Source organism: Gobius niger (assembly GCF_951799975.1).
Source record: "Gobius niger genome assembly, chromosome: 3".
Taxonomy (NCBI): domain Eukaryota; kingdom Metazoa; phylum Chordata; class Actinopteri; order Gobiiformes; family Gobiidae; genus Gobius; species Gobius niger.
In genome coordinates this window covers 24,087,313-24,557,489 of record NC_136854.1, presented here as the reverse complement: position 1 = coordinate 24,557,489, position 470,177 = coordinate 24,087,313, and the positions used below count along the sequence as shown (strand labels likewise).

General features: G+C 41.6%; 11 protein-coding genes and 2 long non-coding RNA genes across 32 annotated transcripts; 10 read left to right on the top strand and 3 right to left on the bottom strand.

The window, feature by feature from the left end:
• Nucleotides 1–126,826: 126,826 nt before the first annotated feature.
• Nucleotides 126,827–133,596, top strand: LOC306961057 (TBC1 domain family member 24-like; the record flags this gene model as incomplete). Its single annotated transcript, XM_079553669.1, has 11 exons — nt 126,827–126,960; nt 127,288–127,500; nt 127,581–127,832; nt 130,872–130,991; nt 131,077–131,493; nt 132,005–132,244; nt 132,311–132,466; nt 132,693–132,756; nt 132,873–132,971; nt 133,038–133,341; nt 133,415–133,596. The coding sequence occupies 11 exons, from the start codon at nt 126,827–126,829 to the stop codon at nt 133,594–133,596; spliced, it is 2,181 nt and encodes a 726-aa protein (XP_079409795.1).
• A 1,122-nt stretch (nt 133,597–134,718) lies between these two features.
• LOC306960346 (uncharacterized protein) lies at nt 134,719–136,131 on the top strand. The gene is made up of 2 exons (XM_079552775.1): nt 134,719–134,848; nt 134,949–136,131. The coding sequence occupies exons 1-2, from the start codon at nt 134,809–134,811 to the stop codon at nt 136,019–136,021; spliced, it is 1,113 nt and encodes a 370-aa protein (XP_079408901.1). The 5' UTR covers nt 134,719–134,808; the 3' UTR covers nt 136,022–136,131.
• A 1,799-nt stretch (nt 136,132–137,930) lies between these two features.
• Nucleotides 137,931–142,025, top strand: cfap52 (cilia and flagella associated protein 52). Its single transcript, XM_079552774.1, has 14 exons — nt 137,931–138,132; nt 138,347–138,546; nt 138,623–138,759; nt 138,841–138,969; nt 139,068–139,167; nt 139,255–139,371; nt 139,434–139,534; nt 139,618–139,788; nt 139,878–140,026; nt 140,100–140,245; nt 140,460–140,611; nt 141,017–141,119; nt 141,520–141,631; nt 141,778–142,025. The coding sequence occupies exons 1-14, from the start codon at nt 138,078–138,080 to the stop codon at nt 141,957–141,959; spliced, it is 1,854 nt and encodes a 617-aa protein (XP_079408900.1). The 5' UTR covers nt 137,931–138,077; the 3' UTR covers nt 141,960–142,025.
• Nucleotides 142,026–167,601: 25,576 nt separating this feature from the next.
• usp43a (ubiquitin specific peptidase 43a) lies at nt 167,602–234,943 on the top strand. Its single transcript, XM_079554320.1, has 16 exons — nt 167,602–168,536; nt 177,549–177,707; nt 201,467–201,552; nt 206,199–206,291; nt 209,676–209,811; nt 210,873–211,017; nt 214,923–215,088; nt 216,234–216,345; nt 218,230–218,333; nt 220,970–221,047; nt 222,400–222,529; nt 226,636–226,755; nt 227,071–227,308; nt 230,372–230,530; nt 233,033–233,194; nt 233,491–234,943. Exons 1-16 carry the CDS (start codon nt 167,907–167,909, stop codon nt 234,624–234,626), a joined length of 3,654 nt encoding a protein of 1,217 aa, XP_079410446.1. The 5' UTR covers nt 167,602–167,906; the 3' UTR covers nt 234,627–234,943.
• A 10,150-nt stretch (nt 234,944–245,093) lies between these two features.
• On the bottom strand, nt 245,094–253,642 carry mchr1a (melanin-concentrating hormone receptor 1a). Of its 2 annotated transcripts, none has more exons than XM_079553072.1 (2): nt 253,070–253,642; nt 245,094–246,144 (listed from the first exon to the last, which is right to left on the bottom strand). In XM_079553072.1, exon 2 carries the CDS (start codon nt 246,071–246,073, stop codon nt 245,123–245,125), a length of 951 nt encoding a protein of 316 aa, XP_079409198.1. In that variant the 5' UTR covers nt 246,074–246,144; nt 253,070–253,642; the 3' UTR covers nt 245,094–245,122. The 2 variants fall into 2 exon arrangements, with proteins under 2 accessions (XP_079409198.1, XP_079409197.1); XM_079553071.1 differs by lacking the exon at nt 253,070–253,642 and adding an exon at nt 246,376–246,716.
• Nucleotides 249,016–252,438, top strand: sumo2a (small ubiquitin like modifier 2a). 2 transcript variants are annotated; one of them, XM_079553076.1, is made up of 5 exons: nt 249,016–249,103; nt 249,565–249,696; nt 249,763–249,834; nt 250,566–250,761; nt 252,244–252,438. In XM_079553076.1, exons 1-4 carry the CDS (start codon nt 249,083–249,085, stop codon nt 250,629–250,631), a joined length of 291 nt encoding a protein of 96 aa, XP_079409202.1. In that variant the 5' UTR covers nt 249,016–249,082; the 3' UTR covers nt 250,632–250,761; nt 252,244–252,438. The 2 variants fall into 2 exon arrangements, with proteins under 2 accessions (XP_079409202.1, XP_079409201.1); XM_079553075.1 differs by having other exon boundaries at nt 249,565–249,834.
• On the top strand, nt 252,817–256,407 carry jpt1a (Jupiter microtubule associated homolog 1a). Its single transcript, XM_079553074.1, has 5 exons — nt 252,817–252,993; nt 253,673–253,812; nt 254,891–254,982; nt 255,205–255,232; nt 255,341–256,407. Exons 1-5 carry the CDS (start codon nt 252,938–252,940, stop codon nt 255,454–255,456), a joined length of 432 nt encoding a protein of 143 aa, XP_079409200.1. The 5' UTR covers nt 252,817–252,937; the 3' UTR covers nt 255,457–256,407.
• A 334-nt stretch (nt 256,408–256,741) lies between these two features.
• LOC306961562 lies at nt 256,742–268,182 on the top strand. Its single transcript, XR_013792781.1, has 6 exons — nt 256,742–256,841; nt 258,877–258,949; nt 259,023–259,358; nt 259,675–260,595; nt 267,856–267,882; nt 268,086–268,182. It is a non-coding gene; the product is annotated as an uncharacterized lncRNA (long non-coding RNA).
• Nucleotides 268,183–275,457: 7,275 nt separating this feature from the next.
• Nucleotides 275,458–277,772, top strand: LOC306960718. The gene is made up of 3 exons (XR_013792696.1): nt 275,458–275,508; nt 275,732–275,868; nt 277,254–277,772. It is a non-coding gene; the product is annotated as an uncharacterized lncRNA (long non-coding RNA).
• Nucleotides 277,773–279,058: 1,286 nt separating this feature from the next.
• septin9b (septin 9b) lies at nt 279,059–342,822 on the top strand. Of its 6 annotated transcripts, none has more exons than XM_079554334.1 (11): nt 279,059–279,234; nt 312,548–313,204; nt 330,409–330,579; nt 333,122–333,250; nt 333,360–333,441; nt 333,583–333,720; nt 336,381–336,498; nt 338,812–338,907; nt 338,989–339,085; nt 341,188–341,239; nt 341,475–342,821. In XM_079554334.1, the coding sequence occupies exons 1-11, from the start codon at nt 279,213–279,215 to the stop codon at nt 341,692–341,694; spliced, it is 1,782 nt and encodes a 593-aa protein (XP_079410460.1). In that variant the 5' UTR covers nt 279,059–279,212; the 3' UTR covers nt 341,695–342,821. The 6 variants fall into 6 exon arrangements, with proteins under 6 accessions (XP_079410460.1, XP_079410461.1, XP_079410459.1 ...); XM_079554335.1 differs by lacking the exon at nt 279,059–279,234 and adding an exon at nt 289,627–289,702; XM_079554333.1 differs by lacking the exon at nt 279,059–279,234 and adding an exon at nt 296,670–296,826.
• A 1,908-nt stretch (nt 342,823–344,730) lies between these two features.
• tnrc6c2 (trinucleotide repeat containing adaptor 6C2) lies at nt 344,731–448,694 on the top strand. 8 transcript variants are annotated; one of them, XM_079554313.1, is made up of 24 exons: nt 344,731–344,889; nt 367,748–367,880; nt 425,644–425,744; nt 425,966–425,987; nt 431,895–432,242; nt 437,797–440,202; nt 440,585–440,779; nt 441,389–441,543; nt 441,627–441,704; nt 441,791–441,848; nt 442,075–442,217; nt 442,294–442,437; nt 442,551–442,697; nt 442,825–442,944; nt 443,042–443,125; nt 443,478–443,757; nt 443,836–444,000; nt 444,161–444,349; nt 444,441–444,590; nt 444,699–444,806; nt 445,223–445,396; nt 446,241–446,314; nt 446,401–446,540; nt 448,061–448,694. In XM_079554313.1, exons 3-24 carry the CDS (start codon nt 425,682–425,684, stop codon nt 448,419–448,421), a joined length of 5,604 nt encoding a protein of 1,867 aa, XP_079410439.1. In that variant the 5' UTR covers nt 344,731–344,889; nt 367,748–367,880; nt 425,644–425,681; the 3' UTR covers nt 448,422–448,694. The 8 variants fall into 8 exon arrangements, with proteins under 8 accessions (XP_079410439.1, XP_079410438.1, XP_079410444.1 ...); XM_079554314.1 differs by lacking the exon at nt 344,731–344,889 and adding an exon at nt 367,392–367,427; XM_079554312.1 differs by lacking the exon at nt 367,748–367,880.
• A 7,563-nt stretch (nt 448,695–456,257) lies between these two features.
• cd7al (cd7 antigen-like) lies at nt 456,258–466,518 on the bottom strand. Of its 5 annotated transcripts, XM_079554208.1 has the most exons (6): nt 466,411–466,518; nt 465,520–465,582; nt 458,847–459,206; nt 457,766–458,119; nt 456,939–457,042; nt 456,258–456,573 (listed from the first exon to the last, which is right to left on the bottom strand). In XM_079554208.1, the coding sequence occupies exons 1-6, from the start codon at nt 466,433–466,435 to the stop codon at nt 456,370–456,372; spliced, it is 1,110 nt and encodes a 369-aa protein (XP_079410334.1). In that variant the 5' UTR covers nt 466,436–466,518; the 3' UTR covers nt 456,258–456,369. The 5 variants fall into 5 exon arrangements, with proteins under 5 accessions (XP_079410334.1, XP_079410337.1, XP_079410338.1 ...); XM_079554211.1 differs by lacking the exon at nt 466,411–466,518 and having other exon boundaries at nt 465,534–465,830; XM_079554212.1 differs by lacking the exon at nt 466,411–466,518 and having other exon boundaries at nt 458,847–459,203; nt 465,534–465,830.
• znf207b (zinc finger protein 207, b) lies at nt 466,182–469,927 on the bottom strand. 2 transcript variants are annotated; one of them, XM_079554206.1, is made up of 11 exons: nt 469,746–469,927; nt 469,348–469,474; nt 469,125–469,263; nt 468,883–469,050; nt 468,652–468,727; nt 468,512–468,573; nt 468,292–468,425; nt 468,052–468,126; nt 467,354–467,593; nt 466,932–467,082; nt 466,182–466,860 (listed from the first exon to the last, which is right to left on the bottom strand). In XM_079554206.1, the coding sequence occupies exons 1-11, from the start codon at nt 469,784–469,786 to the stop codon at nt 466,712–466,714; spliced, it is 1,362 nt and encodes a 453-aa protein (XP_079410332.1). In that variant the 5' UTR covers nt 469,787–469,927; the 3' UTR covers nt 466,182–466,711. The 2 variants fall into 2 exon arrangements, with proteins under 2 accessions (XP_079410332.1, XP_079410333.1); XM_079554207.1 differs by lacking the exon at nt 468,052–468,126 and having other exon boundaries at nt 466,452–466,860; nt 469,746–469,926.
• Nucleotides 469,928–470,177: the final 250 nt, after the last annotated feature.

Sequence of the window (470,177 nt, the reverse complement as noted above, 5' to 3'; positions counted from 1 at the left end):
ATGGCAACACGGTGGGAAAATAGGCGTGGCCATAATTTACTTTTTGATTGGGGTCACGTGACAGATGTGTGTGCCAAATTTTTTTTGTCTACGACAAAGTTTACTTTTTTTCCCCATTAATTTTTATTCGGGGCTCTGCAGGGGGCGCTATTGCGCCCATTTTCAAAATTCCTATATCAAAACATCCGGGGCCGAGGACTCGACCAACGACTCAAGTTACAGTAAAATCGGCCAAAGTATGTGCGAGTTATGACTCTTCGAAAGTGACGGCGAACGCCGAAAACGAACGCCAAATTCATGGCGTTGCCATGACGAAACCGGAAATCCTATTAGAAAGTTTTTAATAACTTTTAATGCCCCACATGTGTAGATGATCTGGAGCGACCGGGGAGTCGCTGCGTTCAACGCCCTAGGACGAGTTCGTTCAAATGCGAGGGCACGAAAAGGCGCCTTCGGCGCCACGTCGCTCTTCTGGCCAATATGGCCGCCGTATAGTTGGTTGCCTAGCAACCGCGTAATATGTTATTTTTTTTGGCTTCATGTGACCAATCACTGTGCCGAATTTTTTTCGTCTGCGACGAACTAAAATTTTCGGGGTTTTCGGGATTTTGGGGGGTCTGGCCATTGGCCGCAATGTTAACGTCGTTTTTCCAGGGGGCGCTGACGCGCCATTTTTTTGAATTTTTGCATTTTGGAGATGTGAAAGATTTTTTTTTCACCTAATTGAATTTTGGGCCAAAATTCAGGACTTTTCGTCGGTGGGAAAGTGGCCGAAACGGCCTTCGGGGGGGAGAGGAAAAATAATAATAATTAAAGCCGCAAGCGGCATTTAGAGGCCCTCGCGAGCAGCGTTGGCCGGTTGGCGCACGCCGTCGCACGCCACCGCAATAACCGGGGGGCGCTGCCGCGCCGTACGTGGCTATGCTGTTGCTGCCACCCTCGGTCGAGTTTATAAAAGAGCAAAGGCAAGAAACGGCGCCTTCGGCGCCAGATCACGCGATATTTCCCAAAATGGCCGACTTTGTGTGGGTTGCCTAGCAACCACGTAATGTACTTTTTCGTTCGGAACGTCACGACGAAGGTGTGTACCAATTTTGGTTTGGCTACGCCAAACTTTGTTTCGGGTCGTTGCCATGGCAACACGGTGGTAAAATGGGCGTGGCCATAATTTACTTTTTGATCGGGATCACGTGACGGATGTGTGTGCCAATTTTTTTTTGTCTACGACAAAGTTTACTTTTTTTCCCTATTCATTTTTATTCGATGCTCTGCAGGGGGCGCTATCGCGCCCATTTTCAAAATTCCTATATCAAAACATCCGGGGCCGACGACTCGACCAACGATTCAAGTTACAGTAAAATCGGCCACAGTTTGTGCGAGTTATGACTCTTCGAAGGCGACGGCGAACGCCGAAAACGAACGCCAAATTCATGGCGTTGCCATGACAAAACCGGAAATCCTATTAGAAAGTTTTTAATAACTTTTAATGCCCCACATGTGTAGATGATCTGGAGCGACCGGGGAGTCGCTGCGTTCAACGCCCTAGGACGAGTTCGTTCAAATGCGAGGGCACGAAAAGGCGCCTTCGGCGCCAGGTCGCTCTTCTGGCCAAGATGGCCGCCGTACTGTTGGTTGCCTAGCAACCGCGTAATATCTTTTTTTTTTTGGTTCCATGTGACCAATCACTGTGCCGAATTTTTTTCGTCTACGACGAACTAAAATTTTCGGGGTTTTCGGGATTTTGGGGGGTCTGGCCATAGGCCGCAATGTTAACGTCGTTTTTCCAGGGGGCGCTGACGCGCCATTTTTTCGAATTTTTTAAATTTGGAGATGTGGAGGTTTTTTTTTTCACCTAATTGAATTTTGGGCAAAAATTCAGGACTTTTCGTCGGTGGGAAGTGGCCGAAACGGCCTCCGGAGGGGGAGAGGAAAAATAATAATAATTAAAGCCGCAAGCGGCATTTAGAGGCCCTCGCGAGCAGCGTTGGCCGGTTGGCGCACGCTGTCGCACGCCACCGCAATAACCGGGGGGCGCTGCCGCGCCGTACGTTGTTATGCCGTCCCTGCCACCCTCGGTTGAGTTTATAAAAGAGCAAAGGCAAGAAATGCGCCTTCGGCGCCAGATCACGCAATATTTCCCAAAATGGCCGACCTCCTGTTGGTTTCCTAGCAACCACGTAATGTACCTTTTTGTTCGGACGGTCATGACGAAGGTGTGTACCAATTTTGGTTTGGCTATGCCAAACTTTATTTCGGGTCGTTGCCATGGCAACACGATGGGAAAATGGGCGTGGCCATAATTTACTTTTTGATCGGGGTCACGTGACGGATGTGTGTGCCAAATTTTTTTTGTCTACGACAAAGTTTAATTTTTTTCCCCATTCCTTTTTATTCGGTGCTCTGCAGGGGGCGCTGTCGCGGCCATTTTCAAAATTCCCATATCAAAACATCCGGGGCCGACGACTCGACCAACGATTCAAGTTACAGTAAAATCGGCCAAAGTATGTGCGAGTTATGACTCTTCGAAGGCGACGGCGAGCGCCGAAAACGAACGCCAAATTCATGGCGTTGCCACGACAAAACCGGAAATCCTATTAGAAAGTTTTTAATAACTTTTAATGCCCCACATGTGTAGATGATCTGGAGCGACCGGGGAGTCGCTGCGTTCAACGCCCTAGGACGAGTTCGTTCAAATGCGAGGGCACGAAAAGGCGCCTTCGGCGCCAGGTCGCTCTTCTGGCCAAGATGGCTGCCATATGGTTGGTTGCCTAGCAACCGCGTAATATGTTTTTTTGTTTGGTTCCATGTGACCAATCACTGTGCCGAATTTTTTTCGTCTACGACGAACTAAAATTTTTGGCGTTTTCGGGATTTTGGGGGGTCTGGCCATAGGCCGCAATGTTAACGTCGTTTTTCCAGGGGGCGCTGACGCGCCATTTTTTTGAATTTTTGAAATTTGGAGATGTGAAAGTTTTTTTTTTCACCTAATTGAATTTTGGGCAAAAATTCAGGACTTTTCATCAGTGGGAAGTGGCCGAAACGGCCTCCGGGGGGGGAGAAGAAAAAAAATAATAATAATAATAAGAAAAACCCTTACAATAACAATATAGCGCCGCCTCCGGCGGCCCATATTTATATCGTCGGAAAGGTCTCACGTCCAGTAACCCACCCGTAAGGTTCATTGTCAAATACGAGCGCGTTGCGCTCGTATTTTACCACTTCTTTGTCAATATTTCTTAATGCGTTTTTTTTTCAGATTTTTGTGCGAGCAACAACAAATATGCCGCTTTCGCGGCAAACACCTATATCATTGGATAGGCCTCGATGCCCTGAGTCACTCTAGTAGTGTTTTGGGCATTGGGAAGTGGCCATCATCGACTACTTTCTTGTCAATGTTGCGCCTTCACTGGATTTTTCACCTTTTTTCACACGAGCAGTTACAAATGTGCCGCTTTCGCGGCACACGCCTATTTCACCGAACAGGGCGTGGTGCCGGGAGTCCCCCCATTACTGTCTAATGCATGGGGAGCGCTCCGCGCTCTGTTTCTTGAGCGCTGCGCGCTCTTTTCGGGACGTGCGCTACGCGCACGTCTTTCTTCAGTGCGCTCCGCGCACTGCCGTACAATTACAATAGGCCCGAGCCCTGCCAGGCCGCTCGGGCCTAATAATTAAAGCCGCAAGCGGCATTTAGAGGCCCTCGCGAGCAGCGTTGGCCGGTTGGCGCACGCCGTCGCACGCCACCGCAATAACCGGGGGGCGCTGCCGCGCCGTACGTTGTTATGCCGTCCCTGCCACCCTCGGTCGAGTTTATAAAAGAGCAAAGGCAAGAAATGCGCCTTTGGCGCCAGATTATGCGATTTTTCCCAAAATGGCCGACTTTGTGTGGGTTGCCTAGCAACCGCGCAATGTACTTTTTTGTTCGGAACGTCACGACGAAGGTGTGTACCAATTTTGGTTTGGCTACGCCAAACTTTATTTCGGGTCGTTGCCATGGCAACACGGTGGGAAAATGGGCGTGGCCATAATTTACTTTTTGATCGAGGTCACGTGACGGATGTGTGCGCCAAATTTTTTTTGTCTACGACAAAGTTTACTTTTTTTCTCCATTAATTTTTATTCGGTGCTCTGCAGGGGGCGCTATAGCGCCCATTTTCAAAATTCCCATATCAAAACATCCGGGGCCGACGACTCGACCAACGATTCAAGTTTCACTCAAATCGGCCAAAGTATGTGCGAGTTATGAGTCTTCGAAAGTGACGGCGAACGCCGAAAACAAACGCCAAATTCATGGCGTTGCCATGACAAAACCGGAAGTCCTATTAGAAAGTTTTTAATAACTTTTAATGCCCCACATGTGTAGATGATCTGGAGCGACCGGGGAGTCGCTGCGTTCAACGCCCTAGGACGAGTTCGTTCAAATGCGAGGGCACGAAAAGGCGCCTTCGGCGCCAGGTCGCTCTTCTGGCCAAGATGGCCGCCATACAGATGGTTGCCTAGCAACCGCGCAATATGTTTTTTTTTTTGGCTTCATGCGACCAATCACTGTGCCGAATTTTTTTCGTCTACGACGAACTAAAATTTTTTGGGTTTTCGGGATTTTGGGGGGTCTGGCCATTGGCCGCAATGTTAACGCCGTTTTTCCAGGGGGCGCTGACGCGCCATTTTTTCGAATTTTTGAAATTTGGAGATGTGAAAGTTTTTTTTTTCACCTAATTGAATTTTGGGCAAAAATTCAGGACTTTTCGTCGGTGGGAAGTGGCCGAAACGGCCTCCGGGGGGGAGAGGAAAAATAATAAGAATTAAAGCCGCAAGCGGCATTTAGAGGCCCTCGCGAGCAGCGTTGGCCGGTTGGCGCACGCCGTCGCACGCCACCGCAATAACCGGGGGGCGCTGCCGCGCCGTACGTCGTTATGCCGTCCCTGCCACCCTCGGTTGAGTTTATAAAAGAGCAAAGGCAAGAAATGCGCCTTCGGCGCCAGATCACGCAATATTTCCCAAAATGGCCGACTTTGTGTGGGTTGCCTAGCAACCATGTAATGTACTTTTTTGTTCGGAAAGCCATGACGAAGGTGTGTACCAATTTTGGTTTGGCTACGCCAAACTTTATTTCGAGTCGTTGCCATGGCAACACGGTGGAAAAATGGGCGTGGCCATAATTTACTTTTTGATCGGGGTCACGTGACGGATGTCTGTGCCAAATTTTGTTTGTCTACGACAAAGTTTACTTTTTTTCTCCATTAATTTTTATTCGGTGCTCTGCAGGGGACGCTATCGCGCCCATTTTCCAAAATTCCTATATCAAAACATCTGGGGTTGGGGACTGTAGCAACTAATAATTCAAGTTAACTTTTTGCTTTTGCTTTTTGCCCACTGAACTTCTGATCAAAGCAAGTACAAAACAGATCTTGTGCAAATGTGTCGCTAATAAAATAAAACTTCTTGGAGTTTTATGCCCCTTTTTTATTTTTAGTCCTAATGCCACTGTTTTTTCCCAGCTTGATGGCATTTCCGTTTCAAACCATTCACTCATAGACCCAGAGTTACAGAAAGTAACTGAGCACATGCATCAGGGCCAGAGGCCACACACATTTATTTTTGTGTAAAGTCAGATATTTGCTCCACTGACACTAAGTCTTTCTGTGAAAGTGACTCTGCAGTCTGTGCAGTGAAATGCAGCTTTGAACTCACCCCTGTGAAGAATCAGGATGCTACAAATATGTTATGTGTTTAATATGTTATTAAATATGAACCACATATAGTGGCCTCCTCTTCCATTATTATTATCAAAAATATTGGGTACTGTGGCTTTAAGGCACCGCGGCGTAAACAAGGAGACCACGAGGTGGAGCGTCACGAACAGAGCTCTGCACGCGGAGAGAGAGGGAGAGAGAGAGAGAGAGAGAGAGAGAATCAAGCATGATTACGTATGTTTTTATATGGTTTGACCTTTCAGCCTATCAGCACTATGAAACGTGAGTGACGTCACGCGTTGGACCGGTATATAAACTCCGCGGACCCGCCCCTCTTTGGAAGTTTTCAGTTCTTCAAGAGCCGATAACTTTCTCCCTCTGCGTCTCTGAGCCTAATCCTTTTTGGACCAAGCCCCGAGAAGCCCCTTTTCCAGCCCTTTTCAGCCTTTCCTCTTGGATTACTTTGCTGTTTCTGAGTTGATTCTTTTTTGGATTCTTCTCTGAAAACGTCTTAAGGTAAGAACTGTTTTTCTTCTCTGTAGTAGCTCTGGTTTAAGCTAAACGCTGCATTAAAGCAGTAGCCACACATGTATGCTCTGCCCGGGGCTGTAATAAGTATATTTTCTGTATATTCGAGCGTTATTAAGCGTACATATTGAGCTCTATCGTGGTGACTGAGGGGAAAGCTTGGTTTTGTGCGCTGCTGCCACAGCCAGGCTGATGTAATGTCTGAAATGGTGGAAATTAAATGGTTTCTTTAAGCTGCTCGTGTTATTTAAGTCCGTGGCTTGAGAGCATGTGTTTAGATGTGTGTGCCTGTGGTGTTTTTAGTCACATAAGGTGATTATTAGTTTCATTTGAATTGTTTTTTATTGGTATAAAGAAAGCTAAATACTGAAAAGTCCCGGAGAGTGTGTGCGGGAGATGGTGCCGCGCGCTCATTGGCTGTGTGTGCGCGGGAAGCTTGGGGGACAGCCAATGAGTGGCTCCGTTGCTATGCCGTTGCTATGCCGTTGCTATGCCGTTGCCATGCTGTTGCTCAGAGCAGGGGGAGAGACTCAGAGGAGCAGGTATACTGTGTAAGGCAGGACTTTTCTGTTGGAGTTCTGGGTTAGACCAAGTCTTTCACTGTTAGACCTCATGTAGTCCTGGTTTGGTTCTGGTTCTAACTTGTTAAAGCTAATGATGACATGTTTCTGGTAGAAGTGGCCATTGCATGTGCAGCACAGTTAGTGTAGAGTGAGAGCTTAGAGCCAATCAGAGAGGAGCTGAGGGTGGAGTCAGCCAATGAAGTTCCTCTGTCCAGCAGCCACATTTGAAGTTCTGTTGCCGTGGTGACGAGTATAGACTGTAGGAGCAGGAAAAATATTTGAAAAATGCACCTGAGGAGGCGTTTCCTAGAGGAGCTGGGACAGGCGGGGGAGGGGGGTGTTTATGTGTATGAGGCTGACATCACAGCAGAGCCAATGATTCCAAATTAAAACGTATATTTAAAAAGTATATTTAAAAGTATATTTTTAACCATAAGAGAGAGTTTCAGGTTAAGACAAATACTCACTGAAGTGCCAAAATAATGACTCATTGTACACAGTACTGTTAAACACTCATTGTACACAGTACTATTAAACACTCATTGTACACAGTACTATGACACACTCATTGTACACAGTACTATTAAACACTCATTTATACAGTACTATTAAACACTCATTTATACAGTTTATGAGCCCAAAAACATTGATTTGGTCATTTACATAGATTATATCTTTGCTTACATTTTTCTACAAGTAAAACATGTTAAATGTTTTATGTTAAATGTTTTCTCATATTTCAGATGCCTCGTGGAAAGTCTTTCCGTCGTTCCCAGGCAGCTAGGGAGAGGTTGGCAGAGCGGCCCCCCGCTCCTGTGCAGCCTCCCACAGCTGATGATGCGGAACTTTACCGTAAGTGTTACTCATTTGTGTCACTATCTTAAGTGTAAACTGTACAGTCATATAAAATAAATACATGTACAATATAAAGATTAATAATTGAATTATTTGTTTCTTTTCTTATTAGCGAAAGGAACAGGATTCCGTCACAAAGTCCGCCGATGGCCAATGTCCAAGCTGACGGGAAAGCAGCACAAATTGGCCATCCCTCCTCCGAGCCCCAGCAAGAAGGTTTGCCTTTTTTTATTATTAAAGAAAACATTACAATAATCCTTATGAACTGAAATGACTGTGCATTGTGATATTATAGGTCCAAATGATTTTCCTCTATTTTAAGTGTAAACAATTGTACTCAATTGGCAGATGATTTTATCTATCTACTCAAATCTATGTTACATCGTGTTATTTAAAGAAAATTGGACTTGGTTTAGTAACTTTTCATGTTATTAACTGCCATTATTGTGCTGTGTTTTTCCAGTTTGTTCTGATTGTTGGGGCCAGCCATCTGCGCCACTTCGTAGATGGCTATGTCAAGATACCTGGCAACAAGGTATCGTTTGGCATCAGCTGCACCCCTGGAGCGAGCGCCGCGCAGCTCGAGGTCGAGCTCGCGAACGACAGCCGCCATCCATCGCTTGTGGATCGCAGGCCATCGCTCGTGGTCGTGACCGCTCCCTCCAACAACCTCAAGTCCAGCCGTACCATCTCTGAGGCTGGTGTGGACTTTGCCCACTACCTGGCATCCGTCTGCAGCCACTGGCCTGAGGTCTGTGTCCTGGACTTTCCACCTCGCGGTGATAGTCCAGTCTATCTCCAAGAGCACCTGCGGCAGGAGTACCACCGTGTTGCAGCACGCATGGGTGAGTATTATAGGGATACATTTAACTATAGAGTCTGATCACCATATATGTTTAATTTTATTTGAGCTTTCATAGACATTAATACTATGTTTGTATTTTTATGTTCAAGGTATCAAGTTCTACCCTGCTGCTGAGTACTTCCCGCTGAAAGAACAGCACTTGCGGTGCCATGATGGTGTAAGTTCTCTGATATAGTTTGAATCAGATGCAAGTTCATCTGCATTACAAGTCTAGTAGAAATAATGTACTCAGTAAAATGGTGCCCAGAATAACTGTTTTTGTCCCATATCTTTCACAGGTCCATCTGAGCGACACTGATGGGGGGATGAAGTTGTACGCTGACCTGCTGTTCCAAGTGTCCTACATCCACATGGAGACACATCCCAGTCCACCCCCTGTGTCTCCACCCCCCCCCCCACCAGTCATCAGTGATCCAACGCCGGATCCTGATGCCTTTACCCTGGTGGAAAGGAGACGGAGGAACAAGGTGAGACTTGCCCCTACTTTCAAAGCTTCAGCTTCATCAGTGCATGTTATTAAGACTGTGGATACTGTCCTTACAGAGGAGCCAGCTGGGGAGCCCCGCGCACTCCCAAAGGGGTCCCAAGAGGCGGCTGGTTCAGCAGGAGGTTTGTAATATTTCTAAACCATTTGGCATCTTTGTATTATTGAATTGTTATATATTAATGATTGTGTTTATTTTTATTCTTTTAAGGTGGAGTCTGTTTTCTCCATCCCGCTTTCCCCCGTTCTCTTCAGCAGAGCCATGCTAAAGAAGATGGACAAGCTTGTCCCTTCTGGCTCTGTGGAGTGCAAGGTGAGCTCTTGTGCTTTGCAACACAATGTTGAAATAATTGAAGTAAAAGTGGATGATTTGCCTTGTATACAAATATGAAGTATTTATGTTTTTTTTGTTTGTTCTTTAATTATTAGGCGTCACGTGCGAGACGTCAGAAAGCTGCTGCCTCAAAGCCAAGCCAACCCCAGCGGAAGGTTTGTACCTTTTTCTGCTTGATATATTGTATATTTAACCTCTTAACCCTCACCTTGACTGAGCACATTTATTCCAGTGCACCTTTACCCAAATCTAAAAGCTTCTTGGCCAGTGTAACAGCTCATTTAAAAGCTAAGATCTGCAAAAGTGATCATAACTTTTTTGTCACATTTTTACCCCGTTTTTTTAAGCGCTTTTGCTGTGTTTTCATTGTGTTTTTATGCTTTTTCACCGCTTTTTGTCATTTTCATTGTATTTTTGTGGCTTCTTTGTTTCATTGTCATGACTCTTGAGTCGCCTTTTCAGGCCTTTTTTATTGTGTTACTGTTGCTTTTCCGGCATGTTTTTTCCAGTCTTTTGCAGTTTTTTTGAACACTTTTTTTTGGTTACGTTTTCATTCTCATTTTTATCTCCATTTTGACACTTTGGTCAAGAAGCTTTTAGATTTGGGTAAATGTGCTCAGTTCAGGTGGGGGTAAAGAGATTAAAGACTGAATATTTAAATACATTTCAGGTGAAGGCAGCAAAGGCAGTGAAGGTGAAAGCCAGTTCACCTCCCACTCCTACAGCACCTGCGGTGCCAGACCTGGTAAGTGTTTTAGAATGTAAACAATGTGCATGTTATTATTATAAAGCCTTTCAGACGTGAACCACAACATTCTTTTCATTTTGTCATTTCTTAAGCGGCCCCCCGCCGAGGTCGTGGTGGTGACACCTGCTCCGTCACCCACCGGTGCTGCGAAGATCCTGGACTTGAAGCTGAAGGACGGGGTAGGTGTCTTTAGTGTGGGCTTACATTATTAGTATATAAGTATTTGTCTCATCGTATTTTATTTACTGTCCAGGCGGTGCCAGCTGTGGAGGTGACGCCTGGAAGGTCATCTACCAGTGCTGATGTGACCGCCGTTTCCCCTGCTGTGATGGAGAAGGACCAGGTTGGTGTCTTTAGTGTGAACTTATTTTATTACTACCTAATACTGATGCGCGGGTCGACCCGACACCCGCAGTGTTTTGTTGAACGTTTAGTTTTATGGGGTAAATGTATCATTAGCGTTTTTGTTTAGATGTCACCTGGCCTATCACTTCTGTATAACTTTGATCACCACTACAAATGCGGCACATTAGCAGTGCCCAAGCACATATGGGAAACACACATGTGATTAAAATAATGCATCAACAAGACACAAGGTTAAACTAAAATAAAAAAGACACAGCATCTTGTTAACCTGAGGAGAGCAACACCTTGTAGCGTCAGGTAAAGGCTGCTCCACTTTAGTTCAAACTTTGTTTAGTTTGACGGAAAGAGATGTTCATAACGTGATAGAAGTAAAGCCTCATGATAGTTTCTGCTCCTTGTTTCATGATAAGCGATTTCAAAGGTTCCTCAGCGGTGCAGTAGCAAAACAAAGCATCAAGTGTTAATTCTCCACTGACGCGCTCCTGTTTAAAGGAATAGGCCACCGTTTTTACATACTGAGATATGTTCTTACCTTAGCTTTGACGAGTTCTTTAGGACCTGTCTGGTCTTCACCCGTGCCTTCAGTCACGTTAACACAGCTCTGACGGCGTTAGCATTTAGCCTCTCTCCCCCTCTCCTCTATAGCTCCAAAACTGGTCAAGATAGAAGCTGCCAAGTTCCCAAGGGGAACTATATTGTAAGGCGTAATAATACCAGGAGTAGTTTGGCATCCGCGCAGTAAAGTGAGGATTACTGCGCGGATTTCGAACTACTCCTGGTATTATTACGCCTTACAATATAGTTCCCCCTTTTATCCGCTTAGAAAATCCACATTGTTTAATTTTGTGTAATTATACTTTGTAGTGTAACACTTCACGTAACCATAATTAAATAGGGAAAACGTGGAAGAGCTTGGTAGCTTCTATCTTGACCTGTTTTGGAGCTGTAGAGGAGAGAGGGAGAGGCTAAATGCTAACGCCGTCTGTGCTGTGTTTACGTGACTGAAGGCACGGGTGAAGATCAGACGGGTCCTAAAGAACTCGTCAAAGCTCAAGTAAGAACATATCTCAGTATGTAAAAACGGTGGCCTGTTCCTTTAAAGGGGGGGTATTATGCAAAATCGACTTTTTCAAGCTTTACATCATGTTATTAAGTCATTCCCTCATTAAAACCATGCCTGAAGTGTTGCCTTGGCACATTCACGTATTTTCGAGTAATCTGTAAAAACTCTGATGGCGGCCATTTTAGAGATAAAACGCCTGATTCCTTCAGGAAACGCCCTCGACCTCCAGGATACGCCTCCGACCTTTCGTCACCAGCCGAGTAACCAACCACTACCCCTCAGCAGAACCCCATCCCCGCAGTGCCCAGCCCTAAGACGTAAACAGAGTCATCATGGAGGATTAGCTTCATGTGTTGTGAAACGGAGCCACAGCAGACTTTACAAAGACACACATCAGTGTTTCTGTTACCGAAACACCCAGGATTAAAACCGGTGACAAGAACGCTTATTTCAGCGGCTGGTTCTGCGCTGGGAATATAGGGCCTTGATGATGCACAGAGCCTCCGGAGAAAGCTAATGCAAAGCTAAACCTCGAGTCATCACGTGAAAACGAGAGATATGCACACATAAAGTCAATAAAACCACCACACACATAAAGAACCGTTTAACAATGATCACACACGGAGCCAGGCTTGTTGATTTGGACGTTTATTGCTCACATTTCATCTACAATGGGTCATAGCCGAGTGGCTTTCTCCCGGAGCTAACAAGCTAGCCGCGATAAGCTAACGGGAAAATTCACTGAATACAAGCAGCATATTATGCATTGAAAACGTCACTAAAACAGGCAACTGCTTGAAGCAGCCTTTATGGTGATCACACACTGAGCCGGGCTTGTTGATTTTGTAGTTTATTGCTCACATTTCATCTACAGTGAGTCGTAGCCGAGTGGTTTTCTCCCGGAGCTAAGGCACTATTAGCCGCGACAAGCTAACAACCTTCACCTTCACAACATTCATTGAAAACAGGCAGCATATTATGCACAAATAATGTCAATAAAGCAGCAACTACTCGAAGCAGCCTTTACGATGATCACACAATGAGCCTGGCTTTACACATTTGTGGTTTATTGCAGACTTTTTATCAACAATGAGCTGTAGTCGATTATAACAAGCTAACGGGGTAACCTCGAAAAACCACTGTCCACCTGCACAGATAATGTCCGTCTTTGAATCGTATGGGCTCCTGCAGATCCTGGTGTCGTCCATGGGGGTATAGTTAGAGATCCATAGGGCATGGCAGATGCAAAGAGATAGCCTCCAAACAGCAGTTATTTTTCAGGCAAGAGCCCCTTCCAAGCGTCCGGTGTGGAAGGTTCGTCTCCAAATAATATCCTGTGTGGCCATTGTTCACAAAGTGATAAACAATAGCTCCTTTCCAACAATAAAAATTAAAATGCACCGATCGTAGTTTCAATACTGTTGAGACGACGAGCGCAGTGTTGTTGTGATGCCACAGACAGCGTGTGGAGGGGGCGTGTCAGAAAGGGTCAGAGGTTCTTAAAGAGACAGAGGCCTATTTCAAGTCATTTGCTAACGCCATTTTGAAAGAGCAATTTTATATAAGGCAGTTATTCTAATTTACTGCATTTACAGACCAACAGAAGGTTTTGTCATCATTGTAGTGTGCTATAGACTGGTGCTATGTGGCTGAAAAAAGCATAATACCCCCTCTTTAAGTCAGAGCAGCTGCAACGTGACTCATGTTGCAGTTTTTCAATGTGTGTGGGTTCGGGGGTTCGGGTTGGGTTGGCAAACTTTTTTTTTCGGGTCGGGTGGGTCAGGTTTGATTTACAGTGGGTCAGGAAAGAAAACGACCCGTACTATCTAAATATTTGTCTCATTGTGTTTTATTCATTTACTGTCCAGGCGGTGCCAGCTGTGGAGGTGACACCCGGAGCGTCATCTACCAGTGCTGATGTGGGCGCCGTTTCTCCTGATGCGATGAAGGACCAGGTTAGTGTCTCCAGCATGACCTTTATCCTCTTAACCCCTGCATTAACCGGGCACATTCTCTCCAGTTCAACTTTACCCAAATGTAAAAGCTTCTTGAAAAAAACATATCTTAATAGTGACAAAAACACAGCATAACAGGTGACAAAAAAGTCACGGGTTATGTCCACAACACAGCGGCGGTTGTGTCCACATTGTGAACATTTTAGAGCAGTTTTGTAGGTCTTTGCTTTCAAATGAGGCATTACACTGGCCTACAGGCTGTGAACGCTCCAATCAAGAAGCTTTTAGATTTGGGTAAAGCTGAACTGGAAAAAATGTGCTTGGTTAAAGGAATAGGCCACCGTTTTTCCACACTGAGATATCTTCTTACCTGAGCTTAGGAGTTCTTTTGTAGCTGTCTGGTCTTTATGTGCACTCAGTCACGTAAACAGAGCACAGATGGCATTAGCATTTAGCCTCTTCTACGGGACCAAACAGGAGTGAAGTTAGAAGCGACCAAAATCTTCCAGGTTTCCCCTTATTTACATACGGTTACATGAGCCTTTACACAATCCAAGTATAGTTACACAAAATTAAACATGACGATTTTGTAAGCGAATAAAAAGGGAACTATATTGCAAGGCGTGGTGATATTACTACGCCTTGCAATATAGTTTATATATCTTTTTATCCGCTCAGAATATGCACATGTTTAATTTTGTGTAACTATACTTGGATTGTGTAAAGGCTCATGTAACCGTTTGTAAATAGGGGAAACGTGGAAGAGCTTGGTCGCTTCTAACTTGACCTTCTTTGGAGCTATAGAGGAGAGGGGGAGAGGCTAAATGCTAACGCCGTCCGTGCTCTGTGAAGCACCTGCACCTGTGAGGACCAGACAGCTACAAAAGAACTCCTAAGCTCAGGTATGAAGATATCTCAGTATGGAAAAACGGTGGCCTATTCCTTTAAGCTTATGCTTGCCTATATTATGGTAAAAATCTGTTTTCATTAACAAAACTTCCAGCATCTGTACATGCAATGTGATTTAACCTCTTAACCCCCAACATAACCGAGCACATTTTCTCCAGTTCGGCTTTACCTAAATCTAAGCTTCTGTACTGTAGAGCAACAGTGTTACGCCTCATTTGAAAGCCAAGGCCTACAAAACTGATCCTGTTTTTGTTGTGTTATCGTTGCATTTTTGTTACGCTCTTTTGTCATGTTTTTGTTGCATTATTGTTTCTTTTCTGGCACTTTTTCTCACTTATTTGCTGAGCTTTTGTCACTTTTTCATGGTCTTTCTTTTTTGTTGGTCCTTTTTCTTATGTTTTCATCGCTCTTTTGTCACATTTTCATCCTCGTTTTTGTTGCTATAACTTTTGCCAAAAGCTTTTAGATTTGGGTAAAGCTGGAGAAAATGTGCTCAGTTCAGGTGGGGGTTAAGAGGTTAAAGCCTGATGTACTAAACTGAAATCTAAAGTCTGTCTGTTACATTTGTTTATCAGATTTGCACAAGTAATATAAAAAGGTTTCTACTGATGAATAGCTTGTACCATTCTGTGAAATGTGCCTGTTTCAGTTTGAAGTAGTGCTTGCTATTAACCTCCTGCATTAGTAAATCATCTTTTGTATTAGTAGAGGTTAATTCACTGTTAATACAGAATTAGTTATTTTGTAGTATATTCTCAACCAAACATAAACTTTCAGGCCTTTGCCATGAAGGAAGCCTGGTTCCCCCCTCAAGTTTTTCCCACAGCATTATGAATAAACCAAGTATTGTTTTTTCCCTATTACACATTGCTGTATCATATGCTTTGTCTCTTTTATAGGGCAGGAAGAAGAGGAGGAAGGGTCACAACCGCGGTCCAAGGAAACTCCTTGTTAGGACCAAGAGTGACCAGTCACCCACTGATGACCTGAAGATCCTGGACTCGTTGCTGGAGGACCTGGTCGGTGTCTTTGGCGTGAATGTATTTTATTACTGTATAATAATACTTAACTCATTGTGTTTTATTCATTTACTGTCCAGGCGGTGCCAGCTGTGAAGGTGACCCCTGGAGCATCACCTGCCAGTGCTGATGTGGGCGGTGTTTCTCCTGATGTGATGGAGAAGGACCAGGTTGGTGTCTTTAACTTTAAAAGCATACTTTATATGCATAACCTGCCTGTGTTCCCAAGTCTGTTCAAAGCAAATATAGGCTTTACTGATGACTATTGTGATATTATTTACAATTACAAAAACAAAAACACAGTTGAAGCTCAGTGAGTGAATTCTGGAGGTTATTGTTTTGGTTAATTATATTACTTTATTTACCACACAGACGGAGCCCGGAGCTGGGCCACTTGGAACACCGCCTGCCAACGACGCTGATGTTCTGGTGAAAGGCCAGGTTGGTATTGGAGTGTTCATTTGAGTATTATCATTATAGGTATTATCTAAGTCAAAAAGTGTTATTCATGATGAACGTAAAAAGAGGCTGTATAGCAGGGGTCACCAACGTGGTGCCCGTGGGCACCCAGGGGCCCTTTGGGGCATGTCCAGTAGCCCTTGGGACTTTTTCTAAATTGTAAAACACTTCATTTTCTTGAATCTAATTCTTAAAATTACAGTTATTGCGGTTCTTGTGACTCGGTATGAGTTTAAAATAAAGCTATTTTAATATAATATGGGGTCAATATCCTATAAGTGAACAGTGTACGTTTAAGTCTTTAGGATTTGTTTTTAACTGGTAGCCCTCGAACAACTTAATGCTCTTAAAGTAGCCCTCAGCTGAAATAAGGTTGGTGACCCCTGCTGTATAGTGTGAATGTTCTGTGACTTTACCTGATAGCCAAGTGCATTTTCTACAGTTTGACTTTACCCAATTATAAAAGCATCTGTACTGGAGAGCAACAGTGTTACACTTCATTTGAAAGCTAAGACCTACAAAACTGATCCCAACTGCTTTGTCGTATAGCCGCATTTTTTTACACTCTTTTCACTTTTTGTGTTATTGTTGCTTTTCTGGCATGTTGTTGTTGCTCTTTTATTGCTTCTTTGTCTCTTTTTTGGCACATATTTGCTTCATTTTTGTCTTTGTGTGGCCTTTTATTTGTAGCTTTTTAGTTTCTGCTTTTTGCTGTCGCATTTGTTATATTTTTGTGAACGTTTTATCATTTTTTCGTTGTATTTCTGTCACTTTTTTGTCATGTTATTGTCGCTCTTCTGTAACATTTTTGTTCCATTTTCATCCACTTTTTTGTTCTATTTTGACACCTTTTCCAAAAAGCTTTTAGATTTGGGTAAAGTCAAACTGGAGAAATGTGCTCAGTTCAGGTGGGGGTTAAGAGGTTAAAGCCTGATGTACTAAACTGAAATCTAAAGTTCAGGTGCCGTTGTCTGTCACACTCGTTTATCAGATTTGTGCAATTATTAATATAAAACAGTTTGTAATGAGAAATCACTTCAAACTTACTATAAAATGACATGTTCTAGATTTAGTTTGAAGTAGTGCTTTACCACCTTTATTTGGGGGTAATTCCCTGTTAAAACAGAATTAGTTATTTTTACTATATTCTCAGCCCAACAAACTTTCAGGCCTTTGCGATGAAGGAAACCTGGTTCCCCCACGCTATTTTCTCATAGCTTTATCAATATAAATCAAGTATTGATTTTTTCTTTGTATTATACATTGCTCAAGCATATTTATTTTTCTTTTTACAGAAGAGGAAGAAGAACAGGAAGCGTCACATCCGCAGTCCAAGGAAAGCCGATGGAAGGACCAAGAAGACCCGGAGTGATGTTGTTGTAGATGATGGTGATGTTGTTGAGATTGTTGGTTTTGGTCTTGATGCACCGGTTAAAGCAGGTTGTAGAAGAGAAGAAGACGGCCCCGGTGTTGCTGAGGTAAGTCAAGGTGAGTCGGTGCCGGTCACTCTTCCACGGAACATCCGTGGCTCCTTTCACCAGGGGAGTAATCGGTTCGCGTTTGCTGGCTCTCAGTGTATGGGGATTGCACTGATGAGTCTTGCTAAGCACACTGTGGGTCGTGTGTCGTTGTGGCAGAAGCAGGACTTGGACCGGACTCTTCTTTTGGGTGATGAGTTGTATAGATACTGCAAAGTTAGTGGCAGGATTGCTCCCGGGTCAAGTATGTTGTTGGTCCCAGAGCTCCCACATGAGTGGGACATTGAGGGACAAAAGGTTTGTTTTGAGTTTACTGAAGGTCTTCCCGGTGTAGTTGGTGTTGACAGTGGGGAGTTTATTGATAACATGATCATTGTTAGCCTGCGCAGTGGTTTAGAAAGAATGTTGGCACTGTATGACACCTGCCTGTTCACCATGTGTGGCAGCACTTGTGCCATCATTCATGATAACGGTGTGTACGCTGTGGTCGACTCTCACTCTCGGAGTGTGACTGGGATGGTCGATGCTTATGGCAAAAGTGTTGTGGTGTTCTTTAGGTCTATTGAAGATCTGTATGGGCACTTTTGTCGTTTAGCCCGTTGTTACCGTGCGGAGAAAGAGTTTGAGTTGACTGGTGTTGTTGTAACTGTTGCATCTGAGGATGTTGCCATCGTTGAGGATGTTGCCATCGTCGAGGATGTTCCCATCAGCGAGGATGTTGGCATCGTCGAGGATGTTGGCATCAGCGAGGATGTTGCCATCGTCGAGGATGTTGCCATCGTCGAGGATGTTGCCATCGTCGAGGATGTTGCCATCGTCGAGGATGTTGCCATCGTCGAGGATGTTGCCATCGTCGAGGATGTTGCCATCGTCGAGGATGTTAACATTAGCGAGCAGATGCATTCAGTTGGTTATAGTGTGCCTAAGGTTGAAGCAAAGCCTCTAAACTCCAAAGGCATTCACAGATCAAAAAAATCTAAAACAATCCTCTCTAAAAAGGTTGATGCTGGTTTAGAGTTCATTAGCCACACTCAGAGAACTAGATATTTCACCCCCATAGATAATGATATTTGCCAGTCTTTGTGTAGGAAGTTAGAAATACAGTTTGAACATATAAATATACCACAAACTACCACTAGTAGATCATTAGGCGCCCCATGTAAAAATGAGTCCATTGTTGCTGATGGGAATTGTTTTTTCCGTGCAATCTCCCTCGCAGTAAGTGGAACACAAAAGAATCATAGAAGAATTAGGATTTCGGTTGTAAAAGAACTAGAAAAGAATCCTTTAAAATATAAGAGTTTATGGTGTCCCTATTCCCCATCAGTTTATGAGTATATCCAAACAAAAAGAATGAAGTATGTAGGTAGTTGGGCCACCGAGGTGGAGATACAGGTAACGGCTGACATTTTAGGGGTAGGCATATTTACATTCATTGATGGGAATTGGCTTGAATACACATGTAAGGGTAGAGCACAGTCAAGTCGATCTATTTACTTAGAAAACTGCAATAGAAATCATTATGAGGTAGTTATATGTGTTAAAGATTCTGGGGGGCAGGGTTGTTGTGGTGTTTGCCAAATCAATGGTAATAAAACGGGGTACAGCCTTAGATTTCTCAAGGACTCTCCAGCAAACATTTCACAGGTGAGTAATAAGTCAAGCACTGTACTGAAATCTCAAGAGAAAGAGAGAGAAAAATTTAGGAAACGTTATACACAGGTTATATTTAAAGAAAAAGTTAAGGAACTACGCAGAGTAACATACAGACAGAACACTGCTCATAGACAGAAAATTCGTCAATTGAACAGGCAGAAGTATTGGCAACAACTTTCGTCAAGGAACAAGTTAAAAAAGAGAAGTATTCAGTTGTATAAAGAAAACATGTTGCACAGGGATAAAGTTAAGGCTCTGAGCATTCTTAAATATAGAAATGATAAGTCCCACCAGGAAAATGTTAAAGCTTATAGCAAAGAAAAATATAGTAGGGATATGCTGCACCAAGAAGGCGTTAAAGCTTACAGCAAAGTAAAATATAGTACAGATAAGTTACATAGAGATAAAAAGAAAGAACTTATTAAAGAAAAGTACAGGGGAAGTTTATCACATCGTGAGAATTTAAAAGCAGCAAGTAAACGCAAGTATGAAAATCCCATTCATAGGGAGGATAAAATAATAAGCAGTAAAACCAGATACCATAATAGTGAAAATAAAAAGCATATTAAAAAGACTTCAAAAAAACAGCATAAACTGAAATTGAAGGACTTTGATTATGTAGCGCAATGTTTCTTGGCGAAAGTTGAAAAGGGGCCAGAATTCATCTGTTCTGTTTGCCATAGATTATTCTTTGAAAAATCTGTAAAACCATGTAGCTTAAATAACTACAGAAAGAATGACAGAGTTTTAGATGTAGCTAATAAGTGTATTAAAGACACATACTTACATAAATGTAGCAAAGCCTGTGCCCGCCCATGTGCAGTAAAGAAAACGGCCAGAGGTAAGTTGTGGATTTGTTTCACGTGTCATCGTAAGATATTAAGGGGTTGCATTCCACCGGAAAGTTCTTTTAACAACCTGGAACTTGATCCCATCCCAGAAGAATTGGCATTTTTAAACGATGTGGAGGAACTTTTGGTCTCGCCTAATGTAGCTTTGATGAAGATGGTAGCTTTACCTAAGGGAGGCCAAAAGGGAATTCACGGGCCAGTCACCTGTGTCCCTTCAAATATAGCAGAAACAGCCAAGTTATTGCCCCGTTCAGATTTGGGTGGAGTTGTGTTGCCAATTAAACTGAAGCGTAAGCTCACGTATAAAGGCCATTATAAATATAGGTTTGTCAACACAATGCGTATAAAGTTAGCTATTCAGCGTTTAAAAAGCATTAATAGGTATTTTTCTGATATTAATTTTGATGAAACGTGGATTAATGAATTTTCTAGAGAAGATAAGGATGAATCTCTTCCGGACATTGAAGAAATGGATGTTTCTTTAGATGAAGGTAAGGACAAGTCATCAAATGCACATCAAGAGGATGGAAAACCTCCTGATGTGAACCTTGATGACGAAGTCCTGCATGACCAACAGCGATACTGCATCTTTCAGGATACTTGTTCTTTGCCTGTGAATCTAGGCCAACACATTTTAGATCAGTACTTGGACGGCGTCTTAAATCTAGCACCTACTGAGGGTAACAACCCTATCAAATTACTTTCAGATAAGGGAAATGAAGCCAAATGCTTTCCTTGTTTGTTTCCACAAGGCCGCGGTACATTTCTTGACAAAAGACTAATTCGTATAACTTTATATCGTTATTTAAACAATCGTATAATGCATGCCGATGGACGATTCGCGCGGTGTTTATTGTTCATTTTTTATGCATATTACTTATCCGTTCTTCAGCAAGTGGTCTCTAGTGTATCCATCGCACTTCGAAAGGGTGATACTAATCCTAACCGACCCAACGATCGCGGCAGCAATGATTCGGATCTAAAAGAATCACTTAAGAAGATGGTAGAGCGCGATTGTGGCTATCGTTTTCTTAAGCCGATTAGAGGCTCTCCACCATATTGGGGCGGTGGTAAGAGACACATGATGGCATTGCTGCACAAGCGCGAAAACCCGACCTGGTTCTGTTCTTTTTCCAGCGCAGATATGCGCTGGAAAAACTTAATTAACACTGTACTTAGACAGGATGGCCGTGATCAAACTCTAGAGGACTTAGAGTGGGCAGAGCGTTGTGAACTCTTGCAGCGTAATCCGGCTACCGCGGCTAGGATGTTTGATTATCGCTGGCGTATATTTCTCAAGGAAGTTTTAATGTCCCCAGCACATCCTGTAGGAGAAATAGATGACTATTTTTACCGCGTTGAGTTCCAACAGCGAGGCTCCCCACATGTCCATATACTTCTGTGGGTTCGAGGAGCACCGAAATTAGATGTTAACACAGATGAAGAGGTGATCGCATTTATAGATAAATACGTCACCTGTGAGCTGCCACCAGAGGACGATGCGTTACACGAAATCGTCACCTCTGTGCAGAAACATTCAGAGAACCACTCCAAATCATGTAGGAAAAACAAAACTGTTTGTCGTTTTAATTTCCCCCGTCCCCCTTCTGCGCGCACTTTTATAAAACGATCAAGCAAACCCAAATGCCCCAAGTGTCACAAAGATAATAAAGATAACCCCCAGGATGAAGCCCGAGAAGTGCCATGTATATGCCATAGGACCATAAATGCTGAACGAGCTGCAGCGCTTGTGGCTGCCGTCAAAAAAGCTAGTTCTGCCAAAGATTGCGCATATGTCCTCCCCGAAGATCTGTTTGATTCTCTGGGGTTTAATCAGGAAGTTTTTGAAATAGCTTATTGTTCTTTGGGTGGTCGTACACATATTGTTTTGATGAGGAAAGTCAACGCGATTTGGATTAATAATTTTAGTAGGGGGATCGCCAAATTGTGGAATGCAAATTTTGATATTCAATATGTTTGCAATCCCTATGCTTGCATTGTGTACGTAATATCATATATGGGCAAATCGGAACGGGAGATAGGATTATTATTAGCTAACTCTCAAAAGGAAGCACAGAAAGGGAATCTAGACGCCAAGGAGGCATTGAAAAAAGTGGGTACAGTTTTCCTCCATAATAGAGAAGTATCTGCTCAGGAGGCCATTTATTTATTAACGGGGATGCATTTGATGGAGTCTTCCAGGAAGCTCGTTTTTATTCCAACGGGAGAAAACATAGTTAGAATGAGCAAACCGTTAAGCACCATTGAGGAGACAGATCGAGAGGAGGACATATGGATGCTAAACATTGTGGACCGGTATAAGAACCGTCCCGACGATGGCTTGTTTAATGATATGTGTATTGCGACGTTTGCGTCAGAGTATCGCGTCCTTTCAAACAGCCAAAGATCTAAGAAGTCCATTCAACTTCAAAATGATTGTGGATATATTGTTAAACGAACGAGATCTGAAGCCGCCGTAATCGATCACATGCGTCCTTCAAAAACCAAAAATCCAGAACTGTACTATAGGGTCCTGATTGAACTGTTTGTGCCCTATCGTACAGAATTGAAACCAGATACTTGCGAGACGTTTTTGCTGTTTTATAAAAATGGCAGGATTGAGTTCTCCGACGGTTCAATACATAGTGTACGTTCAATAGTTAAATTGAATAGAAGCAAATTTGATGTCATAAAAGAAGACATCGAAAAGCTCCAGGAGGAAATCGTTTGTGACGAAGTCCTGGAGAGCGGATGGGCTTCGTTGTGTCCCGAGCAGGAATCTGAACGTTTAGACTGCATCGAGGAAATAGAACAGCAACGAGCCCAATACCCTGAGGAAGAGGAGCCTCTTCCCATTCCTGAGTTGGCCGTACGCCACGAGGAAATAGCCCATATAGAAAGACAAAATAATATCCTTAGTAGGCAAGAGGGTTTAGCTTTAGTCCGTTCATTAAATGAACAGCAATTGGCCATTTTTTACAAAATCCGGGCATGGTGTTTGAACAAAGTAGCGGGTAACAAACCAGAGCCATTTCATGTATTTATTACGGGTGGGGCGGGAACCGGGAAGAGTCACTTGATTAGAGCAATACAGTATGAAGCTACCAGGTTGCTGGCACCTTTGTGCCGGGATCCTGATGGCATCAGCATCCTCCTTACCGCACCAACAGGGGTAGCAGCGTACAATTTAAAGGCAGCTACTATCCATAATACTTTTCACATCCCAGTCCCCCCAACAAAGCCAGTCAAAACATTATTAGAAGACAAGGCAAATAGCGCCCGTGTCAGATTTAGGGATTTACAGATTTTGATTATTGATGAGATTTCCATGGTCGGCCATAATTTAATGCTATATATTGACAGTAGACTGACACAAATCAAACAATCAGGTGACTCTTCCCGGTTTGGTAATATTTGTGTAATAGCTGTAGGGGATTTTTATCAGTTAAGGCCAATTAAAGATACAGCCCTGTATAGAGATGGAGACAGTTCAGACAGGTGGGCAAAATTCTCATTTGTGGAATTGACGACGATCATGCGTCAGAAAGATGAGGATTTTGCCCAATTGCTGAACCGTTTAAGAACACGATCTAGAACTACATCCCTGCTAAATTCAGATATTGAATTATTAAAACTTTGTGAAACCGGGGAAGAGTCTGATGCTTTGCATATTTATTCCAGAAATAGGCAAGTTGACGACTTTAATCACCAGAAACTTTGTGAAACCTGCCCGGATTTTGTAAAGATCGTTGCAAAAGATTATAGTCGAAATAAGAAAACAGGGAAATTGGAGGAAAGAATGACCCCTCTGTTAAATACCGAGCATACATGCTTGCCAGAGGAGGTATTTTTGGGTAACGGAGCACGCATTATGCTATGTAAAAATATAGATGTTAATGATGGCCTTGTTAATGGCATATGCGGTACAATTACAGACATTATTTGGTCAGGTAGAACATTCCCAGTAGCAGTTTACATTTTATTTGATGATAGCGTTGCTGGTTCTCAAAAAAGGCAACGTTATAGACACCCGTCCCCTGATCTAGCTGGATGTACACGTATTGAACCGGAGGAGGAACGTGCAAACAATCAAGGTGGCATTCGGCGTCAGTTTCCGCTTAGACTTGCGTGGGCCTGTACTGTTCATAAGGTCCAAGGCATTTCTGTTGATAACGCAGTTGTGTCTCTTGATAAGATAGATTCTGCTGGTCAAGCATATGTAGCTTTGAGTAGAGTAAGAACCCTGTCTGGTCTCATCATCCAAGACTTCAAAGAAAAAGCCATTTATTGCAATGATCAGGTTAAATTTGCTCTACATTTTATGCCTCCCTTCTTGACAGAAAGTGTGTCTCGGCCCATCTACAATGAACCCTGTTTTGTGTTGTTTTTGATGAATGTTCAAGGTTTAAGTAGGCATGTGTCTGATTTGACACAGTGCACACAGTTTTGGCGGCCTAACTGCATTGCTGTAACAGAGACATGGCTAAGTGCTGACTCGTGTTTAGACACGGTGCAAATTGATAATTTCCTATTTCATAGTCGGTCCCGTAGTGATAGTTACAATAGTAGCACCAATCCAGCACTTGTAGAGTTATGTGGCCAACAACATGGGGGAGTTGGCGTGTACTGTGATGTAAATGGGGCTTATGATGTCACGGTACCTCATTTTGATTTGGAATGTATAGCATATAATAATCAGGCTTTCAATATTTTAGTTGTTGTGATTTATCGTCCCCCATCTTATGCCATGTCTTTGTTCATCAAAAACCTGAAGAGGCTATTTAATTGGCTACAGGCTAAGAGCGGAACCATTGTTATTGTAGGAGACTTTAATGAGGACATACTGAAATCTTCCAAATTGTCCAAATTGATGCTTGATAGAGGCTATATTCAGTATGTTGACTCTCCTACAACCGAGAGAGGGACCCTGATTGACCATATATATGTCAAAACAACACAGTTTGAAGTTCACTCTGTAGTGGTGCCCACATATTTCTCTGATCACGAAGGGATTGCCTGTTCTTTTAAGCATTTGACTGACTAGATTATGTGTTGCTGTTGGTCATGCAAGATCATGTTTGAGTTGTACATATTGATTACATAATCATGTTTATTATCATGTTTATATATTATCATGCAAGATCATGTTTGAGTTGCAGTTACTGATTACATAATCATGTTTATTCATAATCATGTTTATTCATTATCATGTTTATACATTATCATGTTTGAATTGTATGCACTGTCTAAAAGCTCATTCATACTTCACAAGACGCAAGAACTTTTTCTTGCACTCTGAGCTGCAGAACAAAATGAAGTCACTTTTGCCTTGCAACCATGGAAGCGTTTTCTAACTGAGGACAGTTCCATGGCAACAAGGCAATAATGACTTCATTTTGTTCTGCAACTCGGGGTGCAAGAACAAGAAGTTCTTGCGTCTTGTGAAGTATGAATGAGGCTTTATACATTATCATGTTTTTACATTATCATGTTTATATATCATCATGCACGATCATCTTTGAGTAGTAGTTACTGATTACATTATCATGTTTATTTATTATCATGTTTATACATTATCATGCATGATCATGTTAGAGTAGTAGATACTGATACATTATCATGTAAAGGCTCATTCATACTTCACAAGACGCAAGAACTTCTTGTTCTTGCACTCTGAGCTGCAGAACAAAATGAAGTCACTTTTGCCTTGCAACCATGGAAACGTTTTCTAACCGAGGACAGTTCCATGGTTATGGCATTAATGACTTCATTTTGTTCTGCAGCTTAGGGTGCAAGAACAAGAAGTTCTTGAATCTTAAGTATCAATGAGTCTTAATACATTATCTTGTTTATATATTATCATGCATGATCATGTTTGAGTAGTAGATAGTGATTACATTATGTTCATAATTATCATGTTTAAACAATCATCATTTTTATACCTTATCATGTGAATGCCTTTGGAGTTTGGTGCTTTGAAGGTGAAGTTCTCTAGATTTTGTCGATTATGGACAATTTTTATTATGATCATGATTATGATTATGATTATGGTTGGTTTGATTTGATCAGGGTTAGACTAGTTTTGGTTGCTCGTAGTGGTCTGCTGTTGTGTTCTGCTTCTGGTCCGGTGTAGTGCTTCTTTTGGTCTGGTGTGGTGCTTTCATAGTCTGGTGTTGTGCTTCTTTTTGGTCTGGTGTTGTGCTTTTATAGGCTGGTGTTGTGCTTCTTTTGGTCTGGTGTTGTGCTTCTTTTGGTCTGGTGTGGTGCTTTTATAGTCTGGTGTTGTGCTTCTTTTTGGTCTGGTGTGGTGCTTTTATAGTCTGCTGTTGTGCTTCTTTTTGGTCTGGTGTGGTGCTTTTATAGTCTGCTGTTGTGCTTCTTTTTGGTCTGGTGTTGTGCTTTTATAGTCTGGTGTTGTGCTTCTTTTTGGTCTGGTGTGGTGCTTTTATAGTCTGCTGTGGTGCTTCTTTTGGTCTGGTGTGGTGCTTTTATAGTCTGCTGTGGTGCTTCTTTTTGGTCTGGTGTTGTGCTTCTTTTTGGTCTGGTTTTTGTTTTGGTCTGGTGCTTGTCTGGTGTAGTGCTTCTTTTATTCTGGTGTAGTGCTTCTTTTGGTTTGGCGCGGTGTTTTTGTTAGTCAGGTGTGGTGTTTTTGTTAGTCAGGTGTGGTGCTTTTATTAGTCAGGTGTGGTGCTTTTGTTAGTCAGGTGTGGTGCTTTTGTTAGTTTGGTGTAGTGCCTGTTTTGGTTTGGTGTGGTGCTTTTGTTAGTTTGGTGTGGTGGTTGTGTTAGTTTTGGTGTGGTGCTTGTTTTGGTTTGGTGATTGTGTTAGTCAGGTGTGGTGATTTTGTCAGTCAGGTGTGGTGCTTTTGCTAGTCAGGTGCTTGTGTTGGTTTGGCCTGGTGCTTGTGTTTGTCAGGTGTGGTGCTTGTGTTGGTTTTAGATCTATTTATTTCCTCTTTAGTGTGGTCCTATTTAGACTCTTTGGTCTGGATGGGTCTGGCTTTGACCCTTTGGTCTGATGTTTGTTTGTTTGTTCCTGATTCAATGTTGTCCTTTCTTCTTTTTCTGGCCCTATTTTGACTCTTTTGTCTTCTTCAGTCCTTTCTCTGTTTCCTTTCTTTTATGTGGACCTCCTTTGGTCCAGCTTTAGACCCTTTGGTCTCTCCTTGGTCGAGACAGACGACCCACCTTGAGCCGGGGTCTGTCCGAGGTTTCTGGCCGTTAAAGGGAGTTTTTCCTCGCCACTGTTGCTCAAGGTTAGCTTAGAGAGGGATACATTAGTTCAATCAAACATTTAGGTTAATCCATAATATTAAATATTAACAGTAACATGTAAATAATAATAATAATAGTCATAATAATTGTAATCACAGTATTTTTAATAAGGAATATTATTAATAATAGTAGTTGTAAATAGTAGTTCTAACATAATTCTTATTGCAATAATTCTTATTTATCACATTAATTGTAATCTACTGTTCAAAAATACTTTTTCATACATTTTAAATAAATATATTTAAATATGGTTTTGTAAAATTGTTTAATTGATTACTATTAATGTCTAGTTCTCTTTAGTATTTTACTTATCTTGTTTTTTCCAACTTAACATAGATTTACAATTTAGATGTATATAGTTCATGTTTGGATGATTAATTTTGTAAAAGCCAAAATTAAAATTTATTTTCAAATAATGTATCTTCAGTTTCCTTGTTTTCTTATTACCTTTTTATTGAATAAAATTTTGCTGTGAAAACTATATGAATGTATGTCCCTTTTTTTCATGTGTTGCATTTAAATTCACTACCTAAATGAAAAGTAAATAAACCTGCTAAAAGATATGTGTGTGTGTGTGCATTTTTCCCTCTTTTTGCATTGTATTGTTGTTGAATGTGTAAAGCTAAATGAACATTAATAGATATATACATTAAGCCAGGGGTCCTGAATTAAATTTGACTGTGGTCCAAATACATTTTTTTTTTTTTTTAGCAAAGGTTGATTCATTGAATCCTGATTTGTTTTTTGTTCGAAATATATATTTTGGCCCCTATATCAGAAGCATATTGTCTATGTACACAATGTGCCAATGCACATTTCTTCTCAACATGAGCCCTGTTTCGTCCAGGTTTAATCCACTCCTGGTTTAGTCCAGTTGTAGTTTTGGTTTAGTCCAAGTTTAGTCCATGTTTAATCTTTGTGTAGTACTTGTTTTGTCCAGGTTCAGACCAGCTTCCTGCTCTTATGTTAAACAAGTGGGAAACATCTGAGCTATTTGCACTTATGAATACACAAGCATATTTAATTATATGATTAGGTTGGGTTGAGCCATATTTCAATCATTTCGGGTCTGGCGGGGTGGCGTGTGTTTAGTGAGCAACTATAAGTCAATGTATGTATTAAAGACAATTTATACTGAACTATACATTTGGACAAGTCTAGGAATTATATCGTGTACACACAGATATCTACTTTATGAAATCCATTGCATTACTGAGGGCTAGACAGGAAAATCATCAAGTATTGATGGACATCAACCCACGTGATGTAGCAATCCTGAAATGATACATGCTGACAACTGAACCCTGGAGAAGAAGGTAACATTCTGCTTTGATATCCTGATCCTCATACAACAACAAATAGTTCACTGGTTTTGTGAATTTTCAAAGGTGAAGGTCAAATTTATTTTTGAAGCACATTTACAAAACAGTCATCACTGCCCTCAAGTGCTGTACAGGTACAGAGTGCAAAAAAAAAGAAAGACGATGTAACCTAAGGTGAGGACAGAATTATGACATGGTTTACTCCTTGATGATTGTCATTGCATCCATATGGTTAGAGTTTGATTAGATTTACAGTGCAACACTATTAAAAACCAGCATCTTCAATTATTTGAATCAATTGATATCAGCACATTTTCATGTAATGTGTTTTTATTACTATAATGTAATGATTCCAAATTATGACGAATTGTATTTGAACAATCTGGTAAACAATACAACACATTGCCTTGTGGTGCTGAACTGGACAGCTCTAACTTTTGTTGCCGAATAAATGGCTGAGCATTCAGCACCATGGACAGTTCCCGAAGCATTACAGGACAGCAGAAATCAGGGTAAATCAAATGACAGGATAATTCTGAAATAATTTGTGCGCATGTGTATTGGCCTCCTAAATGTACTTTAGATTGAGTTTGCTATGATGCTCGTATGCACATAATTTGGTTTGGGTGCAACAAAGTTATGTTCAGGAAAACATACTGACAACCTTTTGCATCTGCACAAAATGGCATTGAATGGCTCTTGCCCGTTAGCCAGTTGCCACCACAATAACCGAGGGCGTTGTCACACCCTACCCGCCCATTTTCCAATTATACTTTGCATAGATGATGTGGAGTGGTTACAATGTCGCTGCCACTCTCGGTGGAGTTTATAAAAGAGCAAAGAAATGGCGCCTTCGGCACGAGGTCACTCGATTTATCCAAAATGGCCAACTTTCTGTTGGTTGCCTAGCAACTAGGGTTGGGCGATGTCCCCTTAATTGGCCGTTGACGATGTTTACAGTGAACCATCGTGATGGACGATGATATCGTCCATTTTTCATTATAAAGACATTTACATAGCCTATATATATGCTGCATATTACTATGTATGTTAGGAAAATGTGAGATTGCAGGATAAATGGATCTAAACTAAACATGATTTGAACAGAGTCACGGAACACGTCTTTTGCAAAAGAAATGTGTTAAAACTCGTGCGTAAAGTCTGAGAGGAGAACGACTTATTCAGCGCGTCAACTCCAAGGCTCTTATCAAACTAATACAAATGTAAATCGGAGCTTATTATTTGCAGTTGCTTAGTTTTAACGTAATGTTTAAGAAACAGTGGGTGAACGGGACAATATTTAGAAGTTTGCGTCGTAGCCTACGTTTTTGAAGCCGCTCCACGTGCCGCCCGGTCCGTGAGCTCGTAACCTCGTAACTCCTGCACCGCCTTTCTCTCTCCTCTCTCTTTCCTCTCCTCGTTCTTCGTGAGAATAATCCGCGCGCTCATCTAGCTCCGATGTGAGAGCCATCTCGTTTTAAAACGGTTTAAGTTTCAATACGCAGCAAAGCAAAGCAAAACCACGCGCTGTTAAACTCTGAGCTGCAGAGAGAGAGAGCCCCGCGCGTAACATACAGAGCAGCTGCGTCTTTACATTAATAATTACAGCTAACACATCGTGGCTTCTGGCAGGTACTGACACTAGCATATTAGTTACATCCATGATTTAATTTACAGTGCAATCCCTGCACAGTTTGTAGGTTTACAAGGCCCACAGAAGATCAGTGCGTGTTTCTGACAGGAGGGGGCGTGGCATCACGATGGTGACTCTCCATCGTGATGTTGCTCAACCCTACTAGCAACCCTGTAATGTACTTTTTTATTCCGACAGTCATGACACATGTGTGTACCAATTGTGGTTTGACACACCAAAGTTTACACAGGGTCGTTGCCATGGCAACACAGTGGGATACGGGGTGTGGCCGTCTTTGAATTTTTTGATTGGGGTCATGTGACGGATGTCTGTGCCAATTTTTTTAAATCTACGACAAAGTTCACTTTTTTTCTTCATTCATTTTTATTTGGTGCTCTGCAGGGGGCGCTGCAACAACTTTCAATGTCCCACTTGTGTAGATGATCTGGAGTGACCGGGGTGTCGCTGCATTCAACGCCCTAGTTAGTTCAAATTTGAGGGCATGAAATTGAGATCACTCAATTTACCGAAAATGGCCGACTTCCTGTTGGTTGCCTAGCAACCATGTAATGTACTTTTTTGTTTGGACAGTCATGACGCATATGTGTGCCAATTTTGGTTTGGCTGCACCTAAGTTGACTTTGGGTTGTTGCCATGGCAACGCGGTGGGGAAAGGGGCGTGGCCATTATTGACTTTTTTGATCGGGGTCACGTGACAGATGTCTGTGCCAAATTTTATTTGTCTACGACAAAGTTCACTTTTATTCTTCATTCATTTTTATTTGGTGCTCTGTAGGGGGAGCTATCGCGCCCATTTTCAAATTCCCTTTATCACAACATTCGGGGCCGACGACTCGACCAATGGTTGAAGTTATGCGGAAATTGGCCACAGTATGTGCGAGTTATGACTCTTCGAAGGTGACGGCGAGCGCCGAAAACGTACGCCAAATTCATGGCGTTGCCATGACAAAACCGGAAATCCTATTAGAAAGTTTTTAATAACTTTTAATGCCCCACGTGTGTAGATGATCTGGAGCGACCGAGGAGTCGCTGCGTTCAACGCCCTAGGACGAGTTCGTTCAAATGCGAGGGCATGAAATGACGCCTTTGGTGCCAGATCACTCGATGTTTCCCAAAATGGCCGACTTCCTGTTGGTTGCCTAGCAACCACGTAATGTACTTTTTTGTTTGGACAGTCATGACGCACGTGTGTACCAATTTTGGTTTGGCTACGCCAAACTTGATATCAGGTCGTTGCCATGGCAACATGGTGGGAAAATGGGCGTGGCCATCATTGACTTTTTTGATCGGGGTCACGTGACGGATGTCTGTGCCAAATTTTATTTGTCTACGACAAAGTTCACTTTTATTTTTCAATTCATTTTTATTCGGTGCTCTGCAGGGGGCGCTATCGCGCCCATTTTCAAAATTCCTATATCAAAACATCTGTGGCCGACGACTCGACCAATGATTCAAGTTACGCTAAAATCGGCCACAGTATGTGCGAGTTATGACTCTTCGAAGGTGACGGCGAGCGACGAAAAGGAACGCCAAATTCATGGCGTTGCCATGACAAAACCGGAAATCCTATTAGAAAGTTTTTAATAACTTTTAATGCCCCACATGTGTAGATGATCTGGAGCGACCGAGGAGTCGCTGCGTTCAACGCCCTAGGACAAGTTCGTTCAAATGCGAGGGCATGAAAAGGCGCCTTCGGCGCCAGGTCGCTCTTCTGGCCAATATGGCCGCCTTATAGTTGGTTGCCTAGCAACCGCGTAATATGTTTTTTTTTTTGGCTTCACTCGACCAATCACTGTGCCGAATTTTTTTCGTCTACGACGAACTAAAATTTTCGGGGTTTTCGGGATTTTGGGGGGTCTGGCCATAGGCCGCAATGTTAACGCCGTTTTTCCAGGGGGCGCTGACGCGCCATTTTTTTGAATTTTTGAATTTTGGAGATGTGAAGGTTTTTTTTTTCACCTAATTGAATTTTGGGCAAAAATTCAGGACTTTTCATCAGTGGGAAGTGGCCGAAACGGCCTCCGGGGGGGGAGAAGAAAAATAATAATAAGAATTAAAGCCGCAAGCGGCATTTAGAGGCCCTCGCGAGCAGCGTTGGCCGGTTGGCGCACGCCGTCGCACGCCACCGCAACAACCGGGGGGCGCTGCCGCGCCGTACGTCGTTATGCCGTCCCTGCCACCCTCGGTTGAGTTTATAAAAGAGCAAAGGCAAGAAATGCGCCTCTGGCGCCAGATCACGCGATATTTCCCAAAATGGCCGACTTTGTGTGGGTTGCCTAGCAACCACGTAATGTACTTTTTTGTTCAGACAGTCATGACGAAGGTGTGTACCAATTTTGGTTTGGCTACGCCAAACTTTATTTCGGGACGTTGCCATGGCAACACGGTGGGAAAATGGGCGTGGCCATAATTTACTTTTTGATCGGGGTCACGTGACGGATGTGTGTGCCAAATTTTTTTTGTCTACGACAAAGTTTACTTTTTTTCCCCATTCATTTTTATTTGGTGCTCTGCAGGGGGCGCTATGGCGCCCATTTTCAAAATTCCTATATCAAAACATCCGGGGCCGAGGACTCGACCAACGATTCAAGTTTCAGTAAAATCGGCCAAAGTATGTGCGAGTTATGACTCTTCGAAGGTGACGGCGAGCGCCGAAAACGTACGCCAAATTCATGGCGTTGCCATGACAAAACCGGAAATCCTATTAGAAAGTTTTTAATAACTTTTAATGCCCCACATGTGTAGATGATCTGGAGCGACCGGGGGGTCGCTGCGTTCAACGCCCTAGGACGAGTTCGTTCAAATGCGAGGGCACGAAAAGGCGCCTTCGGCGCCAGGTCGCTCTTCTGGCCAATATGGCCGCCGTATAGTTGGTTGCCTAGCAACCGCGTAATATGTTTTTTTTTTTGGTTCCATGTGACCAATCACTGTGCCGAATTTTTTTCGTCTGCGACGAACTAAAATTTTCGGGGTTTTCGGGATTTTGGGGGGTCTGGCCATAGGCCGCAATGTTAACGCCGTTTTTCCAGGGGGCGCTGACGCGCAATTTTTTTGAATTTTTGAAATTTGGAGATGTGAAAGTTTTTTTTTTCACCTAATTGAATTTTGGGCAAAAATTCAGGACTTTTCGTCGGTGGGAAAGTGGCCGAAACGGCCTTCGGGGGGGAGAGGAAAAATAATAAGAATTAAAGCCGCAAGCGGCATTTAGAGGCCCTCGCGAGCAGCGTTGGCCGGTTGGCGCACGCCGTCGCACGCCACCGCAATAACCGGGGGGCGCTGCCGCGCCGTACGAGGTTATGCCGTCCCTGCCACCCTCGGTTGAGTTTATAAAAGAGCAAAGGCAAGAAATGCGCCTTCGGCGCCAGATCACGCGATATTTCCCAAAATGGCCGACTTTGTGTGGGTTGCCCAGCAACCACGTAATGTACTTTTTTTTCCGGACAGTCATGACGAACGTGTGTACCAATTTTGGTTTGGCTACGCCAAACTTTATTTTGGGTCGTTGCCATGGCAACACGGTGGGAAAATGGGCGTGGCCATAATTTACTTTTTGATCGAGGTCACGTGACGGATGTCTGTGCTAAATTTTATTTGTCTACGACAAAGTTTACTTTTTTTCTCCATTAATTTTTATTCGGCGCTCTGCAGGGGGCGCTATCGCGCCCATTTTCAAAATTCCCATATCAAAACATCCGGGGCCGAGGACTCGACCAACGATTCAAGTTTCACTAAAATCGGCCAAAGTATGTGCGAGTTATGACTCTTCGAAGGTGACGGCGAACGCCGAAAACGAACGCCAAATTCATGGCGTTGCCATGACAAAACCGGAAATCCTATTAGAAAGTTTTTAATAACTTTTAATGCCCCACATGTGTAGATGATCTGGAGCGACCGGGGAGTCGCTGCGTTCAACGCCCTAGGACGAGTTCGTTCAAATGCGAGGGCACGAAAAGGCGCCTTCGGCGCCACGTCGCTCTTCTGGCCAATATGGCCGCCATACAGTTGGTTGCCTAGCAACCGCGTAATATCTTTTTTTTCTTGGCTTCATGTGACCAATCACTGTGCCGAATTTTTTTCGTCTACGACGAACAAAAATTTTCGGGGTTTTCGGGATTTTGGGGGGTCTGGCCATAGGCCGCAATGTTAACGTGTTTTTTCCAGGGGGCGCTGACGCGCCATTTTTTTGAATTTTTGAATTTTGGAGATGTGAAGTTTTTTGTATTCACCAAATTGAATTTTGGGCAAAAATTCAGGACTTTTCGTCGGTGGGAAAGTGGATTTCTGGGGGAGAGGAAAAATAATAAGAATAATAATAAGAAAAACTCTTACAATAACAATATAGCGCCGCCTGCGGCGGCCCATATTTATATCGTCGGAAAGGTCTCACGTCCAGTAACCCACCCGTAAGGTTCATTGTCAAATACGAGCGCGTTGCGCTCGTATTTTACCACTTCTTTGTCATTATTTCTTAATGCGTTTTTTTTTCAGATTTTTGTGCGAGCAACAACAAATATGCCGCTTTCGCGGCAAACACCTATATCATTGGATAGGCCTTAATGCCCTGAGTCACTCTAGTACTGTTTTGGGCATTGGGAAGTGGCCATGGTCGATGACGAGCGCGTTGCGCTCGTCATCGACTACTTTCTTGTCAATGTTGCGCCTTCACTGGATTTTTCACCTTTTTTCAAACGAGCAGTTACAAATGTGCCGCTTTCGCGGCACACGCCAATTTCACCGGACAGGGCGTGGTGCCGGGAGTCCCCCCATTACTGTCTAATGCATGGGGAGCGCTCCGCGCTCTGTTTCTTGAGCGCTGCGCGCTCTTTTCGGGACGTGCGCTACGCGCACGTCTTTCTTCAGTGCGCTCCGCGCACTGCCGTACAATTACAATAGGCCCGAGCCCTGCCAGGCCGCTCGGGCCTAATAAGAAAAACCCTTACAATAACAATATAGCGCCGCCTGCGGCGGCCCATATTTATATCGTCGGAAAGGTCTCACGTCCAGTAACCCACCCGTGAGGTTCATTGTCAAATACGAGCGCGTTGCGCTCGTATTTTACCACTTCTTTGTCAATATTTCTTAATGCGTTAATTTTTCAGATTTTTGTGCGAGCAACAACAAATATGCCGCTTTCGCGGCAAACACCTATATCATTGGATAGGCCTTGATGCCCTGAGTCACTCTAGTAGTGTTTTGGGCATTGGAAAGTGGCCATGGTCGATGACGAGCGCGTTGCGCTCGTCATCGACTACTTTCTTGTCAATGTTGCGCCTTCACTGGATTTGTCACCTTTTTTCACACGAGCAGTTACAAATGTGCCGCTTTCGCGGCACACGCCTATTTCACCGGACAGGGCGTGGTGCCGGGATTCCCCCCATTACTGTCTAATGCATGGGGAGCGCTCCGCGCTCTGTTTCTTGAGCGCTGCGCGCTCTTTTCGGGACGTGCGCTACGCGCACGTCTTTCATCAGTGCGCTCTGCGCACTGCCGTACAATTACAATAGGCCCGAGCCCTGCCAGGCCGCTCGGGCCTAATAAGAATTAAAGCCGCAAGCGGCATCGAACGGCCCTCGCGGGCCGTGCCTCCTTTAGCGCCTCTATCTATCCGTGCCACAACCCTACCAAGGGCGCCAGCGTTGCCACACTGCATTTTATTGTCCTGATGTGTCATTAATCTTGTCATTAGACATCAAAACAAAATTTTTAGCCTCTCCATGTGAATAATGGCTCCAGCCTGCAGAGGGCGCTAGCGCGCCCATAAACTTTCTAATTTAACAAGTAGCATCAGACGGCCCTAACGGGCCGTACTTCCATGTCCACTGTCCACAATCTCTTTTTTCCCATAATGCAATTTTTCTTCTGCACCTATAGGGGGCGCTATCGCGCCGAATGGCACTTTTTCACATTTGCTGTGTCCAGGGGTGAAAGGTCCATAAAATGTATATTTCCGATTTTTAATCGGAGTTTGTTTGCGCAAATTGGAGCAATTTTTAGTTTCTGATGAATCGCAAAATACTTCGTAAAGATTGCGGCTTCGCCGCAAACAAACCGTAAAACTTAGCCAAAAAATTTGGATAACTTTTGATGCCCCACATCTCGAGATGAACTGGAGCAATTTTGAGCTCATTTGGTGAAACGCCCTAGGAGGAGTTCGTTAAAATGCGATGTCAGCGAAAACGCTGACTCAGCATTTTCCAGACTTCTTGTCAAAATGGCAGACTTCCGGTTTGTCACGGGGCATGGCCACAATAATATTTTTTGTATGTCGTCACGTGACGAATATCTGTACCGAATCTCGTCGCTCTACGACAAAGTTGACGTTGGCTCCGGTTGGTCCCGCCTCCATCGACGCAATGTATTTTGATTCACCATGGCAACACCATACAAAATACGATATGGGTCTCATTGGCTTTTTGGATCGGGATGCCATCAACTATTTTTGTACCGAATTTCATCCATTTCCGACAAACTAATTTTTTTCCCATAATGCATTTTTTCTTCTGCACCTGGAGGGGGCGCTATCGCGCCCAATGTCACTTTTTCACATTTGCTGAGTCCAGGAGTGAAAGGTCAATAAAATGTATATTTCCGATTTTTAATCGGAGTTTGTTTGTGCGAATGGGAGCGATTTTCAGTTTTTGATGAATCGCAAAATACTTCGTAAAGATTGCGGCTTCGCCGCACACAAACCGTAAAACATATGCAAAAAAATTGGATAACTTTTGATGCCCCACATCTCGAGATGAGCTGGAGCGATTCTGAGCTCATTTGGTCAAACGCCCTAGGAGGAGTTCGTTAAAATGCGACGTCAGCGAAAACGCTGACTCAGCATTCTCTGGACTTCCTGTCAAAATGGCGCACTTCCGGTTTGTCAGGGGGCGTGGCCACAATAATATTTTTTTTTTGTCGTCACATGACGAATATCTGTACCGAATCTCGTCGCTCTACGACAAAGTTTACTTCGGCCCCTCCCCCATTGGCGTAATGTATTTCGATTTTTGTAGGTGGCGCTGTCGCGCCATTTTTTTTTTCCCCAATATGAAACACACATTTTAATTAATTTTTCGCCGGACCTGAATTTTGGGCAAAGTTTGGTGAGTTTTCGACAATGTTCAGGGGGTCAAATTCCTGCTCAAAGAGCAGAAGAAGAAGAAAGAAAGAAAGAAAGAAAGAAAGAATTAAAGCCGCAAGCGGCATCGAACGGCCCTCGCGGGCCGTGCCTCCTTTAGCGCCTCTGTTGCCACAACCCTACCAAGGGCGCCAGCGTTGCCACACTGCATTTTATTGCCCCGATGTGCCATTAATCTTTGTCAGTAAACATCAAAACTACATTTTTAGCCTCTCCATGTGAATAATGGCTCCAGCCTGCAGAGGGCGCTAGCGCGTAATCTTTTTAATTTCACAATTAGCGTCAGACGGCCCTGACGGGCCGTACTTCCATGACCACTGTCCACAAGCTCCTGACAGGGAGCGCTAAAGCGCTGTACTGTTGCATGATGTGAGATTTAAGTGTGTCAGCCCCATTAGAATTACATGGGGGCCCCCGGGCATCACCATGGTAACACCGTACAAAATACGATATGGGTCTCATTGGCTTTTTGGATCGGGACGCCATCAACTATTTTTGTGCCGAATGTCATCCATTTCCGACAAACTAATTTTTTTCCCAGAATGCAATTTTTCTTCTGCACCTGGAGGGGGCGCTATCGCGCCCAGTGTCACTTTTTCACATTTTTTGCGTCCAGGCGTGAAAGGTTAAAAAAATGTATATTTCCGATTTTTAATCGGAGTTTGTTTGTGCGAATGGGAGCAATTTTTAGTTTACGATGAATCGCAAATTTCTTCGGAAAAATTGCGGCTTCGCCGCAAACAAACCGTAAAACGTAGCAAAAAAAAATTGATAACTTTTGATGCCCCACATCTCGACATGAGCTGGAGCGATTTTGAGCTCATTTGGTGAAACGCCCAAGGAGGAGTTCGTTAAAATGCGATGTCAGCGAAAACAATGACTCAGCATTCTCCGGACTTCCTGTCAAAATGGCGGACTTCCGGTTTGTCAGGGGGCGTGGCCACAATAATATTTTTTGTTTGTCGTCACATGACGAATATCTGTACCGAATCTCGTTGCTCTACGATAAAGTTGACGTTGGCCCCGGTTGGTCCCGCCTCCTTACACGCAATGTATTTTGATTCACCATGGCAACACCGTAAAAAATACGATATGGGTCTCATTGGCTTTTTGGATCGGAACGCCATAAACTATTTTTGTACCGAATTTCATCCATTTCCGACAAACTAATTTTTTTCCCATAATGCATTTTTTCGTCTGCACCTGGAGGGGGCGCTATCGCGCCAAATGGCACTTTTTCACATTTGCTGTGTCCAGGGGTGAAAGGTCAATAAAATGTATATTTCCGATTTTTAATCGGAGCTTGTTTATGCGAATGGGAGCGATTTTTAGTTTACGATGAATCGCAAAATACTTCGGAAAGATTGCGGCTTCGCCGCAAACAAACCGTACCACATAGCCAAAAAATTTGGATAACTTTTGATGCCCCACATCTCGAGATGAGCTGGAGCGATTTTGAGCTCATTTGGTGAAACGCCCTAGGAGGAGTTCGTTAAAATGCGAAGTCAGCGAAAACGCTGACTCAGCAATCTCCGGGCTTCCTGTCAATATGGCGGACTTCCGGTTTTTCAGGGGGCGTGGCCACAATAATATTTTTTTTTTGTCGTCACATGACGAATATCTGTACCGAATCTCGTCGCTCTACGACAATGTTTACGTCGGCCCCTCCCCCATTGGCGTAATGTATTTTGACTTTTGTAGGTGGCGCTGTCGCGCCATTTTTTTTTCCCCCAATATGAAACACACATTTTAATTAATTTTTCGCCGGACCTGAATTTTGGGCAAAGTTTGGTGAGTTTTCGACTATGTTCAGGGGGTCAAATTCCTGCTCAAAGAGCAGAAGAAGAAAGAAAGAAAGAAAGAAAGAATAATAATATTTCCGAGAAAAACAATATCGTCGCTTTCGCGACGATATCATATTATACATTTTTGGAAAGCTTTCAATGATCCGCACGCATCCGTGGGGTTCCTGGGTGGATGACGAGCGCTTCGCGCTCGTCATCCACTATATACCCCCATTCACACTATATACCCCCAGTCATTTTAATGCAATAATAAGTAGAAAGGCCCCACACCTTCGGTGTGGGCTGTCACTGTTTTACACGGTGAGTTTACGGTTGACATGGGGACAGCGCTTCGCGCTGTTTTTGTGCGCTCCGCGCACTTAGGTTCAGTGCGCTGCGCGCACTGCGCTGTGATTGCGATTACAATAGGCCCTTGCGACGGCAGGCCGCTCGGGCCTAATTAAAGCCGCAAGCGGCATCGAACGGCCCTCGCGGGCCGTGCCTCCTTTAGCGCCTCTATGTAGCCGTGTCTATGTAACCATACCGAGGGCGCCAGCGTGGCCTCACCGCATTTTATTGCCCTTGTGTGCCATTAATCTTTGTGAGTAAACATCAAAACTACATTTTTAGCCTCTCCATGTGAATAATGGCTCCAGCCTGCAGAGGGCGCTAGCGCGCCCGTAATCTTTTTAATTTCACAATTAGCATCAGACGGCCCTAACGGGCCGTATTTCCATGTCCACTGTCCACAAGCTCCTGACAGGGGGCGCTAACGCGCTGTAATGTTATATAATGTGACATTTATGTGTCAGCCCCATTACAATAACATGGGGGGCCCCGGACGTCACCATGGCAACACCGTACAAAGTACGATAGGCGTCTCATTGGCTTTTTGGATCGGGATGCCGTCAACTATTTTTGTACCGAATTTCATCCATTTCCGACAAACTAATTTTTTTCCCATAATGCAATTTTTCTTCTGCACCTGGAGGGGGCGCTATCGCGCCCAGTGTCACTTTTTCACACTTGCTGTGTCCAGGGGTGAAAGGTCAATAAAATGTGTATTTCCGATTTTTAATCGGAGTTTGTTTGTGCGAATGGGAGCGATTTTTAGTTTTTGATGAATCGCAAAATACTTCGGAAAGATTGCGGCTTCGCCGCAAACAAACCGTAAAACGTAGCCAAAAAATTTGGATAACTTTTGATGCCCCACATCTCGAGATGAGCTGGAGCGATTTTGAGCTCATTTTGTCAAACGCCCTAGGAGGAGTTCGTTAATATGCGACGTCAGCGAAAACCATGACTCAGCATTCTCCAGGTTTCCAGTCAAAATGGCGGACTTCCAGTTTGTCAGGGGGCGTGGCCACAATAATATTTTTTGTTTGTCGTCAAATGACGAATATCTGTACCGAATCTCGTCGCTCTATGACAAAGTTGACGTTGGCCCCGGTTGGTCCCGCCTCCAGAGACGCAATGTATTTTGATTCACCATGGCAACACCGTACAAAATACGATATGGGTCTCATTGGCTTTTTGGATCGGGATGCCATCAACTTTTTCTGTGCCGAATTTCATCCATTTCCGACAAACTAATTTTTTTCCCATAATGCATTTTTTCTTCTGCACCTGGAGGGGGCGCTATCGCGCCCAATGTCACTTTGTTGCATTTGTTTTGTCCAGGGGTGAAAGGTCAATAAAATGTATATTTCCGATTTTTAATCAGAGTTTGTTTGTGCGAATGGGAGCGATTTGTAGTTTTTGATGAATCGCAAAATACTTCGGAAAGATTGCGGCTTCGCCGCAAACAAACCGTAAAACTTAGCCAAAAAATGTGGATAACTTTTGATGCCCCACATCTCGAGATGAGCTGGAGCGATTTTGAGCTCATTTGGTGAAACGCTCTAGGAGGAGTTCGTTAAAATGCGACATCAGCGAAAACGCTGACTCAGCATTTTCCAGACTTCCTGTCAAAATGGCGGACTTCCGGTTTGTCAGGGGACGTGGCCACAATAATATTTTTTGTTTGTCGTCACATGAGGAATATCTGTACCGAATCTCGTCGCTCTACGACAAAGTTGACGTTGGCCCAGATTGGTCCCGCCTCCATAGACGCAATGTATTTTGATTCACCATGGCAACACCGTACAAAATACGATATGGGTCTCATTGGCTTTTTGGATCGGGACACCATCAACTATTTTTGTACGGAATTTCATCCATTTCCGACAAACTAATTTTTTTCACATAATGCATTTTTTCTTCTGCACCTGGAGGGGGCGCTATCGCGCCCAATGTTACTTTTACACATTTGTTGTGTCCAGGGGTGAAAGGTCAATAAAATGTATATTTCCGATTTTTAATTGGAGTTTGATTGTGCGAATGGGAGCGATTTTTAGTTTTTGATGAATCGCAAAATACTTCGGAAAGATTGCGGCTTCGCCGCAAACAAACCGTAAAACATAGCCAAAAAATTTGGATAACTTTTGATGCCCCACATCTCGAGATGAGCTGGAGCGATTTTGAGCTCATTTGGTGAAACGCCCTAGGAGGAGTTCGTTAAAATGCGACGTCAGCGAAAACGCTGACTCAGCATTCTCCGGGCTTCCTGCCAATATGGCGGACTTCCGGTTTGTCAGGGGGCGTGGCCACAATAATATTTTTTTTTTGTCGTCACATGACGAACGTCTGTACCGAATCTTGTCGCTCTACGACAAAGTTTACTTCAGCCCCTCCCCCATTGGCGTAATGTATTTTCACTTTTGTAGGTGGCGCTGTCGCGCCATTTTTTTTTCCCCCAATATGAAACACACATTTAAATTAATTTTTCGCCGGACCTGAATTTTGGGCAAAGTTTGGTGAGTTTTCGACTATGTTCAGGGGGTCAAATTCCTGCTCAAAGAGCAGAAGAAAGAAGAAAGAAGAAAGAATTAAAGCCGCAAGCGGCATCGAACGGCCCTCGCGGGCCGTGCCTCCTTTAGCGCCTCTATCTATCCGTGCCACAACCCTACCAAGGGCGCCACACTTTATTTTATTGCCCTGATGTGCCATTGATTTTTGTCAGTAAACATCTAAGCTACATTTTTAGCCACTCCATGTGAACAATGGCTCCAGCCTGCAGAGGGCGCTAGCGCGCCCGTAGTCTTTTTAATTGCACAATTAGCATCAGACGGCCCTAACGGGCCGTACTTCCATGGCCACTGTCCACAAGCTCCTGACAGAGGGCGCTAACGCGCTGTAATGTTGTATAATGTGAGTTTCATGTGTCAGCCCCATTAGATTTACTTGGGGGGCCTCGGGCGTCACCATGGCAACACCGTACAAAGTACGATATGGGTCTCATTGGCTTTTTGGATCAGGACGCCATCAACTATTTTTGTGCCAAATTTCATCCATTTCCGAGAAACTAATTTTTTTCCCATAATGCAAATTTTATTTTGCACCTGGAGGGGGCGCTATCACGCCCAATGGCACTTTTTCAAATTTGCTGTGTCCAGGGGTGAAAGGACAATAAAATGTATATTTCCGATTTTTAATCGGAGTTTGTTTGCGCAAATTGGAGCAATTTTTAGTTTCTGATGAATCGCAAAATTCTTCGTAAAGATTGCGGCTTCGCCGCAAACAAACCGTAAAACTTAGCCAAAAAATTTGGATAACTTTTGATGCCCCACATCTGGAGATGAGCTGGAGCGATTTTGAGCTCATTTGGTCAAACGCCCTAGGAGGAGTTCGTTAAAATGCGATGTCAGCGAAAACGCTGACTCAGCATTCTCCGGACTTCCTTTCAAAATGGCGGACTTCCGGTTTGTCAAGGGGCGTGGCCACAATAATATTTTTTTGTTGTTGTCACATGACGAATATCTGTACCGAATCTCGTCGCTCTACGACAAAGTTGACGTTGGCCCAGATTGGTCCCGCCTCCAGAGACGCAATGTATTTTGATTCACCATGGCAACACCGTACAAAATACGACATGGGTCTCATTGGCTTTTTGGATCGGGACGCCATCAACTATTTTTGTACCGAATTTCATCCATTTCAGACAAACTATTTTTTTTCCCATAATGCATTTTTTCTTCTGCACCTGAAGGGGGCGCTATCGCGCCCAATGTCACTTTTTCACATTTGCTGCGTCCAGGGTTGAAAGGTCAATAAAATGTATATTTCCGATTTTTAATCGGAGTTTGTTTGTGCGAATGGGAGCGATTTTTAGTTTTTGATGAATCGCAAAATACTTCGGAAAGATTGCGGCTTCGCCGCAAACAAACCGTACCACATAGCCAAAAAATTTGGATAACTTTTGATGCCCCACATCTCGAGATGAGCTGGAGCGATTTTGAGCTCATTTGGTGAAACGCCCTCGAAGGAGTTCGTTAAAATGCGACGTCAGCGAAAACGCTGACTCAGCATTCTCCAGACTTCCTGTCAAAATGGCGGACTTCCGGTTTGTCAGGGGGCGTGGCCACAATAATATTTTTTGTTTGTCGTCACATGACGGATATCTGTACCGAATCTCGTCGCTCTACGACAAAGTTGACGTTGGTCCCGCCTCCATGGACGCGATGTATTTTGATTCACCATGGCAACACCGTGCAAAATACGATATGGGTCTCATTGGCTTTTTGGATCGGGACGCCATCAACTATTTTTGTACCGAATTTCATCCATTTCCGACAAACTAATTTTTTTCCCATAATGCATTTTTTCTTCTGCACCTGGAGGGGGCGCTATCGCGCCCAATGTCACTTTTTCACATTTGTTGTGTCCAGGGGTGAAAGGTCAATAAAATGTATATTTCCGATTTATAATCGGAGTTTCTTTGTGCGAATGGGAGCGATTTTTAGTTTTTGATGAATCGCAAAATACTTCGGAAAGATTGCGGCTTCGCCGCAAACAAACCGTAAAACTTAGCCAAAAAATTTGGATAACTTTTGATGCCCCACATCTCGAGATGAGCTGGAGCGATTTTGAGCTCATTTGGTGAAACGCCCTAGGAGGAGTTCGTTAAAATGCGACGTCAGCGAAAACGCTGACTCAGCATTCTCCGGGCTTCCTGTCAATATGGCGGACTTCCGGTTTGTCAGGGGGCGTGGCCACAATAATATTTTTTTTTTGTCGTCACATGACGAACGTCTGTACCGAATCTCGTCGCTCTACGACAAAGTTTACTTCGGCCCCTCCCCCATTGGCGCAATGTATTTTGATTTTTGTAGGTGGCGCTGTCGCGCCATTTTTTTTTTCCCCAATATGAAACACACATTTTAATTAATTTTTCGCCGGACCTGAATTTTGGGCAAAGTTTGGTGAGTTTTCGACTATGTTCAGGGGGTCAAATTCCTGCTCAAAGAGCAGAAGAAGAAGAAGAAGAAGAAGAAAGAATAATAATATTTCCGAGAAAAACAATATCGTCGCTTTCGCGACGATATCATATTATACATTTTTGGAAAGCTTTCAACGATCCGCACGCATCCGTGGGGGTCCTGGGTGGATGACGAGCGCTTCGCGCTCGTCATCCACTATATACCCCCATTCACACTATATACCCCCGTTCATTTTAATGCAATAATAAGTATAAAGGGCCCACACCTTTGGTGTGGGCTTCACTGTTTTACATGGTGAGTTTACGGTTGACATGGGGACAGCGCTTCGCGCTGTTTTTGTGCGCTCCGCGCACTTAGGTTCAGTGCGCTGCGCGCACTGCGCTGTGATTGCGATTACAATAGGCCCTTGCGACGGCAGGCCGCTCGGGCCTAATAATAATATTTTTTACAAAAACAATATCGTCGCTTTCGCGACGATATCATAATATACATTTTTGGAAAGCTTTCAACGAACCGCACGCACCCGTGGGGGTCCTGGGTGGATGACGAGCGCTTCGCGCTCGTCATCCACTATATACCCCCATTCACACTATATACCCCCATTCATTTTAATGCAATAATAAGTATAAAGGGCCCACACCTCCGGTGTGGGCTGTCACTGTTTTACACGGTGAGTTTACGGTTGACATGGGGACAGCGCTTCGCGCTGTTTTTGTGCGCTCCGCGCACTTAGGTTCAGTGCGCTGCGCGCACTGCGCTGTGATTACGATTACAATAGGCCCTTGCGACGGCAGGCCGCTCGGGCCTAATTAAAGCCGCAAGCGGCATCGAACGGCCCTCGCGGGCCGTGCCTCCTTTAGCGCCTCTATATAACCGTGCCACAACCCTAGCAAGGGCGCCAGCGTTGCCACACAACATTTTATTGCCCTGATGTGCCATTAATCTTTGTCAGTAAATGTCAAAACTACATTTTTAGCCTCTCCATGTGAATAATGGCTCCAGCCTGCAGAGGGCGCTAGCGCGCCCATAAACTTTTTAATTTAACAAGTAGCATCAGACAGCCCTAATGGGCCGTACTTCCATGTCCACTGTCCACAAGCTCCTGACAGGGGGCGCTAACGCGCTGTAATGTTGCATAATGTGAGATTCATGTATCAGCCCCATTAGAATTACATGGGGGGCCCCGGGCGTCACCATGGCAATACCGTACAAAGTACGATATGGGTGTCATTGGCTTTTTGGATCGGGACGCCATCAACTATTTTTCTGCCGAATTTCATTAATTTCCGACAAACTAATTTTTTTCCCATAATGCATTTTTTCTTCTGCACCTGGAGGGGGCGCTATCGCGCCCAATGTCACTTTTTCACATTTGTTGTGTCCAGGGGTGAAAGGTCAATAAAATGTATATTTCCGATTTTTAATCGGAGTTTGTTTGTGCGAATGGGAGCGATTTTTCGTTTTTGATGAATCGCAAAATACTTCGGAAAGATTGCGGCTTCGCCGCAAACAAACCGTAAAACATAGACAAAAAATTTGGATAACTTTTGATGCCCCACATCTCGAGATGAGCTGGAGCGATTTTGAGCTCATTTGGTCAAACGCCCAAGGAGGAGTTCGTTAAAATGCGATGTCAGCGAAAACGCTGACTCAACATTCTCCGGGCTTCCTGTCAAAATGGCGGACTTCCGGTTTGTCAGGGGACGTGGCCACAATAATATTTTTTTTTTGTCGTCACATGACGAATATCTGTACCGAATCTCAACGCTCTACGACAAAGTTTACTTCGGCCCCTCCCCCATTGGCGTAATGTATTTTGACTTTTGTAGGTGGCGCTGTCGCGCAATTTTTTTTTCCCCCAATATGAAACACACATTTTTATCAATTTTTCACCGAACCTGAATTTTGGGCAAAGTTTGGTGAGTTTTCGACAATGTTCAGGGGGTCAAATTCCTGCTCAAAGAGCAGAAGAAGAAGAAAGAAGAAGAAGAAAGAAAGAAAGAATAATTAAAGCCGCAAGCGGCATCGAACGGCCCTCGCGGGCCGTGCCTCCTTTAGCGCCTCTATTGCCGTGCCATAACCATACCAAGGGTGCCACACTGCATTTTATTGCCCTGATGTGCCATTAATCGTTGTCAGTAAACATCAAAACAACATTTTTAGCCTCTCAATGTGAATAATGGCTCCAGCCTGCAGAGGGCGCTAGCGCGCCCATAAACTTTTTAATTTCACAATTAGCATCAGACGGCCCTGACGGGCCGTATTTCAATGACCACTGTCCACACGCTCCTGACAGGGGGCGCTAACGCGCTGTAATGTTGCATAATGTGAGATTCATGTGTCAGCCCCATTACAATAACATGGGGAGCCCCGGGCGTCACCATGGCAACACCGTACAAAATACGATATGGGTCTCATTGGCTTTTTGGATCGGGACGCCATCAACTATTTTTGTGCCAAATTTCATCCATTTCCGAGAAACTAATTTTTTTCCCATAATGCATTTTTTCTTCTGCACCTGGAGGGGGCGCTATCGCGCCCAATGTCACTTTGTTGCATTTGTTTTGTCCAGGGGTGAAAGGTCAATAAAATGTATATTTCCGATTTTTAATCAGAGTTTGTTTGTGCGAATGGGAGCGATTTTTAGTTTTTGATGAATCGCAAAATACTTCGGAAAGATTGCGGCTTCGCCGCAAACAAACCGTAAAACTTAGCCAAAAAATTTGGATAACTTTTGATGCCCCACATCTCGAGATGAGCTGGAGCGATTTTGAGCTCATTTGGTGAAACGCCCTAGGAGGAGTTCGTTAAAATGCGAAGTAAGCAAAAACGCTGACTCAGCATTCCCCGGACTTCCTGTCAAAATGGCGGACTTCCGGTTTGTCAGGGGGCGTGGCCACAATAATGTTTTTTTTTTGTCGTCACATGACGAATATCTGTACCGAATCTCGTCGCTCTACGACAAAGTTTACGTCGGCCCCTCCCCCATTGGCGTAATGTATTTCGATTTTTGTAGGTGGCGCTGTCGCGCCATTTTTTTTTTCCCCAATATTAAACACACATTTTAATTAATTTTTCGCCGGACCTGAATTTTGGGCAAAGTTTGGTGAGTTTTCGACTATGTTCAGGGGGTCAAATTCCTGCTCAAAGAGCAGAAGAAAGAAAGAAAGAAGAAAGAAAGAAAGAATAATTAAAGCCGCAAGCGGCATCGAACGGCCCTCGCGGGCCGTGCCTCCTTTTGCGCCTCTATATAACCGTACCAAGGGTGCCAGGGTGGCCGAACTGCATTTTATTGTCCTGATGTGCCATTAATTTTTGTCAGTAAACATCTAAGCTACATTTTTAGCCTCTCCATGTGAACAATGGCTCCAGCCTGCAGAGGGCGCTAGCGCGCCCGTAGTCTTTTTAAGTTCACAATTAGCATCAGACGGCCCTGACAGGCCGTACTTCCATGACCAATGTCCACAAGCTCCTGACAGGGGGCGCTAACGCGCTGTAATGTTGTATAATGTGAGATTCATGTGTCAGCCCCATTACAATAACATGGGGGGCCCCGGGCGTCACCATGGCAACACCGTACAAAATACGATATGGGTGTCATTGGCTTTTTGGATCGGGATGCCATGAACTATTTTTGTACCGAATTTCATCCATTTCCGAGAAACTAATTTTTTCCCCATAATGCAATTTTTCTTCTGCACCTGGAGGGGGCGCTATTGCGCCCAATGTCACTTTTTCACATTTGTTGTGTCCAGGGGTGAAAGGTCAACAAAATGTATATTTTCGATTTTTAATCGGAGTTTGTTTGTGCGAATGGGAGCGATTTTTAATTTATGATGAATCGCAAAATACTTCGGAAAGATTGCGGCTTCGCCGCGAACAAACCGTAAAACATAGCCAAAAAATTTGGATAACTTTTGATGCCCCACATCTGGAGATGAGCTGGAGCGATTCTGAGCTCATTTGGTGAAACGCCCTAGGAGGAGTTTGTTAAAATGCGACGTCAGCGAAAACCATGACTCAGCATACTCCAGGCTTCCAGTCAAAATGGCGGACTTCCGGTTTGTCAGGGGGCGTGGCCACAGTAATATTTTTTGTTTGTCGTCACATGACGAATATCTGTACCGAATCTCGTTGCTCTACGACAAAGTTGACGTTGGCCCCGGTTGGTCCCGCCTCCATAGACGCAATGTATTTTGATTCACCATGGCAACACCGTACAAAATACGATATGGGTCTCATTGGCTTTTTGGATCGGGACGCCATCACCTATTTTTGTACCGAATTTCATCCATTTCCGACAAACTAATTTTTTTCCCATAATGCATTTTTTCTTCTGCACCTGGAGGGGGCGCTATCGCGCCCAATGTTACTAATTCGCATTTGCTGCGTCCAGGGGTGAAAGGTCAATAAAATGTATATTTCCGATTTTTAATCGGAGTTTGTTTGCGCGAATGGGAGCAATTTTTAGTTTTCGATGAATCGCAAAATACTTCGGAAAGATTGCGGCTTCGCCGCAAACAAACCGTAAAACATAGCCAAAAAATTTGGATAACTTTTGATGCCCCACATCTCGAGATGAGCTGGAGTGATTTTGAGCTTATTTGGTCAAACGCCCTAGGAGGAGTTCGTAAAAATGCGACGTCAGCGAAAACGCTGACTCAGCATTCTCCGGGCTTCCTGCCAATATGGCGGACTTCCGGTTTCTCAGGGGGCGTGGCCACAATAATATTTTTTTTTTGTCGTCACATGACGAACGTCTGTACCGAATCTTGTCGCTCTACGACAAAGTTTACTTCGGCCCCTCCCCCATTGGCGTAATGTATTTTCACTTTTATAGGTGGCGCTGTCGCGCCATTTTTTTTTTCCCCAACATGAAACACACATTTTAATTAATTTTTCGCCGGACCTGAATTTTGGGCAAAGTTTGGTGAGTTTTCGACTATGTTCAGGGGGTCAAATTCCTGCTCAAAGAGCAGAAGAAAGAAGAAGAAGAAGAAAGAAGAAAGAATAATAATATTTCCGAGAAAAACAATATAGTCGCTTTCGCGACGATATCATATTATACATTTTTGGAAAGCTTTCAACGATCCGCACGCACCCGTGGGGTTCCTGGGTGGATGACGAGCGCTTCGCGCTCGTCATCCACTATATACCCCCATTCACACTATATACCCCCATTCGCTTTAATGCAATAATAAGTATAAAGGCCCCACACCTCCGGTGTGGGCTTCACTGTTTTACATGGTGAGTTTACGGTTGACATGGGGACAGCGCTCCGCGCTGTTTTTGTGCGCTCCGCGCACTTAGGTTCAGTGCGCTGCGCGCACTGCGCTGTGATTACGATTACAATAGGCCCTTGCGACGGCAGGCCGCTCGGGCCTAATAATATTTCCGAGAAAAACAATATAGTCGCTTTCGCGACAATGTTATATTATACATTTTTGGAAAGCTTTCAACGATCCGCACGCACCCGTGAGGTTCCTGGGTGGATGACGAGCGCTTCGCGCTCGTCATCCACTATATACCCCCATTCACACTATATACACCCATTCATTTTAATGCAATAATAAGTATAAAGGGCCCACACCTCCGGTGTGGGCTTCACTCTTTTACATGGTGGTTTAAGGTTGACATGGGGACAGCGCTTCGCGCTGTTTTTGTGCGCTCCGCGCACTTAGGTTCAGTGCGCTGCGCGCACTGCGCTGTGATTGCGATTACAATAGGCCCTTGCGACGGCAGGCCGCTCGGGCCTAATAATAATATTTCCGAGAAAAACAATATCGTCGCTTTCGCGACGATATCATATTATACATTTTTGGAAAGCTTTCAACGATCCGCACGCACCCGTGGGGTTCCTGGGTGGATGACGAGCGCTTCGCGCTCGTCATCCACTATATACCCCCATTCACACTATATACCCCCATTCATTTTAATGCAATAATAAGTATAAAGGCCCACACCTCCGGTGTGGGCATTCACTGTTTTACACGGTGAGTTTACGGTTGACATGGGGACAGCGCTTCGCGCTGTTTTTGTGCGCTCCGCGCACTTAGGTTCAGTGCGCTGCGCGCACTGCGCTGTGATTACGATTACAATAGGCCCTTGCGACGGCAGGCCGCTCGGGCCTAATTAAAGCCGCAAGCGGCATCGAACGGCCCTCGCGGGCCGTGCCTCCTTTAGCGCCTCTATATATCCGTGCCACAACCCACCCAAGGGCGCCACACTGCATTTGATTTCCCTGATGTGCCATTAATCGTTGTCAGTAAACATCAAAACAACATTTTTAGCCTCTCCATGTGAATAATGGCTCCAGCCTGCAGAGGGCGCTAGCGCGGCCATAATCTTTTTAATTTAACAAGTAGCATCAGACGGCCTTAATGTGCCGTACTTCCATGACCACTGTCCACAAGCTCCTGACAGGTGGCGCTAACGCGCTGTAATGTTGCATAAGGTGATATTTATGTGTCAGCCCATTACAGTAACATGGGGGGCCCCGGACGTCACCATGGCAACACCGTACAAAGTACGATAAGCGTCTCTTTGGCTTTTTGGATCAGGATGCCATCAACTATTTTTGTACCGAATTTCATCCATTTCCGACAAACTAATTTTTTTCCCATAATGCATTTTTTCTTCTGCACCTGGAGGGGGCGCTATCGCGCCCAGTGTAATTTTTTCACATTTGTTGTGTCCAGGGGTGAAAGGTCAAAAAAATGTATATTTCCGATTTTTAATCGGAGTTTGTTTGTGCAAATGGGAGTGATTTTTAGTTTTCGATGAATCGCAAAATACTTCGTAAAGATTGCGGCTTCGCCGCAAACAAACCGTAACACTTAGCCAAAAAATTTGGATAACTTTTGATGCCCCACATCTCGACATGAGCTGGAGCGATTCTGAGCTCATTTGGTGAAACGCCCTAGGAGGAGTTTGTTAAAATGCGACGTCAGCGAAAACCATGACTCAGCATTCTCGAGGCTTCCAGTCAAAATGGAGGACTTCCGGTTTGTCAGGGGGCGTGGCCACAATAATATTTTTTTTTTGTCGTCACATGACGAATACCTGTACCGAATCTCGTCGCTCTACGACAAAGTTGACGTTGGCCCCGGTTGGTCCCGCCTCCATAGACGCAATGTATTTTGATTCACCATGGCAACACCGTACAAAATACGATTTGGGTCTCATTGGCTTTTTGGATCGGGACGCCATCAACTATTTCTCCACCGAATTTTATCCATTTCCGACAAACTAATTTTTTTCCCACAATGCATTTTTTCTTCTGCACCTGGAGGGGGCGCTAACGCGCCCAGTGTCACTTTTTCACACATGTTGTGTCCAGGGGTGAAAGGTCAATAAAATGTATATTTCCGATTTTTAATCGGAGTTTGTTTGTGCCAATGGGAGCAATTTTTAGTCTTTGATGAATCGCAAAATACTTCGGAAAGATTGCGGCTTCGCCGCAAACAAACCGTAAAACATAACCAAAAAATTTGGATAACTTTTGATGCCCCACATCTCGAGATGAGCTGGAGCGATTTTGAGCTCATTTGGTGAAACGCCCTAAGAGGAGTTCGTTAAAATGCGAAGTCAGCGAAAACGCTGACTCAGCATTCTCCGGACTTCCTGTCAAAATGGCGGACTTCCGGTTTGTCAGGGGGCGTGGCCACAATAATTTTTTTTTTTTGTCGTCACATGACGAATATCTGTACCGAATCTCGACGCTCTACGACAAACTTTACTTCGGCCCCTCCCCCATTGGCGTAATGTATTTCGATTTTTGTAGGTGGCGCTGTCGCGCCATTTTTTTTTCCCCCAATATGAAACACACATTTTAATTAATTTTTCGCCGAACCTGAATTTTGGGCAAAGTTTGGTGAGTTTTCGACAATGTTCAGGGGGTCAAATTCCTGCTCAAAGAGCAGAAGAAGAAAGAAAGAAAGAAGAAAGAAAGAAAGAATTAAAGCCGCAAGCGGCATCGAACGGCCCTCGCGGGCCGTGCCTCCTTTAGCGCCTCTATATAACCGTACCTAAGGCGCCAGCGTGAACGAACTGCATTTTATTGTCCTGATGTGCCATTAATCTTTGTGCGTAAACATCTCAGCTACATTTTTGGCCTCTCCATGTGAACAATGGCTCCAGCCTGCAGAGGGCGCTAGCGCGCCCGTAATCTTTTTAATTTCACAAGTGGCATCAGACGGCCCTGACGGGCCGTACTTCCATGACCACTGTCCACAAGCTCCTGACAGGTGGCGCTAACGCGCTGTAATGTTGCATAAGGTGACCTTTATGTGTCAGCCCCATTACAATAACATGGGGGGCCCCGGACGTCACCATGGCAACACCGTACAAAGTATGATAGGCGTCTCATTGGCTTTTTGGATCGGGACGCCATCAACTATTTTTGTACCGAATTTTATCCATTTCTGAGAAACTAATTTTTTTCCCATAATGCATTTTTTCTTCTGCACCTGGAGGGGGCGCTATCGCGCCCAATGTCACTTTTTCACATTTGTTGTGTCCAGGGGTGAAAGGTCAATAAAATGTATATTTCCGATTTTTAATCGGAGTTTGTTTGTGCGAATGGGAGCAATTTTTAGTTTTTGATGAATAGCAAAAATCTTCGTAAAGATTGCGGCTTCGCCGCAAACAAACCGTAAAACATAGGCAAATGATTTGAATAACTTTTGATGCCCCACATCTGGAGATGAGCTGGAGCGATTTTGAGCTCATTTGGTGAAACGCCCTAGGAGGAGTTCGTTAAAATGCGACGTCAGCGAAAACGCTGACTCAGCATTCTCCGGCCTTCCTGTCAAAATGGCGGACTTCCGGTTTGTCAGGGGGCGTGGCCACAATAATGTTTTTTTTTTGTCGTCACATGACGAATATCTGTACCGAATCTCGTCGCTCTACGACAAAGTTTACCTCGGCCCCTCCCCCATTGGCGTAATGTATTTTCACTTTTGTAGGTGGCGCTGTCGCGCCATTTTTTTTTTCCCCAATATGAAACACACATTTTAATTAATTTTTCGCCGGACCTGAATTTTGGGCAAAGTTTGGTGAGTTTTCGACAATGTTCAGGGGGTCAAATTCCTGCTCAAAGAGCAGAAGAAAGAAGAAAGAAGAAGAAGAAAGAAGAAAGAATTAAAGCCGCAAGCGGCATCGAACGGCCCTCGCGGGCCGTGCCTCCTTTAGCGCCTCTGTAACACCACTACATTTTATTGCCCTGATGTACCATTAATCCGTCAGTAAACACAGACGAAAAGTTGCATTTTAGCCTGTCCTTGTGAATAATGGCACCCACCTGAAGAGGGCGCTGGCGCGCCCACTATATTTTATTGCCCTTGAGTGCCATTCATCTTTGTCAGTAAACATGAAAACGGCATTTTTTGCCTCCATGTGAATAATGGCTCCAACATGCAGAGGGCGCTAGCGCGCCCATAATCTATTTAATTTCACAAGCAGCATCGGGCTCTATTTCACTGACCACCGTCTGTGCCTCGATTGTTGCATCTCCATTGCCCTACCCTACCGAGGGCGCTAACGCGCCAACTACATTTTATTGCCCTGATGTGCCATTAATCTTTGTCAAAACTAAATATTTAGCCTGTCCATGCGAATAATGGCTCCAACCTGTAGTGGGCGCTAGCGCGCCCCAAATCTTTTTTGTTTCACAAGCAGCGTTGTACGGCCGTACTTCAATGACCACTGGCCACAAGCTCCTTATAGAGGGCGCTAACGCGCTGTAATGTTGTATAATGTGAGATCTATGTGTCTGTCCCGTCAGAAAAACATGGTGGGCCTCAGTCGTCTCCATGGCAACACCGTACAAAACACCGTGTGGTTCCTATTAGCTTATTTTATCAGGATGCCATCAACTATTATTCTGCCAAATTACATACATTTCCTACAAACAAATTGTTTGACTACCAATGCATTTTTTCTTCTCAAACTAGAGGGGGCGCTATCGCGCCCACTGTCATTGGTTTACATTTGTTGTGTCCAGGGGTGAAGGGTCAACATACTGTTTATCTTTTTTTCATGGGAGTATTTTCACTTTTGTAGGTGGCGCTGTCGCGCCTTTTTTATTTCCCACAAATGGAACACATGTTTAAAAAAAATAAAAATCATTTTAACATTGGGTAAAACTTTGTGACTACACATACAGAAGGCACCAGCGTGCCTGGCATTTCTGACTTTACTTACATTAAGTGTGATTAAATCATGTGAGCGATCAGGCAAACACAGGATCTCATTATGCATCTCCACCTGTCATCAATGAACCACTATTCCACAGATTTAGCTTCTGTGTTGATTTATTTGAGTAAACCCAATAAAAACGACTTACATGTTCAATAAATGTCATGCTATTGTTGCAAATGCAAATATGCATTCTCTGGCCACTTTCTGTCCTTTCTTTAAGAGCAAATATTTTCCATCAGTATAATACATGTCTTATTTAATTATTGTAAATCACGTCATCACAGGAGTAAAAGTATATCTGTATAATATCTGTATATAAAGTACAAAGAACTCCCAGTTTAGAAACTACATCTCTCAAACTCCAGTCTGAGTGATTAACCATTGAGCCAAAGAGAAACAGAAATCTACTAAGAATTGTGATAAAATAACTCTCCCCTGATCACACAGCTCTTGTGCAGATATAAGTATCTCAGAAACAAATAATCTCTCCTGTCCTGGTTTATATTTGTAGTCCTGAAACTCACTAAACTAATCATGTCCAAACGGAGGCTGTTTCTGTGTCTGTTTCTGCTCCGCACAGGGCACGTCTCCTCAGCCCCTCCCATCCCTGTGTATTTTCTGCCCAGTAACAGCGCCCCTCCCCTCCCCCACGAGCCCCACCCTCCCCTCCCTCCGCTCTGATTGGTGGAGAGACGGTGCTATCTGTGACTCACTGGAGTCTATAAATAGAAGGGGGAGAGGACAGAACGTTCCAGACTTCGGGTGAAGTCACTAGTGGTTGAACCAGAATTGTCTTCTCAAACCTTGGCTTGCCTTTGCGATCATCGGATCATTGGATTACTGTTTTTTGGTTGTTAGTCTTTTGTAGTCTTTTGTGAGTTTTATCGTCTTTTGTGTGGACTTTTTTTTTTGATTGAGGACATCTTCTTCGGCTGGAGAAAGGACCGTCTGATCGTCTGTGACTTTCAGCAAAGAGCCACTTTCCCAGGAGAAGGTAAGAAAAAAAAAAGTTTTACTCTCTTTATTGCTGTTTATTTCAAATGTGGGGTAAAGTGCTAGCTTTTTTGTGATTAAGTTTAGTTTAGTTTGTTAGCCTATTGTTCTCAGATGCTAATGTTGCTAGCAGGTGGTGTTTGAAGACCTCGTGCATTAAGGCTGGCTTTTGTGTGATTTAATTTACTTCTGCTGGATGCTTATTGTTGGCTAAATGTCTATCACACTGTTGTAGGTTGACAGAGTTCATTAATGTTGGCTTTAGTTTGATTTTCGTTTAGTTGTGGATGGAGGCCTCATGTTTTCTTCATATTCTAATGCAGCTAGCAGGCTTTTTTTCTGTCCCTGTGCCCTGTGCCACATGTTCAGTGATCACATAATAGAGCTAAAATAATGGCATAAAGATGCTAAATGTGCTATCACGCTGTTGTAGGTTTAGTTGTGGATGGAGGCCTCATGTTTTCTTCATATGCTAATGCGGCTAGTAGGCTTTTTTCACTGTGCCTTTGAAGTTGCGTCTTGTGCTCCGGCGGCCATTACATCTCTTCCATGTGCTATTATCTGCATAACACGGGCGGCCATTTTGTGTCTCATGTGTAACAGGGCTCTGTTTTATTGATCCATGTTAACTTTACTGTCGTGTTCTGACCTGGCTCATGGTCCAGTCTCAGTGTGGTACTGGTTCAGACCTAATGTTCCTCCTCGTGAGGGGTGTCTGTGTGATGGAGAGCTGCCATTTTGATTCAGGGACTGTGTTTGCATTAGACCTGCTGGTTCATCTTTTTTCATTCGTCATGTTGTAAATATGTTTTGGAACAGTTTTATAGTGTCACTTAACACCTAATGTTTCTTAAACAAAATAGCATGTTTTTTTAAAAACTGATTTTATGGAGATTAAGTTGGCTTTTCTATCCTTTTCAAATCACTATCTTATTGAAGTTGAATTGTTTTGTTAGTGAGGAACACTCTTATTTCTTGTTTGCATTAGGTGAAATGGTCCAGTTATTAACAGTTAGATCCTCTGTGGTGATGTGTTTTTTGTGTGTTTCTCTGCTGTGAGAGCGTGTGTGATGAGGCTGTTTTATTGTGTGATGTGAAGGTAATGTAATGTAATTGTGTAATGTTCTGACTAAGGTTATGGTTCAGACCTGCTGTGAGGGGGAGGATGCTGCTCCTCTGTTTGTTATTGCAGCCAATGCTGTCGACCTGTTGGTTCATGACTTGTCGTCTTTCATGATGTGGAACATTCAGATTTATTGCACATGTTCTCTATGAAGATTTCTGCTTTAGTTCTGATGTTCTAGGTTAAGATTGAGTTGGTGTTTTGTGTTTTAAGTTGCATCGTGCATTTCTGATTAGTCCGCTTTTTGCAATTGCTTATCTGATCTGTTTGTGAATGTTTGAAATTGGCAATAGTTTTCAGTTGCTCATATAATCTGGAATGTTCCCGCTGTGTGGCTTTAAAGTGATGGTCTGTACATTTCAGGCTAGTTTCTCGTTCTGTTAATGTCCTTGTGTCTTACTTAAAGCTTCATTGTGTAACTTTTAGGAGTGTTTTAAAGACCACTGTGATGGAAAGTAAAGGTGCCATGTTGACCACTCATATACAGCCGCTGGGTCACTACAAGGTCAAATGCACACATTTGATCTGTTTTTACTGTGACACCTCACAAGTAAATTATCATTTAAAACTGTTGTGAAGAAGTCTTTGTTCTTGGTTTTGCCTGTTTGCATTGGGTGAAATTTGGAGCACAGTTAGCCTCTGTGTGGTGGTGTTTTTTGCTGACTCTCTGCTGTGGTAGCGTGTGTGATGTACAGGTGTTTATATTATAATATCTGAAGTGCAGTGCTGTGGGCAGCCATTTCGTCTTTGTAAAAGGTTCATACTGTCTTGTTAGGTTAAGTCTATTACAGTTTTGTTATTTTAGTAATACAGAAGGTTTAGTTTACCTGCTTCACTAGTTTCAATCACTTCCTGTGATCTTCCTCTGGAAGGAGGGAGATGAAGAAGATCACAGGAAGCGATCGAAACTAGTGAAGGAGGTAAACTAAACCTTCTGTGTTACTAAAGGAACAAAACTGTAATAGGCAGCCATTTTGTGTCTTGTAGGACAGTTGCTCAGGCGGTTTTATTGTATGTGAATATACATGGGTAACACTTTATTTTACATTACCCTTGATTACTTTGTACCTGCCACATTTAGTACAATGTAATGTTCTATGTAACCATAACACATGGTTACAGAGCAGATTACACTGTACTAAATGTGGCAGGTACAATGTATCAGTGTAGTGTAAAATAAAGTGTTACCTATAAATGTAATGTATTGATTCATGTCAACATTACTGTAGTGTTCTGGTACTGGTTCAGACCTGATGTAGGGTTTGTACTTGTGAGAGGAGGGACGATGTTCTGTGTGTTTAAGGACAGCCGCCATTTTGTGTCAGATATGATACTGCTAATGTGTTTTCATTAGACTTGTTGGCTCGACTGTGACACTTCACAAATAAATCATCATTTAAAACTATTTGTTCTAGTAGCTTAGCTGTTTGTGGGGAACAAGTCTTTGTTGGTGTAGCCTGTAGTGTTGTGTGAAAATGTCCAGTTTTGACACAGTTGGCACCTATTTGTTTGCTTTTTTCTGGTTCTCTGTTGTGAGATTGCATGTGATGAACTCTCTGAAGTGCAGTGCTTTGGTAAAGCAGCGTAAGGCTTGTTTCTCGTTCTGTTTGTTAATGTCCTTGTGTCTTAGTTAAAGCTGCATTATGTAACTCTCATGTGGAAAAAAAAGTTTATTTTTGTGGGTATTTGACTTGGTAGTAACCTGGTTCTCTCTTGTGAGATTGCATGTGATGAACAGGAGTACATATTCTCTGAAGCGCAGTGCTCTGGGTGTTCATTGTGTGCATTGCAGGTCATTTGTCCTTGTTTGAACACGTCTGTGCTGAGCTGTGTTTGCATTAGATGTTTTAGTTCATGATTTAAACATCTTAAATGTTGTGCAGCTGCTGTTTTACCAAGTCATGTGAATGTTCATGCAGTGATGATGAGGCTTGTTGAAGACTTGGTTTAGTTCTGTGTTTTGTGGATCATTTTAATATGGCAGGTCTTCTATTCACAATGAAGTCTGACCCTGGTGGGTCTTATTGTTTGTGTAGGCCTTGCAGAGTTCTGGTTCTTGTTTAGTCCTGTAGTGTCACGTTTTTACTGTACAGTTTTGTGCAACAGTTAAGTTGATCTGTTTGTGTATGTTTTACAGTGACAATAGTTTTTAGTTGCTCATATAATCTGAAATGTTCCCACTGTGTGGCTTTAAAGTGATGGTCTGTCCATCTTTGCCTGTTTACCTTATCTGCATTTAATTAAAATCTGTCTATGACCACTTTTAGACAGTTAGCCTCAGTATAGTTCTGGTCCATGCTTAGTGCGGATGTTGTTTCAGTGTAAGGTTTGTTAATGTCCTTGTGTCTTACTTAAAAGTGCATTGTTCATATTTTAGATTTAATCTAAATGAGTTCTGTTCTTGGGAGGACTCTGTTTACATGGTTTGTTTGTAGTTTGTTGAGTTCTGGTCCATGCTTAGTGCGGATGTTGTTTCAGTGTAAGGTTTGTTAATGTCCTTGTGTCTTAAAGCTGCATTATGTAACTTTCATGTGGAAAAATAGTTTATATTTGTGGGTATTTGACCTTGTAACCCAGTGGGTGTATGAGTGGTCAGCATGGTGCCTTTACTTTCCATCACAGTGGTCTCTAGGACGCTCCAGGATCAATTGTTTGGAAGGTTTTCACTGCTGACTGAGCCTCTCACCAGAAAACCTCCAAAACAATTGTGTATATATTATAATATCTGAAGTGCAGTGCTGTGGGCAGCCATTTCGTCTATGTAAAAGGTTCGTACTGTCTTGTTAGGTTAAGTCTATTACAGTTTTGTTCCTTTAGTAATACAGAAGGTTTAGTTTACCTGCTTCACTAGTTTCAATCACTTCCTGTGATCTTCCTCTGGAAGGAGGAAGATGAGGAAGATCACAGGAAGCGATCGAAACTAGTGAAGGAGGTAAACTAAACCTTCTGTCTAACTAAAGGAACAAAACTGTAATAGGCAGCCATTTTGTGTCTTGTAGGACAGTTGCTCAGGCGGTTTTATTGCGATGTGAATATACATGGGTAACACTTTATTTTACATTACCCTTGATTACTTTTTACCTGCCACATTTAGTACAAGGTAATGTTCTATGTAACCATAACACATGGTTACAGAGCAGATTACACTGTACTAAATGTGGCAGGTACAATGTATCAGTGGTATTGTAAAATAAAGTGTTACCTATAAATGTACTGTTATAGTGATTCATGTCAACATTACTGTAGTGTTCTGGTACTGGTTCAGACCTGATGTAGGGTTTGTACTTGTGAGAGGAGGGACGATGTTCTGTGTGTTTAAGGACAGCCGCCATTTTGTGTCAGATATGATACTGCTAATGTGTTTGCATTAGACTTCTTGGCTCGACTGTGACACTTCACAAATAAATCATCATTTAAAACTATTTGTTCTAGTAGCTTAACTGTTTGTGGGGAACAAGTCTTTGTTGGTGTAGCCTGTAGTGTTGTGTGAAAATGTCCAGTTTTGACACAGTTGGCATCTATTTGTTTGCATTTTTCTGGTTCTCTGTTGTGAGATTGCATGTGATGAACAGGAGTACATATTCTCTGAAGCGCAGTGCTCTGGGTGGTCATTGTGTGTATTGCAGGTCATTTGCTCAGCCTGTTTTATTGTGTGACGTGAGGATAAATGCTATGAGAGCGTGTGTGATATAAATGTAATGTTCTGACTAAGGTTATGTTTCACACGTGTTTGTCCTTGTTTGAAGAACACGTCTGTGCTGAGCTGTGTTTGCATTAGACGTTTCAGTTCATGATTTAAACATCTTTAATGTTGTGGACAGTTTTATCAAGTCATGTGAATGTTCATGCAGTGATGATGACAGTCTTGTTGAAGACTTGGTTTAGTTCTGTGTTTTGGGGATCATTTTAATATGGCAGGTCTTCTATTCACAATAAAGTCTGACCCTGGCTCATGGTCCAGTCTCAGTGTGGTACTGGTTCAGACCTAATGTTCCTCCTCGTGAGAGGTGTCTGTGTGATGGAGAGCCGCCATTTTGATTCTGGGACTGTGTTTGCATTAGACCTGCTGGTTCATCTTTTTTTATTCGTCATGTTGTAAATATGTTTTGGAACAGTTTTATAGTGTCACTTAACACCTAATGTTTCTTAAACAAAATAGCATGTTTTTTTAAAAACTGATTTTATGGAGATTAAGTTGGCTTTTCTATCCTTTTCAAATCACTATCTTATTGAAGTTGTTTTGTTAGTGAGGAACACTCTTATTTCTTGTTTGCATTAGGTGAAATGGTCCAGTTATTAACAGTTAGATCCTCTGTGGTGATGTGTTTTTTTGTGTTTCTCTGCTGTGAGAGCGTGTGTGATGAGGCTGTTTTATTGTGTGATGTGAAGGTAATGTAATGTAATTGTGTAATGTTCTGACTAAGGTTATGGTTCAGACCTGCTGTGAGGGGGAGGATGCTGCTCCTCTGTTTGTTATTGCAGCCAATGCTGTCGACCTGTTGGTTCATGACTTGTCGTCTTTCATGATGTGGAACATTCAGATTTATTGCACATGTTCTCTATGAAGATTTCTGCTTTAGTTCTGATGTTCTAGGTTAAGATTGAGTTGGTGTTTTGTGTTTTAAGTTGCATCGTGTATTTCTGATTAGTCCGCTTTTTGCAATTGCTCATCTGATCTGTTTGTGAATGTTTGAAATTGGCAATAGTTTTCAGTTGCTCATATAATCTGGAATGTTCCCACTGTGTGGCTTTAAAGTGATGGTCTGTACATTTCAGGCTAGTTTCTCGTTCTGTTAATGTCCTTGTGTCTTACTTAAAGCTTCATTGTGTAACTTTTAGGAGTGTTTTAAAGACCACTGTGATGGAAAGTAAAGGTGCCATGTTGACCACTCATATACAGCCGCTGGGTCACTACAAGGTCAAATACACACATTTGATCTGTTTTTACTCTGACACCTCACAAGTAAATCATCATTTAAAACTGTTGTGAAGAAGTCTTTGTTCTTGGTTTTGCCTGTTTGCATTGGGTGAAATTTGGAGCACAGTTAGCCTCTGTGTGGTGGTGTTTTTTGCTGACTCTCTGCTGTGGTAGCGTGTGTGATGTACAGGTGTTTATATTATAATATCTGAAGTGCAGTGCTGTGGGCAGCCATTTCGTCTTTGTAAAAGGTTCATACTGTCTTGTTAGGTTAAGTCTATTCCAGTTTTGTTCTTTTAGTAATACAGAAGGTTTAGTTTACCTGCTTCACTAGTTTCAATCACTTCCTGTGATCTTCCTCTGGAAGGAGGGAGATGAAGAAGATCACAGGAAGCGATCGAAACTAGTGAAGGAGGTAAACTAAACCTTCTGTGTTACTAAAGGAACAAAACTGTAATAGGCAGCCATTTTGTGTCTGCAGGACAGTTGCTCAGGCGGTTTTATTGCAATGTGAATATACATGGGTAACACTTTATTTTACATTACCCTTGATTACTTTGTACCTGCCACATTTAGTACAATGTAATGTTCTATGTAACCATAACACATGGTTACAGAGCAGATTACACTGTACTAAATGTGGCAGGTACAATGTATCAGTGGTAGTGTAAAATAAAGTGTTACCTATAAATGTACTGTTATAGTGATTCATGTCAACATTACTGTAGTGTTCTGGTACTGGTTCAGACCTGATGTAGGGTTTGTACTTGTGAGAGGAGGTTCTATGTGTTTAAGGACAGCCGCCATTTTGTGTCAGATATGATACTGCTAATGTGTTTGCATTAGACTTGTTGGCTCGATTGTGACACTTCACAAATAAATCATCATTTAAAACTATTTTGTTCTAGTAGCTTAACTGTTTGTGGGGAACAAGTCTTTGTTGGTGTAGCCTGTAGTGTTGTGTGAAAATGTCCAGTTTTGACACAGTTGGCATCTATTTGTTTGCTTTTTTTCTGGTTCTCTGTTGTGAGATTGCATGTGATGAACAGGAGTACATATTCTCTGAAGCGCAGTGCTCTGGGTGGTCATTGTGTGTATTGCAGGTCATTTGCTCAGCCTGTTTTATTGTGTGACGTGAGGATAAATGCTATGAGAGCGTGTGTGATATAAATGTAATGTTCTGACTAGGGTTATGTTTCACACGTGTTTGTCCTTGTTTGAAGAACACGTCTGTGCTGAGCTGTGTTTGCATTAGACGTTTCAGTTCATGATTTAAACATCTTTAATGTTGTGGACAGTTTTATCAAGTCATGTGAATGTTCATGCAGTGATGATGACAGTCCTGTTGAAGACTTTGTTTAGTTCTGTGTTTTGTGGATCATTTTAATATGGCAGGTCTTCTATTTACAATAAAGTCTGACCCTGGTGGGTCTTATTGTTTGTGTAGGCCATGCAGAGTTCTGGTTCTTGTTTAGTCCTGTAGTGTCACGTTTTTACTGTACAGTTTTGTGCAACAGTTAAGTTGATCTGTTTGTGTATGTTTTACAGTGACAATAGGTTTTAGTTGCTCATATAATCTGGAATGTTTCCACTGTGTGGCTTTAAAGTGATGGTCTGTCCATCTTTGCTGTCGCTGTTACGACACAACTGAACACTCAGTCGTTCACCAGGATAGGGAGGAGCAGCTGCTCAGAGAACAGGATTCAGGAGGATTACTGAGAGCTGCGTGAATGAAGCCAGACGACTCTGGGGTGTTTTTGATAAGGAAATAGCATAACAACATGGCTAAAAGCTCCAAAAAGTCAATTTTGCATGATATAGGACCTTTAAGTTGATCTGTTTGTGTATGTTTTAAAGTGACAATAGTTTTTAGTTGCTTGTATAATCTGAAATGTTTCCACTGTGTGGCTTTAAAGTGATGGTCTGTCCATCTTTGCCTGTTTACCTTATCTGCATTTAATTATAATCTGTCTATGACCACTTTTAGACACAGTTAGCCTCAGTATAGTATTTTGCTCTGGTTCTCTGTGTGAGATTGTGTGTGATGAACAGGAGTAGTTCAAAGGCTTTGTATTTTAAAAAGGCATTATGTTTACTCTTGTTGTTTCTGTGGTGCTGTGGCCATGTTGTGACTCACAGGACAGTGGTTCTGTTATATTGATTCATGTGAACTTTCCTGTAGTGTTCTGGTTCACAGGTACTGGTTCAGACATGATGTAGTGTTCTGGTACTTGTGAGAGCGTGTCATGTAAGAGGGTGTAATGTTTGGTTCTCTTTCTGTTTGTTAATGTCCTTGTGTCTTACTTAAAAGTGCATTGTTCATATTTTAGATTTAATCTAAATGAGTTCTGTTGTTGGGAGGACTCTGTTTACATGGTTTGTTTGTAGTTTGTTGAGTTCTGGTCCAAGCTTAGTGCGGATGTTGTTTCAGTGTAAGGTTTGTTAATGTCCTTGTGTCTTAAAGCTGCATTATGTAACTTTTATGTGGAAAAATAGTTTATATTTGTGGGTATTTGACCTTGTAGTAACCCAGTGGGTGTATGAGTGGTCAACATGGTGCCTTTACTTTCCATCACAGTGGTCTCTATGACGCTCCAGGATCAATTGTTTTAAAAGGTTTTCACTGCTGACTGAGCCTCATCAGAAAACGAAAGTTACGTATGTAACTACGGTTCTATGAATCCCGGATGACCGCCAGAGCTTCTCTGTCAGTGCTTACAGCACCGCCTCTGGCGGTCAGGAGGGAACCTACTTAACAATTGATCCAGGAGTGTTTTAAAGACCACTGTGGTGGAAAGTAAAGGTGCCATGTTGACCACTCATATACAGCCGCTGGGTCACTACAAGGTCAAATACACACATTTGATCTGTTTTTACTCTGACACCTCACAAGTAAACCATCATTTAAAACTGTTGTGAAGAAGTCTTTGTGCTTGGTTTTGCCTGTTCGCATTGGATGAAATGTCCAGTTTTGAACAGTTAGCACCTATTTGTTTGCTTTTTCTGGTTCTCTGTTGTGAGATTGCTTGTGATGAACAGGAGTACATATTCTCTGAAGTGCAGTGCTCTGGGTGGCCATTGTGTGTATTGCAGGTCATTCTGTTTTATTGTGTGATGTTTGGATTGATGCTGTGAGAGCGTGTGTTAAGAACAGGAGCGTTGGCATGACTGAAGGTTCAGCCTCAGTATGGTGCTCGTTCAGACCTGATGTAGTGTTTATCGTTGTGACAGCACATCTGTGTGATAGAGAGCGGCCATTTTGTCTCAGATGTTTTGGTTCATGATTTCTCATCTTTCATGTTGTGGAACAGTTTCATTGTGTCGCGTATTCATGTTTGTTTTGGTGCAGACTTGGTTTGGTTCTGTGTCTTGTTGATTTGATTAATTGTTTTCATTTTAAGCTAATTTTAACTTGATAGATGCCTCTAAGATTTAATCTTAATGATTTCTGTTCCTGGTGGAACTGTCTACATGTTTTGTATAGTTTGCATTCTGGTCCAAGCTTGGTGCAGATGTTTCAGTTTAAGGTTTGTTTCTCGTTCTGTTTGTTAATGTCCTTGTGTCTTACAAGCTGCGTAATGCAACTTTTATGTGGAGAAAAGAGTTGATATTTGTGGGTATTTGACCTTGTATTTGACAGTGGCTCTGTTTTCTTGATTCATGTGATCTTTACTGTCGTGTTCTGACCTGGCTCATGGTCCAGTCTTAGTGTGGTACTGGTTCAGACCTAATGTTCCTCCTCGTGAGGGGTGTCTGTGTGATGGAGAGCCGCCATTTTGATTCTGGGACTGTGTTTGCATTAGACCTGCTGGTTCATCTTTTTTCATTCGTCATGTTGTAAATATGTTTTGGAACAGTTTTATAGTGTCACTTAACACCTAATGTTTCTTAAACAAAATAGCATGTTTTTTTAAAAACTGATTTTATGGAGATTAAGTTGGCTTTTCTATCCTTTTCAAATCACTATCTTATTGAAGTTGAATTGTTTTGTTAGTGAGGAACACTCTTATTTCTTGTTTGCATTAGGTGAAATGGTCCAGTTATTAACAGTTAGATCCTCTGTGGTGATGTGTTTTTTTTGTGTTTCTCTGCTGTGAGAGCGTGTGTGATGAGGCTGTTTTATTGTGTGAGGGGAAGATAATGTAATGTAATTGTGTAATGTTCTGACTAAGGTTATGGTTCAGACCTGCTGTGAGGGGGAGGATGCTGCTCCTCTGTTTGTTATTGCAGCCAATGCTGTCGACCTGTTGGTTCATGACTTGTCGTCTTTCATGATGTGGAACATTCAGATTTATTGCACATGTTCTCTATGAAGATTTCTGCTTTAGTTATGATGTTCTAGGTTAAGATTGAGTTGGTGTTTTGTGTTTTAAGTTGCATCGTGTATTTCTGATTAGTCCGCTTTTTGCAATTGCTTATCTGATCTGTTTGTGAATGTTTGAAATTGGCAATAGTTTTCAGTTGCTCATATAATCTGGAATGTTCCCACTGTGTGGCTTTAAAGTGATGGTCTGTACATTTCAGGCTAGTTTCTCGTTCTGTTAATGTCCTTGTGTTTTACTTAGAGCTTCATTGTGTAACTTTTAGGAGTGTTTTAAAGACCACTGTGATGGAAAGTAAAGGTGCCATGTTGACCACTCATATACAACCGCTGGGTCACCACAAGGTCAAATACACACATTTGATCTGTTTTTACTGTGACACCTCACAAGTAAATCATCATTTAAAACTGTTGTGAAGAAGTCTTTGTTCTTGGTTTTGCCTGTTTGCATTGGGTGAAATTTGGAGCACAGTTAGCCTCTGTGTGGTGGTGTTTTTTGCTGACTCTCTGCTGTGGTAGCGTGTGTGATGTACAGGTGTTTATATTATAATATCTGAAGTGCAGTGCTGTGGGCAGCCATTTCGTCTTTGTAAAAGGTTCATACTGTCTTGTTAGGTTAAGTCTATTCCAGTTTTGTTCTTTTAGTAATACAGAAGGTTTAGTTTACCTGCTTCACTAGTTTCAATCACTTCCTGTGATCTTCCTCTGGAAGGAGGGAGATGAAGAAGATCACAGGAAGCGATCGAAACTAGTGAAGGAGGTAAACTAAACCTTCTGTGTTACTAAAGGAACAAAACTGTAATAGGCAGCCATTTTGTGTCTGCAGGACAGTTGCTCAGGCGGTTTTATTGCAATGTGAATATACATGGGTAACACTTTATTTTACATTACCCTTGATTACTTTGTACCTGCCACATTTAGTACAATGTAATGTTCTATGTAACCATAACACATGGTTACAGAGCAGATTACACTGTACTAAATGTGGCAGGTACAATGTATCAGTGGTAGTGTAAAATAAAGTGTTACCTATAAATGTACTGTTATAGTGATTCATGTCAACATTACTGTAGTGTTCTGGTACTGGTTCAGACCTGATGTAGGGTTTGTACTTGTGAGAGGAGGGACGATGTTCTGTGTGTTTAAGGACAGCCGCCATTTTGTGTCAGATATGATACTGCTAATGTGTTTGCATTAGACTTGTCGGCTCGATTGTGATACTTCACAAATAAATCATCATTTAAAACTATTTTGTTCTAGTAGCTTAGCTGTTTGTGGGGAACAAGTCTTTGTTGGTGTAGCCTGTAGTGTTGTGTGAAAATGTCCAGTTTTGACACAGTTGGCATCTATTTGTTTGCTTTTTTTCTGGTTCTCTGTTGTGAGATTGCATGTGATGAACAGGAGTACATATTCTCTGAAGCGCAGTGCTCTGGGTGGTCATTGTGTGTATTGCAGGTCATTCTGTTTTATTGTGTGAAGTGAGGATAAATGCTGTGACAGCGTGTGTGATGATATAAATGTAATGTTCTGACTAAGGTTAGGTTTCACACGTGTTCATGTTTGAACACGTCTGTGCTGAGCTGTGTTTGCATTAGATGTTTTAGTTCATGATTTAAACATCTTAAATGTTGTGCAGCTGCTGTTTTACCAAGTCATGTGACTATTCATGCAGTGATGATGACAGTCTTGTTGAAGACTTGGTTTAGTTCTGTGTTTTGGGGATCATTTTAATATGGCAGGTCTTCTATTCACAATAATGTCTGACCCTGGTGGGTCTTATTGTTTGTGTAGGCCATGCAGAGTTCTGGTTCTTGTTTAGTCCTGTAGTGTCACGTTTTTACTGTACAGTTTTGTGCAACAGTTAAGTTGATCTGTTTGTGTATGTTTTGGTTCTCTGTGTGAGATTGTGTGTGATGAACAGGAGTAGTTCTAAGGCTTTGTATTTTAAAAAGGCATTATGTTTACTCTTGTTGTTTCTGTGGTGCTGTGGCCATGTTGTGACTCACAGGACAGTGGTTTTGTTGTATTGATTCATGTGAACTTTCCTGTAGTGTTCTGGTACTTGTGAAAGCGTGTAAGAGGATATAATGTTTGGTTCTCTTTCTGTTTGTTTATGTCCTTGTGTCTTAAAAGTGCATTGTTCATATTTTAGATTTAATCTAAATGAGTTCTGTTGTTGGGAGGACTCTGTTTACATGGTTTGTTTGTAGTTTGTTGAGTTCTGGTCCAAGCTTAGTGCGGATGTTGTTTCAGTGTAAGGTTTGTTAATGTCCTTGTGTCTTAAAGCTGCATTATGTAACTTTTATGTGGAAAAATAGTTTATATTTGTGGGTATTTGACCTTGTAGTAACCCAGTGGGTGTATGAGTGGTCAGCATGGTGCCTTTACTTTCCATCACAGTGGTCTCTAGGACGCTCTAGGATCAATTGTTTAAAAGGTTTTCACTGCTGACTGAGCCTCATCAGAAAACGAAAGTTACGTATGTAACTACGGTTCTATGAATCCCGGATGACCGCCAGAGCTTCTCTGTCAGTGCTTACAGCACCGCCTCTGGCGGTCAGGAGGGAACCTACTTAACAATTGATCCAGGAGTGTTTTAAAGACCACTGTGGTGGAAAGTAAAGGTGCCATGTTGACCACTCATATACAGCCGCTGGGTCACTACAAGGTCAAATACACACATTTGATCTGTTTTTACTCTGACACCTCACAAGTAAACCATCATTTAAAACTGTTGTGAAGAAGTCTTTGTGCTTGGTTTTGCCTGTTCGCATTGGATGAAATGTCCAGTTTTGAACAGTTAGCACCTATTTGTTTGCTTTTTTCTGGTTCTCTGTTGTGAGATTGCTTGTGATGAACAGGAGTACATATTCTCTGAAGTGCAGTGCTCTGGGTGGCCATTGTGTGTATTGCAGGTCATTCTGTTTTATTGTGTGATGTTTGGATTGATGCTGTGAGAGCGTGTGTTAAGAACAGGAGTGTTGGCATGGCTGAAGGTTCAGCCTCAGTATGGTGCTCGTTCAGACCTGATGTAGTGTTTATCGTTGTGACAGCACATCTGTGTGATAGAGAGCGGCCATTTTGTCTCAGATGTTTTGGTTCATGATTTCTCATCTTTCATGTTGTGGAACAGTTTCATTGTGTCGTGTATTCATGTTTGTTTTTGGTGCAGACTTGGTTTTGTTCTGTGTCTTGTTGATTTGATTTATTTGTTTTCATTTTAAGCTAACTTGATAGATTCCTCTAAGATTTAATCTTAATGATTTCTGTTCCTGGTGGGACTGTTTACATGTTTTGTATAGTTTGCATTCTGGTCCAAGCTTGGTGCGGATGTTTCAGTTTAAGGTTTGTTTCTCGTTCTGTTTGTTAATGTCCTTGTGTCTCACTTAAAGCTGCATTATGCAACTTTTATGTGGAGAAAATAGTTGATATTTGTGGGTATTTGACCTTGACCCTGAAGTGCAGTGCTGTGGGTGGCCATTTTGTCTTTGTAAAAGGTTCATACTGTCTTGTTAGGTTAAGTCTATTACAGTTTTGTTATTTTAGTAAGACAGAAGGTTTAGATTACCTGCTTCACTAGTTTTGATCACTTCCTGTGATCTTCCTCTGGAAGGAGGAAGATGAGGAAGATCACAGGAAGCGATCAAAACTAGTGAAGCAGATCAGCTAAACCGTCTGTCTTGCTAAAAGAACAAAACTGTAATAGGCAGCCATTTTGTGTCTTGCAGGACAGTTGCTCAGGCGGTTTTATTGTATGATGTGAATATAAATGGGTGTGTAATAACACATGGTTACATAGAACACATGGTTACAGAGCAGATTACACTGTACTAAATGTGGCAGGTACAATGTATCAGTGGTAGTGTGAAATAAAGTGCTACCTATAAATGTAATGTTATATTGATTCATGTCAACATTACTGTAGTGTTCTGGTACTGGTTCATTCCTGATGTAGGGTTTGTACTTGTGAGAGGAGGGACGATGTTCTGTGTGTTTAAGGACAGCCGCCATTTTGTGTCAGATATGATACTGCTAATGTGTTTGCATTAGACTTGTTGGCTCGACTGTGACACTTCACAAATAAATCATCATTTAAAACTATTTTGTTCTAGTAGCTTAACTGTTTGTGGGGAACAAGTCTTGTTGGTGTAGCCTGTAGTGTTGTGTGAAAATGTCCAGTTTTGATACAGTTGGCACCTATTTGTTTGCTTTTTTCTGGTTCTCTGTTGTGAGATTGCTTGTGATGAACAGGAGTACATATTCTCTGAAGTGCCGTGCTCTGGGTGGTCATTGTGTGTATTGCAGGTCATTCTGTTTTATTGTGTGATGTTTGGATTGATGCTGTGAGAGCGTGTGTTAAGAACAGGAGTGTTGGCATGACTGAAGGTTCAGCCTCAGTATGGTGCTCGTTCAGACCTGATGTAGTGTGTATCGTTGTGACAGCACGTCTGTGTGATAGAGAGCGGCCATTTTGTCTCTGATGTTTTGGATCATGATTTCTCATCTTTTATGTTGAACAGTTTCATTGTGTCGTGTATTCATGTTTGTTTTGGTGCAGACTTGGTTTGGTTCTGTGTCTTGTTGATTTGATTTATTTGTTTTCATTTCAAGCTAACTTGATAGATTCCTCTAAGAATTTAATCTAAATGAGTTCTGTTCCTGGTGGGACTGTTTACATGTTTTGTGTAGAGTTTGTAGATATCTGGTCCAAGCTTGGTGCGGATGTTGTTTCAGTTTAAGGTTTGTTTCTCGTTCTGTTTGTTATTGTCCCTGTGTCTTACTTAAAGCAGTACTAAGTAACGTGTTTACCTTAATAAATCCTTTTCGTAGTCCCTGTGCGGGTAATAGAAGTGTTTATGGGATGATTGGAGGGTCTTTCATCCCCCCCTGGTGTCTCTGGACAGAAAACCATGTTTGCAACTTGACTGCCACCGGTGCGGAGAAAGCAATACACACTAATAAAATCACGAAGAAGAAGCTAACATGCTAACGGGCAAAGCTAACTGCGGGCTAACGTCACTTTAAACAGTATTTACAGCAAAGTTTGAGTGAAAAAAAATATTTCCATTGTATAATTGGATGCACTGTAACCCTCTCTCCCTTCGCCTTTCCTGTTGGCGTAGTATTTACTCTCCAAGACAATTAATAAGTAAAAAAATCGTAACTTTCTACTACACCTGCAGTTGCGCTTATGGCCTCTAGGGGGAAGAGTTACTTAGTACTGCTTTAAAGCTGCATTATGTAACTTTTATGTGGAAAGAGTTGATATTTGTAGATATTTGACCTTGTATTTGACAGTGGCTCTGTTTTCTTGTGTCATTTGAACTTTACTGTAGTGCTGTAGTACGCAGGTTCTGGTTCAGACCTGATGTCGTGTTCTGGTACATGTGAGAGCGTGTCATGTAAGAGGATGTAATGTTTGGTTCTTTCTCTTTGTTAATGTCCTTGTGTCTTACTTAAAAGTGCATTGTTCATATTTTAGATTTAATCTAAATGAGTTCTGTTCTTGGGAGGACTCTGTTTACATGGTTTGTTTGTAGTTTGTGGAGTTCTGGTCCAAGCTTAGTGCGGATTTTGTTTCAGTGTAAGGTTTGTTAATGTCCTTGTGTCTTAAAGCTGCATTATGTAACTTTCATGTGGAAAAAGAGTTTATATTTGTGTGTATTTGACCTTGACCCTGAAGTGCAGTGCTCTGGGTGGCCATTGTGTGTATTGCAGGTCATTCTGTTTTATTGTGTGATGTTTGGATAGATGCTGTGAGAGCGTGTGTTAAGAACAGGAGTGTTGGCATGGCTGAAGGTTCAGCCTCAGTATGGTGCTCATTCAGACCTGATGTAGTGTTTATTGTTGTGACAGCACATCTGTGTGATAGAGAGCGGCCATTTTGTCTCAGATGTTTTGGTTCATGATTTCTCATCTTTCATGTTGTGGAACAGTTTCATTGTGTCGCGTATTCATGTTTGTTTTGGTGCAGACTTGGTTTGGTTCTGTGTCTTGTTGATTTGATTTATTTGTTTTCATTTTAAGCTAATTTTAACTTGATAGATTCCTCTAAGATTTAATCTAAATGAGTTCTGTTCCTGGTGGAACTGTCTACATGTTTTGTATAGAGTTTGCATTCTGGTCCAAGCTTGGTGCGGATGTTTCAGTTTAAGGTTTGTTTCTCGTTCTGTTTGTTAATGTCCTTGTGTCTCACTTAAAGCTGCATTATGCAACTTTTATGTGGAGAAAAGAGTTGATATTTGTGGGTATTTGACCTTGTGTTTGACAGCGGCTGTTTTCTTGATTCATGTGAACTTTACTGTAGTGTTCTGGTCTGGCTTAGGGTTCAGCCTCAGAGTGGTACTGTTTCAGACCTGATGCAGGGTTTGTATTTGTGACATGTCTGTGGTAGGAGGAGGAGCTGCCCTGTGTTTAAAGGCCCTATGTGACTTTGTTGATTGCAAACACAGAAAAGGAAATCACTAAATTAAAATGTTGCTTGTAGGCCAAACTCATTCCTAACTTTCGGAACATATTTGTAGCATCCAAAATTGTCAGTTTAAAGGCAATATATTAGACCTGTTGGTTCTTTCTTGTTGTGGAGCAGCGTCATGTTTTAATGTAGTGATGATTACACTGTTGGTGCAGACTTGGTGTGGCTCTGTGTCTTGTGTACGTCTTTTTGGTTTATTGCCTTATACCTGATGGGTCCCACTAATGATGAATTCTACAGTTCAGATGAATTCTACAGTTTAGATCATTTGACTGTTTTGAGTTAATAGTTTTTAGTTGCTTATGTTATGTGGAATGTTTTGATGAAACGGGCCGTAAATGACTGTCTTCTTGGTACAACTGAGATAGTGGCTTAGTACTGCTTGGGATAAGGTCTTTCTTTTGTTACTCTTTGGTGAAAATTTGGGAAGTGGAGCGTTTTCTGTTGTCAGATTTGGAAATGTATTGTCTGTGTCTGGCAGGTTGACTAAATCTCACTTTAGGCTATATTTGGTGTTAAACTAGATACATCTAGGATCATGTGGTTTTGGTTTTGCTGGTTCTGGCTTGGTCCATGTCTGGTCCTGTCTGTGAGGACACTGAGGACAGAAGTTGTTTCACATTAAACCTGAATTAAATCTTTAGCTGTTGACAGTGTGGACTGAGTCATACCAGTCCATGCTGTGGTCGTCTCTGCCTCAGTCCATTGATGCCAGAATGAGGTCAGTACCTTCTACAGCACCATCACAAGACTGAGGCTAGGATGATATGAAGTGTTGTTTCTCTATGCGTCTGACTTTAGTTTAAGACATGGCTACTTCGGTTTGATTGTTTGACCATTGTGTTGTTTACTCATTCCACTTTTGTATTTCAGATGCCGCGCGGCAAGGGGTCCAGGCGATCCCTTGCGGCCAAGAGGAGGAGGGAGAAGCAGCTCGCGGGGCAGTGCGCTGTTCCTGAGGAGGAGCTCGCGGGGCAGTCTTCTGTTCCCGTCGAGCTGCTCCCGGGGCAGTGCGCTGTACCTGACGAGCTGCTTGCGGGGCAGTCCGCTCTTCCCGAGGAGGAGCTCGCGGGGCAGTCTCCTGTTCCCGTCGAGCTGCTCCTGGGGGAGTCGTCTGGTCCCGTCGAGCTGCTCCCGGGGCAGTCGGCTGTTCACGAGGAGGAGCTCGCGGGGCAGTCCGCTGTTCCCGTCGAGCTGCTCCCGGGGCAGTCAGCTGTTCCTGAGGAGGAGCTCGATCCCTCTCCTCTTTGGCCCCCCGTCGAGGAACGTAAGTGGATTTCAGAATACTTCCACCTCCTTTTTAATTCTTTTTGATATTACAATGATTTCTCTTGTCTTTGAAGCCCGTGGACCCGGCTACCGACACCGTCCCCAGGTTTGGCCCACTGGAGTGTCCGGGAAGCAGCACCGGCTGGTGCTCCCGCAGGAGTCTCCCGACAAGAAGGCAAGTTCACGAGTTTGAGAAGGAAATAAATGTGTGACTTTTGATGTGCTGACAATCACTAAATACAGATTGTTTCTTTTTTGGTCTTAGTTCATTCTGCTTGTCGGGAACTCCCATCTGCGAGCCATCGTGGACCAGCACGTGCCGATGCAGGAGGGGCACTATTCCTTCGGCTTCAGCGCGACGCCTGGTGGTGGACCCTCGCACATCCACAGGGAGCTGGCTGGGACCACCCTGCCCCGAGGTGGGTACAGTTGTACTAGCAACATTTTAGACTTTTTAAAAAAAAAAAAAAATTTTTTTTTTTCTTTTTTTTTTTTTACATTTTTGTTCAGCATGTTTGACCTCTGACCCTTCTCTTGTTGTCAGAGCCAGCTCTTGTGGTTCTCATGGCACCCTGCAACGGACTGTCAACGTGCCGGACGTTGGACCAGGCTGCGAGGGAGTTCGGCCAGCTCCTGGCCTACGTCTGTGGACGCTGGCCCAAGGTGTGTACTTCACTTCTATGAGGTCTGAAAGTACTTCATTATTGTATTTAACATGTCTTAATTGTAATTTTGTGTTTGTAGGTGTGTGTCGTGGATTTTCCACCTCGGCTTAGCGCTGGGGTGGAGATTCAGACCCTCCTTCGGCAGGCGTACCACCGCATCGCTGTCAGCATGGGTATGTATAAAAAATGCAACTGTCATCACTATTTTCCTTAGAGTGGCGCATACTTTAACATGTTCTTTTTGTTGCTAACATCTGTTTTAGGGATCCGCTACTTCCGTGTAGCACACAAGTTTCCCCGGAGCGAAGGGCATCTGTGGGCCAGGGATGGTGTAAGTACAGTCTCTCTCTTTAAAGTTGACCATTTTAATGACTGTTGTTTTATTTAACGTGGGTGAATGATGTGTTTCAGACTCACCTGAGCGACGACTTTGGCATGCCCATCCTCGTCCAGCTGCTGTGGCAGGCGTGCTACATGCAGCTGGAGCTGGATGACGCTGCCGCTGTTGCGCCGGTGTCTCCTCCCCCGCCCCGACCGGTCACCAGGAGGGTTTCCCCAAGAGTGGAGGTGCCCGAGCCGCCGCCCGTGCCACCTCCACCCCCTCCTGAGTGGACCGAGGTTCGACGGGGCAGCAAGGTGAGAAACTGTTCCTGTTTTGTTAAAGCATTGTTAACTGAAGTTGCATTTTACTGACTGCTTTGTGTTTATCTCTGTCACTCAGCCTGGGGTCTCCCCCGTGAGCCCCAAGGGACTGCTGCAGGCGCAGGAGGTTAGTGTTCTACTCTATAAAGCTATGGTTAGATTGTGAGTGCTGTGACTAAACTGTCTGTTTCCTTTGTTTTGAGGTGGAGACCGTGTTCTCCTTTCCCCTGTCGCCTTGCCTGTTCAGCCCTGCCATGCTGGTGGAGATGGAGCGCTTCTCTCCATCTCACGGCGGCTGTGGCCAGGGCATCGGCTCCTTTCCTTCGGGAAAGAAGGTAAGTATCAAACACTTCACCCACATTGCCCCCAGTGTCTGCGTACATTGGTGTATGAATGAGAGTATGAATGGGTGAGTGGATCCTTGCTGTAAAGCGCTTTGAGTGCCTAATGTAGGTGGAAAAGCGCTATATAAGTTGAGACCATTTACCATTTACCATGTGTGAAATGTTGTTGTTTAATCATGATTTCTGAGCTGGTGAAATAACGTGTCTTTTTTTTTGCAGACGTCTCGGACGAGGCGTCGCAAGCGTGCTGCCCCAAAGAGACGCCGGCCCACGCGGCAGGTAGGTGTTTTTAAGGCTGTGCTCTTTATACATTCTAAAGAAATTAATGCATATTTGTTATTTTGTTTATTGTAGGCGCGGGCAGCACAAGAGGTTGTGGCGGTGAGACCCGGCTCATCTGCCAGCTCCGTGTCTACTATGGAGGAGTACCAGGTCAGTGTCGTTTAAAGTGGCTGAATAAGTTTATACATTGTAACTTCTTTGATTATTAACAAATGTTGTCCTCTAGGTGGCGGCAGCTGTCGTGGAGGTGACACCAGGAACGTCACCTACCAGCGTGGTCATCCTGGACGGCTTCCTGGAGGAGGAGGTGTGTGTACTTTTTATTAATTGACATTCTATGATCTGTCATGAAGTAGTATCTAACACGTTATTCTTTTTGCAGCTGGAGTTCGTGGATGTGGGGGTGATTCCAGGAGCATCACTCACCAGTTCCCCCGACGCCCCAGTGGTCTTCGTGGACCAGGTGAGATGATGATTTTTATGTATCATTTTCAAAAGCAGCTACACTGAACAGAGTGAGATCCGCTTTAGTTTGAGAGATGTCTAATGGTTATGTGTTTTCTTTGTGACTTGTAGATGAAGAGGACCAGCCCCCTTTCAGCCAGTCAGCCGTCTCCACGCCGCAGCATTCCACCAGCTGTCCACGGGGAGAGCGCTTCTGACGCCAGGGACCAAGATAAGTCTTGCATTTGTTGTGCACAGTCTGACATAGATGTTAGTGATAGTGAAAGCCTTATCACGTTTGGTAGTAGCGATGTAGAGATGGAGGTTGATAGTCCTGTAGCTTGTGCTGATATAGTTATGGAGGATAGCGTTCCTGTTGGTATTCCGAGTTGCGTTAGGGGTAGTTTTCATCAGGCTGATGACAGGTTCCCGTATGGAGGGGCTCAGTGTGCAGCCATAGCTCTGGTGGCATTAGCTAGGCACACTGTGTCCAGTGTGTTTACATGGCAGCAAAAGGATTTAGACAAGACTTTAGTGATTGGTGATGCTGTTTACACAGAGCTTAGGGATAACGACCTGACTCATGGGCACGAGCTCTTACTAGCTTCTGACTTGCCCAAAGAGTCAGTTATTGATGGTCAACCGTTTGAGTTTGAGTTCAGTCAGCCGGTCGCTGGGGCTGCAAATGTACTAGAGAGTGAGCTTATTGTTTCCGGTACCTGTGTGACCTTAGATGGTGGTTTAAGAGAGATGTTGGCACACTATGATGCATGTCTACTGACGATGTGTGGCAGCACTTGTGCAGTCATTAAAGACAGCGGTAGATACGCGGTGGTGGACTCACACAGTCGTAGTGCGACTGGGATGGTTGACCCTGATGGTAAAAGCGTTGTACTTTACTTTAGCAGCCTGGATGATTTATATGCTCATTTTTGCGCGTTAGCTGACTGTTATGAAGTTGAATATAAGTTGTTTGAGATTACAGGAGTTGTTGTTGTGGTTGTTGGTTTGAAGTGTGAAGCGTCTGAGGTCATTTTGCCTCAGACGCCTGACACTTCTGACCAAAGGCCAAAGCGTAAAAGGTCAGTTAAAGCTAAGTCGTCTGTTCCCAAACGCACACTCACAAGTAAGAGGGTGAAACGTGAACGTGAATGTGACGATTTGGATGTTGTGTGTGCTGATATAGTTATGGAGGATAGTGTTCCAGTTGATAGTCCTGTTGTAGCGTGTTCTGATATAGTTATGGAGGATAGCGTTCCCGTTGATATTCCGAGTTGTGTTAGGGGTAGTTTTCATCAGGCTGATAGCAGGTTCCCGTATGGAGGGGTGCAGTGTGCAGCCATAGCTCTGGTGGCATTAGCTAGGCACACTGTGTCCAGTGTGTTTACATGGCAGCAAAAGGATTTAGACAGGACTTTAGAGATTGGTGATGCTATTTTCACAGAGCTTAGGGGTAACGACCTGACTAATGGGAATGATAACTTGCTACCTTCTGACTTGCCCAAAGAGTCAGTTATTGATGGTCAACCGTTTGAGTTTGAGTTCAGTTGGCCGGTTGCTGGGGCTGCAAATGTAGTGGAGCATGAGTTTATTGTTTCTGGTTCTTGGGTCACCTTAGATGGTGGTTTAGGAGAGATGTTGGCACACTATGATGCATGTCTACTGACGATGTGTGGCAACACTTGTGCAGTCATTAAAGACAGCGGTAGATACGCGGTGGTGGACTCACACAGTCGTAGTGCGACTGGGATGGTTGACCCTGATGGTAAAAGTGTTGTAGTTTACTTTAGCAGCCTGGATGAAGTGTATGTTCATTTTTGCGCGTTAGCTGAGTGTTATGGACTTGAGTATAAGTTGTTTGAGATCACGGGTGTTGTTGTCGTGGTGGTTGGTTTGAAGTGTGAAGCGTCTGAGGTCATTTCCTCTCCGAAGCTTGACACTTCTGACCAAAAACCAAAGCATAAACGGTCAGTTAAAGCAAAGTCGTCTGTTCCCAAACACACACACGCACCTAAAAAGACAAAACATGATCGTGAATGTGATGTTGATTGGGATGTTGTTTGTACCGGTGCCACAGATGATGCTCTTGATTTTATTCCTCTTCAGGAGAACGTGTGTAGGGCACTGTGTAAAAACCTTAACATTGACTATGAGAGACTCGCTGTAGCAGAACCAGAAACAACAGATCCTTTGAGATCATTAAAGTTAGATGTGCCTTGTACAAATGATAAAATTGTTGCCGACGGTAACTGTTTCTTTCGCTCGATCTCGCAGGCTGTTAGTGGCACACAAAAACATCATAGGAAACTTAGACTTGCGGTCGTTAAACATCTTAAAAGTAATGCATCAAAATACAATAGTCTTTTGCGCGATGGCTGCACTTCTGTGGCCCAGTATATTAACGATAGTAATATGCATAGAGTTAACACGTGGGCCACTGAGATAGAGATCCAAGCAACAGCAGATCTTTTATGTGTAGATATATATACGTTTTTGAGTGGACGTTGGCTTAAATATGGTTGTACTACCAGGCCCTTGTCAACCAGCGGCATCTACTTAGAAAATATTAACAATATTCATTATGAAAATGTAACTTGCGTTAAAAACCCTGTGACCCATAGTTGTTACGGAAGCTGCCAAATTAATAGTTCTATTCTTATGGGTTACAACACTAGGTCTAGACAGGTAGATGCCCAATCAGTGGTTAGTCCAGACACTGAAACGAATGTACAACACAGTAAATTATCCAAGTACATTCAAAACAAAAAGCATAGACATTTAAAAAGCAAATATGCCACAATTAAAGATAGACTGCGTGAAACATTGAGAAGTAGATATAGGGAAAATGTAGATTATAGAGAGGGAAAGAAGACTGCAAATAGAGCTGCAGTCAACCTTAAATATAGAGATGATGTAGATTATAGACAGGGAAAGAAGACTGCAGACAAAGTTAAATATAGAGAAGATGTAGATTATAGACAGGGAAAGAAGGCTGCAGACAAAGTTAAATATAGAGAAGATGTAGATTTTAGAGAGGGAAAGAAGGCTACAGACCAACTTAAATATAGAGAAAATTTAGATTATAGACAGGCAAAGAAGGCTGCAGTCAGTCTTAAATATAGAGACAATGTAGATTATAGAGAACAAAAAAAGGCTGCAAGCAGTGCTGCAGTCAATCTTAAATATAGAGAGAATGTATTTTATAAAGAGGAAAAGAAGGCTGCAGTCAATCTTAAATATAGCGACAATGTAGATTATAGAGAGAAAAAGAAAGTGGCAATCAAGGCAGCAAATAAACATAAATATTGTGCCAATACAGAGTATAGACAAAAGAAAAAGGCAGCTAGCATTAAAAAGTATGAAGATAACTTAAAGCACAAACACGATGTCAGGGCCGCCAGTAAACAGAAGTACAAAGATAGTCCCAAACATAGGCAGAAAGTAAAAACCTATAGTAAAGTGAAATACCACAAAGATGAGCAATACAAAGCTCAAACTCGTGTTGCTTACAGAAATCGTAAAAGGCAAATTAAGCAACAATTGGCCGATAATTTTGATTTGGTTAAGGAACGCTTTTGGCGGGAAGTTGAACACGGTCCTGAACACATTTGTTGCGTGTGCTTTAAATTATTATTTATCAACCAGGTCTTACCTTGTAGAAAGGATGATTTTATGGCTGATCCTAAATGTGCTGCTGTTGCTGAGGCCTGTATCTCAGATGCCTATTTACATACGTGCAGTAAGAGTTGTCCGTCACCCTGTCCGCTGTCTGATTGTAGAGGGAGTTTGTGGATCTGCTACACTTGTAACTCCAAACTTAAAAAGGGTCAAATGCCGGCTGAATGCTCAATAAACAATTTACAATTAGATGAATTTCCTCCTGAACTCGCGTGTTTGAACACAGTCGAACAGCATTTAGTGGCGCTCAATATAGTGTTTATGCAGATGTACGCTCTGCCAAAGGGGGGTCAAGGGGGGACTCATGGTCCGGCCACATGTGTGCCGTCCAATATTATTGACACCACTAAGCTGTTACCGCGTCGTAGCATGGACGGATGGTTATTACCTGTGAAGTTAAAGCGGAAACTTACTTACAAAGGCCATTATGAATATCAATACGTCGACACGGGTCGGATTAAGAGCGCGATAGCATTTCTCAAAGCAAACAACCAGCATTATTTAGACATAGAGTTTGATGAAGAGTGGGTTAATGAGTTTGTGAGGCAGGAAGAGGAAGCTACGGATACGGGAGCGACACCAATGGAACAGGGTCAGGCGGCGCAGGGACAGGCGGGGCAGGCGGCGCAGGGACAGGCGGCGCAGGGACAGATGGGGGCTGCACAGGGACAGGAGGCGCGGGGACAGGAGGCGCGGGGACAGGAGGCGCGGGGACAGGAGGCGCGGGGACAGGAGGGGCAGGGACAGGAAGCACAGGGACAGGAAGCACAGGGACAGGAAGCACAGGGACAGGAAGCACAGGGACAGGAAGCACAGGGAAAGGAAGCACAGGGACAGGGGGCGAAGGGACGCGCAGGGAAGGGACGCGCAGGGAAGGGACGCGCAGGGAAGGGACGCGCAGCGAAGGGACGCGCAGCGAAGGGACAGGGACAGAAGGGACAGGGAGCACAGGGACAGGGAGCACAGGGACAGGCAGCACAGGGACAGGCAGCACAGGGACAGGCAGCACAGGGACAGGCAGCACAGGGACAGGATGAAGATTTAGATGATGAGCATCTCCATGACCGTCAGCGTCATTGTATGTTTCAGGACACCTTCTTTATGCCTGCAGATATGGCTCAAGAGGCTCTTGACCACTACTTCCAGGGTGTACTGAATTTGGCTCCGGCGGAGGGGAACAGTCCAGTTAGTTTGCTCACTGATAAGGAAAATGAGGCAAAATGCTTCCCAAAAGAGTTCCCCTTTGGGCGTAATACGTTTCACACCCGTAGGCCTGTACGTATTACTTTGTGCCGGTATTTCATTAACAGGCTATTGCACGCGGACGGTCGTTTTGCGCGTAATCTTAAATTTCTATTCATGGCTCTGTACATGTTGGAAGTAGAGCAGGTCGTATCGAAGGTCTCCATAGCTTTACGAAAGGGACATGCGTGTCAGGGTTCGGGTAATGCTGCTGCAGATGAAGAATCTTTGGAAAATTTATTACAGTTTGATAGTGGTTATCGTTTTTTAAAGCCTATTAGAGGCACGCCCCCATACTGGCAATCCACACTCAAAGACTTAATCGCGATGGTGCGCCAGCTGGGTATTCCAACATGGTTCTGTTCATTTAGTTCGGCAGATATGCGTTGGCCAGAAGTCCTCGAGGCCCTGTTAAAAATAGAGGGTAGTACCAGGAGTGTAGAGGACTTAAATTGGGCAGACAGATGTGATCTTTTGCGTCGCCACCCCACAACTGTCGCCCGTATGTTTGATCAGCGGTGGCATAGATTTCAAAATACCGTCCTGAAGTCCCCGGCTCACCCGATAGGCGAAATTATAGATTCCTTTTATCGTGTAGAGTTTCAGCAGCGCGGAAGCCCTCATGTACATTGTTTATATTGGGTTAGAGACGCCCCCAAGCTAGGAGTTAATACAGACGAGGAGGTAATTGACTTTATTGATAAGTACATTAGTTGTGAATTACCCTCTGATCCAAAATTATTGGAAAAAGTTACTTCAGTGCAGCAGCATTCAAAGCGTCACTCAAAAACGTGTAAAAAGGGAAAAAAGAAGTGTCGCTTTAATTTCCCACGTCCTCCGTCCATGCGTACATTTATTAAAAAAGTAGACCCGGAACAGGAACCGATTATGCCTAAAGAGGAAGCTGTGGCGTTTATGACTGCACTTAAAGATGCTATTGTAGATGAGAATGTTCCCATTGATAGTGTGCAGTCATTGTTTGCAGCTGCCGGTTTAACACAGGACTCGTTTGAAATGGTGTACCAGGCTTTAGGCGGTCACACTCATGTAGTTTTAAAGCGGGGGATTAAGGAAGTCTGGATTAATAATTATAACGCAAAATTGTTGGATGCTTGGGATGCGAATATGGATATTCAGTTTGTTGTAGATGCGTGGGCGTGCATAGTTTATATAATTTCATATATTTCTAAGGCAGAGAGGGAGATGGGTTTGCTCTTGGGCGCTGCCCAAAAAGAAGCTTCCAAAGATAATGTTAGTGCAAAAGAGGCATTGAAAAAGTTAGGACGCGTTTATCTTCATAATCGTGATGTCTCTGCGCAGGAAGCTGTTTATCGCGTTACAAACATGCACCTTAAGGAATTCTCACGTAAAGTGGAATTCATTCCGACGGGGAACAACATTGTTAGATTGAGCAAACCCATCAGTCAGTTAGATGGTGATTCGGCTGCGGACGATATTTGGATGACCAACATTATAGATCGCTTTAAGAGTAGGCCAAACGATAGCACTTTTAATGATATGTGTATTGCTTCTTTTGTATCTGAATACCGTGTACTTAGTCAAACAGATACTTGTCAAAAGGCTATTCCTTTACAAAATTCTTTAGGTGCTGTCGCTAAACGGCAGAACACCAAGCCTGCAATTGTTAGGTATGCACGGTTTTCAGAGACAAAAGATTCAGAGTTATTCCATCTTAGCATCCTTCAATTGTTTTTACCGTATCGCGATGAAGCCGACCTTAAGCCGGCTCCATATGAAACATATAAGGACTTCTATGAAAATGGGGAAGTGCGCTATAGTGACGGGTCTGTGCATTCGGTGAAGGCGATCGTTGATGCGAATAGGTGTCGCTTTGAAGTGGAGGCTGAGGATCTGGATGAGATCCAAGAGGCAATGAACTCTGATGAGCTTTTGGAAGAGGCATGGGCCGATCTCTGCCCAGAGCTGGAAGTTGAAAGGTTGGAGTCGAAGGAGGAGTTTAGGGAGATGTTGCAGGAGGTCCTCTCTGAGCATGAGCAAGAGCCCATCCCTGACTTAGCTGTAAGGAACGAGGACATTTGTCATTTGGAGAGGACAAATGTTATGAGTCGTCCAGAGGGTCTTGCACTTGTGCGAAGCCTGAATGAGCAACAGCTGTCCATTTTTTACAAAATACGGCAATGGTGCTTAGACAAGGTTGCCGGTAACAACCCTGAGCCATTGCACGTATTTATATCAGGTGGAGCTGGCACCGGGAAGAGTCACCTGATTAGGGCTATTCAGTACGAAGCGTCGCGGGTATTGGCTCCTATTTGTCATAGTCCGGATAACATTAGCGTTTTATTAACGGCTCCGACCGGGATAGCAGCGTATAACTTAGAGGCGGCGACAATCCATACGACGTTTTCTATCCCTGCGAATCCTCCAGCAAAGTATGGTAAGCTTGGAGAGGAAAAGTTAAGTACACTGCGCGCTAGATACATCGATGTTGAAATTGTTGTAATCGACGAAATATCGATGGTTGACAAAAGGATTTTAGAGTGGATTGACGGTCGTTTGGGTCAAATTAAACAGACGGATGAGGAGATTAAATTTGGAAACGTTTGCGTTATTGCAGTTGGGGATTTTTATCAGTTAGCTCCTGTTGGGGGGGAGGTTCTGTATAAAGAAAATGTAGGCGTCGATTTTTTCAACGATTTGTTTAAAGTAGCGGAATTAAAAACTGTTGTTAGACAACAGGATAGTACTTTCGCGGACCTCTTAAACCGGCTAAGAGTGCGCACGAGAGGGACACCCATGCTCCAAAGCGACATAGACATATTGAAGCGTCGTGAAACAGGCGAAGAGCCCGACGTATTGCATATTTTCGCGAGGAGGGTTCATGTTGGGGAATATAACTTAAGAAAGCTTAGTAGCGTTTGTTCAGAGGTGATGACCATAGAGGCGCGGGATTTTGGGATCGATAAGGGCTCCGGTAAAATTAAGGAACTCCATGGTCATCTGTGTTTCCATAAGTCCAAAAAAAAACAACCTAGTTTGGCGGAGGCACTGCATATCGGCGTCAATGCACGCGTTATGCTTTGTAAAAACATAGATCTTTCTGACGGTCTAGTAAATGGGGTATGTGGCATTGTAACTTATATAGTCGAAGATCCCCAGAACAAGAAGTTTCCTTTAGCTATTTATGTGAAATTCGATGACGATAGAGTGGGCGCGAAGACAAGGAAACAGACCCGTACCCCTGCAGACCTGACTGGTTCTACCCGCATAGGACCAGCTGAAGAACAGGTGAATAAACGCAACGAGAGGCGTAGACAGTTTCCGCTTAAACTCGCGTGGGCCTGTACAGTACACAAAGTACAAGGGGTAACTGTAGATGAAGCTGTGGTGTCCCTGAAGAAAATATTTACCGCGGGTCAGGCGTATGTGGCCTTAAGTCGCGTCCGGAGTTTAGAGGGTCTTGTAATTCAAGACTTTTCGGAAAAGGCCATTTACTGCAAGGACAACATTAGAGCCGCGTTAGAGAACCTGCCTCCCTTCGTGGTCGACAGTTTGCCCTGGCACAGACAAGAGGCACATGTTTTGACAGTATTTTTTATGAATGTACAGGGATTAGCCCGACATGTGTCTGACTTAGCTTCACGCACACAGCTTTTGCAGCCTAACTGTATCGCTGTGGTAGAGACATGGTTATCTGTAGACTCATCTTTTGATAGTTGTCAAATTGAAGGTTATACCTTCCATAGTCGTCCCCGTAGTATCTCCTACCAGCGCAGTAACCACACAGCGTTGGTTAGTTTACGTGGCCAACAGTACGGTGGAGTTGGCATGTACTGTGAGGAAAACCTTAACTATGAAATCACAGTACGAGATTTCGATTTGGAGTGTTTAGTTAACTATTTTGCAGAGCACCAAATCATCATAGCAGTAATTTACAGGCCACCGTCTTATCCCATGTCTCTATTCAAGTATAACTTTGACAGGTTATTGAATTGGCTGAGCTCACATTGTGCCACTGTGGCTGTGATGGGAGATTTTAATGACGATGTATTGAAATCTACAAGTCTCTGCAATTTTATGGTAGAAAGAGGTTATGTTCAATACGTCACATCTCCCACAACTGAGAGAGGGACATTAATTGATCATTTCTATCTAAAGTCTAGTGAGTATGATATTGATTGTTCAGTCGTGCCAACATACTTTAGCGACCATGAAGGGATCGTCTGTTCTTTTAGGGGGAAGTGCGTTGAAACGCCGCGTTTAGATTAGACTTACTTTATAGTTTAAATGGACAGCTGTTGTTTATTGTGTCGGCTCATCACATTGCTCCTTATATATGACTTGTCTTGTGTCTCTTACAACTTTGTCCACCCATGCCCTTTCATCATGCCCTAAGCAGTTCATTCCTCTCTTGATTATTGAGCATTCAGGGTTTGACTCTTTGTCAAAATTGTAAATAACATTTTTTATAATTGGCAGCAATCATGTATTTTGACTTATGTGTGTGTTTGTCTTTGGAAACATTTTGAGTGTTGTATATATTTATGTGTTGGTTTGTTTTGATGATAGCTTTAGATGTTGGATCATGGAATCAGTGATGGAGTATTTTCAAATATTTATTGGCAGAGGTTTTCTCTTTGCTGACAGGTTTTTTGTGAATCATGCATTACAATATTGGTCTTCCTCCTGTCGTCCTCTTTATTAGGTGAAGCTGTGCTCAGTCTTGTAGTTTTCTAATGTCATTTTGTCAGACTGGGGAAACTTATCTGTGACCATGCAGTTAACGTTTTCCCATTTTGTCTGACGAAAGTACATTATTAGACTACAAGCCTTTACACAGTGACATCATGTGAAGAGGGAGGTTTCTGGAAAACCAAACTTGTAAAGCAGGTGAACAAACAAACCTGTCTGTGAAGAGACTGCTTTGCTATGGATCATGTGTTTGCAGATTTAGGCGTTGAAGTTTTAGGGCTTTTGGTTGTAGCTGTTAATATTGATTTAGTTTTGGCTTTATTGTGTGTTGTACCTTTACAGTGATGCGTGCACACATACTGTAAGGTTTGTTGTCTCTGGTCTCGAACCATTCTGACTGGTTCAAAGGGTCCCTCGAATAATAAATTAATTATGTAATGTATGTATATATGCCAAATAATAATGTATGTATTGTATTTATATTGTATATTTTTATGTAATGTTATGTATTTTATAATGTATTATTGATGTAAATCATGTATTCGATTGTAATGACACTAATAATGTTAATAAATTTTCCTCTCCTTGAACCACCACCTTATCGTGGTGGAGAGGTTTGAGCGCCTGAAGGATCCTAGGAGCTATGTTGTGAGGGGCTTTATGCCTCTGTAGGGACTCCCAGGGCAAACAGGTTCTAGGTGACAGGCCAGACCAAGAGTGGTTCAGATCATATTAAATTAAACTACAATGAAGTTTTCACTTATTTATCATTTTTTGTTGTTGTGTATGATGTAAATGGGTTTGAATGTATTCACAAGCTTTTTTTAAAAGTATTCATGTTGTAATAATGTGACAGAAATTGAAAATGTTTTGTGTTGTCAATGTCAATTTAAAGACTTATTCAACTCAATAAATGTTTTGTTACACTTGCTTACATTCAAGGCTTGGTCATTTTTCTGGTGTAGAAATTATGACAAATTACAAAGGCAGCAGATGAAAGAATTCACAGACATAAAGAGCAGATTAGGTGTTTCAGATACATGACACATGGTTATCTTAAATGGTCAAATACTGGCAGGTCTTTTATAATGTTTCCTGCCATTTTAGCTGCAACTTCTGAACACAAAGAAAACAAAAAAAAGGTCACAATTGATTTTGGGAGAGTGAGAAAACACCTCACAGTGGTCTGTGGACTGATGGGGTGGAGGTGGAGAGGGTCTCAGACTTCAGGTTCTTGGGTGTGCAGATCAGTGAGGACCTGACATGGAGGGTAAACGCCTGCATTATTAAAGTCCCTATATTTGATATTTTTATTTCAAATAATCGGCACTTTTCACAACTTGCTGGGTCACTTTTCAGGATCACTTTCACCTATCATTTTACCATAGAAAGCATACTGCTCACATACATACTACTGCACAGCATGGTGCACGAGCTGCTGCTGAGAAGGACCTGCAGCGCGTGATAAGGACAGCAGACAGGATCTTGGGCTCCTCTCTGCCAAACCTGGACGACATCTACGCCACTCGACTGCTCACACGTGCAACCAACATGCTGCAGCATCCCACTCACCCAGGAAACTGCCTCTTCACCACTCTCTCCTCAGGCAGACTCCAAACTTCCAGGGCACGCACAAATAGGCTGCAGAACAGGTTTACCCACGATCAGTGGAAACATGGCCCAAAGTGAAATAACAGTTGTGTTTGTAATCCTTTTTCAACTGAAGGTGTACTTTTAAAATAAACTCATGTTTATGATTATTTCTTATGGTATTGGGATAAACGGGGTAGAGACTGAGTGCACTTTAGTGAGCTCCATCAGTGTTCTGGTCTATGGTTCCATTGTATAAAGATCTGTCTTATCTTTTCTACTTCTAAAAAAAAATTGGCATCATTAGGTTTTCTCATGTCATAAAAAACAGCTCACAATTTAAAATCAAGTTGACAGTTACAAATTTTATTGTGGTAAACATGATTACTATTGGTTTATGGCTGGACATGTCCATATGAAAGGAAACTTGTCCCAAGGTCCAGCGTCCTCTCTCAGCACATGAACTAACGTCACATGACTTTCTCATGAAGGCATCCAAAAGTGCTGATATTTTTCATTTGTCTTGATTTCTGGCTAAAATCTGTCACAATGTTCAGGATTTTCTGTCAACATGTATGAAACTAGGTCTATATATTTTCCCTTAAATGTTCAAAGAAGATTATTGTAAAAAAAAAAATGAGCTCAACGTGACTGTGAGTGGCACTTTCCAGCAATAACGGTATGTTTGGTCACTGTTTGAGACGATGAGATAACGTATGAATGGGGGACAGTGCATTTTACCTTTCTCAGGTAAAATTTTAGCCTCCATGTGAGAAACAGCTCCAACCCACAGAGGGCGCTAGCATGCCCAAAATCTTTTTCATTTCACAAGGGAATGGCTGTTTCCCAATTGCCAGGATCCTCGGAGTCTCGACCACTTCGGACGTCATTCGCGTCATCACAGCGCCGCCAAGTGGTGTTCCATTTCACTTGGACCACTCGCCCCCTCGCAGCTCGACTCCTCCGTTTGGCTCATTTACGAAGGATACAGCAGTGGATCCTCCGCTGCCTCGGAGAGCTGAAATTACCCATGATGCACTGCAACATAGTTTCTTTTTTCTTTTCTCGCAAAACTTTATTAGTTTGAACTCACTTTAAAAAAAGTTTTGTTCCACATAAACAGTTTCCAGGCCTCTGTTATTCATAAAACAGTTGTTTTAATGAGCATAGATTGACACGTGACCTGACGCATCCACTCGCTCCGGAGGCCGTTCCATTTGAGCTCAAAGGCGGCGGGGAGAGGACACTCCGCTCCGTTTTGTAGGAGCCACCACCGAGGACATCAACGAAGTGGCCAAACGGAGGACGGATCCTTGCAATTGAGAAACAGCCACAGTGTACCTCCATGTCCTCTGTCCAAACACACCTAACAGAGGGGTCCCATTGGCTTTCTTGATCGGGATGCCATCAACTATTTTTGTGCCGAATTTCATCCATTTCCAAAAAACTATTTTTTTTCCCATGATGCATTTTTTCTTCTGCACGTGGAGGGGGCGCTATCGCGCCCAATGTCACTTTTTTATATTTGTTGTGTCCAGGGGTGAAAGGTCAATAAAATGTATATTTTTGATTTTTAATCGGAGTTTGTTTGAACAAATGGGAGCAATTTTTAATTTACAATGAATTGCAAAATTCTTCGTAAAGATTGCGGCTTCGCCGCAAACAAGCCGTAAAACATAGGCAAAAAAATTGGATAACTTTTGATGGCCCACATCTCGAGATGAGCTGGAGCAATTTTGAGCTCATTTGGTGAAACGCTCTAGGAGGAGTTCGCTAAAATGCGACATCAGCGAAAACGCTGACTCAGCATTCTCCGGACTTCTTGTGAAAATGGCGGACTTCCGGTTTGTCAGGTGGCGCGGCCACGATCATATTTTTTGTCTGTCGTCACATGACGAATGTCTGTACCGAATCCCGTCGCTCTACGACAAAGTTGACGTTGACCCCGCCCCCATAGGTGCTATGTGTTTTTTCCCTCTCCATGTGAATAATGGTTCCAAACTCCAGAGGGCGCTAGCGCGCCCATGATCTTTTTTAATTCAGAAGCAGCATTGGACACTTACTTCAATTACTACTGTCCACACGCTGCTGACAGAGGGCGCCAACGCGCCGTGATGGTGTATAATGTGAGATTTATGTGTCCATCCCATTGGAATAATATGGGGGTTCCCGGTCGTTCCCATGGCAAAACCGTACAAATTACGGTATGGGTCCCATTGGCTTTCTTGATCGGGATACCATCAACTATATTTGTACTGAATTTCATCCATTTCCGAGAATCTAATTTTTTTCCCATAATGCATTTTTTGTTCTGCACCTGGAGGGGGCGCTATCGCGCCCAATGTCACTTTTTCATATTTGTTGTGTCCAGGGGTGAAAGGTTAACAAAATGTATATTTCCGATTTTTAATCAGAGTTTGTTTGAACGAATGGGAGCAATTTTTACTTTACATTGAATTGCAAAATTGTTCGTAAAGATTGCGGCTTTGCCGCAAACAAACCGTAAAACGTAGCCAAAAAATTTGGATAACTTTTGATGCCCCACATCTCGAGATGAGCTGGAGCGATTTTGAGCTCATTTGGTGAAACGCCCTAGGAGGAGTTCGTTAAAATGCGAAGTCAGCGAAAACGCTGACTCAGCATTCTCCGGTCTTCCTTTCAAAATGGCGGACTTCCGGTTTGTCAAGGGGCGTGGCCACAATAATATTTTTTGTTTGTCGTCACATGACGAATATCTGTACCGAATCTCGTCGCTCTACGACAAAGTTGACGTTGGCCCCGGTTGGTCCCGCCTCCATAGACGCAATGTATTTTGATTCACCATGGCAACACCGTACAAAATACGATATGGGTCTCTTTGGCTTTTTGGATCGGGATGCCATCAACTATTTTTGTACCGAATTTCATCCATTTCCGACAAACTAATTTTTTTCCCATAATGCATTTTTTCTTCTGCACCTGGAGGGGGCGCTATCGCGCCCAATGTTACTAATTCGCATTTGCTGCGTCCAGGGGGGAAAGGTCAATAAAATGTATATTTCCGATTTTTAATCGGAGTTTGTTTGCGCGAATGGGAGCGATTTTTAGTTTTTGATGAATCGCAAAATACTTCGGAAAGATTGCGGCTTCGCCGCAAACAAACCGTAAAACTTAGCCAAAAAATTTGGATAACTTTTGATGCCCCACATCTCGAGATGAGCTGGAGCGATTTTGAGCTCATTTGGTGAAACGCCCTAGGAGGAGTTCGTTAAAATGCGAAGTCAGCGAAAACGCTGACTCAGCATTCTCCGGTCTTCCTTTCAAAATGGCGGACTTCCGGTTTGTCAGGGGGCGTGGCCACAATAATATTTTTTTTTGGGCGTCACATGACGAATGTCTGTACCAAATCTCGTCGCTCTACGACAAAGTTTACTTCGGCCCCTCCCCCATTGGCGTAATGTATTTTCACTTTTGTAGGTGGCGCTGTCGCGCCATTTTTTTTTTCCCCAATATGAAACACACATTTTAATTAATTTTTCACCGAACCTGAATTTTGGGCAAAGTTTGGTGAGTTTTCGACTATGTTCAGGGGGTCAAATTCCTGCTCAAAGAGCAGAAGAAAGAAGACGGAAGAAGAAAGAAGAAAGAATTAAAGCCGCAAGCGGCATCGAACGGCCCTCGCGGGCCGTGCCTCCTTTAGCGCCTCTATCTATCCGTGCCACAACCCTACCAAGGGCGCCACACTTTATTTTATTGCCCTGATGTGCCATTGATTTTTGTCAGTAAACATCTAAGCTACATTTTTAGCCACTCCATGTGAACAATGGCTCCAGCCTGCAGAGGGCGCTAGCGCGCCCGTAGTCTTTTTAATTGCACAATTAGCATCAGACGGCCCTAACGGGCCGTACTTCCATGGCCACTGTCCACAAGCTCCTGACAGAGGGCGCTAACGCGCTGTAATGTTGTATAATGTGAGTTTCATGTGTCAGCCCCATTAGATTTACTTGGGGGGCCTCGGGCGTCACCATGGCAACACCGTACAAAGTACGATATGGGTCTCATTGGCTTTTTGGATCAGGACGCCATCAACTATTTTTGTGCCAAATTTCATCCATTTCCGAGAAACTAATTTTTTTCCCATAATGCAAATTTTATTTTGCACCTGGAGGGGGCGCTATCACGCCCAATGGCACTTTTTCAAATTTGCTGTGTCCAGGGGTGAAAGGACAATAAAATGTATATTTCCGATTTTTAATCGGAGTTTGTTTGCGCAAATTGGAGCAATTTTTAGTTTCTGATGAATCGCAAAATTCTTCGTAAAGATTGCGGCTTCGCCGCAAACAAACCGTAAAACTTAGCCAAAAAATTTGGATAACTTTTGATGCCCCACATCTGGAGATGAGCTGGAGCGATTTTGAGCTCATTTGGTCAAACGCCCTAGGAGGAGTTCGTTAAAATGCGATGTCAGCGAAAACGCTGACTCAGCATTCTCCGGACTTCCTTTCAAAATGGCGGACTTCCGGTTTGTCAAGGGGCGTGGCCACAATAATATTTTTTTGTTGTTGTCACATGACGAATATCTGTACCGAATCTCGTCGCTCTACGACAAAGTTGACGTTGGCCCAGATTGGTCCCGCCTCCAGAGACGCAATGTATTTTGATTCACCATGGCAACACCGTACAAAATACGACATGGGTCTCATTGGCTTTTTGGATCGGGACGCCATCAACTATTTTTGTACCGAATTTCATCCATTTCAGACAAACTATTTTTTTTCCCATAATGCATTTTTTCTTCTGCACCTGAAGGGGGCGCTATCGCGCCCAATGTCACTTTTTCACATTTGCTGCGTCCAGGGTTGAAAGGTCAATAAAATGTATATTTCCGATTTTTAATCGGAGTTTGTTTGTGCGAATGGGAGCGATTTTTAGTTTTTGATGAATCGCAAAATACTTCGGAAAGATTGCGGCTTCGCCGCAAACAAACCGTACCACATAGCCAAAAAATTTGGATAACTTTTGATGCCCCACATCTCGAGATGAGCTGGAGCGATTTTGAGCTCATTTGGTGAAACGCCCTCGAAGGAGTTCGTTAAAATGCGACGTCAGCGAAAACGCTGACTCAGCATTCTCCAGACTTCCTGTCAAAATGGCGGACTTCCGGTTTGTCAGGGGGCGTGGCCACAATAATATTTTTTGTTTGTCGTCACATGACGGATATCTGTACCGAATCTCGTCGCTCTACGACAAAGTTGACGTTGGTCCCGCCTCCATGGACGCGATGTATTTTGATTCACCATGGCAACACCGTGCAAAATACGATATGGGTCTCATTGGCTTTTTGGATCGGGACGCCATCAACTATTTTTGTACCGAATTTCATCCATTTCCGACAAACTAATTTTTTTCCCATAATGCATTTTTTCTTCTGCACCTGGAGGGGGCGCTATCGCGCCCAATGTCACTTTTTCACATTTGTTGTGTCCAGGGGTGAAAGGTCAATAAAATGTATATTTCCGATTTATAATCGGAGTTTCTTTGTGCGAATGGGAGCGATTTTTAGTTTTTGATGAATCGCAAAATACTTCGGAAAGATTGCGGCTTCGCCGCAAACAAACCGTAAAACTTAGCCAAAAAATTTGGATAACTTTTGATGCCCCACATCTCGAGATGAGCTGGAGCGATTTTGAGCTCATTTGGTGAAACGCCCTAGGAGGAGTTCGTTAAAATGCGACGTCAGCGAAAACGCTGACTCAGCATTCTCCGGGCTTCCTGTCAATATGGCGGACTTCCGGTTTGTCAGGGGGCGTGGCCACAATAATATTTTTTTTTTGTCGTCACATGACGAACGTCTGTACCGAATCTCGTCGCTCTACGACAAAGTTTACTTCGGCCCCTCCCCCATTGGCGCAATGTATTTTGATTTTTGTAGGTGGCGCTGTCGCGCCATTTTTTTTTTCCCCAATATGAAACACACATTTTAATTAATTTTTCGCCGGACCTGAATTTTGGGCAAAGTTTGGTGAGTTTTCGACTATGTTCAGGGGGTCAAATTCCTGCTCAAAGAGCAGAAGAAGAAGAAGAAGAAGAAGAAAGAATAATAATATTTCCGAGAAAAACAATATCGTCGCTTTCGCGACGATATCATATTATACATTTTTGGAAAGCTTTCAACGATCCGCACGCATCCGTGGGGGTCCTGGGTGGATGACGAGCGCTTCGCGCTCGTCATCCACTATATACCCCCATTCACACTATATACCCCCGTTCATTTTAATGCAATAATAAGTATAAAGGGCCCACACCTTTGGTGTGGGCTTCACTGTTTTACATGGTGAGTTTACGGTTGACATGGGGACAGCGCTTCGCGCTGTTTTTGTGCGCTCCGCGCACTTAGGTTCAGTGCGCTGCGCGCACTGCGCTGTGATTGCGATTACAATAGGCCCTTGCGACGGCAGGCCGCTCGGGCCTAATAATAATATTTTTTACAAAAACAATATCGTCGCTTTCGCGACGATATCATAATATACATTTTTGGAAAGCTTTCAACGAACCGCACGCACCCGTGGGGGTCCTGGGTGGATGACGAGCGCTTCGCGCTCGTCATCCACTATATACCCCCATTCACACTATATACCCCCATTCATTTTAATGCAATAATAAGTATAAAGGGCCCACACCTCCGGTGTGGGCTGTCACTGTTTTACACGGTGAGTTTACGGTTGACATGGGGACAGCGCTTCGCGCTGTTTTTGTGCGCTCCGCGCACTTAGGTTCAGTGCGCTGCGCGCACTGCGCTGTGATTACGATTACAATAGGCCCTTGCGACGGCAGGCCGCTCGGGCCTAATTAAAGCCGCAAGCGGCATCGAACGGCCCTCGCGGGCCGTGCCTCCTTTAGCGCCTCTATATAACCGTGCCACAACCCTAGCAAGGGCGCCAGCGTTGCCACACAACATTTTATTGCCCTGATGTGCCATTAATCTTTGTCAGTAAATGTCAAAACTACATTTTTAGCCTCTCCATGTGAATAATGGCTCCAGCCTGCAGAGGGCGCTAGCGCGCCCATAAACTTTTTAATTTAACAAGTAGCATCAGACAGCCCTAATGGGCCGTACTTCCATGTCCACTGTCCACAAGCTCCTGACAGGGGGCGCTAACGCGCTGTAATGTTGCATAATGTGAGATTCATGTATCAGCCCCATTAGAATTACATGGGGGGCCCCGGGCGTCACCATGGCAATACCGTACAAAGTACGATATGGGTGTCATTGGCTTTTTGGATCGGGACGCCATCAACTATTTTTCTGCCGAATTTCATTAATTTCCGACAAACTAATTTTTTTCCCATAATGCATTTTTTCTTCTGCACCTGGAGGGGGCGCTATCGCGCCCAATGTCACTTTTTCACATTTGTTGTGTCCAGGGGTGAAAGGTCAATAAAATGTATATTTCCGATTTTTAATCGGAGTTTGTTTGTGCGAATGGGAGCGATTTTTCGTTTTTGATGAATCGCAAAATACTTCGGAAAGATTGCGGCTTCGCCGCAAACAAACCGTAAAACATAGACAAAAAATTTGGATAACTTTTGATGCCCCACATCTCGAGATGAGCTGGAGCGATTTTGAGCTCATTTGGTCAAACGCCCAAGGAGGAGTTCGTTAAAATGCGATGTCAGCGAAAACGCTGACTCAACATTCTCCGGGCTTCCTGTCAAAATGGCGGACTTCCGGTTTGTCAGGGGACGTGGCCACAATAATATTTTTTTTTTGTCGTCACATGACGAATATCTGTACCGAATCTCAACGCTCTACGACAAAGTTTACTTCGGCCCCTCCCCCATTGGCGTAATGTATTTTGACTTTTGTAGGTGGCGCTGTCGCGCAATTTTTTTTTCCCCCAATATGAAACACACATTTTTATCAATTTTTCACCGAACCTGAATTTTGGGCAAAGTTTGGTGAGTTTTCGACAATGTTCAGGGGGTCAAATTCCTGCTCAAAGAGCAGAAGAAGAAGAAAGAAGAAGAAGAAAGAAAGAAAGAATAATAATATTTCCGAGAAAAACAATATAGTCGCTTTCGCGACAATGTTATATTATACATTTTTGGAAAGCTTTCAACGATCCGCACGCACCCGTGAGGTTCCTGGGTGGATGACGAGCGCTTCGCGCTCGTCATCCACTATATACCCCCATTCACACTATATACACCCATTCATTTTAATGCAATAATAAGTATAAAGGGCCCACACCTCCGGTGTGGGCTTCACTCTTTTACATGGTGGTTTAAGGTTGACATGGGGACAGCGCTTCGCGCTGTTTTTGTGCGCTCCGCGCACTTAGGTTCAGTGCGCTGCGCGCACTGCGCTGTGATTGCGATTACAATAGGCCCTTGCGACGGCAGGCCGCTCGGGCCTAATAATAATATTTCCGAGAAAAACAATATCGTCGCTTTCGCGACGATATCATATTATACATTTTTGGAAAGCTTTCATCGATCCGCACGCACCCGTGGGGTTCCTGGGTGGATGACGAGCGCTTTGCGCTCGTCATCCACTATATACCCCCATTCACACTATATACCCCCATTCATTTTAAAGCAATAATAAGTATAAAGGGCCCACACCTCCGGTGTGGGCTTCACTGTTTTACATGGTGAGTTTACGGTTGACATGGGGACAGCGCTTCGCGCTGTTTTTGTGCGCTCCGCGCACTTAGGTTCAGTGCGCTGCGCGCACTGCGCTGTGATTGCGATTACAATAGGCCCTTGCGACGGCAGGCCGCTCGGGCCTAATTAAAGCCGCAAGCGGCATCGAACGGCCCTCGCGGGCCGTGCCTCCTTTAGCGCCTCTGTTGCCACAACCCTACCAAGGGCGCCAGCGTTGCCACACTGCATTTTATTACCCCAATGTGCCATTAGTCTGTCAGTAACATTTTTAGCCTCTCCATGTGAATGATGGCTCCAACCTGCAGAGGGCGCTAGCGCGCCCGTAATCTTTTTAATTTCACAAGTAACATCAGACGGCCCTGACGGGCCGTACTTCCATGACCACTGTCCACAAGCTCCTGACAGAGGGCGCTAACGCGCTGTAATGTTGTATAATGTGAGATTTATGTGTCAGCCCCATTACAATAACATGGGGGGCCCTGGGCGTCACCATGGCAACACCGTACAAAATACGATATGGGTCTCATTGGCTTTTTGGATCAGGACCCCATCAACTATTTATGTGCCAAATTTCATCCATTTCCGAGAAACTAATTTTTTTCCCATAATGCATTTTTTCTTCTGCACCTGGAGGGGGCGCTATCGCGCCCAATGGCACTTTTTCACATTTGTTGCATCCAGGGGTAAAAGGTCAATAAAATGTATATTTCCGATTTTTAATCGGAGTTTGTTTGTGCAAATGCGAGCGATTTTCAGTTTTTGATGAATCGCAAAATTCTGCGTAAAGATTGTGGCTTCGCCGCAAACAAACCGTAAAACTTAGCAAAAAAATTTGGATAACTTTTGATGCCCCACATCTGGAGATGAGCTGGAGCAATTTTGAGCTCATTTGGTGAAACGCCCTAGGAGAAGTTCGTTAAAATGCGACGTCAGCGAAAACGCTGACTCAGCATTTTCCAGACTTCCTGTCAAAATGGCGGACTTCCGGTTTGTCAGGGGGCGTAGCCACAATAATATTTTTTGTTTGTCGTCACATGACAAATATCTGTACCGAATCTCGTCGCTCTACGACAAAGTTTACGTCGGCCCAGATTGGTCCCGCCTCCATAGACGCAATGTATTTTGATTCACCATGGCAACACCGTACAAAATACGATATGGGTCTCATTGGCTTTTTGGATCGGAACGCCATCAACTATTTTTGTACCGAATTTCATCCATTTCCGAAAAACTATTTTTTTTCCCATAATGCATTTTTTCTTCTGCACCTGGAGGGGGCGCTATCGCGCCCAATGTCACTTTTTCACATTTGCTGTGTCCAGGGGTGAAAGGTCAAAAAAATGTATATCTCCGATTTTTAATCGGAGTTTGTTTGTGCGAATGGGAGCGATTTTTAGTTTTTGATGAATCGCAAAATACTTCGGAAAGATTGCGGCTTCGCCGCAAACAAACCGTAAAACTTAGCAAAAAAATTTGGATAACTTTTGATGACCCACATCTCGAGATGAGCTGGAGCGATTTTGAGCTCATTTGGTGAAACGCCCTAGGAGGAGTTCGTTAAAATGCGATGTCAGCGAAAACGCTGACTCAGCATTCTCCAGACTTCCTGTCAAAATGGCGGACTTCCGGTTTGTCAGGGGGCGTGGCCACAATAATATTTTTTTTTTGTCGTCACATGACGAATATCTGTACCGAATCTCGTCGCTCTACGACAAAGTTTACTTCGGCCCCTCCCCCATTGGCGTAATGTATTTTGACTTTTGTAGGTGGCGCTGTCGCGCCATTTTTTTTTTCCCCAATATGAAACACACATTTTAATTAATTTTTCACCAAAACTGAATTTTGGGCAAAGTTTGGTGAGTTTTCGACTATGTTCAGGGGGTCAAATTCCTGCTCAAAGAGCAGAAGAAGAAGAAGAAGAAGAAGAAGAAAGTAGAAAGAATTAAAGCCGCAAGCGGCATCGAACGGCCCTCGCGGGCCGTGCCTCCTTTAGCGCCTCTATCTATCCGTGCCACAACCCTACCAAGGGCGCCACACTTTATTTTATTGCCCTGATGTGCCATTGATTTTTGTCAGTAAACATCTAAGCTACATTTTTAGCCACTCCATGTGAACAATGGCTCCAGCCTGCAGAGGGCGCTAGCGCGCCCGTAGTCTTTTTAATTGCACAATTAGCATCAGACGGCCCTAACGGGCCGTACTTCCATGGCCACTGTCCACAAGCTCCTGACAGAGGGCGCTAACGCGCTGTAATGTTGTATAATGTGAGTTTCATGTGTCAGCCCCATTAGATTTACTTGGGGGGCCTCGGGCGTCACCATGGCAACACCGTACAAAGTACGATATGGGTCTCATTGGCTTTTTGGATCAGGACGCCATCAACTATTTTTGTGCCAAATTTCATCCATTTCCGAGAAACTAATTTTTTTCCCATAATGCAAATTTTATTTTGCACCTGGAGGGGGCGCTATCACGCCCAATGGCACTTTTTCAAATTTGCTGTGTCCAGGGGTGAAAGGACAATAAAATGTATATTTCCGATTTTTAATCGGAGTTTGTTTGCGCAAATTGGAGCAATTTTTAGTTTCTGATGAATCGCAAAATTCTTCGTAAAGATTGCGGCTTCGCCGCAAACAAACCGTAAAACTTAGCCAAAAAATTTGGATAACTTTTGATGCCCCACATCTGGAGATGAGCTGGAGCGATTTTGAGCTCATTTGGTCAAACGCCCTAGGAGGAGTTCGTTAAAATGCGATGTCAGCGAAAACGCTGACTCAGCATTCTCCGGACTTCCTTTCAAAATGGCGGACTTCCGGTTTGTCAAGGGGCGTGGCCACAATAATATTTTTTTGTTGTTGTCACATGACGAATATCTGTACCGAATCTCGTCGCTCTACGACAAAGTTGACGTTGGCCCAGATTGGTCCCGCCTCCAGAGACGCAATGTATTTTGATTCACCATGGCAACACCGTACAAAATACGACATGGGTCTCATTGGCTTTTTGGATCGGGACGCCATCAACTATTTTTGTACCGAATTTCATCCATTTCAGACAAACTATTTTTTTTCCCATAATGCATTTTTTCTTCTGCACCTGAAGGGGGCGCTATCGCGCCCAATGTCACTTTTTCACATTTGCTGCGTCCAGGGTTGAAAGGTCAATAAAATGTATATTTCCGATTTTTAATCGGAGTTTGTTTGTGCGAATGGGAGCGATTTTTAGTTTTTGATGAATCGCAAAATACTTCGGAAAGATTGCGGCTTCGCCGCAAACAAACCGTACCACATAGCCAAAAAATTTGGATAACTTTTGATGCCCCACATCTCGAGATGAGCTGGAGCGATTTTGAGCTCATTTGGTGAAACGCCCTCGAAGGAGTTCGTTAAAATGCGACGTCAGCGAAAACGCTGACTCAGCATTCTCCAGACTTCCTGTCAAAATGGCGGACTTCCGGTTTGTCAGGGGGCGTGGCCACAATAATATTTTTTGTTTGTCGTCACATGACGGATATCTGTACCGAATCTCGTCGCTCTACGACAAAGTTGACGTTGGTCCCGCCTCCATGGACGCGATGTATTTTGATTCACCATGGCAACACCGTGCAAAATACGATATGGGTCTCATTGGCTTTTTGGATCGGGACGCCATCAACTATTTTTGTACCGAATTTCATCCATTTCCGACAAACTAATTTTTTTCCCATAATGCATTTTTTCTTCTGCACCTGGAGGGGGCGCTATCGCGCCCAATGTCACTTTTTCACATTTGTTGTGTCCAGGGGTGAAAGGTCAATAAAATGTATATTTCCGATTTATAATCGGAGTTTCTTTGTGCGAATGGGAGCGATTTTTAGTTTTTGATGAATCGCAAAATACTTCGGAAAGATTGCGGCTTCGCCGCAAACAAACCGTAAAACTTAGCCAAAAAATTTGGATAACTTTTGATGCCCCACATCTCGAGATGAGCTGGAGCGATTTTGAGCTCATTTGGTGAAACGCCCTAGGAGGAGTTCGTTAAAATGCGACGTCAGCGAAAACGCTGACTCAGCATTCTCCGGGCTTCCTGTCAATATGGCGGACTTCCGGTTTGTCAGGGGGCGTGGCCACAATAATATTTTTTTTTTGTCGTCACATGACGAACGTCTGTACCGAATCTCGTCGCTCTACGACAAAGTTTACTTCGGCCCCTCCCCCATTGGCGCAATGTATTTTGATTTTTGTAGGTGGCGCTGTCGCGCCATTTTTTTTTTCCCCAATATGAAACACACATTTTAATTAATTTTTCGCCGGACCTGAATTTTGGGCAAAGTTTGGTGAGTTTTCGACTATGTTCAGGGGGTCAAATTCCTGCTCAAAGAGCAGAAGAAGAAGAAGAAGAAGAAGAAAGAATAATAATATTTCCGAGAAAAACAATATCGTCGCTTTCGCGACGATATCATATTATACATTTTTGGAAAGCTTTCAACGATCCGCACGCATCCGTGGGGGTCCTGGGTGGATGACGAGCGCTTCGCGCTCGTCATCCACTATATACCCCCATTCACACTATATACCCCCGTTCATTTTAATGCAATAATAAGTATAAAGGGCCCACACCTTTGGTGTGGGCTTCACTGTTTTACATGGTGAGTTTACGGTTGACATGGGGACAGCGCTTCGCGCTGTTTTTGTGCGCTCCGCGCACTTAGGTTCAGTGCGCTGCGCGCACTGCGCTGTGATTGCGATTACAATAGGCCCTTGCGACGGCAGGCCGCTCGGGCCTAATAATAATATTTTCGACAAAAACAATATCGTCGCTTTCGCGACTATATCATATTATACATTTTTGGAAAGCTTTCAACAATCCCCACGCACCCGTGGGGTCCCTGGGTGGATGACGAGCGCTTCGCGCTCGTCATCCACTATATACCCCCATTCACACTATATACCCCCATTCATTTTAATGCAATAATAAGTATAAAGGGCCCACACCTTTGGTGTGGGCTGTCACTGTTTTACATGGTGAGTTTACGGTTGACATGGGGACAGCGCTTCGCGCTGTTTTTGTGCGCTCCGCGCACTTAGGTTCAGTGCGCTGCGCGCACTGCGCTGTGATTGCGATTACAATAGGCCCTTGCGACGGCAGGCCGCTCGGGCCTAATAATAATATTTCCGAGAAAAACAATATCGTCGCTTTCGCGACGATGTCATATTATACATTTTTGGAAAGCTTTCAACGATCCGCACGCATCCGTGGGGGTCCTGGGTGGATGACGAGCGCTTCGCGCTCGTCATCCACTATATACCCCCATTCACACTATATACCCCCATTCATTTTAATACAATAATAAGTATAAAGGGCCCACACCTCCGGTGTGGGCTTCACTGTTTTACATGGTGAGTTTACGGTTGACATGGGGACAGCGCTTCGCGCTGTTTTTGTGCTCCGCGCACTTAGGTTCAGTGCGCTGCGCGCACTGCGCTGTGATTGCGATTACAATAGGCCCTTGCGACGGCAGGCCGCTCGGGCCTAATTAAAGCCGCAAGCGTCATCGAACGGCCCTCGCGGGCCGTGCCTCCTTTAGCGCCTCTATTGCCGCGTCTATGTAACCGTACCAAGGGCGTCAGCGTGGCCACACTGCATTTTATTGCCCCAATGTGCCATTAATCTTGGTCAGTAAACATCAAAACAACATTTTTAGCCTCTCCATGTGAATAATGGCTCCAGCCTGCAGAGGGCGCTAGCGCGCCCGTAATCTTTTTAATTCAACAAGTAACATCAGACGGCCCTAATGGGCCGTACTTCCATGACCACTGTCCACAAGCTCCTGACAGAGGGCGCTAACGCGCTATAATTTTGTATAACGTGAGATTCATGTGTCAGTCCCAATACGATAACATGGGGGGCCCCGGGCGTCACCATAGCAACACCGTAAAAAATACGATATGGGTCTCATTGGCTTTTTGGATCGGGATGCCATCAACTATTTTGTTGCCGAATTTCATCCATTTCCGACAAACTAATTTTTTTCCCATAATGCATTTTTTCTTCTGCACCTGGAGGGGGCGCTATCGCGCCCAATGTCACTTTTTCACATTTGCTGTGTCCAGGGGTGAAAGGTCAATAAAATGTATATTTCCGATTTTTAATCGGAGTTTGTTTGAACGAATGGGAGCAATTTTTAGTTTACAATTAATCGCAAAATTGTTCGTAAAGATTGCGGCTTCGCCGCAAACAAACCGTAAAACATAAACAAAAAATTTGGATAACTTTTTATGCCCCACATCTCGAGATGAGCTGGAGCAATTTTGAGCTCATTTGGTCAAACGCCCTAGGAGGAGTTCGTTAAAATGCGATGTCAGCGAAAACAATGACTCAGCATTCTCCGGACTTCCTGTCAAAATGGCGGACTTCCGGTTTGTCAGGGGGCGTGGCCACAATAATATTTTTTGTTTGTCGTCACATGACGAATATCTGTACCGAATCTCGTTGCTCTGCGACAAAGTTGACGTTGGCCCCGGTTGGTCCCGCCTCCTTAGACGCAATGTATTTTGATTCACCATGGCAACACCGTGCAAAATACAATATGGGTCTCATTGGCTTTTTGGATCGGGATGCCATCAACTATTTTTGTGCCGAATTTCATCCATTTCCGACAAACAAATTTTTTTCCCACAATGCATTTTTTCTTCTGTACCTGGAGGGGGCGCTATCGTGCCCAGTGTAATTTTTTCACATTTGTTGTGTCCAGGGGTGAAAGGTCAAAAAAATGTATATTTCCGATTTTTAATTGGAGTTTGTTTGTGCAAATGGGAGCGATTTTTAGTTTTTGATGAATCGCAAAATACTTCGGAAAGATTGCGGCTTCGCCGCAAACAAACCGTAAAACATAGCCAAAAAATTTGGATAACTTTTGATGCCCCACATCTCGAGATGAGCTGGAGCGATTTTGAGCTCATTTGGTGAAACGCCCTAGGAGGAGTTCGTTAAAATGCGACGTCAGCGAAAACGCTGACTCAGCAATCTCCGGGCTTCCTGTCAATATGGCGGACTTCCGGTTTGTCAGGGGGCGTGGCCACAATAATATTTTTTTTTTGTCGTCACATGACGAATATCTGTACCGAATCCCGTCGCTCTACGACAAAGTTTACTTCGGCCCCTCCCCCATTGGCGTAATGTATTTTCACTTTTGTAGGTGGCGCTGTCGCGCCATTTTTTTTTCCCCCAATATGAAACACACATTTTAATTAATTTTTCACCGGACCTGAATTTTGGGCAAAGTTTGGTGAGTTTTCGACAATGTTCAGGGGGTCAAATTCCTGCTCAAAGAGCAGAAGAAAGAAAGAAGAAAGAAAGAAAGAATAATTAAAGCCGCAAGCGGCATCGAACGGCCCTCGCGGGCCGTGCCTCCTTTAGCGCCTCTATTGCCGCGTCTATGTAACCCTACCGAGGGCGCCAGCGTTGCCACACTGCATTTTATTGCCCTGATGTGCCATTAATCGTTGTCAGTAAACATCAAAACAACATTTTTAGCCTCTCCATGTGAATAATGGCTCCAGCCTGCAGAGGGCGCTAACGCGCCTATAATCTTTTTAATTTCACAATTAGCATCAGACGGCCCTAACGGGCCGTACTTCCATGACCACTGTCCACAAGCTCCTGACAGGGGGCGCTAACGCGCTGTAATGTTGTATAATGTGAGATTCATGTGTCAGCCCCATTAGATTAACATGGGAGGCCCTGGGCGTCACCATGGCAACACCGTACAAAATACGATATGGGTCTCATTGGCTTTTTGGATCGGGACGCCATCAACTATTTTATTACCGAATTTCATCCATTTCCGACAAACTAATTTTTTCCCCATAATGCATTTTTGCTTCTGCACCTGGAGGGGGCGCTATCGCGCCCAATGTCACTTTTTCACATTTGTTGCGTCCAGGGATGAAAGGTCAACAAAATGTATATTTCCGATTTTTAATCGGAGTTTGTTTGTGCGAATGGGAGCGATTTTTCGTTTTTGATGAATCGCAAAATACTTCGGAAAGATTGCGGCTTCGCCGCAAACAAACCGTAAAACATAGACAAAAAATTTGGATAACTTTTGATGCCCCACATCTCGAGATGAGCTGGAGCGATTTTGAGCTCATTTGGTCAAACGCCCTAGGAGGAGTTCGTTAAAATGCGACGTCAGCGAAAACGCTGACTCAGCATTCTCCGGGCTTCCTGTCAATATGGCGGACTTCCGGTTTGTCAGGGGGCGTGGCCACAATATTTTTTTTTTTTTGTCGTCACATGACGAACGTCTGTACCGAATCTCGTCACTCTATGACAAAGTTGACGTTGGCCCCGGTTGGTCCCGCCTCCATAGACGCAATGTATTTTGATTCACCATGGCAACACCGTACAAAATACGATATGGGTCTCATTGGCTTTTTGGATCGGGACACCATCAACTATTTTTGTACCGAATTTCATCCATTTCCGACAAACTAATTTTTTTCCCATAATGCATTTTTTCGTCTGCACCTGGAGGGGGCGCTATCGCGCCCAATGTCACTTTTTCACATTTGCTGTGTCCAGGGGTGAAAGGTCAATAAAATGTATATTTCCGATTTTTAATCAGAGTTTGTTTGTGCGAATGGGAGCGATTTTTAGTTTTTGATGAATCGCAAAATACTTCGGAAAGATTGCGGCTTCGCCGCAAACAAACCGTAAAACATAGACAAAAAATTTGGATAACTTTTGATGCCCCACATCTTGAGATGAGCTGGAGCGATTTTGAGCTCATTTGGTGAAACGCCCTAGGAGGAGTTCGTTAAAATGCGACGTCAGCGAAAACGCTGACTCAGCATTCTCCGGGCTTCCTGTCAATATGGCGGACTTCCGGTTTGTCAGGGGGCGTGGCCACAATTTTTTTTTTTTTTTGTCGTCACATGACGAACGTCTGTACCGAATCTCGTCGCTCTACGACAAAGTTTACTTCGGCCCCTCCCCCATTGGCGCAATGTATTTTGACTTTTGTAGGTGGCGCTGTCGCGCCATTTTTTTTTCCCACAACATGAAACACACATTTTTATTAATTTTTCACCGGACCTGAATTTTGGGCAAAGTTTGGTGAGTTTTCGACTATGTTCAGGGGGTCAAATTCCTGCTCAAAGAGCAGAAGAAGAAAGAAGAAAAAAGAATTAAAGCCGCAAGCGGCATCGAACGGCCCTCGCGGGCCGTGCCTCCTTTAGCGCCTCTATTGCCGTGTCTATGTAACCGTACCAAGGGCGCCACACTGCATTTTATTGCCCCGATGAGCCATTAATCTTTGTCAGTAAACATCAAAACTACATTTTAGCCTCTCCATGTGAATAATGGCTCCAGCCTGCAGAGGGCGCTGGCGCGCATAAACTTTTTAATTTCACAATTAGCATCAGACGGCCCTAACGGGCCGTATTTCAATGACCACTGTCCACACGCTCCTGACAGGGGGCGCTAACGCGCTGTAATGTTGCATAATGTGAGATTCATGTGTCAGCCCCATTATGATAACATGGGGGCCCCCGGGCATTACCATGGCAACACCGTACAAAATACGGTATGGGTCCCATTGGCTTTTTGGATTGGGACGCCATCATCTATTTTTGTACCGAATTTAATCCATTTCCGACAAACTAATTTTTTTCCCATAATGCATTTTTTCTTCTGGACCTGGAGGGGGCGCTATCGCACCCAATGTCACTTTTTCACATTTGTTGCGTCCAGGGGTGACAGGTCAACAAAATGTATATTTCCAATTTTAAATCGGAGTTTGTTTGTGCGAATGGGAGCGATTTTTAGTTGTTGATGAATCGCAAAATACTTCGGAAAAATTGCGGCTTCGCCGCAAACAAACCGAAAAATTTAGCCAAAAAATTTGGATAACTTTTGATGCCCCACATCTCGAGATGAGCTGGAGCGATTTTGAGCTCATTTGGTCAAACGCCCTAGGAGGAGTTCGTTAAAATGCGACGTCAGCGAAAACCGTGACTCAGCATTTTCCAGATTTCCTGTCAAAATGGCGGACTTCCGGTTTGTAAGGGGGCGTGGCCACAATAATATTTTTTGTTTGTCGTCACATGATGAATATCTGTACCGAATCTCGTCGCTCTACGACAAAGTTGACGTTGGTCCCGCCTCCATGGACGCAATGTATTTTTATTCACCATGGCAACACCGTGCAAAATACGATATGGGTCTCATTGGCTTTTTGGATCGGGATGCCATCAACTATTTTTGTACCGAATTTCATCCATTTCCGACAAACTAATTTTTTTCCCATAATGCATTTTTTATTTTGCACCTGGAGGGGGCGCTATCGCGCCCAGTGTCACTTTTTCACACGTGCTGTGTCCAGGGGTGAAAGGTCAATAAAATGTATATTTCCGATTTTTAATCGGAGTTTCTTTGTGCGAATGGGAGTAATTTTTAGTTTTTGATTAATCGCAAAATCCTTCGTAAAGATTGCGGCTTCGCCGCAAACAAACCGAAGAACTTAGCCAAAAAATTTGGATAACTTTTGATGCCCCACATCTCGACATGAGCTGGAGCGATTTTGAGCTCATTTGGTGAAACGCCCTAGGAGGAGTTCGTTAAAATGCGACGTCAGCGAAAACGCTGACTCAGCATTCTCCGGGCTTCCTGCCAATATGGCGGACTTCCGGTTTGTCAGGGGGCGTGGCCACAATAATATTTTTTTTTTGTCGTCACATGACGAACGTCTGTACCGAATCTCGTCGCTCTACGACAAAGTTTACTTCGGCCCCTCCCCCATTGGCGCAATGTATTTTGACTTTTGTAGGTGGCGCTGTCGCGCCATTTTTCCCCCCCCCAACATGAAACACACATTTTAATTAATTTTTCACCGGACCTGAATTTTGGGCAAAGTTTGGTGAGTTTTCGACTATGTTCAGGGGGTCAAATTCCTGCTCAAAGAGCAGAAGAAGAAAGAAGAAAAAAGAATAATAATATTTTTTACAAAAACAATATCGTCGCTTTCGCGACGATGTCATATTTTACATTTTTGGAAAGCTTTCAACGATCCGCACGCATCCGTGGGGCTCCTGGGGCTCCTGGGTGGATGACGAGCGCTTCGCGCTCGTCATCCACTATATACCCCCATTCACACAATATACCCCCATTCATTTTAATGCAATAATAAGTATAAAGGCCCCACACCTTCGGTGTGGGCTGTCACTGTTTTACATGGTGACTTTACGGTTGACATGGGGACAGCGCTTCGCGCTGTTTTTGTGCGCTCCGCGCACTTAGGTTCAGTGCGCTGCGCGCACTGCGCTGTGATTGCGATTACAATAGGCCCTTGCGACGGCAGGCCGCTCGGGCCTAATAATAATATTTTTTACAAAAACAATATCGTCGCTTTCGCGACGATGTCATATTATACATTTTTGGAAAGCTTTCAACGATCCGCACGCATCCGTGGGGCTCCTGGGGCTCCTGGGTGGATGACGAGCGCTTCGCGCTCGTCATCCACTATATACCCCCATTCACACTATATACCCCCATTCATTTTAATGCAATAATAAGTATAAAGGGCCCACACCTCCGGTGTGGGCTTCACAGTTTTACATGGTGAGTTTACGGTTGACATGGGGACAGCGCTTCGCGCTGTTTTTGTGCGCTCCGCGCACTTAGGTTCAGTGCGCTGCGCGCACTGCGCTGTGATTGCGATTACAATAGGCCCTTGCGACGGCAGGCCGCTCGGGCCTAATTAAAGCCGCAAGCGGCATCGAACGGCCCTCGCGGGCCGTGCCTCCTTTAGCGCCTCTATTGCCGCGTCTATGTAACCGTACCAAGGGCGCCAGCGTGGCCACACTGCATTTTATTGCCCTGATGTGCCATTAATCGTTGTCAGTAAACATCAAAACAACATTTTTAGCCTCTCAATGTGAATAATGGCTCCAGCCTGCAGAGGGCGCTAGCGCGCCCATAAACTTTCTAATTTCACAATTAGCATCAGACGGCCCTGACGGGCCGTATTTCAATGACCACTGTCCACACGCTCCTGACAGGGGGCGCTAACGCGCTGTAATGTTGCATAATGTGAGATTCATGTGTCAGCCCCATTACAATAACATGGGGAGCCCCGGGCGTCACCATGGCAACACCGTACAAAATACGATATGGGTCTCATTGGCTTTTTGGATCGGGACGCCATCAACTATTTTTGTGCCAAATTTCATCCATTTCCGAGAAACTAAGTTTTTTCCCATAATGCATTTTTGCTTCTGCACCTGGAGGGGGCGCTATCGCGCCCAATGTCACTTTGTTGCATTTGTTTTGTCCAGGGGTGAAAGGTCAATAAAATGTATATTTCCGATTTTTAATCAGAGTTTGTTTGTGCGAATGGGAGCGATTTTTAGTTTTTGATGAATCGCAAAATACTTCGGAAAGATTGCGGCTTCGCCGCAAACAAACCGTAAAACTTAGCCAAAAAATTTGGATAACTTTTGATGTCCCACATCTCGAGATGAACTGGAGCGATTTTGAGCTCATTTGGTGAAACGCCCTAGGAGGAGTTCGTTAAAATGCGACGTCAGCGAAAACGCTGACTCAGCAATCTCCGGGCTTCCTGTCAATATGGCGGACTTCCGGTTTGTCAGGGGGCGTGGCCACAATAATATTTTTTTTTTTTCGTCACATGACGAATATCTGTACCGAATCTCGTCGCTCTACGACAAAGTTTACTTCGGCCCCTCCCCCATTGGCGCAATGTATTTTGATTTTTGTAGGTGGCGCTGTCGCGCCATTTTTTTTCCCCCCCATATGAAACACACATTTTAATTAATTTTTCACCGGACCTGAATTTTGGGCAAAGTTTGGTGAGTTTTCGACTATGTTCAGGGGGTCAAATTCCTGCTCAAAGAGCAGAAGAAAGAAGAAGAAGAAGAAAGAATTAAAGCCGCAAGCGGCATCGAACGGCCCTCGCGGGCCGTGCCTCCTTTAGCGCCTCTATCTATCCACGCCATAGCCCTACCGAGAAAGCCAGCGTGGCCACACTGCTTTTTATTGCCCTCATATGCCATTAATCGTTGTGAGTAAACATCTAAGCTACATTTTTAGCCTCTCCATGTAAGCAATGGCTCCAGCCTGCAGAGGGCGCTAGCGCGCCCGTAATCTTTTTAATTTCCCAATTAGCATCAGACGGCCCTAACGGGCCGTACTTCCATGACCACTGTCTACAAGCTCCTGACAGGGGGCGCTAACGCGCTGTAATGTTAATGTGTTGTTAATGTGACATTTATGTGTCAGCCCCATTAGATAACATGGGGGGCCCAGGGCGTCACCATGGCAACACCGTACAAAATACGATATGGGTGTCATTGGCTTTTTGGATCGGGACGCCATCAACTATTTTTGTGCCGAATTTCATCCATTTCCGAGAAACTAATTTTTTTCCCATAATGCAATTTTTCTTCTGCACCTGGAGGGGGCGCTATCGCGCCCAATGTCACTTTTCCACACTTGCTGTGTCCAGGGGTGAAAGGTCAATAAAATGTATATTTCCGATTTTTAATCGGAGTTTGTTTGTGCGAATGGGAGCGATTTTTAGTTTTTGATGAATCGCAAAATACTTCGGAAAGATTGCGGCTTCGCCGCAAACAAACCGTAAAACTTAGCCAAAAAATTTGGATAACTTTTGATGCCCCACATCTCGAGATGAGCTGGAGCGATTTTGAGCACATTTGGTGAAACGCCCTAGGAGGAGTTCGTTAAAATGCGACGTCAGCGAAAACGCTGACTCAGCATTCTCCGGCCTTCCTGTCAAAATGGCGGACTTCCGGTTTGTCAGGGGGCGTGGCCACCATAATATTTTTTTTTTGTCGTCACACGACGAACGTCTGTACCGAATCTCATCGCTCTACGACAAAGTTTACTTCGGCCCCTCCCCCATTGGCGTAATGTATTTTGACTTTTGTAGGTGGCGCTGTCGCGCCATTTTTTTTTTCCCCAATATGAAACACACATTTTAATTAATTTTTCGCCGGACCTGAATTTTGGGCAAAGTTTGGTGAGTTTTCGACTATGTTCAGGGGGTCAAATTCCTGCTCAAAGAGCAGAAGAAAGAAGAAAGAAGAAAGAAAGAAAGAATAATTAAAGCCGCAAGCGGCATCGAACGGCCCTCGCGGGCCGTGCCTCCTTTAGCGCCTCTATCTATCCACGCCATAGCCCTACCGAGAAAGCCAGCGTGGCCACACTGCTTTTTATTGCCCTCATATGCCATTAATCGTTGTGAGTAAACATCTAAGCATTTTTAGCCCCTCCATGTAAGCAATGGCTCCAGCCTGCAGAGGGCGCTAGCGCGCCAATACACTTTTTAATTTCACAATCAGCATCAGACGGCCCTAACGGGCCGTACTTCCATGACCACTGTCCACAAGCTCCTGACAGGGGGCGCTAACGCGCTGTAATGTTGCATAATGTGAGATTCACGTGTCAGCCCCATTATAATAACATGGGGGGCCCTGGGCGTCACCATGGCAACACCGTGCAAAATACGATATGGGTCCCATTGGCTTTTTGGATCGGGACGCCATCAACTATTTTTGTGCCGAATTTCATCCATTTCCGACCAACTAATTTTTTTCCCATAATGCAATTTTTATTTTGCACCTGGAGGGGGCGCTATCGCGCCCAGTGTCACTTTTTCACACGTGCTGTGTCCAGGGGTGAAAGGTTAACAAAATGTATATTTCCGATTTTTAATCGGAGTTTCTTTGTGCGAATGGGAGTGATTTTTAGTTTCCGATAAATCGTAAAATCCTTGGTAAAGATTGCGGCTTCGCCGCAAACAAACCGTAAAACTTAGCCAAAAAATTTGGATAACTTTTGATGCCCCACATCTTGAGATGAGCTGGAGCGATTTTGAGCTCATTTGGTGAAACGCCCTAGGAGGAGTTCGTTAAAATGCGATGTCAGCGAAAACGCTGACTCAGCATTCTCCGGGCTTCCTGTCAAAATGGCGGACTTCCGGTTTGTCAGGGGGCGTGGCCAAAATAATATTTTTTTTTTGTCGTCACATGACGAATATCTGTACCGAATCTCGTCGCTCTACGACAAAGTTTACGTCGGCCCCTCCCCCATTGGCGTAATGTATTTTCACTTTTGTAGGTGGCGCTGTCGCGCCATTTTTTTTTTCCCCAACATGGAACACACATTTTAATTAATTTTTCGCCGGACCTGAATTTTGGGCAAAGTTTGGTGAGTTTTCGACTATGTTCAGGGGGTCAAATTCCTGCTCAAAGAGCAGAAGAAAGAAGAAAGAAGAAAGAAGAAAGAATAATAATATTTCCGAGAAAAACAATATAGTCGCTTTCGCGACAATGTTATATTATACATTTTTGGAAAGCTTTCAACGATCCGCACGCACCCGTGGGGTTCCTGGGTGGATGACGAGCGCTTCGCGCTCGTCATCCACTATATACCCCCATTCACACTATATACCCCCATTCACACTATATACCCCCATTCATTTTAATGCAATAATAAGTATAAATCGCTCACTGTTTTACATGGTGAGTTTACGGTTGACATGGGGACAGCGCTTCGCGCTGTTTTTGTGCGCTCCGCGCACTTTGGTTCAGTGCGCTGCGCGCACTGCGCTGCGATCGCGATTGCGATTACAATAGGCCCTTGCGACGGCAGGCCGCTCGGGCCTAATTAAAGCCGCAAGCGGCATCGAACGGCCCTCGCGGGCCGTGCCTCCTTTAGCGCCTCTATTGCCGTGCCATAACCATACCAAGGGTGCCACACTGCATTTTATTGCCCTGATGTGCCATTAATCGTTGTCAGTAAACATCAAAACAACATTTTTAGCCTCTCAATGTGAATAATGGCTCCAGCCTGCAGAGGGCGCTAGCGCGCCCATAAACTTTTTAATTTCACAATTAGCATCAGACGGCCCTGACGGGCCGTATTTCAATGACCACTGTCCACACGCTCCTGACAGGGGGCGCTAACGCGCTGTAATGTTGCATAATGTGAGATTCATGTGTCAGCCCCATTACAATAACATGGGGAGCCCCGGGCGTCACCATGGCAACACCGTACAAAATACGATATGGGTCTCATTGGCTTTTTGGATCGGGACGCCATCAACTATTTTTGTGCCAAATTTCATCCATTTCCGAGAAACTAATTTTTTTCCCATAATGCATTTTTTCTTCTGCACCTGGAGGGGGCGCTATCGCGCCCAATGTCACTTTGTTGCATTTGTTTTGTCCAGGGGTGAAAGGTCAATAAAATGTATATTTCCGATTTTTAATCAGAGTTTGTTTGTGCGAATGGGAGCGATTTTTAGTTTTTGATGAATCGCAAAATACTTCGGAAAGATTGCGGCTTCGCCGCAAACAAACCGTAAAACTTAGCCAAAAAATTTGGATAACTTTTGATGCCCCACATCTCGAGATGAGCTGGAGCGATTTTGAGCTCATTTGGTGAAACGCCCTAGGAGGAGTTCGTTAAAATGCGAAGTAAGCAAAAACGCTGACTCAGCATTCCCCGGACTTCCTGTCAAAATGGCGGACTTCCGGTTTGTCAGGGGGCGTGGCCACAATAATGTTTTTTTTTTGTCGTCACATGACGAATATCTGTACCGAATCTCGTCGCTCTACGACAAAGTTTACGTCGGCCCCTCCCCCATTGGCGTAATGTATTTCGATTTTTGTAGGTGGCGCTGTCGCGCCATTTTTTTTTTCCCCAATATTAAACACACATTTTAATTAATTTTTCGCCGGACCTGAATTTTGGGCAAAGTTTGGTGAGTTTTCGACTATGTTCAGGGGGTCAAATTCCTGCTCAAAGAGCAGAAGAAAGAAAGAAAGAAGAAAGAAAGAAAGAATAATTAAAGCCGCAAGCGGCATCGAACGGCCCTCGCGGGCCGTGCCTCCTTTTGCGCCTCTATATAACCGTACCAAGGGTGCCAGGGTGGCCGAACTGCATTTTATTGTCCTGATGTGCCATTAATTTTTGTCAGTAAACATCTAAGCTACATTTTTAGCCTCTCCATGTGAACAATGGCTCCAGCCTGCAGAGGGCGCTAGCGCGCCCGTAGTCTTTTTAAGTTCACAATTAGCATCAGACGGCCCTGACAGGCCGTACTTCCATGACCAATGTCCACAAGCTCCTGACAGGGGGCGCTAACGCGCTGTAATGTTGTATAATGTGAGATTCATGTGTCAGCCCCATTACAATAACATGGGGGGCCCCGGGCGTCACCATGGCAACACCGTACAAAATACGATATGGGTGTCATTGGCTTTTTGGATCGGGATGCCATGAACTATTTTTGTACCGAATTTCATCCATTTCCGAGAAACTAATTTTTTCCCCATAATGCAATTTTTCTTCTGCACCTGGAGGGGGCGCTATTGCGCCCAATGTCACTTTTTCACATTTGTTGTGTCCAGGGGTGAAAGGTCAACAAAATGTATATTTTCGATTTTTAATCGGAGTTTGTTTGTGCGAATGGGAGCGATTTTTAATTTATGATGAATCGCAAAATACTTCGGAAAGATTGCGGCTTCGCCGCGAACAAACCGTAAAACATAGCCAAAAAATTTGGATAACTTTTGATGCCCCACATCTGGAGATGAGCTGGAGCGATTCTGAGCTCATTTGGTGAAACGCCCTAGGAGGAGTTTGTTAAAATGCGACGTCAGCGAAAACCATGACTCAGCATACTCCAGGCTTCCAGTCAAAATGGCGGACTTCCGGTTTGTCAGGGGGCGTGGCCACAGTAATATTTTTTGTTTGTCGTCACATGACGAATATCTGTACCGAATCTCGTTGCTCTACGACAAAGTTGACGTTGGCCCCGGTTGGTCCCGCCTCCATAGACGCAATGTATTTTGATTCACCATGGCAACACCGTACAAAATACGATATGGGTCTCATTGGCTTTTTGGATCGGGACGCCATCACCTATTTTTGTACCGAATTTCATCCATTTCCGACAAACTAATTTTTTTCCCATAATGCATTTTTTCTTCTGCACCTGGAGGGGGCGCTATCGCGCCCAATGTTACTAATTCGCATTTGCTGCGTCCAGGGGTGAAAGGTCAATAAAATGTATATTTCCGATTTTTAATCGGAGTTTGTTTGCGCGAATGGGAGCAATTTTTAGTTTTCGATGAATCGCAAAATACTTCGGAAAGATTGCGGCTTCGCCGCAAACAAACCGTAAAACATAGCCAAAAAATTTGGATAACTTTTGATGCCCCACATCTCGAGATGAGCTGGAGTGATTTTGAGCTTATTTGGTCAAACGCCCTAGGAGGAGTTCGTAAAAATGCGACGTCAGCGAAAACGCTGACTCAGCATTCTCCGGGCTTCCTGCCAATATGGCGGACTTCCGGTTTCTCAGGGGGCGTGGCCACAATAATATTTTTTTTTTGTCGTCACATGACGAACGTCTGTACCGAATCTTGTCGCTCTACGACAAAGTTTACTTCGGCCCCTCCCCCATTGGCGTAATGTATTTTCACTTTTATAGGTGGCGCTGTCGCGCCATTTTTTTTTTCCCCAACATGAAACACACATTTTAATTAATTTTTCGCCGGACCTGAATTTTGGGCAAAGTTTGGTGAGTTTTCGACTATGTTCAGGGGGTCAAATTCCTGCTCAAAGAGCAGAAGAAAGAAGAAGAAGAAGAAAGAAGAAAGAATAATTAAAGCCGCAAGCGGCATCGAACGGCCCTCGCGGGCCGTGCCTCCTTTAGCGCCTCTATATATCCGTGCCACAACCCTACCAAGGGCGCCAGCGTGGCCACACTGCATTTTTTTGTCCTGATGTGCCATTAATCTTTGTCAGTAAACGTCAAAACTGCATTTTTAGCCTCTCCATGTGAATAATGGCTCCAGCCTGCAGAGGGCGCTGGCGCGCCCATAAACTTTTTAATTTCACAATTAGCATCAGACGGCCCTAACGGGCCGTATTTCAATGACCACTGTCCACAAGCTCCTGACAGAGGGCGCTAACGCGCTGTAATGTTGTATAATGTGAGATTCATGTGTCAGCCCCATTAGAATTACATGGGGGGCCCTGGGCGTCACCATAGCAACACCGTACAAAATACGATATGGGTCTCATTGGCTTTTTGGATCGGGACGCCATCAACTATTTTTGTGCCGAATTTCATCCATTTCCGACAAACAAATTTTTTTCCCATAATGCAATTTTTCTTCTGCACCTGGAGGGGGCGCTATCGCGCCCAATGTCACTTTTTCACATTTGCTGTGTCCAGGGGTGAAAGGTCAATAAAATGTATATTTCCGATTTTTAATCGGAGTTTGTTTGTGCGAATGGGAGCGATTTTTAGTTTTTGATGAATCGCAAAATACTTCGGAAAGATTGCGGCTTCGCCGCAAACAAACCGTAAAACTTAGCCAAAAAATTTGGATAACTTTTGATGCCCCACATCTCGAGATGAACTGGAGCGATTTTTAGCTCATTTGGTCAAACGCCCTAGGAGGAGTTCGTTAAAATGTGACGTCAGCGTAAACGCTGACTCGGCATTCTCCGGACTTCCTGTCAAAATAGCGGACTTCCGGTTTGTCAGGGGGCGTGGCCACAATAATATTTTTTTTTTGTCGTCACATGACGAATATCTGTACCGAATCTCGTCGCTCTACGACACAGTTGACGTTGGTCCCGCCTCCATGGACGCAATGTATTTTGATTCACCATGGCAACACCGTGCAAAATACGATATGGGTCTCATTGGCTTTTTGGATCGGGACGCCGTCAACTATTTTTGTAGCGAATTTCATCCATTTCCGACAAACTAATTTTTTTCCCATAATGCATTTTTTCTTCTGCACCTGGAGGGGGCGCTATCGCGCCCAATGTCACTTTTTCACATTTGTTGTGTCCAGGGGTGAAAGGTCAATAAAATGTATATTTCCGATTTATAATCGGAGTTTCTTTGTGCGAATGGGAGCGATTTTTAGTTTTTGATGAATCGCAAAATACTTCGGAAAGATTGCGGCTTCGCCGCAAACAAACCGTAAAACTTAGCCAAAAAATTTGGATAACTTTTGATGCCCCACATCTCGAGATGAACTTGAGCGATTTTGAGCTCATTTGGTGAAACGCCCTAGGAGGAGTTCGTTAAAATGCGACGTCAGCGAAAACGCTGACTCAGCATTCTCCGGGCTTCCTGTCAATATGGCGGACTTCCGGTTTGTCAGGGGGCGTGGCCACAATAATATATTTTTTTTGTCGTCACATGACGAACGTCTGTACCGAATCTCGTCGCTCTACGACAAAGTTTACTTCGGCCCCTCCCCCATTGGCGCAATGTATTTTGATTTTTGTAGGTGGCGCTGTCGCGCCATTTTTTTTTTCCCCAATATGAAACACACATTTTAATTAATTTTTCGCCGGACCTGAATTTTGGGCAAAGTTTGGTGAGTTTTCGACTATGTTCAGGGGGTCAAATTCCTGCTCAAAGAGCAGAAGAAGAAAGAAGAAAGAAGAAAGAATAATAATATTTCCGAGAAAAACAATATCGTCGCTTTCGCGACGATATCATATTATACATTTTTGGAAAGCTTTCAACGATCCGCACGCATCCGTGGGGGTCCTGGGGCTCCTGGGTGGATGACGAGCGCTTCGCGCTCGTCATCCACTATATACCCCCATTCACACTATATACCCCCATTCATTTTAATGCAATAATAAGTATAAAGGCCCCACACCTTCGGTGTGGGCTGTCACTGTTTTACATGGTGAGTTTACGGTTGACATGGGGACAGCGCTTCGCGCTGTTTTTGTGCGCTCCGCGCACTTAGGTTCAGTGCGCTGCGCGCACTGCGCTGTGATTGCGATTACAATAGGCCCTTGCGACGGCAGGCCGCTCGGGCCTAATAATATTTCCGAGAAAAACAATATAGTCGCTTTCGCGACGATATCATATTATACATTTTTGGAAAGCTTTCAACGATCCGCACGCACCCGTGGGGTTCCTGGGTGGATGACGAGCGCTTCGCGCTCGTCATCCACTATATACCCCCATTCACACTATATACCCCCATTCGCTTTAATGCAATAATAAGTATAAAGGCCCCACACCTCCGGTGTGGGCTTCACTGTTTTACATGGTGAGTTTACGGTTGACATGGGGACAGCGCTCCGCGCTGTTTTTGTGCGCTCCGCGCACTTAGGTTCAGTGCGCTGCGCGCACTGCGCTGTGATTACGATTACAATAGGCCCTTGCGACGGCAGGCCGCTCGGGCCTAATTAAAGCCGCAAGCGGCATCGAACGGCCCTCGCGGGCCGTGCCTCCTTTAGCGCCTCTGTTGCCACAACCCTACCAAGGGCGCCAGCGTTGCCACAGTGCATTTTATTGCCCTGATGTGCCATTAATCGTTGTCAGTAAACATCAAAACAACATTTTTAGCCTCTCCATGTGAATAATAGCTCCAGCCTGCAGAGGGCGCTAGCGCGCCCGTAATCTTTTTAATTTCACAATTAGCATCAGACGCCCCTGACGGGCCGTACTTCCATGTCCACTGTCCACAAGCTCCTGACAGAGGGCGCTAACGCGCTGTAATGTTATATAATGTGACATTTATGTGTCAGCCCCATTACAATAACATGGGGGGCCCCGGACGTCACCATGGCAACACCGTACAAAGTACGATAGGCGTCTCATTGGCTTTTTGGATCGGGATGCCGTCAACTATTTTTGTACCGAATTTCATCCATTTCCGACAAACTAATTTTTGTCGGCAAGTGTGTCACTTTTTCACACTTGCTGTGTCCAGGGGTGAAAGGTCAATAAAATGTGTATTTCCGATTTTTAATCGGAGTTTGTTTGTGCGAATGGGAGCGATTTTTAGTTTTTGATGAATCGCAAAATACTTCGGAAAGATTGCGGCTTCGCCGCAAACAAACCGTAAAACGTAGCCAAAAAATTTGGATAACTTTTGATGCCCCACATCTCGAGATGAGCTGGAGCGATTTTGAGCTCATTTTGTCAAACGCCCTAGGAGGAGTTCGTTAAAATGCGACGTCAGCGAAAACCATGACTCAGCATTCTCCAGGTTTCCAGTCAAAATGGCGGACTTCCAGTTTGTCAGGGGGCGTGGCCACAATAATATTTTTTGTTTGTCGTCAAATGACGAATATCTGTACCGAATCTCGTCGCTCTATGACAAAGTTGACGTTGGCCCCGGTTGGTCCCGCCTCCAGAGACGCAATGTATTTTGATTCACCATGGCAACACCGTACAAAATACGATATGGGTCTCATTGGCTTTTTGGATCGGGATGCCATCAACTTTTTCTGTGCCGAATTTCATCCATTTCCGACAAACTAATTTTTTTCCCATAATGCAATTTTCTTCTGCACCTGGAGGGGGCGCTATCGCGCCCAGTGTAACTTTTTCACATTTGTTGTGTCCAGGGGTGAAAGGTCAAAAAAATGTATATTTCCGATGTTTAATCGGAGTTTGTTTGTGCGAATGGGAGCGATTTTTAGTTTTTGATCAATCTCAAAATACTTCGGAAAGATTGCGGCTTCGCCGCAAACAAACCGTAAAAGTTAGCCAAAAAATTTGGATAACTTTTGATGCCCCACATCTCGAGATGAGCTGGAGCGATTTTGAGCTCATTTGGTGAAACGCCCTAGGAGGAGTTCGTTAAAATGCGACGTCAGCGAAAACGCTGACTCAGCATTCTCCGGACTTCCTGTCAAAATGGCGGACTTCCGGTTTGTCAGGGGGCGTGGCCACAATAATATTTTTTTTTTGTCGTCACATGACGAATATCTGTACCGAATCTCGTAGCTCTACGACAAAGTTTACTTCGGCCCCTCCCCCATTGGCGTAATGTATTTTCACTTTTGTAGGTGGCGCTGTCGCACCATTTTTTTCCCCCCCAATATGAAACACACATTTTAATTAATTTTTCACCGGACCTGAATTTTGGGCAAAGTTTGGTGAGTTTTCGACAATGTTCAGGGGGTCAAATTCTTGCTCAAAGAGCAGAAGAAGAAAGAAGAAAGAAGAAAGAAGAAGAAAGAAAGAAAGAATAATAATATTTTCGACAAAAACAATATCGTCGCTTTCGCGACGATATCATATTATACATTTTTGGAAAGCTTTCAACGATCCGCACGCACCCGTGGGGTTCCTGGGTGGATGACGAGCGCTTCGCGCTCGTCATCCACTATATACCCCCATTCACACTATATACCCCCATTCATTTTAATGCAATAATAAGTATAAAGGGCCCACACCTTCGGTGTGGGCTTCACTGTTTTACATGGTGAGTTTACGGTTGACATGGGGACAGCGCTTCGCGCTGTTTTTGTGCGCTCCGCGCACTTAGGTTCAGTGCGCTGCGCGCACTGCGCTGTGATTACGATTACAATAGGCCCTTGCGACGGCAGGCCGCTCGGGCCTAATAATATTTCCGAGAAAAACAATATCGTCGCTTTCGCGACGATATCATATTATACATTTTTGGAAAGCTCTAAGCGATCCGCACGCACCCGTGTGGTTCCTGGGTGGATGACGAGCGCTTCGCGCTCGTCATCCACTATATACCCCCATTCACACTATATACCCCCATTCATTTTAATGCAATAATAAGTATAAAGGGCCCACACCTCCGGTGTGGGCTTTACTGTTTTACATGGTGAGTTTACGGTTGACATGGGGACAGCGCTTCGCGCTGTTTTTGTGCGCTCCGCGCACTTAGGTTCAGTGCGCTGCGCGCACTGCGCTGTGATTGCGATTACAATAGGCCCTTGCGACGGCAGGCCGCTCGGGCCTAATTAAAGCCGCAAGCGGCATCGAACGGCCCTCGCGGGCCGTGCCTCCTTTAGCGCCTCTGTTGCCACAACCCTACCGAGGGCGCCAGCGTTGCCACACTGCATTTTATTGCCTTGATGTGCCATTAATCGTTGTCAGTAAACATCAAAACAACATTTTTAGCCTCTCCATGTGAATAATGGCTCCAGCCTGCAGAGGGCGCTAGCGCGCCCGTAATCTTTTTAATTTCACAATTAGCGTCAGACGGCCCTAACGGGCCGTACTTCCATGACCACTGTCCACAAGCTCCTGACAGGGGGCGCTAACGCGCTGTAATGTTGTATAATGTGAAATTTATGTGTCAGCCCCATTGGATAACATGGGGGGCCCCGGGCGTCACCATGGCAACACCGTACAAAATACGATATGGGTCTCATTGGCTTTTTGGATCGGGACGCCATCAACTATTTTTGTACCGAATTTTATCCATTTCTGAGAAACTAATTTTTTTCCCATAATGCATTTTTTCTTCTGCACCTGGAGGGGGCGCTATCGCGCCCAATGTCACTTTTTCACATTTGTTGTGTCCAGGGGTGAAAGGTCAATAAAATGTATATTTCCGATTTTTAATCGGAGTTTGTTTGTGCGAATGGGAGCGATTTTTAGTTTTTGATGAATCGCAAAATTCTTCGTAAAGATTGCGGCTTCGCCGCAAACAAACCGTAAGACATAGCCAAAAAATTTGGATAACTTTTGATGCCCCACATCTCGAGATGAGCTGGAGCGATTTTGAGCTCATTTGGTCAAACGCCCTAGGAGGAGTTCGTTAAAATGCGATGTCAGCGAAAACGCTGACTCAGCATTCTCCGGGCTTCCTGTCAAAATGGCGGACTTCCGGTTTGTCAGGGGGCGTGGCCACAATAATGTTTTTTTTTTGGCGTCACATGACGAACGTCTGTACCGAATCTTGCCGCTCTACGACAAAGTTTACTCCGGCCCCTCCCCCATTGGCGTAATGTATTTTGACTTTTGTAGGTGGCGCTGTCGCGCCATTTTTTTCCCCCCCAATATGAAACACACATTTTAATTAATTTTTCACCGAACCTGAATTTTGGGCAAAATTTGGTGAGTTTTTGAAAATGTTCAGGGGGTCAAATTCCTGCTCAAAGAGCAGAAGAAAGAAGAAAGAAGAAAGAAAGAAAGAAAGAAAGAAAGCGAGAAAGAATAATAATATTTCCGAGAAAAACAATATCGTCGCTTTCGCGACGATGTCATATTATACATTTTTGGAAAGCTTTCAACGATCCGCACGCATCTGTGGGGGTCCTGGGTGGATGACGAGCGCTTCGCGCTCGTCATCCACTATATACCCCCATTCACACTATATACCCCCATTCATTTTAAAGCAATAAGAAGTATTGCAGTGAAGCCCACACCTCCGGTGTGGGCTTCACTGTTTTACATGGTGAGTTTACGGTTGACATGGGGACAGCGCTTCGCGCTGTTTTTGTGCGCTCCGCGCACTTAGGTTCAGTGCGCTGCGCGCACTGCGCTGTGATTGCGATTACAATAGGCCCTTGCGACGGCAGGCCGCTCGGGCCTAATAATATTTCCGAGAAAAACAATATCGTCGCTTTCGCGACGATATCATATTATACATTTTTGGAAAGCTTTCAACGATCCGCACGCATCCGTGGGGTTCCTGGGTGGATGACGAGCGCTTCGCGCTCGTCATCCACTATATACCCCCATTCACACTATATACCCCCAGTCATTTTAATGCAATAATAAGTATAAAGGGCCCACACCTCCGGTGTGGGCTTCACAGTTTTACACGGTGAGTTTACGGTTGACATGGGGACAGCGCTTCGCGCTGTTTTTGTGCGCTCCGCGCACTTAGGTTCAGTGCGCTGCGATCGCGATTGCGATTACAATAGGCCCTTGCGACGGCAGGCCGCTCGGGCCTAATAATATTTCCGAGAAAAACAATATCGTCGCTTTCGCGACGATGTCATATTATACATTTTTGGAAAGCTTTCAACGTTCCGCACGCATCCGTGGGGGTCCTGGGTGGATGACGAGCGCTTCGCGCTCGTCATCCACTATATACCCCCATTCACACTATATACCCCCATTCACACTATATACCCCCATTCATTTTAATACAATAATAAGTATAAAGGGCCCACACCTCCGGTGTGGGCTTCACTGTTTTACATGGTGAGTTGACGGTTGACATGGGGACAGCGCTTCGCGCTGTTTTTGTGCGCTCCGCGCACTTAGGTTCAGTGCGCTGCGCGCACTGCACTGTGATTGCGATTACAATAGGCCCTTGCGACGGCAGGCCGCTCGGGCCTAATAATATTTCCGAGAAAAACAATATAGTCGCTTTCGCGACAATGTTATATTATACATTTTTGGAAAGCTTTCAACGATCCGCACGCACCCGTGGGGTTCCTGGGTGGATGACGAGCGCTTCGCGCTCGTCATCCACTATATACCCCCATTCACACTATATACCCCCATTCATTTTAATGCAATAATAAGTATAAAGGGCCCACACCTCCGGTGTGGGCTTCACTGTTTTACATGGTGAGTTTACGGTTGACATGGGGACAGCGCTTCGCGCTGTTTTTGTGCGCTCCGCGCACTTAGGTTCAGTGCGCTGCGCGCACTGCGCTGTGATTGCGATTACAATAGGCCCTTGCGACGGCAGGCCGCTCGGGCCTAATAAGAAAAACCCTTACAATAACAATATAGCGCCGCCTCCGGCGGCCCATATTTATATCGTCGGAAAGGTCTCACGTCCAGTAACCCACCCGTGAGGTTCATTGTCAAATACGAGCGCGTTGCGCTCGTATTTTACCACTTCTTTGTCAATATTTCTTAATGCGTTTTTTTTTCAGATTTTTTTGCGAGCAACAACAAATATGCCGCTTTCGCGGCAAACACCTATATCATTGGATAGGCCTTAATGCCCTGAGTCACTATAGTAGTGTTTTGGGCTTTGGGGAAGAGGCCATGGTCGATGACGAGCGCGTTGCGCTCGTCATCGACTACTTTCTTGTCAATGTTGCGCCTTCACTGGATTTTTCACCTTTTTTCACACGAGCAGTTACAAATGTGCCGCTTTCGCGGCACACGCCTATTTCACCGGACAGGGCGTGGTGCTGGGAGTCCCCCCATTACTGTCTAATGCATGGGGAGCGCTCCGCGCTCTGTTTCTTGAGCGCTGCGCGCTCTTTTCGGGACGTGCGCTACGCGCACGTCTTTCTTCAGTGCGCTCCGCGCACTGCCGTACAATTACAATAGGCCCGAGCCCTGCCAGGCCGCTCGGGCCTAATAATAAGAAAAACCCTTACAATAACAATATAGCGCCGCCTCCGGCGGCCCATATTTATATCGTCGGAAAGGTCTCACGTCCAGTAACCCACCCGTGAGGTTCATTGTCAAATACGAGCGCGTTGCGCTCGTATTTTACCACTTCTTTGTCAATATTTCTTAATGCGTTTTTTTTTCAGATTTTTGTGCGAGCAACAACAAATATGCCGCTTTCGCGGCAAACACCTATATCATTGGATAGGCCTCGATGCCCTGAGTCACTCTAGTAGTGTTTTGGGGAGTGGGGAGTGGCCATGGTCGATGACGAGCGCGTTGCGCTCGTCATCGACTGCTTTCTTGTCAATGTTGCGCCTTCACTGGATTTTTCACCTTTTTTCACACGAGCAGTTACAAATGTGCCGCTTTCGCGGCACACGCCTATTTCACCGGACAGGGCGTGGTGCCGGGAGTCCCCCCATTACTGTCTTATACATGGGGAGCGCTCCGCGCTCTGTTTCTTGAGCGCTGCGCGCTCTTTTCGGGACGTGCGCTATGCGCACGTCTTTCTTCAGTGCGCTCCGCGCACTGCCGTACAATTACAATAGGCCCGAGCCCTGCCAGGCCGCTCGGGCCTAATAATAATAATAATAAGAAAAACCCTTACAATAACAATATAGCGCCGCCTGCGGCGGCCCATATTTATATCGTCGGAAAGGTCTCACGTCCAGTAACCCACCCGTGAGGTTCATTGTCAAATACGAGCGCGTTGCGCTCGTATTTTACCACTTCTTTGTCAATATTTCTTAATGCGTTTTTTTTTCAGATTTTTGTGCGAGCAACTACAAATATGCCGCTTTCGCGGCAAACACCTATATCATTGGATAGGCCTCAATGCCCTGAGTCACTCTAGTAGTGTTTTGGGCATTGGGGAGTGGCCATGGTCGATGACGAGCGCGTTGCGCTCGTCATCGACTACTTTCTTGTCAATGTTGCGGCTTGCCTGGATTTTTCACCTTTTTTCACACGAGCAGTTACAAATGTGCCGCTTTCGCGGCACACGCCTATTTCACCGGACAGGGCGTGGTGCCGGGAGTCCCCCCATTACTGTCTAATGCATGGGGAGCGCTCCGCGCTCTGTTTCTTGAGCGCTGCGCGCTCTTTTCGGGACGTGCGCTACGCGCACGTCTTTCTTCAGTGCGCTCCGCGCACTGCCGTACAATTACAATAGGCCCGAGCCCTGCCAGGCCGCTCGGGCCTAATAATAAGAATAAGAATAAGAAAAACCCTTACAATAACAATATAGCGCCGCCTCCGGCGGCCCATATTTATATCGTCGGAAAGGTCTCACGTCCAGTAACCCACCCGTAAGGTTCATTGTCAAATACGAGCGCGTTGCGCTCGTATTTTACCACTTCTTTGTCAATATTTCTTAATGCGTTTTTTTTTCAGATTTTTTTGCGAGCAACAACAAATATGCCGCTTTCGCGGCAAACACCTATATCATTGGATAGGCCTCGATGCCCTGAGTCACTCTAGTAGTGTTTTGGGCATTGGGAAGTGGCCATGGTCGATGACGAGCGCGTTGCGCTCGTCATCGACTACTTTCTTGTCAATGTTGCGCCTTCACTGGATTTTTCACCTTTTTTCACACGAGCAGTTACAAATGTGCCGCTTTCGCGGCACACGCCTATTTCACCGGACAGGGCGTGGTGCCGGGAGTCCCCCTATTACTGTCTAATGCATGGGGAGCGCTCCGCGCTCTGTTTCTTGAGCGCTGCGCGCTCTTTTCGGGACGTGCGCTACGCGCACGTCTTTCTTCAGTGCGCTCCGCGCACTGCCGTACAATTACAATAGGCCCGAGCCCTGCAGGCCGCTCGGGCCTAATAATAATAATAATAATAATAATAAAGGATAAAGGTAAACCCCGTTTCGTCCCCTTTTCGGTTGACCATACACAACATCAACAAATCATAAAATATCGCAAACTTCAGGCATCAGGTAGTTTCCCCCCCACTACTTTTACAGGTATAGCCAACATTTGTTTATTTTCATTTATTTATTTATTTAAGGCATTCCACAGTGGAGCACAAGAGAGACAAATTCTACACAATGAGCTTCACTGTTACATTAAAGTTACTCTGACTGTGACTTCCACCATGCAGAGACATGTGCACTCAAAAGTGCACAGTGGCCAAAAGTGACACTTTGGCCATTTCACATGCAGGTGTCAGGGTTGAAAAGTTCAGGATTCAAACCTTACCAACCTTTTTAAAGATGTCAACTCATTGAATGCAGTGAGGTTAATGGGCGTGTTAGGTTCACACACATTTACACACCTAAATCACTACTTTAATTCTTATTATTACGGGTTTACAAATTATGTTTTCATGCTCGCTGCTCATATAAGATGCTGACATTAAATCTAGAAACTAATGTGTTTTAGTCTTTACAGTTTTTCAAAACATAGTGACGTCACTAGATTTTCAAATCTCGTCACAAATATGTTTCAGTTGTAGTGAGTTTTATGAAATAAAGGTCTGGTTTAGTGAAAACAGGGGCAGATGAAAGAGGCACATACAGGCCAGGCCAACTTTCTCTCTCCACAGAGAGGCCTGGCAGCCCCTCCTCCCAGCTTCCTCTAACAAAATGACAGTGTGGAGTGATCAAAGCAGAGTTTTAAACACTTGTGAGACTCCAATGGGAGGATCGATCACAGTTTGAGATATGCTGGTTGAATTAGAAAACACACATTTTATCACAAAGACCAAATAATGTAGGAAATATTGTCTAACTCACAGTCACACAGGTTTTTCAACTTTTCAACTATGGCATTTCCTACACACTTCATGGAAATCGCCATGGATGATACAATACATGACCATAATAGTAAATGTCTTTCCTTAAACAGTCAGACATTGTTGTGCTGCACTGTTGCATGTGGAGCCCCTATATGAGGTAGGTACCTGCCAAGGTTTTATGTTTCATTACAAAACAATGTCTGTGATTGTTAAAAACATGCAACTGTTTAGCAAAATAATAAGCTTTTCGTGGAATAGACCTAGGTTGCCATTTTGATAAGACACATGGGAATAGATAGACTTTGTTTGTTATTCAATGTACAAAGAACACACAACATTTTGTTGAAAATTATTTACACATCATGTGAACACACTTGTGAACGCCAAGCCTTTAGTTAAAAAAAACAAAAAAAAAACATCATGATGATACATAATTAAAGTCAAAAAATTGTGTTAAAAAGTATTGACATGATAGAGCATACTGTACTGGCTGAACACCTCGAGTCAAGAGGAACACAATCACTGGAGTTATATTTAAGATTCATTCATTTCCTAGCATCTATGACATTTTGTCAAATATGCATGGTGCTCAGAGAACAGTTAATAAGTAAATAATTGTTTTCTCTATGACACATTTTTGTATTTGTTTTTTTTATTACTATTAAACTTGTAATTAACATTTATATTTGATTAATTGTGTATATAAACAAAAAGAGTGAAATAGTATCTTCATGTGTAACATATTTAAGATGATTTTGCCTCTGCTTTTACCTTGAATCTTAAATCAATGTCCCACTAAATTCTTTGGAGATATTTTTAGGTTTTTGATGTTGTATTATCACAGTCATGCCGATGGTGCTGCATCTGATGGATTACTCATTAACTATCTATGTTGTTCCAGAGCTGAAACAGTGGAACTTTTCAGTGGATGACAAGACAACACCACAACAAACGTCTCTCACATGACCATACCCACAAGCACGTGTCTATAAAGGCAGGCACTCAGGACATGCTGTAAGTAACGGACGACCAGAGCCTTAAAAGCCTTAATAATTCTGTGTGGAGTAGGAGAGTACCAGCATTCTCAGATTATGGAAGCGAGTTCAGTCCCAATGAAGGCATCTTCTGAACAAGATCTGCACAGTAGGGGAAGACAGAGATCTCACTCCTACTATAACTCAGAGGAAAACAAAAAATGTGGTTTGCAATCCCAAAAGAAAGAAACCGACTTGAGACCAAGATCAAGGTAAAGTAAATGTTAAAGAACAGTTACATTTATTAATACAATGTTAGCCTAATTGCCTAAATCCTTTTGTGTTGTTACAATATCAATAAAGAATAGCAATGTGTTTTCTAAAAATGTATTCTTTTTCTTGTTTTGTTCTTGTTTTCCAAACAATTAAATCTGATTTTGGCAATTATGCTATGAGGCCAACGACATGTCAATGTTCTTTTAATAACCTGAATCAAATTAATAACTTCAAGCACAATTTGTAACGTGTGTTCAAAAAGATGTCCATGATTTGCTGTAACTAAAATGATTTATTATTGGTAAATATTCTCTTATTTACAGGTCATTTTACAGCTATGAAACATCTGAGTTGTATTCTGACTTTGACATTGGAAATTTTGATCAATCCAGTCCTCTGAGACAGAGAGCTAGTTCATTGCAGGTCATTGTAAAAAACAGAAATGATAAAAAAGAAAATAATGGAAGCAGTGCACATGGTAAACCCAAGAAGATCAAACCTAAAGAGAACAAGTCAGTAAAAGAGATCACAAGTAAGTATTTTTGAATTAAAAAAAATATAAATATGATATTTAGGACCTTATTTATAATGCTAATGTTGGTTTTTGGGTAGGCAGCAAAAGTAAGACAGAGTGCATGATGACAATATCTGAGGCCGACAAATGGGAGATTTGCTCCAGCTCGGGGATGAAGTATGGACAGTTTGTGGATTGGGAGAAGATAGATCCCGAAGCAGCAGAGAAATATCAGCAGGTCATCCAGTGTGACCACCAACAGCTGAAGGCCATGGGCAGACACGGCTACTGGGCCATGCCACACACACTGCGGGCCAAAGCATATTACCACATTATACACAGCATCAACTCCAGGTCAGTACTAGATATTATAATATAGCATCCGAGAACAAGTCTAATGTGTGTGTGTGTGTGTGTGTGTGTGTGTGTGTGTGTGTGTGTGTGTGTGTGTGTGTGTGTGTGTGTGTGTGTGTGTGTGTGTGTGTGTGTGTGTGTGTGTGTGTGTGTGTGTGAATGTAGAGTATGCATGTGTGTGAGAGTGAAGCAAATCTAAAAGTGGAGTACACCAATGTCTTGTACGCCGTCATTTAGTTAGTTTGCTGGTCAGATTTGAATTGATATTAAATTAATACTCTCTAACAAACAGTATGTGTATGCGAAAAATTCTCCAGTACGGATAAATGTGGGGGGAAAAAACTAAACAAAAAAGAGAGTACAATTCAAAAATGCTTCTGACAATAGCACTAAATGCAGATGAATGTGTTTTTCCTCTGCATTCTTATATGGGGTCTTACACATTCAGCAAAATTCTTAACATTTTTGTTTTCCCTCCCATTTTTCATGAGTTGATCAAAGAAAAAAAAACTTTTTTCTATATACGCAATAGACCCATTTCACTCAAATATTGTTGACAAATAGGCCTATGTTAATCTGTGTTAGGGAGCATCTCTCCTTTGCCGAGACAATCCATCCCACCTCACAGGTCTGGCATATCTGGCTCCTGGCCTGATTAGACCGCATGGATGTTGCACATGTGTGCCTATTAAGCTGTCTACAATAAAAGGACACTGAAATGTTCAGTTTTACACACCGCACCGGTGCTGTTGATTTCTTTATCAGAAGCCATCTCAGAAGGTGTTTCAGAGAGTTTGTCATTACATCCAACCAGAACATCGTCTGAGACCAGTCACCTGGACTGCTGCTGCTTTGGCAAGACCAAAGAATTTCTAAACGGTCAGGAACTGTTTCTCGGCCAGACAGAGATTCATTCACCGATTTGAGTGGGAAAAGGCTCACATTTAAGGTTAAGGTTAACTTAACTGTCCCGGTAAGGAAATTCGTCCTCCGCATTTGACCCATCCTTCAATGCCACTGGGGGACCCCTATGGAGCAGTGGGTGACTGCAGTGCAGCGCTCAGGGAATGATGCCCTCTGGCATATTGGAAAAGAGTTCTCTTCATGGATGAATACTGAAATGAATGCTGAAAGCTCCTTGGTGGCAAGGCTCCGGGGGTGGATGAGATTCGTCCTGAGTACCATAAGTCTCTGGATGTTGTAGGACTGTCTTGGCTGACACGTCTCTGCAACATCGCATGGCGGTCGGGGACAGTGCCCCTGGATTGGCAGACCGGGGTGGTGGTCCCTCTCTTTAAGAAGGGGGACCACAGAGACTACAGAGGGATCACCCTCCTCAGCCTCCCCGGTAAGGTCTACTCCAGGGTGCTGGAGAGGAGGATCCGGCCGATAGTTGAACCTTGGATCCAGGAGGAACAATGCGGTTTTCGTCCTGGTCGTGGCACAATGGACCAGCTCTATACCCTCCGTCGGGTGCTCGAGGGTTCATGGGAGTTCGCCCAACCAGTCCACATGTGTTTTGTGGATCTGGAGAAGGTGTTCGACCGCGTCCCTCGTGGTGCCCTGTGGGGGGTGCTCCGGGAGTATGGGGTCCGTGGCCCTCTGCTAAGGGCTGTCCGTTCCCTGTATGACCGCAGCAGGAGCTTGGTTCGCATTGCCGGCTGTAAGTCAGACCTGTTCCCGGTGCGTGTTAGTCTCCGCCAGGGCTGCCCTTTGTCACCGGTTCTGTTCATTACTTTTATGGACAGAATTTCTAGGCGCAGCCAGGGGCCGGAGGGTTTCCGGTTTGGGAGCCTCAGGATCTCATCTCTGCTGTTTGTGGACGATGTTGTTCTGTTGGCTTCAACGAACCAGGACCTTCAGCGCGCACTGGGACGGTTTGCAGCCGAGTGTGTAGCGGCCGGGATGGGGATCAGCACCTCCAAATCTGAGGCCATGGTTCTCCACCGGAAAAAGGTGGTTTCCCCTCTACAGGTCGGTGGGGAGTCCTTACCTCAAGTGGAGGAGTTCAAGTATCTCGGGGTCTTGTTCACGAGTGAGGGACGGATGGAGCGTGAGATCGATAGACGGATCGGTGCAGCGTCAGCAGTGATGCGGTCGCTGTATCGGTCTGTCGTTGTGAAGAGGGAGCTGAGTCGGGGGCAAAGCTCTCGATTTACAGATCGATCTACGTTCCTACTCTCACCTATGGTCATGAGATTTGGGTAATGACCGAAAGGACAAGATCGCAAATACAAGCGGCCGAAATGAGTTTCCTTCGCAGGGTGGCTGGGCGCACCCTTCGAGATCGGGTGAGGAGCTCAGTTACCCGGGAGGAGCTCGGAGTAGAGTCGCTGCTCCTTCACGTCGAAAGGAGCCAGCTGAGGTGGCTAGGGCATCTGTTCCGGATGCCTCCTGGTCGCCTCCCGCGGGAGGTGTTCCAGGAGGTGTGTGTGGATCGGGAAGTTCACAACAATGAATGACACAACAATGGAACTCAGTGACAAGATCCTGAGGCCCATGTTGCAGCATTATAATGCACGGCCCTATGATGATCCGTACACAATTGAGCATGTTTGGGATGCTCTGGATCGGCATATATGACTAGTTCATGCCAATATCCAGGAGTGGACCAACATTCCACAGGTCACAATCAACAACCTGATCAACTCTATGTGAAGGAGATGTGTTACACTGCGTGAGGGAAATGGTGGGTGGTCAGGGTTAGGGTTAGATTGGATTGGATTAGTTCAAGAAAGCGTTGCCTTGTGGAGGTGATGTTATTTCCCTTCCGGAAGTGTGGATCACATCCATCAGCTGCATTTAGGCGTTCTCGATTTCTGACCAATATTTGAGAGATATGGGTGTTTTGTGTAATTTATATAGAAAATGTTTTAGGTCTTTGAGTTCAGCTCTGGAAAAAAAAAAAAGGATGTGTTGCTCAGTGTAGGTCTTACAACACTCATCAAAAAATATGGCAGCATGGTGACTAGTGCTCTTCTCTTACATCAAGACGGGCTTCAAATACTGATGATTTACAAAACCTTTTCTGTGTTTTAGTATAAAGACAGTGCACCCAGAAAGAGAGATCTACTATGAATTGTGTACTAAACTTTTTGGAGATCACAAACTGAGCTTCCATCCTGCTCCTGAGTATATGGAGGCTGCAGAAATACCCAGGTGAATAAATATTTAAACCAAACTCTTCTGTATTTTGAAATGCAACTGCCTTACAAACCTACATTATGCTCATTCTCTTCTCCAGATACTGTCTAAACAAATATGGCCTCAACTCTGTCAAAAAGATTCTCCTTTGTCTTGGCAAGTACTTCCTAGACATGAACTACTGCCCCATACTGCCTGCATTAGTCTCCCTCATTCTGCACTTCAGTATGGATGAAGCTGAGTGCTTCTACAGTGTGGCCCGCCTCATCTGCTACACTGACCCCAACAAACGATACATAGACCAGACATTCTTAACGTACCGAGCCTCCTGTATGACCTTTGGAGACCTTGCCAACAAATGCTGTCGGGGCATTCGTAAACTGATCGCCAGTTCACATCAAAACCTGTTTGAGTTTTATTCTGACTGGATTATGTGGATATTTGCGGACCTACCATTCACTTATGCCATCCGAGTTCTTGATGCTTACTTGCTGGAGGGATACAAAGTCCTTTACAGGTTTGTTTTGTGTGTTTACTCAATGCCTGACTGTGAAATCTTGTCATCTTGTCAACAAGTGGTAAAGTACTTGTTAAAGTGATAGTCTGTAAGTTTAAAGGTGCATTATGCAACTTTTTATGTGGAAAAAAAAGTTGATATTTTACCTTGTAGTAACCCAGTGGCTGTGTGAGTGGTCAGCATGGCGACTTTACCTTCCATCACAGTGGTCTCTACAACGCTCCAGGATCAATTGTTTTGTAGATTTTGTGGCGAGAGGTTCTGCCAGCCAACTATCAACTCTTTTTTTTCCACATAAAAAGTTGCATAATGCACCTTTAAACTTACAAACTATAACTTTAACAAGTTTACTATTTGTCATAGTAACTCCAGGGAAAAGTAGAAGGTTCATGTGCTAATCCCACACGATTCAAAGCTGGTACTTCCACTGATATGTTTTTTTTATTTACCCCACACAAGCATTATTCTGCAGTAAGAAATATAAATGAATGGCACTTATCTTTCATTTTAGGGTGGCTTTGACTCTTCTTGGTCTCTACAAAGCGTCTGTCTCATCCCGGGTTGCAGATGTGGAAGACTTCAGGACCGACATGAAGAGGTTTGTGCAGAACGTTGCTCGTCACTGCTCCGTTGAGACATTTCTAGAAAAAGCCTTCCAGATCCAGATGGCCACACGCAGGGAACTGAACCTCCTGTTCAATGCCAACAAGGACTCTCTCATGCAGAAAGGTGTCAGCTCCCACCAGAAGAGGTATTCTGCAATACAGTTAAAAGCAATAATGTGGCAGAAAGGTACAAATGTTTTATGTTTCCAAAGGCAATCTGTGGAGAGTGTGGACTTTACTAACTTCAGCTCGAGCGTTGTGACTGGGACGGAGATGCAAGTGGTATGGGCCTGGATTCCTGAACGCTTTGCTCTGTTCAGTCCTATTCGCCTCTATAGCACTGTGGAGCACAACAGAAGTCTGGCGTCGTAAGTGACACATGCTGATCAGTTAAAATACTGGTGTTTTTTCTTAGAAGGCAGGGTTGGAAAAAAATGTGCTTGCTTAAGAGAAAAAGTGAGGAGCCAAGTTTGAACCAATAAACAACTTCAAGCTTGTTTTATTTTTGGAAACTTTGTAGATACTGTACAATTAAAAGCACTACTGTATATATGCATGACGTTTACACACACACAAACTTATCCCTTTTAACAGATTCTATTCCCATATGGAGGGTCATGAGCCTGCAGTTCTACTGATCAAAACAGTGGATGAAGAGGTATTTATGGTGGAAGGGTGCCAGAAAAGGCACTGTGATTTATTTACTTGATTTATTGTGTGTTAAAATAATTAATTAAATTCAAAGACACTTTAATAGTTTTTCTTTTCTTTCAGGTGTTTGGTGCTTTTCTGTCCACAGATGTGATAGAAAGACGGAAACATGACACAGAGACCCTAACATTTTTTGGAACTGGAGAATGTTTTGTCTTCACGGTAGGATATATTGTATTTGATACCTTTAACCATCAATGTATTATTTATCGTTAACTGCCTTTTTAGCTGCGCCCCAGGATGGAGCGCTACCAGCAGGCAGTGAACAACATAATGACCAGAGGTGTTTCTGGGCAGCAGAATGGGCCATCTTTCTGTGCACCCATGCAGCTGTCCCTCAGCAGCAGTGCCAGCACCATTAAAGGCATTACTAAACTAACCTGTCCCGTGGGAACCCCTCAGGACCCAAGCTACCTCACTGTCCCCTTCACTGCCCCATCAGACAAACCTCTGTTTGCTAAAGAGCCGAAAAGAGCCAAGGGACAAGAGGCCTCCATGTTCATTGCAGGAAGTGAGAGGCTGCTGGTGATCGGTATGTTGCAGAGTTGTTGTTGCTGTTTGTGTTTTGCAGCCAATGAAATAATACACAGCGCTTTGTTCCTCAGGAGGGGATGGAGGCCATGCACTATGTCTACAGGAAGACCTGCAGGGGGGTTACTCCGAAGTTTGTGAAACATTCAAGAATGTGCCGCTGTGCAAAGGGCCTTTTAAGATTCAATCTCTGGAAGTATGGGGTATTCAAAACTCCATCTCATGTTTTCACCTTTTCAATACAATTATAAAATAAGAACAATCAAATTAATTACATTTTGCACATGTATTTGTAGCCTATTTGTGTAGCTATGTCTTTTTTTTTCTCCATTAAAATAAATGATGTAGGCTATTGCACTCTGTGACAATTCTTTCAGTAATAATCAGGCTAATGATCGGCTACTTTTCCTGGAGCCATAGTTTAAGCAGACGCAATGTCAAATGATATATAAGGTAACAAAAACAGCCCATAGATGCAACCCATAGATATAATATAATAATGCAACCCCAATGAGAACCAATCAATTCAAGTTTGCATAGGACAACCATTGATATGGCGAATACACACAAGGTGGCAGTAGAGCAGAGTTGAGTGAACTGTGGAGAAGAAGACGCCAAAGTGGGACAGCGAGCAGCAACGTCAACCCATTACGGAAAATCTTTATGTGCAATAACAACATGTCATTCAGGCGCGACTCTGTGACGCTCCTGCATCGATTCTGAGCTGACATAGAAACTGTTCATTTTGCACGTAGCTCAAGTGGTACATGGTGAGTAAACGCTTGCATATTCGCAAATGTTAGCAACCGAGCTATTTTGTGCATGTCCATACCATTGACAGCCAATCACCAATGGTGCATACCAACCAAATAAGAGCGGTGTAAAAAAAATGTTTGAGTTTTGACTCAACATTAACACAAGTTTTTATCTTTTTGTTACGGATGTGTTTGAGGCGCTGCTACAGTGGTGATTTTTCTTTCTTTTTTTATTGATCCATTTTTAGCCCTCAAATCAAAATAGTATGACCCACTTTTTTTTTTAGTGAACAAGGGCAGCCATATTTCAATCCTCAAAATTGGGGCACTGTAATTTTACTGCAAATGTAAGGCAGCATGGAATGCATACAAATCAGATTGGATATTGTCACAGTAGGACAATGCACTATGTCTGTCTTTCCTCAAGGCAGAAAAGGTATTGGACAGTTGCAAATATTGCATGGAGGTTTTTGGAGAATTGGGTCTTTTGAATAATGTGTGTAACGTCTTGTTTCCATAGCACCATTTTCATACTTTGAATGACAAATATATTCCTATTTTTCTCTCTCTCCTAATTCAGCGTTTATGAAAGGCCACAAAATCAAGCAACACATCAAATCAAGTCCCCCATGCCTTGATTTTTTTTTACACAATTTGACATAAGCAAGGATATTTTAATTAGATTTGGACTTTTTTGTAATTTGAAAGTTGTCATGGGTCCTGAAACGGCATCTGCCTCAACAGAGAAAGATGGTAAGTAGCCTATTGGCTTCCGTTATTTTATATTGTATTATAATTTCCATTTTGTTTAAACCTTTTGTACATAGTTCATTTGTACTTCTTTATCTACCAGGTTTGTGCGAAGTGTCTAATCCCATCAAGACAGAAGTTAAAACAGAAAAAAATGATGACCCCGAACTACCTGTGGATTATGCTTCAAACACTGGTCACCCTAGTTCGGACTGTGGCAAAAATTTGAGAAGACCAACAAGGCTACAGCGACTTAAACCTCTTCATATAAAAAAGCCTAAAGGTGTTTTTAAGTGTCAGCAATGTGATAAATGTTTTACTCAAGAGGAAGCACTTATTAGGCACCAAAACAGGCAACACCGACCAAGCAAGCATCCTTGTCCAGACTGTGAAAAAGTCTTCAACCGTCCGTCAAGGTTAGAAAGACACAGAAGAACACACAGCAAAACACCAAAGCTGTTTGAGTGTTCATTCTGTCAGAAACTTTTCAATAAGCGTAACAAGCTTGTTCGACATGAACGGGTGCACACAGGGGAGAGACCATTCACCTGCTCTTTCTGTGGCAAAGGCTTCACTGACCTGAGTCGTTGTAAATCACATGAAAAAACACATGACGACAACCCAGAAAAACCATTTGAGTGTTCGATTTGTGGGATGGGTTTTATTCAAGCTTCCAGATTAAATCGCCATTTCCGCTCCCACACTGGCGAAAAACCTTATCAGTGTCTTCTGTGCGAAAGCAGCTTCTCTCGCTCTGAAGGACTTAAGAGACACATAAGGAGCCACACGGGTGAGAGACCATTCAAGTGCGAAGCTTGTGAAAAGGGATTTTATTCAAGACATGAACTAAACAATCACATGTTGACACACTCAGGAGAAAAGCCGCACAGGTGTCCTATATGTGGCAAAGGGTTTGCCCAGGTTGGCAATATGAGGGTACATGAGCAAACTGTCCACTCTAAAAAAGATTGCCAATATATCTGTAATGAATGCGGAGCTACGTTTTCACAATACAAGTCATTACAAAAGCATCAGCAAATTCACACAGGAGTAAAACCATATGCCTGCCTAACATGTGGAGTAAGCTTTTCCTGGAGCCATGGTTTAAGCAGACACAAGAGGTCGCACTCTCATAAAAGATTGTTGTCTGAGGCACTTACTATGGAACTCAATTAAACATTTTCTCTTTCTAAAACATTTCTAAAACAATGTTTTCTGTAACATTTTCATGTGCACTTTATTTAATCTAATTATGTTTGTATTATGTTGTTGCTGTTGTGAATATAATAACATTGAATAATGAATCCATATTACAATACCCAAGTTTCATTTCATTTTTTCCCCCATTCATATATCAGGCAAATGGCATTTCACAGTGAAACAGAAGGAAGACAAAACATTACATGTTATACCAACAGCAAAATACTATTCAACATGCAAACAAAAAGTAAGGAACTATTGGAAACCATTTCAGGGAACTATCTTATGAAGCTCAATGAGAAAAGGGTGGAAATTTGGAAGAATTTAAAATAAGAAACAATGCGAAGGCTCCTGGATTTGTCCCCATTTCAGAGCGTGGTGTCCCGCACTGGTCAGTTCCTCCACCTCCTCCTTCCTAAGAGCGTAGCATACGAATATAATCTGTCATATTCATCAGTGAACGTACATTAGTCAGAACAATTGTAGGGATAGAAGATTTGTGTGGCTTAGCAGGGGGGCCTTGGTGCCCCTTAAGTGTTTCAGAAGAAGACATTTGTAGGTCTCAAATGTCTTAAACTCATAGGTTTCGCTCATAAGCCATGAAGAAGAAGTGCTTTAAACTAATAATATATGATTAGAATTGTCAGGCAGTAATTGACAAATTTGGAGCAATACCACAACATTATAAGAATTGAAAAAACGGTCCCAGCTAAATATCCACTGCCAATAAACAATTTACAACAAAGTAGGCAGTTTTTGGTAGACGACTAGAAAAGTCAAAAGCATCTGAAGTACAAGAGCATATTCTGATGTAATACGTGGTACATTGGAGTGTCACTGCTGCCCATGAATATATTAAAATAAATAATAGTTCCATGCTGCTGCCCCACCATGGAACTAACCCGCGAGGTTCCATTTTCCATGAGTGGCCTGGCTGCTGGTGGCGCCCCTGGTTATTGGTGGGTGTTTTAAAGGGGGGGTATTATGCAAAATCAACTTTTTCAAGCTTTACAGCCATTTTAGGGATAGGTTTGCCTGAGTCCTCCTACCTCCCCCACCTCCTGGAGACGCCCCCGAGCTTTCGTCAACAGCCGAGTAACCAACCACTGCTCCTCAGCAGAACCCCCTCCCCACTGATGCCACAGACAGCGTGTGGAGGGGGCGTGTCTTAAAGAGACAGAGGCCTATTTCAAGACATACACTACAGCCATTTTGAGAGAGCAATTTTATACAAGGCAGTTATTCTAATTTACTGCATTTACAGACCAACAGAAGGTTGCGTCATCATTGCAGTGTGCTATAGACTGGTGCTATGTGATTGAAAAAAGCATAATACCCCCTCTTTAAGAATATTTTAATGTGGCGAAGATTGGTACGTGGCAGTGTACAAGTTTTGATTATGTTTTATGGTAGGACCGTACGAAACACATGTAGTCAATTGTAATTACTAATTACCAGAGGTGGGTAGTACTCAGTTACATTTACATGTACATGTAGTAACTTTTTGAAGTAATTGCATTTTGCAAGTATTTTTTTTACATCTACTTAAGTAATATTAAATTGACGTAGGTCATGCATCTGTGAGTAAATCTTTATCTCAATTTTGACAGGTAAAAATAATTTTCTTGTTTTGTTTACTTAATTCTTCATAATTATTGCTTTTAATGTTATATAATATTTCATTCGATAATATTACAATTTGTACATTATTTTATGTTTTGTTTCTCATAATTTATGTCACTACTGAAACTTAAATCAGTGTGTTACGCTCATCTGTACTCAAGTAATTTTTTCTCAAATTACTTTTTCCTCTTACTTGAGTAATTAATTTTACTTCTATTTGAGTAAAATAATTTTAAAGTAAACCTACCCACCTCTGCTCTGCTACATTCCCAGTGTGTACGTGAAGGCAGCGCTAGAGCGACGTGCACCTGTTGCTAGGTAACGCATGTTTGGTCTCAAACGGTATCGCGCATGTCTGCAGAAAAGACTGTTTTATCTCCGGTGAAAGTTTCATTTATTTTCTACCGTCATGGCTCAAGAAATTCATAGCTCACTTGAACTGGAGTCAGTTATTGGATTCAATGGTAAGCGGTAATGAAAATTAGTGATTGTTTTTTGTCCTACCCTATGTGCATTTGCCAATGGTGTAACAGTTAACAAGACAAGAAATGTTAAAACGCTGGCATCATGTGTTTTGTTTAGTAGCAAATGTAAATTTGCACTTTGCTAACGTAATTTATAAAATAATGTAACTTACTTTTCCAAGAGGTGATACATTCTTATAGCCTTTATCTGCAGGACATGTGGTTTCTGGCTTGAGAGTCCATCCAGACAAAAAACATCTGATCTATCCTCTGGGGTGGACGGTTATTATAAAAAGAATTAAAGATGGCAAACAGGAATTCTTGCATGGACATACCAATAATGTTTCCTGCATTGCTGTGTCCAAGAATGGACAGTATGTTGCCTCCGGACAAGTCAACTTTATGAGCTTTAAGGTTAGTTGTTCACTGCTAGAATCACATAGTTAACTAGATCATGTTTGTAATTGTTTGTTTATACCTTTGTTCTTAGGCTGATGTAATCCTCTGGGACTTTGAGCAGCGAAGCATCTACGCTCAGCTTTCACTACACAAGACAAAAGTTGAGGCGTTGTCGTTTTCTCCCAACAACAAATATCTTGTGTCTCTTGGTGGTGTAGATGATGGAAGGTTAAAGTTTATTTTTACAGCCTAAAAACGTCCACATAATTCTATGTTAATAAAATTAAGAGTGTTTTTGTGATATTTCAGCATTGTGGTGTGGAACATTGAGACTAAGCAGGCCATCTGTGGGAGCCCTGCCACATCTCATAGTGCCGGCCACTGTCTAACAGTCAAGTACTCAAATAATAATGACCACATCTTTGTATCTGCTGGGAGGTATGTGAATAACCAGTGATACAAATACAAAACAAAATAATAAAATAAGCTAAATATTTTGTGTCTATTGTAATTAACTTTATACTTTTTGTGTGCAGTGGAACATTACGTGTTTGGGAGCTGGATGTCTCAAACAGGAAGATTCGACCTTTGGAATGTCAGACTGGTAAATTGAAAAGGGTTGTTAAATGCATTGAGGTAAGTAGACTTGCGATCTTACTTTTTTAGCTTTTGTACTTAAAAAATACTGTCAATGAGTGCCATCTGTTTTACATCTTTACCTAGATTGCAGAAGACGATACATTTATTCTCTGTGGCACCACCAGTGGAGACATAATGAAAGTGATCATGAAAACAGGCCTTCTCTCTGAATGTGGTCCTGTTAAAACCAAATACAGTTTGGTAAGTCATAGCACATTTCTTTTACTAAGTTTTTCTAATTTAATACTGCTTTGTCATCACAGGGTGTAACTGCTTTAACACTTTTGAACTCTGGACTTCTACTTGTTGGTTCTGGATCTGGCGATTTCACTCTTTGTTCCAGCAGTAATTTCAAAATTTTAAAGTAAGTTATTGCTAGATTCATGTGCTACATTATTCATTATTTGGGAATTGGGAATTTTTGTTTACTCTCTTCTCTCGCACTAGAAAAGTGGAGCTGGAGAAAGGGGTCACATCTATTGCTTTAAGAGGAGAGGGCCAACAGTTCTTTGTTGGGACAGAGTCTGCACAGGTTTATCGTTTCTCATATGAAGACTTTAAGGAAGAGCTCATTTCAACTGGTCACAACAGTGCTGTTAAAGATGTAGCGATACCATAGTAAGTGAGAAACCTGCAAATGGTACTGTATGTGCATTCATGCAGCAAAATGCAGTACAATTACGTAACTCAGTTTGACCGTTGACTAGTGGGACATCAGAACTGTTTGCAACTTGTTCTCAAGAAGACATCCGAGTATGGCACACGGATAAACCCAAAGAACTACTCCGCATCACTGTTCCCAACATGACATGTAACTCCATTGATTTCATGACTGATGGACATAGCATCATCAGTGGTAAGGGAGAGTGAGACAATGTGGATTGTTGTATTGAATATGCCTGTTGATGGTACAGTCATTGCTATTTCAGGATGGAATGATGGAAGGATCAGAGTTTTTGCGCCAGTCAGTGGCAAACTCCTGTTGACCATTTACAATGCTCACCAAATGGGAGTAACAGCTATTGCTGGTACCAAAGACTGCAAAAGGATTGTCAGTGGTGGAGGGGAGGGACAGGTGGGTAGAGATATACGTACATGTATATAATAAAAAAACACATATACATATATAATATAATGTATGTATGTATGTATGTATGTATGTATGTATGTATGTATGTATGTATGTATGTATGTATGTATGTATGTATGTATGAATGTATACTGTATATATAAATATATATTATTAATTTTTGCTGAAAATAATCAAATATATTTGGATTCTGATATAGGTGAGAGTTTGGGAACTGAAGCTAAACAGCCACCAAATGCTGGGATCTATGAAAGAGCACAAAGACATCATCACCTGTCTTAAAATTAAGAACGATGACAAAGAGTGTGTGAGTGCCAGCTCCGATGGGGCATGCATAATCTGGGACTTAGAGTGAGTATGGTGTAGCACAGGGCTATTCAGACATTCGGTTCACAGAACACAACCATGTATTGCTCGAACATTTTCTTATTGAAGCACACATACGGTAATATCCGCCACATCTAGTTCAATAATAGATCAAAAACAGCCCCTACCTTGTGCTTGGTGTGAAAAAACAGGATCAAGATAATAAAGATGATTGGTTAATTTATGGACTTAAGTTTTTTTAAATCTAAATCTGTCTAAATAAGCAACCAATACTGTATGTGCATTCAGTTATTAGTATTTTTCAACAAATTGTTTTAACATTTGTACCTATATTTTAGACTTAGTCATCTCTATGCAATACCAATGCATGTTGTGTGTGTGTTGAATTCCCCAAGTCACTGAAACTACTTTATTTTTTTTGTTCTCCAGACGTTTTGTGAGCCTTCAGACTGTGATTGCCAACACTTTTTTCCAAACAGTGTGCTACCATCCAGAAGAATACCAGATGCTTACCTGTGGGACTGATAGAAAGGTATGGCTTCTTCAGGCCAGAGATTCCCAACTTTATTTGTATTTATATTTTTAAAGCTAAAATACTCCCAACCCATTACATCATAATATATTTCAAATAGCTTTCCTTAATAAAATAATATTCATACTATTCAGTTTCACCGTCTTTTTAAATCCAAAATCATTTTAAGAACCCTATGTTAAGTAATTGTGTACAGGGACCCCCAGGGATACCTAAGAAACACTACTTTAGGCCACAATCTTTATATGGAAGATTACTGTACTAATTTGTTACGTTTGACAGAAGTTAAAGTTATTAAATTGTATACATTCAGAAGCACTTCTGAGATTTTTACCTCAAAGTAGATTAAAGTCACATTGTCGGTCAAATGTCAGTATTTTTTCTTGGCATCTCTCTGTAGGTTACATATTGGCATGTGTATGATGGCTCGCCTATCAGAGAACTTGAAGGATCACAATCAGGCACCATAAATGGACTCCACATTACTCAGGATGGCAAATATTTTGTTACAGGTAAGGATCATTTACAGGCATTCGTTGTTGGTGTCTTTAAATTGCCATCATCCACCTTTTTGACTTGGTAACAATACTTTCCCAATGTCACTAGTAACGTTGACCTTGTGTGTACATATGAACCTGTCATAGTGTTACTTTTACAGGTGGCGATGATAAGTTAGTAAAAGTGTGGGACTATATGGAGGGTGTTGTAACCCACATTGGCACAGCACACGGAGGCAGCATTACTAGCCTCAAAATCTGCAGTAACAGCCGCATTTTGGTCAGCACTAGCGCAGATGGAGCGATAATGCGCTGGAAGTTCCCTCATGCTTCTTCTTCCTGATTACACATATATAATAACATATGTTATGCCTTTAAATATGTGAGCATTAAATGTGATTTCAGCCTTGGGTGAATCACAAAATTGTGCTTTGGCTTTTTGTTGTTGCATCATACATTTTAACTTTTATAATATGACAATACAATTGTGTGTGCGTTAAAAAGCATTTAGCCATGAAATTAATTTTGCGGAAAAATTAAGACCTTAAATGAATCATAATCATAATGATCATAATGATAATTGAATCTGTCAAAATGACCCCGATCAAAAATTTCCTAGTTCTTCACCCCTGAACACAAGGGGGCAGTATAATAAAATATGCTTACTGCACACGCAGTAAACAACAGAAGAAGTTAAAGCATTTTTTTTCAGCACCTCCGACGCCAATCCGAGATAACATACATTTTGTTAGTTTTTAACCCGATAACCTTTTCCAACGTACCAAGTGCTACACTGGCAGAATGTGTTAGACCATTTTCAGTCACATATTTGAGCTCTTTGTGTCCAAAATGAAACTCAAGGCCTGACAACAGGCTAGTGCTTGATGTTAGCTAGGCTAGCCCGTTATCGTGGACATATTTTACAGCCATGGGTCCTGACAGTGATGCGGACTCAACATGCAAACGGGAGTCTCCAGAGGAATGTGAGTACACTTATGCAACGTACACAAATACAAATAATACCCGACATAAATAAATGACAAATGATCCAATTGCATACTATAGAAGTAGTCATTGTTTTTGCATTGTTGTTGATGATGCCAATAGATTAGTGAGAAACATTTCTTTTTTGATACAGATGTTGAAGAAGATGTTTCTAGTGAGAGTGAGGTTTCAACCGATACTGAGCATGAGCCCTCCATACCTTCATCAAGCAAATGTGTTGTCAAAGAAGAGAAAGAAGAAGAGGATTTCCCTATTCAACACACAAGCGCAGACAACAGTGTTGACAAGCATCCTTGCCCTGACTGTATTAAAGTGTTTGGCCCGTCTTCAGATTTGATCTGGCACAGGACTAAGCCAACTTGTGCCAAGAAACTCTGTCCTCCTCATCAGTGTTCCTTTTGCAGCAAACCTTTTTACAGGCACAGCCACCTTGTGCGACATGAACGAGTGCACACCGGGGAGAAACCATTCACCTGCTCTGTCTGTGGCAAATGTTTTGCCCAGCTAAGAAGTTGCAATGCACATGAGAAATCACACACGGCAATCCATGAAGAACGTGAAAAACCACACAAATGTGACCTCTGTGACAGAGCTTTCACAGAAGCAAAAATTCTGCGACGCCATTTTCGTTGCCACACAGGAGAGAAGCCATATGAATGCAGCGAGTGTGCAAAATGCTTTTCTCGGGCTGAAGGACTTAAAAGACACATGAGAAGCCACACAGGCGAGCGACCGTTCACTTGTACAATTTGCCAAAAGGCATTTTATTCAAGAACTGACCTGAACATCCACATGTTGACGCACACAGGAGAGAAACCACATGTGTGTTCAGTGTGTGGGAAAAGTTTTGCTCAGGCGGGCAATATGAGAATACATGAACAGACTGTTCACTCAGAAAATCGTCAGTATAGCTGCAATGAATGTGGATCAACATTTAAAGAGTACAGGACAATGAAAATGCATCAAAGACTACATACAGGAGAAAAGCTATATGCATGCTTACCATGTGGTGTTAGTTTTTTTTGGAGCCACGCTTTAAGCAGACACAAACGGTCAGATGCACATAAGAAGAGGTTATCTGAGACTGGGGATTTGGAAACTATGTAAAATTTGTGGGTGATTGTGTAATATTGAATTATCTGTATAAAATGATAATGTGGTTCACTTTATAACCATATATCCTAAGTAAAATTTCAGAAATCTTACTCTTGCTTCTTTCTACTGGAAATTGCAGCCACAAAGGGGAAAAGTCCTCACAAGGAGGCAGTAATAAATCCAATGTATCAGATAAATTATGGTTGAGGAAAAAACTGAACAAGGGAATAATAATAATAGCAATGTGTTAGTTAGTATAGTGCTTTTCTTGACACTCAAAGACACTTAACAATGCATTATTCATTCACTCCTTACTTGGTGGTCGTAGATGATGGAATCTGCGCCATGGCCCCTCCAACCACCGCCAACCACTCTCTCACACACTACATTTGCCCTGGTTTCCTGGTGTTCCCAAACGGTCTGCCATGCAAGTACCAAACAGGCCCTTCCTCGCTTAGCTCCCAAGATCTGACGGGATGTGAATTGGGAAACCATTTTGACCATCATAATCATAATCCAAGATTATATACATGGCAAATGGTGGACTGAAATTCATGGGAGCAGTGTGAGAATAATCGTTCAGTAGGTGGCGGTAATGTGTTTTTGCAGAGCTGTACTAGCGCCATTATCTGAAAGAAGAAGCACAAGAACACAATAAACCTCCAACAGAAAACATGGATGGCTGACGTGAGACGCGATTTGACAATAACAAACACTGTTGCATAGCACAGCATGTTTTCACCAAACCGGCGGACCCAGTTGGTTTTATTCGTGCAACGAAGTCTGCTCTGTTGCATCCACCACTAAAAGCGTCCTGCAGCAATGGATCGTGACACTCTGCAAAAAGAAGTGTAAAGAGTGTGAATAATTTTTTACAGATGAAATATGTTATTAAAACAATAATAAAAACACATGAAACAAAATAGCTCAAGCTGCCTAGGCAGTGTCGGGGACTGTAGTAGGCTACCCCCAAACTAATGGCATTATGTTCATTTGCAAATTAAGCTTTTATTGATTTTATCAAAACTATGTTTTTTTTTTTTTAATGTTGGCGAAACGAAAAGGCGGGAACAATAACAACCTTGTTCTTTCAAACTGTATTTATAATGTATATGCTGTATTTGTTAATAACCACCTCCCCCCCATAGATCTAGAAGAAGAGGTTCACTTCATTGAGGTTTCACTAAATGATGAATCAGCACCTTCCACAACATGAAGTAGCACACACAAAGAAAAAAAATGTCTGTTACAATGCCAAAATTGTGATAGATCTTTCAAAGAACTGGACATGCTCCAGCGACATGAAATCATCCACACCAGGACTAAAATACACCCCTGTCCAGGTTGCACTAAAGTGTTTTCCCGGCCTTCACAGCTGGAGAGGCACAGGAAAACTCACCTTAAGAAACCAAAGACGCCTCATCAGTGCCCTTTCTGCAGCAAGACATTTGACAAACCGAGCAAACTTTTACGACACAAACTTGTGCACACAGGGGAGAGGCCGTTCACCTGCTCGGTCTGTGGAAAAGGTTTCCCGGATCTTAGTAAATTTAAAAATCATGAAAAGACGCATAGGGCAAATCCAGAAAAACCTCACAAATGTGCATTCTGTAGCATGGCTTTCACAGAGGCAGTCTACCTACGACGTCATTTTTGTTGCCATACCGGACAGAAGCCTTATGAATGCAATGAGTGTGGAAAATGCTTCTCTCGGGTAGAAGTACTGAAAAGACACATGAAGAGCCACACGGGAGAGCGACGATTCAGATGTAAGAACTTTTATTCAAGAACAGACCTGAACATCCACATGTTGACACACTCAGGAGAGAAACCACCATCTGTTCAGTTTGTGGTAAAAGTTTTGCTCAGGCGGGTTATAAGAAAATACATGAAAGTACTGTCCACTCTGAAAGTTGCAAGTATAGCTGCAATGAATGTGGAGCAATATTTAAATGGTTCAGGACACTGAAAATGCATCAAAGAATACACAGTGGACAAAAGCCAGATGCATACTTACCCTGCAAAGTTAGAGACAGGAGGTCAGATGCTCATAAAGTGTTACCTGAGCCTGAAGATATGGGAAGTACATCTGCATGTAATACTAATCTGTAAGAAAGTCAGCTTACTGTGTTAAGACTGCAGAAAGTGAGCAGTTAAAACTGTTACATGAAAAACCTTGTTTAACAAGGGAGGAGACTGGGAAATGCACGGCCAGGTCCAGTCGACTGAAGAACAGTTTTATCTATCAGGCTTTTAGGAAGCTGAGCTCCCTCCCTTCCCTGCCCTCCAGCCAGGTGATTCTGACCAACAGCCTGGCTCCACATCATGGAGATGGGCCCCCGGGCACGGCACTGCCGTCGACCACTGCTCCTTACGGGTTGCCTCAGTGGCATCGAAGGATGGGTTAAATGCAGAGGACACATTTCTCTACGGGGACAATAAAGTATACAAAACAAACAAAAAACAAAACTGCGCTTCCACCCCTCACTCCCCAGTCCCCACCCCCCGCTCCACACCAAGGCCTTGAGAGAATGGACATTTCGATTCATATCAATGAATTGACAATAAAATCTTTGAATCATGAAAAAATGAACGAGAGTGTGTGAGTGGTTGGTTGTGGTCGGCGGGGCTGATTTTGCAAATTGGCAGCCTTCTTCCGTCAGTCTACCCCATGGGCGGCTGTGGCTATAATAGTAGCTTACCACCACCGAGTATGAAGTGAACACTCAGTAACATTTACTCAAGCACCTACCTTCAGGTACACAAGCACTTAGTTAGCATGGGTTACTTGGAAAGATTTCAGATGTAAAAAGTCTGAATCTGAATACTCTATATAATTAGCAGTTTGAATGATATTGAATGATATTTTGCAATAAAATATGGATACCAGAGTCTTGCAGCTGTCTTTTGTACATAACACATTTTTGCAAAAAATCTTAAATTTGATTGATCATTTCTAAATAATTGGCAGCAATGTCGAAATTGTGTCATCATCAGGTTTGTTGGGTAGGGGGGCCTTTGGTTTTTATTTTAATACAATCTGATTTGCAAATATTTGAAAAAGTTAAGTCTTGTTCATGATTGATTGATTGATTGATTGATTGATTGAAAGGCACACTACTCCGACACACTAGGGGGCGCATGCTCATTACCATTTTTATTTCTTCGACAGTCCGCCGCTGCGGTCCACCCATAGAAATATATACACCCGCCACCTTAAAAAAAAAAAAGAAGCTAACTTGTAACAGCAAAGCAGCACAGAAACGTGCATTGTTATTTTGGACTCACTCGACAAAGTGTATTACCAGGTTGAGTAGCACAGCAATAAGTAAAACCTGGGGAGGCGGTTACGGCACAATAAAACAAGACTGCCAGCGCGATAGCCGTAGCGCGTTAGCTTGGAAATGACTACAACAATAGCCAACGAGCCAGTCATGGATCCTGAACAAATAAAAAAGGAGTCTTCTGATGAATGTAAGTTAGTTTCTCCCCTCTACACATGACTCATGATTTGTTTAATCCAGTAACTATAAAATGCAGGCCACACATGTTGATAATCTATGCTTTGATATCATTCTTCCTCCCATAGGTGAAGCTGAAGAAGTCCATTCTACTGTTTCAATCGGCACAGAACCGGGGCCTTCTAATCCCACAGCAACCAAATGCTTTCCTTGCACCGTTTGTGGCAAGTTATTTGACAGACCTTCAAAACTTGCCAGGCATGAAGCTGTGCACACGAAGGAACCAAAAATACTCTTCCAGTGTTTATCTTGTGTTAAATCTTTCAGTGAACTGGGCAAGCTCAAGCAACATGAGAGTATCCACACCAGGACTAACATACACCCTTGTCCATGTTGTGCAAAAGTGTTTTACCGACCGTCCAAATTGGAGAGGCACAAGAAGACTCACCTCAACAAACCAAAGACACCTTACCAGTGTTCTTTCTGCAGTAAAACATTTGGTAAACTCAACAAACTTGTGCGACATGAACGTGTGCACACAGGAGAGAGGCCATTCACTTGTTCTGTCTGTAACAAAGGCTTCATTGAGTCGGGTAAATGCAAAAGTCACGAAAAGACACACGAGTCAAAGCCAGAAAAATGTTACAAATGTGAAGTCTGTGACTGGGCATTTGCAGAAGCAAAAGATCTGCGGCGTCATTTTAGTTGCCACACAGGAGACAAGCCTTTTGAATGTGTTGAGTGTGAAAAATGCTTTGCTCGGGCAGAAGGACTGAAGAGACACGTGAGGAGTCACACTGGCGAACGACCATTTACTTGTACAGTTTGTGAAAAAGGACTGGGAACACGTCGTGACTTACGAGACCACATGTTGACACACACAGGAGAGAAGCCACATGTGTGCTCAGTGTGTGGTAAAGGTTTTGCTCAGGCGGGAAATATGAGAATACATGAACGGACTGTCCACTCCGATAATCGTCAGTATAGTTGCAACGAATGTGGATCAACGTTTAAAGAGTTCAGGACAATGAAAATGCATCAGAGGTTACACACGGGAGAAAAACCATATGCATGCTCACCATGTGGTGTTAGTTTTTACTGGAGCCACAATTTGAGCAGGCACAATCGGTCAGATGCACATAAGAAAAAAATATCTGAGATTGGTGGTTTGTAAAGTGAATAAAAAATGTGTGGCCCTCACCCCTCCCATTTTTTATTATTTATTTTGTATTGGGTTGGGATGTGTTTGTTTATCTTCACATGTTTGTAGTTGTATGATGTGAATATCCTGTCTCTTATTTTTAGGGGCAATTCTTTATACAGTCATCATTATTATTGATCATAATAAACTGTCTGACCTGTCTAAAATAAGAAATGTAATTTTCCTGATGACCTGAATAAAGGCGTTGGTCAGCTATCAATGAATAGTGTGAAAAAACAAAATATAAACTAAAAAAAATAGGCTTTAGTTTGCACACTATGACTGGGAAGACTTACAGGCGTACAGTAAATGTCCTTAGTAAAACATATCTTATCTCACGTAAATCTCTCCACGGTCGTTGCGAACGAACAGCTGAAGGTGGCGGTAATGCACCTTCAGCGCACACAATTCCGCTGTTGAAAGTCCAGAAGAAGAACCGCGAGGTTAGAAGCATTTAGCATAGAAGTGCAAATAAAATGGAGCTGTGATTAAATATAACAAAACACGGCCTACCTCTGTACCGTTTCAGTAAACCAGCGAAACGAGTTGATCCTTTTTCCCCATCTGATCACCGAGTGCGGCTTTTAGAGCTGCAGCAGAACAGTCAGCATCTGCAGCCATGGACTTCCATAGCACAGTATGTAAACAGGAGTCTTCTGATGAATGTAAGTATGGCTTTGTCTATATCGCCATATTGTGATTATAATAAAGTTTAACATAAATGCTTTAAAACCTAATATTCGTATGCATGCCCCAAAGCCTTATAGTTTAAAGTTTATAGCTTATTTTTTATCTGAACTCTGTGTTATATGTTTTTATGTTTAATGTTGCACCTCTCACCCAGAAAAAAAATCCTTGTTTGTGAACCTGTTTACAAACAATGGGAATAAAAACTATTCTGATTCTGAACTAGGGATTCTGCCTCTGTGTGCTAAATATCACAATTAAAAAAAGAAAAAACAGAGGCCAGATTAGTGCACATTTTCGACAGTTCAGCTTTACCCAAATCTAAAAGCTTCTCGACTCCTTTGAAAGCTAAGACCTACAAAGCTGATCAGTTTTCTTGCATTGTTGACTTTTTTTGTCGTATTTTTTGTGCTATTTTGACGCTTTTTTCCCCCCAAAGAAGCTTTTAGATTTGGGCAAAGTCGAACTGGAGAAAATGTGCTTGGTTCAGGCCATGGTTAAGAGGTTAATCAAATGGACTAGCAATCACTGTAGTGTCCCATTAGCCCTGATACATTGTTTCATGAATCTTTTCTTTTTTTCCGCCTCCAATAGGGGATCCTGAAGAATTCCATTCTATTGAGGTTTCACTAGATCCTGAGCCGGAGTCCCGCAAACCCATCAAATGTCATCCTTGTACTATTTGCGGCAAGCTATTTGACAAACCATCAAGGCTGGCCAGACATGGGAGCGTGCACACAAAGAAACCAAAAATAACTATGCCATTATTCCAATGCAAAAACTGTGATAAATCTTTTAAAAAACCGGACAAGCTCCAGCGGCATGAGATTCAACACACCAGGACTAAAATACACCCTTGTCCAGTGTGTGAAAAAGTGTTTGACCGGGCTTCTAAGCTAGAAAGGCATAGTAAATCTCACTTGAGGAAACCAAAGATGCCCCATCAGTGTTCTTACTGTAGTAAAACATTTGGTAAACTTTTCAAACTTTTGCGACATGAATATACGCACACTGGTGAGAGGCCCTTCACTTGCTCTGTCTGTGGCAAAGGCTTCATTGAATTAAGTAAATGCAATGTTCATGAAAGGACGCATGAGACAGGTCTGGAAAAACGCTACAAATGTGAAATCTGTGACCGGGCTTTCACAGGAGCCAAAGAGCTCCGACGCCATTTTTACTGCCACACAGGAGAGAAGCCTTATAAATGCAGCCAGTGTGAAAAATGCTTCTCTCGGACAGATGAACTGAAAAAACACAGGATGATTCACACAGGCGAGCGACCCTACGCATGCACTATCTGCAACAAAGGATTTCGCACCTGTAGAGAGTTAAAACAGCATAGGTTGACACACTCTGGAGAAAAACCACATGTGTGTTCAGTGTGTGATAAAACCTTTTCTCAGCTGAGTAATCTGAGAACACATTTAAAGACCGTTCATTCCGAAGATCGACTGTATAGCTGCGACGAATGTGGATCAACATTCAAACAGCACAGTATAATGAAAGACCATCAAATAATACACACCGGAGAAAAGCCATATGCATGCTTCATATGTGGTGTAAGATTTTTTAGGAGCCAAGCTTTGAGGAGACACGAGAGGTCAGTTGCACATAAGAAAAAGTTGTCTGAGACTGGGAATTTGGATGGTACATGTGCACAAGACACATAAAGATCCAGCATTATAACAGAATCCTGACAGAAGCCAAAAGAGTGTCACCTTTCAGTTATTACCGGTTTGCAGTAAGACTCAGCCCAGAATTTAGATGGTTCTGTTAAGAATGAAAAAAAAAAAAAACACGAGCATGTCCTTTAAGCCTATTATACAGTATTTTCTGATCCTTAGAAACGGGGAGACATGTATGAATTTGCAGACACTTCCGTATATCAAAACTATGGTGTTTTTTTTCTGTGTGTGTCTCAATGTTCTGGGGATTTTACTATGGTGTTTTGCCACATGTTTGTGGACTGTAGAGCACCTGTGTTGGCTGAACTGTATTTTGGACAGTAAACAAGGCGTTGATGAGACGCTATGGGAATCGATCTGCTCCTGATCTCAACAACTACAAGGTGTGACAGGAAATCAAGGAGAGTAAACCGTGGAGATATCTAAGCCAGACCAGCGACTAATCCACACAACTTCTCTATTCCTACTATGTTCTGGGGACAGCTTCTTTGAATATCAAGCCAGCTATACAATTCTCAGTGAACTGTGCAAGTCTGTTGTGTTTTGGCTCAACATGAATCATCGGGACAGGGCCTGTTCGACTAGTTTTCCTGAAGCAGAGCGGAGAGGTTTATTTATATATACTGTATATCCCATATTGCTGTACATTGCCTGTGCTTTACATGTATAAACTATAACGGTCAATAAAGATTATTGAACAGAACAAAATTACCTGGTCTGTTGTATCAGAAGCGTTTGAAGCTATTTGTGCTTGCAATGCAAATTTCTGTAGCAGCTTACATCATCAGTGACATCAGCTGGAGGCAGGAAGTGATCAAGACAAATAAGATTAAACGAATATTAATAGACCCTCAAGGGGGCCGCTTGACAGGACGACAGCGATGCTCCCCTGTCTTTAAATTGAGAATTCGCAATAAGACAACAAAATGAGACTGTGACCTGATAATACTGAAAATGTAAGTGACGAAATCTCTTTGGAACATTTTTTTGGTCCAAAGTTTCACTTGAGGTGAGGAAAACTGACTTTTAATTGAGACGCGGGAAAAAGTCAAGAAGCTAGCTTTAGGTTTTTCCCGGCTCAACCAAGACGGCAAAATGGAACGAAACTGTGAAGTACAGAAGTCAGCGGTGGAGGTATCCACAGAAGAAATGGAAACCAGTGAGAATACAGCTCAGGGGGTTGTAAATGTCAACGAGAATACACCTGTTAACGCAGCTGTGAAACCTGTCCACAAAAGGAAAAAGTGCGATAGCAACGGGAATGGCACTAATAACGAGGTAATTAGCCTTGCTGATGTGATAGCGTCACTGAAGGAGCTGTCCAGAAAACAAGATGAAACTTTTCAGAAGGTTTCAGCCATTGAAGCAACAACGGAAAATACATCCAAACAAATGGCAAATCTGACAGCTACGGTGGCCCGGGTTGTGGTGGATGTTGACCGTCACGGGAAGAATATAAAGGATGCGCAGTCTGAGATTGAGAAGCTGAAGGAGGAGAACCGGCTTCTTAAAACAGCGGTGGCAGAGTGCAAGCGGTACAGTTGGAGATGGTCGCTAAAACTACATGGGCTCAAAGAAAATGAGCATGAAGATGTGAGGAAAGAAGTTATCAGCGTCCTAGGAAAAGTTGCTCCAGGTTTGCAAGTTTACCTGGAGGATGGCGTGGATATCGCTCATCGTCTTGGCCCAAAGAGATCGGATGGATCCAACAGACCAGTCATCATCCTGTTTGCTCTTCGCCGTATCCTTGATGCTGTTTGGAAGTGTGCCAAAGGTTGCAAGTTTCTCCGCGACAACAGGCTTCGTCTCACTCAAGCGCTGTCTCCCGAAGACAGACTTGCAAGAGAGAAACTCTGGCCCCTGGTGGACAAAGCCAGGAAAGAAGGGAAGAAAGCCACCCTCGTCGGCCCTTTCGCGCTGATCGATGGGATGAAGATTAACCACTGGGATGTGAAGTAATGTCTTTGGTGTACAAAACGTATGCCTTATTCCACTCTCCAGCATCCTAATGCCTTTGGCAACTCTGAAATAATATTATAGGTGCATGTTCTTTTGCCTCAACTTATTATTTCATATAATATTTCAGTACTCTGCCTATTAACATACAAGCAAATATCCTGACATAATTTTAATGCAATTGTTATTGTATTGTATTGTATTATTTGAAAGTTCATGCTTGGTCACAAAATGATACAATTTTTCTATGGTTGTCTTGCTGCATTCTCGTTCTTCGAACTAAAGCAAGCCTAAGTTCTAACTACTGTTTCAGAGAGAGCTCTTTTTGTGTGTGTGTGTTCTTTTATGGTTCAACTATCATCTTTAAATGTAACTTCATTGAATGTCAGGGGTATTCGTGATGCAACTAAAAGGAAAGCATTGTTTTTATTTCTTAAAAGAAGTGATGCTGAGTTTATACTGCTTCAAGAAACTCATTCAAATGAAGCTGATGTGAAGTTCTGGAAGAGTCAGTGGGGTAATAATATTTACTTCAGTCATGGCTCAAATCATTCTGCGGGAGTAGCCATTTTGATACATAAATTTAAAGGAGATGTCATTGAAGTATTTACAGCAGATACAGGTAGATGGATTATTATTACAATCAAACAGGATAACTTAATTTTTATTATTTGTAACATATATGGTCATAATATACATTCTCATAACAGCACACTCTTCTCCGAAATTACATCCAAACTAAATGAGTTGTTACAAAAATATGCAAACTCTCAGATCATTTTATGTGGTGATTTTAATGAATGTCCAGATGAAACAAAAGATAGATTTCCCCCAAAAACTGTTCAAGTACTTCAGAGGAATAACATGGCAAAACTATGTTTTGATTTATCACTCACTGATGCCTGGCGCTTCTTATACCCTGATAAAAATGATTTTACTTGGTCTAATAGAAGTTTATCTTTAAGATCAAGAATTGACTTGTTTTTGATTTCATCAGCTAGCCTTTATCTTCTCAAAGAGGTTTCTCATTCTTCTGCTCCTTTATCAGATCATATGCAAATTACACTTGAACTATGTGGTGAATTGCACCAGCCCAAACTAAGAGGCTATTGGAAATTCAATAATACCCTTCTGCAGGATGAGGAGTTCAATGATAAGGTTAAAAGGCTAATAAGTGAAATATTTTTAGACATTGAAAGTGGTAAGCACAAGCAAAAGTGGGAATATTTTAAATATAAGCTGAGAACAGTTGCAATACAAAGAAGTAAAAATCTTAAAAGACTAAAAAAACAAAAAGAGATGGAATTAATTGAGAGAATAAATGATCTCCTTTCCAGGAACTCTATATCTGAACTGGAACAGGTTGAATTAAAAGAAATACAAACAAATCTGGATCAGTTTTATTTAGATTTAGCAAAAGGTGCATATATTCGGTCCAGAGCTAGATGGATCGAGGAAGGGGAGACCAACTCCTCTTACTTTTTTGCCCTTGAAAAAAGAAATGGAAAACATAAATCTTTGACTGCTCTTAAGGTTAATGATACATTAACCACAGATGCAAAAGTGATCTCTAATCACGTGGCCTCATTTTATAGTAAATTGTACACTTCTGAATTTGATTCAAAAGTTTGCGTAGAGTTTATTAGTAAAATAAGACAATATTGTCCAGTAATAGGTGATAGTTTTAAAGAATTGTGTGATTCAGATTTGACACTAAATGACATTAAAGAAGCTCTGTTTTCAATGAAAAAGAGAAAAACTCCAGGAATTGATGGTCTGCCAGTTGAATTCTTTTTGCACTTTTGGGATACTCTTAAAGAACCTCTATTTTATATGTACAAACAGTGCATAGATGAAGGAGAAATGACTCCAACAATGAAACAGGGTGTTATTTCACTCATCCCAAAAGCGGATAAAGATACTTTATTGATAGAAAATTGGAGGCCCATCACTCTCTTAACAACAGACTACAAAATATTATCCCTTGTGTATGCCAATAGACTGAAAAAATATCTAAACAAAATTATAGCAGAAACCCAGTGTGGTTTTATCAAAGGTCGCCACATTAGTAATAATATTCGCTTAGTATTGGATTTATTGGATTATTCTGACCATGTGCATTCAGACGCATTTATCTTGTTTGTGGATTTCTACAAAGCTTTTGATACCATTGAACACAGATTTATTCGAGAATGTCTTCAGTTATTTCAATTTGGAAACTCTTTTACACATATGGTCGATATGTTATACAATGGTATCAATAGCTCTGTTATTGTTAATTACAACACTACTAAAAGGTTTGATATAACACGTGGTGTAAGACAAGGATGTCCGATAAGTCCTTTCATTTTTGTTTTGGTTGTTGAATTGTTATCTATAAATATTGTCAGTAGTCCGGAATTGAAGGGTATTTCGATTTTCAATAGAGAAATACGAATTTCACAACTTGCTGATGACACAGCTCTTTTTCTGAAAGATAAAAATCAGTTGCAGAATGCTATTTCATTAATTGAAGAATTCACTAAGGCCTCAGGCTTGAAACTCAATGTATCCAAATGTGAGCTGATGCCAATTCATAGTTGTGAAGATCTATTTCTAGAAAATATTCCAGTCAAACAGTCTGTTAAATATTTGGGTATTCAAATTACAAGAAACAAGGCAACTAGACAACAATTAAATTTTCATCATAGAATTGTTAAAACCAAAAGTATATTTAACCTCTGGCTTCAGAGAGATTTAACTTTGTATGGCAGAGTTCTTCTGTCCAAGGCAGAGGGTCTGTCTCGCTTTGTTTATCCTTTATTGTCATTATATGTAGATGAACGCATATCCAAGGAAATTAACACTCTTTTTTTAAACTTCATTTGGAAAAATAAACCGCATAAGCTCAAAAAGGCTGTACTCTCGAATGCAAAAGTGGAAGGAGGGCTAGAAGTTTTAGAGTTTTCCGATACTGTAAATACATTCCGAATTAACTGGTTAAAAAGATGCCTTGCAAATTCAGATTCTATCTGGTACTTTATCCCCAATTATATTTTTGAGTCAGTTGGTGGACTTTCCTTTCTTTTAACATGTAATTACGCGCCCACAAAACTTCCTGTTGCATTGGCTAATTTTCACCAGCAATGTCTGCTTGCTTGGAAATTGTGCTTTAATCATAATTTCTCTCCACATAAATATTCCTTGTGGAACAATGAACACATTACAATAAGAAATCGGTCTTTGTTTTTTCCCAAATGGTTCCAAAAAAATATTAATAAGATTGTATCACTATTGGATGAACATGGTTCTTTTTTACCTTATGAATACTTTATGGTGAAGTATGAATTCCCTATTCCATTTAGAGAATACAACTCTGTGATCAAAGCCATCCCTCCAGAGTTACTCCATCTTATAAAATGCCATTTATCCTTTTACAACATCAACAACATTGGTGATAGCTCTATTGTGCTCACCTTAAATGGCATTAATTTACTTGATAGAAAATGCAATAATCACCATATCCGTAAAATTTTTCAAAATTCAAATAAAATCACCCCTAGAGGTAAATTTTTTTGGAACCCCTTGATAGAGGAAATAGATTGGAAGAGGACCTGGCTATTGCCTTATAAATACTGTATAACAAACAAAATGAAGGAAGTTCATTTTAAGATCATTCACAAAATCTATCCTGTCAACTTAGTGGTCTCAAGGTATGCAGATGTTGATAAATTCTGTACTTTCTGTCAAACACAGGAAGAGACGCTTGAGCACTTGTTTTTCTTTTGTAAAATTGTTCAAACATTTTGGGCTGAATTGAGTAACTATATTTTCAAGAATTGTCAAAAGAGTCATTGTTTTACATTAAAAGATATTATTTGCTATTTTGAAGACAACACAACCACGAAATCATTTCAATATGTAGTTAATTTTTTCATTCTGTTTGGTAAATTTTTTATTCACAAACAAAAGTTTTTGAAGTCACGATTGTATCTCTCCCTGTTTTTAAGTGATGTAAAAAAATGTATGAACTCAATGTTGTATGTAATGAATAAGAAAAGCTCACGACTCCAAGACTGTTACAAAGACCTCTTCAATGAAATCCCCTGAAGTGAACTAAATGAACTTTCTGTTTTTCATTTATTTTCTTATTATATTGTAATTATTTGTGTTTTGTTGTTTTGACATGAGCTCTCTTTTTCAATTTTCAGATGTCTCGTCTTTGACGATTGTTGTAAATTGACTTTAATAATAAAATAAATAAATAAATAAAAATAAAAAAAAATAAAAAAAACTTTCAAAAAAGGAAAAAAAACAAAAACAAAAAAAAAACAAATAAGATTAAACTAAAACTAGCAATTATAAGAGTAAAACTACAACTAAAAAATGCGGTCCTGTTGTGGCTTAAGGTGCAAGAACAAGAGCAAAGAATTTGAGACGATAAAATAAGGTTTATCTGATATTTCCAACAACAGTTGTTTATCGTTACTATGACAACAGCTAAAATGGGAAATAGGAATCTAGCTTCTTGCCTCCAGCTAAGCCCAGAAAGTTTACAAACAATTAAAGGGTCAATTCCTCGCTTTCATAACGCTTCTGCGCTCTCGCATTCAGTTGTAGTTGTTAGTGTTTGTGTTGGTGTTTGTTTGTGTTTTTTTTACTCGGATGGAGTAATTCGTCCGGTAGGTGGCGGTAATGCACTCTTTCAGCTTGCGATCCGACGTTAAACACCAAAGAAAGAGAAGGCACACTGGGCAGCGGCAGGGGGCAGTGAAAAAAGAGGTTTTTGATAACGTTAATGAAGTAGTAGAAGAAGAAGAAGAGCTGGTGGTGTAGCTTTGGGCTTTGAGCAAACGTGTACGGCATGTTAGGTGTTAATTACCATTACTGAGAGCGTATTTATCACCAAACGAAACTCGGCATCGTGTTTAGTATAACTTGGTGGTGAGGAGCAGGAGTGGGACAATAAGACTGCTTGTGCGTTCGCTTGGAAGGTACTACAGCCAGCTAACCATGGGCCCTGACGCAATAAAACAAGAGTCAGCTGATGAATGTAAGTCAGTTTTTTCTCCTAGCAAAGACTCAAAATAACAATACCGATAGTTGAGTTGCAAGAGTAGTTTTTACCTTGATTTTCTGCATTGTACATTGCTTGCCTTTGTTGCTTGACTATATGACTATAACAATGTTTTTCTCCCCCAACAGATGATGCTCAAGAAGTTCATTCTGCTGATGCTTCATCTGAGCCAGGGCCTTCTAAGCCCATATCAACCAAATGGCACTCTTGCACTGTCTGTGGCAAGTTATTCGACAGACCTTCAAAGCTGGCCAGACATGGAGCTGTGCACACGAAGAAGCCAAAAATACTCTTCCAATGCCAATATTGTGATAAATCTTTCAAAGAGCAGGACATGCTCAAACGACATGAGATCAGACACACCAGGACTAACATACATCCCTGTCCAGACTGCGCAAAAGTTTTTTACAGGCCTTCAAAACTGGAAAGGCACAGGAAAATTCACCTTAAGAAACCAAAGGCACCTCATCAGTGTTCTTTCTGCAGTAAGACATTTGGTAAACTCCACAAACTTGTGAGACATGAACATGTGCACACTGGGGAGAGGCCATTCACTTGCTCCATCTGTGGCAAAGGCTTCACTGAGTCCGGCAAATGCAAAAATCATGAAAGGACACATGAAAGAAAGCCAGAAAAACGTTACAAATGTGAAGTATGTGACTGGGCTTTTGTAGAAGCCAAAGATCTGCGTCGTCATTTTCGTTCCCACACAGGCGAGAAGCCTTATGAATGCATTGAGTGCGAAAAGTGTTTTTCTCGGGCAGATTTACTTAAAACACATTTGAGAGTCCACACAGGTGACCGTACGCATTCATTATCTGTTAAAAAAGGTTTCAACTCCCATGTACCGCTAGAGCAGACCCACATGGTGACACAGGAAGAGACAGCCACCCATGTGTCCTGAATGCACATTATTCGCTCAAGTACGTCTCAGTTGTCTGTCCATTTAAGTGATGAGCACAGTCTGTGACAGGAAGTGTGGGACCAGGTCCATATGCCAAAATATCGATCAATAAACTATTTTTTTATGCTGATGATGCGTATTATCTCTTGTACAGTTTTTAATGTTTTTCTGTTTGTTTTTTTAAGCTAAAAGCAATGCCCTCTCTCTGAGTGTGCGACATCGCCCCCCTTTTAATCTAGAATCTTAAAAAGGCTACTGTTTCAAAAGTGTTTCTCCTGGCAAGTAAGAACACTTATAAGATTGGTGAATAAACAATATTTTCAGGCCAGTTTAATCAGTGTTTAATCTTTGTGTAGTGTTGATGGTACCTGGAAAGCTAATTTATTAAAAAAGGTACTACACTGTGAAACGTTTCAGGACCAGTTGCATTCCAGCCCGGAAGGGGGCAGTGAAACATGCTTTTTGTTATGAAGCCAAAGTAAACAGAAGAAGGCCAACATTCAGTCAGTGTTGGAGGTATTAACATCTACAGTGCTGACTAGTAATAGTAAGCGTGTTTAATGTCCACTTAACGCAGAGTTGAGCACTGTATACTTTGCAAACCGAGTGCGACATGAGCACAACGATTATTGATTGCTAACGCGTTAGCTCGTTAGCTTGGCAACACTCTCTGTAGCCAGTCATGGGTCCTCCTGACACAAGTCACACAACAAAACAAGGGTCTTCTGATGAATGTAAGTCACACAGCATTTTATTAACTTAACTACTCTAAAACAACTAACATTGTTAGGGATTATTTAGTGTGGGGATGTGCAGATATTCCATCATGGCAATGATTTCATGTAACAGCTTCCTTGAGAAAAAATAATGTTAAACTTCTGCCAATATTTGTGTATCTTATTATTGTTATAAATTATTTTTCCTTTTTTAAATTATATTTTTTTCTTGGGTATTCTATGGGACTATCTTGATTTTTACATGTTATTTTATGTTTTATTTGATTTCCTATTGGGTCAATTCCAAAATATAAGTCAGATTTATGGTTAAATTCTCACTCAGTAATATTTTCATCAAGTATTATTATTATTATTATTGTTATTATTTTTGCTTGAGTAATGCTACTTTTTAGTGTACTTGAGTAAATTCTGTATTTAGTAGTAGTAATTAATAAGTAACTCTATATAAGGGTGACTATATGATTGTATGTGATTATATTTTGGCTTCTCTACCTTCCAGTGATCGACTATGCATAATTTGTATGTGGTAATAACCAAGATGTTTTACTATTTTTACTCCCATAGCTGACAATGAAGATGTTCATTCTATTGAGGTTTCAATAGACACTGATCCGGGACCTTCTAAGCCCATATCAACCAAATGTCATCCTTGCACTGTTTGTGGCAAGTTATTTGACCGACCGTCAAGGCTCGCCCGACATGAACCTGTGCACATGAAGAAACCAAAAACACTCTTGCAATGCCAATATTGTGATAAATCTTTCAAAGAGCAGGATAAACTCAAACAACATGAGATCAGACACACCAGGACTAACGTACACCCTTGTCCAGACTGCACAAAGGTGTTTTACAGGCCTTCAAAGTTGGAGAGACACAGGAAAAGTCACCTTAAGAAACCAAAGACACCTCATCAGTGTTCTTTCTGCAGCAAGACATTTCGTAAACTCCACCAACTTGTGCGGCACGAACGCGTGCACACCGGAGAGAGGCCGTTCACCTGCGCCGTCTGTGGCAAAGGTTTCATTGAACTAAGTGGGTGCAAAAATCATGAAAGGACGCATCAGCAGAATCCCGAAAAACCTCACAAATGCGCACTCTGTGACATGGCATTCACTGAAGCTAAAGAGCTGCGTCGCCATTTTCGTTCCCACACAGGGGAGAAACCTTATGAATGCAACGAGTGTGGAAAATGTTTCTCTCGAGCAGAAGGACTCAAAAGACACACATTGAGTCACACAGGCGAGCGACCGTTCACATGTACAATCTGTGAAAAAGGATTTTACTCTCGTCGTGATTTAAACGTTCACAAGTTGATCCACTCTGGAGAGAAGCCTCACATCTGTCCTGTGTGTGGGAAATGTTTTTCACAGCTGGGTAATATGAGAGAGCATGAACAGAATGTGCACATTCAGACTCCCAAATACAGCTGTAGCAAGTGTGAGGAGGTGTTCACACGATATAAGACGTTCAGAAGGCACCAGCTCAGACATTCAGCTGATGGAGAATTTCTCTGTATCCTTTGTAAATGCAGGTTTGGTGAAAGTGATTCTCTAAGAAAACACATGAGGGCGCTTCACCGAGGACAATTACCAATAGAGTCGTCTGAGGTCTTGCTGTCCCCTGAAGGATCCTCTAACATTCTATGTCAATGAAGTTTCATACAAGTTTTCTGCATTTGGCTTTTGTCTGACAGTCAGAAAGTGAGTTTGCCTACAAATAAGGGGCATTTAAATATTAATTTATTTAAAGTAATTCATTTAAGTCATGTAATATAGATGTGTATATTTTTTTTATTTATAATGAATGGCACTTTCAAAATGGATCTTTGATATTTGTGGAAAATTAAAATGCCGTCCCCCCATTTAGATGCAGTTATGTTTTCTTAAAACCTCTCTTAACAATGTGTCATGAATTGTGCATATCTTCTGTGTCTGGATGTGGAATTTGTGAAAGTGCTGTAATACTGCATATGTAGTAAATAAAAAGATAATTAACGAAAGAGTTAAAAAAAAAAAAAAAAATCTTTGTTTTTGTTTTTTTATAAAGATGGCAAAATGTAATCTAAATTTCCTTACAGCCTGTTTTAGGAGTGAATGCGGAAAATTGCTACTATACAGCCGGAGGGGCCTTTCTGTGTGGAGTTTGCATGTTTTCCCCGTGTCTGCATAGGCTTCCTCTGGGTACTGCGATTTCCCCTACCACTAAAAACATGTGCAATAGGTCAAAATGAATGTAGTTTATTTGTGGTCGGTGGTGGTCGGAGGGGCCGATGGTGCAGACTGGTCGCCTCGCTTCCGTTAGTCCCCAGGGCAGCTGTGGCTACTATAGTAGCTTACCACCACCGCGTAAGGCGTGAATGAATAATGACTATGTGTAGCGCTTTGAGAAACGTACATTTGTACAGCACAATACAAGTGTATTATAATTATCATCATCATTATTGTTATCTGCTGCTCTAATATGACACAGGCAGTGGAATCTATCCAGGTTGGTCCAGGCAGACTCATCAAAATAAAAATTGTATTAAAGGTGGTTGACGGTAGTTTCAATAACAACCTTATGTGGAGGGAAAATGTCAATGGGATGAAACACTTAAGTTCAGTGATAGATTATTGTGTCCAATCATCTCGACTATCACTGAAGGTGAAGGTCAAGATGATTGGATGGCGTAGCCTATCACCTTCAGTGATGATATTACATCATAGGTACAGGTTCTCAGACTGTATAGGAACCTGTACATGTTCTGAGCCATTAATAAGTCACAATTAGAGAGGTATCTGCAGGCTCCACTTGCTCCCTCTTGCACAATACAGTCATATGTTAGTTCATCACATGAAGAAAATGTGCTAACTAGTTTTGCTAAAGTCATCATGTATGTGTGATTATGATTATGTCTATTGTCTATAACCACAAAATATTAACTTTGGTAACTTTATTTTTCACTACCCTTGATACGTTGGAACCTAGTTCAATTTAGCACATTGTAATGTGCTCTGTAACAATGTTACACAGTGAGTGGTGAAACAAACACTAGTGATTAGAACTGCTCTGAATTACGGGTGGCAGGCAGGGAGGCAATGAGAAGGAGGGATTGAGAGTGGAAGAAAAATGGTGCCTTCCTGCGGATGTAGCCATGCCACCCCAGTGCCAGCCAGAACGACCATCTGCCAGTCCAGCACACAGGCACACTCTGTCTGCAGGGACAAATAGTAACACTCTAACTCTCTCCTCTGTTTGTCCTATCACAGAATGCCTTTATGGAGTCCTTCGCCCTGGTACTATGGACAGAAAATGCTGCAAAGACAAATAGTATTGGGGTCAGGCAGAGGTTGTCTGCAAAAGATATCATCACTGGGCTTCATCTCAACCTCTAAAAACAAGAGTGACTTTTAATTTTGACTTATAAGGTGAGGATACATGGTAGCCTCCCGATATACACAGATGGGTGAAGACAACTCACACAGGTGGGAGTCTCTAATAACAAGCATGAGTGATATGAGACAGAAGGGGAGGCTGTGACTGTGTGTTCAAAGGAGAACGAATATAGTATTGAAGGGCTGATACGCAATTAGGTTAGAACAATTTTCTACTGCACATTATTCCAGTTCCAGGTGACTAGAGACTTTATTAGAAACTTTGGACATTGGACTGGGTCTACATGCAGAGACACAGAGACCATTTCAACAAATGTTTAACTGTTAATTATTTTCACAGTGAATAAGTTTACCTTTGCTCCTAGCTTTCAGTGACCTGCATACCTTTCTTTTTTATACCTCCAATTACCTCTTGCAGCCTTTTGCATGCAAATGCATTTCCTCATAAGAATGTTACACCACCATGCAGATATGTGATATCCAGGTTCAGTGTTATTCTCATTACAGTAAATACATTTATAATAATCATAATTATTATTATTATAAATTGGTTTATTTTTACACTCAAAGACACTGTACATCGCATTATTTATTCTCTCCATTCTCTGTGCTGATAAGCTATTGAAGCCCCTGCTGCCCTGTGGTAGACTAACATTCGACCACTGCCAACCACTCACTCTCTCATTACGTTTATACATAGGCCAAGTGGGTGACTTGTGATGTTAAAGGACCCAACAACTGTACCAGTGGTAGCCAGGATTTGAACTGCCAACTTTCCAGTTATGAAACAAGCCACTGTTACCCCACTACTTATATTACCTTTGTTGTTATGGATTACAGGCACCATACAGTGCAATACAATAAACTTAAAAAAATAAATAATAATAGCATACATAAATGTCCCTTTATAAGGCTGACCAGCTTCTCAAATTGCTACAGTGGTAAATTGTTCATGTAGCTACTGCCTCATCTGCACCAATGGCCTCTCTGACCACCAATCGCACCTAAACACCATCTGTATACGAACACTTGACCCCTGCTCACTATATAACTAAAACAAAGCAGCGGCTGATTAATGCACTCAGGAGTGACTCCTCTTAAAACGTCTGTCTTAGCACCATGGTGTCAGATCATCAGTGGGATTCTCTGGAGTCAGAAGACAGCAGGAACTTGGTTTAAGTCATAAGTAAACCTTTGAACATAACTCAAAACACAATTACATAAAATATATTTGCATGTGCTTACCAACGGGGCTAAGGAATCATTAACAAAATGACAAACTGAAAGTTCTTACAATCTATTTCAATAAATCAGCACATCTGCTCCACTAAATTTCATCTTCAATACTGCTGAGCTGTGAAATTAAACTGGAGACAATTATAGTGTGCATATAATAGGGGAGACCGGGTTTGGTTGTAACATGGGGAGAGTTGTAACACCACCAATTCCACCACTCAGGGATAAAATAGGAGTCAAATGATCATATCAGTGTCTACCCACTTCCTCCCTGATCCCCCATGGTGGTTGTTAAGGTTGTAAACAGGTTCATGCAGATTCTATAGAGACAAAAAAAAGATTTTTAGGCAAGAAAGTACATTTTTTGACTATATGTTTTGTTTAGTGCTGATACTATTGCACATAAAACCATTATGACTTACATTAGATTTAATTGTAGTTTCTCAGGCAAAATGTGATGCACATTTCCCCTGCTGATTTCAATTTGGGGTGGGTTGTAACACAACCCTCCCCTCACATACAACTAATTACACTTTGTTGATTGTAATACTTTTACAGAATGCCTAGGTAGTGGAAATGAAAGACTGACAGAGGTGTGCCTTAAAATTTTGTAAAAAAGCATCTGATGAGGTCTCAAATAAGGGTAAGTCAGTCAGATCAGTTACAAAGGCACATGGGATCTGCCATGTAAAACTGAGCAGATACTGCAAAACACAGCAGACGCTGAGAGAAAAGGGGTCCAGTGATCATCCCAGTGTAGGTTATTGAAGCATAAAACAAATCATCAAGTTTTCTCTGAGGTGCAGGAGGAAGTGTTGGCTGACTATTTGACTCAGAAAGTAGACATGTATTATGGACTGACTAAACCTGAGGTGAAGCATATGACAGGGAGAGAGAGAGAGAGAGAGAGAGAGAGAGAGAGAGAGAGAGAGAGAGAGAGAGAGAGAGAGAGAGAGAGAGAGATTGTTCTGCATAGTTCTTTTATTCCAATAAACCTCTTTTTGAAGCTTATCACATGACGTGGTCTCTGTTTTTGTGTCTTTTGCTTAACTGTTACAACATACCCCATCATGCGTTACAACCTACCCCGGTGGGTCAGGTTGTAAGGACCACCATGTGTTTCACATTACCTCACGAGGTCTGTGATATTCTTGCCGAGGTGTGAATTGGTGCCATTTGTAGTGAACAAATGGGTACTTTGTATGAAAATTTGAGAACTGTAGCTGACAAGTTACAGGTGCTGAAGAAAAAAGTGTTACAACCATACTCTGTCTCCCTTACAGAAGGGGCCAAATCCATTTAATGAACAGTTGGGTTGTAAAACACATCTTAATGGCAAAGATTGCTACAAGAGACAGCTTATTTATTTGCAATACAGTTTTAGACACTATCAATCAATCAAACTTTATTTATAAAGCGCTTTTCATACCTTTTCATAAGTCCTTTACAGATTACAACATTTAAAACAATACGCCTGGCACAACCTCCCATATATATATTTTATATATTAGGATTAAATAAATAGATTAGTCAGTTTAAGCTAAAAAAGGTGGGTTTTGAGCCTGCTCTTAAAAACATGAACGTTCTCTGCAGCCCTGAGCTCCTCCGGCAGGTCGTTCCAGAGGCGAGGGTCGCAATATTGGAAAGACGCCTCACCATGAGTCTTTTTGTTGACTTTAGGAATAACTAGGAGACCCCTGCCGGAGGAGCGAAGGGGCCGTGAAGGTTTGTTAGGTAAAAGCAGTTCTGAAAGATAAGAAGGACCAAGACCATTAAGACATTTAAAAAACATTAAAAGAACTTTAAAATCGATCCTGAAACACACGGGGAGCCAATGCATCGATTGTAAAACCAGTGTAATGTGGTCCCGCCTCCTGGTCTTCGTCAGGACACGAGCTGCTGAATTTTGTAAAAGTTGTAAACCTGAGATCCTCTTTTTGGGAAGACCAGAAAGCAGGGCATTACAGTAATCGACACGACTGGTGATAAAAGCATGCATTAGCGTCTCTGTATTGCATGTTTTATTAGATTAGATAGATTTGCATCAGTGGGCAGTATCCCAAAAACTGATGACTTTAAAAAGCCCATAGTGAAAAAATATGTATGTATTGACACACTGAATGGGGGAAAGAAGATTGCTATGCATTTCAGTAAATGCGTAAAACCTATCGGCCAATGGTTCTTTACACAAAGAACCTCCTCATAAAATGCAAACTTCACCTTCCAAGTGCCACGTCAAAATATCTGACCTGTCTTTGACCTTCTAAAATAGATCAAACTAGATTCCATTAAAGGGACTGTATCTGATTTTTTTCTTGCAGTGGAACATAGTTTGTTTTGTCTCCCTTGACATATTGCAAACTCAGACATTTGTTGGAAAAATGCATCAAATCATATTCCATTTGTATCAATTCCATGACCTTGCAGGCTAGTTTTCCAGCATTTCTGTTAAAGGGACCCACAGAAGTGACCCTGAACGTTGCGATATGTGCCTATGAACAATTGGGCGGCTGCAAATATATTAGTAAAGTCTGGAATGAGTTTGGAGCCACTTTTTCATTTAGTGGCTTCCTTTTTCATTGCTGCATTCATTGCTAAAAACAAACAAACAAACAAACAAACAAACAAACACACAAACAAACAAACAAACAAACAAACAAACAAACATACCGCCTATGCTATGCCCAATCCCGTCAGACCTTGGAAGCTAAGCAGGGAAGGGCCTGGTCGGTACTTGGATGGGAGACTGTTTGGTAACACCAGGAAGCCTAGCGAATGTAGTGAGTGAGTGAGTGAGTGAGTGGTTGGTGGTGGTCGGAGGGGCCGATGGCGCAGACTGGTTGCCTCGCTTCCGTCAGTCTACCCCAGGGCAGCTGTGGCTACAACAGTAGCTTACCACCACCGAGTATGGAGTGAATGAATAGTGCAATGTAAAGCGTCTTTGAGTGTCCAGAAAAGCGCTATATAAAACCAATGCATTATTATTATTATTATTATAAACAAACAAACAGACAAACAAACAAACAAACAAACAAACAAACAAACAAACAAACAAACAAATAAATAAATAAATAAATAAATAAATAAATAAATAAATAAATAAATAAATAAATAAATAAATAAATAAATAAACAAACAAACAAACAATAGGTATAGTGCCTTTAAAATAGATTAAATTAGGCCTATGTCTAAACTGGGTGTAAACCACCAGTGGTACAGGTTGGGAACTGCTGCACGTAGCAGTGTCACAGAAACCAAAACAAAACAGCCTATAATAAAAGTTCTGTTTGCTGTAGTAAAAGTTGGGTGAGTTGAGTTGAGTACAATGTTTTGAACCGTAGTCCATTTCAGGAGTGTGTGATGTGCTTCATTGGCCCTACAGGGGGCAGTTTGATGTGGGATACAACTTTACGCAGCTACAACTTCTTTCACTTTTGGGTTGGAAGAAATGATGATTGATTTGTCTCTTCCTTAAGGGTGCTGTAACCCTAAAGTGTTCCAGATTGATTTACTGAAAGAGGTAGTCAGCTGTCAAACTTGCTATCCACTCTCCCATGTGCACGAGGAGGAGGAGGAGGAGGGAGGGGACAGTGGCGGCGCGGGGAGGCAGACATACCCCACACAAACAGCGCGCTATTACAGCTATGAGGAAGTACCGCTGACTGTAACAGCATCTCAACCGGGGTAGAAAGAGGGAGAGCCGAATGAAACCAAGGCTGTGGACTGAACATTTGAAAGGAAGTGTTGTTAATATGTGCCTTACGGAGTCGCGTACTCGCAGCGGTTATGGAGCGAAAAGCTGATGAGAAAAGGGAAGAGGAGGCAGGCTAGACAGTCTGGCGGACAGGTGCAACTCCGCTGTCGCTCTCAATCCGGCAAACCAACGCAGAGCCATGGATTCGCGAAAAGAAAACAAGGTACGGACGCAACCGATGAAGCCCAAGAAGCGCAAGGAGAAGAAGCAAAAAACTGGGAGATTTATACGAAGGAAATCTCTGCGCTCGTTGAGCAATTTCATGGGAAGGATCCTTAAAACTTTGGGCACTCTAGCGCACTTTGGCGATCACGCTGGCACGCAGGAGTCTGAGGATGACGACGGTGGTTTCGGACAAAGCGGGACGGCGGGGTTCAAGGACCCGCATGCCGCTTCCAGGGATTGTAATCATTTGGCGAAGAATAAAAGCAGCACAGCCCTGTCCTCGACCACCTCTCAGGGCTCCGTTAAAGAGCGCCTCTCGCTGTGCTACGGCGATAAGACCCCCGGAGTGCTGGGGCTCAAGAACCACGGCAACACCTGCTTTATGAACGCCGTGGTCCAGTGCCTTAGCAACACCGACCTGCTGGCGGAGTACCTCGGGCTGGAGCAGTACAGGACGGACGTGGGGAGCCAGAGGAGAGTGAACGGGGAGGAGGACCAGTGGAGCGCACGGGACGCGCGGGGAGAGGTGACCGAGCAGCTGGCCTCTCTGGTCCGGGCGCTGTGGACGCTGGAGTACACCCCACAGTTGTCAGTGGAGTTCAAGGTGAGGGGGGTGTTGCTTGGATTGGGGGCTATATTGCATCACATAGCCCGTTGAAATTATCTATTGTTGTCTGGACAAGCCAGCCGCTGTGGTTCATCAGAAGCCTTTTGTTTGCATCAAATTAAAAAGTCATGGAGAGATAGAAGTTTTACACCCCTCTGTCCGCAGTAGGATTTCTGACACTTGGGTCACCTTTGTTTAACCCTTACAGTATCTCACTGTTCTTGAATCTATTTTTACTTACATGTTCTATGTTACAGCTGAAAGTTTTTTTTGTTTTTTTTACAAAATCCAAATTGCTCGTTATTACAGCCCATACAAAAGTTAATTTGCCTTTTCAATTTGGCATAAGGTAGATGAAAAATGTATTTGGGGTAAGGCTGTTTTTTTTATAATATCTTGTTAAAAATGTAAAACTGTGAGTGTCTGATCAAGAAGTGTTTAGAAACTTCAGCTATAACTAAACTTGCTTTAGTGAGAAGTTTCAGCTCTGTTTGGTTACTGATTACATTCAGGCTGGTGTGACTCATCTGTCCAACAGTGCAGCACTTTATGGTCCCGTGTTTGTCTTCACTGTAATGGCCTATATATTAGAGTCTCATAGCAGCATTTTTGAAATCAACAAGTGGTCACACTTACTCATCTCAGTCATGCATGTTGTGTTGGCTTTTACTGTGGGCCTCTAGTCCTCCCTGTGGGCTGTTTGGATGACAGTCAAGCCATCGGCTCAGTAGCCTATACCTGCTCCACTCCATCAATAGCCTGGAGGAGGTTTGGAGCCAGAGACACATGGGCAGAGCAACTCACAACTACTGGTGTGGTGTGCACTCTGCAGATACAGTGCAGTGGGTTAAGTTTTTAGACCTCTGTTCATTATTTCAATTTTATTAGTAGATGTCTGAAGTCTACACTAATACTAATAAAAATGTAAAAAGTGTTTACAGTAACAATTTTACAGTGACAAGTGTTTTTAACAACAGAAGACTTGTTTATTGTTGTGCCATTTTAAATATTCATAAAAGTTTTGGTTTGTGATAAACTTAATTTAGTCAAGAATGATTCCTGAATCCACTGCACAGTATATTCACTAAAGCATAATGATTGTCTGAGCTGGAAAATGGTGCTATGATTCATAGTTGATGTTATTTTATACATTACTTTGTTTCTTGTTTGCCATTTGTCCTTCAATGCTCCTTGTTCCGTCATACCCAGTTGCACTGATACAATATTCTCCACTCATCCCGGGGTAAAAGCAGCAGAGAGGGGAGTGGATGCTTACTGTAGCAAGTGCTTTTAGCCCACAATAGAGAGGACCCCTGCTGTGGAGCCAATGACACTGAGCACTGAGGCAGAGTGCAGACGAAAGAAACACAGGGAGAGGAGGACACATTATCTGTATCACACCACACTATCCCCCCTATAATTGTTATAGTCCTATCAACACCACTCTACATTGTTTACAGGCCTACATATGTCTTCTGGATCCAAATATTTGTGTAATTCTGTATAGAAATAGATACAAAGTATTTAAAAAATGAGAATAAGAATAAGCTTAGCAACCTGTCAGCAAGTTGGAGCAACCTCGAGCTTTTTAACTAAACAAATATGCACAGTAGAGTTAGAACTACATTGCTGTTTGACAAATATTTATTAACTTTATGTAGGCGTTCTGCATTTCTTTCTTGTTTAGAATTAGCAGTGAACTGAACATCCACGCTTGGATGCTTCTATTACAATGAATGGTGGAAGTTACTAAATGTTCTGAGGTTTCACTCTTTGAGCTCAGTACAAGAATTAAAACATTTGCTATATATGTAAAAAAGAAAGAAATATTTTTTTTTGACATACAATACGTAAATCTTGCCATTTAAAATAAGTCAATAAATGCTTGGATTATAGAGCTGTGTATATGATTATGAGCGTCAGTGGACAAAGAGGAGGGTTCAATGATGCTGAAAATATTTTGCAGTCAAAATGATTGTCGATATAGAGTGTACTTTCTTGAATTCATAAGGTTATCATGATGTCTTCTGAAAACTACGGTTTGTAATTTAATGTTAAGGATTGTAGATGAGCAAATAGTGCTTTCAATCGGTCGATCAATCAATTAGTCACTTCAACTTTATTTATATAGCACCTTTCATACATTCACAATTCAGAGTGCGCCATATCAAAGCATTATATTGAAAATGAAATTAGAATGAAAAACTCTCAAAGCTGTCCAAAAATGTATTACAAATAAATAAATTAAAGCATACACAAGGAAACATGATGAAACCAAACAAATAATGAAAAGCAAAATAGATTTTAAAAAAAATTAACTAAAAGCTGCATTAAAAATATCTGTTTTAAGTTTACTCTTAAATATATGAACACTCACAGCAGACCTTCATAACCTCAGGTTGTGAAAAGTTTGTTACTCTTTGCTTAAGGTGTTCACTTGATAAGTCACTAAATTCTATATTGCCCCATTTTCTCAGCCTAGATTGTATCATAGAACTTCTCACTGTAAGGCAATGCAATCTTTATGTGTATTTCAGTCATTTTATTTCAAAAGACAACTCAATGTGCCTCACAGCAAAACTAAAAAATAATGTTTAAAATGCACAATGGAAAATCAATTTTTAAAAATCATAAAAAATAAAAAAAATAAACAAACAAGAAACAAATGGAATCCATGTATCTATCTTAATCATTGAACACTTGCTCCTGTCTCGCGTATTCATGCTCTGTTCCAGACTTTGGGTGCGTAAAACTGGAATGTAGCCTCGCCAAGTTTAGGCTAATGATACAGAAATGTTCTTTGGTGCTAGGACATGAAGATGACTTGTAAACAAGCAGAGCTATTTAAAGTTTATTCTGTGAGCGACAGGAACCTGCACTGAGACCTGGGCACTGGATTAATGTGGTTGTATTTCCCTGGTCATGCCTTGAGCAGCAGCGTTCTAGAGTCTTACGAACCGTGAGCAGCCCACTGTAGTAGTCTAACCCGCTGGAAACAAAGGCCTGGTTTAGATACTATATATATGGCTGCTAATGTTATTGATTTAATGTGAATGTTGAAATTAAAGTCCGTTATTGCCCCGATATTTTGAACCAGATTTTTTTTGTTTTAGAGAGCGGACCTCAAGGTAGCTACTTTCTCTTGGTTTCAGTGTGCCAAAAACATGTTTCTGTTTTATCTGTGCTAAGTTGCAGGAAGTTATTTTACACCCATAAACTAATCTGTTCAAAGCAGTAACACAGTGAATGTTCACCTGCCACCAGTGACACATAGAGATCTGAGCGTCATCTGCATAGTTGGTGCTTATTAGTTGACACAATTTACAGATTGAAAAAGATCTGATCAATCCCTGGGGTTTGTTTCCATTCTGCCCTCAAGGTAAGACACGGACCACTTGAGGGCCTTACCAGTTCAGTAGACCTAACACTGTGACTTTGATCTTTAAGCAATTATCATTAGTCACCTTTGTCAGTGCAATGAGGTTGGCCTAAAGCCTGACTGAAAAATGTCATAGACATCATTTGCCAAAAAGAAATCAGTAAATTGTTGGTAAATTTCTTTTTCTTGGACTACCTAGAACGGCAAACAAACAAACAAACAAACAAACAAACAAACAATATACCCAGTCCTCATTGTCAATAAAAAAAAAGGGGAAAAAAGAAATACATAATATTATAGATGGCCTATGGACATTTCATTAGTCACAATCTTAAATAAAACTAGCAATGACAAAAACAGTATGCCAAACTTAATACGTGATCACAAAATAGATCGGCTATCAAGCAATTTTTTAAAGCTGTTTTTAAAAGCAGAAAATTAAGGTAACAAACTGGTCAGCACACACTTTAGAAATGTAGTAGGCGTAGCATCAAGACAGCATGTACATGAACTAAAGCCTGAGATAAGCTGCTCAACTGTCTTGTCAGTTTTCGATTTAGGTTGACAACAGAGTGAGCTTCCTCTTTACTACCTTGACTTGGAGGATTTAACAAACGCAGTGACTACTTCATCACTTCTTTTTTCTTACACGCTTGGCCGGACACGTCTCTGGGACCAGTGCAGCTCTGTGCTGTGGGAGGACGAAGCCTAGGGTGTTAAGTAGTCCTGCTTGTTTGGAGTGAGGGGAGTGAGTACAGAGATGGATGCTTCGTTTGTCTCTGTCTGTCTTAAAGAAACGCTCAGGGTCACACTTGGAGATGTGAAGAAGTATACATTGTGCATACAAGAGAGATTGGGCTGTTTTATGATAAGCCCCACCTGGGCTGTGGATGGTGAATGTGCATAGTTTCTAATCGTCTGTGAGTGAGAAAAAGCCCCATAGAGACAAAGCATACTGAATCAAAGCTAATTACTGGATAAAAATCTCAATCTCTTTTCAGTGTTGGATATTTAGAAAGGAATATATTTATAAGACAAACATGGCATATTTAATACTAGAAAAAAACGTAATGCAACATTTAAACAGCATTCACACAACATTTTCTAAAATGTAAATGATCAAAATTTCGATATTTTAGTCAGTATTTTATTATACCCTCAAAGGACACAGTGACCAATTTAGTCACTTTTGAGTCATGCTGACGCTGACATATTTATGACCACAGATGTGAATCCTTTCCCCAGTGTCTCATCTTTTTTTCTTACTCATGTCAACCACCTCATGCTGATTTTTGGACAGTTTACTTGGTTGGGGACATTTGCAGCATATATTTTTCCTAAAATGTGTCGCATTGCTCTTGCTCAGTTATTGCTTGTCTTTTTTTTCTTCTTTTTTTTAAATTGAATGATAGGTAATACACAGGTATAAAGTGATGGGTATATAAGATATGAAGTGCATATTTACACAAGTGAGAAGGACACAAATGGGGTACATATGAGGAGGGAGGATTGCGTGATAGGATGGATAAGTAAAGCAGAACTAAATGAAAGGGGTATGATCATATGTGATCATATGTGATCATATGTTGTCATTACATTGACACTCCGAGCCCCGAGCTCCTCCCCCTTGCTTGTCTATCATTGAATACAGGAAGTGTATGTGGGCATTGCGCATTTTGGATTCAGCATAAGCACCAATATACAAAAACAATAATGATAAGGAATACAGCCGCAGGCGGCGATTACTGGCCCTCGTCGACTGCCCTGCCCAGTCGACGAGGGCCAGGGGGTGGTATTTTACACACTCTTAGATTACGGTATTATTGCTACTGGCTTTATGTATAATTTATTTTCAGAGTTGTTTTCTTTTTTTCTTAGTTTTTGGATTTTGGAATGCAATAAGATGATATGGCCGATTGAATAGAGTTATTCCTTTTTGTAGCTAACTGACACAGTGCAAGGATGCTTTTTGACAATGCTGAGCCTCAGTTTTAGTTGAAGTTATGCAGAAAAAAGATTGTATGAATTTGACGTGGGTACGTGAGTAGGTGCACGATCCAAGTATAGTCACACAAAATGAAACATGTTGATTTTCTAAGCGTAACCGTATTTAAATAGGGGAAATGTGGAAGAGCTTGGTCGCTTCTAACTTCACCCCTTTTGGCCCCATAGAGGAGAGGCTAAATGCTAGCAACATCTTTGGTCTTTTTGCGTGACTGAGTGCACACGTAAAGACCAGACAGGTACATATCTCGTCTCAGCTCAGGTAAGAACATATCTCAGTATGGAAAAACGGTGGCCTAAGCCTTTAAAATGTTACTGAAGTTTGCCGCACAAAATCCATTACAGTTTTCATAATTATTTGGATCCCGATAAAGCCCACTCATACAGAATAACCCACATGACCAGGGACACTAGGGACCTTCTTGCTGTCAGGGAAGAGTGCTAACCACTCAAGTACTATACTGCCAAGAATACCAAGACCAGATTAACGCAAACTGAAATGGTGGTGTCTGGTTTCTGAATTGTTTGGTCGGCTGTTGAAAAATGCGTGGCCAAATGCAGCAGCCCACAGTTACAGAGTGTCTCCGATGCCATTCTGCCACACCAGTAGTAATGAGTATAGTCTTTGTGTGTACCTTGAAGTCATACCCTGTCATCATTTGTCAGTATCAGTCCTATGTCCACAACTGCGAAATGCACCCGAGCCTGTTTGTCGAGCCAGGGATGGAGAACAAAGTGTTGTAAATAGGACTTCTGTGACAGAGAGTGAGAGAGAGAGGCTGTGGTTTTTGTGTGTTTATAGTAAATTCCTGACCGAGCTGCCCTTAGAGCCATCCCTGTTTACAGAGAGGCACTATGACTGTGATGGCTGAAGGTACAGAGAGTGTGAGAGCATGGTGAAGGCCCTGACCTGTGAATAAACCCATTTGAGACTCCAAGTTTACTTATTCTTTTACTTGTTTTTAGCACTTGATTTGAACCACGTTATAATAGCTCATTCTATGTAAAAACAAATCAAAGACAGTCCAGTGAATGTGCCAAGGCAACACTTCAGGCATGTTTTTAATGAGGGAATGACACAATAACATGATGTAAAGCTTGAAAAAGTCGATTTGGCATGATACCCCCCCTTTAAGAATATTCTCAGTTGACTAATTGGGCATTTAAGATAATAAATAATACTGTATTGTATCCTTAATGCTGGTCCCACTTTAAATGTAAAAGCACGCTCCACAAAGCTTTGTTTGATAGAATTCATTATGGTGCTAGTTCGAGACACAACAGACAAGTTCTCCTTGAGAGCACCCACATAATGTCAGTAACAATGCACTTAAGTCTGGAAATCACATCCTCGGCAGTCTAGACTGATCAATAACGTCTACCTAAAGCAGTGCTCCCTCCATTTGAACCCTGACGCCCACCTCATCCCTCTGCTTGAGCTCTGAGTGTTTGTTCAACAAGCTCTCAAAAGCCTACTGAGGAGTCAAGGTCGGAAACAATATTTACTAGAAAGTTTAACATCTCCGACATCTGGTCTCTGTTCTATTCCTACATACTGTTGTCTGTTTGCTATCATTTCAAATACGTTATATTGCAATGACAACAGTGGACAAAACCTTTACGGCTTTCATTTCTTTTTGTTAGCAAATGTGGTTCTGTAGCATAGGTGTGATTTTCTTTTTCTTTTTCTTCTTCTTCTTCTTTTTTTTTTTTTTTTTACCAAAACCAGCATTCGCAATAAATAAATGAAAATCAGGGTCAGCATGAAATGACATCCAACTTAGACCCACCTCAATGTAAATACCTTGTTGAAATTACCCTCTTTTGTTTACCCAATACCCAATAACTTTAATTCAAGATAGAGACCAAAACTATAGAGATAGTGATTTGATTCAGATTAGTGTTGCCTAAAAAGTTGCCCCATTTTTCTTATTTGAAGTTACTCTATATCCTTGTGTCCTCTTTTGCAGCTCCCCACAAATACAAGGCATATTCAAGTTCCCCCTGAGACAAAACAGTCATTTTGATGCTTTTCTATGTCCAGATCCACTTGCTGCACTGTTATTTTAGTCTTTCTCTCCATGCACGGCTATGTCACATTCAGTTTTGAAATCTGTCACTTGCTTGGAGCCACTTCCTCACTTCACATTTTATGGGACAACTTTATGGTCTATTACCACTCCCCATCTGTCCGTCATCCTGTTCCCTTGTTGTCCGTGCTTTGTGGATTCTATGATGTTGATTAGGTTTTGCCTGTTTTTTTGTAAAACATAGAGCAGCTCCATGTAGTGTTGTGACGTTAATGGCCGACTCTGATCTTTTGATCAGCTCTTTACCATCATGAACTGTTTGAACAGATTTCAATTGTGAAAAGAGCTGTTATTATGCTAATAGACTGTTAGCATAATGACAGACCAGTAAAACCTTTTTGTGCAAAACATTATTTGTGCCTGTATGAGCCTGTTTTGTTTAATTGAGGTACACATTTATTCACAAAGACATTTAAAAAACAGTCTTGCAGTAAGCTTGGTTGATTTCAAAACTAACCTCTCTCAGCAATTAGTTCTCAGAATAGCAGCTTAAAAAAATAAAAATAAACAATATTAAAATCAGCCAGTTTTGAACAGATCTTTAAAACGAGTGGATCCCAAACATTTGGCTCCCCATTACAACTACAGCAAGTACTGAAGTGCGTGTAATGTGCTGCTTTTTAATGAGCTGGATCCTGTCAAGTCACACAGTGATGGAGCGAGCCAAACAGGAAGGTAGACATCCACTGTACTAGTGTGAGTTTTCTTTTCATTTTGTCCATCTGACTCATTGGTGCTGCACTGTTTTAGATTGATTCTTGTCGCACCTGGCACTCTCTGCAGATATTTTGAATGAGTCTTTGTTGTTAGAGACTGGGGAGAGAAATCACATCTGAAAATAGACAGGATTTTATCATCGATGTGTCACAAACTTGTTGATGCTTCCACTGTGAAAAGTGCTATTAATGGTGAATTAATCGGTTAAGTGACTTCAAAACATATCTTTATGTATTATTGAGTAACTAGATGTAGTATTTTTTCTTTTCTCCACTGAGTGTACAACCTCATTTCGCCTAGTTGCTCACTAGTTAGAGCGTTCACCCACAAACCTAGAAATTGGTGGTGCGAATCATCTCCCATAAGTACTGCCTCTGTGTCTTTGGGAAAGACACGTCCCGACCTTGTGTGAATGTGGTGTATGAGTAATTGGTGGTGATCTGAGGGGCCATGAGCATGGGCAACTATGGCTACAGCACTAGCTTATCAGCAATGAGTATGGAGAGTTAATAATCCATGATGTTGTAAAGCAAATGAGCACCATAAACAGTGCTATTTGAGGAAAATGCGTTATTTTTCATAATGGTTATTTTCAGAAGGCCCATCTTGGGTGAACTCTCCCTTCTTTTTTTCTCCAGTATTTATTTATTGACATTTTCATTTTTAAAAGGCATATAGCTATATCAGAAATATACTGAGCCGGATGGCTATTAGTTGGCCTTGCATAGAAGCAAAAAAGAAGTTTGTCTGCTTTTAAAAATGTATATTTTCTTAATATGAACAAAAATACCTATATTTTTCTGTCCTCTTCTTTACTAGAGCATAGTGGCGAAGTACGGCTCACAGTTCCGGGGGAATTCTCAGCACGACGCACTGGAGTTCCTGCTCTGGCTCCTGGACAGAGTTCACGAGGACGCTAATCCCAGCCACAACAATAACAACAGCAGCGGCAGCAGCAGTATCAAGGCCAAAAACAAGGTAAGCTGTGTTTATGTCTGCCCGTTTGTTTCAGTTCGAAACTGTGCCTACATATTTTTTTGTTGTTGTTGAAATTATTAAAAAGAAAAGGGGGTGGGGGGGTGGGGGGGGGGGGGGGGGGGGGGGGGGGGTGATGATGCAATGCTGACTATCCAGAGTGTTTGGACTGATAAATAAGTCCACCTGTAAGGTTATAATTATATTAGTGGTGGGACTCGATTCAATTTTGTATCGAGTGAATTATGGCCTTTGTAATGAATTAATCACAATTAATATTAATTCATTAATTAATTAATTATTAATATGGGGGCAGACATTATAAGTTTTCACTTCTTTCTGCTCCTTTTCATTAATGTTAAATGCTGTTGTTGCATTTGTTTTTAAATGAATGAAATAAATAATAAAATGACAAAAAAAGGAAAGAAAAATAATCTGCATTTATTTATTTAAAGGTATATTTTAGATGCTTCTTGTGGAGACGTGAGGCCTGTGTGATCATTTCTAACACTTGGAGAATTAGCTTTTTAAATAAATTTAAATAAGTTCAACTGTGAACAAACAAGATTGACAGCCAAATTGTTTTTGGATTTTTACCTAAGCAACATCTCGCAGGAAAATGTAAACTGAAAAAGTGTCTGTGAGACTGTGCCGCTCAAGTAAAGAGTGATTAATATTTTTAATCGCACTAAACCTTATGTAAATAATTAATCTGAATTAATCGAACAAAGTCCCAGCCCTAAATTATATGTTTAACATGAGAATCTATGAAGCGCTCTCTCTTTCCTAATATAAATCAGTTTGTGCCATGGTTAACACAAATGCATGCTTGAGGTAATAATTAGATTGTTATGTGTTCCTTCCTTCAGGTAGATTTTCACCATTAGTAATGTTAGATCACACAGTAATGTTATGGTTAAAGGCACGGTGTACAATAGATTTTCCAAAGTAAAGTGAAACTCTGTCAGAAATGCAGATTTTTTTGCCTTATTAGTAATTGGTAGACTACTAAAACTAATATTGTACATGATTTGCTATTGCATGTACTTGTCATGTAAAATGGGTTTGAAATTTGAATAGATATTATGTGAACATCATATCTGGGGTACAAGTAATGTTAATGAAAGTGATAATTATAGCAGCGTATAAGTAATCTTTATTATACTGCGTAGACTTCGTGACCTTGTCGGGTACGGATACATATTGAAGCAGATGGAGGTGAAATATGCACTCATCTACTGCCTGCGTGTGAGAAGTGAGATGATCTTCTCTATCATAACCTTGTTTCTGGACTGAAGCCAGATCTGGATGTGAACAGAGAGGGAGGCAGTGAAGGGCAGACGCGTCATGAGTGAACTGATGACTTTTATCACTGCGAGAGTTTGACATCAACGCCCACACACTGACACGGACTGTAAAATAGGCTTTTGATAGATGCACTTACTACATCAGCACGGAAAGCTGTGAAGTGTGAAGCGCAGGATAGATTTGCGAGATGAGCATGACCTATAATGAAATTACTGGAAATATTTAGAAATGAGCCATGAAAGTTTATTTTTACTATTGCAAGTTAAGTTCACCTTACCTAAACCGCTCTGCTTTTGTATTTGTTCATATTTGCCTTAAGCTCACTTGTTCGAGTCAGACGGAAACAACTACACAATGCACTTCCATCTAAACTTGCTGACTTTTTCCCCCGCAAAACCCAAGGCATAATTGCACAAATCTGCTGAGGTTGTTTGAGTTGAGGATAAATGCTCTTTTCTTTAAGCCTCCAATGTGCTGTGCTTAAATACGTGGGGTTCACAAGTATTAGTAAGAGCAATCATTTGGAACTTTTGCTGATTGGTTTTGCTTGTTTTAAAAGGACAGGTTTCTGCTAGTAATTAGATTTAAAGATGCAGGTTTATTGTATTACTAATTCATTCCTCACAGCATGGGCGTAAAATGTAAAATGTAAAATATTCAAGCCTAACTAATGCAACCTATTAGACCCCCTGAAAAAATTTGCCTCTCGACACCCCCAATATTTTACGTTACACCCTTGCCTCACAGTACGATAGCTATTAAAGGTCTACTTCTTCTTGGTACTAGGGCTGGGAAAAATTGCTTGACAGAAAAGACAAAGGGAGAGAGGGATATTGTACATCCAATTACACAATGAAGTACAATTTTTTCGCTCAAACGTGGCTGTAAATACTGTTTAAGTGACGCTAGCCCGCAGTTAGCTTTGCCCGTTAGCCTGTTAGCTTCCTCTTCATGATTCCATTAGTGTGTATTGGTGACTCCGACCCGGTGCAGGAAAAGTTGCAAGTCTTTTGTCCAGAGACGCCAGGGGGAGATGAAAAAAAAAACAATCATCCCATCAACACTTGTATTGCCTCCAGAGGGACTGTGAAAAGGATTTATTAAGGTAAACAAGTTACTTAGTACTGCTTTAACCAGGAAAGTCCCACTGAGATTAGGAATCTCTTTTTCAGGGAGTCCTGGCCCCATGTACAATAGGTTCCCCTATTGTACATATTTGTTGTGTGTAGGGGAAACCGGAGGAAACCTACGCAGACACGGGGAGAACATGCAAACTCCACACAGAAAGGCCCTTCTAGCTGTGAGGCATGAGCGCTAACCTCTGCATCACCGCCCGCTTCCTCACCGCTCTCTGATATAAGTGCTTATCTGCCGCGTTAAGTCACAGCGTGTCCTCACAATATCTCGTAGTGAGACGATAATTAAAGTCTCACCGAAGGGCAGAGGGACAGGCGGCTGAGAGCAGATTTGAAATCTGAGCTGCGTAGTGTTTGGAGCTGCGCTGAACAGGAAAGTGACTTTGATTGCTCTGTCTGTCACTGGGCTGTGCTGAGCCCACAGAAACACCACGACGTCAATGCTGCTCCTGTCGATCTGACAGTCAGAGATCTTGGCCTCCTCTAAGCTAAAGTTGTATTAAGTTGTGAACAAGTTCCTTATCGTTCTATGTATTTTCACTAGTGCTTTTATTGTTATTTTAAACAGTTTCTCTCCCCTTTGTGGCAGCTGATTTGTTTGCGCAGAAATGAGGACTGAATCACCTGTATTTGCTCAGATAAACATTATGGTAAGAGAGAGATAAAACATAAAGAAACAAATACGATAAGGTATGGGACAGAAACATTTTTGTTACATTCACTTTGGTGCAAATGGTTAGCTAAAACGAAATTTGCAATCTTTTGAGGTCGAGTCTGCGCACCAGAGTGTGGTAGCCTACCTAAAACCAAACAACCCTGTTCCTCAGTTTGTTACTTTTGTCTTAACTTCATACGAGCTTTGTCTAACATTGTTTTCCTTTCGACATGTTCACTTTGCCTTTCCCCCCGCGTGGTGCTATAGAGTCCTATAGACTTGAGGCTGGTATAATACGTTATCTCTGAGCTGGCTTTAGGCTCTTAGTGAAGGCACCCCAGTATAACAACAACAACAACAACAACAACAACAACAACAACAACAACAACGCAGCTCTTTTTACACAGAACAAACAAGTTCACAAGTTAAACAGTCAGTCCACTATAACAACTTCTCTCAATAACGACATGCTGCTTGTAAGAGTAGCTTCTTACATTCTGTGTACATTGACAGATCTGACAACCTCCTGACGCTGTGCATTGTTTGCTCTTTGCTTATTTATTCATGGTTTGTTCTGTACATTGTGCTCAAGGATAAACAGTGTTTGTTGGTTGTAAAACATATGTTGGATTGTTTAGTGAGATTATGTTGCAATTATTGCCTGTTTAACTCGTGCTTTAAAGTACACCTCAACGTGTGGTACTCCGGCATTAAATTAATAAGTAATAATTGGTTTCTATGGCACCTGTCAGCGGGTGATGAAGATTAGGCCGTGAGGTTGGATTCATGATTCAGTTTAAAAAATGCATGTTATTGTTAGAGATCATCTGTATAGATCTTATTATTGGACGGCCTCCTGCGTTAACAGGGTTTACATTTAAATTATTCAATCAATCAAACAATCAAGTTATTCATTTAAAATACACTTGTGGAAACACTTTGAGGATTTATGGCTTGTTCTTTGTTGAGCTTTTTTTTGTATGTTTTATTTCGCTTTGTTGTCAATTCTACCATATGTACAGCACATTCAAGGGATCAAAACTGCATTATACTCAAACCACTGGTGAAAACAACATCAGTTACTATATACTGGACATTATCAAATGTAGTTCGGCTTCACGAGAGCTTAGTGGATGAAGTTGTTGTTCAATCACTTGGACCTGGCCCAGATCGAGTTTTCTCCCTGATGCCAGGACTGAGGGCTTGAACTTCAACTTACATTTTTCACCTCCATCTTTAGGAGCTATAATACAATCAAGTACTACAATCCAATCTGTACTACATCATACAAAGATCAAATGTCTCAGTGCAAGCGCATTGGCTGGCTCAGGCTGGCCTGTAAGGCAGTGAGGAATGCAGTCATCTCCGTACCACAGCGCACCAGTGTAACCAGTCGGCTGACTTTCCTCTAAGAGTGGTGACGTAACAGTGGACATTGTGAACACACATAAAGCACCTCAGTTATGCTAATCCTGACCACACTAGGAGCTGCACGACTCACTGGGCGAACTTCTCGCTCCAGTGGCGTCCCATCGGCGGCATTCCTCTGCCCTTACCATGGGACCAACCATGGCTTTGTACAGTGGTTCTCAACTGGTGGGTCAGGACCCAATGGTGGGTCACGGGACCATTTTCAGTGGGTCACAAGAGTACATTCCTTTCAATATTTATCTTCTATAAAAGTGAAACATCTGAATCTGTTGTTTTGGTCATAATTTCCGCTTTATCAGATTTATTTTACTTTTATTCAACATTCATTTGAACTTTCTTCTCTCCTTCTATTGTTCTGGCTAATGTTCGCTCACTGGAGAATAAAACAAATTAACTGATTAGCACTTCCCAGAAGATGGTGAAGGACTGTTGTGGAGCAGAGGGAGCTGCGCTGGAGGAAGATTAAGGAGGAGGTGGAGCTGGCCAGTGCAGGACACCACGCTATGAAACAGGAACAAACCCAGGAAGCGGGGCCTCGAGGATCATAGGCGCACTGAAGGCAGCCTACCGGTTTCCTCCGGGTGCTACAGTTCCCCCAATCCCCTGCTGGTCAGGTTGACCCACAATGGCAGCACGGCTCAGTCGCAGCGGCTTAGGACTAACACCTGAACACAACTGAACAGTTGAGAACCACTGGCTTAGTGCACAATTACACGTGCTGTTGTCCTTTAGTGGTACAGTGATGCAATGTTAAACACTTGGACAAGGACAAGATTTTCAGATGAAAGATGAAAAAGATGGATACGCTTTAAAGCCATGCTGCGTCATCGACAGAAAACAGACTGAATAAAATACAAGCATCGCCACAACAAACATTGATTTGCCGCAGGTTTGATAGATGATTACTACCATTTGTGTTACGATCAGCGTTTTGACGACCTGGAATGCTCCGCAGTGTGGTAGTGATAGTGATTCTTTATGATCATCGCAAAGGCAAAGGTAATAATAAGATAAGATAAGATAAGATAATCCTTTATTGATCTCACAAAGGAGAAATTCACTTGTTACAGTTGACGTTCAAGAAGATCACTCAGAGTTAATAAAGTGCAGCTGATACATAGATTATTTCACATGTTACTTTACAGTCTTATTGTACAGTCTGACAGCAGTGGGGATGAAGGCTTTGCGGTAGCGCTCCGTCCTGCACTGAGGGTGTCTCAGTCTGCCACTGAGAGAGCTGCACAGCTCTTCTGCAGTCCCGTGCAGTGGGTGGGAGGTGTTGTCCATGATGGAGGTGAGCTTGGCTAACACCCTCCTGTCACTCACCTCCTCCACAAAGTCCAGGGGGCAGCCCAGGACGGAGCTGGCCCTCCTGACCAGCTTGTTCAGTCTGTTCTTGTCCCGCTCTGTGCTGCCCGGGGCCCAGCACACGGCAGCGTAGTGGAGAGCAGAGGCTACCAGAGTCATAAAAAGTCCTGGGCAGAGGCCTGCTCACTCCGAAGGACCTCAGTCTCCTCAGAAGGTGGAGGCGACTTTGGCCCTTCTTGTACACGGAGTTGGTGTTGTGGGACCAGTCCAGTTTATTGTTGAGGTGAACACCCAGGTACTTGAAACTGTCCACCTCCTCAATGTCCTCCCCCTGGATGTTCAGCGGTGTGTGCGGTAGTGGCTTCCTCGTGAAGTCGATCACCATCTCCTTCGTCTTACTGGTGTTCAAGCACAAGTGGTTGCGCTCACACCAGTCCACAAAGTCTATGATGACTGACCGGTACTCCAGGTCGTTCCCCTTAGACACACAGCCCACGATGGCGGAGTCGTCGGAGAACTTCTGGAGATGACAGCTGTCCGTGTTGTATGTGAAGTCCGATGTGTAGATGGTGAAGAGAAACGGTGAGAGGACGGTGCCCTGAGGGGCCCCGGTGCGTTGCCCTGCGCCAGCTTCTGCTCCAGCTTCTCACCATAGTCCTTCTTGGCCTTCCTGATCCTCCACTGGAGTTCATGCTGGACTCTCCTCTGCTCCTCTCTGTCCCCTGAGTTGCCCTTTTCTTTTGGTTCAGGAGGGCTTTAAGTTCAGGGGTCACCCAGGGGTGGTTGTTGGAGAAACACCGTACCTTCCGGGTTGGTACAGTGTTTTCCACACAGAAGTTGATGTAGTCTGTGATGCAGTGGGTCAGGCCGTCGATGTCATCTCCATGAGAGCTGCAGATCATGTTCCAGTCTGTAGTCTGGAAACAGTCCCTAAGTCTCTCTTCAGCCTCTTCACTCCACACTTTTACAGACCTCTTCTGTGCTGGCTCCCTTCGCACCTTGGGTGTGTAATCCGGCCGCAGTAGGACGAGATTGTGGTCTGAGCGTCCGAGCGGGGGGAGGGGGGCAGAGGTGTAAGCGCCCTTCACGTTAGCATACAGAAGGTCCAGGGTCTTATTGTTCCTTGTGTGACACTTAACATACTGCGTGAGTGTGGGGATAGTGGCGGAAAGAGAGGCGTGATTAGAGTCACCGGTGATGAGCAGCAGGGCGCGGGGATGACGCATCTGGGTCTGGGTCACGGTACTGTGGATGCGCTCACAGGCTGCGGCGGCGTCAGCCGAGGGGGGGATATACAAGCACAACACGACCATGTGTGAAAACTCCCTCGGTAGATACCTAGGCCTCATGCTGACGACGATCATCTCCAGGTCCCGGGTGCATATCTGTTCTTTCACGTGCGCGTGGCCGGGGTGGCACCATCTCTCATTCACAAACACAGCTACTCCCCCGCCTTTCTTCTTTCTGCTCCCCTCCACACACAGGTCTGCGCGTGAAAGTTTAAATCTGTCCAGGGAAACCACAGAGTCCGGTATATTCTCGTTCAGCCACGTCTCCGTAAAGCACATCAGTCCGCATTCCCGATAAGCCCTCTGATGTCGGGTTAGTGCGTCCAGATCCTCGGTCTTGTTCGAGATGGAGCGCACATTACCCAGGATGATGGAGGGTAGCCATCTTCTCCTCTTGCGTCCACCTCTACAACCTCTGCGTTTCCTGCGTATCTCGTTGGGGATCACCGGCCTCTCCACATGCATGAGAGCTGAGTCCTTGAGTCCAAAGAGCTGCTCCCAGGGATAAACAAAGGGACCGCGTGTGTCACCGTCGCAACAAGAACAACAAGAAGGAAGTCCTCTTAGAGACTCGGATCCCAAAAGTGCCGAAGACATCACAAATAAAAGGGAAAAGTGCAACAAAAGCAGCTTCCCATGTGCACAAATGCACAATGTATAGTCTACTTAAGATTTTTTTTTTAAAACACGTCTATAAATAAAGATAAGAGCAAAAAGTAGGAAAGAGGTAACTGAGCCGAAGTAACTAGCAGCCAGCAGGGGCTGGCGCCATAGCAACAATTTGCTCTTTCTGAAATTCTGAAATAATGGAATAATGGAAAATATACCAATAAAAATCCCATAATCCACAGCTTTACTTCCAGTGACCCTAGAGCTGTTGTTAACTCTCCAACTTTCAACATTTTTGCTATTGAGGATTTCTTTCATTCAGTCACTGCTTCCACGTCATTTCAAATACCGGTAATTGGCTTTATGATTGGCTTTTTTTCCTTGATGGCTTTTGTCACAAGTCAGTCTCAGATAATATAGACCCACATTTTCAATTCTTTGTGTCACAGTCCAGTCATGTATTGCTCGGCTTCTCCCACTACATATTCATCAAACTTGTAGCACTTGCTCACATTCCAAGTCACAATCCTTAGACATTTGTAATCCTTCCCAACAACTGCTTTGTTTCATTTTGTGATGTGCTCATCAGCAAAGGCGACTTGTGATGATTTTGCTTTCACCTGTGCTGAGTGATGTGGTTATTTTATCAACATTTGGACACAGTGGATTGGGTCAGCTAATCCCACAGAGCTACGCGCTTCACTCTAATAGGATTTACTCAGGTGGGGGCTGGAGAAAGTGTGGACAAAAACCTCAACATATATCCTCAGTATTCACACTCTTTCCTGTCATGATTCATGGATAATACTCTTAAGCTTGTTGGAATGCCTTTTAAAACTCCCCAACCTGACGTAATGCCTCCATCTGTCAACATTGAATATTTTCATTCACTCCACCACTTCTACGCTAAATCAACCTCATTTACATCCCATTCACCTGTAAATGATATTAATGCAATATATACCTTTTCACTCCATAAAGGTGTGCACTGTGGCCTTGGTCGACTTCGGTAGGCAGACAGAGTGAAGCATATTTTAAAGAGGGGGTATTATGCTTTTTTCAATCACATAGCACCAGTCTATAGCACACTACAATGATGGCGCAACCTTCTGTTGCTCTGTAAATGCAGTAAATTAAAATAACTGCCTTGTATAAAATTGCTCTCTCAAAATGGCTGTAGTGAATGTCTTGAAATAGGCCTCTGTCTCTTTAAGAACCTCTGACCCTTTCCGACACGCCCCCTCCACACGCTGTCTGTGGCATCAGTGGGGAGGGGGTTCTGCTGAGGAGCAGTGGTTGGTTACTCGGCTGGTGACGAAAGCTCGGAGGCGTCTCCAGGAGGTGGAGGCATGTTTTTAATGAGGGAATGACATAATAACATGATGTAAAGCTTGAAAAAGTCGATTTTGCATAATAAACCCCCTTTAATAATGCAATTCAATTAATCAAACTGAAAAATGAAACTCAAATGACTTATTGAGGCATGCTTGTGTTATTTTCCAATGAGAAATTAACAGTGTCTTGTACAAATGAATTAATATTTCAAATTAACACTGCAGAGACTGATGGACAGTCACAGATTTGTTAAAACATTACGCTGGATGTGAATGCTCTACCAGAGAAAATGTCTGTGTTCGTTAGGATAGTAGTTTTTGTTTTTACTTACTTTGGTCGGGACAGTGCATGTTTATGAACACACATGGGACTCATGCATTAGGGCTGAAACGACGACTAATTGATTATTGAAATAGTCGACAACTATATTAGTAATCGATTAATCGTTTTCTGGCTCACACAGAGAATGGAGAAAATTTACATTAAAAATGAAGCATTTTTGTGGAAAACCTACTTTCTTTAGGGTCTGTAGTGTTTTTTACATTGTAAATTTCATGAATAGAGCCTCCAACAAACATTTCCCTTTAGTTTACTCCATCAACACATCCTCAAGCAGCGCCACTTAAGCTATATGTGAAAAAAAAAAAAAATGTAAATACAATTTTCCTTCACCATTCACAGCCAACCGATTAATCGTAAAAATAATCCACAGATTAATCGACTGCAAAATAATCGTTAGTTGCAGCCCTATCATACATGTAAACATGCCTCGCTGGATTAAAGCTAATTTCCATTTGTTGTCACATATTCTCACACGCAAACACACTTTCTTTCTTTCTGGCCTGATACACACAGGATACCTACGCAGAATATATGCAAACTCCACACAGAAAGGTTCCGTCCAGACCAGGGATCAAACAGGGGACCCTCAACTGTGAAGCACGAGCGCTAAACGCTGCTTCACCGCGGCGCCCAATCGGAGAGGAAGACCAGCGGCCGTTAGAAAAGTCCCGTTGAAGGTCACGCGCTGCTTATTGCCCACACAAGATACTGTTATGGTATTTTCTTATACCAGTACCATACATAGTTTACCATACTATAGTTTATACAGTTCCATCCTGGGCAGAGGTGGGCGATGTTTTTGTAAACCATCAGAAATAGGCAAAGAAGTCCTGATAAACATCTCAATTTAGATTGCTTTGTCGCTCAAAAACATATTTTGCTTGAACAAACTATTTAAAAAAACGTGACGGGTCAGGCAAAGAGTGGTTCAGAAGCCCCTTTTGAGAGACCAACAGGCCCGTCTAATCGTGAGGCCATCCTCCCATGGACCCACCACTTGCAGGAGAAGCCGTAAGGGGCTGGTGCAATGTGATTCGGGCAGCTCCAACAGAAGAAGATTTGCATGTTGCCTAAAGTTCAGTCTTAACAGCATCGCCATTGCTCAGAGTGCAGCCATCTTGCAGTGAGTTACCAGAAACCGGGTCAAGTGCTGGACCTCTCTAAGCCTCTTCCTGACAGGAGTGGAGTTGTGAGAGCTGAGAGAGTGGGCAGTCAGTATGGGATCATGAAAAATTGAAGATGTTCACTTCAGGAACAAAAACAGTCAGTCACAGAGAGATAGATGGGCAGTAGATGACTAGATGACCCATGTATGTTTACAGGATTAGCTCAGTGGTAACATGCCATTTGCTATTGATTGACACTCTTAGAGATCGTCTGCCATGCTAACTATTTAATATGACTACTCAATGACTGCTAAGTATTTAATAATGTGCTTTTAAGTGCTTTTGCATATCTCACTGAGTTAAGAGTGCTGGCTTTTTCCACGATCCACTCTCTGTTTCTACTGACTCTTCCTGTAAACACGAGTTTGCCGCAAATAGGCCAAAGCAGCCCACAGGTGGACATCCACTGTAAGTTGCTTTTATGGATCCACAACATGTATCAAATATTCAAGTCGTTTCTTCTCAACCATTTAATTAGATTCATGAATATTTCAAATGATGTCCCTCCTAAAAAAAAAGCCACGAAACGGTTGAAAGATACTTTTATAGAGAACAGAGAGGGTTTTCTCACTGATGGATATCTCGGTGAATGAGGACAACTGAAAGAAAATAGAAGCTACATGTAGTTAATAAATGCTGTACAAGGCACTTTTTACAACTTGAACTTTAAACAAGCTCTATTCAAAAGAAAGTGTGAGAAATTTTGATTTAAATGACCTTGACGTCCTATAATTTAATTCCTTTTCATCATAAAGTGGTGGACGCAATTTCTCGTCTCACAGGGAATTAAAGGTGTCTTTTTTTTTTTTGAGCATACCAGAAAGGGAAGTCATCCATGAAAAATCACTTTGGCTCTTTCTCTAGTTCAGATAATACAAGTATTTAATGGTGATGAAGGATGGGTTTGGTGACTGGTTCATCAGTATGTAATGAATTAATAGTATTTGTTCTCATGAATGTTGATATGGTCTTTGAGAATTCGATATTTGACCTGTTAAATCATAATTACAGAAAGTACAGAACAGTAGTTAACACATCTTTAATATCATCACATTGTCATAATATTTTGAATACTAACAAGCTAACTTTTGGCAGCAGCTAAGTTTTGTCTTGAACATTTTCTTCTGCTTATCCATTGCCAGTGCAGTGATTTAAGATGCTCTGCTTTAGGCCCGTATGGCTCTGCCCTCAGATGAGTCCACATGAGGGAGGCCTTGTTGGTCTCTCATAATGAGCTTCTGAAATGCTCTTCATCAACTAATGAGGACCTGTTTGCCAGGAGCATGAAGCCACTGACAACATAGCTCCTAAGTTCATTCAGGTACCTAACCCCTCCACCACATGAAAATGTGCAGGAGAAAGCACCAAAACGTGAAAAGTGGCTCAAACACAGTCCTTGGTGATCATCCAAAGTGATCCAGGAAGAGGAATGGTGATGCTAACCGTTTTTCTATCAGGGATTTTATTTGATGGTCATAGTATTATCAAAGTAATGTTACTTATTAATGCATGTCTAGACCTCTTTTGCTGTTTGACATTACTATTATTAATTAGCCTTATTCATATATACAGTACATAAAATATATAGTGAATATGACAAAAGAATAAGGACCTTCTTGACCCTTTGTACCCTCAGCAGATCGTAAATGATTGTATTGAGCTGTAAATGCATGAGCTCCAAGTTACTAGCTGCAGTCTGGCAGTGTGCCCCTCCTGCAACATACTTTTACAGTAATTTAATATTGTTGATGAAAGCATAATACATCAGAGGCAGTGCTGTGCTGAGTGATCACACCTCATTTTTAGACCATTAGACACGCTGATCAAATGCAATGATTAAAATCTGGAAAGCTTTGTGAGTTCAATGAAGAACAACATGATCACGGATAAACTAAAAATCCTTGTTACATGTTTTGTGTTTTTGTTGCCACTGTGGGCTAAGTTTGGCAGCAGGCAGAGAGATTTTCACACTTATTACCATCTGTTGTCTCCGATGGGAACACAGCCTTAAAAACAGGTCTTGTTGGTGCACATGAAAACTGAGCCATGATTTTGTGTTCCCCACATAAACAAACCAGAGCTGTCATTGTTCAGTGCCACTTTCACCACACCCACCCCAAAGAGCCTTTCTCCTTATATGGGCGTATGTTCCGGTCTCTTACAAACCAGTGGAACATGACCAGTGGCAGTGATGCAGTTGGACCAGTTTCTGTCACCTGTTCCTCATTGTTTGCACAATCTTATGTTTCTGAGAATGTCTTCACCTTCCCAGTTATACTGTTTGTGTATTTTAAAGCAGTAGGTTTTATGTCAGTGTCAGAATTACACTAAGTGTTGTCACAAATTTTTAACTTGATTTCATTACTCGAAATTACTCATTACAGGTCATTACTTGAGTAATTAAAATTATGGAACATTTAGTTTAGATCACCTCCTATATTCAGTCAATTGAGCTATGAATGTTTGACACTAATTACAATTGGTGTTTATATTGCACAAAACAAAAGAGAAAGCAACTTTCAATTTAGTTGATTTTACATTGATATCACATTGGAATAGTCAGTGGTTAGACCCACACCAAATTGCTGACTTAACTTTCCTGAAATAAAAGTTAAAAAAATAAATGCCTAATAGTTGCAGGTTATGGAACAATCGTATAAATTCAAATCACGGCTGCAATTATTTAGTTATTTAGTTGTTAAGTAGTCAATTTTAATTTTTTTCTTTTTTTTTGACAGCTCGACAGTTTGACCTCTACAAACAACAACATTTCAGTCTTCCCTCAATGCTTCTGAACATGCTTAAAATGGAAGCCTTGAACCAAATCTGGATTAATAAACCATATATCACAAATCCAATAATTAAGAATTACAATTAGATGTTTTTCCAATGTCCGGCAGCCCATAATCTGGGTTCACATAATCCTTTCTGTAGTCCCTCTAAGGGTAATACAAGTGTTAATGGGATGATTGGGGGGGTCTTTCATCTCCCCCTGGGTTCTCTCTGGCCAGACCTTGCAACTTTCCCTGCCTCCGAGCCGGTGGCACTAATACACACTGAAGAACAGGCTAACAGGCAAAGCTAACTGCGGGCTAGCACCTCTTAAACAGCATTTACAGCCAAGTTTCAGTGAACATTTTTAATCTCCATTGGGTAATTGGATGTACAATATCCCTCTCTCCCTTTGTCTTTTCTGTCAGCGTAGTATTTACTCTCATGGACAATTAATGAGTAAAAAGCTGCAACATGTTACTGCAGTGGTGCTCATGGCCTCTAGGGGCATGAGTTACTTAGTTCTGCTTTAAGGCTTTGCACTCAGACCATTGCTATTAAAATAATATATCAGCGCTTGGTAGAACAGATAATGTTTAGCCCGTTGAGACTTCTCTCATAACTAATATATTAATACATACATGCACAGCACAATTTTAAAGTGTTGGTTTAATCCCATAATGTCACTCTCATTTATTCCAGAAAATAACTGTTTTTTTCTTTTTTTTTCTTCTCACATTGGAGAAATGCGTTGGTTGCTGCTAGGCCAGTTTCCAGTTCTGTCAAGACCTGTTCTTTTTGAAGATTATTTTCTGCACACTGCCTTTGTTTTTTGGCACTGCTGGCATCTCCATAGTAACAGCTAAAGAGTGGCATGCGGCGTAACTTGAAAGATGTGGGTACATCCAGTGGTCCTCCAAAATCCTCTTCAAAAAAAAAAGAACTCACAGAACACTCTCAATCCTAAATGGCAAGTGAATGTCCACTTGATCTCACTATGGTGCTGTGACCGCAGGGGAGACTTTGAAAAGAGAGTATAGCGGGAATTAGCGCAGTCGAGGGAGACAAGAGGAAGAGGGGGGTTAGCATGCCTGCGCGCTCCAATGTTATCTCCCAGACTGCCTTGTTACCCATAAGCCAGAGTTGAATGGACAGAATTAGTGGTCGTAGTCAGGAGATTTAAAGGATGGGGTGAGTCAGCCGCTTTACTGCATCACCAGCATTTGTGGACCACACTGACCAACTCTGTTTACTTTATGAGAGTATGTCTTATGCTGTGCAAACACGAGAATGTATCATTCAGGTATCGGTACTGTAAACCAAGAATTGTTAAAGTACTGGTATCGGGGGGGGGGGGGAAATACATAACAGTTTTCCTCATATTGATCAATCTCGATTTTCGATTCAATTTAAAAATTAAGAAATGTAGCTAGTTCATAAACTTAGACCTTCTATACAACACTCAGATTAAACAAGAACAAATGCTTTCGTCCAGTTTCATTTAAATCAGAACTAAGTAACTCATGCCGCTAGAGGCCATAAGCGGCACTGCAAGTCTCATAGCATGTTGGGTTCTTTTTTACTCATTAATTGTTCGTGAGAGTAAATACTACACTGACAGAAAAGACAAAGGGACAGAGGGACATTGTACCACAACCCTATTACACAATGGAGACTTTTTTTTTTCACAGAAATGTGACTGTAAACTCTGCTAAAGTGCCGCTAGCCCACAGTTAGCTTTGCCCGTTAGCCTGTTAGCTTCTTCTTCATAATTCTATTAGTGTGTATTGGTGACTCCGACCCAGTGCAGGAAAAGTTGCAAGGGTGGTTTTCTAACCAGAGACACCAGGGGGAGATGAAAGACCCCCCCAATCATCCCATTAACACTTGTAATACTCTCAGAGGGACTACGAAAAGGATTTATTTAGGTAAACAAGTTACTTTGCTCTTATTATTATCATTATTTATTGAAACAGGGACAATGTACAGAACCATTAGTCTTTACAAGAGGAGATGGTTTGTACCAGATTTAGCTCAGCAGCTATTTTCCATCCGCAGTCCCTGGAAGTCCCTTCTTCTTTCACACTCAAAAAAACTTCCAAAATACCCCTGCTAGAGTACCTGTTATAAATATTTGAAATGATAAAACATATATACTGTATATTCATTTGTTTTAAGATTGGACAATTTTGAATTTCCATATAATGACTTCCCAATGTGTCACTATTCACAAAAAAATTCCTTTCATAATAATTTTACTGGTTTGGAGTTTCTTTTGGCCCATAGGTTTTATTGAACAGGACAGTTCAGGGTGAAAGGGGAGTAGGGACACAAACCCACAACGCTAAGGAAAGAAACGTGACCCGCCATACGCGCTGAAGCCTTAACCACTAGACCATCAGCTGTACAAATCGCATAACAGCTTTAACCAAGAAAAACATTTGTGTTGGTGTAAGAATAAGGTTGATGGGATTGGAAATTTTCATGCACCATATGCATCCTTAGCTGCCCTGCCTTCTGTCATAATATTGCACCTATTTTTGTCACTGTTTCCTTTCTTTCCCATGTCGCCCCTTGACCACCTGCTTCTGTTGATTGTGTTCGCTCACCACCACGCTGTCTGTTAATCAGAGTGAGATTAAAGACTTCCAGTGCAGCCCGGTTTGTTGTCTTTGTCTCCTGTCAGCCTTATGCGTGGCCAAACACCGCGCGACACCTTCTAGCTTGTCACATTCATGCTCAGTGGGATATGGCAGCTCTTCCATCGAGTAGCAAAAACTATGAGATGACAACAAGAGTTTCTTCAATTGCCCCCTGCCACGGGTTGGGGGTTGGACCAAATTACATGTTTTGGATATGTTGTCATGAAACAGAAGGAATGATCATTTTAGATAGCAGGCCTGTCGTCTCGTGAGAGCGGCTGTGGCCAAGACAATACTTAACACTGACTGGAATCCAATAAATATGGTTGTACCGGTATTGATTTTTTTGTTTTTAATTCATGACTAGTGTTAACCACCCATAATCACAAGATGACAACCAATGTAAGTGTAATTACAACAAATGGACAATGGACAAATACAACTAAAAAATGTCTTTTGTTAACATTAGTGAACGGACCTGTAGTGGTTTTTCAATCTTAAAAATAGCCTTAATAAAACAAATTCCCTCAATGAGATAATCATTCCAATACATTATAAAAGATATGTAGGTAAAATAGACTATTTTACCTGTATGTATGATTTTTTATGTCATGTTTTTGTGTTGCGCATAATCCTAAAGTCAAAGCTAAGAGCTTACATTGCAGAAGTGCTGTGCAATTAATCAAAATGTATTATGATTTAGATTATTACACGATTACAAAATAGCATAATTGAAATACATACAACAGGCGTGTCCCTCCTAATAAAGGACTTTTATCCTTATCAGAGTGCCTCAGATTTTTTGCCACACGCACCTCACTATCTAAGGCAAGTCTATTCCTCAACACAAAATACTCTAGGCAATAGTCTTGACAGACATCACAGCCCTTCAGCACAATGCTTTCCAAAAAGAAAAAGAAAAAAAATAGCATAGTAGTAGCTTTAGTAAATGTTTGGTTGATGATGAGCATGTTCATCCTTTAAACTATGGGCTACATGCACAGTGACCCCACGTGATTTCCGTCTGGACAGTAAACCAGATGCTGTCCTTCCCCTCCGTTATCTCTTCCCTTTAAAAATTAGCAGGTCCCACAGAAATGAAGCGATAGCTCAAGATTTGGTAAAGGACAGCGAGTAAAAGTTCGGATGTGGCTGGAGCAGGTTAAAAAATACTACGTGAGACGTAACGACTTCACTGGAGGAAACCTCCGTGTTCATAACGGTGGATGTTTTCGTCTTGAGGCTAACGCAGCTAACAAAATAAAAATTAAAACTAGCGCAAAGTTTTGAACGAAAAAGAATCGTCCTGTTAGTAGTTTAAATAATATTTAGTTGTTTACATGTTATATTATCATTGTTTAACACTAGCCTTTAGCTCCAAGATAAAAGCTCCTACTTTACGAACGCTGGTGTTTCCTTTGGGGCAGGATTCACAGTGAATATGATGTTTGTAATACGTTGCTGTGACTGTCCATCAGTAACTCGTTGTCCTTAACCAGATCCTGAGCTCTCTCTTTATTCGTGTGGGAACCTGCTAATTGTGAAAGTAAACGATCACCGACAGGAAGTACAGCGTCTGGCTTACTGTCGAGGAAGACGTCACGTGGAGAAACTGTGCATATAGCCCATTAAGGATGCCCTCCCGCTTGTCCATCCGAGCGATATTATTATTATCAATCAGGGACCTCTGTAATGTGCTACATCATGATCATATTATCACAGTATATTTTGTAATATTGTCAAAGATCTACTTTTCCTTCACCATTTCACTATGTGCATTATTCATATTGAGTGCAATTGCTTACTGTCCTTTGGGTTTGTGTGGCCTGTCCTGGCAGTCAGATGCCTCAGACATTTTTCCCAAACTTCTCTCCTCTCACATATTTGCAGCACCAGCCTGTTCCTCTATCAAAGATATCTCCTGTCAGATTCATCTCCACTGGCCCAGGGTCGCAGGCCATTTAATTAAAGCTTTTGTGAGAAATAGACATTGTTTTGACTGACATTTGGGCTTGAGTGATTGTATAAGTGTGGATGAGTCAGACTTCCTGCTGGCAGCTAAGGTGAGTGTGTTAAGCCCCTGGAGAGGGACAGTTGATTAGAAATGTGCTTTGAGACGATAACTGAATCTGCATCTTTTCTGCAGCCAGGGACACTTTATTTTTAGACTCAGAAATGCTTTAATGCTTTACTCCCCCTGTTTAGGTCATTTAAGGTGATATACAGAAACTCATACCTCTCACTGCAAAGGCATTATAGATACAAAAATAAGTAGATTTCATGGTATCTTGTTCATGCTGTGAGCAATTTTAATCAAGCAGTGATGACATGGTTGAAGCCTTGAGGACAAGAGATGAGCAACTTGTTTCACTAATATACGGCACATCCTCTGACCGACTTGAGCTCATTATTAAAGTTTTAGTAGTTCTCACCTTTTAATCAAGGAACAACTGGAAATGAGACAATGGGCAAGGTTGGTGAGCTTAATTTTAGGGGTTACAGTAACCAAAAATTCTCCTTCATTTACGGAATATTCTTTGGAACATTTTGAAGGCCGGCTGAAGGCTATAATTTTAACGGTTTGTAAATCGTGCCGTAATTAAAGTTCAAATGCAGCACAGCTCTGTCTCTGAGAGCGGCCTCTGGGCTCTCCCTAAAGCAGCCACATCACTGTGGAACACGGTTTCGCATTGCATTTCGTACAGAAAATAAACAGCCATTTATTGCCGCGATGGCCAATATGATGCACACTGACTTTGGAGCTGAGAGCGCATTGACTTGGACAAATACGCGATAGGCCGAGAGAGGAGAGGTGCTCCACAAAGGTAGGACACGGCATGTGTAGAGCAGGCTTCATAATTGAGAAAATGCAAATAATAAGTTCCAATTTGCATTTCTAATAGTGAAATATGAGCCTTAATATATACGAGCAGCTGAATAAGTCGTCCTCCTTTGAGAGTTTTACGCAAGAGTCTGAACACATTTTAGTTGCAAAATGTGTGCTTCATGTTTCTGTTTAGTTTAGCTCCATTTTTCCTACTATCTTACATTGTTTCTTAACATAAATAGGAATAGGTAACCTATTTATCAGTGTTGTTTTTGGCAGCCCTTTTAGTTTTAGTCTTAGTTTTTGAATGAAAAGGCTTTTAGTTTTAGTCACATTTTTGTCAGACGAAAACTCAAAGGTTTTTTGTCAAGTTTTAGTCAGTTTGAGTATAAAAAGTAATAATTTCGCTAAGTATTGAAAATTGGGATAAATAATAATAATCTCTTGGCTTCATATAGACACCACGAGGCGCTGGCAGCAGTGTCATTGTGAACAGGACTTTTCGGCCACTCTCCTCGTCCTCTGATCATCGATTTGAGATTTTGTTTTTACCAACAGCGCCTTCGTCTGCGCATTCGTTCTTCCTCAACCTGTGACATCACTGTCAGACATGCTCCAAGGAGGACGGATTGATATCAAAGGGGCTAGATGCAAGTTGGTGATTATATACTCACTACTGCCACCTCAGGTCTTGCACGTAACTGCAGGTTCTATATTAAGCTCGTGCATGACGGCACTTCAGACCCGAATTAACACCTTTTTGAGTGACAGTGCAGGATTTTAGAGGCAGTTGTGGTGAATAGGTCTGGGCTCATTCTACACATTAGGACAAGGCTGTAACATGTAGGGGGAGGAAAATAAATAATTTAACATTGTTAAACTCCATATAGTCCCTTTTAAAGTACATATTTTGTTATGTACTTATTTCACTGTGTAACTTGAAATTATTGATGTCCTACTTTGGGAATCAAACTGCCAAACGTTTAAATAGAAAAAAAGATGTAGGCTGCCTAATGGAAGAAAGAAATTCAGAGGCACTCAGATGTAAAATTAAAAAGCTTTTATTGTGGGCCATTGTCAGGGTACTGCCAGCCATTTATCTGTTGTTACTCAGGCACAGTCACTGATGTAAAAACATGAAGTATCATGTGGAGTGATGTGATTAGTCTTGTACCCGCACCATTCCTTACCCACTCTTTCACATTGCAGTGGAGATGTCAAAATCTTTGCAGAGTGATGTCAAAACCTGCAGTGGCAGTGGCACCCATCAGGACAAACTCCCCCTCTCTCCTTTTACATTGGTGGTTGGTTGTTTCACATGGAAGCACCCTTGATGAATCAGTGGGTCTTTGATTACCACACATGTTGTTATGCTTTGATCGGAGTGTGAAGATATCTGAGAAGAAGTTTCCTCTCCGTATGCTCAAAGACACATGTGGTGAAGGAGATACGGTTCTTGCTTTTGGGAGACGTGGGCACCACATGAAGGATGCTGGGAGGGCAGGACACTCCATTTCAGATCTTTGATACTCAACAGCAATTGTAAAGTTTCTTGCAAAACACTGTACATCACCTATTATTATGGAAAAAGTCAATATGATGTAGAGCTAAACGGTAATTAGTGATTAGGGATTAGTTGTGTGAATAAATTTTTATCATGGTGCTCTCTCTCTCAGGATCAGTATGATGTTGATAATTTGTCATCTCACTAACTCCATTCCAGTGGTCAGTATATAGATTTCTTATTTCAGCTAAACTAGGATTATAGAATCAGATTTGGTTTGGCGACTATTGGCGACAGAGTTTAACTCACAGTGGGACAAATAAAGTTTGTTACTTGTCTTAGTAGTGTCCTCACCGTTTGAGCCTGTCTGCAGGGCTTTACATTTTTTTCAAGCTACCAACTCAGCCTCCGTGTCAAATACAACAAGGTGTTTGCAAGTTTTAGCAATGCGACTATTAATTGTAGCATAGTGACTTGTAAAGCAACATAAAGCATGTGGAAAAGCGCTATGTAAAGAAAGTGAGTAGCATGTAGACGGCATCTCTGGAATCGCCCATATATGGTCATGTCATGGAGAGGAGCAAAGTGGTTCAACAGCCCATAAATACATACCAAAAACAGAATGCTAACATGATGCTACATGTTGGCTTCGTGCTAATGCTAACGCTAGCTAGCGCTTGCTATGACTGCTGTATTATCGCTTCTACTGAACAATCTGCTGTGAATAAACATCCATATTCACCCAATTTAGACTTGACTTTATTTGTATGTGATAAATGAGTTTATATTTCGCCCTAAAATGGCTAAAAAGAGTGAAAAAGTTTGTTTCCCAGAAGATTCTATTTTCCGCATTGGCAAGGCCACGCCCCCTTCTATGACGAGATGCCCTCTGTATCTATGTTGAGAATGTATTTTGTTTATGCAAAATTGAAGCTCCCCTTTCATGTTTTTGCAACCAAATGACGCCAAATGAAACCTCAGCTAATTTTGAAGATATGACAGATTTACACCTGTCTGTGCACCTCTGAACACAACCAAATGCATTAAACAGTTTTTGAGTGTGCTTAAAGAGCCAATCACAAGCCTCTAAATGTCTCCCCTAATCTTCTCCACTCCACTCGCTGCACCTGTCACTTTTCAAAAACTCTCTCCACTTGTGCCGAGAGCATCTCTGGCGGAGTCATTAAGAGAACAAGGCGGCCATTACCGCTGCATCACACTGAGCTGAGAGGCAGCGTGGCTCGTATGTAAATCTTCGAAGCCAATTAGACAGCCAGGATTAGGGGGGGCAAATGTGTAAGCACAAGCAACAATACAGAGCTGGGCAAACATTACAACACGGTATTACAACAATGGCTTTTTGACATTTGTATGTGTTGTTGTCCAGTGTGTGAAGTATACTTTTGCCCAGAGCCTGATGTTGTTTGTATTCTCTTCTTATTGTATTGGTTAGCCCTGGGTCTATTTTGGGCAAATGATAGCAGAGTTGAAAAAAAAAAAAGTGTTGTGGTGGTATTCATTATTCCCTGGACACTAAACAAAAAGCCTTGTGCACTTAGTTCTACCTCTGCCTGCCTTTCGGACTGTGTGCGCTAAAATAATACTCACTGCCGTAAATAGGATTGTGTTGAGTTCACTCTCCCTCTGAAATTCCTCTGCTCCGCCGAGGTCAGTCAGCCTAAGAGGTGGTTGACCTGGTTTTAGAATTGCAGTTTCCCCTCAAGAGGCTATTGAAAAGCTTTTTGTATTTGTTGCACTGCAGACCAAATCAAACCGCAGACTCTATTTTTACATTTTTCCAACTTCAGTAGTGGAAAGTTACAGGCCACTCAATCAATAATCAAGAGTACTTATTTTAAGGCAAATATGTAACATTTAAGCTCTCAGTCATCCAGTATTTTCCCATCATAGTAGAGTTTAAAAATATCTTTCGTGTCTCACTTCAGTTGAAGGTTTAGCCCTCGTTATCAACATAAATCGTTAAACTCAACAAAAGGATTAGTTTGCGCCAATATTGTTACCTTCAGTTCAAAGTTGACATAGTTTTGCTGTTCCTTTAGTGCTTTGGTTGTATTTTATTGCATTAGAAACCACAGTGTTGCCTCAAATGCAATAGTTTACTTGGTGGTTATGTGCGTTGGTATCTCTGCAGACCTTTATTCTGCCAGTGGCTCTAACACTAAAGAATTGGTCATGGTCTGTGAATGAAGGATCTGCAGCCCTTTGTCTTTATTTAGGCCAAAAGTGACTGAATTTGTCAATTCCCACATGTTGATTTGGGAGGCCCGGCCAGCGTTGCCATGGTGACGGTGTAACCTGGTCCGTCTCCGAGGGACTGAGACTCGGTCCTCATTGTCTTCCAGCAAAAAAGAGAGAGAGAGAGAGAGAGAGACATCACATAGTAGCAGAAAGGTACAAACAGTAGCAGTCCAATAGAAACAGTATCAATCATCTCATTAAAACAACTTTAAGAGTTGAAAAAAATGAAACTGTTTCACATTTGTGTTCCCAAGTGAGTGAATCTTGGTGATTTTGCGATATATTGTGGCTTCTTGTGACAGGAATATTGCGTCACCTAATGCTGAATTAGAATAGAGATAATGTGGCGTTTATTGTGCAGTGCTACTACACATCACTGATGGAAAATAGCGGCCATGTCTCAGTCTGTCAGCCCCAGGGCAGCTGTGGCCTTATCTTTCCTGAATGGGCATGGGCACAAAGGAGATCCCTGGCTTAAGAAATGCTCTTGACAGCTTCCCCTCGTCATATTTTTGTTCCTCTTACCACACCATGGCTGTGTGGATTTATCTTTGAAGTCTTCTCCTCTCCCACTGACTGCTCCGCTGCATGTTGGGGTTCACAGCAGGACGCCTCAAATGTTTCTCAAACATGTCCCTGCTGGATGGATCTATTTAACACTTCTCCCTCATTGACAAACAGATGGCATCTGTTCACTTATTTTCTATTTAGCAAACCACTTATGTATTTATTAATTATATACTGACAATAATTTGATGACTACTAAATAAAACAGGAAAACAAATCTTGCATATAAGTTGCAAGGGAAAAAAAAAAGGTTTTTTTTGCAATATTATTTTGTTTTTTTTACTGTTTAATATGTTTTATGGTTAGCAACAGGATGGGATCGACCTTTGGCATGCATGTAGTGACTGTATATTGATTTTAAAATGACCCGCCTTTAGTTTTGTAGCACTGTTAACTTATTATGGATTTTACAGCAGATATCCTTCCTGTTGCACTCATTCATCCAGGCTCAAAAAACAACCTCTAACCTGCTACCAACTTATGGAAGGATTACCTAACACTTGTGTTACATATCCGCATCTCTTTGTGTTTGCTGCAGCAACAGAGTCCTACTAAACTGTGTTTTCTTATATATAGTATAAGTAATGTATTGACTTTGCTTGTTCACTGCAGGGATCCAGTTCATTGGAAGATTCGCTCCCGCAGCAGCCGAGAGGACGCCACAGCTTTGTCAAAGAACACTTCCAGGCACAGTACAGGTACATTTGATTGTTACGTTTGTTTTTAATCTTATAAACAAATAAAATGAATGGAAGATGGATGGATGGATGGATGGATGGATGGATGGATGGATGGATGGATGGATGGATGGATGGATGGATGGATGGATGGATGGATGGATGGATGTGCTAGAAGTATAGTGATTTGTTGTCACATTTTGTAAATTGTAAATTGTAAACTGTGTATGTGTTGCCTGCCTAGGGACTACAGATGGAAATTAGCATCCCTGCTATAATCTGGCATATTTACAGTGCTCATGTGCAACTGTTCATTAATATACATTGTCCCTATAAAAAAAAGAAAAAGTTTCAAAAATAAACATCAACACTTTCTTCTCCAGTGGGTGGGACAGTGCACGACTGTTACTGAACACACATGAGACATGGATGTGAACACGCCACGCCGGATTGTGCTAACTTATATCTGTTGTCTCATAGTCACAAACACACTAATTGATCCTGGCTATTGTACATGTTTCATGTTTTTATTGGGGAAAGCCAATGAGGAAAGTTATGCAGGCACGTTGAGAACATGCAAACTCCACAAAGAAAGGACTGCCCTGGGTTCACAAATTTAAGAAACTGCAAAGTGTCACCACAGGCACCCGTTATACATGCTGTCCTGGGTTTAGCCTGTCTCTGCGCTATTTCTCATGCCCTGAGGTTGTGTAGAGCAGATACAGTGCGGGACATAGCATTAGCACCTGTGGGGTTGCGGTTAAGGTGAGAATGCAGTTTCTCTCCTGTGGATAAGAATCAGGGGATGTAGAAAGTAGGTCAGACGGACATGTGGGGGGTTTAAGGGGACTTTTCTTGAGGTACTGCCTTTCGGATGGCTCTGTCCCATTTATAGCCAGCCACTCACAAAGGGGCAGCCAGTTTAATAAAACGTAATCTGGAATTAGCTTTGGACCTCGGATTAAGTTAGTGGAGTTAGAGAAAAGTGTTGGAAAATGCTACACAATTCTTTATTAAATTATTATATTTCAATTCATTGAACAATTCATCAAGGTTTGGTAGAAACTCCAGATGAAACACAAGAAGTAGAAATATTTGCAGTGTAATGTTATGTGTAATGTTTAGAATGCAGTATTTATGAAAAGAGATGAGAGGTTTAGTGTAAAGTAATTTATTTGGGGCAATATGACTTGATGATTGATCAAAAAAGTTACAGGAAATGTTGAGATAGATAGATATTTTTGCCACTATGACTTTCTCATTTTAATTTAATATAAAAATCTACATTGCCTGATTCAAATATTTTGTTCTTGAACTTTGCAAGTATCTGTTTTTTTTTTTGTAGGTTTATATTGACAACAGGACATTTTATTATCCGCTTTTGTGAGAGTACACAGGAAACATATCTCCACAATTTTGTTTAGATTTGATATTGACTAATCCTCAGATTTAAGAGCTGTGGTATTATTATTCTATAATTGTTTTCCCGTGATTAACTCTCGCTGACTTTTGGCATATAATTAGCAGCATGCTGGGAAAATGCCTGAAAATCTGTCTGTAAGCATCTTTTACACTTGTAATTTTGAACAACCTTTACTTTAGTATTTGTTGTTATTTTTCCACACCCATGGCCCGTATTCTGATCCAACGCGATACCCCCTTTCTCTCTTCTTTCTGCTCTTTGTGTGCTGAACAATCGGCTATATTTAGATGGGAGTTCCTCGTGTGCTGCCAGTGTTACTGTGATGCTGGAGACTTGCATAAGGTTCTTTATGGTGGCGGTGTAAAGAGCAATACATGCATGTGTAAGGCTGATAACAGTCAAGTGGGCGCTTTTTGTCCCGAACTGTGTTGTAGCAATTAATTGCAGTGGGCGTGTGCTTGTGGGACGGCAGTGACATTTGGTATGGCAACTACCAGTGGTTCTCCGACAGAGAGAACCACTGATCAAGGATGATAACCGGGTCTTTTATGCTCCCATGTGGGTTTAATAATAGTAATATAAAACTTAGCTAAAGCAGCATATCCAGATTAAATGTATAATTATATTTTTGAGCTTTACTTATAGAGAAAGTCCCATTGAGATTTTCAAGTCACTTTATCTCGGAAGTCCTGGACCCAGAGGGAAGCAAATATATTTTTAGTAGCGGGGAAAACCAGAGCACCTGGTGGACACATATCAAAGAAGGACCTGCTTGCTGTGTGGCATCAACGCTAGCTAACCTTGCTTGTTGCTATTGGTCTTGAATGGCTCATTTACCCTTGTCCATAAGTTTGCCCCGGTGTTAAATCTGGGCTGTGTTGGTCTCAGATCCAGGTGCCATTGATATTTTTTATCAAGGCTGTTTTTTTTATAACACAGCCGAATTGATTGATTAACTGGTTGTTTATGCTACTGCCAGTTTCAGAATCGGTTCTGAAACTGGCACAAGCTCAGACCTGGCACCAGCAGCAGCGTGTTGGAAAAGAGGATCCATCAAATTAGATTTTTTAATAATTCCATGTGTCCAGTGTCACTGTGTTACATTTTCTTTTCATTGTGTTGTGTTCGTATTTTTTCTTATGCCACAGAGACATAAACAAGTAGTCCAGTTGATCTAGATTAAAATATATACAGTAGTTTACTAAAATTACTAAATCGTTAGCATATGGGTTTTTTAATACTTATCTTTTCCACTTTACCATCATGGTTTGTAGCCACAGCTGTCCTGGGGTCGGCTGACAGAAGCGTGGCGGCCAATCTGCACCATCGGCCCCTCCGACCAGCACCAACCACTCACTCACAGATTATATTCACCCAGGCTTCATTGTATTCTCTTGCAGTCTCCCATCGAGGTACTAACCGGGCACTATCCTGTTTAGCTTTTGAGATTTTATCGGACATAGCAAAGGTGGTATGGCCCAAATATTGCAATACAATATACGATATCTCTGGCTTGGCTGACCATCTGTATCAGCTCCAGTCTTCCTCTCCCTATCAATGGCTGTGACCACTTCCTCTGCCATCGTATGGCGTTTCTTCTCAGAGGCGTAGTGCGAGAGTTGTGTCAGATGTGAATAAATGTTGTGATTAGTGTGGTATGTGTAATGGTATGTGTGATGTTTAAAATTGATTTTGTGCAGTGGAAACATCACCACGTCTTCCTCAGTCTGACACTTCAAGTCTTTTTAAACTTTATTGTGAATTTGAATTGAACTACAGCTTACTATGGCTTCTTATTTCAACACATTAGATTGACAAATGTGTCGTTTTCTGTTGTGAAACGTTATGGAAGCACCAGTACATGTGTCTATACATTAGGATATGGAAGATGAAGTTGCAACATTTTACTCCCTTGCACACTCCTATCAAACAGTTTCGACATAGAGGAGACTGCGGAGTCTTCGGGCTCGACCGCAATGACTTCATTCACAAAGCTTCCTGACCTCCTCCTCCTGTATTCATAGTCCTGCATGACTCATCAAGGACACTGACCTCTTTAAATAAATACAAAACTGCCCTTTTAATTATTATGTGCATCTTGATTTCATCATAACCTTTTGAAATGTTATACATACAGAGGGTGTTGTTTAACACCTATGTATATTCAACTTTCCTTTACCTTTTATCTTTACTCTCATATTTGAGAGTAAAACTTTCTCACTTCTTCAAAGGTGCTGAGCGGCCCCCCCTTGCCTCCCCTCAGATGAACAGACCCAGGTTTGGGATCTGCTGGAGCCCCTTGTTGGTCATACCACACTGCTTTCCTGAGTGGCTGTTAGAAATATGTCCAGACTGTGACCTCTTTTACTTTGATTTGGGTGCTTTCAACCACCCACTGTGCAGTCTCCAGGGCCAGCACCCACTCCCTCAGCAGCCGGCTGCACTTTGAAGTGGGTGCTAGCCAGTTTGTGCGGGCCATTATCAAGCCCAAGCACTTCTTTGATCTCTTTTCCTTTTTGTTTTGCAATACAAAAGTTGTAACCACAAACTGTAGTTTCTCTGTACAAGGCAATGCACATAGTTGTGTGTTCTTATCGAAAATAAATGTTTTCTATCTTTTTGACGATGCTTTACTGTTTCAGAACCTTCCAGAAGAGAATACTTACTTAACTTAAAAAAAAAAAAAAGATAATAAGGTAATGCAATGTTATTTATAGGATGATGTCTTTGATAGTTACTGTTTCATTAAGTCTGTTACATAAAAAATCTTGAACTCTAAGTTGAACAAAGGTCACATTTTTTAGTTTAAAATAACCCAGAGGGCAGGCTCTAATTTCTCACTTTCAGAGATGTTATGAAGACTTGACAGAGCTAAACACACAACACTGCACACACTTTGTTTGACTCACTTAGCATTCTGAATAATTGTTCACAGTGGATTGCAGATGGGGATGTGGTGTTCATCCAGGCACTACTTCCTGGACCAGGTGCTGTTGCTGCGCTGTAGAATCCCTCTAAACTCTCATCTTTTTCTCTATCAAACTAGAAACACAGCGAGCATTGTAGGAGTCCTGTTTTGATGGATGTCACAGATTGGAGTGTAGTGAAGTTTTGGTGCTTTTTGTGGTTTGTCAGGCTGCAACTGAACATGCAAAATGACAGACTCAACAAAAACAAGCACGAGCATTTTATTATGTTCTAACTCTGTGTTCATGTTCACTCATGTGTCCCTGTTTGTCTCCAGGTCCTCGCTGACGTGCCCTCATTGCCTTAAACAGAGTAACACCTTCGACCCGTTCCTCTGTATCTCTCTGCCCATCCCACTGCGCCAGACCAGGTGAGCTCTCCAACAAACACATCAATCACAACTCTTAAGAATACTGTAATAAACATTGGGATAGGGCTGGGCAATAGTATACCATTTACTATTATACTACTTATTATGATTCATGAACATACTTAATATTGCTGTATATTTTATAAGGAAAATCAATGGATGAGATTGAGAGATTTGCTCTATTTAATATTAGCAATAATAATGAATGCTTTCTAAATTAGTAGAAATAATTATTTTTAGTGGAGAACAGATGCAGCGCTGAAACAAATGTCTTTCGCAGCATCACACTTCAGCAGACACATTGGACTTGCTAATTGTTATCAGCAGCACTTGTACGTTAGTGATAAATGCTGGTCAACAGATAGGCCCTGTCCAGACAGTTTAATTTCCAAATGTATTCAAAGCACGTGTCCTGTGTATGACTCTGACAAAGGAGGCAGTTAGCTTTTATGTACTGTGAGGGAAAAAATATAGGAACAAATGTGATACAAGTGAATGGTGTATTAATTATGTGGGTTTATCGCCCCTCCATCAGGATAAGAAAAAACAACTAATGAGGGGTTACAGTGACAGCACACAGGGTCAGATAAGGACAATCCCATCCTTCAGCTTCATAGCAGGTGGAGCAGAAGGCCTGATAAGTGGAAGACGCTCAAAGACACAACAGCTTTACCTGGAAGTGCTGAATCAAAGAATCTGGTGCTTCAGTTATTGCCAGCATGTGGAGCACTGCCAAATGTATCTCCCTGGTTTCGTCTGTTTGATTAGAAACATGAAGAATCTATGCTTGGTGAGAGATCAGCTACACAAGCGTGTAAAAATGAGTACTGCAAATTCGCTAGTAGCACATGGCGTTACAGTAATAGCGGGGTAATAGGATTTAATAGTGTGGTATCTAAAACGTAATGACATCATCATTTTGTCACTTACATAGAGGCAGGACACACAATTTTATCTCTGTTAAATCATGAACCTAAAAAGTCATAAAAGCAGCGTCGCACACTCAGGTAGCTGATGTCTAAGATATTTTTATTCAATAACGTTTCGGCAGAACCTTCTTCAGTTATTTTTTTTTTAACCACAGTGCAGGCCAATTATACACCTCACCCAGTATGAAGACAAGGCTTGTATTTTGTTGGTAATAGTATGGAAACGGAGCTGCAAAACACTTGTCCTTGTTATCTCCACTTTCGATTCTATTCCCTCTCTGTTTTCATGTAATTACTGTGCTGTAAAGTAAAGTGTGACCATTTTACCTAACCAGTGTTGGGCTAGTTAAAATTTTCATATATTCTATATTAGTGATAACAGCTTTAAAATGTAATATGTTTTGTATTACATAATACTGTTTCAAAAATGTAGTTACACTACTTTGAGTAACTTTTGCGTTACTTTTGGCACAATATAAACTGAAAATAGTAATAATGCCACCGAGCAAAAGTGCAGTCAGAGATTCCCTTTTCCTTCGACTTCCCTGTTCTCTCGTGTTTTGTTTTGATGACGTTAACTACAGACGGCAGATCTGGACACCATTGTCCAACTTGATCTGGTACTGCATTTTATTTGGTGGGAGTTTAACGTTTTTTTGTTCATACATTTAAATGCACTTTCAAGTTACTTGAAATGTATTGACTAATATATTCCCGTATTTTGTTTCAGTAATGTGTTATATTCCTTAGTTACTGAAAAAAGTTATATATTTGTGTTGTTACTTTTGTAATACTTTACCCCCAACACTGTGACCCACTCGAAACAATTTTTAGTCAGCAGCAAATGCCTGTTTGTAAATACAGTTTGACATAATCTCTCTGGCTCTATAGGCAGGACCGTTTTTTGTGAAAAAACATGAGCTTTATGTTGAAGATAAACTGACATGCTCCCAAGCAACACCTGGAGGAAATATGCTTTTTGAAGATGTCATTGCTATTTCCTTTTCCACTTCAGTGTCATCCAGCGTGCCTCATATCCCCGTCTCATCTTAGGGCATCTAACACAACATGAAACGCTGCTGCTCAGAACAGGAACTGTGTGCCCTGTCACCACTGCTCACACATTACTAACCTGAATTATGCATGACAGAACATACTGTTGAGCTATCAGGGCTGAGACTGTGCTTTAGTTTACATGCACAGCCTTGACCCTGCACTCTGTACCTACAATGATGGATTGGTCTCCGCATGTCACTATCCCCTGTGCGATTGTCTCATTCATGTCAACGCTGTTAGATGTGGAGATGACGTGAGGTGTAGCTTAAACCAGTTTGGAAATGCCTTGCCTGTTTTATGAAGTACAAGTACAAGTGAAACTCAGAAAATTAGAATTTCTGTAATTCAGTTTAAACTGTGAAATTAATATATGCAAAGTGAGATATGTATAGCCTTTATTTGTTTTTGTCATTTTGGTTATTAATTAAAAATCTCCTAAAATTAGAATATTTGTTATCATCAAAATGATAACAAATAAAGGCTTGACATATCTCACTTTGCATGTAATGAGTCTATATCATATATTAGTTTCACATTTTAAGTTAAATTACAGAAATAAATGAACTTTTGAGCAATATTAAAATTTTCCGAGTTTCTCCTGTACATTGAGTGCAAAAAGTTATTTCCCAAGTGCTCTGTAAACTGAATCTAAAAGCATGAATCGCAAATCTTATAACAATTGCAATTAAGTTTTATTTTCAAAATCGTGCAACCCTTAACTGTTAAACTAATTCTAATACAACTCTACTACTCAAATAACTGTAAAACTTTCCTGAGATGTGGTATGTCACAACACATAACTTTGAGACCACCTCATATTAATGTCACTTCAGTCTGCTGTCAAGACTCTGGCATAATGCGCCTTAAGGGAGACAAAACAATATCATTATTATAATCATGTGACTGTTAGATTCAACAAATAAAATCTGTTTATGCCCATCAAATTAGATTTCATTGCCTTCGCATTGTCAGAGGACTAGCTCCACATTATTAGGCGTCACATCACTAAGCTCAGCGCTGGATCTCAGTCTCATCTTACCAAATCCATTTTGATACTTTATCCACAATCAGTTGAACCGCACTTGCTTGTATACAATTAAATACTCCATTACTAGTCTAATACTTATACTACTACTACATTCCAAGCCAATATGTAAAGCCCTGTCTTAGCAGCTATGCTAACTTTGGGCAATGCACGAAGGTGAACAGTCGGTGTGACTCAGGCCTCCCCCTGAGAGATCCAGATTCACAGAGAATACAATATGAGTAATTGCTTTCTGAAGACTCCAAAGAATGAGAGATAGAGATGTGGCAAGCCCAGTGAATGAGCAAACAGTCTTCCGTTTCCATGTCGTTGCTTACCTTAAATGACCTCCTGACTCTGTATTATCCCTCTTAGGCCACTGTGTGTCACCCTGGTCTTCAACACAAAAGGTCAGCGGTACGTGCGGGTGGGGCTGGCCGTGCCTTTGTTCGGGTCACTGTCCTGCCTGAGGAGTATGGTGGCCGAGGAGGGCAACATCTCACCGGATCAGGTATGAAAACACGCGCACCGGATTAAATTATAAACTTTGTTGGAAAAAAGCTTGTAAATCCACTGATAATATAATAACAGGGCGACATGAACAGTATGAGCATTACATTGTTCACTGGAACACGGTACAGAGGTCTGGCTCAGACACATTTCCAATTTCAAATGCATATATGCGCACTATTACAGAAGAACTAACTTGTTAAGCTCAATAAGTACTTAAAAAAAACTTTACCCAAAAAAAAAACAATTTCAACTTTCCCTGCACCAGGTCAGAGGCCCCAATACACACTAATAGAATCACGAAGAAGAAACTAACAGGCTAATGGGCAAAGCTAACGGCGGGCTAGCACCACTTAAACAGTATTTACAGCCCAGTTTGAGTGAAAAAAAATGTATCTCCATTGTGTAATTGGATGTACAACATCCCTCTCTTCCTTTGTCTTTTCTGTCAGCATAGTATTTACTCTCACAGATAGTTAGTGAGTAAAAAACAGTAACGTGCTATGGCACCTGCAGTGGCGCTTATGGCCTCTAGGGGCATGAGTTACGTAGTTCTGCTTTAAAGTATTTTATTTCAAATTAATTGATGAAATATCGAACTTTCTAAGCCTAGATCAAGATCAAATCAGGATTAAACTGGTCTAAAGATAGATAAATCTGAAATGTCGATTGTAGGTGTAATTTTTAAACCAGAACAATATCCTATCTTAAATGCATCAGTAAAGCATACATTACGTTATCACTTATCAAAATCAGTAAAGTCTAAAACTGGAGAAATCGGGACACATACCACACATGAGAACCACTAATGTACTGTTATTGTGGTGTGTTAACAAATGAGATGGTCTGCTGTTATTAAGGCTCTGCATGTGCCAATTGTTTCATGTGTTTATGTCTCATTTAAAGATCATTTGTTACCTGTACAAAACACATTTTCTGGCTCTGACTCCAGTTGTTGAAATATTACAAGAGTGTTACATTTTTAAAGTAAACCAAAGTTGTTTGTCCACTTTTGTGCCGTTTGTTTGTTGCCGTTTCATTTGTGACTTCTTTGTTTCGCAGGTGATCCTGGCTGAGCTGTACTCTACTGGGTTCCAGCGCTCCTTCTCTGACGACGACGACCTGACGGCCATCGCTGATAGTGACGTGGTGTACGCCTTCCAGGCTCCAACCATTTATAACCGCTCTGGATCCACGTCAGTCTCAGGTATCCTTAGCTGCATAGTACCAGTTTTAAATATCTACACTCTTTTGATACGTGAACTTGGCTCAAACCTTTGCGGTTACTATACGGCTACTCAGTTTCGGGGGAAAATAAATAAACTTTAATTCTCTGTAATTCTCAGATTTTAACATGTTCAGGAGCATAAACATTTGAGATAAGACTGAAATATAAAATGCATTTCCTGTTTTTGCAGTTGTCTAAATTACATCTGGACACCGGATATATTGTTGCTCTCTTAAAAGTTCTCAAAGTTTATAATTGCAACTAAACTGCAGCTGTGTCTTCTCGGATAAGTATTTCTTGACTAAAATTCATGCCTCACACAGTCATTATGAAAGTTGTTATGACCACCGTGCCTAAGTAAAGCCATGGTCAGTTTTTATCCCAGAGCAATCTGTTAACGAAGCTGCTACTGTCATCTTCTGCCCCTCTAGTGACATTAATAATTCATATTTGTGCACAAAGAATCTCATAAATAATAAAGCTCACTTTCTCAACACAAGGATCTTTTTGTCACTTCAAAGACGTAAAACGATCCAGTTGCGCTTTGTATGTTCACAGCACAATTAGATAAAACACACACCTACCGACAACTAGGTAATTCATGCATTAGAATAACACAGGAATGTCCAGTTAGTGCAAAGCCTTCTTGGAAAGTCTTGCAAATAGAGAAAGAGAGAGAGAGTCATGGACTTTACATGGAAATGTAATGAATCACACTTAAGCGGTGGCTGACAAATGCGGCTCGCTTTATGTGAACGATCTGGTACAAATGATTAATGGCCTCACTTCAGAATAATTTGCGGATTAGAGCGAGGAGATCATAACTTCATTCTCAGGGATTTATGTCAAGTTTTATGGCACCCAGCGTGAATTTACACACTGCAGCAGCAACAGCAGGGAAATGATGGATGGGGGACAGTAGTATTTGCAACATAACCTGTTTTTAATAGATTTAAAAGGACCGCGAGGCTGTTTGTAACACAAATCTATAGAGCTATGTAATAACTGAGTTGTTACTGTTACTTACTGTCATTGTGTCCTTTGGCAAGACGCCTCATCCATGCTGTATGAAAGTGGTGAGTGAGTGTTTTGTTGGCGCGGGGGGCATTGGCACAGACTGGCAGTGTTATCCTCTGTCAGCCCCAAGGTAACAGACTGTGGCTACAAAAAGTAACCCGCCGCCTTGAAAGTGATCTGTTCAATACTAATAATAATGACTTACACTTGTATTGTACTTCACAAGCACTGTAGTCATTATTCATTCACTCCATACTCGGTGGTGGTAAGGCAAGGCAGTGCAAATTTATTTATACAGCACATTTCATGCACAAGGCAACTCAATGTGCCTCACAGCAACACCAAAAACACATAAACACAATAAAAGCACAATAAAACAACTCAATCGATACAGCTCATAAGAATATCTAAAAATACAAATATGTCTATGTTAAAATTAGTTAATATACAATCAATTACTATAGGCAGCAGTAAATAAGGAGGCTGTTCCACACTTTTGCTGCATTAAACTGAAACGCAGCCTCACCGTGTTTAGTCGTGACTCTGGGAACCACTAGGAGACCCCTCCCTGAGGATCACACGGCCCAAGGTGGTTCATACGGCTGTAACATGTCAGCTTTATACTTTGTTACCCGACCATGAAGAGACTTGTAAACAAGCAGAGCTATTTTGAAATCTATTCTCTGAGCGACAGGAAGCCAGAGCAAAGACCGGAGCACTGGACTAATGTGGACCGTATTTCCTGGTTCTGGTCAGGACTCGAGCAGCAGCATTTTGGATTTTTTACTGCAGCTGTTGTCGCCCTTGGGGTAGACTGACGGAAGCGAGGCTCTCAGTCTGTGTCAGCGGCTGCTCCATCAATAGACCACTCTGGCCTATTGTACGGTTGGACCATCCGTTTCTTTAATTGAATAATCAATAATTTTACCAAGCAATTCACTGTTAACCACTGGGTTTATGTCATGATGCATTTTTTCCATCACCAAACAACCTTTCAAATTGGTCCTTAAGAGTTTAGTTAGTTTTCAGATTAGACAAGAAATGAATGGTTGCTTTTTTTTAACCAATTAAGCCATGATGAGGCTGATTAATCATGACTTTGAACACTGAGAAAAGGGCTACATAAGACTGATGTAGTATTATTGTAAAATTGCAAGGACAGACTCTTTACTTTTGATCTTAGCAACATCTGAGTCCTCGAAGTGAAAATTGCAAGAAGCTGCTGATACTTCTCATTACCACCTGGCATCAAGCTTGGTTTCTAAAGTCTTTTTTTCTTCTTGTATCAATTTTTTGTGGTAAAATGTATGTACCGTTCGCACCTTTCAGTCTAAGTCTATATTTACACCCGATAACCGGTGACGGCGACGGTAATGAATCCCAGTGTCAAATCTGTTTACCGTGATGTGTGTGCGATACAAGATTGAAATGAAGCAATGAATAATAAGCAGTCATTTGTTTATCGAATTGATGAGGTGTAAACATAAAGCAGATTGTCAAGTGCTATAATGGTATACTATAGACACTTGGGTTTGTTTGTGCAATTAGTGCACAGTAATGAGCCAATTGAAATGTGATAGACAGATCCCCTGGTTGGAGGTGGTTTCCTATTGCTTTGTATCCTTGCTGTTGTTCTATCCTCAGGCCAGTTACATAAATATGGTTTGTTGTCAGACATAGGGCAAGATTATCAAGGAAACAAATTCACTTTTAAAGTTGGTTTGGACTAAAAAGAGGTTGCATTCTTGAGTGTGAGGGCAGAAAAAAGTGCATATAATGATCAATATATGCAATATTTTCCTCCTAAACCAGTAGAAATGAATGAAACACTCCTTGAAAATACTGTGTAGCTGCATTGTCACTAGACTCACTGCGCATTTTACCTTAACTTTCTGTCGTCGAGCTGAATCACTCTAAGATATTGCAGCATAAGTATGTGCTCTATGTGGGGCGTTTTAATTATCCTCTAAAATTTCAGTGAGTCAAGCAAACCTTCATGTGCCAAAGTGGTTATTTATTTTTACGACAACTAGTTCATCTGCAGACACTGGGCTCAGAACTCATTAAAATTCTGACCATGAGCGAGACAAATAGCAGAGGACTACGAGGCTCCGATGAATTTTGGGAAACATTATAGAAGAAAGGAGAAGGAAATCCTACTGGAGCAGCGTGTTGTTTTTGGTACTCAAAGCCTTAGCATCAGGTGTGTCCCTCCTCTCCAGTCGTTTAACTAATCTGTGTCTCTGAGCTTTTGGCAGGAAGCTCAGGTGCTCGGGCCATGTCTGGGGCTTTTGTTCTTCTATTTTTTCCATCCATTTGCTGCTTAGACCTTGGTCGTTTTCCCAATGCCTCCTGGGTATTTTTAGTCAGGTGGCTGCTTGGCGCTGACAGGGGTCACTCGTTTGATATGGGCCACAGAGGGTTTGTTGTTCCTGATCAGTATGTAGACGGCTTCCTCTCTGCCCTGTTAAATTTACGCACGGCTTGCTCTTTTTTTATGCATTAATAATAGGCAAACAGTAAATGACCACTTTTTTCCCCCCTCAGTGCAAATAAGTATCCACACTGCAGTACACCGCTCAGATCGGTCAAAAACACAAAAACTATGGTCGAAAACAAATTCAACTTTCAGATTGAATTTAGAATTTTACACACTTTTTAGCTCAGTTTGATTGAATAATTGCGAATGTAATTAAACATGCCAAGACCATAAATTAGTACTTAGGCACTAAGATGGCATTAAAAAGCATTAAATGTGATTTGCTGCCATTTGTAGAAAAGATAAGATAGATAGAAAGCCATTGATAAATATTTTGATGCTTTTTGTTGCTTTAGTATACTGATTATTTTTCTCGTGGTTTCTCCAGGGTACCACCACAGCCTCCCCTCCTCTCCTTACACCTCCTCCGGTTCCGATGTACAGCGAATGCCGTCTTCTGGAGCGGTGTCCTCTGAATACCTAAACCACAGCTCCTCCAGTAAAGTCCTTCTGCTGATCTGTAACACAGCTGGATCTGGACAGCAGGCTGTCAGGTGAGCTCACACGTCTCTGTGCGCTGCAGTGACTTCTGTCTGTCTCGCCTCCAAACGTCTGGCACATGTTCTTTCGTCTCGGGCAGTTTTTTTTTATGAGGCCTCGTACAGGCTTTGCTTTGAGTTGCCTTTGTAGAAACTGATCACATCAGGTTTGAAATACATTTGCATTTTATTCAAAATGAGTAATGCTTGTGAAATTACAACTTGAGACATGCAAAGCTTTGAGGTTTTCAAGACAACAATGCAAATCAGTGCAGCCAAATAAAACAGTATTCTGTTTACATGCAGGATACAATTATTCCAGTTTTACCCAGGCCATGCAGTGGTTGTGTCATTGGGCAAGACACTTCATGGAGCACACCAGAAACTGTGGAAACAGAAGTAGCTTAACTCATTTGAGTGTGAATAATGGTTTTCTGAAAAGCCCTTTGAAGAAGACGAAGAAGCATGTCAAGCAATATGAATCTGTGGGCATTATTCATTGATGAGTTTGCAAAAGGATTTATATTCTTATTTCAAAACTATTCATCCACCTGAGGGGTCGGGTCAGTTGCAGTTTTGGGATTGTCAAACAAATACAAAATCACAAATAGGCTAATGTGCATATAAACAACAACAACAACAATACAGCAGCAAATTGTAGTGGTCATTCTCAGCTCTGTTCTAAGCTTTGGCCCCCGGGCCTATGTCGGCCTCCACTGAACTGGACCCTGTCATTATTTCACAAAGGGTCCGACGTAGACGACACTTGTTTGAAGCGTCAATGTGTTCATTATACAGTGGCTGAGAGTTGACCATAGTGGAAAAAGTGTTGTTTTGAATGTCACAGTTTGACATTTACAACTCATGGAGCTGCGTGCCTCAGGATAACAACAAACATGAGAGCGTCTCCACAGGTGTCCCTCCCTGAGCCTCAGCAAAAAATAACTCCCTTAAGATCCGACATTACCCCAATACCCCACACTTGATCCGTCAGTCAGTTTGATCTGGTCATTATAGCGTAACTTACAATAACGCCATGATTTCAGTGTTTGGGTGCAGGCGTGTTAAAGCTAAAGCAAATAAAACCAGAATGCAGGTTCCTAGTTTTTGGAATGTCTTTTCTGCTCCAATACCTTTATGTGTGGTGATCTTTCCCACAGGTTCGGCCCTCCGTTCCTTATGCGGGAGGACAGAGGCATCTCGTGGGAGCAGCTGCAGCAGAGCATCCTGAGCAAGCTCTATTATCTGATGCTGAACGGATCGCAGGCGCAGGTAATGCCAGCACCCACCAGGACCCTCCAAAATGTCACCCACTTTATCCACCTCCCCAGACGCTTCCTGCTCTTTAGATCAGGGCGCCACGGTGACATAGCAGAAGACAGCAAAGATAAATCTAAAGTAAAAATGGGTCACTTACATTCAGCTGGTGTTATGAGGTTTAATTAAATATTTAGTGTGCGTGAAACTCTTCTTCAAAGGCAAGCTGTGGAAAATTAGTCCACAACATTTGTTTAATTTATGACTTTTTAGGGTTTAAAATTGCACTCTATGGACTTTGTAATCAAGGGGGACGCTGTCTTTGTTTTTGATTGTCTTTTGCAAACAAAAACGTCTTAAAAAAAAACTTTTAAAAAAAGTCTTAAAAACCCTCATGGCTCTAACAGTTTAACTTTAGACCTCAACAAACATGTTCTGAATCTCTGAGTTCATATTTCAGTCTTCTCACTTGTGCCTAAAGGACCAAAGCATTATTTTAAACTGTTGTTTGTCATTTAATCTGTCCTCAATACTTTCATATATATATAAAACACATTTATAGAGCGATTTTCGTCTATTGGCCACAGTGAAGTTGATGGAGTTATAATCCTAATAAAAACATAATAAAAAAACATGATTGCACAGACAGCTTCTTCTCATAACATTCAACAGGTGCCATCTTTCCCCCTCCATTCTGAACATTTAAGTGCTGAGAGCAACACACAATTGTTACTTCCATATTTGAGGGGTCCTCATCTTGCCTCTTGAGTGTTTTAATTTGTTATGATTTAGTTGCCCTAATTGATCGATAATATATAAGAGCATTATCAGAATACTGTTCAGATGCCCAGAAACTAAATACAAGGATCCATATTTGGCCATTTGTGTCTCGCTATGGTCATTTGTTACTTTTATTAAAGCATAGCTATAAACTCACGCATGCCAAGAAACACACGATCGCCATCGTGTGGTTATTTCAGCTCACTACAAATTTCATCATCAAGAGATTATGTGACTGCAGGCTTTCTAATAAAACAAATAGTAGGCCTACTGTGTGTGTCTGTCACGGAAGAACCTTTACAGATGTACTTTTTGAGTGGTACTTAATCAAGTACCCTAAGTGGAAACTGTAACTGTACTTCTTGTTGCCAGTGCTTGTGTTTTTATTGTTACTATGTCACTTAAACTGACTCGCATGAAACAATTTTTTTTTTCTTTAAAACTTGATGCTTCCAGCGCACCTGGACTGAAGATGAAGCTAGTTTGCCGTTAACTAATATCAATCTCACCAGCAGGGGGCGCCAGGCGATTTGTCTACATAAATCGTAAATTGTCAGAGTGTAAGGGTTCAATCAAGGCTGAAGGATATACTGAGTATAATAAATGATTGCATGGTTTGAATTCTCCAATTGGTAAGGGTGAAATACATCAAGTATCAATAAATCTGATCAGAGTTAGTTTTTTTTAAAAACACAAAGCACATTTAATTGTTTTCCTGATTGGCTTAGTAATATAATATAATAATTATAATATTATAATTATAATAAAAATTTTGCCATGCCTCCAAAATTTAGTCAATACATTTCTTGTTACCCATCATGTGTCCTTCAGAAAGGTGGAGTGTCACATAGAGGGTTTTGTCCATGGTCACAATGACCGTTTGTTCACTGGTCTGAATGAGAATCAAACCGCCAAACTCCAGGTCTGTGGGCAACAGTTTGGCCACTGAGATATTGGTTACTGCTCATAATTATTTTAATAATAGAATTTCATAGTATCGTAATCATTTTTGTTTTGTTCTTCTTTTGTGTTGACGTGTATTTACTGTGAGGTGTTGAGTGGACCTTTGACTCTTTCTACAGGAAGCAGTTTTTGCTCTGACGCTCTTTTATTTTGCAGAATGCTGGGGTCCTGTTTAAGATCAGAGTTGTGGGTGGATCTGCATCGTATAGCTACCTTTCACCGCAGGACAACAAGCCACTGTTCCATCCAGCCATTGACAGGTAGCACTTAAACAAAGTACATGAGTTTGATTAAAAGCAAATGAACTTCATGTCAAGGGAAGGTTTTTGTCTATTGATAAAAGAAGCATAGCTGAGGTGAAGTGGTCATGATTTCAATTAATTTTATATAAACACATCCATTTTGTCTTGTTCAGGAAAGTGACTTCCACCTCACTTTTATGCTGAATCTTTTTATTTGACTCCTCAATGTTGATTCTTGTTTTTACTTTTTTTTTTTTTCCTCTTACACAACATCTTGTTTTTACCTTTTTTCCACCCTCTTTATTGCTCTGGACCTTTGCGCTGACCATAAGTGCTTCACAATCTTCACTCTGACAACTCTGGTATCTGCTATATTTTCCTGTGTCTTTTTACTTGTTTGTCTACATGCTGCTCTTTACACACTTGGGACCGGATCTTCAGAGTCCCAGTGAGGGCGTCGCTGTTAGTCCAGTGATTAGAGCATACTCTCTAGACTAGACTCTAATCCAAGCACTTTATGGGTGTGTTGGTTTAAATACAGTGATCCTAAAGGTCAATAAAATCAATATTCACTATCTTCATTGCATTTGGAGATCATTGCAATATGAGACTGACAATCCATGTACTATGTAAAAAAATAAAACTTAACTGTTATTGAACTCAAGCCGTTGAGTGAGATGGGTCCAATAATCAGTCATACAAGTTAATGATGCAGGAAAATGTTTTGTACTTCAATATAAAAATGAAAGAAACTCCATCTTGAACCTTTTTTTCTGTACCTATGAACACATGAGCATTTGGAACAAGGCAATTGCTTTCTTTTTTCACAGTAAATGATGCATTAACTTTTGATAATCTCATAGATATGTAGAATACGTCTTCCTACTGCCCCAGGCTCTCTGTCATTGGCGACTTTAAGTGTCACTTTGTTGTGTTTTAATCTGTTTTAAGATTCACCAAGTGTCCACACAGTGTAATGTATTCCACACACACTGAGGTAGTGGCGGCCTCATGTTAATCTGGAAAGATCAGCGAGGAATTCATTTCAGCTTTTGTCCTGTGTGTCTTGCATTAAGTGTGAAGGTGGTAGCACAAGGCTGTGGTAAACTTTTGTAAATTTACTTCAGTTTTAGAAAATATCCCAAGGACCCCTGATTGTCCTCCACTTCCTATTAATATAACATTACAATGAAAACAGGCATTAAAAACTCTGAGTAAAACCACATCAAAGTGAGGGTTTATTGCTTCTGTGTTCTCCTGATAGACATAGTTATTTCCATCAACAACATCAAGACAAATTTGTATTATACATATATTCATTAGTTTTGAACGTGGGTTAAAATATGCCTGCATGGGTCTTGCTACTAATCAGTGTGTTGTGTAAGCAGTTAGGTATTTGCTCAGGATGACTATCATTGTTTGACCCAAATAACAAAGCTTCCCAAACTTAAAGGGACTAGATGGAAGTTGACATTGTTATACTCACTACTGCCACCTCAGGTCTTACGCGTATCTGTTTCTATAATAAGCTCGTGCATGACGGCATTTCGGACCCGAATTAACATCTTTTTGAGTGACAGTGCAAGATTTTAGAGGCAGTTGTGGTTAATAGGTCTGCAGTGAATAGGTCTCCGACAAATATCTGTCATCACACTGATCCGTCTTGCTCACTGGAACAACCTACTTTTAGCTTTCACACAAAGGCAGATGCTTTGGCTCAAAATCATTCATTTATTCATTTGTTTATTAAATAGGGACAGTGCATATTGAATACAATAACAATGTAAATATGCTAAGTTATAGCAAATCAGGCTTATTTCCATCTGTTGTCGCTTGGCAGGTAACACCGAAAGTGAACACAAAACATTACAACAGTGCATCAGTACAGAGCAAGTAAAAGCCATATACTAAAGTAAACATATTATGATTATATTATTATCATCCCTCATAAATGCATTTTATTTTAGAAGGATGAATAAAGGTACAAATACAAAAAATGTATGAGTTCTTTGTTCTTAATCAATCAATCAATCAATCAATCAATCAATCAATCACCTAAACAGAGTTTATTTCTACGGCAACAACATGTGGCAGGCCGAAGTCCTTTCCATGAAAACATTAGAGAAAAACATCAACATTAAATGACATAAAATATAAAAGCACAGGCAAAACAAAATAGAGCAGTACTAGGCGTTCTGAAAGGCCTGCTTCTATAAGTGAGTCTAATAAGTCTTTAGTGTGGACTTAGACAGAGGCAGGTCAGTGATGAGTCGCAGCTCGACTGTGAGCGAGGTTCACAGTGTTGGCCCTGCCACGGCAAAAGCACCATCGCCCACTGCCTGGACCGAGACCTGGGTGCACATCCAAAGCCATCTGAGAGGAGGAGTGCAGGGCTCTGCAGGGGCGGTGGATGGACTGAAGCTCGGACAGATATGGTCCATGAAGAGCTGTGTTAAAAACAAATTACATCATTTCAAATACGATTTGGAAAGGGACCAGGGGCCAGTGGAGGGAGGAGTGCTGTTTGTGATGCGTTGTTTGCAATAGGTTTACAAAAGATAGAACTGCACAATTCTATGGAAATATAACATTATATAAACTCCATTATAGCTATTACTCCGAAATGCAAAAGTAATGTGCCTTTTTTCTCTCAGACCTCTGAAGTTGTGTGGCCCCGGTGGACCTCCTCATGTGAAACTCGTCATTGAATGGGATCACAAGACTAAAGAATGGTGAGATCTGTTTACGCTTCATTGCTTTCTGTTCGTCCAGAACGCTACCGCCTTTTGGATTATATTGCCATTGAAAACATTCACACTATGGCCTGATCTTGTGTTTCTGAATGCAGACTAAATTATAGCGTAACATTTTGCGCTTAGTCTGAAGATCTTGTCACTTCAGACTTAGCGCATTTAAGTGGGAAGCATGTGGGGCAGAGAAACACCCATGGCCAGTGGCGATGTTATGTACAACAGCCTTTTTCCTCCAACCAGACTCGCAGCGAGGGGGAGGGAGAGGGGTTTACAGATGGGATAAAGGAGCGGGACATTGTTTTGTGCTGGGCGATGGTTTATGGCAGTGGTTGGTTCCCAACATTTTTTGTCTTGTGGACACCTCTGACCCTTCAGTGGTACTCTGTGTACCCTCTACCTCAAGAAGTCTCACAGGTTCTTTTGAAAGTAATCAAACCTAAAATGCTCCTATACCTATACATTTTATTCAAAACATATATTTTTTCTTCTTAGTCTTCCAGTGCCAGTACCCCTGGTTGGGAAACATGGGATGGTTTCTGATCAAATTACTGGAAGCCTTAAAGGAACCGGCAATAGTTTTTATGTTGATGCGTAGCTGTCTGGTCTCAGTCATCCAAACAGAGCGCAGATGGCGTTAGCATTTAGCCTCTTCTCCTCTCCTCTATGGATCCAAATGGAGGTGAAGTTAGAAGCGACCAAGCTCTTCTACATTTTCCCTATTTAAATACAGTTATGAGCTTTTACACGATCCAAGTATAGTCACACAAGATTAAAACATGTCCATTTTCTAAGTGTTATTGTTGTGTTATTGTGTTATTGTTATTACAGTGTTATTAAGAGAAACTTATAACAAATCGCATGAATTTAATGTTTGTTTAGGTCTTAATAGTTTAGAGAGACCGACTTTCTTATATAACATAATCAAAATGCTATTTCCCTGATTTTTGTTCTTTCAAATCATTTTTTTTGTCAGTGTACTTGTTATAGGGACCCCCCTGTAGTGCCTCTGAGGCTCATGTTCCCAATATTTTTAATTACTTATAATAAAAAAGGTTTGGAAAAATAATAGTTCTCTATTTGATTTGTAGCAAACCCTGAAAACTGAAGGAAGGTAAAAGTCTCCTACTAATTGCATACTTAGCTTTGTGGTCTTTTAGTTGTGGCAATTTTTCTAAAAGCGATTTCCAAATAATTAGATGTCATATACTTTCAACAGCTACTGGGTTTCCGTGACAATGTACTGCTGTGAAACCTATGAATTGGGCATTATCATTACAGGATGCAAGAAAATAACCTATTCACTATAATTGTGTGTGTTTTTGTGTGTGCAGTTTGTTTGGGAGTATTCAGGAGGAGGTGGTGAAGGATGCGGAGAGTGTGAGGAGCCAACAGCAGCAGCATCTGCAGCAGCACATTTGTACCCTGGACGAATGCTTTCAGCTCTACACCAAAGAAGAGCAGGTGGGAGGGATAAAAACACACAAAAAACCTTTAAAAGTATAGAAATCTTATCCAGCCACTTGTATGCTATTATTTTCAACACACCAGCCGTCCACCTTTGATAGCAGTACATATAGGCACTTCCACAGATGCCACTGTAGTTAAGATGGATGTCCTGTTCAAGGCCATTACACATTTATGACTAGGTATGCATTTATTATCCTTTCGCATACTGCATTAGGCTACTGTATACAATAGCATTCTGTCTACTTACCACACTTAGCCTGAATGAATTGTGTGGCTTGGTTGACCAGAGTTTGAGAAGCTGTACACCAAACATTATCAACTAAGAATTCAATGCTGAATTTTGTATATCTTGAACATGAAAAATCTTCAAAATGAATTTTTTTGTTGCAGCTGTTAATGCTCATCCACACCCTTGTTGTTAGTGTCTGGATTTGTGCGGAGAATGTTCTCTTTGTGTTTCTGCTCAAAGCAAATGAATTTCCTCACAAGGACATTATGTAATTATCGACCTCGAGTGCAACACAGCAACATTAGTCAAAACTCACGCAGAACAACTCTGTTAGCTGCAGGTTCACATCTGGTAAATATTGTACATCAACACATTTTACTCTGAGAGTAATTCAGTTTGAAGTCCAAATATTGCACATTTGAAAATGTCAATTGCTTTAAAGTGGCCCAATATTTTGAGAGCAGTATCCTAATCTCAATTACGTCTGTAGAATCAAAGTGTATTTAGCGCAAACAGTACGGCTTATAATGTTATAAAAACTCCTACTCAAAAGCATAATGTTACACCCAATGCTCTAATCTTAATTGGAGCACACCTGAACTGAATGTTTTGTTGTATCTGAGTACAAGCCTGTTGAGTCACTCCTGCATTCTATCTCAGACCCTATGGGATTTAGGCCTGCAATCAAAACAGCTCTATCCATGATCATTTTCACACCTTCCGGGAGCCTAAAGGGGCCGACCAGCTCTCTCCCCATGATTCTGGCCCACAACATGACTCTGCCGCCTCCTTATTGACGTCACAGCCTTGTTGGGACATTGTGGCCATTCACCAACCATCCACTACTCCATCGATCTTGTCATCAAGGGTTACACAGGACTCATCAGTGAACAAGACTGTTCATCAATTAGTCATCATGTATTTCTGGGTCCACTGCAGCCGTTTCTGTTCATGAGCTTCAATTAACAGTTTAGGGGAGGCGGAATAGAAGGTTTATGCACAAATGCAGCCTTTGAAGGGTCCTACACCGTGATGTTCAGGAGACTCCAGAGTCACCAGCAGCTTCAAATACCTGTCTGCTGCTTTGCAGCATCTGTTCTCTTAATCTGATGTTTTTGTCTGGCAGAAACCGTCCTCATTGTGCCTTTATGTGCACAAACCTGTGTGTGCTCTGAATAAGTCACAAATCTCTTAACAGTACAATGATTAAGCTTAATCTTTCATGAAATATCGAATGTTTTCATACCTAGACCAAGGCATTCAACTATTTCACGCTTTACATCACCTTTTTCTTTCCCATATTGCTTGAAAATGTCGTTTTTCCCTTGACTGGGCTTAACCTGACAGCTAATCATCCCAGGCGTCTGAGATTGATGTCAGTGATTCAAAGAGCCCTGAGACACAACACTATCCATGAGTTTCATTGAAAACATTTTTTTTTTTACCTTTTCGACACTGAAATACAATTTGCATAATAATTTGAAACGCAGTGTATACACCAATGTAAGAGTTTATTATCCTCTGCCACACCATGGAAACTGCTCGTTCAGCACCCTTTGCATAACATTGCCTCACAGAAGCCTTAAGCTATGCACTTACTGTACCAATATGCCTTGGCCGAGTCTCATACAAGCCTTACTCGCATTCTTTGCTCTCGAAGTTGATGCCAATCCTAGGACAAATTTAAAAACCTCCTGTAGTTTCTCCTGTGTTTATTGTTCAGGTCTCCAGGTCCCATACTGATGGTAAAATAAACTTCTCCTGCATTAGACATTTAGGCCCCTATCTTCCACCTGGTGCAACAACTCAAGATGAAGTTGGAATCTCGCGTACAAAAAACTGTGCGCCAATGCTTTCACCAGTAGCCTGAGAAGCCACATAAACATGATCAAAACACTGGCACGTTCGCACCCCCTCAGCCACCAAACCCCCTCCCCCACAGTAGTGGAAACCATTCCAGTATAGTACAGTCTGTAGGAGGCAAAGCTTGGGCAGGGTCACTGCTGTGCATAACATCGTTTAGTCTACAGTTACAGTTACAGTTACAGTTACAAACGCAAGATCTGGCCCATAGTCTTTTATCTCTCTTTATATTTGTAGGACACAGACCCCCTCAACATTCGTCTAAGACCCTCTTCTTAACAATAGAATTGCTTCCTAGAATCAATGTTAACATTTTTTTTCAATCCTCCCATACAATACCATGTTGTCAGACTGCAAAGTTTATAATGGCGTGCTAAGTGTGGATAATTTTTAAAGTGGTACTCTTTTCTTTGCTGAAGCGAAAGCTTTTCAAAGAACTAACTACTAGGATTAAGTTGTCAATTTGGCAAGAGTGCAAGAGAAAGTACGATTCCTACTTTTTCTAATTTGTTTTGTTTGTCACCTCAGTATTATAGTTTTTATTTTCATTATCGAATAGCATTCTTTTCTGTCTCTCTTGTGACAGTGCAGATTAAAACAATGTATTGATCTCAGATATTTATTTTATTTTGTTTTGTCTGATGCACAAGAAAAGTTCCTTGACAACTAAAAAAAGCACTGCTTCTTGGCCACTGATGGAAGGTGATTCATCTTTTGTTGTGGTTTTTGCAAGACTCTGGATTACCAAGGCGACACCGTAGCGCAGTGGTTAGCGTTTGTGCTTCACAGCAAGAAGATTCCCACCTGGACGGGGTCTTTCTGTGTGGAGTTTGCGTGTTCTCCCCATGTCTGCGTAGGTTTCCTCCGGGTACTCCGGTTTCCCCTACCACTACAAATATGTACAATAGGTGAATCCTCCAGCCAGGTGATTCTGACTCTACATCTGGAGATGGGTCCCCGAGTGCACTCATGATGGTACTACTTTTTGTAGCCACACTCCTTGGGCTGACTGTTACTCTGCCAACTTTTCCTTTATAGGAGTGAAATGATAGGACCTGATTCAAACAAGGAAAAGCTCTCATGAAGATGTCATCAGAATATTGTTATGTATTGTACAGCAATCTGTTCCGTTCACTCTCACTTGTCAAGAGCCATACTCATGTATTCCTTGAAAAAAATGCCTGCATTATTTGAGCATAAAGGCGCATTGAGTTGCCTTGTGTATGAAATGCGTGGTATAAACATGCCTTGCCTTGGCATAAATTGTTTGTTTTTTTGTTTTGTTTGTAAAATGCCAGGTTCAATATGCTGTGACTCATTCATTGTTAAATATACAGGCAGCTTCAAATTATCCCTTTAATTAGAGCAAGTGGCACTTGTAATGACATAACTAAATTACAGTGCACTTTTCATTCATATTTCCAATAAATCTAGTTTTATTAAACACTCCTTAAATACAGCTCATTAGACCAAACTGTTACATCAACATAAAATAATAAACACAGCCATGTGTAAAGAGTAAAATACATTATAGCATATAGCTTTTACGGAAACTCAGAGAGCAATGGATGCCATCTGCAATCTTCATTCCCCTCATTTTGCCAGAAAAATATGCACTGTTTGAGTGATGTGGTAAAAAAGGGGAAGACATGTTTTTGCTGAGGAAATTGTTTTGGTCTTCTGCTTTTTATTGCTCATGAGGAAAGTAATGAATAAACAAAAACAATATTTTAAAAGAAACTTCTCTGATTGCTTCTCTGCTCATGAACAATGAAACTATTGTGTCGGTCACCCTGACACAATAAGCTGAGCCACAATGTCTGCATTAACATTTTGTATTACTAACATTTATATGCCAGGCTTGGCAATGCAACAAATAGAGAACCCATCTGTGCAGGCTGCAATGTTATCAGCCTTATTTCTTTGTATTGATATAACACGTGCATCAATTTGCAGCAACTTTAAGGGGATCAAATGGAGTATTTTACCTTGTATCTCTGTGTGACAGCTTGCTCCAGATGATGCGTGGAAGTGCCCGCATTGTAAGCAGCTGCAGCAGGGCATGGTGAAGATGAGCCTGTGGACACTTCCAGACATCCTCATCCTTCATCTCAAACGCTTCCGGCAGGTGAGGAAGCCAAAATCAGTCTCTGCTGAAACCGTTTGTTTACACTGAGACTACCTGGAGACAGGCCTTATCTCCAGGAGACGTCTTGGAGACATCTCCGTGACCAGCGGCAACTCAAGTCCAACTAGTCTCTAACTAATCTCCAGGCCAGTGAGATAGGCCCTTAGGTGGGACTCCATGGTCATGCAGGCTGCGGACAATTTCTGAACGTCAAAAACAGACAAATCAACACATTACTGATTTTTAAAGGTTGAATGGGGGTTGTTAATCTTATACATATCCAGATTCATTTAAAAGTCCAGATATTTTCATCAGGTGGGAGAGAGGAGGAACAAGCTGACCACCCAGGTGCACTTCCCCCTCACTGGGCTGGACATGGCGCCTCATGTGGTCAAGAGGAGCCAGAGCATGAAGAACCTGAACAATGGACCCTGGCCTCCATCGTGGAGACAGAGCCAGCTGTCCAGCGACCTAACCCTGCCCCTCGACTACCATTACGACCTTTACGCAGTGTGCAACCACCACGGGGGCATGCACGGGGGACATTACACAGGTAACAGAGCACATTCTTTAGTTGGAAAGACTGTTTTTGGTTGCATGGTTTTCGCACACTAAGAACATGGCAATATGGAGATAGAATGGTAGCAAGGAGTAACATTGGATAATGCGCTTTGCTGCCTCCGAATTTATTCAAGAAAATACTGACCGTGTGTCGTGTTGATTCACATTCTTTGTTCTGGGTTAGGGTTACCTACCACCCAAGAATTAAATGAGGTTCATTCTTTTTCCGTGCAGCTACCATATACCATGCCTTTAAACTTTAAAGCACCATGCTATTTGCATCGTATTGCCATGCTATTATTGTGATGTAAAGCCGTGGTTCTCAACTGTGTGACGTGTGAGCCCAGCACCATCACCCTGTGACCACAAACTGTGACCCAAATAACAATATTTCCCGTAAATAAAGTAAAATCCTGTTCAGTTTGAATGTGTTAAAAATGAATGCTGTATTTTCCCACAGATTATTGCTGATTTAACCATTGAATAAAACCACAAAGCTGAAATCACGATAAAAACACAATTTTAACAGATTCTGATAGTGTCTCAGGGAAAGACTATTACTCCAGTATTTCAGTTTTAGGTATTACTCTGTGTGACAAGTTCCTCAGTGCAACTTTATTTCAAAATGTAGTGCCTAAATTGGGAGCTGATGACCTGCCCTGTGTATTTTATTTATTACCCATTTTTAGTGGAGCAGGCTGAACACATGCCTAATAAGATTGTGTGGATTAAAAGGATTTGTAATTTTGTATCAGGAGATCATCTGGAATTATCCAGTGAATAATTAAACAAAGGTTCAGCGTTCCTTTTTTTTTTAGTTTACAAATAAGCATAAATTAACACACAAGTGATGCATTATATATTTTCTAATAATCATATCAATGTGATTATTCAAAGCCTGTTTAGAAATTCATTATCTAAATATCTTTCATTTTGATAACGAAAGTTGTTTTGGTAACATCACATTTTGTAAAAAGTCATATTAGGCCTAAATAGGACCTTTGAGTGTCTTAAATTGACTGCCATTTGAATGCCAACCTACTTGCATTTGGCGCACGTTTGTTTAATTTTTATTTATGTGGTTAATTCTCAATGGCTTTGACTAGATGGGTTTTACACAGAAAACAGTTCCAAAAACACACCATAAAAAACAAAGTGCAAACACAGTTTAAGCACATCAAAGGTCAGTAATGGTCACGAGTCTGTTCTCTGTTTGTTCTCTATGTTTGAAAAGGACCCAGTTTGACTCTCCCTTCAGTTCAGTGGGTAAAGAGTTTCAGTTTTTAGTGCCTTATGCAGTGAAGGCTGACGTTTTATGCCTTGGGACTTGACAGTTCCCGCTCTGAGCTCCTCTGGTCCTTGAGCCAACAGCCCTGAGAGGAACTAAGCACTCACCTGTACCTGTAGGGAACTTGTTACCTTAATAAATCCTTTCCGTAGTCCCTCTGGAGGTATTGCAAGTGTTAATGGGATGATTTGGGGTCTTTCATCTCCCCCTGGTGTCTCTGGCCAGAAAACCACAATTGTAACTAGAAATGCGCCATTGCGATTGACTGCGGAAATGCGGGAAGCAAATGCAGAAAATTGCATAAACTCTTCAAATTGCATAATCTATTTTGCATAAACTGGTAAAATGCATAAAATGTCATGTTGCATAAACTGTTTAAACTGCATAAAGTGGTAAAATGCATGAATGGGTTAATTTGCATAAATTATGTAAATTGCATAAGCTCTTTAAAATTCATAAATCCTAAATGGCATAAACTCTTAAGTTGCATAAACGCTTTAAAATGCATAAACTGGTTAAATCCCATAAAGTGGTTACTTTGCATAAATTGTTAATATTGCATAAACTTTTATATTCCACATACTGGTCAAACTGTTGAAATGGCCTCAGTGCTTGATTGGCAGAAGCTGCACAAATGGCTGAAAGGCCTGGAGTCTCCCCATTGGCTGGATTCCCCCATACACACCAATGCAAAAATTTCAAACTCTCGTATAAAAAAACTGTAAAACTGCAGAAGGCCAATTTTTTCTCAAAACCCACAAGTTGCATAAGCTGAACATGCACAAAGTGCAGAAATTGCATAAAATGCAGAAAAAAGTGCAGAAAAGCATGGATTTGCGGCAGCCCCATTATAAGTCAATGGGAAAAATCTCCGACATTTTGGCCGATTGCGGAAAAACCATAAGTTGCAGAAGTCCCAAAAGTAATAGCACCCTTCTCCTCAACATGCGGAACATTTTGATGCATAACTTGCATAAATTGCACAAAGCATGAAGGTGCTGAAAGCTCTAGAAAATCGGGAAAAAGATGGATCCGCATTCTTCCGCATTGACTGCGGAAGAATTCCGCAGTCAATCAATGAAGCTAACTTAAACTTGAACAGTATTTACAGCCAAGTTTCTGATGGAGTTCTTATCAATTTTCAGAGAATCTTCTAAATCATTTGTTGTTTGAATATAAATTTCTTTTGGCAAGTGATGATGATTGATTAAATGATGTAGATGTAAAAAAAAATTAAAACACTTGTGTGGCCATTTAATCAAGTTAATTGGTTTGACATTACAGACAAGGTACTTACAGGCTGATAATGCCTTGTCTGGTGTTCTGACCCAAAGATTGCCACAATCTAACTCTTGCCTATTTCCAAGGTGACAAGCTCACTTTGAAGTAACAAATCGATCAAGTATGTGTCAGAGGCCTTACAAAATTGTTTTGTATTTTAATGAGCCAAAATATGTTGTTTAACTTGTTGAAGCATTATTTCCTGCAGACCAGGTGCTCTGCTGTAGTCTGCCGGAGACCAATGTGAGCAATATAGAGTAGTGTCATGTGATTCATTCTATTTATTCAAAAATTGGTTGACTCTAATTTATCTCATCGCCAAAATCTTTCAACTTCCTAATTGTATTGTATAAAATAAATTGATGGAAACAATAACTTCCATATTCAAGGTTATACCATTTTTCTAAAACATTTTTATACAGTATACGCATTGGGTGTTTTTCTGTGTCGAATACTTACACAGATTTGACTTGATTTGACTTGCAGCATATTGTCGAAACTCGGTGGACGCACAGTGGTACAGCTATGACGACAGCAGCGTGGATCTGGTCCCTGAAGACGAAGTTTGCACCAGAGGGGCCTATATTCTGTTCTACCAGAGGAGAAACACTATCCCCCCATGGTCTGCCAGTAGCTCTTTTAGAGGTAAATTATGCAGCTTCTCACTTTTATTTTTTCTATTCATATTTGAGGTCACTTGTGGCATTTATCATCTAAAAAGATTGTTGTCACATTGCATGGTGTACAACCAGGAGCAGACTTCATGCTCTTGAGGCTGTGTTTTTAACTGTGATCTATGACAGCTGCCTATCGATTTCAGAGCACCATTCTCACTGCTTCACTGTGGCCCTGCTGGTGCTAAAGCATGTGTGAAGCCGACGCTTGCACCACATCATTGGGTCTACCCAATTAGCATGTTGGAAAGCTTGAAAAGTTATTTTTTTTGCTTTATGACCATTTCAAAGGGAGATGATGTACGTGACGGGAAAATAGTTAATAAGTGCCTTAGAATCTGATGTTTTTGAAAGTTGTAAGTGCCCTGTCGGTCAAACACAAGCGGTTTGTTTTCATGTTGCGGCCGAAAGAAGATTGGGAAAAATCTTCTTTCGGACTGAGGGAATGTTCCTGCTACAGAACTATAAAGTAAACACTAATCAAATCTGCGACTGGTCAGAGGCGTAGTACCTTATCCAGCTCATTTAATACACCTGTGGTTTAGCTTAGGCTACCTCTGCCAGCAGTTGTTAAAGTGAAAGGACAAGGCAAATGTTTGTCCAAGATTGATCATTGCTGTAGAAAGAAGCTGACTCGTATTCAGGGTATATCAGATATATTTGATAATATCAGACATATTGTCAAAACAAAGTATCACGTTTCCCTTCTTTTTTTTTAAGTTTGTCTGGACTCAACCACTGCTCTCCTGGAATTATTTTTGAAGAACCACTAAAAAGACTCCCGACTTCCACAAAAAAAAAAGTTGACATATAGTTGAACCAATTCAACATTTTACTGTTATTAAAGCTATCCGACCATAAAAAAAGAACACATGCATGTTTTTAATCACAAAAAAGCTACTGTATGTGGACATATAAACTGAAAAATTAGATTTTGCTTTGCCACTCATGTGAAAGTTTAGGTTGTTCTGACACATCTCTATGATCGTATGAGTGCTTCTGGCAAGCCCATAATCTTTTTGCTGAGAGGCAGAAGCGTTAAATAATCCCACTGTGCATGGTGCTAAAAGTAAATTTTTTATTGTAGTTAGGCCAGGATGTGTGTAGGTCGTGCATGTTCAGCTGAGGTTAAAACACAAAGATTTGAGCAATAGATTAATTTAATTGAGACTACTACCAGAACAAATTTTGTGTTTATTTTTGCATCTTACTTATGAGATTACTTCTTGATGGAACTTTTTATTTTATGCAGGCATGAGACCAGAAACATTTTGCTTTTTACTTTTGGTAACGCTTAATATTAAGGTGTGCTTGTTAAGTATTAATAAGTTACTAATAAGCGTTAATAATATGCTTGTAAAGTATTAACACACTGCTTATGCTTTGAAATGTTAACATACTAATAGGCCATTAATAATGCGTGTATTCATAGCCAATCCTAAACCTAACCCTGACCTTAACCCTTACCCTAAAATGATTACTAATGCTTATTAATGAGCACACCTTTATCTAAAGCGATACCTTACTTTTTTACTTAATTACTTTTTACCATAAACTCGCCTATGTTTTTGCAGTACGCCACTGATTGTAATCAAATGAGTAAATGAATACTCTCGCTTTCCTTCCTCATTTAATTTATCTTTAGCTCAAACTAAGGTGACACATTGCGGCATCTGTTCCTTCACTGTTGATTCTGCTATTGATTTTAAGGTGAATAATTATATGTGATGTAACATTACAATCGCTTGTAAATTTAAAGGTCAGTGTCTTTTGCTGCACATACATTACATCTATATAGGCAATACCTCAATATCTTCCATTCTGTAAATGTCACAGTGTCTCAAGTCGACATATAGAGACCTTCTAACCCAGTGTCCTGCTCAAGGCAAATGCTGTATTTAAACCAGTCACAGCCACCAATCCTTGAAACAATACCATTTAACAATAGCAAGAGTCCTGTATGTATTAGGAATTACAGGAACATCAGAAACAATGCCACAAATTTAAAAAAAAACCTGTAAATGGTAACTACTGTTAGTTTTACAGGTTATTCCTCTAAGATGAATAACAGACTAAGTTTGACATGTCGCAAATAAATTAAAGCATTATTCGATCCTAGCTGATATTTCTGCCCTCTTAAACTTTGCTTTATCCCTATTACCATCTCAAAGCAGCTCCTTGAGGATTATTCTGGGCTTTTCCCACTGCAACGTACCACAGTTGAAATACTGCAGTAAAGGAGTCTCTCAACCCATATCAATTACGGTGTACGCACTAGAAAAAGTTGCAGAGTACTTAATAATTCAATAAGTTAAAATGCAGCAGGTCGGTAAGGCTTGGAATATTATTGATTCATTCATAAAGCATCAAGATTACTTTTGATATTACCATCACATCTGTGCAGTTGATTGGTTTGCAGCCTGATTTTACTTTAGTTGGTTCTATTTTTTTTCTTTGTGCCGTTTCATTATAGGCTCTACTAGTTCCTCCATGTCAGATCACTGGCTGATCCGTCTTAATGGGGACAGTAAGAGAGGAAGTCTAGTGTCCCGATCTTCTACTGCCTGTCCATCTTCTTTACCAGATTCTCCCGAGTCTCCAGTCTTCTGTGACAGTGACTCCAAGGAGGAAAGAGGTATTCAACACATTCTACTTCAGGTTTTACAGTGGAAGGGTAACACACGATGGGCCTCGCCTCAACCAACGCTGTCCTTGTGCCAGGCGGAAGATCAGGCTGATGACGAATAAGTATTTTAAAAATATTATCGCTGACTCCGGTTGCAATCTGAATATGCGATGCAATCTTGTGTATTAAAATACATGCGCACATTAAAGAATAGGTGGAATTTAGTATAGATAAGAATATGCCAAGCAATATATGTTATACGTAGTTTAGAATTTCCTACAGCTGACATCCATCACATTTTGCAGGTGGATTCGAGAGCAGGCCAAATGTCCGCGGTCTCCACGGTCGCAGCGTGAGCATGAGAGCTCCGAGCAAAACCAAGGACACACTGAGCAAAGTTCTTCCTCTGCGATGGTCCCTGGGCTCCAAAGATCGGCGTAAACCTGAACCAGCACCTCCTCCAGTCCAGGAGCCTGCGTCTGCCGAGCTGGTTCAGTATCTAGAATCTGGAAGACGCCCCAGATGCACAAAAGACCCCATTGAGTCCCTCATGACTGGACAATCCAGTACAAGAGAAGGTGCCCAAGGCCAGGCTGCAGCGAGTGGCCGATCTTCCAGCGCAGCTAGCATGAGCTGTTTGACTAAATCCAGAGATGATTTAGCGTTTGAATCTCCACGTGTGCCACAGGGTCAGCAGCGGCCATCTCAAAAAACAGGAAGTTTAAGACGCTCCAAGAAAGATCCACCAAGAGATGAGTCAACCACTATTAGCAGTAGCTATAGTAGCAACACATTAACCAGAAGGAAGGACTCCAAGAAGCAGATCTCCTCCAAAGACAACGAGACTAGGCGAAGCAGTGCAGTGCAGCCAAGCTACAGCACCCCCAGTTTAAATGACGGGACTCTGGGGAGAGTTAAAAGTGAAACGGGGAACAGGGAAAAGCTCAGTTCTAAAGAAGGACACTCAAAATCAAAAGGAGACACACCCAAGAACCAAGAAGGGCTATTGTCATTCCTCAAGGGTAACTTCTTAATAAAGAAAGATTCCAAAAAGTCCAAAGATGATGATTCAGGGAAAGTGGAGGAAGGCAGCAGAAGGGCATTATCTAGACAGTCTTTGTCCAATGGAGCGCCCGGCGGCGGAACAGTAGACAAAGGCAGACATAGCACTTCCAGAGCGTTGGGAGATGAACTCGCAAATGGGAAAGCAGGGAGGACGTCGGACATCAAACGCTCCCAAAGCTCATCCAACATCCCCACGAAAGCGGAGCAGAGTGTACGGCGAACAGCGTCACTACACCGTAACGGGATGACAGCTGGCGACGCCCCCACACGAAGCCAGATAACGGACCACAAGTCTTCATACGGGACGCTTCAGAGGACTCGGTACAGCACAACCTCCCTGGGAAGAAAGAGGACAGTCCCGGAGTCCAGTTTTTAATAACTAACCATTGACCACATATATAGTAGCCTTTAACTCATCTCGTCGACAGATGAAAGCAATAGTGCGTAGTGGTGCACCTTTTTCACAAGTTTGTCAGACTTTTGAAGATTTATTGGACTGTAAGAAGCCTACTGACTTAATGTGAGTGGTGAGTCCATCTCATTTGTTTTATTACTAAAACTGAATTATCCCACAAAGTGCCTGATAAAAACATATATGCATTTTTGAGCAATGACTTTTTGCTTAATTAGCACAAAAACAACAAAAAATATTATGTGCTCTGACAGAGACTACCAGACTTTCTAGAATACTTTGTGTGTCTAAAATATCCACTTGAAATCTACCAATTAACAATTACCTAGAAACTCTACTACATTCTTAGTGTAATGGTTGTGAATAGCATCAGTGTAAAATGTCCCCTTTTTTTTTTTAAATGATCAACGTACGCCTACGGCAACAAAGCACAGTATATTGTTGCATGTATTACGATAAAAATACAGAAATTATTGTCGGTTTCCCTTAAAAGTTATACCTACTGTAAACTTTACAGTATACAGCGTTGAGTACAGCACTAGAAAGTTGTACTTTAGTCAGGGCCAGTGTGAATGTTGGCTGGAGAAGGGACAACTTTTAATTCAAAGCCTTAATGAGAGCTTTAATGAATACAATATTTCCAACACTATCATGACATGAATGTTCACTTTTTATTCATGCTTTTGTCCAGTTTGTTTTATGAGAAAGAATGTGTGATGTTGACTCCAATTGTAAAAATGTCTATCTGTTAAACATTTTTTTCTAACAATCGGAGGACATTTTTGTTCTTAAAGGTGACATTACACTATACTGCATTTATATGATAATTGAACTAATTTAGTGTTCTTTCCTCTTCAAAAACTCTTGTTTACCACTGTTTGAGAAAGTTAGATCATCTGTTAAATGTGCTGTGCAATTCGGCTCACATGTTGCCACCATACAATCTTCTTTAAGTGTTTTAAGTGAGTGAGGAGCTCTAATAATTTTGTCCACTACAGGGCAATGCCTGCGATGCTTTCATACTACAGATAATTAATGATGTAATGTCCTATTTGGGTCGTCATACTCAAGAGAATGCAGACAAAGAATGCAGACAAAGACAAACGAGACACACTACACACTGCAAATATTATTCTTAGATGTAAAACTGACAAGAGATGCACTGAAAATATATTTAAGGATGTAATATACATAGTTGTAAGTAATTTGAAATTATTTATTACCCATTCCTGTGAACACCGCGGCCGTGTAAACGCCTGTGCCGTAATGGTTGGCTCGTGGATTTTCTCACATTGAAATGTCTCTGAATAACTACATTCAACGATAATTAGTTTGTACAGCAGTCTGACTGTTGGCACAACCTCTGTCATAGAAAACAGCATTCATGTTTCCGTCCGTACTCCTCTGTTTGTGTCACTGGAGACCTCGCAATAAGGCTATTATGTAGCAGACTAAATTCATTCTGACTGTCATTATAATTAGATTGCTGTTTACAAAGGGAGACAGGAGGTTAATTAAGATAATAACACCTTCAGTTTCAATAGGCAAATTACGGGCATGACAGAGGGCCATAGAAAACCCACCCTTACATTTTCTTTACCCACCTTTATTTAAAGTTTAGCCACCAAAATTCAGAGGATTCGTACAAATCTTGGCTGAGACTAAATTCTTTTTTGTTTTCAGTTTAACATTTGGAATAGAGTCGGGTTTACTCACTTTGCATATTTTGCCCAGAGCCACTTTGCACAACAGCTGTCAAACAAAAATAATTCAAAGGCACTTCAAAGGTGACTTTATAGTCCTCCAAACAGGGGAAGAATCAGCAGAGTGGGGGGGGGGGTTGCGATACGGGACCCGGAGATAGACAAATGCACTGTACTAGTCTCTCTATTAAAGTCTGGTGATCCTTCCACTTAAAGAGGTAGAAGTTATTTTGATCATTATTGTGCATCATAGAAAAGCCTTTCTTTTGATTTTGAATTGGTAATGTTTTTTCACCTTTTGTATTTCATTTCTGTGTTGAATGATGTAAGTTTATCTGATGAGTGAAATGTTTTTAACATTGACAGGTGTGAACATGACCTCTCCAAACAGAGTCCCCAAAACATGTAGGACAGGGGTGGCGAACACGCGGCTCTCGAGCCGCATGCGGCTCTTGGCCAATCAGAGTGCGGCTCTTTGCATGATTGGATATGTTTAATACAATGCGGCTCTTTATATTTCCCATAAACTGTAACAGTCTTTGACCAAAAATCCAACCATACATACATACAGACCCTGTTTCCATCTCTACACATGAATGAGAGACCGTATATCTCTCTCCCTTTCGAGGCGGCGTGTCGAAGGTGCCCGGCGGGATGTGGGTTAAACAACAGGCAGATCGTGGCTCTGGGATCACCTGTGCTTTTCAGGTTTCTGATCAGCTACTCTTTATTTGATGAAATTTGGCCCCATATTCACAGAAAAAGGTCAAAATTAGGAAATGGAAAATGTGTGGGCAGGGCCCCACATAAAAACACACCCCAGAATTAAAATAAATAAATAAAAAATCTAATTCTGTCTCAGTCAGAGCAGAACAGCACAAAATGTCAGTTAATATACATGTATTTCAATCTTGGTGAGGAGTACAACCATTAAATCTAACACAATTATTGAACAAAAAAAAAAGAAAAAGGCCAGGCATAAAGTTATAGTTTATTGTGAATAAATATAACGGTCACATTCTATTTAATCACAATAAACTACCGCCCCAGGATCTCGCGAATGGTCGGTGCCTTTGTGGCTCTTCACAGGATCAAGGTTGAAGATTTCGGCTCTTGGTCTCTGACTAGTTGGCCACCCCTGATGTAGGAAGTCTTTGTGGTGAAAGACCTTTTATTTGCCATTGTCATTAATGAGGCAGTGCCAGTGGGGATCGGAATGTCACTTAAGAGAAAAATAATAATAATCTTTCTCATTTTAGCGAAAAGCAATGGCATCAACAACTTTCACAAGTGTCCTTAAATGTAATCAATTAAATGGTGCGCAGGTATTTTGTGAGTACACAGTGACTTTTAAATCACAGTCTCTCGACTTTGGGACTTGTCATCCGATTGTCTTTTGAGGGTTTTTTGTGTGAATCCCAAAGCACTATTATAACATTGTTGAAAAGAAAGCTGCTGCAGTGGGCTCCTCTCAGCCGTCACTGATAGCTTTTTCCTAAGTTGAAAAGACTTTTGTTCTTATTTCACCAGTTTAAAGATTGCACCTTGGAGATACAGACTTGCTTTCAACTTATACATTCTGCTTTGTTGCAGTGCATATTACTTACTTTTACCAGACTTTCCTTTGTAAACACTGAGCTGTTAGGACTCGCCGCACCCATTTGGGGAGTAGATGTATAAAACATGTTGAATCATGATAAACAATTCGTGTGATGAAAGTTCGCTTATTCAAAACTATCTAGATAAACATGTTGAATTATTTATGAGATGCAGGATTATTTAAATTAGCATTTTGTGTGGCCTTGCTTTGTGCCGTCCTTGTTGGATTTCCTTAGTCTACATCTGTTCTGCCAAAACTTAAATTGATGTAACATTAAGGCGCTCCCAGACTGATGCAGCAAAGAGTCTGACGTAGCCAGGCCAGCATTTTACATCAACTTAGTATTGAAAAATGTTTAAGCAATCTGTCTGTTCCAGATCTATCGGCACATTGACCCACCTGTCACTCGCAACATTTGTGTGGGTAAAAAAAAAATATTTTTATAATGTTTTTGTACATTTAACACATGGGTACTTTGCACATAACAGTATATGTTGAAGGATGAGCTAACAAGTTGTTAATGTAATGAAGTAAGCATTACTGCCTGATTCATCTAATGTAAATGAGGGTATATTTTGCTCTATTTTTCTGTAATAAACGATAAACGGTGTAATTTATCTTGATTTGCCTCTGTGTTTTGTTTTGATTACTTCCCATCTGTCCGTGAGCCCTATACACCATCATCATACACAGCTTATGTAATCTTTTTCCAACATCATCGGGTTCAGGCCAGTTCTTTTTTAGGCTTTAAGTTACTAGCGACAGGAAGTTACTAGGTTACCGCTTGAATTGTATAGAGATTACGCAGATTCTATTTAAATACAAATGGAACCTCAAATGAAAAATCCATAGCATAATATTCATCAATTCTAAAGAATAACTAAAGATTATTATTGTAGACATAGCCACTCAATGTTCTCTTGCTATGTTATGACATCACATGCATACGCTCAATTCAAAATTGACATTGAAATTTATTTTATGGAAACTGCGCTAGTCCATTTTACTTTACTTCATGGTTATGAAGAAGATACTGGATGAAGTTGCATAGTTTCATTCATTCCTGATGTCCATTGACAACTGAATGGAAGAACATTACACAAATGCCTCAGAATAGAATTAAATGCAGTTAGTGGAGTTATGGATTATTTTTTTGGTTTTCCCTTTGTTCTTGTAAACAACAGCCAGTTTCACATTTATAGGTTGGTGAAAGTTTTCAAAACACACGTATTTTGATTATTATGCATTTTTACTGCATATTTGAGGCTCAAGACATTTAACCAGCCACTAAAGACCCCATTATATAACACCGTAATCTACTCCATGTCTTGGGTATGTGCATTGATTAAATTCAAGAGTTTTGCTTTGATATGTATTGATGAAGACATACTTTTTACATACAAAATGTGTCCACAGCGGCAGCCTAAGATGGTGCCAGCTCCAGAACCGACTGACTAAGGCTCCGTCAAAGAGATCCTAATTATTTAAGTTAATGCCACTAAAACTGAGAGTGTAATCATTTTAAAATGAGGATGCAATGCACTCTTTTGCACGCCTGTAGATCTGGGTCTGGCTTCAGAATATCATGAAGAATTTTTTTTTTTGCGTCAACTCACTCTACAAAGCTTCATGCGTTTAAACACAAGAGAGTTGCAAACTATTCTCTTATTGTGAGCCCTGAGCAGATTGGGTAGACTTAATTAACGGAGATGTTAGAAATGTGTTAGGATTGACTTTGGACCACAATTGACGATTTAGAAATAAACACACTATTATTATCTTCAGCTGAACATGGACAAAGAGCATAGGACATAGGAACAAAGAACAGTTGATTGGGTTTTGAAGTGGGTTGTCAAATTGCCTACTGAGCAATGAAAGCACACTCTCATTACTGTGTCAGTCTCCTGGAAAATTACAGGAAAAGGTATTGCACACTACAGTATTAAAGAATTGAAAACAAGGAAAATCAATTTTAAGAGCAGACACTTTACTAAAAATTAACTTATAACATGACAATGAATAAGTTTGTAACTTATGACCAGTGGGTTACTGCAGCTCAATGTATTGTAAGACATTATAACTGAATAAATACCTGAAAAATACCTGAAGGAAGGAAGACAAGTAAATAAATAAAAAGTACTGATGCACCATTCATAAGTGAGTTTAAAAGAAAACAACACATTTCTATCATAATCTGCCTCACCTGCCAGATAGACTGTACTACATGTCCCAGGCTTCACGCTTCACATAACCTGATCTGTCACCTGGTAATCCCTCTTCTTTTTTAGTTAGACCACTGCAGACTGTAGAGAGAAGTGCATTTTTTGAGTTTTCCGAGTGCAAACACTCACACTTTCTGCTTCAAACTAGGAGACAACAGAGTTTAATCCATCCTCACAAACATACACAATATTATTTACTTCAAGTATTATTTACTTTTTTGTATTAAAAAGGTTAAAGCCTGAGGTGGTAGCCTGCAGCACTGGACCCCTCACGACACCGTCCTTCACATACACAGCTTTCCAAATTATTATGCAAATGACATTTTTCTAAGATTTTCTAAATTGTCAACTCAAAAGAGAGTCAGCATAATTTTCAAGTCTTTAACTGGTAGAGGATCATTTAAATGTGGTTGAAAAAATCTCCCAGTGATAACAGTATTTTTTTTTCAAAAATAAATGTAGTAAAAACCTCAAAATCCACTGTTCCAAATTATTATGCAACTCATCGTTTCAATACATTTTAAAGCTTGTAATTAACTGAAAATGGTCATTTGTTGAATTTGTAGCATTAGGAGGTCATATTTACTAAAATCAAAAGCTATTTCAATCAAAAAAGTATTAACAGGTCAAGTTATATTTTACCAAAGGAGCCCTTGTGTGATAGCAGCTTAAAAATTCTTAAATCCATTAAACTTGTGAGTTTTTGGACAGTTTCTGCTTGGATTTCTTTGCAGGATGTTAAATTAGCCTCCCAGAGCTGCCGTTTGGATGAAAACTGCCTCCCACCCTAAATAGATGTTTTTTTTGTTGAGGCTCCAACGGTTCTCAACAGGGTTGAGGTCAGCAAAGGAGGGGGTCCACATCATGAGTTTCTCTCCTTTTATGCCCATGGCAGCCAGTGATGCAGAGCTATTCTTTACAGTATGACATGGTGCATTGTCAGGCATGAAGAGGATTTTGTTAGGGAAAGCACGGCTCTTCTTTTTGTACCATAGAAGACAGTTGTCAGTCAGAAACTCAGAAACATATTTTTCAAAGGTAATTTTCACACCTTCACGGAGCCTAAAAGGGCCTAAAGGGGCCGACCAGCTCTCTCCCCATGATTCTGGCCCCAAACATGACTCCGCCACCTCCTTACTGACGTCACACCCTTGTCAGGACATTGTGGCCATTCACCGACTATCCACTACTCCATTGACTTGACCATCCAGGGTTACAGGCACTCATCAGTGAACAAGACGGAAAATGAGTCCTCATGTATTTCATCAGCATTCAATTAACAGCTTAGGGGAGGCCCGGATAGAAGGTTTATGCACAACTGCAGCCTCTGGAGGGTCCTACACCTTGGTGTTCGGGATACTCCAGAGGCACCAGCAGCTTCAAATACCTGTATGCTGCTTTGCAGCATCTGTTCTCTTAATCTGATGTGTTTGTCTGGTAGAAAACGTCCTCATTGTGCCTTTATCTGCACAAACACGAGTGTGTTCTGAATCATCCACAAATCTCTTATCAGTATGATGATTACGCTTAATCTTTCATGAAATATCGAATGTTTTCATACCTATTGCTTGAAAATGATGATCTGCTTAATAAAGTGGAACACCCTTTTTCAGTAGTTTTTTCCCTTAACTGAGCTTAACCTGAAAACTAATCATCCCAGGTCTCTGAGATTAATGTCAGTGATTCATAGAGCCCCGAGACACAATACCATCCATGAGTTTCATAATTTATTTTATTTGTTTTACCTTTTTGACACAAAAATACAATTTGCATAATAATTTGGAACGCAGTGTATAACACGGAGAGCTGTCATCTGCTGAAGTTCTCCAATGGCATAGCCAATGGCCGATAGCCATTGGGTCTGAGGGGAATGACCTGGAGTGCCAGTCAGTCATCATGGACTTTGTGGACAGGTGTGAGCTCAACTACCCGCACACTAGTAAGATGAAGGAGATGGTGATAGGCTTCTGCATCCAGGGGGAGGACATTGAGTTGGTGGACAGCTTCAAGTACCAGGGTGTTCACCTAAGGTGAACAGGATGCCAAGCGCTCATCCATCATGTACAACCACATCACCCACTGCATGGGATTGTAGAGGAGCTGAGCAGCTCCTTCTGTGGCAGACTCAGACATCCTCAATACAAGATGGAGCGCCACCGCGTGTACAACCCAGCTGTAAAGTTACTCATGTGCAATAAGTTCTATGCAAAACCATGTGCAATAACCTCTAAGTGTCACTTTATCACCTGCACTGTGACTGTAAACTTTGCACTGCCAACGTTGACATTTTATATTCTGTTCTAATTTTCATAATAAGCCCGAGCGGCCTGCCCTTGCAAGGGCCTATTGTAATCGCAGCGCAGTGCCCGAAGCACACTGTACCTACCCTACTTTATTTAGCTAAAATATAACTTTATTTAGCTAAAATTTTACTTTTAATCTGTGTTTACTCACACAGATTAATTGTACATCAGGGCAATAAAATGTAGTAGGCGCGTTTGTGCCCTCAGTAGGGTTATAGAGGAGGCATGGCCTCCTCTATAACCCGAAAGCAGCGAGGGCTGCTTTCGGTTTTAATTTATATTCTTTTGCCCCTTTTTGAATTTTTTTTAATCATTATTCATTATACATAAGATACTTGTTTGCACATTATCCTGACTATTTGCATCCCCTGAATGTTCTTGAGAGCTGATGTAGTGCAATCTTATCTTAAATGTCTATATAACATTATTATCAAATAGAAATTATTAAATATCATATAATTGTATGTTTATCCTTCAAAGAGTAGCTGTCCATTTGGAGACAGCTAATGGGTATCCAAATTAATAAATAAGCAAATACATATGTTCCTCAAAAATAACAGCAAAAGCAGATGGCTGAATTTTATTTTGACATTAATTCCATTCAGACAGGCAACAATATATGCAATCCAGACATATTTACAAATCTAACAATGCAAGGGACATCTCAGCGAGTGCAGTGAAGGCTTATTTACATGTATTACCATAATAACAGTGACATCATATACTGTACATTTGTGCTTGTGAAACAATTTATAGATTAATTGATTTTCAACGTCACAAGGTGAAGCATAATATAAGTCTGTGTCGGAACAAATATTAGGACAATAACATCATAGAGTTTATGTAAATTGTGCCACCATAGCCACGAGTGTCACATGGAGTTACGAAAATTGTTGTTTGTATTGACACTGAACTCAGATAGTTCAGGCAAATAAACCTGTATGTAAACAACACACCTCATGGTAACGTTATAAGAACGTTTCTTCACACCAGAAGTCATAAATGCTATATAACGTTGTATTGGAAGCCGTGACCACAAAGGTTTACATTAATAACGTGAAGGTTAAAGGTGCAGCATTATGTAACTTTATAATGCGGGGAAAAAGTTGATGTGTGCATATGTGACCTTTCAGTGAGCTGTATGGGTGGTTAGCATGGTGCTTTTTCTATCCATCCCAGTGGCCTGTAAGGACCAATTGTTTTTTAGGGTTTCTGCTAAGTTTTCACTGCTGATTGATCTGCGTCCATGGTTACACACATCCCATCTACCTTCTCTTAACCTTAGAAAACTTACCTGAAACCAAAACAAAAAAAATGAATTAAAATTGGGCCTGGAGCATCCTAGAGGCACCAAGCACCCACACAGCCACTGGCTCACTGAAAGATATAATATAATATCAACTTTTTTTCTGCATTAAAAAGTTACATAATGCTGCACCTTTAACCTCTGCGTCAGTGATGTAACTGTGTTTATCATTCAGGCACACACTGCCATTGTTGCATTCTGAAGACCGGCCCATCATCTCCGAGATTACAAGTTGTAATTACGAGTTTGAGAAGCATTTTTCCAAGTTGGAGGTGGGGAATTTACCAGTTGTCTCGGAGTGAGGCCAAATCATCGACTGGACTGAGTTTGATAGAGTTGAGGATGTTTCACTTCTATCCGAAACGTCCTCAGTCGACGATTTACGATTCACTACAATGAATACTTTCTGGACGAATGTGAGCCTTCACAAACAAATTTACCAGTTGCCTGTAACGCAGCATCAGTTCAGAACGTGGAGGGTTTTGTTTGGAATAAATGGCAATGATTACAATAACCAATGATTGCTTGATTGACTGATTATATGACTACAGATTTCATTGAGGAAAAAGATTTGTCTGAAAATAAACCATCAGAGCACACAAATCATCAGCTTACAGAATATGATTGTCAAGGTTGCAGAGCGTATTAGCTTTTCAACATTATGCAGCTGTATTGAGAGTAGCTGCCACAAAGGAAAACAGTTAGTATTTGAAAAGTTTGTCAAAACCTAAAGAGAAATATTTTACACAAATAGGCTTCTCATCTTATCTTTGGGTTTAATGTTGTCGTGTTTTTTTGGTATGTTTTTTAAGTAGCGCCAGCAACAAATGGAGGAAAACATTGTAAGACATATAGCAGTTTAGAAATGTGCTGTTTGGCAGAAGCAGATGCACACGTGTAGAACATCTTTCAGACTAATTTGCATTGAAATGTAATCACATTTCTGTTTACAAATTAATTTACTTATTAAGTTAATTATTAAATTCTTAAAGGCCTTATACCTTTTGTTTACAAGTAATGAAAGAGGGAATGAATTGAAGGGTTAGTTGTGACCAAACTCACTTCTATGATCCAATGCCTTCACAGGGGAGAGTTTATTTGCGTCCAGTGCTACTTTTCAGCTTTGACAGAAACGCTAACAGAAACTACCCTGCAGGTTTGTGAAACTGATACAAAAGCTTCATAATTTGACGCACAATATCGTTCCACAAATGTCTGAGTTTACGATGTACTGAAGGAGGACAAAACAAATGTCATTCTACCACAAGAACGCATCAGGTATAGGCTCTGCTTGAAAAGTGCTTCCGATACTTTGTCATCGTGTCTTCATTGGGGGACAGGATTAAGGGGGTTGAGCTCTCCAGATGCGGGCTCCTGCTGTGCTCCTTCGGGGATCATTCTTACACTCACGCTGCCTCCATCTGTGGTGCTGGGGTTGACTCTAAATTTCCTGTTGATTGGAAACACCGCACGAAGGACCTGCCTTTTGAACGCTTCACTCAGGATTATGTAGAGGAAAGGATTGATGCAGCTGTTTGTGTAGCCCATGCTGATCGCGATGTTATAGGCGTAGGAGAAAGCGGCGCTGGGCTTGTGAACGCCCAGGTGGACCAGCTGTAAAATATAGTAGGGAGCCCAGCAGATAAAGAAAGCCAGGCAGATAGCCACGGCCATGCGGGTCACCTTCCTGGTCCGCACCCTGAGACTGCGAGGAGGGAGAGGGGCCACACTCGTCGACATGTGCTGCAGGATCTTGAAGAACACCACACAGATAATGGCCAGAGGGATGGCAAAGGCAAGAAAGAACTGGTATAAAGTAAACCAGTATGTGTCGGTGACTGGGTCTGGCAGCAGTAGAGCACAGGCGACCTGTCCGTCCGAGAGGGGCATGAGTCGGGCGTACATCCACACGGGCAATATAGTCAACAGAGACAGTCCCCACACCAGTACAATGACTAGAGTGGCCACACACTGAGTACGTACATAGTTAAAGCGCATGGGGTGCACTGTCGCTAAGTAGCGGTCGAAAGTCATGGCAGTGAGGATGTAAGTGCTGACGATCTGGCTGTTTGAGTCCAGCGCAGTGATTACTGTACACATGGCTCCTCCGAAGTGCCATGTGCCATTGCCGAGCAACTGGTGGATCAGGAAAGGCATCCCGAGCAGGAACAGGAGGTCAACAATGGACAGATTTAAAATAAAAATGTCAGGCACTGTCTGCTTAGCGCGACACTTTGTCTTCTTCATGATGGTGTAGATGACAATGCAGTTCCCCATGATGCCCAGGAAGCAGATGATGCCGAAGATGACGGGCAGGATGGCACTGGAGTGAAGATATCCGTGTGTGCCTGGATGTACACAAGAAAAAAGGCACATTAGGGAAATCCTTAAAATACTGGGATTGTCAGACATTATTCAAATACAATTACAATATAATCAAAAAGAATAAAACACATAGATAAAAAATTTACTGTTTCCTAATGCAGGTGAAGGTGCAGCTTGTTGAAAATGTGTTAGGCTAGTTTAAACACATTTCACTCTATGACAAAATACAATAAATGGACCGGTGGACCACTCACCTGTTGTGGATGAGTTGGTGTATTTATAGGAAATATTCCCAGAATATGACGCGCTGGACTCGTTTAAGAAATCCATGTGTTACATCAAAAGTCAAAAGTTGATTGAAAAATACTGGATGACCCAACTTAAGATAATAAACACATTTTAAACTCCCGAAGACTTCTGAGCCGCAATGTCAATTCTCCGTCTCTGAATGCGTCTTCGCACTTGGCACACTCCGGTACGTGCGCTCTTCTCTTCTCCCGTTGCGAGACTGAGGTGCAGGCGAGCGCATAACAAGTTCGGACTCCGGTCTCTCGTGATGCAGGTATCACTGAGTCAGCAAATTGATCGACATCAGCTACTCTTTTTTTTTTGTCTTAACTTGGTAGGTTAAACGCGAAGGAAAACGGATCGATTCAAGGGCATTACATTTATAAAAACGGGAAATGCTTTAAAAGGTCAACCTGAACTGACCTTATTATTTTAAACATTTATTGTGTGCCCGCTTGCTTAGCTTAGGTAGAAATGAGGTACATCAACTTCAGCACGCATGGAGAGGACAGCTCCACAACACGCGCTCCTAATACACCGCTAGAGGGCTTTAGCTACCGTGCCGTCACTCTGAATTTGAAGTCAATTCACGTCTACTTGTTGCCTGAGGAGAATGGACCGTGGTCATAATCTGGCTCTGCTGTATAAGTATGCAATAGCCTAGTCTATATAGTCTGTTAGGTACCGGGATGTTTATTGCTCATTATCACACTAAAAATGTTTTAGCCATGACATAGGCTACTTATGATTCTTATGATTCCATGTGTCGAGGCATTTTTCTTCTCTTGCAACTATATTTTTCAAGGATTTTGAAATGTTTATAGCTTTTCTCAAACTTTCAATATAATCAGAGCTTGCCTTTTTATTAGTGTCACAAACATAAGACACTTTTTTTTTCTTTAAAGCCAGAAACTTTGATTGGAATGGGTGCAGATTGAGATTAACCATACGGTCACCAGATTTGCGGTCAGGAAAGAATGACACATTTTACACTTTGTAAATGCTGTAACTGTAGCGAGGAGAACATTTTTAACCAAATGAAAGTAGTTTTAGGTAGCCTATTCCGATGAATATGTAGGCTATGTGATGAAAATCCTGTGTTTACAGACTTAGGTAGGCCTATGATCTCTCTCCCCTTGATGTTGAATGGGGCGAATGTTTTTTTTTGAATGATCCAACAACATAAATTTCACTGAACAACATCTCAGTAGGATCTTTTGAAATGTATTTTCTGTGAAAATCGCAAACATGTCCAATAGTAGGCCTATATTTCAAATTTTGTATTGTGTTGCAGGCAATTGTGCATTCTAACAAGTAGACCTATTTTAAGGCTTAAAAGCATTTATGATGGCTTTTTTGGATTATTCATCTAAATGATATTCAGACTGGGGCAGGTTGTCATCTGAATTCCCTGACATGTTTGTTTTTGTTTTAAATGTGAAATGACCTCATGTCCAAAGCTGGAAGTAGAAGGATTAATATAGCCTAGCTGTTTTATGTGGCCCAGAACGTCCCAATTTAATATGGTAAAAAAAAAAAATGCTGGGTTGCAGGTGACATCACAGCATTCTAAAGGCCTATACTATTATATAGAGGATTTTTTTTTTTTTAGGACATTTTTGGTCTTGTACAGAGAGATCATGGACCCAGTGAGTGATATTAATGATCATTTTTTTGAATTCATACATTTTCTTTTTAGCTACGACTTGTGAAAGTGTAATGCTGTTAATAGAAATGTCTCCTGCCCCCTGCTGGGTCCAGTGACATCATCATATTCTAGAACCTGCAACCCAGCAATTGTAGGACAAGTCTGCATCTGCATAAACAGCTCGGTGGTGGTTATTATACAGGAAGAAAATTAGACAAGATGCAAAATAACATTTGATGGAAATGGCAACAGTAAGGGTGGATGCCTCTCTTGAGTCCTGATTGTGGAACATCAGGGCGTACTGCACCTTTTCACTGCAGGGAATAACTTTGTGTTTTGATGTCTTGAAATCGATAAGATGATGGAAGATTCAGGTTAGACATGTAGACTTCAACTGACCCAATCTGCGTAGGTTTCCATACTGGCCTGGGAAAAGGATAGCCTATTTTTCCTGATAGCATTCATTAACAGATCAATTGGCTGTTAAAAGTGAAACCTCTTTTTGAATCGCTACTTTTCACCCTTCCGTCATGGACGAGATTGATACAAATGTATGATTTTCATTATGATTCATTAGGCCTATGGCATCCCAGTCAACTAAGGAGATCTGTTTGTAGTTAGATCCCAATGCTCAATCAACAATTTTGTAACGTACACGTATGAACTAACTGGTCCTGAATGCAGATAACTGCACGACTGACCAGGGATACATTTGTTTAACCTTCTGCTAATTTGCCATGAATATAAATAAAGAGCATTGAGTTTGCCTGCAAGGTGCCATCATTTGTTTACGTTACACTGATGACACCTAGTGGTGGTAACATTGTACTATTTGTAACCACGTGTGGTTGTCTCTCAATATGTTGCATATATCATAAGACGCCGGAGAGGTTTGCATCAAAGAAAAACACAACACATACAGCAACATAAAAAGAAGAAAAATAGAGGGGGGACAGCTAGGCGCAATCAGGCGCGTTGAAACCATTTGCGCATGCGCAGAAGTGTATTCAGTTACAGTCGCTACCATGGCAGATGAAAAACCAAAGGTTAGATTTATTTTCTGTTCCCTGGTTAAATTATTTGTTACTGTTTGTTTTTTCATTTACATAAGGCACTACAAAATAGTTAGTTAAAGAGTTGCCTGGTAGCTGCTACAGCATCTACGTTACGTTAGCTAGCTACCATTCCTGTTGTAAAGATAGCACAGTGTTAGCTATAAAGCTAACTCTCATATTGCCTAAAACTTACGTTGGAGTTCTAATTAAATATCGCATTGTAAGGATGTGTATATCTCCGCTATAATACCATCATATTGGCCATTTGCACCTTTTGTTCACAATAGTCTCTAGAGACACAGTTATTAAGGGGCACCGATTACAACAGGCGGGCAATGTGTGTACCTCTAGTGGGGAATGGAGGAATGTGGAGATGGCTGTAATGAATCCGTTTGTATGTTTCAAAGACTCTAATTCATGTTATTAACCTGTAACATTCTGTCTTATGTTAGGAGGGTGTCAAGACAGAAAACAATGAGCACATAAACCTGAAAGTGGCGGGCCAGGATGGGTCTGTGGTGCAGTTCAAAATCAAGAGACACACTCCCCTCAGCAAACTCATGAAAGCTTATTGTGAACGACAGGTAATGTTAGCAGTCATGAGAACTACAATTCAAACTTGTAATACTCTTGTGGCTTTGTTCATACAGGGATTGTCTATGAGACAAATAAGGTTTAGATTTGATGGACAGCCCATCAATGAAACGGATACCCCTTCTCAGGTAAGTTTAATATTGACCATAGCTATATCTAAATTTCTTAAGCTTAACTCTAGTTAGACGTTCAGATTATTTTCTGTTTGTGGAGTAAATCCTTCTTGTCTGTGAGAGTCTATTATAAAAACAATAATTTGTAAAAAACAAAACAACAAAAAATGGATATGCACCTTTTCCCTCAGATTTAGGCGTAGAAAAACGGGCATGACAGAAAGAAATGTGTACAGGGCCTTTAATAAATACTAGTAGATATCACTTAACATCTAAACAAGTATTGCATTTTGACCATTATAAATTACAGATGTTTTGTTGTTGCTATAATTCTATATTATATATGAATGCAAATTCATTAGATAAAGTGTTTTGAACCAAACCACCAACCAAAACCAACCATCTTTAATGATAGAAACATACTTTTTTTCTTGTGGGTGTTACGAGACATTGGAGGGCTCATTTATTTGGCAGAATCCGCACACATTTTATTAGAAAGTTGATTTTGCACAAATAGTCTTAAATGGATTTTGTAACCATTACATATTCTAAAGAATGATTAATGTAGCATCATAGGTGTAACAATAGAATATTGTTGAGATGTTACTGATACTGACTAACAGTACAGTGTACTGAAGGCCACTTTACACACCCAGCTCTGGTTTTGATTATGCATGCATTATCGTAATTGATTTGATAGCATTTTATCTAAAAACTTTTAATTGAAAAATATGTTTTTCTTACAGCTTGAAATGGAGGATGAGGACACTATTGATGTTTTCCAACAGCAGACAGGGGGCTCTTTATTGTAAAGACAAAATCCTTCTTGCCTTTTCTACCTCCTCTGATCATCAGCTCATCTCTTCGCTATTAGACATCTGGGATTTTATACCAACACCATGGCACAAAGAGGGAAATTACATTGCTTTCGGTTGTTTTTCAGTTTATACACTGCTCACAAAAACTTAGGGCACACTCAAAAAACACAATGTAACTCCAAGTCAGTCACATTTCTGGGATATCAGACTGTCCAGTTAGGAAGCCACGCTTATTGTGAATCAATTTCACTTGGTGTTGTGGAAATGAAACAGACAACAGGTGGAAATGAGAGGCAATTAGCAAGATCACTCCAAAAGAGGAATGGTTTTGCAGGTGGAGACCACAGACCATTTCCCTGTCTTCATCCTTTGTACTGTATTTTTGGAACACTTTTGTATTTGTCCAGTGTTCTCACCACTAGAGGTATCATGAGGAGGCATCTACAACCCACAGAAGCTGCTCAGGGACTGATGTTCATCCAAAATGGCAGGTCCATTCGTGCTGTGGCAAGAAGGTTTGCTGTGTCTCCCAGCGCAGTGTCCAGAGCATGGAGGAGATACCAGGAGACAGGCCAGTACACCAGGAGACCAGGGGGTGGCCGACCGAGGTCAACAACCCAGCAGCAGGACCGCTATCTGCTCATTTGTGCACGGAGAAACAGGAGAAGCACTGCCCGAGCCCTACAAAATGACCTCCAGAGGGCCACAAATGTGCATGTCGGTCAGAAACCGACTCCATGAGGGCGTTGGGCCTTACTGCCCAACACCGTGCAGCCCGACTGGCATTTGCCCGAGAACACAGCGATTGGCAGATTGGCCAATGGTGCCCTGTGCTCTTCACGGATGAGAGCAGGTTCACCCTGAGCACATGTGACAGACGTGACAGCATCCAGCATGACCGGTTTGGTGGTGGGTCAGTGATGGTCTGGGGAGGCATTTCATTGGAGGGCCGCACAGCCCTCCATGTGCAAGCCAGAGGTTCCCTGACTGGCATTGGGTACCGGGATGAGATCCTCAGACCTATTGTAAGACCATAAGCTGGTGCTGTGGGCCCTGGGTTCCTTCTGATACCTGATAATGCCAGGCCACATGTGGCAAGAGTGTGTCAGCAGTTCCTGCATGATGAAGGTATTGATGTTATGGACTGGCCTGCCCGTTCCCCAGACTTAAATCCAATAGAGCACATCTGGAACATCATGTCTCGGTCCATCCATCAACGCCACGTCGCACCACAGACTGTCCAGGAGCTGACTGATGCTCTAATCCAGGTCTGGGAGGAGATCCCTCAGGAGGACATCCGTGGTCTCATCAGGAGCATGCCCAGGCGTTGTAGGGAGTGCATTCAGGCACGTGGAGGCCACACACACACTACTAAGTTTTAAGGAATTTCTACAGAATTTGGATCAACCAGTGACCTGATTTGTCACTTTGATTTTGACTATACTTTTGGATCCAGACCTCCAGGGGCTGAGAATTTGATTTCCATTTATCATTCTTATGTTATTTTGTTCTCAACACATTGCCCTACGCTATGAATAAAGATTTTCGAATCAAATTGATTGACATCTAGGATGTGTTTTTTGAGTGTGCCCTAAGTTTTTGTGAGCAGTGTATGTAGCTTTGATGTTGACTTGAGTTCATGTAAAGCTACAGTTTTAGTGTTTGTTTGTTTGTTGGGGTTTTTGGTTGTTTGTAGGTTTTCAATTCATATTTGCCATTTGTTGATACAGTTGCCAGAGCTATTCTTGTTGAGTAATTCTTTTCTTTTTCAAATGTATGAGCTTGTTTAGTAAAAAATAAATCACCGACGGCTCATTTTACTGAGGTGAGACAGTTAGCCCAGATAAACGATACAATAAGAACATTGAAGCTTTTTGATTGGAAACACAATATTCTTTAGCACAATTGGAGACATTCACGTCACACTGTCTTTGAGAATTACTTGACCTTGTTAAATGCAGAATGGTATGATCCTATTTCTTCAGTTTTGTGAGTGCTGTCCATGCCCAATTGTATACAACTTTATTCAATAAGCTGTGCGATGTTTGTTTTGTATTGATCATCTTTTTGGTTAAACTTTCTCATACAAGGAGGAAGTTATTGCAATAAAGGCGTTTTACAGTTTTATGTACTCATGTTGGACTGTGTTTATTATGAAAGGGGCTCCCCGGATATGTGGTATTGGCTCACTTCCGGCACGTCCATTCACCGGCGGACACAGTTTTTTGTGACAGTAGAAGTGTTGCAGGAGCATCAATATCCATATAGCGACAATATAGCTTCGATATCGGTGCAAAAAAATGACGACAACGACAACATTTGAAGGGATGGAGCCAGGCGCAAAAAAGAGCTCCAGGTAACTGCGTAGCTTTTGTTCCCCTTTTCATTAAACAATCATTTGTCTCAACGAGTGAAGCATCAGTATCTTTCACCTTTGTTGCAAGTGTCCAAATGCCTTGATACAAGCCGATGGACACGCTACATGAGCATCGCCCTCGCCTCGATCACATGGACGACTCAATGCGTTCACACACTGTCGCCCAGCGCGTTGCCTTTCTTCCTTTTGTATTATCCAGTCTGTTGTCTGTGGATCACATCGACGCCTACACAGCGTGTGAAAAATGTGCTAATACTCGTGTTTCACTGTTGTAAATGTTTAGCGAGTGCATGCGCTGACTATGTGAAAGATGTACAGTAGCCTACCTCCTTGGGTGGGGCCTAATAACGTGCAAGTGCAATCTGTTGTTTATCAAGCACACAGTGTCTCGTGATCTTGCATCAAATAGGCCACTACGGTCTAGTTTCTCTAGATAAATGCTTTCAGAACATTAATCACTTTACTCTTACATACATCACATGAAAAGCCTACATTTAAAAAAACGAAACATAAATCTGAAGTATGAAGGGGAAAAGGCTGACCCATAAAGGTCTGACTGGCATCTAGCACTTTACATGGTGACCACTGATGCCTTGCTCTTTGAAACGTTTTAATAGGATATACATTGAGGCACTAATAGTCTGACTTTTTACCTCAGAGTTCTTCGCCCTCCTGGTGGTGCATCTAACATATCTTTTGGGACTGAAGAGGAGAAGCCTGTTCGGGTAAATAAGATGGCCTCCAGTGTATTTGCTGAACCAGAGGATCCCTATGCTAATCGCAGGAATAACCCTCCAGGTACAGTTTTTCATACAGTGTTTCTTATTAATCAAGAAGACTGTATGGTGGCCCTCCATAGACTAATTTTTCCTTCCCATGGTGTAAAAATAAATTGCTGAAAGCCTGTACGGATACACTTGGTAAGATTGTATCTCTTTATGATACTCCCATAATGATGTCCCTGGGTTGTAACGGTAGACTAACAATAAAAGCAAAACTATTTATTCAAAGTACCACAGTCTATTATACATGTCCAATGAAAGTGAAAGATAGAAATTTCCCAAGCCCACGAGAAACATTCCAGAAACAGAGGAAGCATGGGTGAGTCTGTTGTTTACGTTGAGTAATCCGGTTTAAATGGGCTATTGTGTTAGAGAAATATCTTAATCTGTTCAGTCTGGTTTCAGTTACATCATGTCATTAACACAATGTTCATCTCAGGCCTGTATAATCTTGAGTGTAGTTTGTAACGTTATGTGGACCAGGCCTGCACAATATATTGCAAACAATGTTGTATCGTGATATTCGGTGAAGCAGTATCTGTATCGCAAGAAGCCATAATATATTGCAACATCACTAAAGTCTTCATCTGACTGAGATCAATACATTTTTTTGCAAACCCAGCCAAAAACAAACACTGAACGTATACATGTGTAAAAGTTCAGTTTTAGTAAAACATTTGCTAACTTAGTTCAGTTTTGGTCCTGATGTCTTCTTGAAGTCTTCTCTTGTCACAATTTGCTGAAAAACTAGTTACTTACGATATGGAAGATATCATGTTGAAATGGTTTTGTGAAATATCGCAATAATATTGTTATTGCAATATTGCACAGCCGTGTTGCATATTGCAAGTTATTTCAATATCGTTCAGCCCTATAAATAATTTTGCGATCAGGGAAAATGTTGCTGTGTGCCCAAAGATTTGTGTGGGTGCTTGAGCCTCGCTGCACCCACAGCATGATGTGGCGATTTTTTTTTTTTCAGATTATCTAGAAATAAAATGTTGCTTTTTGTGATTTAATTTAATTTAAATTAATTTTAATCTCTCTCGCTCTCTTGCACTCACTCTCCCGCTCGCCCATTAATCTTTTTTTAGGTGGGAAGCCCACTGGTGTGCTTTGTGGGGAGTCGTCAGCTCCACTGAGAAGAAGAGACCAGTCCTCCAACAACTCCGCTCAAGACAGTGCTGTGAGCATAATATAATATTTATCAAATCCTTATGGTTTTATAAATGTAGAAAAATATATATGAAGAAATATCCACAAAATACATTACAATACATTAAACACACAGTGTAAAATGTTAATATTTTGCACATTTACGAATCCCACGCCTATTTAGACTTATCCACAAGTGATGAGATGTTTCTATTGGTTTCTACAATCTTAATAATTTCTAACTATTTTCTAGGGAGATGTACAAACAGGTGCTGAAACTGGTAAGTGTCTCTTCAAATCCACCTTGCCACCAAATACTACTATTACACCACTACTATTTTTCTACTGCATTTTAGTTTTTGTTCAAAGCCTCTTTTCTATGTTATCAGTGAATGGCACTGATGCTGAGCTGAGCCCTGAGCCGCAGGGAGAGGATCCTGCAGCAGGCATCCCATCCGGTCGCAGAAACCCTCCAGGGGGCAAGTCCAGCCTTATTTTGGGATGAAAACCTAACAGCCATTGGTTACCTCCGTCCTCATGTGTCCTTTTTCCCTGTTCTGTTCAGTGTCTGTAGTTAAGTGCTCCGAGGTCCTGGAATAGTGATAACCTTGTTTACATCCTAAAGTGCATTATTCAATACCTCTTTTAAGATGGGAGTTTTTTTCTACTGTTTTATTGTCTTATTTGCTCCAACAGCACTTTATGTGTGTCTTTGTATGTTGTTCAGAGTCACCTGTGCCAAACCAGGGAAGGTCCTGTGCTATTAATTTTTTACACATGCTCTAAATTTGGTGGAAGAGCACAAGCTGTAGGTGATCAGAATTAAATTGAATTGCTTTGGGCTTTTTAAGCTTTGCTAAACGTTGCATGCAATCTGGTACGTATCGTGAGAAAGTGAGAAAACTGTGGACATAATTTACAACGTTGATGCTCGCTGTTGAAATGCATGAATTGATTCTGGAATTTTTTTTTTTTTTTTTTTACTGTTTGCCATGAATACAAAACATACTGAGACAGTATTTCCTCTTATTTTTTGTCACCCACCTTTACAGAGATAATGGTCAAATGGATCATAATAAAGAGGGACCTTTATCAACCCTGAAAGTATCTTATGTGTATCTTCCGGAAAACAAAAATACTGCAGTTCAATGCCATATTTGGTATATTACATTGTGAGTGCAGCACTACCATTGACACATAATTGCAAAGACATGGTGGTCAGTCTTATTTCACGTTTCAGTTTCTTGCCTGTGTTGATTTTTTAAATGAATGCCTTGCTCCTGAGGCCATTCATCTTAAATTATAAGTGACCTTATAACAGCTCAGTCTTTCCGGAAGACACTCGGAAATACAGTTCAATCCTTACCTGCCTGTGTCCTCCAGGTGTCCTCCAGGTGTCACTGTTGTACCACGCTGTTTTATGGCATTTTCAATAATAAATTTCTCAACAACGTAATCATGTGTATTTTCTGTTTGTGTACTTGTGAGAACAACCGAACAGTGTGTGGGCATACACTTTAGGTTGGGTTATTGCCATGCCCTCCTCGTCGGGATCAATGATAAGAACCTGTTGCAAGCGCCAGCATTATTCTGCAGCCTTATCTTGACCTAGAAGCGCAAATTTGACCACATCACCCCTGTCCTCTGGTCTCTTCATCGGCTGCCCATCCACTGCAGATTCCCCTGTAAACTCTGCTTCCTCCCATACTGTTTTTATTATCTTCATATCTTGGTGAACATTGTAGACCGGTTGTGTGGGCGTCACAAAGACTAGGCCACTCATTTCGAAAGTGAAAGTATACTCTGATATCGCCGGATCCGTTTGAGCGAAGGCAAAAGTCTGGATAAGACACGGAGACGTCGTGGATGTAGTCAAGAGGAGCGTGTATGGTCAGTACCAACATAACGCAAAGTTTTAGCCTGCTGTCAGCACAAATAGACCTCCATTTCGTTTGCTGTAAAGTTGTAGGGTTTATTTAGCGAAAGGAGTCTATGATTTACGGCTGTTTGTTTGATTGACTATTTCAAGCGTGTTAAGACTTTGTAAAGCATTATGGCAGAGTGTGTGTATTACAGTATTGTGTGGCTTTATTGTTTTTGACTCTAATATGCTACTTATAGCTTCTGTTGACTTTGACCGAAGGATTGCCACATGAGAAGTTGGTGTGTGTGTGTGTGTGCGTGTGTGTGCGTCAGTGCTTGGTTTTAGTCAGAGTGACCGTTGGCGCAGATGTGTGGCGTCACAACAGGGTGAAGTGTCCCCCAGGGGAAACTGTCACTCACCGAGTATGGAGTGAATGTGTTTTCAAACCTTTCACACCACTGGAATATGCCCTTTCAAGTACCACCAGATCAAGATCAGATCAGGATTAAATCAGGGCTAAACTTAACTAAATGTCATGTGGCAAAATGAACCTGGTGTAAAAAAAAGAATCGATTATATGATTCTAATCATAATCGTAGCCTCACTGCTGTGTTGAACGCATGTTTTTTTTTGTTTAAGCTGGATTTTATATATCTTGTCAACATTCATGAACATGGTTGTAAAAGCTATATTTGTTTTTAATATTAGAATGTGACATTTCATCTAAAATTCATTGAAATTATTTTATTTGTTCATATATTTTTGTCATTGTCGGCCAGCCCTGCTCAAAAGAAGGCCTGGCTTTCCTGTTCTGTAAGAAAGTCAATCCATTACAATCCATGACTAACAGAGTCAATGTTTAATTGAGAAAATTACAGGTTTTAAAGCACTGGTCTTCTCTCCGTACATTTTCCCTTCGATCCCTTGATAATGAATCTGAATTTATCTCTGTAATCATTTGAAACTCTGCCAGACATTGAAATCCCTGGTCCATATCTGGTCATTTCCTCTCCGCAGATGTTAGACATTATTGAGACATTAACAGGAAGTTGCCTCTTTATGACAGTTTTGAGACGACACAGCCACATTTCTACTAAACACTGACCCTAGAAAGGCTTTTGTTGTCAGTCACACTCTTCGCAAAGCACTGACGCACTTCACTTGACCTTTGGAATAGTTGGAATTATGGAGAATTATGGAAAATCACGTGGGAAATCTAGCCCTGTTCACATTTGAGGCACAACATTATGTCCAAAGTTGAAGAAATCTGAGAGTTTCTTCTTTTTTTTTAACTGAAATATTTAGCAAAACATTTGTGGAATGTCTCTTGAAACATGGATTCAGTATTGCACTTGTCTGCTATGACTACATGAGTTTCAGATTTTGCAACATTTGATAGAGAAATTGTATTTAGATTTATTTATATTAAACTGCCTTTAGTTTTCCATTGCAAAACTGACCTCGAGTCACACTGTGGCGTTAATGTCTGTGAACTTTCTCTTTCAGAATGACTACTCTAATATTTGCATTAGTGCCAAACTCACTGAAGCACTCCGCAAACGAAAGAAAATCCTATAAAATCTCACACACTTGTCAAACAAGTTTCTGTAAAGCATTATAGTGCACTTTAGAGATTACTTGATCAACAGCGGATTACTCTTTAAGTCATAGATACAGGACTTAACACATCTCCTGTCTGTACTTCACATCTGTGATCCCCTATTCTCATGGCTAGTCATAGTATAATTAAACGTGCATGTCTGTGCATGAGCCGTGTGCAACTGTGTCCGGCTGCTACTGCGCTTGAACAAAAAGTAATATCAGAATGTTTTCACCACTGCCATGACTAGAGTATTCATTCACAGCCTACTACTTTGCATACTTCTTGTTTCGTACTTTGAATATGAGATCAAGTATTTTGTAAGGGAAATACATTTGAATGTGACCCTTCGATGCCAGGTTTAGTCTCAAATTCTTTTCTGTAATGTTCTTATTGTGTCAATCTGCAGTTACATTTCACACTTACATACACTTATGATTTTATCTTCTTTTTTCCTGAAGTTCGACATGGCCTCTTTTGGAATCATTGTCTCATGTCTCGTCAGTTCTCTAATTCTTGAAGCCAAAAGTGAAAGTAAGTTTGTTTCCATTTAAGTAAAATATTAAGTAAATGAAGCTTGTCTTGATTATTATGTTTCTCTCCACAGAGTTTGTGACTGTACATTGTCAAAAGTCTGAAATTGTGGCTCAGTACGGCACAAGCACGATCCTGGAATGTGTTGTACAAGACCACAAGAGCGATGCCCCAGTGATTGAGTTTGTCAGTTGGAACTTGAATAATAAAAACGTACTTACTTTTGATGACGAGGCAACTGAACCTACCCCTGGCTTTCAATTTGCTGTGGGGAGAACTTGGAATCGCTCAAACGTGAATGTATCTCTCCTCATCACCGACACTAATTTGTCCCACGCTGGAGATTACAGCTGCTATGTAATGACCGACAGTGGCAATGACAAATCAAACATGCATCTGACAGTCAAATGTAAGGGTGAAAAAATGGACACTGATCAGGCATAACGCTACATACAAATAATAGAATTATAAAATAAGCTTCACCCCAAGTTTACAATACACTTGTGATTGGAAAACTTGATCAAAGCATCTGCAAAACCAAAAGCGCTACCTTTTGGAGTGCTCCTACACTTCACTCAGTATGTATGAACACAAACTTGTGACCAGCAGCCCTAAACAGAATGTGATAATGTTATGCCTGACTGGTGTACATGTTTTATACTTCAATTTCTTGTGACAGATAAGTTCAATGTCCAGTATTTAAAGTTGTTTACTTTTATGTGCAGCTAACTACAGTAAACCAGTGATTGGCAAGGATCCAGAGGAAATTAAACCTGATAAGGATTTCACGCTGACATGCAGGGCTCACGGTGGCTTCCCAAAAGGTTATATTCGTTGGGTGGTGAATGATGTGGAATGGATAAAGCAACCTGTCGTGGTGGCCTCAGAGACCTCCAATGGCCTCTACAATTTGACGAGCAAACTGTCTATTGGACCCAACTCGCAATTCTCAAAATTTGTCTGTGAAGTGTACACTGCCGCTGGAGTAAAACAAGGCCAAGAGACATTTGACTTCGTACACTTGGGTCAAATAATAGGTATGTCTATTTCAACTGTTTTGGTTTGTCACACCTTATCTGTAAAATGAGAATCAGTTGCGTAACCACCAACTTTTTGTACTTCCTTCATTGCATAAAAGGTGCTCGCTTCTGGCTTCTTCCACAATGCATTACTTGAACAAGGGCTTTTCATGAATTCAGGGAAGAGGGAATCTTGGCTGACATCTCTGTTTTCTTTTTTCCCACAATAAAACCAAATATCTGTATGTAAATGGGTTTAGTTGACCGTGGGATTCATGTGGGATAATGAAGAGCAAGTTATTCCTTGGTTACGACCCAACATGCTTTTATCTGCACTGTTGACCTCACACACACTTTTACTTTTCACTTTCACAAAGACAAAACCTTCATGCAGCTGTTCTAAGCTGAGACAAAGGGGGCAGGGCCTGGTCTGGGAATATGACTGAAACCAATTGATTTGTGCAGAGTTCTGAATATATATTAGATATTTTTCTTTTCTTTTTTTAGATTCTGAAGAAGCAAAAGGAAAGTCAGTGGCCAAGATAGTGGCACCAGTGGTGGTCATTGGGTCACTGATTGTTGGATTGCTTGTTGCAGTACTCCTGATGTGTCGACGGAAACAACAGAGTGAGTAACGCAACACACTGAAATAAACCCGTGATGTGTCAGTCAGACCATTTCAAACACTGACACCAAACAATTGTGTCAGTAGAATAACTGGTCGGCCCGCCTTAGCCGGCAGTTGGCTGGTTGCCAAGTCGTGTGTGGTGGGAAAGTACAAGAACTGGATTAATCAGTTGGCCACTCTTCAACAATTCATTTACTCGAAACCTGTAAAGTTTCCAGTAAATTATGTCTATTACAATAGAGCCACATGTGAATATGAGAACACAGTATTTGTGTGAATGGATTTGTATATTAAAGCCAAAACAATTCAGTATTTCTAGCAATCAAGTGACAAAAATCTGACCTTTTTGGTTGTACAGCTATTTTAATGAATTATGTGATTTTACTTTAGTGAAATTAACTCCAAATAATAGTAATATGATATTTTATTGAGGTCCTATTGTATTTTGATTTAACTGCAATTGTGCTCAAAAGTTTACATACCCTGGCAGAATTGTTCTGTTTTTCTAAGAATATGAAAGGTAACACAAAAAGTTTTTTTTCACTCATAGTTCGTGGTTGTGTGAAGCCATTTATGGTGAAACAACTGAATTTGCTCTTTTTAAATCATAATGAAAAAAGAAACTACCAAAATGACCCTGATCAAAAGTTTACATACCCTGGTGATCTTCGCCTGATCAACTGCACACAGGTTGACACAAACAGGTTTGCTAAAGGTAAGCATCCTCACCTTGTGACCTGTGTTTGTAATCATTGTGTCTGTATAAAAGGTCAGTGAGTTTTGTTTCTTTTTGGACAGACCATTGCATCTTTCATCCAGAGCCATTTCTGAGTCATGGGGAAAGCAAAAGATTGTCAAAAGATCTGCGAGGTAGTTCAGCTGTATAAAATAGGAACGGGATATAAAAAGATATAGATTGGAAACCAAAATGGGATTTTTTTGGCCATAACCATAAATGCTGCATTTGGAGAGGTCAACAAGGCCTGTGATGTTGCTTGGCCTGCCTTCTTTCTGTTCAAAAGAAGAACCGTCTGGGCGGCTGGTCGCAGCCTATCATTTCACGATTTTACCCACATCGGTTCAATCACGCACCGAGAGACTTAAGCCGTCACCTGTTACCACCACGCACTCTTCCAAAACATTAAAGATGGCGGCGCGGCGACCGATACACTGTTTTCTTCTGCTCTTTCGTCTGTTTTGAATCAGTCGGAAAATATAAAATCACTACCCGGAGCAAGAAACAGCGTTCGAAGCGTTGCTCTAATTGGTTGATGCTGTCTGTCAATCACGCCCACCGGGAAATTGTTGAGATCACACTACATGTCTGAAATATCTATGAAAAAGCATGTAGTTTGGCAGGCCAGGCAACCTGTGATGAACGGTGCACCATTTGCGTAGCCGGGTGGATAGTCCTTTGAAGCATTGGTGGGCCCCCAATCTTCAGAATTGACTCAAGGATAATGCCGTTTACCCAAAATTATGTAGCAGCATAATAAAACATTAACAAGACTAAACCAATACCATGTACTACTTAAAAAAAACAATAACTGAAGTACATGAAATACTATTGCCATTAGCTCTATTGCACACAAGCTGAATACTTTGAAGTGCAAAGTGTAAAGTGCTTTAACTGTTACTCATTTAGCAGGTAAGTAAAGTGCATGTTACTACTGCATTACCACTAGTAAAAAAAAGGATGTTGATTGGCTGAGGTGTTGAAGAAGCAATCTCAGATCCTCGCTGGTATGGACACACCGACAGGACAGTTCTGCAGTTCTTGGACCGTGGGGTCACCAAGGTGGTAATAGGTGTAGATGTGCCTGGGCTGTTTGGCCCTGACAGGTCTTGCAGGGCGGGGCACTGGAGCTTCCTCCGAGGAGTCAGAGGAGAATGCTTCTCGCTCGGATGAATCTGCTGCCTGTACTGGCTCAAGGTCAACCTCTGGGATCACAACTTCAGCTCTCTCCACAAGTACGGCCCTCTACTCAAGCTGTTTTGGAGTGGGGGCTCTCGGTTGGAAATCTTTCGTAGTAGGGTTGAGTGGCAATGGCGAGATAGTAGTCTTCATCACTAGAGTTCTGTGTATCTGCAGGCTTGTTCCTCTTTCTGTTCCAGACAGAGGAACAAGTGCTTATCACCTGTTCCTCTTTCTGGTGACGCTCTGGCTCTTCTGCTTCCCCTTTTAGGGTTGGGAACAACAGGAGCGGGTTTAACCAGATAAAGGCTAATAAGATAATGGCTAAAACATCTGAACCGTAGTCGTCTCGGCAGCAACGGCATATTTCTGCTGTTTCTGAGTTCACTACAGACATTTAACACGTGGCTGGGAAGAACAAGTTGGTTGCTAACTGCCTCCCTCGTGCACCGGTCGCTGCTGTGCATTTGGGAGTAGATTACGCGGAGATGGCTACGGATCAGCCGACGGATTTGGAAGTGCAGGGACTGTGCACTGCTGACACCAGTTTGATGTTGGAGGGTGTTAATTTTCAGCACAGCAGAGTGGCCCTCCTTTGTGACGTCTCTATGGACAGGCCACGCCCTTTGGTCCCTGCTGCCTGGCACTGTCTCGTTTTTGATGCTGTGCACTCCCTGTCGCACCCTGGATTTAAAACTTCCGTCAAGTGCCAAGTTCGTGTGGCCCGATCTCAGGAATGTCATTAAGACTAAGGTGCAGCATCACGTTAAAGCTCCTTTAGGGCCTTTTCCCATTCCTGTTTTGAACATGTTCACGTGGATCTTGTCGGTCCTCTTCCCCCGTCCAGTGGTTTTACGCACCTATTGACCATGGCGGACAGAACCGTGTGCCCTCAGAGCTGTGAAATTCGGTTGCTGGAAGTTTGGGGGTTAAACTTCACCGGACCACTGCTTACAACCCTTAGACCAATGGACTGTGCGAGCAGTTCGATCGCACTATGAAAGCCGCCCTCCGTGCGTCTCTGTTGGACATGTGGCTGGACAGACTGCCGTGGGTTTTGTTGGGTCTGCTTGCCACCTCAAAGAAGGACCTGCACTCCTCCTCTGCTCAGTTAGTTCTGGGTCAATCTTTGAGAGTGCCGGGGGAGTTCCTGCCTAGTGCCCTGGGTTTGGGTCCTGGTGTTGTCGGGTGGTTTGGTCTCCAGGAGGAGGCTTTGTTTTTCTCTCAGCCGAGTCTGTTTTTATCCGACACGTGTGGAGCGAGCTCGCACTTCTCGCCGCGGCCACCTGCCCAATCCGGCTCCGGACATTGACCCTTTGCCGGTTGCGAGCCCACCCCTGGAGGTTGTCAGAGGGGTGGAGCAGTCAGATACGCGGTATCAGTGAGGTTTGCATTATCGTTTTTGTGCGTTCTGGGGGGGGCTGTGTGGTGCCACTACTCCTGTATCACACACAACGTTATTATGTGAAGGGCTGGTTTCCATGAAGAACGGATGTTGAGACTGGCACAAAGGTCCAGCTTTGACTGGTTTGGAGGGAAAATAAACTTTGCGGAGACTCCAGATGTTCTCGTCTCTTTCATCCTCCACATCATCTTCTGGCCCAGTAGCAAACAAACAGTGAGTGAGCCACAACTTTTGGAATAGACACTTGGTTTGAATTACGTTGACAAACAAGTATAGAAATATGTTATTTAGAAAGCCATCATACTGCAGTTTGTCATTGTTCATTGATCGCTAAAAACTGCAAAATAGTCTACAACAAAAAGTGAATTTGTCTGTATTAAATGATCCTGCCCGCCCGGGACACACTGACGTCAAGAACCAACAAACCATAGTCATGTGGTACATCGTTGTAAGAGTGGTTGCCTAGTTACCAAGCTACTTTTCGCTAATGTGTGGATCTGTCCCCAAAAGTTATTTTCTGCTGGTGAGTAATTATTATTATTTTCTTAAGATTTTTTGTCAGACTGACATTAGTGTATTTGTGAACATGTTTTTGAGTTACCGTTGTGTTCTGCCATAGGCTATATATGTAAACATTATTTAATTTTCTGTGATGCTAAAGCTAGATAGCCTGTGGCTAATTGTTTCCCAGCTAGCAAATTTGCATTGTATTGTAAACAGATGTGCCATCACAGATTGCTAATAAAGATCAACAGATTTAACAAAATAGAGAGGTATAGTAGCATAAATGACATTTTATTTACTATGTTTCCTTTTTCTGTTTATACACCCAAGATTCATGCACCACTTAGTTATTAGTAGGCTAAGTAAACATTTTCTTTAGGTTATGAAATTTTATTATTTGTTTCATAAAAAAAAATCAAGTCATGTCACCAGATTTTAGGTGAACATGTTCAAATCAATCAAATGCACCTATTGTTTTACTAATAACCATTGGCTTACTTACCATTACAAAAACACTACTACATATAGGCTTCACGCAGCCTCCATTAGGGTATGCCCTGGTTTATAAAGCCCTTGAGCAGAGTAAAACAGCCAACAACTCAGAATCTTTGTAAAGTTGTCACCTTTTTGCATTACAGTTTTCTTTATCCAATAATTTTATATATAAATATAGCAAGTTATTTGTTTGAATTTCATCAATACAGGTGAATCACCAGGGACCCTACGTACCCATCACACAGTCTCTTCAAGGTAATACCTTCAGGGAGGAGACTGCGGAATCCATGGGCCAACTGAGGTCGACTGAAGAACAGTTTCATACACCAGACTGAACTCCCTGTGCTTCCACCCCTGACTCCCCACCCCCTGCTCCAAACCAAGACACGAGAGAAAGAACCATTTTGAGTCATTGTGAAATTAATTGACAAATAAAATCTTTGAACCTTTGAATCTACATGTGTGGCTAATGACCAGATTAGAGGGAGACTGAGCAAGCCAACATCTGATTTTTATTATTTATTTATTTTTATGAGTGGTTATAAAAAAAAAATCATCCTTCTTTTTGTGGTAACTCTAAACCCAACTCACTTCAAGAGAATTAAGAGATCTTAATATCTGAACACTGGGAAAAGGATTCACCATTAAGGGGAAACATTTTTATAATGACACTGTCATTTATGTTTCCTAAGCCAGAGCTTTTGTAACAGCCTTAAGTCATATACAGAATACTCATGCTGTGACAAATGCATTTAGACAGTGGTTTGGATGAATAATTGCCTTAACCTCTGATGAACAGCCTTAAGGGAACCGATTCATGTTTTAGGCATTCTTTATTATGTGGCATCAGGGACCTTTTAGCACATGACCAAACCTGTTCCTGACATGTTGGTTTTATAGTTTGGGGCTCTTTGAAAACAATGCAATTCAATCAAAAGCTTGAATCATATTTTTATACTTTCTCTCGTGTTTTGTTTTTTTGTTTAGCAGTCAATGAAAATGTCAGAATGTGGTAAAGTAATTCTTTATTGACTGTTTTTTATTTGAGCTTAAGTCAGCAAAAATATTACTATGACAAAATAGCAAATTACTTGTACTGAGATTAGGACAGAAGGATGAAATGTATGAATCAGCTCATAAAATGCATTGTAATTTGTAAATATTGATTTTTTTAATTATTTTTGCATATTATTATTAAATTGCATTTTGGTGGAGAATAAACTTTGTTTTCAGAGCACATATCCTTGTTTTGTTCTGTTTTGCAAATGTCTGAATGGAAAAATCTTTTATGATTGGACAAATAAAACTTACTTGTAGGCCTGTTGGTTGGTTTGTAAACATCATTAGATTTGAAGTGTATGAACCAGTATTGGGCCAGAAGAGAACTCTCACTAATTATGCCTTTACGGAGCGTCTGGCCCACTAGAGCGCCAGCAGCTGTTTATCGATCAGACACACAGACCATGGCTGGACTAGCCAGATGTCAGCAAGAAGAAACGTAAGGTTGTAGGCCGGTTCTGGCCCAAGAGAGATTTGCTGGGATTAAGGTACAGTATATATAGGCCCCCTGTGAACAAGCTCCAGTTCAATACTAAAAAGGGCAGTGTATTTAACATTAGCAAATATATTTACAAATATTGTTATTTACAGTGAACCATAACCAAACATTACATAACAAATGTTAAAAAAGAAAGCGAAGTACACAAAATAGGATGGCAACACCCCTCTGTGGAGATCTCAAATGTGCAGTTCATGCAGGAGTCCAAGAATTTACAAGAACTGGAGGCTTTCTACCAAAAAGAATGGCCAGTTTTACCATCCAGGGAAATAAAGAGGCCCATCCACAAGTACCACAAAACAATCCAAGCTGTTATTGATGTTAAAGGATTAATACATAGTATTAAGGACCTAAGAGTCAGGGTATGTAAACTTTTGATCAGGATCATTTTGGTTGTTTCTTTTATAATTTTTATTAAAAAAGAGTAAACTCAGTTGTTTGACCATAAATGGCTTTGCACAACCACTGACTATGAGTGAAAAAAAGGTTTTTGTGTTATCATTCATATTCTCTGAAAAGAAAAGAAAAATCAGGGTAGGGTATGTAAACTTTTGAGCACAACTGCATATCATATCATAAACAGTAATTTCATTCTGCTGTTAATGATTCATGATTTGGTTCTTTTAAAGTAAAAGCAAAAAAGTGCCTATACACACACACATACACTCTCTGAAGGTCTTACTGACTGTTGTGTGTTATATTGTTAACAGACGCCCGAAGGCTCTCTGAAGCGCCTCTTTTGAGTATGTTCTATTTTTACAAGTGGGATCAATTTTCTGTTTTGGACCAAGTGTCTATTTATGTCTTTTTAAAAGTGTTTTAACCTCTTAACTTGCGCCTTAACCTAGCACATTTTCTCCAGTTCAGCATAACCCAAAACTAAAAGCTTCTTGACTCTAGGCCTGTGTAGCGCCTCATTTAAAAGCTACAAAATTGATCTACACGAATCTTTGATTGTTGTTGGCTCATTTGCTGTCACTTTTTTTATTTTTTACTTTTTTAATCATCATTTTTTTTGTCATTTTCTAGTTGTGTTTTTGTCACGTTTTTTTCACCTTTTCATCGCTTTTTTTATTGCGTTTTCGTCTTGTTTTTGTCGCATTTTTTTAAGAGACTTAGATTTGATTCAAGCTGAACTGGAGAAAATGTGATTGGTTCAGATGTGGGGTAAGAGGTTAAAGAGGTTAAAACAACATCTGTTTTGATTGGGGATCCTTCATTATAATAATGAAATTCAGTGTCTGTTCTGTCAATCAATGTATGTGGGCATAGGCACGATTCTCAAGATATGACTTTGTTATGGTTGGGCTACTAACTACTGACTTCTTTGACCTACTGACCCTAAGCAAACTAAGTCTCATTACGATATCTCTTTTTTGTAGATGTCCCGCCGGTACATTCTGAGGAAAGTAAGTCTGTACATCTTTTTTCTCAATACTAATATAAAGCCTTGCACATATTACTTTAATGGCTTCTACATCTCAACAAAATTGACTCAGACATTTTTTAAATATATTTATATAAAATGTGTATTTGCCCCCATAAGACTGCATCTACTTTACAGTTAATGTGTATTTTGTTTCGTTACAACTAAATGTGTTTTTGTTTTCAGTTGTTCGGATGGTGTAAAGGTGACCCTTGACTTGCATGAGGTATTATCATAACACACCTTTTACATAACATCACGCTAGTTTCATCTTCATTCCAGAAAGATTACCTCAATAATGTAAATTCCTCACACTCTTGCTTTTTTCTTACCAGGAAATCAACTGCAGCATTAACTGCTTTTCGAAGCTAACACTTCCTTGTTTGACGACATGCTTCATGAGGTGTATAAAAGTGTGGGTCTAAAAGGTCGCCACCCTGGGGTCAATTCACACTCGAGAGATGATTGTGATGACAATGTTTGTAATCCTGTACTCAGATATACATGATATTGTAATAGGCACCAAGGTAATGACATCTCTTCTTCACTGATTTCTTAAACAATCACATGAATAATCTTGTGGAGAAAATAAGTTTTCTCGAAATGGGGCACACTGTGTTTTCTATTCTAAGTAAAGCACTTCGGATGCTTTTACTGCTGTATCGCCCAGGGATCTTACTGTACCGAAAAAGGCCTTTTGGTTGTTTCTCTTTTTAAACCTATTGCTTTTGACTGAAAATTACTGTATTTACAGATTGCAGCTAAGCTATTTTTGTTTTGCAAGCAGGTTTCAGGTTTGATCTCTGGGAAGGGTGAGGCCTTTCTATGTGGAGTGTGCAAATATGAAGTTTGGGACAGGACTACCCAAATAATGTGATTCTGAAATCTCAGTGGCGCTTTCTTTGTTTGAAAAGGGTTTTAAGCCCATATAGACTTCAGCCTGCCAAATGTCTCCCCCAGGATGCTTTACTTGGCCATTTTATGTATTTCTTAACATAAATATGCCATTCAAAGCTTATCTAAAATGTTGGCACAGCACTGTATGTGAAGAAAGCAGAAATATTTTTCTTTTAAAACTGATGAGCAGTTTTGTACAATAAGGACAATTAACCGGAACACAGTTAAAAAACATTTGACCAGAACATTCCTTTGGACACCACAGGACACTGTCATAGGACTTTTATCTCATTGTGAAACTCACACTCATCACTTTCCTGTTCCTCCTTTTCATTCCTGTTGAAAGTAATACAACTTTATGTAACTTTTCCAAACATAGCCATATTCAGACTGGAGGCATTCGGTTTCATTTTCTTGAGTGAACAATGAGAGGTGATACTATTTACTGTGTGCATGTGGACAATCATTCACATGGCTCTTGTACAGTTAGACATATAATTGTATTTATATTTGTGATAGCAGTTGTATGTGTGTGAATCTCTAATCATCTTTTTTTATTTTTAATAAAAAATTCTGCAAACTATCTCACTACATTGTTGTTATTCCACCTAAAAAACAACTCAGAGGTTCCCAATCTTAGATATGTCGACACCAACACCAACCTCTCCAACTTGACCAGCTACTGCAAATGTAAAATAGTTTCAGTGATTACAATATTTAACAATAGTTCACATAAAACGCATCAGTAACTAACCTTTTGTGAAGGTTTGTCCAAGGTTGGAAAAAACAGCTCAACGATAAGAAAAATAAACATTAGATCAGGTTGGTTAACATTTCGTTGTGTTTCTGTCAGTAGTAATAGTCACAACATAGACACATGTTTACTATTTTTGGGCTGATAGAAATTTTACGTATGTAATCGCTTCAAATGTTACAACTGCTACAATCATCTACTGCTGCTTTACATATGATTTATGTTTAACCTCTGATGTAACTTTTAAATGATCATTGAATCTATTTATACATAAAAAATATAAAGTAAGTACATGAATTTAACTTGAGAATGTTGTTAACTTACTTGACTTATCTGAGCTTTTAATGACTGTCTCCCCCTCAAAGACTCCCAACAGCTTCAAATGACACATTACCATTTCAGTGCTCATCGGTGGTGGAAGAAGTACAGATGCAGGACCAAAAATGTACTTAAGAAAAAGTAAAAGTATCTGATAAAATGTTCACTGAAGTAAAAGTATAAAAAATACATTGGAAAATATACTTTATAAGTAAAAAGTAAAAGTATTGAAGAGCATAATGTACAGGATTTTTCTCTTTTTTTTAAAAATCAAACCAGGTCTAAAAGAGTAAACCACAAACTCTAAACACGGATTAAATCAGTTCTAAACCCGGACTAAGCTTGGTCTAAACCAGGTCTTAACCAGATCTAAACAAGGTCTAAAGGAGTGAACCACTAAACCAAGTCTAAACTGAGACTAAACCAGTTCATGGTAGAGAGCTCACTTTGAAAATAAAATACTTTTACTTTTAACCCAATTTAAAAATGTAGTGGAGTACAGATGCAAGTATTCATCATAACATGTACCTAAGTAATGTAAAAGTACCTATAGTTTGTGCTTTGTACTTGTACTTTTTACTACCACTGGTGCTCTCTTTGCCCTCACTGCTCTCCATTGTATTTAAAGGGGCTAGAATAGATGCAAGTTCGTCATTTTATACTCACTACTGCCACCTCAGGTCTTACAAGTAACTGCAGCTTCTACATTAAGCTCGTGCATGGCGGCACGTCAGACCCGAATTAACAACTTTTTGAGTGACAGTGCAGGATTTTAGAGGCAGTTGGGATGAACAGGTCTGGGCTCATTCTACACATTAGGACATTGCTGGAACATGTAGGGGGAGGAAAATACACTCTGTAGAGTCCCTTTAACTTTATTTGAAATTCTTAACTTCTCTCGTGCCAGATCCTGGTATTATTTTCACCGCTTGAAAATATTCACTGTTAAGATGTCCAAACGTACTTTTATACTGATTAATCCTTTCATCAAAGCAAGTTCATAAAAGCAGTGAATAAAGCCTTTTTTATCTGTAGGCTGTAACATTGTATTTTGTTGAGCAGGTTTGAACATAACATTTTGTTTTTGTGTTATTGTGTTGGTGGCTGCTGTTTTTGGAACAACTGATAAGAGCAGCTGTAAAAACAAGTTTGATGATCTCTGGGTCAAGACAAAGATCTCATGGCGTGCCGTAAAGGAGAGCAATATAAAAGTGCATTCATCCAGATTAGCCTGCTTTATGACATTTCATTTCAGTTCAATTCATTTAAAAACAAAACAATTAAAAAGCGCACACAGACCAGCAAATTCCCAAACACACAGACGAACACAGACATATCCATCAATAAAAATAAAAAAAAAGTTAGATCAGGTGCCCTACATCAGGTAGCCACAAGAGGGCAGGCTTCCCTGACCTTACTACTCCTTCAGGAGATTTACAGCCTTAGGGACAAAGGTTGCCCTTCTCCTCTCGGAACTGCAAGCCAGGCAGCGGAGCCTGCGTCCTGACAGTGAGAGCTGTCCCTCAGAATCATTTGACCATGAACATCCGCTAGAGGGCCAAACCTTTGACTCAAATCATCTTGTGGACTTCATTAGTTTATTGATTGCCTGTTCAGAATGATCATTTATCATGACTTAGTTTATTGATATTTGTTGCATACTTGGTATAAAGTTCCTTCACCGAGCAAATGCTAAGTTTTTGATATGATGGAGATAATGTCTAGTTGCGGTGGTGCAGCGGTTAGCGCTCACACCTCACAGCAAGAAGGTCCTGGGTTCCATTCCCACCTGGACGGGGCCTTTCTGTGTGGAGTTTCCATGTTCTCCCCGTGTCTGTGTAGGTTTCCTCCAGGTACTCCGGTTTCCCCCACCACTAAAAATATGTACAATAGGTAAACCTCTCTTTATTTCTCTGTTATTCTCCAGACAGAGCATCATCAGTGTAGAGGTCCCGCACACAAAGGGAAATAATGTCACATTTGTCAAAGGACCCTTTTGTGTTGATCTCATATTGAGCCATACTAAGCTAATATTGTCATCAGCAGCGGCTATATATTGGCTATACCCATATATATAATGTGTATTTGCCTCCATAAGACTTCACCCATTTTACAGTTAAAGTGTATTTTGTTTTGTTTCAACTAAATGTATTTTTGTTTTCCAGATGGTGTAAAGGCCTTGACTATTATCACAACACACCTTTTACATAACATCACGTTTCGTCTGACTTCCACAGAAAAATACTTTTGCAATCAACAACTGCACTATAACTGCTTATCCGGAGCTAACACTTCCTTGTTTGACGACATGCTTCATGAGGTCTATAAAAGTGTGGCTCTAAAAGGTCTCCATCCTGGGGTCAATTCACGCTCGAGAGATGATTGTTAAGACAATGTTTGTAATACTGTACTGTACACAGATGGAGTAATTGGCACCAAGGTCATGACACCCCATTTTCACTGGTTTCATAAACAATCATATGAATAATGTTTTGGAGAAAATAGAGTACTATATAACGCAGGTTGGTTAACATTTCGCTGTGTTTCTGTCAGTAGCAATAGTCGCAATTTAGACATGCTTACTATTGTTGGGCTGATAGAAGTCCTATCCGATCACTTCAAATTTAACCTCTGATGTAATTTTTTAAAGATCATAAAACTATTTATATCAAAATCTATGAAGTAAGTACATGAATGATTTTGAGAATGTTGTTAATCTGACTTTTCTGAGCTTTTAACAACTGTCTCCCCTCAAAGGCTCCCAAAAGCTGACGTCATGAAGTGGTGAAGTGCTCTCCTGATTGTAAAATCCAGACAGCTTCAAATGACACATTACCATTTCAGTGCTCATATTGCCCTCACTGCTCTTCACTGTATTTAACGTTAAGTTTCTTAACTTTTCTCGTGCCAGATCCCGGTATTATTTTTACCGCTTGAAAATTAGGACTGTTCAGACGTCCAAAGGTACTTTTATAGTGATTTTTTTTTTAAATCTTCAGCTTACATCACTGTGTTTTGTTGTTAAGCAGGTGTGAACACAAATTATTGTGTTGGTGGCTGCTGTTTTTGGTACAGCAGATAAGAGCAGCTCATAAAACTAAACAAGTTTTATATGGCACTCCTTTAAGGTGTGCCATGAGATCCTTATCTTGACCCAGGGACAATCAAAGTACATTCATCCCGATTAGCCTGCTTCAGGAGACAACACATCTTACCATGAACACCCGCTAGAGGGCACTGCATTCAGTCGTTTCCACGTTTACAGTTTCTAATAGCATTTAAATGGTTTGATTTTGTCCGACATCATTTTCAAATCATCTTGTAGACTTCATTATTTAAAAAGTTTTTCTGTACACGTCCAAACCTCCCTTTATTTCCCTGTGATTCTCCAGAGCATCATCAATGTATAATATTTTAATCACATGCTTAAAGTAAAAATGCTGTGAACTGTATTTTTTTATTTATATATATTTTTTTGTTATTTCTATTGTGATTATCAAGTTTGGCTCTTGTTTGGCTCTTTTTGCTGTTAGTTATCATAAACTCTCCATACTCATTCCATTACATCCATACCATTAGTTTTGTGCCACGATGTCGAAAAGAAAATTGCACTTGTTTCTTTTTGCACAGGGGAAGATGTAGTGTCAGTCTCTGTCTGGTATGATAACAATGAACTTGACGTTTCTCAACAAAATAATTGCTGAAGTAGGAAGGAGATTTACCTTGTCTTATCATCTGGGCAAATGTACAGATTTGATCAATATTAATATAATAAATCTTTAACAACTGTAAATTGTAAAATATTGCTACGCGAACAAAAGCCCTTAGCAAGAGTAGAATATTTTGAAGGTAACTTGGAAAAGTACTTGCCCAGACAATATTACACTTGGAAAGGTATGGGTATATTAGAGTATAATACTCAGACCTGAACTTAAACAGCCACATCAAAGCAAAAACATCAGCAGCTTTTTACCATCTGAAAACCATTGCTAAGATCAGAGGAATAGTGTCAAAACCAGACTTAGAGAGACTTATCCATGCATTTGTCTCCAGCAGGTTAGACTACTGTAACGGCCTGCTCACTGGCCTCTCTAAACAAGCTGTTAGAGCTGCAGTACATCCAGAACACTGCTGCTCGAGTCCTGACAAGAACCAGGAAATACGACCATATTAGTCCAGTGCTCCGGTCTCTGCACTGGCTTCCCGTCACTCAGAAAATAGAATTTAAAACAGCTCTGCTTGTCTACAAGTCTTTTCATGGTTTAGCACCAAGTAGATCTCTGACATGTTAGAGCCATATGAACCATCTCGGGCCCTGAGAACTTGAGGGAGGGGTCTCCTGGTGGTTCCCAGAGTCAGGACTAAACACGGTGAGTCTGCGTTTCAGTTTCATGCAGCCAAAATCTGGAACAGTCTTCATGAAGATTTGAGACAGGCCTTCAAGTCCAGGCTGAAAACAGTTCTTTTTTCCCATGCACATGACTGAAAGTATTTTATCTGCACTCTTGCCTTTTACTGTAATTGATAAATGTTATGTTGATGTTTTTATTGATTCTACTTGTTTTCTTGTATTTATGCAACTGTGAAGCACTTTGAATTGCCTTGTGTATAAATTGTGCTCTACAAATAAACTTGCCTTGCCTTAATATAATGTTAACATTACAGAATTGTGAACGTAACTTCTAATTTTTCTTAGTATACCAATTGATTTTGTAATTTTATTGCAGACCACATCAATTTGCTTTCATCAAAGGAGTTTTTCATCAAGCTGAATATCCAAAAAGCGGACTGATGAAACGAGCGGAATTTCCTCATTTTTATATTTCTTGTATCCTGCAAATACATGCATAAAACTTTTTTTTTTTTTTAATATTCAGAGATAACTTATTGGCTTGAAACCATGCCGAGTACTTCAATAAATCTTCATTTAGTTTTTCAGTCATAGTGCTCAGATCTTTGTGGAAAATTATTAGGCTGGTGTCGTCTGCAAATGAAAGAGGAACAGTAAATTTTGTAACATTTATAACAATTTCCTGTTTATCTTTTTCAGCTAGAAATGCTTGGTTTTGATTCACTATCTCCCTTGTACAGGAAATGCTGGCTGTGGTCTGGTCTCTTGTTTATAAGTCGTGAACGCTGAGCAGGCTGCCACTCAGAAGATGTTGTCGGTTTGGGGTTTGTTACTGACATGTGCTTCCGCCTCTGTCTCTGCAGGTAAGTCAACTTTGTAGATAAAACTTCATAATGAATTAAGCCTGCAGATTTTAACAGATGTTTTCTCTTTGGGTTTTTCAGACAGTGTGCACCTCGAGGCTAGAGAAAACCTCACCATCAAGTGCTCAACTGTAGATTGTGAAGTAAAAGAATTTTATGGGGGGATGTATCTTTACCGAGACGATGAGAAAGTGACTTACTTTGACTATAAAACCGAAGATCCAAGCACGGGTCAATTTTCTGCTAATTCAGAAAATAATAACCAAAGAATAGTGAAAACAGGATCTTTTGATGAACACTTTATTACAATCATCAATGTTACTGTCAATGATTCTGGTTTCTACCGCTGCGTTGCCATGTACACTAAACCCCTAAAGTTTAGGGCATCATGCAACGTGTACAGAGTGAACATAGTTGGAGACACAGGTATGTATGAACGGCACAAATGGCACCAAAAATCTTTGATCAGCATTTTTTAGTACAGTTTATGTTTATAAATCAAATTGTCGGGGGAAGTGAGCGTAAAAAAGTAGGGGGAAAAAATTCCAGCATTTGGCCAGTTGGGTCAAGTGTTACTCTTTCAATCCATGCTCATTATAAGAGATGGTGTAAGTAATTTCTATAACTGTGCAACATTTTCTTTTAACAGATCGAGAGGTGTGCACTCCTTCATCTCCTGTTGTGCCAGAGTGTCCTCCAGCTGCCCAGCCATTCCTGGTCATTATTATCACCGCAACCGCCAGCATTCTCATCACCATGATTTTCACCCTCTGTTTGATCCCAAAGGTAAGCTGACACATGCTCAGTTCATTCCACTGACCGATTCACACACACAATAATGCCCTTTAGCGGTGCCTTTAAAACTTATGGAATACTGATACTAAAGAGTGTTTAATGTTGTCAGTTGTATTCTATTGTCTGCTCTTGTGGGGGTTTAAATTCAACGCAAAGACCTCTGTTTTTCTGTGGTGCAGGACAGATTCATTTGTTGTCCTGGACCTAAATCCAAATACTATGGTAAAAAAAATATAGTTTCTGAGATTGGTTTATTTTATTTTTTTGCCCTAGAAAGTCAATTTCTATGGTAAGAAAAAAGTTGAGGCATTGTAAGACACTTCTATAATTCAGTGGTGGAAGAAGGACTCAATATTATTAAGTAAAAGTACAGATACAGAACCAAAAATGCACTTTTAAGTAAAAGTATAAAAGTATGCATTGTAAAATGTACTTTATGAGTAAAAAGTGAAAGCATTTAAGAGTTTAATGTGCAGGATTTTTTTTTTTGTCAAATCATTTGAATCAAACCAGGCCTTAAACCACTAACAAACAGGAACTCTTAACCAGCCACAAGGTCTAAAGGAGTAAACCACTAAATCGAGTCTAGAGAGGCCACTTTCAAAATGAAATACTTTTACTTTTAACCCAATTTTAAAATGTAGTGGAGTAGAACGTACAGATACAGGCTTTAAAACACATGTTAAATACAAGGCCCTCGGGCCAGATGAAGTAAGTCTCTACCCATTCTAGGCCACAGTCCTTTACAATATATGTGTCCAGCGACCTGCCATGGGGGCTGAATTTCGGCCCACGACCCAAACGACTTTGACACCCATGTTCTAAAATGTAGTGAAGTAAAGTAAGATTACCTATAATTTGTACTATTTACTTGTACTTTTTACTTTGTTGCTTTCCACCACTGCTACATTGGTATCACTTTATTTTACACTACCTTGATATATTGAACCTAACTAAATTTAGTACAATGTAATGCACTCTGTAACAACCTGTAATAACTTGTACCTATGTAGTACGTACACAATGGAATAAATTATATCAGTACTTTGTAAGTACATCATGTAATAGGATACGAGACCTTTAGGGTTAGTGATTAAGATTAGAGTTACAATTATGTCTCATTACATGATGTACCTACAAACTAAACATATTATTCCATTGTGTATCTAACCCATAGTTATAACTTATTACAGATTGCTACAAAGTCCATTACATTGTACTAAATTTTGTTAGGTATAGTATATCAAGGGTAGTGTAAAAATAAAGTCTAGTAGCATAAATCGCCGCATAAAACACAGAGCAGCAAATTCCCAGACACACAGACGAAAACAGACATAGAGATGAATAAGTACATGTGCTCTGTTTTACATTAACAGATAAAGCACTGGAGTCGCAGCAGAGATTCAAGAGATATTCAAGTGCCTTCAAATGATTTTGTTTATGAAGTTATGACAAGAGACGGCTTCAGACCAGGCACGGAGCAACCTCATCGACCAACTGCACAGGGAGGGCGAAGATGATGCAATGAGGAAAATGGTCAAGTGCCCTCCATTAAAGCTGCTGGAGCCCCTGACATTTCAGATACATTACTTTCTGAACCTTTGCCTTGCTTTACATTTGTCATTGTTTTAACGTTAAGACAAAACAGACAAAACAAACAGATTTTGATAGAACACTGCCATTTACCTTGTGATCACTAATGCCAACATCTCGTTATTGATATACAAAACAACAGTACAATCCAAATCAGAGTTTGTTTCAATCTTGTAAATCTCAATTCATGACTCCAGCAGTGATAAGTCAAAATCAACCTCTCTACTGTAGATCATAGGCTCTGATTTCTTGCCTGTTCACTAAAAGCTCAAGTTATATTTCTTTCTTTGAATTGAGTTTTTTTTTTTTTTTTACCTTCCATGCCAAGTGCAATTTTCAGTTTTTTCTCTCAATTTATCCTCAAGTAATGTGTGTTATTTGTAATGTGTGTTATTTGTCACTGTATGTTGAAATTGTGGTGGAAAAATAAAAGGGCTTGTATCTGTCAGATTAGGTACTCGCTTTTTGATTCTGCAGAAGCGTTATCTGTGTAACTGTGGCGAGGTGAGTCAAACGGGTGCAGGAAATGCTTATCATAGTATCTCTCCAAATAGGACGAGTGTGAATAATAACTGCTGTGTCAATGTGTTCTACAAATTCTACACTATACAAATGCTAGTGTTGTACATGTTACTTGGTCTAAATGGATGTCTACTTTAATAGACCTTTGATGTCTGATTTGTGTAATAAAATCATCTTGAGGGCACGTTTTGTTGTCCTTGTCTACCCATTGTCTAGTGTGACTTTTTATATCTTTCAACATTAACATTGATTGACCTTTTCTCCATGACTTCAAACCAGTTCAAAACCACTTAAGATTTCCTGTGTTTAGTTTCGAAAACAAACACGTGCTAAGAAATGAGGACGACCACCACTCCACTTTAAACCACAACACACGTCAAGCCATTGCTGAATGTCAGCCACACTGGCGTTTTCCATAACTGCTGTTTTGACTTCATGCGCAATTCGTCGTCGGACCGCTAGAGAGCAGCAGTGCGCGCGTTGACCTCGTTTGGCCCTAGTCCTCTCATCTGTGGTCATTTGAAGGTTGGACAGCGTGCAGCCTAAGTGAAAATGTACAAATATCCTCTCTAAAAATCAAATCCACTTTTTTTTTTTATAGCTTATATCAGATTTGAACAAATATAGTAGTTTCCAAGGAGGAGCTGCATAGAGAACATATAAAACAGAATAGGGAATATACGATAGCCCAATAAATGCACCAATTTCCTTTAGGCTACATCAGTAAAACCACAAAAGCAAATAAAAGCAATATATAGAAAAAGCTAATAAAAGCAATAGCTCAACATAAAATAGCAACACAATAAAGTCACTGAGAACCACACAGCCCACACTGTTTGAAGCCAAAGAAAAAATAAAATAAAATACGTTCTTAAGCAAGAGTAAAAGCAAATAAGGGTTTCGTTTGGTATTCATTCATTGGAGTTTAATTGGCAGTTGTTCCTGCAATAATAATCCACGCAAAATGTGGGACACGCCCCCTCTCCTTCTCTTGAACTAGTTTACGCACGGGATCTCGGGAGTCGTGGATGCGTCCCGTTTAGTCTTTATCATAGCAGAGCGACTCACGGCACAGCTCCATCTGCAGTGGTGTCTTTTGTGCCAACCACTGGCGCCAACACGCACGATCCTCTAAAGGCGCACAGGAGAGGGAAAGTCAAGTCAAATTAAATATACCATTTTTGTTGTGTTAAGTATTGAAGAATCGTCACTGTCAGAGCATGAAGAAAACCGCCAATACAGGTAAGTTCATTCATCTGCAATTGGCTCGTAATCGTCCACGTCAACTGTGATGAAGTTAAAATCTATCAAAAGTTCATGAACGTGGAACTTATGGTTAGGCTATATTTTTATGTTATCAAATCAAACAATGAAATGATCACTCGTTACAGATAGTATTTTTTAATATTGTTAATTAATTAATGAATTGTTAAACTGTTTTGCACTTTGATGCTGCTTACATCGTGTGATATGTTCCTGTAGCTACTTGTCTTGCGATACAATCCAGTCATGTTTCTAATTTTTAATGCCATCAGATCACTTTACTTTGTTGTTTTCCCATCTGTTGTTTTTTTTGGTTTACTTTTTGTTGTTACTTGTTAATGCTTGAAAGAGCAGCACCCAAGGGAGCCTGAGGGGGCCCCTCTGGGTTCCCCCTGACTGTTTTGAAGCGCATCAACATGATTTTCTCTGTCTGGTCTTCATGGTTCATCTGGCCCCTCTTGGCTGTGCTCTCCCTGAACTTACTGTTGGTGCCTTCCTCCAACGTCCTTGACTGACAGTTGGGCATATTTTGGCAAGAATCAATCAGTTGTGTGTTATTGGTTGTTTGTTTGGCTGTGTGTGGACCCATCTGCACGCTCCCCTCTTGTCAGAGAACACAGACCAGACTCAGGGGAGATGATGCGCTCTAGATAAAAGCGACAGAAAAGTGGCACAAGTTGAGGCTACTGTGATAATAACCTTGAGGGAAAATAGTTATCAATGTGCCAGTACAAACCAAAGTCTTCTATTGTTCTTCACTCTTCCATGCTCCAACGTGTGACCTAAAGATTAGAAATGTGACATTTGTCTTGGGGGCCTTAGCTTGTCACTCTCTTGTCAATCTTGTCTCTTCCTGACAGAGTTATCACTGCACTTCCTCTCGCTTGACCACTCTGACTATCTTAACTGAGTTAGTAGTGCTTCAGATTGTTCACAATAGTATGGCTGTAACCAGAAAATAACTTTACTATCTGCTATAGTCATTTCCATTTCCCATGGGCTGTCTGGAACTCTAAATACAAGAGTTATACAAAACACAGCAATCTACATTATGAGGCTCATTGGTTCACATTGCTTTCAATTTCTTTTTGAGATTACAATTATCAGTGACATACATATATGTTTTCAGATTCCAATACATATTCAATCCTTAATGAATGGATAGGTTTTGGTTCAAACATGTACACAAAGGATGAGTATATAGAAGAGGTCCTCCATAGGAAATGAGAACTCGTCACCAGTCAAAATGGTGAAAGAAAATGGTGCTCATAAGAGAAGAAAGTAATGTAACTGAAAACCATCTATAAGTAGTCATGTTATATTATATTATATATAACAGCTGGTAGTAATCCTCTGCACCAACTAAAATGTTCAGTCACTAAGAGTGCATTTTACTCATCAAGCCTCTATTTAAGCAGTAATGTGACCCATAATAAACAGAATAACCAACAGAAGAGGATGCACTGTGCCTCCTCCTCTTTTCTCTTTACATTGTCTACGCATGAGAGGTCCCAGTCAGTTGCGCTATATTCATCACAGCTCCTTTCATCAGCTCACGACTCATCCTCAGCTCCCTGATGCTCTGTACAGGACCACCGCTGGGGGATATTTGCATAGATTTCATGGATTTCTTATAATCGTAGAGTAGATGTAAAGCCCGATTACATACATACATATGCTATACTGAATTAGTGCAGAACACACTTACACTTCTAAAATACTTTAAGCGTGAATATTATCACAGAAGCTCCAATGTACACACCAATAGTCACAAGCGGTTTGTGGTAGTCTCAATGCTCAACTGAAAAAGAGAAGGAACAAAGTAGTAAAATAGAGTCCCATCTTAAATAAATAATCAAATAAAATTAAATATTACGCTATTTCTGAATTGGAAAAGCAGACTACACCGTAATACATTGCTTATACAAAAAGAGTTGTAGACTATTTTCACATGAATAGGTAATGCAGGTCCGTCAGCCTTTATAAATAACCTGTTGATTTTACATAGGTCCTTCCGTACTCCAGCCTGTGATACCTGCTGTGAGGTGATTTATTGACATTTAGTTAGTCATTTAGACACAACACTGACCTCAACACACTTCCTTCCAACATGGCCTTTCTCAAAAGCCATGACGCTGCAGCATCCATCATGTGGTTCATCCTCCCACAGACCCCCCCAGTGTAAGTCCCTGAAGCTGCACAAGAGGAGACTCAATACTTGTCTTTATTTCACTTTAACAATGGCCCCTCAGTGACACCAGATCTGGATTCCCTTCTGTCTGACTCATGCACTGGCAGCCACCTCTCTCGGATAGTCCTTGTGCTAGTAGAGCAATCTTTGATTAACTCAGAGAAGCAAGAGTTGAAATAATCCTCGTTAAAATACTGCAGATAATTTACATTTTTACCGTAAGGCTTTAAACATGAAGGTTTCTCAAATTACTTCACCTTTTCCTGTTAAGCTTTCCAGTGCAGAGCGTGATCTTTCATTTATACCCACTTTCCTTGATGAACTGATTGGTCTTCGAAGAGAAAGTATTTGCAGTTAGAAAGTTGCAAAGGCTGTAATTATTCAGATAACAAAAACGTTAACCACATACTTTAGACCGCTAACTCGCATGTTCAGAAATGCATGATTCTTGTATTAGTTTAGCAGTTAATTGCTGTTTTTCAATGCGCGGTTGTGACCATTTATCCCTTTACCCAGAAATCTAGTTTTGATATGGAATCCGATGGTTAACTCTGCTGGTCAAGTTTCTTTATAGAACGTGGGATTCCGGACTATGCTTAGAATATGAAGTATTTGTCATGGTTTTCCAGACTAACTTGGGCAGCGGACAATAACGATCCATCTGAAACAATAGAAGCACAGACTGGAGACAGCTCTACATTTGTTCCATTCCCTTATTATTCTATAGTGCATGTGTTGAGGCATGACATCACCCGGCAGTCGGAGGTGTGCTGAAAATAGCCGTGGTGATGATGACGTGTGCTCAGTGAAGCCAGCGGGCCGGGGCACTGCTGTGTACACTGACGAGCAGGCGGCCAGTCGTGAATGATTCGCTGTGTGTTCGTTAAACAAACACCTGATGTTACATGTTCCACTGGGACTTTTCTGCTGTTTATAATGAGCTGTTAGCATGAAGCTGTTTACAGACCACGGTGTTATTGATCCTTCCATAGTTATGAGTGCACTCAATCTTTGTCATCTGCAAGTTGGAAAATGTTGAATACAAGCTCGTTGGTTGTTTACAAAGTTGTAGTTAAAGGGATATTTCAGGATTTTTAAACTATAATAATAATTCTAAAAATAATTCTAAAATATTTAGGTTGGTTGTATGTGAACAACCAGTGTACACGACCACCAACCATTTGACCTTTGCATACAGAAAAGCAATATATATAATAACCAATGTCTTTCTAAAAAACATGCTGCCTGGCTTTCAATGGAGGGAAACAATTAAAAAGAAAACCTCCATAAAGGCAACGCCAACACTGTTAAGTCTGAGTGTCAGTGTCAGCTGAGCTTAGAGATATCCAACTGAAAAAAGTGGTTTATTATACCCAGCTTTAATCACATTGGGCTAATATTAGGCTAATCTGTCTTTATTCACCATAATATGGTAAGGATTTCAAAGCCACACTGCATAACATTTCAGCCAATGGAAAAAAACAAAACATTTATTTTATTCTAAATATTTTTTATCGTCAATAAATGCCTAAAAAATGACCAACCAAACGTGTTTTTGTTGTTAGCACCTCACGTCTCCTAAAACCTGACCTTTAACTTTATTGGGAGGGGGGACGTCTCCAGCTCGTGTCCATGGAGGTGTTGACTAAAGACAGCCAAATGTTTGATTTAAAGCAACTATTCCACATAGCGCCACGATCTATGTGCACTTATCGACTCTACCCAGGACACGCTTTTGTTTCCACTACACGACACAACCGCAGTTGTTGTGGGCAGCGCCCCCACAGAGGAGCACACTGTACAGATTGTCATAAAAGTTTTGTAAGCCGCGATGAGAACAAATGTGGAAAAATGCTGCCTTCTGGTGAGGGTCATGGAATCATTCAGAGGTGCCAAGGCTAATAAAACAGAAAAGAAACCGCCAAAATACGAACTATGAAGGTAAGCTACATGCTAATGTTATGCTAACACCAGCTAAAGTTGCGCTAACAGCGGCCAAATGCTAATGTCGGCAAAATCCCCTTTTAGATTTTTTTTATGAGGTGAAATATTAAATCCGTATGACCTGCATGAGGGTTGTGATTGCTGTCCACTCTCTCGTTTGCCAGTCAGAGCCCAGCAGTCTGTTTCATGTCACATCAGTCACGGATTAGCGTGCTATGGTCACAGCCAGAGGTTGGTCCCACAACGTATACACCCGGTCAGACCGGTTTGGCACTGGCCTCTGCTATGGAAAAGCTCGCCAAACCAGGTTGACCATGCATTGGGCTGAGTTGCGCCTGCCTGTGGAAAAGAGACTTTTGTAGATTAAGGCGGCATCCAAATCCATTCTCTGATTACCCACTGCAAAAATAGCATTAAAGAGGGGGTATTATGCAAAATCGACTTTTTCAAGCTTTACATCATGTTATTATGTCATTCCCTCATTAAAAACATGCCTGAAGTGTTGCCTTGGCACATTCACGTATTTTTGGGTAATCTGTAAAAACTCTGATGGCAGCCATTTTAAGGATAGCTTTGCCTGAGTCCTCCTAGGAACGCCTCCACCTCCTGGAGACGCCTCCGAGCTTTTGTCACCAGCCGAGTAACCAATCACTGCCTCTCAGCAGAACCCCCTCCCCACTGATGCCACAGACAGCGTGTGGAGGGGGCGTGTCTGAAAGAGCCAGAGGTTCTTAAAGAGACAGAGGCCTATTTCAAGACATTCGCTACAGCCATTTTGAGAGAGCAATTTTATACAAGGCAGTTATTCTAATTTACTGCATTTACAGACCAACAGGAGGTTTCGTCATCATTGTAGTGTGCTATAGACTGGTGCTATGTGACTGAAAAAAGCATAATGCCCCCTCTTTAACTGTGTCGAGCTGGTCTTTAGGATCATGCTTTGTATTGCGGGCAACAGTATAATCTAAAATGTTACACAGTGTGCCATTAACTATTCAAACCACAACTAGATATAATGTGCATTCACTTATTATAAATTACATATATACAGTATTAGTGTCTGGACTGCTCAGTGTAGTGCATGTGGTATCTATGTGCAGTGTGTATTCCTGGTCCGTGCAGAGTTTTTAAACATCAGGAGTTTGGCATGCTGATTGCAGAGGTCTAAACCACACTGCACCACAGGAACTCTCTGTCTCCCTCTCTACTATTCCACTTGTGCCATCACTCCATAGGCTGGGCCTAATTTGCAGAGGTGAACTCAGCAGGCTTCCAGGCTTATGGCCCTGTGATAATCAGGCCAATCACATAGCTGGGCTCCTCTCATCCATGTCTACCTTTGACTCTATGACTTAATGCGCAGTTAAGCACGCAGGATATTAAAACAGTTGAGCTCAGTGAGATCCATTACTCACACATATAACAGTGGACACAGAGCAGCACTCATTTGACAATTTGCCAGTTGTGGGGTATTCTTTTAGTGATTCTGTTGGAGGTCAGTCAAAGAACATCCTTAGCTCTACTTCTTTACTGTTGTGACATTTGGCATTGTGACCGTAGTAGCAGAACTAACAGATAATCCTAAACCGGTTTGTGGCACATTTTCGGGTTGACTGAAACATAGACTGTGGATGTTTGGACCAATGTTTGCACAGTAGAAATGTTTTTGCTCAGAAAAGCTGAAAAAGCTGCGACATTTATTAAATAGAAATGTTTTCAAATATGTGGTATTTAGCAAAAAACATAAACACCTCTCCTTTAAAGAGGTGCAGCCCACTTAAATTCTTACCAAAAGACCCCTATTTTGTGCCAGGCATCTGTAACTCAAAGGATATCCCATATTACATAGCATTCCAGCAGCTGCCTCACGTCTAATGGGTACCTTATGGTCATCAGGGCAGAGCCAGCTGAGCTACCACAGCCGGGCGGGACGGACAGACCTGCAGACTGCCTCACCAGCACTTTTACAGCCTTCACATAGTCTACATGACCCCAGAGAGGAATTACTATAGTCTGGGAATAAGAAAATATATACTGTAGTGACTTTGAAGACTGGGCAAGGAAATGTGTGTTTTATTTGAATTGTGCTGTTTCTGGGTTATCCATAATTGAAAATTGGATTTTGATAATGATTTAGAGGTAAGGATTTGGTGCCTAATTTCAAAATAAATATATAATTACATGTAAGCACATGTCTCTTTCTGCGGGTGGGGAAGTTTAAATTTCTTTTTACATCATCTTTCTTTGGACCAGCCTTTGGTATCTTCAAAACCGTGTTCCCCCGTGCATTTGGATATGGCCATTGGAAGTGGTTCTAAATTTGTCTCGTGTAAATGGGAGATGTGAGGAGTTGTGTCATTTGCCTCTGCCCCGGGATGTCGTGGTTGTGGGACTTGCTCAGAGAGGACAGTGCCTCTACTCCTCGACCCCTGTTTGGTGCATGTGTGTTGTAGTTTTTAATGGTGATGTGAGGAGCGCTATGAGCTCAATAGTGATGTCATCTCTGTGGCCGGCAGAGCTGCACGTACACATCCCCATTTCCCCCATCTACACTTTATCCACTGTGCGGTCTGATCAGATCGCTTCCGTTTTTATGGGCTTATTTGGCTTATTTTTGGTTTAGTCACCCATTGCTTCAAGCCAAGCAGAGAGTTTCAATAGAAGTGACACCGGTGGATGTTGAGTAAACTGCAGTTGGTTGCAATAATTAAGCAGAGCCACAATTTAATATCAGCTTTGGTCCTACATGTTGGTCTATCTCTAATCTAGGTATTGTTGTATAAATTAGTAAAAAGTTTTAAGATGATCTAAAATCAACATATTGTTTGCTTACATAATTTATAGTAAGTACTATACAGTAAGAGACCTCTACACTAATGGGGCTTTATAGTCTCTATATGTAGATTACCACTCTTTACAATACATGACCTATATTCCCATACAAGCAAATTACCATCACCCCTCATTTGCTTCCACATCACAACCTTATCTCTCGTCTCTCTCCTGCCCCATCTTCCGCTTTTATCTTTGATTTTCTACTCCTTCATTGTGCACTGCTGGCCTTTAGGCTTTCTTTTACGATTGGCTGGCATGCTGGTGACTTTTTTCACTATTTGCTGGACTCTTATATAACAAAATATAGCATGTCTGAGTCACGCGATTGGCCTGAGGTCACGCTTTAAAGTGACGGCTTACATTAGTGAGCACCCTCAGGCCCTGTGTCCTCTCTTAGTCAGTGTTCGGGATCAACTGGGTCTTTTTTAGGTCCAAGTTTGCCCCGCATGAGTGAACGGGTGCACGTGGCTGTTTGTGCCTCATGACCATCTGCCTCATCAGCTGCAAATATAGGCTTTATACTGGTTGTATGGATATGTATGTCAGCAGAAGTAGCATGCACATGTCTTAGATGTACTGTTGTTATGGAGGAATTTGGCTCATAGAATATGCTTGGTTTGAATTTTGAAAGAGTGCATAAAATGTTACAAAATATGACATTATTTCACATGCAAATTGGAAATGCTATAAATTATGTTTTTTTGTGTGGAGTAGCCACCAGTGCTACTCATTGCACCTAAAGCTTGAACCAAAGCAACTGGAAGTCCATAATCACTATCCTTTTAGAGAACAGTATCTTTGATTAGTGTGAATTAGCACGTCAGTAGTGCTGTGAGGGGAGGGGAGGGGCTTGGATCTCACATTGCTATGATGGAGTGCAGAGTTGTTGAAAGGTATGAACAGGGAGGGCCTCGTGCTCTGGTTTTGGACTTCAATTTAGTCAAAAAGTTTTCTTTTACTCGTGTACAATGACTACTTTTACTTTTTTTTAACCTGTTATGTGCATATTGTTCAAACAAGTTGTGGCATACAGTTGCAAAATGTAAGAAAAACAAATAAGCAGAATGCAGTGTTCGACGATGTCATCAAACCAGCATCTGGTATTTATTTATAAACAATGTAATAAATGGTTTTAAAAAATGTTATTGTATAATGATAACATTTAGAAGCTTCTCTGTTCTGTGTAATTGTGATTTATCAAAAAAGATTTAAGCAAGACTCACTAAAGGTCATAGTCACATTGAATCAAGCTTTGAAGCTTTGAAGCGAGGAACCTTTTAACATTAACCTTTATTACATAAGATTATTCACTAAGATTAACATAAATTATAGTGCTTCAAATGTTAGAATCTAAGCCTTGTGGTTGATCTTTATTTTAGATTTTGCATTTTACACCACAGGCTAATAATAATAATATCTCTCTCTATCTCTTGGATTTAAAAAAGCGCTTTACTGTAAGTTATTAACCATAGTAGTTAGAACAAGGTAGTAGCAAAAAGCATCATGTGAAGAGGGTCTGCCTCCCGGACGATGTGTGTTCTGCCCTTTCAACTCAACAATGCCCTTCGCACAGGCTCAGCCTCAGCCAGAAGCATTTTTTGTGATCATGTTCTCTTTATTCCAATATGCATATATTTGCATATCTGTTATTTTCACAGGCCTTTCCTGATATAACCAAACCTATACAGCTTCTCACCTCTTGTGGCCACATGTTGTCAGAGTGATTCCTTTGTCACTTTCTGAACTTGAAAGTCCAAACAATTTGAGAGACAAAAGACAATCAACTCATATCGTTGTTTTATCCAAATCCTATAGCCTCGCCCAAGTGGTTCCTGCTTTCTTAAACTCTGCCGGACCTCTGTGTCACTGCTCTCCTGGCACTGTGTGTGATATATAGACTGTAAGGGCTGTGGCTTAGAAGAAGGAAGAGGAAACGGCTTGTCTTGATCTGCCTTCTGTTCATCTGTGTGACGTAAAAATAACACAGGCTTGCAGTAGATTTTCTGAGCATTTGACTCAACGTGTGGCGCACAACCGCTGTGTCCGCTCCAGTCAGCCAGATTTTACATAGGTCAAAGAAAACTCCAGTAAAGGTGTCCATAATGGTTTGTGTCTTTTTGTACATTGTCTTGGTGCTTTGATAAAGTTGCACAATTAATTACGATCAAATCAAAATCGTAGTTTGGTGACAGTCAAGGATTCAGTTCAATGTCCTGCGCCAACAAAACCCAAAAAACGGGTCTCAGTGTAAAACCTTTGACCCTTGTAGTTTAGACATATCCAACATGTTTGATTCTTCTCCTCGTTTCGCTGTTCATATTTCAGTCTTATCTTAAATGTTAACCCACCAGGATGTTTAGAAAACTGCAAGTGCATTACTGGAAGAAGAAATCAAATAACAATGAGATATTTGTTTTATTTCCCCAACTTTTCTTAGCAAACACTGATGGGTGAATGTATTACATTGAATGTTTCTGTATTACAAAACCTTTATTTCCTGCTGGTGTTTGGGCTCTGACAGAAAGCATTTTTTCTGTAGTGATGTTGACTCTCAGATACACAGGAGCAGGAGGTTGGTCCTACATACTTCTGTCCTGTTAAAAACACACAACATAGTAGGGCTGCAACTAACAATTATTTTGGTAATCAATTAATCGACTGATTATTTTTACGATTAATCGGTTGGCTGTGAAAGGTGCATGGAAATTTTTTTTTTGTCTTTCTTCTACCGCAAAAAAGCTAAAGTGGCATCGCTTGAGAACATAGTAATACAGTGTGAAAACCATTTCATACCTCCACAATAATCTTGTCTTATCCCAACACATTATACTCTTTGACAATTCACACATTTTCCCTCCATATCTTAAAATGTAAACGGGAGATCAGATCAACTCCTGAAGGAATAATGCTTAAGCACCTATATACCGTACATACTATTGCAGAATCGCTGTTAGTTCCTCACTTCTGCTTATAAATGCTCACAAATTGTTTTGTAGTTAGATTTCTAGCATCGTTTTTGTTAAATTGTATGAACTATCAGCGCCAGTAAGATCAGCGACAAATCCTGTTGCCTAGTAACAATATACTTTATCAGGCAATCGATCAAACAGTATTATGATTATTGACATTTTCTACTTATGGAAAATACATTCAAATAAAAACAATATGACTCTGTTACAACAATATTGTCTATGTAATATGGCAGAATATGTAGAATAGCAGAGTGTATCTCCACATGAGGAGCACATGGCCTCAGACCCCCTTGTTATCCTGACACACTGAAGACATTAAAAGTTGGAGGAAGTGCGCGCGAAGGAGGCAGAGGGAGGGAGCGAGGGAGGTCTGCAGAAGGGGAATTGGACCGACTGACTCAGAAGAAAAGGGGAAGTCTCTGAGAAAAACGGGAGGGAATGAACCGAGACACAAACGTTGCATGTGGAGGCTCGGGCTGAGGTATGGAGCGAGACAGGATCGCCGGTAAGTCCACCCGAATTTCAACTTTTCTTTCGTTTTTTTATGGAAGGAAAAGTTGCACTAAAACCAATTCCCTCTTGATGCAGTTAAAAGGAAGTCAGATTTTGGCTTTGAGGTTATGTAGAGCGACACTCAATAAATCTCATGTGATGCGCTGTCAGACTTCTTCCAGGAATAGAAGCGCAAAATGCAAAGTAGCCGCAGCGCAGTAATTGGCAGCCGTCTGTAAGTTCAGAGCCGGACTCACTTAAGACTGGTTATATATGCTCTCTGTCTGTCACACGAAAGGACTTAGAACCGAATTGTCAGATTAACATCGAACGACATAGATGGGTTACTTTAAATATAGCAGAATGGGAATTAAGCTTATATGCCCCTATGTATTTGGAGGGTGCATGGATTTTGGGTGTCACTGTCAAGATTAGTAGAAGTGAAGGTGAAACAGCGGCCAGTGGGTAACTTATTTTTCAATCTTGTAGCAATGAAGTATAGAAGTCAACGAAATGGGCTATAAATCTACTGCCCAGTCTACTCTTTGTAGAACATTTGACATACGAATCTTCATAGTACAGTCTTTGTAGTGGAAGTAGTGGCCTGGAGGAAAGGATTTTGCTATCGGTGCACTTTTTTTTCTATTATGATGACAATCCTCCAGCAGTATCTTGTCAATTTGGGGCAATTTTTGTGATTTCAGTTTTTCAATCTGATCTTAATCACTGAAATGTGACTTTGTGTAGTTTAAGACTTTTCATTTTATTATGACAGATATGAGCTTTGCTACTGTTTGTCTTGTATGTTGATAGATTTATTCTCATAGTCTCTTTGCCAACTGCTTTTGTACTATTCTTCCGATTATGATTTTGATAGACCCACTTGGTGGCAGTGTTGCGATGTCATCTTCTGGTCCAGACCGTTTGTAAAATTGTGTAAAATGTTGGGTTATTAATTCATACAGACTGTCTTTGTGGAAGCGAAAGGAATTTAAAAGTGGACGCTGCTGAAGGTGAGAAATGAGAAGAGAAGTGCTGCTGAGGCAATATTTTTCCTTCAGTTGTGCATTACTTCCCTGCGCATGATTCATGTGGAGGAAGTCCAGGGCCGAGCGGCTTCCTTTGCTTTTGTTTGGGCCCATTTCCATGACAGCCGGCTATACTTCATATACAGTGCTCCCTGGTCATGAAGACTTTCTTTCAAGAAAAAGTTAAGAAAAATATGCTTTAGCTTGATTTTGACTACAGTGTGTTCATTCTTCTCAAAAATAACAACAACCTACTAAAAATATTGAAGATTCCAAATCATATGTTGATTTGGATCTACTTTTTAACAAATTATAAAATGTTCGTTAAAAAAGTACAAAGAAATGACAACTCAGTTTGATTGAAATAGACCCGAGTGTCAGATATTTATTCTTTTTGCTCCGACAGATATCGTAATACTGACAATAAACAGTGTTGTGCAGACCTAGCCCTTTATTAAAAATATGTGGTGATTGTCATAAACCTGTGACTTGTGACACATACATTTGATTTGTTTTGTGTGTGAAGAGAAAATCAACCTTCAATCTTCTCAGAAAATTAGATGCATCTGTATCTACTCGATCTATCAGTCATCAAAATTCAGTTTTCTCCACAACATACATCTGTGCAGTTTTACAGGCATTTCTCGCATCTGCCTATGGATCTAAAGTCATTTTGAATGCTCCTGTATATGCTAAACTGTAGCAGCACATGTGGAAATGTTAAAGCATAACAAAATACCGTTAATTAATATAAACCAAGCACATTTCCAATTTTATCTCTACTGTATTACGACACTATGACCTGGTTTTAATGATAGACCCATTTTAGACTTTAGACCCATTTATGTTATCTCCTTCCATTATTACCTTGATTGCTGTGAAATAATGCATACTGTTGTTGTTCTTGACTATCTCTCATTTGAAATGCTTTACGGATATACATTCTTTATGCCAGGAGAGCCTTTGAAAATCCTCTGTGACATTCAACAGTTGCTGGAATACTGTTGTTTTAGTGTAGTTTATCATCTTCAGCCCAAGTGAAAAGTAATCGTGCTTTTACATACATACGTTTTAATTAACTATATTTTTAATAAGTTGAGTCACATTCAAAAGATGACAGTATTCAATATGAATCTCTGCCTGTAAAATTATTAACAGGACTGACTGTAAAATGTGTGTGTAAAGGTTAGGCTAGTATCTAAAGTAGCCTTAAATGCACTTATACACAAATGTTAGATGTATTCCTGGAAATGTCAAATTCAGGCCAGGAACGTGTCCCACAGAAAACCTGTACAGGATTTCCCCCTGCAGTGAACGCCTCGTGTTATCTCACCTCATATTGTTGAATGTAGTAATCTTTATAAGGGACAGAGAGAAGTGGACATGCACAGGAAACCACACCTATGGACCCACCAAGGAGACATCCTAAAGGTGACATTACTCAGCATCATGGAAAAGTCACGGTGCAATGACTTTGGTGGCACTCACTGCAAAGGATGTATTTATGTTAGGATTAGAAAGTCCATCCCCAACATTCACTGAAACAGAGTCAAACCAACGTTAAAAGGTGTCATTTAGATAAACACAGAAACCGCAGCATTAGCTCGGCTGGATAAATATATGTGACTCTTAAATAGAGACGTTGGTTTGTGCTACTTCCTGCCAATAAATGTTTGTGGTCTGCTCTGTGCTTGTTTGGCTTGCCCAAACAGCATGGCTTTTTTCCTAAAAAACACCAAATGTTGATTTAAAACATAGTCTATCTGTCTTGTCTATAACAAAACAAATTATTACATAAATACGTTTGTTACCATACAACAGTATATTATTTTATTGAATACTTTTATGTTTTTGTTGAGTGCTGTGATTGATAAACTGACTCTGATTTCAATCAGACTCAAGACTCACTGAAACAGTGGCGTTAGGAGCGTTTTGGTCGTTGGACATGAATCATGATTGGGGCTCAGACCCCGGCCTAAGACTAAATTAACAATATGAAATACAAGGCAATGATGAATGATTGACTGAGTCTCCCCCCGGAGTCTGGACACTGGTGGTAGTATAGGATGAGATGCAGGGCGGCCAGTTGACAACGACGAGCAGGGCCGAGGAGAGGCGGAGGAGGGGCGCAGCCCAGCTGGGAAACGGCCGAGCGATGGCCGAGGAAGCTTAAGAAGGGGATCCTGGGCGATAAATGGCTGTAGCAGGAATGAGCAGCTGCAGTGATTGGCTGTCGCGACGGTGTGGATTGAGATGGGGCTGTGATTCAATGATTGTGAGGAGCTGCCGGCGATGAGGCAATGAATGAGGGCTGCTGGTAGGTCTTCCAGGCGGAATTTGCGCAGAAGCTTCATAAGGCTTTTTGCAAAAGTGAGATTGGATAAGTACTTTCTATGTCACAGTAGTCATTAGTAGTAGCTATTTTTTGTACTACTAATTATTATGGTCATTGCGGTAAAGTCATTGTGGAAATTGTTGTCAGTGGGACAGTAGTACAGTATAAGGTATTGCAGTATACCAGGACATACTTAATACTAAACTTTCATTCAATTGTCAGGCATTGTCATGCCTGACAAATGTAATTCCATGTTTTTTAAAGAGGTCATGTGGTGGACTGATTTATACTGCATTTTGTTTTTTGCATTCTGCTATTTTCTGTTACTCCTCCTGTGTCTTGACGCTATGATTCCTTTTAACTGTTCTTTTGACAGTGCGCTGGTGTTTTCGCCATGCTATTTCAGGGACTCACTTGGACACACCAACATCACACTCACAGTCACTAACCACACTTGTATGCTCTTAAATACACATACTTTCACTCCTCCAGATGTTGTTGTTTTGAGCACTCTGTCTAACAGTGCTGTGCCGGTCCTGTAGAACTGTTTCCATGTTTAGATAAACACACACTGCTTATGGGACACTATGGGAGGTGTGTGTCACTCCGTATGTTTTGGTTTAATTGAATACTGCACAGTCCTGTGGCATATGGTTTCAAGTGCAACTCTCAGTGTAGCATTCGAACTGAGGGCCCACACACTGGTCCCACTTAGAGTTATCCAATCATGTATACAAATATATTGCAAACATTCTGTTTTAATTTTTTCCATTACGGTAAAGTCTCGGCAAATCACCTTATGCATATTCATACAGTTTAGTGCTGGATGCCCCTGCTCATTTTAGAGTGCTTTGTGTGTATTTGTAGACTGTAGAATTGTGTTTACTGCATAGATCAGGGTCAAGGTAACTTTATTTGTACCAAAAGGCAAAGAGCGAGACAGCGCCACACACACAGACAGACCTACAGACCAACATACAGTAGAACAGACAGAGGTGACATCTGTGCACTGCTAAAAGGGCTAGAAGCCAGATATAAAAAGCAAGAGCATTTCAAGCACATCCACTAAAGGCAATATGTAAAATACAGTAATAGAACAACAATAGTCAAATACACAGATTAGTTTTGCCGACTGGGATTTTGAACCCTTAAATATATGGGTTCAAATGACCCATCCATCCTTATAGTTCCTCAGAGCACCTAGCAAGGAGCAGTGGGTGACTGCAACTCTCTGTGCCTCATTGCGGACACCTCCACTGTGCCCCACACATACCTCCACACAGTTGCATTGTACCTGTGTAGTGACCTGCAGGTGTCTGGGGGGCCGCTGGTAAAGCCTGGCATCCTGTTAGTGGCCTTCAGAATGGAGCTTTTCTTTTAAATAGGTTTATGTGGTTTCTGGCAGCTCATGAGTGCCTGTATTTTACATTGTACTTTTTAGTTTTGACTCATTGTTTCAATAAAGCTATTTTGAGTTCAAGAGAGAACAAGGCTATGGTGGACAAAACGCAAGGTCGTGAAAAATTCTCACATAAACAATGCCTTATATATCGTTGCTTACTTGTTACCTCTGGTTATTATGTATTTGTTTGTTAGTCTCTCTATTAACTTCTTTTTTCTTTCATCCATTCCATTTCCATTAATTGGTTTGTTTGTAACTATAATTATGGCCCACATAACTTCAGGCCATGTAGTGGGGTTGAGGCAGGCGCGTCAGGGAAAGTCATCACACAATGTATAACAATTCTTCTGGTTTTGTCACTCGTCGCCAATCTTTAACAGCCTGATCTGATTGGTAGTTGAAAATATACTTACTCATCGCCTTCCAGAGTCCTTTTGTGTGAGTGATCGAGTACTGTCGCATCCAGTGTCTCAGTATATGCTGATACTGTTGGTGAAGCCATACTGATGAAAGTATGTAACCTCAAATTCAATAGGACAGAAACAGATATGTCTATAAAACCTGAAGATGATTCCCCAAAAAAGTTAAACATTTTGACCAAAGTTCAAACTAATAAAGTCAATAGCAGTGGTTTTCAACTGCTGAGTCTCTTTCGTCGAGACCCAAAAGATCCTTTTCAGTCGTTCACAGGCCAAATATGACTGTTGCGAAGCTGTTTTGTTCTGTATTTTACAGTATTTTGATTGGCATAATCCAGTATAACAGGGTCGAACTGCAAAAAGGTCTTTGTAAGTTCAAGTTGATGTTTGTATTAGGGTTGTGGGTTGAAAGTAGGTGAAAGAGGCCGATCGATATGGGTTTTTCTAAGGCCGATGCCGATATTTTGGTATGTTAATTGGCCAATGCGGATATGCTCGGCCGATATTTCTGACCTTATTTTAATGATTTTTCCAAATGTCTGATCTATAGTCCTATAAAAAATGTATTTTATTGCTTTAGGTGATCCAGTCATAGTTTCTGTCTCATCTTTGATTAGTTGTCGTTAGCATTAGCATATTGTTACTAGCCATGGCATTTTGCGCAGCGATCAAAAATACAATAGTGGAGGTTGAAACAAACTCAGCGATTGATTGATTCTCCAGAATCTGCTCTTCAAAATGACATACAGCATGTCCATATTAATGGAGGTTTAGTGAAACCTGTGTTTAAAGGAGCTATACCTGATTTTACTTCTAGAAATGGAATGAAATTATTTTTTTCTCCTTGAGTATTGTAAACTTAAGCGCTTGTGGGGAAAACATCGTGCATCAAATTATAAAACATTTATATCAATTTATGAACTTTCAGGCTATTTTTCTAGAATTAAAGGGAATTCCCCTTTAATTGTTTGCAATCAAAAAATCTGGTATAGGGCCTTTAACAAACTTGAAGCTAACCAATTTTCATTGCGATGTTTCACACCTCCCCTGAGACCTAGGGAGTTGTGGGAGGACTCGTTTTGAAGCCCTAACGTTGCTCTTTCCGATACAGTCTCTATCATTTTCGGTCCCGGAAATATCGTCTTTTTTCAATCGCCGATATTGTAAAATCCCCAAATATCGTCCCGACATATCAGCCGGCCAGTGTATCAGTCGGCCTCTTGTAGGTGCCATGACTTTACCATCCGAATGGGTGCCAAGGCCATATACCATTCTATACCATTTGCGGGTACATACCAACCAGTCCAATTACCATTAACCTAAGACTGATAGGTTGCCTAAAGATTTCCCATCAAGATGACCTACACAGGTATGTCCATTGTCCGGCCTTGTCTTATTGCCCTGTTGTGACAGGGGGCAAGTCAGTGCCTGCTCTCTGTCCTTATCCCCTAAAGGCTTTTATTCAACTCACTTTCTCTAAGAAATTTTCACACTTGTTGCTCAAAACTTGCAGCTCAAAACCAAAGGTGCAAATAGTTTATTATGATCAACATGCCCAATTATAACACAAACTTTAAGCCAAAATGCACCTCTTCAAGTGGCCTTATCTGATTAATCGTTTAGCTGCAGAGGTGACTAGGCCTGCGCGTGCATGTAGGAGTGTGCATTTTGGGGGGAAGGGAGCCATGGAAAGGGGAGTAGATGGGAGGAGGCTTGCCTTCTCACTCTCTGTGTTGCTCCTGAACATAGCATTATTGGCAGTTTGGAGTTAGCGGGAAGTGAGGAAAACAGAGCTGCTCTTGTAAGAGAAAGTTGTGGCTTTTGGGACGCTGTGATTAATTCTATTTCGGAAGTGACAGAAAGATAGAGTGACGCTGAAAGAGTTAACTGGCTGAAAGATGTCCGACTCCTGTGGCAATCCACATTTAGAGGGGATTATTTCAGATTTTGAAGGTTTGTGTTATGATTTTTGTTTTTTTTACTTATATGTAGATAATCAAGTACCGATTTAGATATAGGGTTTTTGTGCTATTTTTGTGTATATTTTGTAAGCTGCCATAACTGAGGTTTTAAATATCCTTTAGATTATTGACGTTTATGGAAGCTTCTTTTAGTTCAGTGGTTCTCAGCTGGTGTGCCGGGACTATAAAGTGGGTGGCAGGACAATTTCCAATTTGCTGAGCAAATCTGCCAAAAACAGTTGTTGATAAATATTTCCAATATTGATGAAAATGCCGTATTCTGATGATATTACACTTTAACTGAGTAAACTGATGAACATTTTATTGTAAGTTCAAATGAATTTATTTATTGTCAGTTTGTTGTTATACATTGAAGGTAGATCTCAAACTACACTGTTGATAATCGTTGTTTTAGCCAGGGTGTAATGCATCCCATTTCTCATTCTCACAACAGTCGTATTACTTTGGGAAAGCACTTTGCAAAGCATTGTCTCTGTTTTCCTCTTCTATTCTTATCCCTTTCCTTCCTTTCCTTACTCACTTCTTTCCTGTTTCTCCTGAGCCTGGTCCCTACAGCTGCTCACTGTCACATGTGGCAGCCACACTCTGTTTACAGTGAGTGCTAATGGTGTCCTATTCAAAGTCAAGTGGAGTTTCAGTGTGCTCAAAAATCTATACAGGACCAGCTGTTGTTACTGTCAAGGGTTGCTCTGCTTTGATTTTTGTATGATTCTGCTTCATGGGTCTAAAAAGATAACATGCTATGAGATGATATAAGACTTTCCACTCCGCCTGTCCCATAGTCACTCAAGCATCCTCAAAATATAAGTAGCTCTTTCTATTACATAAAAGTGGCTCATGGTGAAAAAAAGTTATGTATTTTTATTCCAAATTGTTCCATTAGCTGCCAGGTAAACTGAATGCTCAATGCTCCGCTAATCGCCCACCAAGGTTTTAAGTTAGTGCTGAAAGACTGTAACTGGAATGTGTCAAATGGAATAATGTATTATAAAATATTAGTATTTGTGTAAGCTCGCAGTAATACTGCAGATTTCCATCGAAGACAAAACTTTCTTAAGCCGTCATTCTTACTTGGCTTCAAGCTAATGCATGTGAGGAACAGCTCAGGTCAGATCAGTCTGTTAACGAGCTCAGAGTAAACCGTAAACAGAGTAAAAAGTCATTGATACTGAAACTCAATAAACAATAGAGATTTGTTTTTGAACAAGTTGAGAGTAGTTTTTTATAAAATGGAGTTAAAGTTAAACCAGGGGTCCCCAACTGGCGAATCTGGGTCCAGATCCGGACTTCCAGATGCTTTAGTCCGGAACCCATTGGGGGATGGAAAGGCTTTGGGGTTTTCATCCTCTCAATATAGTTAATTTCTAAGGCTGAATTAAAAAAGAATTGGAAAAGTTTGCGGACCTCGAGCTGATTTAGTTGGGGACCCCTGAGATAACCCTTCCACTGGACTGGCCTGCTGCCAAACGTCCCAACACACCATGTATCGATGACGAGTGAGGAACCTTTGTCTACAGTGGAACAGATAGTTAATGCATCTCGCTCAGACTGGATTATGTCTTTTAGTTATTGACAGAGGTGAGAACAAGTCCTTGTTTTGCCAGTCCAAGGCAGTGGCCCACAAGTCCAAGTGAAGTCCTAAGCTTTCAATTTAAAGTCCTGTCAAATATGTATAGTCTTGTGAATGCAATCAGATTCATGCAACTTCTTCCTTCTGAACATTTTTACTGTGTTGGTGATGCTACAGTGTGGCTGATTTGTGCAGGTCTCAAGTGTCTGTGGCACAAACAGACCATGTTAATATGACTGTGAGAGCTTTTTAAAAAAAAAATGTATTAACATTTATTTTTGATGCGCTGGTTATTGAAGTAGACACTCTCTCTCATTCTAAGTTAGCATGTGGCTCATTGCGACAGAAAGCTCATCATCTTTGTCTCACCTCCAAGTCTAGCTAAATTTGGGAGCTGTCAGGAAGGGCATCACACACAATACTCATCTAATTTAGTGTTAAAGCATGGATTCTTTCAACCACATAAAGCCCGAATTCCTCATTGTATCAAAACACGTCCGTTCAAATATATTTCTCTCACATTCATATTGCTTTAGTCATAATGATGACACTGCAGTGACCTAATCCTCATTTTACCGCATACGATAATGTTTTCCACTACATCGCACTGCCTTTTTTATTATCATAATGGGAACAGCACAGTGGGAAAGACTGCGATGTTTGCTTTTAGGTCATTGGTGTGCGTGTTTTACAAATCAGTCATGAATAATAAATGGAAATAGAATGGAAATTGTACACATTTATTAAAAAAAAGACAGAATATGATGCAGCCAAAATGGCATGAGTCACTGGACATGCAGTAAGCTCATATTTAGACTTTGCTGTTCAGAGGCAGCGTGTGAGCACGCCAATATAAACTGCATTTCAAGCCCTTTGGAACAATCGTCTCGTCTGCTAACAGGTGCCATGTTATTCTCCACAAAAGTGTGTTGACAGACAGCACAAATTATTATTGAAAGGAATAAAGCAAACAAGGGGGCATTTTCTCTAAACTTGGCTGAGATATCGCAGACGCATTACATATGTTCCCTTGTATTCACATCAATATAAAGTGATGTATAGCCTGTGAAATCAAGATTATAGTCGCTATATGTGAATGTGTTTTTAAACAACGCTGAATTAAAATGAAGGATATGCTACATGAAAATAAGAGCAATATTTATGCTCTATGTATGCTCTTTTTTAACTGACTGGACAAGAATTAACACGGCCTATTGTTTGTGTATTTTGTTCACACAGGCTGAAAATCATTAATATTGGTTGGATGAAACCAATGGTTTCGGAGATGTAGCGTTTGTCTTTCCAATCACTTTTGGATTATCATTTTCATCTTTTGTCTTTTAGTTATCCTAATGCTGGTGTTGTGAATTACCTACTTTTTTGTGACATAAGTGAATTGTAAAATTTTGCGTTTTCCCTATTTCCACACACAGTCAAAGTTACATATCTTCCTGTGCTGCATCATCATGTTCTACTTCCTGTATTGGCACATTGCATGTTGTGTTGTTGTGACAAATGGCCCTGTGAAAACATGCTCATGGCTCCAGACTCTATAATTCATACAACCATCTCACAAATGTAATTCCTGTACTTTCTGGAGTCAAATAGCAGATAAAGTTGTGTCTCTGCATCACTGGTCTCCTCCACATTCCCTGAGTATGAGGGCTTAAATAAACTGTGGTGTGTTAACAGGTGCTAAGTGGAATGCAGGGTTTTCGCTGTACCTTACCCACACATTGCTGTAAATCAGTCTGTGCACGAGGACGATCAAAGAGGCGAGGGCTTTAGATGTCAGAGGCTGAGGCCTGAAGCCAGGGCAACTTGCTCTCTAAAGTTTAAAGGGTTATATGACATTTTGACTTTATACATCAAGAGATTGTACTTGTAGTTTAGTTTTACGGTTGTCGTCACTGCTGCTCAACTGATAAGCAGCCAAAGAGCACAGACCTTTGCTTGTTGGCACCCATGAAATGTTTCCTTAAATCTCATTCAAATGTCGACGTTCTCAACAAAACCAATGTATTGTGAGCCTGTGGGGCAGCTTGAATCTCTGTAGAAGTTGTTTGAGGCTGCTTATCCACCATCCAGACTGTCCTGTGTTGCAGGTCTTCCAGGTCCAGGGAGGTTAGCTGTATTGCCTATGCTTGAAAACGTCTTAATTTTGTTGCGCACTGTGGACAAAGGTACAATAAGATCTCTGGCGTTTTATACTTGTTACCTTGATGCTGTTGATGTTTTTCCACAATTTGGGTTCTCAAGTCCTCTGACAGTTCTCTTCTCTCTCTGTTCTCCATGCTTAGTATGACAGACACACAATGGTCTCCTTTTTATCTGACTACAGGTGTGATTTTTGTTTTTGTTTAACATTGCCCATGCATTTTAACGAGCAACGACAAGTTATTCACCCACAATTTTGGTGCCAATAATTTTGTCTGACCCGTTTATTAAGTGTTGTGTGAAAGTATGTCAAATTTATCTTTCCTTTTTTCTTTTGCTTGTTTGTGTTGTTCCAAATTCATACACACAAATAAAACAGAAACAAACAAAATGAAATAAACAGATTTATACCAAAACATGTGCAAATGCGCAAAACTTTCTGGGGGATGTATTAAATTTAATGGAAAAATTTCAAGGGTGCCAACACTTGTCCATGACTCGTCCATGACTGTATGTTCCCTCTCACATGTAATAACTACACAAGTCTGGGAAGCAGAGGAAGATGAAAATATCAATCCTCCTTAGGCCTTCTGTACTAGTATTCTATTGTATCCCAGTAATGGTAAATGATTACAAAATGTGTTATCTATCTACATTTTCACACAGTGTTTATTGACCACCTATTTATATCCTTTTGTTTCTTTGCTGAAGTTTAAGATTTTATTGTTGTGTTGTGGTATTTATTGCGCCTTTAGCGTATGTTTTTTCTTTCTTTCTGTGGCCCCAGATCAGACAGAAGAGTAGAGCCATTCACCAAATTATCAGCCCAGACTCGAACTAACGATGTCAAGGGAGGCCCATTTAAAAGTGCTTTATTTGTCATTATACATCAACTGTACAACGAAATTTGTCCTCTGCATTTGACCCATCCCTCGACTGGACGACCCATAGGGAGCAGTGGGCCACACCTGGCTGGAGGAATCACCTATTGCACATGTTTTTAGTGGTAGGGGAAAACCTACGCAGACACGGGGAGAAGATGCAAACTCCACACAGAAAGGTGGGAATCGAACCCGGACCTTGTAATTGTGAAGCACAAGTGCTAATGGCTGCGTTACCGTGCCACCCAGTCTTGCAAGTCTGTGTTACTGATGTGAAAAATTCAGAGAGTACAGGACTTTTTCACCCCAGTACAACACAATAAATCAGACAGAGTTTAGTGAACTTAACACTGTTAGTGGTCACTCGGAGGCTGTGTATGTTTGACAGTGGACCATTAGGGTTTCATTAGAGCCAGTACAATCCTAGAGGGCGTAACTGTAGCACTCTCTGTTTGGCCTTGTGTTGTCAAATGTGAGACTCAGTGGTGTTTTCCTGGTTGGACCACATCGACTCGATATACTGCGAAAGCTGACATCCCTTAACCACGCTGTCCATAAACTAGATCTGTGGATGTAATTTATGACGCAGAATAATATGTTTTCTTCCCTTAAGTTACTGCCTGACCCAGAAAATAAAGGACAGGATACATGATATGCCGGTTCAAGGCCGATGGACTATTGCTTTATTTGCAGATTTATGTGACATTACTGTACCATAATCTGCACATTTGTTTTTTTAGTCTATTTTTAAGGCGCACTGCTTAACATTTTGGACTATACTGTTGCCATCAATACAAAACACGCTCCTAATGAGCAGCTCGACACAGAAAATGCAATTTTTTCAGTGGGTAATCAAAGAATGGATCTGAAGGTGGATCTATAACCTGTGTAATCTCAAATTCTGCTGCCTTTAGTCACATCTCCATGGATACGAGCTGGAGATGTACCCACTACCGTCCCGATAAAGTTACAGTCATGCCTCAGGAGAGCTGAGCCGCTCACATGTTTGTTTGTACATTTATGAGGTATTTTTCAATGATGAAAATATCTATCTAAAATAAATGTTTGTATTTCAATTTTGTTTATTGGGGGAAAGTTTACGCGGTGTGGCTTTAAGTTGCAAAACAGACTTGGTATATTTGTGCTGCAAGAAGTGATATTACAAAGCATTAACCTTTAATTTAAGGGTCAAGTTTACGCTACTGCATGTGCTGCTAATATCACGATAACTACTGCTATTGTGCACTTTAAGACAGTAGTTACTGCTATTAGCTATGACTGTTCTTAATTTGGTTCTATCATAACATATTACCACTACTTCTGTTATAACTTCAAAGATCAAAGGCTAGCATATATAAAAAACAGCTTTGGTAAAGTTAAAAAATGAACTGATTGATAATCTTTATGTTATTGTCCCACACTCCAATATCTAGTTCATTTCCACATCTGGATTCACTGTTTGTTTTTTACAGTCGGACACACCCCTTTATTTGTTGAGATCTCCTCCTTTGTTAATTTGCTCATTTGCCGTTGATGACGACTCAGCGCTTTCGGCATCTGATTCGCATTACCGCGCGTTCTCGCAGCTGTGGAGCCATTATCCGATTCCCCCTCCCTCCTCTGGGATACGTGCTGGGGTTATTTGTCATGAGCTAAACATGTACAAGTCACCCAGAATGCATTCACTGACATTAAAGATCCAGTAAAGAGTATTTATAGTGCTACACATGCGCACTTGTACATGCTGTGAATGTGGTTGAAGTTTACAGCGCAAGATGTTCTTATTGGAAACGCCTTTTATGTGGAAGGCATAGACACAACTGTAGCTTGTGCTTGTCAGTCGACTCATTCATCAGTCCCACACTTATAATATTACAGTTTGTCGAGTTGAAATATGAATCTTGCACTCTTTGCCGGCTAATTACACAATAAGACAAATGAATTGTGATGGATCAAATAACAAACTGCTTTGTTGGCTGCGCAGATCGATTACATTTGTGATCTATGACCTCACTGCAACAACATGTGCATCTTAATCTACAGCCCATAGTTGCTAGAGCTAAGTTAATTTACCAGCAGCCTCATTCAACGATGGCTTATGTTTGTCATTGTACCTTCATTTGGGACAGGCCCTCTCTATTTGCTATGGCTGTACAATATCAGAAAAACAATGCAATATTCAATAACTGTCTTGAATATTGCCATACAGTATAACCATTGCTTTTTGTAATATCTTGCAAAACCATTTTTCATTTATATATATTTTTTTTTCACAAATCGGGACCAAAACAACACCCCCTGGTGTCTCTGGCCAGAAAACCACAATTTCAACTTTACCCGCATCGGGTCGGAGTCACCAATGCACACTAATAGAATCACAAAGAAGAAGCTAACAGGCTAACGGGCAAAGCTAAATGCGGGCTAGCACCACTTTGAGCCAAGTTTGAGTGAAAAAAATTAGCTCCATTGTGGAACTGGATGTACAATATCCCTCTCTCCCTCTGTCGTTTCTGTCAGCGTAGTATTTACTCATAGACAATTAATGAGTAAAAAAAAATGAAACATGCTACGACACCTGCTGTGGCGCTTATGGCCTCTAGGGGCATGAGTTACTTAGTACTGCTTTAATGGTAACCCATCAAATACACAAAAGACAACAATAACCGTGCAATGACAATTTCCATGCATAACTTCAGCCTGTTGACATTACATAAGGGGGGAATACAACTGTCTAACTTGCTCATTGCTGTCTCGTCTGACGCGTCGACTGAAGTAGACAATAGCTGACGATTGTGCCTTGATCGAGTTTCGTGCCTCTGGGTCTGCTCTCTCTTCTCCCTCCTCCTCCTCTGTTTGTTTTCCTGCTCTCTATCTCCCATTAGCGCATCTGTCCTGGGGTGATACGCTGTACGCTCCAAGATATCGGTGTCCTTGAGAAAGTGGTGACAGAGAGGAGCACCTGGGCCATGTTAGGACAGTGGACCGTGAACAAAACTCTGTCCAGTTGCTTTTAGTTTAGAGTTGTGCTCTGTAGCTGTGAGAAAGTGATAGAATGTGGGGAGTTAGACTGCGCCACTTATTTCCAGCTCATAGTCTGGGAATGTTTTGTGTAGGAATGATAACACACATCAAAATATTACATGTTATGAAGTGTGACCCTAGAGGCAAAACAAATAATTGACCCTTATTGACAAGCATGAACTCAGTTTTTTTGCCTCAAAGAATTTAGGTTTTTCAGGAAAGTGGAAAAACAATTCCGAACCCTCATTAAGATGATGAAAGAGTGAGTTTCTTTGGTTGTAACAAGCCTTCTCATTGGCTAAGATTGCCTGGGATACCTATCGAAGCGGCAGGGTTTGGAAAGAAACTTTGACCAGAAAATTACTTAACTAGCAATTATGCTTGGAGGCTGACAATGTTTTGAATGGTGCCATTAATGATAATATTGGCTTCTATTGAGCTTTACAAGCTTTGAAAATGTTCTTGTGGTCTCATATGTAGCCACAACCATCCTTAGGCTGACTGATCGAATGCGGCTGCCAATCTGTGCCCAAGGTCTTTCTGACTGCCATTAATCACTCACTCGCACTCCACATTCATGAATGAAGTGTTGCCCTAGGACACAACTGCAATTATGCACCAGTCAAACTCAGAACCGAGATAGAGCCACCAACCTTTGGATACGAGAATCACTGCCACTCCATATACTTATTTTTGAAGCAGGATTTTACATTGTTGCTTTTGTTGTGATACAGCTACAGATCCAAAATGTGGTAGAAGCAACCAAAATCATTTCAGATCAGTATCAGATGTTGTTATCTTCGAGTCCCCAGTGGCAGCACATTGCTTACACAGTTCAGACAAATGCACAGCTGTATCATGCAAAGAGGTGATCCAAAAACACAGTTGAGAGCAAGACAAAATGGCAGACCATGTCAAGAATTGGGAGGTGATCCACAGTAACCCAGTGCTTCTGTCCTTAAAAAACATTCACTGCACAGTCTCGGCATACAGTGCAACACAGCACACTTGAAAGCACTGGTGCCGTTTAGTGAAGCCACAGCCCGAGGCAGTGTAATCACAAAGCTCCAAGAACACAAATACTGATCTGAGGTCAGTGAAGGGGTCGCATTGCACTAAATATCTGCGCTTTGTCCTGACAGTGCATGTGTAAATACAGTCAGCCGTGTTTAATTCAGAGGCCCAGTTTGAGCAAACACACAAATCTCACTTATGAGTGTTGAAATGTTTTCATTTCGAGTCAACGTTGTTTTTAGTTTTTTATTATTATTATTATTATTGAGGCTATATGAGGTACTGACGAGACTGTCTGCATATTCTACTGCTGTAATTTAAATCCAAAATCTTAAGTGTAGCAGCAGTAAGAAATTAAGAATGTATCTTGTTTTGCTGAATGACTCCCCTATCTCCCCCATTTCTTTCTTTGCTGCCCTCTCAAACGGGACATTGTGGAAGGTCATGTTATCATTTCAGCTGGATGGCAGGGGCCTATTCAACTCAATGGGAGAGTCACAGTTTTGGAAAGATATCTCCAAACAGAAAATCTCCAAACGTTGACCATGTCCATGATTTGGATGCCACATCTTATGGCTGAAATTCCCTCATTTTGAATTTTGTCCCCACTTTTACACACTTTAAGGCCATTTTTGTCAAGCTGCAGCAGCCCAGTCTCAACAGGGATGGGGGACTAAGTCATGCCTTGTCCTCGTTTTATAATGGCCTATTGAGAACAGGTGAACGACCGTCCTTTGAGAAGCTTCTGCAAACAGAAGCGAAACGTCCTCAACTCAAAACCAGATTTCAGCTTCACCAAGATGAATACATCCTGGACTGAAATTTGTGACCGTTTTACTTTGTGGATAGGCCCAGCCATTACAGAGACATTAACCATAGTTACCACAAGATAATTCTTAGCTGCACCAACTATAAACCCCAGTTTCTTTCTTTTTCTTTCTGCTGATAGATCATTTCATTCACTTTAAAGTATGCTTCGCAAATACGACCTCCTTAGCCTGAACTGGCTTGTGGGAACGAGACGTTGGCTGGGGATGAAAGTGTCTAATGCAGCCTTGGACTCCCACTCTGAGATAATAAAACACAAAGCAGGAGAACCATAGCTGAGACAGGCAGCTTTTGCTCTCTGAAACTTGAACTCTACTCACTAGTTTGTTGTGATCAAATTTAGAAGTGGTTATTCATTTATTTGCTTTTTGTGTCTTTGTTGAGCTAATGTATGTGGTATGTTTAGAGGTACGTTGCTATTTGTTTGTTTCTTTTCAGATACAGCTTGAATTTAACACATGCACTTCGACATAAGAGCCATTTTGTCACAAGGAAAGCGCATGTTGCCGTTTCTGTGTTGTTCCTAATCAGAGACTGTCTGCCTAAATGGTTGGCTATAAACAACGCTTGGCTGGCTGCTCGCATTATAACATGCGTGGTAAATAGCTCTACTTGGTCGTGTGTGAAATCATAGGCCTGTATATTTAGTGTACCACACGCAAAAGAACCCACGAGACAACGCAACATGAACTGATATATGCTGTATAATGTGCAGTGTGATGTAAGGGAACACTCTTAATGGAACACATTAAGCAATTAGATCGCAGAATTGCAATAACATCTTGATTTAGGATTTTAAAAAAAACAGTATCTGACATTGCATTTCTGAATGTCTGGTCTGGGGAAAAGCAGTTACATATTTTTGACATTCTGTTATGCTTGAGGCCACATTGAGGTTCACACAGCACAGCGGCAACAATTACATTAATAATTCGAATGGTTCATCAAGTTGGAAAACCTCCATAGTTTTGCATTCACCCATTTGATATCGTTTCAGACGGAGATAACTTGTAACTTTGTGAAAATGCTTTTGAGGAAAACAACCACAGAAAATCCACATTTGAACCTTTTTGTCAGGGATTAGGTCTCACTGGGTCCAACATGCAATAGCAACCTTTCTTTTAAGTCGGTTTAAAGTGATAGTCTGGAGTTTGTCAGGAATAAAGAGAGAGAGCTCTCTTTTTTGAAAAAAACGGCTCCAGCTCCCGCCCCCTCCCCTCCTGATTTGTCGGGGAAGCCACGCCTGTTTTCCCGTGCACGCGCGAGGTTCAATGGGCCAAGAAGTGACGAGGAGAGACATTACGGTGACATTGTCAACAATGGAGTTTTCCAAGGTAACAATGCATTTTATGTTAGAAAATCGTTGTGTTTTTGACGGCGATAACACGTTTATGCAGCTAACTTTGTACTGAAATGTCAAATAAACTGGTATAACTAGTAAACATGTAGTTTTGACATCCTTTGGCATGGTTTATAGCACGCGACATTGTGTTTACTTCTTTGATATGCTAACAGCTAGCGTACGATTTATTGTCCTGTCGTCTTTTTGGTGTGTTTTAGACCACTTCAGATTTAGTCCATATTGCTTTTGTTTTTTCTAATTATGTTATCTTTCATCTTCTGCAAAGCTCTGTAATGGGAGGATCCTCCGATGATGAATAAACCCCACCTGCAGCATCAAGCAGACCATCTCCAAAAGCATCTGTGGCCAGGGTCGTGGAAGCATGTTGGAGACCCAGCTTTAGACCTTAGTGAAGAGGATTTAGCCCCTGGTCATAATCAGAGGCTACACTTCGAACGTGTAAGTCCCTTCAGAAGTCTGTGTAACCATTTACAGCAAATGTAATAAAATGTGTTAGTAAAACAAAACTACTCTTTCTTTTGGTGTGCACATACAGAATATGACTCTGGAGGTCAGGACGGTGGACAAAGACCCTGGTGTTCTGTTTGACATCATCTCTCACTCTGCACCTCCTGGACACACCCCAATGCAGAAATGCCCACTGATATTGAAAAAAACATGCTGCCTGCAGCCTCCAGTGAACTGCATTTCTAAAGTGTCACAAGTAGAGACTAAATCAGACACACTGATCCTAGTGGGCCCTACATTGGATTTATGCCACATGTCGAGTGTAATTAACATTTCAGTTGAAGTCACTTTGCTTTGTTTTCATGAGAATAAAGAATGCAATGTAATACAGTTTGTAATTTCAAAGCACACACAGCAACACATTACCTAAAAAAAAAACATGCACAGAAATACCATCTCATAACTTGTCAGGGAAACATTTGGTTACACATAGAATCAAACAATGGTCAAATATTTTTCAACAACTATTTATTTATTTATATATAAAAAAAAACATGTTATTTCTGTGGCAATTGTTGACCTGTAAAAAACAAGGATAATGTTATGGATACATAGACGTATGCAATTTCTATAGTCAATATTGTGAGAAGAGTAAATGAGTCCATACCATCTCCTTATGTGCTGGTGTTGGAGTAACTCCTGGGTTGTTGGGTCAGTTTACAGCAAACCCAGTTGTCTGAGGATCTCACTTTTGCACGGCGTGCAGCAACAATCATTGTCTGGAGCTCTGGAATATATGAACTGTCCATCTCAACCTTCACTGTATAAATCCTGCGGCACCTGGACTTTTTATTGAATACTTTCCGGTATCTGAAATAGAGACAAAATAATGCTAAAAAAGTAAATCGTAGAAAAGCAATGAAGATACATAGTTTACAAAATGTGTACATACTGTATGCAATTATACATCCATCAGTATTCCTCTTTGCAGATCTGTGTACACGGTGAAGGCTGAGAGTTGCATTCTTGTATCCATAATGGGCGAGTCATCTGTATCTTTTGCGGGCGTACATAAGATGTCTCCAGGCGTGCTGTTGATCTACAAAAATAATGCATACTTTGAAGCTTCTATAATTTACATTTAAAAAGAAATTGTAAATACAATACCTAAACTTCACATACTTTAGTACTTCTTTGAACCAACGTTCTTTCAGAATGACCTCACGCCGTTGAACCTTTCACTGTTCACCCGTTCACTTTCCAGTGCGTTACGTTCATGCAGCAGAACCAGACATGATCACAGATGTCTTAGTTCACTGTAGTGCTGTGAAACATCCCTTTTGCTGACCAGCCTACACAGAAAAGAGACAAAAATCAAATACATGTACAGTATAATGCACAATAAGCATCTTTTACAATGCTCACAATTTTACTTACTGCATGTAACTTTTTGCCAAAGTTCTTAGTCCCAGCCACATCATCTGTGCTCCACTGTCTTTGTATATGCCATTTCCTGTGTCAGGATTATAAATTTAAAATAAAAATTATAACTGCTTTAGATGTGTCCAATTATAAGTTTCATAACAAAAAAACGATGACACTGAAAAGAGCAGAAATGTGTGAGTGGGCATCAGTACTCACTTCTGTAATGTGGACCTCTGCCTCCTGCTCATGTATGTGCTGAAGGTCATTCAGGTCTGTTGTCCTTCTCAGAGAGGCCCCTGAACACAGTGTGAAAAATTAGTATTATGTACAAAGGTTTACATGTTCTGTTGCGTGTCTATATCTGCATGTATTTATGTGGAACAGGACTGGATTGGTTTAAACTTGTTTTTGTAAACACAAGCTCAAATCCTCACAGTGTGGCTGTTCTCCTCAGGAATACCAAGTGATGGTAAACTAAACAAAAAACAAAAATATTATTTTCATTTCAGTGTCAATGACCAGTGTGACAAATATAAAGATACCAAACATGTTTTACTTACTCTCCGGTTCTTGAAGTAGAAGCTTCCTCTTGCTCCAAGATGTTCACTCTCTCTTCAAAATCATTATCTCTACAAATACAGGATAGTGGCAGTTTATGAATTATGTGTGGTGTTTGGGTGTCTGTTTTTCCATGGCTAGCATCAGCAAGGCTTACCTGTTTTTAGTAAGTAATGCACACCATTTGATTAGACTATTATCCTCAATCCACTACAGTTCACACGTCTATACTTTGTTTCTGTGTAGATTTTTTGGGATGTGGGGCTTCGAATTTCAATGCACATTTTTTTCTGCCCTTTACCTTCACTGTCGTGTTGTGTGATAATCTAATTTACCCCAAAACATTCTTACCTCTCAGAGAAGTCCCCGTGGACACTTGATAGTGCTGACACAGCAATATGAGCAGGATAGTGGTTGTTTTTTTTATATTTTGGGAGTTGATATTGGAACTCCTGATCCGGTTTGGTAACTGGAAACATAAAGTTATGTATATTTACACAGAATGTAACAACGACATTGTGCAAGTCTAATACAATTCTTACAGAGTAAGCTATATTTTGAATCACATTTTCTTCAATAACGCAGGTAGCCCACTGGCCCTCATTTATTTATCGTACAATAAAGTTCAGACTCAAGCACTATATTTAGATTTTGACATTACATATACTCATGGATCTATTATAAACACTGCGTGTCTGCACGTCTCCAAATCTCAATGCTACATTTGATGTAACGCCAGTTTGCACAGAAATATACATGGTCAATTCACGTGCATGTAAAGTAGTGAAAACATCCGCGGTGACCAGTGTCAGTGTTTACAGTAGGCTAACCTATAGCTTTATAACGCCATGCAAACAGGTCATAGTTAGCTAGCGTATTAGCGCTTAGAATATGCAAAAACCCTAACCATGACGGACTAAATTCAACTAATTATCGTCATGAAAACTTCAAAATGTCATGCATTTACCTGTAGAAACTGCCATCTCTCTTCCTCCGTGCTGAAGTTGGGCTCACGTAGCTCCGTCCATCTGTTGAACTACTCTCCGATAAATTCCACATCTGCCTTGCCCTCGTTTTCCTGCTAGTTTAGAAGATGGACTTTAGAACTGTTTACATGTCTAAAGAGAAGGAGCAGGCAGTCGTAGCTTCTGGCTGTTGTTCTCCATAGCGGCGCTCGGGCGTAATGGCGGATCCAGGTACGAGAAACTCTCTCTGCGCGTGCTCAGTTCTCGGGCGCGAGCCTGCAGCGCGCATGAAGTGTCAATCATCGTCTTGCTCGCATTTTATTGGTCTACGCGATCGGCGAACGGGCTCTTGAGTAGTTGCTGAGATCAGGGAAGGAGGGACTTAAAAAATATATAATAATATATATTTGTACTCACTATATATCAAAGTTTAAGGCCAGGAGGTAAATTTTGTGCAATTCTTAAAAAATGTAAAACATTTAGACATCCAGACTATCACTTTAACTAACAACATACCCGCCAGTGCGATTGAATAATACTAGTAGTGGAAATACATAGTTTAGTTTTAGTTTATTTGTTTATTTGAGCAGTATACATTCTGCTCAGAAGATGGGCTGAAGCAAGAAGCTAATGAGAAAAAAAAGAACCTTTCACAATGGTATAGAAGGAACAAAACCTCATCATGAAAACAAAAGGGAAACAACAGCAAAAACATGGATTTGATTATAGTAGAATGACCAATTACAAGAAGGCATTTACACTAAGTAACATTTACATCACTGAAACTCATGTACTGTATACAAGCGTGTGTACCCTTTTATGAAATTGCATCATCTTATAGCAAATTACATCGTCAGTTAGCAGGATTTGTGCATTGTGATTAGCCTCATTGACAAAAGAGAACTTGTTACATTTCAAGCGGCTATATTAGTACAGATTAACTAAACCGTTATCTGAACTGTTCATATAATTAACTGAAACGAAGCACAACTACAACAACGATCTCGTTTCATGTACGATGTCTAGTACAACGAAAGTAACAAAATGCAACCATTAATATCATTCTTTCACATTGTTCATCACTGAGAGTTACTTTTATGTTGTAAAGGCACATTAATACATATTATGCTCCGAGATCTTGCTACTTCCCAGTTGTGTTTACCATCCTCAATATAATATTAATTTGTGTTTGATTTCACTTTCAGTATTTCACTTTGTTCCGTTATTGTTAGCAAAGATGATGTTGAGGCTTGTGCCAGTTTTTGTTCTATGTTGATAAGCCCAGGAATTTAGAGCGATATTACCATGAATACAGCCAAAACAACCTCATTTTTTAAGTTCAAAGGCAAATTCAAGCACAACATTTGATCTCTACCTTAATATAAAATGATAGGCTCTTATAGGCTCTTTACATTAACTAAAGTTGAAAACTGAACTCTTGAATTTTGTGTCCGTCTTTGCAGCTCTGAAGAGGTCCTTTGAGGTGGAGGATGTGGACACCTCGGGCCACTCCTCTCCTGGCTCTCGACGCCCCACAGGGTCTCCTCACCGCAACGCTATGTCCCCCACCAGCATCTACTACCGCGACCTGGGCAGCGCTGCCTCTGCCACCGCCAACAACAACAATGTCAGCTACACCCAGCCCCGCTCCATCATGGGCGGAGGCGGGTCCAAAACTCCTGAACCCGTGTCTCGACGCTCCGAACTGTCCATCGACATCTCCTCTTCCAGCAAACTGGTAGACAGCATCACCAGTCCCGCATCTTCCCGCTCTGTCGCCAGCGCCCTCAAGCGCCCCGAAGCCCTGGGTCACTCCAGAACGCCCGAAATGGGACATAAGAGAGAGGTGACCTTCGCCAAGACCCCCGCGGACTCCCCGGCGACGCGGCGCAACGAGGGGAACAGTAACAACGGAAACCACCCGCGCAAGTTGGAAGCGCCCAGTCCGGGAGACGTGCGGAAGCCTGAAATCAGCATCACCAGGGCCCCGCCGGAGAACAACGGCCACAGCCATCCTGCAGTCCACCACCCGCACCACCCCAACCCCCACCACAACACCATCGTCACCACCTTCCGCTGCTCCTCGCCCAGCCACGGACGCAAGTCGCCCAACCCTGACAGTAAGTGGCATGTAGCGTGTGGTAAATGTCATGTCAAATGTTGTCCAGTGTTGCTAATGAGGCTAATTGTTGTCATTGTAAGCAAACATGTGACTTCTGCCAAAGGGGCCTGTATGTCAAGAAAATGTGTATTTAAGTGTATTTAAGTGTATTCAAGTGTATTTAAGTGTATTTAAGGAGCAGCGTGATGATTAGATTGCGTTTTTAGGTTTGTGAAGCCATCACTGTGTTTACTACGTTCCCTGCCCCGTCTGAGCCTCTAATGGTAAGCTCTAAATGAAAGCCGACCTTGGGCTGCTTCTGAACTCCACCAGCCTTTGTAATGGTTTTGCGTGGGTTTATGAGCTCTGGGTGACAGTGTGATCAGTGGAAAAAGGGAAATTTAATAAAGCCACATAAAGCTAAATTACATTTTCTTATGTGCGAAGGGAGCAGTCAGACCCTGCTTAAGATGTTGTCACTTTTTCCAGATTTCTGTCTGACTCTGAATCTCTGTGGCAGACTAACAGAGTATCACATCGCTGGGTAAAGACATGAGCAGCTTGATCCAGTGGGCATCTGTCAGCAACACTGGTGCCTGTGTCCATGGGAGTCGTCCACTGTCTGGGTTTCCATTCCTTTTTCCTCTTTATTTTAATGCTGTTAAGGAATTTATATTTGTTTAAAAAAAAGAGAGAGAGAATGCAGCAATATATAAGGTGAAACACTGACAAACATGAAGCCTACATCTTGATGAGGTAAACAGTTATTGTAGTAGTGACACTATTTTGACATTCTATTTAGGGACTACTAGTGACTTTGTAAACTAAGTACTAATTTTTTTTAGTCATATTACTTCTTCCATAAGCAGGGCCTTTGGACTCAGGGGTAAAGGGCACTGTTTACCCAGGAACCAGAGCGGGGCCCTCGAAAAGCTGTTTATCTCTTAAAATAATTAAAAACTAGTGGCACGAGTCTTATGTAAAGCTTTTTTGCAAACAAGTATTTTATCCATGGCTGGACAGACTGAAGACGTCTCTGTGTGTAATGCAGTCCTGGAGTCCCAGTGGTTTTATGAGATGAGGGCTGGCAGCACAACAACAGCAGTGTGGCAGTTAAACAGCAGTTAGTGCAGCTGCAGCGAGAGGCCGTGATCTACACAAGGGAGGCTTTGGGAACGATTACAGGGTCCCGTTGCTTTCTATACTGCAGCTCATAGAGATGTAGAAGGGATTTGTTTTTAGCATTTCACTCTTTGTGGACTGTGCACGTTTGATCCTAAGAATAGATTGTGAAGATGAATTAAATGTGAACTGACAAAAAGCCCCAGGCCTCGGCAGCCTATGTCACAGCAGTGTCCAAACATGTCCCCCAAGAAGCATGATAAACAAAAAAGCATTTACGTATGCTTTACTTAAATACAATTAGTCTTCATGTCCTGTATGTGGGGATTGCAGACTGTATCGGAGAGTACCCATTAAGATTTCACATGAGACTAATGTGATAAAAGTGGTCATACCCACTTTGTGAAAAGACAGCTCGCTATATTATACAGTATGTTTACAATGCCAAATGGATTATGGTGCTCTGAGAAATCTGGAATGCTGTAAACCAAAGCACAAAGTGCAATGACCCTGGACCCACACCTACCCTGTGTTGTAGCCAGTGCTGCTTATGACCAGTGTAATTGCGTAGTTATTGTATTTGGCGTTTCCTTTTCACTGGGTTTTCCGTGGACAGATGACATCACTCTCATGTGGGGCTTCCTTCCATGTTCTGCCAGCAGGATTGTTTCTGCTCCACTCTGTGACCTCACACACTTCCTCTCTCTGGGTCATGTGATCCCTGTTACTCCACTTCCCAGGCAAATTACGCTTTGACTTTGATCTGTCAAAAAGAGAACAACAGTGGGATATATATATATTTTGATGCATGAGGTAAAAATGTAAAGTGAAAGACCTTACACAGCCAGTATTTTTTACAATAACACAATTTCATGCAGCAACAGATTGTAATATCCGCACTAAGTCAGGGTTTTTAAAAACACTTTTCACACCAACTTCTGCCTACCATAAAATGTTTGACCTTCCATGTACCATCAGGCCTAGATCAAGTTCAAATAAGGACTAGAGTTGGAGTAAATTGTGCCCAACCACTTATAAACTATGAACAACCCATAAAAATACATTATTGAAGTGCATCACGAAAGCATAAATTAATTTACTCTAATTAAAATTCACAAAGTCTAAAATTGCCACACAAAAAACTAGATTATAGTGATCAACTACTTCACATTGATCCATTATCCAAGTAACAACAGACAGGAGCTTATCAGATGAGACAGACCTGCTGTTTGTCAATCAGCCCAACAAGAGACAACAGAAAACACTATCTCACATACGGAGACACATGTCCAGACCACTTGTGTTTACAAATAACCTCCCACTACTTCACACAGCTAATTTCCCATTCAAATATACTTAAGAATATGATGGAAGAGGCTTCAGTCGTTTTATGAACTGTAATAATGAGTTCCTATTGGTGGCTGCAACAAACCTATGATTTTCTGCACATCTTTGAAAAGAATAAAAGTTGAGGACGAGGAGGCTACGGGGCTCAGTATAGTTCCATTGGTGGCACCTCACACATCCAGCTTTTTTTAACGTGTAATTACCCGGCCCAAACTTAATTCAGAAAGTATTTTTGTAAACTCTTCACTGAGTACATTATAGTAATCAGGCAGACGATTTGACAGCATTTATGATAATACTTTATTCTAATGTAGTTAATATGTGAAAACAGTACAGTAGAGGGCACTATTGTTCTCTTCATATGTGGTTTGTTATTTGAACGTGAAGGAAATGATATTGCCCATTCCACACTTTATTCAAGAGTATTTGAGGAAGGGTGGTGTTGCTTCAACATAGATAAAGATTTTATCCTTAAATGTGTATTATTTTGATTTATTGAAAAATCGTGTCTTGTTTTGGGTACATGTTGCCTCACGATTTCACAGAGCCCAGTGTGCATCTTTTCTGAACCACTAGAGGGCAGTGTGGGCCAGTTGTTCAATAGTTATACAGTATGTAAGTCCAGCTTTGATCTGCTGAATGTCTGCATACTGAAAATGTTAGTGTTAACATGATCATTTACATATTTTAAACATGAAATCAAATAAATGATTACATCAGTATAGTTTTATGACAGATCAGAGTGTAGCGAGTGATCGCTGTCTTTGAAGTGTGTCGTTCTGTAAATAATGAGAGTGTAACTGAGACAAATGTGACACAGTTCTGTGGCGTAGAGAGGAAAGTTCCGGAAGTTGGAGTTTACATTGAGCATCTGGAGGCAGGTCAGGGGGTTAAAAAAGTTTCCCACCACTGCACCCGCACCTTTGACCTTTTTCTAGAAATCACGCCAAATCTCTCAGCAGTGCATCTCTCCCCTCTCTCCCTCCCGTGTGGACACTTTCACATTTTCAAATGCATGCTTGGATATGAATGCTCCTTCCACTACTTCCTGTTTGGGCTGTGGCACGATTTATCAAGCAGTACCCTTAATACACTCTTTTTTTTTTTTTTTTTTTAATCAACTGAACCTCAGTAGAATTGCTGATTGATCTATCTTATTTATTGTGTGGCTTTTTCCCTTACCACTAAAACCATGTACAATAGGGTCTCCTCTACTGCTCTGAAAATTAGATTCTATAACACAGTGGAACTTTTCTGATTAAATAAAGATCGACAAATAAATACATTGTAGCCACTTTTATCTTTAGTTAGTGAGCATTTTTACTTATATTTTTGTTTTACCTTTATTTAACCAAGATAGTCCCACAGAGGGGAACTAACTGCTAACTAATTTTAAAGGTGCATTATGCAACTTTTTATGCAAAAAAAAAAAAAGTTTATATTTGTGCGTATTTGACCTTGTAGTGACCCAGCGGCCGTATGGGTGTTCAGCTCAGCATGATACGTTTACTTTTGATCACGGTGGTCCAGGATAAATTGTTTTGTAGGTTTTCTGATTAAAGGGTCCATCAGCAGTGAAAACCTTCCAAACAATTGATCCGGGAGCATCCTAGAGACCACTGGGTCACAGCCACTGGGTCACCACAAGGTCAAATATGCACAAATGTCAACTTTTCTTCCCACATAAACGTTGCATAATGCACCTTTAAAGAAGACTTCAATAGACGCTTCTTTTGCCTCCACATTCCTCCATTTCAAACCAGCAGTTTTGTGTCATGTTGCTCACTAACCGACTTACAAACTGACTGCCAACATACACTGGAAACATAAATCTCTTTCTTTTCTAAGGGCACACGGACATAGTGCATTGAGGGGAAAATCCTTCTCAGACCTGCTTTCAGTAAACTTGTGTTCCTGTCGGTCTCATTTGTCATGCAGTCAAGTGCCAGATGACATCCTATACACAAAGTATGAAAGGTTAGTTGAGGTCAGTGGTCTACATTTTTCACTAATGATGCTCACTCGCTGCCCGCTGATGGGGGACATACTGGAAATAACAGCCGCCATCGGTGCGTGGCATATGCGGACACTGACAGTGCAAACAGATGGTCGTGCGGGCCACAGTCCGGCCATCTGCTTCAATGAGGAAAAGTGGGCGAACAAATACTGTCTGTGAAGCACCTCATGTGAAGAATAAGTAAGAAGGTTTTACAATGAAGCCAAAACAATATGAATGTGTGGTTTAAGTCACTCAATTCTGTTTTGCAATGTTAATTACTATTAATTACTACCCTCTCACTTCGACGTCCACGTAGTAATATCTTCACTCCTATAGAATTCTGCACGGACGTTGAAGTGCTCCTAAGGTGTTATTACGCCTTACAATATAGTACCCCTTTTTTATCTGCTTAGAAAATCGACATGTTTATTTTTGTGTAACTATACTTGGATTGTGTAACTACTCACGTATTTAAATAGGGAAAAAGTTCTAACTTCACCCCATTTGGCCCCACAGAGGAGAGGAGGAGTGGCTAAATGCTAACAACATCTTTGGTCTTTTTGTGTGACTGAGCGCACACGTAAAGACCAGACAGGTACGCATCAACTCATCTAACCTCAAGTAAGAACATATCTCAGTATGGAAAAACGGTGGCCTATTCCTTTAAGTCTTTATGCTTCAATCTCCTTCTAGTCTCTTGGTTTCAATGTGCTCCTCCTGTCCCTGCCGTTGATCCAATGCGTGGCCAGAGGTTCCCTGGACAGCAGCCCTCTTGAGACACTCGTGTTTATTGTTCTGTGGGGAAGCGCTCCACTTACACAAATCAAACCTCGAGCTATGAGTTTGCTTGACTGCGTCCTACAGTGCGTTAGCTGCCACACAGGCTCAGCGACACTGCCAGGAAAAGTTTTGTAATTTTCAGGAAACACAGAGAGAAAATAAGAAGAATGGATCCTATTAGCAGTGAAGAGTGTAACCATGACACGCTGGCCTCCTGTGAGTAACTCTGTTTTGCTGTATTCTTTGGAGAGCCAGACTGACAACTGGTTCTCATTAAAGGTTAAGTCAACTTGAGCTTTCACAGAATTATAGCATTGTGCTGATTCAGTTTCCTCCATGATTTGCTCTGGGATATTCGACAACGTGTCATGTTGGGGTTGATGCTTTATATTTACATTTGGACGTTCTTTCAAGTGCAGATACCGGAGGATCCGTGTTTTTTAATCGTCTTTACAACCAGCTAGAGCTAAGTTAACAAGGTGGAAAAGATAAGTCTTAGTCATAGAGCAAAAGAAGCAAAGTAAAGGTGGCAGTGTGACAAGAAAAACAAAAAGCATGGCAATAATAGCAGAACTCGTGGCAAAACTGAAAGCAGTACCCTGAATAGTATTGAGACATGTTACCTAAGTGTGCGTTTTATGTAATACTGAGCACATACTAGTATACATCTATCTTGTCTCGTGGATTTAGTGTTTTGAAGTCCGGGGAGCAGTTCACTGTAAACATGTTGAGATAAACCCTCTCTACACTGCGCATATGCTGTCTCCATTTGAAGCATGGGGGAGCACAGCAACCACAGCAACACAAAACATAACAGGAAGTCTCCAGGAACCCCAGCTATCTCATGCACTAGATACCCGAGCCAAGCCAGATGTTCCTCTTCTTCTAAACCCCCCCCCTGCTGCCGCCTCTCCCACTCTCCCCAATGGACTCCTATATCTGCAACCCCGCTTCCTCTCTGCTCCTCATTGGCTCTACTCTCCTCCGGCGCAAAAATCTCTGTCACAGACTAACCCCACTGACTCATAGAGGTGACTGTTTAAAATGAGGTCAATGCATGTGCTTTCTCTTGACCTCTTGGGCCAATCGCAGGGCTCCGTAATGGGGCCTAATATGGCACTCATTGGTCTTCAGTTATCAGTTACCTCCTCACCCCGTCTGCTTTATTACAGCAGAGGAGCATGCAGATAAAGGGAAAGCCTGCTGTTCTTTCTGATTAGTGTTCAGCGTCTCTTTTGGCAAATAGCTACGCAAAACAGATGTTTCCATTGACTACACTAAAGTTTTTGTTGTGGTACAATGTAGATTAGAATAAGCTGTTGTTGATTTCTTGGCTTGTTTGTAAATCTTTGAGCAAGATAGCACAAAAAGTAGAAGCCCAGCAGAATTGACCGTGTGCATAGCTTCAAATCATACCAACACAGCCCAAGAAGTGACTTCCTGTTTCAATCCAGCACGCCAAAATAAAAGCACCATCTTGTTCATTAGTTCAGCAGTTCATTAGTTCAACTTTCTTTCTGCCTAACTATGAACAGACAAAATACTTAAAATGTGTGCATTTAATTATATTGCTGTGTGCTTTTATTTTGGCGTGCTGGATTGAAACAGGAACTCACTTCTTGGGCGGCGTTGTTATGTTTTGAAGTTATGCACAAAGTCAATTGATTTAAGTATAGTATAATATTGTGTGTATTTTGTTTATTTTACGAACCAGTGGAAGAGGTTTAGAAATGAAGAATTGCTGTTTAAGTCTGGTTTTATTGTGAGGTCTGCAGTTCCCAAGTCCTTTCTGTCATTCTTTTCATAATGTGGAAACTCATCCGAATGCCATTGTTTATGACTATTGCATTTCACTGGTGACCACTCAAAGTCATGCAGCAGCATCATTACTGCATTTATTTGGCCATAAATAATTTCTTCAAAGCCACTGTAATCCCATTAGAACCAGCAAGCAAGTTGCTATCTTAAAAGCAGGCTTTGCCGTTTGATCTTCGCGTTCCCACAAAGGACACATGGGCCTCAAACGCTTTTCTCTGACAAGATTGTTTTATTGTTTTCTGTGCACCATGTAAAATAAACTTAGCCTGATAAATCAAGAGTTACAGGAAACTGACAATTTTCTGCCAAGATTCAAAAATGGAAACACTTCTGGAGCTGTAAAAAATAGCTTGTACTTCCTGTCGAGATGTTAGTAACAATTTGATCCGACAACCAGAAACGTGTAACTTTTATGGTAAATGTTTCTTTTGCTCTTTTGTCCCGTTTTCTTTTTGTTCCAACATACAGTATGATATATTTAAAATAATCCGTAAGTCTACTGTACCAAGCCTGTACAACAGAGCCACAGTTGAAGTGTGAGCTGAAGCCTGACTCTGACAGGAAGGAAACATTTGTGCTGAATGCTGTAAAAAGTGCTCTCAGGGTTTTTGGCCTGTTCGCCGGCGGAGCACAAGTATCAGGCCATGTCAACAAAGGAACTAATTAATCACTCTCCTTTTCCACTCCTGTTGTCGGTAAAGTCATTTATAAAGTTCTTGCAGTTTGCCTTAAGACAAAGTATCTGTGGTTGTGCACAGTCTGAAGCTGTTAAAGTGTGATCTGATCTCTCTGACGATATGACAGTTTGGAGAGATCATCATATCGGGGTCTTTTTTCTTTTCATGCAGCTCTAACACAGACACATCCCGTCAACTTTCAGAGTATTTCCTCCCTGAACTCCAACCCTCATGTCAGATGCATAGTGGGTATTGTGCAATATTTATGGGTACCCTGTCTTTTCTGTCCTCTTTTTGATTCCTTATTTAGCCTCTTAACCCCCACCTGATCCGAGAACATTTTCTTCTCATTTTGGCTTTACACAAATTTAAAAGCTTCTTGATTAAAGTGTCAATATAGCAACGAAAACGAGGATGAAAACACAACAAGAATGTGACATAAAAGCGGCACATTAAAAAAAAGCAGCAAAATAAAGTAAAACAAAAAGTGGCAAAGAAGCGATAAAAGTGCATCAAAAACATGCCAGAAAAGCAACAATAATACAACTAAAAAGAGTAACAAAAACACAACAAAAAATTAGAAAAAAGAAAAACAAATATGTGACAAAAATGTGACAAAAACACTTCCAAAATGAGACAGAGCTTTGTAAGGCCTTAGCTTTCAAATGAGGCATGACACAGTTGCTCTTGAAGCTTTTAGATTTGGGTAACGCTGATCTGTAGAAAATGTGCTCAGTTTAAGAGGTTAAAACTACTTGAGTCATGAGTTAATCCTGTGTCGGTCCTGATTTAGCTCACGTTTGACATGTTGGGGATCTGGTTGTACTCAAACAACATTTTTTGGGGGGATTTATTTATATTTTAGATGGTGCCACTGTTACCATTTCCTGCAAAACACCAAAAATATTCAAATGTGACCCACTTTTGAGTCGTGAGTCACACACAGTTGATAAATTGTTGGTTTCAGGTCTAGAATTTTTAGCATCTTCACCACATCTGCTTTTACATGTGGAGCGATGGCACTAACAAGAAGCTACCGCCAAGAGTTAGCTATTATAAACTCGGTTGCATTGACAACTAAACAAAGCCATTTTAATCGGCATTGTCCAGTTTGTCTCCTTGTAAGAACGTTTCCTGCTGTAGGATATTTGAGCCATTTTAGTCATGGCGTGAGTCACGAGTCAGATGTGGTTTTAGGGCAAGGCTAAAATGTGTGCATGAGAACAGCTTTGGAGGTCTGCAGGAAATAGATGACCAAATGTTTTTTAACGCTCACACATAGACAAGGAAAAAAAAAAGGAGGACAAAAAAGTAACCATGTGAACAAATCCATGGGAGTAGGGAAATATGACATGATATACTTAACCTCAACACAAGCCGATAGCGTGCACATTATAACCTCTATTAGATTAATATAATATCATGCGGTCCACAAACATTATCACAAACTTTTTGTGAATGAGGGGTGTGGCTGTCCAGAGCCGCCCCAGCCGCTGGGGACCGGTGGTCACGTGACACCGTGGTGGGCGGGGCTAAGGCGGGAGCAGGCGAGCAGCAAGGAGTTTCCCCAGCTGAACCTCTGATTGAGGGAGGAAGACACAGACAAGAGGCACAAGAGCTGGGATTACTTGGGTGAGTGTTGTGCATTCGAAGATAATCTTTAACTTTTTTTGTGGTCATGCTTGAAAGTGAATTACAGAATGTTCAGGGAAGTGTAAAGTATCAGGTGATGTGCCCTCTTTGCTAACACGGTGGTTGAAAAAGTTGGCACTAAGTTTGTTAAAGAATCGTCTGAAAGTTTACCCTCTCTAGTCTGGTGCACTGCTTTCCCATTGTTCAGCTGTTGAGTGCAGTTTGGGGGTTCTGTATCCTCCCTCCTCCCTTCTCCTCCCCTCTTGCCTCCTTCTTTTCTCCACCATTGTGTCTTCACCCCCAGAGCATGCATGGATAATCAATCTGCTATAATGGCAGCCCATGTGCACCAATCAGGATAGCCCCCCTATGGCCCTGGTGCTTTAATGGGAGGGGGGGGAACAACTCTCCTAGTCCTTTTCTCTCAAACTTCCTTTCTAGCTTTTATCTAGTGCAGTGGATAATTTAGTCTGCAGTCTATGATTTATAATGAGACAGTAGGTTGTCATTCACTTTTTATTTTGCCCTAGAGGTCAAAACCTATCCAATTTGAGCTTTGAAGTGGTCACATGATGACTCTCCTTTCATCCCTGTTTTTAGCTGAATGGCTGCTTTGTTGGGTGTGAAAACTCAAACATGTAATGAGCAGTCTGTGGTGCAACTGTGCACAAATACCTGGAACTATAAGATTTATGTTGTTGATTTTTGCTTCTTGTGTAAGCAAAGATGTTCTCCATTTCCCTCTGCTGTGAAGCTACCACACGTGCTTGAACGTCTGATAAGGCTGTCAGTCTATTCAATCATCCTCCACTTCCTCGCACTCTGAGGAAGTTCGCTTTAAAGTCAGTGGTGACGTTTGCTCAACATATTGCTATGTTTCCCCGTGATGTTTTGCTAACTGTTAAAAAATGAAGTCAAACTTGCTGAAATATTTAACCATTGTTTGAACGGCGTGTCTGTAATTCTTAAGTCGTGTGAAAACCCAAATGTGTTCACTGTTGTGGAGATGATAAAGAAAGTCTTTGGGTTTTTTTTATGGTTTAAAAATGGACAAAAAGGGGAAACACATTGGTTGTAAATGATGGTCATAGATGGAGGATTGGAACGTAGAAAAAAGTTAACTCTAAAGAAGTTAGTTTAAGTACCGATAATTGAAGGTAGCTATAGGAAAAATGTGAACGGGGCCAAAGAGATGCCAACCTCAAGGGTCAGCAGAATCAAATATGAATAATGCAAACAATTGGTTGCAAAAAAAAACCCAACAACAACAAAGAGTCTTTCTATGTACAGAATTGAGAACTGCATTCTAAACAGCTGAAGCCCGGCCATAACTCGCCTAACAATCGACATACTAAATTGCATTGCCGATCAAAACTCCTGAGCACCTCCCCGTGGATAAATTCTACCTGTTGTGTCAGTGTTTGACAGCTCACTGCGTGTTCAGTCGCTGTTTTAACTCTAAGAATGTGCCCCCGAGCTACTGAGAAGACGAGCGTAAAATGTTTTACAGTAAACAACGGCTGTCCACAATGTTTTTTTTCCCCTGAAGCCGAGCGAGTCTTAAAAGTCCCCGAACCAATTGTGTCCATATGTAAAAGCTGGATTTCGTGAATGCTCAAGTTTGTGGTTTTGTTCATCGGGGGCTTGTAATTACTGGCCATTGTTGAGATTTAAAAAGAAAGCTTAGCTCGTGCCAAATGGAGAATATATTGAAGAGCCAAAAGGAGTAAGAAGTACTAGATAAATCCTGTTGTTTTGATCTTTAAAAAAGCTTGAGGATTTGTGTTCAGTGCTGGAGCCTGTGTGACATCTGAAAGCTCTTACTTGTGGTAACCCCCCCACTGCAAAACAAATCCCAACTCCATTCATGAAGTCATGATAATAAAATGGGACTCTGGAGTAATTAGTGGTGTGCGTTTCCTACAACTATCTAGTTTGATGAACAGCCTTGTTGCTCCCCTGCGCTCTTCACGCATCGCTCTTCATTCTGTGTCAAGAAATGCACCATCCTGCTCGCCCTCGTCCCACTTCATACTTTGTGGTCATGACTGACTTCTCTAGGCGTTGCTTTGTTCTTTATCCATGCCAGTTCCCTGCACTGTTTGCACTTGTGGATGGCTCTGTGGCCGGGCCCTCCTAGTTCCTCTTCCATGAACTGGCATAGGTCTCACGGTCATGCTTGTGGCTTGCTTAGTGTGCAGAACTGAAAGCTTCCCAGAACAGCAGGATCTCACAATGGCGGCAATGGCTTCTCCCCATGGTTGCATTCTCATCTATCCCGAGATTGTGTTGATTTTAAACTTTTTATAACATATGCTCTCCTCTCCCGTGGTCATGGTCTTTGCCTCTCTGACTCTTCCCAAGGTGCCCACAATTTCACAGTGTTTTTAGAAAGCATATTATCACTCCGCTAGCAGAAGTTTCCCCACACGGTGGACTACATTTCAACACATGCACCATCTGCTTTGCTTGTGTTGGGCCACAGGTCACAGCGGGCCGGCTCCAATGACACCAGTGAAAGATGGAGTGACTGTGTAACATTCTTCAAACCTTTCTTCTAAAGTGTGTTCCTGTCAGCTGTGTTTTCAACTGTAGTTTTCTGTTGAAGCTGCCACCTGTGAAAAACTGCTTCTACTGTTTGGCTTGGCTGGGTCAATATTGTATTTTTGACATCTAGCTCAATGACACTAAGTTATTGAAGTGTGTTAAAAGAATAGGCCACCGTTTTTCCATACTTAGATATGTTCTTACCTTAGCTTAGACGAGTTGATGCGTAAGTGTCTGGTCTTTACGTGTGGCAGCTAACGCACTGTAGGACGCAGTCAAGCTAACTCATCGCTCGAGGTTTGATTTGTGTAAGTGGAGCGCTTCCCCACAGAACAATAAACACAAGTGTCCCAAGAGGGCTGCTGTCCAGGGAACCTCTGGCCACGCATTGGATCAACAGCAGGGACAGGAGGAGCACATTGAAACCAAGAGACTAGAAGGAGATTGAAGCATAAAGACTTAAAGGAATAGGCCACCATTTTTCCATACTGAGATATGTTCTTACTTGAGGTTAGATGAGTTGATGCGTACCTGTCTGGTCTTTACGTGTGCGCTCAGTCACACAAAAAGACCAAAGATGTTGTTAGCATTTAGCCTAGCGACCAAGCTCTTCTTTAAATACAGTTACGTGAGCGTTTACATGATCCAAGTCTAGTCACACAAAATGAAACATGTCGATTTTCTAAGCGGATAAAAAGAGGCACTATATTGCGAGGCGTAATAATACTTTAGGAGCACTTCGACGTCCACGCAGTCAACTCAAAGTGCTCCTAAGTTATTATTACACCTCGCAATATAGTGGTCGCATCTAACTTCACCCCCGTGTTGTTTTTGTGTGACTGAGCGCACTCGTAAATGACCAGACAGATACAGATCAACTCGTCTAATCTCAGGTAAGAACATGTCTCATTATCCAAAAACGGTGGCCTGTTCCTTTAACACACATGACAGGACTATACTTGAACTTCACCAGTTGAACTTTCGAAATTGGTGAAATTGGTATGTTTTTGTTTCCATAGCAAAAATTCTAATAGCAGCGTAATGATCAATCCAAGAGGAGGTTTTCTGTGGCTGCATAATGTTGAGAAAAATCAATCAATCAATATTTGATGTGGAAAAGCTGTTGTGTCCGTCTGGTGTTAATACATTGATTTATGTTGTCCGTCACTTTGAACCGGCCACACCTGCACTGGTTAACCTCAACTGGACACGGCATGTTTTACGATTTTTAACAGCTTTCTTCGTTCTACATTTTTCTTTGACACCTGTAAACTGAAATGCACATTTCAAATGATGAACTACATGTTGAAGATCTGATTTTATATGAAGTCAATATTCATCTTCAGTCTAACCATGCTAGTTGTGTTGGTAGCTCAAAAATCCATCAGTAAACTAAAGCAAATGCCATCCCTTCATTGATAGCATGCAAATGTATTACATATTCCGGCTTTGAAATGTCTTGGAAATGGAAGAGACTCCAAAGATTTAAGACTGTCACCTCATGGGAACTGCGTTGGGAAAAATCTCAGAACATAGAAATAGCCTGCAGTGTTGAAGGCCACTTGGTGTGAGTGAAGAAACAGACTTCCTTTCCCTGAAGCAAACTTCCTCATAAAATGACAACTTCTGAGCATGCTCAAGTGGACTGTGAGTAATTCAGGAATTTGCAAAGATATAATATAATCCAATTTTAGGGCGATGCAGCCATTTTGGGAAAAGAATATCTTAATTGCACAGTATTGTTATTAATGTAGCATGTTTACAAGTGTGTTTGTAGAGGAGATAATGTATTGCATCAATAGTTACTTAAATGTTACCAACATTTTGATTCTGTTGCGATCATTCTTACAGTCCTACCCACCTCTTCTGTTTTTGAAGACTGAGGAAAACAATAGCAGCTTAGTTCAGAGTCAAGTTTCTCATATTAAACACAGGCCTGGATGTGCCTGATGGGGCTTTAATGACGGCCTTCTGTGGATTGTTGAGTTATGTTGTCCATGTTAAGTGCGGGCTGACTGCGGTGGAGCAGCAAACGGACTAATAGGAGAGGTTTCCAGGTCAAGGAGAGAACAAAGTAATTGTTATGGTTTTGGACGGCATTTTGCTCTTCATACCAGTGTAGTATTTACATACCTTTGTGAAATATTACCCTTCAGTCGTTACATTAACTTTTCTTGTCAGTGTGAAAAGAGACAGGATTCTTTTGTGGGCTCCAGTGATGCATGCATTCGTCGGTGCAATCTCCTGAAGCTTCTCATGATAAAAGTCAAATTTACGTAATTTTGCAGCGCTGCAGTGACCGTCTATAATGTGTCTCGTGCAAATAGGTTTGTATGAACTTTCTAGACTTTATGGTTGTCGAACTTTAGGGAAGACCATGCCCTGGTGGAGATCAGGATTTAAGGTATAGCTTTAGGTTTGTAATTACTTTTGGTGATCCAGCGTAATGTATGACTACTTTTCTACTTCTTTTTTGGGCGGCACGGTAGCGCAGCGGTTAGTGCTCTCGCTTCACAGCTAGAAGGTCCGGGTTCGACTCCCACCAGGGACGGGGCCTTTCTGTGTGGAGTTTGCATGTTCTCCCCGTGTCTGCGTAGGTTTCCTCCGGGCACTCCGGTTTCCCCTACCACTAAAAACATGCACAATAGGCCAGGATGAATGATGTGTGTGAGTGAATGGTGGTGGTCAGAGGGTCCGTTGGCGCAGACGTGTGTAGTCGCGAAAGCGCCTCTGTCAGTCTCCTCCAGGGGAAACTGAAGCTACAAACGTAGCTTTCCACCACCGAGTATGGAGTGAATGTACAACTGTCTCATGTAAAGCGCTTTGTGACTATATGTCTGTGAAAGGCGCTATATAAATAAAGATCTTCTTCTTCTTCTTCTTCTACTTTGCTTCTATTGAGCTTTTATCAATTTCTTTTTGTACTAACTGTGCATTCATAACAAAATCATGTTTCTGTTGATTCTGTGACATCTTTGTTCATGCCAATTATCAGCCTTAACGTGATGAAAATGCCACAGACTTAAAGATGAAGGACCAGAGCTTTGATGGGATCTAGTCATTCACGCAGATAAACCGCATGCACATCCACGCCATTATACAACTGTTTAAGTGCTACTTTTGACTGTCACATGGTTATAAAGTGGATTTAATATGTTTGAATTGGATCGTGAAGTGAGTGATGGACACACAATTTCTTTCCTTCAGCACAAATGCTCCCCTGCTGTAATAAAAACACACTCTGAACAAAGCTCTTTAAAATAATGCTTCCCCTTTTTGTTACGCATTAGGGTTTGTTGAACCGTTATGATTGTGGACTGCGAGCTTGATGGGCTCACTGAATCATCACTTGAGTCATACTTCATACTTCATTTGTAATGTGCTTGTATCTAGAAGCGCCGTTGGTTCTTGTTTGTGCAACATCATGCATATATTAGGGTTGACTGTATTTTCTGTTGAATTAAATGCCTATAGTTGTTTTTGGATCTTTGAATGCAATAAGCCTGGTAGATGAGATGACCCCCTACTGTGTTAGCTTCTCTGTGTGTGTCTAATCTTAGGGAGCACCTTGCTGTGGGCAGATGGCCTGGTCACTGAATCCACAGTCGGCCTCAGACCCTGAGAGCGTCATTAGGGTTCATTTGCATTTTGTCATTGACAACATTACAGAGGCATATCAGTCTATGTAGAGTCGAGTCATTGCTCTGTTGACCACATAATGCGGTGTCACAGTATACAACATCCAAGACATGGATTTTTGTGATGGGTTATCTAAGGACAAACATGTATCACATTACTGCATTCACAGAATAGTTCTTCTGGGTGTTGTGGAAGTGTAGCACCCGGGAGTCGTAGAAAGTTATGCAGACAATTTTACACACAGATAAGTAGGTATTGGAATTTACTTACTTTTCACTTGTTCCAGTCGTATGAAACATTTCAGCTCAAATGGATATGCACGGGTAGAACCTCTCGCCAAAGAGGGGGTTCAGTGCTCATCTGGGCAAACTTCCAGTGGGTGATTTGTTCAGAGCATCAGTAGTAGAAGACAGAAGTTTTCTGGGTGTGTCAAGGCTGTTTTTTTTTATTTAAATCTGTGCCCATTTAAGCCTGCCCCATCATATTTATTATGCTTTGGCTCTAATATCACAGTTGAGAACCTTGATCAATGTTGGTCCATTAGATCAGGATTAAGGATGATACTAAAAGCCCAAATCATCACCACCCATTATCCAATTATCTCTGCTAGGTCGACTATGAGCCTGCTTGGATTACCGGTAATAGTTTCTAATCTGCTATGACTCCACATTGTTTGGCATTGGCATAACACTATATCAATTTGGAAACAATGCCCTTGAGTTCAACTTGCTCTGCACAAGATTGACCAAAGCAGGTGGTTGTTATGCACTTTCCCAGACCAGTCACTGGGAACCACGTGACTGGATATGAGGTAATCACATTTGGAAATTGATATTCTTCAGAAGAACAGCTTTGCTTTGTGCATACGTCTCAATATTGAGTTTCACCTGCGTCTGGTTTTTGTTATTGCTCACCTACAGGTCTGTTTTTCAATGAGGATTTGTCATAGTCTGATGGTGGTTGCTGGCTTTATTTCCGCTGAGTTTCTGGCACTTGTGGCTTGTAGTGTCTGTTGCTGCATCTACACAACACCGCAGTGAACAGGAAATGTCTCCTCCTGCAACGAGCTGACAGTGAAACATTTAAAGTTACCTAGACCTTTCGAGTTGGCACTGCAGCCAGAGCCACGGGGCACCTTTTGTTTGGAGAAAGTGATACCTGCGTTCAGGTAACCCGTGATTTATTGGCTGGAGCTATAATTCAATACGAGGAATTTGTCGAAATCTAAATGCGTTAGAAGACAGGATGTTGCTTGTGTCTGTACTTCTTGATATGTAGATTCATCTTGCTGGTTACATCTCTGCTCTCATGAATTTAAAATCTATTTTTAATTATAGATTTGTTGATGGTTGTTTAGGTTAGTGCATAATGCATATAGAGGAAACATGCAGTGAAATGGTGTTTTTCTTATCTCACATAGGAAATGCCCGATTAGCATATATGAACTTTCAGTCTGTCCTCAGCACTCAGTTCTGCATTTTCTGTTGGTATTCTCTAAAAACTAGATGCGTTTTTGTCCATTTATCTGAGCTACCAGCAATTATATAGCAGCCTATAGCTTAATTAGTGTAGTTTTGTTGTTGTTGTTGTTGTATTTACCACTTCGTTGTTCTAAATCTTATATACTAACCGCTGACCTTATCTCTCTTTTCTGTTTTTTAGGGTCAGAGGTTAGTCTAGGCCACACCATGTCTGAATCTGCCAAGCAGCACCCGGGCAAAGGGGACAAGAGCCATGCAGGGGACTCCACCTACGTGGGCATTGATGCCATCCTGGAGCAGATGAGGAGGAAGGCCATGAAGCAGGGCTTTGAGCTCAACCTCATGGTGGTTGGTAAGCGAAGCATGCACACAAAGCTATATTACCATTCAAAATCAAAAAGTATTTAATGTACATTCACCCCAAAATCAGTTAATTCATCAACCAATGACTTCATTAAAGAAAACACATCGAGCACTAACTTTTCCCCTATGGTAAATTCCCCTCTAAATGTTCCTTGAATTAACCATAAAAGAGTAAAGATGCATTTTCAGCATTATTCCTATTAGAAAACCCAAAGCATTTTTAGACACTTGTGGCACATAAGCCATTCTGCTCAGTTTGCTCATTGATTTATCGAAGTCCTATTTCTCGCTTTCATAGTCTTTAAAAGCAAAAGTGAAGAATACAATGCAGGCATGTATTTTTCCACTGACAATCTGCCAGCAGGGTTCGTTTTAAAGTGAGCACTTTTGTATCTTTCTATGTAACAAACACAGGCCTGAGTGGATAAGAGAAGGCTGTCGGACTCAGAAAGTGGCATAATGACAGTGATTACTGTGGCAGGCTCAAGCACACACTCCTTAAGAAGCACTCACACAGTGAAGAGAGCTGCCGTGCACAAATAGGTACCACAGGAATCAAAGATACAACAAGCTGCTCAGATTTCACTTTCCACATGCTGACGTCAAGTCATTGGAAAATCTAAACTGTAGATTTAGATATAATTTAAAAGCTACATTTTGTATGGCCTAGTTATCATGTTAAGAAGGGCTTCCCAAACCAGAAACAGAGAGAAGCTTGCAAATGTAACACTCTATGCTAAATCAATGTGAGCTGCACAGTAAGAGGCAGATGGCTCGATGTGGTAAAGCTGGGTCAGATTTCTTTATAATGAATAATTGAATAAATAATTATTAACAGGGCTCCAGACAACATTTAAAGTTGGTCGCATCTGTGCGCCCAAGTATTTTCATTTAGGTGCACCACAAACAAGATTCGCTGCCAGTACTTTTACTTATAATTTACTATAAGTACTCATTTTTAGGCGTATGTGCGACCAATTTTTATTCTTTTTATTAGGTCGCACAGCAACATACTCTTACATGTTGTTATTACATGTTATTGCAAATCAGGCATTCCAAACAGCAGAGAATTGCACCATTTAGAACAGCAGCTCCACTATTGATATATCCTTTTTATTTTCACAAATGCCCGCCATAGTTCGTGACTGCAAACACATGTTACCCAGTAACAAGCTCATAACTTATGAAACACGTGTCTTTTGATGATCTGAGCCGTTTGTGTTGTGAAATGGAGCAGAAGACAATAAATGCGAAGCAGAACAAAGATCTGTTCAAACATGCATGGTGCTAAGAGAATTATGGTCATAATCAGGCTTCTCTTTCTAATTCGAGTGCAGATATTTGCTTGACAACTCACTTAACCTCGTACTGTAATAGTTGTTTGTAAAAGCAAAGATTGATATTATTGTCTTGGTTCAATGCCATATTACAGACAAACATTGAACTGAGGAAATATCCAGCTTTTTGTGCAATGATCAGTAACAATTAGACATTTTTCTTGAAACAAAATGAGCATAAAGATTACAACGGCATCTTAAATGTGTGAATAATGTAGGGGAAGTGGTACAGTGTCACTGACACTTGATATAAAAATAAAATGCATTAGTGCTTTTAGCCGTTCCGGGAGACAGCAAAGTTTATTGTAGGAGTAAACAATCATAACGGGCTCTCAGTCGGGACTAACAGAGTTGTCACTTGGATGAGAGTGGACGTGAAAGGTTAGAGCAGCTGCGGTCTTGGCTCTGTCCCCTGACTCTGGTCTGTGAGATACATTTACCTAATCCTCGCATTGAGTCAGCTGACCTTTGATTCCCACAATGCACTGGGGCAGCCACGCTTTGTGCCAAGGTTAGCATTCAGGAGATCACTGCTTGAATGAGTCTGGGACAAGAGTGTGAGAGGGTTAAGTAATACTAGCTGTACTATGTTAAAGGAAAAGGCAGGACGGCTCTGAACAACATTCACATTCAAACATTTAGAGGATAAAGTTATGCACTTCATAACGTAGCATGTTGTTGTTTTGTTGATGAACTCTATGTACTCATCTGGAGGACTCAGTGATTTGTCAAGGTACTATCTACTATGCACTTATGTATCTTGACTCATGCAATGGGACCAGATATAGAAAGCCTTACCACAGAGTCAGGATTATACTTACTGTATTCAGAACCAATATGTGCTTATGCATACAGCCCCATCACTTATGATTACTACTCTTGTATATCTGGTACAGGAAGGAAATGACTATGTCTTCAATGAAAGAGCTGCCCGAAGTTGGATAGTAGTGATCACGAGCAATGACCCATTACTTTGCGTGTGGTCTCCTTGTTCGTGAGACCTCCGTGGCTCAACAGAGTGACCCCTACAGCTGCAATCTTTGTTACGGTTCATTTCTGGACCTGGACCTACAATTTATACAACACGATGATGGATGTAAAGTGACTCCAGGGAAAAATGTATATAGCAGTGTCGTGAAAGTGATTGAAGCCATTTACTCTTTTACTAAACGGCTGCTATGTTCTTGTGTCCAGGGCAAAGTGGTTTGGGGAAGTCCACTCTGATGAACACACTGTTTAAATCTAAAGTGAGTCGCAGGTCGGTCCAGCCCGATCCAGAGGAGAGGATCCCCAAGACTGTCGAGATCAAGTCTATCAGTCACGGTTTGTTGTTTTTTGCACTTGCATTTAGGCAAACACATGTGCTTCCTGTTAAACTCTTGACATGCGTAAGTGTTAATTTGTTCACACGGGACGTTTTGGTTTTTTATAGACATTGAGGAGAAAGGTGTGCGGATGAAGCTGACAGTTATCGACACGCCTGGCTTTGGAGATCAGATCAACAATGAAAACTGGTGAGCAGAGATGTTCTGCTGTGGAAATGTTTCCGAAACTGTTTCCATTCATTTTACAATTGTAATGCAAAAAAGTAGGAAGAATAACATGTACAAATATTAACTACCTTGTGCACACATCTGTCCCATGTTTGCATTCAGCTGGCAGCCCATCATGAAGTTCATCAACGATCAGTATGAAGCCTATCTGCAGGAGGAGATCAACATCGACAGGAAAAAAAGGATCCCAGACTCCAGAGTGCACTGCTGTATATACTTCATCCCTCCCACTGGACATTGGTAAGACTGCGCCCTCTCTCTCCCCCGTCCCCCTCTGCAGCAGCTGACATGAAGCAGATCTGCGGGGGAAACATCCCTCGGCCATTGTCTGTTCACAGTCCCTCAAACCACTAACACATCTGCACCAGCTTTTGTTCAACTCACTCTAGTGACCACATGTGGAAGTCGTTCTCTCTCACGGACACACAAGTATCGCTGTGGGAGTCCGTCGTGTTGCAGAAGGAAATCAAGCTTCTCACAAATCTGTAGAACTGCTGGGTTCAGAAGTGAGATTGCAGTGTGGTTTGATAAATGTAGCAGGTAGTAATTGTCACAAATACACATTACTAGGTTAGACGGTCATGGATTTTATTTGGGGATTTTGAATAGTAAATAACAAAACTCTGTTACCAAGAGCGAAAGAGCGGGAGGGATAACTGCATGGGTCTGTGCGTAAAACTCTGTGAAAACTCTAAAGGTGTTCCATTGGAAAAGCATGGGAGCTCCTGGAGTTCTCAAATATTTCTAGACTTTTTCTGTGCTTCCAAACAGAAAAAGGAACAAAAATCCCTGAACAGCCCTCGACACCAAGTCAGTGTGATGTTAAGATGACTTCACACCACAATTAATTGACAGTGTATTATTTTATTATTGGAATAGTTTAATTGGAAACTTTTTGTTACAACTTCATCCAAAACTGTAGTTGCATTAGTTGCCAAAATTTGGTTATATTCCAGTTTGTAATAGTTAATTATAGTTAACCTCTTAACCCCCACCTTAACCAAGTGCATTTTCTTCAGGTCAGCTTGACCCGAATCTAAAGGTTTACAGCCCATAGGCCAGAGTAATGCCTCATTTGAAAGCCCAGACCTAAAAAGTCATCTAAACTAATCTTTTTCCTCCTATTGTTGCCACTTTTTAGATTATTTTTTTTCTCCATTTTTTTTTGTTGCATTTTCATCACCCACTTTTTTCGTCACTTTTTTTTCATAACGTTTGTGTGGTTTTTCATCCTAATTTTTGTTGCTATTTGTGCACTTTGTTCAAGAAGCTTTTAGATTTGGATAAAGCCAACCTGGAGAAAATGTGCTCGGTTCAGGTGGGGTTAAGAGGTTAAATGGTACATAAAGTGAGTAGAAAAACAACACTGGTGTTAATGACAGGTATAGCTATTGTTTTACATTTATTCTGACCCTTTTTTTTTTTACTTATCACATATTTTAAACAAACCCAAGTGACGGACCACAAAACTGCGCATATCCTCTCAACACTTGAGCGATTCTCTCAGTTTCCCTCCATCAGTGGCCTCTGATATCTGCACGTCAACAGTTGTGCTCCTAACCGTTGTCCTAGCGAGAGGGGGTTGTGAGCGTGTTTGACAGAGCCTTCATCATGTGCTCATGTGGCTGCAGCTGCTCTTCTGCACTACGCTACACTACACACACACTGCAAGCCTTTGTGGAGCGTCTGGTGTGACACTGGTAATGCAGGACCCCCAGATTATAGTTTTACTTTGCTTTCCGTCCCAATGTCTCAGTGGAATCTTTTGGCCGTCAGTCAAATTCATCACAGTTTCACGACCGCAGTCCAACAATGGATATCGCAAATGGAAATAAATCCTAAACCATCGATGATAATCCTAACAGGCGTCTATCACTGAGACAGTTTTGAAAATTGCCTTCTATTTTGTTGGGTTTTACAAAAATCTTAAATATTGGTGTGTATCGACTCAAACGGCTCTAATGTAATGTTGCACATCAGTGAATCTTTAATATGTTTGGTTTCTGTGAGGTGGACAGTGGAGGGCAGCACAGCCTTGGCCTCAGAAGTCATTTCCCATAATGGCAGAGTCGCTGTTTTCCCTCGGGGTAGTTTGCTGCTTCCTCATTTAACACAAAAAGGAAGGCTGCACTTTGACACTTCTCCACTCAGGGCTTGTTTGTGGTTATGCAGCAGGAAAAAGCCACTGGGTTATGTGTAGGTTGTTCCAGATAGGCACCTTCTCTGTTTCTCTCCCATAAAAACGTGACCAGAATGCTTGCGTGCTGAAATGATAGCAGCATACATTGTGCATGCATATTTGGTGTCCAACATGTCAGTGCACTTAATTGCATACGTGCTGTCCCTAATTATTTTGTATTTACTCAGCCATGTGTAAATATGGCTTTTAATCCTGTATGTAAACATGTAAAGGCAACATTAGTTTAGCATTGCATTATTTTGAATCATGTGTAATATTAGATTATATAATTCTATAGCAATATCTTAAATATCAACGCAACCTTTATTCAACAGTGTCTGTTCTAAAGCCACATGGTAAAACAATTTGACTTTGTGTTTAGCCACTGTAACATATTTTCACACTTATCTGTTTTATGTAGATTTGCATGTATGGCTTATCCAAAGTGATCGGTGGCTGACATGTACTTGGATCGCCCTCTGGTGGATGTTGCATGCCACTGCATCAACATGTGACCAAAGACAAAGGAAATGCATCCCGGCCTTTAAACATCACTATGTTCACTGCTGGGTCATGTAAAACAGATGTAACGTGGTGAAGTTGGGTTAAAGGGGCCTCTTCTGTCCCATTTGTCGCCTGTATTGTGTGACTGAATTGCCCATGCTCATGCTTATCCGTGCAAGAGAAAAGGTTACATCTGCTTGTCTTTTTGTGTTTACAGCCTGCGGCCTCTTGATGTGGAGTTCATGAGACGTCTGAGCAAAGTGGTCAACATCGTACCTGTCATCGCCAAGGCCGACACGCTCACACTGGAAGAGAGGGATTTCTTCAAACAGACGGTGGGTGCCACAGTCATGCATGTAAATACTGTCAAATCTCCCATTTAAGAAATTAAACACACTAAAAGTTTGGAAGTGGTGACAAACTTTGGTTATAATTTCTATTTATTTAATATTTTCTATTGTGATAACAATCCAGCGACAGAACGCTATGGATTAGACATCCAGCATTACACTAATGATAGTGGCTTACACTTGTATTGTGCTTGACAAGCAATTATTCAATCAATCCACACTCAGTTAGTGATAATCTGCTATTTTAGCTGCATCTGCCCTGGGGACTGATGGAGGAGAGGCTGACAATCAGCGCCATTGGCCCCTCTGACCACGACTATCCACACACTCACACAGGCCACAGGTCTGGTTTGGGCAGGGCACGTGAATTCTCTTGCCTAAGGACATATTATAGTTTGCATCAGCGAAAGTCCGGAAGTCAAGTGACCAACCCTGAGCACATAAGTCAGTCTGTTTATTTAATTCTGGCCCATGAAGTGTCTTTTGAAATTCAGATTGTACAAACTTGCACCTATCATGTTCACATTAACGCTTCCATCCATTCCCATTCATTGAGAGGTTGTATTGCCAGTACAGTCTCTGTCGGTAACATGAGGAGGTGCCAGCCATCTGTCCCCACCCCCAGAGTACCTCTCAGGAGCACGCAGGACCATGGGAACTCGTGTATCGTCTCTGTTACTGCCATAGAGTCGGCCGTAGGTTCTTTCACCCAACTGTGACCTGCACCTGTTCAGCCTGGCGGATGTTCAAACCTCTGTCCTGGCACTGCTCTGCAGGCAGCTCCCTCATTACCACTGAATTATATGTGATTATACGGGTTCATTCAGGTTCACAGCTCTTTTATTTAAGAGGCTTTTAGAATTCAAGGTAAAGAGGCACTTGGGTAGAAATAGGAATTTCATTAAATTGATATGTACGGTCTTATGGTCAATATATTACAGTGTTTTCCAATCAAAAGTGGCACTGAAGTAAACATGACTTGCATTGAATTAATGTATGAAGAACTAGAAAGAGCAAGGAAACATGAGGATTTACTCCAGCATTTGCTCCTGTTGTGTTTATTTTATGCAAAAAAAAAAAGATTTTCAAATGTAATTTCTATGAAGTCATTAGGAAATGTCACTTATGGGTCAAGAAAAAAAATATAAAGACACCCTATATTTTACAAGGCAGCAGCCGGCTTAATTTTCGTATTATTGTATTAAGAAAATCACTCTTCAAGGACCACATGCCTTAGTTGACGTATAGACCGTCAAAAGTATATTTCATGTAATCAAAGATTCTGTACAGTTTTTGGACACTTCCTATAACCGCAATTTCTTAAGTTTAAAATTGCTGCAATGTCCTTCTCACAGCCCTTCTGCAATGCTTCATCTGGCATAATCCTTCAACTTCAAACTCTTCTTCAAACTTTTTGGATAATGCTCAAACTGCAAGAGACAGACCAACACCTGCCATCATCCATTCTGCCTTTTATTGCCCCCATGCCTCTTAATTCCATAATTTTGTCATTCATTTTCAGGATGAGGATTCACAATGGCAGTCTTGGCTATACCCTCTCCACCCCTTCGCCTAAACCGCTCCAATAGGTAACACAGCCAGGATTGAACTGCGGCCTGGCACAGAAGGAAGGCTGCCGGGCTCGAGCTTTTGCTTTGGTTGGCTGCTTCTGCACTGTGTGACCCTGAAGATTATTGACTGAAAACATCGTGTCCCTTTTTTTTTTTTTTTCTTGACATGTGAACTCAATAGACCCATTACGTCCGTCTGCCTGATCCTGCAGCTTTTGTGCACCATTGCCTCAATTTGGAAAAAGATTTGATGGAAATGCTTTTAATGTTATATACCAAACCAAATACAGGCTGAGCAGTCATTCCTCAAAATGTCATTATGAAATATATTTTCAATTGGCTGTCCTCTGTCCAACTGTGTCCTGTAAAGTACATTCAGAGACATTTAAAGTCGCCACCATCTTTTATTTCTGATCTAATTTTGAGCATTTTGCCCAATTACTGCGAATGGCTGTTCGTAAACACCAATGTTTGTGTCACTTTACAATGACCGATGACTAAGCCGCGGGGCAGTGGAGAGATGGGGGAAGATGGATGGAACCCCTGCACTTGATTGATTGTTTTGTTTCACCCGTCAGACTTCTTCTGTTTTCCAGCCTCCGACTCACTTGTCATTATAGAATACTTTGCCCTTGCTTTTAGTATTTGGTAGCTGTGCGGTCCCTGCAGGTTTAAGCTTCATTTATTGTCTTGATAACATTGCTTTGCTGTATTTGTCCTTGTGCAGATAAGGGAAGGGCTGCGCGCTAATGGAATCGACGTGTACCCTCAGAAAGAGTTTGACGAGGACGCAGAGGACAGGCTGATCAATGACAAGATCCGGGTAGGTCTTAAAATATACTTGGTCAATATGAAAATCTGCAAATAACTCTATTGATCTTGCGTTGTATAATTTGTTTGATAGGAGATGATTCCATTTGCGGTTGTGGGGAGTGACCAGGAATACCAGGTGAACGGGAAGAGAATCCTCGGGAGGAAAACAAAATGGGGGACTATAGAAGGTACTTGCACTTTTTTCCCCTCTATCTAAGGGGTAAAAGATATGTTGGAAGATCCGGCAAATATCTGAGATATATGTATATGAGTATGTTAAATGTTCTGGCCTGTCCCTCTTGTCTGTCACATCACACCAATCCAAAAAGTGCTGATTCACAAATTGGTCGGAACATGTTGAAAATGTAAATACAAAGGTCAAGCACAACTCTGTTAACTGGCAAGACCGCTTTTTCCTTTATTTTCATTTAATAAGTTAAAAGTACAAACAAATTTGGCTGCTGCTATTGTCATCCCCCTGTGTGGTCACACTCAAGCCCACAGCAGATTGTCTTCTAGTGGATAATGTGTAAAGTCCAGAGCCATTTAATCAGTCCATCTGGTGAAAGTGTCTGTGTGTTTTTGAGTGTGTCGCCAGGGAGACTTTGCTGACAGGAAGAGCAGATTTACTGTGGCTGTCCCACTTGCCAGCCCACATTAGCAGCATGCGGTAGCTCTGATACACTTTACATTAGTGACTTGGCCAGAGCTCTGCAATGGCCTGCCAGAGGAGACTCTGTGCAGGTGAATGTCCTCATCTCACCCTGCCGCACTGACAAACAAAGAAACAATGTTTGAGCAAACAAAATGTGGAAGTAGAGGACAAACAAAATGGTTTCAAACATTTCTTCCAAACCTTCAACACTTGATATGGTCTGTTAGCAGTAGAAAGTAGCTATTTTATGTCTCTCCTTGTGCTTCAATTTGAATTTGTTTTGTAAGACATGGACAATACACACACACACACACGTTTGTAATGCTATCTTAGTGAGGAAACTCATAGACCTAATGTATTACCCAGACCCTAAGCCCCTAACCCTAACCTTAATCCCAAACCTAACCCTAAAACCACATCTTGACCCTTCAAAGAAGTGAGGACCACCCAAAATGTCCTCACTTTCTAAATGTCCTCCCTCTGTTGGTTAAAAACTCAAACTGGTCCTCACAATGTTGTAATTACAAGACAACACACACAAACAAAAACACACGAATAAAATGACCTAATTTAAAAGCAGATATGTTGTGTGCCATTTTTGGGGGATTTTCCATCCGCAGTTTCAGGACAGGTTGTGGGTTGTTGCTAACACACATGTGAAAGGGCATGCAGCTACTTTTGTGTGTGACATACAACAGAGATTATTTATCCCTCTCCATGTGGAAGCTAGCCAGGCTTGAATGGTCAGACTAGCTCAATGCCATGAGTCAATGTCTCTGGGTCCTGCACTGATGCTAAGTAAACCTCTCCTGCATAAGACATCCAGACTCCCACCTCATTTATCCTCTCGGACGCCATTGTTTTTCTCTCTAATGCATTTTCATTTTATACCCACGTTTTGAACAACTGCACTCATGCTCTTTGTCATGATCATCAGCATCAATGTAGCCACTTCAATAGTTTAGTGCACTTAAAGATCAAAGCACAGACGGTGAAGGAAGAGCACATCTTGCAAACTAACTGAAGGCACTATCACCAATTAAATGTGTCTCGAGTCAACATTTCAATGTGTGCAATTTATATTTTTGTACATTGACGCATCCCTAGTCTTCCCCTTGGTCCTGGCACAGCTTGCTTTCTTAACAAGTTATTAGAGCTCTCCTTGGTCATGACTAATCAGGGCTCGCAGTCCCAGCAGTTATTTCACTTCACTCCTTTCAAAGTGAATTTAATTTCCTGCCCATGGATTTCAAAGCTTTACATAAATAGCACCCACCTCTTTTCATTTACGCCCTTGACATAATCTATAATTTAAGCGCGTGTTAGCCCGACCGGAGGCAGCAGAAGCTTGTCATGGGAAGTTTGTTAAAACGTCTCACTTAAATTTTTCCAATCAAAGGGGGGGGGGGGGGGGGGGGGGGAGCTGAGATACATTAAATTGCTTGAAAGAGGAGTGTGTTATCTGGGCTTAAGGAAATTGCTGCACGTGTCATGTTTGAGGATGCCCTTGAGTTGACTTTAATGTGCAATATTACCATCTAGTGGCCATTACAGAAATTACTGCAGCAATTTGGGTTTAGTGCTACTGTACTTGAATTATTTTTGTGCTTTGACATTTTCTTTTTATCTTTGCAGTTGAGAATATTGCACACTGCGAGTTTGCCTACCTGCGAGATCTCCTCATTAGGTAAGGAACACAAGTGTGTGTGTGTTTTTTTAAATTTTTTATTTGTTCCAAGCCTGAATAAATGAAAAGAGTGTTTTAGTGGAAAGAGCATCTGGCATTAAACATTCCCATGTCAAATTTAGTCACAATAAAAACCAAACAAACACTCTGAGCGATGCTGTGTTGCCGTGACAACCATAAAGAAAAATCATTCGAGCGTCCTTAAACTCGACTGACACTTTTGTCTAATCTCCAGGACGCACATGCAGAACATCAAAGACATCACGGGGAGCATCCACTACGAGACATACCGGGTCCGGCGGTTAAACGAATCGAACGTCCACGCCAACTCTCAGTCGTCCGGGCATCCTGTCCTCCAGCCGAAAACCAACGGTCAGATTGACACTCCGCCTAACCCGGTGCAAGCCAACGGAGTGCACGCCACACAGCACGAGGCCCTGTCCCACGAGATGTAGATGGAGATCACTGCCAAAAAAAAAAAAAAATGAATACAAAAAAATAATAATCAGGAAGTAATTATGTACATGGTCATATAAATATTCAGTTTACATGAAAAATTTCCATTCTTATGCTGTGAAATCTGTTGTTTTAGCTTAGATACTACCTATATCGCAACAATTATTTAAGTGTGCCTAAAGTCATCCCAGTCAGCATTTACAGCATTTACCCTGCAATCTTATACCATATACACATTTCCGTTCAGATGTATTTCTAATTATGGAGCGTTTATAGTTGCCTTGACTGCTGTAGTAGCTAAAGCAGCGATTCATTTCAGTTTGGAAGGGAAATATAATGACACACCACTGTATTCCAATAATGTTGTACCTTTACAAATACATACACACCCACCACCACCACCCCATTGGTCGTCATTGATAGTTTATATAGGATTATTTAGGGATGTTTAGTTCTTACAAAAGACACGTTTTGCTTGGAAGACATTGTTGACACCTCCACAGTGTACACCGTCATTGTAGTGTGGAGCAGATTTGACACGCAAAAATTGGGTTCCTTGCATTTTTGTCTTACAGTGACGTTTTTAAACCTCTGTTGCCAGTCCAGTGTGTCTTCATATTGTGTTATGCCATATGTGTTTTTACAGTGCTTGATCACTATTGTATTTTTATTGTTGTCGCACATGACGAGATGTTATTGTAAATGAAAGTGATTTGTGCAACCGTTGTTTCCATTTTTTCTGACAGTAAACCAAATAAAAAGTTTTTGTTCTAAAGAGAAGCACATGTACCTGCATTGATCATGAATACGTATTTATGTGTATGTTAAATGTAATGTAGTGAATCGCTTGATCCTTCATTCTGAGCGTTGTAAACTTACAGCCTTGTTGCAGGGTGAGTTCTTCAGACCTCTTTGTTTGACTCTGTGCGTTTTATCACAACTGTCCTTTTATTACATTGTACACCCATTCACCAATTTATAAAACTCTGTCTCTCTTTTAATAACGACAAAGTTGCAGGTATTTTAAATTAACTGAATGAACTTCCTACAAAGTTCCTATATTTTTTACACAAGAAGTTAACGTTTTCCAAGAGGGTTACCGAGTCACACTTTGTTTACTGTTGTATAGACCTTGTTGTAATGGTATTCTAGAGTAGACTGAAGGGTTGTCTTTGACATCTTTAAGAATAAAAATGATATTTTTGTTGTTTTAATCTTGCGTCTTGTGTTGTGTGTTGTGGGAGAGATGTTAAGAAATGTTGTTCTTTCAAAATATATATTTAATTGAAATAAGCCCATGTTAACCAATCAGCATCTTGTAGGTGGAGCGTGACGAACCAAAACGTGGAGGCCTTTTTTTCAGCACGTGGCGTGTTTCCTGCAAGAATAAATGTATCTTTTTTAAATCATAGATACATTTTGTCCTGCCTTTAAACGGCATGTTATTGTGGTGATTGTTATAATCGAGGTCGCACCGCAGCTCGAAATTAAGCCAGATAAGATTTTATAAACCCAGGCAATGCTAAGTAGCTTAGCATGTAGTACTTCTAGAAGACATAAGATCCTGTGTATACGATCTTGTAGCCTATACCTTATTTTTTGTCACTACGCTTTTGCACATTTACCTTGTTTTGTCTTTGATGCACATTTTCTATCTGCATTTTTCCACTGTGAGCTCATCCAATAAGGTCATCTCTTGGTATAAATGGCCCATTTGAATGTTGTATCTGGAAAAGTTGACTGCCAGTCCAATAACTTCTCATTCACTCCTCCACAAAAGGCTAAACAATAGCATAATATGGAGGATATGTTGATGCGGCTTTACAGTCGGGTTGCACCGCTCAATAGCTGGTTATTTACACCTTTGTTGTCGCACTCTTCCTCAGCCTCCCCGCTGGCTGTAATGTGACGTTTGTGGAAGGTCATTGTCACCTTTTACGCTGCAGCTCTTACAGCGGTTGTGCAGGAGTTTCGAGACTCCAGCGTGATGGGAAGACTCAGCGTGACGGCGGATGACACTTGAAGGTGAGAGACGCTGACATATTTCACTCTCTGGGGTGACAACTCTTGACACTGTTACTGAGGCTAGTAGCAATGTCTAAATCTTCATATATATGTGCACATAGGCCCATCTCCACCATTGTCTTTCTTCCTGATTTCCAGTGCTGCCCATAGACCAGTGTTTCCCAACCAGGGGTACGGGGACCCCTGGGGGTACTCAAGGACCTAGCAGGGGGTACTCAAGGACCTAGCAGGGGGTACTTGGAACTATTTCAGATTGAAAAAGGGGAAAATGTAACATAGTTTTTTATAGGAAAAGCTATATTTTTTCAGTAAATTGTGTTGCTTTGGGAGAATTTTAGGTTTATTTTGACTGCAACATTGTCCCTTTTCTTACAAATACTACTTTTTAAGTACCGTAATTACTTTCTAAATAAACTAACACCCTTGTGGTAGGGGGTACACAGTTGACCACTGAAAGGCCAAAGGGGTATGAAAGACAATTACGCTGGGAACCACTGCCATAGACTTCTATATACCAATTGTACCAATATATCAAATTTTTATATAGTCAGTGTGTAAATGCCATGTCATTTTTGGCTAAAATTTAGATTTGTGTTTTAAAACTGTCCAAACAGTGCTGAATGTGTAGGTATCACTGGCCTCTGCCTTTAAAACTTGTCTCAGTCATCTCTATAAGGATTCTGATGTGTGTGTTAATGTTTTTTCCTATTTCTCTTTTTAAAAACCTTTAAAAAATAAAGATATGCCTGGAGGCTGACAAAATGTGGTAAGACAATATCCCGACACTATTTCTTCATTCATCTTTATCTGAGAGACAAGTTTGTGAAATGATTGACAGTGAAACAACAAGTACTGATTGCATCATTCTGTTCATTGTGTCTTGTTTCTACCTAAGAGAACATAGAGACCAACATGATGATTTCCACTGAGCGAGTTTTCCATCTGTTGACCGTCCATGATGATCCGGCAAACGGTTGGTGCACTGTCCACACACTCAAGCTCGTCTTCCGGCAGCTTCTGTCTCCTCCAGAGCTACAGACATACTCTTTTATGTCTTACAGACCTGCTGCGGCAATCTTTACCCCCCCCCAAAAAAACTTCAATTTCTACCTTCAACCCACTTTGTGCCCCTCGCCAATCTGCAGAGAGCCACCCGTGTATTCGACAAGGTAATCTGCCTGTAATTAACATGCGTTCGTTAACGGTTTCGCATTTATTAAAGCGATGCATGCTAATGGCGCTCCAGTTTTGCTTGCGTCCGATTTACTGTTTGTGTCTGATGAACCGAATTACAAACGCGTCTGCAGACAATAACCGTGTATTCCCTTATCGTTTGCCCGGTCCACCCTTGAGCTCTGCCAGCGCCGAGTTAAGGCGCCCTGTTTGTTGTTGTATGCTAATGCGCTATGCCCATCTGTTTCTTTGCTTCATTTGGGTTTAGCTTGCTTGTAGCCATGTTCCTGCTCCTTCTGCCCGAGACATTTCCACCCAGTGCCCCCCCCATCCATCCACACGCCTCCACCTCCTTCGCAGTCTCCCTGATCTCGCCAATATTCAGCATCATGGTGCCCGTCTGCCTGGATGGTTGCCAGCTCACTCAGGCAGGGAGGAGGAGGAATCCAGTCTGGAAATGCAAATGTGGCTTGTTTTGATTAAAAGATCGGCTGCGTATTTCATTAAAGTCACCAGTGGAGGTGGGAGAGGAGTATAGGCACACCTCTCCGGGGAGGCAAAGGTTGTTTAGCTGAAGTGAATGTTGTAGGAGCTGCTGTTTAGTGCTGTGGAGGGGAACAAATAGTACAGACAAAAGAGCTGCCCAGGGACAGCTTTGGGCTTAATGGGGCTGACTGACTGACACATCAGCTAAAAACCCACACTGATGCATATGTGTGAATGAACGCTCGCTGCATGTTAACAACAGCAATTGACAGTGAAATATAGACCCCCCCCCGTCCGTCCGTCAGCTTTCAGGGTGCTTAGACATTGCAAGACAGTGGCTCTTCTTACCCTCAAACTGCCAAAGACCGAGCGTCTACCTGCGAATGTGGTAATAAAAAGTGCAATGACTTCACATGTGGCCGTCTTTTACAGTGTGACAGCTCCCTTGAGGACTCTGTGAATAAAAAAGACGACTTCTCGCAATATTCTCCGAAGGATTTTTCTTCTTTTAAGATTGACCTTGACCAGTCTTCTGATGCAAGCGTGTACAATACAGTCCAAACACTGTGCACCTAAACATGAAGAAGTAAAAGTATTTAGGAACAAAGGACAGCACTTAGGAGAGCATAGGCCAATAACAGTGTCTCTATTTGGATTCTGTAAGTGTTTGCATTTACGAGTCAGTTGAGCAACAGTCTTTTCGACACCTATCTAAACTTGCTCACCCTTCTTCTCTTTGGGTTTGACCTTGAACACACATTCTTTGCCGTCTTTGTGTATATTCAGAACAAACTTGCGTTGTTGCAAAGCTGACATGAGGTCACGCACATGTCACTTTCTTCTTTTAAGCGCTGTCCTCGCTTTAGCTGATGCTGGCGGGTGATTTATAGGTGAGAGAGCCCCATGAGGTCAGGGGGTGGGAGTCGGGACGTGCGGGGATGGATCTGTTGGCATCGAGCCAGCTCCCTATGAATTCAAAGACATGGCGGGTGTGGGGGGAGATTGCAGCAGTGGTCGCTCTGCATAATCAATCAGAAACAATGGGGGGACAGAGCCAGTGATTGTGTCTGCCTTGACAAGGCTGATTGTATTTATGCAGCGATGGGAGCAAGGAGGAGCCACATTTAAAGGGATAGGGAGTTAGGTGTGGGCAGGGGCGGTGAGAGCTGTAATGGGTGGACCCCACTACAAAGCCAAGGACATACTGTATATCCGGGAGGGACTGATTGAATACCATGCCAATAAAAGAAGCCGGTTTCATGCACCATTGACTGAGTTGGCATCCGGACTGTCATGCTGAGATGAAATCCCCGTGGAGGTCATGATAATGTGAATTGCATTTTGTTCCTCTGAGAAAGAATCCCTCACAGCTAATTTTATTTCCAGTTTTGGTTGTTCCTTATACACAATATACCATAGATCCAATGTTTTAATAATATGTCAAAACAAGGAAAAAATTGGATAGGATTTCTTTGAAAAGATGAAATTCTGAAGCACAATGGGTGGGGAATATAATCAGGTTGTATCTGCTGTGCACATACAACCTGGGATATTGCCCTTTTATTTTCTCTGTAGGTAGAGCAGCGTGCCCTACTACAGTCTAATAGTGTCTCCCCTGCTATGAACTTTACTCTGTCACGATTTCATTGAGCCTCAGCCTTCCAGCTAAATGTATTAGTGGAAGTCACATATTGATGCTGAATTTGACAAGGACGGTCACTACTCGTGTATATAATTTAATCTGGATGACATTATACTGTGGGTTTAAGCATTATCATATAAAAAAGATATACAAGCCCCCAAAAAATAGGACTGGGTATCTTTCAATTGTTTCAATGCAATTACTTTTATTTATTTGTTTTTAATATTTATTTGAATTGGAAGAATAACCAAGTAATTCTCTTTAGCGCTGTTTCTGGACCCATCAGGCATCAAAACTTGGTAAATAAATAAATTATTTATTTAGTTTTCGATTCCAATTCCTATTTTTAATACCATTGCCCTGTAGCAGGTGTATTTTCCTGCCTGTGATGCTTTGCTGCCTCCTGCTGCCTCCCTGTGGTAAAAGCACGCTCTAAAAGCTCATTTCCTACTGCCAGCCCATGACATTAATTCATATACTGATCTGTGAGCCCCTTGGAGCCCTCCTCACTCCATCCATGTCTCCTCCTTCCGCTGTTCGCTCACTCATCTTATCAATTCACTGTTTTCTCTGGGAAAATATAAGTTAAGCTCACCTTATTTACATTTATATGATCAGATTTTCACCCTTATGGATGGTATGCAAATTTGCCCTTTTCTCTGCCTTAGCCACTGCCTGTGTAGATTTGTTGCGAGGCGCTGAAAAAATAGCATTGCCCTCTAGGAAGAAGGAGACCTAACTTAGGATTTCTGGACCTCATGAATTTTGTAATGATCAATTTTGTTTACCGTTGCTGGCTTGAAGTCTTATCTGGATAGCTTGAGTTGGCGATATATAACAGAAGATGGATTCACAGCTGAAATGTCATTTTATATACCCCTTTATATACCCTTGGCTACTGCCCCTGCAATGTCGTGCATATGATTTCTCATTTCTCCATCTGATGGCCTCTTATTACACTCGCCTGTCTTTGTGTTTGTGGCTTGTGACTGGGCTCTGGCAGGAATTGCTCGGGCACCGGTCACATCTGAAACTCTCAGTGAGTTGGATCAGAGGGAAATGAAATGTAAATGTAGAGGATGGCAGGACAAACGCAGCCGTATATAGAGCATGTGTGAGAATTAGGCCGGAATTTGTTGTTTGTAGGGCTGGACTGTACACAGCCCTACTGTACAGGGGCCGTACAGTGCATTAAACTGCAGGAAAGTTTAAGTTTTTGTTTGAGCTGAGGTTTGTATAAAGGGTCTGTCTAAGTTCATGAATCAGCTAAATGGATAGTGTTTTAGTATGAAATAATAATATGAAATCAAGATCGAGCAATATAGCAACACAAAAAAGAGCCTAGACTTTGACTGAAGCTCAAAAATCTTCAAGTTCAGGGGTAAACACTTCTTCAGTATTGCCACCAAACTTTCATCTCACAATAGGAAATACTATGTCTATGCTGAAGATTTTGAAAGTGGTAGGTCACTCCTGTATCAATAAGCAAAATTGTAGATTTTAGTTTTTACGTATGGCCAATCTAAATGTGAGCAGATATCATTTTTTACTATTGTTGAAAATCACAATACAAAAAGAAGAAAAGCCAACAACCTTTTTTCATCTGCAACATTTACACAGTACTGTATATTGGTAAAACCTGTGTGACCTAATATAAAATGGTCAGAGCATGCACCACTCTGCTTTTGTGTGTGGGTGTGTGTGTGTGTGTGTTTGCCGGTGTGTGTCCAGCAGACGCAAGAGAGGGACTAGCACTCGAGCAAATTGCTTTCTGGCAGCATATTGCCAGCGCCTGTCTTTATTCCTTGGGATAGAGGAGACACATCTCGCATGATTACAGCCTCAGAATCAAACTGACAATACTGGCCTGCCCTGCTCAACCCGAGCTCTGTGCGCACACATTCCTGTGGTCCATACCGTTCTAGACGGGCCTAATGAAACGCTGATGTGCAATATTTAACTGACGCTTCAGCCTAATAATATAATCAGGTAATAAGAAATTCATTTTCTCCCTGGCTGCACTTTGACTGGACTGTTGATACATACAGAAGCAGTGGTGATGATTGTACAGTGTACTTTTCCCAAATATATTTCACACATGTAATGCATTTGATCCTGTTTTTATTGTCCACAGAGCTTTACACAGTACTTTTTGTGTTTTAGTTTTAGCTGTAGGAGCCAGTGCACTGAGGAGCACTTGACATGACCATCACACAGTGGAGCAGAGCAAGATGGATCCAACAAGTAAACACTTGGTGACAGTGGCCTGCAGCGTTTGTCAATACAGTGACAGACAGTTTTTGACGTCCCTGGTGTTTTTAAAGTGTGCATAGCTGAGCTCATGTTGCAGCCTTTACATACAAGAAATAAGACATGACAGATGTTGTTGTCTGTTACAACCTTGCCATGTTAAGTAAGGATTGTTTATTGACTGTGGGAAAGAAGCGTCAATTGGTTTGTCTTTTCTCTCTAATATCTCCGTGTGCATCCTCTCCCTTTCTCTGCCTGCTGATGCTTGGCCTTGTGTTGTTAATTAGGAGGCAGGAGTCCATCGGTGTCACTGCTCTAGTGTTTTATTGTTTGCGTGTCTTGCCTCCGCGGCACCCAGCAGGCACACATCAATAACCCTTCTCTGTGACGCACACTCTCCCTGCACGCATGCGGCACACCGTCTCCGTGGCAGAGCTGCTACGGCCCTGCCTGCTCCTGCCTGGCACGGCCATCCATCTCCATACCGCCTTCCCCGCCTGCCTCCCTCCACTGCCACCCATCCACAGCCCCCCGCCTCTAATATCGCCCCCTTCTCTACCTGAGAGCATTTGTCATCTTGTCGCCTGGTGAGCAGCGTCCGACACGATGAGAAGAAAAAAAAAGAGAGAGAGGCGGGAGGGGGAAAGAAAAAACTCCAATATGCAAAAATGCAAAAAGGTAGATGTGAGTTGCCCTGGTAACGGCTCTGAGGTTATTTCCAAGCTCTGATGGAAATCAATGTCATGTGCCAGGCAGCCAGGCATCTCCGTCCTGAGGAAAATTAGAAAATGGGGGGTGCGGGGTTGTGGTGGGGGGAGGAGGCAGGACTAGAAGGACAAAGAAAAATGCACAAAAGTGAAAACTGTTTTATTCTTTCTCTTTGAACCTTAAGGGTTTTGACTTTTCTTCAAAGAGCTCGGAGCCTCGTGTTGTGTCAGCCGGCACTGCCCCGGGTTATTTGCACTTCCTTTGCATCTGTTTGTGGCTTTGTTTCCGTTACAAATTCAGCTCCTCCTTTGCACGCTTAACACCACCGCCGGCCTTCACTCATTTGTTTATGTATAAAGAAGAGCAAACTCAGTGGCTCTAAGGGTGCAGCGATGAAATACATGAATAGCTGTGCTGAAGAGAAGAGGGAAGGCTGCAGAGCACAGAGCTGTTTGTATATATTTGAACTGGCTCAACAATCTGACTAATCAGCTCTGTGATAGCAGCAGCAGCAGCTTCACACATCAACAATAAGCCGTGTCACATGGGAGCAGATGCTCTTGATCTACAACAGGCACAAGAGCGCCAACGCACCAGCTCCACTGTCTACACTCTCTAATTATTCATCATGTGTGAGATATTTCTACGGAAATTAAACACTCATTTATACAGTCACTGTGGAATGCAGAAGCCATTCAGACCAATTACTCTCTTCACATCCTCCCTCTTTCCTGGGATGTTCTCTGTGCATTTGTTGACTCTCAGCAATAATGCACATGAACATGATTGATGCTATATAAAGTCATAGCACTTGTAGTAAACATGCACTTTCCATCAGAATTGCTTGTATAGTGGACCTGCAGGCTTTGCTATTTGAGAGGTATTATATTTATTTTTAGATGCTGCAATCAGTAGCCCTTGTAGTGCATTTTACAATGTTGGTGCACTGCAGAACATTCCTGTCAAGTCTGGTTTCACTTCCGTGAGCTGCTGTGTGAATAGATGGGTCACGCATGCCAAACCAATAGGTTGGACTGTTCATTTGCATACCTAACATAGCGTTCACACTCGAGTTGACACATTTGCAACCCACCACTTATCCCATTATGTCTGTCCCCCGGTCGCTGCATTGTTTGCTGCGTTGGCACTCTTTCTCAATGGCTGACCAGCTCATTTCACTTTGCTACTGCTGGGACACTTGTGTGGATGCAGCTGAAGAACACACAATGTGCTCCGGGGTATACTGTATTATGAACATACTCACATGCCAATAAACAATACACAAGCACTAATTCTCTGCAGTTTGTTGTAGCTCGTTATAAATCTGCTGATGGAGAGATGCTCTAACAACACTTTTAACACGACACTGCAGAAAAACATTTGGCCGTTTATTTAGTAGAGAAATGTAATGGTTTTGGCCCTGTTTGTAGTTCATAACAAGTAAACTAGAATCACATTCAGAGATAAATCATTTTCTACAGTGTAAAAAAAAAAAAAAAAAAAAGGTCTCTATTGGACATTAAATTGAACATGGCCCTGCATTTTGAAATGTAACCCCTCAGCGTCTGTTAATGCTCTTTGTGTCTGCTGGTTAATAGCGGCGTAAAAATTTGTCATTAAATCATTAATGTTTTGTGAGTCTTTGCTCTGGCTCTAATTTAAGCCTTAAATAAACGCAGACCAGACCCTGCAGCCTTTCAGCCTCCTTCACCTCCTCCTTTCTCTGCCCTCCCTCGGCCCATTTCACATTTCGTTGGTGTACTGAAATATAAGAAGAATTGATTTCCCTAGGCATCACTTATGGATGGGTTCTCATGGATAGGCCATATTCATCTTTACCATGACTAAAGTACACATTTGCCTTGTCCAGAAGGCACAGTGTTTAGGATTGCAGTTTGTCCTTGTGTAGTACTGTAGGGGTTCAGTGATTGACTGGCTTTGAGCTTGTTATCAAACTGTTTTGGAAACTGTCTTCTAGTGTGAACAGAGTGAACTTCTCTGAGTGGATTCTCCATGGTTCAAGACTTAACATTGTGCATCATGGCTTTGCTGATAGCATCGTCATCTAATTGTGATGTTGAGTGTTGGTGATGTGTTGAACAAATTAATATTCATGAATGTGCAGGAAGCTTATATGTGTATCGCAGTCATTTCCAGCCACATCATCACGTTATGCAAATTGCCTCTTCACATCTCCATACATTCACTTATTTTATCTTAATTAATGAGGCTCAGCAAATGTTTTTCTTTCAAAGAAGAAGTCTGAATCCATGCTCTGATTAATAAAAACTGATACAACGTAATGACTTCAGAATTCCATAGCTATCTCTCATGTGTTTTAAACAAGGATGTATATTATAAGCCCACCAACTACTATATGATCAAAAATATTCATTAGATTATTTCAAGCATAATTCTTGTATAGGAATATAACGGTTTACAAACTCTAACAGTGCCCAATGGATTTGTGTTTTTCCTGAGCCGTGCTGTCTTGAGCATGTTTACTAAAGCTAAAATGATTTTAAGGGTTTTGTTCATTGTGTGCTGTGCAGTTCTCTCCTATCAGACATTTCCTTTAACACATTGGAAATGATGATCCTACATTTTCTACAGTAGGGGCACTTGAGCATAAACTGATACAAAGACTTCCTTGGCGTTATTAAAAGATGAGACATCTCAGACAGCATGCAGATCCTCTGAATTACAAGTCATGCATTGAACTCATCCTCTGTAGCCAATGTGTGGGGCGATGAACGGCGTTTCCATCTAGCGAGATAAAACCACAGATCGGGAGAGAGAGTACGGAGAATAAAGGAAAGAGATGAGGAGAGGCTGACATTAGGGTCAAGTGCTGATCTAGCACCCCATTCCCACTTCCAAATCCATCTATATGCATATGCACACATTATGGGCCTTAACTGCACATCTTCTGCAGCGAAATAGCCGAGGGCGGGGTTAAAGCCAAGGCGGGGACAGAAAACACATGTCTATAATCAAATACATATCACAAATTATTTAAATGTAGGCTCATGCATTTGTGTGAGGGGGGGGGGAAAGACTCTCATTCAGGTCCCTGACAGACCGCTCCTCCGCGCTCAGCCAGTTCATTGCTGTCATTCCTTAAATCTTTTGACATTTTCAATTATGTCTTTCACGCATGGCTGCGCACTTGTTTTTTTCTCCTCCTCTATTGCGAATCTCTGCCTCTCCTTTCTTTCCAATTCCTTCATTCCATTTCCTTTTTAAGTGGGAGCTCCCGTGATTGCATTGTGCGGCAGACCTCTCGTACGCGGAGGTCAGGTAGCCCACGGATCCCATTACTCCCTCGCTCGACCGCGGACAGGAGAGAGCGGGGCGATGGTGGTGAGGGAGGGACAGGGGCGATGGAGGAGTGGAAAGGGGCCTGTCAGATGTGTCAAGGACTCCTGTTCAATTTATCTGGGGATCCTGAGGGGACCAGAGGGCACACTGAATAAAGTGGTAGCAGAGTGTGATTTTTTGGGTGGGTTGGGTCCTCTCTGTGCACATCTTTAGATATTTAAACTGGGCAATTGTTATTAATAATGACATTCATACTTGCTAGTGACATACAGTGGGGGGGAAAAGTGGGTACACCGTTTGAAATTTCTTACATTTCTGCCTAAATTGGTCATAAAATGTGGTCTGATCTTTATTAAAATCACAAGAATGAGTAAACCGTGTCTGCTTAAACTAATACTTCTCAAACATTTACACGTTATCATATTTTTTAGAATAGGTGAGTACACCCCCTGGCTAAGGATGCTGCAAGAGCCCTTGCCACTGAAAAACACACTCTAGTTAAGAATTGTCTCTTGTTGAGAAGCATTGTTCACTGTTGCTTTACTTCCAAGGATGGGTCGCCCTGTAGAGATGACTCCAAGGGCACAGCGCAAAATACTCAATGATGGTACTCACTTATTACACACTGTCCTGTGAATGTTTACATGTTATGGCCAATAAAAATATGATAACGTGTAAATGTTTGGGTAGTATTAGTTTAAACAGACACGGTTTACTCATTCTTGTGATTTTAATAAAGATCAGACCACATTTTATGAGGAATTTAAGCAGAAATGGTGTACTCACTTTTACCTCCCACTGTATTTAAGATGCACTGTAAAATTACCCTTCTTAAAGAATAAAAAGCTAACTTTTTGAGTGACAGTGCAGGATTTTAGCGGCAGTTGTGGTGAATAGGTCTGGGCTAATTTTACACATTAGGACATTGCTGTAGTAGTAGGGGGTAGACGGCTTAACGTTATCACAGTATTCATATTGCTAAAAATTAACATAGCCTTGAATAAAAATGCATCGGAAAATGTGCAAACCTGAAGTATTAGTGATAATTTTCGTAATATACTTTTCAAATATCTAAAAAATTATATCTAAAACTACATCTTTCTTGTTGACTTGCGCCATATGTGACACAACAAATACTATCCTTTGGAATAATCAATCAGAAGTCAGGAGCCACTGTCATAAAACCGTTTTGGATACACAGTTGTAATTGGTTTATTTACAATTCAAAATGAAGCGGTCCTTGTCCTCAGAGTAATAGATAAACTCATGATTGATTACATACAGCAGCAGGACTATAAGACCTGGTATCAAACCATATGCGCTTATTCTTTAATTTCGCTAAGCTACTATTACCAAAATACTATATTTCAGGGTTTTATGATGGCACTCTGAGTATGCACTTAATAAAAATTATACCTGAGAAGGATTGCTCTGAAATTACTTTGCTCAGCACAGTCATATCTCTAACATTGTCATTACAGTAATAATACATCGCCACAGCAATTTTGCAACATCATGATATATATTAGAAAGTACATTTAGATAGATGCATCTAGATAGATGTGCAGGTCTCTTGTCAGTTCTTGTAAACACAGAGCGCTGGCACTGACTGACGGTGATGGATGGGCTCTTTGTTGGAGCCATATATGCTTTGATCTGTCCTTTAGCCTCCTGCCACTGTGTGGCGCTGTGTGTATCATTTGTGATTGATTACCTGCCCTATATAAGGGGGAAGGGAAGGGCACGCAGGTGTTGCAGTGTAGAGGTATACAGTTTTTCGACCGTGTCTAAGAGTTTATTGTCTGTGAAGCTGTGTATTTGTGGATGGCTAAAGGTAATGCCAATAAAACCTCTTTTGGAACACAGTATTTTTCATGGACTTTGTTGGAAGACACGCGTCCGAGACGCCTTTAAACACTACAGCCAGAGCGGACACTGCACAGGGCATTTTGGCCGCTACATTTGTCGAAAAACTCCCTCAGGCACCGGGCGTTACGTGGAGGCGCCTGCTGTGATTGGCACGGCACGGTTACCTGGAGCAGAGGACTCACCAACTACCGTAGCGGAGATCGTCGCGAGGTCTACGGCGAGCCGGCGGACTGTTGGCGGGAGGAGGAAGGAAGGGGACGGTATCGAACACGGACGGCGTCCTCTCTATCTACGGCGGTGGCGAGGCACGGAGAAGGCGCGGGAGCTCCACTGGTTCAGCAGAGTGGCTGCAAGCAGCACGAGGGAGCGGTCCGCAGCGAGACGCCAGCCTTGCGTTTGAAGCCTACACTGGTACGCGGACTACGCGCAATAACTTTTCGAGTTTGGTCGTTTAAAAGCGCATGATTTGCCCATGAAGGCGCACGGAGAGAATACGGACTTTTGGGAACGGGACTTGGTGTGCACTGTAAAAAAGAACACTGTAAAAACTGCGCACAACCCACTTCAATATAAAAATGACAAAATAAAAAGTGAGAGGTCACATAAAGACACTAGTGACGGTTTGAAGAAAATGAAAGCTTCGATGGCAGCTACGCTGGTGAAGGCAAAAGCTGAGCATGCTGCACTAATGGTTAAAGCTTCATTTATGGAACAGCAGTATGAGCTTGAAGCAAAACAACGTGCTATTCAAAGAAGATTAAAAGAACTGGAGCTTGAAACTAGAGTAGCTGAGGTTACTGCAAAATTGGCTGTTTTAAATGCTTCAAAGAAACTTAAATCTGCTAAATCCAGTAGGCCTACGGCTCAAGAGAAGCCCCAGCCTAAACCAAATGACACTCAAGCCTCGGCAGAAGGTGTTTCTGGTGAAACAGGGGCCGGTGACAAATTTGACGAAATGGACTGGGAGGGACCTGAGATCTATGTCCCATTGGTGATTCTTTGTGCTGATACTGGGGCCAGAGGTAAATTTGAAGAAATTGACTGGGAAGGACCAGAGATCTACGTCCCAGTGGTGGTTCCTTGTACTGATACAGGGGCCGGTAACCCCACTGAAAAGCACACTTGTACTGAATCCTCGCACAGTTCTCTACCTGCTGCTCCTGAACAACAACCGAAGGTTCAGGTTCCTGATGTGGACCTGGTGGAATCGGATTCAGTCAAATTGGACAATGAAAGCAGGTTACGTGTTGACCAGCCTCTTGCTGAGGTGGGTTTTGTAGGCTCTAAGGACGAGGAGCCGGAGAAGACTGCCATCTCGGTCACTGTGGAGGAGGACAGTGACGGGCCTGTTCCAAAATGGCTGCCGCTTGGGCTAGTTAGTGGCCCATCCAAGGATGCACTGCCCACAAATTACTTCCATCTTGAAGTGGACATCACAACGGTTGTTGCGCTATTCCCACAAACTCTTGGAGAGTCAAGGAACTCTGAAAAATGTACTGTTGCTTGGATGATTTTTGCTTTGTTACTGCTTGGTTGGCAAGCCCACAAACTGTTTCAACTAAAGAGTTACAAAGCCTTCAAAAGAAAAAGGTGGAAATGTATATATTTATTCTAAAGTAACAAGGATGGAATGCTAATGCTAGTTATGAAATATGTTGAGAACTGACAAGATTTTGGAACGTGGATAATGGGTTTGTTTGACCTAAAATGCGTTCCCAAAAAATGTAAAACATGCAGAATATGTCAAGGAAGCTTTGTTATGGCTCCATATTAAATTTGTATTTAATTGTTATCGCTCCAGGCTCAAACAATTAAGGGGCCGGTGTGTTGGAGCCATATATGCTTTGATCTGTCCTTTAGCCTCCTGCCACTGTGTGGCGCTGTGTGTATCATTTGTGATTGATTACCTGCCCTATATAAGGGGGAAGGGAAGGGCACGCAGGTGTTGCAGTGTAGAGGTATACAGTTTTTCGACCGTGTCTAAGAGTTTATTGTCTGTGAAGCTGTGTATTTGTGGATGGCTAAAGGTAATGCCAATAAAACCTCTTTTGGAACACAGTATTTTTCATGGACTTTGTTGGAAGACACGCGTCCGAGACGCCTTTAAACACTACAGCCAGAGCGGACACTGCACAGGGCATTTTGGCCGCTACACTCTTTGACAAATTGATTAAGTCATAATGGGACCCGATGTTTCCCTTCAGCAAAAGCACAACGTCAATAGCATTTACTCCAAATTAAAAAGTGTTGGGATCATGTTAATCCATAGAATCTGATGGATTAACAGAGGAGCACGCAAGCCCACAGACTAGCTTTGTTAGAAAGCGAGAACTAATTTTTCTCCATTAGGCTAATGCAGCGGGGATTCCCCATCACTATCGAGCTATGACGTAATGTGTGGTTTCAAATGACCTCAGCATAATCACAACCATAATGAGACAGTGCCTGGCCCTAAAATCTACATCATCACCAGAGCATTGCCTGCTCATCCCCAAACACAACGGTCATGTGCGATCTCTACCACCAATCCCATATATAGAGCCAAACCTCACTAGACATTTACACAAGCTGCCAAATAAGCCCGCCTGACTGAGGTACTGGACTTAGCAGTGTTGCCAAAACTGGTTCTGGCTGTTCGTTAGCTTTCAGCAGGGTGCCAAAAAAAAAAAAAAAAGAATGGTTGGAGGCTAGATGGCTATTTTTCTAGGCTAATCACTGAAGCGGTTTGCCAGGTCTGCTTGGCTTTTATCTTCTTTTCTCCTGCAGACCCTTAACCCTGACCCTATACAGCAGGAGATCGCTCACTTGGCACGTGGAAAGCTGGGGGAGAAAAAAGAGGCAAAATAGGAGGGGATTCAGTGGTGCGACGTGAACATGAGAAATGGGGAAGTCATGGTCAAGGGTTGATTAATGAGCCTTTAATTTAATCAGTGATTCCCATCCCACCAGGGCCTCGCCACGTGGCCCTGTAGCGGCTTATTATTTTTAACAAGTGTGTGATCTCCCCCCCTTTTCCTCTTCTTCCCGTCTTCCCCATTTCTTCCCTTCTTCATAAGGCGCTCTTATCTACCCAAGAGTCGGCGTTATGAATAGAAGGGCCAATGATTAATGGAGATTTAAGACCTATGAAGGATATCTAATCAACGCCCAGCCACTCCCGCCAGTCTCCCTCTTTTCCTTCCTCTTCTTCCGCTGCTTAAACAGAAGTGACTGCTGCAGACAGACTCTCAGGGCAGGCAGCTGCTGTTATCCAGCCAATTACAGTGATGAATGCTTGAAGATGGCCCCTGACACATATTTTATATTGTAAGATCAGAGTTGCGATGAGAACTGTGTGGGTGCCTGAGTGTGTGAATTACACCTGGATGAATCTGACTGTACATCACCTCCTCTATCAAAAGTTTTTTTATTCACTTGTCAGTTTGTTGCCTGATTGGTAACTTTGGCTTCATCTTTTTCCTAGTTTGGGCGCAAGCTGAGGTGATATGTTTCAATTTCAGAAGTTGATCAAATGAAAAATGTCGCGCACAATAAAAAGTTGCCAAATGAAGATGTACTTAATGCACGATATGCAAATAAGTGCTCCTGTTTTTTCACGGTGACCAGAAATTGTATTTTATTTCAAGGTCACGCTGTTCACTCTTACTTTAACTTTAGCTATAAGAATGATATGGTAATGTTTAGTAGATGTCTTTTAAAGAAAGACTGCAATTATGAGTAAAACCTTTGTTGTTTTAGGATGTGTTAGCAGACACCAATATATTATGGCTTCTTGCAAAATAAACACCGAGTCACCTATGTGCTATAAATGTGTGGCTCTAATGCGCCAGTTTAACACCCAATATGTAAACATCAACCACTTCATTAGCAATTGTATTCAATCTATATTCTGAATAATTTGACTGTACAGTGAGACTCTAAACGCGCTGAAACAATGAGGCTGCTCTAAGCTCAGAATGTCATTGTGTTTGCACAGACTTATTCTATAGACTGCCAGCACACTCACTCACTTTTGGGCCAGATTAGAGAATGAGCACACGCAGCAGTTTTTTTTTTTTCGTTTTTTTCAAAAGCAGAAGCAATTCATTTATTTCCAGATAATTAGAAATGATGGCAGGTGGAAAAAGAAAGGAATAAGAAGTGATGGGAGAAGAAAAGCTTTGTCGTGAGTCAGAACAGAAGACGGGAGAAGCTCTTTAATTCAACCTCTGATTACTAAGTGGCTCCGTCCATTATCTTTACACAGTGAATAGCAGAGCGCCATAAAGGTAAAATGTGACTCATTCATCCCCGCTGGTTATCACCCTCTCCCTGCTCTTATAGAAGCCCCCGCTGTACAGACCCTCCCCAATCCCATCCCTCCACCCTCAGCCTGACATACTGCCTACTTAGCCTTCTGCTCAGAAAGTGCTTTTAACTACATACCTCCCTGCATGTCTACATACAGAAAAGCTTTGTCCCCATATTTACAAGCACAGAATGCCCATTGATGGATGTTTTCAAATCCAACTTTTGTGTATGTATGAGTGCTTGTGTATGCATGAAAATGTGGGAAAAAATGCATTCTGCCATTTCAGATGTGCACCCTCTCAATCGGAGACCCCTAAGTGCACCCAGGTCCCACCGTTCTCCGTGCTATGGCCGTACAAGAGGTATTGCCTGCCTTATTGCTGTTGAAAAGCCCCATCAGTGCCAGCCGCTCTGATTTATGTCCCTGATCCTCTCCACCTCCAGCTCCTTTCCATTAGGCTTTACAATATTCCCTCCATTGTTCAGCCGGCGGCGTTATCGGCAATGCCCAGGCCTGTCAGCGCGACCTGCCCCGTACACAATCAAAAGCAGGAGCAATGGGGTGGAGGGTGAGGGGTGGTGGTGGTATAAGGGCTAAGGCTTATAGGACAGGGAGAGATGGAGGAGCCCCGGTACAACAGATAGGGCAAAGGGGGGGTGAAGTAGATACCAAAGTGGCAGCCAGAGAGTATCTCAAATGGAAAATGTCCATCCAAGTTTTAGTGTGGGTTGAGGGGGGGCTGCAAAATGCACAGCCCACTATTGCGGCGCATGTGCCATTTGGTTGCATTTACGGACCTACAGCAGGTACTGTGTGTCCATTAAGATATAGATTTTTATGACTCCAGAATGAGTTCGCAGGGCGGTTTGTTCTCAGCATTGCAGATAAGGTGATGGTGATTGCCAAAGCCTTTTTTCTTCTTCTTCTTTTTTTGTGATACGAACCTCACTCTGTCAAGTTCCGTCAGCTTTTATGGCTAATATAGAGAAGGTTGGATGGAGGCAGTGCACACCGATGCACTCATTTAAATGTAGGTGCCTTTCAGACGCTGGTTTACAATCTAATGCAGGCAGATGCAAGTGCTTAACTGTGGTACAATGAATGCTTGAGAGGCGGCTTGTGTGAAAGGTCGAGTGGGCCGTCTGAGCAGAATGTGAATGAGACGGGCTATTTAAAGAGAGTTTGTCTTGATGTGGGCGAAGCTGGAGCATATCAAGGTTGTTTGTTAAGGGTGAATCATAGCAGGCTCTTTTTTCTTGAGTTTAATGAGACATTAGATTTTATTTTTTTTCTGAAGTTGTTTTTCTTTAACTTTGAATGTAAAAGAGTCATATCGGTTTTCTTTTGAAGGTACAGGTCAGGTATATATGTTGAGGCCAAGAGCAGTGAGTCAGAAGATAGAAATAACACCAATGCAACACCACTGATGAGAATATAGGGCTTTTGTTGACATATAAGATGTATATCAGGGATTGGCTGTTCAAAGCTGATTAGACTACACTACATTAATGTAGTTCTCAAGCTCTGGCATGGGTAGAACAACGCTATGTTTACTTTAGTTTCATTTAATGGAATGTATGTTTGTATTGTGAATCTTGTAAAACTGTGCTTTGGATCCTCATCCAAACCCAACCATCTCAGAGTCAATCATTTATAGTCGAAAGCCTCTGGCAAGCGCGGTTGTAGCAGAGGTAAATTGACTGCATATAGAGCTTCGTTCCCAGTTTGATTCAATGCAAAACTATCGCCAAATTGCCTTCATTGCATATGCAGAGTCCTCCTTTAGAAGCGCCAGATCATTTCAGTAAAGGATATTTCTGACACTTACCTTTTAAAGGGGAGAAGATGAGAAAACAGGATGAAAAGCAGTGGAGGAGGGAGAGCCAGCGGGTGCAGGGGGCGCCAGATAAGCTTGCTTGCCTTCAACTCTGCCAAGAATAAAGGCAAAGAAGTTTTAATATCTCTAAATCAGTGGCTCGATATTGAAAGTGTCATCTAATTGAAAATGATTTAGGACACTGGGCCCGCCTGGCAATCATATATAAATTCACTCCTGACACCGGCTCCAAACTCCCTATTTCTGCTTTATGAGTCATTTGCATGGTGGGGGCCTTGGAGAGTATAAACCATGCAAATGATATGGAGCGCTGCGCAAGGTGATGCACCCCCCCCCACCCCCCTCCTCATCCTCCTCCATCGCTCCGTCTCTCTCGTTCCCCCTGTTACCCTCAGGAGAAATGCTTTCTGCTTTGCCGCTGCCTTTGTCCAGAAAGTCATTTATTTCTCTTGTTGTTCCCTCGCTTGCGTTTTTACAGCTTGCCGCATAGGTTAGGAGGGAAAAAGAACCCGGTGCCCCATTCAGCTGAATAACTGTCATCTCCCATTTGTGGTGTTGTGCGCTCAAATCATTTCCCTTATTTTGTGAGCAGACCAATAGAGATGTGATACAATGGGTCTGTACGTATATATCCCTTCAGTAAATATCGAACTGTTCTCTGGCACTAAAAGCATTGGAGTGCATTTCAAGGCTTTAGACTGTAATGACTGTCTCGCTTTAGAATCAAGAAGATATTTTTGGGAGGGTAGCATTTTTTTTATACTCTTCTCTTCACTGCTATTAGTTTTTGAGTTTGAAAAAAGGAATACAAATACCCTCTACAAAAAAATGTTTGACGATTAACTGCTGGTAGATCATCTTCTATATACCTGCTGCATCTTACTGCTTGTATAATCTCTAAAAGCAGTAAGTGACTCACTGATTCACCCACTTTTTGTATGTTATGTGTAGACTGATTTGCGAGTAATTCCCAAATAATAATAATAAATAAAGTGAGGTAAAGGTAAAAGGTATTAATTGTCCTCTTGAGGACATGTAGCCTGTTGTCCCATACTGGATCATTAAATCAAATAACTTTGAAAAAGAGCACTGTGATTGAATGCTTTGAGGCATTTTTTTCTCCCATAAGAATTTCTCATCTGATCCCACATCCCTCCTCGAAGGCGGGCAGAAAGAGTTCACGGGGGCCGGCAGTTCGCTTACCTTTAGAGCTTCTATAAAACTTTTATGACTTGAAAATCCTCTATTTGGCTCTCTGGAGGGAAAACTTAGATTAAAGGATGAAGGGATGAAGGGAGGAGTAGAGCAAATATGGGAAGGAATAAAACAGGCATCAGCCCAGACACGGGCAGAGACAGGAACATAGATAGTCACCCTTTTGGGCTTCTCTCATCCACAAAGCTCTTGTCATTAAGGCATAAATAAAGTGGCATGGGGGGAATATCCCCTTGCACATTATAGTCTAAGACTGTGTGGCCTTTCCTCGTAGAAATGGGGCTAAGTTATCCCACTGGGTGTAATTTGTGTGTAAACATGTGTGCCCTGGTTTTCTCCCCCCGGATCTGCGGTTTTGGTCCATTTACCAAGAGGAGTACTGCGCAATAATAATCCGCTGTGTATATTTATGTGCATATGGTGAATTTGACATGCATATGCGCTTCCCAATATGTCGCTCCTGGAACATAAGCCCCACTGCTAACCTACCCGTGTATATGTGCTTGCATGTTTTTATGGGCCTTATTTGTGCCTATATGCATCAGCAACGACATGCAAATTTTCCTTTGCATATCGGGGAGTGAATGGCTGCGGCGGTCTCAAGTGTTGCCGAGGGAGCGGACTGTGTGTGCGTGTGTGGTGGCGACGGTGGCAATCTTGTTTGTCTTCCACTGCTGCTCAAACAATGGCTCCCTGTGGGCCTGCTATGCGCCTAATTGAGTGACTACAGAAAGAGAAGAAAGCGCTAAAAGACGGAGAGAGCAGTGATAGCGTGAGCTCAATTACACGCACACACACAAACACGGCCGCCACAACACAGCAAAGAAGTCTCTAAAGCAACGAAAAGTGTTATCAAGCCTCTTCTGTACCGGTGCTCTCCAATCACAGGGAATGAAACGACGGACGCACTTAATCCAGCTCCGGAGTCTCTCAGGGCAACATTGGGGTAAACCAAATAGTCGATAAACTGTTATGTTGTGCCGCCTTGAAATGTCTCCATTGCCTCTGCTCTGTGCTCAAGATGGAATCCATCACCAAACGAGAAAGAGGCAACAAAACTACAAGTTCAAAACATGGCAAGATGATAGTTGCACCGACATTGCATCAGAGCATCCGATATACAGGGTCATTAATCATAGGAACAGGCTTTTGTCCAACCTGTGTCCCAAGGGGGGAGATATTGGATTTTTAGCCTCTTTTGTTTATGACTTAAATAGAAATGTTTATGTGAGGTCAGAGTCATTCTCAGGTTACTGCAAGAAAATCATGTTTTATTATTTATTTGCTGTTGTTGTTATGTTATTTATTTGCTCTTGTTTTGAGGTCATAGGGCTGCTTATGGCTTTAAACTGACCCACTCTATCCAGAGAGAACTATGGAGTATAGAACTATTTAAAAAATCCTACAGATATGCCTTTTTAGGATAGGAAAATGTGATCTGTGATTAAGTAAACTAGTCCCCCCCTCACTTTCCCCTCTCCGTCACATCGGACCAGATGAGGAGAGAGCTGAGGTGGCTGATGCAGAGGAAAGCTGAAGGCCCGGATGGCATCTGTCCCAGACTGTTGAGGACCAGTGCAGACCAGCTCTGTGAGGTCCTCAGCCACATCTACAACCTGAGCCTCAGTCTGGAGAAGGTCCCCATCCTGTGGAAGTCCACCTTTGTGATCTCGGTCCTAAAACAACGCACTGTCCTCTCTCTGTTTCTCTTCACCATCTACATGTCAAACGTAACATATAAAACGGACTCATGCATTGTGGGCTGTGTGTCTGAGGGGAATGACCTGGAGTGCTGGTCGGTCCACCTTCTGAGGAGACAGAGGTCCTTCGGAGTGAGCAGGTATCTGCTCAGGACTTTTTATGAATTTGTGGTAGCCTCTGCTATCCACTACGCTGCCGTCTGCTGGGCCCTGGGCAGCACAGAAGAAGAAGAGACTGAACAAACTGGTCACGAGTAGGGCTCTTTCAGTGGCAGACTGCGGCAACTGTGCAAGAGGGAGCGCTATGCAGATCCTTCATCCCCTCTGCTGTCAAACTGTACAACCCTACTGTAAAGTAACTCATGTGCAATAACCTCTGCATCAGTGTCACTTTATCAAACACCTGCACTATAACTGTAAACTTTGACATTTTTATATTTTACATGTTGTGTTTCATTATTTATATTCTTATGGCCCTTTTTTAAAGTTTTTTATTCATTGTACTCTATTTTCTATTACTTGCACATTATCCTGACGACTTGCACCCTCTGAGTGTTTCTTTAGAGCTAATGTAACAAGCAAATTTCTCCATTGTAAGATCAAAAAAATCGTATCTTCTCTTTTCTGAACAAGATCATGCCATCCAGAAAATCATAGCATACAAAAAACACCTTATATGCACTAAAATCCCAAATAATTCACTACGAAGCAAACATCCGTCCATTTTTTTCCACTTGAAGGAGTCGTAGAGGCAGCAGAGCTAAGATGCCCAGCCTTGCCTATCCACGCTGTCTCTAGTGTCTATATAATTTTGAGTGCATTTGTTCCGCTAAAATGAGCTCTCCTCCTCAATATTATTTTTACTAGCATACAGACACACACCATTTCGGCACATGGGTCGACCGGCACTCCAAGACCATTAGAAGCACAGACAGAGGGAGAAGAATGGCAAGGATGGAGCACTGCAGCTCTCTGGGCCCATTAGAGCGCCATAGAGCAGGGCTACTACCAGGAGAATAGACTGCCCAAACAAGTGGATTAGGACTTTCTAACGAGGACAGGCAATACCTCTTGATAGATGACAGCCTTCATATGGTACTGCTGTGCTTACAGGGTGGGTGTGCACTGTGCATGGGGGCTCCAGTCTGCAAGCATGTGTGAATTTTATTAGGCCTGTGTGTATGTATGCCGCCATGTGCACAATATTAGTCAATGTTTGCACTCGGAGACGTAATTTGTAAAATGTATTATGTTCTTGGATTTCAGATGCAGGAAGAATCAAACCATCCTCATGTTTCCAAGTATGAGCTTGCAGTGATGCCAGTAGATCAAGTATGATCATTTGGCTATTGTGACATTTTCAAGTTTTAGCTGAAAGAGACATTAACCAAAGTGAACATCGAACTTGCAGGTTCGATGCCTCACCTCATTCTCTTTGCTTTGTAGCTTTTCTGTGAGCTTAGAAAGCTGGCTGAATTGTGCAGAAAAACAGTCTGGCATTGATTCTTTGATATGTGTTTTTAAGAAAAAAGTGTTGTTTTTTTTCTGCGTAGTTGTAAATATTTTTTACACTCTATGCTCCGAGCCTTTTGAAAAACCAAGACAAGACTCAGATATTGTTGAGCAGTGCACCACTGTTTGTCCAATATCGGTGACACATTCACTTGAAGGTACAATAGAGCCCAAAGCGCACAAGATGGAAGTGTCGGCCGCTTGTGTAGTCAATGGGCCCCTTTTACAAGCTATTTAAGAGGATAAAAAGCATGTCCTTTTCAGCGCGACACCAGTGTCACTGTGTTTCAAAGGCGCTCCAGGGCCATTTAGGAGCAGTGGCAGCACCGCCCGCCTTGATTAAAGCGCCACAGTGCAGAAAGGAGAGAAGCAACGCTTGCTAAGTGAATATGGAAATGACCTCCGCTGCTTGCTCCCACGCCAACCTCTCCAAACATACACAGGGGCATGTCTGAGATGAGTATGTCCCGCTCTGTTTATGGGCCTGCATTTCAATAAACAGCTCCTATTTGTGCTCTCTGTGGTAAAACCTAAAGGGATGCGTGAGGGTCAAAGAGGGAGAGGGGACAAATAAAGGTAAGTGGGAGAAGCATGAGGAGCTAATGGATTCCACAGAGTATGTGAGGTCTGTGCCTCAGATGCGGATTAATTAATACTGAGCTTGATAGTGATCCTGACCCTCCTACTTACTAATAGTAGCAAAATATGCAGTTGAAATTAGGTTAATATATTTAAATTTTAAAAATGTATAAAATAGTGTAGACTCACTTAGGTAACATATAGCAAGCCTCATCCAAATTCTGTAGCTGCTGTAGGTGAGCTCATTTGCATATCTGCTCTGTCACGTGCCATTGGCCCTGATATGGATGTGTCCCGCCATTGAGGATTCCAGCAATTAACCCGAAACAACATAGTTGTCATACGGTAATTGACCTAATTGTTTGGCTTGTCAGCTCCCGTTCTACATATTAAGCATTAAATATGCTGGTTGTCATTAATCAAAGGATTATCATTTATCCAGAAACAGGGGAGCACTGTGTCTTGCTCTTGTTTGGCTGTGTGAGATGTTAGCAATCTCTGCAAGGTGCTCCAGCCACACTGCATGTTTTAATGACTGTAACATTTTACAGGCTTTAAGCCTTTAATAGCCTGTGAAAGCCCTTGTTTAACAGCCCAACAACACTTCCAAATTACTCACAGGCAGGCTCTCTGTGTTAGTTTTTCACACAAAGGGGTTCTTTGAAAATTGCATAAAAATGAAAAATTGTTTACCCTGAGTAAACTACAAATCTGTTACTCTAACAGTTTGATCACATTAGTGTAAAGCTCCCCACTCAGGCTCTTATGTGCTGTCCCTGAGTGGCAACAACAGCTCATGGTGTTCTCTTATAGGTCCTTATGGACAAACTGTGTTGTGTGTGTGCAGCAGCATATGGCTCAGGTCCAATTCACGGCTCAGGCTTATGTATTTAGAAGCAGATTGCCTCCAGGTTGCTATAAAAGGTGTTGAGCTGCCACTTTTATTGGATTTTTAAAGTGAGAAGATTACATCCTGTATATGTCTAATGGTCCCCCACTCGCCTCTTATTCTGTTTCGTTTCTCTCCTGGTCAGGTTTTGTGACAGCTGCAGCCACAGAGGAGGCACTGCTCGCCTATACCCTATGCACACAGCCAGTGCATTAATAACAATAACAATAAAAAGGTAATCAAATCTGTAAAAACAATATGTACTTAATGTTGGCCTGCGCTCCACCGCTAAAAGCCCACCTCATCAAGCCACAAATTAGTCTCGGCCGTAACTTTATTACAGCCTGGCCCGGAGACGGCTAGCCATAAATAATTCAACTTGGTCGTCTGAGGAAGCTGAGATTTAATTCTAGTGAATGGAGAGTGTATGAAGGCGGCGGTGCTGAACGTCTGTGAATGCCTGCGAGGATATGTTTCCCTGTGTGTATGAATTTGTGAAATTAGACAACCCCAAAACACAGCAGCCTGTACTCCCCACTGTTCTCTCATTGGCAGACTGCGGCTTGTGCCTCCCGCGTGCAGAACGGCTCCCACCAGGTAGTGCCATGGCAACGGGGCTCAGACATCTATCACCCCAGCTCCACCAAACCACTACCCACAGAGAGAAGAGTGCCCCAGCAGAGGAACAGTAAGCCTGAATAGCTTTCACACACTTGCAAAACAATGGCTTTTTTCTTTTCAATATAAGCTGTATAGAGTCCTTTATCGTGATGCCCAATCAGATAATACATCAAATCACTCTGTAATGTAATAATTACTGAAATTATATCAAGATGGCTTTTTTCTTTCTATAGATGATACTTAAAACAAGAAATACAAAAAGTTGGAAAGTGCACATGAACAGAATAATAACTAAATTGCCTAAGCAGAACTAAGTAGCTCATGCCCCTAGAGGCCACAAGCGCCACTGCAGGTGTCGTAGCATGTTGCGTTTTACTCATTAATTGTCTGTGAGAGTAAATACTACTACTACAGAAAAGACAAAGGTTTGACTCAGAATTTGACTCAAATTTGGCTGTAAATACTGCTAAAGTGGCGCTAGCCCACAGTTAGCTTTGCCCGTTAGCCTGTTAGCTTCTTCTTCATGATTCTAGTGTGTATTGAGCCTCTGACCCGGAGGCAAGAAAGTTGCCATGGTGGTTTTCTGGCCAGAGACACCAGGGGGAGATGAAAAACCCCAATCATCCCATTAACACTTGTATTACCCCCAGAGGGACTACGAAAAGGATGTATTAAGGTAAACAAGTTACTTAGTTCTTTTTTAAGCTATTAATGAGTTAAAGTGGAGGACTTTTACAATTTACTGAGCATACCACACTTCAGTATTTTGTATAAAATAAAATGTTTTTATTACTATAATGTGAAATTTTACATTTTGAATCAATCATGTTTGCAATACAATGCAATGGAATTTGCCAGCAGCTCAAAATTAGCCAAAGCGACTAAGAGCTGCCTCTTTTTCAAACCTTCATGCATCTCCTGTCTCTTCATGTATAACTTTAGATCCACATTTCACAACTTTCAGACGGGGAGGCAAAGGATTTGACTCTATTACAAGTTTTTAAGAAAATAGGTATACGGCTTTTAAATCAAATCAAAATGACTTTGATAACTTTTTCCACTAAATAAGAAGCTTTTATTCTCTTGTTATACATATGCTGTTGCTACAATACAATTTGTGTTGCCAACAGGTGACATTTTATTAGCACACACTGTCTACCTGACAATGCAGTTCCATGTTGTTTCTACTTTCTGTGAATTCCTTCAAATCACAGTGCAGACAGGCGTGTTGCGTCTGCACGGTCAGGACAGATAGAAACTGTCTACTTTCCATAAAACTGTCAGCGTCGTACCTGTGCCATATATCTTCATTAACATAGTCTAGATAGGCACCGGGGGAAATGCCCCTTAATTTGATGTGAATACTCGAGTGCACTGTATCAGGCTCAATGCTGTACAGAGCAGGTCATTTGAATTCATTGTGTGTGCTGAATTAAGGCATTAGGGGCATTTAGCTTTCAATAAGTCCAATGTGCTCAGTGCACACATGTTTACAATTGTCCCAAGTGACAACCACAGGTACATAACGTTGTGGTGCATTATGGGTACAGCTATAGTGTGTCTTATTAGGCAGAGGAAAAAACTGACATGTACTGTATATTTTGTTTACTAAAATGGAGTGGCAGAGAGGGCGAGGTGGTCCTGTGAGGAGTGAAGGCGGGGCACTGACAAGGGGAGCTCTAGGTCTCACTTGTAATTGAGGATTGGAATGAGAACATGTGCTGGGAATCGTCAGAAGAGTCATGCTGAGGGCAGCAGGGGAAAATGAGCAATGGTGCCGTGGGAGGTGCAGTGGAGCAGCAAGACATAGTAGATGTGTCCCTCAAACTTGAAATTGCAATTCATTTTGGACTCGTCTTTAGGCCTTTGCTTAATTTCTGAGGTTAAATATGGTATTAAACATAAGTTGATTGATTCAAAAAGTGCAGTCTACATCAAAATTGAAGCCACTAGATTAGGTTAAATTTCCAAACTTGCAAATGTTTTTGTCTTTGGACTTTATACAAGATATGGCAGTGTTTCATTTTGTGTAACTATACTTGGATCGTGTAACTACTCACATATTTATTCACCGTATTTAATTAGGGGAAACGTGGAAGAGCTTGGTCGCTTCTAACTTCACCCCGATTGGCCCCATAGAGGAGAGGAGGAGAGGCTAAATGCTAACAACATCTTTGGTCTTTTTGCGTAACTGAGCGCACACACAAAGACCAGACAGATACACATCAACTCGTCTAAGCTAAGAACACATCTCAGTATGGAAATACGGTGGCCTGTTCCTGTTGCACAAAGTAGTCTCCCCATTAACACCTGAATTCACTGATATGTGTAAAATTTAGTTTATAGAACCATGTCCAACAATTTATTACTATTAGTAAATGGAAGAAAAGTAGAATTTGGGGAACCTGCCAACATCACACACTCATTCTATCCATCTCAGGGCCAACAATTGCATTGGGACTGTGTGCCGTGTCCTCTCTAACACAGTAAGACACAACTCATTGCTTGTGTTAAAGGTGAAGTCGGGGCGCCTGTGATGTAGCAGCAATGCAATATCAGTGGCAATATTGGTGGCCTAGAGGGGACTAGAGAGGGCTGGAGGTAGCGTGACCCGGGACTGTTTGTTTCTGCCTGTCCTACACACACTGTATATAGATGTGCAGGTGTGCTGTACAGTATGTGTGTGAAGGTGGCCTCGGAGCAATCAGTTCCAGTGACATTCCAGCTGCCTCGCCTGCTTCACCCCCCTCCGCCCTGTGGCCCACTGAGTCTCAGCGTGTTGGCGGCGGGGCAAGCGATAAGGCCAATATTACTGCGGGATAAGAAGCGAATTAGCTTCCTGCTGTGAAAAACGGCCACCACAAGCTGAGCAGAGGGTGTTTGTGTACTCAGCATGAGGCAGGGAGTGGTCATTCACATCTTACACAAAAGCTTTTATATTATGTGGCCGCATGTAAGGTCCCTCACGTGTTTTACACCACTATTTTCTCTTCATGTTTGTTTGGGCTTCCGACATTCTGTCCTTTGTTTTCTACAAGTTATATCATATTTTTTGAAGTACTGTAAACAGGTTTATTTCCAGGCCCCCAGAAATCCTACCTTAGTGTTTAAAAAGAAGAAAAAAAAGGTAAAAAAAGGTAATCATTTCTGTGAGAAGATATAGTTTTTGAGTTTGACACTTTCTCATCCAATCAAACCTATGGAGCGCTTTAGTTCCGGGATGTTCCCTGAATGTGAAAAAAAACTGATCAGATTGAATAGGTGAAGCATGTCATACAATCTACAGCTGCTTGATGCTTGTTGTAAGTTACAGTATATTAAAACGATTTAAAGCTTGGTATTATGTGCGTATTGTTGTCCCAGACCCTTTTACTAATAAAATCTATTCTAGCATCTAGCATTTGAGGGAATACTACATAAACTTAGTGAAAGCCCATGGAGACAGGATATCATATCATTATCAGTTTTCTACCTAAATAATGTGTAATTCGATATTTGTAATCAGCATTGTAATAGCCGTGTCAGTTTGACTCCGATTAATTGTGCAGCACTGCCTTGTGCCCTTTACTTGAAGTACTTTCAGAGAACGCGTCATTCTTTAAAACTTTTAAATTTCCTTCTGCAGCCCTCTCCTCGCCTGACCCTGGCCAGAGGGAGAGGAGATTGGAGGTATGACGTGATAAGAGTAAATACAGTATCACGGCAAAGGCAGCTGAAATATTGATGAGGGCCCAACACGCCGCCTGTAGCTCCACCACTCCAGCGCTCTCTATCACCCATGGTCTGTAATTGAGCAATCGGGAGCGAAGCCCCAGGGCAGCCCACAACAGCCTGCAGCTACACTTATGCTCAAACCACTGACCTCCCATGATGCCTTGCAACTTGAGTGGAATATTGTATAGAAATGTCATGTCATTTGACACCATTCATCAGGTTAACGCTACCACGTCCTTCTAATCTGGTGCTGATTGTAGCATTGTTCTCAGGCTGACCCCCTTGAGTCGTCAGCAGTGCATTTTTTTCTTCTATATCAGTGGGAAAGATAAAGTGTTGATTTCTGCTTTTGGTATATGTGGCAGGCAGGCAAGAAGGAATTATCATTTTTGTGCAAAAACAAAGAAATTGCCAGAGCTGAAAGCGCTGTTGGCAGGACCGCCTGTGAAACAAGCTGAGCCTCTCACTCAGCCAGCCTTTGTTTCATATTGTTTTATGGAAATGAGTGTTCGGTTTTGCTGTTACCCATTATTTTTGCGGCTCTTTACTCCGTTCGGCTCTTCAATTTGTATTTTGTTGTACTTTTTGAAAACATTCAACACAGTCTTGCAGCAATCCTACTCTCCTTCTCGCCCAGTGTTGCTTGGATTTACATATTTGGTGTAATGCACTCTTCAGATCTGGCCAAGATAATGACTGTGTTTGGTGCGAATAGGAGTTATTGGTAAAATGGGAAAAGTGTTGATGCATGAAACCGTATAAAGCTCCAAATCACATTTTTATTTAAATTCACCCACAGTTCCTTGCTCTTGCTGTTTGGCCGCTCATGCAAAGTTTTTACAAAATAAACATGACTTGTAAGAGAAGAAGGAGAAGGCGTTGCAGCTCTCAAAAACAATAATACTACCAATCTAGTTGTTTACTTTTATCCTGGCATGGGGCAGCCTCAAATGGAGCACCGTTTTGTGACTTCTTGGCTTGTTACTGCATTCCATTTTCCATTATCGAGGTCAGTACAGCCATACAAGCAAAATGCAACTTCACTTGTGTTAGATCTATTTCAAAGTGGAATGGCAAGGAACAAACGAGAAAGCGACGTTGCAGTGATATAATAAAGAGTCTAGATAAATAGGTATAGTTGATGAATGTAACAAGACACCCTTTGAAAACATAGGGGTCGGTGCTGTACATGTCACTCTCATTTAAATTGCTTAATTAGCAGGAGGCTACATAGGGGGAGATTGACGAGCGCGTTGCCATGAGACGACTTGGCTGCTAATTAAGACGAGGCGAGGGAGGAGTACAAGTATGTGTAATCGTGACTGAGTGTGCAATCGCTCGAATAACCTTTTGCATAAATCTGTGTGTTTTTGTCCTGGTGTAGCGATGTGTGTTAGCATGTTGTTGCAGAACATAGGGGAGTATGTGTGGGCACTGAGAAGGAGGGGGGCTGGTTGTAATCTGTGTGCATGTGTGTGTGGAAGGTAGAGTGGAGTGAATCTGTTATTGTGTGTAATTACCTCATAATTGTGTGTCTGCCACTGATTGCTTTGCTTATTAGTGAGCGACTGATGAACTACTGTTTTGACGATAGCGCCTGTATGAGTTTAAGGCATAACATAGAGGGATCCAGCCAAGAAGTTTGGAGTTCAGAGGTCATCGCTGTGAATCACAACGACCGAATGTCTCGCAATAGAACTAGTGCTCCTTGACCAACCCACAGGTGCTGTTTTAAATGGTGCTAAATAATTTGGGAGGCAGACATTTCTTTCTTCCTTTAACAGAAATTGTAAAAACTCCCATACGGTTTCAGATAGATGCTGAGCTATACATGTTTCAATAAGTACTTTATCCAGACTGTTTTTGTGCAGAGGAAGGAACAAAACTGTAAGGCAACTTTCTTGATACATGAAATCTTATAAAAATGTATTGCTATGTCCTCTTTTAAAGTTTTCTGCTGTCCTGTGAATAATTTACCTTTCTCAGTGTTCCATGTGCAGCTGAAATGTGGGCACTGGGGACTGGATAATTCAGCAGGAACAAAAACAGTCATCAAAAATCAGGAGTGCACATGCGACATGTGGTGTAGCACAACTGGCTGGAACAGCTTAATAACCTGATATTGTAAAATATGATGATGTTGGAATTGAATAAAGTGAGGCTTTGCCCATAACCATGTTGTGTTACAGCGAATGCTTGGCTCCGTGTTTTCTGGAGATAAACAAATCAGTGTCAGACTCAAATCACATCGGGTAAAGTTCAGTGGATTGCATGCAAGACTGTAATCTGTGCGCACCGAGACTATATATAGTCTTAAAACAAAGGGAAGTTAGACAAACAACAAACATTTAATCTTTACAGGTTTTTTTTTTTTTAAAGAAAGTGCTTTGTGTATACCAATGAGGCAAAACATGGTCATTGGCCAGTGACGGGAAGACGGGATGTCTGCGTGTTTGGCAGCATGTGGACATTTTGTTCTTAAGATCAGAGGTAGAAAAAACAGCTGAAGTCAAAGCATCTTGTGTCCCTCCTCTGTGGTTCCATGAAAGAGACAGGTGCGATTATGCTTGATCATAAGCATTAACAGAACATTGTATACTTGCATTTAAAGATATATTCAGAATTTCTACCACCATCTTAAGTTGTTTACAATGCACCGAACATAAAGACGTGCGCGTTAGTTCTAATGTGTCACCTGGGACTGGCGTGCTCATCTGCCGCACACAGCCTCTCGAGTTCCCATTAACACATCCCTCTACGCCTGGCTCATGATGACTTGCAAACTGTTGCTCGGGCTGCCACAAATTAGCACTTAAAGCCACTCTTGTTTTCCCACATTAAACCACTGGCTCTATCTCCTGCCCACAGTCCCCATCGTTCTATTTGATGTCGCGATGTAGATAGCTCAAAGCGAGCGCAGTAAATGACCTTCAGCTGTCTCTCTATGCACCTCTTTCTGTTGTCATCTAAAAATAGAGCAGTGGTGTGTGCCATCGTCGGCCCTGTGGGTACTGGCTTCAGAAAGAGTGTTCCAAAGATGAGTCTAATTAACTCATTGAGCAGCGCATGCGGGAGGGAGAGGTGGACAGACAGAGAGCTGTATGAGTAATGACAGAGGAAGATGGAGTGAAGGAGGAGAGAAAGGAGAAGAAGAATATAATGAGGAGGTGGGGTCAGAGACAGTGGGAGAAAAGGCAAAGGCAGGTCTCTAGGGCGAGGATAGTCGTGAACAAGACCGGGGTAGAGCGATGGAGAGGCCCGCTAATTAGACACAGGACCAAAAGCTCCCTCACACTTTACACGGCGCTGGAGAGGGATCGGGAAAGGCATGGAGATAGATGAGGCGAGCAGCTGCGGCGCCAAGATATGAAAAGGAAATATGTAATCTTCAGTATAGCGCGCGCACTGGCGAGTGACTGCTATCTGGCCAACTCAATTAGCCCACGTCCATAAAACAAACTGCTCTTAATCTGGGCTGTCAGACACTCGCATTCAAATGAAGTTCGGGAGGAGGGGGGATAACAGAGCGATGAAGACGTCCTCTCATCATCAGTCGCTGAACTCACTCCCTTTAACTTTCAATCTAACTTTCATTTGTGTAAATGTATAACTCTTCATTCAACACAGCTTCTCACACACACACTACAGTTGTTGTATTAATGTTAGAGGTAAGTTAAATTACTTTTTCATCATTGTTATTTTTTCCACTTGTTACAGAAACATTTGCTTATTTCATTGTCATAAAATGGACACTAGAGTAGTTTTCCACCTTATATTCTCACATTAAGATTTCTCACATAAAGACAACTTCATTGTTTTTATAGTTACACATATAGTGTCTAAAACATCCTTTCTGCTTTTTTATTTTAGTAAACATACAGAGCTTGAAAAGCGTCTTTGTACTGTGATATTTAGGAAATTCATTTGAAAGGATTTCCTCCCCTTTTTTTTTGTGATCAAGTTTTTATTGAGTTGTGTGGGTTATCAGGATTTCCTCCCCTTCACTGCATTGACATAGTCCTCGTCCCACTCATCCATATGTCCCTATGTGAACCCTGTGTGCCCTGCCATCTTGTGCTCAGTGCCCCTCAGTGAGGGTCCTGGCCCGGGCTGGCTGTAATCACTAAACAGGAGGTGTGTGTAGGCTAATTAACACGCTAACGAGCAGCCGCAGAGGGCCAGCTCTGGGCCAGCACTGGGCCAGCACTGGCCTACAGTCACTGAGAGCCAGTCTGACAACTCTGTTCCATCTGTCACTACACACCTGTGCACTTATGGTGTGTGTGACCGCACTAATGTAAGATGAATGTAGATGGAGAGACTATGAGATTGACAGTGTTGTGCCAGTGCTCCCCAAGGCTTTGCACATGGGCTCCAAGTCTATACATTACAGCTGGCAGCATTAAGCGCTCACTGTGCCAAGTCTAGTGATACTGTGTAATGTGCAGAAGGTGTTTGAACATGTGATTACAATGTCATTACAACTAGCTCTGGACACACAAACGAGGAGAAGGTGATGAAGGACTGTGGTCGAGGGAGCTGTGCGGGGGAGGGAGGAGGTGGAGGAGCTGACCAGTGCAGGACACCACGCTCTGAAACAGGCTGGCCCACTATTGCGGGGGCGCTCAGTTGCAGCGGCTCAGGATTATTAGCCCATGTGGTGTGTTCATTAACATGCACTTTCTCTACCAAATAAACCAATAAATAAAATAAATAGACTAAACCAACACCTGAACAATTGTACAATGACAAATATAGCACTTAACTACTTACTTACTTACAATATATGGATTAACGGTGTCAAGCCGCAATCATGCATAAACTGTAGTTGCTCTTGCCTAAATTTAAGTAAGATGATATTAATATGTTCCACTTTTTATACTGTGGAGCAATGGGGAAGTGCCTCGGTGTATGTTGATGCCAGTTCTTGTGATTTACAGGATGTTTTGTGGCTGTGTTGTGTTACACGAAGAGGTATGCTTACATACCTCTTCGTTTGTCATTCTCAGTATCTCTGGTCCTGCTCCTCCACTGTTGTCAAGACAACCGCACAACCTGTGTGTGTCCGTTTGTCTGTTTACCCCAGCGTCTCTGTCCGATTTTATTTGTCTACTGCTTTTCCCATTCCACAGAAAACTTCAGCACCTCACCAGCTATTACACACTTTGGCTGCAGCATCAGTTCTGTGTCGGATTGTGTGAGAAACGGTGCTGTATCTGACGGATAAAGTGTATAGTGTTTAAATGGCAAAAGAGTTTGTAAGAATGAGCATTTTTTGTTTTAAAATACAGATTCAGTTCACAGTGTACATGTCAGAGAAAGCTTGGAACACAAGATAGAAGAATCACATGCATTTTTGCAGGCTTCTAAACCACAGGATGAGCATTGTACTTTTGTTTCTGTTTTTATTTCAATTAACTGAGCAGCCCGGGTACACAGCACAATGCAGATGTGGAGTGCTCAGATTTTCTACTACTCTCTGTTGTCTAATCAGCTCTTATTGTGTCGCTCCCTACATTCTGCAATATGGCTTCATATCCCATTGGTTTGATTTCCCCTCTTTGAAAGAATATTAGACGTATCCCCCTCTCTCCCTCCCCTCTCGCCCCGCGGAGTGCGCTGGATAGTCTTTTCACACGGTCTGAACCCGCACTCCTCTCATTCATCAGCGTGTGTATTTGCATTTTCAATTAATTGCCAGCGTCGGGGCTCTGAAAGCGACTCAGGCTTTGTGTGTGACCCCTAATTGCAATCATTATGCAACGCAAGTAACCCGCATTCGAGTGTTCAATTGTACACTAGGTTTAATTATGGGAACTGTGTTAAAGGCATTACTCAACAGTCTAATAGAGCAGATACCGAGCGCTGTTTTCTCTTAAAGTGAATGAAATGATGGTCCAGTGCTGTATTTGTAATTGGTTGCCGTTTCTCATTTACATAATCGCGTCGTTTGCTAAAAGTACATTTGAAAACATAGCTGATTGTGAGTGTTTGAGCGTGATTGTTTTTGGCTTACGCTAGGTTACACACATGCAAAATCAAATCTAAGGCAAGTCTTATTGTTGATTTAATTGGTATAGTTTTTGCTTCATATTGTGGTGCATCAGTTGCCAGGGGTCAAATTCTGAAAAGTTTTATTTAAGCAGAACTAGGTAACTCATGCCTCTAGAGGCCACTGCAGGTGTTGTAGCATGTTACATTTTTTTACTCATTAATTGTCTGTGAGAGTAAATACTACGCTGACAGAAAAGACAAAGGTAGAGAGGGTTATTGCACATCCAATTGCACAATGGAGATCATTTTGTAAATACTGTTTAAGTGGCGCTAGTCCACAGTTAGCTTTGCCCGTTCGCCTGTTAGCTTCTTCTTCGTGATTCTATTAGTGGGTATTGAGTCTCGGGCTCGGTGCAGGGAAAGTTGCAAGGGTGGTTTTCTGGCCAGAGACACCAGAGTGAGATGAAAGACCCCGAATCATCCCATTAACACTTGTATTACCCCCAGAGGGATTACGAAAAGGATTTATCAAACAAGTTGCTTAGTACTGCTTTAAATAGCCCCAAAATATGGAGTCTGTAACAGAAAAAAAATGATGTGACTGAAACCTTTGGTCCATAGTACACAATACCTTTAACTCTTTGGTATATTATGGTAGATTGTCAAATCCTCGAGGTCTTCCTTCTGAAATCTTTTTTTTTTTTTTTACTAACATAACAACAAAACACAATGTAAATTAGAAATGTATACAAGTTCACTTTCCAATCTGTTTGTCTTGATTTAGTATGTTTCAAGCCTTGTCTTGTCACAATTGAGTACACAACTATTACTACTGTTGTACTCCATAACTCTGAAAACTATGGGGATATGAGCTTGGCATGAGAAGAAACATCCCTGCATGGTACACTCTCATTTATTCATATGTATGCGGACGCACACTCCTCACAAATAGATTTCACTTTTTTGCATGTGAGCGGTTTGGAACAAAGAGGCGGCGTGATGCAGGGGGATGAGGGGAAAAAGCAATTATTCAGTGCGGAGCTGTGTACCTGGTGCTACAGCCTCGCCTCTGGAGTAAATAAGTCACCGCGGCTGTGTGTGCTCACGTCGCACATTCAGTCTGGCTCCAAAATGCAGAGCACACCCCCACCCTGCGCCCTGCTACAGCACGCGCCCCTCTCACGAGTAATGATGCGCTGTGTGTTGTATTCGGCCAATAACAAAGGCCACAGCCACTCCGACGCCCCCTTCCTTTTCCGTCCCCCCCCTCCCTCCTCATAGCTCACTCCCACGTTTTGCCCTGATAAGAAATCAGCATGAAATTGAAGCGAGCCGATAGAAAAATGGGTGCGTTTGAGGGGAAGAAAGACGGTGAGAAGAAGGATTAATTGTGTACTTGTCAGGGAACAAGCAAAGTCTCTGATATAAATCTTAATATCCTATTTAAGGCTTTTCTTCATCTCACACCCCTGATTTATTAACAGGGCTTTCCCCCCAATTTATCAAAATAAACTATGGGTTTATAGTGGCGCGGGAAGGGCTGGATTAAAGCAAACAGGCGGCCGCATTGGGAAAGGAGAGAGCTCATGGGGACGGTGCAAGCTGTGACACACACCAACATGAATACATCTCTCTTCGTCTAACCCTCTCCTCTCTGTCTCTATGAACAACTACTTGACAAGTCGGGCTAGCAAGTGCAGCGGCTACAGCCTGCAGTAGGAGGAGGAAGTGAGGAGGGGTAGTGGAAATACACCAAGGAGAGCTTTGGATAAAAATTGGATACATTTGTTTAGGCGATCTCCAGTGTATCAGTTGTGAGGGAGTGTGAATCTAGAATCCACTTAATTAGTCTAATGTGCACATGCGGAAAAGTGTGTTTGTGTGGATTGAGTATTAACTGTGTTACCGCCGCATTTGTCTAAATCATAATCACTTGTGAGTGCTTCGATCTTTAATGATAAAGCAAAAAAAACTGGATAATGGGTGATTAAAGGGAAGGATGGAAGTCAGAGGATAACTTGATAAAAGAAGACTAAAATGTAGCCTGATCATTTCATGACACAATGATTCTGGTATGCCTGGAATTTTCGTTTGGCCTATGGCTTCATTTACCAAAGCCTGCATGAATAACATGGATAGTTATCATCAAGTAAGTACAGCAAGAATAAGGGCACAAAATGAAAACAAAATTGACAAATGGATTCAAGGTGAGATCTCTTCTGACCAAGGGGCGTGGAGAGGTATGGAAAGTTTTAGATTGAAGAATGATCACTTTGTATATTGCTGGAAAAAAAAGATGAATGTTGGTTTATATGAAATGTTTTCCTACTTTTTAATCTCATGCTCCAGGCGTCATCAGAGCGGTGACTGTTGTGATTGTATCCGCCGTAATTTCCCAGTGGATCGCAGCGCCACATTGATTTAGGCCGTTGGTCAATCAGCCCTTTGGTAACTGATGACCGTCTGATGGTGAGAGGGCTCGATGAGGTGAGCGACCTGTTCACCTCCAACCTTGTACCTCTGACCTCACTGTCTGGTCTAGGGGGGCAGTCTGGCGTTGGGACGCTGACTTAATCAATAGCAGGGACAGAAGGTAATAAACCAAGCACTCCCCTGGGACAGCCCAAAACACCACCAATGTTGTCCACAACATCCAGACGTCATGTCACTCATCCTGGTCATGTTCAGAGTCATGATCTTTATGAGTGAAATGGTGTTGGGTTCACTGACCGTGGAGAAAAAGTGATTCTAGGTGAATTCAGATGTGCAAATGTTGGGAAATTCAACCGAATGTGAATATTGAAGTAAATATTGTCACTATTTACAAAATGTATAGGGTTTGTCAAATTGATCATAGTTGTTATACATGTTAATATACATGCCTAGATTTTTTTTTGTTCACTTGTTTCCCAGCATGTTTTTTCCCCCCATCGCTCGGCCACCACATCTTGATTTAGATGATTGAGCATTGCCCCTTCTTTCCAGTGTAGAGCCCTTCGTTTTCAAGTCAAGTCAAACAACAAAGCAGTTTAAAGTGTTAAAAGAAAAATATGTTATGTGCAGGCTAACTTCTATGCAAAACAGTAAGTTTTATCTCAAATTGTTTAGTTGTGTTTTGATGATAGCCTAGACACGGTCACACTGTCTTCATCTGTATTCCTGATGCACTATTTCAATCCACTTTTTACATGCGCTCTCTTAGTCCTATCAGACGACTGTTTCCAGGCAGATTTCCCTCATACAGCCACTCTTACCATTCCAACTCTTCTCTGCAATTTCCCCAAACACATTCTTTTTTTAGTATTATCGTGATCAAACCTGGGGTCCCACCTCCCATCTGATCCTTGTCTTTTTCTTCTACTATCTGTCCATTCATCTTCTTTATGTGAAGGTGGCGGAGGGCTCCGGTGGGAGAGAATCGGGTGACAGGCTTTCGTCTGCGTTGCTCCTGCTGTCTGCCTTCCTAATGAGCCCGAAACACAGGGGGTCAGCCTATTATGGAGATGAGCCCATCCAGGAGGCCAAAAGGTGCTGGACCTTGTTAATAGGGGAGCCCTCTGTACTTCTTTGCTCCTCTGGTCTCCTTTCCTATAACCTAGTTCATCCTCCCCCATCTGTAAACCTGAGCTCTGGCCCTTCAATGTTTAATGAACAGGATAATATGCTAAACAGAAGCTCTGGCCTCATCCATCTCACCCAGTTGTCTTTCTTCCATTTGGCTGTATGTGGCTTGAAGTTTCTGACGAAGTACCTCCATGTGTTTACTTGCTCTCAGCAGGGTGTCTACTGCTGTCGAGGGGTAAAAGCATACAGTCTACTCACTAGACACTAGAGATCACATTAATGGGTTGCACTCTGGCAGAGTGGTTAGCCATCCTTCCTCTAAGCATTAAGGTTTGTTTTTTTTGTTTTTTAATATATATTTATTCAATACATGTATAAAGGATATAAACATATAAGGAAAAATCAACAGAGAGCATTAAGGTTTTAAGTTCAGGGAAACCGACAAGAATTTTTATCTGTGTGTGTAGAGGGCCCAACTGATGTTTGATGAACTCAAAAAAGACAGTCTGCATGATGTTTAGCAAGAAAACAAAAACTGTGAAACAAGAGAGATCGTTTATGTTTTTGGATGGAGAGGAGTTGGAGTTAGTGACCCAATTTAAATATCTCGGTGTAATTTTGGATCTCAACCTCACATTCAAAAAGCACATTAAAAAGGTCACAAACACCATCAAATTCAATTAAAAAACTATAAACAAATCCGACTCTATTACAACAGAGGGCGCAAAGTCCTACCTCTACTGTATGATATTCTCCCATATTGAATATTTTAACCCCAGTCGTTTCCCGTGCTTTAATTAAGAAATACAAACATTGAAATTTTGAAAATCTAAACTCTTTTAAAATTAAATGTCTTGTTTATAGAGTGTTACATGACTTGGCCCCGCCTCCTCTTAGGGAATTTATTAATAAAAGGAATCGTGAGACCAGCAGTCAACAGTCAAGGTGGACTGTGAAGTGCAGTTTCAGAGGTGCCATTTCCATTAAGGCTTGTTCCAGTTGGAGCTCTCTACCTATGCACCACATACGTCTAGAGACAACTGAAAGAATGGCCTCTTTGCCTACAAAGGTGTAACCATTAAGAGGCATCTGACAGCAACATAACAACGTTGTTGTCTTTGCCTGTTTTGTCTGCATTGTTCTGCTGTGTGTTTTGTCTTATGTGTTCTATATTTTGTTTGTTCTTGTCTTAGTTTTTAGTTTTTTACCTTATGGAAATTAGCCTTGAGCTACATCCGGCATATTTACAGCACTTGTTGTCTGATTGGGACAGTCTTATATTAATGAACAAATAAATTAATAAACGAAATGAAATGTATCCTTGGAAATCTTCACAATCACAATTCAATAATTCAAGTGTTTTTACAGACAGAACGAGCAGAAAGCTTTATGACGATGCACTTTTGCTGTGAGTGTAAGCTATGCTTCTTTTTTACAGTGGGGAAAAAATCCAATAGAAAGTCTATGGGGAACCAACTGACCAAATACATTTTTTCCCCACTGCAACTGTGATGGCTGGGACTTAAAAACCTATTCAGGTGTAAGTAGTAAGATGTTAGAAAATTAAATAGCACTGTTTTACATATTTTAAATTATTGACTAATTAGGAATTCAAAACTTGACATTTACTTCAAATTAAGTGTTTTATAAAATCCTGTGACATTGATACAGTTCTATTTTCTTGATCTATTTTGCCCATGTACAGCAGACCCCCCTCCCCACGTTGAAGTTGAGTAAATTAACCCTGGCTAAAATCGGTATGTAACTATGACTATAATATTGAGTTGTAGCCTTTGATGACTCCATGAGGGCTTAGTTCAATAGCCCTGGTGCACTGTGAAGCAGCGGGGTCACTCTCATTGGTCCACGCCTCATTAAAAGGCACACAAAAAAAGACATGTGGAAACCTGCCTCGTTAGCGCTTTCTTCTACATTTGATCTAGCCAGGTCCTGGGGATGTATTCTATTTTACTGTTTGCGAGTGAAAAGCACACCAGGTGATTTCGGTTGCTAGGTTAAATACGGTGATTAAACGGGAAGAAAATCATTGGTCAGATTTAGCGATATGCAGATGAGAGTCTCGGTGCTGTGCCAATGCCTGGCAAAGAATCATGCTCCGCCAAGACGTGCCAAGAATATCCTAAGCTTCTGTTACTGGGAGAAACTGAACTGGTGATTGAGCTTTAAGGAATGCACCTGAATGTTTTTCCTCTGTAATAAGGCAACGTGGATTGAATTTCAAATTTGCTTATACTTGTCTTAATCCTGATAAAACTTTATGGAGAAAATGCTCTTTAATGAAATTATCAGTGTTTGAGAGTATGAATAATGAATGTGCGACAGAAGAGAAATGTTAGCACTTAGAAGGCTATTCAAGTGTCAAATCAAATCACATGCGCCTCTGTTAGTTCAAATATTTGAGAGAATTATTGAAATTTTATTAATAAAATGCTTGGGGCTGCTGTAATTATGTGGTGGTGGGCGTCTATGGTCTGTCCTCTGAGGGCTATTTAGTGTCATGGGCAGCCTCACAGTAAGAGGTGGTCCTGATGATTAGCTCCTGTTACCGTCAGCTCTCATTCACTTCTCTGTGTTATCCCTTAGCATTAGTCTAATGGCCCAGGAAACCTAGATAATGACTTTCAGCACTGATTAACATCTGCCACCGCTGTTGGCTGCGCTCACACACTAACGCGGTGTGTACGCATGGACACTGGTCCACCAAATGTACAAATGGCGGATGCAAATTACATGCGTGGTTTAGCAAAGGATCCCTACATGTGTCTCGCTTTCACTTAGAAGAGATTATGCTCCCAATTAATTTACCTGTTAACCTCCAATAATAAAATGAGGGTGGAGTCCAATTGTACTGAATTTTGATCCAAAAGTTTTGTCGGGAACATTTAGAAATGTGACCTTCACGAAAAGGAAAATTAACTTGGTTAAACTTGTTAAACTCATGTAGAAAATTACATTTGTTCACTAAAGGCCAAATGTCGCTCTCAACACCTTATTTTGAGCAAAAGAACAGAATATCTGAAACACTAAAGTTTTGTAAGCGTTTCAACTTTGGTTGGTTTGTTTATGTTTTTATATTATATATGATTAGTAATTGGAGTTCAAAATGGTATATGTTTTTTGTATACACCTACGATTCTTATATACTATAGATACTTATTACTCTACCTCCAAATACCATAATTACCCTGAATAGTAGGGAGAAAATGTGCTGTCATGGTGACTGACTTCTGTGTGGAGTTTGTTCTCCCTGTGTGGGTGACTTCATCACCTGGTAGAAGCCACATTAACATCACATTGCCATTTTGGTAACAGTATCAATAAAAGTGCTAGTTGGGGCAGGGTGGTGGGAGCAAGGCTGCAAACCTGCGCCTCTGAACACCAACAACCGGTCACTCACACACTAATAATACATTTAATAATATTAATCATACATTTATTTGTATAGAACTTTTATAGACGCTTAAACACGCTTCACAGAGATACAATAATAAAATCAACACATAAAAACTTGAAGGCATTATTAGACATTTAAAGCCATGTCGGATATGGGTTTTGAGAAGGGGGAGGTCAGAGCAGGCACAGAGCGGCCATGGCAGTAAGTTTCAGAGTGCGGTGGCAGCGCTGGGGAGGGATCTGCGTCCCCAGGTTTGGCGCTTGGTCATACAGGGACAGGAGATTGGCAACAGAGGAGCGAGATGGAGTGTGGTGGTAGACTAAACTTCACACTGGCAAGTTGTGTGAAATATCTTTCCCAGGGAGACAACAACAGTCTGCACTAGTTTGAGCTGGGAATCAAAATGCTGACATTTGGATCCAAATGTTCTAATGAACTGAGCCTCTGTCGCTCCTAGATAACATAACATATCATTTTTAAGCATCTCGTACCAAGTAGTCCCTGAAACCAGTAATGTGCTTGTATGTGTGCTTACGGGAGATCCAGGACTGAAGTGATTTTTGAAAAGTGCTACACATGCAGCCCTAAACATGTTGTGTCGCTGCATGCTTTTATGTTTACTTATGTCTATCCCTTTACCTACAAAGTGTCCCGGTGGTGGGAGGAATATGCTTGATGGACTGACTGATTTCCCTGGGCCTGTCTGAAGTCTGGCCGGCGTAAGGAGACCTCTTCACATGCTGCTTCGGTGATAGATTGTCACTTATGCCGCGGCTGACATCCAATCTGGCATCAACGATTATAAAGCCCTCACCTCTCAATGTGTTCCTCTGTCGCTGTCGGACCCCCCTCTTGCTCAAACACAGAAATCCCATTTTGTGTCAGAGAGCGGTGAAATGAGTTTGTGTCTGGTATGTCTTTCACATGTCTGGGGATGTATGATAGAGAGCCTTGCTGGGGAAGGGGCAAGTCTGCATAGATATTTTTGTAAACAGTCTACATACTGGCCATTTTTCCATGCACAAAACTCAAAGCTCAAAGCACAAAGCTTATTCATACATGTGTGGCGCTATTTTGAAATGGCCATTATTTTAGCATTTACCAGTACTTTTTAAATATAAAATGCAATTTTTATACTTTTTTTTAAATGTTGTGTCGCATAATTATTTGCCTTGGTTTTCATATACTGTACCCTTTTTTCTGCTTTATTTTTGTCTTTTTCTCCGATGCTGTTACCTACTGTTGCAAGTTGTTTATTCTGACTTGACCTGTCCTGGCGCTTCTTGCTCATATTGCTCACCACTGTGTGGTGGCAATATGATCAAGAAACATGTTCACAGTGGGCTGGATTCACCGAGGGACTGTGGCCGCTGCGTGGACATTCCTTTGAGATCACTGCGCACAAATGCACTCTGTGATTATATTGGGTGTAGTCAGTAGCCACGGGCCGCTGTGTGTATGACTATGTGCCTCTCTGTCTTTGATATATTGCAGTTGTTTGAAAGAGTTAGCCGCCTGTATGTCTTGTGTTTCTGTGTTAGCGGCGATCAGATCCTCGGGGAGCACAGTGCAACCTTAATAAGGCTCTAGCCACGCTCCCAACAAATAGATGTGGCAACAGTCATTGTGTTGCTGCAAACGTCCAGGACTGTCTGAAACATCAATGAGTTTAGTGTTGGTGCACCAGAGACCATCAGCATCAGTGTCAGACTGTGCTATAGTGAGTTAAAAACACACACCCCAATCTCCCGACACTTGCTTGTGTCACACTGGTGGATAGGTATATGTCAGTGAATGAAGAAGAAGGAATAATAATTGTTTAAAGCTGTACTAAGTGACTTGTTTACCTTAATATATCCTTTCCGTAGTCCCTCTAGGGGTAATACAAGTGTTAATGTGGTGATTGGGGGTCTTTCATCTCCCCCTGGTGTCTCTGGCCAGAAAACCACACTTGCAAGTTCGCTGCCTACAGGTCGGAGGCCCCCATACATACAATAGAATCACGAAGAAGCAGCTAACAGGCACATGGGCAAAGCTAACTGCGGGCTAGCGCCACTTAAACAATATTTACAGCCAAGTTTGAGCGAAAAAAATTATCTTCATTGTGTAATTGGATGTACAATATTCCTCTCTCTCTTTGTCTTTTCTGTCAGCGTAGTATTTACTCTCATGTACAATTAATGAGTAAAAACGCAACATACTACAACACCTTATGGCCTCTAGTTACTTTGTTCTGCTTTAACCCCCCCAAATTTTTTTAAATTATTCTAAATGCATAATATTCAATGATAATATTTGTAAGTTTACCCAATATTTGATTAATTTACCTGCATCTGTAGATGGCTAAAAATATACCTTATTCATCTGAATTATTGTCTGAATGTCTTTTAAGTTCTGCAATTTGTAAAGCTTAAAGATATTCACAAACTCAGTTAACACAATCGGTTCTTAGTTTGTTGTTATTCTGTTTTATTTTATTTAATCATTAGCGGGTCTTGGCGGTGTTTACTTGAGGGTCTTATTGTTTGACCTTTCACAGATTTAGGCAAAGGCCAAATGTTCAATTTTCAAATTCATCATGTCTAAATTTGCATTTCTGTTGCAGAAGAATTTCACAAGGAAACCAATTAGCAATTAGCAAATATCCTCCTGGCAGCAGAGGCTGGCTGCCAGCCCTGGCATCTTATCTCGCCGTGTTGTTTACTTTTAGCACAGGCTCAGCTGATGACTTCCTGCTTTGTGTTCCATTTCCAAGTTTCTGTCTTACTGTCCTTATATGACTCATGTCGTCTCGTTCTCTCAGGGGAACTATGACAGTGGTATGTTGTCCTGTACATCTGTAATGTCCCGCTAATTACATTTGATCAAGAGCTCAGACAGAACTTATTCAACACATTCTTTATGACCTATAAAGTTAGTGTTTTCGATGATTATTGCTAATTAGGAATGTTTTGGGCATATCTGTGTGTATGTGATGCAGTCGCATATTTTGCAGATACACACTCCTGTGATTAAAAACGTGAACCTCATCTTTGACACTGAAACACATTGCTGCACATTTTTCTACAAAGCCCCAAAATAGGATGTGCTGCGTAGATTAAATGGAAAGCCTTAGCATTTGGCAGTAGCTCATAAGAATGCCGTCTGAAATATCACACCTTTGGGTTTCTCTATTAAAGAAACATCTTCTTTTCTACTTTCCCCATCTTCTGCGATATTTCTGAGCTTCACCTCTGAGGAAAATGCCAAGAGGACAAAAAAGTCAAAGGCAGGATATTGTAGTCTTAAGTATACAGGCGTTCTGATAAGAGCACCGAGTCTCTAATTCGTTTTCTGAAAGTGCTTTTGTGGCGAGAAACAGCTTGACCCGTTTTCACATTGTGCGTTTTATCAGCAGACAAATGGAGGCAGCGAAGTGCAGAATTCTCATACACATTAAGAGTGATTAAAGGTAGATTATGTAGAATGTTTATGGCATTATAAGTACAGACTCCTGAAACATGGAGTTATTTCTGTAAGGCTTTCTTTAACACAAAAGTTTATGTTTTTTTGCTCATAAGCACTGTAAGAAATGCATTTAGAATACTCTGAGAAAGCATTTTAGAAATAAAAAAAATAAATATTTAACATAGCTCCGCAAACATAACTGTGGTTATCCACAACTAACAGAATTGACAGAAGAAAAAGGGGTGTTATTTTGTTAAATCAACTTTTTAGAGCTTTTTACCATGTTACAATATTCTCTCATCAAAACCATTCCTGTAGCTGTTTCATGCTGCTCGCGCATCTTGGAGTAAACTTTGGATCTTCTCCAGTGGCTATATAGTGGCTTTACCAGCGCTAAACTCCTCCTTTTCTCAAACTGCGCCTCTTGAGGTCCTACGAAATCAAGAAATGCTTTACTCACCTCTCAATCTCTAAACTAAGCTTAATCCTCTCATTGCGCAGTGATAACTTTATTTTTTTATATTTTCATTTATGACTACTGGATATTTTGTTTCAGCTGTTTTAGATCAGTATTGCATGAGCCTATCTACTCAACAAAGTGCAAGATAGTGATAAAGATGTCTTTGACATTATTAAATACCTGGAAAAAGCACAATACCCATTTTTTTTAAAACTATGGCTTATTGCTTTGCCCTGAAGGGTTTTACCAAAAGTAGTATTGACCAAATTATATATTCTTTAAAGGTCTAAAACATTTGAAGCTTAAACATCAAAACATTATGAACTTGGTCATCATGTTTTTGACAAGTTGAAGAACTGCTCTCTTCATCCGAGCTTAGACTGAGATGATGTCACATGAAAATGCACAGGTGTCAACAATCAGCCATAGGCAAACCTCAGCTTGAATTAAAAATATTAGGAAAAGATGGATGCATTTTTTTTTTATATTTTTATATTTGATATTTATTATGATTTGCTACTAAGTAAGAAAGCAAGAAGGTGCTTTATTTGTCATTACAACCAAACTGCATTCAGGTGTATACTATTTCACTAGCAAGGACCGTGAAATAGTAGGGACCACGCCACAACAAAGTGCACTAAAGATTTTATTCACAAGGTTATAGTGTGAAGTGAAACTGAGCGAGACTGTGGGTGGGGGCTCCGTCTCGGATGAACCCAGCTCTAGAGGAACCCCCCCTTCTAAACAGTAGAATCATTGCTGAAATTGAACAGACATGAAGGGGTCAACAGTTTCAAACAAACTGAGATGATGAGGCTTGGCTTGGCATATAATGGCTCGTGAGTAATTAGAGGCGTGGTTCAGTGAAAGCAAGAGTGGTTGGTGTGCAAAGTGTGATAGGTTGAGGCGTAGTCCTGCTCCCAAACCTAGTCAATAAATGTTGACTCCATATATTCTCAAAAAGGCTCACCTTGTATAATTTTACACCACTTAGGTTTATTGTACGTACAAAGTATTCTATTAAATCTGCCAACAGTGGATACACTACAGCTGCGTTTGTTGAAATGAAAAGACCAGATTTCTTTGATCAGAGAAGACTGTTCATTTTCACAGTCATCTTTGATTACCGTACATGCTGTGCTGTCTTCATGCCCTCTCCTCTCCTGTCTTTTTTTGCACATCCAAATGCCTGTTAATTAACACATTTACAATGTTAACTTTAGAACAAATGAGGACGTTATTAAAACAGTGCAGTGTTAAAAGGCAGCCACTCTCGCCTCCACATGTTTGTATGGAGAGTTCACCAGGGGCACGTTAGACCCGCTGCTTTAGACTCACAGTGCACAATAAGGACTGATTAACAGTGGACTCTGACAGTGAAGAGCAGCTCCACTAAATACTCACTCTAACTACTCTGTCAGGGGCTCAAGAGCTCTGTTTACTCCCCTTTTCTCTCCCAAGATCAGCCTCCTACAAGCACAAATAAGCAGTTGCCAAGAACACGGTAATGTCTCTCGATGAGTTGTAAGAACGGTGTGTTAGGCTCCACTTTCTTTTCAACACGTCAATTTCCACCAAGTACACTACTTATACCCTTCAAATCTTCCAGACAAGTAACAGTCGGTAAATGATAAAAAAAATATTCTTCCGCAGTCGCTTTTACCTATAAGTGCTCTGCTTATTTTTCTTCTTAAAACAAAAAATGTCACCACTTAACTTCCTGTTGTCTGAATATTGTGTTATTGTTGTCGTGCTGTCATTTTGTAATTACAGATCAGACAAGCGCGGCTTTTTTTGTTTTTAATGTCAAACGGCGTGTTGTTTTTGTCCCCTGTGGATGAGTCCTGCCTTCTTTAATTAAAGCTGCTCTCATAATTAGTGTCAAAAGCTGCAAACACTTTCACTTTTTATGGGGTAATTGAGACAGAGCAGTTAACACAATTACTGTTGGATTCAGTGGGTCGTTATCAAACCTATCACATCTGAAAATGTCAGACCTGGAGGAAGCAGGGACATTAGAAAAGGTGCTCCTAAAGAATTATTCCCCCCCCCTGCCATTCATCCACACTCACATTTTGCTTTTAAGTTGCACTAGCGCTACAGTATTTATGATTTTCAGTCACATGACTTCTTCCTGTTATGGACACCGTAGGACTTTGGACCATTCCATACCCAAGTTCATCATTGCTTTCCCTGGTTCTCAAGTGATGGAAACAGTTAGGACGTCCATATGCCAAGAAATGAATCCAAAATCCAATCCAAAATATTGAGACTTTTGAATGCTCTGATGGACACATGGCGTCTATAGCAAGAGAGGCTATGTGACTGGTCATATCCTCCGATTAGAGCAGACAAAGGGGGCCTAATGTGGTGTTTTGTGACATTAATAACGATTATAACAAGAGATGATCCAGCTTTTTTGCTTCCCGATACCAATACTGGGGTTTGAGTATCTGCCGATATCCGAAAATAACCGATACCAACAAGAGACTTCCTTAAAAGTGGCTTTTTCTGAGTGAAAGAGTGAATAGTCCTCTTATTTTCATTGTGAAATCAATAAAGTATTTCTTGTCATGATGTTACAAATCAATTATGACTTATACAGTATCTATTAATAAACTAATTGAAAAACATTTAACAAGGATCACTGGATTTTTGACACAATCCCTGGGACAGGCTATTTACATTAACAGCTCACATGAAGTGATCTGATCATTACAACTTGCGCACTACAAATATCTTATATCAGTTATTCTTTAACAGCATTTCATGAATGAAAATACAAGTACTTGGCTCCGGCATTGGGCGATTTATTTTTTTATTAGGCCACTTTAGGTATTTCTATCATAGTTTGTGAACCAACCTTGATTAGCATCCTCCTGCTAGCTTGCTAGGATGCTGTTGCTAGCCATTTTACACGGCGATCAGAAAAGCATTTGTGGAGGTTAAAACTAACTCAGCTTGAATTCTCCAGGTTCTGCCCTTCAAGATGATATACAGCATGCCCATATTCACTTAGATTTAGTGGGTGAAAGTTGTGTTTTTAAGTCAGTGAGAGCCAAAACTGGTATCGTATATTTGTAGCCGAATGTCCTGATACCCGATATTGTATTTTTTCCAGTATGGGCTCTGATATCCGATACCAGTATCGGATCAGTGGATCCCACTAAATTATTATTAACACACTTCTTGCTGCCCTAATAAATTGTAAACTTGTCTGATCTGATCAATATTTTTTATGTCCTCACTATATCCTTTGCAGCTTTAATCAAAAGCTTTTCTTTTAGGACAGTGCCAGAGCATACGTTTTGGCTAAGGGCCGATGAATAAAGCATGATTACGCCTTTTCACATTCCTATTGCCAGCACAGTCACATACACACATCCCCATAGCGCAGGGTGCTGCTCCACATTTATGTCTGTCTCTTGTGCTGTGATCACATGCTAATTTCCAGGGCCAATCTCACGGGGCGCTGATAAAAAGACGGGCGCTGTCTCCCTAATGCCTCCCTCACAGCGGGCGGTCCGACTGTCTACCTGCCTGCTCCTCTCTCTCTCTTAGCCTCTCCTTCCTCTCCTCTCCGCACAGGCACACTAATTGGATTAAGTCTTGACAGTAATGCACTACACCGGTTTCCTCACAGCTCACAAACAACTCTCTAATAAATTGCGTGTGAGAGAATTAGCGCTTCGGCTATCATTTATGAGATTATAGGAGAGAGTTAAGTAAGTGTGGGTGGCTGGCGTTGAAAGGCGGAAATAGGGTCGGTGACCTATAGAAGTAGTGGACTAGCTTGGACATAGACACAGTAATTAGCCCCAGACATAAGCAGCGCACCATGCAGACAGCCTAATAATAGTGTCATTGCTATTAATAACCGGGATGATAACGACGCACATAATTATGACAGTAATAATCATAATGAAGTAAATCATGTTCCGTGTTAGTGCCTTAATGGCTGCCTGTGTACGTGCATGCTGTAGGTAATAGATTAACTTGACAGTGTTTATGATCTAATGTCATTAAAGCCCAGTGTGTATCCGCCGGATTATCATTTGTGTAATGTTGTTTGATTGCGGGGGGCTTCACGCTGTTGTTTTGCTATTCCTCTTTTGGCTTGTAATCACTTATGTTGATTTAGCTCGGGTCCCCACATCATACGTGGTCTCACCTACTGCCTCAGCTCAACTTACTATACAGGCTACTAAAGAATACAGGAAAGCCATCAGTTCTCTGTTTTTAGGTCTATGTCTAAATTCATTTCTCACTTTGTGTGGTGTACACTATTAGCGAGCACCTAAGTTGGAGTAAGTAAACCGGTATTAGATGTGGATGCGTGCCCATGGAAGTGACCTCATCAGGACTTTTGCATCTAGAATCACTCATCATAGAAGTATCACAGGTCACAACACTGCACTGTGGTTTATTGTTTGTTTTATTTATAGCCTGTCAGTCATTCAGGAATTTTCCATCATAGCAGTCTTTCAAATATCATCGATATGTTCTGGGTTGATTGAGTTGAGGACATTTCCTCTTCCCTCTCTTGTAGTCTCAAATGTAAGTCTAACATAATGTCCTCAACTCAATCAACCCAGTCCAGTCGACGATGTTTCAAAAGCTCAGGGATTATACATAGCATTTTTTTCCCCCATTTAGTTCAGTTGAATATATTATTTAGCTGAACACATCAACCTACATTTATCAAAGAAATAGAATATACCACCTCCTACACTTTTTCCTATAGTTTTCGTCATGTTTGTTTTTTATAAGTGCTGGTAAAGTGCAAAATAATAATGGTTCAATAATGTTTACAAAGTAATGCTGCTTGTAAAGTGGAGCAGCCCCAAATGCAGCTGATGCAGTTTTATTATGATTGTGTTTATTTTACAAGGACACATGTAAATGAGTTGCGTACGGGAGGGAGCTGCATGACGGCTTTTATTACAGCCCATAATCAGGTGCTACAGTGCTTTCATCAGACACCGCTAACCCTGTGGCGCTCCTTCGCTTTCGCTTAGCTCCGAGAACACGCTGTTCCTGCCTCCATCACATTATTTTGTTCACATCCAGCTCATTTTTTTTTTTACTGGTGCGCCGTAACCTTTTCCAGTGCGTCTCGGCCCGAGCTTCCCCTTGACCTTTCTCCAGTCGCCGTGTCTGCGGTGTCCTTTTGTTTCGCCCGAGGTAATATCTCACATCGACACTGGTGATTTATTTACTGCCTTTTCCAGTGGTCGCAAAGAGGCAAACGGCAGCGCGCACAAATACCTGCGCCATTCTAAGTGGATTTGTCCCGTTCTTAATGTGTATTTCTGTCATTGTGCAGGCACCTTTGTGAGGCTATTACAACTTTCACTAGAGTAGTTTAGATAGTTTATTGACTCAACCACAAAAGCAAAGCCTGTGCACCCTCAGTTTTATCATGTCCTGCAAAATAATGATTTTAGTGTTCTGTTAAAAAGTTGTTGTTGTTTTTGTTTTTTTTGCGAATAAAAGCAAATGAGAATTTCATCCTGAATTAGAACGTCTTAAAGTTTGTGCGTGTGATAGGGTTACTATTACTACTACAATTTAAAGGGATATTTCAGGATTTTTGACATAGGGCTCATTTCCTAGTTATCCCAAGTGTTGTTGATTTCTGGCAATTTATTTTTTGTTCATGCAGTCTAGAACTAGACTACTGATATAAATGTCTGTGTTGACTGATGTTCATAATTTTTTTAATATAACCATTTTGAGCAGCATCAGCTTCCTGGTTGTATGCTACAACAGTGATCTGCTCGGTTTGCTATAGGTTTGTTTACCTGCAGCGGCATATCTCCAGAAGTAAACAACACTAACTAGGAAATAAGGCCCTATGTCAAAAATCTTGAAATATCCCTTTAAAATCAAGGGGTAGTTTGCCCCAGGGCCATGTGGGAAATGTCAGGCTGGTGTACTGCAGAAGTTGGCAGCTCTTACAGCCAGAGCAACACTGCTGTTGCTGCTGCTGCTACTATTATTACTACAAATAAAACTAGACCGGGTTATATTTCCATTATAACTCTTCTTTTCCCGGCTCTTAACCCTTTTATAGCACAGTATAACCCATAACTTTGACACATTCCTCCATTGAACAATCCGTAAAAGAAGCCCCATAATCCCTGAAAATTGATGCGAGGTCAAAGCATTTCCGGTCAATTGTTGGAATTTTTTATGTGAATCAACATGCTAAATAACGTCACACTTCCAATTTCACCTCCTTCAACCCCATTTTTTGGCGTTTTAATCTGGTGACTCACTCCATCTGTTTTGAGCGACTGCCAGTCAGCCTAAGCAGCACATGATGGAGGGTTATTGCACAAGATTTGGAAACCTCTGTTCATATTTGCCGCAGGCTCTTCTCTCCCTTGCCTGTCTCGGGATGAATTCATTACTGGCGCTTACTGCTTGCTGTGTTTGCTGTAGGTGGCAGCATCCTTTTCATAGAAACCACTGCTGCTGCTGCTACTGCGGTGCCAAAGTTGAAGTTTGCCTCAGGGCCACAGTTCATTTGAAGGCTTCCTTGCTTTGATATTCTGAAGACAGATTTGTTCTCCTGTTGACCCAGCCACACAGTGCTGACTATAATATAAAAGACTCATATTTAACATTAGACCTTTTTCTATTTCTGCTAAATGAAGCTAAGGGAGAATGTGCCAAATCAAGCCTCAAGAGTCTTTCAAAGGTCAACAAGCTCCTTACTTTCTTGATTTCTTGATTAGGGATTTAAGATTTACTTTCAAATGTAGCTGAAAGATGAGATTTTAATTATATTGACTCTTAAATGTCGCTCTCTTAATTTTTTAAACTTCACAGGTCAGTGTGTGTGCATTATAGTCACTTTTTAAAAAATTTCTTTGCATTGCTTTTTGTCACCATTTTTCTTTTACTCTTTTGTGGCATTTTTGTCACTTTTTTGTTGCTTTTTCATCCCCTTTCCGTGTCATTTTTGTTGCACTTATGTTGCTAGTTTGTTCAAGAAGTTTTTAGATTTGGGTAAAGCCAAACTGGAGAAAATGTGCTCAGTTCAGGTGGGGGTTAAGAGGTGACATCACATGTTGTTAAAACCTTCCCGTGCATCAACTACAAATTTCAGACAATCTTTAGCACTTGGCATTGTGCACTTTGTATCACACATTCGGGTCCTCTTCATAGTAAATTCTAGTCTACTTCTGTTGTTGCATAGCCCTTGCTAGCAAATAAAATGTCTCGAAACAAAGTTGTTTTGATTTCAACATTCAGAAAATTCGGCTTCATGTAGGAGTAAAATATTTCTATTGCCTTCTACCCTTGAAACACAGAGGAAACACTTGCACAGAAATCCAAATAATCATCTCAGCCAGACTCTGTGATCAAGCAGAATGTCTGCATTATCCGTACTACAATACCCATAAGCCCTGGGGTTTACACTGTCAGCCAACCAATTAACTCCAAATGTTCCTGTCAGCCAATTATGCCGAAATAATGATACTTTGGATTCCCCCAGCACTCCGCACATACATGCCACCTGAGTCTGCCAGCCTCTTCCTCAGTGCGTCTCACCCGTGTGTGTGCGTGTGATGATGATGAAATAGCCATCTGCCACCGGCAAGAGTGTGCGAACTCCAAATGAAGATTCACACAGGAGCAGCGGTAAATTGTAAATGAACAGAGAGCGTGTGTTTGCCTGGAGGCGATGCAACCTACACCTTCCCACTGCAGCTTCAGCAATCCCCTTACAAAAACACTGGTCAATTACGCTTTCTCTTCTGTTTAATCCCATTTACCCCTTTACTTTTTGTTCTCTCCCTTTGAAGGCGATGCCATCGAAGTGGGTCAGCGCCGAGCCGTGTCAGCTGTTTGCAGATATTTGTAGGGTGCCGGCATGATGTGCTGGCTCCACGTGTGCTGAAATACTATTCAGAGGAGAGGAGAGAAAAAGAGACGTTTTGGTTTGTTTTTGAAGCGAGAAAGGCTCGCCGCTGTGTTCATTAAGCTGCTCTCTCAAGGTCTTTCACTCGCTCAAACGATCAACTGATATAATGAGAACCCTTCGGCCCTAATAGTTGATCGCAATTTACGCTCTCACAGGCAAATTGTGTCTATTAAAGGCTCTTTGGCGAACTCTACATATACAACGCAAGTCAAAATTAACATCGTTTTCTTTGACAAATGAACAGCGCTTTCAGTGTAATGGCTCCTTTTAAAAGCTCAAAGGATTTTTTCATCTTTTGTTGAATTTTCGAAAGAAGTGTTGACATGACAGTGATTTTTTTTTTTTGGGAGGGTGGGGGGTGTTCAAATTGCTGCGTTTAAAGTTCCACTGTCTGTGTCTCACTGCTGTTATTAACTTTACTGAACAATCATTATTAAAAGTCTTCTTTCATGTGCCACTGGCAAGATCTTTTTATCTGTCACTGAGGGGAAGTATGCACACATTATTCAACTGGGAAAGACAGATAGACATGAACTTTTTCCTATACTTTAGAAGACTTAGTAGCTTATTAGACAGACTTACAAATTAGATGGCACTATGTTCTGATCATGTGCAAATAAAATCTTTTCATGTCTTCATTTTTACTGTGGGTTGGAGAAGCATATTATGTTATGTTGGACAATTGTAACGATGTAGGTAAGATGTCCCCCTTCAGAGCTAATCAGTGTCAGTCACTATTGGGGTGCAATGCAGGCCCCATTATAACTGTCGCACCCGTCTGTATGCATTTATATATTCTATTGGAGTGCACTGTCCTGTCAATATATTGTGTATGTCCTATCATGCCCTGCCTTGGATGATGTGAGCTTCTGTGTGTGTATGGACAAGCCGCACATCTCAGACACAAAAGCCCTAATATATGTATAGGAGGGCCTCAGTGTCCCAATCTTATGGAAATACAGTCTCGCTCACTGTCTCTGCGCTGGCTGCTGCTAAACCCCAAATGGACCATTATAGTGTCTGCGGAGTGGGAGGGTCAAGAGACCTCAGATGGAAATTGGAACATGGGGGTAGGGAAGCATTAATTCAACGCATGGACCAGCGGCAAACACACACACACACACACGAGCTGGCGTGTGCACACACCTTTTTACGGGTAAATATGCATACATACAGATGAGGTGGGACACGCAGAGAAGATATGCATGCATGATTTAGCACGCTGGATTTTGAACGTATACGCGCGCCCACGGTCGGTAGTTATCTCGGATTCCACGAGCGCGTGATGGACCTAGAGCCGTGCGCGCCATAATCTCCACTGGCTGCATGCTTGTGGGAGATCAATGCTGTGATTACACCAAGAGCTATAGACTCCAGACCAGCGCTCTGTCTCCCCAACTCTCTCCCCCTTTCTCTTCCACACGACCTTATCTCCCAGGCTTGATCAAATTGCCAGTTGGGAAGTGGAAGCTGTGCCACTGAAGGCTGCGGACGGGGAGATGGCCCACGTGCGGGAAAAAAAAAGAGAGGGGAAGGAGAGATAATGAACAGAAGAGACGCACCGTTCGAGTCCATATAGGCTCAGTGTGGTGAAGGTGTTGTAATAGATGTGGACGGACGTTCGGTGTCATCACCCGCTGCTCAATTCAGCTTCTCATCTCTCGCATTCACGCCCTGCTTCTCCCCCCCGCTCCATTTGCAGTCTGCTGTAACCTAGTGCTAAATCTTCCACCATGAAGCCCTATCCCCTCCTTCAGCCACAATCTTGTCTCTCTCACATCTTTCTTTTTTTTATTATTATTATTTGCTTATTCTCCTCTTTCTGGCCTGAGTCTTTTCACTCCTTCAAGCTTGTATCTACATATCTGCAGCCGTAATTGACATTTTCCATTTGCCTACCTATTTTTTCCCCTATCGGCTGCAAGCCAGTGTCGCCAAGGCAACGGCGAGAGGCCCCTGCATTTGGAGCGAGGGAGAGGAGGAGGGGGAGGAGGGGGTTATTGGCTTCCTCGCACTTATGCATACAGAGGCGCGCACACACAAAACACTCCCTGACCTGGACAGGACCCTCGGCGGCCCACTTAGGGAATAGTTAATAAGCAAAAAATAATCATGAAGGTGGCATTCAATAAGAGCATTTAAGCTAATTTAGGGAATTAATGAGCATTTTATGATCCCTCAGGGCACACAGGCGGTGTTGAAAAGGTTGCGCGCTGTATATACACACTTGCAATCCTTCAAGATGTTGTGTCCATATGGATTCTAATTCAAAAAGCGATCAGACATAATAACGCATCTCAGAGCGCACTTCATAAAGAATAACTGTAGAGTCTTTCTCCTTGGGCGGTCTCTCAGACAGATGGTGGCTATATTTGATCATTCATTTCACATTCATATAAGTTTTGCTTTCACAAAACCCCATCAAGACAGAGTTGGTCCTGTGAAATAAAGATAATGCTTGGAGAGTTTTGTCAGACTTTTGAGATGTAAGCTTCAGCCCCGTATCTGCGTCATAGTAGTATTTTCTGCAATAAGATAAGATAAGATAAGATAAGATAAGATGATACTTTATTGATCTCACAGATGGAGAAATTGCATTCGATGAGAGAGCATCCGGCAGCAGCACCCATTCAGTGCGCACCACTCTATATGTATGATAGCTAATGGTTAATACTATATTGAAACTTGCTTGAACCTAGTTTTAGTTCTAGCCATTACACCTCACTACTCTCTATGCTTCATTCACCTGGATTTTTTTTTTAAATCTAATGATCTCTTTGAGTGAATTCGTGACTTTAATTACCCCGACCCCGTCTGAAAGGCAACATTTTCAGCCAAATGACGTGGCGATGCTTCACTGGGCTTCCCTATGGCCACACTTTTCCCGACTTCATCATAACGAACATGATGCATTATGAGGATTTAAAGTGATTCAGATGAACAACTTCCCCTCTTCAACTCTCCTTTTGAACCCGTTTACCCACGACACATCTTTCATTCCAGTTTTGTCATTTTCCAACTTTGACACAGACGAATGCTTGAAGTTGCGCGGTTCGCAACAAAGGAACAAAAGTGGAGGTTTGTCGAAAGTTTTCCTAATTAACGACAAAATTGTCCGTTTTTCACATACCGGCGTTATTTGTCATTCCCGTCGCTTCTTTATAATGAGCTGCCAAACAGTTTTCAAACCAAGTGCAAAGAAAAGACAACTCAAAAGAATGATCAAAATCAGTGCGAGCCGTGTTGGGTAAAAGATTTGACTGTAGTGACATGGGGCTGTCGTCTCGCTCATCCCGGTTGGAGTAATGAGAGAGAGTGTCACCAAACTCAGCATCTCTCTGCTGTGCTTCGCTCATTAGTTTGCGTGGTGTCTGTACTCCTGCTTTTGTCTCTTCACACTACATCCTGCCATAGTGTTTCAATTTTATGTAATTACGAGCACCACTTGGGAGTTGTTGGGTTAAAGTAGTTAATGATTTTGTTTTGTCTTTACTTCACTCAAGTACTATTTAATGATATGTCTGCTCCATAGTGTGCATACTCTTAGGCCTATTTTCTTGTGTGTTCTTACAGAGACTTCTGGAGTGAGGAATTGTATGTATGACACCAACGGTATGTTGCTCTTTTATTGTGGTTGTCCAATTATTTGGTTCTTTTGTATGACGTGCCGAGCAAAAGCCATGCAGCATAATTAGATAACAGAGGAATACCTGTAGGTTGTTAGCGTGTGTTGTTAATTTGTCCTTCAATAGGCTTTGCATCAAGGTCCAATGTTAAATAAATTGGCTGATTTTTGAATTCTCTCTGGCAACCAATCACAATAGTCTAAAGAGATTAAAGGGGTTTTTGACACAGGGCCTCCTTTCCTAGTTATCCAGAGTGTTGTTGTTTTCTGGAGATAAATATATTTTTAATTCATGCAGTCCTTATATTTGAAGACTTTAGTGGTGCTAGGCTAGTGCTAGGCTAGCACATGTCTATGGTAACTAGTTGCCTGCATTAAAAACCTCTTCAAAATCCTCGGGTCGTCCTCCAAACGTTGTCTTATCTGATTTGTAGAAAGCTCCTTTGTGAATTCCATGTGTAGACTAGATCCGGTAACCTAGCAGATCACTCCGCCCCTGCGTAGCCTACAACCAGGAAGCTGATGCTGCTCAAATGTAAGTTCTTTTAAATGTTTCCGACTTTTATATATCAGTAGTCTGGTGTTATAAGTGATTTGCCGCAGGTGCACTGTGCTTGGGACAGACTGTTTTAATGCAGGCTACTAGATACCATAGACATGCGCTAGCCTAGCACTAGCCTAGCACCACTAAACACTTCAAATATAAGGACTGCATGAATTAAAAAAATCTATATATATCTCCAGAAATCAACAACACTCTGAATAACTAGGAAATGAGGCCCTATGTCAAAAATCCTGAAATATCCCTTTAATGAGGTGGCAGAGTTTACAGCGTGAGTCTTATTAACAGTTAATGAGGAACAATCACTGAGGATTGCTAATTACAGGACACTACCCGGCATATAAGAAGATATAGACAATTTAATGGTTGTAATCTACACTGACTCGTAGGTCTGTGTTACCGTGGATACCTACAACATTCTTGTTATCATATTGCCTGCGACTTTGCTCCAAGTTGCAATAGTCATGTCACTTTGTTCAAATTCGTTTGCTTTACAAAGTCGAAATGTTAGCCATTATAGTAGCAATAAAACACAAAGCTATTGCCAAACGAGCTTTTCCGAGTGTTCACAGCTTGACCTGTCATTGCAGTTAAAAGAAAGTTATCTTCAACAATACAACTTCCACAGAAAGTGCCTTCTAATGAGCATGCTGTGTCTTGCACACTGTAAAAGCCAATGAGGGGATATAGAAATAAAACCGTAACGGGTGAGGAAACCACAAACTTACATCAAAAGTGCTGCCTTTTATGAGCTAATCTCAAGTCGATGCATTTCGTTGTTTAAAGCCATTATAGAGTTGAAAGTGGCAACTGCTTTAAGACGCTACTTTGACTTGCAGTATTTTTACGCTGTAATAACAGGCTAATTGAACAAGATTCATCCTTTCGGGCAAAGTACGATTATGATGGAGCTGCTTGCATGTCTATCTGTATCTCAAATTTCTATTTCTTCTCCACAGTTTTCAGATTAAATCTTCTACATTCAAAAATCTTTTCATACCACACTGCCATAAAGAGTGTGTTTCTTGGATTTTACAATAAAAATCACCTCGAACACGTACCCAAAGAGAAACTCTTATCCATATGCATGATTATTTAAAAAGTGTTTTTAGCTTGTTTGTGTATACCACATAAGTAACTTTCATGTCAATATCATTATATTTTAAGTCTCACGCAGTAATCTCCAATGCGATAAATGTGCTCAATGCTGCAGCCTCAGCGAACATATTTGTCTTCAAGATTTGCAGCGCCCTGTGGCTAAAGCATGTTTATTGCCTCAGTGAAACTCCTGAATAATGAATTTCAACACAGAGATCTGAGACTAGCACTTCTTCAACATCTCTTTCTGCCTCCTCACTGTTCAAACCCCGTCTGCACGCACCCTCTCTCCCATAATGAGCGGCTAAATTGTTTCAATTACAGTGTCACCTGTCAGTCAGACCGCTCCGGGAGACGTTTAGTGATGTTGCGCCAACATCAGAGATCCATGAACCCAAATGTGTCAGAGGAATTCATCTCAATCACAGTCCCAGTCCTCTGCAGATACTGTACCTCGTGTGCCCCTCCCTTATCCACCTCTCCTATTCTCCTCATTTTAATTAGCTCCGGATTCAATTAAAAGCTATATGTTGGCGTTAATTGATTTATCTTGAGACGGGCTCTATAATTACAGGTTCTCAATGGAGAGATCGGCAGAGTGACGCTGGAGGCTTTCCCTGTTTCATTGTCTGGCGTTCGCACACGTGCATGTGTGTAGCCTGTGTTTCCGCGCGTGTGTGTAACTGTGTATGTATGTGTGTGTATGTGTGTAAAGCCACAGGCATAATAACCATTGTTTGAGCCATTCAGAGGTTAGCAAGCAGCCACCACTTGATGAACGGGGGAATAAAAGTCGATACAAATAGATGCGGTCTCGCCATAATGAAACACAATTACAGCTTTATTAGCAGATGTAATTGCTTTGTTAGCGCATCTCAATTTGCACTTGTTGTGCGCCGTTTACTCCTGTCATTAGACAATGCGCACGCTCATCCATACTTGACCTGCTGCGTAATATGTGACTCTCCTCGGTTATCATCGGTAGAGCTGGTGCGAGTTCTCTTCATGGTTTTAATAGGCTGGTGCGGGCTTTCACTGGTGACGCGTGGTGTGTTGTGAAGTACAATAAGGATGCCCAAGGCTTTTGGCAATTGATATTCTGCAGCGGGATCACAAACAGGCTTAATACTCACACACAAGGCTGTTTCAAGTAATAGACACGGATGCACACACTGCTCCTCACTACCCAGACTCCTCTCACCTCATCATCTAAATATGCTCAAAATAAGCCTGGCACACTCCACTTCTCCCTTCCCCTACCCGTCGACAGTGTGCATCCTAATCAGGCCAGCGGTGTGCAGGCTGTCTGTCAGATGTGATAGTGTGAGCGGGCATGCTGGCTGGCGTCGGGCCTGGAGGTGCGAATGAGTCCACCGGGGGCCATGCAGGCGGCACTGAATATGAGCCCTGGACATCAGAAAGACACACAGAGTTACACCAGCGAGCGGCAGACTGAGAATCTCCAAATCAGTACTGAGAGAACAAAGGAGAGAGGGAAGAGAGGGAAAGTCGAGCAGGGAAGACGGATGGAGTGTGAGTGAGGGATGGAAGGCATGGCTCATCTGCTGCTGGTTCTGGCTGCTGAGAGATTGTAGGATTTCCTAGATCAGCCAACTGTGGAAGTGAATTTTTCCCCTGCTCGCCTCACTCCTCCTCCACCACCACCACCACCTCCTCTTCCTCATTTCTGTCTCTCTGTCCCTCAGTCCCTGTCACTGAGCAATGGATTAAATTCTGATTTCCTCTCCAGTGCTGTTGTGTTATCGGGTTAGACTGCCTTATCCCCTGTCTGCTGCACCTGTCTGTCTCCTTACTCCCTGCTTCCCTGACACTACATCCCAGGTTTTTGCATTCAAGTCATCAAAACATAGGTAGATACCTGAAAGGGATGATCCCTGGATCAAATGAGAAGCTTTTGTGAATATGTTTTTGAATCTATTTATCAATTATACTATTTTGTCCATAGATTTGACATGGTACATTTTTGAATGCATCTGCAATTTCTTAGCTCATAGTCTTGCTCTTAAGTCTATAGCGATAAGCTGATATGAATTTATTACGGTGCCATATGTCCATTGTCATTGTTGGTCAACTTTCTGAGGGTTTTGCTTCCCATGGAACAAGACAATTTAGTGCTCTTCGACATCTCTGTACATTGAATTGGTTAAAAAACAAACATTTATTCATGTCAGTTTATGCTAACATATTATTTCCTGTCCATGCCTTCAAAGTGGTGTTGCGTTAATAATGTCGATTGCAGCTAATCCAAGTCTTTAGGCTCATTCATCTTTCTTTCTCCGCTGGACGGATGGACAGCAGATTATGTCTGCTTTCACAGCAGTATGTTCTGCCCCTCCTGCGTTAAGTGACCTATGATTAATTGCACATTATTAACTTAACTGAGATTGTTCTCCAGATATGTAGGCGTCGATGATGTCGGATTCCTCTTTAATAGGCCACTTCTGACAGCATTCATAATGTGCCATTTGCTCTGATTCTTCCCTAATGTATTCGCGCTTTGTGAAAATTCCACTAATTTGGGCACTGAGGGTGATAGGCCGAAGGGAACAGAGCTGGGCCAGGAGTAGATGATGATTCTGCTATTGGTTCGTTAACCCATAGGCACACTCCCAACGCCTCTGAGAAAGTCTGGTCATGTATGAAATTCTTACATAGTGCTGTTCAAAGGAACCTACAGTAGGAGCCTTTTACATAAGTACTGATTATAGCATAGGCTTCAGGTTGTGGGTATTCAGATAAATATTACCTGGTGCATGCCTGCAACGCTAATAAGTGCTCACAAAACCATAGATGAGTAATTTTTTGTCCTAGGAAGTGTTAAAATAAAGCTGACTTCTTGACGTTTGTATTCGTCACCAAAAAATCTCATCCAAGCTCGTCTTGACTTGGGTGACAGTGGACAGAGTAACTCTTGTGCTGTTTGACTTTCAGTTGAGCTCGTGTGAGTGCATTTTTTTAGCCACTAAGCTCTCGTTTTTGGTTTTCTATTGTCCAGCTCTGTGTCATGTGGCATGAAGGGAGTTGTTTTTTCTCCATACACTGCACCAATACAAAGGGGAAAAGCCCTGTGTGCCGTCTTTCTGCCTGTGTAAATCCCGCTGCTATCCCCCCAATTAACACCGGGGAGGAAAGCCGATGCCTTTGTGCCTTCTGCCGCTGTTTACCTCAATGGGAGACTGTCAACGAGTGGGAACATATTGCTTTGTATTATGGCAAACTGTGGTACAATATGCTGCGGCTGACGTTTATGACTGTTTAGATGGCCATAACAACAGCGGGCGGCGATGCTAATAATACTGTGTTGACATTAGCCCAGGTGGGAACATGTCAGTGTTGCCTTGTCACAGCCTAATTGCCATTTCTATTGTTGTCTAATTAACACTTCATTAGGATGCTTGTACTGCAGTCGGCGGCGGGGTCGCTCAGAGCAGTGTCATAAACAAATGTTAGATTACCAATGCAAAGCTAGCTTTTTTCTTTATTTTGTTTTGTTTATACCTCCTCCCTTTGCCCTTTTTTGTCCTTGTGCCACCGAGCTATAGGGAGGCACGCTGTTAGCTGTGCATCGATCATATATCGTCTCAAATGGGGTCCTATTCTTTTACTTTTTTCAGTCATATTCTCCAGTGTGGAGGGTTATGGGATTGTGCATTCTTAGAGATGGATTTATTGTACCATTGGGTTGTCAAGCCCTCACAACCTATATGCAAAAATGAGGGGAGCGTAGTGTGAGGGTGCAGGGTGTTATTTGAAGAAAGGGTATGTGTGTGTGCAATAGAGGTGGCTGGGGGAGGAGAGAGACGCATGCAGCTGGAAGAGGCAGAGAGGAGGGATGCGTGAAATTGGCATTGTACCATCCAATGCACTGAGCCCCCCCTCCTCATCATCAACCACCCTCCCTGGTTCTAACCTGCCATGTCCACCGCCACACTGAGGGAACAGAATATGATATGTCCTCATTCATTCAAAGAAGGACATTAAGTGCCGTAGTTTGTAAATGCAATTTTGGCAACAGTAATGTGTCAGTCAATATTGCTAATTGCACATTGATGAGGAGGTTAATTGTCAACATTACACAACTTCCTTTGCAGCTCGCACAATTCTATGTCTACAGTTCAAGTTTGCTGTTTTTTATCAGTAAGGCATTTGTCTGTACAAGTTGAGTGTAATTACAAATACTGTCACTAGGGGGTCTCTAATCGGTGAACTTCTTTCAGCAGTCACAGACAAGAGAAGTTAGAAAAGGGCATTATCTGTATAGTTTTTGCCTCAAGCAACAACAAAAAAACATTCAGAATTTACTGTACACAAATGCTATGAAATCCCAGTCCGCACAGATATCGCATTAACTCCAGCCAGAAGTCCAGGAATGGAGTTGTTTACGGATGCAGACAAACTCACAGGGTGAAATCCTGCAGAAGTGCTAAAGGTATGCTTCTTTTTACAGCCCTCCTCCTGACATTCGCTGGCTTGTATTGCGGTGGGCCAAGTGATGCATTCTCCCACTCCGTGCCCTTTGCTAATGCACATGCACACTTGCTCTGCCCCTCCTATGGAGTGGTCATAACTCACCTTAATTGTATTTTGTAGGTGGTGCTCAGACGCAGAGTGCATGGTGAAATGTGGCCGGGACCGTGAGGGAGCAGTAATGGGAGTCAGGGCACGCCACTGGAAGGAGAGGAACTATCAACCTTTTGGCCCCTGAAAACACACTCTGTGCTTTTTAGTTGAACACACAGACTCTATAGATCCTCCAAAGCCGAGGAGAGCACTTCAGTGAAAAACTGGCACTTAATACAAAACTCTCTTCACTTGAAAATACTGTAGATTTATCACTCTGTCTAGTAATTCTCATAGGGGGTCATTTATTAAGCATTTGCTCATGTGCAAAACGAGTAGCACATGCAAAAGTGGATCAGCAGCAGAGTCATTTCCGCGTTTTTTCTCACATTTATATATCTGATTTGGACCCTAATTCTGTAAAACACACAATTTCAAATATCAAATTAGGGGCAACATGCTTACAAAAAGTTATATTCTTTTTTGCACTAGCTATTTAGCACCTATCTTTATAGATTACCCCCACACTGTCTCAATAATGTTTACGGCTGATGTAGTGCTTTGGTGTCCATTATGAAAAAACACACATTTCTTTACTGGGGTCAGGATAGATATAAAGACTTCACCGGATTATTAAAATCTTTTATTTAATCCTTATGCCTTTTTTTTTCTTATGCCCCCTTTAGAAGTGTTTAATACAAATTGTGTTTTTCGATGCTTAACACAGCCAGAGATTCTTCAAATACTGATGGATTTCAAAAAACTTTTTTCCAACTTTAACCTTTTTTAAGGTGTTTTCTTTAAAGGGACTATACAGAGTTTAAAAATGTTAAAATTAAGTATTTTCCTCCCCTTACATGTTCCAGCAATGTCCCAATGTGTCGAATGAGCCCAGACCTATTCACCACAACTGCCTCTAAAATCTTGCTCTGTCACTCAAAAAGTTGTTACTTCGGGTCCGAAGTGCCGTCATGCACAAGCTTAATATAGAAGGTGCAGTTACATGTATGACCTGAGGTGGCAGTAGTGAGTATAAAATGGCCAACTTCCATCTAGCCCCTTTAAGTTGGCTTGTTGATTTCATAAATTAAACACTTTGCGTAAAGCAACTTTGTGAGTGTGAGACTTCCATAGTCTTCCATTATATATATCCATATTTTTCCTTCAACAAGGCATAAGGGTAATTTTTTGTGTTTTTATTACCTTTTTTATTGCTTTGAGCATTATTAGTATGTTTAATTTGTTAATTCCTTATAACTTTTTGGAAAGAAATATCTAAATAGATCATGTAAATATCCATTACAACTATTCCCAATGAACACATGTAAAATCCAATACCTCTTACTGTATACTCTGTTATCTAAGTACTCATGTGCTTCTCCCCTCCCTGCTCGATGGCTCTGTTAATCAGTGTCACAGTAAATTAGCGGCTGGGGTGGGAGGGTGGAGAACATAATACGCTCATCTGGTCTATGAGAGGCTTTTCTGTGCGTCCGTCCTGTAGACTGCTTTAGGTAATTAACGCGGCTCACACGGCTGTCCAATCACTGCCCGGTGTCCCCAGTGTGGCTGCTTTTGTCGCTCTATTTGCATCAAACTCGGACGACAAACAAAAGGGGTTGACATCTAACAAAGTGGGTAAATTTACGAACTGTAATAAATACATTAGCCGAGGTGTACACAGATGCACCCTTTATCTTTATTGGATAGCAACAGAGATTAGGATTGGTAATAAGCGTATTGGTACAAACTGAGCACTTTGTCTCAGGCTATTCTAGTCACTCATTTGGGCATGGCGACAGTGGTATTTCAGTCCCACATGGTTGCACATAGGCCTTTTTTACACGTAGGTATTGCTCTTTCGGGTATGCTGTGGCAAGAGTTTATTATAGAGGCTTAATTTTAACGGGGGAATTTACAACACATTTAATCACATTATGAGTCCAAAACAGAAAGCAAAGCCAAAATAATATTATGTGTCCAAAATCCTCCCGTTTGTCCCTGGGCTGGGGAAATAGACAAGAACCATATGAAGGCTGAAAATGAGTCAAAAAGCCTGTCTCTTGCACTTGGTTGAAGGGTTCACTCCGCCAGCCCCTTGCACTTAAAAAACCTGTGCTCCTATGTCCTCTCCTCCCTTTCCCCATTTTGGCTCTAAAAGTACTCATGCTTGTATTTCTCCGCATCTATCCACTGCCCCTCTCCTTCCCCTCACACGTCCCCTTCCCTCAATCCATCTTTCTGTCTGCTTCTGTCACCTCTCCTTCTCCCTCCCTCTCCCTCCCTGCACAAGGTGATAGCGGTGTGTGTGTGTGCGTATGGATGTGTGTGTGTGTGGGTCTGCGTGAGCACGCCTCAGGGATTATACAGCTCGATCGCATGAAAGATTCATGATGCTCGCCACCACTGTGCATGAGTGTGTGTTGCCCCGACTGTAAAAAAAAAAAAAAAAAGGGAACAAGGAGAGACAGAGAAAAAAGGGAAGCAGCAGCGGGGGGATGGAGGGTACAGAGTGTGAGACAAATTGACGGTGCACAGCCAGCCCTAACTCTCCCGGCTGCGATTATACCACTGGTCCCTCTCTGTGGCGCACACTATGCTCCAGACACCATTTTGTTTCAGCTGGCTTTGCAGAAATTGCGAGAGAACAAACAACATAAACAGGAGTGCCACGCAACTCAGAGAAAACCTGTGTACATTTTTAATGACCAGGAAAAGCAGCATGTGCATAAAGAGGTGTAGAGTGGATGGAGGCAATGTGATTTTTCTCATTCAGTGATTAATCGGTAAAGGCCCCATTGTGCAATACTCCGGGTGACAGCTTGCAAGAAACTGATAGTAACATTGTAACAACCAAGGCTTCATTTTACAACCTAAATTAGTTTGATTTTGTCATCAGAGGTGTGAAAATGTTCGAAAACGGCAAAGAAGTGGTAGCAATATCCTCTCATGTCTCTGCCCATTACCCATTCTCGGTCCAGCGGCTGTTCTGTGTCGGTCTTAATCTAACTGCCCTCGTGCCAGGTTCATGCCAGGAGAGACTGGCTGGCACAACAAATAGCATTTGCCCCAAGTGTCTGAGCCAAAGCCTAGTGTGCCACTGCCAAGCGTCTGCTGCTATAGGACCGCTCCATTCATGTGGCTTCACCTTGGCAGCCGGTGTGTGAACCGTGGGCGAGTGGTGGAGGTAATGTGTTTATCCGGCCCTTGGTGTTTCCTAATAGCCTTTTAACAGCTTTTCCGTCTTTGCTTTGTCTTCAAACACATTTCTTTCTTTTTGTGTGCAGTTCTTAAACTCTTGAGTATCAGGTTCACCACTGCATATCATCTGCCTTTTAGTGTAAAGGAGATTTATGCCTGACCTCCCTGGGGATATTGTGTTGTTTTTACATGATATTACCTAAACGCAGCCTTTGTGAATTGTGATTATATTGATTTTGCAAGTTTGATTCAATTGTGATTCATCTTGCAGCCCTGCCACAGAATACATTGAGCAATCAGGCTTTGGAGCATCTTGGGTCAGCAGGTAACGACCCCCTAAGACAAGTGACCCAGGTTCAAATCCTGCTCATGTCGCACATTATCCCATTCAGCCTTCTGTCAGTCTTTCTTGTCGCAGTCTCCGTTCAAAAACTTAAAAGCAGACTTAAAATAGTAGGTTGAAGCAAGGCGGAGATGAAGAATGGATGAGGGAGAGACAGAGTTCCGGAGAAGTGTTAAAATCACGGAGGCAGAAGGGAATGGTAAAAAAAAAAAAAAAGCCTCTGGGGGGAGCATTATACTGCCGTTACCCCCCTCTAGTGCGCCAACCATTGGGCAAGTCTGAGTCCCCACCATTCCAGTGACCTTGGAGGTCAGCTGGAGGAAAGCAGCATTAATCAAAGTGACGCCCGGGCTGAGGCAGATGATAGCAGGCAGCAGCACTCACAACAACACCCCCTCACATCAGCAGCACCATTTTAAACCCTCCATTTATGTCTCTGCTTTCATATTTGTTAGCTTTTCATTTCTGCTTTTGTTTGCCTTCCATTTCTTTCTTTTTCTTCCCCCAATGCCCCAAAACCATTTCTAGATATCTAGGTACAAATAGTGAATTAAGCAATCCCAGTCTGTGTTAATGGACTTCTAAATACCACCCTTCGCCTGTGGATATGCCACCAACATTTACATAAGACAGGAGATTGGCTTAGTTGCCTCCTGGCCACTGGCAAGCTTAAAAATATTGATTTACTTCCTTGTTCTGTGTTTCTGCATATTTCCTTTTAAAACGCTGGCGGGGAGAGAGAAACAGATATTTGTTTGAGCGTATGCATGTGTATGTAATGAATGTGACAGAGGGACACATAGAGCAAAACCTTACATATTAGCCTATTCATGTGGCCTTTATCATAACCTTTTCTGAAATGTTAAAAACACATGTAAATGCACAAGCAATCGTGAGCTACATGTCGAAGCAGTAAAGAGATTCTCTGGAAATCGGTGCTTGCTTTACTTACTCCTAAATAACTTTAGTACTGTACTATGACAGACTCATCAGTTTATTGCCATAGACCATCTTTAAAACCTGAATATTATTTAGCGTTAAGCTTATTTGTTAGGTCTATGCTGCATGCTTACAATAAACAACATGTTGCACTGTTGTCCGTGTCTTATATCTTTGACATTACATGCAGCAACTGATCATTTGTAGCCAAAACCGTTGCCAGTGCTATGGGTTAGTTGTTCCAATTGCAATATCCGTGGTTACGATAAGGAAAGATATGACTTTGCTGACCTCATAGTGGAGACATTATCGCCTATATTGTTAAATTTGAGGTAAAACTGAGGTAAAGCAACAATATAAATGTACTAATTGCAGCACAAACTGAATAATGTTTATTTGTTTATCGGATTTCACCTGCATAAACTTACAGGTGAGTCTATGAACTTTCACCAAAGGGCTTTCCTGACCTAAATTTGGGGATTCCTCCTCCCAGCCGCTCTTTATGACATTGTGAGATTCTAGGCAGCCAGTAGAAAACAAAGTCAAAGCACAAGTGTGTACATTCGGTGGTCTTTTGTGTCGGTCAATATACACCGATCAATACACAGCCCAGGCCGGCTCTGGATAAGGTGTGCGACTGTGTGTGTGTGTGTTTGTGTTGTCATTGAGGGGTGGTTATAGGGGGTTGGGTTAATCTGTGACCGCTCGTCTGGGCTGATGATAGTATTGATCCAGTGAAGATCATCTGAAGGTCAGGATATGTTGTCTCTGTTTGGACCACCGTGATCTTAATACACTGTCCTTCTCTCGGCGCCACTTTGTAACGGCTCACTTATTTTTCGACTAAAACAAGAAAAGGAAAAAAACAAGAAAAAAACAAGGAAATCCAGCTGTGCTGCATACAGTGCCAAAGCCTGATAGCTTGGACGTTTATTTGACTAATGCGGAAAATACTTTTGTCACAGTTACAGATAAGTCGCACACAATGCATAGGGTTTGTTCAGTGTTTTTAGCTTTTCAAGGACATTGTAAGCGACACTGAGGACAAATATGTCTTTTTGAAGTGCTGCCTGGTAAAAATAATACTTCACGAGATAGTGGCATCGTAGACACATACATACACATACATACTCATACATGGCATTTTCCTAATCAGTTTCCATTGTGATTGGAATTGGCTGTGGGAAAAAAAGTGCCTCTTCTGTGATGTTTTTTGATTGGCATCTTCCGTACCTTGAGTCTCTTTGGGTCATTATAATCATTTCTGAATGATGGAACAGACGCTAGGCTTGTTAGTACTTAATTATTCATTTGAATCCATAAAGGCAATCAATTAAGCTTAAGTGTGCACTACATCTGATTAACCAGTCAGTTCCCAAAACACCATAAAATCCACGCAGGTCTTATACCCTGGTAATGAGTTTGCAAGTGGGGAGGGGGGCGGGGGACGCCTAATAGTTGTGGGCTTGCTCGCTCACAAATACACGTGAGCAAGATGTTGTGGTTGACGGCACTTTTTTTTTCCTTTTCTTTTTTTTTTCCTCAGGTGATGATTTGATGTATTAGCTATCGGGGATGAAAGATAAGCAGGGAGCTTAATGCATGCTAATATTAAGGTCCGCCGTTTGTAACAAAATAATAGCAAGGTCGTCAGGAAAAGGCGTTGTTGTAATTAGGAGATGAATTCATTATAAAAACAATGAGTCAGTCCCTAAAAGCAGGCTCATTAACAAGATAAGGTATTTGAAACGAGAATGCCTTAGCTTTTGCGTGTTGACAACCTTGGAGTGACGCTAATGTAGTGTATGTGTGTGTGTGAGTGTGTATCTCATTGGGTAAATTTGCAGGCTTCTTCTTTCGCCACCACAGTATCATTCCTCATTATACTCTGACACAAACGCTCGCTGGCTCCTCTTGCATCCCCCTCCCCTCCCTCCTCTCACTGGCCTTTACCTGCTTGCTTGTCTCGGGGGAAATTACCAGCAGTTCAGAATTGCTGTCCTACTGCACTGCAACACTCCCCTATACCAACGGACACACACGCATACATACATACATACATACAGTACATAGGCACAATGACAATCCACACAAACACACAAGCCATTGAGCTGTAACCCCTATTCCACGATTCCCTATTACCAGCTTCTTCTATTGTGCTGTTCCCCATATTATTTCACTGCTGCATTCAGAAGCAAAATCAGCACTGGGGAAGGATTAAAAACACCATTTTGTTACCAGTGCCTGCTTTCTTCAGTGCTCATATTTGTAAATGTGTTTAACTGTAATTGGATTCATGTTGTGTGCATTTGTGTGTGAGAGAGGGTGTGCGCCTAATGACTTTTATGTATGCCCTTCTCCGCTCAGGGTAATTCGCTCAACAGCCTTAATCAAAGTTAATGAAAAGGTTGCCTCCTTCTTTTATGCACTGCAATGCTTTATTCCAGCGCGATGATCCAGATCTTTGAGATGAAGAAAGACTCAACAAAGCATGTGAAATCATCATAAAATTGCATTAGAATTGGTAGCTCGACAGTGCAGGATCAACAAACGAAAAAAACATAAATCTTCCCAGAGGAGTAAAAGCAGTAATTCATCCATCATTAGTTTTATGGGTAACTGGATCCAAGCTGAGCTACTATGGTCCTTAAGTGGGTTAAGCCGTGAATGGGGACAGTATTAGTGACTCAGTATTAGTGACAGTATTAGTGACTGAGTCAACAATCGCAACTGTGGGTTTAGGAGGCAGTCATACTCCTCGATTTATATTGTATTATAATCGCTGTCAGTTTTTAATCTTTTCCAAAACATGTCTAATTTTAATGTATTATTGAAGGTTTATCAGTGTAGACAGTGTAGAAATGTGTACACTGTTGAATCATACTGCTACATAATAGAATTATATAGGTCTGAAAACTTTCTGTAGCCACTGTATGTAAGGTCATTCCGTGATTACAAACCGGAACAAGGACTTCTAACAACATCTTGACGGAATCAAAACAAATGTTATGATAAGCCTTAAGTGAGGAGCGAAACTATTACAGAAAAGCTTAAATGGGCAGTTTGTTTTCTTTTCTAGCATTTTTGTGGCTCTTTCAGTGCAGTGCTTCCCTTTGCTATTGGTTGAAATAATTATTTTATGCAAAAGCTTCACATTCCATTAATACAGCTATGACTCAGATTGAGATTCAAAGTAGTATTGTTCTCCTCGTGTGCAGTTAGGATACAGTTTGGCTGCTTCCTCTGCTGAAATGATCATCAAGGCCCGCTTTCTGCATATGTCAAGTTATGCCTTTGGAAATGTCACTTTGAAGAGAACAGCAATAGTTCGCTGTCTGCATTTTGGTTAATCATATGCATAAAGCAATGACGGCAGAGGTTGGGCAGTGAGTTCAAAAGAGACACCCACGCTTGCTTAATTAGGTTTAAAAGGAGTGGGCCACCGTTTTTCCATACTGGGAAATGTTCTTACCTGAGCTTAGACGAGTTGATGCGTAACTGTCTGGTCTATGTGCGTGTGCTCAGTCAGAAGACCAAAGACGTGGTTAGCATTTAGCCTCTCCTCCTCTCCTCTATGGAGCCAGATGGGGGTGAAGTTAGAAGTGACCAAGCTCTTCAACGTTATCCCTTTTTAAATTCAGTTACGTGAGCGTTTACACGACCCAAGTATAGATACACAAAATTAAACATGTTGATTTTCTAAGTGGATAAAAAGAGGTACTATATTGTAAGGCGTAATAACACCTTAGGAGTAACATCTTCACTCCTAAAGAATTCTGAAGATATTACTGCACGGACGTCGAAGTACTCCTAAGGTATCATTACGCTTTCCAATACAGTTCCCCTTTCTATCCGTTTAGAATATCAACACGTTTAATTTTGTGTATCTATACTTGGTCTATCTATAATAGTGAAAACGTTGAAGAGCTTGGTCACTTCACCCCGTTTGGCCCCATAGAGGAGAGGAGGAGAGGCTAAATGCTAACAACGTCTTTGGTCTTTTTGTGCGACTGAGGGCACGCACACAGACCAGACAGATACGCATCAACTCGTCTAAGCTCAGGTAAGAACATATCTCAATATGGAAATATGGTGGCCTGTTCCTTTAAACGAAGTACACTTCAGTTTGCGTTTCTGGCAAATAGTGAGATTTATACAATCTATTCCATATAAAATACCATGTAAGCAATATATTGATATATTTTTGCCCAAAATTCACTTTTTAGTCTTATATGGGTAACTGCTGCAGTCGGTACATTTTAACTGTATCACTCTTGTGTACCATTATATCAAATGTTGCAACTGGAGCACCGTTCTTTAATGTGTGCAGCCAACAAAGTGTTCCTCCCTTATCATTGTATTAATATAAATACATTATTTATTGGATTGATGGTCAAAGGCTGGGGACGACCACAATTTGTGAATGGGGGGAGGGAGGGCAGGGAATGGAGAGAGTTCAGCTTCCTGAATGCAGCTGCTCTTCAGTTAGCTGGACCTGGCCCAGAGACTCTGAGTCTGACTCTGCACTCTCCTTTTCCAAAGGCAGCACACAGAAGAGGCTGTAGTGGGCTGTACTGTAATCACCATGGTGGGGTAAATGCCAGTGGGAAAGGAGGAGAGGGTCATCAGTGATCTTCTTAGCTCCTCTCACAGCGCACTGGAGGCTTCTACAACAGGATAGTGTGCTGGCATTATACCTCACAATGAAGCAGCTGGTTAGGATATTGTATTGTCCCTGTGTACAAGGTGGCAGGTGCACATGATGGGGGCTGGGACTCTGGGTCTTCTCAATTTGTGGAGAAAGTAGAAATACTGATGTCCTTTCTCGGGCTGTAATGTGTTTGTAGACCACCAGGATAGGTTTTCTGTGATGTGCACCCCCAGGAACGTGGTGCTGCTTAGCGCTCACCCACAACAGCACTGTTGATGGTCAGAGGAGCATGCTGGATGAGTGCTCTTCGCAAGTCCTTAACAATCATCGTTGTCTCTTCCCCACAATGTGTGCACCATGTAGCCAGGCTGATCATCTCACTCCTGTAGTTTCTCGTCTCTGTTGCTGATTAATGCATGCACTGTTGTGTCATAACACACTAGATGAAGAGGTTTTAGATGTACTGTCCAGCAGTCAGTTACACAATGACCTGTTAAGCTCCAGGTGGACCAGTTTATGAGCTGCTGCAGGATAAAGATGTTGAATATTGAACTAAAATCTAACATCAGTCACCACTCTGACATAGGACCCCTTAGTTTCAAGGTGTGTGAGGTTTGCATGGAGCACAGTGGAGATGTCTTATCAGTTCAGCGATCAGCGACGGGAATTGTTCAGTCGATGGTTATGTTATGGACCTGTTTTTTTATAGTTTTTCTAAAGATTTTCTCATTGAGCCACAAAGCCTCTAATGCTCACCAAAGTAAGATTCATGTGATAACCCTAAAAGTGACGGTGACCTGCTGCTATTGATACAGGTTTTGCATCACTCCAGGGATCTGTTTTATGAAAACTGAGAGCTGCCTTTTTTATGAATGTGTGCAACTGTTAATGTTAATGGTGGACTTACTTTCTCTCATGGGGCACTCATAAAATGAGTACAAGCATTAAACATGCATGAAGCCGTGTGAAACATAAGTGTGTGGATGTGCGTTTGTGATGTTCCAATACAGAACGTATACGTGGAGGTGTAAAGGCAATGGATCTAAATGCTCAAGCGAATGTGTGCATGTGTGTGTCTGGCAGACTCTTGGCAGTGCAAGCTTGAAATTAAAACCTTATGCGGAACGCAGCCCATGATTGGTCTGGAATTAAAACAAAAAGCAGAAGAGTGTGCTGAAGGGGGAAAGAGGAGAGCGTGTGCTGAAGTGTAGTGAGCGATTGCCTGTGCCGTGGTAGTAGTTTGTGTCTGGGCTGCTTCTTATCTGAATGTCAGACAGACCTTTCCTATTGGCTTGCCTCTGTCAGCAGTCTGCCTAAATGTGAAAGCAATTAGGGAAATTGCAGAGTCAAAAAGAAACATCTTCAAGACACCAAAAAGAGAAGCTGTGGAGGAACAGGCAGCAAGTGCATATGCAAAGCTGAAATAAGCACACTCACTTTTATTTAATTTTTTTAGACTTGAGACACATAACACATTAAAGGGGGGCAAAAAAAAAAATAGTTGTTCTCTCTCTCTCTGTGGAGTGCTGTTTTGTAAATAAGATGCTTTGAGTTCACATTTTTTTTCATTTGGTTCCATCTGGAAATGGCCTCGAATACATTAGGGGAAAAAGTGTGTGTACTTTGTATGGGTGGGACAAATAATCATCTAGTTCCTGCATACCGTTTTCTCCTTACAGTGAATTACGTATCTCTTAAGTCATTTCCAAAGGCATTTCCCTCTCCCCTCACCTCTCTTAACCCGGAGTATAGAACATCTGCTTTCTGCATTCAGTTAGAGCTTGCTGTTTTAATAGCTCTGGGCATATTGCCTTGAAAAGGAAGGGGGGACCTTTGGCTCGGGGGCCCTGGCTTTCTCATTAATAGTCTCTCATACATAGTGACACATAGTCGATGGGTGCTTTGGGGAAAGAGAGTTCTTACTGGTCAGTTGTCCCTTTGTGGCCCCAAGCCTTGACCTGTTCCCACTGTGTAGCAGTGAGAGTGTCTGTGTGTTTGTCTGCACACGCATTGGTCATTTCCATGAGAAAGGAGCACTCAGAATGGACAGGGGCCACATTTTTCTTTCCTTCTTTTCGCTGATATGGTTGCAGACGTGGTTCAGGGGCCACAAGGGCAACCTCATCTATCATCAACTTCTTGATATGGATGTTTATATTACGTTTAAGTGTGGAGTGCCGAGCATAGTGGTTGTAAAGCACCCAAATAGCCTTCACAGTGCAATCTATTGAGTTGTGGTACATACTTTTACTTTTCTGAACAGCATGCTCTGGCTGAATGCCAAACACAGGTTTACACTAATCTTATTTTCTGAGTGATTGGCTGCAAAACCTAAACCCAATCAACATTTTTAAGAAAATAAGTTCCTAAATCAAATAAGGTGTTGTAGATCTTTATCCATTTTTTTTGTTAATATGCTCTGGCTGTTTAGGGAGTATTCATTTTATTATTCATCCGTTGCTTTTAATTGTAATATGTGTTTAAAATGACAGTTCTATTGGCCTTGTATATTCACCTTTCAAAGGCATGCTGCCTATCCTTTTTCCATCCTGTGTCTGCTGCAAGTTCAGACCATGGTGATGGGAGGGGTCGAGTACAGTGGGTGGAGAAACTCCTGCGCTTTGATTGGCTGAGAGTGACGTATCCGGAGCCACTTCCTGGTCTGTCTGCTCTGGGAGGAGGAGAGGGACTGCGGTGTTGTTAGATTGAACAAAATGGCTGCGAGATCAGAGCTCGCTGAACGCCTACCATGACTGTCCGCTCCGCTGTCTGGATCCTTTCAGAATGTATTTCCAAGGACTCGTTTCTCGCTCTGCATTCGCGGTAGCCAGCGCGTCGCTAGTCGTGCAGCTGGTGACATAAACAAAACATTTCTTTTGCACTTTATACCAAGTTAGCTGGCTGACTGACACAGCCATCGGCTTGCTCTAATACGCGACAGCTCGTCGCCTTTTTTTTAAAACCCAAAACTGCCCGTTTTCTCCCGTTTACAAAACCTCGCTTTGGTCGACGACTAACTACGCCAACCAGCACCGTTATCTGAGCTGCTTTTTGAGTCATTTCGTTTGTGTCGTTTTTTGTTTTTGTTATTAGTGGTGCTTCTGTCTCTTCCCCGCCCCCCATTATATTGTGACATTTTTACAAATTGTTTTGGACAAAAGTCATTTCACAGTATATATATTTTTTGCACGATCTTGCATTACCGTACTCGCTGTGAGTATATCCGGCTCAGTGCCGTTGTTTACCTCGGTATCTTGTCACCAGTCGGCTTATCTGCCAAGTCCGACTTTAATTGCGACTGAATTTCTGCTCCATCTCTTTACGGGTAATTTTTGGAAAAGACATCGGAGAATGCTGCATCTTCTGCATCTTTTTTTCTGCCATGCACCGACTCTTTACTGAAAGCTGTCAAAGCTGTGTTTAATGCGAGGTAAGTTTACACTGTGCTTTCCTCTTAAACCGTTTGACTCATGCCATTCCCTGGAGTGTCTCAACTATTGCCATTGAAAGACTGTGATGTACATATTGGATGATTTAATTTTGATCTCCAAAAGACCTTACAAAATCCAACTTCAATGTCAATGCCTCTTTGTAATGTGTGTTTTGACGCTATTTACTTGACACAGTGAGCCAATTAAAAATCCAAATGATGTCAACAGGGCATCCCCAGCTCACTTTTGCTGCTACTTGCAATTATCCGCATTAAATGGATTACCTTTTGCAATTGTCAATTTCGCATCAAATTTCCTATGAGTGGTATGATAGAGATTAGTTACTATTTAGTAATAAATGGTGAGCCGTCATGTATTGGTCAAGTATTTAAATGCCAAACCTTTTAAGTCAGAAAGAACATAAGTGTTATATCATCAGCTCCTTTATGATTGGCTGAATGGTACTGAAACAGTCTGAACATGTGAGCGTGTGCTTTGTGGGTCTTTGAACAGTCTGTCTACTTTGCATTGGCATTTCAGTGGCTAATGCTATCCAGTGCACGACTTCTACCTTTATAATGAATAGTAAATTCTGCATCACTCCACTTTCTTTACACATGCACTTCACAGGGTTTCTCTGTGTAATGGTCTTACTCTCCTTTTTTTATACAGGGGTTTTATCCAACCTCACATCTTGCTTTTCATTGTACATTCTTCTACTCTAATTCAAAGTACATTATTAAACATCGCTGTCCTGACTCCCCACCATCCCCTGATCTGTGGAAAAAAACGCAATTGTGATTGAACTGTCGCCTTCCATTGCTTCCTTCCTGCATCCTGTCCCCAGGCACTGGAGTATAGCTTTTAATATCTTCTCCGTGAGTCTTAATTGCGGTACATAATTTCCCGTTCAATTTCAAACCCTCCTTTTCTTCCCCCACTCTGACATCTCTGTCACTACTGTCTTATCTTCATCTTCACACACCAACGAGGTGGTGAAATGAAAAATGCATCTGGGTACTAGTGGCACAGGCGCACACATTGCATGGAAGAGTTGTGTTATTTGACTGTTTAATGTAAAGCTTGCTCACCACTGGACTGCATTTAATATGGGCCTTGCAAAAGTTTTCGCTGTTTCTGAGCACATTTTACCTGAACGATAATGAAGCTTTGAGCTCTGTGTTTGTAAGTTTGGACAGTGTCAGCTGACTCAGTTGCAGCGCTGGGTCATTAACGTTTGTCATCTATCGAAGAGATAGTCACCACAGTTAAGCCGTAACAATAACACAAGCATGTTGGTATAAAAAGAGGAGGAAGTCTATTTTTTTGTCTTACATTGGCGCTTATCAGACACTTAAGCACAGTCAACAGATAGGAGGGCAAGTTGTAAATCTAAATGAATTAAGGCTAGGACAACTGGCAATGTCAACAACTAAACACTTATGAAGACAAAGCCTATAATAATTATTGTTACAGCTTTGGATTCATAAAGTGATTTATCAGCATTGTTGGCGTTGTATGTTTAACAGACAATTTAATCAATGTTCAACCAAGTCTCTGGTTCAAACTCATCCTGACCTTCTTTGGGCTGCATCTGAACTTTCTCTTGATTAGTGGCCTCTGTCTACTCAAAACTGAAAGGAAATCACAATTTTAATGTTTTTTTAATCTTTATATCTTCATTCTGGGACACATTAACTGCTTTGGATTTATTTTTATCTCACGCTGACATTATTACTAACCTAGACTTGATCATGGCAGTGACTGAGCCTGTGATTGTGAAGTGTTTTTTTTAATTTTTTTTATATCAACATGAGGCACAATGGTGATGGATAACACGCTTAACACCTCCGCGGGGCGCTGCTCCACTCAGGCACCAAGACAGTAGAGTCAGCTGAACTCGACTGAGAACTGCCAACTGCCAAAAGTCATTACCCTCTTGTGACGTTCTATGGGGCCATTGTCAGGCTGGTTGGGAGCTATGTGTCAGGAGAGCTTTTTGTGGCCTGTACTGTGCCTGCTGATGACATACAGAGGAAAGTAATCCAAAAGTATGGACATAATGATTCATAAACATTATCCAGGAACATGATACAGGATATCAGTTAATATTGAGCTATTTTGGTTGTGATGACCCATGTTTAACCTCAAAGGTCTGTGATCTTACCATCAAGATTAAAGCAGCTTTATGGGTCATCTGCCTTTTGTGTCAAATATTAATCCCATTATATTACTATACATGATTTGTATTTTCACCAGTTTACTGATTATACATTGTGCCTTGCCTTTGTTTATTATATTCTTTCTGGTTAACATTCACTAAACCAGTCCTGATGCTGCAGTCATGGTCTTGCATAAACGACTATAGGACAGACCAGTAAGAGAAGTGTCCTATTCCTCTTGAAAGATTGGTGATGGTGGGGGCTGTCTACATAACCCCCTTTTTCTTGTCCAAGTTGTGTGCCAATGGAGGGGGCAGGGTCTTCAGGGGCCCACTCGAGGTAAGGCTGGCTGGGTTTGGAGCAAGGGGGGATGGGGACGCTGCCTGTAAATCTTGGCCGGGGTCCAGGGGAATGTTCTGTGAGCTTTGACTGGGGCCTGCTTTCCCCCCTCTGCTGTGTTGGCTAATTGGAGGGACATGTTGAGAAGAAGAGAGCCATCGCACGGTAGTACGGAAAACACACAACAGCCTACAATGTTGCTCCCCCCCCCCAAAAAAAAAACATCATTAGACTGCGTTACACATTATGTAACAGGACTTAAAAGGCCTGCAGCGCTTACAAAACCCTCAGCTAGAGCCATGTAAATAAGACTAGCGTGTGTGCCGCATGGTGCTACACTGAGGCATAAGCTTAAGTACGACGATTTGTTTACTGTAGAGTAGTTTTATTGCCTTTCTAACTTGAGCGCAGTCAATGAAGTTCAGGCGCTGCTACCATTTTTCTTTGTGGACCGCAGCAGCTCATGACACTGACATATCTGTGGTCAAACAATAATGCCACCATTGTTTACCCTTTCTGTCTCACACGTTTGTTCTTCGTGACGCGCTTTCATTCAGATTTTCACTGAATTTGAACGTGGCATGCTTGTGCCATCTGTCGTCTTATTGTCACAGCTATAGTGTGAAGAGAGGATCGAAACGCGGGTTAAAGGTGCTCCAAAAGGTGCAACAAAACGATGAATTCGCAGTCACGTCTGTACTCTGGAGAAACCAATTCAGTTGATCAACGTTGGAGAAACCTTTTGCTCAAGGTTAATTGTTAAAATGTCACTGATTGTTTTCTCTTCTCTTCTCATGGCCTCGCTATATTTAAGCCTTTATACAGTAAGACAGAAGTACAATTTTGCCTAATGGGTTGCACGTGTTTAGCAATCATCTCATAAGCAGAAAGTAAACATTTCTGACAATACGCTCAATGACAGCTCCTTGTGCTGCGTCGTTGTCTGCATCGTGCAGTTTTCTATTTAATGAGCTGCCACAGACTCACAGCTTCACCTCGACTTGGTTGGGGAAGCTGCCAAGACTCTGCAAGCTAATTCTTCTGAAGGAAAAAAACACTACGATATTAATAGCTCCAAAGATATGACACTTTTGGTTATGCTTTCTTCACTTTTAGGCACCCACAGGCACCACAGCGCTTCCCTTTCACCCCCACCCCCCCGGCGTAGTTTTTCCCAGATCAACAATACAGATGCCACAGTTCATTGAGCGAGTCCACTAGTTGTTTTATTTGTGGATCCCTCGCTACCTGGTGGAAGCACAAACTGCTCACAAACTGTAAGCGCCCAGGAAGCCAATGTGACGGGGATAAAACACACATACAGTACAAGGCAGCGGCAACTTTGTCCCTGGTGCTTATCAACTGTGGAATTTACAGGCTTGTTTTTCCAGCGGCTTTCAGGTCGCCAAACACAAATACACACCCACACATTAAGCTGTGTTTAGTGAAGTGAGTTGTGGGTGCCTCGCTGTAGCGTCTTTATTAATCTTTATTGACTCTACGTGTTGATAGTGAATACATTTGATAGTGAATTGTGCATTAGGTGAAAGGAGTGGATGATGAACAGTTATCTGCGGACAGTCGCTCACTCGACTATCTTTTCCTCTGTAGTTTCAATATCGTACAGTTCTCTTGTAACTCATGTTTTCTCTGACGGCCGTTGCTTGGTTTTCTTTGCATCTCTTTATCCCTCCTTGAACCTCTTCCTCCATCTGCCTTTTCTTTTCTTTTTTTTGGTTCTTGCTGTCTACACGCATCACCCTGTCACTCTTTTCTTCTCTGTCACCTTCCTCACTCCTCCACTTTTTGTTTCCCGGTTTCTAGATGTACGTGATCAAGGCGCACAGGTTCCCCTGCCACATTCCCTTTCCATCTAGCGCTCCGTGCGTCTCTGCAGTGAGGATCCTTCCCTCTCCACTCTCTCTTCTGTCTACTTCTCCGGCGGCTGTCGTTCTTAATTGGCATTGCTCTGCGTCTGCTTTCATCCGCCGCCCAGACCCCCCCCCATTCTATACCCCCACCCCCCTCCTTCCCACTCGCCGCTCCCCCCGCTGCATCCCTGGCAGAAAAAGACAGGCATCAGACAGACTGCCTCCCGCCTGTGTACATCAAGCCTCCCCTTGTGCGTGTCTGTGTTTTTATGTGAGAGAGCGCATGTGCAGCCCAAGCCCAAGCCCCCTTCATTCCTGTACAGCGTGTTCCACGGCCTTATCCCCCTTTTGCTTTAGCCTAGCGCCGGCAGCCAAAGAAAGACAATACATAAACAAATGTTCATGTAAAGCAAAAACAAAAAATACATTATTGGGGATAGGAGAAACGCAGCACTTTGAAATCATGGTGCAAATGATGGTAACTGTGGAACAATGAGTCACACAAGTCAGTGTACCTTTTGCTTGCTTAAATACTACAATCTAAAGAGCCAACCCTTCTAGAAATATAAGATAATGTATGTTTCCACATGAGGACCAGGCCACCTTTATAAAGCCAAAGAGTAGGGCTACAGAGCCAAATGTGGCAGATGCTACTGTGCTTCCAAGCCTGGATAGAAGGGGCTGATGATTAAGTGTGATGAAGCTTTCTGGGTTCCACGTAAAGGAAAGATTACAACAGTTCAAATTTCGTAGAAGAGTGTGTTTTTCCGGATTGATATGCTAAAAATAATTTAAAGGCGTGCATTGTCTGCTTGAAACGACCCCTCGATTTAAGCTGTTATTGTTATATGAGCCAGAAAAAGCATGGCGTGTCCCTGTTTCTGTATGTCACTGACCTTACTGCGTGACATGTTTGCGACTTATTGCTGTGAGGGTGAACCTGATGCTGATCGGCAGCGCAGGTCACCACAGAGAAGGAGCTGCTTGTGTCAGCAGAGGCAGGAGACTGAGTGTGGGGCCAGCGCTTGTCACAGAGGCCGCTAACTTTGGCTTTGACGCTCAGCTCAGAAGAACAACTGCGCCCTGGCTCAAATTTCACCCGTGACCACATTTCTAAATAGGGCTGCTCAGTATGTCACCAGATTGTTATGGCAATGTGTGTTGAGGAGATATAAATATTGAAAAGAAAGCAAATATGTATGGCAACTAAACTTGGGTGTTAGTCATCATATTGTGTAGCCTTTTTCTTAACCCATTTACTATCACGCACTTTTGACTTGTTGTTATTGGTCACTGATCTGAACTGCAGATCGTAATGATAAAGATAATAAAATAAATGAGCATTTTATGGGTTGCCAGTGGTGAGCTGATTTCCTTCATTTCCTGTTGTCCACAGTAACGCAGTCATTTGAAACCAGAGAAGGAAGCTCCGCTGTCATGAGGGGAAAGTAGCAAAACAATTGCGATGGTGCGGTCAGCTGATGATGAGGGAAAGCTCATCCCTGTTACATGATCCACAGTGTTTTTTTGTCCTGGCTTAGATCTGGGTAATTCAATATGTTATTTAAACACTTGCGAGTAGTGACTGTTGCATATAGCGGAGCCCGTATTTCCACGAATAACTCGCACTCCTGTGTAATACCTCGGGGCTTCCGCTCTCTTAAACTGCTGAAGTAGCAGGATGGCACACGGAGGCGCCTTAGTTTATAAAGTGGGACTGTGTGAGCATTAATGCATGAGAGATGAGGAAGGCGCAGGCAAAGAAGACCAAATCAAAGAGGATGAAAGCAGAGATGTATCGCAGTATTAGCCATCGTGTGTTTTAGCGGCCCCTCCTCTTAGTCTAGCCGTCGGCTACCAGGTGTCTTTTCCGGCTCCCTGTATCACAGCTTATTTTGCCGGCTTCAGCAGTGCACTCGCTGTCACTCAGACATTAGCCTGCCATGAGTACCTCTCTCAGCAGTTTGATTGACGGCTGGCTCGCTCTATCAGTGGGCAGCACAGTGGGAGGCGGGCCTTTCATTAATCTGCTGTCACGAGCTGTTGTGTTTCATTCAGGTTTTTCATTCACTGTCACCGATCTCTTATACTGTAACGCTAGCTCTGTGAGAAACAATGCAGTATAATCATTGCTTAGGTTTAATGGGCATTGCACTGGTCTTTATCGTGTCTACCTTTCAGTCTTTCCAGACTTTTTATTCTCTTCCCCCTTTTTCGACCACGTTATATACCCCAGCGTCTTATTCTGTATGATTTTTTGCGTTGGTCTCCAGCCGTACTGGATTGAATTTATGCCTCAAGTGAGTGAAAGGCTTCCTCAGTTACAACTGTGATGATAGAAAACATTGTTGCCCTTGGCTCTTATTTAAAAAATGTCTCTCAAATGTAGTAGGCTGAAAGTTTATATACACTGTGTGGATTGGAGTGCTTGAACTTACTCAGGCTTTATTAAGAATCTACCACTTTATATTGAAGCCATGTCTTTTTCTCGTTGCAGCTGAAAGAAACTAGCCACAGAAGAAAGAGAACCATTTGATGGAAGAAAGGAAAAAGAAAAAACAAGAAGAAAAGATCAAGAAAGATATCACTCAGAATAAGGTAGTGTTTCTATTCTAATTACCAAATGTATGCTTATTCATTTCATTTGCGTCAACAAATAAGGCTGTGATTGACCTTTTGATGGTGGTGCTTCAGTGATTTGTATTTTTTTTCTTAGAGTATTTCTTTTTGTTGCTGTTCCCTGGCTATAGCTGTGATCACTGAGGTATTTGCTATAGACATTTCTTGCTGAAACACCGTTTTTGTTCCTCCCCATGCAGGCTGCTGATCAGAAACCCAAAGGTAAGTGTGATAATGAAGTGAAGTGCACCCTTTCATTGGCCTCATTTTCCGACACTATACCGCTCATATGCATTAATCAGCTCTGATTAGCGCACGCTGACCCATAAAGCCATACGTATGCACATTATGTATGCATTATAGACCCATATTGTCAAGAAGACCGCAGATGGACCACTTGAGTCTCCCAGGCTCACAGGAACTGTTCCACACATAATCACTAAAACAGCCGGGGAGAAACAATACTGTAGAGTGTGATGCAGAGTGACGCCCACTACACCCGCGGCAAGGGGCAGTCAAGCATGAGGACACACAAGCGTAGTGGCTCTGCTGCGGTCAGGAGGGGGTGCAGGGACTGGGGGGAGAGAAGAAGTGAAATACTAGTAGAGTGCTTTGGAGACCGAGTGTCCTTGTGTGGCCTTTGTACTTGTTTAAGGCACTGAAAGAGACCAGTGTAAAAATAGCTTTGGATGATTAAAGCCCCAACCCAGTATGAGCTGTGGGCCCTGTTTCTCAGCCACACAGTGCTTTACTAAGTGACATGCTCTTATTTTTGGTTTTCTTATTGTTGTGCTTTTTTCTAATAGTATTCGCAATATGCCCCTGCTTTTATAATCAAAAAGTGCATTGTGTTTTCAACTAGTCAGATTGTTTGACCTAGTTTTACATCTGACTCGTTCATGACTCACTTTTACAGAATGTGTTTTAGTCAGTTTGATAAATATGGCATATTCAAAAAATAGCAATCTCAATAATAGTTATGTCCTTGCTATCTTTACTATTTGAAAGCTTAACTTGTAAAATAGTGAGATTATCCGTGACGCCACCCTTTTAGGTTCTTTAGATAATTAATTTAATAAACTTAATTTTTCAGAGCCACACTATTTAGGTCAGCTTGCCTTAAACTTTGACTTTTCAATGTAATTACTATCTGTGTTTCTTGCCTATTAGCCAAGAGTCAGGGCTTGTGTGATTGCTTAGTACAAGAAAACAACTAGTTTTACATTTGTTTCGCAGATTTTCAACTGTTATCCATTTTCGTCCTTGTGCAGACTTTTGTTTCTCAAAAGCATTATTAATAATGGCCCAAGAGCTTGTGGTCATTAGAGAGTAAGAAGAGCAGCAATGGGCTGCCAAAGCGTTATGTGGCAGCTATAAACAGGACTCCTGTTACCATGAACACTGTAGGCAGGTCATTTGTAGTCTTTTTGGCAGCAGCAGAGTAGGAAATGCTGACGGTCACAATTGGAACGCAGGGGCCCATGCTCAGGGGCAGGACTGAGGTAGAGAAACCAGTCAAAAGAAAGAAGAATGGTGAAGTGGTTTATGAAAAGCTAATGTGAAGAAAGTAAAGGGAGGTGAGAAAGTAATGAAGCGATGGCTCTGTAGACCGGTGCCAAGAATGACTGTCAGGAGTCGATGATAGTGCTAATACAGAAGAGGGGCTAATGAAATGGGCATTTATTTTATGGTATGTTTAATAGTAGATTGGGGGAGCAAAAGACAGGGAATGAGAAACTGATTGTGTATGCGTATGGGCATACTGATAAAGGATGTAGAGGGAAAGAGTGCCCGTTTGAGGACTAATCGTTCAGTAAGCCATCAGGACCTCCGCGAGTTTGCTTATAACCTCCCATCTGCATTATCTCTGCCAGGGAAGCGGCATCGACTGGAATGAGTTGAGTTTTCATGCGTGACACTAAATAATGGAGGTGGGTGCATGTGTGTCTATGCAGGAAATCAGTATGCAGGAGTGATTTGTGTCTTTCCATCCATATCAGTGGATTCCGCCGTTCTTATACACCGAGAGATTCATAGACACACATGCACGCTGCCAACCCCCCACACGTTGGCTGTTTTCCTCTCCGCAGGCCTCCCCGGTCGCGAGCATTTCAATTTGTTTGCGGTAATCGATCTCGGCCTTGTGCGTTCATATGTATGAAAATGAGATAAAGCTTCTGCGCTGTGGAATTAACTCCTCTGCCCCCCATTAGGCATAGAGCATCATAGAAGGCAAGGTTTCAGGAGCCACTGCCCGACACCCCCGTCTCCCCCCCAGTGTCTACATACGCGCAGGCATTGAGAGTGGACCTCCCACCCTCCAGTGTGGACCCCATTAGCTCCGAGGGATGCTGATTATTCTTTCTCACCACATACAAGCTTCACCGCCATCTCTGCTTCTGCTGCAATCATTATCAGTCCATCTTCCTGCTATGCACATCAGTGTTAAGAAAACATGTCTATATGCATGTTTCTAGATGTTTACATTGATTTTATATGGTGCATTATTGTTGCTTGATGGCTACCATGCATATAAAACAGATCATCATTAAAGGGGTCAGAGTTGGCACGATGTAAAGTATAGCGTGCAAAATGTTTAAAGATAGCAATAACACTTATAGGATATTACAATAATGTAGGCTTCTTTTTACCATTTGGAAGCACTTACTACAAACCCACATCTGCAAAAGGGGTAAAGGGATGTCACCACAAAGATGAGATCATTGTATCTTTCAAAGAGGCACGAGGCGAACATAAACACGAGGGCATGCACGATTCCACATTAGATTCATTTGCAATTTCGCATGCTATTAATTGTGTCAACACTTAAGAAAGCGAATTTCATGAATCGCAATCTGCACAGTAATTAGAGGCTAATTTACTTTAGCATCGGGGCTGCTTCTCTCTGGTGTTAACCACATTTACAAACACTCGATGAATTACCACTGAATGGCCTGTGAATTACAGCGTGTGGATTTATGACGTGCAGCATAATTGTTTTCCCTCTACCTCCATCCCTCCATCCTGTGTGTCAAGTGCATGAGGCGACTGACAGATGGAGGTAGAGAAAGGCACATAAGGAATAAACTTGAACAATGTGCTGTGCGCTCTTGTATGGTCTCAGGCACACACAGGCAGGGGCAGGAGAGCTGTTACCTCGCGCCCCTCCTCCATTGCCGTCGTGGGTTGAGTTCAAATAAATCAAAATATGAGGTAGATTAACGGGCGGAGCTCCGTCCATATAAATGATGGTTCAGTCTGTGCAGTAATTGTGAGGTGTATGGCATTGATCATGAGATTGTAAAGCCCTGACATGTTAAAGATTGCACATACAGTGTAGGCTGGGCTCTAGTTGCTGGTGTGTAATGGGATTATTCCTCCAAACTGATTGAAATTGTCCCTAAATGTAGGCGTCTCTGTATCGCTGAAATTACATCTGTTTTTTTTTAAATTTATTTCAGATTTTGTTCAGGCATCAACGTTTCAATGATGACAAAATGTAAAAAAAAGAAAAAAGAAAAGGTAAATCTGCAGACAAAGGTTAACCTTGTCATTGTATCGAGTTACATCTTAAACATTAATGCTCCATTATCTGAGAAATCAAAAGCACCATATCCTCAGGCGATAGTTGGCCTCAGGCAGGACCTTGAATGTAGGTGCGCCGTGATCCTGTTAAAGCTCTATACCCACAGTGTTAACAGCCATTAGGGGCAAAAGCTTGCACACAGGCTCCTTGGGCTGCCATAATCCTAATAGACAGTGGAGGAGGTATAGCTGAGATTAACAAGGAGAATTGGGAGTGAAAAGGGGAGGCTGGCATGGGGCGACGGGGCCGGGGGCGCTAATTAGTTGGCGCTGGCGGAGAGGGAGGTCCGCCCTGGGAGAGGTCATGGGGAGGCGCAGGGGTCACGAGAGGCAAAAGTGGAGGTGCGCTCGGCAACTGTCAATCGCTATAGCAACGGTCTGTCATAGGAGCAGTGAGGGGTGTGAGGGCCTGCCTTTTATTGTGTGTGCAAGCAAGGGAGGGAGTAAAGTGTTTTTTTCACCACAAAAAGGGACAGATGGTATCACGTATAGCAGCTAGCACTTGACCCTCCCATATGCGGATAAGTCAAAGGGCACGTTCTTGACCTTTGTAACCTTTGTAAGTCTAAGACGACCCTCACACATCATGCCATTAAGTTATCTCTTTTGATTAGTTCAGTATTTATCAGTTTTAAGTTGCTGTGTTCTGATATTTTAGTGCCACATTTGTTCCTGGATGTGTCCCAGAAACTTAAATGACAAAAGCTTTGAGGTTTTCTTGCAATAGGAGCATGCATTTTTACCCTGTGCCTATCCTCCCCCTTCTATAAACACGGCTGCATATTAAATTGGCTGCAGACAATAGACTATGGAGGTGTGGGAACTTTCGCTGCCTGGCACTAGGCAGGCTCCAGGAACCAATTAGAGTAGTTCACTACCCCCATCGCTTGCACTGCTTGCAGTATTGTGCATTTCCAACCGCTGTGTCTGACTTTCTTTGCACTGTATGCGCTCGCCTCCATCTATACTCGCCTGGGTTTCCATTCTTCCGCTATTGCTCTTTCACTGTTCATTTTCATCGCGTGTAATTAACCATTTAGTGCGAAGAAGCTCTGTAATTAAAAGTTTGGTGCGAGGTTATAGAGAGCTGAGGATTTAATGAAGTGTTCATTGCGTTTGTTGAAAATACTCATTTAATTGGCTTCCCTTTTCAACATTCAGTTATAGATAGAAAGCACAAAACCAAGTCCAAAGACCATTTGCAGGACTAGAGCACAATGCCAAACAAGTTCTACATTTCAAACTGTCCTGAAGTCATACTTGAAATTACTCTCATATTGAAATGAAATGAAATGAAAAGTAATAAAAAACATAAATACTGACATTTTTAAAAAAAACACTGTATAGAAAACTACTATTGAATCTTTTCCTTAATAGTACAATGTATCAACTATTAAATTAGTGTTGCAGCTATGTATATGCACAATCACTCTCCTGCTTTTGGCACACTGTTTATTGCTCTCATGAATCTGGAGCCTTTGTGGCATCAAATAAGGTAAATGCTTCTGTGGAAGTAAACCTTCAGCATTTGTGAATCTCTTGCTTGGTCTTTGGAGGTTTCAGTGCAGAAACTACATTTCACTGTTAAAAGGCAGTGCTTTTGGTGTCTATATATTTCTGAAAGCAGACCAATAGACTTAATACATGGAGTGCTTTACATTTTACATATTGGATTTTCATTCTAGTTTACTTTGGACATATTCCAATGGCTTTATCTACAGTTGTATTTAGATCAGGTGATGGCTGCACAGGAAAGCAGAAGCCAACAGTGAAGCAGAAACAGGCTGTTATAAAAGATGGGTTGATAGAAGATGGATGGTAATATGACAGGACAGATACCAAATGGGAGAGAACGCAGCACAGGACATGATTGATCTTGAAATACCACGAGAAAGGATAACATATAGCAGAACCCATTCAGAAGGAAACCTTGCCGCAGAAAGCGCATTGGGGCTATATGCTGCCCACAAAGAGGGGGTGGATGGAAGTGCAGTGAGGACGATCTGAGGAAAGAGGGAGGGCAGCATGTCTTCATTGTGCTGTGATTGGTCACTGCTGCGTTGGTCGGGGTGTGCGGGGTTTAATCGGAGTTGTGCGTCAGCAGGCGAGCACCAGTGTGATCCTGCTGAAGGGAGCCCACTGGCGTTTCTCTTGTTTTTTTCCCATGATTTGTTTGGTTTGTCTTTGTTTTGGAGACAGTCAGTTTATAATGTATTTCTAAAGTTTTTAGACAATATATATATATCTGTGAAAAAAACAGGAACTGTTTAGAATGACTTTATTGGAGCATTATTATTGCACTGCAGCAGTCAAGCATAGACTCTTGAAACAGCGGCCTTGTGTGCAAAATGATTTCTGTTTACTCCAATTCTCTCTCTCTCTTTTTTTAGTCTTACATTTACTCTCAAATTGACTGAAGTGAGTAGAAAGCAGTGGCAAAATTACCCATGTATATTGTCCCCACAGGACACTATCATAAGTTGTGTGGACATTGAAAACCCCAAAACTAACCTCTTACTCCTGTGTGTGTTTGTGTCTCTCCAGTGCCAGAGCCTGGTCCCACTAAGACCAGTCCCGGTTTACCCCATCACCACCTCCGCCCGACCAGCCCTGTGTCCCTCTCCTCAAATGGCAAGCTTGCCTCGTCTATTGGCCCGCTCCAGAGTCAAACAACCCCTTCGCCGCTGTGCCAGTCCTCTGTCAGTGCTCGCTACCCACCCCGAGAGGTGCCTCCGCGCTTCCGGCAACAGGAGCACAAGCAGTTGCTGAAAAGAGGCCAGCCGCTTCCACCCGGAGCTCTCAGCACGCTCACCCTCCCTTCCTCACCTTATTCAACTGTTGATACTACCAGCAGTAACTCTGCTTCTATTACTGCGGGAAAGAGGCTCACAGGTTGGTGTCGAGAAGGATTTCCATATCTTAATTTTAGCCTTATTTGCATTTAGTTTGTGTAAAGCTTAGAATCACAAAAAGATGACATAAACCATGAAGGTGAAAGCATGTTCTAGGCAGATCTGTTTTAGCCTGTAAAGAGTCTGACACACACAGCAGACCTGCATTGCCAGCGGTAACCTTTTAATGAACTTGCTTGTGGTCCCAGATCACTGACGTAGAGTCTGCCTGGAGGCGCTCATTGTGCTCAGAACAATCCCGTTTATTTGTCTGCACCTTGATTAATTATTAACACAAGCAGTGAGGTACACTTTTTATCTCGCTGTAACAGCTAAATTTCCCGTCCAAGATTGTCAGAGCTATTCTTGCATCAGAGAACAGTGTTCTGTTCAGAACAGCTTTTCTAACCATCTGTTTGATACTGTGCAGAATCACAAACATGTCGCCATCACTTGTAATGTGCCTTATAACAGAGAATAGTGTAGTAATACTACATAACCCTTTTTCATCTTTTCACCAAGATAATGATTACCTGTTCCTAGTTTCTCTCTCCACATTTCCCTTTTTCTACATATGTTATTTTGATCTGGTAAAGATTCTTTCCTTTGAAAATTGCAAGTCCTATATCATGCTTTTTTCTGGATTTTACAACTGCTATTTACCCCTCAGCCTTGATGTTTTGCAGTATAACTTAAAATAATGTGTCTAAATAATATGCTTATGTTTGATCATTTGCTACAGTGCAGTTATGTTTTAGGCCAGCACAGGGCACACTTCCTCCTTTTGTGACTAGAGCCATGGGGCAAATCCAAATTATGTATTGGCAAACTTGCTAATCAGCACGAGAAAGAGAGTTTGGCCACAGACGGGGTCAGGTCAAGTTTGGTGAAAGTGTCTCAACTATAAAAGACTGAGGATCATCGAGATGAATCTGTGTGTGATGCAAACCGGATTATGTTCCGGTGTTTTAAGTGCTGAAGTGGGAGATGGACTGAATATGCAAATTAAGCACCACTCGTGGTTAGTTTTTTGATTAGGGTTTAAATTAATCTAAAGTTGTTTTCCATGCAGGCTATCTTTTTTTCAATAGCGTAGTAGTTATGTCACCACGCCTTTAAATGTGTTTGATGCAATATTAGTTTGTGTCCTTAAATACATTTCTGACTAAGATCCTCCTCTGAGTTACAGACGTTTAGCCCCCTGTATTAACCTATAATGTCCTTGCAGTGCCTCTGCAGTCGTTGTCCAGGTCAGCCTTTACCTTGCCCTGTATATCCCAAAGGCCCATGAGCACATTGTAGCCTGTGGCAAAGTAACCTCCGAGCCCCTCCCTCTCTCCACTGCCTTTAGCCAGGGTCTCTGATGTGCAGACTGTTTGTTCCTGTCTGATCGGCTAACAGCCTCAAGCTGGTGACCCTGCAATTGCTACGGCCGTGACATACTGTATTAAGAAAGTTGCTGCTGTTATAACCCAGAGCGATATGTTGCATTAGGTTTACGAACATGAATGCTACATCTTTATTCGATTTTCCTCTTTTTCATAACATAAAATGAAACAAAGTCTTTTAAGGACATCCTCTTACCTCACTGTTGAGGTTACTGTGCCCCAGGCGTTTATCTGTCACTACTCGCTCAGCTACTCTGCACTTTTGTACTCATGCAAATACAAAGCACATGTGCAATGATGGTGAAGCAGCGCAGAGAAACAGTTGTGTGACCTAGTTGTGTCCTCTCTGATCTGTATCCAAATGGATGACTCCAATGTAAGGGACATGATTTTTATGCTTTATATGTGCGTGTACACATGTAATCCAAGTATTTGTAATTAAGTAGCTAAACCATGAGGGAGAGGGCAGGGAGAGACATTTTGTCAAATTGTCCCAGAGTCTAGAGTTTTTAGATGGAGCACTAACAATTAATTAATTTCTGTGGAAGCCAGTTCAACTGGTTCATGGTTAATTTGCATACTGAACCAGGATTTTGAGGTTTGGTAATCTTGGGTCTATTGGGCCCTTTATAAAGATTTAGGGGCACTACTAATACCTTTGCTCAAACACAATTGTCCTAAAAGCAGACACTCCTCTCACTCCTCTGCCCCCATCCCTCCAGCTGACAAGAGAATTGGGAAGTCTGGAGCAGCAGCCGTCCAGACGGACTCTCTAAGAGCAGGTGCTGTGCTGGGGGTCCCTTAAGAGTGTGGGAACTTCATCCCAACAGCTGGTTGCCAGTCACCCAGAGAGAGATACAGCCAGAGGGCAGCTTTCTTGCCTCTCTTTTTTTATTTACATACATTTGATCAACACAAATGTTTTTCATAAATATATTACAGCATTTCGTAAACTAAAATATTATTTCATAAAAAATTTGATACATGACCTGAGGAAGATCCACTTGGATTGAAAAGTCTTAATAAATGCAGTCCTTTTGGAGTAAGTGTGCAGGCTTTTTCTTTAATCACCTTTAAAAATTTGGTAACAACCAAAATGGAATCATATAAAACCCTAAAGCAGTGAGACTCAAATGTGTCACACCAAGATGCACATAAGGACATTTCCAACTTTCTAAATAAACCAGGTCTAGAACAGGACCAAAATAGGACTAACACAAAAGGTCAAAAAATGTGATTAAAATGTTTTCTAATCATTAAAAACAAACTGGACCTGTAGTGGGCCACCAAAAAGGCCCATGTTGTCTCTGTAGGAAGAGAGTACCTTAACATTACAACATACAGGTGCAGTTGACCTGAATATTGTTGTTAATGTCTAATTGTCTTCTTGTTCTTCTTGAACACATCGTGTACATTCATCACAAATACTGAAATACAGGAACAGCACCTCTATGTCCTTATGGAGATTATGGAGGATAGGAATTACGGAGTAGCTACCGCTGTGTAGCAGCGCATTTCAAGCTTTTTCTGCCGGTAATTTTTTTTTATGCTTGAAGATGCAGAACTAACATCCACTTAAACCATGGACTCTTGTATGACTTAAAATCACCACATAAGGACGTATCTGTAGTCGTAATGAAGCGGGAGAGCTGAGGATTGCCCCATGTGCTCCACGCACACGACTGAGAGGCCCCTGGTGGCTTCATTAATCCAGCCTCTGTCAGAGGAACCCAAGAGTCACCATGCTCCCAGTCTCTATTTTCTGTCCCTCTGTGCGCCCAGGTAAACAGACAAGAAGGATGAGGTTTTAAACCCTCTTGGGACGCTCCCCTCGTCCTTCCTCTTTTCTACCCCCTTAGAGAAAAACAAGTGCTTTTGTTAGGAGTAGAGATAACCGTCTCTTTAGAAAATTGAGCTATATAGAGAATAATTTGAAGAAAAAAGGAACAAACAATTCTGGAAAGATAATTCTTTCTCCATTCATGAACTACACGTGTGTCTCCCGAACAGCCTCTTCTTGTGTGTCACTTGTCATTGTAAATGCCAGCCCAACCCCCTCAGACTTTGCCCCATCTCTCCTGAACGCCCTCTCCCCCTCTGCCTTTCATCTGATTCAAAGGGGAGGAGAGCCATTTAATTCTTGGATACTTGCCCATTTCTGTGATGGCAGCTACTCTAATTATTAGAAGCTCAAACTCATTTCTCCTGGAGCTCAAGTACCTGTATAAAATGCTAGAAGGTTTTTTTTGTTCTTTTCATATTAGCCCCATGTATCTGGATGCGGCGACCTTGTTGATGCAAAGATCCAGAGTCCTTTTTTCCTTCACAAAAGTGAGATAAATAGTGACCTGCAATACTTCTCCTAATTTTCTATGGTGTTTCCATTGCCATAGACCAGTGATGTCCAGACTTGATCCGTAGGGGGCTGTATTTTGAAATGTATGGGTGTATGGGCGCAGAGTGGTTAAAATGTTCCCCACCTCTTTATTTAGGATTGGATGGAATCTGAATGCCAGCTTTGTCTCACAATAAAATGTAGGTGCTTGAGGTTTTAATTGTGTGGAATTATTCAACTTAAAAGTACCATCTCTGGCGATGAGTGCCAATTCAAAAAGAAGCCTGAGGGCCACCAAAACTTGTATATAACCATATTTGGCCCTGGGGCTGTACTTTGGGAACCCCTGCCACAGATGCATTCCATCAAGCAGTCGCCGTGGCCCCTGTTTTAATCCAAACAAAACTTTTAGGAAGCTGCTGTAGCTGTTTTAAAAAGTCTGTTATATAGTTTCAGTTTGAAACTTTTCTCCTTCACCGCACACGTTGACAGTATATATACGCCTAAGACCTTTTCTTTTTTTAGTTTTACAGCCTTATTGCTATGAGAAATGCAGGCCATGTATTGGTATTGGTGTTTGTGCCATCAGTCTGACGACCCTGTGCGATAAGGCTGCCTGGGGACTGGAGATAAGTGTGTTGTTGAGGCAAAAATTGCACTCTGAGCCTCTCGCTGTGGCATGTTAAGTAGTATCTTAAAGCTACATATCCACACCTTATGCACCTGGTTTGTTCCTAATCTAATAATATGCCTCACTAATTGTAAATGGTCAACTAAACAAATGTTTTGGAGGACATGTTGGTTGCTCACTGTGTTGGCTCAGTGTACGCGCATAGCAGCAATTCTTAATAGTTTTCAATCCCATTACAGAAGACTAGTCTAGAGGGTAAGATGTTTGCATACTGGATCGATAGCCTCCCCACTCTCACCCACTCACATTAATAAGATCATTGATTAACTGCCTCCATCTGATTGATTACCCCTGCACAGTATATATCGGCCTATTATTAGATCACACTCCAAAGGGCCGCTTCGTGTGAAATAAAATGCCTGGTTGCTCATGTTCTTAAGAAATCTGTGGTGCAAGGTTTATACTGCAACTAATGGTTTGCAAGCCTAGCCAATGGATCTTTATCTCTAAAAATAAGTAAGCACTGCGAAGTGTTTGTGCATATATATATATATATATATGTATATATATATATATATATATATATATATATAGATATATATATATAGATATAAGTATATTGTCAGTATTTGCCCCCAACCCACCAATTGTGTACCAACATGAATATTCACATGAGCATGGTATGGATTGTGATTTATTTTTTTTATTAGTGCTATTGGTGGAAGGAGTAGGGTCAGCAGAGCGTATGGAATGATGGATGAGAACTTGTTCTGGTTTCATTCCAATAAATGAGCAGCGTTCCACTTGGGCTTCCCCTCACAGCCTCAGCTTGTGAAGCCGCGATGGAGACGGATGGGCCTCTCACTGCTGAGTGTTAGAGGACAGCAGAAGGGAGATTTGACTATATTATGTGAAAAAGTGTCTACCATATGGAAACCAGAAATACACCTAACTCAAATACTTTACTAGAACATAAATGGAATGATCTCTCATTAAAATTAGTAGAGTTTAACATTTTTGAAGACCCTGAGCACCAACAGAACACCAAGTACAGCCAGTGGTACATGTACCACTAGTTGAGAACCACAGCTCCAGTGTAACCATTTACTACTCACCTCTGTAGTTCTCTTTCTTTCTAAATCACTATCTGCTTATTTTTAAACACAGTTTGATACTCATCAATTTAATTTTTCCTCCACAGATATCCCGCAGAGTGGCCTGGGTGCCCATTATGAGACTTCTCATTGGGGAGCATCTTTGCCTGTTGACAGCTCCTCGAGTGCCAACACCTGGGACAAAGTGATCATTGACGCGAGTGACACGGACTCTTGGCCCTCAATCAAAGGCAGTACTGACCCTAGTCAACCTTCAACAGCAGAATGCCCCTTGGGCTCAGCAAGTTTTGACCAAAACACCAGTGCCAGCACTACCACAGGTTGCAGTATTTTTCAGAGTATGGCCACAGGTGCCGCTGGCCCACAGGCCCAATACCCCTCTCTGAAATCAAACAATAACATGATGACTGGACCTGCCAGCACCTTAAGTGGGAACAGGGGATGGGGCTCAGAAGGGAAACAAGACGCTATGAATGGTGGTCGAATGGGAGGACCCAATAACTGGGGCTCCTCAAATTTTAACTTAAACCTCAATCCTAATGCCAACCCATCAGCTTGGCCAGTTCTTGGTCATGAGGGCAGTAATGGCCCAAATGGGCTGTCCAACTCTTCATCTCATACACCTGGTGTCAATGGGAATGGGAATCTTGGAGGACCAGATGCAAGTGGTGGAGGATGGACTAGCATGATAAGTTCTAAAGAAATGGATCCGCAGCACCCATCCACCAACACTAACTTGTCTTTTAATATGGAACCTGCTAACCTTAACATTGACGGACCAAACCATGCTAAGCAACAACATCAAACTCAGGAGCCAATGAGCCCTATTCATGGGATGACTGGGTGGGGAGGCCAGTCTCCTACAGAATCATCTCAGCTCAATGGGGATACAACTGGCAGCTCAGTATGGGGAAGTGGGGACACTAAGGCAGCTGACTCCCACAAGGACTCAGGCTGGGACTCTAGTCCATCTGGAGCCCTCTCTGCCTGGGGCCGCCAAGGCAGTGGGGCAGGGAGTAATGGAAGCAGTGCATGGGGGGACTGGGGAAAGCCTTCTGGTGGAGATAAATCCAAAGGCTGGGACTCCATTGATGCTGGAAATTCTGGTTCAGGCCAGGAACAGCCACTTAGTTCATGGGGCCAGCAGCCAGGCACAGCCCCAGCTAGTGAGGGCAGTGGAGACAGTAGTGAGGGACGCTCTCATAACAGAGATGGGTCTTACAGTATGGAGTTTGCTCCTGCTCCTCCCCGACAGGATTTAGACCCTCGGGTTTTGAGTAATACTGGCTGGGGACAGACCCCTATACGACAGCATACAGTGTGGGAGATGGAAGAAGCCAGTGCAGAGGTTTCAAAAAGCTGCAGCAGTCCAGTCACCTTAGGGGGCTCTGGCTCTAATCATGGGGCCACTCCCACTAGTGGAGGAGCTGTAAACACCAACATGGCCCAAGGTCCAAGGCCAGGATCTGGGGGAAAGAGCGATAGTGATGTGTCATCATCTTCAAATTGGGGTGGCCCCCAGCCAATGCAGAGTGGATCAGAGTGGGGAGATCCTCCGCCGTCTAAAGCCCAAAATGGCACCACCAGTGGGTGGGGAGATCCTATGCCAGCCCCTGGCCCTAAAAGTGGAGGGTCATCTTCTTGGGGCTCTGAGGACAAATCACCCAGTTGGGATGAAGGTATGACAAAAAATCAACCTTCTAGTTGGAATGAGAGCTCCACAAGTGGCCATGGATGGGGAAATAGTAATGGAGGCTTAAATGGCTCCAGCACCGGGGACTGGGGAGAATCAGAGGCCAAGAACAATGGCAACTCCAATAGCATGTGGGAAGGTGATGGTAGCAATGGTGGAAGTTCACGATGGAAGGAAAGCCCCAGAGCAGGCAATCGAGGTGATGGCTGGGGTAAACCAGCTCCAGTTGTGAATAATAGTTGGGGGGATTCAACACGCACCAATGGCCCAGCGCAGGGAGGCTGGGGCTCCTCCAAGCCTCAGGAAAGCAGCAGTAGCAGCACAGGCAGTGGAGGAGGTGGGAGCATTGGTTCCTGGGTTGGTCCCAGTTCTGTGAAGCAGAACAGCACTAACTGGGGCACTGCCAACAAACAAGATCAGGGCATGGAGCCAACTGGCTGGGAAGAGCCTTCTCCTCCCTCCATTCGCCGGAAGATGGAGATTGATGATGGAACGTCCACATGGGGTGATCCCAACACATATAACAAGACTGTCAACATGTGGGATCGCAAAAATGGCACTGGAAACCCAGGAAACAGTGGGCCACCCCCCAATAAGAATGGTGGAATGATTATACCTAATAATAACAATCACTCTATTGGAAACAGCAGTCATCATCACAGTCACCACATGCACCACCATCCTCATCATGGCCAGCCCCCAACTCACCTCCAGCACCGTGGAAACAACAATGGATCCCCCAACAGTGGAGTCTCTAATCCAGGAGTGGGCCCCCAAAGACCACATATTGCCAACCCAGGTAATTTGGCCCACAATATAAAAACTTGTTGCCTAATTTGAACAATGAAATTAATTATATTAGACTTACTTATTAAACTTATTTTTATGTTTGTATCCCTTTATGTTTTCTGGTACAAATAATATTGATAAATGTAATAATTGGAGCGTTGTGATTAAAAAGATGGCATGTGGATGTTGCCTCCTGCTGGTCACCTTCAGTGCTGCACTTAGGGAAGCACATTGGATGCATCACAATAATACAAGCTCACGGTTTCATAAAAATTTTGATTTGAAAAAAAAATTGAAAGAACTTAGAAATATCAAACTAAACTATGTGCTTTGAGAAGAAAATTCTTAAACGTGTCCTTGTTTTTTTTTTTTTTTTTTACTTGTTTACCTAGGATGGGGAGAGCTTCCTAATGTTCAGCCCAAGTCTGAGCCTGCCTGGGGGGAGCCTGCTACTCCCACTTCAGCAGTGGACAATGGTACATCTGCTTGGGGCAAGCCGCAAGGTGTACCCGGAGGGTGGGGTGACGGTGGACATGATTCCTATGGCAGAGCCAACGGACCCCCTGGTTCTGCCCCCTGCAAGTCAGGTAGGACAAATCCATATAATGGATGATATGTGTATGGGAGGGATATGCTTGTTTTATGTTAAAAGGGAAAAGGGGAGCAATGGAATATGTAATCATTTTAAGGGACTTGTTTGGAGGCTTCCTGAATACTTTACTTGTTGACCTATGACCCAAGGTCACATGGTTCATTCTGAAAACTGGACTCAGTAAAATAGGATAAAAAAACGTGTTGATATTACGCTGCACACAAATGGAACAACACACAGAATATAAAGCACAATTGCACTTGTTTTAACTGAAGTATTGAAAAAGCTGTTTCTTTTAAATGCAATGGTAATAGCCAATTTTTCTCATAGAAATAGGTGTCATTGGTCCTTCCATGTATAAATAAAGATAACAACTTTTTTTCATTTTTGGTTACCAATTTTGAATATAGAGACAAGAAGATATTTAAAAAAAACATTCCACTTTGTCAAATGGTAACAGTGACACCAAGTGGTGAATAAAAGAGCACAGTGTTCCAAAGCTTCTAGCTATACACATACTTGAAAACACAACAAATACACAAATTGTAAATTAATAGAATCAAATCTGTGTTTATATTGATGTATTGTTTTTATTTTTTCTTAGGGCCAAAACCTATGCAAGATGGCTGGGGAAATGGAGGAGAAGATATGGGTATGTCAAGCCAATGGGACACAGAAGATGGGGATATGTGGAACAGTCCTACATCCCAGGAAAGCAATTCTTCTTGCAACTCTTGGGGCAAAAAGGGTCTCAACAAGGTCAGAAATCAATTAATTAATTCATTAAATTATCAAAATATTTTGGCTCAGACTTATTGTATGACTTATTGTACATTGTTCAGGCTAAAATGGTTAACAAGCCAGATGAAGCTTGGATCATGAATCGTCTGATCAAACAGCTGACTGACATGGGCTTTCCGGTATAGAAACTAATCTTTTTTTACTGGCACACTTGTGTTATTTTGTTATTTTCAGAAATGTGATGTGTTTTTTTATGTGGTTACAGAGAGATCCTGCTGAAGAGGCATTAAAAAGCAACAACATGAACCTTGACCAGGCCATGAGTAAGTCCTTCTTTCGTCACAGAAAAAAAGACAACCTTTTAACTAAATAGTGATAGACTAAGCAGCCCAAAGCCCACTGACGTACAACGCAGCCATAATTTTCAAGGGTACCCGTGGACAGTTTTTTCACTCGGGGAAATGCTTTAAAAGCTGCTCAATGCAGCTGGAATATTGTGGACCAAGAAACTCTGCTAATAACCTTTCACCATTTTCAATAATCTCCCAGGTGCCCTTTTGGAGAAAAAAACAGATCTGGACAAGCGGGGCATGGGCATGTCCGATTACAGTAATGGCATGAACAAACCCCTGGTGTGCCGACCCTCTATACTCTCCAAAGACTCCTCTGATCGCGCTACCTTTCTCGACAAGGTAAAAGTCCTCTAACAGCATGAAATGATAGATGGCTGAGTGAAGGATTACTGACCCCCATTTTGTGTCTTTGCAGGATGGTGTTCTGTCAGATGATGCTTCTTCATCACCATTTCTGCCTTCCCCTGGCCTGAAGCTCCCTCTGGCCAACAGTAGCCTTCCAGGGCAGGGTCTGGGACAGGGCAACCCGGGACTGGCAATTCAAAACTTGAACAGACAGGTAACGGGCTTTACTAAACACCCAAATTAGATAATGTAACGCTGACATTGACACCAAAATTGACTGGATAAGAAAAGTATATATTATATTTTAAAACGCTGGCCGTGTTTCAGATACCAAGTGGAATGTTCGGCAGCAGTGGAGCAGCACAAACCCGGGCCATGCAGCAGCAGCAGCAGCCTCCACAGCCACCAGTGCCACCTCTCAGCTCCTCCCAGCCCAGTCTACGTGCTCAAGTGCCTCAGTTTCTCTCCCCTCAGGTAGTTTATTCACTCAGGAATCTTTCAAATTACATTATCAAGAACACCTGAAGCACTGAGAACATTTGACTCACAAATAGCTGAAATGTCTCCTCTTTTCTGTCAACTCCTCTCTCTCTCTCTTTAGGTTCAAGCACAGCTCTTGCAGTTTGCAGCAAAAAACATTGGTCTGAATCCTGCACTTTTAACCTCACCAATAAATCCTCAACAAATGACCCTGCTATACCAACTTCAGCAACTGCAAATGGTGAGCAGAAGAGTGCTTTGAGTTGACAGTAGTCGGTAACACCGACTTATTCTCTTGACAATTGTTTTAATCATTTTCAATGTATTATTGTTTGTAGGCATACCAGCGTTTACAAATCCAGCAGCAGATGATGCAGGCACAACGCAATGTTTCTGGCCCTATTAGACAACAAGAGCAGCAAGTGAGTCAACATTCAATACTTGCACCAGAACCCATTCGTGCTTGTGATTTGTGTCACATGAGATCCACCTACCATTTCCATCTGACTAGCATAGAAATCAACCCACCAACAGAAACGCCGAGTTGTTGTGGTGTGACAAATCATGCTTGAACAGTGTGTCTTGGACTATCATGTGGTTATTGCCGTGTAAAATGCTTTGATTGCCTTCAGAAACGGATTAATATTGTCTCAATGACAATGACTTTCTTGTCTACAAACTGCAAAATGACTTATGATGTTGTTCTTTTACCTTTTTTTGGCATTATTTAGTTGATTTTTTTTGCTCATACTCAAGCGGTCATTCTGTTTGTAGGTTGCACGTACAATCACCAACATGCAGCAGCAGATCCAGCAGCACCAGCGGCAGCTGTACCAGGCCCTGCTAATGAAGCAGCAGCAACTTCCTTCTCATTCCTCCAACTCTTCCTCCTCTGCTAGTCTGCACCTTCCAGGAGTCCCCCCTGGAGGCCCAGGCTCTGGCAAATCATCCTTGGACCCTTTCTCTGGCTCCCACCAGGCCCCTAGCCTGGCTGACACACTGCACACCAAAGAGCCTCCCTCTTCGCCCAACACCTACAACACCTACCCTCTCAGTATGTAATAGATATTACGATAACTTTCAACTCTTTTTTTTTGTTTTCTTACCAAATTCTTTTTTTTTTTTTACACAGCTGGACTGAATCCAAACATGAATGTTAACTGCATGGAGGTGGGTGGCCTGTCCATGAAGGAGCCCCCTCAGCCTCAATCCCGTCTCTCGCAGTGGACTCACTCCAATGCCATGGACAACCTGCCTGGCAATGTCGCGAACATGGAGAGCAACCTCAATAAACATGGTGAGTTAGGTATACATCCACCTGTTACAACAAAGTCACAACAGCGAGTATTTATGGCCAAAGACAACAGTTCACTCAAGCCTTCACAATATTAGATGCATTATATTTTTGCTTAGACTGCTTACTTTTTAACATAACCATATTTCCATATTTTTCGAAGGTGCCATATCTGCAGCCTCTACTTTGGGACCTCCGGGGAAGGCTCCTCAGCTGGAGGACTCATACAGCCCTTATAATCTCATGTCCACTGAGTCTCCCTCCAGCCCCCTGGTCACCCCTGACAGTTGGGGCCAGGGAAAAAGTCCCAATGAGAAGATCTCTAATGGGAACAACATTAACTGGCCTCCAGGTGAGAATATCACACGTACAGTTGAATCAAAGTCTGCCTCACATCTGTTCTCGATTTGATATAATAATTATTTCTGTTTGAACTTTTTCAGAGTTCTGCCCAGGTGTTCCATGGAAGGGCCTACAGAATATTGACCCTGAGAATGACCCTAACATGACCCCTGGCAGTGTCTCCAGTGGTCCTACCATCAACACAAACATCCATGATGTCAATCGATACCTTTTACGGGACAGAAATGGAGGTATGAAGAAAGCCATAATGGAATGTATTACTGTATTAAAACCAAAGCTGTCTGTTTATCAAATCATATTTGTTTTCTTTTATGGTGCCAATAATATATGAAACACAGTCACATCGCCAGCCTCTCCACTTGAGAATGGCTCGCCGAGCAGTGATTGGCCTGTCAGTAGCTACTCTAACTCTTTCAGTCTGTCGTCCTCTGATGGAGACAGCGCAGGTACACCACTAAAATATCCTGTTGTTGTGTGGACCTGCCGAGTTCCCGAAACTGAAGCCGTGATAAGAAATTATCACAGGCTTTTTTCTGCTCTCAAACTGAAACCCTGAGTTCAACTTAACCTTAACCTCAAACGGCAGCCTCACCTACAGTTGTTCCTCTGTGACCACACCTGATAAAACGTCCTCACCCTTCACTGTAGTTCATAACCCCGAGTGTATCATGTGTCCTGTGTGTGCCATCTCTTTATTTTATCCATTACAAAGTAATTAGTATTTTACCACGTCACTTTCAAGTATGTTATTTTATTCATGGCTTTCATACCATACCTTTGATCATTTCATCTCATCTGTTTTTTTGTTTTTTTTTGTCATGTAAAGGTAAACTCTCTGACATGAAGTCCACTTGGTCTCCAGGGCCCATCACTCAAAGCCAAGGCTCTCTGTCCCATGAGCTGTGGAAAGTCCCTCCTGGACCACGGAGCACCACAGCCCCCTCTCGGCCCCCGCCAGGCCTCACCAACACTAAACCCTCTACCTGGGGGGCTAACTCACTAGGACTGGCACAGAGCTGGAGTGGCTCCTATTCTGGTGAGTCAACGTTGTCATTACACACTCAAATCAATTTCCAAGAAATGTATAATTGATGGGTAACGCTGCACTAACCTACGGTTACTTATGGTCCTTTGCTGCAAACTTACTTACAACACAAACTGTGCTTGCACCTCAACATTGAGACTAATCTCACATTGTCAAGTAATGCTTGAGGTGCACTGCACTGGTACTGCAGCTGGATGTGATGCATGTGGTGTCAATAGACTTGGTGAACACCCTGTTTAACTGACATTTTGAGGTTTACACTCACACAGATGAGTAGTGTCATGTGACTTCAATTTTCATTTGTACAAGAGTACAGTTTAGTATAGCATTGTCTCTTTTGCACTATGTGGTCTGTCCACACTTCTATCTGCTGCTAATACTTAACGCATCTATGCATTTGTAAATCCATTCATGCTGTTCTGCGTTAAATTGTTGTTTTATATATTTTTATCTTAATCTATTTTTATGCATGCCCTTATTGTTAACTTCCTGTGCGAGGGAATGTACCATCGCGAGAGTCTGCGAGATTCTAGTTACTGTTTTGCCCGGCAATGAACATGGCGCTGGAATAAAAACTTTCTGTGGAACTACGTCGTGTCTTTGGCTATTTACACTTATAGTTTTATAGTTATAAAATGTACTATTTATCGACCAAGTTTTATGTTTCATGTTGCACGTTTGCACCAAAGAAAATTCTTAGTCTGTGAACCTGTTCCCTGACAATGGCAATAAATCTATTCTTATTCTGATCCAAAATGCTAGGATTGAAAACTGCTCCGTTTTAGTAAATTTATTCAGATATTTGATTTGATATGCATGTTTGTATGTATCGCAGAGGGAACCACTTGGAGCACAGATAGCTCTAACAGAACCAGCAGCTGGCTTGTGCTGAGGAACCTTACTCCACAAGTATGTACTCTATAAATCATAAAACATATAATTGGATTTATACATTTGAGATTTGTTGTTTTGAATCCTTGTTGTTTGTGTTTTAGATTGATGGTTCGACTCTGCGGACTCTGTGCATGCAGCACGGTCCCCTGATCACATTCCACCTCAATCTGACCCAGGGCAATGCTGTGGTTCGCTACAGCTCCAAGGACGAGGCTGCCAAAGCCCAAAAATCTCTGCACATGTAAGCCCAAATCTCTTACTTGGAATGAGTTATGATTGAAAAGCAAAGTTCATTTCTACAGTGATTTTTTTTTTCTTTCTTCTTTTTTGTTTGTTTAACTAGAACATGGGAAATTCCTTTTCACTTGGTTTTGAAATGTGCCTCAAATATGTCAGGCTATTAAGTATATGACCGACATAAACACATACGTGTATTTACAGTGAAAATGTTTATTACCAATTCAAGGAAATACTGCAGCAGTTTCCTCATGCAAGCCACAAACTGTGGTTGTCATAGAAACAGTGTGCAGAAAGACTGACCCACTTTTACTTTATGTAAGCTTTATCTATCACTCGTCTCATATACTTCATATATATTAATGCTGTCCAAAATATCGCGTTATTAACGCGTTAACGCAAATCAATTTTAACGGCGGAATTCTATTAAACACGCACTTAACTTTGTTTGTGACCTAGTGAACTTGTATTAGTGCTGTCAATCAATTAACATATTTAATCGTGATTACTCTCATCAATGTCATAGTTAACTCGCGATTAATCACAAATTTTATTGCACATTTTTATCTATTCTAAATGTCCCTTGAATTGTCATTATAATACTCTAATACTCTCATTTAGGGTGACTAGTTCCATGACACTGGAAAGTACGACACTTGTGCTCAAAAGTTAGGACAAAGGGTCAAAAGTGAGGACACGCTCTAAAAGCTACATCAAATAAACAATTTTTTTTTTATGTTACAGTAAATCAAAATGTACAAAGCATCAATATTGTTGTATTATAGGAAAATAAAATGTCATTAGCCTACAAAAGAAATAGCCTTTATCATCTAATGATTGTAGGCCTTTTAGCTTTTTAACATAATTTAGTCCCATGGTGCAGCTATGCATTTAATGGTGAGTAACAGGTCTCCATGGTAACGCTGAGACGAAGTGGCTGACACTCTCTTTGTGAAGGATAAAAACAAACAGCGATGAATCCGTGATACCGGTCTCTTCCCTGATCTTCAGTGTGCTCCCTCTGAGTGGCTGTACTGTCGATTTGTGCTGCATGAGCCGCTGCTGAGAGCGGTAGCAGCTGACCACAGGGCGGGTCCTGCGGGTGTGCAGGCACAGAAGCAAAAGCAACAATCTAAATGAACCACTGCCTATAAAAAACTACAAGTTCACTAGGTCACAAACAACGCTAATCACGTGATTAGAAAATTGTGCAGTTAATATTGATTTGCGCTAGTAACACAATATTTTGGACAGCACTTATGTATATATATGTGTGTGTGTACATATATATATATATATATATATATATATATATATATGTATATGTATATGTATATGTATATATATATGTATATATATATATATGTGTATATGTATATGTATTTATTAAATAATGCAAGGCAGGGAATGTGCTCCAAAGCTACAGAATTAACATTTACCCCATGAAATAAATGTGTGTGATATCCTTTTATCACTTATTTAATAAACAACATGCTAAGGTCTTGCTATTGTGTCATGTTTTAGGTGTGTGCTTGGAAACACCACTATTCTGGCAGAGTTTGCTGGTGAGGACGAGGTGAACCGCTTCTTTGCACAAGGCCAGTCACTAGGGTCCAACACCACTAGCTGGCAGGCCAACCCAGGAACCAATCAAACCCGGATGGGCGGAGGCTCCCAGTCCCACGCTATTGGTCAATGGAGCGGCGGTGGAGCAGGAGGAAATGGTGGGGCTAAAAGCGGCAGCGGTGACCTGCTGTGGGGTGGCGTGCCTCAGTACTCCAACCTGTGGGGGCCGCCGAGCGGAGAGGACACCCGCGTGATCGCCAGTCCCACCCCCATCAACACGCTGCTGCCTGGAGACCTGCTGAGTGGAGAGTCCATGTAGGGCCAAGCGACATTACAACAACAGCTATACCAGCCTTCTGCCACCGTGACATGAAGCAAGCGGAGCAGGGCAGGCTGAAAACCAATTCAATGAACATGAGCTAAACCCAAGCAAATCACGTGGCGATAATCAGTATCACTATTTTGAACTATGTCGAACTGTGAATTGTAAATCAGGAGACTGGAGTCCACGCCGCATGGACAAAGAGACTCCAGGTCTTTTGTTTTTACCTTTGTTCCTTTTCTGTTTTTGTGAAGACTTTTTTTTTTTTTTGGATCAACTTAAACAAACTGAAGAGTGAACACAGAGAAAACTGTGTTTTTGTTTTGTTTTTTTGCCATAAGTATACATAACATTCTGTGGGAAGTGTTTTAGGAGAAGCAATCAAAGCTGCCATCTGAGACTTTCCTTTTCCTTTACCCTCTAAAAAAAATCATCCCAAAAGAAGACCTAAAATGACCATTCCCAGCATGTCCATGGCCAATGACAAAGTGGTTCAACGACCTTTACTAGCAATGTTCTTGTTTGATTTATCAGCACTAATATTAGCCTTAAGTGCTCTATGGCCCAGGTTCTTCCCAAGCCGCCTTTATTTTTTATTTTGGTTTTGTAACTGAAGAAATTGCTAAAATCTTGCACAGTTTTCACCTCTGAGCCAGAAGTGGTAAAGGACACAACTGGAGACCCACAATCACGGGGCAGTACTGACCGTGTTTCGGGTCCTAACAATCATCAGCATCAATGTTCCTTTTACTCATTCATCTCTTTCTTGTTATTTTTGTAGGTCAAACCTTGTTTGTGGATGTTAACCACAATGTATAAGCTCAAAGATAAGGATTTGATATTCCAGTGGGACTAAATCATAAACAAGTCCTTGTACTTCATGGAAACCAGTTTTCAGCTGGTGCTTTACTTATTTTTTTTGTATTTGTTTGAAAAGAAGTCCAGTAGTTTGCATGGTCTGCCACATCTGGAGGAGAAAACTCAATTTGAACTTTAAAGACAGAATCATTGTGCAATATTGCCATAGACTTCTTCCGTCCATCCACCGAAGCTCTTTGGTTTTAGTTATCTTTTATTTTTGGCTTGTTTGGACGCAGCAGCAAAATATTTTGGAACTTCTTGAAGAAATACCCCTTTTTATGACATGGATTTTTTCCAGACCGCCAATTCCTGATAACTGTTGGGACAACTTTGCATAGAGGAAGCTGTAGCTGTTGAACTGTGCATGCAGAAAACTGTCCTGAGGAGGAGACTGGGTGTTCGACACATGCACACTTTCTCTGTGCACACCGCAGCCACACCCAACAGAGACTGAACACACGGAGGGATTGGCTCTCTGGCACAATACCAAATAAGAGGGGTTTCTCTAAATGCAGTAGACCTATGAGTGTTCCTTGAGTTTGGTACTGTACAAACAGAAAGAAAAGACTTCTATAAATTCAAAGGGTTTTATCATAGCACTTATGACGAGCAAACTGCTTCAACTGCAATCCAGTAAATCAAAAAGGAGCAGCAAAAAAAAAAAAAAAAAATCACAAAAAACCTGCTCTTCATGTACTGTATGTTTTTGATGGAACTGTGTCTGGCGTTCCTCTAGTAGCAAGGCGAGAGAAACTAAAATGTACCTTTTGAACTTTGGGGGAAACACCTGCCTCTTTTGAACAATATCTAAGTGAATATCACTGTTACTCCAAATGTTAAGCCTTGTTTTTGTTTGGAGGCACTTGACTTGCAACATGAGCTGTCTCAGACCCCCGCTGGCCCGTCAGTGGACAGTGCGTGCGGCGGAGTGTGGTGGGGAGGGGGAGAGTCCACTGAGTGCCTCCTGCTGTGGTCCTCTGGGTGGCTGACGGAAGCACTTCCTCCTTCATCTGCCTCCGAGTTTGGCAGGAAAACAACATGGCAACATCCGTCGCCCGCCCTCCCCATACCACCACTCACTCCTTTGACACAAAGATCACTTTAGCTGGAACACGTAATAGTCATATTTCTGGATTTTTTGCCAGTGTGATTTTTATTATGTTGTTTTATTTTTTTTGTCCGTTTGTGTGTACATGCAGTGGTAAAGAAATACTTGCTGCTGAACTAGCCCTTCACTGTTCATATGCAGAACACTTTGGTCAAAGGTGCCTCTGTATGTTCATCCTGTGTATTGAATGCAAATCGAGGATCAATACTACAGACCGTTATCGATTGTCTATATGTGAAACTGCTCATGCTTTGTGTTTGACAGTATTCTGTAGTACTTCCAGGTAGTTGTCTTGAGATGTTTAAAAGTAGGGTGTCTCAAACAGGGCTGTGGTTGTTGGCCACTCCACGCTGCTCCACCTGCCCACACACTGTCCTCCTAGTGCCCTTCGCCAAGCTGCTACGCTATGACCTCCTCCTCCTCCAGACTCCGTAGCCTCTACCCCACCAGGCACCCAAAGGCCCTCCAATCTGTTTCTATGCAAAAGACCAGAGGCTGGAGCATGCCAAAACTCTTTTGGAAAATAATTTGTTTCCGGAGCTTGGTATTCTGAAAGCTTGTATCCCTGATCCCTCCTCACACCTGGCCGCATGAACACTGTTGAAACTAAAGTCAAAACACTTTCACTGATCAGCTCTTGCCCCTCTCTGTGCTGACAGCGCCAGTGTCCAGCTCAATCTCAGGGTTGGGGAGTTGAAGATCTAAAGTGTGAAATGCAGCTCTCCGTAATTGTCCTTTTGACTGAGAGCGACGTCTTGCTTTTAAAGGCCATGTGCACAACTTAAATACAGACCTCATGCTTAACAAACCTAATTGGAAGGAGACGGGATAGTACAGTATAGCATCCTGTTCTTATCGTGGCCTACTGCAAGCGTCAGGGGCCTGTATGGCATAGCACATGCCATGAAGTGCCAATCTGCTGCACAGCACTTGTTTCCTGTGGGGAGGAGCTTTGATACACTGAGCGGAGGGCACAACGGGACAGAGGGAATAAACACATGGGGCCAACACCACATCCTGTCGGGACGTGTATATGCTTTTGAGGGGACACCCACATAGGAGAAAATCCTTACTCAGTTGTGGGTTCCAGTTTGCTACAGTGCACAGTTGATCATGGGTAATCCCGGGTACATATTTTTTTAAAACCAAAAATGAAATTGCATTTTAACGTCATTTTTATGAAGTTTGACATAAAATCTTAAAAATGTTTAAAAATCTAAATGTAAAAAAAGATCTATAATATGTTGATGCTCTGCACTTCTAGCTGAAACGTCTCTGGTCGCCAGTGTTTGCTGCTACCATCCACAGGAGCGACCTGGCGACCGGTGCCTTTTTGTGGATGCTGTATTTTTCTTGTTTTGTTTTTGTGTCCTGCTCAAAGCAGGCCCACTGAACTGTACATTTCCACAAACCCAGATGGCTTGGGCCCACTGTACCAGCCTCACTCTTCTTACAGGAGAGGCTCAGACTTCATGAGGTACAAAGTCTTAAAACGAAGGAAAAACTGAAAAAAATTCAACAAGAAAACAGAAAATGGCTACCTTTTGGGACTCCTGTGTCCTGCAGCACACAAGCAAAAATCACTATTGCCTGTTTCTGTAACTGCCTTGATCCAAGCTCAGACAGACCCAATAGCCGAGGACCTCCCAGCATCCTGTCGACCTGGACAACCCTGACCTGAAGGGAGTTTCAGTGCTGCACCAGCATCGAGAGGCTCTCCTCTCTACCGCTACATCTGTCAACAGTTTCTATGTACATTAGGCACAATGATACATAGGCACTGTTGGAACGCTGTGTTACAAGACTCTTATATCCAAACTTCTGATGCGTTCTGTTTCTATTCCAAAAGGTTTTTGTTTGATACAAACTGAAAAAGAGCAATATGTATTTTTTCCCGCAAATAAGTGAGAAGAACATATTTTGGGTCGGATGTTGACTTGATACTTGATAGAGTGAAAGCTGCATTGTTTTGATCCGGCGCAAGATATGCACGCTCTGGTGTGGACGTCATACACAGGAAGTACTGTGTATGTACAAAGTACTTGTTTGTTAATTAGTACGTCTAAAAGCCCAACATCATCTGCTTTGATTTATATTTTAACCCAGTTGAATCACAAACATATCAAAACAAAAATACTGAACACAAATACTTGAATCATAATGCGCCAATAACATAATGTGAAGTCAGTGATTAATTGTATTGTCTAAATCTGACAGGTACATAGGGGCTTTTAGATTTATCAAAATGTATTGCATTAAGTTAATAAATCCTTGGAAGAAAAGCAGAAGTCAAAAGATGTGTGCTAGCTTTTGTATGAATGTGTGCTGAGAACTGTGAGGATGTTCCACTATGTTCACGTTCTGTTGATTTTTGTTCTGTCCAAACTATTCTGCTCGACGTTATTATCTTGTAATGTTGCACTGAGTGTCTTCTACCCCTCGCTCAGCTAATCGTAAAAAAGGAGTCTAAGTACAGAGGGGAGACCGTGACAATTCACGTGTACATGTTTACTCAAGGACTTAACGGATTTTATTTCATTCTATATGTAAAAAATATCTACCTTATAGTGGCTTTTATTGTGGAATAATCCTATGTGGGGATTACAAGTATTGCACCACTTTGTTCCTGTTCAATACAAAATTACAAAAAAAATATACAAAAGAAGAAAATGTATTAAAAAAAAAAAAAAAATACAAAAAAAGCCTAAAAACAAAGAACTGTGGCCATAGCTAGCTGTAGAAAGACTAGTAAATCCCTATGTTACTTTGAAAAAATGTTAAGGGATTCAAGGAGATAACAGTGCAGGAGGTGAGTTTGTTCTGAAACTCATTTCAGAGGTGCCTATTCATTTGTTCTGCTTAAGCCACCTGCCGTTTACAAACATTTCATTTGTCTGGAGTTTAAGGACCTAGACATTTACAACAGCAATGTTTAAAAAAGAAAAAAAAAAAAGTTCATCTTCCATCAAAAATGGACATAAAATCTTGCAAAATGAAGATTTATGCTACTTAAGACTCTGGGATTGATCAGTGTTGTCATATTTGGAGTTTTAATTTTGTGTCGATGGACTATCTCTGTATTTGTGAAATGTATGTTTTTACTTTCTGTAAGCAACAGTTTGCTTACAATCTTGCACACTCATTAAAGATGTGGATTTTGTCTCAGGAAGGCCAGGGTTCCAGTTACCAACTCCATTTTTGTTTTGTTTTGTTTTTTTGTGGAAAAAAAGCAACTTTAGACCCCAAGCAGCATGCTGGAGGTTGGACAGAATCGAGAACCGTTTTTTGTTTGAAACAAAATGTTTGTAGCAAGTTACATAATTACCAAATAAGACTGAGAATCAACTTTGAAATGTGGTGTGCTTTACATGTCAAATCTAAGTAGAAATTGCTTTACATTGATATGAACAGTTTGATTGTCAAAAGACAGTGACAGAAAATGCATTTGTATGTTTCAAGTTTTTCTTTCCTGTTTGTTCAGGAGCATTGTGCAAGTTAATTTTGAATCAGCACTCAGCCTGTTGCTGAGGTTCTTACATGTACTGGAGGGTTTTCAGAGGCAAGTGGAGAAAGTGAAGATGGTTTCTAAGGATCATGATCTATGCACAAGTGGGAGGGAGAGTCTGCTGTGGACTCTGGGGTTAATGTGGGTTGTTCTGTCTATTCCCTGTCCTTTATCCATCCCCTCCTCTTGCCAATTTTCATTACCTAATGTTTTGGCAATACTTTACATTGCGTGGCCATGCTGTGTAATCCTTAACCAATGAGCGCTTATCTTCTGCTGAAGCACTGTGGGTTATACTGAAAAAGCCCATGTCTTTTTTTGTTTTTGAAGGGGGGTGGGTGGGGGGGGGGGGGGGTCATTGGGGTACTTTGCCTTTGCCTTTCTCTTTACTTTGACAAACATTAAGGAAAATGTCTGTAACTCAAATGCAAAGTTGTGGCTTTTAATGTTGTTCTTTTTCTCCTCATAGAATGTGATTGTTAAGGACATGAACCGAGAAAAAAATGTTTCCATTGACCATGGAGCTTCTTTCGAACTATATTAATAAAGTACCAATTTTCTTGGCTGTACAACAATGCCCCTGCCTCGTTTTAAGTAATTTAATTTTGTTTTAGTAATAGAAATGTTTGAAATTTGTAGTAATGTAGTACACAAGAAAACACCTCACATTAATGTCATTGTATGAGTTGTTTTCCCCTTATCTCAACCTTAACCAGATAAAAGCAGAGGGCTCCTTCAGCCTTATTAGACACTTATGATGGGATTCTGATTAACTTTTTTTTATTTAAAGCAGGGGTTCTCAAACTTTAAACCAAAGGGTTCAAAAATAAGATTCACAGAAGTTAAAGGTCAGAATAATTTATTCTATCCTCACAGCACGAAAAGAATCAGAATTTTTATTGTCATTGTTACTGAACAGGTTTACAAACATGAAACATATAACTTGGCTAAATAATACATTTTAAAAACTTTAAATCTATGAGACTATAAGGGCATGCATAAAGTAGATTAAAATAAAATGTGATTTAAAAAAATGGACACAGAACAACAGCGTGAATGTATTTACAGAGGTGCAGGTGGATTAAGTGTTCGCAGGTATGTGTGGACAAAAATGTAATTAAATTAAATTTAAATAGCAAAAAGAAAAAAAAACAATTTGTTATAATAATTCAATGATCAGAGTGAATTTATTGAAAGAAAATATCAAGAGTAAAGAGCAGCTCCTATACTCATACTTGAAGCTCCTAAAACGTTGTACAAATGGGACGGATCTAAATGTACATTACTGTGATTGAAGTTCTTTATAACGTTAATAGTTGTCAATGCACATTCACTATGATAAAGCTGTTTTTTTTCTCCATTCTTCATATTTCCGTTTAACCAGATCACAGCTAAATTTTCTTACCAATTTCAAACTTTAAAAGCTCTCCATTTTTCCCAAACTAAACCTCTGGCTGAGCCTTATGCCAGTAAAGTTGGCAAAGTCGCCCATGTCTTCTACAGAGAGCTGTTCATTTTCCAATAAGGGGAGCTTCATGTCTCCAACACCATAAATACATGTATAATAGTTACAGCTCTATCGTCAGTTAAGGGTGCTGGAAGAATATAACTTTAAAGGGAAAATAAGGAAACTATAATAAAGGGCAGTAACAGAGCACAAACACTAGGGCTTAGGTCAAAACTCATATCTCACAGGGGAGCAGGGGTGTCCAAAATACGGCCCGTGGCCCACTTTTAATTGGCCTGCTGCAAATTCTAAAAATATAATATAATTATTTATTTTATCTTGTTTTCCTTTAATTTAATATATATATATAAATAAATGAAAATCCATCAATAGAAAGCTGTGATGAGGGCTGTGTTTTTTTACTTTAAGCATATTCAATTAAAAAGAAAAGTTAACATTTTATTAAATTTGCTAACTTTAATACAATAGAGGTGAGGTTATATATCTGACCTCTACTGAGTTTGGCCCAGTTGTTTGTATATTTTTCTGTTTGTGGCCCTCGGTGAAAAAAGTTTGGACACCCCTGGTCTACAACAGAATACGTCTTGCACTATGATGTAAACCTGCACTGCTAATAATGACTTTAGTTTTAATTACTCGGTAGTCATTGTACATAAGATACAACTATTTTACTATTTAATTGTTTTTTGTTTGTTTTTCTCACATTTTCTGCCTATTAGCACACCCTGAGTGTTTCTAAGAGCGGAATGTAACAAGTAAATTTACTAATTAAGTAAACTTATCTTGTCTATGTAGATTTGTATATATTACCACCAAGATCAAAATGAGTATATATTAAAAGCATTTTATGAACAGCAGACACTTAATTTATGATGATGCAAAAGAGACAAAAATACATTGCAAAATTGATTATTAACTATGAATAATTACATTTCTTCTTTCTCAGAATAAAACAGGCAAGTGACTTAACGTTTCAGGCAATGGATTAAAGTTCATCACAAGATCACTCAGGTTTTGGGGAGAAGGCCCCATTTGGACTCTCGTAATGGTTTTCCGGGCTCAGCTTTGTCAGTGAGATGTTTCTGTACTCTGACTGGGCCTCCTCCGTGTGGCGCCTAGACCGTGAGGCGTTCTTCGATTGCAGCCCAGACATCTCCTCATAGATGGGTGCTGGGGTGTGTATTGCCGTCGCTTGCCTGCGCTTCCCCTTCACACGAAAAACAAAATCACTGAAGACCACATGTATTTCCTGTGTTAAATCAAATATTGTGACTTTTCTTTTTTTTGGACTATTTCCAGCGCATTCAAACCTTTACTTTATAGTGTTCGGAATTAAACCATTTTAGTGTAATTCAAATTTAGCAAATCAATGTGAGAAATCTTCTTGTTCCTCATTTAAATTGACCAGAAAAATAGCTTACATCTTAGAGCTGCTCAGTTGTGAAATTTGTGTGGTTTGAGGTTAGCAGCAGAGGAAGTGTGTGCCACGTTCTTAACACGCAGGTGCTCAAGTAGTGGGCCTCACTTTGTTCTGTACACAGTAAAAAAAAACAAGCCTGGTTTCAAACTCACTCTGTGCATGAGTACGATCACCAGAAGAAGGACAACGGTGACGGCCACGGCTGCTGACAAGGCATATATGAGAGTAGAGTAAGAGGAGCAGCCACACTGGTCACCTGCAGAGACAAATACAAACACATTCATGCGGCTTAATGTCTTTGTATAGATCAGATGTGTCAAAAGCACAAGCACAGTGTATGAGAATATGTGTGTGAAGTGCAATGTGGGATGGAAATGCAGAAACCACTGAGGCAAACTTCCTTCCTTAGAGAATTACAGAGAGTATGAGAAACAGCTAGCTATAACCATGTTGCAAAAACAGACGTGAGACCGAAACCTTAACTACTGCTTTTAAATCCTGTTTAAAAACAATATTTCTGTAGGTAGGATGACCTATATGAAGTCTCAAGGTGCATAGGACTGGTTGTCATGCTTTTCTCATTATTAACATCCTTTGATGGAATATTGCCATTGGTAAATAATATCAATCATTCAATTTTACACCAGTAAAGAGGACATTTTATGTAGAAAAGTTAGAAGAAAAATGTCAAGTGAGAGATCCATATTCCAAGAATAAAACCCTGAGACAGAACACAATGACCATATGCACTGGTCAGAGCTGGATTCAAACCACCAACCTTGATTGATGCACAAATGTTCTAACCACTGAGCTACTGTTGTGAAATGGATAGTCTGACTTATCATATGCACTTTGGATTTTTCCGGGTATAAATATCCATAGCAGCAACTTCAATTCATGTTAGTTTGTCAGTTGCAGACTGAGGGAAGAACGATGTGCGGATTAATAATTGTACTGACCAAAGTAGTTGTGCCTTTACCTTGAACAGACACATATTTCCCTTGTCGGCCCATGGAGGGGCTGTGTGGCCGTCCATGCAGTAGCAGCTGGCAGCTGTAAAGCCCACTGTCCTCTGGCTGTAGGGCTCCCACAGTCAGGCTGTAACTGATGCCCCCTGGTCCTGGAGCAGTGCTCAGCTGGAACCTGTCCACAGAGAACTGGGAGGACCATGAAGTGTGCTTTGAGTGGTACAAAAGCTCCATGGGCTGCTGTCCCCTCAGCCTCTTCAGAACAACCCCTTCCACAGCAGAGCTGTCACCCACCGGCGGGACACAGGGCAACACGACTGAGCCTCCAACACAAGCGTCTACCAAATCCCTATCCACATCCAGAACTTCAAAAAGAAAAGCATGAAAGAGTCACATTACAATGACAAGCTGCAAAGCAAACAAGCATTATTACATACTGACGTTCTTCAAACAGCAAACTGCCACTGATTGCATTTGGAGGGATTTTGATTGAGGCACATGGCAGAAAAAACTATTTTCATCTGGTAAATATCTAAATTATTTGAGAAAGACTTGACCAGCCAGAAAATGTGTTTAGTTTAAAACACCCTTGAGCCCCATCATTAGCAAAAATGTAATAGGTCCAACAATGGTTGAGAAACAAAGATAATCTGTTGATAAACGAAATCGCACTGTGCGGCAAATAAATCAACTTACTTAATCGACGAAATAAAAAGGATTTATTTATTTTTTAAATTAGTATTTCCGTGAGTCCTAGTGACGCAGGGGTAGGATTATTCTTACCTATGACATCTGCAAGAAAAGGTTTTTTGACCCCTGACCTGGTGTCATAAAGCTCAAGTGAATGGGAAGATGCTGCACATAAGTGTAATTTCTGCTCAACATAGATGACTTTGGTGGGATCCATGGCATTTCCTCAGGACATGAGTCATCACAGCATGTGATAGGCTGATGGTCATTCCTCATTCACTTACGAAACAGTCAAGTGTCCTCAAACAAACAACACTGACCCGCTTCGTAACAACACCTGATGTGATCTGATTCTCCCAAATATGAATGGGCAGTGGGAGCAGTTTTGGATGTTGCACTCACCACCGGTGACGAAGAGAAAATACTCGGTGTCCCCGCGCTGTACCGTGTCTTCAGCCAGCGGGCTGTCCAGGTTGAACTCGCAGTAGTAGCGGTCTGTGTCTGAGGCCCGCAGATCAGAGATGGTGACGTTGAGCGCGTGGACATTGGCGTCTCCGCTCACGCTGGTCCGGTTAAAGATCTCCTTGTCCAGCAGGCTCACCTCTGCCCCCTGGTATTTGAACAGGACTTCTTTGGGCCGCAGCCAGGAGCGCTTCAGGTACACTCCGATGGGCGGGGGTTTAGTTTGGGCCACCTGGCAGGCGAGGACAACAGAGTCCCCCTCTTCACGCGCTAAAAACTGGATAGTACTGCACAGCACTGCTGTAAACAAGAATCATGGCTAGAATATTAGTCAGTAGTGAAAACGCTTACAGGGCATTTACAGCCGACGAAAGTTCTCTCTCAAGCCGTACCACAAAAATAACACTTTTCAGACAATGTGCTGTAGAAATTGGCTTAAGCCTTTGGTTAAACTAACGCATCAGCAACTATAATGACCGTCAAAAAGCAGCGCCTATAAAAATAGACTTAAATAAGAGCAAAAAAAAAGCATAAATCTACAAACTTGAAGCATTTTCATATTGACTGTCACCAAACAGTTTTTAACAGTCTCTGCTTTTGCTCCTCCAGGTGTCTGAAGCACATGGGCTTGTGGTAATGGCCTACTGTGTGTGATGAGATCATATAAAGCATTTTGCCATACTTAATGTAAAAAATAACACTCACCAGGTCCGGCATGTATCAACAGAGTCCAAAGATATAGAGAGCTAACCCCACTCATATTTAGTTGAATCTCGCGTGAGCAGTGATGGAGCAGTCGTGACAGCCTCACCGGTGCATGCTGTTTGAATACTGCTGGTGTTTGTGATGCTATGATGTAGACTAGAGAAACCTAAGAGGAACTCCTGTGGCTCCACCTTAAGAACTGCCACTCACTGCTCAGATCTTAACACTGAACTAAAAGGTCTAAAAAGAAACAAGCAGCACATGATTTAAAGTTTTGCAGAAATCTTCTATACTACCAGTGGCAAAGCCACTGACTAATGTTTCCATTTAAGACTGAGCCTGGAACTTATCTTTGAAATCACTTCACTGAAGAGATATAAAAACTTTTTTTTTTTTTGGTTAATGAATGAAATAGAATTGTATTTAAATACCAATGTAAGCCTTTTATGGACAATTGCCCATATGCAAATTAAACTGTATCCTAGAAGTCACATAACAGTCACAGGAAGCCTACAGTCAAGATAGGTCAGGGGCCAGGAAGCACCATATAAAGACATGATCAGTAGCCTGCATCCAGTCTAACTGGCTCGAAAATTATCTTTGATATTTTTTATATTAAATGCACTCAATGGTGTTCCGATAATAATCTGATAGAGAGGGAAAAAACACCTAAGCTTTTTGTAAGTATTTCTTGAAAATAAATAAAGCTAAAAAATAATATTGCGTCTCAAATCTTAAAGGCACACTACTGTTGCCAGCAATACAAAACACGCTCCCAATGACCAGCTAGACAAAGAAAATGCTATTTTTTGTAGTGGGTTATAGAAATCTGGACCATTGCGTGTCTATTCCTCTCATGTCACATTATGCTTCATGGACATTTGACCATTGTGATCTATATTCAGATTTGGATGAGGACGTGACGTGGACATAACCTGTTTAAATTTGTCTGACTTTAGTCATGTCCATTGAGATGAGCGGGAGACTTCCCACCCCAGTAAAGGTCTGAGGAGAAAAAAACATGTTTGTTTGTTAATATTTATTTTAGCAAACATCCTTAATAAAAAAAAGTTCTTGTGGCCTATTTTATTTTATTTATTGGGTGAAATGTTACACAATGTGGTGTTCACAAACAATACAACAAATAACAACAATAACAATAATAAACACAACACTAACTTACTCATAATTTCCATCAGTTTGACACCCTTTTGGGTGCTGTGGTTTGACACTCAAAGGTGTCAAACAGTCTACAGACCATTCTTAGCTATGATTCTCAGTCTCTGTCAGCTGGTAAGCAGCTGCTTGGAACTCTGCCCACCATTACAGAGTGACTGTTGTTTTTATTTGGTTTGTCAGTTCATTTGAGGTTCCATTTCAATATATATTTAAATAGGCATAGTTTGGAACTGTGCTCCTCCTCCTACTGTCACACGGACCTACTCTCACACTGATACAGATCATTCTTTGAATCTATTACAGAAGAAATCCCTTAGGTTGACAAGTGTTTTAGGAAATTATGTGATGCTGAGCTCAGAATGGAGGCAGTAGAAAGCCCTAAAATGCTTCAGACAATTCTCCAGGCTCAGATGGCCTAACAAGTATTTTTTATAGGCACTTCTGGGCTCATCTACAAGATATAATTTTCAGCATGATAAAAGAAATCTCTACAACATAAATATTACCAAACACTAGGAAACAGGGGATTATTACCCTAATTCCCAAATCTGGTAAGGATCCAAAAATGACCAACAGACCAATTACTTACTTAACAACGATTACAACATTTTAACACATATGGGCTATATGCAATTTAAAACAGGTATCGCCAATATTATCTCAGAAACACAATCAGGCTTTATTAAGGGACGACAATATACGTGATGGACTACAAGGACTGAATTACTCTCTATAATTCTCAATCGATAGATTTCTTTAGAAAATAAATCAATACAATTGACCTGTAACATTAACCTGTTATTTGCCGTCCCCCCGATCAGGGGGCTAGGGTTAGGGTTATGATTAGGGTTAGGAACGGAAAATGTAATGTAAGTTGTGTTTCACTCACACAGATCTTACACATAGTTTGAGAAATTAGAACGTCTTGGCTTTCAAATTAGGTATCACACTGGCATATAGGCTGTAAGGTCTCAAGTCAATACGCTTTGAGATTTGGACATGCACAATTGCTAAGCCTAAACCTAACCCTAAGGTGGCAGGGAACATTTCTGACAAAAATGGAATTAACTTCCTGATTCATTTACCCAATTCACGCCAATGCCCCAAGATGCAATTAAAGCAATTAATCAAACAAATGTCAACTATATCTGGAAAGGGAAAACACGTTATATTAAAAAGGGTTCATGAAGTGTTAAGGCAATAGACCTTGAATGTATTAACTGCACCAACAAAATTAATTGATTGAGGCAATTTCTTAGACAACCCAAACATTTCTGGTTTCATATTCCTAATGAAGTTTTCACAAAATTAGGAGGCATTGATTCCCAACTCAGATGTGACTATGGCCTAAAAAAAAACAAGTCCCCCATAAACTTTCATCATTTCATCAACAGGTTTTACTATATTGGAAATTGATTTACAAACACATGACCCCTCTGTGGAATTGTAGATGCACTTTATAAAAACAAATCTATATTTATACAAAAATGGTTAGATAAGGAAGTCTGGTCTGTGCTATATTTGATGTCCAGCATGTTTGTAATAGAAATGTCAGTAGGGTTCCCTGAAATGAGACTGGCTTTTGCATATGTTTTTAATTGTTAGCTAGATCTCTATGAGGACTATTCTGGGAATATTTTATCATTTGAAAAACTTTAGTGCTAAATATAACAAAACCAGTGAACGTGAGTACAACCTGGTGGTTAAAGCAATACCTCAGTCTTATTAGCTTCAAATGTGTACAGAAATGGAATACAAATCTTCTTTTGCTTATAGTGAGTGGTTAGAAGTTAGACAACTCTAAACTGAACCATTCTGTAATACATTTAACAAAGACATCTAGAGCTCTGAATCCACAGTTCTCCAAAAGATTTCTTATCTTAGAATTCTTAAAATGTCCTGTTGCGCTCAAATCGAAAGAGATTAATATCAAAGTTATTAATAGGATATATCCCTGTGCTGATTTCCTGAGTAAACGATTTGGATTTGAGAACAATAACTTCTCCTTTTGTAGCCCACTGAACATGTTGAAAATACAGACCATATATTATTGTTGCATTATGAATGTATCTATGCCTTTTGGGATGACTTGGTTATCAAAATATGTGCCAACTCCTGATTTTAAACGTGGAAATATTCTGTATGGTTTCATAATTAAAAACTCTGTGCATGATTTGTTAATTAATACCATAGTCATACTCGGGAAAAAAAAGTTTTGAAACGTAAAACAATTTTTAGAGCTTATTAATTTAATCGCTACAACACATGAAGAAACGGACTGCTGTGAAACCCCTGGACAACCAATTCCTTTGTATTTTTGTATTCTATCTCACTACTTGTAAGTCTGTTGACACCCCACAATTTCAACTGAATGTAGGTACTCAAATGGAGTTATTTAATAAAAATAATAACAAAGAAAATTGTGCCTAAAAACATAATTTAAGATGTAACCTCAAATCAGAAAACTGTAGAGATAGAGTTCCAAACGGCCTAATCATTTTATTTCAGTGAAGCAGCAAATTAATGAAGAAATGTTGGGCAGAAAAGTTATTTTTGAATATTGAAACTACTGACAGGAAGTGGCATAGATATGGTTTGACACTCATTTCTGTGCATGGCAACAGATTAAAATTGTTGTCCTCCATGTCATTTCCTGTCAGTGTCCAATAAGCAAATGAAACTATAAACATCGCACAAAGGTCAATCTAAATAAAGCTGGGTAATAGTTTTTTTTTTTAAATGTGTGTCAACTATTTTTTAGCAAGAATTGTCAAACATACGCGAGATGATTTAACCCGGCCCCTGGGTCAGTGTACTTTTGGGTATTTGGATTTTCATGTTTAAAAACAACATTTAATTCGATTGGATACAAAACTAAAAATGGATGTTTTTTTCATTTTTGTTTTTTTAATTTGCAAACCAAAATTGAAAAACAACTTGTTTTTCCATTTTTTATTTTCATTCCTATAAAGAAAATCCAAATACCCAAAAGTACACTGACCCTCTAGCCCATTCCTGTGCGGAGTTATGATTTTTTTTTTTTTAAAGAACCATAGGCTATTGCTCATTCTAGCCACTTGGGGGCATTGAAAAAAGTAAAGAGCTCCACACGTGTCCAGCAGAGGGCACTGACATAGGCTAATAAGAGCTCAGGATATGAACGACACATTATATAGCCACAGGGCGGCTGTGGCTTCAATAACAACTTACCACCACTGAGTGTGGAGTTAATGAAGAAAAAAAAAGTGTAAGACGTTATTAATGAAGCTACAGTCAAGTTGGGCCTTTGACCAAATCACAGCTCATTAATTTATTGGAAACATTTTCTCCTATATGCGACCCGCCGTGGGAGCTCAATTTCGGCCCGCGACCCAAAATGAGTTTGACACCCCTGGTCTAATGTCACATGCACTTTAAGCCACATATGCAGCAGGTGGCGCTCTCGTTCCATATTGTTCTACACACGCTGAGACACGACTAAAGGCTCATTGTGCTTATGCCCATGTTTGGGCCCAATGTTCAGGAAAGAAGGGCGAGCAAGTTGGACTTGCTCCGTCAGTGTCAGCATTTAAATGTATATATTTTTGTGTGAAAATGTGTTAGGTTAGGTCGAGTTAGGTTTTTTTTCCAGCAAATGCGCAAGTCAATAAAAATCCAAGAAAACAAAAAGGAAATACAGCAGTTTTATTGACACCTTACATTTTTTTGTGAAATTGCTTATAAACATAACATGATTGAAATAACTTTATCATGGTCCACAAGAAAAATGCTACCAACCTTCATGTAGCCATTACACCAACTGCTGTTGCCTCTACAGTTTTAGATCTGCATGATGCACAATCACCTAACTGGCTACTTACCACTTTAAAACAGAAGGGACACACTCAACTTTTATTATATTGAAATACTCAAAAGAATACAGTCACTTAGATCAGGGGTTCCCAAACTTTTCAGATCGGGACCCCCAAAATCAAGGCATAACACATTAGTAATATGCATTTACATTGTTAACTTTATTTGACCTCAAACACAAATTCATATTTTCAGTTATGAACTATATTAAATACTCTTGATCTTGAAATCCTCTTGGTAAAATTAGTGCTCGCAACCCCCTGGGGGGTCCCGACCGCCACTTTGGGAACTACTGACTTCAATATCCCGCTTCAATATGATTATGACACAGTCGGGGAGAGTGGGGTATAGTGATTCCTTTTTGCTTGTGTAAAAAAAACAATTTTCGCAAGAATATAAAAAAACATTTAACTGAATCTCTATATAAAAAATATATATATTCTGGACAAAATGGGTTCAGTGAAGTTCTCTCCCCAAACTCTCGAAACAAAAGTTGTCTTGTGCCCCACTTTACCCCTGGTGTGAGTTGAACTGATGTAATGTTTAAAATTACACTTGAAATAAGTATAAATATTACATGTTAGTGTCCACCATTTTATGCCAAAGTGTTTGTTTAATTTCAATTTTGTGGTCTCTAGCAGCCCCAGAAACATTAAAAAAGTATTGTTTTTGGGAACATGCGAAAAGTTAATCAACTTTTATAAAGACGTTTTATACCCTGATATGTTCAAATGATGTAGGCCTACCAATTTCAACCATTACATGAAAATAAAAGTGTTACATCTCAGAAAATCTGTGTTTCATGTTACCCCTCTCTCCCCTGCTGTAGCACCTGACCGTGAAAACCAAACTAGAACAATGAACAGCAGGTACTTACAGGGTTTAACTGACCTGTCATGGCAGCCCAGTAGATTTAAAGGCTCAAAAGCTGATGGAAGGGCTACAGACAAAAACAAATACACATAAATGAGTACTTGTTTACCTGAGAACAGGTATAAGAGTCCCCTGATATGTGAAAGAGGCCTTATAGAGATCTAGCTAACAATTAAAAAAATATGCAAAAGCCAGTCTCATTTCAGGGAACCCTACTGACATTTCTATTACAAACATGCTGGACTGTTGTGCCCTGGTGAGGGCAAGCCAGACTGAATTTGTATGGATGTGATATTTTATAGAAGAATGAGATAGCCAGTGTTTTGTTACTTAAGACTCATTACATGACAGAATTGCAGAATTGAGCAGACATAAAGTCATATCAAACATGCAACATTTGACACCAGATGTAAGCCAGCATCAACTCCACAGTGACTAAATATCTATAAATATTCAGTGGCTGTTGAGAAATAAAACATGAAGTGGATTTCCCTAAATTGATGATGGCAAATTTGTGGGATGAAATACTGTTAGACAAATCTGGTGTTCCAGTTGAACACCAGTACTAACCTTCATGACTCACCTTTGTAGGTCAGGACAAATCAGCACAGGATTTCAAGATGGACTTTATTACAACAGATTCATAAAACATTACAAAGGATGAATACATGTACCCATTTAACCGAGATCACTAAAACCACACCTGAAACAAAAATAACGCTAGCGACTTATGAGTCGTGGATTTGTAACAGTAATCAGGAATCATTTTTAACACTGAGACCCTCACCAACCAAAGTTGGGGACGCATGTCCAACAGCACCTAAGCATGCTGTGAAGGCCTCAATCTACCAAAGGATTAAAAAGAAAATATCAAATGTTTACATGAGAAACTTGCCTTTGTAAGAAGATGGTAGGCTCATGTTACTCCAGCAGCTTCAAAGGAAATATAAAATTTGTTTTGTTTTTAAATACACATTACTTGAATAAACCTGAGTGGAACCTATGGGGGGAAATAAATTCTTACAGATAATCAAGAAACAGAGCTGTCAGAATCTTGTGGTGTTAATGCTATATTAAATGTCCATGTGTCTAACAATAGTCTTCACCACCACAGGTCTCACAGCTACTGTTGAAAAGAGCACTAGGATGATAAAAGGTGTTAGCCTCAAACCTAAAGTGGTGGCAGCTTTGAAGCTTCAGTAGCGTCCAGCTGGGGACATAACAGGAGGCCTCATGCCCAAGGGAGGGCCCCCCTGATACGGAGGCACCATAGGACCCTGCCCATACGGAGGCATCCCGCCAGCCATGTACCCAGGCATTGCCTGTGGCGGAGCGCCGTACTGAGCTGGAAGCAAAGCGACACTTAGGAAATGCTACTGCAACATTCATTGTTAAGAATTTGGTGTAATATTCTACCATGCATGGGATGCCTCATTCCAGGCTGCTGGGGTATTCCTTGCTGTGGGGGAATCATCCCTCCCACTGTAGCCACTGCAGCAGCAGCATGGGCTTGCCCCACTCTGGGGACAAGTCGCTGGTAGCGGGGCAATTGTGCCCTCATCTCTTCCTGTTTGGAAACAAAATAGACAGAGGTTAAAGAAATGAAACACCGCTAACTTTTGAGTGTAGATAGACAAAACATGAGGTACCGTTTTTCAAGACTAAAGTGAATCTTATGTCACATTTTAACAACTTTTATCAAATCAATTGAGTATTTGCAGGAACTTAAATCAGTTAATTTCAAGTTTGACTTACATTTTACATAGCACAGCCTACAAATTATATAGCATTCATTACTTACTGTGAAAAGAGAAAAGTGAAAAGCTATAGCTACTTACCAGTGAGATATCCTCATCAGGGTGGATCAACTTACTAGTTGCACTCGTGGTGGTTAGTGTGGCAGGCTTACTAGTCACTGTGGCAGGGGGTTTGGCCACAGTGCTGCTAGAGGGATTAGAAGCAGAAGTGGAAGAAGAGGAGGCAGAGACAGAGGGCTGAGTGTAGGCAGGGAACGTTGCTTTGGGAGGGTCAGTTGTGGCTGCTGTGGAAGCAGTAACTCCTGATGCACTTTGCTGCGCCTGTTCAAAGAGACAAAAGCACTCAGTTTGCATAATTGACTTAAAATAAACGTAAGTAATTCAAAGTAACAAAATAAGACAAAATGACAAAGAAATGTCAAAAAGAAGGCCGAAGAAACATAATTTCAACGTTTTAGTGATATTTCCCTGAACCTGATTAATATTGTAATTTATAAATTGCCAAAGACCTTCATATGGGCAGATTTCTGTGACTTTACCTTCAAGTAGATTTTGTATTTATTTAATAAAAAATACATGATTCCGTACAGAATCATGCTCCAGTAGAAGGCCTCAATGTATTCGAAAAGCACATGCAAACCATTGGTACGAGATACAACAGCTGTTTTACCCATCATTAAAACTCTAAAAGTTTTCTGGCAAAACTGAAGGATTTACAGGCTTCAAGCTAAATAAGCAACATGCAGCTGCCACAGTCCAAGGTTTGTCTGGGAGCATACTTGAGGCGTGATAGGAAAGGATGGCTGGGATGAGGCAGACTGAAGGTCTGCAGGAGATGAAGCTCCAGAGCCCATCTGCAGCATGGTAAAGAGGAAATCACAGCGATGACAAAAAAAAAAGGTCTATAGTAACTAACCCTGTTCAACTACAACATTAATAGTTTACTGCACCTAAGGACCAGGCTAGTGTTTAGAACTCTTACTTCCAAACAAGAAGTGTTTACTGGTTTATTTTTATACCTGAGCTGCACTGGGAAACAGAGGCTTAGTGACAGCAGGTTGTGCTGCTGCAGTTTGTCGACTCTGGATCGCTCCTGTGGGGACTGGTGAAAGGTGAGGGATCCCGGGGCGTGGAGCCATGTGTGGAGGTATTCCTGAGGACCACAGGTAGGGATTACTTTCATAACACCTTGTATGCATTTGCCATAACAGTTCTGTTAATATTTTCAAGTGTACCAACCTGGAGGTATACCGGGCATCCCCGGCATCATGGGAGGCATCATCCCACCCATTGGCATCATGCTGCAGAATAAAAAGAATAAACAAAAAATTCCTTTGCCGTTTTAACAAAACTTGTCTATTTCAAAAAGAAGCTCGCACCCTGGTGGCATTCCATGCATTCCTGGGGGCATGCCATGCATCATTGGAGGAACACCAGGCATCATAGGGGGCATTCCTGTAACCAAAGAAACCTTTCACGATTACATTCATTTTTGTCTTCGCTGAGCACCTGCCCCTCAAAATGTCTGTGCACACCACTACATTTCAGACATGGTCATTTTACGTCTACACCTTGACTTAAAATAACAATTATTTTTCAATATCTCTTGCCTTGATATGCACCAGGTATCCCTGGTGTGCCAGCTACAGGCATTCCAGGCTGGGCCATTGGAGCAGCGTAACCAGGCTGGGGCTGTGCAGATGTTTGAGCTGATGGTCCTGCTTCATCATCGTCATCATCCTCATCCGAGTCATCCTGGTTTTTCTTTTTCTGACTTTCTAGAAGTGAATATAAAACAATAATAGTAACCAACCTTACAAATATTAAATAACAACTTTGGATGAGAGGGAACCTTGAGATTTCTGTTCCAAGGTTCGTCGTCTTTCCTGCATATCTTTATCGGGTATTCCTTCCATCCCATAGATTTCCAGCTCAATGTCTGTTCTCCCGGGAATTGCATTGGGTACACTGTCAATTGTCTCCTTATGAACCTGAAATACATTTGATAAAAACCTTGAGCACCGAACACATTTAATCTTCATGACTGCTAGGATGAATGACAATGATAAACCCACCTGCATACAGTGGATGGCTAAACCAGGACCAGTATATAACTTCTTATGACAAATGTGGCATTTAAAATGCTTAGCCTTTTGATGCTGAATAAGAATCTTTTCATCGTCGAAGTCTCGATTACAATACCTTGGAGCAAGAGTTAAGACCCACAAAGAGAGCAAAATAAAACTACCAAGACGCGGAGGGTTTACTACGCTATATTATATCAAAGGTTTGATGTAACAACGTGATGGTGCTTAAAGATACCTTTACTCTTCAGCTTCCGACAACAGAAGGTTAGGATCATATTTCTACGTTTAGCGCGTTAGCTGCTAGCTTTAACAGGCCTCGAGTTGGCTAAACCTAGCACTATCCCAACTCCATCCCACAACAGATCATAGTTAACGTGAAAGGATACCAGCACCAGGGCTTCATTTGCTTCTTCTTCTTACGTCCCATCTTTCAATGAATACTGAAACGAGGTACGACAAATTCAAAACCAGGTCCTATTATCTGTTTGATAATAGCATGCTGCTATTCCGTGACAACGCCGAAAATGGCGCTTGGCTTGAGATGGGGTGATGTAGGAAGTTACCGTAGCGAGATCACATGATGTCCGGAAACTGGCTCATGTTATCGTTCAAAACACGCCAGAATTAACACCTGAACATGGATTAATTTTGTTAAATTCACTAAAACATAGTATATTAACTTTTTCGCACACTCATATAAAATATTACTCCATGCCCCAAAATGTTACAACGCGCGTGGTAACACTGGCCACTGGATGGCGTCAATGTAGCGTTACGACCATTATGACCTACGCAGTTACGCAACAATAATATGTCTG

Coding starts and splice junctions, on each gene's coding strand:
- septin9b (XM_079554333.1), top strand. CDS start 296,772: ATGTCCGACTCCTGTGGCAATCCACATTTAGAGGGGATTATTTCAGAT. Junction 313,205..330,408: donor CAAGTCGCCCAACCCTGACA/GTAAGTGGCATG, acceptor TCTGTTTTTTAG/GGTCAGAGGTTAGTCTAGGC. Junction 336,499..338,811: donor GGGATTTCTTCAAACAGACG/GTGGGTGCCACA, acceptor GTCCTTGTGCAG/ATAAGGGAAGGGCTGCGCGC.
- znf207b (XM_079554206.1), bottom strand. CDS start 469,786: ATGGGACGTAAGAAGAAGAAGCAAATGAAGCCCTGGTGCTG. Junction 469,475..469,745: donor CAAATGAAGCCCTGGTGCTG/GTATCCTTTCAC, acceptor TCTTGCTCCAAG/GTATTGTAATCGAGACTTCG. Junction 469,051..469,124: donor CTTGGAACAGAAATCTCAAG/GTTCCCTCTCAT, acceptor ATTCACTTCTAG/AAAGTCAGAAAAAGAAAAAC.
- cd7al (XM_079554208.1), bottom strand. CDS start 466,435: ATGAGCCTACCATCTTCTTACAAAG. Junction 457,043..457,765: donor GAAATATGTGTCTGTTCAAG/GTAAAGGCACAA, acceptor TTGTCTCTGCAG/GTGACCAGTGTGGCTGCTCC. Junction 456,574..456,938: donor TGATCGTACTCATGCACAGA/GTGAGTTTGAAA, acceptor TTTCGTGTGAAG/GGGAAGCGCAGGCAAGCGAC.
- LOC306960346 (XM_079552775.1), top strand. CDS start 134,809: ATGGGTCCTGAAACGGCATCTGCCTCAACAGAGAAAGATG. Junction 134,849..134,948: donor TGCCTCAACAGAGAAAGATG/GTAAGTAGCCTA, acceptor TTTATCTACCAG/GTTTGTGCGAAGTGTCTAAT.
- mchr1a (XM_079553071.1), bottom strand. CDS start 246,451: ATGGATTTCTTAAACGAGTCCAGCGCGTCATATTCTGGGAATATTTCC. Junction 246,145..246,375: donor CACCAACTCATCCACAACAG/GTGAGTGGTCCA, acceptor GTGTACATCCAG/GCACACACGGATATCTTCAC.
- cfap52 (XM_079552774.1), top strand. CDS start 138,078: ATGGCTCAAGAAATTCATAGCTCACTTGAACTGGAGTCAGTTATTGGA. Junction 138,970..139,067: donor ATCTTTGTATCTGCTGGGAG/GTATGTGAATAA, acceptor TTTTGTGTGCAG/TGGAACATTACGTGTTTGGG. Junction 139,535..139,617: donor AGTAATTTCAAAATTTTAAA/GTAAGTTATTGC, acceptor CTCTCGCACTAG/AAAAGTGGAGCTGGAGAAAG.
- sumo2a (XM_079553075.1), top strand. CDS start 249,083: ATGGCAGATGAAAAACCAAAG. Junction 249,104..249,564: donor TGGCAGATGAAAAACCAAAG/GTTAGATTTATT, acceptor GTCTTATGTTAG/GAGGGTGTCAAGACAGAAAA. Junction 249,835..250,565: donor AAACGGATACCCCTTCTCAG/GTAAGTTTAATA, acceptor TTTTTCTTACAG/CTTGAAATGGAGGATGAGGA.
- usp43a (XM_079554320.1), top strand. CDS start 167,907: ATGGATTCGCGAAAAGAAAACAAGGTACGGACGCAACCGATGAAGCCC. Junction 215,089..216,233: donor TCTGGACAGCAGGCTGTCAG/GTGAGCTCACAC, acceptor TCTTTCCCACAG/GTTCGGCCCTCCGTTCCTTA. Junction 230,531..233,032: donor TGCCAGTAGCTCTTTTAGAG/GTAAATTATGCA, acceptor GTTTCATTATAG/GCTCTACTAGTTCCTCCATG.
- jpt1a (XM_079553074.1), top strand. CDS start 252,938: ATGACGACAACGACAACATTTGAAGGGATGGAGCCAGGCGCAAAAAAG. Junction 254,983..255,204: donor ACTCCGCTCAAGACAGTGCT/GTGAGCATAATA, acceptor ACTATTTTCTAG/GGAGATGTACAAACAGGTGC. Junction 255,233..255,340: donor ACAAACAGGTGCTGAAACTG/GTAAGTGTCTCT, acceptor CTATGTTATCAG/TGAATGGCACTGATGCTGAG.
- tnrc6c2 (XM_079554312.1), top strand. CDS start 425,682: ATGGAAGAAAGGAAAAAGAAAAAACAAGAAGAAAAGATCAAGAAAGAT. Junction 441,705..441,790: donor TGACTGACATGGGCTTTCCG/GTATAGAAACTA, acceptor ATGTGGTTACAG/AGAGATCCTGCTGAAGAGGC. Junction 446,315..446,400: donor TGAGGAACCTTACTCCACAA/GTATGTACTCTA, acceptor TTTGTGTTTTAG/ATTGATGGTTCGACTCTGCG.